The sequence below is a fragment of the Triturus cristatus genome, chromosome 4_1 (genome assembly GCF_964204655.1).
Source record: "Triturus cristatus chromosome 4_1, aTriCri1.1, whole genome shotgun sequence".
NCBI lineage: Eukaryota > Metazoa > Chordata > Amphibia > Caudata > Salamandridae > Triturus > Triturus cristatus.
In genome coordinates, this window is record NC_140585.1 from 313534184 (window position 1) to 314087430 (window position 553247).

At 46.5% G+C, this 553247-nt stretch overlaps 1 protein-coding gene, 1 long non-coding RNA gene and 1 pseudogene across 11 annotated transcripts in view; all 3 read right to left on the reverse strand.

Moving 5' to 3' along the window:
* Window positions 1-87110: 87110 nt before the first annotated feature.
* On the reverse strand, window positions 87111-87639 carry LOC146854858 (small ribosomal subunit protein eS24 pseudogene; annotated as a pseudogene).
* Window positions 87640-107938: 20299 nt separating this feature from the next.
* Window positions 107939-380429, reverse strand: LOC146854859 (uncharacterized). The gene is made up of 4 exons (XR_014980759.1): window positions 380335-380429; window positions 346099-346158; window positions 118253-118353; window positions 107939-109168 (listed from the first exon to the last, which is right to left on the reverse strand). It is a non-coding gene; the product is annotated as an uncharacterized LOC146854859 (long non-coding RNA).
* A 107604-nt stretch (window positions 380430-488033) lies between these two features.
* Window positions 488034-553247, reverse strand: part of ERC1 (ELKS/RAB6-interacting/CAST family member 1) — a 1928212-nt gene continuing 1862998 nt past the window's right edge. For 8 of the 10 annotated variants that reach the window (XM_085652245.1, XM_085652246.1, XM_085652244.1 and 5 more), the window contains one exon: window positions 488034-494320. In XM_085652245.1, coding sequence (XP_085508371.1) covers window positions 494183-494320 — 138 coding nt within the window. In that variant the 3' untranslated portion in view covers window positions 488034-494182. The remainder of the gene's footprint in view (window positions 494321-553247) is intronic. The other 2 variants (XM_085652250.1, XM_085652249.1) reach the window with 1 other exon arrangement.

Below are 553247 nucleotides of genomic sequence, written 5' to 3' on the forward strand. Positions count from 1 at the left end.
TGAGGTGGGGAACCTGTCAGCGGGGCCCAGAACCATTTCCAGGAAGGGCAGCAGTGCCTCTAGCGGTGGCTTGTCTGAAGTGGAGTTAACAGACCGGAGGGAGAAAAGACAGCTCACATGGGACTTAGCAAGGCTGGAGAAGGAGAAGGAGGAGCAGAGGATGGCCCATGAATTACGACTGAAAGAAATAGATCTTCAGATCTTGAGAATCGGGGCACAACCTGTTCCTAATGGTGGCAGCCAAACCCAAGAGATCACCAGGGAACCTAAACCATACCTGCCAAAGGACATAGTAGCTAGCTATGGAGTGGGCGACGATATCGCCAAGTGGCTAGCGGCCTATGAGGTCTCATTGAGGGCCCATGGGGTTCCAGAGAAGTACTGGGGAGGGGGATTGTACAAGTACATGCCTCCAGCGGGTAGGGATGCTTTATTGGCCCTCGAGGAGGATGAGCAGACCCACTACCCCACCATGAAACTGGCGCTCATCAGAAAGTTTGGACTAACACCTGAAAAGTACAGACAGAAGTTCAGGGGTAGTCACAAACTGGGCACGCAGAATTGGGTGGACTTCCTGGACTATGCGAAGAAGGCAATGGAAGGTTGGATTCAGGGCAGTGAAGTGAGGAACTACGAGGGGTTGTTTGACCTGGTACTGAAGGAACACCTGCTCGAGAAATGTTTCCCTGAACTGCGGCAACACCTGGTGGATAGCAAGCTGACCAGTCCCCGGAAGCTTGCTGAGGAGGCGGACATTTGGGCTAGTACCCGGGTGTCCACAAGGGGGACTGGAGGGGATACTCAAAAGGCCGGACAGGGCGCCCCCCAGAAGAAAGAGGGAGGGGAAAAGAAGAAGGAGTTCTCCAAAGGCCCCCAAAATAACTTCCAAGGGAAGGGAACAGGATTCACCCCTAAGGCTAACCCGCCCAGAAACCCTAATCCTGGCCAGAGTCAGCAGCCAAGGGTTGTCCATTGCTATGAGTGCGGTGGCGTTGGACACTATAAAGGAGATCCGAAGTGCTTGAAACGACCACCCCCTCCCACTGGAGGAAAGACCCCCGGAGTAGCTAGTGTAGTGCTCGGGGAGGAGATGCCCTTAACTAAGGGAAGGGAGTGGGCGGGTGTCACTTTAGTGTCCCTGGGAGAACGGGAGATGGTTCCTAAGATCCAGGTGCCCGCAAATACCGCAAAGTATGGGCAATGGGTCACCATCAACGGCCAAAGAGGGGAGGCTCTGAGAGACACAGGAGCCAGTATGACTATGGTGCGTAGCCAACTGGTGTCTCCAGAGCAGGTAATTCCCGATGTACTCCACCCAGCCGCGATGGCTGACGGCAGAACAGGCCACTATCCAGTGGCCGAGGTTCCCTTTGAATGGGGGGGGGGTTGCAGGTTCACTTCGAGTTGCCGTAAGCCCTGCCGTGCCAGTCGATTGTCTGCTGGGGAATGACATGGAGCACAACGCTTGGAAGGAGGTGGAATACCGGACTCACACTGAGATGCTGGGTACACCTGACTGGGCCTGTGTTAGCACAAGGTCCGCGACTACCCGAAGAGGGAGTTCATTTCGGCTGGAGCCTGGAACAAGGGCCCAGCCAGCTGCCAGTCAAGGGAAGAACCGAGGACAGGAGGAGCCTGCCTCGGCGTCCCCACCCCGTAGGACGGATAGGCCACCGGAGGTGGTGGACCAGGAGTCTGCGGTGGGGGACGTTACCAACCTGGAGGACCTACCCATCCCGGTCGAGTGGCACGTGGAGGGAGGCCCGTCCAGGGAGGAATTCTGCCAGGGCCAGAGGGAGTGCCCTACCCTTGAGGGGCTGAGGCGACAGGCCGAAGCCCAGGCAGCAGGGAACGTTGAAGGGAACTACAGTGTTTACTGGGAGGATGGCCTCCTCTACAGTGAACCCAAGGCACCCCTACACGGATCGTCACGAGCCTTGGTAGTTCCTCAACGTTATCGAGCCTTCCTTCTGGAGTTGGCTCACGAGATCCCCTTGGCAGGACACCTGGGGCAAGACAAGACCTTCGCCCGTCTTGTCCCACACTTTTATTGGCCTCAGATGAAAGTGTCGTCCGATACCTACTGCCGGACATGTGTGTCTTGCCAAGCCAGTGGGAAAACAGGGGTGAAGCTGAAAGCTCCCCTGGAACCACTTCCTGTCGTTAGCACCCCCTTTGAAAGGGTGGGCATCGACATTGTGGGTCCATTAGATCCGCCAACTACAGCTGGTCACCGGTTTATCCTGGTTCTGGTGGATCATGCCACACGGTACCCAGAGGCAATACCTCTGAGGACCATAACAGCACCTGTTGTGGCAAGGGCCCTGATGGGAATCTTTACCCGAGTGGGTTTTCCCAAGGAAGTTGTGTCCGACAGGGGGACCAACTTCATGTCAGCGTATATGCGGGCAATGTGGAAGGCGTGTGGAGTGACATACCGGTTCACAACTCCTTACCACCCCCAGACCAATGGTCTGGTGGAGAGGTTTAACAAAACCTTGAAGGGCATGATCAGAAGTCTGCCTGAAAGCCTGCGGAGGAAATGGGACGTCCTCCTACCCTGCTTACTTTTTTCCTACAGGGAAGTGCCACAGAAGGGAGTGGGCTTCAGCCCCTTCGAGCTTCTGTATGGGCACCCTGTACGTGGACCTCTCAACCTGGTGAGAGACGGATGGGAAAGAACTCCCAGAAAGCTTCCCCAGGATATGGTGAGCTACATGCTGGCCTTCCGGAGCCAAATGGCTAAGTTGTGGAAGCAAGCTTCTGACAACTTGGAAGCCAGCCAAGCAGTGATGAAGGCGTGGTATGACCACAATGCTCACCCGGTGGAGTTGGAGCCTGGCCAGAAGGTGTGGGTGATCGAACCGGGAGAGCTTAGTGCCCTCCAGGATCGCTGGTCAGGACCCTTTGAGGTGTTGGAGAAGAAGGGTAAGGCTACCTACTTGGTGGACCTGAAGACCCCTCGTCAGCCCCTGCGGGTGCTGCATGCCAACCGCCTCAAACCCCACCACGAGAGGCCCGAAGTCATCTTGATGATGGTGACTGACGGAGGAGAGGACGTGGAAAGCGAGCCTCTCCCTGATCTGTTTGCGTCTCAAGAGAAGGATGGGTCGGTGGAGGGAGTGATTCTCTCCCCATCTCTAACTCCTGAACAGCAGGAGGACTGTCGCCAGGTCCTGGGGCAGTACTCTTCGTTGTTCTCCCTTGTCCCGGGTAGGACTCACCTGTGCGTCCATGACGTGGACACAGGAGACAGCCCACCTGTGAAGTCCAAGATCTACCGGATGTCAGACAAGGTGAAGGCCAGCATTCATAGTGAAGTCACTAAGATGCTGGAGCTAGGAGTGATCGAACCTTCTAGCAGCCCCTGGTCCAGTCCGGTGGTGTTAGTACCAAAAGCTGCACCACCGGGTGCCCAACCAGAACTGAGGTTCTGTGTGGACTATCGGGGACTGAATTCAGTGACCAAAACTGATGCTCATCCGATCCCTAGGGCGGATGAATTGATTGACCGGCTGGGAGCTGCCCAATATCTAAGTACCTTTGACCTTACTTCAGGGTACTGGCAGATCTCTTTGACTGATGGAGCAAGGGAAAGGTCAGCCTTCTCCACGCCCAATGGCCACTACCAGTTCTGTGTGATGCCCTTTGGGCTCAAGAACGCACCTGCCACGTTTCAGCGCCTGGTAAACCAGATCCTCACCGGAATGGAGAGTTTCTCTGCTGCTTATCTGGATGACATAGCCGTCTTCAGTAACAGCTGGGAGGATCACTTGCGTCACCTGCAGGCTGTTCTCCAGGCCCTGAGACAAGCTGGATTGACGATCAAGGCCAGCAAGTGCCAGATCGGGCAGGGGTCGGTAGTGTACCTTGGACACTTGGTGGGTAGGGGAGCGGTGCAACCCCTCCAGGCGAAGATCGAGGCCATCATGGCCTGGGAACCCCCCAAGACACAGACTGAGGTCCGAGCATTTTTGGGCCTCACGGGATACTACCGCCGCTTCGTGAAGGGGTACGGTACCATCGTAGCCCCCCTCACGGAGCTCACGTCCAAGAAACAACCTCGACGGGTAGTCTGGACGGAGGCTTGTCAGCAAGCCTTTGAGAGATTAAAGAAAGCTATGTGCGAGGCCCCGGTCTTAAGGGCCCCAGACTTTTCCAAGGAGTTCATTGTCCAGACAGATGCATCAGAACATGGCATTGGGGCAGTGTTATCGCAACTCAACGAAGAGGGTCTGGATCAACCCGTGGTCTTCCCATCCCGGAGACTACTTCCCAGGGAACAGAAGTGGAGTGCAATAGAGCGTGAAGCCTTTGCAGTGGTATGGGCTCTGAAGAAGTTGCGGCCATACCTGTTTGGCTCGCACTTCCTAGTTCAGACCGACCACAGACCCCTTCGTTGGCTGATGCAAATGAAGGGGGAGAATCCCAAGTTGTTGAGGTGGTCTATCTCCCTACAGGGAATGGACTTTCAGGTGGAACATCGGCCTGGAGTGGACCACGCCAATGCAGACGGTCTCTCAAGGTATTTCCGCCTTAGTGATGAGAACTCCCAAGGGGTTGGGTAGCTCTCCCCACTTTCAGCTGGGGGGGACGCGTGTTAGACCTGTCAGCCCTTTGGGTGGTCCCTCCTCATCATTATTTATTTTGTCCCACTTTTGCCTCAAACCCTGTTTGAATTTTTCCTTTTTGGGAACCACCAGACTTTTTCGTGTTGCTGCAGATTCAGGGAGCCATTTTAGCTACCCCTGAAACTTCTGTCTGGAGGCCTGAAGCACAAAATGGTGGCCACCTGTGACATCACCAGCATCCACTGGAACCTGCTAGCACCTTCCAGAACATTCCAGAACCCTGTGACAGTTGGAGGCGGTTTAGAATGTTGGGAAGCTAAGAGAAAGAGTTGGCAGTTGGAGCTGGCAGTTGGCACCTGACTGGTGAGGAGTGAGCAGCAACAACTTGAAGGAGGAAGGAGTGAAGCAGCAGGGGTGGAAACTTGTGCCTGGAGTGGGGTCCATAAACCCACCCTTGATACTAGTCCCTACTGACGGAGCCCAGCCTAGAGCCCTGTGTGGGAAGAAGTCAGAAAAACCATCCTGAGGACCTGGACAGCAGGAACAGGCCTTAGAAACAAGAGAACAGCAAGATCCTGACCTGGAAGCTGGTTTCCCTGAAGTCCGACGTCGAGTAGCCTAAGACCTGGAGCCCGAGGTGGAGAAGCGGCGCTGACTGGAAAAGCAGACGTCGTACCCGGAGCCGCCAGAGGTCGAGAGAGGGCGCCGTCAGAGGTCGTGAGGAATACCAGAGGTCGAGGAGGAAGTCACCCGAGGTCGAGTGAGCGGCGTCATCGGAGGAGTGAAGTCCGCCCTCCGGAGTCGTCGGAGACCGAGGTGAAGGGTAACGGAGGTCGGGAGTGAGGATCGCACTCCGGAGTCGCCGGAACCTGTGAGAATCGTGCCGGAGGTCGGGAGTGGAGGTCGCACTCCGGAGTCGCCGGAACCCTGTGAGGAGCACCGGAGGTCGGGAGTGAGGATCGCACTCCGGAGCCGCCGGAAGTCGACATCGAGGCAAGGCCGGCCGACGTCATCGAAGCCGAGGTCGCCATCGGACCGGAGCCGCCCGAAGTCGACATCGAGTAAGACTGCCCGACGCCATCGAATCGGAGGCCGAGATCGAACCGAGGCCGCTGACGTCGAGACCGGAGCCGCCGCCGGCGTCGTCAAAGAACTGACATTGTGCCGAGGCCGCCGACATCGAGCTGGAACCGCCTCACGGCATCGACCCGACTCCAGCGGCGTCGGAGCATCAGAAAAAGGGCAGTAAGTGGAGTAGAGGGCGCCTAAGGCCCTGTGGAGACCTGAGAGACTGCTCTAAGGGGCTAGGGAGGTGCTGGAACCAACCTGACTGTGCCAGGGGTGAACTGGGACTAATCTAGAGAAGTTGTGTGGAGAGAGAGAGCCAGGTCTCTGGTATTTCCCCCCTTTATCTACCTCAGTTTAGGCCTCAGCCTTGACCAAGCCAGGGAGTAGACCCCCCCCAAGCCTTCCACATCCCCACAAGCTGTGCCTGGGCCAAATCAGCCCTTAGGAATTCAAAAGTGATCTGAATCCATGAGTGTCACTGTCAGCTTTTAAGTATTTATTAGGGGCACTGTATTTATTGTATTTAACCTATTTATTGTTCCACTGTATTTATTGGTCCACAGTATTTATTGATGCACAATATTTATTGGTTACAGTATTTATTGCCTCAGAATATTTAATTGCCTGTCTGTATTGCACTTTTATTTATGCCTTCAGTATTTATGATCACCCCTATTTATTGAATCATTAAGCCAGTATTTATTTGTCCTGCACTTTCTAAAAAGTTTGTATATTGTGATTGTTATTTATTTTCTCCAATCAGCAACTAAGAGAAAAAGCAGATAAAGAAAGTTATTTTCATAATTTTTACGGTGTAGAGTCGTTTTTGGAACGGATGCACGCATGGTTATTGTTTGGGTATGTTGTATGCTTAGCACGGAGCCTGATTCCTGACCACTCGAGCCAAGCTACCACAGTGTGTCCGGAAGACCACCACCACCCCTTCTAGTGTGGGAGTGGTTTTCCAACAACCACCAATTTCTAGTTGGTGGTAATTTGCGATTTTTGTTACAAATGCACTTTTTGTAATTTTACAAAGTGCCACGTGGCGCACATACATGCCCTTAGGGCATGTATGTGCGCCATATGCACACACATGCTCATTTCAGGGGTGCATCAGGGTGTTATCATGACAGCCTTGCACCTTTGAAATTATTCTCAAATTGCGATTCGCAAATTGCGAATCGCAATTTGAGAATTACTTCCCATTCATTCCTATGGGTCTCCTGGCCCATAGAAATGAATGGGAAGGTATTCCTTAATTGCGATTTCGCAATTTGCTATTCCTAATTAAGGAATATTAAGAAATCGCGAACGTTTTGCGTTTTTTATTTTTATTTTTTATTTTTTTTTTTTAATACATCCCGTTTTGCAATTCTCAAATAGCGATTCTTTAAAAATCGCTATTTGAGAATCGCAAATGGAGATGTTGATACATATGCCCCTAGGACTGATGCCCATCAATCCCAAGGGCAAATTAGCTCATTGATACTCTGGCCTCTGCCAAGTATCTCAGTACATTTGACCCGACTACTGGTTACTGGAAAATCAGACTCTCCGAAGATGCCAAACCAAAAAAAGCATTTCCAACCTCAGTTGGCGTTACCAATTTATTGTAATGTCTTTTGGTTTGAAGAATGCACCTGCCACATTTCAGAGGCTGGTAAACCAAGTCTTGACAGGTCTGGAAGACTATAATGCAGCATATCTAGATGATATTGCTGTCTTTAGCTCCACCTGGGAGAATCACACCTGGTCCACCTTAGAAATGTACTTGAAGCCCCGCAGAAGGTAGGCCTCACTATGAATGCCACAAACTGTCAAATAGGACAGGGTAAGGTTATGTACTTGGGCCACCTTGTGGGTGGAGGCCAAGTTCAGCCATTGGAGAGCAAAATCCAGATCATCATGGACTGGGTTTCTCTCACTACCCAGACTCAAGTCAGAGGTTTCTTGGGCCTGATTGGGTACTACAGGAGGTTTGTTAAGGGTTAAGAGTCCATAGTGACACCCCTTAATGACCTCGCCTCCAAAAGAATGCCTAAGAAAGTTCAGTGGACAGTTACCTGTCAGAAGGCATTTGATGACCTGAAGCAAGCCATGTGATCCGCTCCAATTATGCAAAGTCCTGATTAGTCCAAAACCTTCATTGTCCAAACAGATGCTTCTGAGATAGGGGTAGGTGCAGTGTTGTCACAACTTAATGCAGATGGCCAGGATCAACCAGTAGCTTTTATAAGCAGATGGTTTATCCCCATGAAGAAGCATTGGTCAGCTATTGAGAGGTTTGCTGTGGTCTGGGCCTTGAAGAAGTTGAGGCCATACCTGTTTGGCACTTACTTCATTGTTCCGACAGACTATGAGCCCCTCTTATGGCTTAAACAAATGAAAGGTGAAAACCCCAAACTTTTGAAGTGGTCCATTTTCTCTACAGGGTATGGACTTTTCTGTAGAACGCAGACTTGGGAGTAACCATGCCAACCCAGGTGGACTCTCAGATATTTCCACTTAGAAAATGAAGATTCAACAGGGCAAGGTTAGTCTCATCCCCTTTCGTTTGGGGGAAGGGAGTTCTGTAGGAACGTAGGATCTGAGTTCATGGTTATCCCCACTTTTTGCCTAGTGTGAGTGTGGTTTTGACCTAGCTTGGCTGGCATCCTGCTAATCAGGACCCCAGTCACTGTGCTTTCTACCCTACATTGACTACGGTAAGTACTTTGGTACCTCCACAATTGGTTACTGGTGTACCCTTCTGAGTACCTAGTGTATGGTACAAAGGTACCCAGGGCATAGGTACACCAACGGTCTTCCATGGGCTGCAGCAGGTACATGCCACCCATGGGAGTCCACTTAAAACTGTGACTACAGGCTTGGCATTGCATCCTGTGTGAGTTGATGTTTGCACCTCTCATGACAGATATACATTTCTTTATATTTGAGGTAACTAAACTTAAAATCTATAAGTCACTCCATGGCAGGCTATTCATTCCTGAGGGCAGGGTGATTGGTTATAAGCGTGAGGGTGCCCCTGCATGAGCACGACACCCCTACAAACCCCAGAGTCGATTCTCAGGCTTTGTAAGTGTGGTAAGCCATTTTAATACATATAGTGGATATCGGTCATTACGAGATGTCTTACTATATAGTAGCTGCACCAAACCCGGTCATGGTTGGTATCAAACCCCAACACCGATTCCAGTGTTGGAAGTATCATCCCATGTACTGGGGGGCTCCGTTTGGTTACTCCCCTGTACTCTCAGTGACTGCCTTTCAGAATCTGCCAGCAAACTTCTGCTGCTGCCAACCACACATGATTCTGCCCCCCTACTGCTGAGCTGAACTCGAGCAGGGGAAGGTAGAACACTAGGTTTCCTGTCACAGGGAAGTGTGACCACCTTCCAGACAGGACTTAGTGTATTGGTCTGGGGTGGAGGTGCTTACCAGCGCCACCAGACTGCTCTGAACGGCACATTTGGTGCCCTTGTTGCGTACTCCAGTTTGAGCCAGTTCAGGAAGCCGTTGGCGCCAGCTCTGGCGCGATACTGGACAAAAGACATGGGAGTATCCTCCCCTTTGTCCAACCTCTCCTCTAGGAGAGACCCCTGAGTTGTACCAATCCTTTCCTTAGGGTACTTAAGGGCTTACCTGTGGGTGGATCCTTGGATTTGTCATGGGACAAGACTCAAGCCTGAAACGATGTCACTCTTCGACCGTCTGCACACTTGAACTTCGACTGGAACTGAGACTGCGCTAAGGAAGACTCCTGCTGCTCCTGGTCTCACTGTTCTTCAAGTCTTCTTTATCATTTGTGTCTGTGCCTCTTCCAGGTTCTTCAACAGACTTGTGGGCATCAAGGACATCAAAGTATTCTCCCTTGGAGTGAAGGAATCACTCCCCTGCATGTGCAGGCACCGCAACAAAGCTGATTGGTCTGCTGCACCGGTCGTCCTACAGACTACCAAAGGCTCAGCAACACAGGTGGTGGTTTTGCAACTCCCTCAAGGCCTGACCTGTCCTCTTTTGAATTTGAGACCTGTATCCCTTGTTGGAACACCTGGGACTGAACTGGTGTGCACTGCGTTGCCAAGGCTTGTTGGCTCTGCACTCCAGAGATCTTCAGGCTACAAAAAGCTCCAACCTCCAGCAGCTATACCCTACAAGCTTAGCCTCTTCACCCCATCCTCTGCACTGTGGGCCTTCATCCTTGTGTTGGTCAAGGTACTCTTGTGACTCCTGTGCCTTTGGCCTGTGGATCCTCCTGAGGGTCTTCTACTACTTCTGTGGGCTCCCCTGCTTGCTCTGGCCTGCTCTGACTCTCCTGCTGTTGATGAGTGCCTTGGACCTTGCTGGTCCTAATACTGCTCCTTCTTCATTTTCCACGCCTGTTGCGGCTACCAAGGCTAGTTGGTGCTCCCCTGGACACTGACCACCTAGTCACCGACATCCGACATGGGACAGCTTGTGCTTGCCTCCTGGGCCTCCTCAGCATCGCCTTGTCCTCACAGTTGCAGCGACAAGGTCACCGTCCACTCCTCTGAACCTCCCGACATTGATGGGCATTGTGTCTTTGTGCCTCCTGGTCACGTCCGAATAGCATAGACACTGACCTCTCTGCTTGCAAATTCTTCACTTGCAGAATCCACCCCTACATTCCACCGGACTCCTTCCTGAACTTCTCCAGAGCCATCTTCTTCTAAGTCTTCCATTGTCGTCTACTGAGGTTTCCTACGTCTCTTCACTCCTATGCACCTGGCTTCCCTTGTGTAGGTAACCTGGTTCCCGGGGCTTCCACGGGTGGTGTGGCTCTCCAACCTTCCGTCCTCTAAGGGAATTCTTTAAGGTCCTTTGGGATGGGTCCTTCTTCAAAACTGCAACCGTAACATCTCTATTGACTTTCATTGGGCATGCGGCTGTGTTTCCACTCTGCACACAGCCTCAATTGGGTTCCTGGGCACTTACCTTGGGTGGTTCCTTGTGTCCCCGGCTCCTCTGGGTATTCTGGACCACGTCCCATTCTCTTTAGCAGATGGCATTCCACTTTCTTAGTATAAGGTTTGGTGTCCCCCTGGAAACCACTGTATTTTGTGCTACTTACCTGACTGCAATTGAAGTATTCTTGTATATTGTGTTGATATCTCCAGGTTGGAAATGTACCAATGTGTTGTAAGATTAAACTGGTAAAACACGCTGCTTAATACTCCTTCAAGATAAGCCTGAAAGCTGCTTTCCACAGCAGCCACTTTGAAAGCTTTCTATGGTTATGAAAGACCACTAAAATCATCATAAGGGTTGCCTGGATTAGTGCAAGGTGCACCACTTGAATAAGTGTGCACCATATACTAAGCCAGCCTCCTACACCTGCATATATCTATTTTTGTATAAAACACTTTGGACTTATGGGCCTCACAAAGTGTTGTTTTTTAAAATTATTTTTACAGGAAGTGTTACACTACACAATCCAACCATTCCCATTATTGATATTGGTACATTCATATTTATTTGTGGGGTTTTTTCTCCACTTAACACATGTTGCCCAGTCAGGCTAACATTACCTCAGACACTGGGACGGGGCTACCGATATTTTTGAGGAGGGAGCTAATGGCCCCACGGCAGACCATAGTGAAGAATTGAAAAGGAAAGTATCCCTCAGTCTAGAGGCCTCGGAACTTCCCCAGTGAAATTTAGGGGCACTATCTGTAACGCATGAAAATAAACTACAGAGGCAAAACGAGAGAAGTAAACTGAGAGAAGAAAGGAAAAAAACACTAACTGAGGCGTCTTTTATTATGTCTAATGTTCTGTAATTGTGTGTGGTAGCACTTTCGAGGGGCCTGGAAGTGGAGATCACGGCCGAGTCCAGAAGAAGGAGGAAATTCTCTGCAGCACCTGAGAACCAGGAAAACAAGAGATAAGATGCAATATTAAGCGAGACTGATGAAGATCGTGATTAATGTAAAACATTTTCTGAGATAGTTCTTAAACAGACATAAACGCAACAGACTGTATGTAGCCCTATCTATTACTGAACCAGTGAGAATCAACAGTTTACAAACCCAGAGATGCACTTCGTAATAAGTCAACAATAGTTCCTAGAGCAGGTACGGATAATGGAACACTGAAACAAACTCAAGTGTTGGTGGAAAAATATAGCAGGTATTAGTTAAAGAGAAAAAAAGCACACCATCAGACACACCCTATACCTCCCTTCTAGGTCAATACCAACAATCAACTCCACTACTTTGTACTTCAGAGTGTTACAGGATTACCTCCGGACTAACATCTAATCACAGCAACACGCGATCCCTGTACGCAAATGCATTATGATACATCACCGTAGAGAACAAACACGAGATCTCCACCAAAATTCTCCACTGCAATTGACAATACAGGAAAATAAACACCACAAATACATAAAATAGGTATTTTGTTATAGTTTATATCCTTGATCACACAACAATCCTATTTTACCTATTCAACCGTACTGGCAGCATTTTTTTGAGAATGCATCCACTCATTTCCTATAGCTAGCTACACTTTATAAGAAAATTGTGGAAGGTAGGGCCACTACCTTCCACAATTTTCTCATAAATCGTACCGCACTGTTGAGAACTAGCACATTCTCCTCAAGCTTCTTAGGTTTTAAGGTGGAAAAAGACTGATTTCTCTCTAGCGACACACCATTCCCTGTGCACCACCACATGTTCATTATCACCGCTCATCATTTCCTTTGCTTTGTGCTGGTTAAGACACTGACAGATGTATCACATGTAATTTCTCTTCACCTTACTGAAACACTTCTCACATTCAACCTTCACTCTATTGATACCAACACACTATCTGCAAGCGCCGCCATGCCTGGTTTACTCCTCTTCAAAGACACTAGTAACGTTGAAACCCTAGTTACATCCATAATGATTCCTTCCACTCTATCCTCTTCCAGACAACAGTATTGCAGTTGCACTCATATTTTTTTATGGAGCATCCCAAATTACCTTGATGTGCTAAATCCAAAGCCTTTCATCTTAACCCTTCGGTGGTACAAACTTCCTTGAATGACCTCACTACTGACTATGTTCAGTTTATCATCACTGTCAACTTCCACCTTCCTAGATGGATCTCCCAGACACTACGTATTTCAGCACCCTCCTTAAAATGAGATTTTCCCTGCTCAAATTTGTTCCATCCTCAATGTAGAATCACAAATAGCCATGGGCACTAGTTCAGTTTCACCCACGTTTCCATTCTGCCCATGTACAGGTGGTTTTAACAGGAAATCTGCAGCCACATTTCTGAAATCTGGATGGTATTGTACTACAAAATTGCATTCTGCCACTCATAAAATCTGTTCTAGAAGTCTCCAGCTTTGTTCTTTGTGTATGTGCATGAACCATCAGCTTTTGATGTGCCAAACTGCAATAGGATTATCCCAAAGATGAAATATGAACATTGTCGTAGCTCAACAACATGCTGGAGCATCCCACTAAACCACAAAGTAATTTACCTCTGCCCTCTAAAAGCTTGCTATGTGTTAGACTTGACAGCCTAGGTATGGTCTTCCCCCAAACTTGTTGCCTTCTCCCTCCTGTTTGCTGAAATTCGTCTTTGTTGGCAAAGGAATTCTGTTGACTTTACCATTCCTAACCAGTGCTAAAGTGCTTGTCCTCTCTCTTTTAAACAACCAATTGGCAGATTTAATTTACTTAGAAGTGCCTAGTAAAGTGGTATGACATTTACCCAAGGCCTGCAAATTAAGTGCTTCACGTGGGCCTAAAGCACTTTTTGTGCCACCCATTTAAGTAGCCCTTTAAAAGCATTTCTCAGGCCTGCCATTGCAGCCTGTGTGCATTTCTATATTGCCAATTTGACCCAGTAAAATAAACCTTTTGCCAGGCCTAACCTTCTCTTTTTAATACATATAAATCACACCTATTCTAGGCTATTAACAGCCCATAGCGCACAGTGCATTGTATTTAAAAAATAGGACATGGGGTTATAAGTTTTACATGTCCTAGTAGTGAAAAAATCCCAAATTCATTTTCGACTAATGTGAGGCCTACCTCTCCCATAGGATAACATTCTGTTACGTTATTATATTTAATAAGTGCTAACCTTTGATTAGGAACAGGTACAAATTTTGTGCTTGGACTCAAATAAATTGTAATTTAAAATCCCCTTTAATGATAAAGCTACATTTTAGATTACAATTTTGAAAATGCCACTTTTAGAAAGTTGCAAAAACCTATACGGGTTAAGCCCAACGGACCAGGACCAGGTAGGGCTATTCAAAATTCAGAACACAAAACAATGACCCTGGCTCCGTACTACCATACACTCCTACTACTCCTAGAGTAACGAACAGTCAACTCTTTTATCTATCCGAATGGAATTTTTATTAGACCATTCCTGTTTCTTATTAATTTAAAATTGATCAAAACAATTTTTTGGACTGAAAAAGAAACACAGACTTTTCAAATTCACACATGAACTTACACGTATCTAAAATTCACATTAACATACACTTAAAGACAAAAATGGACTTAGACACTGTGAAAAAATTATTGGCAACAGCTTGCAACATGACAAAAGCAGCAAATGAATTCATACATTAATCTGATGCAAAACACATTTTTAGGAAAATTTACATCATATACAAAATTTAGTAATAAACATGAAAATATCCAATGTTATGAACCACATGTGTTATTCCAACTCCAGCGTCAAAAGAGTGTCTGAATAGTATATCAATCCTTAATCCAATAATTTCCTTCAACTCTTGCCGCATTCAGAATTAACTAAATGCCTCCCAAAATGCCAACGCGTTTCAAGACCCAGGCGAATAGTACTGGGACCATCATCAGGGCTTCATATAAATGGACCGGATATTCTACAAAAAACAAAATAAATAAATAATGCAAAAACAGCGTCAACCCGAACTAACTAACTCTTTTTTTTTTTTTTTAAACTCTTTTTATTATAAGAACTTCGACAACACGGCATAAGTTCACAGAGATACAAAATAGGCAGTGGCATACACAAGGAGTCATCAGTACACAATATACTTTTATCGTTGGACTCACGGGGAGGGGGAAATATCCAGGTCACTCTGTCGGGGGGGGGGCACAAATCTCGCCTCGGTACATGTTCCAGGGGGTCCATACCTTAGACCACTTCCGGGGGCATCCCCTCGCAATGTAAACAGATTTTTCACGTTGCATGCACCAATCAAGGTCCTTTTTCCAGTCTGCGATTTTGGGTGCATGCGGGGCCCCCCAATGTTGTGCAATATTACGTTTAGCGATCATACAGGCAAACGTGACCCATTGTATGGCGTAGGCATTTAGGTTCGTGGGCTCCCAGATATTTAGGATACACCTGGGAGCCTCAGGTCGGATCCCAACCTCCAAGACTTCACTAAGAATCGAATGTATCCTATGCCAGTACTTCTGAATTATCCCACAGTGCCATATGATGTGCATAAAAATACCCGGTTGGGTGCACCCCCGTCTGTAGGACCATCAGCTTGTTTCTCCATGTGTACCAGTTGCGGCCCAGTGAGATATGTTCTGTGCAAAATTTTGAGTTGCACTAGGCGGAGTCTTGCTGATATTGCGACTGTTTTAGGGGACGAGATCGCTGTCTGCCACCCCTCATCATCTAATTCTAAGGAAAGTCCATTACATTCAGAGTTTTGAATTGGTGAAGATGCAGTAAAGTAAGTCCGCTTGTTAATAGTGTTTTAAAGTGCTTCATGCATTTCGCCTGTTTGGATACATTGTTAAATGAGGACAATATTGCTTTTTCATTTGTAGAATAAAGAGTCTTCAAGGAACTCAGTCCTACCCATTCTATGCAGTAAAGGTACATATCTTTTTGGTGCTTCCTTCTGGGGGTGTAAGTCGAGAGTAGCAGTAGATATATTCAATACTTTGGTTCTTTCATTTCAGAAATTCATAGTGGCAAAATGTTAAGGGAGCCTCGTAGGCAGTAACATAAACGAGTGCAGTGGCAGAAAAGCCAAAAACTCTTGGAGCAAACGAGCTGGAGCGGCCAATCCATCTCTAGAAAACAGGTACTCACTAAGTTAGTTACATGTACAAGAGAGAGAGTTAGTTCGGGTTGACGCTGTTTTTGCATCATTTATTTAGTTTTGTTTTTTGTAGAATATCCTGTCCATTTATATGAAGCCCTGATGATAGTCCCAGTACTATTCGACTGGGTCTTGAAACGCGTTGGCATTTTGGGAGGCATTTAGTTAATTCTGAATGCGGCGAGAGTTGAAGGAAATTATTGGATAAAGGATTGATATACTATTCAGACACTCTTTTGACACTGGAGTTAGAATAACACATGTGGTTCATAACATTGGATATTTTCATGTTTATTACTGAATTTTGTATATGATGTAAATTTTCCTAAAAATGTGTTTTGCATCAGATTAATGTATGAATTCATTTGCTGCTTTTGTCATGTTGCAAGCTGTTGCCAATAATAGTGTCTAAGTCCATTTTTGTCTTTAAGTGAATGTTAATGTGAATTGTATATACTTGTAAGTTCATGTGTAAATTTGATAAGTCTGTGTTTCTTTTTCAGTCCAAAAAATTGTTTTGATCAATTTTTTAATTAATAAGAAACAGGAATGGTCTAATAAATATTCCATTCGGACAGATAAAAGAGTTGACTGTTCGTTACTCCATGAGTAGTAGGAGTGTACGGTAGTACGGAGCCGGGTTCATTGTTTTGTGTTCTGACTTTTAGAAAGTTGCCATTTTCCTTCCCTAAACTTTCTGAGGCCTTCTAGGAGTTTCCAGCTTCCTGGGTCAGTTAATTGCTTCCCCATCAGGAATACATATTGGGCCCAATCAATGAACAATAAGGCCTGGGTGTAGCTGGTAGAGGGCAATCATGCCAGTATGGGAGGGGTGGAGCTGTTGCCCAACCCTCTTATATTTCAAAGGGCAGCCTCTAGCGCAGTCACAAATTAACTTGACACCAGCCTTTTGGCAACCTAGGCCTGATAAGGGCGAGGAAGGAAGGTACATTCCAGAACCAGATGTGAGGTGGAGTAAGAGCTTCCCCTACTTCATAGGGTAGTATTGGGTGTCCTGAGCCACTCATCAATACACTATTTGAGCTGTGGAAGAATTCAGAAAGACTGCCCTGAACTCCAAGGACTGCCCTGTTTCTTGAGGTCTGCCTTGTTTCTCAGAGGACTGCTCTGCTGCTACCAGAGGACTGCCTTGAAGCTTGCCTTGTGTTTCCTAGAGGACTGCCTGCTGCTTGAGGCCTACCTTTTTCTTCAGAGGACCGCCCTGCCTTGCTGAAGGAGAACTAGGCCCTCGCTTTATTCCTGCGTGACTCCTAGTGTCAGTTGGCTGATCTCCTTTTCTGAGCTTCAGTGACACAACAACCTCCAGAGGCCTTCCTGCAACTGGCCCTGCCAGGACCTGCCTGAGCCCTGCTGTAGCCTCTGCTGGAGTCAGGTCCTGAGCCCCAAGAGGTGCTTCCGATGGCCCTGAAGCCCTGGCTGGCATCAGTTGATGTTCTCCTGTGAAATCCTGAAGTTTTAAATTCTGAGAGCCACGCTTTGAGAAGGTAATTTTTTCAGCAGGACTAACCTGGTCCCTGTATCTAGCCCAAACTTGATAACGGTCGGCCTGAATTTTGTTTTGGTCTAGTGCGACCAGATACCCGCAGTTAGTGGTTTCTACTTTTTGGTACTATTTTTACTTCAACCCTGAAAATTGCATTTCTACAGTATTACTCATTGGATTTTTGTTTTGTTGAACTCATTTTATTTATTACATTTTAATCTATATTTCTAAATTGGTGTGGGACATCTCTTGCGTTGTGTTTTTACTTTATTACCGTTTGTGAGCTGCATAAATACTTAAGACAGTGCTTCTAATTTATTTCTGACTGCTTTTGTGCCAAGCTATCAGACGTTTAAGCACAGGCTAATTTAGTGACATTTGTGGGCCACCCTGATAAGGGTTGAGGTTGTTGCTTGAGTAGAGTCTTCACTCCCTCAATCAATAATTCAAATTTTACATCATGCAAATGACACTACTTTCTTTTTGCCACTGCTTGAGGAAGTGTGGATCTGTTGTAGTTGAAGGGAAGGGTCTTTGTACAAGAGTCTGGAGCCACTGAGGGAGAAGTTAAGTTAGTTATTTCACTGTAGGCTCTTAGGATACAGCAACAGCAGGGAGGTCCTGTCAGGGCTCCAGTCCCCCTTACTGCAACTATTTCTCCCCTAGCTTGCATCCACAAATGCACACCAATATTGCATTACATCATTCACCCTCAGTATCCGAGATACCAGCTTAAACACGCATGGAATGGGAAAACGCAGGATACTAAACTCCTCCTTTTCATACAGACTTCAAAACAGTCATTTTCCTTTTTATGCACACCCCTGCCCTTTATTTTGATCTTCTCTGCCATTTAATTTATGCATGCTTGAGGATTTCCCACTGGTTTGCTGAAGGGTCAACTTCGTACCCAACCACAGCCTCTTCTGCGTTTTAGAATCATAACATTGTACAATTACCTGACTGTGAACAATTTGCTTCCTCATTGTCCCATCACATGTTGCGAATGTATGTTTACCTTTGCTTGTTTGATGACGTCCACCCCTCGTGCATGGTGTCTACAATCCCTAACCTTTCTTCATAATGGGGCCAAGCATGTGAGCCTTCGTGTTGCCCTGTAGGAATCTGCCTGACATCACAGCATCAGTAGGGGATGGTCCTAGTGTGAAGCCTTGCCTTTCCTATTAAAAATCACATCCTCCCAGGAGGGTGGCTGCAGAAACTCATTGACAAGTATACCAGCCATGCACAATGGGCTGAGACCAGCAGATAGGTATCTAGGTTTTGTAGATGTTGTGGGAAAAGATGCTTCCCAAAAGACTATTCACGAGTGGCTCTGCTACCACTGCTCTTCCCAACTCTTGGAAGCCTCTGCACCCTGCCCAGGTCAATGTAGCCCTCTCCAGGTGAGCTCATCTGACAACAGCCAAGCCTATGGTGCAATGTATTGGACTGAAGTGTATTGTAATTGCATTTACATATCAATAGTATTACTTCATCTTGTTTTTACACATTGAAAATTCTTAGGAAAATTCTTTCATTCATCCCTATGTCTCTGAGGAAAATGGTCGTTACGGCTCTGATCCGATCAAAAATTGATTATTGTAACTCACTCTACCTTGGAGCAAAAAAAAGTGTGATTTATAACCTTCAGACATTGCAGAATGCGGCTGCCCGGCTATTATTAAAACTACCCAAATTTAGTCCTATTAGTCTAATTATTCGAGAACAACCACACTGGTTGCCCATATCGGCCAGGATCCAGTTTAAATCTATGTGTATTTTACACAAGATTCTGCACGGGATGGGACCCGTGCAGATTAGTCAATATATTAAGCGCTACACTCCACAGAGATGCCTCCGCTCAGCATCAACGTATCTGCTTGTGGTCCCAAGAGTAAAAACGTTGAAATGGGGTGGCAGAAGTTTTCGATATTTAGCCCCAAAGCTATGGAACGCTATGCCTCTGCATCTTAGAACTCAAAACAACCTGTTACAGTTCAGGAAGGAACTTAAAACTTGGTTATTTGCGTGCACATAATCGAGGGTTTGATTTTTCGGTTACACTCTACGGCAGCAAGCGCTAAGACGCCACGGCAAACACGCGCTTTACAAAAACCCATTTTTCATTTCATTTCATTTCATTTCACATATCTGTGATGAAGCTCCAATGCTCATTTGCTTACTGATGGCATGCTACGCGGTGGAGAGTACTTGGTTGGAAGAGTGCTGAGAGTCCCTCTATGGACTGTGAGGGAAGCATTTGGGTCTTGTGATTGAGTGACCAGACAAGTGTTGGCATCTTGTCCTACATTGCAGAGACCAAGGGTGTGATGGCGCAAAGACTAGTGAGAGCTCGGAAACTTGACATAGGAGCAACCAATGCATCATTGTCGAGACAGTATTTTTGCACAAAAGTAAAAGTACTTTCAAAACCCAACCCAATACAGTACATAAACATCAGAGGGCAACACTATGGTACACAACTATCAAGGAAAAGAGCAATGCATTAAACGGGCTGTCACCGCCCCAAAAAAGCTATTCGTCTAGCAATCGGCCAAGCAGCAGTCTATGTCTTATACAAACATGACTCAATGTACGTCTGAAGAATGATGCGAAGGAGGTCGAGCTGAGACAGTGCTTTGACTTGCTTCACGATCCAAAACATGAGCTGAGGTCGGGACTGCTTTACAGACTGTACATGGAACAGGAGCTTAAAAAAATCTAACTGGCACATGCATCAACGTAGGCTTTTGCGATTCCTTAATTGCGATTATTAAGGAATCGCAATTAAGGAATTGCAAAAGCCTATGCATGTAGGAATCGCTAAGGAAATAGCGATTCCTACACATTCCTTAATTGCGACTCGCAAATTGCGAGTCGCAATTAAGGAATGCCATCCCATTCATTCCTATGGGCCTCTAGGCCCATAGGAATGAATTGGAGATTGCATGAGCAATTTGCGAGTACCTACTATGCTCATGCAATTTCAAGGGTGCAAGAGTGTCAAAATGACACCCTATTGCACCCCTGAAATTGATCTGTGCACATATGTTGCACACACACATGCCCTAAGGGCATGTGTGTGCGCAACATGAAACTTTTTCAAAGTTTTTGCAAATTACCATGAAGTCCAACTTCATGGTAATTTGCTCCCCTTATTAGCGAAATCGCAATTTTTTTTACTTTAATGCATTGCATTTAAGGAATCTCAATTTGGGATTCATTAAATGCAATCGCAATTTAAGTAATCGCAATTTAGAGATTCCTTAAATTGCGATTTTTGCATTTGGGATGATGCATCCCAAATGCAAAAATACGGGTCGCAAAGGGGCAGGTTCTGAGAATCTGCCCGTTTGCGACCGGTTTTTCCTTTGATGCATGTGCCTGCAAATATACAGGGCCTAGTACTAACTCAAGTATTTTGTTTTAATAAACCACATTAGAAACTTTTGTTTTTATAACCGACTTTAACTTTTGTATACAGTCTTCAAAAACTTTTGTAAAAACTTTTCGAGAAAACTGGGTTTCATCTGGCTCTTTCTACATAAAAAGCTGAATCAGACACGAGGTACGTATTTGGTTGGAGCAGTCACTTTCCTACCACCCTACTCACAGTGCCTCAGTCCACTATGTGCCAAAACAGGGAGAACCAGACAAGACGCCAAATGAAAAAAATAATGTCTTAAGAAACAAATGATACATTTACTACATTGGCAGAGCAACATTTCTATTTTTTAAAATAACTGTATCACACCTTCCTACATTGCTTATGAGGAACAGCTACAAGTAAGCCAGTATTGAAAATCTGACTTATTTTTCACCATCAAACTTTGGCCCAAAGCAAGAGAAAAAAAAGCAGAGAAAGATGCGAAAACAGTATCAGAAGGAGAAAGCAGGATTTAAAAAGAAGAGTGAGATAAAGAGAAAGTGTAGGGTGGTGGAAGAAGGAGGTGTGCAGTGGAATCAAAACTAAGCAGCCTTGGTATTTGGCAACATAATTCGGCATCTCCCATGGAAAGCTGCTAAGAAAAACTTTGGGTCCTTTAAAATATTATTGCTATTTTTTTAATATTAAGCAGTGGTTAGTGAATAGAAATTGCTTTTATTTCAACCACAGGAAAACCTGCATTCATTGTACCCTAGCTAGTACAAGGTTGCACTCTCTGGCTAATTTACAGATGATCACAACAACAGCTAATTATTAATTCAATATACATTGAAACTGAAGCATCTTATAGCTTTGGGGGCCTGAAATAGTCCGACTTGTAGTCATGTGATGGTTAGTGGTTCTGTTGCTACTATCATTGGCAACTTGGCATGGGTAATGTGTGATGTCTGAGAAGTTTCAGCGCCCTGTCCATCATCTCCTTGTGTTTGCTTTGTTCGGCATGGGATGCCCAGACATGGGTCCCTTGCTCACTTTGCAACTGGATTCAAGCTAGCCTGGCTGATAAGGTGTTACCCCGAAACCGGTCCCAGGATGCTTGTTTCCGGTCCAGGAAAGACTTGGCTTCGCAGTTCGTGCTGGACTGTTCACATGAGGCACAGGGTCAAGACTGATTTGCATATAGCTGGGTCTGAACTGGGGTGGCGAAGTGAGCTAAAGAATGATGATGGTTTCAACCCAAATCTGTGACTGGCAGTGAGTGTCTGAAAAGTTTCAGTGCTCCATCCATCAGCGTCTTGTGTTTGCTTTGTTCGCCCTAAGTTGGCAGTGTATACCCAGATGTGGGTCCCTTACTAACTTTGCCACTGGAGTCAAGCTAGCCTGGCTGATGAGGGGTGTTACCCCGAAACCGTCCCAGGATGCTTGTTTACAGTCCAGGGAAGACCTGGCTTGGAGTTCGGGCTGGACTGTTCTCATGAGGCACAGGGTCAAGACTGATTTTCATATAGCTGGGTCTGAACTGGGGTGGCGAAGTGAGTGTCTGAAAAGTTTCAGCGCTCTGTCCATCATCTCCTTGTATTTGCTTGGGTCTGTGCTATATGTCAACAGTGTTTCGATCCAGTTATCCAATATGGGATCATCATCAGGATTCTAAATATAGAACGACCAAGAAGGAGCTGGAAAATGAGACCAAGGGCTGGATAGAGTAAATACAGAGTAAACACAAAGAAAGGCACAATTATATACATGTATTTCCATATTGTTAGCTGATTTCAGGAGTTAGCTGAGCTTACGTACATCATGGTAGTAATCAAAATACTTAAAACGATAGCGACGAGGAATGGAAGTTACAAAGAATGGCCCCTGGTGTGTTGAAAGACAGAGCCACTCTGCAGGGTGAAGACACATAGTTGCCTGGAAGGTTGGTCTTGGAGTTGAGTGAGGTAGGAGTCAGTGCCATCAAAAAGCAAGGGAAAGGAATGAATCCTAGTATGTATGGAGGAGATAGGAAACATAGGATGTCGATTCCATGTCACTGTTCGCTTTCTTGATTTAAACTCTGTGTTGCGTTTCGTTTAGAGACTGTTTTTTTGTAGAATAGATGTTCATAATTTCTTGGCCACCAAGCTGCACATCTAACTGAAGAAAACTTAAGAGCGAATCACCAACGTTGTGAGAAGATGCTTGCACAGTGGTTCAGAGCTCACCTTGGTGGTGGGATGGGAAATTAATATACAAAATAAGGATCATGAACTGACTTCACACCAGGAGCTTCATTTTACACTGTCACTGCCAAGAATGAGTCATACTATTGTGTCTGTGGTGCAGGACACGCCGTTGGAGGCAACAGCTGGTGCCAAGAGGCCCGATCAGAATAAAAGAGGCACAACTTTTACTCATTATTTATGCACATGCAGGCTAGATGTCTCAAACGTATGTTTAAGACAAAACGTTATGGGCGTAAATAAACTGATGTTTCTGAACTTCTATGAAAGACACTATTATTATTTTTAACACTTTTTTAATTGGATGTAGTATTTTCAATTTGTTTTTTAAAAAGTTGTATATTAAAGCAAGCAATAATTACAATTAAAATGTGAGTAAAAAATTGTACCAGCACACACCCTGTTAAAATACACATTGTACAGTCAATATAAGTTCCAAGAGTTGTACTTCTAAAAAGGTTTCTAAAAATCAAGGATGCTAAATCTCTGACTTGGTTGTGCAGGTAATGGAACTACATTTAGGGCCTCATTTATGAGAAGTGGCTCATCGCTGCGGGAAAGCAGTGATGCGCCACTTCTCAGTGCGCCCTCCTTGCGACACCAATGGTGCGCCATATTTAGTCAGTATTACTGATGTATCTGTCGGCGCAAACAGTGGCGCATAGCTAGAGTTGTGTTGGAAGCCTGATGCAACTTCAGCAATGTTCCTTTCACATGGGGCAAGCCCCATGTGACAGGGCCTGCGTCACCCTTACGCGTGCCGTGAGCCAGGCGTAAGGTTTTGACGCATTGGCGGCATAGAAGTGTCGTAGTGAAATCTCATAGATTTTACTGCAACTCTTCTACGGGGCTTTGTTACGACAGAACGCCCACCCTGCATACATTATACCTAACGCAGGTATAATGTAGCGCAGGGCTTTACAAGGTGACGCATCTGCATAGATGCGTCACCTTGTAAATATGTTGCAACGTGGCGCATGTTTTACGCCGCTGCAAGGTCACGAAAAGTGACGCAACAGCGGCGCGAAGCAGGCGCAAGGGCTCATAAATAAGCCACTCCGTGCCTTGGATGCTACAGTACACAAAGAATTACAATGCATCCTACGAAGATAAAAATGACAAGCCTGTCTTAGGGTCATGCAAACTAAAATTAACATGCTGTGTGCAAACTGAATACCTTCGCCACACAACAAAGCAGTTTCATAATCCTCTCAGAATATTCGAGTGACCCACATTCCCTTTCGGAGTGCTGCCTCTATTGCAACATTTTTGAAAGAACCATCTTATTTTAGAATTATTTCATTTTTCAATAGCTAACATTATTTTGAATTCAGAAATGAGGTATATTGGAGGAAGTAAACTGGGTTTTAAATAACAGTGAGATAGCTCTTCCCTATAATTAAAAGTTTTGCCTCAATTTTCAACTGCTGCTAGAGTATACCTTTGCCCATCCTGCCTAAGACTGCTTCTTCGATCACACAAAATGCATTTTCGGCATCTTGTAATTGATTCCTGAGGAGCACGGAACAGTCCATACTATCTCCTAATAAACACGAAATGAGCTTTAACAGGAATCCACACAGGATCCAAATCGATCTAAAGCTTGATCAAAGCTTTTTTCGGGCATAAAAATAAATAAATATTTTGCCTCACAGGCTTTTTTCAGGGATTTTCTTAACCTCCTCCCTGTTCTCACAGATATATGATTTCAACCAATTCAATTGTCAATGCGCTCTGAGGCTGCCTATGCCATCAAGATACCAAATGTATTTCTCAAGTGGGATTTTATTGGAATACTAATCAATCACCAGTCAATTTGTAGAGAGCAGCTTTTCACCTGTAAGGGTGTCCAGGCACTGACCGGGTCCAGGTGGTCAGCCGAAGAGCTAAACCTTCACAGCCGTATCAAATTAAAGGTGGTGGATTCTGACAACCAAAAGGACCGTAAGTAGTAAGTAGGTATAGCTTCCATCAAACTATCCTGGCCGCAAAAGTGACAGGTTTGGTCGCAAACGCTGGCCGCAAAAGTGACAGGTCTAGTCTTAAATTTGACAGGTCTGGCAGGAAACTCCTGGTCTTAAATGTGACAGGTCTAGTCTTAAATTTGACAGGTCTGGCAGGAAACTCCCTGGCCTAAAATTTGACAGGTCTGGTCGCAAACGCTGGTCTTAAATTTGACAGGTCTAGTCTTAAATTTGACAGGCCTAGTCTTAAACTTCTGGCCTTAAATTTGACAGGCCTGACAGCAAAAATGGACATGGCTGGGGGTTTGCAGACAGCTGCAGGGGGAACAGCTGCGGGGCAGTCCAGAGTCTCCCCAGCCCAGGGCCTGGTAGGAGGGCTATGGCATGTAGGTGTCAAAGTGGTAAAGGGTCCTCACAAGCCTTCCTCTGGCAGGTCTCCCAAAATATGCTAATACAAGCCCATTATAAAATATAAATCCCAGCCCCCAAGGAGCTTTGAGATGCGAAAAAGACAGGTGTCCTGTAGAGCCAAAGCTTCCCATGAAAACCTGAAACAGGGTGTCAGCTGCTAGGATGTAATTCACACAAACCCAAAGCCCCTGGTCCCAATTTTGACAGGCTAGTCCCAAATTGACAAGGCTGGCTGGAAATTTGACATCTCTGGCAGGAAAAAACTCTGGCCTTAAAAAAAAAGACAGGTGGTGGGTTTAGGATTGGAGCTAGACCCTGTTCCCGGGCTCCCTACTTCCCAGGAGGAGGTGTCACGCAGGTGTGAAGAGTTTTGGGGATGGCCACCCAAGCCCCCAAAGTAATAAATGCTGTACTGGTTATACTGTACAAGGATAGAAAAAAAGGTTCCCATCCAAAGACCTCCAGGACATTGTTCTAAACACTCCTCAAGTCATAAAGGGGTGGGGTGCTTCTAATTAGCCTGATTGGACAAGTATAAAAAGGCCCCCTCAAGGAACACTGTCAAACACCCATTCAAAAAACCCTTGAGGAGCGACTGGCGTGGATTGTTCTGCTGCACCTTGTGGATTTCTGCACCAACAACCCTTCAAAAACCTTTGGGAGTGACTGGCCTGGATTGCTTTGATAAACCTTGTGGATTTTTTGCCCCAGCACCTATTCAAAACCCTTGGGAGTGACTGGCCTGGATTGTCTTGGAGGTACAGAGCCAACCCTTGAAACTTAAGGCAAGAATGGATCTGAGCAACTTCTCCCAGATTGAAGCCGCCTGTCAACATGTAAATGCGGTAAATAAAGGATGACGTAAATTATGTATTATGGGTGTATATGCAGGTTTAAAAAAAAAAAAAGGTGTACTTTAAAAAAAAAAAAGAAAAATGCTAAATAGTACTATGTAGGTTGGCTTGTAAACTGTTAATCTTTAAGTCTATGTGTTGTGCTTAATGGTGACACTGAAGTTTTTTACAAGACGTGAAATGCGATGTAAATGTGTTTAAAGTGAATAAAGGTTTTGTTGAGGCGCTTAGTTTAAAGCTGTGTGTTTGTAGGTATTTAATGTTAATGGGGCTGGGTGTAGGGTAGAGTTTACAGGGTTTGTATTTAATGGGCACAATGTTGTAGGCCTTAGGAGGGTACCTGCAGAGGGGTAATGTATATTTTACAGAGCCTAGAAACATTTAAACAAGCTGTTATACATTTAATGGCAATAAAATGTTAGAGGCTACTGCTGCTTTAAGTGTGGTTGTGCACAAACATGTAATGTACAGTTCATACAGGTCAAAATAAAGCTTTTTTTTGTACTCACCAAGCCGCTGTTGTGCGGGGTAGAAGTAGGGGTCTGTGGCCGTGCAGGAGCCCCTGTAGGAGGGTTGAGTTGGAGGGGTCCATGGTTCCTGGGTGGCTCAGGTGTCCTTGCGGGCATCGTTTTAAAAAGCACCCCAAAGTGACCTAATGTTGTAGGAATTGCAGGCTCTGATCATGGGCAGGGCGCTGGGGGTCCTGGGGGGGATCCGTGCCCCAGCAAGCGGTGTTTACCGCTTTTTGTTTAAAACATTAACCCCAGAGCCCGCTTCTCCATGGCGCTGCTCGTGGGTTGTGGGAGGCTGCGATGGTCCTGGTGGGATCCGTTCCCCGAATGCAGGCTTTACCGCTCTTTCAAAAAATTAACCCCATAGCCCGCTTCTCCATGGCGCTGCTCAGGGGGTTGTGGGAGGCTGCCTGGCGCTGGTCCGTGTGGGGCTCCGGGCCCCGAATGCAGGCTTTACCGCTTTTTAAAAAAATTAACCCCAGAGCCCGCTTCTCCATGGCGCTGCTCGGGGGGTTGTGGGAGGCTGCCTGGCGCTGGTCCGTGTGGGGCTCCAGGCCCCGAATGCTGGCTTTGCCGCTTTTTCCAAAAATTAACCCCGAGCCCGCTTCAGCGTGGCGCTGCTCGGGAGGTTGCCTGGCACTGGTCCGTGTGGGGCTCCGGGCCCCGAATGCTGGCTTTGCTGCTTTTTTTTTCCAAAAATTAACCCCGAGCCCGCTTCAGCGTGGTGCTGCTCGGGGGTTGTGGGAGGCTGCGATGGCCCATGGGGGCGGAGTTGTCTCGCGGCCGTATGCCGCTCTTTTTTTATTTTTTTTATTTCATTGTTCAAAAAATGCCCCCAAGCCCGCTTCAGCGTGGCGCTGCTCAGGGGTCTTTTGCCTGGTTCCGGAGGGGGGTCGCGCTGCTCCTGGGAGGGCTCCTTAGGGCCTGCAGTGGGATGGATGCTGCCGGCTTCCCCTCCGGGGTTGTTGTGCAAGGTCCCACCCCTACAGTGACTGTATGGTGACATCACTGTAGGGGAGGAGCCTTACACAGCAGACGCGAAGGGGTGTGTGTGTGTGTGTGTGTGTGAGAGAGAGAGAGAGAGAGAGAGAGAGAGAGAGAGAGAGAGAGAGAGAGAGAGAGAGAGAGAGAGAGAGAGAGAGAGAGAGAGAGAGAGAGAGAGAGAGAGAGAGAGAGAGAGAGAGAGAGAGAGAGAGAGAGAGAGAGAGAGAGAGAGAGAGAGAGAGAGAGAGAGAGAGAGAGAGAGAGAAGAGAGAAGGCGCTTTTATATAGCGCAGACTTTACCCTAAGGTGTCAGAGCACTTCACAATAGGAGCAGTAATGATACATAATGAGCAAAAATACACGCAAGCATGTTACAAAATCAACCGGTGCGTTACACGAGACATTAGTGACAGTTGTGCAAGTATCAAGGGGCACGCAAAATACAAGAGGTAGCAAACGATACGTTACGTACGTGTGTGTGTATGCAAAAGTTACGTTACATGAGCCAATAGTGACAATGTACAAGTATCAAGAGCCAAACAAAAGGATAAAGTAACGTGTACATGTTACAAAAGCATACATAGTACACGTAGATGGGAAAAAAAAATGCAATAAATGGCACACTCAGAACACTAAAACAAACATTACAGGTGACAGTGGTGACCACTGTATGCCAAGGTTAGCCCCACTGCCAGCGTTATTAAAGTGCAGTCTTCGGCGCTACATAGGCAGCCATTTTGAATATGTGTTTTAGAGCACCACATGGAGCGCTTTTTATAGTTTTTATAATTGTGGATTGTGACATCCTCCTAATAGCTTATTTTTTTAAATGCCTACTTGAATTGTTTGAAATTGTAATACATTGTTTAAGAAAAGGCGTGTTTTAAAACAGTTGCTTTTTATTTAATACAGATGCAAGACCCTGCAAATGCCGCAGGTACATGTGTACCCCTGGCGATGGACACCAATGTAATAACTAGCAACCCAGTACAGTTGACAACACCGCAACCAGGTATATATATTAGGAGTTGTGTAGTTCTACGTAGTTTTGTAAACCAATAACGCATAAGTTCTCTTTTTTCTAATGCGGTTCTCGTGTATGTATGATTTTACAGCTTATGATACAGCAAGTTTTTGAAGAGCTAATGGGGGACATTGAGGCTCAAGGAGCTATGAACACTGTGCAAAACACTACAGTTTCTACAAGTAATTAAAAAGACCGCTGTTATTTAAACTGTCTAAGGCGCTAGGGAGCTGGCGGGGTAGGCCAGAGTTCCGACCCTGAGGGCGTATAGGAGGACTCCGTCGAAAGATGTCTAATGTTGGGTATTATGTTTCTTTACAGGTGCCCCCACGTTATGCCAGGACGGGGGCACGGGCCAAGAGGCGGCGCAGCGTTCAAAAGAAAGCCCTTTGAAGAGGAAAGCTTCAACTTCTAAAGTGGGACCCCTGTCAAAGAAAGGAGCTGCAAAAAGACCGCTACCAGGTGTGTTTGTTACAAAAGGGTGTGAAAGTACTACCGGTGCTACAGACTCTCAAGCAGAAGGGTACAACGGCTTGTAGCAATGCCTATATAAAAAGGTGGCTGTGTAGAACTCAGGATGGTGTTGACTGCATGTGTTGTTTTATGTTTCCTCTAATATATATATATATATTCTGTTTATATTTTAGAAGCGTCTCAGAAACATGCGGCTGGTGGGGTTCGGCGCAGCCCTTAAGGGACATAACAACAGTCGTCCAGAACAACAGAAGCGGCGCAAAAGGCGTGAGTAGGAGTGTACGCCAGGAGAAACTCTCTACGTACTACACCCCAAACAGGTTGAACATTCTGCACAGGGGCGGGGTCAACACCGGCGGAGTGCTTACAAACACAGATAACACCGGGGAGGGGCTGTGTAAAACAGCTACAAAGGGTCTGAGCCCTCTCAGGGTGTTAAAAGGGAAAGGTGTCTCAATCACAGACCGCATTAAGAAGGATCATGGGCACTCTGAGAACCGTCACAACCCTTTAAAACGTGTGAAGTCCATCAAGGTATTCACAGAACCCCAATCCGAGCCCTTAAACCTCAAGAAGACAGCGCCGGTGCTCCCAGAGGTCCAAGCCACGCTCTTAAGCCCTGAGAAGAAGAACCAGAGGACCCCTGAGCCCCAAGATAGCCCCTTAGACTTATCTGTAAAAAAGGATGCTAAGCCCCTGAATGAGGCCTATACACCCAAGAGACCCGTGGCAACGATAGATGTACCGGAGGGTGTAGAAGAGGTGGCGCCCCCGCAACCCGCTAAAACAACACGCCTCTCAAGAAAATATCTGAAGCTGAAACCGGGGGTCCCTAAGTTGCAGATAGCCGCGGTCCTCAGCAACCCTGAGGCTGCGGTGGAGCCGCCCTGCGTCCTGAAACCCCAGACATTGGCAAATCAAATAACTGTCCGTGTAGAGGTGCACGCCCCTGAACAGACGCCAAAGCCGTTTGTAAGTGTTCAGGCCCAGCCAAGGGTCTCAGCAGTGGATAATACGCATCCCCTAGAAGGTCCTTCTAGCACGGCTACCGACGCACTCACGCTGATGAGGGGGTTGGTAGACAGCATAGGTAGAACCCCAGAAGAGGCGGACCAAGGGTCTTTGAGCATAGAGGGTTTACAGAACACTGGTAACCAGGCACAACACCCTAACACAGACATTTCAGCGAGGCCCCAGGATTACAATGACAACTCCTCACAATCCTCATACCCTTTGTCCCCTGGTACCCCACCGGGAGCATACGACCCTACCAGCCCCACGGCCATCCCCTTGTACAGTCCTGTGTCCAGCCCCATGGCCATCCCCTTGTACAGTCCTGTGTCCAGCCCCACTGCCAACCCCGTGTACAGACCTGTGTCCAGCCCCGCTGCCATACCCGTGTACAGTCCTGTGTCCAGCCCCGATGCCAACCCCGTGTACAGCCCTGTTTCCAGCCCCTCTGCCATACCAGTGTACAGTCCTGTTTCCAGCCCCGCGCCCGCTATTGGCAGTATAGCTGGTGCTGCGGAGTTGCCGCCATTTATAAGACCGCGCAAGGTGTGCCCCCCTAAGCAGGGACAAGATGTGTCTGTAAACGCAGAAGATGTATTCAAGGCTCATGTAAAAGAGATGCAGATGGCTGTTCGAAAATTAAGGCGTCAGGGGAACCGCGCAATCATGAGAATTGATCTGGGGTTTACCAAGAGCTGTAACAGGAGGGAGGCCCAACATCTGATCGCTGCAAGGACTGGGCTGTGTAAAAATGGGATCATACAGATGTGTCAGACAACCGTGGCCGACATACATGGTATACAATGGTGACTAAGACAAGACCAACCCCTAAAGACCCCCACAGCGACTGGTGCTCATAAGCGGTCTCTAAAATATAGCCGTCAGGTCCAGAGGCTAGTGACAAAGTCTGTACGATTCTTAAAACTGCTCAAGCAGCGTCCATCTGCTGCCCCACAGCCCCTCAGACAAGACCCCCCTGTTTCCCCACATCCCCTCAGACAAGACTCCGATGTTTCCCTAAACCCCTTCAAACAAGGTACCGCAGCTTCAACAGCAACGCCTGAAACACTTAAACCAACACTTCACCACCGCCAATACATAGGGTCAGGGTCTAACATACCGAGGGTCGGCCATTTGAAGGGGGTAGGGGGTCTGACTTTAAAACTCCAAACACCACAGCATTCAGAAGGACCTAGGGGTGGAACTGTAGCGACGGCCTCCATGAACAAGGCGCCCAATGATCCCGGCCCACCTGTTCAGATAGGCGGGGGTTTTGTATCTAGAAAAGCCTGGGCCCGTAAAAAAAAAAAAATGGCTTAATAGTACAAAGCAACGACGGCTTTTAATACAGAAGCTGAAGAAGGCTAGAATATGCGCTACCCGTAGGTTTACAAGGACCCCTGAGACAGATCCCACCCCGACCCCCCAAAATGACACACCAGAGAACACCTCCACAAATCACACTCCTACTGATGAGGGACCCGAGCCCTTGTTTCTAGAGAGTGTTAGAAGTTACACTCGCGAAGTAGAGAGGTTTAGGGCCGTAGAACACTATGAGGAGTTTAGATTTGTTAACCTACACCAAATAACATCAAACACTCATGGTGTTCTAGCTATACATCAGGCTGTGCAGGCGCTCATAGAAAGGTTGTTACACGATGTGGGGCCTAATGACTTTTTCCAACTCCGCTTCCAGGGGCAGGGTTTTGACACTCCTTTGTTCACCAGGCGGAAGACCCGAGATGTTTTTGACGCTGTGCAATTTTTAGAAAACCTCTCAAGGCTTTTACAGAGTAAGGCTGAACTAGTCGCCTATGGCACTTTTAGAGTCATAGCCCTTATTGTACGAGGGCGTGAGGGGGGTGGTGTTTCCAGACCCTTAAAGAGCATACTATACAGTAAACTAATTGGTAAGAAACAGAGGTGGTTGCTCAACTTTAGCAACGCCTCGGCCAATACATGTCTGGCGGCCAGCATCGTGGGGCTGCTGATGGATCGCAAGACCCCTGACGCTGTCATCATGTCTAGAGCTGCTGAAGCCCATGAGGTTCTTGAAATACCTCCTGACCGAATGGTCGGCTTTGGCGATATAGGTCTTTTTGAGAACTATTTCGCCGTGACGGTGAAAGTTCTTTATCACAACGGTTCCTGGAAGTACTTTACAACTGGGGGACCTGTGAGAAACAAGACCGTATATGTCCTCCACGTTGAAAATCATTTTTACGGCATCTTGAACCTTAAAGGTTTTCTGGGAACCAGGTATGTGTGCACCCACTGCGACCATATATACACCAATAAAGCACGTCACCAGTGTGAAATGCATTGTAAGATGTGCCAGAGGGACGGTTGTATAGAAGACACCGCCCTGAAGGTGAGGTGTGGCACATGTAGGATGTTTTGTCGCTCGCAAAACTGCTTGAGCATACACGAGAAATCTTACAACTGCGTCCCTAAAAAGGACTGCACAGAGTGTGGGCGATATGTGGCAGTGGATCACAAGTGCAAAGGTATGATATGTCCCCGATGCCACGTGTCTTACAAGGCCGACACCAACCACCAATGTTATATGGTTAAAGGTCCCCCGCAGACCAAGACCGAAGACTATATAGTATTTGATATAGAGTGCACACAAGAGACGGGGGTACACCAGCCTAACTACATTTATGCACACCATCTAACCTCCGACGTCAGTTGGGAGTTTGAGGGACGAACGTGTGTTGGTGATTTCCTAAGCACTTTCATTCAAGCCAAATTCCAAGGATATACCATGCTCGCCCACAACTTGAAAGCCTATGACTCCTTCTTTATTCTACGCGACATGATTCGTGAACAGATACAGGTGGAACTCATAACCCAAGGTTCTAAACTGATGCTGATGACGGTATGCCCTTTAAAAATACGGTTCATAGACACCCTGAATTTCCTCCCCATGAAATTGAGCATGCTGCCAAAGAGCTTCGGGTTCCCAGGATGTAAAGGTTATTTTCCACACTTTTTTAACACCTGGGCTAACCAGAATTATGTGGGACCTATGCCTCCTCCGGACAGCTACGGGGTTGAATACATGATGCCTGATGAGAAAGCGCGCTTTCTACAGTGGTACTCTGAAAACCGTGAAATGGAGTTTCACTTTCAAACAGAGTTGAAAGCTTATTGTCAGGCTGATGTAATGATCCTCAGGCAAGCTTGTAACCTCTTCAGAGATGTTGTGGTGTCTATGACTAAAGAAGTTACGGTCTTGAAACCTAAGACAATGCCTAAGAAAGTCAAGGCCTTGACATCCAAAACCCCTAAAATACAACATGCGGTCGAATACATAGACCCATTTCAAAACGTCACTCTGGCATCCATGTGTATGTCCATCTACAAACACATGTTTTTAGTGCCGGAAACTATAGCTCTAGTACCGCCAGACCTCTATAACGGTAAACAGAAACGTTATTCAACCCCCTCTATCCAGTGGCTCATGCACATCTCTGAGAAGGAGGACATCCAGATTCAACATGCCTTACAGGGTGGTGAATACCGCTTGGGACCCTATTACCTTGACGGGTACTCTGTAATTAAGGGTGTGCCGACAGCCTTTGAATTCAACGGTTGTTTTTACCACGGCTGCCCCAAGTGTTACAAACCCCACGAGTATAACAAAATGCTGGGTACCAAATTTGAACACTTATACAGACGACTCTGACAAAGGCCCAGTATGTTGAAAATCAGGGCTTTGCTATGAGAGTTCTTTGGGAGCACGAGTGGTTAGATATGTTAAAAACTGACACAGCCCTTTGCTCGTTTCTTAAGACTCATGATTTACCCACACCTTTGGAGCCCCGAGATGCCTTATTTGGGGGGCGTACAAATGCCATACAAATGTACAAGGCCGTTGGTGAGGGTGAGAAAATACACTACTATGACTTCACCAGTCTGTACCCTTTTGTGAACAAAATGAAGTTGTACCCACAGGGTCACCCCACCATCATCTATAGAGATTTTAAGCCCCTATCCGAATACTTTGGGCTTATCAAATGTGAAATCTATCCGCCTAAGCAGCTTTACTTCCCTGTGTTACCATGTAGAGTCGGTGGTAAGCTGATGTTCCCCCTCTGTCGAACATGTGCGATGTTTAAAGAGGTTGCGGGGTGCAGACACACCGATGAAAAAAGGATGCTCACAGGGACCTGGTGTAGCAACGAGGTACAAGCTGCCTTAGAGAAAGGGTACAGGTTAGGTAGAGTACACGAAGTGTGGCATTTTAAGAGCACTACAACACAACTCTTTGCCCCCTACATTAATTTGTTTCTCAGAGACAAACAGGAGGCCTCAGGGTATCCTGAATGGTGTACTAGTCAGGGTGCAAAACAGAAATACATCGCCGACTACTACGCTCATGAGGGTATCCGTTTACGCCCCCACCTGATAGAGGTCAATCCTGCACGCCGACAGTTAGACAAACTCTGTCTCAACTCCTTATGGGGAAAATTTGCACAGCGCACAAACCTTTCAAATACTACCTTAATATCAGATCCTGATGAACTGTTCAAGTACCTGTTTGCCCCCTGCTACGAGGTGTCCAGCTGCGATTTTATCGATGACGATACCGCGGCTTTGTGTTGGAAATATGCCCAAGAGTACCCCACAACGTGTAACAACATAAACATTTTTTTAGCCTGCTTCACGACAGCCCACGCTCGTCTAGAGCTTTATGGGGTTATGGATAAGCTCCAGGATCGCTGCTTGTATCACGATACAGATTCAGTGATTTTTCTCAGCAAGCCTGGGGATGAAGACCCTCCTCTAGGAGATTATCTGGGTAATCTAACCAGTGAGCTAGATGAGGATGAGTATATAAAAGAATATACTTCCTCAGGGCCTAAAACATACAGTTACCGTACCAACAAGAACAAGGTTTGTATGAAGGTCAAAGGGATAACATTAAATGTCAGCAACACCCTAAAAATCAATTTTGATAGTCTGAAGAATCTGGTGCATGAATACGCTACAGCAGACGATTCTGAGAATGCTAAAACCATAGTCGTGAACCAGCCCTGCATAGTCAGATACAAACGAAGTGGGAAATCACAACCCAACCTCTACATAAAACATTGCGAGTTGTTTTTGATAAAAGGGTCCTGACCAGCGACTATAAAACACTGCCTTATGGTTATTAGACCCATTAGAGAGACAACCGCCACAACATGGACACCCGGTTACAGCATCCGTTCTCCTGCGTTCTAGCAGGCCCCTCAAACTGCAGTAAAAGCTACTTTATAAAAAAGCTCTTAGAAAATGCCGACTCTGCTTTATCACAAACCCTTAACAATATTGTATGGCTTTATTCATGCTGGCAGCCTCTTTATACAGACTTGGGCCGTCGGTCCCCCCATATCAAATTTATAGAGGGTATACCGGATAACCTCAACGATGATGAGCTACTGCCCCCAACCCATGTAAATATGATAATTGTTGATGACCTGATGCGTGAAGGGGGTGATCATCCCGAGTTAGAGAGAGCTTTTACTCAATATTCACATCATCGCAATCTAAGCATCTGCTACATTGTGCAGAACTTGTTTTACAAGGGCAAGAACAGTCGGTCTATAGCTCTCAACGCTTCATACCTTGTTTTATTTAAAAACCTCCGTGACAAACAACAAATATCCGTCATAGCCAAACAGATGTACCCCGGAAACACACACTTCTTCATGGAGGCCTTTAGCGACGCTACATCAAAACCCCACGGGTACCTGCTGGTAGACTTAAAAAATGAAACTCTAGAAGACTATAGACTAAGGGCTGATATTTTTCCCCCAGAGCTACCTGTAGTTTACACCCCAAAGCCCAAGACTAGGCCCTATAAAAAGCAACGCTGATGTCTTTTAGAGCCATTTACAGTTCATCCATTATAACTCTCAGTGGTGACCATGTCTGACCGCCTACGTCGCAATCTAGCGCTCCTGAAAATGCTTGCTACCGCCAGCCCCCAACACAGAAAGGCCATCCTGGGCGCCGCTTCTGACGATTTAGTGTCTGCCATTTCAGAAATAGCCCTAAACACCCTAAAAGGCAATGTTCCTATATCAAAGCGTCAGTTACAGGTGTTGAAGAAGAAGAGGGGTCTTATCAGGAAGCTCAGTAATAAAAGGGCCTCGCTCATCACAAAGAAGAAACTGGTGAAACAGTCTGGGGGTTTTATAGGTAACTTGTTGGGCATTGCTATACCTATAATTACAAGCCTCATCACGGGGCGGTGATGGAACATGCCACAAAAATGTATCTGGTGCCTAGACAGCAAATGGAGCATCTGGGGTCTTCCTCGGACAACGCCTGGGATATACGTAGAAATGAGACTCTACGCCTGGATACTGAAATTCAAGACATTTTGAACAGGACTGATCTAAATCCCTACGACAAGGCTAACCTTTACACAGCCACTCTCAAAAAATTCTTAAGTTCATACACCATGTGGAATACCGAGAAAAACAAGCTGACTCTATATACCCCAGACTCTGAACAACCACCAGCTCCAGTCAGCGCCCCGCAACCCTTGCAGCCGCCTCCCGATCTTGCAACATCCTCAGATACCTTTGTTGACGATCTCTTAAAAAATATAAGCCAGAGGCACAGAGGGGCTGCGCAGATGCTAATGAGTAAACTAGCCTCTTCTAAAGACCTGACCTCTTGGAATGAACGAGGAGAGTTTCTCTACAAGGGCCAGCCGGTTGCAGGGTCGCATATGTACGATCTAGTCAAAGGTCTCACGCACCCCAAAATCCTAACGTCTCAAAATGCACCGAGAGGGTGGGAGCAGTTTCTGAGGGCCGCTGCTGAACTCAATATACCCTCCACGCTTGTTGGTAGTAATGAACACCGAAGACTGTTAGACACTTTGAAGGACCCCCTACTACCATCGCCTACAGGTTCTGAAGCTCGAAGGCTATCCCCGACATGGTCGACCCCTGCAGCATCGGTGCCGCCCCGCAAAAAGACTATGTCCAAACCCCTCACATGGATTACGCCTTGAGGGTTCCGCAGACTTTTTGAATAATTGTGTGTATTATATGTATAAACGTTCCTGGTGTTTTCTACTTCATTGGTTTCTTCAATAAAGTTTGTGAAACTAATGACCCCACTACCAACCTGTTTGTAATAAACACATGTTATAACTTTTCAATCCGTCTCAGTCGTCTTTTAAAAGATTTAAGGTGTATGTATATTGAAATACGGAGTCTGAATACATGTTTTTTTAGAATATAATGTCTTTTTATTTCACATGTTCAACATTAAGCATACGACTGTTATAAACCCTTACAGTTTTGACAAGCTGCATATTCTGTTTTCACAGGTCTGACCGACGACCTTGTGTTTTCTTTTACATATTTCACAACTATACTGTCATTGTTAACAAGATCCCTCGAATATAGATTTAAGAAATTTCTAAACGAAAGACCCTCTGACAATTTACTGATAAAATAAATACAGTGTTCACCACATGTGATGGCCATGGAACCCTGCACCCTTAGCTTGTTATACTCCACCACCACTGCAGCTTTTTTCACAAACTTGAATATGGGCCGTGTATAGAGTCTGTGTTCAGGGAACTCTGCTGTACTGTCAAACACTGTAACCTTGTCCCTAGCTATAAACAAGGCGGCCCAATGTGTCCCCGCCTGGTCATGCGGGTCTGTGTTAAAGACTAGGGTGCACGGTCTTTCTGGCCCTATTTCGCTTGGTAACCCATCGCTAGGGAAAACACCCAAAAAGTATTTCCTAGCGTATTTATGTCTGTTTAAGAAGTCACGTATCTGTACAGTATCCATTTCGCAAATGTTTTTAAAGATAGTCAAACAAAATCTGTCTTGCGTGGTTGATCTGAATGATGCTGTCGAATACCGAGAATACGACCATGTTCACATTAGCCGCCAGCGGGTCGGCGAAACGTATTTCAGCTTTTAGATTCCCATTTTTGACCAGGTTGTAGTGATCGCCATCTTCCATGTCCGGTGTCAGGTCGAATGCGAACAGCGTGTATCCGCTCCCATAGCCTTCTCTTGACACGGCTACACCACAGTCCTTTTGATGCTTTCCTGTTATCGAAACCAGACCCTAATATTCCCTGATGTAATGACCGGCTGCAAAACTGGGTGTGTAGGGTTTTGCAGGAATCACATTGCCCTCGTGGACCAGCGCCGCGTAGTTGATTTTGTAGTGTTTAAAATTGAAGGGGTTTGAGGCATAGGTACCGCTAAAAGCTGTATTGTCCACAAAACCTATGATGATGAGTTTGGGTAGCTGGCCCAGAAATAAATTCTGCTGCTGTGTTAAGCGGGTTCCTGCAGGGATACTGAATACCTTCGGAGATACTCTTTCCACAGTGTACTTGGCGTTGGATATTTGTAAAGCTTCGGCGTGCGCCAACCTGACGCTCGGTGACACTCTCTTTACAAACAGGCTCGCGGCCAGGATGCTCAGCTTGTAGTGTTCCGCATCCCCGCTGATGAGGCAGAATGAGTCCTTGTTGCGAGTGAGCTTGAGCTTAAGATCTATTCCGTTGATGAGCAGTTTATCTTGGAAGAAGAGGTCTGAATGTATGCGACCTAGGAGGTCAAAGGTACGACTACTTGCCGCCTGCCTTGCTCTTTTTATAAAACCCTTATTGGCTCCATCCAGAGCTGTGATTTCAAACTGTCCGTATGTATCCCGGTGAAACAGACCCGCTGAAAGTTGTGTGTCAAGGGCATCGCTACTGTAATTTAGAATGCTCTCGATGTAGGCTCTGTAGGCGTACATGTTATCGTTCTGGGTGATGAGTCGATCACCCAAGGTGATGTCCACTTGGTTAAACAGGGTAGCTAGCGGGTAAGCGATCGTTGCCACTTTAGCGTCGTCTTCAATGTCGGTCCCATCGGCTTTGACGATTTTACACATAAGATGTAGCAACGTGTTGTTGAGATCCAAATACATATCCGTGGACCCTGACACAAAAAACTCTATGGGGGGCAGCGGCGTCAATGCTGCTAAAGGTGATACCTCCATGAAGAAGCTGTTTTCGATGCTTGTCTGCGTGGGTTTTAGACTAAACAAGTCTAACTCTGATTTGGCGCACTCTCCAGATCCACAATGTACGAAGGCCATGGCTGTGTTTACAAGGCTTTAAAAAATATTTACTTTAGAGCCGTTTCGCTTCTTGGCAGCTCTCTTCCTTCTTGGGGCTCTTCTTTTCTGAGTGCGTTTTGAAGAGCTCCTCCTTTTTTTATAGGGGACCGGAGGGCCCCTGCGTCTGGAAACCCCACGTTTCCTTTTGACACTCGCGCGTGGTTTATACATCAAACCCGCTCCTTCTTGAGGTTGCTTGTTCATGCGCTCTGCAACCGCCGATGTAACAGACCCCACCACCTCCTGGGCAATGTTCGTGGCAGCCGCCTTAACCTGGGGTTTTGCAATTTCATAGCCTCTTCTCAGGAAAGGCATAGCTCTTCTAAACAGACTTCTAAAGAATCCTCCTAATCCAGCCCCGTACATAACAGGTGACCCTTGAAAGTACGGCGGTCCTCCATAACCGGCTTGACTTCTGTAATAGTCTCTGTACATAGACGGATCTCCGTAGGTTTTTATAACCACCATTCCTGCTGCTTAATATCCCCTGTCGTGTCTAGGCCTTAAATGAAGTTTGACAATAACTTTCCCGTATTTAAAGGCCACCGGCTCAGACTGATCATCGTAGATCATAATTGAAATAGTGTCAAAATGGTTTTTAGAAACTGCGACGTAGTCAGGTATGTTAAATTGGATATTGACCATGGTATTATTATCACCCTGTACATGAACACATCTTAACAGTGGCGAGTAACTATCCCCGATCCTCTGAGCCTCTACAATATCACCATACACATAGAGCGTGTAGAACCCCCCGTTAATATCGGGGCACGTGTGATCTTGTTCCACCGGACTTTTCACATGTTGTACTGTCCCTAAAACCCTTTTTAATTTACCGGAGCAGTTAAACAGAGTATTGCGGTTTATGGATTTGAGAAACACCTTCCTTCTAACGTTATCTAGCACCAGATGAATATTCGGCAGCGGTTCTATGGCAGCTATGGATTTGTTGATGGCTTCGACAACGCTTGAAACGCTTGGGTAGTAGCCGAGAGGGAAGGATACGTTTATGACCTTGGGGTCCTGTTCACGCTTGAATTGGAACTTGGTTTCGGCCGCTGTAAAGGTATTCCATGTTCTAGGGTACTGGATTTCTGTTAGGGCAACCTCCCAGTCCCCTTTCAGGTCCACAGGCTTAGCCAATTGGACGGTGTAATTAGAAATCTGATTGTTGGGGAACATGCCCTTAGAGGCGTTGGATGGTAAGGTTATATAAAAGGGTTTTGTCTCCATTGTATCAGCTGTTTTGAGCTCACACACCCTTCAGGGAACTGGCCAACACCCAACTGTTAAATTTCTCAGGCCATCCCCGCCATTTGACATATGCCTGGCTCTTAGCCCCGCTACCTTTCCTTTTCAGAACCTTTTCAACCCTGTACACCCTGTTCGGATCATCTGGCACTTTTTGTAACTCTTCCTTGTAAAAAACCCCAGACACCGTTTCCCCATCGTAGTCCTTTAACCTGTAAATATACAGCCCTTCCTTAAGCTCCACACATTCCACTATAAATATTTCATCGCTAAAAGTCTGCTGGTAACCCTTCGTGAAGACTCCTTTCAATTTTGAAATCCTTACGTGATCACCTTTTTTAAAAACAGGCTTCTTCACCTTTGTATCGAAATTACGACCATACACACTTCTCCAAACAGTTAACGAATTACTAGGTGTCACATCTTCGGGGGCCCTTTTGATGGTCCTATGATAACTGGCATTATATACAGCTAAGAAAGCCTGCAGGACATCCACGTATCTGTAGGTGTTGTGGGCCGTAAAATACCTCCACATCTTAGACTTTAAGGTTCTGTTAAACCGTTCTACAACAGCTGCTTTTACCTCTGTGTGTGTTACAAAATGTTGAACATTGTGTTGCTTTAATAATTTCTGAAATGCCTTGTTTAAGAATTCTTTTCCGGCGTCTGTTTGTAGTTTTTGAGGAATACGACCCTTATTGAAGATGGCTTTAAAAGCGGCTGTGACGCTAGCCCCACTTTTATCACGCAGCGCCTCTGCGTAGGCGTACTTGGACAACACATCTATGACGGTTAATATATAACAAGATCCGTTGTTATGTTTTGCTATATCTTGTAGACTTATTATGTCCGCTTGCCATTGATAATCTATTTGCGCATTAACGATTGTTGGGCGTCTCTTAAAATGTCTTCTGGCCGGTTTATGGAGTGAATACGCCTCCTCGCCTGATAACCAAGTCTTCACAGCTTCTCTGCTTACCGACTCCTTTTCATCCACAGCCCTTCTATATAGAGCTTCGGAGCTCCCCAAGCTACCAACTCCCCGAGTATCGTAATAAAGTTTTCTTAACACACCCCCCTGCATGTTATCAGCCGTTACACAATGCAATGAATGACGCTTGTTTTGTGTAAGAACATTTTATTAAAAAATAAAGACTATTAGCAAAATCATAGACATTGGTTTCATATCTTTTCACATTCTGCATAGTACGACTTAACACAGCGTCACCCTTTTGGGTTTAACATTCTACTAGTTTGTTCTAAATACACGCTATCATGTAACGTTACATACGAACCTGCTTAAAACAGTCTTCGGGGGGCCAGAGACCCTGCTTGTCTATTTGTTTTATACACATTACACATACGCCTTGCTATGAGTCTTTCTATCATCCTTCTATTCAAAGCAGTGTCCATTCCCTGCATAACGGTTAGTTTTGAGCTCGGGTCTAAGGCGTATCGGATCTCATTGAGTGCCCCTATCAAGATCATCAACATATCGGGGTGGACATATTTCTTTTCATTGTACAAACCATACACAACCCTTAGCAGTTTATATACCTTGTAAGGGTCTAGCAAAGTACAAATATAACATATTGTTCTTGTTCTGTATGATTCACACAAGCATTTGTGCGCCGCCTGCTGAGGATCTTTGATTTGATGACCTTGACAAAGGCTGTAATAGTCCCGTTTGACACAATTTAGTACCACCGACGCGGCGAAAGCCTTAACGGCCTGTCGGGCGTCATCGGGCAATCCTGGCTCTTCCTTTTCACACGCTTCAGAGCCGCATACACACTTATCGCAGCCCTCACGGTTTTGACATATGGAACTTTCAGTTTGTTTTGAACACCACAGACAATTGAAAATTACATTGTTCGCTTTTGCAGGTCGCCACCCTGACACATGCCTCCACTCTGTAGCAGACCTTTTTGGGGTCTCTCTCTAGGTTCAAAAGACGAGAGAATGACAATACGTTAGTTGAAGAAAATAACATACATCATTTTTGTAACTATCTGCTCATAACATTTTCCTACTAACCTCAGCATTTTCACAGCCCTCTGCGGCGGCTCTGAAATCTTGCGAGTCGCTAATGTCCTGCGAGGCCCCATCATCTTCGACGCTTGTCCCAGGCTGTTGCAGACCTTCCTTCTCTGCAGTCGTATTCTCCTGAATGTCCATGTCTTCATAGACGGATGTGTTAGGGGGTTCTACAGCCTCTTTACCATAGTGCATTATGAAGTATGTGCATCCAGAGGGTTTTGCGCTCTAGGGGTCAAAAGAAGACAGAATGACAATACGTTAGTTGAAGAAATAAAATACATCATTTTTGTAACTACCTGTTCATAACATTTTCCTACTAACCTCTGCATTTTCACAGCCCTCTGCGGCGGCTCTGAAATCTTGCGAGTAGCCAATGTCCTGCGAGGCCCCATCATCTTCGACGCTTGTCCCAGGCTGTTGCAGACCGTCCTTCTCAGCAGCCGTATTCTTCTGAAGGTCCATGTCTTCACAGACGGGTGTGTTAGGAGGTGCTACAACTTCTTCAACGTCCTCCATGTCCACTGAGCTGAGGCCAGCAAGCACACTGTCACTACACGATCCCTCACTTTCGCTGCTGTCGCACTTAACCGGGACCATCCGACATCCGTAATCCTTGAGCCTTAGTTCTTCCATAGGCCTGCACAGGCCGGTGCCAAAACCAGTAACGTCGCAGCCCATATCCCGAGGTGTTTCTTGTTGAGCATTCTCGTCCATTACCAGAGGTGTTAAGCTGCGGTAATATCTATTGATAAGGGTCTGGGAGCCATCCACCCCGGTGCTTTTCACGAACGGGTTGTATCTCTTCATTTTGGCTGTGGGTCCCTTTTCGTATTCAAACGTCTGCTTGCTGTACACGGCTCTTGCCACATGCTTATATGTATTCTCAGAAGCCACAACCCCTAAAAGAGGCGTACACCTCTACAACACAACACGGTCACGTGGCCTCAGGACTGCCCCCCGCAGCTGTTCCCCTGCAGCTGTCTGCAAGCCCCCCAGCCATGTCCATTTTTGCGGCCAGGCCTGTCAAATTTAAGGCCAGAAGTTTAAGACTAGGCCTGTCAAATTTAAGACTAGACCTGTCAAATTTAAGACTAGACCTGTCACTTTTGCGGCCAGCGTTTGCGACCAGACCTGTCACTTTTGCGGCCATCGTTTGCGACTAGACCTGTCACTTTTGCGGCCAGCGTTCTAGACCTGTCACTTTTGCGGCCAGCGTTTGCGACCAGACCTGTCACTTTTGCGGCCAGGAAAGTTTGATGGAAGCTATACCTACTTACTACTACCGTAGTTCTTGTTCTGGTACATCAATGTGAATATTATGCAAAGTAATTAACCTCCTCTGGAGGGTAATGGGTTTAAGGCAATTAGCACAATATCGTCTGCAAACATCAAGAGCGACAATGCTAGGGTTCAACCATCAGCAGAGTTGGGGCTGTGATGCCTATTTAGTGCCTCCAGTAGATCTGACACACAAATTAGTAACCAGAGAGGGGCCAGTATACACACCCTTTTTGTAGGCCGTTTTTCGTGTGCATTCTTTTTTGAAAGGCAAAGGTCTGAACAAATTAGCATTTTAGTCTATGTAGCAGAACACATTGGACATTCTACACCACAAAGTGGGTGAAACCAGAAAGTCAAAATATTATTTATAATAATAAAAAAAACATGCTTTGAAAAATTTATAGTCAATAAAAGTAGATACACCTGTTGACACTTGGAAATTAGATTTTTGAGCAGTTAAATCTAACATAACATTATCAATGCCATTGTTGTTCTTTTTAAAGCTCATTTGATATATGAGAACTATGGGCCTCATTATGATGGTGGTCGGACTTTCGTCCAACCGCCTTTCGGAAATAGGACCACCCGTCTGGCTGTCAGTGGTCTCACCATAGGGATTAGAATGCTACAGCCTTCAAGGTGGTCGAAATATGTATATTTTGTATTGCGGTGTGTGCTGCTGATTGCAGGACACGCTGCAGTACAAAATAAACACCTTGCAGATATCCCTGCACTATGTGGCAGGCACCATACAGTGGTAGCTGGGCCGCCTGCTGAAGGGCGAAATAGTGTGGGATAGGGAACTGGATTGCCACAAACTCAACGATCGTGTATAAACCAGCTAGCAAACAGTTAAAGACAGTGATGGAGAAAATGGGATTGGCGAATGGCTGGAGGTGAGAGCATGGAAGGGAGAGAGACTATTCCATTTTCTAAGCCACACATAAGACTTATAACAGAATCAACTACCTGTTGATGGATAACAAAATGTTGGGAAGAATAGAAAAAGTTGAGATTGGGGACATAATGTTTTCAGATCACGCCCATGTTCTGCTGCACTGGAAGATGGACCCCATGACACAGTGACATAAACACTGTCGCTTTAAAGGCTACTTGTTACAAGATCCTGCTAATGTACAAGAAATACAGGATGGTATGCAGGACTTTGTGCTTATCCCCACAAATGATGATATGTGCCCATTGACTCAATCGGATGCATTAATAGAAGTTCTGAGAGACACTCTGATAGCTTTAGATCAGGGACAGTGGAATTATACGGCAGGCGGGCACGGGACAAGATGGCGGACTGACCTTGACGAAGGTTGCTGTGGCTCCTCACTCCCCGTGCTCTTCTTAGACAATGCTATAGTAGTACGCTGAAAACCATCTGTTATGCATCTGCTTTGATTGCGAAATCTCCCTTCGGTGTGATATGAGGCTGGTGGGAGTCAGAACTTCGTTTAAACTTCGATTGCTGATGGCGGTGTTACATCTACTGCCCCGCTACTCTCGTTGTTCTTGGTCTCCCTTTGGTGCACCTCCGGTACAGCGTCACCGTGTGAAGCAGACTATGGCACCAAAATCGGAAAAGGTGGTGAAAGGCGCGCAAAAGAACTCTATGAATATCTCTGGGGGGCACGTGGAATCCCTGACCCCAAAGCACCCGAATCCACCTCTATACCTGCGCACGGACCGAATCCGGGTCGGAGGCCCGGCTTAACGAAGAAGACGGATGGCGTTTTAAAGGATATGGACGCAGCAGGAGGGACTCAGCTCTGGACGGCTGCGGCGGTCACGGAGGGGTCTCTACGGCAGTCAACAGTGGTGGAGGCTTTCTCCATGTCTTCGTCAGCCACTCCTGCCGTTTTGAATTAAAAAATAATAAAAGAGAAACTGGCCGGCTTGGTGGGTGCAGGAGCTGCAGAGAGAGGAGAAATTGCTCACCCTGGCTTGGGAGCATGGCTGCTGGTACATCCTGGACTGGAGCAGGGCTCACAGGTGGATTCGGACCTGTCTCCGGTTCAGCAGACTGAAACACACTCAATAGACTCTGCAGGCCCAAAAAACACAAAAGATCCAGCAGATTCAACAGAGCTACCTGCACCCTTGCAACTGGAGCCCCCGTTAACGAAAAATAATGAGCTGATAGTTGCTACGGGGGCCACATCCGAGAACGGCAGCTTAACCGTCATTGTACAGTCAATGGGGGGGCCAAGATAAGAACTGGGTAGAGGCTGGGGCTGAGGCTGAAGGAATAAATAGTAATGGGGAAATTAACCCTATCATCTCCGAGGTTGGACATCATGCCCCATATACTGATAACACTCTTGACAGCGATTCTAGCCATATGCCACAGTTCCCAGCGATGACAACACACGGCTCTCCCGAGGCGGATCATTTTTTTTCACTTAATCATGACTCTGACTCACCGGTTTTCTGTGAGCCCAGTATATCAGATGATACGGATTCGGGAGAATCTTCTACCGTGCAAAAAGTACTTCACAGTAAGCTAACCTCCCAGAGGCGTAGAATAAGATCTAAGACTAGTCCAGCAAAAACCGACTCTACCACAGTGCGTAATCTGGAATGGGACTACTCTGCCACAAGTCTGGTCAGAGAGAAAGATGGATTTGGTATATCAAACCTTAAAACAAATGCAGAGTGAGGCCAGATTGGAAAGCAGGAAGTCACTTCAAGCAACAAAGAAGCTCCAGGCCTCCATTCGTAAAACAAGCTTTGTACCGAAATGGCCGAAATGGTTACCCAAGTGGAGGTCAGAACGGCTGCCTTGGAGGAGGTGGAAGAGTCCAAGAGTCCAAAGTGCAGCAGGAAAAGCAGGCTATGGATATGTGCTGGAAACTTGAGGATTGTGAGAATCGCCAACGGAGAAACAACGTTTGTTTACTTGGGATTGCTGAAAATGCAGAAGGGGGAAATATGATGTCCTTTGTCGTATCCTTGTTAAAAGGTTCATTCCCGGAACCCGCACACTGGAATTGGGGGCAATTTTGATCTTCATCGGGAACTTCCTGCTTCATCAGGTCATAATAGATATGGCAAAACCAGATGCCAAACGGTCTTGGGAAGGGCATACTTTTTTCGCACGGCCAGATTTTTGCCACACCACGGTGGAGCGAAGGTGGAGGCTCCGACAACTCATTTCTGCTTTTCAGGGGATGGGTTGCGAAACTTACTTACTTTATCCCGCCCGCCTCAAGGTCATAGTTAAGGGTCGGGTTCACATATTCCTTTCAGAAATTAAAGCTCAAGAATTTATCTCAGAGTTGAAAGGATCCTAAAGGGAGTGGGACGTCGTGTGTTGCTTTTTGATGCAGCCCGATGCTGCCAGTGGTTGCTGGGTAAACCTCAAATGTTAATGTCAGAGGTTTGGGCGGGGCAATGGCAGAGTAATTGATCCTTAATCAATATTCATGTGTTGTATATTGTTATATGTTTTATATGGGGGGGGTCCCTACAGGTGCTTTTTTCTGTTTTCTTTTTTTGTGATGATATATATTAGCGTGGGGGGTGGGGAGTACACAGCAGCTCGAGTTGCGCGATCGGCTGCCACACATAGGTCATGATTGACCTATTTGTCTGTGTGGGATGGTGGGGGGTGGAGTTGGAGGGGGGGTTAGTTCAGGGGAGGGCTTGGGGATTGGGTGGGAGATGGTTACAGCACAGCACAGCATTTCAGATGAGGATACTTGGTATTAAAGTATTCGGGAAATATATAGGAAAGTTCTATTTTGAAGAAAAGAGGTGTTCAGGGTGGCATCAAGAGAGAGGAAACACAAGAAAATTCACGTCTAAGGAAAGTTACCTAAAATTGGTCTATGAATTCTATTAATCTTAGAATTGCAACAATTAACATCTGTGGGCTTAACTACAAAGGACGGCTATTATTCTGAAATCTATGAGAGTTTATATTTTATGCGTTCAAGAGACCCATATAGAGGGCAGTAGAGGAGGGGTCCTAGAACAACTTGGGTTTCGTCTATTGGGGGCCACTAAACAAGGGACTAAGACAAGAGGGCTTGCTATTCTTACCCGAAGGAACGACATAATCGTAAACAAAAAGATCTCAGATAGGTGGGGCAGATGGGTAGTATTGCATTGTGTATTTGCTGGGGAGTCTTTCACTCTGTGCTCTCTGTATGGCTCCACTGCTGATGATCCAGAGGCCTTAGAGTATCTAGATGATGAGCTAGTTAATTGGCCCACCCCACTATTATTATGTGTTGATTTTAATATTAATGGGCTTGGTGGGTTGTGGGGTAGTACTGGAGATTTATATGTTGGTCGTAAAGAGAAGATTTTTAAGGCTCTAACAAAAATAGTAAGAAATCATGGACTTGTAGATCTATGGCATCATTTATATGGCCAGGACCCTGGTAGTACCTTTTTTTCTGCCCCACATCAGGCAGTTTATAGACTTGATTATTTCTTTGTGGCACAATCTCTAGCGTATTGGGCTAAAATAGAGAAATATCCAAGGATATTATCTGATCATAATCCCCTTGTCCTCACTTTGGTATTTACAAAGGGTGGGCGGGTCAAGCGGACTTGGACTTTTGAAAGAGGGCTGCTACTAGATTCTGATTATATCTCCCATATGAAAGGATGGATTAAGACCTATTGGGATATAAATAGATACAGTGCTAGCACCGGGACCGTTTGGGATGCTTTTAAAGCTGGGCTTAGAGGGGAGACACTTAGTTTTAGCCTGTCCCGACAGAAGAAGGAGGCGCATCTGGTGGAAGCGCTATATAAAAACTTAGCTAGAATTGAGACGGAGCTGGCAGTAGCCGTAAATTCAGGTTTAGCAACGGAAGATGTCTTGCTCAGGCTAGCCTGGGCTAAGGCAGGAATTGGAGATCGTGCTGCCGTAAAAGCCGCCAAGCTTTTCTTAGCTAAAAGGGAACACTGCCATGAATTTAACGAACGGGTGGGCCACATGCTGGCAGCTAGACTCAGGCAGAAATGTGCAGTGAGTGAGATAAACAAGATTAGAGATGAATGCGGAAAGATAGTAACAGACCCCTGTGGGATTCAGGAAGTGTTTCGACACTTTTATCAAATGATGCAGGACCCCAGGAACAGCAGAATTTAATCCATGACTATCTTAATTGTATACCATTGCAAGGCATTGAGTATGAGGACAGTATGAAACTTGAGGCTACCTTGACTCAAGATGAGATTTATTGTGCCCTGGAAAACCTTCCTTCTGGTAAGGTCGCTGGACCTGACCAGATCCCCTTGGAATTTTATAAAATCTTTTTGGAAGAAGTAGGACCATACCTGGTCGAAATAATACATCTCGCACAATCTGGGGGCTCGGTCCCCGACTCTTGGTCAGGTGCAGACATTATAATATTTCTAAAAAAGGGTAAACCACCTCAGGAACCCGGATCGTATTGGCCAATCACCCTCATAAATGCTGACGTAAAGATTCTGTCCAAAGCTCTCGCAACTAGATTAAATACTATTATTGGGAAAGTAATTTACCCGAATCAACATGGGTTTATCCCGGGGCGAGGGACCACCCAGCATATCCGCAGGGTAATAACATTATTCGACGCAGCGGAAGTTTCAAGAGACCCTATGGCTATGCTGCTCTTGGATGAAGAAAAAGCCTTCGATAGGGTCTCCTGGGACTACCTATGGGAGGCAATGTGATGGTTCGGTCTCGGGCAGGGGTTTAATAGAGCCATCAGTAGTTTGTATAAAGCTCCAACTGCCCGTCTCAGAATTAATGGGAAATACACTGCACCTTTTGGGATTAAACGAGGCACTAGGCAGGGATGCCCCTGTTCACCCCTCTTATTTGCGATATATATAGATCCCCTAATTCGGCAATTCGAGTCTTGCCGGGAAATTTTGCCTATTATTTATCATGGGGTCATTACAAAGGTCCTTGCATATGCGGACGACGTTACCTTTGTTACTCCTAACCCCTTAGCTGCAATAACTGCAGTCGAGAAGATCGCCTCGGCTTTCGGTGAGTTTTCTGGATATGCTTTGAATAAACAGAAGACTCAGATGGTAGTGAATGGGGTGGTTAGCCGTTCTGACCCGCGAATGATAGACTCAGGGGTATATATCGGGATCACTATAACCCCAGATCTGAATAATTTAGTGGATGTAAACATTGACCCTGTGATTCAGAAGGCTAAAATAGACTTTGACAGATTTCATAATCTGCACTTGTCATTAGTTGGCCGTTGTAACATTATCAAAATGGTATTTCTACCAAAAATATTGTATTTGTTTAGGGCAACACCCTTAGAATTTGAGAAAAAGTGGTTTACCGTTTTAGATAACATGGTTAACCGATTTATCCGGGCACACGGAAAAACAAGGAGGGCCTTACGATTTTTGACTCTACCTCTGGACAGAGGGGGCTGGGCAGTCCCAGATTTTAAATTTTACTACTGGGCCGCAGCCTTTCAATATATATGCGGGATGCTCGTGGCAAACATGAAGGCCCTGCTTCTGTAGTTAAGACTCCAGATGTATATAGGCTATTGGTGGGAGTAGACGCAGAAAATTGTTTTTTGAAATTTAGTGAGCCTAGCTACTTTAAGAGAACTAAATTCAAAACTATGCAGGCAGCTTTTAAAATCTGGGCTGCCTTTAAGAAGAAGACAGGCCTTGGCGGACACATTTTATACTCGGTTGTTTGGTAACCCCACGCTGCCAGAATTTTGTTTTGGATCAAATCATGGCTGATTGGGCTGAGCGTGGTCTCACGAAAGTCGGGGATTTATTAAGTTCAGATGGATTTTAAGGAAATTCAGGATAAATTTAGTATTGATACTAGGAACTTCTTCAAATATCTCCAACGTAGGAGTTTTTTTTAGCAAAAAGGTGGGGGGTTCTAACGGATTTGGTAATGTGAAAGCCATTGATGTAATAAGAAACGGGGAGGGTTGTACTATTAAGGGAATTTACAGCGAATTAATGACAACTAAATTGGATGACTTAGAAAAACATGGTAAAAAATGGGAAGCCAGGCTGGGCATCGATTTGGATAACTTTATTCAGTCTTTAGATTTAGGTCAGACAGTTTTATGCTCCGCGTGGCTTCAGGCCCAGCATTACAAAAAAATATTTTCTTTATATTCCACTGCGGCTAAGATCTCACAATGGAGGGGGGCAGGAGGGTACTAGGTGCCCACGGTGCAATTTTTCAAACGCCGATCTAGCCCATAGGTTTTCTACTTGCCCTCGCCTTGATAGGCTGAAATCCTCCATGACGGCATTCTTTGAGTCTGCCTTGGGTCTTAAAGTTAAGTTAACTCCAGTCTTGATACTTCTTGGGGTTGATAATAGCCAGGCGCAAAGTAACCTCGTCTTATCGCTTTCTCTTCCTTGCCATGGCAGTGTTACGAATCTGTGTTGCTTCAGTTTGGCTTGACCAAGCTGCCCCAACATTCCAGCTATGTTTTGCCCGGCTCCTCTCAGTATTCAATCTTGAGAGGGGAATATATGAAAGTAAGGGCAACAGAGCGAAATTACTCGCCAGACAGATATGGGCTCCTATTTACAACTGGAAGGAAGCGCTGACTCACAGTGGGCCATAGCTTTATGTGTTAGAAAGACAGCTATTTGTACATTTGTGATAATTTTGTCATTAATCTGCCCACTTGAATTTTCCTTCTTATTGGTTATTATATGGAAATTCAGATATTTTCTCTTTCTTTTTTGCCTTTTTGTGTTTCCACTCTCTTACTTAAGGAAACTCTGTTTCTATTTTTGAAATGCAATAATGTTTAGTAAAATGTAGTTTGATTTTTCCTCATTTGTAACTATAAGTAATTGAGACAAGCTGTGCTGTATTTTGAAAATGCAATAAAAAAATATATATATAAAAAAAAAAGGAATTATACGGCAGGAAAGGGCCACTTTTTGCAGGAGGTTTGACTAAATTATGCAGTAAGCAAAAGCAAATTGTGTGGCATAATGCAACACATTCTGTGATAGTATTACGTCATTATTTTGTCCTTTAAATACTTGTTAACACTGTCTTTGCATAGGCCGCACATCATTAGTACAAGTTTAATACCCAAATTTATCAATAAGCAACAGAATGTTGCTCATTCAACCTTTGTAATGGGCCTTTCACTGCCCTGCAACATATGTTGCTGCGTATTTAGTAAGGTTTGTGCTAGTTGAGATAGAAACAATTTTTTTGGTTAAAATCTGCAGATTATGCGGCAGGTGATTAAAAATTATTTGAAAAACGCGACAGCCACATAATCAGATAACTCCGGTGACCCTGTTTTTGATGCACATAACACCAAAGAAAGAGCTATAGAAATGGAAAAAATAATGGAACAATTAGGAGGGAAGAACTCCTTAATAAACAGCTAACAAGTGAAATAAAAAGAAACTGGAGTAATGATCAGAAAGATTAATGTGTTGAGAGGACAACAAATGATAATCTTTTCTAACGAAGGAAAAAAGCTTATGCTAAAAAACAAAAACAATTACACCACAAGTAATAAAACAGTGAGCTTGCTGGCTCTCCGACTAAATACCAAAGTCAATAAGGCATATAAAGCTGAAATTAGGGGTGCCAACGGAACGCAACTTAGCGACAAAAAGGGGAAAATGGAGGCCTTTAAAAGTTTCTACCAGAAACTATGGGCCATATTCTCAAGGAGATATCGCCACATTAGCGACACTTTCTGCTGCTAAAGCGGCAATATTTGTATCGCCTTATTCTCAAGCTGTCGCTAACAGCCGTTAGCGACAGATTTCTGGCGATAGCGGGCGCTTAAAACAGTGCCAACGATGTCAGTGACAACTATCGCTAATCATATGCAATGTAGGCGTTCCCGTGCTAAAATGCACGCTAACCCCACTACGCGATATTCTCGAGGATCGCCCGGACCGGCAATGCGATAAAAAAACACACGCTAAGGCCCGTTAGCTGCAGGAACTTAAGACCAGACAAAAGGAGGTCTTAAATATGGTGAAAAGTAGCAGTATATAAGGGAGACTAGCCCAAAGCCTCATCTGATGATCCACTGATGCCATAGAGGTACTAATCATGCAGCTTGGAGCACCAAGAAGGCCACAACAACCCCCGCCAATGCCACCTCCCCCAGGACTACCACCGAGGCTGCGCCGAATAAGACAGCGGGTCTATCGCTCACAGACCTAATGCCAGAGGATGTCATTGCCCACTACAGGCTCAAAAGGACATCCATCCTCTGCAACCTGACACAGATAGCTCACAGGCTGACGGCATCAACACAGCGGATAAGCAACATCCCTCTGCAAACAAAGCTGCTGTCTGTGCTGCACATGTTGGCCTCAGGTTCATTCCAACCAACAACTGCCAGAGTCGGAGGAGTCTCACAGCCAGCCCTATCAAAGTGCCTCACAATTGTTTTGGATGGCATAATCAGCCTGATACCCCAGCAGCTTCACTTCCCCAACACTGCGCCGGAACAGCTGGAGACCAAGCAAGAGTTCTACGCCATAGCTGGCTTCCCGCATGTGTTGGGGGCAATTGACTGCACACATGTCCTACTTGTGCCCCCTGCCCACATATACCGCAACAGAAAGCACACACATTCCATCAATGTGCAGGCAATAGTGGACCACCGGGGCCTGTTCACCAATGTCGTAGCCAAGTTCCCAGGCAGTGTGCATGATTCCTAAATCTCCCGCCAGTCCATCATTAACCAGCGCTTTCAGGATGGCACATATGGAAATGCACTGCTCGTTGGTAAGTACGAACTGAACACACCACACACCTCAACTCCACAATCATACTACACACAACTGTGAGAATTCATGCATTCCAAACTCACATTCAACATGACAATCAACATGCCCACCTACCAAACACAACAACACAAGTTACTGTGGTAACTGGGGCCAGCCATGTAGACAAACCATCCCCAAAGCCATAGCCCCTCTGCCAAACAATTGCAAATGTGGTGAGAGGTGGGAACCAAGTATGTGCGACGGAGGTACTCAACGGACGAAGAAAGAATGTACACAAGGCCCAGTGTTGCGGTGGTGTAATGGACAGTCTTGAGTGTGCATAGCACGGACATGTCCTTGTGGGCATATAGTGCGTTTCCGTGGTCCAGCCTGATGGCAATGACAGGGATGGTGACTGTCCTTCCTGATGGGGTGTGTGAACCATGTGAAGGTAGCATGGAGGATGCAGAGGCTGTCGAAGCAGCTGCAGGCCACTGCGTACACCTGTTTGTACATGGACAGGGAGGACTCGAGTACAATGCCTAGGTACCTAGAGTTGTGGTGGGGAGGGCTGCCGAAGGAGCTGGCCCACCAGGTGTTGCCACATGCTGATTGTGTGGTCACGAGGATGAGGACTAATGTCTCCACTTCGTAGAGCACACCCCAGCTGTTGAACAGCCATGTTGCAAATTGCTGCAATCCTCCCTGGAACCCCAGTCTGGAATGTGTGTGTGTGCGCCTTGTGGGGTGAGAGTATGAGCTAGGTGTCCTTGTAGGTGGTGATGTCGAATGGTTCCCTTCATGTAGCTCGAGTTCTACTCAAGGCGTCTGCAGATGCATAGCAGGCTGAATGTTGGAGTTGGATATTGGTGCAAATGTGTATGAGCAGTTGGAGATATATGTTTTGAATTTCCGGACAGTGCTGTAGGCGTTGCCTGCAGTGGTGTGGCTGTTGCTGTTGATGGTGGAGTGTGCAAGATCCTTGATGACTCTGCTGCAGTAACTCTATGTGGCGCTGGCTGTGGGTTTGGATGTAATGGGGTTTCAGGATGAGGGAATGTATGCTGTGCTGGTCACACCATGGGCGTTGAGTGTTGTTGATGAAGTGGACGCAGTTTCCACATGTGATGATGGGGTCAAAGGTGTGCCCTGCCTTGTGGATCAGTATTGAGAAGAGTTGGGTCAGTTCAATGTTAGCAAGCATCTGCCAGAGGGTAATGTATTCTGAGTTCTTGTGGTATGTGAGGTGGAGACTCCGCTCATGGATGAGTATGTAGTCCATGGAGTAGATGACATGGCATGAGATGAAGTTGATGTTCATTGCGAAGTGTCCGGCCCTCTGTGGGCCTTGCAGGTGAGGGTGCTGCAGACTGTTGCTTTGTGGCAGGTCTGGATTAGAAACTGCAGGTGTTGTGCGGTGGAGAAGGTCTAACATCAGCAGTTGAACAGAACGTGAGCCGTGACTTGTGTGGCCCATTGGCATCCAAACGTTCTCCTGGCATTGACTGTGAGGAGTGCAGATGAGTGGTGGCGCTAGCCGTTAGGAGAGCCAGGGACCCTGCTGGTGCACGTGTCTGGCTTGCGGACATGTGCAGACAGGCCTGACATTGGTATGCTGTTGGAGTGCTAGTGATGCAACTGCGCAGTGCACACAAGCAAATAGGCCCTGGTGGGGGGGGGGGCGGAGGAGCAGCTGTGTGGCAATGTAATTCACATAGATGCTGGTCATTTTGTCAGAAGCTACACATGGCTAACATCAATCCCAAAGTAGCACCAATCACACACCACAAAACTATTAACCCTGCTCACACAGCATGCATAACTACTAATGGACACATCTCTCCATTACATGTTACAGAGGATATGCACTCACCCCATGTATGATGACAACCCTCCGAGCCACCAACGCCCAGAAGCAGTATAATTTGTCCCTTGGACGCACCAGGGGCATAGTGGAACACACATTTGGCGTGCTAAAGTCACGTTTACGGTGCCTTGACATCACAGGTGGAAGACTGTAGTACAGTCCAGAAATTATGTGCAAGATGATCATAGCATGTTTTGTATTGCACAATGTCCCATGGATCCAAGTGCCAGATGCACCAGAGGGTGATGAGGAAGATGAGGCAGGTGGAGCACACCCCACAACTTCTGCAGCAGGATCAGCCCGAAGGACCAGAATCATCACCAATTTCTTCACCTGAGCACGTCACATCGTGAGTGTCCTCAGCAATCATATGTACGTTCAAAATGACCCCAAGCACAGTATATGCAAATAATAAATTCTAACCATATACCCGGTGTGCATGTTTCTCATCCGCATTATTACAGCACTCTGACAAGCGTAAGTGTAACATTAAGTGGTAACAATATCCCAATTTTAAAATTACGGGGGATATATCACCTCTGAACAGAGATGCTGTTTAGGGTGAGATATGTTCCAAACCAAACATGTTAGTGTGTCAAAAGTGTTACAAAATTCTAATGTTCAGCGTGTAACATGTGGCTAAAAATTACAAATAGGGTATCAATAGTGGTAAACCATGAATATCAGGGTGTCATTTGGGGTCAAATATGAAATTAAGGGTGTCATTTGGGGTCAAATATAAAATAAGGGCAGCATTTGGGGTCAATTATGAAATGAAGGGTGTCATTTGGGATCAAATATGAAATTAAGGGTGTCATTTGGGGTCAAATATGAAATTAAGGGTGTCATTTGGGGTCAATGCAAGCGTCGCATGATGTTCTGTGTGCCAAGAAAATACATTTCAGGTAATACTTTTAATCTGTGTAATAAGTTGCACTTAGCGTGGAAAACTGCCCGCATTTCCGAGTATGCGATGTATTTTTCATAGCAGATGGAAAATACATCGCTAGACACTTTGAACTATACGAAATGTTCCCCCAAAGCCTCTGTGTGCAGATTTTCATCGCTAATTAAAAAAACGGGCTGTATACACACAGGAAGTGATGTTTGCATGCTTCCTGTTTCTAGTGTTGTGCACTTACACTTTTTCTTTTGAGCACATTGCTGGAGATTGTGGAGCGTGCTGGAGGTGTTTGGTGGTGTGTGCTGCAGATTTGAGAGTTTGAGAGTGTTGCTGTGTCCTGTTGAGAGTGTCTCTGTGAAGTGTGGTGTCCTTGTTTTTACGTGTTTTATTGTCTCCTGTGCTCAAACTTGTCGGGTGTGTGTCTTGGGGTAGTTAACTTTATTTGTAGTTGTTGGGGATATTATCTAGGGTGTCTTCTTTTTTGGCGTTGTGGGTAAGGTGTGTGTAGGGAGATGGTGGGTGTGGGCAGGGAGGGCAGGATGTCCGAGGTGGCACTGGGGGGCTTCCTATGGCTCATAAAGTTCAACCTGCCCTTGATGGTGGAGAGGGGAGGCAGTATCCTCGCTGGATACCCAGTCAGTGTGCGGAAGCAGAGGTGGGAGCGTGTGCGGGCACAGATGCTGTGCGTATTTGGAGTTGACAGCACTGTGTGCCAGTGGAAGCACCGCTGGCAGGATACCCTGACACGGGAGGGAGACCTCTTGGACTACGTGGGACTCATCGGTGGCCTAGAGTGAGGTAACTTCAAACTCTGATATTTAATCATGAATACAGTAACAAATAACAAAATATGCCGTGTGGGACACACTGGTGTCCAAGTGCAAAAATGTTGCAGAGTGAGGCGGGAGATATAATGCGTTCACGCATAATGTTGGTACATCAGAGACACAAGGCTGCATCATATTGGCTTGCATAGGGTCTAAGTTTGTGTTACCCACTGCGCTGAAGCAACACTTAGCACTGCTGTGCCAAAGCTGGCCCACCTGTGCAAAAATACATGCAGGATAAAGATTGTTGTTGTACAGAAGGGTGACTGTACATGAACAATCCCAGGTATTGTTTCTGTGACCTGTGTGCTGGCCAAAAGGAAGTGAAAATATGCTGTCCTCATAAATTGTGGTACGTTAGCTATGTTGCCCTTGTACATAGTCTCTGTGTGACAATGTATGAGATAGGAACAAATGCTGAAAGGAAATAGGATATCTCCAGAGTGTCTTATACCACCAACCTCTGTGAAACTGCTGTGTGTGATCTGCAGCGATGCATTTGTACACAGCCATCATCCACGCAGCTTAAGAGACAATTTGCCATTCGGGTAATTTCTGAGCATAAAAGGACACTATAGATGTGGAACATGTGCCTGTTGTGATAAAACGATTGAGGGCTCTCTCTTCACATATAATAAAGTCAACTGGAAGCATGATGCTTTTACTAATTGCAAAACTCGAAATGTAGTTTACGGGATCTGGTGCCCCTGCCCAAAATTGTGCATAGGCAAAACAAATCAAGAGGTCAGGAATTGCATAAGTCAGCATAAATCACGGATTCGGAAGCATGTGTAGACAGCACCGTTAGTGAACCATTGCGACACTCAGAAATATTTGGATAAAGAGCTTAAGTGGACTGTCATTTCCAAGAAGGAACAGGATCCCCGTGGGGGTGATACAGATCGTAAATTGGTCCAACGTGAAGCACTGTTGATAGTAAAATTTAATACAGCAATAACAGGATTGAATGAACTTTCAGAGCTTTATAATTTATAAAGAGGATAAACATATTAGAAATCCAGCATTCATTTATTAATTGATATTTGAACATCTTGGACATCCGGATATTCAAACCAATTTGGAGAAATGGGACATTGAAGATGAGAATCCCCCTATTGTAAGTGTAGTGTTGGACCACAGGCCTAGAAATAATGGGGGCCACAACACACGTGTCTCCAACTGGTGGCTAGAACACTGCTTGCCACGCCCGGTGTCCCGGGCTCTTTATTTGCTTATACCACGTGTCCTCTCCCTGGACGTCAGGCACGTCCACAGGAGGCACGCTCGCAGGGGGAACATGCTTTCACTTTGGCCAGGGACCCCCACGACAGTGGAAGGGTCCACCTGGCAACACTACATTCCTCCTTTACCCACGAATAGAAAAACTTGAGAAACAACAATAAACATAGCGACCATGGCCACTCATTTCTTTAGAGTCTCTAAACACAGTCTCTGCCGGTTTCTAGACACAACATCAACACAGAACAGTCTTACTTGGTCTAGGCGCAGCTCACTTCGGCTTCGGGAGATGACAGCGGGCCACAAAGTCTCGGTACCTCTGGGATGGCTGCGGGCATGGGCGTAGGTGGTACCTGCTTTGGCTGCGCCCATCAGGAGGGGTGAGACGCATATCCTCCGAACAGTCTGCGCCTGCTCTGTGGGGGCGGTTCTGTGTCTCTTGCGACTCCTGACCTCCTTGGGCTGAGGCGGTCGGGGCGCTCACCTCTTCTTCGGCGCTGCGGGGAGTCCTTCCCGCTGCCGCTGGTTCTTGTTCCGTGGCCTCCCTGGGGCTCGTGTGTGCCATTGGCCCGTCATCTTCCTGCTCAGGACCCTCTTCCTCTCCACCGTCCGGGACCTTCTTGAAGAACGATACGTTTCTCGTGACTTCTTCACCATTCCTGGCCGCCGTGACCAGGGTTCCACAGACTTGCGTGACAGTCCAAGGGTCCAACTCGAAAGGCAGTCGGAACTTTCCCCCGGGGTGGCGGTCTTTCACTAGCACCCGGTCCCCCACTTGGAGGGGGCTGTCAGCCGCTCTCCTTCTCCGTGATGCTTCGCAATTAGTTTTTGTCCTTTGTTCCATGGACCGGTTGGGTGGGGTTGGTGCTGACGCCCACCGGGCATGGTGTGGAATAGTGTCGGTGACTGTTCGGCCAAAACAGAGGCGGCTCGGAGAAACCCCCGTGGTGCAGTGGGGCGTCACTCGGTACTCCCGTAGAAATTGATAGAGGGCTAGTTCTATGCTCTGGCCATCTGCCAGTGCGATTTGAATTGTCTTGTTTAAAGTCCTCATTAGTCTCTCGACTTCTCCATTGGCTTGCGGCCACCTTGGGGTTATGCGTCGGTGTTTGATGCTGTGTGACTGCAGGTACTCTGCCAGCTCGGTGCCATTGAACGGGGGCCCATTGTCCGTGCGCAGCTCCCCGATGAGGCCGTGGGTGGCAAGTATCTTTTCCAACTTGGGGACCACTTCCGCAGCGGCTGTTGAGGACAGGAGCTCCACCTCGGGGTATCGCGAGAAATCGTCCACTACTACCAGCATGTACTTCCCTCCGGGGAGGCTGCCGAAGTCTGCGCTGGCTCGCTCCCATGGAGCCGCTGGGCTTTCCTCAGTGATTACAGGTGCTGGAGGGTTGGGTAGGCTGGTCGCTAGGCACACGGGACACCGCTGGACGATTGTTTCCACCACCCTGTCGAGGCCGGGGAACCAGAGCTTGCTCCGGAGGCGGTTCTTCGATTTCACGATGCCTTGGTGCGCACCGTGCGCCAGAAGGGCTGCCTGTTGGGTGAGGCAGCTAGGTAGTACCAGACGGGGCCCTCTCAGGAGGCATCCTTCCGGGGATACGGACAGTTCGTTCCGGACTTTATGTAGGGCTTTAAGGGTTGCTTGGGCATCCGACGTGCGGAACGACGCTGGGCTTTGGAGGTCCTTCCAGTTGTCAGACATGACGGCTTGGATGGCAATCTGGAGACAGTCATCATCTTTGGTGGCTCGCGCCACTTCCTCTAGAGAGATCGGTAGTGGCCGTGACCTTTCGACGATCATCCTGACAAACTCCTCCGTGGCTGCGGCTTCAGCTGCCTCTGAGTCCGTGACAGGACGTGCGTGCCTCGACAGAAAGTCAGCAGGGTTCCGGGTGCCTGGTCGATACTCCACCGTGAACTGGAATTCCTGGAGTTGGAGCACCCATTTCTCGATGCGTGGCGGGGGGCGAGTGGAGGATCCCTGGAACAGTGGGACTAGAGGTTTGTGGTCCGTGATGACCACAAAAGGGTGCCCATACAGGTAGATGTGGAAATGCCGGCATCCCCATAGGATGGCGATGGCCTCGTGTTCAATTTGCGAGTACCGCTGCTCCGTTGGTGTGAGGGTCCTGCTCGCGTATGCAATGGGGGCCCACTCCCCGCATGCTTGTCGTTGGGTCAGCACGGCCCCTAGGCCTGTGTCGATCAGGGCCGCCACAGCTTGGTCCCGTACGTTGGCTGTGCACATGGGTTCTGTGGATGGAGCGGTCGCCAGGGTGTGTAGAACTCTCACGACATGGACAGAGGCCACGTCCGCTTCATCGTCATCCATGTCGCTGCTGGTGGATGTGCTCGGTAGCGGCTCTACCTGCCTAACCCTCCTGGGCGGGCCACTCTGTTTCCTCCGGGGTGCCGACAGACACACGCTCGCAAAGTGGTTGGCCTTTCCGCATGCGCTGCATACTTTGCCGTGTGCTGGGCACGCTCCTCTGTGGGGCGTCGCTCCTCCGCACCACGCGCACGCGCGGCCGGGGGGTGCTTGCGCCGGTCTTGGGTTCCTCCGCCGAGGCTGCTTTGAGTTGTTCTCGCCAGCGTCAGTCTTGAGGGCGCACACTGGCTCTGTCTTGATCGCGACTGTCGGCTTTGGCTCCATGTGGGCGGCACGTGCTTTAGACAACTCCTTTGACCGCCCGAGCGCAAGGATGTCCCGCATGGGCATGTTGTCCGTTTCTAACACCCTCTCGCGCAACTTTGATGACGCGCACCCTTGTATGAATTGGGCGCGGATCTCGTCGTCTACGTCGGGGAGTGTGCATGTGCTGGCTAGCTTCTTTAGTCTGGCGTGAAAAACATCCACCGACTCCTCCGGGAGTTGGCGGGCTTGGCGCAGTAAGAATCGCTCATAGTTGGCACTCGCAAATGGCTCAAAATATCCAGTGATAGCGTCGCGCAGCGTGGCATACGTCCTGGGCGGGCCAGCCTCCGTCACGTCCTTCGATATGTCGTGGATCGCCTCACCTCCTAAGTGTAACAGCATGGCGCGCTGTCGCTCTGCCGCGATTTCCGCCGCCACGAAGTAGTTCTCGAGTCGTTCCACCCACTTCCTCCACCATGCCGCCTGCGACGGGGGTGTGCCAGTGACTGCAAACGGCTCCAGGGGGGGCACGGTGGCCATGGTTGTCGTGGGCGGGCGCAGCAGCGGGGGTAGGCTCACCTTCACCCTTTCGGGGCCGGTTCACTCGTCTTCCATGCGTCGTGTACTGACCCTCTGGGGCCTTCCTGGCATCCAGGGGCGTCCTGGGAGGCAGGAGGGGCAAGTCCAGGCAGCAGAACTGCCAAAAACGGGCCTCACGCGAGATGCGTGAGAAACGGCAAGGCTGGATCACCCGGTGCACGCGAGATGCGTGGGAAACGGCAGGCGGGTCCGATGTTCTGCGCGTGCAGGCTCCGCGGGCTCAGAAGCTTCTCGGGCAGCCCGGAGGCAGGCGCTGGAGGCCGAGGGGGCGGCGGAGGACGGGCGCAGCACGGCTGGGCACAAGGTAGGTGGTGCGAGGGCAGCTGGGGGCCACGCTGGGGGCACCACTCCTCACGAGGTGAGGAAAGCAAAGTCGCTCCTTGGGCAAGAGCGCAGCGAGGCGGTGCACGCGATGGGGTGGCGAGACCACCTCGTCGCCAGTGTAGTGTTGGACCACAGGCCTAGAAATAATGGGGGCCACAACACACGTGTCTCCAACTGGTGGCTAGAACACTGCTTGCCACGCCCGGTGTCCCGGGCTCTTTATTTGCTTATACCACGTGTCCTCTCCCTGGACGTCAGGCACGTCCACAGGAGGCACGCTCGCAGGGGGAACATGCTTTCACTTTGGCCAGGGACCCCCACGACAGTGGAAGGGTCCACCTGGCAACACTACAGTAAGGAAAGGCGAAATAGAACCCCTTTGAGGAAGAGCACTGAGTTTTTAGATCAAGCTTCCGATTGAATAAGGATAACAAAACAGAGGTGGATCGGTGTTATCACAATAGTATGATTGGTTCGCGGTTCCGCAATAAATATAAAAAACACTGGTCATTTTAGAGAAAAACATTTAAGAATGGACTCATGTTCACATAACAGCTGCAATAATAAAAAGTTTTTGATTACCGGCCAGTGACACGAAAAGACTGGCAAAATAGTGATATGGCCGCCCGATTTAGATTGCGCAAAGCATTATGCCTACAAATCCCAGAATCCACTGATGAGGAGCCTATGAGCGGCAAGACAGCAACCTGGAAGTTAAAAAGATCATGGGATCAACCACTATCACATGATCGCCTAACAACGATGATAGCAGGGAGGACGCCGTCATGTCGGAGTGAACAACCAAATGAAAGGTAAACGTTAAAACAAAGCCAGTGCGAGGGGGCCCTATAGAGGTTGCAAGCGCGTATTCGAGGATAATGGGGCTCCAACGATGAGGCAAAACAAAATAAAGATACGGCGTAAAAAAGACAAATTTGGGTACTGGGAGAAGGCTGGGAAGCTAAATGCATGTACGGGCAGTGAACACGGCCATATGCATCAAGCGGCATAACATTACGGACAGAACTGACAAATGCCTTTTTTTCAAACGACGCAATTGCAGCACATATTTTGAATAAAACATCCTGCAAAGACACAAAAAATAAGGTATGTGGGCGCCGCATAAATAGAGGAACTGCAGCAGTTGCGCATTCAGTGTTATTGCGAAAGTGCTGTTTTGCTAACAAAGAGCCAATCAAGCGATAAGAAGGATCGGTACAAGCTGTAATTTTCATTCGTAGGGTGGTAAAAGGGAACACGACAAGTAAATCTCGTTTTGCCTTTCTAATGCAGAAGCAGTAATACGACCTGTAAGAGGCGGCGGCCCAATAAAAAGAAAAATTAGGAATCAGGAAGGTATGCGTATTTAAGAAAAGCGCATTTTCCAATTTTTAACAATATCCAATACTAAACAACACCTCTTTCCTCCGATTAAGATACTGCTGTGGTCTTCCACAGAAAACTGAGAGGCAATAAGAAGACACCACGGGCCATATCTAGGTAAATTACATTTACCGATTCTTAAATACCGAATTTTACCGATTCGGTATTTATGAATCGGTAAATGTAATGTAGGTAAATTATTACCGATTCGGTAAATGTCGGTGTTTAAGAATCGGTATTTACCGAATCGGTAATGGCAACTGGCTTCCCAATCATTCCTATGGGCCTAGAGGCCCATAGGAATGAATGGGAAGCCAGTTGCCATTACCGATTCGGTAAATACCGAATCGGTAATAGGGGAGGCATCCTCATGGGTGGCAGGGTGTCACATTGACACCCTGTTGCACCCCTGATTCGTGCATGTGTGCACATGTGGCGCATATACATGCCCTAAGGGCATGTATGTCTGCCACATTGCACATTTCAAATAGCACAATAATGCTTTTTTACAGGTATTCGTCATTTACCATCAACTTTTAGTTGGTGGTAAATAACGAATCCACACACCGACGAGACACTCCCCCTACATATCAGTTCAGGATTCGGTATTTACCGAATCGGTAATTTTACCGATTCGGTAAATTACCGAATCCTGAAATATGCCCCCTACATAGCAAAAGCCTAAATACCGGTCGGTAACGGGATATTTACCGAAAATCGTCCGTTACCGACCGGTATTTGGCTTCCTACATATGGCCCCACGTCTCTGGAAAAAAGTAAGTCAGTAGGGCAAACAGGCTAAGATTAAACATACAGAGATTCATATCGGTCATAGATTTGAACTATCCTTTTTCTCTTCTTTTCTTCCTATCTTTAGTGTCAGTGACTATGTCAGATTTGACTGTATGATGAAGTACCGCGCACAGAAGAGATCGGCTGATCTCAAAGAATAGGAAAAGGTTTTCGAGAAAGGTTATACATAGATATGAAGGAGGTGCAGTATGTTTTTAAAGTAGAGTAGTTTCTAATATTAGTTTTTGTGTTCACAGTATTTGGTGGTCCTGAGGAGAACTCCTTGAAGGAAAAGAGGGTTCAAAACACGTCGACCTTTGTTAACCCAAACAAGTGCATAGACATAAATTAAATGTACCCGTGGTTGCGTTTGTATTAGAACATAAAAAAATATATAAATTACAAAGATTCTATGTATGTTCGTAACAGCGAGTTAAAAGTAAAACATCAAAAGCACTGTTTGGTAAATTGCCCTAACTATGGGGTTATAGAGAATTAAAGCAAGGCCATAAAACCGTACAGGGCAAAATGAATGTTGTCTCATAAATGTTGTCTTTATGTCTACGTCTTTGAATGTTGTCATTTAATGTTACTTGTTTGTCAGATTTTGCAGAAATCAATGTGACTAAATGTTTGTACAAAATATTTGATGTGGTGTTTCACAGTAAGTTATATTGTAATTTTGTATTATGTTTGATAAATAAGAGCTAAAAGACAAAAAAAGTCTATTGAAAAAATAAATAAGAAGGTATGGAAATAAATATCCCTCTGTAGCATTAAATTATTAAATGCTCCGTGACAAAGTAACACAGAGAAATATCAGTATTGGCATTTTGGCGGTTAATTTAGCATTTGTACTCAGAGCATGTATTACATCATGTTGCGTGTAGAAATAGGACCTTGTGAATGTGTCACACAACTAGTATGTGCAGGTTTGCTAGCATTATTGTCTTGTTTGGCCAGACTCAGCCTTCACAGGGCTCGTGTGAATGGTAGGCAAAGTAGACCCAATCATGTAGCCAACATGTAATGCAACCCTACAGTTATGTAGCATTTTCAGCAATGGTGATGATTTCTATGACGAATATGACACGTGTGATTTAACGTATGATACCAACACAAATTTCTTTTGTTGTCTCACAGCTGGACACCCTATCATCACACGGGGGGACATTGACAGATTTTACGACCCACATGCCACTGGTGAGTTTGGACATCATATATTGCCACAGTGCGGTGTGATAAATGTCTGAGTCAAATGATCAACGTTGTAGTGTGCAGTATGGGTGTGTATCTCATGTACCAGGACTACAGTGTGATGATGAATCGTAGAAGTCAGGAGTCTGTACAAATCTGTAAGTGAAGGTGGAGCAATGCATTTGTCTCCCAGTTGTGACTTTGCACATCCCCAGTGATAGACATGGAAATTAGGGCTATGGGTTCCGTCACCACAACACATGCGTGTGGATTACAGAGCGCGGAGGAGACATGTAAGTGGTGTTGTCAATGATTATCAGCAGACATGAAATGCATGTACATCCTTGACTGCGATGACTATGCAAGTGTGCCCGATCATGCACAAGGAGGCAGTGGTTTTTAGGCCGTGCGTGCTCAGACACAGGTCTGCACTGTAATTTTGTAGGTATGCTGCATACCAGCTTCACAGAAGTGGCAGTGCATAGCTTTGAGTCAAGCATATCAATGGCGTGTTCCCCAAACACCTAGCAAAGATGGCCCTATGAATCTCATTGGCATGTTTGGCCACTGCAATGGTATTGTCAAGCTGTCTCCTTGGGGTCATTCCGTGACCCCACTCTGGATCAGGTGTACGAGCTCCTCTGTCCCAATTGTTGACATTACTCCGCATGCATTACCCCGCATGCTTTAGCTCTGCATTTATTGCAGTGCCATATTTTTTACAATGCAGGCATCTAGAATACTATCGGTGAGACAGCATTACCCATAACAACACCCTAACCATTATGACTCCAGGCTGCCGTTACAATGGTGAATGAATTGTAACAGTTTGCATTGTAAAGGCCTGCGTATTTGGCTTTACTACGGAGTGACATTAGCGGATCCAAGACATTCATGAGTGACAATTTAGACAAAAGGATGTTTCTCCCTTTCTAGCAGCAACGTGTCACCCATTGTGAAGTAGTGGTGGAGAGAGGGACAGCGCCTCATGTACAAGTCAGTGTTCAGCTAGACAACGTGTTTCTATGTGTGCTGCATGATGCAGCACAGAAGAAAGTGTGAGTAGGGCTGTCCCAGTATTGCTCCTGTACAGGTAGGGTAACCTTCATACACATTAACAAGTCCCCCTTAACACAGACACCCTTGCACTCTTGTGTAAGAGTGCCTGCGTTAGCACTGACTTGATGAACTGCACACATTTGCTGTGGGTCACACAGGGCTGCTCATGAGCATTGTACATATGATGCAGCACTGTGTCACAGGAGAGGATGAGGGTGGTGCTACACACCGAGGGCTAATGCCTCCCTCCTCCGATTTCTTGTACATGTCACCCTCAGTCAGAGAATGTAATGGCAACAGAATTTGACAGTCAGTCTAATTTGGTTGTCCCATGCCATGCACTGTCACATCATTCTCCCCAGCATGTAGTCAGTGATCCAGAATTCAACATTTAGATGTCCAGGTCACTCTCTGACTTCACATAGTTACGCTACAGTGTAGGCTCCCATGTTGGAGTGATCTTGTATTATAGATTTGAATGTAGACAACATGACACCAGCGGAGTCACACGCCTTCTAGGTGAGAAAGGAGCGGTACCTACATATTAAGATTGTCGCAAAAGGGTACTGCAACATTGCGCGGAGGTACCAGGAGGACTGGGTGGCTGGTATGTGGAAATCGGTGACCGAGGTGGCAACACGTGGCAGACCCAGTGGCACACAGGCCATCCCAGGCCCCTCTGGCATCAGTGGTGGTTCAGCATGAACAGCCAGTGTCCCATCCCCCTACAACAAACCCCACCCAAGGGACAATCCCACCTGCGCCTGCGGATCAGGTGATTCCATTCACTGTCCGGCACAGCAGGCTCATTATGGAAAATAACGTGCTGCTGGCCGAGATGAGGCGGGAAATGGCCAAGCAGATAATGCACCTAGAGGACATAAAAAAACACCTTGGACTACCATAATGTCTGGACATGTTGTGCCCCATACCCCTCTTCTCCCTTCCACCAATGTTTTAACTTGTTTTGTAGGTAGTGTTAGGTAAGTATTTTAAGTGTTAGGTAGTGTAGTTTTAGTGTAGGCATAGTTAGTGTTTGATTTTAAGGTAGTTTTAGTTTTTTATTAATGTATAGTATTTGGGGCTAAGTTTCCTTTTCCTTTGGCTGGGGGAATGATGTGTTTTTGGAAAAAAAAAAATAAAAAAAAATATATATAGCTTTGTGTAGGTTAAATGTGTAGTTAGTTCATGTATAGCTTAGATGTCTTTGTCCTGTCTTTTGATGTGCCTTAAGGGTGGGAGGGGGTTGTTGTCTTAGATATGTTTTGCGTGTTTAGGATTAGTTAGGGTAGATAGTTTAGGTACTTTTTCTCTCAATACTAGTTAGTTTATTTTAGATTAATACTAGTTATGATCATAGTTAGTGTAGGAGAGCTACATTTTTCAATTTTATAATAAATGGTTACTAATTTGGATTTCTGCTTGCACTTATGTCAGGGGTGATGTGGTGGAGTGTGTCTTTTTACCTTGTATGAATCTCATATCATCAATGGACTTTCCGTTGAGTGTGTAAGTGTGCTCATGACATGTTACTTAGCAGGATGGATTGTGTTAGGTAACCTTACATGTGAGCACAGTAAACTTGCATGGATAACAGGGTGGCAAGTAGGATTTACGGCCTAGTCTAGGGGCAGTCGTTTGGTAAGTTATACATCTTACGTGTGTTTCACAGAGTTGGCTAGCACATTGTTGCACATTTACAACACGAGGTAGGGACATGGCATTGAGAGGATATTGTAGTAGCTACTGTTATCCATCATGGAGATGGGTGTATGTGCCGGGTACCACAGACTGCGTCAGAGCCCTGCATCTCACATGCTCCTTGCACAGAGTCCATCTACATTGCACAGACCTTGGCACACGTGCTGTGTCGTGCAAGTGTGTCAGAATCTTTTGATTTATATGTTGCTGTGCATGGAGGCCGAACCTTCAGGCCATGCAGGTAGTAGTCTTTCTGTTGGTCCACTGGGAAATGCATATGGCAGAACAGTGGGCCTGATTCACAAATAAGTCATCTGAGAGTAAGTCATGAGTTTACGTTTTCCGGTATTCACAACAGGCATTTAGGAGTAGTACAGTTAGATGTACTGACTTCACTTCTCCTATATGCCTTTTGTGAATCAATAAAGTTGTAAAGTCATGAATTTGTCACCTTTAACGGTTTTGGCCATGCACACAGTTCTGCTGCCCCCTGAAGACTCAAGCCAGCACCAACAACCACAAGAAAAACTCCTGGTTCACCCCCGACCTCAAGAACTCCAAGAAAGAATGCCGTGCCCGCGAGAAGACGTGGCGCCTTAACCAGACCGAAGAGAACATGTCCGCTCTCAAGGACGCCACCCGCCAACACCGTCCAACACCTCCGCGCCGCACGAAAAACAGCCTACCGGAACAGACTTGACAACAACGCCCACAACAGCAAGGAACTATTTGGCATCGTCAAAGAGCTCTCCAACCCGGAAGCAGAAAACAACTCCATCCCTCCCTCACAGGACCTCTGCGACTCCCTCGCAACCTTCTTCCACCACAAGATCACCGACATATACAACAGCTTCCCGACCGCCGACACGAGCCCCCCTCCGGAACCCGCCACCAACACCACCACCATCCTCACCTGGAACCCTACCACCACCGAGGAGACCACCCGCATAATGAACTCGATCCACTCCGGATCCCCATCGGACCCCTGCCCGCACCACATCTACAACAAGGCCGACGACATCATCGCACCGCACCTCCAAGACGTCATCAACGCCTCCCTCACCGCCGCCACCTTCCCGGAGAGCTGGAAACACGCAGAGCTCAACGCCCTCTTAAAGAAACCTACAGCAGACCCCACCGAACTCAAAAACTTCCGGCCCATCTCTCTCCTGCCGTTCCCCGCCAAAGTGATTGAGAAAATCGTCAACGCTCAACTCACCAACGCCCTGGAAACCAACGACTCCCTCGACCCCACACAGTTCGGTTTCAGGGCCAACCACAGCACCGAAACCGCCCTGATCGCAGCAACGGACGACATCAGAGCCCTGACCGACAAGGGAGAGACCGTGGCCCTCATACTCCTGGACCTCTCTGCAGCCTTCGACACGGTCTGCCACCGCACCCTGATACGCCGCCTCAGCAACGCCGGCATCAGAAGCAAGGCCCTGGAATGGATCGTCTCCTTCCTCTCCGGAAGAACTCAGAGAGTCCGCCTTCCCCCCTTCAGATCCACAGCCACGGAGATCATCTGCGGCGTACCTCAAGGATCCTCCCTCAGCCCCACTCTCTTCAACGTCTACATGACCCCCCTGGCGAACATCGCACGCAAACACGGACTCGACCTTATATCATACGCCGACGACACCCAGCTCATCTTATCCCTCACTAACAACCCCACATCAGCTAGGACCAGACTACATGAAGGAATGAAGGAAGTGGCGAACTGGATGACAGACAGCAGTCTGAAACTGAACACAGACAAAACGGAGGTCCTCATCCTCGGCCCCACTCCCACCGCATGGGATGACTCCTGGTGGCCCCCCGCCCTAGGCAGCACTCCCCAACCCACCGACCACGCGCGCAACCTCGGCTTCATCCTGGACTCTTCCCTCACCATGACCAGACAGGTGAACTCGGTGACCTCGGCATGTTTCAACACCCTCCGCATGCTCCGCAAGATCTTCCGCTGGATCCCCACCGACACCAGGAAGACCGTCACCCACGCCCTCGTCACCAGCCGCTTGGACTACGGGAACACCCTGTACGCCGGCATCACCACCAAGCTGCAGAGGAAACTCCAACGGATCCAGAACGCTGCCGCAAGACTCATCCTGGACATCCCTCGCCACCACCACATCTCCGGACACCTGAAAAAACTCCAATGGCTACCCGTCAACAAGCGGATCACCTTCCGACTACTCACCCACGCACACAAAGCCCTTCACAACCTCGGACCCAAACTCATCAACAACCGCGTCTCCTTCTACACTCCCCCGCGCACTCTGCGCTCCACCGGACAGGCCCTGGCAGCCGTACCCCGCATCCGCAAAGCCACCGCCGGAGGAAGATCCTTCTCTTTTCTAGCAGCGAAGACCTGGAACTCTCTGCCCAGCCACCTTCGCGCCATACCTGACCACCTCTCCTTCAGAAGGCAGCTCAAGACCTGGCTCTTCGAGCACTGATCCCCCCCCCCCCTCCCAGCGCCTTGAGACCCTTGATGGGTGAGTAGCACGCTTTATAAATGTGATTGATTGATTGATTGATTGAAGAGGTGAAATGTTGCATTGCTCCCTCTTGTGCCAGTGTCATGGCATATTCTCAAATCTGTTACCTTTTGGCTCATAGTGATGCCACCCTTAAAATGGTTCAAACAGGAAATACCTCTCCCACCATAGATTAACCATCACTTTTTTGTGTGCCTTCAGAAGTCATATTTATTAACTTTGAGCTTTTTAAAGATTTCAATTTTTTCTATTCATCAAATTTTTCTCCTTATTACTGTTTTCAACATGCTCCTAGTTGACATTTCCAAAAACATATAAAACATATAAAACACATATGACATTATTTACAAAATACGAACATGACAAATCTATTTATTAAAAAGACCTTAGTGCATGACATAAATCAAACTCTTAAATTTGTATCATTCCACCATATATACAATTGACCAGGTGACAATAAACGAAAAGAAAAAACAAACAATGTTTGTCCTACGAGACACTTATGCGACAGTGGGAACCAAATCTAACTTAGTCCTAGCTTACAGGAAACTGTCCAGGTTCTAAAGGGAGACAGAGTACTAATCAAAACCTCGAGATCTGGACTTGTTCACTTAAGTCCAGATTTAGCACTGATCTGTGCAATCATTCACATATGTGGGTACTCCTGACTTCCAAAAATGTAATAGCCGACGCGTTTCAACCTTCAGCAGTGGACCAAAATTAGGTTTGAGTGAAGGTATTCATCAGGGCGATATTCATTAATTCAAGTAGGACATCACAGCTTTCCTAAATTAAACAAACATGACTCTACTTAGTTAGATTGTCAAAATCTAAAAGTGCAAAACATTTTCTTGAAGTTTGTTGAAAAAGAAATTTCACTACATACCAATTTCTGTGTTAGTCCGAGCCAAAATAGGGTCCCAAAGTTTGTGACCAAAAAATAATTATTTCAATCTTATGTTCTTAAGCGTTCGGTCGTTGTAGTCACTTTCCACTGTACCGCCAAAATGGAAAGGCAGAAACAAAAAAGAAAGCGAATCGTGTAACTATCAATTTTCAAATTGATGAGAGAATTATTAGGCTACAATTTTTTAATGGATAAAAGCAGGGGTTTAGATTAAGCCTCAAATGTAAACTCCCTTATTTCACCTCTTGTGGATTTTTTGAAAAAAGGGAAAGAAAACAGGCAAGAGATAAGATGTGTTTGGCCTCGATTGTTAATATAGACATACAGTTCCTTGAGATTTACACCCAGTGAAAATCACGCTTACTTTGTCGGACTTTTAATTATAGCATAATCATGCTGCATGCTCTCTAGTGAAAGATTGCTGTGTCCTTGCCAAAACGTTTGTACACCAAAACATTTCGTGCTTGCCCTGATGCGACCGTTCGTGTTGTTAGTCGTAGTCTTAAAAAGTGGCATGCTTTCCTCATGCGCATGTTATATACTCATATTACTGAAAATACCTTGAATTGGTGATTGCACTCTCACATCCAGGCTATCTTACAGGCTCGCAAAGTCTCCGCGCATTCTTCTGTTTGCTTCGATTTAGAGAAACGCTAACAACGGCAAGGCGTGTTCTTTATTGTTATTCCTATGCGTCATTACGAAATTCGTAATGCGTTGTCGACATTCAATGCCTAATGGCGCCTGACTTCCTGGATACGGGGATATCCTGTTCGAAGTCTCGGTGACGTATTTGTTGATGCTTGTGCTGGTCTTCAGTGTATTTATGGAGTATGTTACATCTTTTTCCTTTAGTTCTTTGATTCTTTGAATTCGTCAAAATTTCCGATTTAGTTTTTGGAGCTGTAAATTCTTCCTTAATGCGTCTGTTTTTAATTAGACGATTATAGTATAAAGATGGCTTATTTTTCAAGAATAGTCGCATTCTTCCATGAATTTGCCATGAATTTGCCCAACTAATCTCCACACTTTGTATGTACTGCCTTATTTCCCACTTAAGATGTTCATTTTGAGTGTCCATTTACTGAGTACAGTACATGATCTCATTTATTTAGTTTAGGCCATTTTCTATGGTTCCCAGATACATAATTGTTTTTGCTTCGAGGAGAGAAAGGAGATTCTCCGTGTTATTACCTATAACATGTTTCAGTACTGTCCATTTGATATCATTGGGACCATGCCCATTTGCAATACAGTGTTGAACCATAGGTGCGTTCATCACTTGGCATCTGATTCTGGAACGGTGTTGTGTTATCCGTTTCTATATTTGTTGTGAGGTTTTTCCTACGTATGAATTAGAGCACGGGCATACAACACAATAAATTACATTTTGGATATCACAATTAGTGAACTCTTCATGTTTCACGTTTTTGTTGTTGTAGGAGAATTGGATTCCTTCAATAGTCGTTGAACACGAAGTACAATTACCACATCTTCGATGGCCTTTAATCGGGGGTAGAGATAACATTGTTCTCAAATTGGATGGACCAGATTTTATTAGGGTATCAGCTCTGACTAACATGTCTTTGATGCCCTTGTTCTTCTTTAGGGCAAATACTGGAGGAGTTTTTAATGCATCTAATCCCTTCACCGTATTCCAATTCTTTTTCACAATTTTCTTTACCTCATTGGTGTATCCAGAGAATGTTGTAACACAGACTAGTGGCATCTCCTTTGTTTTTTCTTTTGGTGTCAATAAAGTTTCCCTAGGAGTATACCACGCTCTTTTCATTGATCGCTTTAACAGCTTCTTTGGATAGTTTCTTTCCATCAATTAGGTCAGGAGTATTTTTGCGTTGGTAAAATAGTCATCCTTCTACGTACAATAGCGCCGTATTCTTAAAAACTGGCTATAAGGCAAGTTTTCGCGCAAGTTCCTTTGATGGAAGTTTGAAAATGCAGAAACGTATTTCTATCCGTTTCCTTTGTATAGAGTGTGGTATATAAGGCTCCATCCTCATGTTTGTCCAAAAGGTCCAAGAAGTTGATCTCGGAGATACTGTGATTGAGCGTAAATTTAATGTCTGGGTTCCTACGATTTAGCCAATTGTGGAATTCACTAAGATCTTCAAGTGTTCCTCTCCAAAGCAGGAACACATCGTCGATATAATGACGCAAAATTTTTATGTGTCCATCAAAGGGATTGTTGTTGAATACCCATTTCTCCTCAAACAAAGCCATAAACATAACGGCCATTTCTGGGGCGAAAGGACACGCCATCGCAGTACCTTTAACTTGTAAAAATTGTTTCCCATTAAAGAAAAAGAAATTGTGTTTCAATCAAACTTCAGCTAGTTGGATAAGGAAAGAAGATGGAACATTATGTGGACGCATTCTCTTCTCTAGGAATATTACGAGGGCTTCCAGCCCTGCGTCTTGGGGAATATTGGTGTACAGACTGACTATGTCTAGTGTTACCAATATCTCAGCATCTGGATCAAAGGGTTGCGATTCAATGAATGTAATAGCTTGCATTGTATCCCTTACGTAGCTCGTTATGTCTCCAACCAATGGCTTCAAGAAAGCATCGATGTACTTGGCAGGTCTCTCCAGTACTGAGTTGACCCCAGGGATTATTGGTCTACCTGGAGGATTTTCTGAGTCCTTATGAATTTTTGGAAGGACATAAATCAGGGGTTTCCTCGGATTTCCATTCAACAAATATTGTGCTTCTTTCTTTGTAAGCCAACCTTGTTCTTCTCCAGTAGCTATAATTCTGTCCAACTTGTTTTGTATCAGTCTGGTCCAGTTCTCATTAGTCTTCCTGTAATGTTCTTCATTAGCAAGTTGGCGGATGACTTCCGCTTCATATTTCTCCCGTTTCATAATCACAATTGCCCCGCCTTTATCGGCGGGTTTAATTATGATTTCTTGATTTTTCACCAGGTTATCCAAGGCTTCCTTTTCCATTTTTGACAGATTCCACTTTATGTAGTTCGTCTTTTTCTTTTTACCCAAAAGGTCTAGGTCTTTCATTACATTCTTTTCGAATGTTAGAAGCTCCATTGGCATGTTTGATGTGGAAGGAAAAAAGGTTGATGGATTTCTCAACCCCGAGTAGTTCTATTCCAATGTTTCTATTTGATCTAAAAAATAAACTTTCAGACGTAGCTTCCGAAAAAATTGAATCATTTCTATTTTCGTTTGTCCCAAATCTGGTCTTAAGGAGGGAATAAATGACAGTCCTTTCTTCAGTACCTCTGTCTCATCTCTGGATAGATTGTAGTCGGATAGATTGTACAACAAACACGTCTCCTTCCTTACCATCTGTACACATTCCTCCTGGTTGTTATCTCCCTCTGATATTCGCATGGGATGGGATTGTACCATTGTCTGGCTCTTGTTCTGCCCCTGGGTCGCCCACTTCCTCTGTCTAAAAAAGGTGCAGGTTGGTAAAATGGCACTTGTTGGTTTCCCCGTGTGCTTGTCGATGGTTCAGAGTCGCTTGAGGTATCGGAGTATGATGGTGCTTCCGAGAATGTGATACATATTCTTCTATTTCTCCCTCCTAATGTTCTCAAAATACCTAATTGAGGCCTGCTGGTAATATTCCTTGTCAAGATATGGATAATTCTTTTTCTCACTGAAGCTTGCAATATCTTTTTGTAATTTAGATCTCTTGTAATCTTCTGTGGTCTTTTTAAAGGTGGCATTTTCTTTTTCTAATTTCGCTAGCAGTCCTTGTGTATTTTCAAGTGCTGCGTTATTAAGGAAAGTTCTTTTATTAAATCTAATTCTTTGAGACTTAATTGTTCTGCAGTTTTGATGGAATGAAACATCCAATCTCTGGAGCGCTTTGTGCCTATGTGGCTAAACCCTTCTAAGTATAGGGGCTGATCTGTAAAAATTACTGGAACGTTTTTCACCTGTAATCCTACCGGAATAGTCCCTGCCCTAAGATGTTCTAATAGTACTTCCCCATGTAGTGCAGTACAAATCTGTTTTCTTCAAGCGGGTGATCTTCTCTAACTCAGATTGTAAACCTGGAATACTAGTTGTGTTACCGGGGTTTAATATGGAGGGCCTTTTTATGAGTTCTACTATCTCCTCTTCCCTAAAACTTAATGTTTTGGGTTCTGACATTGGCTCACTTATATTAGGGGCATGTAGAGACTGCACTTGTAAAATGGAGCTGTCGTTTATAAAGTAAATTGAAAAAGGGAAAAAAAATTGTTTTTTAACTAAATTAGAGTGGATCTCAATCTCCACCTAACCCTGATATTTATATCACTGGATACTTTACTATACCAGACCTCCCTCGAAGGAGTGGTGCCTACTCTAAAAGTGGAAAGCAAAAATAGGGGAGTGATTCTAAATAAGGGGGCGAGAGGCTGGAATCACATACAAAATAGATCAAACAGGAAATACCTCTCCCACTATAGATTAACCATCACTTTTTTGTGTGCCTTCAGAAGTCATATTTATTAACTCTGAGCTTGAATTACTTTTTTTAAAGATTTCTATTTTTTCTATTCATCGAATTTTTCTCCTTATTACTGTTTTCAACATGCTCCTAGTTGACATTTCCAAAAACATATAAAACACACATGACATTATTTACAAAATACGAACATGACAAATCTTCTTATTAAAAAGACCTTAGTGCATGACATAAATCAAACTCTTAAATTTGTATCATTCCACCATATATACAATTGACCAGGTGACAATAAACGAAAAGAAAAAACAAACAATGTTTGTCCTACGAGACACTTATGCGACAGTGGGAACCAAATCTAACTTAGTCCTCGCTTACAGGAAACTGTCCAAGTTCTAAAGGGAGACAGAGTACTAATCAAAACCTCGAGATCTGGACTTGTTCACTCAAGTCCAGATTTAGCACTGATCTGTGCAATCGTTCACATATGTGGGTACTCTTGACTTCCAAAAACTTATTAACCGACGCGTTTCAACCTTCAGCAGTGGACCAAAATTAGGTTTGAGTGAAGGTATTCATCAGGGCGATATTCATTTATTCAAGTAGGACATCACAGCTTTCCTAAATTAAACAAACATGAGTCAACTGAGTTAGCTTGTCTAAATCTAAAAGTGCAAAACATTTTCTTGAAGTTTGTTGAAAAAGAAATTTCACTACATACCAATTTCTGTGTTAGTCTGAGCCAAAATGGGGTCCCAAAATTGGTGACCTAAAAATAATTATTTCGATCTTATGTTCTTAAGCGTTCGGTCGTTGTTGTCACTTTCCACTGTACCGCCAAAATGGAAAGGCAGAAACAAAAAAGAAAGCGAATCGTGTAACTATCAATATTGAAATGGTGGCACTGCTTCTGACTATATGGTCAGTGCATTGCACCACGCATCCCTTGTCACATTGGCCTACCCGCTCACAGTGGTCACAGCATGTGAGGATTCCAAAGTCAGTAAGCACTGTTCGTCCACAGGAAGGGGCTGACTGACGCCTTACACTTTGGGGTGAGTCCCTATTGCCAACTCTACTTCACTGAGGCAGACATCGTGGTTTAGTTAGTGGCTGGTAGACATGTGCCCTTACGTATCTTCATCAATGTGTATATGGTGTGCACCATCTTGGGATGTGAAATGCAATGTGCACCTTCACAACAGGCTCCGTCTAGCCTGTAGAGTGTGAGTAGATATGCCAGGAGATTTTCTTTCTGTAATTGTAAAGGGTGACACTAGTGGCTTGCAACAGACTTTGACTTTTTCAGACATTCCTATTTCCTTCATGGATGTGGGGCTAAGTTGGGATATTGTCAGATTGGTGTATTGGAACAATGGGGGCACAGCTGGTCCACACATACCCGGTCCTCTCACTGCCTAACAGGATCACAGTAAAACATTGACATTTGTATTATCGCCCTGGGTGTACCTTTTGGTGGATTCACTGCTCCTACAATTTGCGAGACTGCTATACTGGATTGGTCATGGACAACAGACATCTGTGTGATTGAAAAATAGTTATTCACATGTCTGTTGACATAGTTGGAGACTGGACCAGTACTTGGCCATGCAATCCCCACATTATATTGATGCCCAGTGGAGGGCCAGACAGAGTCCTTTAGGGTTGACGAGTCCAAAGGATGAGTAAGAGTTCAGTCAGCAGTCTGATTGCTGTGTCATTGGTTACCAAACGAAATATGGCAGTCCATGTCGAGATCCAAGGTGAGTGTCACAGAGTGTATTGGGGGACAGTGGAAGGTGATATTCTGTGGCATGATGCTCAGCCCAGAACCAAGTAGAAACTGGCCATTTGGCCTAGATGAATTCTACCACTTCCTTCTTTGCAATAAGGCAGATTCATCCTCATCTTCGTCCTCTGATGTGTCATGTGCCTCACATGTGGGTCGTGGTAGATTGGCTGCAGCACTGTGAGGCACTGACACATCAGGGGGCAGAGATGTGGATGTAGAAGCAGCAGCAGCATTCATCTGCGCCAGATCTTGCTGCAGCAATGCAGTGATGATGATCTGCAGGGCATGGAAGATTCCAGCTACATCTCGCTGGTGTGCAGCTGTGGCAGCCATTTGTTCCACCTGCATCCGCTCCATGTTCTCCATTATCCTCCACATGCGGGCCAACACATGGCTGCCATCGCTGGAGCCACTCTGACTGGACAGTTGTTCCTGTCTCTGAGTCATGACTCCAGCGATGTCAGCCAAGGATTGTTGGAGAACATTGAGCGGACTTTGGGTGTCTGTGATGTTTAGTACGTGGTCCTGGATGGAACTCAGACACCCACAAACAGAATCAAGTTTGGCTGCCAGGCTGTCAAACCCCACCCACACCTGATGAGCCATCTCCTGCTGGACCTCTAACACACAGCGTTGGAAATCCAGATTTGGGTCCAGGAGGTCCTGGGAGACAGCCGTGATGGTAGGTGCTTGCTGCTGTGTGGTTTGTGCAGGGGTGGGGTTTGCACGATGCAGCTGGGTTGCCCTGCTCCTGGTGGCGGGGTGCTGATGGAGTCTAGCAGCTGTTGGAGGGTGTTGGTGTGGACGGTGGAGAATTCCTCCTCCTCAGTGAAGAGTGGGACAGGCTGCTATTCAGGAGGTGATGTTTGTCCCTCTGCAATGTAAGGGGGAGATGCATTTTAACTGCGTGTTTCATGGATGACCATGCATTGGATGAGTTTACAAGCAGATTGCATGACAATGTACATTGTGACTGTTTGGGGGGGCTGCCTATTTTTTGCTGGATGTTGCCTTTTTCGACTACATCATGGATATGAGGTTGTACTTGTACATTGTCATCTCACAATTTACAGCTATGACTAATGTGATTGGGCAGTTTATACATACAGGCGGCACCAGTTGTGTCCTCTGTTCAGTTGTGAAGGTGATGCAGTTTGTTCCACATTGTAGTCAATGTGGTTGAACTCCGATTTTTAAGTGTGTGAGCTGCATTGTGTGATACTCGCCCATGCAGCTTTGGTTTTTATGCCCCTTCTCCCGTTCAAGCAGTGGGCCTCCACTTCTGTGCATTTACAATGCTGATAATTTGCAAGCTGGGCTAAATATGTGCCATGGTCAGAGATGGGACACTTGTGCATTGTTTTCAAGCAGAGGTCTTGGTTACGTCAGGGGTTGTATGTACATGAGAATGTGCAAGAGCGTGACCTGCACCTTTAAGGATGTGGGCCACACTCAGCCACGTCAGTGACATGGCCTGCACCATGTGGAGATGTTTGGGGTGCAGGCATGGTATTCATCATGCACTGTCACTTGCATTGTCAGTGTGGCTCACATATCCTCACCTTTTCTGTGTACTGCACATGTGCATCGGTTAGTTGCAAGATTAGTCATGTGTGAGGAGGGCCCCCTTTAGGTGCATTGGCTACTAAGGCCTACTTGCTGTTTCAATGTGTGCTGCACTATGCTGTATACATGTGCATCCAAGTAGCTTTGTCTATTGTGATTTGTATTGTGTGCATTGCTTACTTCCTTCCTGTTGGCTTAACCGTTGTGAGTATGGTGCTGCGTGAGTTTCTATTGTTGTTGCTGGCTGGACAGACAGTGTCAGCAACAATTGCCCTCTACGTTGACCCTACGTGTGATGTATAAGTGGCCCGGGATTAGATGAATGTGGAATTCCAATGCATATTTGTGGTGCTTAGTCCTTGTCACCACCAACCTGCCAACAGATGCAAATGGCAGGGTGATGTGTGTTTGTGTATGTAACACGCAGCTGGTCATATGGATGATACAGTCCTGGTTACGAATATTCATGGATATGCGTGTGGGTGATAACAACCATGACTGCATATTTGGTCACTGACACAATTGACTTAACAAACAGATAGGTTCACATGCACATAATGGTTTCATGGGCAACTGACACCAGGACTGATATGAAATGGTGTTTTCTGTATGGCAGATGTGTACACTTGGGAGTGGAGGTGTGCAATTCGACCTAAGGGGTGTGTGTGTACCATTTTGCTAGTTGTCATCATTTGTTGCTACTTTGCTATCCTTGCTTGTTGTCATGCTTTGGTTGCCTTACTTCTTTACAGAGACATTGTAGTTCTGTGAGTCTGGCACACAGACAAGTCATGCAGTACAGATTTGGTTGACACATTCCTGATATGCAATGTCCCCGCCCTGTGGTGTTGTAGGCATAGCCCCCCTGCTCATCGTATTAAATAATTTTTGAGTGAAGTCTGCTGTTTGTATGCATTGTGGGATATGCACGTTTGAGCCATTTGGCTGCATGATCAGTTTGTTGTGACATTGCGGGGCATATTCACAAGCCGCTATCACCACCACAACGTCATTTTCAATGACGTTGTGGTGGCGATAGGGGCCTCGCCTTATTCACAAGGCAGCGTTAAGCGCAGCCTTGTGAATAGGCCCACTTTCACGCTGTGTTTAGCATGAAAGTGGCGTGCAGTGGGTGTTGTGGTGGGGGTTCCACCGCAACACCCATTGATATTTACGCTGCCCCCCTATTCACAAGGACAGCGTAAATAGGAGCCACCGCAAAACGTAAGACCAGGAAAACCCTGGTCTTAAGTTGGTGATATGAAGAGAACTGCTTTATTTCTCCTCGTTATTGCATTTTCCATGTGTGCTGCGTTGTGAAGCACACATGGAAAAAGCAAAATGCCATGGTTTGTTTACGTACAGGAAGTCACAGCTTCAGTGCAGGTACTGTGTACCAGAGTACCTGCTTGTTTCTGAAAAGTGCCGGTACTCTCCAATTAAAAGTATTACATCTCTCTTGAGAAGTGCTAGTACTATCCCTCTCAAAATAAAAAAGCGTCGGTTCTCCATACCAGGCAGTACTGGCCCATTTAAAGCACTGTTACTGCCTCCTTTTATAAAGTACTGAGGGACTCTATGATTCCCTTTTGGTAGGCCAAGCTCAGTCACCCAGCCTACGACATGGTAGGTCTCTCGTGGTTTTTCAGCAAGCGGGAATGTAATCATAATGGAAATGGGCAGTATATTGAATATGGTGCATTTTTAGAGTCCTTACATCTTAAAACATCAAAGGTATTACCATCACAAGGGTCAGCATTTCAATAGGATCAACACGCATTTATACCTCCACTTCATTTATATTTGCCCAGTTATCAGGACTACAAAAGGAGGCAATTTATGGCTCTGTTGGAAAATATATCATGAGATAAATAGCCTCAGATGGCCTTGTATGGCTCGTCTTGGAGCAATGGTGGGTTGGTGGCTGGAATATAAAAAGCCCAATAGCTCTCGCTGAGAGGGCTGTTAACAACTATTACATACCATTCTGCGCATTGATTTCGAAAAAAATAAACCTTGTGATCGTAATATATGGTAAGAGAAATAATATGAGAATTATCTTGCTCACTCATGAGAAAATATAAATCTATACTGCTGTCTCATTAACAACATCTATTCAAATGAATACATATATGGAGTAGAAGCATAATATCAAAACGCAGAAAATGTGTTGTATGTAAGGCACATTGTTGTACAACAATGAAACTAAATGCATCAGCCATTGTAAATGTATAATGACATATGGCCTAAGCAAATGAGCAAATGCACAAACCGGGGGGCTTAAGTTAAAACACGTAAATAAGGCAAAAGATATGATGACACAATTTCTCCTCTGAGATGCCCAAGTTACATTGGAACTCAATTTAATTTTTTTTATACATAATTAGATTTTGATCACCATTGTTTTCTTTGTATATTCTGAGGATCCTAGATTGTTTTTGTTAGCTGATTTCACTTTTTATTTTATCTTGTGTTGCCAGATTTTTTTTGTATTTCTCTCATTTATGCCTCTCTTGCTTGGAGAAGCATGGCATGGTGCGGTGTTTCCCTCTCATTCCTCAGATGAATAAGTTCTCAATGATCCCTCCTTCCAATTGGCAACCAAATGGCAGATGTGCTGTTGATTGACAAAGGATCACTTAAGGTAAGCCTTCTGTGGCTGTCTGCTTCTAACAGCTGTTTTCTTTGCTCCATCAATGCCTAATCCTTTTCGCTACTCAGGCGAGTGTCTTCTAAATTTGAGCTCCTCACCTTTGGAAAGTAATTTAAGTATTGTGAACTTGTTGAAAAGGGAAATATTTTTACCTCCTGCACCTTAAGGAACGCCTATGTTCCAAATGAAAAGCCACAGTGTGGGAAGTTGTTTAATGCATTTGTATTTAATAACACTCAAACAGGCCTTATGCTGAGTCCCACAGAAGTACTGTGTACTAAAATTGTCCTGTGGATAATCTGTTCCTATGCCTTGTGTTTTCCCCAGGGCGCGAGTGCGTTTACCACCTTATACTGAGTTTTTCAGGTTGGAATGAGGATTATGATGCAGATTCGGTTGTTTTAAGCACGACCGACACACATTTTCACCAATACAAACCTGTTTTTTCATGCAAATTCTCTTAAATGCCCGCAGGAATGTGTGCAAGAAAAAATCTCCAAGGGTGTGGTAATTTATCACTATGTGGAATTTGTTTTCATGTGTAAACACCATGTGAACCTGAATAAGGGTTTACCAACTTGCTCAGAATGCTCACCTGGCCATGTATTTTGCTATGGATCTGTTACGTATTAAATCTTGGGCGACAGAGGTGTATGCGCTGGTGATAGGATCTCAAGCTCCTCCAACCTGCAAAAACATTAATGCCGAGATCAGCATCAGATCTTACACTGGTACCCAGTGGTCAGTTTCAAGGAATGGATAGTCTGATGGCTACTATTCAGCACTCAAAAATGATATACATTTACTTTATTCTTGTCTGTCAACCACTGACACTTTCCCTCGCTCAGTTTCTTTCAGTTACTTTGAAGAAGTCTTTTTCTAGTCATGTTTGTTTAATAAAATAGATGGGTCTCACCCACCATACCCCAGCTGAAAGTTCTTGGTAAATAAAGCTGCCTTGAATCGTGAGATGGTATATTCTGCTACAGATTCAGCAGGCCACACTACAGAGTAAATGTGTGAGTTTCTAGTCTTAAATGCTGTTGGCCGTCGTATCCCCATATCATTTTGTTTTCCTCCTGTCCCTCAAAACTTATTACTGGAGAACAAGTTGCAAAGGTATGGAGCATGATAATACATCACTTCTTTACATTTCAGGCCCTGTTATATAGGAACATTTAACACCTAGATTGTCTCATTCAGATATCCTTCATTCTACTATGGGAACCTTTGTTCAGACTGGCAGTGCGGCGTTACCGGTTCTAGTAAAATCTAGGATGAGTCAGATGCCGGTAGTGTTGGAGCCCTAAAATTAATAGTTTTCAGTACAGTTGACATCCACTTCTCCATTAGATTGGCATTAGACTGGGTAAACGTTACCTGTCGGTTCTATTTAAAACCAATTCTGTGGGGTGTTCCCTAGGACAGGACGCAGAGTCCTTGCTCTTTTACAAATCCCACAAAGTCCTCTATGTACTTGGGAGGTAGAGAAATTAGGTGTCCTGAAGGCCTTTGTATACAAGGAAGAGAAGAGGAATGTATGTACCTTCCTCTTAATTTAAGCTTCATCGTTCAGTTTGCCTCACTGAATCCTTTCTTCTTTATACACACATAAACTTAGCCTTGCCCTACTTTCATACACCCCTTTCCCAAGCTTCCTCCCCGCTTCTGACCTAATTTTAAACCTATCCTAATACCTAACGTGTACACTCTACCTTACATCTTTACATTCAGCTCCCTACTAAGTCTGATCTCGAACCATTCTTTAATATACACCCCCCCCCCTTAGATGGTTCTCCATTCTTTCTACAGTTCTAACCTAAGTTTGCACCCTTCCTCAAAAGACCTATTTACCTGAGCTTTCCACCCAATTCCCTTTTTCACATCCCTTAGTTGTGAGTATGGTTAAATCTGAAATCTGGTTGGACCGTTTCTGCTACCCTATTGGTAGTCTATAGTCCTCAGACAAGAGATGGACAGAGAGATTAGAAAGGATAACATAGAGGGAACGGAGAGCAAACCATGTGGATGGAGATGTCTTTTTGTATCTCACCCGACCGATGATTTGTGGGCAACTGGTTCTCAGCACTGAAAATGGGCAGAAAATCCGTACTCGAAAATTGTGATTTTATCTACTGTTTTTAATAAAAAGATTTTTAAAAAGATAGGCGGGAAGGGGATAAGAGATTATTGGGACTCAAAAGGAAAGAGGGTCAGGGCCTTACAAAGATAGAAAGCATGGTACACAAATCAAGTGATATTTGAGCAGGCTAGGAAGAATTCCTTGCCGTGGCTTCCTCCGGCACAAAAATACTCATGCAAGTCTCTGCCTTCTTGCCCACAGCTAAATACGTGGTGTAAGGAGGGGAAGCTGCGTTGCTACCCTAAGAACCAGTGCTCATAGACAAGCCCTCTTCGGGGTGAGGGAGGCATAGCCCTACAACTTGCCTAGTCTCTGTGTTAAGGCCTGAGTCTTCAGGTGGGCAAGGGAGAGAGAAGAGTAGTGTAAGATCAGCATTTACAATCTAGCACCAATGTAAGAATTAAAAAAGGGACCCCAAAAATCCAACACACATTGTAATCCAGCTAATATTCAGAGAGATGCTGAAACATAGATCTGTGTTGGTTTAAAAAAGAATCTCTAATACAACTTGGCAACTACATCCTGAAAACAGTTCCCTTATCCAGAAAGACTCATCACTGAAAAACAGATTGATGAAAATAATAACGGTGGTAGAAGGGTCTTAGTTAAGGGGAGTAAACCTTTCTGCAGTGCTGTGACCCCAATGAATACTAATACAAGAAATTGTTTCAAAACAAAAAGTCTTTGAAAAAGAGCCAAACAGGATTCCTTCCAAAACACGGAGCCACAGATCATATCTTCACGTTCAAGACCCTAATCAGTAACCGTATAAAAACACGCAAATAAAGAGAAAATATGTGCTAGCTTCATAGACTTTAAAAAAAATGGCCATTGACCCAGTCTGGCACCCGGGACTAAATAAAAATAATTGCTGGCTGGAGTGGGAGGAAAATGTGTGATGATAATAAAATCAACGCATGCCTCAATCATCTACATGGTGAAGGCAAACAGAGTTCAGCCTCAGCCCAGCTATGTTCAACATCTACATCAACGACTTGGCACCAAGGCTAGATGAATCACAAGCCACATGTTTGATGCCGAAAGAGTCAGATGTAAAATGCTTATTACACGCAGAAGACCTGACCATCCTAGAGAGGAACAAAAAAGGCCTACAGCACATCCTACACGCCCTGCACTGTTAGACATGGTCTTGGAGGAACACCAAAGACAGACAAAAAATCCGAATCAATTGCAAAATGAATAATAAAAAGGTGAACAATGTATAATAGAAAACGTCAAAAAGGAAATCGAAATTCTTCTCTGATGAGGACAATCTACACACAACGAGCAATGCATATTTTATGATCAGACAAAGGTGATCTGAAGATGTTTAAAACCACACGCATCTTCTAATACACAGAGAAACAACAAAAAACTCGGCTGACCCTTCCTCCCAATCCAATGAGTCTACCTCTCTGCTTCCATTGTTTAAAAAACTTGAACAATTAGCGTTTAATCATTTTACTTCCTTCACCACCATCCATAATCTGCAAGGTTCCCTTTTCAAACTGGATTCAGGGGTCGCACTCCACAGGCACAACTCTCAGTCACATGCCGAACTTCATAACCCCCCCCCCCCCCCCCCCCCCACAACAAAATCACCCATCTTCTGTTCTCCCCACATTCAGAGTTCCATGTATGCTTTCCAAGCACACCCCTAATCTTATCAGTAGTCCGTCTTCTCTGCCCTATTGGAGAGCCTGTACCTTCTGCTCTGGCACGTGCAAGATTCTGAGCAGGAGTGAGAGGTCATGCAGAAGTACGGCAACACAGCAAACCGAGTTGTTACTGGGGGCTTTCAAAATGGCGACCATCTTCATAAACAATATATGCAGTAGAAAAGAAGGCCAATGCATGACTGCCAGAAGCGAGGCAAAAGGTCACAAACACGTTTATTGCCTACACTGAAAGGGGCTCTAGATTAACCTGTACCATAGACTGTTTAATGTAAGATGGAACATAGGAAAGATGTCTGGAAAAAGTTCTATGTTGCTTTCCCTTTACTTCTCAGACAGTTTAACACCACTGTGATTCTCATACCATTCCCCTTCTTCCTCTTTTCTGCACCAGGCAGGTTTTTTGGACTTTGCTCACTTCCTCGTAAATTCTTTATTCTTTCTCTTTGCCTGGATTTCAGCTATTTCAGTCGAAGCCTTTCTGACTCGGTAGGTAATTCCCATTTAGGCACTAAGGGGTTAGGGTGGTGGAGTTTTACTGTAATGATCTCCCTTCCCATTTCTATAAGATCTTTTTTCTCCTTAGAGGCCTCCGACGTCTTTGTCTCTCTCTCAGTCTGCTTCCCAACACACCTGAAGTAGGTTCTGACAGAAGGTTAGTCAAACGGTGAATGAAGTTTGCATGGCTGATTATCTGCTCTCAAACAGCCCATGAGATCTTGACACTTGCCCCTGTTGGGTCAGCTCCTTTCTTGGAACAGAGAGAGGATAATTTATCTGAGAAATGGACAAGAACATGCAAGTGCAAACATGGGCTTCCACTTTCTGTGCACATTTTGGAAAATGTTTATGTTCTCTGATACTGTATGAAATGGCCCTTTTTGCAGGGTTATCCCCAAACGTTTTGTTTCTTCCTCCTATATTTCCTGACCTGTTTTTGTTGGCTTCAGGACTCTGGGCACTTTACCACTGCTAATCAGTGGTAAAGTGCATATGATCTCTGTGTACATTTTTATTATGATTGGCGATCCATGTTTGGCATATTTGATTTACTGGTAAGTCTCTAGTACAGTGTACTGTGTGCGCCCAAGGCCTGTATATCAAATGCTTCTAGTGGGCCTGCAGCACTGATTGTGCCACCCACATGAGTAGTTATGCAAAAGTATCTCAGACCTGCCACTGCAGTGTCTGCATGCACAGTTTGTAACTGCCATGTCGACCTGGCAAGTACACCCACTTGCCAGGCTGTGACCTTACCTTTTCTTACACGTAAGACACCCCTCAGGTAGGCACAAGGTACCCCCATCGGCAGGGTGAAGTGTAGGTGAAAGGTAGGACATGTACTAGTGTGTGTCACATGTCCTGATAGTGATTTTTCTTTTTCTCCAATTTTTATAAATTTTATTAGAGAACATCGAGCACTGTCTAAACGGACATGATGGCCAGGAGGTTCAATTCTTCCATTAACATTCTTCACCCCACTTTTTGCCAGCACCAACATTTGCCTTTGCTGTGCCCCAGACCTTCTTCGTTCTATTTTTACGTTCTTTGCGCTGTTTCCTGGATGTCTTTTTCTTTTCATACAGCCCATGCCGGGCAAGCCTGTGCTTGGGCTCATTCTTCTTTGCATAGTCGAGAGAGTCGTAAATCATACCAAAGCCTGTTGTCTTGCCACCACGAAAGTGAGCTCTGAAGCCAAACACAAAGATGACATCTGGGGTGGTTTTGTACATTTTGGCTAGCTTATTCCGGATTTCAGTCTTTGGGACTGTGGCCTTTCTAGGATGAAGAACATCAATGACCATCTGCTTCCTTTGCAGAAGCCTGTTGGTCATGAACTTCCTGGTTCGAACCGTCACAGTGTCGTTCATCTTGGCCGCTGCTCGTCTCGAGAAACCGGCAAAGGAGACATGTCCTGATAGTGATGTACTACCAATTTCGTTTTTCACTATTGAAAGGCTATCTGTCCCATAGGCTAACATGGGAGTTGCTTTGTAACATCTTACAAGTATAATGTTCCATTGGGACAAGATGGAGAAATAAAGTTTAATAACATATATTTCTAGAAAGATGGCTTTTAAATTGTGTGTTTGAAAATGTCACTTTTAGAAAGTGGGCATTTTATTATTTAACCATTTGGTGTGCCTCTCCTGTTTGTGTATTGACTGTTTGGTTTTGGAGTGATGGGCTGGGGACAGCTGTAGACAGCCACAAGGGGGATTGAGACACTGAACTATACCCAGGGAACTGCCAACACCTTGCACATGACCAAGACCAATGACTTCTGGAGGACGTTGAACCGAGTTTATTGTGTATAGATGTAGATGGCTTATCATTGAATGTGACTTGTACGTTCTTGCTCCTCTCTGTATTTCTATTGACTGCATTGTTGCCACTGAATAAAATCTGTTTACAAAAAAAAAAACAAGGGGAGTTGAGGCGTGTCCTGCCTTTCCTGGGTGACTCATAGCTTGGCTAAATAGACGTTGGCTGCATTTAGAGTGGTGGGAGGAGTTTCACTTGCACCTGAATAGGCTGCGTCGCTTTTACACAATGCTGTCTCCATCTCCTGTGGTCATGCTGCACCAGAGAGCACAGAACTGTTTTGGACTGGACTCGGAGACCCTTGACATAAAGAAAACAAAGAGAAAATGGGGTATTAGTATTGGGCCTAAAACCCCAGTCTCCTGGCCAGCCTCAGGGTACAGACCCTGGGCTAGTGGGTCAGAATCCGGATGCCGTCCCTGACCTGGCAAGAGGGAGAGTAGACAAGGGGCGCCAGGCACCTTGGGCTACCACCCCCCACCCAGTCTCTACCGCCACAGAGGATAGAGAACACTGAGAGACATGAGGCCTGGCTCTCGTCACTGACAGTTGTCTGTGGCCACTATGGCTTGCTGTCCTAGTGGACAGAGTTGACCCTGGGAGGGGGACTGGAGTCACACCGTGGGGTTGGACTGGGACACACCACTGTGTTGGCCTTGTGGGTACTGTCTGCCCGCTGGGACACATCTGGGAGCAAAGTAAGTTTAGGTGCTGCACAGATGGGGTCCACAGGTGAGGAGAAGGGTTTCCCATGGGTTAGCTTAGTGGGCCCTGAGAGTGTGGATAGAGGGATTCAACTGGGTTCAGGGAGGCATAGTACCGGAATATACCCCTGCTGCTGTGGACAAAGACTGGAAGTTTGCTGTGAATCTGCTTAAAGAAAAACCTCCAAGGGCTTGTGTGTGCTTGTCTCCTGTTCTGAAGTCTCAGGGACACAAAGACTTCACCTGCAACCCACTGACCAGCACATGGACTCCTCTGTTGACTTTGTATTCAAAAGGGCACTAATTCCAGTTCCTGGGGCCTGAGAATTGTGTGGTCGGTGCTGCATAGTAAGAAGAACAAGTCTGACACCGTCAGCGACGCCGCAACCTGCACTGAGGTCGGGAGCACTGCTCGTGAAGTGTGCAACTCACCGCACCACCCCGCCTTCACCAAAGCTCTGACGCCTGCCAACACCTGCAGTTACTAGCCTTTCTGGCGTCAGCGCTCGCACCGATGCTGTCACTGCCAGTGCCAGCTTCACGTTATCACAGAGCCGATAACCGACGAGGGTGTTTTCACAAACTCTTCAATGTTGCATCGTCTCACCTGAATCGATCTTTCACCACCAATGCCGCCTAACTTCCCCTGAGTTGGATTCGACGCCTCACCTCCTCACTGACTCAACGCCTCACCTCCCTCATGGCAACCATGGAACCGGCTTTGCTGCGGCACCAACACCTCACCTCCGTGAGGCCGTGCATCGCCAAGCGACTTAATTTCCAAAGTACTGTTGTTTGGGGGTCTGTGTGGGGGTCAGCGGCGTACTTTGGATTTATGCCTGTCACAACATCATAATAGCCCCAGGTGGAGCTATTTGTTTCTACGAGTGCTATTTTTGAAATAACTATTCTAAAAGTAATACCTTGATACATGCATGTCGGATTTTTGCCGTTTTGTTCTTGTTCGGTTTAGATAAGGATACTTTATTTTTCTAAACTGGTGTTGTGTCCATTTGTGGTGTTTTCACTGTGTGTTTGGAGTACAACTACTTTACACATTGCCTTTGAGATAAGGCAGTGTGCTCGTGCCAAGCTACCAAGGGGGTGAGCAGGGATTATCTAAAGTGTGTAACTCCCTTACCCGGACAAGAAGCAAGGGACCCTACTTGGAGAAAGATGCATACCTCTGCCAATCATAGTCTCCCGTTTCTAACATTGGTGGTCAGCGGTGAAGATTGAACTTGTATTTGTACTTGACCCACAGTAATTGGTGTACATCACTAGTCTAGTGCAGACCATTACGCAACCACATGCTGTTTTTCCGTGTTTGCCGTCTGAATTTTGTTGCTAATACCTGGAACTCTGGTTAGTTGTTGCACCTGTGTGGCCTTGTCAAAATGGAAATCACTTTTTGGCATCGGTACATTTACATGATTACATGATAATAGTAATAATAATCCACATTTGTAAAACGCGAACAATTACCCGTAAGGGTCTCTAGGCGCTGAGAGCCGTTGAGAAGATTAAGCAAGCTATTGCCCAGATTCACATGGTGCTGGGCTAATATGCCGCCGGCGATCGAACTGTGATCCCCAGATTCCGGAGGCAGTCACCCTGGCCGCGGCGCCACACCTCTTACTAAAAGCCATTTGCAAGTAGAGGGGCCTACTGTGGAGAGGAGATTCAAAAGAAAGAATCTTGAGGCAGCCCATTATAACTATGAGGTACCACGCTGGGAAGCACTGCTATCAGATGACTGAGGAGGAATCTGAGGGAGAGGATCCTCAGCCAGAATATCCAGAGGGCAGTGGCCCTGAAAAGGGAACCTTCTGGGAAAGATTGGCTCGTGAGGAAAGGACCGGAGGCTGAGGCATCTGGACCAGGAGTGCGAGGAGATAGAGCGAGCCTTAGTTGAAAAAGAAATGTGTGTAGCTCATGAAGTGAGCTTGGCTGGGCTGGAGGTGGAAGCCATGAGGGCAGAATCCAGCTCAGATGGTGGCAACAAAACTGTGATGTCCTGTGCTGGGGAGAAGTACACACACCTGCAGATGTGGCACCTGACTTGAAGGAGGCGGTTGACATACACCAGGGAGTTCAGCTTTATGAGGTTGGTCCAGTGGTGTGCAGTGTCCCTGAGGTCGGTTGGGAAGCTGTCACAGGGGATCATATTCCTAGTGGTGGGAGGGACACTCTACTGACTCTAGATGAGAGGTGCAGGGAGAGGGGTTCCCCCATTCTAGAAGCCCTGGTATGTGTGTATGGGGACCACCCAGAAGATTGTGGGTTGAATGACAGAAACAACTGACAGAAACAGTCAGACACTGTCTTACCAGTCTCAGGAGGGTGATGTGGGATACTTTTGCAAGACACTGGATGGTGAGGGGCTGTATGACTCAATTGTTGGAGAGCATATTTTAAGTCCCTGTTTTCCAGTGCTATGCCAGCACCCAGTGGAGTGTAAGTTATCTGATCCCAGGGAGCTTGCTCTATACAGACCTTTTGGTGGATTCCAGAGAGTCTGAAGAAGCTTTTGGGAGTGATCCTGAAGGAGATGGCTCAGGTTTTTCCCAACCAGGTGAGGTAGGCGAGGTTTGGATTGACCCAGATAGGTCCCAGTGTAGTGGGATGGGTGAGGGGTCCCATGTCCTGTCTCTGAGTAGATTGAACTTGTATTTGTACTTGACCCACAGTAATTGGTGTACATCACTAGTCTAGTGCAGACCATTACGCAACCACATGCTGTTTTTCCGTGTTTGCCGTCTGAATTTTGTTGCTAATACCTGGAACTCTGGTTAGTTGTTGCACCTGTGTGGCCTTGTCAAAATGGAAATCACTTTTTGGCATCGGTACATTTACATGATTACATGATAATGGTAATAATAATCCACATTTGTAAAACGCGAACAATTACCCGTAAGGGTCTCTAGGCGCTGAGAGCCGTTGAGAAGATTAAGCAAGCTATTGCCCAGATTCACATGGTGCTGGGCTAATATGCCGCCGGCGCCGGGGATCGAACTGTGATCCCCAGATTCCGGAGGCAGTCACCCTGGCCGCGGCGCCACACCTCTTACTAAAAGCCATTTGCAAGTAGAGGGGCCTACTGTGGAGAGGAGATTCAAAAGAAAGAATCTTGAGGCAGCCCATTATAACTATGAGGTACCACGCTGGGAAGCACTGCTATCAGATGACTGAGGAGGAATCTGAGGGAGAGGATCCCCAGCCAGAATATCCAGAGGGCAGTGGCCCTGAAAAGGGAACCTTCTGGGAAAGATTGGCTCGTGAGGAAAGGACCGGAGGCTGAGGCATCTGGACCAGGAGTGCGAGGAGATAGAGCGAGCCTTAGTTGAAAAAGAAATGTGTGTAGCTCATGAAGTGAGCTTGGCTGGGCTGGAGGTGGAAGCCATGAGGGCAGAATCCAGCTCAGATGGTGGCAACAAAACTGTGATGTCCTGTGCTGGGGAGAAGTACACACACCTGCAGATGTGGCACCTGACTTGAAGGAGGCGGTTGACATACACCAGGGAGTTCAGCTTTATGAGGTTGGTCCAGTGGTGTGCAGTGTCCCTGAGGTTGGTTGAGAAGCTGTCACAGGGGATCATATTCCTAGTGGTGGGAGGGACACTCTACTGACTCTAGATGAGAGGTGCAGGGAGAGGGGTTCCCCCATTCTAGAAGCCCTGGTATGTGTGTATGGGGACCACCCAGAAGATTGTGGGTTGAATGACAGAAACAACTGACAGAAACAGTCAGACACTGTCTTACCAGTCTCAGGAGGGTGATGTGGGATACTTTTGCAAGACACTGGATGGTGAGGGGCTGTATGACTCAATTGTTGGAGAGCATATTTTAAGTCCCTGTTTTCCAGTGCTATGCCAGCACCCAGTGGAGTGTAAGTTATCTGATCCCAGGGAGCTTGCTCTATACAGACCTTTTGGTGGATTCCAGAGAGTCTGAAGAAGCTTTTGGGAGTGATCCTGAAGGAGATGGCTCAGGTTTTTCCCAACCAGGTGAGGTAGGCGAGGTTTGGATTGACCCAGATAGGTCCCAGTGTAGTGGGATGGGTGAGGGGTCCCATGTCCTCTCTCTGAGTAGAGGGGGTGGGAGTGGGCTTAGTCCCTGGGTGTCCAAAACCCAGTTCCAGAGCTTGGTTGGTTCCATGAGTGAACACCAGGAGGGAGGCCTAGTCTGTACCGGGAGGCCATCCCCTGACAGGGATCCCAAGGTGTCAGGTAAGCTGAGGGGGCTGCTGTCACAAGTGTCCCACCAGTTACGGTGTCTGGCAGCACCACTCAAATTGGGATGTGCATGAGTCTAGAGAAAGGGGTGAGAGGGGGGAAGACAGTCCTCAATGGAAGCACCAATGGGTCAGGTATTGCCCGCTCTGGGATCAGAGCACCCCAGGGCTGACCCTGGTGAGACCACTTCTGGCCTGGGGGGCCTTCATGCACTGTCAGGTGGACAGGAGGCTGGAGACCTGCACCAAGCAGACTCTCGCACAACGCATGAAGAGTGTGTTTCCCTTGGGGGGTGTCTTCCCCCGGACGTCCTGGCTTGCCAGGCACAGGTCCAGCCTAAGGGTACAGACCCAGGGTTGGAGGGCCAGGTTCAGGCCCCCTCCCCTAACCTGGGGGAAGGGGCGACTGCTAGAAGTGCCCCTACAGGTTTGTCTTCTGGGGGTACCACTCCAGATGGGAGAGTGCAGAGCCCCAGGAGGATGGGCAGAGAGAGAAAAGCCTCAACACTGACCCCTGTCCTGCCTAAGTTGTCAGATGCAGGATAGCACCCCTGAACTGGTGGGAGAATTGTGCGGGACACCTCCCACAAGTGCCCTGACAATTCTGGAGTCTGGGGGTACCGCTCCAGGTGGGAGGGTGCAGAGACCCAGGGAGGACAGGGCGTGGGAGAGCCCACCCCATTCCCCTGGCCGGCCTCAGGGTACAGACCCTGGGCTGGTGGGTCAGTGTCAGGATGTCATCCCTGACCTGGCAGGAGGGAGAGTGGACAAGGGGTGCCAGGTAGAGAACACTGAGAGGCATGAGGCCTGGCTCTCATCACTGACTGTTGTCGGTGGCCACTGAGGCTTGCTGTTCTGGTGGACAGAGTTGCCCCTGGGAGGGGGACTGGAGTCACACCCAGGGGCTGGACTGGGCCACACCTCTATGTTGGCCTTGTGGGTACTGTCTGCCTGCTGGGACACATCTGTGAGCAAAGTAAGTTTAGGCGCTGCACAGATGGGGTCCAGAGGTGAAGAGAAGGATTCTCCATGGGTTAGCTTACTGAGCCCTAAGGGTATGGATAAAGGGATCCAACTGGCTCAGGGAGGCATAGAACCGGAATATACCCCTGCTGTTGTGGGCCAGATTCCATGTTCTGTCACCCCAAGCAGGGAAGCCGATTGAGGTATGGATTGGTCTACCCTGGATTTAGGCTGGAAGGAGGTTGTGTTGGAAATGGCCTTTTTTGCAGAGTTATTCTAAAACGTTTTGCTCCTTCCTCCTATTTTTCCTAACCTGTTTTAGTTGGCTTCAGGACTCTGGGCACTTTACTACTGCTAAGTAGTGCTAAAATGCATACGCGCTCTGTGTAAATTATTATTATGATTGGTGATCCATAATTGGCATATTTGATTTATTGGTAAGTCCCTAGTACAGTGTACTGTGTGTGTCCAGGTCCTGTAAATCAAATGCGAGTATGGCGCCTGCAGCACTGATTGTGCCACTCACATGAGTAGCCCTGTAAAAGTGTCTCAGACCTGCCACTGCAGTGTCTGCACGCTCAGTTTGTAACTGCCATGTGGACCTGACAAGTACACCCACTTGCCAGGCCCTAACCTTCCCTTTTCTTACATGTACGTCACCCCTCAAGTAGGCCCAATGTACCTCCATGGGTAGGGTGCAGTGTAGGTGAAAGGTAGGACATGTGCTGGTGTGTATCACATGTGCTGATAGTAAAGTATAATTTTGTTTTTCACTGCTGAAAGGTTATCTGTCCCATAGGCTAACTTGGGCGTTACTTTGTAACATCTTACAAGTATACATTTCCATTGGGATAATATAGAGGAATAAAGTTTAGGCTCTCTGAACTCAGAATGTAATAACACATCTTTTTAGAAAGATGATTTTTTAATTGTGTGTCTGACAATGCCATTTTTTGAAAGTGTAGTCAAGAAACAATGGTCGCAGCGGTGCACAATTTTGAAATATAGAACACAACATCACCATGTAATCAAATCTTACAATCGGTTATATTCAATGTATACTGATTTATTCAGTGAAACAGCATAAGTAGTCTGTACATTTTTATATACAATGCAGGTGCTCCAGAAGGAGGTGAGAAGAAAGTGCACAAAAAAGTAAGGTATGCACTTGTGAGGGTTGTAGGAAAGGAAAGGTCATGTGCAAGTAATTTACATCAGAGGACTGATAGAACCCTATTCAGCCGCATGAAGGCAAAATTTACATATGGACATAGTAACATTGTGACATAGATAATTACTTTCTCTTGTCTGTACTTGTCTGCTCAGGAGAGACCGTCGACGTTTCGACCCCCTAACTTGTGTAGGTAGATTATTCCTTACATTATGGTCTTCATCAGGACACGGGGGGGAGACACCATTCAAGACCGTCTTGTGAATTCAGTTGGTCAATTTCATAAATGATAGGGCCAGAAGGCTCCAACGTCAAAGAGGCGAGAAGCAAGAACAAGGCATTAATGAAACTATTAGTTATTGTGACAAACAAAGTTAGCATGTCCCATGCCTCAGCATTTTAAGAAATAGTGGAGCATCATGGGTTGTAAACCTGAGAAATCAGGAAGACCGTTACGAATCCTCGTAACCAGAATCATACGATCACAAGTGGTGGTTTGTACCATCCAGAAACTAACTTGGTGTTAACATGAAATCCAGGTACCACGTAATCTGTGTTTAATTAGTCAAAAATCTTGTAACATCATTACGGTGATAGACTCAATCAAACCTGGCCATTGCGCCTCTGCGCTTGGGTAGCACAGCCAGGTTTGATTGAGTCTATCATTGTGATGATGTTACAAGATTTTTGAAACATCAACGGTCTCTCCTGAGCGGACGAGTACAGACAACAGAAATGAATATCGTCCATAGACTTTGTTTCCAAGGTACTGTTGTTTGGGGGTTCATGCGACTCCGTGCCCAACGCCGCGCACCTCCCGGTCGGTGTAATACTTTGGATTTATGCTTGTCACTTCGTCGTAATAGCCCCAAGTGGAGCTATTTGTTTCTGCAAGTGCCATTTATGAAATAACTGTTCTAAAAGTGATATCTTGATACATGTATGTTGGATTTTTGTCATTTTAGTCTTGTTTGGTTTAGATAAAGATACTTTATTTTTCTAAACAGGTGTATTGTCCATTTGTGGTGTTTTTACTGTGTTACTGTGTGTTTGGAGTAAAAATACTTTACACATTGCCTTTGGGAAAAGCCTGTCTGCTTGTGCCAAGCTACTAAGGGGGTGAGCAGGGGTTATCTAAAGTGTGTAACTCCCTTACTCTGACTAGAAGCAAGGGTCCCTACTCTGCCAATTAGAGACCCCCCACTTCTAACAGATACACAAAGTGGACTTGTGCATTTTGACAAAAATAACTAGGCTGCAATACTGTGGAGTTAGCTTCATGCTTGTTGGTTCTACAAAACCATTTTTCAGAGGAGCCAGTAGCCACTAGCATTCATTTACAAAGCTGGAAATCATCAGACTGAGAGCCATAAATCTATTCACATAATGGCATCTCTACACAGATCATACTGGGCCACGGCTAACGTTATTAAATTAGAACATGTGCTGGAATTTTCAAGAGTTTAAAGAGAACCTCGAACATATGGAGACCAATTCACAAAGGTATTTTTGCTCACAAATGTATATTTACAGCAGAAATGTAAAAATGGATCCCAACAGGCATAAATGAATTTGCTACTGAGGATTTCACCAAGAGTGCATAAAAATCTGTCGTAGTAAATCCCATGCAAGTGGTGGGAAATGTGTGTTACAAGGTGCTGCTTGCCTTATAAATATGTGCACTTGCCAGCATTCACAAACTCAGATCTGACCCCAGGGTGGGATGGGAAAGGGAAAGGATCACCCATAGATTTGATGAGGACTTTCTCCTCAGAGCAAAATTGTATTTATGACGGAACAAAAATAAAGAAGAAAATGTGCATTTGCACAGCAGACTTCAATCCCCCTGTGCATAAATCTACTCTATGAAGACTCCAGCACTGGGGAATAGGGTCCCACAGGAAATGACACATGACATTTCCAGTAGTATGCTTGGAGGCTAGAGCCCGTTGCAGCTTTCCAGGTGTACTACTGGGAATGTTTGTGAATTGGAAAAGAAAAAAAAGAAAAAAGTTTAAGTACATTCAGGTGGAGATGTAAATCTCTGCATGTACTTTAAAAAAAATTGTGAATTGGTTCATAATGTTTAACTGTACATTTACCTACTCTTTATGGAATTTTTTTGCAAAACTGATACACAGGCTCGTTAACATTAAAATTGCTTTGGGTCATGTGACAATCTACCTTTGTATGCATGCAGCGAACTCCATTCTTATGTGACACAGGAGCACTCTCTCGCTGGTTTATTTTTGATTATAGGAGTCAAGACGTTCATTTCCAGTTGGATACATAGTGGCTTTGGTTGTGTATTAAATACAATGCTAAAAATGTAGCCTTGAAATGTAGCATTAGTGTATATTGTAAAGAGAACTATAAATCTGGGAGTTTTATTGATTTGTAAAGAACATAACATATCATTAGTTTTCTACAGCCCAACTCTCGTTGATAGGAGACTGAAACATTTTCTCACTGCTCCAGACTATGTTCTCAGTTATGGGATGAGACTACACTATTGTATCATATATTTTTTCTTCCTCTTATATGCAAATACACGGTGGCAATCCTGTATATGTTTGTGATATGTATGCCTGAACATACATACATGAATATGATATTCATGTTTCAAGATACTAGTGAGCCAACCTAATACGGAGACCAATGTGATGTGTTCTTTCTTTATGTTCAAGAAAAATAAAATATTGTGAAATTAAAAATAACTCCAAAAGCATATTGTCTAAGGTGTATGTTCTTTATTTTGTTTTGCAAATATACTTAAGCCTGTTCGTTTTGAAAAGCTATACTCATGAGTTTATGAAGTTAAGCCTTGGGGAAGGAATTATTATGAGTCAAGAATGACTCATGTGTGCTTATAATAATGCACAGCACTGCATTGCTTTATTCTGCATTTATTTCTAGATAAAGGGTGTGCAGGATCTGCAAATGCAATTTGTGACTTCCTGCTGTTATGTGTCATGCCATATTAATAATAGCAGAACAACATGTTATGAATTTGTTTACATAACTGATTGAGTCGCTGCTGCTTTAACCTTTTATTTGTTTCTGTTTTTTCAGATTCCAACATTTATGCATAGCTGAAGCCAGAGGCAGACCTGATTAGTGATCAAAATACTTTAATATCAAATATTATCAAAATTGAATTATATACTATTACAAGTATCATGGATCTACTACTTTGAAGAGAGCCTTGTCCTTTTCCTAACTCCAGCTTAGCGGTTAGTTATGTTTGACCTGCTAGTAAGCGTTTGCACTCACGAAATAGGTGTATTGTTTCAAACAGAAGAAAAAGTGTTCTTCAAATCCTAAACACATCTGAAAAAGAAAAGTGCAATTTTTTTACCCACCACCAGGAGTCATGCTTGGTTTTGAGAGTGTGATAATACCATGCTTTTATACATGTTTTTTCTATGAGCAGTATTTCTGACAGATACTTTGAGTGGGACTCTAAAATTGTTTACACTTTCTAGAGCCTTAAAATGTTTGCATTTGAATAGTTCCTTCGAATTCTTTTACCTTCCAGCTATGCAAACAAATGTATAAGTGAATATTGCTTTATGATGCATCTTCTTTCAACCATACTAGAGTAGCAGCATACCCACTGACCAACATCAACCATTTTTTTAAAACAATTTTTATTTAATATTTATTTTTTAAATAAATATTACATAGCTTTTCACATACAGATACAGTCGCCAAAGAGTAAGCACAAAAAACCTGCAGTATATCAATCTTGTAACCTCATACATTGTTACAACTAAAGGTCTTTTGTCTAACTTCTGAATCCAATTGCCCTATTCGAATAGAAGTAATAGAAGTATACTACTTCCTTCCCTACTTGGCACATCGCTTTGTGCATACAATTTAGCTAATGTCCCCTTATAGAGGTTTCAAGATAGTCATATCTTTTCAAACTTCATACCAATCCGTGGCCAGTTCAACCTGTATTTGGAGTATTATGTGTCTTGATAACCTGTTAATACATAAAATGGAACTGGGTATGGACTTTCCGTAGACAAGACTTGCCAAAGGTGCTTGGAAGTTTAGCCTTACTCTTACCACTCATCTTCACTTAACAGCAGTTGTAGTATAGTAGACAAAGAGATAAGTCAATTATGTTTAGAAATTATATCTCCCACTAGTTCAAATGTGACTGAAGAAATCAATGGAAAGTGTGATCAACAATAAAAAATTTCCTAGGTAACGTAACGGAAAGTTTCAATTCTATTAAGCACTCGGAGGCAAGGATTATGCTATTCTTTCTTCACTTTATTCAACAGCAGCTATTTAAAGATAACACTATAAAACTACCATTCCCATGAGGTCCTGGAAATGACACAACAGAAATTAACCATAGAGTCCGCACAGGTAGACTGTCCAATCCATCTCCACCAATCAGGGGGCTCCGACCAGTTGATAGTCCCATCTCCCTGTCCATTCCTCCTCTTTCGTAGCTCGAGATCAGCCACCATGGACACTTCATGAATTCTGTTTGTTGGAATCCACTCCTGAAAGCAAATAACATAGTTTACGTAACAGCCATGGCTAAGGATTAGCCCTGCAGGGGAGAAACGGCATTGAAACACATCCATGAGAGAACAGCATGCACAGTTAATGTGAACATGAGTGAACAAAGAACTTTACTTACACCACTACGAGGGTGGGAAGGTTCCAAGTGATGTTGTACCTTGGGTGGGATAATCCTCGCCTCTGAGTCCTTAATAGAATTGAAACTTTCTGTTACATTAGCTAGGAAAATTTTCATTCTATGTCAGGACCAGAGGTGAGGATTATGCTAGTTTAAAGCTTACTCACCACCAAGTGAGCCATCTGTATTACAAGGTTAAAGTAAAACCGCTTAAACGAAGGCCAGTCTGCAGCATTAAGTATGTCTTCCAGACAGGCTGTCAAGGCGATGGCTTTAGAGGACATTGCCTCTCTGGTAGAGTGAGCTCCAAATGCACATAGGTCTATGCCTGCTTTCTGCATCACCCACATCACCCATCAGGCAATAGTGGGGGAAGAAACGGCTCTATGAGATTTCCTCAGAGCAATGAGGAGTTGACGCTCGCCCGGGGGGCGAAACTCCTCTGACATCTCCTCATAGGCCTTGAGGCAAGCTACCATGCACAGCTTGGGAGAATCCGGGAAGGCTTGGAATGAAATGGTTTACGTCCCACATTTAGTTCACTTAAGGATCGTAAAGGTAACCCGTACGGGTGAAAAAATCCTACCGGAAACGTCCAGAGCCCTAACATCTGAAACCCGTCTACAGGAGATCAGGCAACGGAGCATGGCCAATTTTGCCAAAAGTTCCTTCCTAAAAAGGTACCTATTTGGTTGCCAAGACAGGAACAGATTCAAGACCTGGTTTACATCCCAGAGGGCCGAGTACTGGGGCTCCGGAGATAAGGAAAGGCGTATTCCTCAGAGAAGGTGACAGACAAAAGGGTGTTCTCCTACCGGGGATACATCCACCATAGCATGACCTGCTAAAATCGTGGACCAGAATGTGTTGATGGACCTGTACGCCAAACCCTCTTCAGCCAAGGATGGATGTCACATCTGCTGCCACGGGATTGAAACCCCGTCGCATATACCAACGGGACCATCTCCTTCAAGTGGAACGATAGCGTTTGACAGTAGTGTCCGCCCAGGCGTTGGACATTAATTTCTCAGCCACCCCCAAAAGGCCTGGGACCGACCATCGTCCCTTTAACACGCCAAGCCATGAGGGCTAGGGACCATTGCACGATGAGTGGGTGAGGATCCTTGTCTGGATTGAGGAGGAGAGCTGGAAAGCAGGGGAGAGGGATTAGAGAATCAAGATCCAGAAAAACTGGGAACCAAACTTGCAACCTCCAAATCGGGGTAATCATTACCACACTCGCCCCCTGGTGTCGAACCTAGACCGAGGCCCTGGTTATCATCTTAAAAATGATCAGGAAGGTCTGTCTCTTCATCCCATTGGATGCATTAAAAACGGTGGTCACAGCCCTGGCCTTATCACGACTGGACTACGGTAACGCCTTATATGTGGGGCTTCAGTCAAAGCTCTTACTCAAACATCAACAAATGCAGAATGCAGCGGCAAGACTGATTCTGGATATTCCTAAATATGAATCAGTCGCCCATCGACTGAGAGGCCTCCATTGGCTTCCAGTGGGAAAGAGAATCATAGAAGCAGAGAAGCATATAAGGCCCTACAGGGGAAAACGGCCACAGTATCTGAGAACACATCTCAGGAAATATACGCCAGTTAGAAATTTACGGTCAGCTGAGGCACAATTACTGTCAATCCCTAGGTATAAGCAGACTCGCGGGGGGGGGAGGAGCTTCCTTTTGGGAACAGCGAAGATCTAGAATTCACTACCTATGCCAATAAAAAACAGCAAGTCGCTGATGTTATTTAGAGGACTGTTGAAAACATGGTTATTTGCGAATTGAAAGGTCAGAACTACAACAAACCTGTAAAATTTCAGCACCTCGGTCATTCCTAGCACCAAGACGCCCTTGGGCATTCGTGCGCTTTATAAATCTGTAAATCAAATCAAATCATGGCAAACGGGGGAAAAGCATAGTCTAGTTCCTCCCGCCAGTCCTGCAGGAATGCATCCTTCTTCCCCGCCAGGGGGTCCGGTCTCCAACTGAAGAACCTGGGTAACTAGTGATCAAAGCGGAAAGCAAAAAGGTCCACCGAGAAGGGACCCCACCTGCGTTGGAGGTCCTCAAACACTCCCAAGTGCAGCTACCTCAAACTCACCTCGTGAAAATGGCAGGATTGGAAGTCTGACACCTGGTTGTCCTGTACAGGAAGGTATTCCGCCATGACCGAGACCTGGTGAACGAGACAGGATTGCCATAAATTGGCAGCTAGATCCGAGAGGGATTTCGACCTCGTGTCCCGAGATGATTTATATACCGGACCGCTTACACGTTGTCCATCATGAGGAGTACACAGGACTGGATCGAGTCCTTGGTCCAGCACTGGATCGCGATGGAGCCCGTGAGTAGTTCCAAGCAATTTATATGTAATCGTTGTTCTAGTGGAGACCACACACCTCCCGTGGTGAACTCGCCACATTTTGCGCCCCAGCCTGATCTGCTGGTGTCTGATTCTATAACAATGTCTGGCGCAGAACCGAAAATCGCTCTACCGTTCCAAGTCTTCATGTTGGGGAGCCACCTATTGAGTTCTTCCCTGGCCTCCGATGAGAGACCTCTGCGTAGATAGGCGGCCTTCATGCGCTGAAGGGCCTGGTAGTGCAACAACCCTGGCCAATTGTCTGGATTGAGAAGGAGAGGAGCCCGACATTGCGAGCCAACTGCCTGCTGGAGATACGCGGTTTTGTGAGTGCCTGCCTAATCTCATGCCGGATCTTTGTCATCTTTTTGGATGGAAGGCTAGGTGAAGACTCTACAGAGTTGATCAAGAAACCCAGAAAAATCACCTATTGGGCTGGAACCAGGGTGGATTTGGCTTCGTTGATGACAAAGCCCAAGTTCTGGAGGAGGTTGACCGTGTTTGGAGTTGCTGTGCTAGTGTCCGGGGGCACTGGGCCATCAGCAGGATGTCGTTCCATGCCTGACACCCTCAGGAATTCCACTAATGGGCGAAGGACCTTGGTGAGGCACCACGGTGCCGAGGATAGGCCGAACGGCAGTGTGGTGAATTCGTAGGCCCTGTCCCTCCAGAAGAACTGTAGGAACCTCCTGTGGGGGGGAAGATGGGGATCGAGAGGTAGGCATACTTGACGTCGAGGTCTGAGGATGTCCGGGAGAGGGTGAATCCCTTCCATCTTGAAATGGCGATAGATCAGCCACTCATTGAATTCGCGGAGTTTGATAACCGGCCACAGATCCCCATCTAGCTTGTCCACCAGAAAAAGGTTGCTGATATACCCTCTGGGGTGGGTCAGGGTTTGGGCAATCACCTCCTTTGCCAGGAGTGACTACTTCTCTTTTAAAAAAAAATGTATTTACATTTTATTTGTCATTTTACATAGAGCATCATACAATATACAGAAATAACAGCGCAAAAATTATGCCTTTATAGGAGGTAATATAACAGAAGAGAAACAAAAACATTATTGTTACAAATAAAACAACAATTAAACGTGGCCATAAAAAGTATACAGATAAGGTGGATTTCAGCTTTAGCAGCAAAGTAAGAAATATCATATATCACAATCATTGACAATGACAGTAATTATGCAGTCGCAGTTTCAGGATCATCTTGCAGAGCATTTGAACGTAAATAAGTTAACAGAGGTTGCCAGATATCATTTGGACAGGAGGTCACCGGCAGCTCCTCCGCGTATAACACTAAATTCTCTCTACAATATATCAGATCTTTGAGCCATAATGCAACTGTAGGACTCCGTTTGCAGCCCCACATCATCGCGACTCACCTCTTAGCAATAAGTAGTGCAACTCTAGTTAGTTTACCCGTAGCACCTTTTGGAAAGGGGAGCAGACTCAGTAGGCACACCTGAGGTGAGCAAGTCAATACAACCCCTTCAATTTGGGATAGCCTTGTAACCTCACCTGCCCGCAGGACCAAGCTAGGTGTAAGAAGTCCGCACCCGGTTCACCGTATCGAGGACAGGCATCTGAGTCCCTTAGCCCATATTTAAAAAGCCGGTGAGGGGTATGATAGGTCTGGTGAAGGTATTTAAAATGAATAATACGCAGGTTCCCGTTAGATGTGAGCGTGCCGGTTAAAGTGCAGCAATGTTCCCATTCCTCCCGGGTGAGCTGTGGATCTAGACTCTCATTCCACTTATTTAGGCTTCTATCGACGGGGAGGACCCTATCCGCTCTGGCAGCTTGGTATAGTTTATTAACAAGCTTGTGTCAAGTGGGACTAGTAAGTAAAATGTGTAGAGCTAATGACTTTGAAGGTTCCGCAGGAAACTACGGGAAATGAGCCTGCAAAGCTTTCCTTAGTCTATGAAGTGAGAATGTGAATTGCAAGGGACTGTACTTCTTGATCGACCAGCGCGGCGCCTGCCGACGAGAAGCAGATGGGCCACGGGTTGTGAGGGTTCTCCATAGAATTCTATCTGGAATACCTGCACTGTTTGTAGAACCCAGGCATTCCCCGTGATGGAAGTCCAAGCCTGGAAAAAATGCGCCTTGAAGGCCTCCTACCTTTAAAAGGGAAGAAGGGAGAACACTCACCGGAAGTGTTGGAGATGCGACCGCCTCTGGCTCCTCTGTGCTTGCCACGCCTTCCTCTGGTCGGGTAAAAGTTTCAAAATCTGGCCTGGTCTTGGTTGGAGCCTTGTCCTCTGTATTGGTAAGGGCAGCTGGACAAGCGGCCCATTCCTTTTTAATCAAGGACTGGGCCTTATCCAGCGACGTAAAGGTGTTGACGAACCTCCCCAACGCCTTAATAAAGGGCTCTCCGAAGGGGCCACCCTACGCAACAGGACCCGCTTCTGAGACCGCCAGGTCCCCAAGTTTGGGGTCTACTTTAATAAGCAAGGACCTGCGCCGCTCTGTGGATAAGGCACAGTTGGCGTTTCCCAGGAAAACCACTGCGCCTTGCGCCCAAGAGGATAGGGTCTCAGGGGAGATAAGGGATTCCGAAGATTTTGCCACCTCCACCAAATCTAGGATCTTCATGATGGGGCCTAGCGTATCCAACATCTTGTCTTGGCAAGCCCACTAGGACCTATCCCTTTTTGGTATCCTTGACAAATTTCTGTAGGAAGGTGGCTATGCGGGGTTCAATGTCGGGTGTTAAGGCCACCTTGCCTTCCAAGGATGGGCGTGGGCATTCTGCCCGAAGGCAGTTGCGGGCATCCTTCTCCGGGGGCTTTTGGATGCGGCTTGCCACGTATTGGTCGACCTTGTCTGAGGGGGCCCAATCGGAAGACCTCGGGTGAAGTATGTCATCCGGGTCTAGCATGTCAGCGCAAAGACCTTGGCCGTGCTGGGTAGGTGGTGGGCGGGAGGGGGTCCAGGGTCGGTACGGGCCAGCATTGTCATCGGTATCCCTGTGATCGCCGTCCACAGGGTCAGGGGAGGGCCCTGGTGGGGACGTATTGGCCAGAAATGCCTGCTTAAGGCGGGCGAAAGCATCAGCATCTACCCTCGTGTCGCGGGCGCGCTTGGCCGGTGGGGGCTGGTGGTCAGTGGGGGGCTCATTGAGCGGGGCTTTGACTGGCGGGCCTGGCATGGCTCTGGCAAGCTTCTCGCATGCCTGCGCAATTTGGTGAGAGAGGCAGTCCTCTAGGGGGGGCCATGGCTTCTGAGACCGCCCTATGGATGGATGCATCAACTGTATCATAAAACTCATCATCCCACTGGAGCGCAGTGAGGGGGTCCTTTCCCCTTGGTCCTCTACATAGGGATCCATTGCCTTCAGGAGAAACTGCGACCACAACACCAGGAAAGGTGTCAGAAATTCTTCAGTGATAGATGCTGTCTAGTATGAGGGGCTGGGTGTCAGCCTTCACTTTTGGCGGGCAGAGCTTGCAGTTTACTGGGGCTGGAAGCCCGGGACCCTGCAGCCCTGGTGCACACTTATTTGAGGGCAAAATCTGCATGTGAGCGGTCCCTGCAGGTCAGAACCTGCTGTACAGACTCCCACTTGAGGAGCGTAACAGGCCTATGAATACAGACCCCAAGGGCATAAGTAATTAAATTCTGCCTAACGGCAGACGTACCGGCCCGCAATTGCAGGAGTGTAAACTCTTACAGGCGGACGACGCTCCACGCGGCGCTGCAGCTCCGATTCCTGGAATGCGCAGTATGCACGGAATGTGGAGTGTGCGGACTACGGCCGAGAGGCGCCAACGGGTGCCCCCTAGCAGCTGGAGGATCACGTCGCTGAGCCAGCACCAGAAGATACTCAGGCGCAAGGGAGACGAGACACTCCTGCGGTCCGAATTGGGTCAACCTGAGCAGCGGGTGACTCGAAGATAAATATGCCTAATTAGGTTTAGAATGAAGTCAACGCGCATAAATTATGGCACAAGCGAGACACGCACAGGCGAAAGCTCGCTCAGCGTGCGCGTTCACAATGAAAATACCACACAATTAATGAAAACTGCAATATCAGTACATACAATCAATATACAGTGAAAACTGCAATACCAGTAGCAAACGATTACGGCAGTAACAAAGCAATTACGGCCTAGCGATAACACTACAAGCCCAATGTGAGGAAAAGTAAAAAACCACACTTATCTGGCTGCGAGCAGCAAGAAAGAGGAGGAATTGACAGTGAGATGGGACTATCAACTGGTCGGAGTCCCCTGATTGGTGGAGATGGATTGGACAGTCTACTTGTGCGGACTCTATGGTTAATTTCTGTTGTGTCATTCCCATGGTAGTTTTTTAGTGTTATCTTTAAATGGCTACTATTCAATAAAGTGAAGAAAGAATAGCATAATCCTCGCCTCTGGTCCTGACATAGAATTCTATTTTGAAGTTTTATAATCAGATGAGAAAGAAAAGTGGCACTGATCCAGGACCAATACCTAGCCACCGCTTTCATTTCTTTTAAGAAATGTATCATCATATTTCGTGATCAAATAAAGAAAATACTTAGGGACATATAGGGGCCCTTTCTGGAGTGGGCACGCACACGCCAACAGGATGAAGCGGGCCCTTCAGAGGCGCCAGTTGACCAGTAGACATGCCTTTGTATGCCTCGGGTGAATAATGAGCTGACCTAGGAGTAGTGCTGTTGTAAATGATTCACGTTAATATTGGAAAGCATGAACGGGCCCTGTTTTGGCAAACAGGCCAGGTGCAACGATGCTTAATCTACAAGGCTAATACATGCTGATGACTGGATGTACAATGTATAATATGTTTTGTTCTCTAGCACTGGAGATATGTGAAATTTGCTTTGAACAGATATTTTGACACAATTAGTATATAGCTGGATTATGCTAGGACTGGGAGTAACTGGCAACTCTGTTGGTTTTGTTTGTTCATATGTTCAAAATGCCAATAAAGAAAAAATAAAAATAAATAAATAAAGAAAATACTTAGGAATCAATTTATTGGCTGTATTTGACCTATATGTATGACATCAATTTGACTAAATATGTCTAGGCTCTTTTTTTCTTTTTATAAAGGAGAAAGAATGATTACTCTTTCAAGAGGATACAATGATGTCAAAATAATGAATGAATGAGCCAATGGAGTCAACTGTGTACAGTCTTAGTCCAATAATTAAAAAGAAACTAAGATCCTGTGGAGAGAGAAACTGTTCATCCCATAGTCTTGCCCATTTTTCAATAAAATAAGAACATTCAAGAGAGAGTATGTGGAAAGGGGGATCAAGAGCTACAGGCTATGATAAAATGTCAGATTTGCATGAATTCATTTATAAAAATCTTCCCATGAACGTCTAATTATGTATAATCTAATTGATTGATTTAAAATGTAATGGCAGTATTCCTTTCCAACATGCAGGTTGTTTCTAATACTTATTACAACTTTAAAAGCTGGTAATATTTTAATTTTGTTTAGCTTGTGTTACATTTGCAAAACATGGGTTGATGAAAACAGTAATCTAATAATTGTCTAAATAAATCTTTGTATGGCTTAAGTTATCTTTACAATTGACACGAATGTTCATATGATGTCATTTTCATTCCAGTGTACACCAATCTTTATATGAGAATGGTTAAATGAAGGGTTTACCTTTATGATGTACTCCAACATTCATAGTTCTCTTTACAATGTTGTTGCAGGGTGACTTGAAAAACTTTGAAAATGAAGAAAAGACAGACTTCTCTTGGGCAATGTAAAAGCAGCTCTTTATTGTCGCGACAGTGAGTTCGACCCTCCTCACACAGGCAAGCAGCCAGTCTCAATTTGCTGCTTCACAGACAGCTTCTTATACACAAAACTAGACAATATTTTTTTTACAAAACCGCAAATAATAATGGACTTGATAGTTACAGATTGAAAGTGGAAAAACACTAAAATGCCTGTCACCCCGTAACCATAAACACTGACCTAATCCTCTACACATTCTTTATTGCAGTTCTAAGAAAGCTTAACAAAGTAACCATTCTTTGTTCTTGAATGCATGTATATTTGTGGTAAATAGAGTTTCAGTGACTCGTGTGCTTTATCATTGGTCTACACTTGGCACTAGATGATATATGTTGCCCTGAGAATCTACTACTTGTGTTAGAGTCCTAACTGGCAACATTGCTCTCGCCTTTGAACCTATCCTTCTACAACATGCTAGGATCAACTTCACAACACAATAAAGCATTAGTAGGACCACATTAGTTGGCAACAAGGCTCCCAACAGTCCCAATATTCAGGATGGCAGTAATGACACCCACCCACTAAACCACATATCTGGGGCACCTCCTTTATCTACCATTTTTTTATGTAGATTATGTAGACTCTGTATGGCCTCCTATAAAGTTCCATTATCCGCATCATTTGCTGGGATAAAAGTGAAGCATGCAGTTCCAATTTTTTCACATATCTCTGATTGCATGGCTATCATAAGGTAACATTCAGAGCAGTGATGCATTACAATCATTCTCATAGCACATAGCTCTCCTTTTATGGCATTAAATCCATCTTTTGTAGTATTCATAGTCTTGAGAAGTTTCCATTGAGTTATCTGCAACCACCAAGCAGTTGCCTTGGACAGAACAAACTCTAGAATGCTTCCAAAAACCAACTGTGCATAATTGAACTACCGATACTCTGGCGGAACATCACTCCAGGTGCTTGTAACATAATACTCAGCACTTCTGTTGTTTCGATCATGTAGCAAAGTCGTTGAATGGCTCATGGGATTTTCATGTAAACCTGAAATATTTATTCCAGGAATTATCAAAACAGGAGCATGCAAGGTAATGATTGCACAGAGACCTCCCCAGTCTGGTGGTAACTGGGTATACAATAGTTCTCCACACTGCCTATAGTAGTCCATGAGGCTGGAGGTGCCCCACTGTAAGTCGACGTTATCTATTGTGGCTCTACAACCGTCATTGTGTCCTCCATTAATAGTGCAGTTTCCTCTGAAACATAAAGAAACAAAAAGTTAGTTTCATGACTGCCTGGGGACTTATTGTACTATCTATACAAGTGTAATGCATAATAATTTTGCTCCATAAAAGCGCACAATTCCCTGTTGCATCCTGACTAACATCAATACCATTAGATAATGACATTTCCCTACTAGAGAATTCGATATTAGATGCCATCGACCATGGGCAAAAAATGATCCAGTGACTCTATAACCTGGCCTATGAACACAATCTGGGGTAAAGGATTTGCTAAATAACTGTTACAATCAATGAGCAGGTGTGTCGCTCCTAAAAATGCTAAATCTCAGACCATTTAGATCCAGTCTTCAGTAGTAGGACGACCTGTCTTCTTCATATGAGATATCTCATCCTTGATGTCCTGTATCTGTAAGAATGTACATCAGTTCCACTAAAGAGTCACATTTTGTGGCGTTAACTAATAACGTGTTACCTTAACATGTGTTAATTGCATTTTGGCCTTAATCCTAGACAAGTAGAGATGTAGTAGACATAAAGCTGTGCTGGGGGGGGGGGGGTACGTCTTTCATTGAATGTGGCCTATCTGATCCTGAGGCATGAGGAATTCGGGAGCACACAAAACAGATTTGATGGAACTTACTGAACCTATGTCTGACCTATTTGATACCACATATATCTGACAGTCTAGTATGAGCATTATGGGACACGATGCCATGTATAGAGTGTTTCTTTTGTAAGTGTATAATGTTAGAAAGGATATGTTGCTATAGAAGAAAAACAATAAAAGAGATAATAATAAGAGACAAAAAAAACAAAAAAACACATAACTTTTGTGCTGTCTTTCCAAAAAATTGTCCAAAAGCAGAGGGGGGTATTTTTACGATGACAATTTTCTACCCCCCTCTATTTCCATTTACATGGTTTATGATGTTTGGTGAGATGCTGGGTTCAGGCTAACGTCGATAAGGTAAAACCAAACCTTTCTGCCATCCACCTTGAGGGCAGTAGGAGTTGTCATGGTCATTGTGTATGGTCCGTCTAATCAATTCTCCTTCCATTTTCGAACAAAGTTTTGTATGTAGACCTCAGTTTGGCAGCGATCTGAGATGCAGAGTACATTTATGCAAGTGTGACTACTGGATGGCACCAGGTGCCAGATAAGCACAATGTCAGAACAACCATCAATTAGGGTATTATCCATTGATGGAGCATAGACTCAGGTGAGAGCCTTAGGCCTCATATATGCACATAGAATGAATGCGTAGTTTTTATACAGGGATATGTATATAGCCTTGAAAAAGGTCCCAGATCCGGTTGGAGTCATTGCACGGTCCAAAATATGTAGGCACCCCAAAAAAATCAAGGTTAATTGGCAGTAAAATGTCAGTTATAGCCTTGTACTGTATCCTTGTACTATATCCTTTTAATCATACTCCCAGTACCTTACCAATATGTTCCTTCTGAACCCCTGCATTATTCAGTCTAATTTTATCTAAGAACTCCCCGCCAAAAACTTTTTGGGTTGAGTCCGCCCTACTGGTACCACCCTACCAGGGTGTGGATAGGCGCCGATGATGAAGCGTGTCATGATAACTGAGTGAGGCGTCTTCTCCAATATCTTTGGATACTGCGGGAAGATAATAGAGCAGTGGCCTGTCTTGGACCCTGCCCTTCCATCCAGTTGCTCGTATGTGAGTATACGTATGTAGAGCTCATTACCTATGTGCACTACTGGGAGGTCGACCTCGGCAGTGGCACGCTTCTCCTTCCCTTTGGTTACCTCTTTGCAGCTTTGACTAATTCACAACAGTAAACATGCATTTCTTCGAATTTCAGAGGTACTTTCTCCCTGTACATTACTCCCAGTGGCAGGGATTTGTAAATTTGTGGATCTCCCTGTCACTATCTGATGGGGTGTCAGGTGATGGTCAGAACTGGGCGTATTTCTAATGGCAAAGAGTGTCAATGGTATATAATGCAACCACTTCTAGTGCAGTGTAGGACATTACTGATCTTACTCTTCAAGAGGCTGTTCAGGGGCTCAACTATACCATTACTTTGGGGATGGTCTACAGAGGATAATTTATGTTTTATCCCTAGCACTGCCGTAAGATGTGTGAAGATTGAATTAATAAAGTATGTGCCGTTGTCAGATCTTATCCCTTCTGGAATTCCCCTGCGTGGAATCACTTCATTAATCAGAAATGTAGCAGCTGATTTAGCATCAGTATGGACGCATTGTCCTGCTTCAATCCATCGAGAAAAAGGGAAAGCCACAACTATGAGGTATCTGTAGTTGCTGCACCTATCAATCATATCCACAAAGGCCATATGGAGAGCTTTAAAAGGACGTTGTGGTCTTGGAATAGTAGAAGTTATTACTTTCAATGTAGGATTGGTAGAAAATTGTTGGAAGACAATGCAATTATGAAGGTACATGGTAAGTATGTCGTGCAAATTGTTGTATTTGCATAGACAAGTGATCTCTTGAAGGGATGCAACTGATCAATGGCTATCATAAGTAAAGCCTGTGGCATCACTGGTTTGCCTGTAGATAGCTGTCTATATATTAGGTAATCACCAGACTGTGTACATACTCTATCCTCCCATAACTGTTTCTCATACAGTGGAGCAGCTTCCTGCAATTCTTGCAGATGTAAACACACTGTCTCAACATAATGAGGTGTGTTATTGTCTGTGGTAGGGTTAGATTCATGTTCAGGCAGTGAGGCAGTCTAAGCCACCAGAACAGGGACATGTTGTGAACCTGATGGCTTAGGTGGGGATGTGTGCCTACCTGCATCATTAGCTGCCCAATCTGCTAGTACGTTACCCCAAGCTACAAAATCCTGTCCATTTGTGTGTGCTGCCCATTTCACAACTGCCACTGCCTGTGGTAACTCATGTGCCACTATTAGAGTCTCTAGGAGGTTCCAATGCATAACAGGACTTCCATCTGACTTAAGGAACCCTCTCCTACTCCATCTCATAATGCTGGAATGTACAGTGGATGTCAGTTAGGCTGAATCTGAATAAATTGCATTTACTTTTCCTGCGGCTTGCTTAAGGGCGGCTATCAACGCTATTAATTCTGCTGCTTGCAAAGAATTATGTTCTAATAATGTCAACTGTTCTGCTATGTTGAGTGTATCAGAGTAATCATGCTGTTTTATTCTGACTACTGCTGCACCTGTGTGTCTTACTCTTGTATCCTGGTCAATGGTAAAACAACCATCAGGAAAATAGACAAGGCTACATGGTATAGGATCCTCTGTTGCTGGACTAGATACATAAGTTGCATAGTTGGGCGCATCATCCTCATAGTCTAGTATTGGATAGGCAAAGAATGTTGCAGGATTCACTATATGGCACTTTCACAGCCTTCAAGGATGGTAGTGACAGTATCACCTCATATCCCGACACTCTCTGTGCAGTTAGAGTAGTCTTACCAACTTCTGAATGACAACAAATACTGCATACTCTACAGAGAGCGTCAAATGTAACCCATAACAATGGGGGTGCCCTTCTGCACGGCAAGGGCTCCAATGGCGAGGACTTGCTTGCAAGGATTATGTCCTCTCATTACTGAATCCAGAAGTCCACTAAAATATGCAATGGGTTTGTGCCCTAAAGGATATTTCTGTGTACGGAGACAGCTGTCATACCTTGACCATTGCAATGGCAAAATAAATAAAACTCCTTGGTATAATCAGGAGTTTCCAAAACTGGAGCATTTGTTATCCTTGTTTTTAATTTCTAAAGTCTCCCTCATCTGTGATGTCCACGTAATCTTGACTTTTTTGTCTTTTGCTTGTTTGATATAAGCTACCAAAGGCGCAATTTTCTCAAATAATTGCAAAGACCAAGAAACTTCTGCATTATTTTAACAGTTTCTGGCTCAGAAATGTAACAATTGATGCTGCTCTTTCAGGGCTTACTCGTCAATCAGAAGCTGACAATAATTGTCCTAAATAATTGATTTTGCCCTGGCAGTACTTGACTTTGTCTGTCTCTACTTTGTATCCTCTCTGTGCAGGAGTGACTAGAAGAGATATAGTATCTTTTCTGCACTGCTGCTCTGTAGGACTACCAATTAGTATATCATCGACGTATTGCAACAACGTGCTGTCACACTGGAAATCTGACCAATCATTTTTTACCACTCTATTAAAAATGCTAGGGGATTCACAATACCCTTGGGACAAACGAGAGTACAAATACTGAGTCAAGCGATAGGAGAACGCTGTCAAATAATGGCTATCTGGATGGGGAGGGATACTAAAAAAGGCATTCTTCAGATCAGTAATGCAGAAAGTCTTAGCATCCTGGGGAATATTTGTCAAAATGATGGAAGGATCAGGGACAATTCGAAATATTGGTACCACCACATCGTTCAAGGGGCGCAGGAACCATACGCAAAGTATTACCCTTAGACCTCTTGACCGGGTAAATCGGGGTTTTAAAAGGAGACACTGCAGGGTAAATTACTCTGTGCTCCAGCAACACCCATATAGTAGGGATGATGCCCTCATCTGCTTCTTTAGCAAGAGGATGCTGCTTCACTCTTGGTAAGATAGCACCTTCCTTTAATGTGATTCTGAATGGTGTAGCAGTACGAATAAGGCCTACATCATGGGGACCCTTAGTCCACAAGATGTCTGGTTCTTGGGACAGATCTGTTTCCCTAACAGAATCAAAAGCTCTACCTGGTGTGGGCATCCTTACTTCTAATACTGTCCTCAACGGTATGCCATCTTGAAAGACCGTAACTGTTTTCTTGGAATTGTCATTGCAAAACAGTTGGTCATTCAATATTTCCCTAACCATTTTTCCTGGCTCAATGAAGATAACACATGCGCATAAGACATGATTATTTTTGCTGGCTATCAGAGCGCCATAGGTTGGTGTTACCTCTAAAGCCTCTCTTTGCAATATTAATTCAGAATCAGGCATCCAAGAGTCTTGCCCTTGTCACCGAAAAAGGAATTCTTTACGTAACTAAACCTCCCTTCCTAATAACTCTGGTGTTTCTGCTATGATTGTATACACCCCTATGGTAAATGCCTACTTATCAGCAGGTCATGCTCTAATTTGATCTCAGTAGAGGAATCTACTGTTACTGCCATGATCCTGAAAGGTGAAACTCCAGTGGTAGAACAAATGATAGTACTATCAAACACAAAATTAATTTTCATATTTAGCTTGGCCATAAGATCTTTCCCTAATAAATTAGCTGGGGTAGCTAGAGAAACAGCAAACAGCCATCAATGTACATCCCTCCTACTTCCAGCTTCACTGGTTTAGTTAATAGAACCCTCATCACTTCCCCTGAGAATCCTTGTGTGTCTATTGGTATGTTAGAAATCGGAAGGTCTCCCTCTCAAATACAGGATCGGGTTGCTCCTGTATCTTTAAGGAATGAATACCTCTTATTTATAATAGCTATCATCACAGTGGGTTCCTCATCTGTCCCATGCATCACTGATAATACTAAACACATAGAAATACTCTGTGGGCACCCTCATTGTACATATCCTCCCACAGAATTCATCTAGAAAGGATTTCCTCCTCTCACAATTACACCTCCCCGTTCACTTTTGCTCCTTTCTTTGCCAACTTTTGCTGTACTAACGTTTCTGCTGCTTTCTCTGCCGCCTCCTGTTTATTTATTTCTCCTGCTTTTTCTTACAAAAATAGATTGTGTGTGCTGGTATCTCTGTCTAGGGCTTGGCTTCCAATGCCACTATTTTATCAAGACTATCCTATACATCAGAGGTGTAAACCATTTTTCACTACATTGTAAAATAACACAGCATTTCCTCCTGTTATTTCCCAACCGTGACCTACTTCCTGGGTCCATGTTTCTTTCATCTTACTAAGGAACTGAGCAGAATCCTAATTTGGTTGCATTGATTTTGCCACGAGGGATCTAATGTCTGGCGTATCCGAATACATTTTCCTCAGCTGGTCTCAAACTACTGTTATAAGCAAATTAAATGGAGACCCATCATAATTCTCAGTGAGGGTAACGTTTCTCACTTCAGCTTTCTAAAAAACTGTGTCTGTTTCATCTCCTATACCAGAAGTAAACAGATTCTTTATGTCCCCTACTGCCAAGGTGATACCTGCAACTTGCTTTTCAAAAGCTTTAATCCATTTCCTTGCTCCCTTTTTAAGCAGCTGCCACAATTTCCTGAGGTTTTCTTAGTCCATTTGTGGCCAAGGAACATAATGAGGTGCCCTAGGTCCTTTGCGTGTCAGGGGTATCAGACGTAAGGGAGTGGTAGAACGCTGGGTATTGTACGGTCTGCCATATTTCTGCAATACACGCAAACATTTCTGTTCGTATGGATAATCCCAGTCTGGATCTCCCTCACCATAAAGAATGTAATCCTCAGCATTTGCCATATCACATGGATCAAAGGACCCTTCTTGTGGCCATGGACTCATCTGTGGAGCCAACCTTTCAGTCCAATCTACCAAATTATCCACATATGGCACAAGACTGTCCCAACTATTCTCTCCTTCAGCATCTATCTCACTATGGGTGAGATCTGCGCTGCGCAAAACTGATTGAAGTCTCATCTGCTGCACTGGACAGATCATGTAGTGTCAATACTCCCATAATCTCACAAAATCCAAACCTGGGGTCTGGCTGGACATGTGTTCCATGAAACCGCAACTGCTCAAGCTCTGTTGCTCGGGGTTTCCTAACTAGAAAGCATGTCCTGCTCTCCTTCTCTAGTATCAATGCGTTTAGACAATCCCCTAGCACCCTTTGTGTGATCAAAATTGATAAGGAGTCTTTCTTGAATATCAACATCATAAGTAGAGAGCCTAGCCTTTGGGAGTTGAAATGTTCCACCGATACTATCCACATGCTTATGTATAGACTCAATTAATTTGTTATACTCAGGGGTGGGTCCTCTGTTATGATGGAGGAGCGTCATCCCACTGAAAAACAAAAAATAATAATAAAAACACTTTATTATCATTTTATTTTTCATTATTCCCAGCCGAGGTTAGGGGAGGGGCGGGGCCATCCTTTAGAGAGTCAAGCTGGAGGAGCAGTGTTTGGGCACTTGTACGTGCTCATGTCTGTTTGGCTAGCCGCCTCATGCAGGCCAAACAAGACATGCACACATGCGAACCCAGCTGTGTTGTGCAGATATATTGGAGAAAAGCCCCAGACTCCCTGGGACTGAGCGGGCGGACTTGACACATTGGTGATCTCATTCTGGTGTACCAGCATGAGAGCAGTGCTATGATTCCCTCCTGGGAGCCTGTGCAGCGTCAGAAGAGGAGCACCAAGGCAGCGGCCGCAGGAGCAGGTACTTTTTCACCACCATCTCCCATCACCCCCCCCCCACGTTGTCTCACCACCCCAAAATTGGAACAACTGCCACTGGTTATCCTCCCAAACTTTCCTAAATCTGTCCGGAAAAGTCATTGTGATATCTTTCTCTCTTGACCTCTTTTGCATCTCTCCTACTCTCACTTCCTGATAGCCATTCTTGAACACTTTCTGGTAAAACTATTACGTTTCTCTTCTCCCTCAGCCAAGGCGGTAAACTATCTTCAGTCCTTCTAAGATTCTCATCTCTTCTTTGGGATACTGGCCATTGTGCCATACCTACAGCCCTATCCATATAGACATTCCATCTAGCATCATCTCTTCACTGTGGAGTAGTCATTCACTCTCTGACTACCCTTCGTGTTATGTCTCTTCTTTGCAACAAATGCAATGTTACTGATGAAACGTCACTAGTCACTACTATCTCCTGGACTTTGCTCTTCGCTTCTATCCTCCTAGGGAGAGTCTGGATCTAAATGCAGTGTAAATTGTGCTTCTAGTTGTCGTAAAACTGGGAGTTACCTACCCTTACTTGTTGCCTAAGTGTACTCGCATGTTTTGGCATTTCTGGGGCAACATTAGGGATATCTTTTGGAGATTGTGAAGGGGTCTCAAATCCCACTGCAGCTTCCCGTAGCTGCACCAGTGGATACATGCTAGGTAGCTTGGGAGAGGTGCTCATAGGATCATATGATGGGGAACAAGCGGGGTACTAGGGGTGTCAACTTTTGAGGAGTCCTTAAACTTCAAACAAAAAACTCCCATAAAGCTAAAGTAGCTTCATGCTTTTGTAGTTTGGCACCTGCATATTTACGTCTAAGATGTAATAAAATGATCTAATATTTTATCATCAAATGGCCCTTCCTTTGACCAGGTATACATATGTTTCTGAGTGGCTTTAAACCATTCTAAACAATATTTTTGAAATTTTCTCTGATTAGTGGGAAAAGTCTTTTGTATATGCGCTAGGGGAGTTTCCATGACAACTCTAATTTCCAAAACATCTACAATTTAGCTTTTATCTATTTGGTCCTCCTTTAAAACGTACACAAGTCTTTATAAAAGGAAAAATTAATCAACTTTGTCTATATCAATTGTGTATTACACATTAAAATAACATTATGCAACATTACACAACAACATCATACTGTGGCCAAATTTCATTCATACACTTACACACGCATTCACCATCAACATTTTAAAAACACTTCAACTACTTCCTTATATTAGTCACCAGTTTTCTGCTCTACACGGGAAATGCTTCCCTCTACGCTTAGCGAGAATACCTTTTCACACATTCATCTCTCAGACCATGGAAGGACTTCTGGACATTAGGTCCAGGATAGTAATTCAAGTGTTCTGATCGTACCTGGACGTAAAGCTTAGCAACGTCAGCTTCTCTGTGTCAAACATTGGAACAAATATTGCCACCTTCCAATTTCAAATTACCCACATTGACCACTTCCAACTTTATATTGGGAATATTAAGTTAACCAATTATGTAGCACCTTTCTTACTATTGTGCGGCACATGTACAGGATATTGAATGCTAAACCCATATGTCTCTTATAACCTTATATCTACATCTGTGTTTACCATAGCCAAAGTAAACAAGTCACACAGAATATGCAAAAACATGGAACATAGTCTGCATTGTCCTCACCTTTAAAAGACGACAATCCCCCGATCCTACCCGACCCCCGTGTACAAGCAGAACCTCAGAATACTCGGTGTCTTCTTACCTCATCAAAAGTGTGCCATAATCTATGCAGCAGGGAGTAGGTGGTCTTTCAGTGTCAGCAGTCAGGAGGGGGCAAGAGGGACTCCAAGGTTGGCTCGCCAACTGTTGAAAATGATAAAAAGACAAACTCCTCTTTGGCAATGTAAAAACAGCTCTTTACTGTCGCGATAGGGAGATCGCCCCTCCTCACAAAGGCAGGCAGACGGTTTTCACTGACAGCTTCTTATATGCAAAACCATGCAATACTTTATTACAAAACAGCAAATAATAATTGACTTGATAGTTACAGATTGAAAGTGGAAAAACATAAAAATACCTTTGATCCCGTAACCCCAAACTCTGACCTAATCCTCTACACATTCTATATTGCAGTTCTAACAATGCTTAACAAACTAATCAATCTTCGTTCTTGAATGCATGTATATTTGTGGTAAATACAGTTTCAGGGACTCGTGTGCTATATCATTGTGCACCTAAGACCTCTGTGTGTTCTTGACTAGTTGAATCTCCTGCTCCTATTGTCTAATCAAGTTTCAATCTATCTGGAAACACAAAATACCTGCTGGTGAGCCCGTGTGCTAAAGCCATAAATTCCTTTAAGCTTGCTAAACACAAGTTGGCCTTTAACTGCAACCCCTTCAAGTTATTCATTCTATTATGTCCTCAAGTGAACTCTTCATCTCTCTCTTGTCAACCACTGCCAGTTTTTGGCCTGCACTGCTCTTTTACAACGTATAGCTGTGTAACTCTCTCTGCTGGTGACTGCTGTTATGCTATCTTTACATATTTTACATTTTACACAACAATGTACACTAACACTTATGTAATGTAGGGCACACCTGCATTTATATGACGTAGCTAGATTTACAGTGTGCACATAACCTTGTATAATGGTTATTTTGACCTCACACAACATTTGTTGGTATATTGAGGGTTTCCTTAATAGTATACACAGTGCTCGTATTATGCAGTTCTCAATATGGTACATACTGATTGATGTTCAAATGATGCTGTTACATTAATAGTTTGTAAAGTGCTTAAATTGTGGATGTATCTATGCAATGTACACCAATGTTCATATGATGTGGCTCTTTTTGCGTTACAACAAACAAATGATGGACGGAATGCTGACAATGCAGACATTCTCCCCCAGTCAAGAGATCTGGGTTAAATCCATCGTTCTTTTGCCCACTACGCCACCCCAGTTCAGACATGGCCATATGCAAATCAGTCTTGACCCTGTGCCTCATGGGAACAGTCCAGCCCGAACTGCCAAGCCTTGTCTTCCCTGGACCGGAATCAAGCATCCTAGGACCGGTTTCTGGCTATCAGCCGTCATCAGCCAGGATAGCTTGACTCCAGTGGCGTAGTGAGCACGGGTCCCACGTCTGGGAATACCCATCCCTCTTAGGGCGAAAAGCGTTACAACAAACAAATGATGGACGGAATGCTGACAATGCAGACATTCTCCCCCAGTCAAGAGATCTGGGTTAAATCCATCGTTCTTTTGCCCACTACGCCACCCCAGTTCAGACATGGCCATATGCAAATCAGTCTTGACCCTGTGCCTCATGGGAACAGTCCAGCCCGAACTGCCAAGCCATGTCAAACTGGAATGGCATGGTGAGCAAAAAAACGATGGATGTAGGCCCAGATCTCTGTACTGGGGTGAATGTATGACATTGTTCTGCATTCTGTCCATCAATTGTTGTTTTTGCATTTGTCACCCCGAGTGGGAAGGGTATGCTCAGACGTGAGTCCCTTGCTCTCCATGCCACTGGAATCAAGCTATCCTGGCTGACGAGGGCTGAAAGCCCGAAACCGGTCCTAGGATGCTTGTTTCCAGTCCAGGGAGGACCTGGCTTGGCAGTTCGGGCTGGACTGTTCCCATGGGGCACAGGGTCAAGACTGATTTGCATATAGCTAGGTTCAAACTGGAATGGCATGGTGAGCAAAAAAACGATGGATTTAGGCCCAGATCTCTGTACTGGGGTGAATGTATGACATTGTTCTGCATTCTGTCCATCAATTGTTGTTTTTGCATTTGTCACCCCGAGTGGGAAGGGTATGCTCAGACGTGAGTCCCTTGCTCTCCATGCCACTGGAATCAAGCTATCCTGGCTGACGAGGGCTGAAAGCCCGAAACCGGTCCTAGGATGCTTGTTTCCAGTCCAGGGAGGACCTGGCTTGGCAGTTCGGGCTGGACTGTTCCCATGGGGCACAGGGTCAAGACTGATTTGCATATAGCTAGGTTCAAACTGGAATGGCATGGTGAGCAAAAAAACGATGGATTTAGGCCCAGATCTCTGTACTGGGGTGAATGTATGACATTGTTCTGCATTCTGTCCATCAATTGTTGTTTTTGCATGTGGCTCTTTTTGCAGCATACATCAATGCTCTTGTGATGGCATTATTATTTCAGTGTACACAAATGCTTATATAATGAGGGTTATCTTTATTATATGCACTAATGTTTATATGAAGCAGTTCATTTTACAGTATACACCATATTCTTATGATGTAGGTGATCTTTAAAGTACACCCCATTGTTCATATGATACAACAATCTTCATTTATTTAAGAGTTTTGTAGAGTGTTTCATGAATCCTTTCCTTTTCTTCAAAGCTTTTCATACAATGGTAGTTATTGTAACACTCTATACCAACAGTCAAGTGATTGGGTTGTAATTTTTGCTGTGTATATAAATGTTCATATGATGCGATTAACTTATCATTGTTCACCAGTATTCATTTGATGGATATAATCTTTAAAGTGTGTGTGAATGCTCAGATGATTCAACTATCAGTGTGCAGATGAAATGATTTTCTTTGCTGTGTGTATCAATATTTAAGAGATCGGGTTATATTTACATGTACACCAATGTTCATAAGATGTGGTTAACTTTTCATTGGTGCACCAATGTGAATATTATGTGCATTATCTTTAGAGTGTATGCAAGCGCCCATACAACAGGTTAGCTTGACAGTGAACACGTTTACATAACAAGGTATATCCATGCCATATATACAAGTGCAATAAGTGGGCCCTTAGATGAAACACATTTGTGGTAATAACTAAAATACCACTACTAATAACAATACCACGCGTAAGCATTATATTAAACATGAATTTCAATGTGCATATTATGTGGACTATACGCTTACCAATGCTAATACAATGGTGGGGTATAAAAGGTGTGTACTAGTGCTCACAAGATGGTCCAATTTTACAACACAAAGCTGCACTCCAACAAAAGGACTTCCATATTAAGGGTAAACATATGTTTAGGTAATTGTCTGTACAATGCAGACCAATATTCACGTAACTAAGTTGCCACTGTACAATACGATTCATTTGATAAAGTTTATTAGTACATTGTAAACTAGTGTTCAATTGATGGGGTTATACTTTGAGTATACGTCAATATTGACATGATGGTTACTGTGTAAACCAACGTTTATAAGACTGCAATGTTCTAGTCATAGGTAAAGTAGATTATTTAAAGAGCCTTCTGGTAGGGCTAAAAAAAATACACGTTTACAGCCCTGGACAAAAACATAATCTTTGTCACCCATGTACTTTTCTGTCTCCCTTGCTGGCTTAACACTGTTCTGTATTATAGAGAGGCCAGATAATTTCAATGTATAGCCTCACTGTGGGGTTTAAAACCATTCATGGTCTATTGCCCCCGCACCCATTTGACTAAATCATACTAAAGAAATCCTCTCATGCAACCTGCGTTCCAATAATCTACACCTTTGCACAGTGTATACTTGTGCAAAATTTCAATTGTATTCTTTATTTTTGCTCAGTTCACATACATTTGACTTGTATTCTTTGTTTTTGCTCAGTTCACATACATTTCACTTGTATTCTTTATTTTTGCTCAGAACACATAGGTGAAATGCACTTTAACTGCATCTCAGGCATACTCTTTTCAAAGGAACAGATAACTTAATTTCACAGTTTATTGCATTACTTGAATCTTGACTTTATCCCATCACCAATTAAGACATTTCAACATGCCAATTATGGTATAAAGTAGGCTTTTGAGAATGCCAAATAGGTTGTTACTCGAGGGCTGGCATGTTTAACATGGAACGCTCTATCTCAGTTGATAGGAGGGATGTATGACGATACATCGCGAACCAAAACAACGCGTGCCTTTACAACGCGGCTTTAAGTTTGCGATGTACGTCACAACGCATGCAATTACAATGTATGGCATTAGTTCGCATGTCCTTAGAAATGCATAGTAAATGCCTTTACAACTGCCAACAGATGAGTATTAGCTAAAGCTTTGCTTCTACAGCAACCCTTCCACATGTAGGTGACATTATGTAATGAACCTTACTTGAGCACAAGATACAATTTCCCTGGGTGGGTTTTACTACGCTACAACCAAGATGGCCACATAATACAGAGCTCAGCGCCAGCGCGCAAAATCCTTCACACTGGCTTAGTTTTGGGGGGCATCTTCAGAGGCATGAATGAGGAGGTAAAGGGAGCATGAAGCATCAATAGCCCAACAAAAACATTTTGCATGTGCTGCCAAGGCTGGCTACTGACCCCAGCCTCTTAGTGTAGATGAGCCCTAGAGGCTGAGCCGCAACAGGGGCAGCTGGTGAACCTGAGTCTTACCTCCCTGCCTGCTGAATTGGATGGGCCCACACACGCACCCATGGGTCAGATGCTCCCCCCTTGCTGAGGCTGCTTGCTGCCTGGCCGGCCGATTCTCCTAAGACCTTGCACGACTTTCTGCCCCTGTGGCACATCGACCTTCACATCGTCTGACCTAGCTGCGCAGTTTGTGCTTGAAACCACTACTGCTGACATATGTGAGAAGCTGGCTGTACCCTCCCTACTTTGAACCTGCTGCTATTTATCAAATACCCCCAGGCTAGTGACACATCACCTCTTCTGTGGGCTTGCAGACTAGTTGCAGTAGCAGATCCACTGGTGTGCCAACTGGAGGCTAAGAATGAATATATACACTTGTGGTATGAACATATGGCTGAACTGGTGAGGTGATTTACTATACCACATACGATACAGATGGCAATGTTGCGAATAGCTAGTGGGGGAGCTGATGATTAAAGGTGTGTGGTATATAGAAAAGACCCCTTTGTGCATGTGCTGTCCAGGGCTGCTACTGCTGGCATAGGAAGGACACGCTTTGCATTCAACCGTGGGGGAGTGAGAGAGTGGAGTCCAGCCGGGCAGCCTCGTTACAGAACCGGCAACCATTCACCTACTGGCTGTTGTGTTGAACCGGGATAAGATCTCCGGCCCGCTTTCTTTTTTTAAATAGAGTCAGCTCTGGAGCGAAACACATCAACTTGACCCGTGAACATTGAGCAACACGCTGGGGCACCATCACAACCACCATCATGGGAAAGAGAAACCAGAGACAGAGCAAACTGGTCTTTGAGCAGTATAAGCCTCAGAGGCGCTCAATGGCTACACTAGCTCCTGAGACTGGGACAGAGGACAAAGTGGGCCCCAGTGGGGACACCACAGCAGTATTGCATGATCTCAAAGCCAAACTCAGATTCATTAGCAGCTAAACTGATGTGATGATGTCACGCCTTCACCATCTCATAGAGTGGACAGATCACCAGAATGTTAGGCTAGATGCAGCAGGACACAGGATATCAGACCTGGAGTATGACATCATGACAAACACAGATAAAAGTACTGAAAATTGACAAATAGATCACTGCCATAGCGGCTTACAATGAAGACCTAGAAGCCTGATTGTAACGCAAACACATCAAGATAGTGGGTGTTGCTGAGATAATAAACAAGGGCCTATCAGATATTTTTGAGGAAAACCTCTTTACTGATCTATTTGGCTGATCTAGATTCCCCAAGACCTTCCTGGTTTAAAGTGCCCACTGGGGGGACTCCATCTTGTACGATTAGTGATAGGACTGGCTATATATTCAGGCTTTGTCATCGCTATTGAGGAAGCCTGGTGTAAATTCACAGAGGTAAAATGTATTCTACGAGTGAAGGACATCAAACATGCAATGCTGCACCTGGCTAGACTGAAGGCTGAAGTTAACAGAAAAATTCATATGTTTAAGGATGCATCAACTGTGAACACATTTTGTAAAAAATGCATCGCTTCACAGAGGTCATGTCATCTCGGGCATCAGAGCACTGATCATCATCGGAGAGATCTTGGACTCCCGATACAAGATAAAATGATGAAAAATAACATCTCCGAGGCCCATGCTACCTGAAACATTCTGATGAACTGCACCAGACACGTACGAGATAGAAATAGGTAATATCTGAGTTTAAGACTCACCTCAATACCTTCGATTACCCGAAGAATTGTTTGCAACTTGTGACTGGGGAGGACCATGTACCCTCTATAAGACTGTGTGGTTGACACCAGGCTGACCATTAAAAGGCATAATTACATTCTTTTCAGAGAACAGACACTGGCAGTCACACCACACCCCTATGATGTGTATTGCCACTAGAATGCCTAGATGGTTGGGTATGTTGCTTTACTTGGGGCTCTGTCACAGACAGTTGGGGAGATCAAAGTTGTGAGTGCAGGTGGGTAGTTGAGAGATGTGAGAAATGATACAGGGTATTCACTGTTGCTTGCATCAAAACATGCAGCTAACATATTTGCTCACGTCCACAGCGATAGCATAGTCGGCCACATGAGCCACACTAACTGAACCCTGACCCTATCATCCTGGATATAAGAGGTCTGAATAACCCACGCAAAGCCAAAAAGTATTGACATAATTAGATATAAACAAAATAGATCTGGCTATGTTACAAGAAACCCACTTAGACCCATGACACACAGCTACATTTGCTAGACCCTGGGGTCAACATAGATGCTTCCTGAGCTACAGCGCCTTCTCCAGGGTAGTGTGGATGCTGATACACAGCTTGGATGATTTCAGACTGACCCATAAAATAGAGCAACCAAATGGTAGAAGATAGTGCTGATTAATACATATGCCTAAATGTAGATGAACCTGTATTTATTTACACCATCCTTACCATACTTTGCTGTATAGACATCAAGATGATAATATGGGGAGGAGGTCTTCATCTAGTGCTGAACACGGAACTGGACAGGTCCCAGAGTAAGAGCTTGAAAAATAAACAGTCTGCAGAAACGTGTTCTATAATGGGGACGACAGGTCCCACTGATGTGTGGAGGAATGTATGATGGAATTCTAGACACTTTTTTCACGCATGCCTTAGGAACTCCGGCATTTTAACAAATGCGTCTTAAGCACGCATTTGTACAGCACGCAAGTTGTTTTAACTACTTATCTTGGGAGGGTGCTGGATATTGGAATAGTTTAATTTACTATTCTAACTCCAGTCTGTGCAACAGTAGAGAAGGTGTTGGACTTTGATTCTAACACCACTCCACCAATGCGCCCCACTAATGCAAATCGTTGTAATGTTTTGCGTGCAGAACGACTATGTGCTAAAGACGCATTCGTTCTGCTTGTGGCACTGTGAAGAGACAGCTTGATTGCGGCTTCATCCTAAAGGATGTTTCCCGTGTGGAGACAAAGCCATGGGGAGAGGATGTGGCCTAACAGCTAGATCGGTCGACCTCGAAGCTGGGTAACAGGGTTTGAGTCTCGGCAGACACGCTCAACATCCTGTGATTTGGGACAAATCACCTAAACTTCCCGTGCCTAACAAAATGAATATGTCTGTCTGTAACACAACTGGTGCTCATGTAAAGCGCTCGGATACCTTCGAGTGGAGTTCAAGCTACATAAGACTATGGAAAAAGAAAATGGTAGTGGGAGGTAGTATTCATTCTACTCTTCCCCTCACAATATCTTGTCATACTTTAGACTACTGGCTAGTGACACAAGAGGTGGTGCCCTGAGTTTTGGAGATTAGTTACTTGCCCCCAACACTACCGGACGACTTGCCTGCACAAATAATTTTATCTAGGTTGAACAGCCCCAACTGGAGATTCCCCGCAAACATGGGCGTCGATTCACCAAAATACCAGGGTCGCGAAAGTGACATCATACAGCCTTTAACTTCAATGATGTCACAGGAAGTGATGTCATGGCAGCTGACCGTCAATCTTCCCAGGAAGATGAACTGAATCTAGATGACATCACAATACTTGTCATTGTTAAAATTCCATAAAAATTTGTATGATTTAACAACAAAGATACATTTCTATTTTTGATACCACCTATAAATTTAGATGCCCACATGGAATGGCAATGGAATATTACTAATTTCTCTTTGTCTCATGTGCTTGTTTGAAAAGGAGGATACAGGGCAACAAAACGCAGTACAGTGGTTGGAACCTAAACTATTTATACCACAAACTAAAATAATTTAATGGTTCCCCTAGTGTATACCTTAATGAGAAATATAATGATAAATCATATGGAGACGCACCAAAAATAGCATTTAGAACACTAGTAGTTATGTCTAACTATAATAATTCAAAAGGACCATTGGGCCTAGTCACAAAGGGCCTGATTTAGAGTTTGGTGGATGATGCTCTGTTGAAAACGTGACATATATCAATTGCAACTCATACAAGTGCCATTGCATAAAATGCCCTTATAGTTAGATGAATGAGATAGCCATTACATTTCTGACGGAGGGACCCATCTGCCAAACTGTAAATCAGGCCATTAGTTAAATTCAATTTTAAACTTAAGTTACTTATGTCTGCAAGGAATTCACAAAGGGATTTTTGGCAGAAGTAAGCCCTTTTACTAGTGCAGAGGTTCTCCCCCATAAGTGGAATGGAGGGCATTCCTTGGGGATCCAAGTTGTGATATGCGTTGAAGCTTATAAACGCCTACAAAGGAGTACCTTTATGGCCATTCACAAACGTCTATCATTCCAATATCCAGCCTGGAAAGAGTCATATTTTTCCTCCAATCAAATGCTGGTGTAAATCCATTTCCAGGTTGGGAAGAGGAATGGGTAACATTCAAATTTGATGGGATTGTAGGGAAAAGGGGTTTTTACCATGGGGAAAAATATTTTCCTACCGGCGAAAAGAGAAACAAAAAGATGTGCATCTGCACAGGGGAATCCAGGGTTCTCTGCCACGGAGGCCTCCATACTAGTTGCTTAGCAAAGGCCCTTGCAGTGCAGGAGGGCCTCCGAGCTTCAGGGGCCCCCTCAGCACATTACCCTGGCCTGAGAGCTCCTGAGTGAGTCTGAAGGGGGGGGCCCTCCATATACTTTGCAGGTGGGCCTCCTCACGTTTTGTTACACCACTGCTCCATACAGTGGGAATGGATTAAAAACTTGGAAGTCATGCGATTTTCCAAGGGATCCACATGGAACGCATGGAAGTCCGCACCACTCGCAGCTTTCCATGTGGATGCTAGTCATAATTCATGAATTTCAAAACATAGTAAAACTACACTTGGCAGTAGAATTAAAATCACTGTAGTTTTACTACTTTTGTTGTGAATTGACCCCCACAAATAGAAGATAAACTATGAAATTTCCTTAAATTATTCCATATTTTTAAAACATTTTGATATATGATCACGTAACACACTAGTAAGAAGCACATAGGGAAGATTGTGTTTAAACATAGGGTCTGCTGGGATAACCTCAAGTCAGACACATTTTATCTTCATTGTGGAGTCCCTCAGGGATCGGAGCTTTCACCCACACTGTTTACCATATATGTGACTCCATTGGCGAAACTGGTTAAGTACCATGGCTTCTCGCTTGTGTCATACGCTGATGACACACAAATTATAATTTCCATATCCTCCCCAGGAAATGTGCCCTCGCCCAAGTTTCACAACTGTCTTGCCCACATTATACAAGGGATGCACCTTAACTATCTAACATTGAACACTCAGAAGACAGAGGTTATGGAATTTGGCTCTGGTCCTCCCATTTGGAACTCAGACTGGTGGCTGGCAGGAGCTGGAGCACGTCCACAGCCTGTGACCAACATGAGAAACCTAGGCGTGGTGTTTGACACCCAGCTTAGCTTCATGGGACAGATAAACCAGGTAACCTCTACTTGTTACTTCACTCTAAGGATTTTGCGGAAGATCTTAACGTTTCTCCCGATGGAGCTAAGAAAAACGGTTGTGATATTACTCGTTCTGTCTCGGTTTGATTATTGCAATGCTCTCTATCTTGGGGCGGCTAAGAGACAATTGAGCAAACTGCAATCCCTACAGAACGCGGCTACCCGTACCCTACTGAACCTTCCTAAATATAGTCATATATCTGGGGCCATCAGGAAACTTCACTGGCTTCCAGTCAAGGAGCGGATTGAATTCAAGGCGCTATGTCTGGTTCATAAAACCTTACATGGTGGAGGACCCACGGAATATCTTAAATTATTCCAATTGTACACTCCAGGACGCTCCCTGAGGTCAGCAAAGCAAGAATGGGTTAAGATCCCAAGAGTCAATAACAGTGGTTCCCAAACTGTGCACCGCGGCCGTTAGAACTTGCCAGGGGCGCCACGCACGTCTTGGGAACGTGGAAAAGGTAATATGCTCGGAAGAAGATTTAATGTGCGAGGTGTGTAAATTAACTCTCTTCAGCCCCGAGAACCAGTGCACTATATGTGCAGAACCCTGATCCCTTCTCCCATTGGTTGAATTCACTCACACTCAGGCGGGACGACTGCTTTCTTAAGCGCTGTGGCGAGAACGGGCTCAGATTGGGACTTCAAAACTGTCCCGGTGCTGATTGGCGGAGGTTCATTAGCCTTAGCTCTTTGCGGCACTTAGGATTGGCTGCAGAGAACTGATCATGCCCGTAAGTGCCTCTGTGTAGGCTGTACGAGGGGCATGTGCAGGAGCAAAGTAGGCTGCAACGTGGGACGGAGCACAGAAGAAGCACCCCTGAAGTGTGAACCCCCCTCGAGCCAGCGACCTACCGACTAGGTGAGAGCACCCTAGACGTGTGAGGAAGACCCGAGAGGCACCCCAGAAGTGTAAGCGCTCCAAAGCTAGCAACTTGTCTGCTTGCGAGGACGTGAGAGAAAGACACCCCTCGGGTGTGAACATCCAAGAGGTGCCCTTCTACAGATGAATAACCCTGCGCCAACCACAACTCTATGTCTGAGGGCCTCAGAGCCTCCCGCGACTTGTGATTGCACCCGACCAGAGCTATGAGGGAGAAACGCTCTGACCCGTGTTCACCCCATTCACGGACATCTGGACAGGGTAAGAGGGTTTAGTTCCTTTTCTCATAAAATGCTTTTAATTCAAGATCTTTCCCTCCGGGTTCTTCTGTCGGTTAATATATATTATTTCTTGTATGTAACCCAATTCTTAATTTATTTCCCCAATTAAGTTATATACACATCTTTCTGGGATTAAGAAAAGTGATTTACTTTTTTTATCTTCTAACTTTTCAATTGCTTGTGTAAAGCACTTTTAATATTTTGGTCACGTTTGAAGGTATAGAAAATAACATAAAGAAATAAAAACTCCTACCCCAGGGCTCCTTTGACCCAAGCCTTGCCCCACACACCACCCTTACCTTACTGGTCTCTTTCCTTTGACAACACTCCATCATATCCCAGCTGTGCCCAGCACAGGCCTTCGTACTTAGCACGGTCTTCTGTCGCCACAAATTTCGACCTTACCTTTCCCCCTGCATCTCTTCTAATTTTAATTATTCTCTATGATATTCGAGTGTAGTCTTACATTTCAGTGCCTTGTGCCCTACAACACATTTTCAGTGCCACATTTTGGCACTGTCCTTCTCTAAACACAGAGACCTCCAACACCTCTCAACTTGAGGTTCAGGAGCTTGAAATTATTAGCATGGGGATTTTGGAATGGGAATGTTGCCCACATAGAAAACATGTGTGTAACCCCGGCATACTCTGTGTGCCCGGCTGCATGTGAAACTAATATTGTGATTTTGTTTAGCTCTGGCATTATACTAACCTAGGGTGTGCCTAATGTGTCTATGGGAATGCAGGGTGCAGAACCTATGTTGTGACTTTGAGGGGTGCACAATGATTGCCCTCATAGCAGGTGTAGAACAACTTTCCATGTTCTAGGTAAGCTACACAGAGAGGTGGTGGCAGCGTCCCTGGCTTTTGTAAATCGGTTGAGTGACCAGACATTTTTATCTGTGCCAGGGAGAGGGTATGTAGTCTACCAACACCTCATGCAAATTTCTGCTTTTATGTGAACCCTAGATTCTTGTTCTGATATCACATGCTTGCATACAGTGTGTACTGCATTTGGCTCTTTACTAGGTTAACTGAAATATCCAAGAGATCCTAAGGTACTGAGCCGAGGCTGGGCTTACATCCCCCCCACCCGAATAAAAAAGTAACATAATGGGAAGCCGCGGCCAACAGCCAATGGGTCAATGGAGCCGTGGGTCAAAAAAGTTTGGGAGCCACTGGTCAAGAAGACAAAATGGGGTGGTAGAAGCCTCTCCCATCTAGCTCCCAAACTATGGAACAAGTTGTCACCTAATATCAGATCCTTACTGGACCATACACATTTCCGTGCCTTTCTGAAAACTTGGCTCTTCCCCACCCAGTAACAACCTGCTTTTTCTTGGGCTTTCTCATTTCTCAAATCTCTGCTATCTTAGCACCAAGACACCTCCGAGCGCTTTCTAATTTTCTACTTACTTACTTAGCATATCATTTTTAATGTAGTCACAATAAAAAAACATAACAACAAGTTGTTTATAAAAGGGATTCTTTTACATGTATTTCTTTTTTATTTAATCATAAGAGTGTGAATTGCACGGTGTATCTGAATGGAGAGCTTCAGCCATTCCAGGGGCTGCAGGACTCCTTCGGGATCCCGAGGGGCGACTATCTCCTCCACGCGGCCTTGGTGGCGGCACTACAGAAGTACTGGAGCGTGGGGCTCTCGGAACCGCTGACGGCGGCCGGCTGTCAGTATGTGGTCATGGCGGCGGGCACACTCAAGGCCATTACTTGCCTCTATCAGAGAATGGCCACGGAACATCTAGCTCCTTTGACTGCGTTGAAGGATTAGTGGGAAACCGATATCGGGAAACCTATCCCGGAACTGACGTGGCCTACACTACAGAGACGGGCCTGGAAGAGCACGCGTAACGCCCGGTTTCAACTGGTGCAGTACTTCACCCTGCATAGGGCATACCTGACGCCAGCTAAATTGTTTCAGTATTTTGGGGGCCCCACACCGCAATGCCCTCGTTGTGGGGAGGAGGGGGCTGACTTTAAGCACATGTTTTGGTCCTGCGATGCTTTAAGCGGCTACTGGGAAGAGGTCATCGACTGCTTGGCCCAAGTGACAGGGCGGGAATTGCGGGTGGAGATGGGAGTTTGTTTGCTGCTATGGTTTCCACACACGCCGCGCACGAAAATCACGAGCAAGTTTTGCGACCTGGGGCTGGTGGTGGCCAAACGAGAAATTACCCTCCACTGGAAGTCGAGGACGGGTCCCAGCTTCACGAGGTGGAGAGCGACATTTACCAAGTGGGCGGGTAGCGAGGGCACGCTCCGGCTGCAGCTTGCGCTTAGGGGAAGCGATGACAAGGCTCTGGCCATGGCTCGGGCATGGGAAGCACTAGTGGTTGATCTCCAGGGGTGGGGAATAGCGGGGGAGGGGGGCCCTGCGGCACTGGAGCACCCGGCAGGAACCTAGGGGTGGGGGAGGCTAGCTGATTAGCTCATGGGGGCCGGGGGCTTTCCTTTTCCTTTCTGCTTGGGGCCTGTCTGTGGTGGAGGGGGGTGGCTCGTGGCTCCTAACACGGCTACGTCTGAGAGAGGTTTATCCTGGTAGTTGTCGTCTCGGCACACTGACATGTGGGTGGGGGGGGGATGTATTCGTTCAGGGGAGGGTTTGGGGACAGCGCATTGGTAGGTGGAAGTGGCCCAGATTGTACTTGGACGTGGTTTTATATGCGGATGGCGGCCACTGGCCAGATGAACATTGTGGGTGTCAACTGTGTCTGAGTAATGCAATAAAAATTGTTTTTGCAAAAAAAAAAAAAAAGAGTGTGAATTGCACTACCTTGCACCCCAGCGCCCAGCTACCCCCACCAGTGACAGTGCCGCGCTCTACAAATGCTGATTGATTGACCAGCAGTTGCTGCAGAAATTAAACAGTGCTCTTCAGAACACTGTTTACAGTTCTTGGCACTGCCTTTTCCACTTCTGAGGTTAGGGGTCGCAAAGGTAGTGCCAGGGGTCGCAAGAGACAAGCCAGGGGTCGCAACTGCGACCCCTGGTGGCCCCTAAATGATGTCCATGCCTGCGGAAGATAGTCTAGGCTCAGAGTTCTTTAACTGACTGCGCTCTGCAGTAAATGTGGGAAGCATTCAATCTCTCCATAATGGACATAATTATTACTAAGCAGTCATATATATTAGCAGCAATACAAACAGAGCTGGAGGTCATGGACCATGAGATTAAGAGGCTGGAGGATTGGGTACTGGTGATGGCTCCCACCACCTACCTCTTAGAGATGAGCATCCTATTAGAGAGGTAGCACAAACCAGCGGAAAGAGAGGTCACCTACCTGGGGAAACATGCACCGGCCAGGAAGTATGGAAAGGGTGAACACCCTGGCAGAATGCTAACCCGGCTCTTAAAAAGGGAAAGACACTGGAACCAAATATTACAACTTTAGAGAGATGGTGGTGAAACTCTAATATCCAGAGAAGAGATCATTGGAGAGTTCATTAGGTACTATGAATGCCTAGATACTTAATGTAAGGCTGCAACCACAGAAGATACCGACAGCTACTTAGATGACATAGCATTTGTATGGCTGGAGCACTATCATTGGCAATTCTTGAATGAGTTAATATCTGTGTAAGATATCAAAGCAGTTTTCATTAATCTAGCGGGTGGGAAGGGCTCAGATCCAAGACCTATCCTCAGAACTTATTATAGTGTACATAGGAATATTAGCTCCACACCTTCTTGCAGTGTAAACTGAGGCCCGAAGGCTGACGAACTACCACATATACGCTGAAGGAGGCTATAATCAGGGTGCTCCCTAACAAGTGTGCATCTTACTGCCCACTGTCACTGCTTAACCTGAACAACAAAATCCTAGTGAAACTGATTGCAAACCGCTTGTCCTTGTTTACAGAGAGAATGCGCTCCTCTATCCAATAATGTCTACAGCAGGTACACACATTTATTGCTGTTCCTCACCTTCTGAATCCTAGACTAGAGGCCGTGGCTGTCCTACTGGATGTAGGAAAGTGCTTGGACTCCTTGGTGTGGCCTTTTCTGATGTCTGCAGACATGCCTTAGGGGACCCATTTCTGAAAATAATTGCACTACTTCACACCAAACCAGTGGCTAGGATCCGTACAAATGGATTAACGTCGGATCTGTTCCCAGCACCTAGGTGCACAAGGCAGGGCTGCTCCATGTCCATCGCTACTTTTCATTGCAGATATGGATCCCCAGATGTGTCATTTATAGTAGGATCATCTATACAGAGGTTTATACTTTAGATCAGGAACCCAGCACCTCTTGATGTATGATAACGATATACAGCTGTTTGTCCGATATCCAGCAGATAACCTCTCCCCCATGATATGGGTAGTGATCCACTTTGGTAGTTTCCCAGGTATATCCAATATTTAGAATAATGCCAAGCATTTTCCCCTTATGGATTTCACAGTTAAAACTGCACTTCAATTCCAGTTAAATAGGTAGAAGAATTTGTTAAATACCTGGGTATAGGGGTATACCTTGACACTGAGACTATTGTAAAATTAAATTACGGCCCCTCTATCACTAGCGGGACGGCTGGCACTTACAAAGATGATGATTCTTCCCAAATTTTTATCTTTATTCATGAACATACCGCTCCCACTTAATAAGGCTTTCTTCAAAACTCTAAAATCACTGCGGACATGACTTGTCTGGGAAGGCAGACAGCCGCAAATAAACTGGGACATTAGGACACTTCCATTTGACAATCGTGGGTGTGATTGAGGTGCGCAACCATGAGCAAGATTACCTAGTGGTACAATGTCACTATGCTAGAAGTTGGAACCGTCAAGACCGGTGACTCTCCTTCTTTATACCTGGGAAAGAAGAGACAGTTGGCATCCCCTTTGCTGCTATCAATTCTGCTGAGACCCAGGGGAAGAAGTAGTCACAGTGGAGGTCATCTGTTGGGCATGGAAAAAGGTATCCCTGGGATCCAAAATACAGTTTCTACACACACCAGCAATACCTTTGGCCTTAAACACACTTCTTGCACTTACTTGCAACAGAAAGTAAAGTCATACAGACACTATGTAAAGCAGGGTTGACCGAGTTGTGCTATACCTATATCGAGGGGACATTTCTCACGTTGGAACAGTTCAAGGACAGATGTCATCCCACTCCCATCCTATCGGATATTTTCCTTTACTTTTGGTTGAGACATGCAATGGAGAGAAGGTCCATAAGTTCCAAGATCAGCCATCTGAATTTAGTCCACTAACTCAATTGATCAGATCATAAGACTCCACTAGGTGGGTGTCCAGGCTGCATTCTCTTACTTTCACTTTTAAACCAGAGAGTTATACTCATAGCAAGCAGTCCTGGAGGACCGAGATAGGAGTAGAACTGACTAGAGAAAGGTAGATTATCTCAGTCCTCCAGAACACATTGCTGCATGCAGACTAAGATGATATCTATGAACCCTAAACATAAGCTTCTCCACTTTAGGTTTCTGAACAGTGCATGCTTTCCCCCCCGAGAACCAGCAGAGAATAGCCACTTCCAAGTTGCATAGCTGCCTGCGATGTGGGGCATCTCATGCACGGGTTTCTTCTAACCTGGCCCTGACACCCACCCACCCCCATTCGTAGACTATATCAGACATAATTGGTAGTCGAATTGATCCAAAGCTTCTGATAGCCATATCAGGCAATGTGAATCTAATACCTTGAGGAACCACGCGTTTCATGGGGCTAGCACTACTGGTGGTGAAATGTAAGGCTGCTATGCACTGGCGGGGGACCACTTCACCCCAACTATGGACTGAATACACAATCTGGTTACATATAATGACAGATCAGAGACGTATGTGTCACACACATCCATTCCCAGGGACATATGGGACCCACTTAGAGAGCACATGGCGATAATGTTTACAAATTATCAACCAAATCAATAGAATGATCCAACTCACATGTTGACAGTTCTGCCAGAGTGAGACTGATAGTGCACCAATCTAGGGATAGCTATGCAGATATGGGCATTATACTCCATTCATACAGGTTTTAGGGTTGGAACTATAGGCAGACACTTTATATGGTTGGTTGGATGGGTGGATTTCACAGTTTTGATGATACAATTCCAATGTCTTTTGTATGCCTATTTTTCAACTATGAGATGAGTAGCTTTATGTTGTAGATATACATGGAATTTAATCACAGTGTAACCAAAAATGAGGCATGATTACCTATTTTGGTTAGGGTCGGATGTAAATGACTGAATATTTTACTAAAAACTTTTCTTTTTTTTAAATATTTAATCTTCTTTTGCTCAAAGTTCCAAAACACTCTGGACATGCAGTGAGCCAATTAATCTCAAATTAATCGACTTAAAATTCTTCATACGGTTGAAACTCAATTGAGACTAAGGAGTTCAAAATATGGCGTACAAGATAAAGGAGGTGGCAACTCTACAGATATCTACAAGGAAAGCCTCCCCTCAAATGGTACAAGCGGGTAGTAAGGGCAGTGAATTCCATTCTTTGGGAAGAAAGGGGAAACATGCACAGGATTCTGGACAAAAAAGGAGTCATGGATAATTGCATATTTATTTTATGAACATCCCAAAGAAATTACAGTGAAGGCTGGATAAAGATGGGGCGTGGCCAGGCCGCCGACCAAGATGGCCGGGCAGCACTGAAGCTCTGTCAGCCTTCCCCAGCTCAAATGCAATATCCCCATAAGCACTGCTGAATTCGGCTCCTACACAACCTGCGCTGACAGCGGATCCTATTGGGTGCCATTTGAGCCTGCCATCTCGAGGAATGGGGCTCCTGCTGCCGTGAAGGGATCGTGCAGCAGATAAGGGCGGGGCAACGGGAGGCCCAGAACGCTTCAGCCTGCTGCACAGCCTTTTGCTGCTACACTGATGGCCCGGACCGGTGTTGGAGCTTGAGTGGACGCCCCCACCAGCGGTGAGTGCTCTGGGCGCGGGACTCCTCAGCAACCCTCCCCCTGCGTCGTTCAGCCTTCTTAGCGCCTGCATCTTTCCCGAGGCCGCGCGGGGCCAGGGTCCACGTGCAAGCCTGGGAGGCGGCCGCCCGGCCGTTTGTAGGCACGGCAGCAGGGGAGTGGTGATAGTGGCCCCGTTGCTTCCTGCGCCCAGTAGCCCCCGCAGTACATCTGGTGATTTCTGCTCTCGCGGCACGAGGCCCACAATCAGGGGTCCTCCACACTTTGGCCGGATTTCATCCTTGGCCTTCCCAGACCAGCAGCACATTGACGCCCCGCAGCTCTCTGGGTGCCCGTGGCTGCCTCATCAAGACCGCGGCCTGAGACGGGCCCACCGCTCTGCCCCACAGCAGTCCCTGCACCCCCGTGGGTAATCTGAACTGAGGGGCGTTCAGGGAGAGCACGACCTTGGCGCACACACACTCCGATCAGTGCGCAGACCAAGCACTGGACTCTACTTGGGATCTCTGTGTTGGCCCTCTGCCCCCGTGGGCCCCTTCCATATCGTCTTTGTCCTTCAGGGAGTGCACCTCTTCTCTGCTGCCGCCCGTATTCCTTGCAGTGCTCTCTACTTGTCTCCTGCTGCTGGTGCTGGGGCCCTGGGACTGGGGCGCTGCCCCGCCTGGGTTTGGTTCGGACACCTAGCGCATCACGCCGGGCGCCCACCTGTCGCCACGGCCTCAGTGGGTGTTCCGTTCGCCTGTATAGCTGGCCTTGCTACCTTACTACACCTCGGCAGTGGCGGGCCATAGTGCTGGTGCCTGAGACCAACCTCCTGTCTGACCTGTGGGGGCCACCCACGTTTACAAGCTCCACGCCTCCTGCACACCTCCTGATATTGGTCTGCTCCCTCAAGGGTGTGGGGTCTCCCTGGAGCTGTGTCCCCTGCTCCAGCATAGGCGCCCCTTGTGTCGACTACCGCTTGCTCCTCACAGATCTTGATAGGGGCTCCGTCTGTACTACATGACTTGACAGTGCCCAGGGCACAGCCAATCGCCTGGGCTCCTCTTCTGGCTTACTGCTTCCCTGGCAACTCCAGTCTGCGCTCCTTGTCCTGTCCGCCACTGGTTCATCACATGCTTTTGTGGGGATCCCGTCCTTCTCCTGCACTGGGCTACATACCTGTGTGCTGCTGGGCGCCTGGCCGTCCGTGCCCACACGCTGGAATCCTGATCTGCCTGGTGGGTCCAGCTCCTGGCTGCCAGCGGCAAACGCTCCCCCTCTGTTGACCCCGCCTGGTTCGGTTGCGGCATGGGCGACAGAGATCCGAAGCACAAGACGCTCCCATTTGAAAAACTTGTAGAAAAGAACCCGGAGGACGGCGCCGGCATGGCTGAGGGTGAGCAGGCCGCAGACCTCGTCGAAAAATCCTCTGTCCCGTCCCCTTTGCTCTTGCAGCAAATGAGAGCGGGCTCAAGGACCTGGATGGTCGGTTTGATGCCCTGGACAACAATCTGGCAAGCCTAGGCGCTAAAATCCACGTGCACGATAGGCTCCTGGACGTGGCGGAGGCACGCATTTCGGACATAGAGGATAGTACCGCTCAGTCCCTAAAGAGGTTGGAGTGTGGTGGGCGCATCCTCAAAGATGTGGGGATCAAGAATGAGGACCTCGAAGCGCGCAGCAGGCGCAACAACATCCGTATCCTAGGTGATCCGGAGTCCACCGCTACTGTCATCTCGACCTCTTTGTTGAGACATATTTGGGAAAGACTCCTTTACTCCTGGATTTGTGGTGGAACGCGCTCACTGCACATTGGGTCCCCGCCCCAATCCGGGCTGCCCTCCATGACCAATTATCGCCCGCATCATGAACTTTCGGGACCGCGATACTGCATTGCGGCTTGCTAGAGAATGCGGAGACACATCTTGGCAGGGCTCAAAGCTTCCCTCTACCCAGACTTTAATATCATGGTGCAGGAGGCCCGGCGCAAATACAATGGGGTCAAGGACACCCTCAGGAACTTGGGACTGAAATATGGCATGTTATACCCCGCCAGACTGAAAATTGATGTCCATGGTAGATCTCGAATCTTAGATAACCCCACTGACGTCCAGGAATTCTGCCGTTCATACAAACAGATCAACACACAGACGAGCGCAGTGGGTGGCGGGCCTTCCCCTCCACACAGTGGCTCAGATGCAAGCATGGAACTTTTCTCTGGATCTGGGACCGGCTGATTTAAGCGCGCTGTCTTCCCCTCTTCTGGCAGGTCGAACTTGGGATAAAGACATTCACCATATGTGAAGTGTTGCAAATAGCTGGTTGTCTGGCGAGTCGTTGCCACCCCTGGGGTGTACACCTTGGGTTTGTTTTTGGTTACACGAATGTACCGTTTCAGGGTTTCCTCGTTCCACTGTAAAGTCAATTGGTACTTAACGTATTGTTGCTTGTTTTGGGTTTGCCTTGCTTCTCTAATAGTCAGGGTGGGTGAGGGGTGGGGGGGATAATTGCTATGGTATTTCCATTTGTTGTTTCTTTCTGTTTGGTATACTGTCATGGTTCTCATTCTATTGTTGGAGCTTGCACTTGGCACTTATGCGACTATTAGAGGATGGCTCAGCTGGGTAATGTAGCGGGTCCCCCCGGCCTGTCCTTAATGTCTTGGAACGTCAGGGGTCTAAACGATAAATCGTAAAAGGCGCCAAATTATCCATTATCTTATGCGCCACAACGTGGACATAACCTTCCTGCAAGAAACGCATTTGCCTAAATCAGACACTGTGCATTTCGCTTCCAGCTGGGGTGCGCACAGATACTGCTCCAATTTGTAACGGCCTGAACGTCTCAGGATCGTTTAACAGACACGACAATGAGGACGCAACCACTAGTGAAGGGTTAGTTGTTTTAATGAAGGCAAATATAATACAAAGAATAAACAAAAGTTATAGTCACTGGAATCCTCCAGGCTAAGTACGTTACCAGCCCACAGCACGGATGGTCCTAACCGTCCTCTGCATATACGCCGGTCCCGGCGTATGCCAACAGAGGGCAGAAATGAAATGGCCGACAATGCCAATCGGTAGGCTGTGAGGGGCACGAAGAGTGTTGGGGAGAATCGAGGAGTCAGGGAAACACCCAGCCGGGGTCTCTACCTGAAGGGAGCAGCCGCTCAACCTCTTCCTCAGACTGCACCGGGACGCGGAGTCACCTCCTGGTGATGCGTCACCGATACCCCAATCACAAGCAAGAAGACTGAACCGAGAGCAGCCGCTCGATCGATCCTGTGGACTTCCAAGTCTGTAACGCGGCAAACACCTCCTGGTGTGCGTTACAGCTGGCAGTCCCTGTGTCTCTGGTCGGGCTGGGAGTTACGACTCCAACCAGCAAAAGCGCCACTGCGCTTGGACTCAGCCGAGTCAAAAAGCGAAGCTCAATGGTTGACCGGTAGAGCTTCCGGGTCCTTCACAGGTGACGATGGGGCAAGACACGGCCCAGGGAGTAACGACTCGACCTACCTCCGTTCTTGCCTTACTGGAGCACCACTCCGGAACACTGCTCTTCACGAAGCAGGTACGTCGGTGTGAACACAATATCCGACAGCGTTGTACCTCCCGGTTCCTCCCTTTATAGGGAGTGTTTTCCTTGAGTTATGTAACAGCTCTCCTGTTTACATAAGGGCGTGTTTCCTTGAGTTATGTAACAGCTCTCCTGTTTACATAAGGGCGTGTTTCCCTTGAGTTATGTAACAGCTCTCCTGTTTACATAAGGGCGTGTTTTCCTTGAGTTATGTAACAGCTCTCCTGTTTACATAAGGGCGTGTTTCCCTTGAGTTATGTAACAGCTCTCCTGTTTACATAACCTCTCAACCGCTAAGCATCCTGGGAGATGTAGTCCGTTTTCGCCGGTTACCGTTTTCCTCCCCTCGTATGACAGGAATTCTTGACAGTACATCCTCCCTCTCAGCGGCTCCCCACGGGTCCAGCGCTGGCAGGAAAACGCCGATGGAACAAGGAGACCAAGCGCGGAGCATGAACCCCTTCAGCCGGTTCCCATGAATGCTCCTCCGGGCCATAGCCTTTCCACGCAACCAGGTACCACAGCTTCCCCCTGCGCCATTTGGACGCCCGTATGCCCGACACTTCATACTCCACCTCCGACTCCACGCATACCGGCCGAGGTGTCCCAGACGGCTTGGAGGGTGCTGGTTTGAGCAATGATACATGAAAGACAGGGTGTATCCGCAATGACTGGGGCAAGCACACCTTCACGTTCACGGGACCCATACACTTGGTAATTCGATAGGGGCCCATATACTTGGGATGGAACACACTGTTCTTTCGAAACCTCATGTTTCTTGTGGATATCCAGACGTAGTCTCCAGTGCGGTACAGTGGCCCGGGCCTTCTCTTCCTATCTGCCGCAGCCTTGTATCTTCTCTTGGCCTCTATTAGGACAGCCCTTGAGCGCATCAATGTGTCTTTTATGTGTGCCACCCTGTCCGCTGTGGCGGGAATCCTGTCCTCTCTGAACGGATGTAGAAATGGCAAGAACCTGGGATGTTGGCCATAGTTGCTATAGAACGGAGATGACTGTGTGGAGCTGTGAGTGGCGTTGTTATAGGCTATCTCTGCAACCCATAGCAAGTCGACCCATTCTTCCCTGCCCTGGTCCACAAAACATCGCAGATACTGTTTGAGCGTTTGGTTCAGGCGCTCGGTTTGGCCGTCCGTTTGAGGGTGGTAGCTGGTGGACAGGGCGGTCTTAACATGCAGCGCAGTGCACCAAGTCTTCCAGAATTGCGCAGTAAACTGCGACCCCCGGTCCGACACGATCACCCCAGGTAATCCATGCAGTCGTACCACATTCTTTAGGAGTAGTGACGCCAATTCCCCGGCCGTAGGGACTCTCTTGCAGGGGATGAAGTGCCCCATTTTCGTCAAGTAATCCACCACCACCAGTATTGCCGTCATCCCCTGGTCTACCGGTAGGCCCACCACGAAGTCCAGTGATATGCTATCCCATGGTCTATCCGGGGTTGGAAGTGGATGTAAGAGCCCTTGGGTTCGGCCATGGTCGGCCTTCATGGTAGCACACGTAGGACACTCCTGTCCCCACCTCCTGACATCCACTCTCATGGTTGGCCACCAGAAATGCCGTCCCATGCTAGCCACCGTTTTTTCAAAGCCCAAATGACCTGCACATGGAGAGTCATGGCACCAGATGAATGCTTGTTTCCTTAGCCTAGGCGTGGGTATCAATAGGCACCTGCCCTTCAGGGGTATCCCGTCCTTCAGCTGCCATTCTCTGTGACTGAGGAGCCACCTCCGCCATGCGAATGACCTGATCCCTCTCTTTATTCCCCTCAGGAAAGTATCCGGTTGGATAACCCCCAATACCATCCTCGGGGAAATGATGGAACGCTCGGTCGCAGGCAATGGTTCCTTAACTGCAGATTGACGGGACAGGGCGTCCGCCTTTCGGTTTTCCGTCCCCGGCCGATATGTGATGCGGAAGTTGAACCCCGCAAAGAAGATCATCCACCGCAGCTGCCTGGGAGAAAGGTGTCTAGTGGCCGTCATGAACTGTAGGTTCCGATGGTCCGTGTACACCGATACCACATGTCTTGCCCCCATCAACCAATGCCTCCATTCGGTGAAGGCGTCCTTGATTGCGAGAAGCTCCTTCTCCGCAATATGGTAGTTGCGTTCGGCGTCGTTGAGTTTGCGGGACATGTACGCAACGGGATGAAGCACCCCTGTGTCGTGGTTGCGTTGGGACAAGATAGCCCCCAGCGCCACATCCGATGCGTCCGCTTCCACCACGTAGGGGAGATCCGGATCGGGGTGAGCCAACACCGGCGCCTTACCAAAGGCGCTTTTCAGGGCCTCAAAGGCTTTGTTCGCTTCAGGGGACCAGACAAACTCCTTGGACTTCCTCAGTAGCTGTGTGATTGGGGCCACCACTCCTGAAAATCCATCTATGAACCGCCTGTAAAAGTTGGCGAAGCCAATGAAACTTTGGACGTCCTTCACGCTTTGGGGCACCGGCCATTCTTTCACCGCCTTGATCTTTCGTTCTGCCATCTCCTGTCCCTCTGGACTCAGCATCACTCCGAGGAATTCCACGGATGTGACGTGGAAGTCACACTAGCTGAGTTTACAAAACAGCATGTTTTCTCTCAGCTTTTGGAGCACAGCTTTGACGTGGTGTACGTGCTCCTCCACACTGGACGAATAGATGAGGATGTCGTCGATATATACGACCACGTAGATATCCAACTCCTCTCTGAATACCTCATTCAAAAAGTACTGAAAGGCTGCCGGGGCGTTGCACAGACCGAACGGCATGACGAGGTACTCAAAAAGGCCGAACCTGGTCTTAAAGGCGGTCTTCCACTCGTCTCCGTCCCTCATGCGCACCAGATGGTATGCCCCTTTCAAATCCAACTTGGTGTAGATACGAGCTTTCTTGACCTGTTCCAGAAGTACACTGATGAGAGGCAAGGGGTACCGATTTTTTATGGTTATCGCATTCAATGCCCTAAAGTCCACACAGGCTCTCAGCTCCCCATTAGCCTTCGGGATGAAGAAGAGTGGCGAGGCGGCCGGAGACTTGGACGGGCGGATGAATCCTAGCTTGAGGAGTTTATCCAGGTACCCCCGGAGATGCACGTTTTCAGGCTCCGTCAGGGCATACAGCCTGCCGCTGGGAACGCTGGCCCCTGGCACCAGGTCGATCTGGCAGTCAAACTGTCTATGTGGTGGTAGCACTTCCGCCTTCACCTCATCAAATACATCCTCAAAACTGTGATAAGCCTGGGGGAGAGCCACATCTTTTTCTGCCGCTGTAGCCACCGTCTGACTCCCGCTCTCATCTGCGTCAAGGGATTCCGTTCTTATTCCACAATGCAGGATGCAATACGGTGACGTCATTTCGATGCGATGTGTTGGCCAATCCACAAAGGGGTTGTGTTTCTGTAGCCACGGCAATCCCAATATGACGCCATATTGGGGCGCTCGGATGATGTTAAAATCGATTTGTTCCAAATGGTTCCACCCATATCTCATCGGAAGGACCCCCGTGTGCTGCCCGATGGGCCCCGTCACCAATCGCCTTCCGTCTACAGCATAGACGTCTTCGGGTACAGCTTTGGGAAGAAGCACTAGCCCTAGCCTGCATGCCTCGTTGTGGTCCATAAACATGCCAGTGGCCCCTGAATCCACCATGGCCACAACGGGTATCCACTGGTCATGCACTCCCACGTGCACCGTGATAAACAGGTGTCGTTGTCCCTTAGTGACCGAGTTGGAAAGTGAAGGGATGGATGAGTGACTCCGAGATGCCCCTTCTCTGGTCTTGGAGTCCTCTAGTTTTCCGCCGGTATGTCCACCACGGCTGTTACCGACCGGTTGGCCCGATAACGTGACGTCTTCGGTTTGGCAGGGCATTCACGTACGTAGTGGCCTTTTTTGCCACAATATAGGCACAATCCTTGTTTACGGCGTGACTCTTTCTCCGTGGCTGTGAGGCTCGCTCGTATTGCGCCGATGTCCATGGGTTCTCCCTTGGATGCGGTGGAAGTTTCAGGACTTCCCACCGTCACATAGGATGGAAGGGATTTTCCTTTTCTCCCATGATCCCCCTTTCTTTCACTTAGCCTATGTTCCAGCCATAATACCAGGTTGATAAGGCCCTCACATGTCTTGGGTTGAGGGTCAATATGAGCCACGGCGTCCTTGAGCTCATCGCACAGCCCTTGATGGAAGAGCGCCGTCTGTTTAGCAACAGGCCACTTGGTTTCCGCAACCAGCCTTCGGAACGCGTTGAGATACTGCACCAGGTCGTTGGATCCCTGTCTCAACTCAAGCATTTCACGGTCCGCCGTGTACGAGTCAGCCCTTCTGTCGAATACCTTCAGGAATTCCTCGCGAAAAGCACCCCAATCACATAAGAGGGGGTCGTCCCTGCTCACCAGAGGTACGGCCCATTGTGCCGCGTTTCCCGCCAAATAGGATATAAGGAAAGCCACACGAGCCTGACTCGTGGGGAACGCCTTTGGTTTGCACGATAAATGTAGCGCCACTTGTGTGAGGAATACCTGCACTGTGTTAGGATCCCCACTGTACCTCTCTGGTGTCGCCAAGGGGATGGCTACCGGCATTTCCACTACTACCGCAGGGGTCTGATTCGTGAGGGAGGTGCTGGGCGTGAGCGGGTCCAATTGGATAGCATCCAGTCTGGCTTTTACATCGGCTGTTTCTTGCCTAGAGGCAGCCACTTCAACTTGCATGGCCGCTAAAGCAGCCAGCACATCATCAAGTGTTGCCATGTCTGTTATCGACCGGGAGACAGTTAGTGTTATTAAGGTCGGATATTTTGTAACGGCCTGAACGTCTCAGGATCGTTTAACAGACACGACAATGAGGACGCAACCACTAGTGAAGGGTTAGTTGTTTTAATGAAGGCAAATATAATACAAAGAATAAACAAAAGTTATAGTCACTGGAATCCTCCAGGCTAAGTACGTTACCAGCCCACAGCACGGATGGTCCTAACCGTCCTCTGCATATACGCCGGTCCCGGCGTATGCCAACAGAGGGCAGAAATGAAATGGCCGACAATGCCAATCGGTAGGCTGTGAGGGGCACGAAGAGTGTTGGGGAGAATCGAGGAGTCAGGGAAACACCCAGCCGGGGTCTCTACCTGAAGGGAGCAGCCGCTCAACCTCTTCCTCAGACTGCACCGGGACGCGGAGTCACCTCCTGGTGATGCGTCACCGATACCCCAATCACAAGCAAGAAGACTGAACCGAGAGCAGCCGCTCGATCGATCCTGTGGACTTCCGAGTCTGTAACGCGGCAAACACCTCCTGGTGTGCGTTACAGCTGGCAGTCCCTGTGTCTCTGGTCGGGCTGGGAGTTACGACTCCAACCAGCAAAAGCGCCACTGCGCTTGGACTCAGCCGAGTCAAAAAGCGAAGCTCAATGGTTGACCGGTAGAGCTTCCGGGTCCTTCACAGGTGACGATGGGGCAAGACACGGCCCAGGGAGTAACGACTCGACCTACCTCCGTTCTTGCCTTACTGGAGCACCACTCCGGAACACTGCTCTTCACGAAGCAGGTACGTCGGTGTGAACACAATATCCGACAGCGTTGTACCTCCCGGTTCCTCCCTTTATAGGGAGTGTTTTCCTTGAGTTATGTAACAGCTCTCCTGTTTACATAAGGGCGTGTTTCCTTGAGTTATGTAACAGCTCTCCTGTTTACATAAGGGCGTGTTTCCCTTGAGTTATGTAACAGCTCTCCTGTTTACATAAGGGCGTGTTTCCCTTGAGTTATGTAACAGCTCTCCTGTTTACATAACCTCTCAACCGCTAAGCATCCTGGGAGATGTAGTCCGTTTTCGCCGGTTACCGTTTTCCTCCCCTCGTATGACAGGAATTCTCGACACAATTACAGTAACTATGCCAGGGGTGTGGCTATTCTTATCCACAAGAGAGTCCCCTTCCACCCTTGCTCTTTCGTAACAGACACTGAAAGCAGATATCTGATTGTCACGGGGTTCTTTATGGGCCACAGCTCAGCTCTGGTGTGGGTATACGCCCCGAACACTGACTCCCCTGAATTTTTACACTCCTTACATGCGCAGCTCTCTAAGATAGATCCCATTCTGTTCTTTTTGGGGGGGACTTCAACTTTCTCCTGAATCCCACATTAGACAGTACTGCTTCCTCCCCTAGCACTAAGCCAAGCGCACGCTGTCCTCTTCTCGAACTCTGAGAGCACTTCTCTCTCTTAGACGTTGGGCGCAGGCGTAGCCCAATACACACCGACTACAGCATTACCCAGGCCAACACAACACCTGGACTAGATTCGACTACTGGCTCGTTTCCCCTGGCATCTCCAGCTAGGTCCACTCCCTGTTGACTCTTCCGAGGACCTATTCAGACCACTCCCCGGTTCAGCTGCTCCTTCGGGTTCCTCGCCCGGAGGGATTCGAACGGCAGTGGCGTTTCCCCAAGTCGTGCTCTTAATGACGATCTCTTCCATGCTGAAGTACGCGAAGCTATTGAAGAATACTTCGCTATCAATACGGGCTGGGTTGATACCTGGGGGTTCTCTGGGAGGGCTTTAAGGCATTTATCAGAGGGGTTTGCAATGCCAAACATGCGGGTGTACTCAGAGATCTCCGTTCTACACTGTCACGCTTAGAGCACGATTTAACAGACCTGAACATCACTATAACGCACTCCCCTGACACAGACTCGGCGGGTCAGCGATTGCTCCTTCTTTCCGAATACAGGGACACTGCAGACCGCAAGATATTTTACCTTGGCAAATATCAGACCGCCAGGCGCTACGGTGAAGGCGAGCGCCCGGGCTATGTATTGGCCCAGATGCTTCGGCCCCCATACATTGGGGCCTACATTATGGAGCTTTGTTCTTCCACAGACCAGATGCTCTCCGGCACCCAGGAAATTCGTGACTAGTTTCTTCACTTCTTTACATCCCTATATACCTCCAGGGTGGGGAATGACCCCTCATCCCAGGAGTCGTATTTGTCGGAGATTGCATTGGTTTACTTGGAAAAAGACATGCAGGACTTCTTAGCAGAGCCAACTTCTGAAGCCGATGTCCTCAGTGCTATCGATACTCTACGAAGCACCTCTGCCCCTGGTCTAGACGGCTTTACGGGGGAATTCTATATGGCGTAGAAGGACCTTTTGGCGCCACAACTTATTGAAGTGTACGCGGAAGCCCTCGAGAAACAAATTCTTCCCCCACTCTCCGCAAAGCGGGTGTCATTCTTCTGCCTAAGCCAGGCAAAGACCCGTCATTATGTGGGTCCTATAGGCCCCTGTCCCTTCTGAATTTGGCTTATAAAATCTTAGCTAAGATAATTGCCAACCGCCTTGCCCAACTGATGGAATATACCATCTCCCCGGTTCAGTCCGGCTTTGTCCCCAGAAGATCGACTTCCCTGAATCTCAGGACGCTTTTCTCAGTCTTCCATAGGATCAACCCCGAGGTCCCAACCGCTGCAATCCTACTGGACACTGAGAAGGCTTTTGATTCGTTAGAATGGCCCTTCATCATCTCGGTTATGCGCCGAATGGGAATGCTGGTTGGATTCATTGCCACCACTGCATTATTATATAGCCGCCCTACGGCGAGACATCACCTGAACGGCACACTCTCCCGCCCCTTTTCCCTCTCACGCGGCACCCGGCAGGGTTGTCCTTTGCCCCCCCTATTGTTCATCTTAGCCATGGACCCATTAACCCGGCACTTTCAGGAAAGGCCTCTGCACAGAGGCCTACAGTTCAACACTGGCCCCCTCCTGGCCTCGCTTTCTGCAGACGACACCGTCCTATATGTCAGAGAGCCCCAGGTGAATTTGGAGCCCCTTATCAGAGAGATCATCCGCTTTGGTCAACACTCTGGCCTGGGAATCAACTGGAGTTAAGTCGGTTATTTTTCCCCTCACATCCAACACTATTCCTGGGACTGTGAATTCTCCCTCGAATGGTGTTGTCTCGGTAAAATATTTGGGCATTCACATCCTCATGGAGACCGCCCAGATCCTTCGCCTTAATTACGGGCGGGCAGTCAGCACCCTTGAGGCGCAAGTGGAAAGGTGGCTGCGGCTTCCATTGTCTATTGCCGGCAGGGTGGCAATCATTAAGATGATAGTGCTCCCTAAATTTCTTTACCTTTTCAACATTCCCATTCCGCTCCCAAACAGTTTCTTTCAAACGTTACGTTCCCACCTTATCAGATTAGTCTGGGGTGGCAAACCTGCCCGAGTGCGCTGGTGAGTGCTCACTCGCCCGTACTATAGGGGAGCGTTTGGCATTCCGGATTTCCACTTGTATTATTTAGTAGCCCAATGCAGCTATGCCTTTGCATGGTACCACCCTGATTCCCAGATTCACTTTCTCCGCCCCAAGGCTGATTTTGTCCTACCCGAACAGTTAGTTACTGTGTTATCTAAGGCCATACCCAGAGACCTTAACGATATTCAGACCGTCTCCACCACCAGCTGGTCATGGGATAAGCTGCGTCGTGTCCTCGGCTCTTGCTATCCCCAAAGCCCGTTGGTTGCCCATCACTGGTGAAAAGCTTGTGTAGCGCACATTGGCCAAATTTGACATCTCTAAAATTGGAGATCTATACCCGAATGGCCACATCTTCTCGGCATCAGAGGATGCCCGCTTTCACGACGTCTCATTTATGAACTGCTTTGTTCTAGGCCAGATTAGTTCGGCGCCACACGCCACTCTCCCTGGTTTCCCGATTGAACCGGACTCGTTCATACCACTCTCGCTCATCATTGAAAATGAGGGAGGGGTACACCTCATATCTAAATTATACAAGACATGCTCCACGATGATCCAGTTCAATGACGACAGGGTCCGCAAACTCTGGGAGGAAGACTTGGGCCATCCAATTACTGACGACCAGTGGGCTAGATGCTGCGAGGTAACGAAGAAAGTGTCACTTAACAGCAGGCATAAATTAATACATTTCAAATTTCTACACAGGTTATACATCACCCCAGCTAAGACCCATAGACTAGACCCTTTCAGACCCCACACTTGCTGTAAATGCGATGCCCCTCATGCTGATTTTGCCCACCTCACTTGGACCTACCCAAAACTACAGCCTTACTGGGACGGGGTGCACAGTACACTAGGCGACATGACCGAGCTGTCCCTTGTCCCCACACCTGAAGTGGCGCTTCTGGGATATGTGGTAAACTTTCCTAAGAAGATCCAGAGGTTCGCATCTCTTAGGCCGTTACTAGCCAAGATGCAAATAGCTCTTCACCGGGCCCGTCGGTCAACTCCCACTTTACAGGGCTGGCTGAACAGTCTGGCTTATTGTAACATCAACAGCAAAATATATTCTAGCACTCTGCCCTCTTCCCGCCCCAAGGACATCTGGGGTCCACATAGTTCCTGTGTGGAAAAGCTAAACGGGCCACCGACTCCCAGCTGGAGCAGGGCATCATACCAACAGGGGTCAGGTAATTTTAACTTTACTCTTTCTGACGATTGTTTTCCTATGCCTCATGACACTTTGAATAGTTCCTTGTTTCTCCTTACAGAATGAGTTACCTGACTCTGGGTTTGATGGTTGGGGTCTGGCATGTTGTCCTGCTGCCGGGGAGAGGGGAGTTGGCTATTGATGGCACGGGCCGGGCCCTCGGGATTGTATTCCTTTTTTATGATCTGCTAATATGTGTGTACAGCTTAGTCATTACCTATATTGGACACTGCTTTACCGTTTTACCATGCCATCTTTCACAATTGTGATTCAATGACAGATACCTTCCTATATTTTCGCTCTGCAATGTACTAAAATCATAAATAAAGTAAAAAAAAAAAGGATGGATAAAGATTATGAAAAAATGCTACAGAGAGGCTGGGCCATGAGTGGATATAAAGTCAATACACAAAAATATAACTTTGAAGTAATACTAGACATGGTGCTAAAAAAGGACAGTTAGTTGAGGAAAAGTGGCTTGAAAAAAGAAGTTTAATTAGACTTCTCAAATTTAGAGAAAGCAATTTCAGAGATAGCAATAAAACAAATATAAACAAGTTATGAAAAGCATTTAGTTGATGTGATATGTAAAATGGTAAATGATTTAGCAGCAGTAAATGTGCTATAAGTTTAGAATGCCCTGGAAAGTGAATGTGGTTAGAGAAATTGAGCAATAAGTCAAATGCCACACCACGATTCCTGGCATCAGTGGGCTGTCAGATGACGTGTGGTGGGAGTGGAGCGAACGTAATGGTGAGCAAAGGCTGGGTGGACTCCCTAGAGACAGAACCTCTGCTTTTAAAACTTAATCACAGAAATATTTGATTCCATACCTAATTTTAGAGAGGAAAACAAAAAAGTTATGGGGATGGGTGGAATGATGGAATTAATCTCAGCCATTAGTAATTAATTACTCAGGACTTCATCCAAGTCTATTGTTTTTTTACCACTATGCTACCTTTAACAGAAACCAGCAGTATGCGAGTGAGCTTAGTTCCTGCTCCAATGTGAACTTCAGTATGAGTTCAGTCCAAATTGCCAGACCAGGTTATCCCTGGAAGGGAACACAAGCAACTCCAGACCAGTTTCTGCTAATTAATGCTTATCAGTGAGATATAGCTTAAATCCTGTGGCCTAGTGAGCACTGGGCCCATGTCTGGGCATGCCAAGCACACTTAGAAAATCACATTAGGGAAAACAAAAAAGCGATGAGTGAAATTACTGAATTAATCTCAACCATATGCAAATCAGCCTTGATCCTGTCCCAATAGGGACATTCTAACTCGAGTTGCCAGGCCAGGACTCCACTGAACGAGAACAAAAGCAATCAAAGACTGGTTTTGGCCTTCATAGGTCTCAGCAGTGATGTATAGCTTGAATCCTATGGAATTTGTAAACTCAACTAATAAAAGGATTAAAAAGAAACTCTGACTCATATTCATAAAAGTGAGAGTGGACCATGTCACAAATAAGGAAGTAGACACAACAAAAGAAATAGTATAGATCCAAAACTGGAAGCCACTCAAAACCGAGTTGGAGCCCAGTCACGATTATGGATAGTGACTATTAGTAACAGCTGAAACTATTCCAAGATGCAGGACAGAACATAGAAAAGAAAGGTGGTCAGATGGCACAATCTGAGCTGGTATAAAGGTAGGGAGGAAGGCACGAGAACAATGGCAAAGTTTAGGGCCAAGGAAACATTAAAACACTGTGCATGGATGTGAAAGTATGTTCCGTGCAGCGGTATTATTAAAACTCATCGACGTTTATCCCAAACCTGAAACCACACTCCATACAACAGAACACCAACAAGCCCTCAGCTGAACATCAACCACCTGTGGGCTTAACTCCCACACATTTCAAAACATAGCATTCTACTGCTTCTGTCACTTTCCATGGCTCATGGAATCACAGTCAACGGGTCGCGAAATGCAACAGAAGAAAGACTACAATCTAAACACAACATAATCTTTCCCCCTATAAAGCAAAATAAACAATACTATGGAGAAAAGAATTGTTAAAAGGAATAAGAAAAATTAACAACACATGTTATGTATACAGTCTAAAACTAAATAACAACAGAAGTAAATTATACATAACACTCCTATATTACACCAATAAAGAAAATAATTGCAGGAAATGCACTCAACTGTTAATGAAAAAGTTCAAAAACAACCATAGTCCTTAAGGTATGTCTCAACACTCAGTTGCTCCTGCTCGCCCCATATTTTAATTTATCTGAATTGCTATCTTGTTAGTGATCTTTAACATTTGCTGTGAACTCTGTTATATAATCCTCCAGTATGAATTGAGGACATTGATCTACTGTGAATTAGATATACAACTAATTAAATCACTTGAATTTTGGCCATCAATAACCAATTCCTTCACGTTTGTTCGCATCCACATCTATTTTGTTTTATTTAACACACCGACTTGCACTTCCTCACAAGTGACCAATAGACCCATTTAGTGTAGTAATCTGCCAAGACCATGATGATTTTTTTAACTAAAGGGTAATCCTTGAATAGGATCCACAATTCCAATAGCTACTTTTTCCCATGCACACTGCGGAACTTCCACAGGCAACAATTCAGAACTGTACAGGACCACGCTTTTATCCCCTTTTGGCAAACATGGCATGAACCAATATTCAACTCTACCTCTGAATCCCTGTCAGGCCACCAATAATATTCACTTAGTCTTTTTGTTGCCGTCATGCCCAAATGTCCCTCATGAACCAATCCAATTAATCTTGTGCAGAACACAACTGAAGTAATCACTTTCTCTGCTCTCAAAAGTAAAATGCTCTCTACACTCAATTCATCCTCAATCTTGGCAAAATCCTGCAATCCACCTTTCAACAAACATTCCTAAGGCTATCCTCTAATAACCCATTTTTTAAGTTCACTCAATGTATTATGAGAATTTATACAATCATTCCAATCCTCAAAAGCCATTATTGTCATCCAGTACATCAATCAGACATATCACTTTTATCACTATTGCTACTTCATCTAATGGAAATGTAGATAAAAACATTTCTCTGGTATTGTCTTTACCAGACACGTGTATGATGGGAAAATCATTATTTAAACCCTCATTTTGAAGTCCTTTACTCCAATCCAGAGCCAAAGTACTTACCAAAGGAGCCCTCTGGAAGGCATTCCCAATCCAGAGAGGCACACGACAGGGGTGCCCCCACTCACCCCTACTATTCGCGCTGGCGATGGAACCCTTGGCCTGCCTTATTCGGAACGACCATCGGGTCCAGAGCTGGGCTTAGGGAAACCATCATGTTGACAAAATCGCCCTATACGCGGATGATGTCCTGCTTTTCCTGGTGGACCCGGCCTGCTCTGGTCCTAGATGCCTCGGGTTACTCCAAGCCTTCGAAAGCATTTCAGGCCTCAGACTCAACCCGGCTAAATCCACCCTTGTTCCCCTTCATCACTCTAGGGAGTGCTTCAATTGGCAATCCTCAATCCCCACCAGAAGACAATTGTTCAAATACCTAGGGATATGGGTGGCTCTGCACCCAGAGCTGGAGTGGGCACTAAACAGTACCCCATTGGTCAAGAAAGACAAGGACGACCTCAAGCGCTGGCAAACTCTACCACTCAACCCACTCGGCGTTGTTCAAAATGGTGATCCTCCCCCGCATCTTATATATCATTCAGAATACCACCATCCATTTTCTGAGCAGCTGGTTTAGGGAGATGGATGGGGGAACCACGAGGATTCTGTGGCGAGGGGGGAGACCGCGTGTCACCCTCGCCCGATGCAGGATCCCACCCTTTGACGGAGTCATGGGTATGACCGATCTCCACCTATACTACTTAGCCACCAGGCTCCATGTCATTCACGACTGGTTAACCGGAGACTGGTCTGACATGGCCTACGAAACGGAGCTCAAGCACCTGGACTTCTCCAAATACAAACATATTTATATGGGACCCATAGACCCAAAGCAATACCACCGATAACCAGAGCCGTCCTGGTGGCCTGGCGCATGGCCCTGTGGCACACGCGTGGGATAAATGACTGAGCCAACACACCCATCTCTGGCAAGGTTTATGGTTAAGGGAAGTGGCAACCCTCACGGGCTTCCGACAATGGGACCACATAGGAATATCTCTACTAGGGGACGTTTGGGTAGGGGTTCACATTAGGGTGTTCCCCGACTTACAGAAATGCTACACTCTCCACACCTCTCACTTTTATAAATATTTGTAACTCACCCTACAGGCGATATCCACCTTGGCGGGAGGACGTAGACTCGTTTCGCACATATATGGAGCGCTTGTCGAGGACTCTCCCACTATTCCCATGCCAGCACACAGAAAGTGGGACACTGTATTGGACGAGCCCCTAACACCGGTAGAACGGAGGAAGGTACACGAGGGGTCAAACCGATCAGTTCCTACACTAGGTTTAAGCTCATACAGTACAATATAGTGCACCAAACATACCTGACCCCACGAGTTGTAGAGAAGATCGTTATCTACATATGTACAATGCTAAGTTAGCACAACCGCGTTAGATGTTAGAAAGTCATCTTGCCGCTTTTGCTGCTTTTGCACACGACACTGTAGTCACATGTTATTAAATTGAGAAATGCTTACTCGACTTTGCTTCACATGAGAACTGTCTGTTGTTAACATCCCAAACAGTGAGCAGCGACCTTGGTCTGTACACAGTGTAAAGAAACAGTCTGGGTCGCTAGACGGTGCATGTTGTTGAGTTCAGGTTGATCGGCCCACTAGTTTAGCCATAACACGCACGCAGCTGCAAATACCTGAAAGTCGGGTGCTTTTAATATTGCAGTGTTACATGTTTTCATTACATTCGGAAGAAGAGCGTTCCTAGGAGCAGAGCATAGCTGATCCTGTGATGTGAACTCACTGAGCTGATCTTTACGGTATGGGGTTCCCCATTCAAGCCTAGAGACCTTCTATTAGTCTAATAAAACTATTAGTGTGTTAGAGAAAGGAAGGTGGCTTAGATCCACTGTCATTTTAGTATGATTACTCCTTTCATTTTCTATGGTATTGTAACTATGCTGATGGTTTTGATTTTAATCGTTTGTCTACTAATGTTAGCCAAACTGCTGCATCTTAGGACATGAGGTTTATAAAATAAACTCTTTAAACTTTTACCGTGTCTCTGTTTATTCTGTTGTGGACTGGTACGAGAATAATTACGAAAAGATATTTCTGATTCCCACCATTCCTGAGAAATATACTAAGTCGCTTGTTCTGGGTTGTCTATACATTGAGACCGCTGAGCTAAACCTCGGATAACGAATGGGACACTGATGCTGGCCGGATAAGGGGTTCTGGGTTCTGAGGTGAGTTTTTGGTACACCACAATTCACTGAGGGCCTGGGTTCCTGCGCATAGTTCTGCGCATAAGCAGAATCCCTGCAACATGGCGCACCTAACGTTTGGTCAATTGATTTGAGACGCCTTAGTAGTGCTTGTATTAGTCCACAACACCCTCACTCTGGTTTCTGGATAACTGGAGTGACGGTTTAACCTACCTGTGTTTCGACTAAATAGGTTCTTTCAAGCTTGATCATTAAAAAGGTTATTTAATCTGAACCCTTGTGCTACTGATATACTGTAGATTTACTGTTTGAGTCCTAATGGCGGTCGATATTCCGGCTCATAGCCGTGCACCCCTGAAACGTCATTTGGCACAGTATGGGGTGCCGGGCGATGGTATGGCTGTGATTTTTGTGGTAAGTGCCGATGCGTTGTTTCCGTTTGAGTTGATCTACTCTTGGGTTACTTTGCCGGCGGTGACTGAAGACGATGATACGTTCCACTCCTATACTGCCACGCAGCTACCAGCCAACTATACGCCATATAGGACTCAGGAAATTCCTATTTCTGCCTGGCAGCATAGCATTTGGTTTAATGGCTCCCTTCCCCATGCGGTTATACCGGCGAGAATGGGCCCTTTGTCGATTGCAGGGGCCACATGGCCGGTACTAGCCGGATATACGCCTTATCCCCGCTATCTACAGGTGACGGTGGCTGAGTTGCGTGTACTTCACACAGCCCTTATTACAGTACATAGGGCTTTAGTGCAGTACGTGTCACGCAACGTGCAGGTGGGGGCAACTGCTGTTGCGGGACAACCAACGTACCACCACGCGGTGGTTATTAGTCCTGTTATGGTTAATTCGGTTGTGGGCAAGCGCCCCCAGAATAGGGATGATTTCCCTTATTGGCTTGCTGAGAAATTTGACCAATTGGAAGCGGTTTATCCGCACAAGACTCTTGTGGAGAAACACAGGATCCTTACCATTACTTTGCCGAAAGACTTGGTCCCAGATATGGCCGATTGTGAGAACTGGGGCAAGGTCTGCTGCGACATACTCGAAGTGCTTTGGCACTCCGTCTCTGTTGGTACTGCCCTCCGTTATTAAACATGTTCAGGAGAATCACGGTGCGGAGGCTGCCGTAGAATTGGGAATGCGGCTTGTCGGAGTGTTCGATGTGGTTGCTACCATGATACTGGGCAACCTCAAAGGAAATGCTATGCAGTTCTAAGTGCTTAATAAATTAGACGCAGTGAACGAAGACGACAAGCCGAGGGAATTTGCGAAAATTATCGCGAATGCCTATAAACAAGTTGGTCGTAGCGCTTTAGGTGTTAAACCAACTGTGAAGAATCCTGATTTAATACAGCAAACAAAGGCAAACTCGTCTGGTAAGGACGAATGCCCTAATTTTCCAAAACAAAGTTGGCGGGCGAAAAAACAGGAGAAGCAGCAACAGAAACAGGGGTCTCGTCCTGCCTCTCCAGTACAGTCAGGTAGTGAACGCACTTATGATCTGCGCGATCGTGCTACTCTTAAGTCACCTGATCGATTTCAGGTTTCTGAACAACGTTCTCCTCGTTCTTCACAGGAAACATCGGCTTCACAGTCCGGTGGCGGAGGCGGTGGCAAAAGTCGGGGTGCCCCACAAGCACGTGAGCAATCCCGACAGACTGACGGCAAAAGCAAGCAGGAGGAATCTGCACATCAAAGCCCCCCCATTTCAGAAGAAGAAAGTTGCTGCACTAACAGCGAGGTATGCCTCAGATGGTACGGACGCAGCTTCAGAACTTGACATGGGCGCTAACGCTGCTAGACAGCGCGGCGGAAGTTACAGTAGTGCGACAAGCACTGCATCCATATCTGGTGGCGACAGCAACTGATATATTTGTGAATATTGAAACTGCTGACACTCGGGTGTCTCCCCCTGATAGACTGTATAATATAGTCATTCAAATTGAGGGTGACATACAACGTACAATTCAAGGTTTTTTTTGGGATAATCTGACCACTACCTATGATATTCTGTTGGCGGAGGCAGATTGGCCCCCGGCTTTCGTTTTAGATGCTCCTAGAGGGGAGGAGGTAATCCTCCCGTCCTTTGCGCACAGAGTGCCTAAGGTCCTAGCTAAAAAGTACGCTGTGGAATGGGCTCAGGTGCAAGCGCCTGTGTTATATCGAAATCAGGTTGGCTGGGATAAAATGTCTCCCGGCCATGAGATTCCGTTGCGGACTATGCCCTAACCTCAACCCCAATACCCCATGCGTCGCGAAGCTAGACCTCACGTCGCGTCGATCCTTGAACAATTGGAATATCAAGGAGTAATCGAAACATGTGTTTAACCTATGAATAATCCCTTGTTAACTGTGACGAAGCCTGACGGGTCATACCGCCTAGTTTTGGATTACCGGCACCTAAACTCTCATTGCCGGACCTGTGCAGTACAGAACACCCACAGCTCGGCTCTTGTCGATAGTCTCGTGAGAAAAAGGTTTAAAACCACACTTGACATTTCCAATGGCTTTTACAGCCATAACCTGTCCTCTCTTAGTAATGAGTGGACGGCGTTCACCTCGGGTGGCAAACAAAAACAATTCAAAAGATTACCTATGGGCTATAAGAATAGCCCGGGAGTCTTTGCCGCTCGCGTGGTCTCCCTCTTAGAGGGTAGAGACCCTGATGCGTACTTGTATGTGGATGACATTTATCTCACAGATGACGAGTTGGACCTGCATCTCCGTTGCGTTGATCGCATTATTGTTTTGTTTGCAGACTTTGGTTACAAATTCAACTTTGCGAAGTCGCACATTGCAGAATATACAGTGTTGTTCTTGGGGTACAAACTCAAAAATGAAGGTTGAGGATTGGCTCCGCACTTTCTAGAGAAGTGCGCATGCCTCCGTGCTCCTACTTCACTGAAGAAATTACAATCCCTGCTGGGTTTTTTGAATTTCGATCGAACTTACATCCCGGATTATGCCCAGAGTATCAAGCCGCTTTATGCCTTGGTACAACCTACTTTTTCCAAATCTTGTTGGCTGCCAGAGCATTCAGCTAATATTGCAGTTATTGCAAGCTGATCTTCTTGCTTCTAAATACTTACTGACATGTGATAACCACACTAACCTGGTCATAAGTATAGTGCCCGGCGCAGTTGGTTTCACATACTTAACGTTCAATGAGGGCGACACCGTCCCCATTGCTTACAAATCTCACTTGTACACTTCGGCTGAACTGCGTTTTTCCGCTGTCGATAAAGTTCTGACGGCAGTACAGATGGCGATTCTGAAAGAACGAGCGCTATCGCAAGGTAAACGCATGTTGGTGGTAACACCCTATCCTGCCCTTGAGGGGGTGACAAAAGCAAGTGTACCGAATTCTAAAGCTTTGCATCCAAGGTGGATACAATGGGCCACTTCCTTGACCTCGCCGGACGTCACTTTTATCTTTGACGCGGCACTTCAGACTCAGGAGTTTTTGCAGTATGAATTCGTTCATCCGGCTCCTCTGTCCTTGCGCCCGCTCGAGGATTACCATTGTGTCATATACACTGACGGTTCTGCGCAACCCGCAACTGGATCAAAGCACGCCTATTCAGCGGCTTGCGCAATTGTAGTCGGTACCTTCGTAAATGGTGACTTCCAGTCCGATGTCGTGTATACGCAGTCATTGGGTGATTGTATCGCGCAGTTGACAGAGCTTCGTGCTCTGGTGCTTGCACTGGAGTCTGCTGATCCACGAGTCACTACCCTTATAGTGAGTGACTCCTTTTATTGTGTTCAATCTTACAACGACAATCTACATTTTTGGTCTCAGAATGACTACCATGATTCGAAAGGTAGCACGATTAAGCATAAACTGCTTTGGGTTCGAGTGGCAGATCTTAAAGAACGTCTGCCTCTCGTGAATGTAATTCACACTCTTGGTCACCAACGAGTTGGTGTCCATGCTGTCGGCAACAGCCTAGCTGACGAGGCAGCAAAAACAGCAGTGGCGACATACTTAGTAGCAGCAGTTACAAGATCCAAAAGTAAAATCGATGATGACATCTTGGCAGCTATTGCTGCTACAGAGCAGGGAACTAAGCCACCGAGAGGTTTCCCTGCTCGTTTCCAATATCACTTAAGTCCTGATAAAGTCCCATTAGTGAGGATTAATGACGTTGGTGACAGGTTGATTCCCAACGCGGACTGCAGACCTTCTTTGATATTAGCGGCTCACGAGGGCATGGCGTCCGCGCATGCCGGCGTTGCAGCTATTGTATCTCTGCTACAACAACGTTACTGGTGGTGCGGTTTATATAAACAGGCCAGAGATTATGTTCTTAATTGTGACATTTGCCAGCAGATTAAACCTTCAACTGCGGCACGCCCAGCACAAACTCAGTTGTACATATCTAATAAACCATTGGGTTGTGTTTATTTAGATCATTGCGGTCCTTTTACCTCTGATACTGCGCACAAATACATCTTGGTTGCAGTTGATTCGTGCACACGTTTTCTGTGGGTATGGCCACAAAGGAGTGCTGATTCTCGCACTGTCATAAAAGATTTGCGTGTCTTTGTTGGGAGTTTTGCATGTGGTACCTTTCATTCTGATCAGGGCCCGGCGTTCGCCTCTAAGGCATACAAAGAGGTCATGAGAAATGTGGGGGTCCAGGTCAAATTTTCATCTCCATACCGGCCTAAGGGTAATAGTGTAGTGGAGTGAATGAACCGTGACTTAAAGCAATCTTTGACAGCCAGAGTTTTGGGTACTGGCCGGAACTGGCTATCCCACTTGTTGTACGTGCAACGTGCACTTAATAATCTCCCTAGAAGGTCTCTGGGTGGGCGGACCCCATACATGATGCTCTTTGGTGTACGTATGTTTGTTCCAGACCTTGATGGTCTAGACATGGCGGCGTCAGCCGCACCCTTTGACGTAGATGAACACTGTGCTGTATTGCAGAATTTTCAAGAAGCCAGAAACAGTCTAGCGAAGGAACACGTACCCTCCTCATCTGATGCTGAACTTCAGATTCCGGTAGTCGGCTGGCTACCTCGAGTTGGTGATCTGGTCCGTGAGAAGGTGGAGAACAAGAAGGAGTTCGGCCCCTCTTATCGTGCACCGGTTCCAGTGCTTGGAGTACAGGGTACTAGAACAGTCATTTTACCTCCATTTCCTGGTCGAAAGGATAACAGGTACATATCGATTGACAATGTCAAACTACAGCGAGTGGCCGATTCTTCTTAGTATGACTCCGGCGATTTCCTGCCCTTCGATGCTGAGAAATTCTGTTGTGGCCCGAGCTTCTAACACAGTGCCTGATGTTGCCATCGAGATGCATACCGTTACTGGTCCCTTGTTGCCACAAACGCCTAGTGGTGTGCTTGATGAAGTTGAGTATGCTTATCCTGCGGATGTTACCTTGCCTGTTTTACAATCCACCACAGTTGCCCACTCACAAGACTCTTTTGATTCTCGTTCAACAACTTCCATTGCCCCGGTCAAAGTTTCGATTTTTGTGGCCTGGTTCAAAAGACATTTTTTAATTCACCCTTGGACTTATGAGGTTCCGTGAATTCTGAACCCGTCCAATGAAGGTTGTCGTATCATGATGATTTTGGTATCAGCAAACCGCGAATGACAAGTGCGGGATGCATGAGTGTTTTCGTCATGCTACACTGATGGATTCACTGTGTATTTGACGATCTAGTCTGAACCCTTGGGTTTCATTTTGTGCATAACCTCCATTTTGTGGTTGCCCTCACATAGGCTAATGACTACAGGATGACTGTGGCCAAGCAAGCCTCTAGGGACGCATACACCTTAGCTTGAGTTCGTGTTGACTCCTGTTTGACCTGAGTCAACTGACCCTGTTGCCCGAGGCTAAACTTGTTGAGCCAGCTCCTTGTTAAGCAGCTGGTCAGATAGAGATCAAAGAGCAGGACATTGTTCTCTCTATGACACACGCACACACCCCTCTAAGCTTCTCCACTTTAGGTTTCTGCACAGTGCATGCTTTTCCCCCCGAGAACCAGCAGAGAATAGCCACTTCCAAGTTGCATAGCTGCCTGCGATGTGGGGCATCTCATGCACAGGTTTCTTCTAACCTGGCCCTGACACCCACCCACCCCCATTCGTAGACTATATCAGACATAATTGGTAGTCGAATTGATCCAAACCTTCTGATAGCCATATCAGGCAATGTGAATCTAATACCTTGAGGAACCACGCGTTTCATGGGGCTAGCACTACTGGTGGTGAAATGTAAGGCTGCTATGCACTGGCGAGGGACCACTTCACCCCAACTATGGACTGAATACACAATCTGGTTACATATAATGACAGATCAGAGACGTATGTGTCACACACATCCATTCCCAGGGACATATGGGACCCACTTAGAGAGCACATGGCGATAATGTTTACAAATTATCAACCAAATCAATAGAATGATCCAACTCACATGTTGACAGTTCTGCCAGAGTGAGACTGATAGTGCACCAATCTAGGGATAGCTATGCAGATATGGGCATTATACTCCATTCATACAGGTTTTAGGGTTGGAACTATAGGCAGACACTTTATATGGTTGGTTGGATGGGTGGATTTCACAGTTTTGATGATACAATTCCAATGTCTTTTGTATGCCTATTTTTCAACTATGAGATGAGTAGCTTTATGTTGTAGATATACATGGAATTTAATCACAGTGTAACCAAAAATGAGGCATGATTACCTATTTTGGTTAGGGTCGGATGTAAATGACTGAATATTTTACTAAAAACTTTTCTTTTTTTAAAATATTTAATCTTCTTTTGCTCAAAGTTCCAAAACACTCTGGACATGCAGTGAGCCAATTAATCTCAAATTAATCGACTTAAAATTCTTCATACGGTTGAAACTCAATTGAGACTAAGGAGTTCAAAATACGGCGTACAAGATAAAGGAGGTGGCAACTCTACAGATATCTACAAGGAAAGCCTCCCCTCAAATGGTACAAGCGGGTAGTAAGGTCAGTGAATTCCATTCTTTGGGAAGAAAGGGGAAACATGCACAGGATTCTGGACAAAAAAGGAGTCATGGATAATTGCATATTTATTTTATGAACATCCCAAAGAAATTACAGTGAAGGCTGGATAAAGATGGGGCGTGGCCAGGCCGCCGACCAAGATGGCCGGGCAGCACTGAAGCTCTGTCAGCCTTCCCCAGCTCAAATGCAATATCCCCATAAGCACTGCTGAATTCGGCTCCTACACAACCTGCGCTGACAGCGGATCCTATTGGGTGCCATTTGAGCCTGCCATCTCGAGGAATGGGGCTCCTGCTGCCGTGAAGGGATCGTGCAGCAGATAAGGGCGGGGCAACGGGAGGCCCAGAACGCTTCAGCCTGCTGCACAGCCTTTTGCTGCTACACTGATGGCCCGGACCGGTGTTGGAGCTTGAGTGGACGCCCCCACCAGCGGTGAGTGCTCTGGGCGCGGGACTCCTCAGCAACCCTCCCCCTGCGTCGTTCAGCCTTCTTAGCGCCTGCATCTTTCCCGAGGCCGCGCGGGGCCAGGGTCCACGTGCAAGCCTGGGAGGCGGCCGCCCGGCCGTTTGTAGGCACGGCAGCAGGGGAGTGGTGATAGTGGCCCGTTGCTTCCTACGCCCAGTAGCCCCCGCAGTACATCTGGTGATTTCTGCTCTCGCGGTGAGGAAATATGAATTTTGTGATCAGTTATGTCCCCTATCGTAGACCCCAACGGCTCCATGTGCATGCTATAAGTACATGTATGTTCCCTCCAGTTCCAGTTATGAAGACGCAAATACATGTGCGTCCACCGTCAACATGTCCTCTTTCAGATACGCCATGAATGAGTCAGATATTCCATTCCTAAGTATGAAAGGCCACCGACTTTATGTGGTTCACTTTCCACATTTTACAGACTCAGGCGAGTAGGCCCTGAATTCTGCCATCAAGCCTTTTCCTGCCTTCTGCCTCTGACAGCTCCAGTCCGAGCCTGCATCTGTATCCATGAACTTTGTCCTACTCCCTGCGCGGCTAACGGTGCCTGATCCAGCCTGTTGCCTGCCAAAAACTGTATTTCACCTTCAAGATTATCTGCTCCGCTCCTCATCCGATGCATTCCTGTCTAGTAGTTTAGGTAAACATTCTTCCAGCTACCGTGCAAAGGGCCAGGCCTCACTGTCCTCATGCAAGTAATTCATAGCCCCTGTTACCATGGAAGATTCCTGCCCCCTCGCATCTCATGTAGACACTTAGACGCTTGTACACGCACTAACAGTCAGTATAGAATAGATTTCATCCTAGAGACCTTTCCTTTTGGATAATACAGTTCTTTAAACAGAAGATATTAGATATGATTTGGGATTAGGTTGACATGACCCCCAGACTTCTGTCTCCACATGTAGAGCTAAATGTCAAGTCCCCTTCACCCTCTAGTTGCACGTCAATCACACGTCATGCGGCTGCGCGCGCATCTCTGCCAAGTATTTCTGCTGACATTGCAGGATTCTCTTATGGATCCACCCACTTGTGACATCATGTTTAATGACGTATTTAGTTACGCCTATGTTTACGCCTTTTTTCATTACGTATGTGTATTATATCTGTATTATCAGCTGTTACGCCTCTTGCATCTGTCTTAATGTAATGCTTTCCATATAAATACCATTACTTGTCAATAATGTATTGCCTTCCCTTCCTGAACCTTCGTGGTGATGGAATTTGAAGCCTGCAGTTCGAACTGTAATTCCTTTGTAGAGGAATAAAGCCTTTTAGAACCTCTAATACCACGGATTCTGCCTCTTATATTTACTGAGTTATTCTTACTAGACTTTACCGCATAAAAAATAGTACCGGTAATGAAATATTTACCACATAAATTGGCGCCCGAACAGGGACACTTTCTCATCTCACGCGCCGGAGGTGCGTTGCAGGCCCGGTCTCCTGCCACAGCTGAACGGACAAAAACGCGTACCTGCAGGATTTCCTGTATCTCCCTCCGGCCAAGCGGGGGTGACTGAGGCTGCGATCAACACCCAGACGAGGCGGTGAGAAGTGCGAAGTATCCCGACCAGAGCCTAGCTGAGAGAGCAAGATCCGAGGTATACAGAGGCCCACCAGGTTCCGAAGTTCCGAGTCCAGTCGAGTCCAGTCCAGTCCGGTCCAGTTTCAGTTCAGTTCCGAGGCCTTCCGTTCCGTGCTACCCGGTGAGTACCGTTGCCGGGGAGGCATTTAAACGTGCACATAGTCTGTGCCGGTCAAGACGGGTTTGGGTACACAAATCCGGTCTGCACTGTTTCAGCAGTGTATCTGTACTGTTTAGCAGTATATCTAGTATGTCTTGCATATAATTAAGTATTACTTAGTGTTAGTATTATGTCAGTAACTAGTTTTTCTATTAAATTATCATCGTTCATTAACTGTTAAATGTTAAATGTTTTAATAAGTTCTACATATTGTGGTGTGAATGATTGTTCATTATTGTGTTTATTGTATTAAGTGTGTTCAAGTAATAAGGTCTAAAAATGCCGCTCTTTTCGAAATTAAGACAGATCAAAACCAGAAAAGGTGTACTCGAAGAAGCTGTTCCCATCCCACCTAGGGACACTCCAGGGTACTTTATGTATCATAAGCATGGCCTAGATGCCGTGTTATTTCTTGATTTATGGGTGGACTACACCAAAGAGTTACCAGAGAGTCAGAGATGGCCCGCAGCGGGGACCTGGGATGCAGATTGCATCATGAGAGTAGAAGAAGGATTATGGAAAAAGAAAGCCAGACAGTCACAGAAAGATGCCATTGAATTATGGCGTAAAGAATCATATAGACGTACAGAAAAAGCGCTCAGACAGGAAGAGAAAGGTAGGGAGAATTCAAATAAAGCCCGAGAAAATCTATTAATTGAGGAAGGTACCCGAGTAAAATCAGAACAAGTAGATAGACAAAGAAATACCCTTATGAATGGTATGTATCCTCTTTTGGCCGAAGGGTTACCTCAGGCCACCCCGGAAATACCGAAAAACTTGGCACCTCCATTGCTCCCGATAAAAGCACATCCTAAAACAGCAAAAGACGTTTTCCTTTCCTCCTATTTAGATGACGTAGCTCCCGAGTATGCTAATGTCACACCACATACACCGCATGACGATGGTGTTCAACGTCAAGATCATCCGTCTGTATCCCCGCAACAACAAACTCCTACGCCCATTCCCACAGGTCCGTCCGTTTCTACTGTTTTTCCCGCATCTACAATTTCTATCTTACGCCCAACGAATCCTTTCTTGCCCAGCGCCTCAGATGGTGCTACAGGAGGTACGACAGACATGTTTGCCACCCCGCCGCGAAATAAACAGACCCTTAGAGATTTAGCACTCCAACGTACACCCCAACTAGCGACATCCGACATGTTTAAAGAACATCTTGTGGATTGTAGATACGATCCAGTGCCAGGTAAACAGGACAGATTGCTACTATCATCATTACGTATACGACGAGCTACATTGTATTTAATGACGATACCAGGAATGGTTGAACACCTAGACAATATATATAACTTTGTCCAAACAGGGCGAGGCCCAGAAAGTATTAACGAAGCTATGGAATACCAGAAAGTGGATGTACAAAGACAACTACTACGTTTTTTCATAAACTGCGTGATCAGGAACCAAGACAGGCCTGAGGCAGATCATGATACCATGCAAAAACTTGCCAAATGGGGTCAGAACATATCAGACGAGAAACATGATAGACAGGCGTGTATAATCGCCATGTATCGAAAGATCCGCAAGGAAGTAGAACGAATACATAAAGAAAGACGAGAAGCAGACAGAATTGAATCAGAGGGAGAGGAGGAGCAAGAACCAGAACAATTAGATACGATAGCTTACGTAGGTAGAGGAAGACCCCATAATAATACTAGAGGCTTTAATGATCCGATACGTCCGATACGTCCAGAATGTAACAGACATTTTCAAACCCCTATGTTAAATACAAGGTCCCCTGAACACTTATTCCAAGCCGCTGATAAATTACTCCGAGATCGAAGGGGGTACCATATGCTCGATTCCATGGATGAACAAGAATTAGCCAGGTCAGCAGTACAATGGGCCGACTGTCCCGACAAATACAGTGAAGATGCACTAGCACACACATTTCTGAATCTTACCCCATACGAACAGCGTTTAGCTAGTATATACATGATTCAACACCTCCTTATATTATATAAAAGTCAACACTCCGATCCTGGACCCTTACCTGACATATTGACCGAATTACTCACGAATAAATGGAGAGGTTCAGGTACTGATCTAATTAAAGAAATTCTAGAATTTCGAAACCAGTATATAGTTTTCGCATACCCAGAACACGTTCCAGTTCCCACTATGGGAAGAAAAGTGTATCACATAGATAGACAGAATCCGTTACGCAAAGTACACCCAATCAGAGGTGAAGATAATAACTTTACACGCGTGTTTGTATACACGCCTATAACTAAAATTGAATTATTAGAAATGAAGAAAGTAGTACCCAGCCATGACAAGGATCCAGCAGGTTTCCACCGTGAGATAAAAGACATGTTACTCATGGGAGAGTATACTTACCCCGACATTATGAAAATATTGAAAGTGTTAATGCCTGCCGGTGTTTACGAGAAACTCAAAGAAAAGGAATGGGAGGTGGGAGACCAAAAGATAGATTGGACAGCATTAGAAAACGAAGAAAAGGCCCGAGCTGCAGGATCAGGGCTTGGGGAAAAGACTACAGCACTACCAGGATTACTAGTGCAGGTACTGCCACGTTTATTAACTACGAAAAAGGAGGACTGGGGTGCAATCTCAGCCTGTAAACAAAAGCAAGATGAAGACACTAGTGATTTCTATTCCCGATTTGAAAAATGTTTTGGTATCAATAGTGGTATAAAAGCAAGTAGCGAGTCATATCCACATCTATTTGTGACAAAATTAGTTGAAAATTCCCTGCCGCAAGTTAAGAATAGAGTATTGAAATTTGAGAGTACCTGGCAAGGTAACACCCCATCACAGATGTTACAGATGTTACAATATCACCACAATAGAATTAGAGAAGAACAAGAACATGAACAAAGACGTATGAAAGATACGAAAATGAAAATGCTTGTTGCTCAGTCAGTTCCAGCTGATGGTCATAAAAAAGGTGATTCCGCAGGTCCGACGAAAGGGACATGCAACTATTGTAAACAACAAGGTCATTATATACACGATTGTCCAGTCTTGAAACATAATATTGCCACAGGTAGAACCCAGGAAAGACCACGTCCACCTAGACAGGATCAGAATCAACAACAAATCCCTCAGCATGCACAATCTAGGCCGGCTCCGCAACAGCCAGCTCCGCAACAGCCAGCTCCACAACAGACCGTAGCACCACCACAAGCGCAGCCTATTGCTGCCACACAAGCAACAACGCAACAGATGTACCAGTATGCACAAAATGACTATCCCGATTATCAGCGATACACATGAAATAGCCTAGAGAGGGAAGTTGGCTTACCCCTTATCGAGGTTCCTGTAGATCAAGAGGGACCTTATGTACATAGTGAACTATTAGGGGAAGACAGAAAGTTTTTACTTGATACAGGGGCAAGCAGAACAACTATACGACGCAGTGAAGTTCCAGGGGCACCCCTCTCAGGCTCACAGAATATTTCCCTTGGATTCTCAGGAAAGCCTATCATTAATGAAGTAACGCAACCCCTTCCACTTACGGTTGGTCCATTAACACGTACTACAGATTTATTGCTTACTAAATCATGTCCAGAAAACTTGTTAGGTATAAAAACATTGAAAGCTCTAGGAGCTATAATATGTTGTTCTCCGGAAGGAGTACGATTATTTTTACGTGACTTCAAAGGTCACTACGTGTCTAGAGACATGGATCACCGGCTGCAGAATTTACCTACACATTTATGGGCACAAGGCCCGACTGATGTTGGTTGCATGAATATTACACCATATCGAGTCACACTAAAAACAGGAGTAGTACTACCACGAATGCGACAATACAAGTTACCACCAGATGCTGTTGTGGCTTTGCTGCAAATCATTGACGAGCTCATTGCACAAGGAGTGGTTGTAGAAACCGACTCCAATGTATGTAATTCCCCTATAATTCCGATTCTTAAAAGAACGGATCCAAAAGCATCACCAGTATATCGATTGGTTATTGATCTGCGTGAATTAAATAAATGTATTGTACCACAATACCCTGTGGTCCCAGATATCTCTTCATTACTAACAGCTATTGACTCAGAAGCAACGTTCTTCACTGTAATTGATCTCAAGAATGCCTTCTTTAGCGTCCCAATAGATCCGGAAAGTCAATATTTATTCGGATTCAGTTTGAATGGACGAAGTTTTAAATTCACACGCGCACCTCAAGGATTTACAGAAAGCCCCAGCATCTATAGCCAAGCACTGAAACGAGAACTTGACAGTATCCACATGCCAATTAACACTGCCTTGCTTCAATATGTCGATGATCTGCTGATCACCGCCCGAAGCGAACCGGAATGTGAAAAAGCGTCACTGACGGTTTTAAGATTTCTGGCCGACAAGGGGCACAAGGTGTCCCCTTCTAAGCTGCAATTCTGTGTCCAGCAAGTTGTTTACCTTGGGCACTCGCTGTCCAAGGAGGGAAGACAGCTTACACCTGATCGCATCCAGTTAATCGCTAACATGCCACCACCCAAGACACAAAAGGAGGTGCGGGCTTTTATAGGTCTCACTTCATACTGTAGGCAGTGGATCCCTCAATATGCATTTCTAGCAAAACCACTCATCCAGTTGACAACACAGGAGGCAGCCACATCGACTGTCCTCCCTTGGACTCAAGAACATACACATGCCTTTGAAAGCTTAAAGAAAGCTTTATGTCAAGCACCTGTTTTAGCAACACCATGTTACAGTAAGCCTTTTACACTCTTTGTTACAGAACGCGAAGGTACTGCCTTGTCAGTACTCACTCAGGAACAAGCAGGATCACACAAACCATGTGCTTATTTCTCTAGTACATTAGATCCAGTAGCTCAGGCTCTTCCTGCGTGCCTGAAATCGGTGGCAGCAACAGCTTTAGCAATCAGACAAAGCGATGCCATAGTGTTAGGACATCAATTGACAGTACAAGTACCACACGCGGTAGAGGTTCTCTTGAACCGCACACAAACGCAACACTTGACTATAGCGAGACTCACCGGTTATGAATTAACATTGTTTCAGCCACATATAGAAATCAGACGTTGTAATACGTTAAATCCAGCCACACTTTTGCCTGTAAATGGAACAGATCCATTAGCACATGATTGTATTGAAGTCATTACTATCACGACGAAACCCAGACAAGACTTGACAGACATCCCTTTATCAGATCCAGACCTGACATTGTATGTAGATGGTTCATGTATGAGAACAAGTACAGGAGAGTTAGTGGCCGCTTACGCAGTCACAACAGACACTGAAGTCATTGAAACAAATTGTATCAACACTTTGTCAGCTCAAGCAGCAGAGCTCATCGCTCTGACACAAGCCTGTATTCAAGCCAAAAATAAGAAAGTCAACATATACACAGATTCACGTTATGCATTCGGAGTCGTCCATGACTTCGGCGTACTGTGGCGAGAGAGAGGTTATTTAACTTCTCACGGCGCCCATATCCAACACGGACCCCTCATACAAGCCCTATTAGATGCGATTCATCTACCTACTGCAATATCGATTATGAAATGCAAAGCTCATACAAAAGTTACCGATATCATTTCTCAGGGTAATGACCTAGCTGACAGAACAGCTAAACAGACTGCTCAGAACCAGACTCATACAACTGACACGACAAAGACAATAGTTTCGACACCAACACATTGCATGACAGTTAAGGATCCCGCCCTTGATATAATTGACATACAGACACATGCTACACCAGAAGAAATAAAGAAATGGACTGAATTAGGAGGGATCCAAACGGATCAAGGATGGATGACGAAGGAAAAATCTATATGGTTTCTTCCCGACTCCATGGTTCAAGTCATCATTAACACAATACATAGTCCAGCGCACCTAGGAGAAAAAGCTATGCTAGACAGCATTCAACACATTTGGTTCAACAAACACTTGCGAGCAGCAGCCAAACAGAAAGTACGTACCTGTATGATATGTTGTCAGTATAATCCAGGTAAAAGCCTCCCCGTAGAGCAGGGTGGATTTCAACCTCCCGATCATGCTTTTGAAGTCCTCCAGATGGATTATATCCAGATGGAACGATGTCGAGGATTCAAATATGTTCTCGTAGTTGTTTGTGCTCTTTCCCGTTGGACAGAAGCCTACCCGGTTTCAGATTACACTGCCCCGACTACTGCCAAACAGCTAGTTCGAGAATTCTTCCCACGATTCGGTTTACCACGTGTTGTATACTCAGATAACGGCCAGCCATTCTCATCCGAACTAATGAAACACGTTTCACTTCTGTTAGGTTACCAATGGAAATTCCACTGTGTTCGACATCCCGAGGCAGCAGGTCTTGTGGAACGTCATAATCAAACTCTGAAAATCAGATTGTCCAAAATATGTAGAGAAAAAGGTGTCGATTGGATAATAGCCTTACCAGTTGCGCTCTTTTACATGAGAATGGTAGCACATTCTCGAACAGGGCTATCCCCGTACGAGGTGATCTTCGGTAGACCACCAAATATGTGGGGGACGCCTATACCTCGTAAAATCACTGATGTTGACTGTAATATGCTGACAGATTACCTGGCTTCCTTGATGTCTGCACTACAATCTTGTCGTTCACAGGTAGCTGCAGCTTTTCCCGATAACACTGAGGTGAAGCCCCATGACGTGGTTCCAGGTGATCTGGTCCTTGTGAGGAACTTCGACCGGAAGACCCAATTGGAGCCCAGGTGGAAATCGCCCAAACTCGTCTTGCTGACAACAAGGACAGCCGTGAAGGTTGAAGGACGTAAAGGGTGGTTACACTCGAGTCATATCAAGAAATTTTATGGACTACCGTCCGATGTGAACACTCAGCCTTGCATTCCCTCACAGACAGACTCAAAGCTCCCCTTGGTTGAACAAACGAAAACGGAACTTTATAAACTGAAATTAAGGTCTAGCAAGTCAGACAATTTGATTGTTTAAGTCCTCTCCAAGGTAAATCGGTTGAATTTGTCTCTGACATGTATCCTCTAGACCGAAATAGAGAGAGAAATCGACAGATGCAGCTTAAAAAGCATGCGTATTGTAAATCACTTCGTAGTCACTGCACAGTAACATTATTAATTTTGTTTTTTCTAAGTCTTCTGATCATCATTTCTAGTATATTGCTGCATATGTATTACCCTATTTCTAAACGTGCTTACAATGTTACTGCTGAACATTCTTTTAGCGAATTACCTCCGCATGAGTTGTCTTATAGATTTGCGCTGCGCAACAACACTTTCATTAGTATGTTACATCATTCCCATCAAACCAGCAATGCTACCAATTGTTGGATATGTGGCCGACTCCCTCCCTATCAGAACTATAAGGGAGTTTTGCCCCTCTTTTCGTATCCGTTCACACACAATGGCTCCTGTGGAGCATGGTTTAGTTTGATTAATTCCCTAGATTCAAATCCCGTAGTTTATCAAGACAACTGGGTATGGGGAAACCTGAACCTAGTTTTGCTTAAAGTCTGCTACCCTAACAAGGAGGGACTTCCCAAAAGAACAGGAACTGATCTAGAAAATGAAGTATATGGATTAGGTAATTTTACACTTAACCTCCTGATTCTGAATGTTGAATCCGAAGCCACACCAATCTTATCCGTTATGTCAGTATTCCCAGTTAAAGGGGAATTATGTGTAAGAAAGAATGGTTCCATACACATGGGCCATAGTAAATGTACCACTGTAATAAGATTCAGTGATCAAGGCAAGTCTACATTTAGAGCTTCCCGTCATTCTTACTTCATATGTGGCCAGACCGCATATATACGTCTACCTCTAGACTGGGATGGTACCTGTTACATAGCATTCCTTCTGCCACCTGTTTTCCTAGCTCCTCCTGATTATCACAGAAATACCCATTTAGTACACAATAGACAGCAGAGAGATCTCCCGATTGTCGATTACACTGAAACGGCATGGGAGCAATACACAGATTTCAATAAAGGTTTCTTTCCCTATATAGGTACAGTCACTAATAGTAAGCTGATACGTAGATTAACTAGAACCCTTGAAGCAGTAGTGAATGAGACTACTTCCGCCTTAGGCAATTTAACAGAAGAGCAGTCTGCTATGCGGATTGTTGTGCTTCAAAATCGTCTTGTCCTTGATGTCATCCTGGCCGATAGGGGCGGAGCTTGTAGGGTCATCGGATCAAGTTGCTGTGTTTTCATACCAGAAAACTCGCCGTCAGTATATAAAGCCATAACTCGCCTTCATAAGATTATAAGCCAGATACACCAGAGTCCAGGCACCTGGACTTGGTCCGGTTGGTTCTGGAGCGTGTTGTCAGCCTGGGGATGGAGGATCCTATCCTTCCTAGGTATTGGCTTTCTCATACTATTCAGTTGCTGCTTATGTCTACAATGTGGGCCAGCGATTTGTGGTCTGTGTGCCACATCGTGTATCCCGTATCCAAGTTTTCGTTCAAGATCCCGGAAGAAGAAAGAAGAACAAATGATGCTATATGAACAGATCGATGGATTGATGAAGATCGATATCTCCTGAGGGTCCGTAGGGGACAAGGAGGGAATGAGGAAATATGAATTTTGTGATCAGTTATGTCCCCTATCGTAGACCCCAACGGCTCCATGTGCATGCTATAAGTACATGTATGTTCCCTCCAGTTCCAGTTATGAAGACGCAAATACATGTGCGTCCACCGTCAACATGTCCTCTTTCAGATACGCCATGAATGGGTCAGATATTCCATTCCTAAGTATGAAAGGCCACCGACTTTATGTGGTTCACTTTCCACATTTTACAGACTCAGGCGAGTAGGCCCTGAATTCTGCCATCAAGCCTTTTCCTGCCTTCTGCCTCTGACAGCTCCAGTCCGAGCCTGCATCTGTATCCATGAACTTTGTCCTACTCCCTGCGCGGCTAACGGTGCCTGATCCAGCCTGTTGCCTGCCAAAAACTGTATTTCACCTTCAAGATTATCTGCTCCGCTCCTCATCCGATGCATTCCTGTCTAGTAGTTTAGGTAAACATTCTTCCAGCTACCGTGCAAAGGGCCAGGCCTCACTGTCCTCATGCAAGTAATTCATAGCCCCTGTTACCATGGAAGATTCCTGCCCCCTCGCATCTCATGTAGACACTTAGACGCTTGTACACGCACTAACAGTCAGTATAGAATAGATTTCATCCTAGAGACCTTTCCTTTTGGATAATACAGTTCTTTAAACATAAGATATTAGATATGATTTGGGATTAGGTTGACATGACCCCCAGACTTCTGTCTCCACATGTAGAGCTAAATGTCAAGTCCCCTTCACCCTCTAGTTGCACGTCAATCACACGTCATGCGGCTGCGCGCGCATCTCTGCCAAGTATTTCTGCTGACATGGCAGGATTCTCTTATGGATCCACCCACTTGTGACATCATGTTTAATGACGTATTTAGTTACGCCTATGTTTACGCCTTTTTTCATTACGTATGTGTATTATATCTGTATTATCAGCTGTTACGCCTCTTGCATCTGTCTTAATGTAATGCTTTCCATATAAATACCATTACTTGTCAATAATGTATTGCCTTCCCTTCCTGAACCTTCGTGGTGATGGAATTTGAAGCCTGCAGTTCGAACTGTAATTCCTTTGTAGAGGAATAAAGCCTTTTAGAACCTCTAATACCACGGATTCTGCCTCTTATATTTACTGAGTTATTCTTACTAGACTTTACCGCATAAAAAATAGTACCGGTAATGAAATATTTACCACAGCGGCACGAGGCCCACAATCAGGGGTCCTCCACACTTTGGCCGGATTTCATCCTTGGCCTCCCCAGACCAGCAGCACATTGACGCCCCGCAGCTCTCTGGATGCCCGTGGCTGCCTCATCAAGACCGCGGCCTGAGACGGGCCCACCGCTCTGCCCCACAGCAGTCCCTGCACCCCCGTGGGTAATCTGAACTGAGGGGCGTTCAGGGAGAGCACGACCTTGGCGCACACACACTCCGATCAGTGCGCAGACCAAGCACTGGACTCTACTTGGGATCTCTGTGTTGGCCCTCTGCCCCCGTGGGCCCCTTCCATATCGTCTTTGTCCTTCAGGGAGTGCACCTCTTCTCTGCTGCCGCCCGTATTCCTTGCAGTGCTCTCTACTTGTCTCCTGCTGCTGGTGCTGGGGCCCTGGGACTGGGGCGCTGCCCCGCCTGAGTTTGGTTCGGACACCTAGCGCATCACGCCGGGCGCCCACCTGTCGCCACGGCCTCAGTGGGTGTTCCGTTCGCCTGTATAGCTGGCCTTGCTACCTTACTACACCTCGGCAGTGGCGGGCCATAGTGCTGGTGCCTGAGACCAACCTCCTGTCTGACCTGTGGGGGCCACCCACGTTTACAAGCTCCACGCCTCCTGCACACCTCCTGATATTGGTCTGCTCCCTCAAGGGTGTGGGGTCTCCCTGGAGCTGTGTCCCCTGCTCCAGCATAGGCGCCCCTTGTGTCGACTACCGCTTGCTCCTCACAGATCTTGATAGGGGCTCCGTCTGTACTACATGACTTGACAGTGCCCAGGGCACAGCCACTCGCCTGGGCTCCTCTTCTGGCTTACTGCTTCCCTGGCAACTCCAGTCTGCGCTCCTTGTCCTGTCCGCCACTGGTTCATCACATGCTTTTGTGGGGATCCCGTCCTTCTCCTGCACTGGGCTACATACCTGTGTGCTGCTGGGCGCCTGGCCGTCCGTGCCCACACGCTGGAATCCTGATCTGCCTGGTGGGTCCAGCTCCTGGCTGCCAGCGGCAAACGCTCCCCCTCTGTTGACCCCGCCTGGTTCGGTTGCGGCATGGGCGACAGAGATCCGAAGCAGAAGACGCTCCCATTTGAAAAACTTGTAGAAAGGAACCCGGAGGACGGCGCCGGCATGGCTGAGGGTGAGCAGGCCGCAGACCTCGTCGAAAAATCCTCTGTCCCGTCCCCTTTGCTCTTGCAGCAAATGAGAGCGGGCTTCAAGGACCTGGATGGTCGGTTTGATGCCCTGGACAACAATCTGGCAAGCCTAGGCGCTAAAATCCACGTGCACGATAGGCTCCTGGACGTGGCGGAGGCACGCATTTCGGACATAGAGGATAGTACCGCTCAGTCCCTAAAGAGGTTGGAGTGTGGTGGGCGCATCCTCAAAGATGTGGGGATCAAGAATGAGGACCTCGAAGCGCGCAGCAGGCGCAACAACATCCGTATCCTAGGTGATCCGGAGTCCACCGCTACTGTCATCTCGACCTCTTTGTTGAGACATATTTGGGAAAGACTCCTTTACTCCTGGATTTGTGGTGGAACGCGCTCACTGCACATTGGGTCCCCGCCCCAATCCGGGCTGCCCTCCATGACCAATTATCGCCCGCATCATGAACTTTCGGGACCGCGATACTGCATTGCGGCTTGCTAGAGAACGCGGAGACACATCTTGGCAGGGCTCAAAGCTTCCCTCTACCCAGACTTTACTATCATGGTGCAGGAGGCCCGGCGCAAATACAATGGGGTCAAGGCCACCCTCAGGAACTTGGGACTGAAATATGGCATGTTATACCCCGCCAGACTGAAAATTGATGTCCATGGTAGATCTCGAATCTTAGATAACCCCACTGACGTCCAGGAATTCTGCCGTTCATACAAACAGACCAACACACAGACGAGCGCAGTGGGTGGCGGGCCTTCCCCTCCACACAGTGGCTCAGATGCAAGCATGGAACTTTTCTCTGGATCTGGGACCGGCTGATTTAAGCGCGCTGTCTTCCCCTCTTCTGGCAGGTCGAACTTGGGATAAAGACATTCACCATATGTGAAGTGTTGCAAATAGCTGGTTGTCTGGCGAGTCGTTGCCACCCCTGGGGTGTACACCTTGGGTTTGTTTTTGGTTACACGAATGTACCGTTTCAGGGTTTCCTCGTTCCACTGTAAAGTCAATTGGTACTTAACGTATTGTTGCTTGTTTTGGGTTTGCCTTGCTTCTCTAATAGTCAGGGTGGGTGAGGGGTGGGGGGGATAATTGCTATGGTATTTCCATTTGTTGTTTCTTTCTGTTTGGTATACTGTCATGGTTCTCATTCTATTGTTGGAGCTTGCACTTGGCACTTATGCGACTATTAGAGGATGGCTCAGCTGGGTAATGTAGCGGGTCCCCCCGGCCTGTCCTTAATGTCTTGGAATGTCAGGGGTCTTAACGATAAATCGTAAAAGGCGCCCAATTATCCATTATCTTATGCGCCACAACGTGGACATAACCTTCCTGCAAGAAACGCATTTGCCTAAATCAGACACTGTGCATTTCGCTTCCAGCTGGGGTGCGCACAGATACTGCTCCAATTACAGTAACTATGCCAGGGGTGTGGCTATTCTTATCCACAAGAGAGTCCCCTTCCACCCTTGCTCTTTCGTAACAGACACTGAAAGCAGATATCTGATTGTCACGGGGTTCTTTATGGGCCACAGCTCAGCTCTGGTGTGGGTATATGCCCCGAACACTGACTCCCCTGAATTTTTACACTCCTTACATGCGCAGCTCTCTAAGATAGATCCCATTCTGTTCTTTTTGGGGGGGACTTCAACTTTCTCCTGAATCCCACATTAGACAGTACTGCTTCCTCCCCTAGCACTAAGCCAAGCGCACGCTGTCCTCTTCTCGAACTCTGAGAGCACTTCTCTCTCTTAGACGTTGGGCGCAGGCGTAGCCCAATACACACCGACTACAGCATTACCCAGGCCAACACAACACCTGGACTAGATTCGACTACTGGCTCGTTTCCCCTGGCATCTCCAGCTAGGTCCACTCCCTGTTGACTCTTCCGAGGACCTATTCAGACCACTCCCCGGTTCAGCTGCTCCTTCGGGTTCCTCGCCCGGAGGGATTCGAACGGCAGTGGCGTTTCCCCAAGTCGTGCTCTTAATGACGATCTCTTCCATGCTGAAGTACGCGAAGCTATTGAAGAATACTTCGCTATCAATACGGGCTGGGTTGATACCTGGGGGTTCTCTGGGAGGGCTTTAAGGCATTTATCAGAGGGGTTTGCAATGCCAAACATGCGGGTGTACTCAGAGATCTCCGTTCTACACTGTCACGCTTAGAGCACGATTTAACAGACCTGAACATCACTATAACGCACTCCCCTGACACAGACTCGGCGGGTCAGCGATTGCTCCTTCTTTCCGAATACAGGGACACTGCAGACCGCAAGATATTTTACCTTGGCAAATATCAGACCGCCAGGCGCTACGGTGAAGGCGAGCGCCCGGGCTATGTATTGGCCCAGATGCTTCGGCCCCCATACATTGGGGCCTACATTATGGAGCTTTGTTCTTCCACAGACCAGATGCTCTCCGGCACCCAGGAAATTCGTGACTAGTTTCTTCACTTCTTTACATCCCTATATACCTCCAGGGTGGGGAATGACCCCTCATCCCAGGAGTCGTATTTGTCGGAGATTGCATTGGTTTACTTGGAAAAAGACATGCAGGACTTCTTAGCAGAGCCAACTTCTGAAGCCGATGTCCTCAGTGCTATCGATACTCTACGAAGCACCTCTGCCCCTGGTCTAGACGGCTTTACGGGGGAATTCTATATGGCGTATAAGGACCTTTTGGCGCCACAACTTATTGAAGTGTACGCGGAAGCCCTCGAGAAACAAATTCTTCCCCCACTCTCCGCAAAGCGGTTGTCATTCTTCTGCCTAAGCCAGGCAAAGACCCGTCATTATGTGGGTCCTATAGGCCCCTGTCCCTTCTGAATTTGGCTTATAAAATCTTAGCTAAGATAATTGCCAACCGCCTTGCCCAACTGATGGAATATACCATCTCCCCGGTTCAGTCCGGCTTTGTCCCCAGAAGATCGACTTCCCTGAATCTCAGGACGCTTTTCTCAGTCTTCCATAGGATCAACCCCGAGGTCCCAACCGCTGCAATCCTACTGGACACTGAGAAGGCTTTTGATTCGTTAGAATGGCCCTTCATCATCTCGGTTATGCGCCGAATGGGAATGCTGGTTGGATTCATTGCCACCACTGCATTATTATATAGCCGCCCTACGGCGAGACTTCACCTGAACGGCACACTCTCCCGCCCCTTTTCCCTCTCACGCGGCACCCGGCAGGGTTGTCCTTTGCCCCCCCTATTGTTCATCTTAGCCATGGACCCATTAACCCGGCACTTTCAGGAAAGGCCTCTGCACAGAGGCCTACAGTTCAACACTGGCCCCCTCCTGGCCTCGCTTTCTGCAGACGACACCGTCCTATATGTCAGAGAGCCCCAGGTGAATTTGGAGCCCCTTATCAGAGAGATCATCCGCTTTGGTCAACACTCTGGCCTGGGAATCAACTGGAGTTAAGTCGGTTATTTTTCCCCTCACATCCAACACTATTCCTGGGACTGTGAATTCTCCCTCGAATGGTGTTGTCTTGGTAAAATATTTGGGCATTCACATCCTCATGGAGACCGCCCAGATCCTTCGCCTTAATTACGGGCGGGCAGTCAGCACCCTTGAGGCGCAAGTGGAAAGGTGGCTGCGGCTTCCATTGTCTATTGCCGGCAGGGTGGCAATCATTAAGATGATAGTGCTCCCTAAATTTCTTTACCTTTTCAACATTCCCATTCCGCTCCCAAACAGTTTCTTTCAAACGTTACGTTCCCACCTTATCAGATTAGTCTGGGGGGGCAAACCTGCCCGAGTGCGCTGGCGAGTGCTCACTCGCCCATACGAGAGGGGAGGGTTTGGCATTCCGGATTTCCACTTGTATTATTTAGTAGCCCAATGCAGCTATGCCTTTGCATGGTACCACCCTGATTCCCAGATTCACTTTCTCCGCCCCAAGGCTGATTTTGTCCTACCCAAACAGTTAGTTACTGTGTTATCTAAGGCCATACCCAGAGACCTTAACGATATTCAGACCGTCTCCACCACCAGCTGGTCATGGGATAAGCTGCGTCGTGTCCTCGGCTCTTGCTATCCCCAAAGCCCGTTGGTTGCCCATCACTGGTGAAAAGCTTGTGTAGCGCACATTGGCCAAATTTGACATCTCTAAAATTGGAGATCTATACCCGAATGGCCACATCTTCTCGGCATCAGAGGATGCCCGCTTTCACGACGTCTCATTTATGAACTGCTTTGTTCTAGGCCAGATTAGTTCGGCGCCACACGCCACTCTCCCTGGTTTCCCGATTGAACCGGACTCGTTCATACCACTCTCGCTCATCATTGAAAATGAGGGAGGGGTACACCTCATATCTAAATTATACAAGACATGCTCCACGATGATCCAGTTCAATGACGACAGGGTCCGCAAACTCTGGGAGGAAGACTTGGGCCATCCAATTACTGACGACCAGTGGGCTAGATGCTGCGAGGTAACGAAGAAAGTGTCACTTAACAGCAGGCATAAATTAATACATTTCAAATTTCTACACAGGTTATACATCACCCCAGCTAAGACCCATAGACTAGACCCTTTCAGACCCCACACTTGCTGTAAATGCGATGCCCCTCATGCTGATTTTGCCCACCTCACTTGGACCTACCCAAAACTACAGCCTTACTGGGACGGGGTGCACAGTACACTAGGCGACATGACCGAGCTGTCCCTTGTCCCCACACCTGAAGTGGCGCTTCTGGGATATGTGGTAAACTTTCCTAAGAAGATCCAGAGGTTCGCATCTCTTAGGCCGTTACTAGCCAAGATGCAAATAGCTCTTCACCGGGCCCGTCGGTCAACTCCCACTTTACAGGGCTGGCTGAACAGTCTGGCTTATTGTAACATCAACAGCAAAATATATTCTAGCACTCTGCCCTCTTCCCGCCCCAAGGACATCTGGGGTCCACATAGTTCCTGTGTGGAAAAGCTAAACGGGCCACCGACTCCCAGCTGGAGCAGGGCATCATACCAACAGGGGTCAGGTAATTTTAACTTTACTCTTTCTGACGATTGTTTTCCTATGCCTCATGACACTTTGAATAGTTCCTTGTTTCTCCTTACAGAATGAGTTACCTGACTCTGGGTTTGATGGTTGGGGTCTGGCATGTTGTCCTGCTGCCGGGGAGAGGGGAGTTGGCTATTGATGGCACGGGCCGGGCCCTCGGGATTGTATTCCTTTTTTATGATCTGCTAATATGTGTGTACAGCTTAGTCATTACCTATATTGGACACTGCTTTACCGTTTTATGCTCCATGCCATCTTTCACAATTGTGATTCAATGACAGATACCTTCCTATATTTTCGCTCTGCAATGTACTAAAATCATAAATAAAGTAAAAAAAAAAAGGATGGATAAAGATTATGAAAAAATGCTACAGAGAGGCTGGGCCATGAGTGGATATAAAGTCAATACACAAAAATATAACTTTGAAGTAATACTAGACATGGTGCTAAAAAAGGACAGTTAGTTGAGGAAAAGTGGCTTGAAAAAAGAAGTTTAATTAGACTTCTCAAATTTAGAGAAAGCAATTTCAGAGATAGCAATAAAACAAATATAAACAAGTTATGAAAAGCATTTAGTTGATGTGATATGTAAAATGGTAAATGATTTAGCAGCAGTAAATGTGCTATAAGTTTAGAATGCCCTGGAAAGTGAATGTGGTTAGAGAAATTGAGCAATAAGTCAAATGCCACACCACGATTCCTGGCATCAGTGGGCTGTCAGATGACGTGTGGTGGGAGTGGAGCGAACGTAATGGTGAGCAAAGGCTGGGTGGACTCCCTAGAGACAGAACCTCTGCTTTTAAAACTTAATCACAGAAATATTTGATTCCATACCTAATTTTAGAGAGGAAAACAAAAAAGTTATGGGGATGGGTGGAATGATGGAATTAATCTCAGCCATTAGTAATTAATTACTCAGGACTTCATCCAAGTCTATTGTTTTTTTACCACTATGCTACCTTTAACAGAAACCAGCAGTATGCGAGTGAGCTTAGTTCCTGCTCCAATGTGAACTTCAGTATGAGTTCAGTCCAAATTGCCAGACCAGGTTATCTCTGGAAGGGAACACAAGCAACTCCAGACCAGTTTCTGCTAATTAATGCTTATCAGTGAGATATAGCTTAAATCCTGTGGCCTAGTGAGCACTGGGCCCATGTCTGGGCATGCCAAGCACACTTAGAAAATCACATTAGGGAAAACAAAAAAGCGATGAGTGAAATTACTGAATTAATCTCAACCATATGCAAATCAGCCTTGATCCTGTCCCAATAGGGACATTCTAACTCGAGTTGCCAGGCCAGGACTCCACTGAACGAGAACAAAAGCAATCAAAGACTGGTTTTGGCCTTCATAGGTCTCAGCAGTGATGTATAGCTTGAATCCTATGGAATTTGTAAACTCAACTAATAAAAGGATTAAAAAGAAACTCTGACTCATATTCATAAAAGTGAGAGTGGACCATGTCACAAATAAGGAAGTAGACACAACAAAAGAAATAGTATAGATCCAAAACTGGAAGCCACTCAAAACCGAGTTGGAGCCCAGTCACGATTATGGATAGTGACTATTAGTAACAGCTGAAACTATTCCAAGATGCAGGACAGAACATAGAAAAGAAAGGTGGTCAGATGGCACAATCTGAGCTGGTATAAAGGTAGGGAGGAAGGCACGAGAACAATGGCAAAGTTTAGGGCCAAGGAAACATTAAAACACTGTGCATGGATGTGAAAGTATGTTCCGTGCAGCGGTATTATTAAAACTCATCGACGTTTATCCCAAACCTGAAACCACACTCCATACAACAGAACACCAACAAGCCCTCAGCTGAACATCAACCACCTGTGGGCTTAACTCCCACACATTTCAAAACATAGCATTCTACTGCTTCTGTCACTTTCCATGGCTCATGGAATCACAGTCAACGGGTCGCGAAATGCAACAGAAGAAAGACTACAATCTAAACACAACATAATCTTTCCCCCTATAAAGCAAAATAAACAATACTATGGAGAAAAGAATTGTTAAAAGGAATAAGAAAAATTAACAACACATGTTATGTATACAGTCTAAAACTAAATAACAACAGAAGTAAATTATACATAACACTCCTATATTACACCAATAAAGAAAATAATTGCAGGAAATGCACTCAACTGTTAATGAAAAAGTTCAAAAACAACCATAGTCCTTAAGGTATGTCTCAACACTCAGTTGCTCCTGCTCGCCCCATATTTTAATTTATCTGAATTGCTATCTTGTTAGTGATCTTTAACATTTGCTGTGAACTCTGTTATATAATCCTCCAGTACGAATTGAGGACATTGATCTACTGTGAATTAGATATACAACTAATTAAATCACTTGAATTTTGGCCATCAATAACCAATTCCTTCACGTTTGTTCGCATCCACATCTATTTTGTTTTATTTAACACACCGACTTGCACTTCCTCACAAGTGACCAATAGACCCATTTAGTGTAGTAATCTGCCAAGACCATGATGATTTTTTTAACTAAAGGGTAATCCTTGAATAGGATCCACAATTCCAATAGCTACTTTTTCCCATGCACACTGCGGAACTTCCACAGGCAACAATTCAGAACTGTACAGGACCACGCTTTTATCCCCTTTTGGCAAACATGGCATGAACCAATATTCAACTCTACCTCTGAATCCCTGTCAGGCCACCAATAATATTCACTTAGTCTTTTTGTTGCCGTCATGCCCAAATGTCCCTCATGAACCAATCCAATTAATCTTGTGCAGAACACAACTGAAGTAACCACTTTCTCTGCTCTCAAAAGTAAAATGCTCTCTACACTCAATTCATCCTCAATCTTGGCAAAATCCTGCAATCCACCTTTCAACAAACATTCCTAAGGCTATCCTCTAATAACCCATTTTTTAAGTTCACTCAATGTATTATGAGAATTTATACAATCATTCCAATCCTCAAAAGCCATTATTGTCATCCAGTACATCAATCAGACATATCACTTTTATCACTATTGCTACTTCATCTAATGGAAATGTAGATAAAAACATTTCTCTGGTATTGTCTTTACCAGACACGTGTATGATGGGAAAATCATTATTTAAACCCTCATTTTGAAGTCCTTTACTCCAATCCAGAGCCAAAGTACTTACCAAAGGAGCCCTCTGGAAGGCATTCCCAATCCAGAGAGGCACACGACAGGGGTGCCCCCACTCACCCCTACTATTCGCGCTGGCGATGGAACCCTTGGCCTGCCTTATTCGGAACGACCATCGGGTCCAGAGCTGGGCTTAGGGAAACCATCATGTTGACAAAATCGCCCTATACGCGGATGATGTCCTGCTTTTCCTGGTGGACCCGGCCTGCTCTGGTCCTAGATGCCTCGGGTTACTCCAAGCCTTCGAAAGCATTTCAGGCCTCAGACTCAACCCGGCTAAATCCACCCTTGTTCCCCTTCATCACTCTAGGGAGTGCTTCAATTGGCAATCCTCAATCCCCACCAGAAGACAATTGTTCAAATACCTAGGGATATGGGTGGCTCTGCTCCCAGAGCTGGAGTGGGCACTAAACAGTACCCCATTGGTCAAGAAAGACAAGGACGACCTCAAGCGCTGGCAAACTCTACCACTCAACCCACTCGGCGTTGTTCAAAATGGTGATCCTCCCCCGCTTCTTATATATCATTCAGAATACCACCATCCATTTTCTGAGCAGCTGGTTTAGGGAGATGGATGGGGGAACCACGAGGATTCTGTGGCGAGGGGGGAGACCGAGTGTCACCCTCGCCCGATGCAGGATCCCACCCTTTGACGGAGTCATGGGTATGACCGATCTCCACCTATACTACTTAGCCACCAGGCTCCATGTCATTCACGACTGGTTAACCGGAGACTGGTCTGACATGGCCTACGAAACGGAGCTCAAGCACCTGGACTTCTCCAAATACAAACATATTTATATGGGACCCATAGACCCAAAGCAATACCACCGATAACCAGAGCCGTCCTGGTGGCCTGGCGCATGGCCCTGTGGCACACGCGTGGGATAAATGACTGAGCCAACACACCCATCTCTGGCAAGGTGGCAAGGTTTATGGTTAAGGGAAGTGGCAACCCTCACGGGCTTCCGACAATGGGACCACATAGGAATATCTCTACTAGGGGACGTTTGGGTAGGGGTTCACATTAGGGTGTTCCCCGACTTACAGAAATGCTACACTCTCCACACCTCTCACTTTTATAAATATTTGTAACTCACCCTACAGGCGATATCCACCTTGGCGGGAGGACGTAGACTCGTTTCGCACATATATGGAGCGCTTGTCGAGGACTCTCCCACTATTCCCATGCCAGCACACAGAAAGTGGGACACTGTATTGGACGAGCCCCTAACACCGGTAGAACGGAGGAAGGTACACGAGGGGTCAAACCGATCAGTTCCTACACTAGGTTTAAGCTCATACAGTACAATATAGTGCACCAAACATACCTGACCCCACGAGTTGTAGAGAAGATCGTTATCTACATATGTACAATGCTAAGTTAGCACAACCGCGTTAGATGTTAGAAAGTCATCTTGCCGCTTTTGCTGCTTTTGCACACGACACTGTAGTCACATGTTATTAAATTGAGAAATGCTTACTCGACTTTGCTTCACATGAGAACTGTCTGTTGTTAACATCCCAAACAGTGAGCAGCGACCTTGGTCTGTACACAGTGTAAAGAAACAGTCTGGGTCGCTAGACGGTGCATGTTGTTGAGTTCAGGTTGATCGGCCCACTAGTTTAGCCATAACACGCACGCAGCTGCAAATACCTGAAAGTCGGGTGCTTTTAATATTGCAGTGTTACATGTTTTCATTACATTCGGAAGAAGAGTGTTCCTAGGAGCAGAGCATAGCTGATCCTGTGATGTGAACTCACTGAGCTGATCTTTACGGTATGGGGTTCCCCATTCAAGCCTAGAGACCTTCTATTAGTCTAATAATACTATTAGTGTGTTAGAGAAAGGAAGGTGGCTTAGATCCACTGTCATTTTAGTATGATTACTCCTTTCATTTTCTATGGTATTGTAACTATGCTGATGGTTTTGATTTTAATCGTTTGTCTACTAATGTTAGCCAAACTGCTGCATCTTAGGACATGAGGTTTATAAAATAAACTCTTTAAACTTTTACCGTGTCTCTGTTTATTCTGTTGTGGACTGAATTGAATTTGAATTTGAATTTAAAAACACTTCTATAGCGCACTTTTACCAAGCGGTTTCTTGGCGCTGTTGGATTGCGAGAAGCAAGCAGGAGCAAAGGGGAATTTAAGCATTGTAAGCACGGGAAAAGAGAAAAGTTTTAAGACCCTTCCGGAACTCAATGTAGGAAGATGACATACGGAGTTCCGGGGGGAGGGAGTTCCAAAATGCAGGAGCAAGTACTGCGAATTTCGTACCGCCAGTCTTTTTCTTGCTGAAGCGGGGGATGGTTAGCAAAGCCTGATGAGTAGACCTAAGCTCTCGTCCAGGTATGTAGGGGGTGATGGCAGAACAGATAAATTCCGGGGCAGTGCCTGTTATGGCCTGGAAAGTGGTGCAGCCAAGCTTGAACAGAGCACGCTCTTTCACCGGCAGCCAGTGCAAGGCCTGCAGTAGGGGAGTAGCTCTATGGTATTTGGGCAGGCCGTGGATCAGGCGGGCAGCCTGATTCTGCACTAGCTGCAAACGGCGAGTGGCGTAGGCTGGAGCGCCATTATAGATGATGTTCCCATAGTCGAGGCGCGAAAGCACCATGGCCATCACTATAATTTTTAGGGCAGGTAAAGAAAAAAAACGAGAAATCTTCCTAATGATTCGAAGGGAGAAAAAACAGGAGGAAACAACTAAATTGACCTGAGACTGGTACGAGAATAATTACGAAAAGATATTTCTGATTCCCACCATTCCTGAGAAATATACTAAGTCGCTTGTTCTGGGTTGTCTATACATTGAGACCGCTGAGCTAAACCTCGGCTAACGAATGGGACACTGATGCTGGCCGGATAAGGGGTTCTGAGGTGAGTTTTTGGTACACCACAATTCACTGAGGGCCTGGGTTCCTGCGCATAGTTCTGCGCATAAGCAGAATCCCTGCAACATGGCGCACCTAACGTTTGGTCAATTGATTTGAAACGCCTTAGTAGTGCTTGTATTAGTCCACAACACCCTCACTCTGGTTTCTGGATAACGGGAGTGACGGTTTAACCTACCTGTGTTTCGACTAAATAGGTTCTTTCAAGCTTGATCATTAAAAAGGTTATTTAATCTGAACCCTTGTGCTACTGATATACTGTAGATTTACTGTTTGAGTCCTAATGGCGGTCGATATTCCGGCTCATAGCCGTGCACCCCTGAAACGTCATTTGGCACAGTATGGGGTGCCGGGCGATGGTATGGCTGTGATTTTTGTGGTAAGTGCCGATGCGTTGTTTCCGTTTGAGTTGTTCTACTCTTGGGTTACTTTGCCGGCGGTGACTGAAGACGATGATACGTTCCACTCCTATACTGCCACGCAGCTACCAGCCAACTATACGCCATATAGGACTCAGGAAATTCCTATTTCTGCCTGGCAGCATAGCATTTGGTTTAATGGCTCCCTTCCCCATACGGTTATACCGGCGAGAATGGGCCCTTTGTCGATTGCAGGGGCCACATGGCCGGTACTAGCCGGATATACGCCTTATCCCCGCTATCTACAGGTGACGGTGGCTGAGTTGCGTGTACTTCACACAGCCCTTATTACAGTACATAGGGCTTTAGTGCAGTACGTGTCACGCAACGTGCAGGTGGGGGCAACTGCTGTTGCGGGACAACCAACGTACCACCACGCGGTGGTTATTAGTCCTGTTATGGTTAATTCGGTTGTGGGCAAGCGCCCCCAGAATAGGGATGATTTCCCTTATTGGCTTGCTGAGAAATTTGACCAATTGGAAGCGGTTTATCCGCACACGACTCTTGTGGAGAAACACAGGATCCTTACCATTACTTTGCCGAAAGACTTGGTCCCAGATATGGCCGATTGTGAGAACTGGGGCAAGGTCTGCTGCGACATACTCGAAGTGCTTTGGCACTCCGTCTCTGTTGGTACTGCCCTCCGTTATTAAACATGTTCAGGAGAATCACGGTGCGGAGGCTGCCGTAGAATTGGGAATGCGGCTTGTCGGAGTGTTCGATGTGGTTGCTACCATGATACTGGGCAACCTCAAAGGAATTGCTATGCAGTTCTAAGTGCTTAATAAATTAGACGCAGTGAACGAAGACGACAAGCCGAGGGAATTTGCGAAAATTATCGCGAATGCCTATAAACAAGTTGGTCGTAGCGCTTTAGGTGTTAAACCAACTGTGAAGAATCCTGATTTAATACAGCAAACAAAGGCAAACTCGTCTGGTAAGGACGAATGCCCTAATTTTCCAAAACAAAGTTGGCGGGCGAAAAAACAGGAGAAGCAGCAACAGAAACAGGGGTCTCGTCCTGCCTCTCCAGTACAGTCAGGTAGTGAACGCACTTATGATCTGCGCGATCGTGCTACTCTTAAGTCACCTGATCGATTTCAGGTTTCTGAACAACGTTCTCCTCGTTCTTCACAGGAAACATCGGCTTCACAGTCCGGTGGCGGAGGCGGTGGCAAAAGTCGGGGTGCCCCACAAGCACGTGAGCAATCCCGACAGACTGACGGCAAAAGCAAGCAGGAGGAATCTGCACATCAAAGCCCCCCCATTTCAGAAGAAGAAAGTTGCTGCACTAACAGCGAGGTATGCCTCAGATGGTACGGACGCAGCTTCAGAACTTGACATGGGCGCTAACGCTGCTAGACAGCGCGGCGGAAGTTACAGTAGTGCGACAAGCACTGCATCCATATCTGGTGGCGACAGCAACTGATATATTTGTGAATATTGAAACTGCTGACACTCGGGTGTCTCCCCCTGATAGACTGTATAATATAGTCATTCAAATTGAGGCTGACATACAACGTACAATTCAAGGTTTTTTTTGGGATAATCTGACCACTACCTATGATATTCTGTTGGCGGAGGCAGATTGGCCCCCGGCTTTCGTTTTAGATGCTCCTAGAAGGGAGGAGGTAATCCTCCCGTCCTTTGCGCACAGAGTGCCTAAGGTCCTAGCTAAAAAGTACGCCGTGGAATGGGCTCAGGTGCAAGCGCCTGTGTTATATCGAAATCAGGTTGGCTGGGATAAAATGTCTCCCGGCCATGAGATTCCGTTGCGGACTACGCCCTAACCTCAACCCCAATACCCCATGCGTCGCGAAGCTAGACCTCACGTCGCGTCGATCCTTGAACAATTGGAATATCAAGGAGTAATCGAAACATGTGTTTAACCTATGAATAATCCCTTGTTCACTGTGACGAAGCCTGACGGGTCGTACCGCCTAGTTTTGGATTACCGGCACCTAAACTCTCATTGCCGGACCTGTGCAGTACAGAACACCCACAGCTCGGCTCTTGTCGATAGTCTCGTGAGAAAAAGGTTTAAAACCACACTTGACATTTCCAATGGCTTTTACAGCCATAACCTGTCCTCTCTTAGTAGTGAGTGGACGGCGTTCACCTCGGGTGGCAAACAAAAACAATTCAAAAGATTACCAATGGGCTATAAGAATAGCCTGGGAGTCTTTGCCGCTCGCGTGGTCTCCCTCTTAGAGGGTAGAGACCCTGATGCGTACTCGTATGTGGATGACATTTATCTCACAGATGACGAGTTGGACCTGCATCTCCGTTGCGTTGATCGCATTATTGTTTTGTTTGCAGACTTTGGTTACAAATTCAACTTTGCGAAGTCGCACATTGCAGAATATACAGTGTTGTTCTTGGGGTACGAACTCAAAAATGAAGGTTGAGGATTGGCTCCGCACTTTCTAGAGAAGTGCGCATGCCTCCGTGCTCCTACTTCACTGAAGAAATTACACTCCCTGCTGGGTTTTTTGAATTTCGGTCGAACTTACATCCCGGATTATGCCCAGAGTATCAAGCCGCTTTATGCCTTGGTACAACCTACTTTTTCCAAATCTTGTTGGCTGCCAGAGCATTCAGCTAATATTGCAGTTATTGCAAGCTGATCTTCTTGCTTCTAAATACTTACTGACATGTGATAACCACACTAACCTGGTCATAAGAATAGTGCCCGGCGCAGTTGGTTTCACATACTTAACGTTCAATGAGGGCGACACCGTCCCCATTGCTTACAAATCTCACTTGTACACTTCGGCTGAACTGCGTTTTTCCGCTGTCGATAAAGTTCTGACGGCAGTACAGATGGCGATTCTGAAAGAACAAGCGCTATCGCAAGGTAAACGCATGTTGGTGGTAACACCCTATCCTGCCCTTGAGGCGGTGACAAAAGCAAGTGTACCGAATTCTAAAGCTTTGCATCCAAGGTGGATACAATGGGCCACTTCCTTGACCTCGCCGGACGTCACTTTTATCTTTGACGCGGCACTTCAGACTCAGGAGTTTTTGCAGTATGAATTTGTTCATCCGGCTCCTCTGTCCTTGCGCCCGCTCGAGGATTACCATTGTGTCATATACACTGACGGTTCTGCGCAACCCGCAACTGGATCAAAGCACGCCTATTCAGCGGCTTGCGCAATTGTAGTCGGTACCTTCGTAAATGGTGACTTCCAGTCCGATGTCGTGTATACGCAGTCATTGGGTGATTGTACCGCGCAGTTGACAGAGCTTCGTGCTCTGGTGCTTGCACTGGAGTCTGCTGATCCACGAGTCACTACCCTTATAGTGAGTGACTCCTTTTAGTGTGTTCAATCTTACAACGACAATCTACATTTTTGGTCTCAGAATGACTACCATGATTCGAAAGGTAGCACGATTAAGCATAAACTGCTTTGGGTTCGAGTGGCAGATCTTAAAGAACGTCTGCCTCTCGTGAATGTAATTCACACTCTTGGTCACCAACGAGTTGGTGTCCATGCTGTCGGCAACAGCCTAGCTGACGAGGCAGCAAAAACAGCAGTGGCGACATACTTAGTAGCAGCAGTTACAAGATCCAAAAGTAAAATCGATGATGACATCTTGGCAGCTATTGCTGCTACAGAGCAGGGAACTAAGCCACCGAGAGGTTTCCCTGCTCGTTTCCAATATCACTTAAGTCCTGATAAAGTCCCATTAGTGAGGATTAATGACGTTGGTGACAGGTTGATTCCCAACGCGGACTGCAGACCTTCTATGATATTAGCGGCTCACGAGGGCATGGCGTCCGCGCATGCCGGCGTTGCAGGTACTGTATCTCTGCTACAACAACGTTACTGGTGAAGCGGTTTATATAAACAGGCCAGAGATTATGTTCTTAATTGTGACATTTGCCAGCAGATTAAACCTTCAACTGCGGCACGCCCAGCACAAACTCAGTTGTACATATCTAATAAACCATTGGGTTGTGTTTATTTAGATCATTGCGGTCCTTTTACCTCTGATACTGCGTACAAATACATCTTGGTTGCAGTTGATTCGTGCACACGTTTTCTGTGGGTATGGCCACAAAGGAGTGCTCATTCTCGCACTGTCATAAAAGATTTGCGTGTCTTTGTTGGGAGTTTTGCATGTGGTACCTTTCATTCTGATCAGGGCCCGGCGTTCGCCTCCAAGGCATACAAAGAGGCCATGAGAAATGTGGGGGTCCAGGTCAAATTTTCATCTCCATACCGGCCTAAGGGTAATAGTGTAGTGGAGCGAATGAACCGTGACTTAAAGCAATCTTTGACAGCCAGAGTTTTGGGTACTGGCCGGAACTGGCTATCCCACTTGTTGTACGTGCAATGTGCACTTAATAATCTCCCTAGAAGGTCTCTGGGTGGGCGGACCCCATACATGATGCTCTTTGGTGTACAGATGTTTGTTCCAGACCTTGATGGTCTAGACATGGCGGCGTCAGCCGCACCCTTTGACGTAGATGAACACTGTGCTGTATTGCAGAATTTTCAAGAAGCCAGAAACAGTCTAGCGAAGGAACACGTACCCTCCTCATCTGATGCTGAACTTCAGATTCCGGTAGTCGGCTGGCTACCTCGAGTTGGTGATCTGGTCCGTGAGAAGGTGGAGAACAAGAAGGAGTTCGGCCCCTCTTATCGTGCACCGGTTCCAGTGCTTGGAGTACAGGGTACTAGAACAGTCATTTTACCTCCATTTCCTGGTTGAAAGGATAACAGGTACATATCGATTGACAATGTCAAACTACAGCGAGTGGCCGATTCTTCTTAGTATGACTCCGGCGATTTCCTGCCCTTCGATGCTGAGAAATTCTGTTGTGGCCCGAGCTTCTAACACAGTGCCTGATGTTGCCATCGAGATGCATACCGTTACTGGTCCCTTGTTGCCACAAACGCCTAGTGGTGTGCTTGATGAAGTTGAGTATGCTTATCCTGCGGATGTTACCTTGCCTGTTTTACAATCCACCACAGTTGCCCACTCACAAGACTCTTTTGATTCTCGTTCAACGACTTCCATTGCCCCGTTCAAAGTTTCGATTTTTGTGGCCTGGTTCAAAAGACATTTTTTAATTCCCCCTTGGACTTATGAGGTTCCGTGAATTCTGAACCCGTCCAATGAAGGTTGTCGTATCATGATGATTTTGGTATCAGCAAACCGCGAATGACAAGTGCGGGATGCATGAGTGTTTTCGTCATGCTACACTGATGGATTCACTGTGTATTTGACGATCTAGTCTGAACCCTTGGGTTTCATTTTGTGCATAACCTCCATTTTGTGGTTGCCCTCACATAGGCTAATGACTACAGGATGACTGTGGCCAAGCAAGCCTCTAGGGACGCATACACCTTAGCTTGAGTTCGTGTTGACTCCTGTTTGACCTGAGTCAACTGACCCTGTTGCCCGAGGCTAAACTTGTTGAGCCAGCTCCTTGTTAAGCAGCTGGTCAGATAGAGATCAAAGAGCAGGACATTGTTCTCTCTATGACACACGCACACACCTCTCTATCTTGCTTCTCATCTGTTTCTGCTCCTTCCTTTATGGCCTTATGGCCTAATTATTGACTTGGGTTGAGGTCTTTTATGATGGGCCCGTCCGGCCTGTTCGAGCAAGAATGCTGGATTTTGCCTTGTCATTTGCAATGGGCTGGATAACTGAAAGTGGGTTTGTCGTTATGTGATGCCTCTGTAAATGTCATCCTCTGATTGGTCAAATTTGTAAGTAATTGATGCAAGGCAGGAACGTGGTTTTTGGCATAAAAGACGATGCTCCGCTCTATGATTTCGAGCAGTCTCCTGAGAACACACACCGTGTTGTACTTCTAGGACCTCTGTTACTGGCTGCAGCTAATAAATTTGATCTTTGATGTCACCGAGAAGAATCCCGTGTCTCTGTACTCTAAGACAGGTGGACCCGAAGACTTTGGGCGTGTCCCCTGCGCCGCTGGGTTTCAATCCCGGTTCTTCAGTTGGCGTCCAACTCTGGGGCGACTTCAGCGGTACCGGTCCAAGCCTGAAGATCGTGAGGAGCTTCGTGTGAAAATTCTGGAGGGAGGCCTACCACTTCATCGACCCCTGTATGTCGTTGTGGTCCGAAAGTCTTTGCTGCGAAGTTCCGCGCTTTCCGACGGCTACGAAGGACTGCTGCCCTGACTGTCGCCCTGTCTTGGAGCCCTTTGATGATTTGTAAAGCGAGACGATAGACGGGTCTTCTGGCGACGTCATCGATATTTCAGTTAAGTATGAGCGGAGCATCTCCCAGTCCTTAGTTTGTTTTGGTATCCTTCGGGATCGCTTTGATTTGGTACCTGCAGGCCCCAAAGCCGAGGGACTCGTGTATTCACGAGGCTATCGTTTTGATATTCCCTTGAAGTTTGAAGCTAGACTAGTGAGCGAAGATGCCTGGTCTTAGCAGACTTGGAAAGATATTTTGTTGTGGTCGTAATAGGGATTCCCGATTGGAGGACTTGTGTCCGGTGCCTCCGATTGGAACTCCGACCTATGAGCCCTATTTAAAACACGGCGTGGGCCCCATCACGTATAATGATATATGGATTAGGTATACTAGGAAGGATGGTGTCCTAAAAGGGCCCCAATATGGTAGTTATGACACAGAGATTTTAGATAATTTAGAAGTTAGACTGTTCAAAAAGAAAGCCCGGCCGGCAATGTTTGACTCTTTCCGCCTTTGGCGAAAGGAAGCCAAACAGAAGGAAATTAAGTTAGCGAAACGAAATAAGCGTGAACAAGGTATGTCAATGGTGCAAGCTGCTATACAGTTTAGGGATAATGAGGAAGAACAAGAAAGCGAACAGATGTTTAGGCAACGTCAATTAGCGGTAGACAAATGTTATCCAGCTTTGCCGCCTCAACGGCAAGAAGAAAAGAAAGATCTTGCGAAAGATCCGTTAATGTCGCATCTATTAAGTTCGCCACCCCCTTATGCTCAGAGTGCTACCGCACCTCCGCCACTCGTAGTTGCGCAACCTCCGGTTGTTTTACCTCCAGTGGTTCCTCAACAGCCAGCTCTCCCTCTACTGGCTACTACTGCTTCGGCGCAGCCTTCTCAAGGGCCGGCCTCTTTGCTACCTCCTTCGTCTGCTACTCCTATACCTGTGTTGTCTGTTCCTTCTGTTACTGTTCCGATTTCGGTTCCTTCTCATTCTGCTTTGTCTCCTGTTCTTTTGTCACCTTCTCCTTCTGCTCGACGGAGAATGACTGATGCGGTTGCTAGTCTTTTTTCTCCTCTAATGGGTTCATTGGGTATGTCTCCTGTTGCAGAGCGTAAGCAATTGCGTAGTCAATTGCCTGGTCCTGATGAACGGACAGTACTGGATCACTTGGCGCGTAAGTGGGTTACCTATCCTTCGCACTATGATCTTGAGGGTGTTATGGATGTTTTCCATCAATGGGAAGCACCGAAACAGAGATACGTATTTGATGATATGTGTTCTTTCCTTCATGAACAGTGGAAAGATAGTGAGGTAGGGCAGACTCCGCCTGAGTTGTTCCGTGTGCAGTCCGAGTTTGCTAAAGGAACTATAGTGGGTCTTGATGTTGAAAGAGCAGTCGCGACATTGTTGTCGTTTAGGAGTGAGTCTCCTTCTAGGTCATTATTTGAGCCTGATTCTTCAGTTAGGAGAAAGGCGCGTCAGTATCCGATGCGTGAGGTTCCTCCCGTTTGGAGACCTGGTGATGCGCAAGCTAATCCACCTGTTCTGCCACATTTCCAGCGCGTTTGGGTACATGTTCCATGGAAGCGTGCCGAAGTCCTAGCTCTAAAGCAGACTCTGCCTGATCCACGTAAAAATCCTGCGGGGTTTTATAAGGAGCTATCTCAAACTGCGGGTTCATGTATTATGAATTTGGCTGATATAGATATGTTATTTGGGAATGTTGTTCCACAGCCTATATGGGGTAAGATTCGTCATACGGATCATGCGCAGGAATTAGGTGATACATGGAATAATCTTAGAACTGCAGATGAAAGACAAATAGGTGGTGCTAAACCCGAGAATGCGATTGCTGACCTCCCTGGTAGAATTATTGATTCTATGAAGACTTTGATGCCTGCTATGCGTGTCAATTGGGACAAGTTGTCTGTATGCAAGCAGAAGAAAGACGAAACTGTGTCCGACTTTTTCACTCGATTTGAAGAGACATTTGTAGACCACAGTGGTCAAGACATGAGTACAGAAGGTGGTCAAAGGTTGTTCGTTGACAAGTTTGTGCATAATTTGCTTCCCGAGTTGTGCAATAGGTTGAAGGATTCTGAAAGTGCTTGGGCTGTTTCTTCGTCAGCACAGATATTGGCTACTGCCCAGTACTATGAGAATAGAAATAAGGATGAGATAGAGAAAGCGGATAAAAAGACTAAAGAATTGAAGACTAAGGTTCTTTTGCAGCAAGCATACCCGCCTCGCAATACCCAGCGTGATTATCAGCAACCCCAACAATATCAGAGAAACTCGCAAAGGTTCGAGTCTTCTCAACAGCGTTTTCCTGTAGGCCCTAATCAGTGTGCGTATTGCAAAGAAGAGGGTCACTTCAAGAATAGTTGCCCGATTTTATTACAGCGCACGAATGGTGTTTCTGGTATGAGAGGTCGAGGTGATCAACAAGCTCCGCGAGGTCGAGGACGTGGTATGTCTCAGATTGCGCGTTCCTTGCCTCCGCAGAATTCGATGAATTGTTTTGATTAACAGAATGGCACGTCTGGTAGGACGGCTCAGTATTATGCGGACGATTATTACGTTGAAGGTGAGAATATGGAAAGTAATGATTGCTAGGACAGCCACAGACAAAGAGAGGGAGTTGTTTCAGTTCCAGTAGATCAGAGTGGACCTTATGTTGAAGTGATTGCATCAGGTGTGTCAGAGCCTTTTCTGTTGGATACTGGTGCTGCGAAGAGTTCTATCATGCACTCTAGACTCCCTGGCGCACCTTTGTCTGGCTTAACGAATGTTTCAGTAGGTTTCTCTGGCGCCCCGGTTAGTAATCCGATTTCTAGTCGGACCTTGTGAATTCAAAGCACCCCTCATTCTGACGACAGGTTGTTGTGAGAACTTGTTGGGATTGGACTTGTTGAAGAGATTGTATGCAACGCTTTATTGTTCTCCTTCAGAGAGTGATCTCTCCGATGTATTTGTCTAAAGACCAACTTCCAGCTGAATTGTCTTCTCTTCCTGATTCTCTTTGGGCTACTGGTCCTAACGATGTGGGTCTTTTGGAGATTCCGCCATATGTTGTGACATTGAAGGCGAATGCTAGATTGCCACGCATTCCACAGTATCGTATCTCAAGTGATGGTGAAAGAGCACTCTTGGCGATCATCTCTGATCTGATTGAGAAAGGTGTGATTGAGGAAACGAGAGGTAATGTGTGCAATAGTCCGGTTTTGCCTGTTCTGAAAAGAACTGATTCTTCTCAGCCTCCTGGATATAGGTTTGTGATCGATCTTCGCGAGGTGAATACGATCGTTGTTCCACAATTTCCTGTTGTGCCTGATATCACCGCTTTACTGACTCTGATTCCGGCTACAGCCACGTGGTTTTCGGTGATTGATTCGAAGAACGCTTTCTTCAGCATCCCGATTGCCGTGGAGAGTAGAGATATCTTTGGCTTCTCTTTAGGAGGCCGGAGTTTCCGGTTTAAACACGCTCCTCAAGGCTATTGTGAGAGTCCATCGATCTATAGTCAAGCTTTGAAGACGCAACTTGATTTGTTGGTTTTACCTGATGGTGCTGCTCTCATTCAGTATGTTGACGATCTTTTAGTTGCTGCTGACAATGAAGAGACTTGTAGAGAGGCTACTCTGTCGTTGTTACGTCACTTGTCTGATTTCCATCATAAGGTTTCTCTTTAGAAGTTGCAGTATTGCTGACTAGAAGTTACCTACTTAAGTCACCTCTTATCGAAGGAGGGAAGAAGATTGACCCCAGAAAGAATTCAAGCGATTGCGAAAATGAGTGTGCCTACAACACAGAGAGAAGTGCGTGCGTTTCTGGGTATTACATCGTACTTTAGACAGTGGATTCCTAATTTTTCGTTGATTGCAAAACCTTTGATAGCTCTTACTGTTAAGGATACTCCGAATCCTATTCCTTGGACTGACGAATGTCAGAAGAGTTTTTCAGAATTGCGTGATGCGCTGTGTTCGGCTCCTGTGTTGGGTACCCCCAATTACAGTAAACCTTTCACATTGTATGTCCACGAGAGAGAGGGATGTGCATTGTCAGTTTTGACTCAACAGTTTGGCGATAAGCAACGTCCATGTGCTTATTTTTCGTCGACTTTGGATCCGGTAGCTAGAGCGTTGCCGAGTTGTTTGAGAGCTACAGCGGCAGCGGCTGTTTCAATCCGACAGTCTGCTGGTTTGGTGATGGATAATACACTGACTGTGATGGTTCCACATGCAGTGGATACCTTGTTGAACCGTACCAAGACACAGCACTTAACTAGTGCTCGGTTGTCAGGTTACGAATTGACCTTGTTAGCAAGTCATGTGCATATAAAGAGATGCAACACGTTGAATCCAGCCACGTTGCTGCCGATCTCAACTGAGACAGATGATACCGAACAGCATGATTGTTTTCTTAGGACTGAGGAAGAAACGAAAGGGAGGATAGACCTTAGGGACACTCCTCTTGCAGAATGTGACGGTACTTTATGGGTTGATGGTCCGTGCTTCAAGCTTCCGAATGGTGATACGACTGCGGCATATGCTGTTACGACGTTGCATACGATTGTTGAAGCTGCTCGTATCCCACATAATTCAGCACAAGCGGCAGAGTTGATTGCATTGACAAGAGCATGTGTGTTGTCGAAAGGGAAAAGAGTAACTGTGTACACTGACAGCCAGTATGCGTTCAGTGTTGCTCATAGCTTTGGACGATTGTGGAGAGAACGTGGGTTTCTGACTTCGCATGGGACCAAGATCCAACATGGTCAATTAGTGAATGAACTTCTTGAATCTCTTACTTTGCCGTTGCAAGTTGCGATCGTGAAATGCAGTGCGCATAAGAAAGTCACGGATGATGTCAGTCGTGGTAATGCGTTTGCAGATGAAGTCGCGAAACAGACTGCGAGAGATGTGATGAGTCGAATGTACGTTGTGGGTCCGGCGAGATGGATTCCAGATAGAAGTATGTGTGAAGATACGATTGAGAGTGTGAAATCGATTCAAGCTGAAGCTACAGAGAAAGAGTTAAATGAATGGAGAGAAAGCAAGGGTAAATTGGACTCGAATGGTTGTTGGGTTGAGTTGTCAGAGCATCAGCGATGGTTGTTGCCCGATGCGTATGTACTTCCAGTGGTTACGATGGCACATGGAATGGCCCATATCAGTGTGAAAGGGATTTGTAAGTTGTTGGCCCCAGTATGGCAAAATGCTGGAATTCCTAAGTGTGCAGAGAATTTGGTCAAGAACTGTATGGTTTGTTTGATGTACAATCCTGGTAAGGGAACTCCAACTCCAGCTGGTCATTTTGCTCCTCCCACGTATCCGTTTGAGGCTTTGCAGCTAGATTTCATCCACATGGAGAGGTGCAACAACCTGAAGTATGTCTTAGTGGTTGTTTGCTCTTTTTCTAGATGGGTGGAAGCCTACCCTTTGAGGGACAATACTGCCTTGTCCACAGCTAAAGCCCTTATTAAGGAATTTTTCCCTAGGTATGGGTTGCCGAGAATGGTCTGGCAATGGGAGTGAATTTGTGGGTCGAGTGATGAAGAGAGTGTGTGATGGATTAGGAATCCGGCAGAAGTTCCACGCTGCCAATCATCCCCAGTCAGCCGGTCTAGTGGAGTGCTACAATGGCACGTTAAAATTAAAATTGGCCAAAATTCAAGCGAGCTCTGGTCTACAATGGCCTGATGCTTTGCCGTTAGCCCTTCTGTCCACAAGAATGACTGTGCATTCGTGAATGGGTCTGAGTCCTTATGAGGTTGTGTTTGGTCGCCCGGCAAATATTTGGGGGGTGCCGCGGCCGACAAAATTTAGTGAAATAGAACACCCTGTATTGCTTGACTACCTGTACGAATTGACGGCTAAATTGCGTGTTCTGCATCAACAGGTTCATGATACTTTGCCACAGGTTTCTGAAGATCCAGGGCATGCCATTTAACCTGGCGCGTGGGTGCTCGTGAAGAATTTTCAGCGAACCAAGAATGAGTAGCCCCGCTGGACGGGACCTTACCTGGTGTTGTTATCTATCCGTTCTGCGGTACGAGTGCACGGTAAAAATAACTGGATTCACGGCGTACATTGTAAGAGAGCCCGTTTGCCTCTGCCGTATGACCAGTGGGTCCAAAAAGGACTTCCTGATTCTGAGACTGAGACTGTGCCTCGTTTTCTGCCTTTCAGCGATGCCCGTTTGATTGGAACAAACACCGAGCCAGAAAGCGTCTATCTTCTTCAAGAAGCTGTGCCTCCATCGAACCGTTTGAACACTGTTGAACCTGAGCTACTTTTCCGAGAACAGACATTGCCTGGCAAAGAGCGTTATAATTTGCGACCAAGAGTCACGGGACAAATAACAAATTAAGTTCCTTCTTCGCTATTTTTAAGGTTAGCTCCCCTCAGAGAAACTATTTTGATTGTTGTTTTTCGAACCACCATCCGGGTTCAGCTGTAGGGTCGCGGTGCCAAGTCCTTGGAGTGCAAGCCGAAGACGTTAGGTCGACGGTTCTGGGCGTTCCCTGGACCAACAGGCGCATTCCTTAGCACGGAACACCCATCCGCCGCGAGCAGCACGATTAGAGGATGGAGTTTTTCGGGATGGAGAGACCTACTAAAAGAATGAGCTTCAAGAGCAAATAATAATGAGTAGAAAACGTTTTTTAATATTATGTCTGTTTATACTGTTTAGTTTAATGATGTTTTTAATTGGATATGTGACATTCTCTTTTCAAGTGACATTCATGCCCACTACACAACCCATGCCTCATCCTACTATTTCTTCGCATTCTTTTCACCCTCTGCCCGAACATGAGTCCATTAGGCGAATGGAATTCGCTAATAATTCCTTTGTTCAGCTTCTGCGCCAACACCAGCTAGTAGTGAACACAACTAATTGTTGGGTGTGTGGCCTTATGCCCCATACTACCGATAAAGGTATTCCTTACGTGGTCCTGCCATTTAGCTACAATGGTTCTGTGTGGGCATACAGAACAATGTTCATTTATGCCCGTGAAGTTAACCCCCTACGTTCTGTGAAGGATAATCCGAAGAATAGTGCTCTGGTCAAGGGCATAGTCGACATGATTAGAGGAATAGGTTCTTATGAGACTATCCCGAGAGATGAGACGCTAGCGTATATTGGATGGAACGTTACTGGATATGGAGTTAGTCTGGGTGGGAACCACCGAGCGAAGAGATCCTCTCCGATTTGGATAGTACCCCATCAGTGTCATTACTGTCTGCAAGGTAATGGCAAGAATACTAGAGCTCAGTTAGGGAAGAGTGTTTGCACTGAGACATATGTTTTTGCATCCCCGACTTCCCCATCATTTCTAGCAGCTAAGGGTACCTATTTCATTTGCCATGACAGAGCGTATACATGGTTGCCCCCTGATTTCTCGGGCACATGTTTGTCTCGTTCTTGTTACCTCCTACATTTACAGCTGCGGCAGATTACCACAAGATGAGAGTCGTTAGAGGTGTCTTCAGTAAGGAAGATACCGCAGGATAAGAATTGGGAGATTTCTTGGAGGGTTTTCTGCCGTTTTGGGGATCTATGGCTAACAGCAGGAACATACGGCAATTGACGAGAGTGGTTGAGTCCACCATATTCGAAACTGCCGGCGCCCTTAGTAACTTGACTGCTGAGCTCCAGTCGGATCGCCTTATGACTCTTCAGAACAGAGTTGCGTTAGATGTCATACTTGCAGATAGAGGAGGGGTCTGTAAATTGATCCAATCGAGCTGTTGTGTTTTCATTCCAGACAACGCTCCAACAGTTTTCCAAGCCATTTCCAAGCTACATAAGATCTCCGAGTCCGTACATGTGGACGAAGGAGATTGGTCGTTAATGGGATGGTTCTGGGGATTGTTATCCACCTGGGGATGGAAGATTCTGATGGTCATTGGGATGATATTAGCTATCCTTTTCCTGTTCTGTCTTTGTGTACAGTGTGCTCCTGCTATATGTGGCCTTTTTGCTACCTCGTGTTCGAGGAGACCTGTCCAGAGAGAGTTACTAAGTACCAGGATGATGCTACAGCAACATCTTAATGATCTGATGAATATAGACCTGGATTCAGATTGACGTGAGTTTAGGTTATTGCCTATGTAAGGGCAAAAGGAGGGTCTGAGGTTCCGTGAATTCTGAACCCGTCCAATGAAGGTTGTCGTATCATGATGATTTTGGTATCAGCGAACCGCGAATGACAAGTGCGGGATGCATTTTGTGCATAACCTCCATTTTGTGGTTGCCCTCACATAGGCTAATGACTACAGGATGACTGTGGCCAAGCAAGCCTCTAGGGACGCATACACCTTAGCTTGAGTTCGTGTTGACTCCTGTTTGACCTGAGTCAACTGACCCTGTTGCCCGAGGCTAAACTTGTTGAGCCAGCTCCTTGTTAAGCAGCTGGTCAGATAGAGATCAAAGAGCAGGACATTGTTCTCTCTATGACACACGCACACACCCCTCTATCTTGCTTCTCATCTGTTTCTGCTCCTTCCTTTATGGCCTTATGGCCTAATTATTGACTTGGGTTGAGGTCTTTTATGATGGGTCCGTCCGGCCTGTTCGAGCAACAATGCTAGATTTTGCCTTGTCATTTGCAATGGGCTGGATAACTGAAAGTGGGTTTGTCGTTATGTGATGCCTCTGTAAATGTCATCCTCTGATTGGTCAAATTTGTAAGTAATTGATGCTAGCCAGGAACGTGGTTTTTGGCATAAAAGACGATGCTCCGCTCTATGATTTCGAGCAGTCTCCTGAGAACATACACCGTGTTGTACTTCTAGGACCTCTGTTACTGGCTGCAGCTAATAAATGTGATCGTTGATGTCACCGAGAAGAATCCCGTGTCTCTGTACTCTAAGACAGGTGGACCCGAAGACTTTGGGCGTGTCCCCTGCGCCGCTGGGTTTCAATCCCGGTTCTTCACTTACATTTGGCTGGTGCTCATATGTGTTTTTTTGTTTATGTCCATTGGCTTTGTGGTAGTGTTTTTTAGACTTATCAATGGACACTACCTGAAAGAAAGGTCAATGATTCGACTAATTAATGGAACTTTGGCCCCCCACTCCTCTTCACACATTATGAAGAGGGACCAGACTTTTGTGAACATTACTGCCTGGCCTGTACGTGATGGGATCGCTTGGGATGCCGTAAAATTTCAAATTCATGGCCCCACTGAAGTAATTAATGTGCCAAATGTATTTTGTGTTTCAATGGGTGATGTCGTTAAGCAGATCATTCACTCAGATGACTGGGATGTTCAGGCCACAGAAGCACTGTTTTCTGATTTGAAATATTATGCTGAGGATTTGTATTTAGATACTGCTAATTATGATGAGCAATTTTGTTATCAACATTATGGCACGCATTTCCTACACAAAGCAAATACGTTTAGAAATCTTGTAAATTATACGCAATGGGAACACTGCCCCGCCCCTAGGATGGGCAGCTCTGCCACGTTAGTGGAAAAGTTCACCTATTTTTCTGATTTTACTGTGTCGAATCCGGCCTCCTTTTATTTTAAAGTTGCGCCTGAGTCTGCTTCTAAAGTTAGACTGACACACACCAAATTGTTGTATTCCAAGTCCTTTATGGACGAGTTGGCAATTGGCGGGTATGATCTGTGGAAAGCTACGGTCGATCTTAAATCGGTTTGGGGCTCCAAACGATGGCAAGTACAGGGAACAGAACCATTGCATCGTGCCTGTCTTATCCCGAATCACATGTTATTTTTAAAATCGTCCATTTTTCAGACAACCTGTTTTGGATTGGCTACTTCTAAAAAATTAAATTCTCCCTCCGTTCCGGGTCTGGGTGCTTATCCCAATTGGGGTAATCATACGGATCTATCACTTGCTATGTTGCAGACACAGGTTTCCAACACGTCCTTCAATATTTCTCAATTGAATCCGGAAGGGTGGTTGGTGTGGCAAACGAGTTCAGATTCCTGTCAACATCGGTTTCTGGATCTAAAGCAGGGGTATACACAGGTTCGTGTAGACCCCCGTTTTGAATCTTCTCACACTGTAACTACCTACTCAGTAGGGAAGTTATGCCAGTCTTGGCTGCAACATTCCACTTTAGCGTCTGTTAAACTTCATTTAGCACGATTAAATGACAAAATAGATTTGAATGATTTTGTTAAGGGTCCTGCTGTTGGCAGGCCCAAACGATGGGTGCATGCTGTTTATAACGAAGTTTGGAAGTTATCACCAATTGAGGCTGCATCCAGATTACATGCTATTGATCAAGCCACTATGGAAAAGGTGTTGGCTGTAATAGATAATAGTATTAACACCCTCTCTTCTAGAATTTATACCTTAGATAATATTGTATCGTCTGTGGTAGACATTGTGCAGGATGATTTGTCTGTATTGTATCATGGTCAAAATCAGTTGCGTTCTATTATGCAGTTTGCATGGACGTTGCAAACTTTAAAGGCAGGGAAAGTCCCTTGGGGTTACATGAATACTTCATCTTTGTTCCTTCCTTTTAATTTAACTGCAAAACAGCAATTCATGTCCATGAAAGATGCTACATATTCATTACTACACATTGAAAAGTTAGAACCTTTGCCTTTCTCTGTTGCTGAATTGAATTCTGCTGTGTGGCTTGTACATAGGTTGATCACGTTTCCGTTCCCCCTGTTTAAGTTTAGTTCGTGCATGAAACATTATGCTCTAGGCATATATGAACAACTCGGTACTGCCTTCCTGTATGAAGTTTGGTCACTCCCATTCACATATAGATGTGTGAGAGACGGCAAGGAGGTTTACTTGAAAGGTGAAGAGTGCACTTCCACTCCGGTTCACTCTGTTGTGTGTAGGCACATTCAATTGCATGGTGCATGTAATGTGCACGCCCCTAATTTAGCTTGCGTCCTGAAAGGTATTCCTGTGCCAGTTATAACTCCATCTTTTACGCTGCTTGCTAACGGTAGTTATTTGCTATTAAATAATGAATCTTGCTGTGGGATGTTAGTGGGAATTCCCTATATAGTGACTGTCTCACAGAGAGTAGTCTGCTGTAATAACGTCCTTTTCCCACCCCCGCATGGCCGGCTCGATATCTCCATCTGGCCTTCCATTCCAACCTTGAAAGCAGAGTTCAACAAGATGAGCAGAATAAGGGCTCTATTGTCTCAAAAAGAAGTCATGTTGACTTCATCCCGGGAAACATTTGTCCTTCACGTAGCAAACACCCGAACTGAGGTGCAAGCGCTTTTGAATACTGATCTCCCACTTCATTTTGGGACCCTGATTCAGACTATCTTCAATGCCTCGTCAACAAGTGGCATAGCTCATTTTTTTTAAATTGTGGGCTCCGGCCTCGTGACCTCTTTTCAAACTATTTTTGGTGTGATCCCGGCCTTTTTTCATTCTATTTTTTCCAGCGTCTTCAGAGGTCTCCCTTTACTTCTCGCCCTCATAGCTGGAATACTGTTGTTGATCTGCGCCCTGCGCTATGGATGCACAACTTGCGTCACACGACATCATGTCCCGGCTGCTCCATCTTCGTAACCGGATGCTTGAATACTATGGCACTTTACCACTGGCAACTCTAAGCATAGCTTATGGATTTTCCTTCCGGTTTCCCTACTTTACTTGTGTGCAGCCCGTCTTTCATTGCCTAGATTGTCCGTTCCAATGGGCTCTGGATTTGTGTCTGTCGAACTCGGTGTCTCCTGCCCCGGATTATGATAGACTGATGAGCCCCTTAGTGGCTCATGAGTTGGACTGTTCTGGCGTCGGGATTATGGCCTGTGGAGCAGCACATGGAGTCCTTGGGAATTGGGACATCGGAACGGCTGCGATTGACTTCTTAGCAAGACGTTATCTTGAAGAACACGCCAGTTGTCCTCATCTGGTGCTGGAGGCTCCGGTGGTTGAGGAGCATGTATGTTCCTTCCCCGTCCTGAACTGGATGGCAGATAATTTTTCGGAACGTTCCAATGATTTTCTCTTGGAAGCTGTTGCAACGTATTGTGCTTATATGTTGATGGATTGACTTTTGAACTTTCATTTCGTCCTACATCAATAAATGAGATTTTTTTTATCCTTAACTTGGGTTTTTTCCACTCCTTAAAAAAAAAAAAAAAATTCTTCTTTAATTTTTCTTCGAACTTTTTCACTTACCTTATATGGACTTACAGTTCATGCCCTTGGTTCCGTTCTATCAAACTTGAACTCTGCGTTCTTGCAAGTGCGCCCCTACTGGTTAGTGGTCCGATCAAGGGGGGGTGTAGTGAAGATCGTTATCTACATATGTACAATGCTAAGTTAGCACAACCGCGTTAGATGTTAGAAAGCTTTTGCTGCTTTTGCACACGACACTGTAGTCACATGTTATTAAATTGAGAAATGCTTACTCGACTTTGCTTCACATGAGAACTGTCTGTTGTTAACATCCCAAACAGTGAGCAGCGACCTTGGTCTGTACACAGTGTAAAGAAACAGTCTGGGTCGCTAGACGGTGCATGTTGTTGAGTTCAGGTTGATCGGCCCACTAGTTTAGCCATAACACGCACGCAGCTGCAAATACCTGAAAGTCGGGTGCTTTTAATATTGCAGTGTTACATGTTTTCATTACATTCGGAAGAAGAGCGTTCCTAGGAGCAGAGCATAGCTGATCCTGTGATGTGAACTCACTGAGCTGATCTTTACGGTATGGGGTTCCCCATTCAAGCCTAGAGACCTTCTATTAGTCTAATAATACTATTAGTGTGTTAGAGAAAGGAAGGTGGCTTAGATCCACTGTCATTTTAGTATGATTACTCCTTTCATTTTCTATGGTATTGTAACTATTCTGATGGTTTTGATTTTAATCGTTTGTCTGCAAATGTTAGCCAAACTGCTGCATCTTAGGACACGAGGTTTATAAAATAAACTCTTTAAACTTTTACCGTGTCGCTGTTTATTCTGTTGTGGACTGGTACGAGAATAATAATTACACATCAGTTGAGGCACATTATAGGTATTGGTCCTACAAGAATTTCATACATCAAAAAAGTCAAAGAGAATTTTAAAGTCCACAAACAAATCAAAGAATTTCATTAATTGTCATTTGTTTATTATTCTTTTCTTGAATTGAATTGAAGAGTCTACAGGATGCCACAGGATGGAAGATATTGCTTAATAGTAGAACAGTAATCCTGGGACTTCTCCCCATGCCAAAAATCTAAAAACTTAGCAGGAAATTCTTGCAATTGGGGTTGGTTCTGGCAAAGAGAAGAATAGCAATTAAGTGGTTGAGCCCAGATCCGTCCGTAGTTACAAGCTGGGTTAAGGATGTGCATGAATGGGAGGCGGCGGAACTTCTTCCTATGAAAAAAGTAAGAAGGGATGATAAGCTAGAGGAAGACGCAAGGGCCTGGAGTCTCATGATGACAGACTTACTCAAAAAGGACAACCCCCTGACGAGGGGGACAGAATTAACTCAATCGGGACAAAGTGAAAACGTAGTAGGGACAGAGGTGGGAGACCCTCCAGTACCTGAGGATACTATTAACCTCTGAAACATGTACAGGAAGTGTCTTCTAATGTTCCCAAACCAGTACGATATAACATGACCTGGTGGGGGGAGGGAATGGGATAAGTTACTTGTTACAGTTTTTTATATAATTGAACTTTGGTATATATGAAAGTAAGCTGCAACTGCCTTAGAGGTGATTTGAGACCCAAATATGTGATTCGTATAGTTTGTTACACCGCAAGAGCGGCGATGATTAAGCATGGTCTTGTAATACATATGGCTGAAAAGATATTATTATGCAAAATACCAATTAAAACGATTAAAAATATATATATATATATTTGCAACTCCGCCACGCCCTCAAGGCACACATCTCAACAGGCATGTCACTCCCCAAATTCCGCCCACTGGAAGCTCAAGTCATGAAGGGGAACTTGGGGAGGTGAGCGGTGTCTCGGATACACCTCACCCTGGTAAACAACGACCTGACAACTCTTGACCCACTCCATGCCCGCTGAGAGGGATGGCTGGGTTCCCTGGAGGAGGAGGATAGCCGTGACACCCTTATGGCTCCCAAAACCATTACGACCTCAGCCAAACTTGGCCTCATTCAGCTCTACTACCTGCATACAGCTTACCTCAACCCAGCATGCCTACATAAAGCAGGATTTCATCTCTCCCCAGATTGTACGCGCTGCAGCCAAGCACCGGCAGATTATCACATTGGTTTGGACATGCCCGAACCTTTCCCCCCATACTGATCAGTGATAGAGTCCAAACTCACACAGATCCTGGGCTGGCAGGTCCCTTACGACGCCTTACGTCTCATTCTTTGGGTGATGGACGGCCTGGAAGGCTCTAGATTGGACAAACTATTCCTTGGGACGGCAGTTGCTGTGGCACTTGTGGGACACCCCCGCGCCGCACGGCCACCAGCTGCTGCGTGTGCCCCCAGTGCCTGCCTCTGCCTCAGCGCCGACTTCGCTGCCGCCTTGAGCGCTCCCCTTTCGGTTTTAGCCCGTTTTTCCCTGAAATTTGTGCTTGTTCTCTTTCTGTGCCCAAGATCGTTTTCCCACTGTTTTTCCCCCGTTTTGACCTGAATTGTTGCCTGTTTTTTTCTGTGCCGTTTTCTCTTCGTGTTTTGACCTGAATTGTTGCCTGTTTTTTCTGTGCCGTTTTCTCTTCGTGTTTTGACCTGAATTGTTGCCTGTTTTTTCTGTGCCGTTTTCTCTTCGTGTTTTGACCTGAATTGTTGCCTGTTTTTTCTGTGCCGTTTTCTCTTCGTGTTTTGACCTGAATTGTTGCCTGTTTTTTCTGTGCCGTTTTCTCTTCGTGTTTTGACCTGAATTGTTGCCTGTTTTTTCTGTGCCGTTTTCTCTTCGTGTTTTGACCTGAATTGTTGCCTGTTTTTTCTGTGCCGTTTTCTCTTCGTGTTTTGACCTGAATTGTTGCCTGTTTTTTCTGTGCCGTTCTCTTCGTGTTTTGACCTGTATTATTGCCTGTTTTTTCTGTGCCATTTCCTCTTCGTGTTTTTGACCTCCATTGTGCCTGTCTCCTTCCTGCTTGCCCGCCTACCTCGCCGCCCTCCGCTCTCCCTCCCCGCTCCCGCTTCCCGCCACCGCCATTAGCCCCGCCCCTTTTTCTTCTGTACCCTCCCCGCTCCCGCCTCCCAGCTGCTCCGCCCACCCGCGCACTTGGCCTTAAATGGCGACCGTGCGACGCAGGTGAGTGTGACCCACTTGTGGGACACCCCCGCGCCGCACGGCCACCAGCTGCTGCGTGTGCCCCCAGTGCCTGCCTCTGCCTCAGCGCCGACTTCGCTGCCGCCTTGAGCGCTCCCCTTTCGGTTTTAGCCCGTTTTTGCCTGAAATTTGTGCTTGTTCTCTTTCTGTGCCCAAGATCGTTTTCCCACTGTTTTTCCCCCGTTTTGACCTGAATTGTTGCCTGTTTTTTCTGTGCCGTTTTCTCTTCGTGTTTTGACCTGAATTGTTGCCTGTTTTTTCTGTGCCGTTTTCTCTTCGTGTTTTGACCTGAATTGTTGCCTGTTTTTTCTGTGCCGTTTTCTCTTCGTGTTTTGACCTGAATTGTTGCCTGTTTTTTCTGTGCCGTTTTCTCTTCGTGTTTTGACCTGAATTGTTGCCTGTTTTTTCTGTGCCGTTCTCTCTTCGTGTTTTGACCTGTATTATTGCCTGTTTTTTCTGTGCCATTTCCTCTTCGTGTTTTGACCTGTATTATTGCCTGTTTTTTCTGTGCCATTTCCTCTTCGTGTTTTTGACCTCCATTGTGCCTGTCTCCTTCCTGCTTGCCCGCCTACCTCGCCGCCCTCCGCTCTCCCTCCCCGCTTCCCGCCACCGCCATTAGCCCCGCCCCTTTTTCTTCTGTACCCTCCCCGCTCCCGCCTCCCAGCTGCTCCGCCCACCCGCGCACTTCGCCTTAAATGGCGACCGTGCGAACGCGCAGCGGTCTCGCGCAGCGGGCGCGCCGATTGTGCGCCGAAGGTGCGCCAAAGGTAAGCCCGTCTACGCCCGTCCTCGCCTGGACCGCGCCCAGTGCCAGGACCCCTGGCCCCCGAAGAGCCCGACCGACCCGCCTGACGTACTCCGCCGCCACCCTCACCGCACTCAACACCGGCCGACTCCCAGAATGCCACCTAGCCGCTCCACGAGGTACCCACGGACCTTTCAGCTGCCACGCCTGCAAGTTCTCCTGCATCCGGACCAGCCCCACACCAGCACCCGCCAAGACGAACACCAGCAGCACCCACCTCAAGTGCATCCTGCTCAACACCCGCTCCGTCCACAGACACGCCATCGAACTCTGGAACCTTCTAGACGCCACAGCCCCGGATGTTGCCTTCCTCACGGAGACCTGGATGAACGCCTCTTCAGCTCCCGACATCGCCATCGCTATCCCAGAGGGCTACAAGATCGTCCGGAGGGACCGAAACGCCAACCAGATGGGAGAAGGCATCGCCATCGTCCACAGGAGCACCATCCGTCTCACGACCAGCACCGACAACACCCTGACCAGCGCAGAACACCTGCATTTCCAGATCCACACCAACCCGAACACCACCCTCAGAGGCACCCTGATCTACCGACCCCCTGGACCACGCACGCAATTCAGCGAGGACATCGCCGACTTCGTCAGCCCGCATGCCCTCCCCTCCGCCGACTACATCCTCCTGGGAGACCTCAACTTCCATCTGGAGAACAACAACGACCGCAACACCAGCACCCTGCTCGACAACCTCGCCAACCTGGGACTCAAGCAACTGGTGTCCACCCCCACCCACCTCGCCGGACACACACTCGACGCAGTCTTCTCTTCCAGCACAGACATCAACTTCAGCCACGCCACAGAGCTTCAATGGACGGACCACAGCTGCGTCCACTTCACCTTCAAGAGAACGACGTCCCACCACCACCAGAAACAGGACGCCCGCAGAAGCTGGAACAAGATCACAGCAGACCAGCTCGCCACCTCCCTGAGCCAGCACCCTCCTGCCAGCTCAGCGAACCCCAGCCAGGCCGCAGACAACCTCACGAAGTGGATCAACAACTGCGCGGACGAACTCGCCCCACTGAGGACCCCGCCCAGCAGACCCGGCAGCAAGAAGGCCCCATGGTTCACCGACGAACTCAAGAGCTCCAAGAAGTACTGCCGAGCCCTCGAGAAAGTCTGGAGAAGGGAACCGACACCGGACAACAGGACCTCCTTCAAACTTGCCACCCGGAAACACCACCAGCTGATCCGCGCCGCCAAGAAAACAGCTTTCAAGGACCGGTTGGACAACAACGCACACAACTGCAAGGAACTCTTCAACATCGTGAAAGAGCTTTCCAACCCTAGCGCAGGAAACAACGACATCACCCCATCGCAAGACCTCTGCAACTCCCTCGCTTCATACTTCCACAACAAGATCGCCGACATACACAACAGCTTCAACAACCAACCAACGCACACCATGACCGAACAACCACCCCCCACCACCACCCTCCACGCCTGGACACCGATCAGCACCGAAGACACCATCCGCACGATGAACTCCATCCACTCCGGATCACCGACCGACCCCTGCCCTCACCACGTCTTCAACAAGGCCGACGCTGTCATCGCACCCCACCTGCGAGACATCATCAACACATCCTTCGACACCGCCACCTTCCCCGAGAGCTGGAAGCACGCCGAACTCAGCGCTCTTCTCAAGAAACCCACAGCGGACCCCACCGAACTCAAGAATTACCGCCCCATCTCGCTCCTCCCGTTTCCAGCCAAAGTCATCGAGAAGACCGTCAACAAGCAGATGGCCGCCTTCCTCGAGACGAACGGATCCCTCGACCCCTCACAGTCCGGCTTCCGAGCCAACCACAGCACCGAGACCGCCCTCATCGCCGCCACCGATGACATCCGAGCCCTGATGGACAATGGAGAAACAGCGGCCCTCATCCTCCTAGACCTCTCCGCGGCATTCGACACGGTCTGCCACCGCACCCTAGTACGGCGCCTCAGCAACATCGGCATCCAGGACAAGGCGCTGGAATGGATCATCTCCTTCCTCGACGGAAGAACACAGAGAGTCCGCCTACCACCGTACAAGTCAGAGGCCTCCGAAGTCATCTGCGGCGTCCCCCAAGGATCATCTCTGAGCCCCACCCTCTTCAACGTCTACATGAGCCCCCTCGCGGCCATCGTACGCAAACACAACCTCAGCATAATCTCCTACGCCGACGACACCCAGCTGATCCTCTCCCTGACCAACGACCCCGCCGCCGCCAGAGCCAACCTGCACGAAGGGATGAAAGAGGTAGCCGAGTGGATGACGACCAGCCGCCTGAAACTGAACTCGGACAAGACGGAGGTCCTCATCCTGGGCTCCTCACCCTCCGCCTGGGACGACTCCTGGTGGCCTCCCGCCCTGGGCACCGCACCCAAACCGACAGACCATGCACGAAACCTGGGCGTCATCCTGGACTCCTCCCTCTCCATGACCAGGCAAGTCAACAACGTCTCCTCGGCGTGCTTCAACATCCTTCGCATGCTACGGAAGATCTTCTGGTGGATCCCCACCGAGACCAGGAAGACCGTCACCCAGGCCCTCGTCACCAGCCGACTGGACTACGGCAACGCCCTCTACGCCGGTACCACCGCCAAGCTCCAGAAGAGACTCCAGCGGATCCAGAACGCCTCAGCCAGACTCATCCTCGACATCCCACGAACCAGTCACATCTCCGGACATCTGAAAGACCTTCACTGGCTCCCCGTCAACAAAAGAATCACCTTCCGCCTCCTCACCCACGCACACAAAGCCCTACACGACCAAGGCCCGAGCTACCTCAACAGCCGAGTCAACTTCTACGCTCCCAAACGCCACCTCCGATCAGCCAACCACGCCCTCGCCACCGTCCCCCGCATCCGAAGAGCGACTACAGGAGGAAGGTCCTTCTCCTACCTGGCCGCCAAGACCTGGAACTCCCTCCCGACCGACCTTCGCCTGACCCAAGACCACCTCTCCTTCAGGAAGAAGCTGAAGACCTGGCTGTTCGAGCAGTAGCGCCCCCCCCCCCCCCTCCCCCCAGCGCCTTATGACCCTACGGGTATGTAGCGCGCTTAATAAGTGTCAATGATTGATTGATTGATTGATTGATTGGCCAAACGAGATATTGCTGCGGCCTGTGCGCAGGTCAGGCCCCAAGCATAGTAAAATGGAGCTGAGGGGTGGATTGGTTTGCCGCTCAAGAGCCACCCTTATTTGAGGCCCGTGTATGCCCAGCCAAATACAAGAGGGTCTGGGGCAAATGGCTAAATCAATTGGACTAAATGTACCACACTTGCACTTCTGTACACATGTGTAATGCTCTTCTGTCTTGGTGGCTTGCTCGACCAATAATCTGTCTCTATTCCAAACTGCCTTCTGCGGAAATGGCTTACATCATTTTGAAATGTCTTGTGCTGATATTTTGTTTATTCTTTAAAACAATAAAACTGATTATCAAAAATAAACCCTGATTTTGAGTCAGACTGACTATGGCAACGCACCCTATCTGGGCATGGCCATGTATTTGTTCACTCATTTTCAGAATATGAAGAATACTGCTTCTAACAATGTAACCTTCCCACAAGGAACCCATCTTGTCTCACATCAAGGACGCTGGCTGCCAGTGCACAAGCATGCCACTTTTATGCTTCTTTGTCATGGCCATAAAGCCATTCCATATTCAGACCCCTCTTATTTTTCCATTAAAATTTCTTTGTATAGACCAACTAGGTACTTAAGTTCAGCAAATCAGGCCATACTGCAAACTAGCAGTATTCACCTTGCCAGAATAGGAGGTCGCTCCTTTTCCCACATGGTAGCCCATCACTGGAACTCTCTCCTGCAGAATCTTTGGCTAACATCTAGCCTCCCTGCTTTTAAGAAGCTCCTGAAAACCTGATTATTGTGTGACCTATCGGGATCCTTCTCACTATGTATTATCATTGCAGTTGGCCTGGTTTGCGCCAGGATACCACTTTGCGGGTGAGTTTGACACATTATAATTCAATTAATATTACATAACATAACATCCCAAAATTGAATTCCTGCAACCTTGACAACAACCATATTAAATATGGTCAAGCTTTACCCATAACATTCCCCCCCAGTAGATGTTGAAGTGGTTTATGATCAGAACAGATTATGATTTATTTACCCATACATACAGTTTAACATGTTTAGTAGCCCAAAGCTTCCCTTTCAATTGTGCTATAACGTAATTCATCTTTACAAAAGCGTCTCAAAACAAAACACACATTATGTTCCATGCTTCCAACTTTTTACTCAGCACAGCACCTTTTCGAATTGCACACACATCCACCATGATGATACACATTTCTTTTTCTTGATAACGTTTTAAAGGAGGAACCCCCACAATTAACTTTTTTATCTTTTTGAATGCTCAAGTCTCCTCAATTTCCCAACCAAAATACACATATTTACATAACAATTTTTAAAGGTTCTGTGATTCTAGCAAAACCCCCAACAAATTGCAAATAATACTTGCATAAGCCCTAGTAAAATGTTACTTTATCAACATTTTTCAGAGATGGAGCCATAATGATGGCCTTGGCCAAACCTTCCATGGATTTTATTCCCTCAGGGGTCAACTAGTGTTCCAAATAGTCAACTCGATCAGTTACAAATTTCCACTAGCCTAATTTAACTGTCATTCCATGTTCACATTGAATTTCTAAAATGTTATCTACTAATAATCTATTGTCCTTGAAAAGCATGTACTTCATTAACCCCTTGTAAACAAATTGTACACCAATTTCTTAAAGACTGAAGCAAGCCAAGTGGCATTCTAAGAAAATAGTAAGCATCAAAAGGAGCTAAACAAAAATGGTCAATGATTTTGACTCCTCACATGATTCCATTGGAAGGTATGTCGATCTCAGGTCAATGGTTGCAAAGCAGCAAGCATTTCCTAACTGTGCAAATATATCTAAAAAGTTTGGTAAAGGATGACCATCAATTTTATGGCAAGACCGGAGGCTCCTATTATGCTTTCTTTTCTTGCATTTATTCCAATAGCAGCAAGATAAGTAGAAAAACTACACTCCCCAGAAGGCTGTAGGAGAAAACTACTGGCCAATGGGGAGAATGATAACACAAAATAAACCAATCAGGTCAGGCCAACCATATAAGGACCTATCTCACCGCAAGCAGTGCTCTTTTCTTGCTGCTCGCAGTCAGATAAGTCGATTATTTTATTCTCCTTTTTAAAATTCTGTGTTTCCAATTGTTTTGGGCAAATTAAATGTATGGCTGTCGCTTTGGTTAAGCATTGTCTCACGCGCGTTTCACACGCTAGGTCGCTGTGTTTACGGCTTCGCTGTCGACTTCGCATTTAATTTCCCCTCGGCTTCAAGTTCAGCGTGTCTGCTTGCGCGCGTGCTTGGTTTACTTTTACCGGTTTTCCCCTCACGCTCGCTGCCTCAGCTGACGCCTCGTTTTTCTGCCGTTGTCAGCGCTGCCTGCCTCTGCATCGTAGCTTCGCCCACACGGTCTCCTCAGCGCTCGTCTGCCTGCTTCTTTGACACACCTCCTCTCAAGCTCTTTTTTTTTCTTTTTTTTCACCGGCAAGCTCGTTTGTACACGCCCCCTTTGGTTCTTCTGTCTGGGTTAACCCCTTGTTTTCCAGTTTGTAACAATGGAGATTCCCAGCTCTCCTGAGCTTGACAATGAGGAAAGTTCTAATTTTAAATCGGATTTAAGCCACTTTATTAATTCCTCTGTGGAGGCTGCAATAGAACACTCCATGCAGAGAGTTTCAAAAACTATGGAAAAATCCTTAATCAGTTTAATGACCAAAGCTTTGACCCAGTCTGCGGGGGAAAGCAGAAAACGAAAACTGGTTCCTACCACTCTTTTGTCTAAAAAAGTGTCACATGGGGTTTGCGAGGTTTCCTCGCGCAAGACTGAGGATGCTATTCCTCCCAGGCCTCAGTCAAAGGAGGGGTCTACTTTGACATTTGGCAAAAGTAAAGCCAAGCTAAAAAATGTGGCGGTTCCTAAGAAGCTGGTCATTAATACTATCCATGATACGGATGATGGTTTGTGTGACACGGACGAAGACAATATTTTTGATCTTTTTGGAGTTGGCGATTCTTTGCCCAAAAAGCAGAAATTATCACCTTTTGAGTCCGAACCTATCCTGGACTCGGAGGGCATGCCTATGTTTGATCCTGCATTACTTAGACATCCGAATTCTACGGAATGGTTTCCCATTCCCCATGTGGGAGAGTATATCTCTTCCAAACTGCGACAACCTCTGGATAAATCAGTTAGAGCTAAATTGAAATCTGAATGCCCCAAACCTTCTTTGGCCTCTAACATTACGGTCACTCCCGCTATTGACCAACGGCTCCTCACCTTTTTCTCTAAGTTCGGAAAGGACCCTCGTAAGGGGGTGGACAGAGCATGGTCCTCTTGTCAGGACAAACTCTTGGATATGGTGGGCCCTCTTGCCCGCATTCTGGATCTGGCAGAGACGGCGCGTTCAGAGGAGTTAGTTTTAAATTCTGAAGATGTTTCACTTTGGGCCCAACGTACGTTTTGTTTATTGGGCAACGCCAATGCAGCCATTACTCATGAGAGGCGCAAAGGTCTCCTAATCAAGCTAGACCCTAAGTTAGCCAATTTGGCATCCCAGGATCCTGGAGTAAAGGCGGACGGTCTGCTCTTTGGTGACTCTTTAGTCAAAGACCTGTCTAAATTTGTTGCAACTTTCGCCTCTCTGGACAAGGCACAATTTTCCATCAAAAAGGTTTTTGCCCCTCGGGTTTTTGGCAGGGCCGGCAGAGGCAGGAGCCGCTCTTCCGGCCGTTTTTCCTCCTACCAAGGTTCCAGAGGCGCCTCCAACACCGGCTATCAAGAGTACAAGCCTCAGTTTTACCCCCAACGTGGCCGTGGCTTCCGGGGTCGTGGACAGAGGGGCCACAGAGGCAACAACAACAACTCCAGCTACCCCCAACAAGGTAAGCCTGTCTTCTGGCCCTCCCGTAGGAGGGCGTTTAGCTCTCTTTCTAAGCAAATGGCAAACTTTAACCACAGACCCTTGGGTTCTCAGTTCTGTCCAAGGCTATCTCATAGAGTTTTACGCTCCTCCTTTCCAGCATACTTTGCCTCCTCCTCTGGTTTTTTCCGCCGACGTTTCGCTCTTGATCTCTCAGGAAAATCTTTCCCTGTTGGCAAAGAAAGCTATCCAAAGGCTCCCCTTCGATCCCTCGGGCTTTCTGAGCACTTTGTTTCTGGTTCGCAAAAAGAACAAAAAGATGCGACCTGTTATCAACCTCAAAGTTTTCAATCAGTTTGTTGTTTACAGGCATTTCAAAATGGGGACCATTATCCATTTAAGAGACACTCTGCGAGCCAGCGACTGGATGGTCCGCTTGGATCTTCAAGATGCGTATCTAACAGTTCCTATCCACCCCTCGCATTCCAAGTTCCTCCAGTTTCAATGGCTGGACGTCACTTATCAGTTTTGTTCGCTCCCCTTCGGGCTTTCTTCGGCTCCTTGGTGTTTCACCAAAATCATGAAGCCTGTAGTGGCTTATCTTCGAGCCTTGGGAATTCGTCTGATCATCTCTCTGGACGATATTCTTCTTATGAATGCAAGAAAATCAGGTCTTTTGCGGGATCTTCAGGTGACCCAATCCCTTCTTCTCGATCTCGGTTTTCTCATCAATCCGGAGAAGTCCATGTTGATTCCCTCTCAAAGTGTAGAGTTTCTGGGGTTTCGCGTGGATTCTCCCTCCTCGTCTCTCTTCCTTCCTACCGAAAATATCGCAGCTATTCGTTCAGAAGTTTCTCAAGTTCTTTCCCTACCCCGAATTTCCCTTCGTTCCCTCGCAAGGATTGTGGGGCTTCTCTCCGCCTCCATTCAAGCCATCTTTCCAGGCCCTCTACATTATCGAGCCCTTCAGCGCTTGAAGATAAGACATCTACGTCAGGGGCTGGCTTATTCAGATCTTATCCTTCTAGACCGAGACTAGCGTTCCGAACTGCAATGGTGGATAGACCATTTAGATGCGTGGAACGGAAGGACTATCTTCGCCACGGCCCCAGATCTTGTATTAGAATCAGATGCCAGTCTGGCGGGTTGGGGCGCCCGTTGTGGACCAATCTCGACTGGAGGTACATGGTCTCTAGAGGAGTCGTCATTGCACATCAACTGTTTAGAGATGCTTGCAGGCTCCTTTGCAATCCGCAGTCTCGCAAAGAACAAGGTAAGTTGTTCCATTCTTCTCAGGATGGACAATGTTTCTGCGGTCCGTTACATCAACCGTCTCGGTGGCACAAGATCCAAACCCCTGGCGGAACTCGCCAAGAGTCTGTGGCATTACTGTCTCCTTCACAATCTCTCTCTCCAAGCCGAATATCTCCCAGGCGAACTCAATTCCATCGCGGACTGGCACTCTCGGTATCTCCGGGATTCCAGCGACTGGAGATTACTTCCCTCCGTGTATCATTCTCTCTCTCTCAAGTGGGGTCCTTTCTTCATCGAACTATATGCGTCTCGCCTCAATTCCCAGTTACCTCGTTTCTACAGTTGGCGCCCGGATCCGCTAGCACTAGCGACCGATGAGTTCCTTCAAGATTGGTCACTTCACCTCAATTACGCTTTTCCTCCCTTTCTTATGATCAACTGGGTCCTTTCCCAGATTCGACGCCAACAGACGTCTCTGGTCATGGTGGTGCCCTTTTGGCAATCTCAGATATGGTTTCCCTCTCTTTTGGAACTGGCAATGGACTTTCCGGTCCTTCTCCCTCATTCCACATATCTTCTCCTGGACCCTCGAGGTTCCCCTCACAACCTCATTCTGGATCGGTCCCTGACTCTATCGGCCTGGAAGCTGTCCGGCCTCTCTCTTCTGACCAACTCCTTTCTCAAGAAGCTTCAATCTTTATCAGCCGGGCCTGGGCTCCCGGAACTTCCAGAGCATACAAATCCGCTTGGTCTCTTTGGTCAAGCTGGTGTTTGGAACGGTCTATCGATCCCTTTTCAGCCTCTGTGACTTTTGTGGTTAATTTTCTGGCCTTGGAGGCCAGCGCTGGCAAGTCTTATCGCACAGTGAACCTGTACAGCTATTTCACTTAATCATCATCCCATCGACAATAAACCGGTCGGATCTCATCCGCTGGTTTGCCGTTTGTTAAGAGGAGTTCGCTTTTCTAAACCTCCGTTGGCTAAGTATTCTTCTTTATGGGACGTTAATTTGGTTTTTAAATTGTTTATGGATTGGCCTGATAATGCTGCTCTCTCCCTGAAAATGTTGTCTGCCAAGCTCACTATGTTGTTGTGTTTAGTCTCCATTAAATGTGTCTCTGATGTTAGGGCGTTAGACCTTTCTTCAAGGCAGTTTTCACCTACTGGAGTGCTGTTTCAAGTGCGGAGACGCACAAAAACAAATTTACAGTCAGTGTTTTATCCTTACTTTTCAGCTCAACCGAAATTATGTGTAGGTCGTTGTTTAAAAGCCTATGAACATAAATCTGCTGACTTTAGGACTTCTTCCCATACGCAATTGCTCATTTCCTTCCGCAAACCTCATCTCCCCGTTTCTTCTGCTACCCTGGCCCGTTGGGTCCGTTGGATCATGTCTCTTGCGGGCATTGATGCATCTGTGTTTGGTGCTCATTCTACCAGGGGTGCCATGGCTTCTAAAGCCTTTTGGTCAGGCTCGCGCCTAGAGGATATCCTTAAGTCAGCAGATTGGTCTAATGATAATGTTTTTAAGATCTTCTATTGTAAACCTGTGATTACTGCTTCTTCTCTGGTTGTTGATATGCTTTGAACTAGCATAATAGGAGCCTCCGGTCTTGCCATAAAATGTAGATTTTCCTAATAAGTTATGACGGAAAGTCTTCATTTTATTAAAGACATAGAGGCGAGTATTATCCCTCCACAACAGCTCTAATTTGTTCTGTTTTTTCCCCCCCTTTTAGGTACTCCAGCACTACCACCGCCTTCCTCGTGAGAATGGTCCTACCTCACCGGAGTTCTTGACGTCGACGTCCTTCTGTCTGCCAACGTGGTTTCCTCAGGATGTTTCGTCCATAGTGTTCCTGCTTCAAGAACTGTTTACCTGGATTTTGACTGTTTACATACTATTATTTTTGGTTCCTTTATTTTCGCCTTCTTCCTAACTCGCACAAGAAAAGAGGACTGCTTGCGGTCAAATAGGTCCTTATATGGTTGGCTTGACCTGATTGGTTTATTTTGTGTTATCATTCGCCCCATTGGCCAGTAGTTTTCTCCTACAGCCTTCTGGGGAGTGTAGTTTTTCTACTTATCTTGCTGCTATTGGAATAAATGCAAGAAAAGAAAGCATAATACTCGCCTCCGTGTCTTTAATAAAATTAAGACTTTCCGTCATAACTTATTAGGAAAATCTACATTAGTATGTTCTTATTTAGTGACCTGAGATAGGCACACAAACAAATTTCACCTGATTTCATCTTTGCTTTATAGAAAAAACAAATTTAGAATAATTAACTTGTTCTGACATAAATGTTCCTGCAAATGTGATCTAATCAAGGCCGGATAGGTCTTTTATTTTATTTTGCATTTGCGTAGTGGGCTGGAGCCTTTAGAGGCTGGATTTCAAAGCCCAGGGCCACTTCTGGAGCATCTGTCACTTTCCCCAGCTCCCAGACAGTAACAGCAGCAGGAACAGGGAAGCTTCTAAACAGAGAGAAAGAGAGGGAGGGACTGGGGAGACAGAGAGGAAGTGATCAGAGAGGGGGAGAAGAGAGAGAAGAGAAAGAGAGAGCGATAATGGATAGATGGAAGGAGCAATATTATACAGGGAGAGGACTTGTTTGGAGCATTTTTGCAAGGGTTGCTATTTGTTGATCTGTTACTCAAACTAACACTTGTTAACGTATGACATACTGGTACAGCCAAACCCTTGAGCAGCGTATTGTGTATAAAACCTTTTATACAACCCAACCAAATCTCAAATACCTCTTCAAGAGAATCATAAATCTCTTACAAAATGAGACACTTTATATCCACAAGAGATACGGGACAAGTCATGCCTGCTATTAACACCATCCCAAAAGATCCTTGCTCTCTGAAGCCTAATATTTTATACCCACTGTTAGCAACATACACCTTGGTAAAAATGTTTAAGATTTATATATAACGCCCTCCCAAAAATATTCCAACATATCAATTCTACTTCCTCTAAAAGCCAAGGGATTAACATCTGAATGAATTTAAAAAAGTAATTGGACATTCATTAGCAAATAATTGGTCAGAAACAATACAAATTGGTGAACCTGAATCCGCTGTAACATCTAATTTAGTTTTTCCAATTCTAATTTCACAAACAGGATCGCTTTTCCTATTGGCTCCTGTTGGAAACAGCCCACTCCCACTCCGCAGGGTGGTGGTGGACCTTCCCGACACAACGGGGTAGCTTGGCTCGAGTGGTCAGGAAACAGGCGCAGTGCTAAGCATACAATATACCCATACAATAACCATGCGTGCATCCGTTCCAAAAACGACTCTACACCGTAAAAATTATGAAAATATGCTTTCTTTATCTTTCTTCTCTTAGTTGCTGATTGGGAAAATAAATAACAATCACAGTATATACATTTTAAATAGAGCAGGTCAAATAAATACTGGCTGTTTGCTGAAATAAATAGGGGTGATCATAAATAACAGGGCATAAATACAAGTGCAATATATACAGTCAATTAAATACTTTGAGGTAATAAATACTGTACTAATAAATACTGTCCCAATAAATACTGTACACCAACAAGTCCTGTGGACCTATAAATTCAGTGCAGCAATAAATAGATAAGCACTTAATAAATACAGTTTCCTCAATAAATAATTAGAAGTATACAGTACACTTTGTGAATCAGATGGCACTTCAATTCTTAAGGGCTGATTTGGCCCAGGTACAGCTTGTAGGGTGTGGAAGGCTTGAGGGGGGCTACTCCCTGGCTGAGACAAGGCTGAGGCCTAAACTGAGGTAGATCAAAAGGGGGGAAATTCCAATGCCCTGGCTTCCCTCTCCACACAACCTCTCTAGGTTAGTCCCAGTTCACCCCAGGCACAGTCAGGTGGGTTTCAGCACCTCCCTAGCCCCTTAGAGTAGTCTCTCAGGTCTCCACAGGGCCTTAGGCGCCCTCTACTCCACTTACTGCCCTTTTCTGATGTTCCGACGCCGCTGGAGTCGTGTCGACGCCATGAGGCGGTTCCGGTTCGGTCTCGGCGGCCTCGGCACAGTGTCAGTTCTTTGTCGACGCCGGTAGGCGGTTCCGGTCCGATGTCGGTGGCCTCGGTTCGAACTCGACCTCCGATTCGACGGCGTCGGGCAGTCTCTTCACGATGTCGACTTCGGGCGGCTCCGGTCCGATGGCGCACTCGGCTCCGATGACGTCGGCCGGCCTGGCCTCGCTGTCGACTTCCGGCGACTCCGGGGTGCGATCCTCACCCCCGACCTCCGGTGTTCCTCCTTACAGGTTCCGGGCGACTCCGGAGTGCGATCCTCACTCCCGACCTCCGGTGCTCCTCGACCTCGGTCTCCGACGACTCCGGAGGGCGGACTTCACTCCTCCGATGACGCCGCTCGCTCGACCTCGGTTCACCTCCTTCTCGACCCTTGGTATTCCTCTCGACCTCCGCCGGCGCCCTCTTACGACCTCAGGCGGCTCCGGGTACGACGTCTGCTACCTCAGTCAGCGCCGCTTCTCCACCTCGGGCTCCAGGTCTTCGGCTACTCGACGCCAGGCTCCAGGGAAACCAGTTCTCAGGTCAGAATCCTGCTGTCTTCTTGTTTCTAAGGCCTGTTCCTGCTGTCCAGGTCCTTAGGATGGTTTTCTTCTGACTTCTTCCCACACAGGGCTATAGGCTGGGATCCATCAGTAGGGACAAGTATCAAGGGTGGGTTTATGGACCCCACTCCAGGCACAAGTTTCCACCCCTGCTGCTTCACTCCTTCCTCCTTCACTGTTGTGCTCCTCTCTCTTCACCAGTCAGGTGCCAACTGCCAGCTCCAACTGCCAACCGCCTCTCCTATCCTCCCAACATTCTAAACGGTTTCCAACTGTCACACAGTTCTGGAATCTCCTGGAAGGTTCTGGAAGGTGCTGGTAGGTTCCAGTGGATGCCGGTGATGTCATGGGAGGCCACCATTTTGTGCTTCAGGCCCTCAGACAGAAGTTTCAGGGGTAGCTAAAATGGCTCCCTGAATCTGTAGCAACACTAAAAAGAAGTCTGGTGGTTCCCAAAAAGGAAAAATTCAAACAGGGTTTGAGGCAAAAGTGGGACAAAATAAATAATGATGAGGAGGGACCACCCAAAGGGCTGACAGGTCTAACACGCGTCCCCCCCAGCTGAAAGTGGGGAGAGCTACCCAACCCCTTGGGAGTTCTCATCACTAAGGCGGAAATACCTTGAGAGACCGTCTGCGTTGGCGTGGTCCACTCCAGGCCGATGTTCCACCTGAAAGTCCATCCCCTGTAGGGAAATAGACCACCTCAACAACTTGGGATTCTCCCCCTTCATTTGCATCAGCCAACGAAGGGGTCGGTGGTCGGTCTGAACTAGGAAGTGCGAGCCAAACAGGTATGGCCGCAACTTCTTCAGAGCCCATACCACTGCAAAGGCTTCACGCTCTATTGCACTCCACTTCTGTTCCCTGGGAAGTAGTCTCCTGGATAGGAAGACCACGGGTTGATCCAGACCCTCTTCGTTGAGTTGCGATAACACTGCCCCAATGCCATGTTCTGATGCATCTGTCTGGACAATGAACTCCTTGGAAAAGTCTGGGGCCCTTAAGACCGGGGCCTCGCACATGGCTTTCTTCAATTTCTCAAAGGCTTGCTGACAAGCCTCCGTCCAGACTACCCGTCGAGGTTGTTTCTTGGACGTGAGCTCCGTGAGAGGGGCTACGATGGTACCGTACCCCTTCACGAAGCGGCGATAGTATCCCGTGAGGCCCAAAAATGCTCGGACCTCAGTCTGTGTCTTGGGGGGTTCCCAGGCCATGATGGCCTCGATCTTCGCCTGGAGGGGTTGCACCGTTCCCCTACCCACCAAGTGTCCAAGGTACACTACCGACCCCTGCCCGATCTGGCACTTGCTGGCCTTGATCGTCAATCCAGCTTGTCTCAGGGCCTGGAGAACGGCTTGCAGGTGACGCAAGTGATCCTCCCAGCTGTTACTGAAGACGGCCATGTCATCCAGATAAGCAGCAGAGAAACTCTCCATTCCGGTGAGGATCTGGTTTACCAGGCGCTGAAACGTGGCAGGTGCGTTCTTGAGCCCAAAGGGCATCACACAGAACTGGTAGTGGCCATTGGGCGTGGAGAAGGCTGACCTTTCCCTTGCTCCATCAGTCAGAGAGATCTGCCAGTACCCTGAAGTAAGGTCAAAGGTACTTAGATATTGGGCAGCTCCCAGCCGGTCAATCAATTCATCCGCCCTAGGGATCGGATGTGCATCAGTCTTTGTCACTGAATTCAGTCCCCGGTAGTCCACACAGAACCTCAGTTCTGGTTGGGCACCCGGTGGTGCAGCTTTTGGTACTAACACCACCGGACTAGACCAGGGGCTGCTAGAAGGTTCAACCACTCCTAGCTCCAGCATCTTAGTGACTTCACTATGAATGCTGGCCTTCACCTTGTCTGACATCCGGTAGATCTTGGACTTCACAGGTGGGCTGTCTCCTGTGTCCACGTCATGGACGCACAGGTGAGTCCTACCCGGGACAAGGGAGAACAACGAAGAGTACTGCCCCAGGACCTGGCGACAGTCCTCCTGCTGTTCAGGAGTTAGAGATGGGGAGAGAATCACTCCCTCCACCGACCCATCCTTTTCTTGAGACGCAAACAGATCAGGGAGAGGCTCGCTTTCCACGTCCTCTCCTCCGTCAGTCACCATCATCAAGATGACTTCGGGCCTCTCGTGGTGGGGTTTGAGGCGGTTGGCATGCAGCACCCGCAGGGGCTGACGAGGGGTCTTCAGGTCCACCAAGTAGGTAGCCTTACCCTTCTTCTCCAACACCTCAAAGGGTCCTGACCAGCGATCCTGGAGGGCACTAAGCTCTCCTGGTTCGATCACCCACACCTTCTGGCCAGGCTCCAACTCCACCGGGTGAGCGTTGTGGTCATACCACGCCTTCATCACTGCTTGGCTGGCTTCCAAGTTGTCAGAAGCTTGCTTCCACAACTTAGCCATTTGGCTCCGGAAGGCCAGCATGTAGCTCACCACATCCTGGGGGAGCTTTCTGGGAGTTCTTTCCCATCCGTCTCTCACCAGGTTAAGAGGTCCGCGTACAGGGTGCCCATACAGAAGCTCGAAGGGGCTGAAGCCCACTCCCTTCTGTGGCACTTCCCTGTAAGAAAAAAGTAAACAGGGTAGGAGGACGTCCCATTTCCTCCGCAGGCTTTCAGGCAGACTTCTGATCATGCCTTTTAAGGTTTTGTTAAACCTTTCCACCAGACCATTGGTCTGGGGGTGGTAAGGAGTTGTGAACCGGTAGGTCACTCCACACTCCTTCCACATTGCCCGCATATATGCTGACATGAAGTTGGTCCCCCTGTCGGACACAACTTCCTTGGGAAAACCCACTCGGGTAAAGATTCCCATCAGGGCCCTAGCCACAACAGGTGCTGTTATGGTCCTCAGAGGTATTGCCTCTGGGTACCGTGTGGCATGATCCACCAGAACCAGGATAAACCTGTGACCAGCTGTAGTTGGTGGATCTAATGGACCCACAATGTCGATGCCCACCCTTTCAAAGGGGGTGCTAACGACAGGAAGTGGTTCCAGGGGAGCTTTCAGCTTCACCCCTGTTTTCCCACTGGCTTGGCAAGACACACATGTCCGGCAGTAGGTATCGGACGACACTTTCATCTGAGGCCAATAAAAGTGTGGGACAAGACGGGCGAAGGTCTTGTCTTGCCCCAGGTGTCCTGCCAATGGTATCTCGTGAGCCAACTCTAAAAGGAAGGCTCGATAACGTTGAGGAACTACCAAGGCTCGTGACGATCCATGTAGGGGTGCCTTGGGTTCACTGTAGAGGAGGCCATCCTCCCAGTAAACACTGTAGTTCCCTTCAACGTTCCCTGCTGCCTGGGCTTCGGCCTGTCGCCTCAGCCCCTCAAGGGTAGGGCACTCCCTCTGGCCCTGGCAGAATTCCTCCCTGGACGGGCCTCCCTCCACGTGCCACTCGGCCGGGATGGGTAGGTCCTCCAGGTTGGTAACGTCCCCCTCCGCAGACTCCGGGTCCACCACCTCCGGTGGCCTATCCGTCCTACGGGGTGGAGACGCCGAGGCAGGCTCCTCCTGTCCTCGGTTCTTCCCTTGACTGGCAGCTGGCTGGGCCTTTGTTCCAGGCTCCAGCCGGAATGAACTCCCTCTTCGGGTAGTCTCGGACCTTGTGCTAACACAGGCCCAGTCAGGTGTACCCAGCATCTCGGTGTGAGTCCGGTATTCCACCTCCTTCCAAGCGTTGTGCTCCATGTCATTGCCCAGCAGACAATCGACTGGCACGGCAGGGCTTACGGCAACTCGAAGTGAACCTGCAACCCCCCCCCATTCAAAGGGAACCTCAGCCACAGGATAGTGGCCGGTTCTGCCGTCAGCCATCGCGGCTGGGTGGAGTACATCGGGAATGACTTGCTCTGGAGACACCAGTTGGCTACGTACCATAGTCATACTGGCTCCTGTGTCTCTCAGAGCCTCCCCTCTTTGGCCATTGATGGTGATCCACTGCCCATACTTTGCAGTATTTGCGGGCACCTGGATCTTAGGAACCATCTCCCGTTCTCCCAGGGACACTAAAGTGACACCCGCCCACTCCCTTCCCTTAGTTAAGGGCATCTCCTCCCCGAGCACTACACTAGCTACTCCGGGGGGCTTTCCTCCAGTGGGAGGGGGTGAGCGTTTCTGACACTTCGGATCTCCTTTATAGTGTCCAACGCCACCGCACTCGTAGCAATGGACAACCCTTGGCTGCTGACTCTGGCCAGGATTAGGGTTTCTGGGAGGGTTAGCCTTAGAGGTGAATCCTGTTCCCTTCCCTTGGAAGTTATTTTGGGGGCCTTTGGAGAACTCCTTTTTCTTTTCCCCTCCTTCTTTCTTCTGGGGGGCGCCCTGTCCGGTCTTTTGAGTATCCCCTCCAGTCCCCCTTGTGGACACCCGGGTACTAGCCCAAATGTCCGCCTCCTCAGCAAGCTTCCGGGGACTGGTCAGCTTGCTATCCACCAGGTGTTGCCGCAGTTCAGGGAAACATTTCTCGAGTAGGTGTTCCTTCAACACTAGGTCAAACAGCTCCTCGTAGTTCCTTACTTCACTGCCCTGAATCCAACCTTCCAGTGCCTTCTTTGCATAGTCCAGGAAGTCCACCCAATTCTGCGTGCCCAGCTTGTGACTACCCCTGAACTTCTGTCTGTACTTTTCCGGAGTAAGTCCAAACTTCCTGATGAGCGCCAGTTTCATGGTGGGGTAGTGGGTTTGCTCATCCTCTTCGAGGGCCAATAAAGCATCCCTACCAGCTGGAGGCATGTATTTATACAGTCCCCCTCCCCAATACTTCGCTGGAACCCCATGGGCCCTCAATGAGACCTCATAGGCTGCTAGCCACTTGGCGATGTCGTCACCTGTCCCATAGCTCGCTACAATGTCCTTTGGCAGGTAAGGTTTGGATTCCCTGGTGGACTCTTGGTTTTGGCTGCCACCATTGGGAACAGGTTGTGCCCCGATTCGCAAAATCTGAAGATCTATTTCTTTCAGGCGCAATTCATGGGCCATCCTCTGCTCCTCCTTTTCCTTCTCCAGCTTTGCTAAGTCCCATGTGAGCTGTCTTTTCTCCCTCCGGTCTGCTAACTCCACTTCAGACAAGCCCCCGCTAGAGGCACGGCTGCCCCCCCTAGAAAGTGTCCTGGGCCCTGCGGACAGGTTCCCCACCTCAGGTTGGTACATCTCAGCCCCCTCGGGGTCAGGCTCTCCATCCCTGTCTTCTTCCTCAGCCTTGCTTTCCCTGCGTGCCTCCCCCCAAGCCCTTAAGCTGGTTTGAAGTGCACCCTTCTTTGCTCCTGGGGGACAGTACACCCCCTCTCGCTGGCAAAACTCCCTGAGTTGGGCCACAGTGTACGTGTCTAGATTTTCAAGAACAAACTCCATCTTGCCCACTCAGGTTAGAGGACAGGTTTTGTGCAGTAACAATGCAGGGGGGTACCTTTAATAATACCTCCTCCCACCACCAGAGTAAATTTGGAAAAAACAAAAACCCACAATTAGGAAGGCCGCTTTTGAGAAAACTCCCGGTGTAGGCCTATGGACTACCCACAGTTATTGTTGAGTATATGTAGGCACAGCTCTATCCCACCACTGAACACCAATTTATGTTGGAAACAGCCCACTCCCACTCCGCAGGGTGGTGGTGGACCTTCCCGACACAACGGGGTAGCTTGGCTCGAGTGGTCAGGAAACAGGCGCAGTGCTAAGCATACAATATACCCATACAATAACCATGCGTGCATCCGTTCCAAAAACGACTCTACACCGTAAAAATTATGAAAATATGCTTTCTTTATCTTTCTTCTCTTAGTTGCTGATTGGGAAAATAAATAACAATCACAGTATATACATTTTAAATAGAGCAGGTCAAATAAATACTGGCTGTTTGCTGAAATAAATAGGGGTGATCATAAATAACAGGGCATAAATACAAGTGCAATATATACAGTCAATTAAATACTTTGAGGTAATAAATACTGTACTAATAAATACTGTCCCAATAAATACTGTACACCAACAAGTCCTGTGGACCTATAAATTCAGTGCAGCAATAAATAGATAAGCACTTAATAAATACAGTTTCCTCAATAAATAATTAGAAGTATACAGTACACTTTGTGAATCAGATGGCACTTCAATTCTTAAGGGCTGATTTGGCCCAGGTACAGCTTGTAGGGTGTGGAAGGCTTGAGGGGGGCTACTCCCTGGCTGAGACAAGGCTGAGGCCTAAACTGAGGTAGATCAAAAGGGGGGAAATTCCAATGCCCTGGCTTCCCTCTCCACACAACCTCTCTAGGTTAGTCCCAGTTCACCCCAGGCACAGTCAGGTGGGTTTCAGCACCTCCCTAGCCCCTTAGAGTAGTCTCTCAGGTCTCCACAGGGCCTTAGGCGCCCTCTACTCCACTTACTGCCCTTTTCTGATGTTCCGACGCCGCTGGAGTCGTGTCGACGCCATGAGGCGGTTCCGGTTCGGTCTCGGCGGCCTCGGCACAGTGTCAGTTCTTTGTCGACGCCGGTAGGCGGTTCCGGTCCGATGTCGGTGGCCTCGGTTCGAACTCGACCTCCGATTCGACGGCGTCGGGCAGTCTCTTCACGATGTCGACTTCGGGCGGCTCCGGTCCGATGGCGCACTCGGCTCCGATGACGTCGGCCGGCCTGGCCTCGCTGTCGACTTCCGGCGACTCCGGGGTGCGATCCTCACCCCCGACCTCCGGTGTTCCTCCTTACAGGTTCCGGGCGACTCCGGAGTGCGATCCTCACTCCCGACCTCCGGTGCTCCTCGACCTCGGTCTCCGACGACTCCGGAGGGCGGACTTCACTCCTCCGATGACGCCGCTCGCTCGACCTCGGTTCACCTCCTTCTCGACCCTTGGTATTCCTCTCGACCTCCGCCGGCGCCCTCTTACGACCTCAGGCGGCTCCGGGTACGACGTCTGCTACCTCAGTCAGCGCCGCTTCTCCACCTCGGGCTCCAGGTCTTCGGCTACTCGACGCCAGGCTCCAGGGAAACCAGTTCTCAGGTCAGAATCCTGCTGTCTTCTTGTTTCTAAGGCCTGTTCCTGCTGTCCAGGTCCTTAGGATGGTTTTCTTCTGACTTCTTCCCACACAGGGCTATAGGCTGGGATCCATCAGTAGGGACAAGTATCAAGGGTGGGTTTATGGACCCCACTCCAGGCACAAGTTTCCACCCCTGCTGCTTCACTCCTTCCTCCTTCACTGTTGTGCTCCTCTCTCTTCACCAGTCAGGTGCCAACTGCCAGCTCCAACTGCCAACCGCCTCTCCTATCCTCCCAACATTCTAAACGGTTTCCAACTGTCACACAGTTCTGGAATCTCCTGGAAGGTTCTGGAAGGTGCTGGTAGGTTCCAGTGGATGCCGGTGATGTCATGGGAGGCCACCATTTTGTGCTTCAGGCCCTCAGACAGAAGTTTCAGGGGTAGCTAAAATGGCTCCCTGAATCTGTAGCAACACTAAAAAGAAGTCTGGTGGTTCCCAAAAAGGAAAAATTCAAACAGGGTTTGAGGCAAAAGTGGGACAAAATAAATAATGATGAGGAGGGACCACCCAAAGGGCTGACAGGTCTAACAGCTCCCATTTAAACTGTGAAAAAAAATTACATTTTTCCATAGCCTGTACCAAAGAGTCAGTTTGAAGCCTGTTCACTTGCACAGTTTTCTTATACCTCCTAGGTAGAAATACTGTATGTCTTCACACTCCTTACTTTCTATACAAAAATTATTCAAGAATTATGCAAAAATTGCAACCAAGTTGGTACTTTGACACACACAGGTGCCGATTAGGATCCTGGAAAAAAATTGCCCTTACGACTCGTATCCAGTCTTTTTACCGTACGAATCGTACAAGTGCCGTACAAACTGCCAACTACGATTCGCATGGGAAAAAGTCCATACGAATTGCATTGGGAATAATTCCCCACACGTCCTCGGGTCGGAAAATGTGTCCGACACGTCCCCGAACGATTTACCGTACAAATGTGAAAAGTGAAGTCTGACCGCGCAAGTACGATCCATCCCGTGCGTCCGATGTTACAACCGGATGGAAAAACACCGTCCGCACCGAACTCCTATAGCAACCATGGAGACATGTGCCCGCATACGCGCCCAACACCCCCCCAGCCCCCGTATGTACGCGCCCAACCACCCCCCCAGCCCTCGTATGTGTCGAACCCCCACCCGTGTATGTACACCCATGTACGTACAAGTCGAACCCCCACCGTGTATGTACACCCGTGTACGTACGAGTCGAACCCCCACCCGTGTATGTACACCCGTGTACGTACGAGTCGAACCCCCACCCGTGTATGAACACCCGTGTACGTACGAGTCGAATCCCCACCCGTGTATGAACACCCGTGTACGTACGAGTCGAACCCCCACCCGTGTATGAACGCCCGTGTACGTACGAGTCGAACCCCCACCCGTGTATGTACACCCGTGTACGTACGAGTCGAACCCCCACCCGTGTATGAACACCCATGTACGTACGAGTCGAATCCCCACCCGTGTATGTACACCCGTGTACGTACGAGTCGAACCCCCACCCGTGTATGTACACCCCCGTACGTACGGCCCGTACCCCCACCTGCGTATGTATGGAGAGTACCCCCACCCCAACAGTGTATGTACGGACCGTACCCCCACCCGTGTATGTACGGAGCGAACACACACCCCACCAGTCTAAGTACGGAGCGCACCCCATGCCCCAACACCAGCACCCTCACCCAACATCGCGCATGTACGAGTCGTACCAAGCTAGAGACAAGGACAGCACTGTACAACAAAATGGCCGATGTACGCACCGTACAGACGCTAAAAACACACGTACACAACCAGGACAAAGCAGAACAACACAAGAAGACTCCATTCGAATCGCACAAAGCCACAAAACATGTCCAACAAGCACAAATACAACCTATTCACTGACCTGCAACTGCCAAACTCCCAAACAGAGGCCCAAAACACAACCACTCCTTATAACACACCCACCCATACTTCAAACACAGCCACACCCACCAATGGACCAATAAAAAGGCCCAACACACACAAACCATGATCCTTTGCAACAGACCCACTGCTGCCAGACCACACAGAGAAACAACTGCACCATACTACAACCTCCACTACACCTTACACCTGCACACCTTCACACAGCCACCTTCACAAACACCCCCTCATCACATTCACACACACACCTGCACAACCACACCCACAACCATCCACACCCACACCCCCCACAACCATCCACACCCACACCCCCCACAACCATCCACACCCACACCCCTCACCATGCCCACTAACAAGAATCCAAAGTTCAGTAGCCAAGAGTTGGAGGTCCTTGTCGACGAAATCCTCAGAGTCGAGCCACACCTCTTTGGAACATTGGTCAGACAGACCAGCATTTCCGAAAAAACAGCCATGTGGCAGACGATTGTCGATGCTGTGAATGCTGTTGCGTCCACCAGAAGGACCAGGCATGAATGCCAAGCCAGGTGGTACGATCTGCGGAGGACGGTCCGCCGCAAAATGACCGACGACCACAACCAGGCCAACATCACTGGAGGAGGGCCGGCCCGCAGACGCGTACAATACCATCCCTGGGAGGAGAAGGTGATGGCCATACTGCCGGTGGTGGCAGTGGAGGGAGTAGAAGGACTCCGAGAGCCTGGTGAGTACACAAACAACTCACCTCACATGGGGGGGAACGTCATCCACAACCAAACTCACAATCATGCACGCAACCACCCCAAAGCTATCGCATGACTCAACCACACTCCATAAACACGCACATGCCACTAGCGCCACCATGCCCCATGCACCCAGCTGGACAATGCCAAGTCACAGGCCACAGAAAACACCAACACAAGACACGGTAACCCGGATGGCGGGAGTGTGGGCCTCAAAAATCACATAGTGCAACTCAGAAGCAGACAACAATGCCCTCTGCCCATATGGCCTAGGTCACAGCCAGACAAACAGTGTGTCCCCACACAGGAAAGACTTGCCTGCAAATGGCGGACACCTTGCATGAAGACATGGGGGTGAAGGCACTTTTTGCACATGACAGCAGCCAATGAACAGCCAACACTGTGAAAGAGTGCCAGCACACACCACCACAGCAGCAGCGCAGACACAGACACTACACCCAATGGGTGCCTGGAGATCAGAAACAAACTCACATGAACAAGCCAAGGGCCATTCAAAGATCTGCAAAAAGTGTGTGGCTAGGAAGCTGGGCTGAGGTGACAGAGGGTGACACAGAGGGAGGGAGAGGGGGAGAGAGAGGGAGGGAGACACAGGGAGACGGACAGAGGGAGGAGGCTGACACAGGGAGGGAGGGAGAGGGGGACAGAGAGGGAGTGAGAAAGGGATACACAGGGAGACCAATTCAGCCTTGGGTGGTGTGGGAATGTCTGCTCGTCAGCAGGTGGACTGCGTGCATGTAGACAAGGGAGGCCAGTGCCTGAATCCCCCTCTCTTCTCCATGGCAAAACACTGGGCCATGTCTCAACCTGTGCACGAGCACAACGCCAGCTACCTGCATTATATAAGTGTGTGAAACAACTCCATGTGCCCACGTACAGTGCAACACGGAAGGCGCCAATGCATGGCTCGCCACACCTGCTCACTCCACTGCTGACTGCAGTCACAATTGACGCAGCAAGTAAGACTGTGTCACACATAGGTAAAGTCTCAAAAGCTGTGGCCAAGGGACATACCCATGCACAAGTGCACTGTGAGTGGAATGCAAGACATATCCAAATACCCAGAGGAAATGTGCCAACTTTGAAACGAATGAAACATGGATGTTGCATGGAACAAAAATAACATTGTCTCTCTCACACACAGGTCAACATCGTGGATCACCCCCCAACACTGGGGGGGAAGACTCACAGGACCCGGCTCTGCGGGATGACGATCCCACCGGCAGCGACGACTCTCACCACTCTGTGGACGACCCCGACCAACCTGGCACCTCTGGTGTCCAACCACCTGCAGCACCTGCGTCAGGTACAACTGGGCCAACCACCACCCCCACTCCTGCCACATCCCAGGAGACACCCAGGATCCCTGCCCCACCACCACAACGCAGCCAGGCTGACCAGGAGGAACACGGTGTACCGGGCACCCAGGAGGAGGCAGGCGACAACGCAAATGCCACCCCTCAGGGGTCCCGGAGACCCGATGTGCCCACAAGGGTAGGCCAGGTGCAAGTGGGCAGGGGTGGTGGGAGTGGAGGATGGCGGAGGCTGCGGAACCGGTATATTCCCATGTAAGAAACATCCTGGACACATACCGGCAGGACACCACGGGCATGAGCCAGGTTGTGTCCACCCTCAACGAGATGAAGGGGACCCTCGAGGAGATCAAGACCCAGCAGGCCCAGCAACATGCGGAGCAACATGCCTGTCAACTGCGACACCAAGGACGGATGGAGGACAGACAGGCTGAGCTTGTGACGGTGCTCACGGGAATTAACCGTTCACTCCGTCGAATAGCCGACAACATGGGCAACCCTCCCTGTGCCACCAGGCAAAGAACATCACCACCCACAGGGAGGGATCAGGAGGAGGAGGATACATCCGACGGAGCATCCCAAACATCGTCACGGCCTGCTTCTGAGGGTTCCCGCAGGAGGGCGGGTCGTCCACGGAAAAGACCGTGAGGGTCGGCGCAACAGCACCATCTCCCAGGACACCTGGCCTGGCACCTGGCCCACTGGACCAACAGCAGCACATCAGCAAATGACATTCTCTGCCACATGGACTTGCTGGTCACTGTCTGACCAATGTTGACAAAGACTGTGGCATGGACTCTGATGATTTCCAATGGCAAGGACACCAACCCCCAAGTGAACTTTGGATTCCACACACCCGGAAAGCCCCTCTTGTCATACCCCCCCCCCCCCAACACGTACCCTAACACAAATAAAAACTTACACGATCAAGAGATGATGCCTACATTTTGCATTATTACCTTACATGTGTCTTGTAAAGTCTAACCATGCCCGAGTTCTCATATGACTTCAACCATCCATACCCTGGGGCCTGAGTCTGACACAGGACACACATGGGTCACAATGTATTAGGCAAGACAGACATGGAGCACCATACACACCCGTGATGGGCCCAACCAGCTGAGGGGGTGGCTGCACAACCGTGCCGACACACATATTGAGTACAGCAACAGTCATGCGCAGAGGTCAGGGATCATGTGGAGTGTCCTGGGGGGCACCCAGGTATGTGTAGACAGGTGGCAGAACCATGTCCTGCAAGCTTGAGTCAGGTGGATGCTGAGAATGGTGGCCTGGCCAACGTTGGATGCATGGGGATGGCACATGTCACAATACCCACACAGTCATGGACATCATGCACAATACAGAGTCTAATCCCAGACAAACAGCTTGCATCTTGCTACTCTACACATAGACACATAGCCACTATCACTGAAAACCATGCCAGACATGCCGTATGCACCGTGGCAACACACCACCATTGACTGAGAAGAGGCACCTTGGAGGCATAGGGACACCTTTATTAGTCATGTATTCCGGAATGCAGAGGCAACTCGGAGTACACATACACAGGTCATGTGGAGTAACATGTGGGTCCAACACTGGCACCCCCCCTTCTGCACCACAAATGCTTGATAGCCATGGAACTGGCACACAAGGGTCGGGTAACAGCTAAACACCCCCTGCTGCTCACGGAGAGGCTGCCGTACACCATTGATCCTCTGATGTGGAAGTCCCACACCATGTCAAGCCAATGCAAACCGTATGTGTCCGAGGGCAGTGTTACACACATTGATGCCATCCTCACAATCCACTATCCCATTACAGATGACTGTCAACAAGTCTGACCATCTATTCAGGTGTATCCAGCTACATGTAATGTGTCCCATGGTGATGCGACATGTCTGCAGAGGAACCAAACATCGACAGGGGCTGTGTGCACACATCGTAAACAACTGCCACACCCAATACACCCCTGATGCATCCCTTACCCTAAGGAGACTTCCAAACTTGTCCGTGCGTGTAACGCTGAGTCAGCACACGATGACGTGTCCATGAGGAATAGCAGTGCCACAACAATGCAACCAGCAGACGGCATGCGCTAGTACCTGGGGATGAGGGACACACAAGAAGTCAGCCAAAAAAAGCACATCCACTTGCATGTGCATGTACTCGACACATGTAAGGATGACAACATGCTAGGTCACAATTATGACTGTGGAAATACACTCATCACTGGCACCATCACTCGAGTGACACATCCACACACACCTCTGACTCACGTGGCATACATGCAGATGGACACACACATCGCAACACATGCCACACGGGGACCAATGCGTGCACACTCAGACACTGGTAATCACCACTAAGCAAAGAAGTCGCGTATGAGCCGACTCTGGATGTCCTCTTGCAGAACCACATCCTCCACATCACTAGCCCCATTGCCAAGCCCTTCGTCCTCCACGGGTGGATGGTCCTGATCATCTTGATCCAGGATGAGTGGCACAGTTTTCTCAACTGCCATGTTGTGCAGCATGCAGCAGACCATGAAGATTTTGCAGACCTTCGCCGGGGCATATGGGAGGGCGCCGCCGGTCTTGTGTAGGCACCTGAATCGGCTCTTCAGGAGGCCAAATGTCCTCTCTATCACTCGCCTTGTCCGGCCTGGGCGGTGTTGTAGCGGAGCTGGGCCGGCGTGCTGGGGTTGCGGAGAGGTGTGATCAGCCATGGCATGTTGGGATAGCCAGCGTCCCCTACATGGAAACCACATGGACATAAGTAGGACAGGAGAAGCGGTCGGGCTGGAAGTCTACGCAAAATACAGGACAGACAGAGTGTACCCACCAACAACACATGCTCGTTCGTTGCGCAGCTGCGCCATCATTTCAGGCACCCTGCTACGCCTCATGATGTAGGCATCGTGTGCTGATCCTGGAAAACGAGCACAGACATGTGAAATCACCATGTTGGACAGACACACCACAAGGGCATTGATGGGAGTGGTAGTGCTTGCGATTCCTGTACGCTACCTCCTGTGCCTGTGGTGGTATTAAAGCCACATGTGTCCCATCTATGAACCCAATGACATGGGGCATCCCTCCCAGGGCATAGAATGCACGCTTGACACCAGTCAACTGTTCAGGAGTTGGGAAATGGATGAACTCATCCAGGTGAAGCAACATGGCCTCTAAAAAATCATGCAGCACACGGCTGAACATGCTCTGGGACATGCCACCAACATGAGCTATGGTATATTGAAAGGTACCCGTGGCAAGAAAATGTAGGGCTGCCATTACCTTCAGCTTGGGTGTCAGTGCCGTAGGATACCTGTGCAGCGGTTGCAGGTGTGGTGCCAGCCTTGCCGTCAACTCCTCAATCAACGGTTGGGGGAAGCGGTAGCAGCGTATACAGTCATTCTCAACGCATGTCAGCCAAGTCCGGAATTGGTCGGGGAAGAGGCGGCGCTCTGCAGTAATTTGGAAGTGACAAGGAAGAGTGAGTGCACTACAACAACAATTTATATGTACTGAGCACATGTTAATCTGTCAATACACATATGCTACATAGGGAGTTAGGTATGTGCTACATGCCCTGGACACGTATGGCTGCCAGGTGACACTCCTACCAAGACCCAGCTACACACGGAGATTGTGAACCTCCACATCCCATGGCATGGGACTAGCTGTGTCCCAGTGTAAGTGAACAGCCAGACGCAATACAGGAGTGACATACATCAACATATCAGCAGAAGTAGGATGTTGATTGCAGAGACAGGTAGCGGAACACTAGAGCCACAGATCACATGACATTACACTAGGACAGCCCACACACCTTGCCATGAAGGTGTACATGTCATGACTGACCACACATACATTGAGAGGATGCAGACAGGTCCTTGTTACGCTACTCCGTGTCCCATGCATACATACACACCTTACATCCGATACCACATGTGGCCTGGTGTGCGTAACAGTGTGCCATGGCCATCTACACACAGTTGTTGACTGTGCCATGCCAGTGACGCTCATCTCAAGTGTGCTGTACGACATGCACACATGTCAAAGGAGTGAAGGGCATGTCTGGCACATAGTGCACCGTCACACATAACATCTGTACACATTTCATCATACATCTATTGCCTTCACAACTCAGGAGTAATGTGCCACATCACAGCCTTTCACACCTGTGCCCCACACATGTAGTACTGCACAGACAATGCCTTGATGTCCATCCATGGACAAGTATGTCAGCTCTATTCCTTTCTGTGTGCTGCCTGTCACCACTGTTATGTGTGTAAGGCACCGTACATTCGCTCTGAGGGCGTGTGTACGTTCCCTATCACTATGGGAGTGCTGCCGTAGGCCTACCCATAGTGATAGTGAGCGTACAGGCGTGTGTACGGTCCGTATCACTATGGGTACGCATACGCGAGCACACCCATAGTGATAGTGAGCGTACAGGCGTGTGTACGGTCCGTATCACTATGGGTACACATACGCGAGCACACCCATAGTGATAGTGAGCGTACACGCGTGTGTACGGTCCGTATCACTATGGGTACGCATACGCGAGCACACCCATAGTGATAGTGAGCGTACAGGCGTGTGTACGGTCCGTATCACTATGGGTACGCATACGCGAGCACACCCATAGTGATAGTGAGCGTACAGGCGTGTGTACGGTCCGTATCACTATGGGTACGCATACGCAAGCACACCCATAGTGATAGTGAGCGTACAGGCGTGTGAACGGTCCGTATCACTATGGGTACGTATACGCGAGCACTCCCATAGTGATAGTGAGCGTACACGCGTGTGTACGGTCCGTATCACTATGGGTACGCATACGCGAGCACACCCATAGTGATAGTGAGCGTACAGGTGTGTGTACGGTCCGTATCACTATGGGTACGCATACGCGAGCACTCCCATAGTGATAGTGAGCATACAGGCGTGTGTACGGTCTGTATCACTATGGGTACGCATACGTGTACGTGTGAAAGCATGACCAAATTGCTGCTTTGCCAATATCTTCCCCGTCACTCCTCTCAACAGTACTGATATAAAGGACTTTTCTCTGGTAGATTGAGTTTGAATACCTTCTAGAGGATCCTTTAGTGTCATGACGTTGCAAATCTTGATGCACAGGATATTCCATTTTGAAATAATTTGTTTGTGGACTGCTTTGCTTTTCATCTTTCCAACATATGTAAGAAGGGATTCATCATCCAGTCTGAACCTGTGTGTTCTATCCAGTTAGAAAACGGATTGCTCTCTTCAGATGAAGATGATGTAGTCTTTTCTCCTGTTTAGTTGGATGTGGAGGAAGATAGAAGGTAGAAAGGGTAATGGATTGCCTTAAGTGGAAATGGGTAACCACTTTGGCAGGAAGGCAACCTTGGTTCTCTACACCAGCTTGTCAATGAAGAAGGAAATAAAAGGAGGCTTCACACTCAAGGCTTGTTATTTGCTGAGTCGCTTTGCTGAAGTAATAGCAGTAGAAAACAACCATAAACGTCAGTAAAAGCAAGGACAATTGTGAAAGGTTCAAACGGGGAACACATTAGGTAAGTAAAAACCAAATTGAGATGCCATTATGGCAAAATAAAGAGAGTAGGTGGGTACTTGTTTGAGAGATTCTGGAAGAATTTTAGAACAGTGGGAGATTTAAAGAGAGGTGGTTGATCTGGAAGGCATGAGAAAGCCAATAAGGATGATAAATAACCTTTGAGTGTGCCAATTGTGTAGCCCTGCTGGGCTAGTGAGAGGGCAAAATGGAGAACATTGGACAGATGAGCTTGAAGAAGTTCTTTGGATTTCTCTGTACATCATTAACCAAATCTTGCCCATCTGCCAGAATAGACAGCTTTGCTGTAGTGTCACCACCGAATCACTGACAATATATTTAAGGTCAGAATTCCGACCTACAAAAATATCGTAGAAAGAATATCGAAGTCAAGAATATCGACATCCTATCTACATTATGGTAAGTACAAAAATATCGGGAAAAAAATATTGATGTCAAAAATATCGTTGTTAAAAATATTGTTTTTTATTTAACTTAAAAAATAATGTAAAATAAAGTAAATAATACATATAATTAAAATAAACAGTTTTTTTTTTAATGTTTAACAATTATAATTAATATATAAAGTAAATTAAACATATACATATAATACATAATATATACTTACTAATAAGTTTAAATAATTATTTCAATAACAAAAAAATATATCATATAAATTATAAATACATCTATACACAAAACAATAAAATAAATAAAAATTAAATAAATATATATAAAAATTAAAATAATTAAAAATATTGTTAATCTTTTAAATATTAATTATATACTACATTAACTAAAATAATACAAAAATTATTAAACAGCAGAGGTAATAAAATTACTATTCCAACTTCGAACATTGCAACAGAAGGGAAAACGTAGCGTAGGGTAAAAATTACTATTCCCACCCCAGTGAGTGCAATAGTAGGGAAAGTTTTGGATAGCGTAGGGGTAAATATTACTATTACCACTACACTGAGTACAACAGTAGGAAAAGTGTTGGATAGCGTTGAGGTAAAAATGACTATTCCCACTCCAGTGAGTGCAACAGTAGGGAAAGTGTTGGATAGCGTAGAGGTTAAAATTAATATTCCAACTCCAGTGAATGTAACAGTGTTGAAAATGTAGAATAGCGTAGGGGTTAAATTAATATACTTATTAATTAAATCATATTTGTAAAATAAATAACATTAAAAATTAATTACCTAAAAATTAATAAAAAATACCAATTAAAATAAATTAATATTTACTTAAATAATATCAAATTACTTCCCACCCTATTCCCCCATAAACACACAACCCACTACCCATAAAAAACTACAAATAATTTGTCAATTAACCAATTAATCAAAATGTATTACCAATTAATAATAAATTAACAATAAAAAATTATTATATATTTATTATAATTAATATAATTCTAAATTAATCAATTAATACAAATTAATTACCAATTAATAATTAACAATAAATTAATTATCAATATGAATAAATAAAAAAGAAACATTAATTAATTATAATTAAATTACTTCCCACCCTATTCCCCTATAAACCCACAACCCACTACACATAAAAATTAACAAAATAACTTTAATTATCAATTAATCGATTCATAAAACTTAATTACCAATTAACAATTAATTTACAATAAATTAATTCACAATAACAAATAAACAAAATACATTAATTATAATTGTTATAATGCTAAATAATAAATTAATAAAAATTAACAAATAATAATTAATTATCAATAAATTAACAATCAATAACAATAAATAAAAACATATTAATTATAATTAAATTACTTCCCACCCTATTCCCCTATAAACCCACAACCCGCTCTGATACTAAAACGCAAAATTTACTTAAAAAAATTACTAATTTATAAACATTGAATACATATATTTAAAAATAATAAAAAGACATTACACATTTTTTTAAACATACATGTAAAATACATACTAAAATACATAACACTAATATAAATATCAATATTATTAACAATGATATTTTTGCTAACGATATTACTTACTTCGATATTACTAACTTCGATATAAAAAAAAACGTTATTACTTACCTTAAGGTCGATATTCTGGTCAACGATAATCTTGACATCGATATTCTGTCCCCACGATATTAAAAACTCGATATTAGTGTAGGTCGATATATAAAATCGATATTTTGACTGCTCACCGTCACCACCACTTAAGAAGGTAAGGAAAAAAACTCTGGTTGGTCCGTTCAATCTCCTGGCATGTAGGTGGAGGCTCTGGAGACCAGGGTGTAGAACCTGCCCCTGTAGTTCTACCTAGTAAGAGAGATGGAATGAAGGGCACAGGGAGAGGTGAAGAAGGTCTACGTACCACACCCTTTGTGGCATTACCAGAGCAATTAAGATTACTTTGGCCCAGTCAAGGTGAATCTTTCTCCAGATGAAGACACCACTCATGGTCAGCAAAATGATGTTGGCTGAGACTGTCCACTCTTACGTTGAGCACTCCAGCCAGGTGATTTGCCACTACACAAATCTGATGATCCTGAAGCCCAGGACTAGAGACATAGAGCTTCTTTGCAGAGAAGATGCAAGCCCACTCTCCCTTGCTTGTTTTTGTACCACAGTGTTGTTGTGTTGTCCGTCAAAATCTAGACTGATCAACCATAATGGGAAAGGAGGAAGGCCTTGAGAGCTATACATACAGACTGCGTTTCCAACAGATTTATGTGTAAAATCTGTTCTTCTGGTGACTAGAGGCCACTGATCTCCAGTTCCTCCAGATGAGCTCCCATGCTAGAATGGAAGCATCCATGATCATTGTTGCCACAGGATGAGGGTGAAAATGCTTTCCTTGAGAAAGTTTGCTGTTCACACTCCATTATTGTAGAATCACTGTAGAGTCCCTGTGATCTTGATATAGGTCTGTAAGTCCCCTCGGTGTTGGAACCACTGCTTACAGAGGCATCACTGGAGGGCGCTCAGATGCCAATGTGCTTGGGTGACCACCAGAGTGCAGGATGCTAGCAGACTTAAAACCGTTAGGACTGGAATGGTCACTCCATCCTGAAACATCTCAATCATAGCCTGAATATCTTGAGCCCTCTGAGAGGAAGTGAAGGTTCAACTCAGTGTAGTGTCCAGTGCTGTTCCTGTGAACAGGATGCCCTGAGAGGGCACTAGGCGAGATTTGACTTCATTAATTGACAAGCCCAGGTCGAACATCAATTGTGTTGTTGTCTGCAAGTGGTGAGACACCACATCTAAATAGCTGGGTTTCATGAGCCATTCATCCGGGAAAGGGAATACTGGGATTCCTGTTCTTCTGAGATGGGTCGCAAGCACCACAATCATCTTCATGAAGAACCGTTCAAATCCTACTGTGAAGTGAAGGATCTTCTTGTGAGACTGCAGGACAAGGATGTGGAATTGAGCATCCTGCAGGTGCAAAGACACCATCTAATCTTCAGGGACAGGATTGTGAACCTTTCCTTTTTGAGTAGCAATTTCAAAATCCTGAGTTCCTGGATCGGAAGGCGCCTCTCCTTTTTGGTGATCGAGAAGTATCGACAACCCCCTTACCCCTGCACTGGGTTCTAACTCCACTGCGCCCTTTAGAAATAAGGACTGCACCTCCTGTTGAAGCATGGGCAGGTGGTCTTCTAGGATTACCTCTGATTTGGCAGGGATAGGAGGTGGTGATTGTTGGAAGGATAGGACATACTATCTTTCCACAATGTGTAAGATCCTAAGGTCAGAAATAATGGTCCTCCATGTTTATGAAAACCCTGTTCTGCAACGGGCTAAGTGTGCTTGGGTAAGAAGAAACTAGGGCTACTTCCCTGCAGTGTCTGGGGAAGAGGAGGAGGAAGATAAGGTAGTAGGAGGCAGGGCATGCTGCCTTCCTTTGCTGCGCTCTCTATATTGCTTATAGAAAAGATTTGTCTGCTGTTTTTGCTGAGAGCCATGTTGCAGAAAGGCCTGAAGAGGTGGGATCCGTTAAATGGCAGGTCCATTAGTGTGGTCTGGACATTCTGCGAGAATCCTAAGTTGCTTAGCCATGCATGAGTTAGATGTCACCATAGCCCTTGCCACTGAATCAGCAGTTTGGACCTGATAGGATAACTTGTTTAGTCGCTGCATGACTATCCCCAATAAACTCAGTAAAATGAGACCAAGGATCTTCTGATAGGGTAGAAGGACTGCCTGGGCCGAATCAAGAGGGGCATATGTCTCCAACAGGCAGGTGCCATTTAATGATTTAAGCGCTGAGCTCCCTGCCAAGAAAATCTTCTAGGTGAACTGCTCAGTTTTGTTTGACCCACAATATGATGGAGTTTATGGGAAACATCCTGGAGGTGTCTTAGATGAACAAGAAGACTGCACGACTAAACACTCTGGAGATGGATGAGCTAAGAGGAAGATTGGGTCTCCAGGTGATGGTTTATATCTCCTAGCAATGGCCCTTGAAGCCGCTGTTGAAGAGGTCGGTTTCTCCTATATGGCCAAAATAAGTTCCATGAGGGTTTCAGTGAAAGGAAGGAGGAGTTCCGTTGCATGAGAGGAGGCATGCAAGACCTCTGTAAGGATATTAGATTCGACCTCAGAGGATGGGAACGGTAGATCAGGCATTTCTGCTGGCCATCTTATAACAGTATGGTACATAGTCACTTCTGGTAGAAGGTGACCTGTGGGTGATCGGAGCCTCCATTACGGGGAGGTGTCAAGTCTATTTGCATCCTTTAAGCCCTCAAAACCTGGAACCATTCCAGTTTTACCATCTCCATCACTACATTCATCTATATCTTCTTGTGTGTCAGTGCCCCCAAAGAAATATTTGCTCCCTTCTCCTAACCTTTGAGTCTCTCTTCGGGAGCAGTAGGTCATAATAGGAAGGTTCTCTGCTTGAAGTAGTTGTGGGGTCAGAGAAAGGGGTTATATTATAGCAGAAGTGGGCTGAGGTGGAGTCCTTTGGCACCGGCGGCATCATCTGCGGCGCTGAGGGAGTCGATTAAGATGCCACAGAGAAGTTAAGTTCCGGTGACAGAATATTAGGACTCAGAACAAGCAATGGAGGCAGCGTCAACTCTGTCTCCAGACCCAATGCCGGAATCATGTTCTGATTTGCCCAGGATACTTGTGGAAGAGGAAGATATGGTGTCAGCATTCCAACTAGCAAATATGACAATAGACCCATGAGACCAGCAGTCTACCAGAGGGTACCATGGTTCGATTGAACAAATGTAACATTGAGTTAAAAAATGAAAATGGATTTGTCCTAAGTGTTTGGAACTCTGGGTATGGACGACCAGTCTGGGGCCTTGGTATCAGCACCGCAGGCAGTATTGTGTCTGGAACCAGCGCTGGGTGTGCTGGAGCCAAAGGCGTTGGATTCTTTGAAGATTCATCTATTGGCTGATCTTTATCCGATGTCACTTGAGACGATGTTGGTGGCCTAGGCGCCTTACTTTGGGAGGTGTTGCGCCAAGATTTGTGTCCTCTCTTCTTGTGTTTCCGTTTGGAAGATTTGCAAGATGGTGGAAAAGGAGACTTGAACCAAGGGCATAACAAAAAATGAATGTGTGTCCTAATGTAACGTAACTGGTGCTATGTAAAGCGCTCTGATACCTGATTGGATTCGGGTCAAGTTCGCGCTATATAAAACTCTGCAAAAAAATAAAATTAAAAAAGGGCAGGATTTTTGATGACTGACTTCATCCCTTGCTCGATCTAGCTAAAAACATCCTAGCCTCACGCTCCTCAAGTGCTTTTGGATGCATTTTCAGGCAGGAATCGCAGGCCATGACATTTGATCCAAGGCACCACATACATATGTCATAAGGATTTGTGATAGACAATTGGTTGTCACCATTTCGGCAAGGTTTGAATCCGGAAAGTTTGGCTGTGATATCCTGACAGAAAACTGCACCTAACTGTAACAAGAAGTAAGAAAACGTAGCATAATACATTGGTCTCTTAGGAGAATTGAAGAGCTCCAGAATGCGTTAATGGTGTGAAAAATCAAAATGATATCAGCACTCCGACAAGGGTGCTTTGTGGCTATAGTGATGTCAGAAGGTGTTGCGTGCTGCGACAAGATGGAACCGGCACTCCTTACTAGTGTGGGAGAGCTTTTGAAAAGTTTCCGGGTCCAGTCTGACACCTGAGATGTTCAAAAGGTGATGAATCATGAGGTAGAAATATCCATTAGAAATAAGTACTTATTTAGCAGTAGGTTTAAACTTCCAACTTAAAGGCGCCAGCTGTACTCCAGTCAGCTTCAACTGCCATTTATTGGAACTCAGACAGAAACCGTCAAGCCTGGTGACTGACCAGGAGACAAGCTCGTGCTCTGTAACACAAGATTAATTTAACGTAAACACTAACCCATCCTCAACAATAAGACGTTGACTACATTTTAAAGTGTGTTATTCAAAATTTGAATCCTGACTAAAATGTACAATATGCTTACTGTGGTAATGGTCCCACTGTTTCTTACAGACGAGGTCCAAAGATGTATTCGTTTTGCTCGGACAACAACCGACAGCCTGACCTTGTGAGAGTTGTGCGTCACAAATCACTAAGAATTCTGCGCTATTGTTTGTGCATACAGGCAGGCCCAATTTGACGTTGAACGTCGCCGACTAGAGCGCGCGCGCCCTCCCACTCCCAATAGGCAACCTCGGGAATACAATTCTATGGTGATGTCACTTCAATAGTAAGCGTTGCGTTTGCATAGCACGCCTAGAAGTGACGACATGCGAGTAGGAAATCTCCCACTTTCCTCACGGTACTCGGCTATAGACTAAAGCTGTTGTCTTAGGGTCTTTGTGGACACCCCACCCATGACAGTTATCCGGGCCCAACATCCAATGAAATCGATGCCTTCTCGATCGTGCTGCCGTGACTACAAAATCTTCACCAAGTATGAGGTGTGATCGGTAAACTGGTATGATAAAAACCCTTCGAAGTTCATTTCATACTTGCGTTTGCACGCCAGATGTAACCAACTATGGCCTAACCTTCCCCCGTTTCAAAACCTAACGTTCTACTGCTCTTGTCACATCCCACGGCTCCTGAAATCACATCTTGTGGCTCGTGAGATCAGATACCATTGCTCGTGTAATGTGACAAAGGAAGAACACGATCTGCACACAACACTAGATGATTACGACTTGATATTGTTTGATTACGTGCCTCCCAAAGTGCCTTCACAGCAATCCTTCAGACTCAAATCAAAGTCAAGGGAAAGAGCAACAGTGAGGTGTTTAAACCCAGTGCATCCCACTGCAAAAACTAAGAGTATTAACATAATTAACAACCACTTCAGGTGTTTTTAAGACAGTTCGAAGACAGAAGCAATATTATGGGGCCGATTCCGATCGGAAGGGCTGAATCGGAAGGTGTCGGCCTTTCCGACCAAGCCATTCTGAAGGGCTCGGTCGGAAAGGTATCCGACTCGGATTTCCGGATTGTGGATGACAGGCTCTCCGCCGTCCGGAAATCCCTCAGTACTCCCCCAGCCCCCTCTTTGCGACCGAGGGAGTACGATGGCAGTTTTTCACTGCCTTTTCGTGCCGGTGTTTCCGGCAAGAAAAGGCAGTCGGAAACTATCTTTGAGGGACCCCAGTGGGGCCCCCATGGGTGTGAGGCTGCCAAATGGCAGCCTAGGGGCACCTAAGGTGCCCCTCTGTGGATCCCTGCACCCGGTGGCAAGCATCTTGGGGTGCCGGCCACAGGGTGCAGGGATGAACTGCACCCCTGCTTTTCGCACTGCAAGCATGCATTCCGCTCGGAATTCATGCTTACATTGTAAAGTATACGAATGCGACCGAACCCTGTTCGGTCGCATCGTACTTACAGGGCCGTAACCGACGACACCAGGTCGGTCGGTTACAGCTCCTGACCGATGTCAGACGGACCTGAGTCCTTCCGACATCGGAATCAGCCCCTATGTAGTAAAAGAGTCCTGTGGAATCGATGAAGCAACACCATATATCCAGTTCTATTAAAGAAAACATAGAAGTGCAGATACTCAGCATTTGGAGAACCTGTTTACTCCTGAAGTGGTAGTCCTCTCCCATTAAGGGGCTGATTCTGATGTCGGACGGACTCGGTTCCGTCCGACATCGGTCAGGAGCCGTAACCGACCGACCTGCTGTCGGCAGTTACGGCCCTGCAAGTACGATGCGACCGAACAGGGTTCGGTCGCATTCGTATACTTCACAATGCAAGCATGCATTCCGAGCGGAATGCATGCTTGCAGTGCGAAAAGCAGGGGTGCAGTTCATCCCTGCACCCTGTGACCGGCACCCCAAGGTGCCTGCCACCGGGTGCAGGGATCCACAGAGTGGCACCATAGGTGCCCCCAGGCCGCCATTTGGCAACCTCACACCCATGGGGGCCCCACTGGGGTCCCCCAAAGACAGTTTCCGACTGCCTTTTCGTGCCGGAAAGACCGGCACGAAAAGGCAGTGAAAAACTCACTCAGTCGCAAAGAGGCGGCCGGGGGAGTACAGAGGGATTACCGGACGGTCGTCCGCAATCCAGAAATCCGAGTCGGATTCCTTTCCGACCGAGCATATCAGAATGGCTCGGTCGGAAAGGAATTCGTCTGACACCTTCCGATTCGGTCAATGGTCGGAATCGGCCCGTAAATGTCTTCCAGCAGTGCTCCCTGCCAAATTAAGGAAGTGCAAGTAGGTACTCAGTGCCGGACAGTACCTGGCTATTTAATATACAAGATGTATCTTATAAACAGTTATTGAAGCTGTAGTTGTAGTCAGATGCTGCAAGGGAGCCAAGGCGGGATAAACAGACAATATGTTCCAACAGAGAACACTATCAACCAGGGAAAAAGATTGGAGTACACTTGTATCATACCTTTGCAAGACAGACATGGCAATAAACGTGAAAGATAAAACAGAGGTTTCCACACAAACACACCATGCAGGGAATATTGTAATAGCGGATCACAAGGTCCACCCAGACTCATGTGGCAAATACACTGAAAGAAAAATTAAGACAAAGGAGTGCGTTGGAGGACAGTGGTTTCCAAACTTTTTTGACCCACGGCTCTCTTGACCCATTGGCCGCGGTTCCCCATTATGTTACTTTTTTATTTGGGTGGGGGGATGTAAGCCCAGCCTCGGCTCAGTACCTTAGGATCTCTTGGAGTAGATATTTCAGTTACCCTAGTAAAGAGCCAAATGCAGTACACACTGTATGCAAGCATGTGATATCAGAACAAGAATCTAGGGTTCACATAAAAGCAGAAATTTGCATGAGGTGCTGGTAGACTACGTACTCTCTCCCTGGCACAGATAAAAATGTCTGGTCACTCAACCGATTTACAAAAGCCAGGGACGCTGCCACCACCTCTCTGTGTAACTTACCTAGAACATGGAAAGTTGGTCTACACCTGCTATGAGGGCAATCATTGTGCACCCCTCAAAGTCACAACATAGGTTCTGCACCCTGCATTCCCATAAACACATTAGGCACACCCTAGGTTAGTATAATGCCAGAGCTAAACAAAATCACGATATTAGTTTCACATGCAGCCGGGCACACAGAGTAGGCCAGGGTTACACACATGTTTTCTATGTGGGCAACATTCCCATTCCAACAATCCCCATGCTAATAATTTCAAGCTCCTGAACACCAAGTTGAGATGTGTTGGAGGTCTCTATGTTTAGAGAAGGACAGTGCCAAAATGTGGCACTGAAAATGTGTTGTAGGGCACAAGGCACTGAAATCTAAGACTACACTCGAATATCATGGAGAATTAAAATTAGAAGAGATGCAGGGGGAAAGGTAAGGTCGAAATTTGTGGCGACAGAAGACCGTGCTAAGTACGAAGGCCTGTGCTGGGCACAGCTGGGATATGATGGAATGTTGTCAAAGGAAAGAGACCAGTAAGGTAAGGGTGGTGTGTGGGGCAAGGCTTGGTACAGAGGAGCCCTGGGGTAGGAGTTTTTATTTCTTTATGTTGTTTTCTATACCTTCAAACGTGACCAAAATATTAAAAGTGCTTTACACAAGCAATTGAAAAGTTAGAAGATAAAAAAAGCAAATCACTTTTCTTAATCCCAGAAAGATGTGTATATAACTTAATTGGGGAAATAAATTAAGAATTGGGTTACATACAAGAAATAATATATATTAACCGACAGAAGAACACGGAGGGAAAGATCTTGAATTAAAAGCATTTTATGAGAAAAAAGGAATTAAACCCTCTTACCCTGTCCAGATGTCCGTTAAAGGGGTGAACACGGCTCAGAGCGTTTCTCCCTCATAGCACAGGTCGGATGCAATCACAAGTCGAGGGAGGCTCTGGGGCCCTCATACATAGAGTTGAGGTTGGCGCAGGGTTATTCATCTGTAGAAGGGCGCCTCTTGGATGTTAACACCTGAGGGCTGTCTTTCTCTCACGTCCTCGCAAGCAGACCAATTCCTAGCTTTGGAGCGCTTACACATCTGGGGTGCCTCTCGGGTCTTCCTTACACGTCTAGGGTTCTCTCACCTAGTCGGTAGGTCGCTGGCTCGGGGGGGGTTCACACTTCAGGGGGGCCTCTTCTCTGCTCTGTCCCGCGTTGCAGCCTTCTTTGCTCCTGCACATGCCCCTCGCACAGCCTACACAGAAGCACTTAGGGTCATGATCAGTTCTCGGCGACCAATCCTAAGTCCTGCAAAGAGCTAAGGCAAATGAACCTCCGACAATCAGCGCCGGGACAGTTTTGAAGTCCCAATCCGAGCCCGTTCTCGCCGCAGCGCTTAAGAAAGCTGTGGTCCCGCCTGAGTGTGAGTGAATTCAACCAATGGGAGAAGGGAGCAGGGTTCCGCACATATTTTGCACTGGTTCTCGGGCTGCAGAGAGTTAATTTACACACCTCGCACATTAAATCTTGTTCCTAGCATACTACCTTTTCCACATTCCCAAGACATGCGCGGCGCCCCTGGCAAGTTCTAACAGCGCACCGGGGTGCCGCTGCGCACAGTTTGGGAACCACTGGGCTAGGAAGTCCCATCGTTTGGTTCATTTTTCCCTTGTAATGGGCTACCCTCAAATTAAAGCCATGCACAACTGCATTTGTCTGGTTTTGCATGCTACAGGCTGTGCAGCCTTCTAAGCTTTGGAATCTTTTCACTTCAGTAGCTTTGGGACCCTTGCTTATGTCTGGCACAAGTCTGACGAGGCAGGACAGTACTGGGGCAGCACCTGATGGCAAGGCATCACCACCACAGACTTGTCCTCCAGCTACACCTCCAGCTACACCTCCAGCACACTTTGTGCTATAAACCAGGCATGAACAAGTCTAAAGAGATAGAACAAGTACAATAACCATAGATGCAACAGTGGTAGCAACAGCAGAACACAGGGGATAAAATGGTACAAAAGGAATCAACTGACTAATTAATTCCCGGGGAAGGCCACACACCTTTGCTTAATGTTCGAGGAATTACAAGATAAATTACTCCCAACTGTTGGTTGCAGTCTGGGATTGAAGTCTGAGTTAGGGTATATCAGCAGTTACAATTCACAAGAGATATCACAGAATAAAGAGGTAGGCTCTTACCCGTGGATAGAAAACTCGCTATTTTCCGAGCAGTATTTTCAGAAAAGACATTGAATGAGCCATCAACGATTTTAAGACATATTCCTGACGTTCCAGTAGGCTTTGTATAAAAGGGAATTCGGACTAACCTCTCTCAGGTGCACATAATAGAAGTATATATAGTTCCGCCATCTTGGACTGGAAAGCCGCAGTGATATATTGACCTGCTCGAACTGTTTGCACGTGGTGTTTGAGTCTGCTGTGCCAGGCCTCTGTACCTCCTGTTCCCTCTCTAGAGAATCCGGTCTCCAGCGTCAGGAGATACATATTAAGTTGGGGAGAGGATGTGGCGTAACAGCCAGAGTTGCTGACTTTGGAGCTGGAGAATCAGGTTCAAGTTTGGCGTTGGCCCAAAATCCTGTGATTCTGGGCAAATCACTTAATATCCCCGTGCCTACCAAAATGAATGTGTCCTTGTGTAACGTTATACACAACAAAGGACCTGTTCACACGGTGATATCACAACTCGTAATCCTAAGACAGTTGTCATATATTTAGACAGTTTGTTGTGCCAGTGGTTGCACCATCTGTACTACTGAAGGAACGGATCACCAAAAAAGAAGAAAGAGTTAGAGTCTATCTGTGAAAGAAGTGGCCTGTGTCTCCAAGTACCCTGAATGTAGTGAGAAGATGTGAAAAAGGAATGGTGGTGCCTCACGGTAGCAACACCAAGGAGGGTAAAGCAGGAAGGTACTCGCCTGCTACCTCAAGGTCTCATCATCAGCTACCACCACTCCAAAGCAAATAGGTGTAGAGAAAAGTAAGAAAAACCCCAAAAGACAAGGTGCTAGGGTGTGAAACAAAGATTATCTGTGCATCAGTTCATGCAACAGGTTCAACCCCACAATTAGGACCAGGGAATCAGAATATTGCTCCCCTTGTCCCAATCTAAAAACTGAGCTAGATCACACTTGCTAACAATCTTTATTCTGTGCTGTGTGTCTGCTCATTAAAAAGCCGACATGTTTCATTGCCACAGGAGCAACTCACGGCAATTTCTTCAGGGCGTGGGTCAGTCACTCCACCCTGCACCAACACTTTGGATGCGGTGCTGAGTTTATACCGGACACTGTTACGGTCACGATTCACGATAGGAAGTGACTGGGAGAGCCAATGAAGGAGTGATTGAATACACATACACAAGTGCTTGAGGGTAAAGGTATGCCCATGGTGGGCTACATTCCGAAATTTTTAAAATAGACAAGTGTTGGTGCAGGGTGGAGTGACTGACCCACGCCCTGAAGAAATTGCCGTGAGTTTCTCCTGTGGCAATGAAACATGTCGGCTTTTTAATGAGCAGACACACAGCACAGAATAAAGATTGTTAGCAAGTGTGATCTAGCTCAGTTTTTAGATTGGGACAAGGGGAGCAATATTCTGATTCCCTGGTCCTAATTGTGGGGTTGAACCTGTTGCATGAACTGATGCACAGATAATCTTTGTTTCACACCCTAGCACCTTGTCTTTTTGGGTTTTTCTTACTTTTCTGTACACCTATTTGCTTTGGAGTGGTGGTAGCTGATGATGAGACCTTGAAGTAGCAGGCGAGTACCTTCCTGCTTTACCCTCCTTGGTGTTGCTACCGTGAGGCACCACCATTTCTTTTTCACATCTTCTCACTACATTCAGGGTACTTGGAGACACAGGCCACTTCTTTCACAGACAGACTCTAACTCTTCTAACTCTTTCTTCTTTTTTGGTGAGCCGTTCCTTCAGTAGTACAGATGGTGCAACCACTGGCTCAACAGACTGTCTAAATATATGACAACTGTCTTAGGATTACGAGTTGTGATATCACCGTGTGACCAGGTCCTTTGTTGTGTATAATTCTCTGAGTGGGGGAAGACCTGTTCTCTGCCCCTATAGCTCCTTATTGTGTTTGGTCCTTGTGTAACGTAACTGGTGCTCATGTAAAGCGCTCTAATACCTCCAATATAGTTTGACCTATATAAAACTGCAAAAAAAAGTGATCAATTATGGAGTTTGGTATGTAGTTCAAAAACGTACTTCCGCTCCATTCAACCGCTCCTTCGTTACATAAAATATTAATGCGTTTAACACACAAACTGGTGCTCATGTAAAGCGCTCCAATACCTTCGGGTAAAGTTTGCGCTATATAAAACTGCTCAAAAACAAAAGGTCAATACAATACTGTGCCTTGAAGCATCTGTCTAAGAACTCACCGCTAAGTGGGCCACTGAGTGTTGGGCCAGAGTGTACAAATGAGTGTGTTCTGTTAAGTCTTAACTAATTAATGCCAACTAATGAGCGAAATGTGGGCCTGCAGTTGCCTTTTCTTATCTCTTGTTCTCCTGGATGGTGGTCATTAATCACTAATCTAAAGGTTGTAATACTTTGTCTCGAATGATAAATACTAATTTTATGTTCTGAGTTAGCAGGTGTGGTTCTGAGAGTGGATTAATGTGCTTAACTTGCAATGTTTGCTGCCTTAAAATTGGAGTTCCCCAGAATTTTTCACTGTTTTCCATATTTAATGCTGTGAAATTGTGAATCACCCTCAGAATATAACCATTTTGGTTCCCACCTCTTACCAGAGCAATATAATTTGGAGAAAATACTTGTGGAAAGTTCCAGCAAGTGGCATAAAAGCAAAGGTCAAATACCATGCAAAAGCTCTGGGTTCCAACTACAGGTCATTCAAGCCAGTTACTGCACATCGGATACTGAAAGAAAATGGTGTTCAAATACTCTCGATGGAAAACGTGGTATGGATTTTCAGATTCTTTTGTATTCGAAAGGAGAGGTAATCTTTCTACAAGAAACACACTTTTCTCATAAAAAGCACAGCAGAGTAAAAGAGCAAAGACAGTTTGTCATCTCGGGTAAAAGTAAAACTGAGCTAGAGGTTTATGAGGCAATATTAAGTAATACAACTATGCTCTGAAACATTATTGATGCCCTGAGCACTCAAAGAGCTTAGTCCCGTGGAAGTGAAGAGACAGGATCCATTCGGGGTAAACAGATTCACCTTCTACGCACATGCACAGAAAACATGCACACATTTCAGTTATATTCTACTGTCTCATACCTTGTTGCAATCCAGGGCGGAATCCAACTGGGCCATATATGTACATCAAGCAATGCACCAAGTATGTTAATGCAAGCCTGGTGCTCAACTTGAACCAGTGGTTGCAGGTGGGGCCCACATGGACTCATTTTTGGGGGCTGTCACTTAATTTCCCTCGTCAAATTTTGAACTCAAGCAAGAAAGAGAAAAACACAAAGGGAGAAATGGAGGAGGGAGAGAAAGACAGAAAAACAGTGACAAATTACTAAAGCAGGGATGAAAAAGAACCTTCAAGTGTGAACTAAAAAGGGAGGGAGTGTGTGGTTCTGGACGAAAGAGGCATAAGTTGAAATCCAGACAATACAACCATGTTATTTGGCAAAGACTGTATTCATCAGCCCTGGCTGTGGTGTAGGCCTCTGGGAGAAACTTTGGGCACCAGCACTTATTTGGCAAATTAGGCACTGGCAAGGCTTAATGAAAATTGAGAGAAACCAATGACATAGAAAATGAGTGAATACATTCTTGAAGAAGCTATGGTTGATGAAGAAATAAAAACAAATAATAAAAAGTACAAGGATGTACAATCCCAGAGAGTTAACCACATATAGGGCTTGCCTTAATATGTTTTAAGTAGTGAAAACAAATTCAACCTAGTATAATTTAACAGAATATCACAAAAGCGGAAAGAGAGCAGGGATGTTCATGATGCAAAGACTAAGAATTTATATATGCATGCAACTATTCATTTAATAGAGATTCACACAACTGTTTGAATGAAATCTGTCAAAGTGAGGTTGGTTCAAATATTACTTGATATCGTGCAGTATTATGGAACTCAGATCTCCAAGAAATCTTAAAATCCATGGAAAGAGCTTTTTTTTGGTTTGCTAATAACTTTGCCACTGTTTGACGAATCTTCACACAATGTTCCCCCCCCCCCCCCCCAAAAAGGTTCAAGTCTCTCCTCACACCCTACTACGAACACCGGCCATATAAGAGAGAGGTCTAGTTGAGCTTTGGCCTCTTGAATTGTTTGTAAGAGATATTACGGCAACAGAAAAGGAAAGGGAACAGTAGTGTAATTTCTACATGTATGTTAAAATCCTGATATTGCAATATTGGAGATGCATATAAAACAAATGCCAATAAAATCTGTTTAAAAAAAATAATATTAGAGAGAGGTCTCAGCGGATAGACCAGACCCTTCATATGCCCTACTACACACACCTGTTGTCCAGGAGAGAGGACTGAGAGGAGAAACTAGTCCCTCCTCACACCCTACTATGCGTACCCGTCATCTGATAGAGAGGTGTAAAAGAAGAGGCCAGTCCTTCTCCACACCCTACTACGCATGCCCGTCATGTGAGGGAGAGGTCTCAAAGGAGAGGCCAGTCGATCCGCACACCCTACTACGCACAGCTGTGATTTGAGAAAGAGGTTTCAAAGGAGAGGCCCAGTACAACCACGCACCCTACTACGTACACTTGTCATCTAATAGAAAGGTCTGGAAGGAGAGGCCAGTGGCTCCCCATTCACCCTAGTACGCACACTCTTCATCTAAGAGAGAGGTCTCAAAGGAGAGGCCAGTTCCTCCAAACATTCTACTATGCACACCCGTCATCTGAGAGAGAGGGCTCAAAGGAAAGGCCAGTCCATCCACATACCATACTACACACACCTGTCTTGTGAGAGAGGTCTCAAAGGAGAGGTCAGTCTCTACTCACTCATTACTATGCACACCCATTATCTGAGAGAGAGGTCTGAGCGGAGAGGCCACTCCCTACCCACACCTACTATGCACACCCGTCATCCAATAGAGGGGTTTCAGCGGAATGGCCAGTCCCTCCACACACCCTACTATGCATAACTGTCATCCAAGAGAGAGGTTTCAAAGGAAAGGTAGTCCCTCCTCACACCCTAGTATGCACACCCATCGCGCAAGTGAGGGTTGTCTTAGGAGAGGCTAGTCCTTTCCAAATACTCCTATTTCCGTACAATACTGTTGCGGTCTTGCAAGCGTAGAACACTAGCTTCAGGGAGTGAAGCTTGCTGCGTGACGCTCCTTCGGTCATATGAGACCTTCCAGAGACCCACATGAAATATTACGCAGCCTGCCTCAAGGTGTTTTACGATCCAGCAAGAGTCTCGCGAGATCGTATGGAGAGAAGTAGAACAAGCATTGGCATAGCCAATAGGTCTCGCCTTTGGGACCATATAAGTGTTTAGGCAGAGGTTAAATCTGGGGCAATTTTGGAGGATGTTAGCGGGGGAATCGGTGGAGTAGAAGGTCAATCGGGACATTATCGAGGAGAGGCGCCTTAAAAGATTGTTTCACTGGGCACTTCCACTGCTAAAGCGAGCCTCTACTCGATGACAATCATTTTAATAAAAAGCAAAAGAACACTCAACCGACTACAAAAATAACCACATACAAATAATCAGACAACCACCTCTGATTAATGCAAAATGTGAATGAAATGAGTGGGGTTGGTAAGGCGTACTGCACCTAAAAAATATAGGATTCACATAGGTGTACACGATAACTAGCCAGATACATGGATAAGCAACGCTGCTCTCCAGCAATTGAAATGGCATTTCCGTAGCATGTTCATTTATTTGCACTAGGAAAACAAGAGAACCGTGGACTTCCTCTTTAGGCCGTGGGTAGACTGAGGTATCAATCATGGAAAATGGAGGCACTGTTTGGGTCAGATTAATATAATAAACGTATGCAAAAAAACACGTTATAACCGGCTAAACGAGAAGAGTAAGATAATTTGTTTTTCCCAGAGGGTTATTACACCCATCCTCCACCTTCCTAAGTGTGGCCAATTATTTCGGAATAAGACATTTCCGCCCGACGACAACCATTTCTCATTTGGACTGCCATTTCCCAACACCCACCAGTTGCTACGGCCGGTGTCACAATATGCACTGTGTTGAGAAATTAAAATAAGCATACCGTGGACTAGATGTAGATTCGCGTCATCGAAGAAAATGACAGTCCTGTTTACAGCATTGCAGTAAAGAAATGGGGATCCGTGCATTTTGGCTTTGGGAGGAGCAGCACATGGCATTTCCTACTTCAATATGTGGTGTTGTATAACTGCTCTGAGGGCCGTGTACACTTCCGACCTCACTTTCGTGGGCGGATAGGAAAGTATGTTAAGTCCGTACTTTTAGCGTCAGTGACCTGTGGAGCTGACTGTATGCTACACTTTTTGTGTGGGATGAGGAATCAAAGCAGCATGTGCCCCTCAGCTCAAAGAGGATGCAGGCCACAATTCTTGATGGGCAGTTCCTTACCGACTTTCTGTGGGGGAGACCATATTATTGCTGGAGTGATTTTGGGGGACGTATATGCTAATTTCAAAAGCTGTTGTGCGGACATATGGAATGATTATGCCTTGACTCGACTTAGTGTTGAAACGATGGCGGCCGTTTAAACTAAAGAGAGGAACACAATATTTTGATAAATCTGAGAGCACATATGAAAGGTGCACTTGATTGATAGCAGGCCGATAGTGACTTTCTTCCAAATTAATCAGCAGTACAAAAGACTGTGCTCTTTGGAAACAGGCTTTCTCCTGCATGTTGCATTGTTCTGGGTATATTATATACCTCAGTAGTGGACATTTCTTCTAAAAAATCCCAGGGTGTAGAGAACCAGTGGTTTGATATCTGTCGGGTTCCCTGATGAAGGTGGCTCCTACTGTTTCTGTATGCCACCGAAACGCGTTGACAAAGTCCATTTAAAATCCTGCTATAAGCAGTAACCCTTAAGAGGGTCAGAGAGACTGAATCCAACTGAACGTGTTAAATTGTACAGATATATATAGTTGTGAATGGGATGTGTGTGTAATATAAGAGATGTGAATGTAGGAGTGATTGGTATGTTTGTGTTAGTTATCTACCTGGGAGTGAATATATTATAATGTGAAAAAACAATCTTGTATTGCAGACTGTTGAAGAAATTGTAAATATGTATTTTAGATAAGATTATATGTTGAAAACGATGATAAAATAAGAGCATTAATGAAAAATAGTAAAATAAAATAAAGTCAAACTAAAAAGTAAGGTGTACATGTTTTGAATTTTTTTTTTTGTAGAGCCCATGTTTGAATTCATATTTGAATCATAGGAAAGAATATATAGGTCACAAGAGAGCAATTCTATAGCAGTTCCTGCTCGTTACCTCAAATAGGAGGCAGGGGTCTAAAAGGGCTAAGTCTCCACTACCCACTTCGGTGTACGTTCTGAAGGGGGTGCGAGAGATTGACTTCCCGAATAAAACAACTGGCGACCTATTATACCTAAGAGGTGCAGTGTGCTCCCACTTTAGCCCAGGGTGGTCAGGCTAAGGACCTCAGCTCATTGAACAGGGTGCCAGTCTACGAGTCAGAGGACGTAGGGAGGGCTGTATGGTTTATCGAACTTTAGTGCAGAGGAAAAGTATGGTTACCTAACACAATATTTTCAGACTAGAGTGTTTAAAGAATCGTTAAAACAACAGGGAGCCATCTCATATTACCATCGCTTATCAGAGTGGAGGCTGTTCGCTACCAGTCGGGGTGTCAGCCAAACAGTTTCTTATTTAAAATAGGAAGGAGAACCCTTTGACATCAATGTAGGGGCATGGCGCGCTTCAGACAACTTACCTGAAGAGGATGTGGATGTATCTTGGAGTTATCTTGTCCGGGTCTGGTCTCATTACCTGACAGCCAAGCGCAGACGCCGCCGTTGACTAACTAGTGTCAGGGAGAAGGCGCGTGCACTTGAGAGGAAAAGAATAGTGCAAGAGGCTGTGCACGTGCATCCCTCCTCCCTCTCGGTCCAACTAGGTGCTGGCTGGATGGATGGTGAGTCAGACTGACGCGCGCGCCCCTGGAATGTTTTTTACGCTCTAAATAGCGTGTGTGCGTCATCAGGGTGAGTCCATGGTACAGTCAGGCAAAACATGCCCACATTGAATAATTTGGTGACCTCATGTCTGAACACGGTGAGCCTGGCCGTAATCAGGCTTTGGCTGAGGATCAAATAGAAGGTTGAGGATACATTCAATGAGTAATCCAGAGATAAAAGTGGCGGTGGGAACAAATTCGCTTTAAAAGGAAGGAGCGAGATATTCCTCCCAAAGTGTGGGATAACTGAATATTAGAGAAGGCCTTCAAGAAGCGTTTCATATTTTCAATAAAACTAAAATGTATGCTTTTTGCCTATATCTGGCTCTATTTTTTTGCGGTATTTGTAATGTGCAGAGGCATCATTCATTCTTGAAGACTAGACATTATATTTTGCACAAGGGTTGATCCAGCGACATGTCGCTATACCAACATGGCCGCCAGTCGGAAAAGAAAACAAATATCCTTTTTCCATGACAACTTCCCTAGCGTTCGGCAGATCCCTCACAGTTGTTTGCCAGCTGGAAATATTAAACAGTAAGAAAGGCGGGGAGTTGTGTGCGTTGTTTGGGTGGGGGCAAACATTCATCACGCAGAGAAAGTCGGGGCTACCTCAGAATGCATTTGCATTTCAGACAAGTGCAGACAGGAAAGTGAAAGTGAAAGTGAACGCGCTGGGTTAATTAGTAACCCGATCCTGCAATGCAGCTGGCACGCTGCTCGCTCTCGAGACCCATAGGAGTGAACGTTTTCAGAAAAGGCGGGACATACCCCCGCCTTTGGCCATTTGCGTGCTTTCATTTTTGAAAGCCACACGAAAAGGCCAATGGGATGTGTGGGAGAAGGCAGACCCACACGGAGAAGTCTCTTGGAACTCAGAAGTGATTCCAAGAGGCCCTCTCCTAGAGCAGCGCATGCGCGCTGCCCTAGGCTTGACCTAGCAATAGTTAAAAAAAAAAGTTACATGGTTGAAGTAATGCTGTGATGTGATTGGCTGCAGAGCCAATGATAGCTCAGATTGTCCTTGGTGCTTTGGAAGAGAAGGATGTCTCTTTGAATTGTGATGTGACTTAATTTGGAACTGAAAAAAGACTGGTGCTTTCAGCTGCATTTAAGAAAACGCTCCAAGTTCAGGTAATTATTAATATATTTTACGAACTTTGTTGAGAAGTGTCAGTAAGTGCACTACTGTTGGTAAACTTATTCTACACAAGGTTTCCTGAATGAAAAGAAAGCTGTTTGTAGAGGTGTAGATCTCTAAATATATCTTTTGAGAAGGAGTCATTAGAATGTGGAGAGATATCAGCAAGTATTGCATGTTGTGTTAAAAAATGATCGGTTCAATCTGTATGCAAGTAAAAGAGGCAGTGTTTCTCAAATTATAAAACAAAGAATCTGTAATCTGTTAATACAAGCCCTAGTATTTTTATGAACCTTACTGTACACATATATTACCCCTATGAAATGTTTGTGTAGAGCTATTGCCATTTCTTGAGTAAAACACAGTGTTAACTGTAAGGAAAGATGTATCAAGAGGAATGTGTGACTTTATAAACTTTTATGGAACCAGGGTAAATGGCATGTTGTAGTTTAATTGTGAAACAAATGCACTGGTTAAGGGTGTGGAATTTTTCATGAGAAAATAATAAGTTAGTGGTACACTAGGTATAAATATATGATTGTGGGTGAAAGATGCAGAAAATATAGTGATGAATCACGGTTATCAATTATTGACCAGTATGTGGTTTTAATCTCCTGGGTATTTTGTTGTTTTGTAGGCGGAAAATGGAAAACACAGATTGTGAAAAAGAAAACTACCATGGCAAGAAATATATGGAAGGGGAAAAAGAAAACTTGTTCACTTTGAAGAAACAGGAAACAATAGCTACGCGGAAAATCAGGAAAAAAAGATTTATCGGAGAAGTGATTATGTTCTTAATGCCTAGGGGTTCATTTGAAGTCTTGCACAACCTTGGCCTGTGCAGGTCCACTTGTCTCTAATGAAAACATTATCTGTTTCCATAAGCAGTAAAAAGAGCCTTCTTAACTGAAGCAGGATTATTGTCTTGTTCAGCAGTAAGTACCTGCACAGGCACAGTGTATCTGGGTTGAGAAAGATGCAGAAGCACATGAAATGCTCTGCAGTTCAGCAGCACAAGCTAACTCTACCCGAGCTATCCTATGTGAACTCCTTTAAAACACAGTACACATGAGAAACTTTACTGAGACTTTTTTGGCTAGCTAGCCTCAAAACAAACAAGCTTTGGCTTAGCCAATAGGTCTCGCATTTGGAACCGTATAAGTGTTTAGCCATGCTGCATATTACCCTGTGTAAGTGTTTAGCCATGCAGCAAAGGAGGCTGTTGAGGAGATAAGGGAAGGAAAGGGGTGAACTTAGATGTAATATAAAACTGTACTAGCGGCCAGAGCTGCTGATTTTAGAACATGGCGAAGCAAGTACGGCCCCCTGCATCGGCCGACCATTCTGTGGTTCAGAGCATCTCTCTTTATTTCCCTGTGACTAAAAAAGGGAAAAATGCGTAAGGTAGTGTCTTCCAGGTTGTAAAGCGCTTTAATGAAAGCGGGCAAAATTTGCGCTAAAATAACATATATGCATATATGAAGCATGTGTTCTCACCGTAAAGGAGTGTGGAAGATTTTACTGCTTCCGATCTAACCACAGCTAATAAAGCAGCCTTGCAGTCCTTACTGTTGAGCGCTCTAATTTGGGAGCATTGGGAGATTGGTCACCGAAAAAGCCGCCTTTCTGTGCAGACAAAATTCAATTTGGTCATGGAAACTATGTGTTAGAGGGCAGGCCCTGCTGGATAACTGCGAGGAGTACCAGGGCAGGAAGTGCTCATTAAAGGCAGGCACCCATCACAGCTCAGGAATATTGCTAGGAGCGCGCTCTTTCAACTGGGTGGTGCGTCACTGGCAATTGGTATCCCATTATCACCGGGACCAACGCTATGTATGCTGATAACTGTAGGGGCCATCAGTTCAGAATTTTTTCACTAATACTTCGAAGCACCGGAAGTAGCCAGTTTTGATTCTCCTACAATTGCAGTGAACTGGACTCGCCAGTTATGTAACTCCACATTGCAAGTTTATTCTACTAAAAATAAATAAATACATAACAAATGTGCACCCACATCATTGCTCCCATAATGAAAGTTCAGGTACACTGCCGGCTGACCGCATTCTGAGGTGGGCACAAAGTACAAAAATCAGGCACAGTCGTTTTGCAGCTGTTGCTGCTCATGAGGTCTCACAGCTATAGCTGCTGACTTTGAAGCAGGGAAACCAAGGTTCGAGCATCGGGTTGACCCCACATCCTGTGATTCTGGCCAAAGCACGTAATATCTCCGTGCCTACCAAAAATGTTTGGAATGTGTCCGTGCGTAACGCCAATGGCGCTCATGTGAAGCACTCCAATACCTTCGGGTCGCGTTTCCGCGATATAAATCTGCAAAAAAAAATATATAATAAATAAACCCACAGGAATGGTTATCAGTGTTTGCTACCGTCCCTGAGAGGTGACCCCCTGCATGACACTTGTCTAAGAGCTTGTTCACGAGCCGATCACTGTATATATATATATATATATTCACTGAAAAAACCATAGGTTTCACACACGTTATAGTTAGGAATTAGCATTTAAAAAACCTTGCAAATTCACTTAAAAAACCATAGGTTTCACACAAGTTATAGTTAGCTGTACATTTCACTCGTAAAAAACCAATGAAATTCCATGTTATAGTTAGATCAGGTAACTATAACTTGCGCGCCCACAATAAACTGCTTATGACGTCACATATTACATCACTCATGACATGGTCAGTGACATCACTCATGACATCACTGATGACATCTCAAATGACACATTGTGGATTGCGGTCGCGCAAGTTATAGTTACCTGATCTAACTATAACGTGGAATTTCATTGGTTTTTTACGAGTGAAATGTACAGCTAACTATAACTTGTGTGAAACCTATGGTTTTTGAAGTGAATTTGCAAGGTTTTTTAAATGCTAATTCCTAACTATAACGTGTGTGAAACCTATGGTTTTTTCAGTGAATTTGTACGGTTTTTTAAATGCTAAGTTATGTATTTATTTTTAATTTTTTTTTTCTGGTTTTTCACCGTGCACACACCCTGCGCGCACGTTGCGCTTCGCGCACCGTGCGCGTGCTGTGGGCACTCGGTGCGCTTCGCGCACCGAGCGCCCACGTTGCGCATTTCGTGCCGTGCACACCTCGCCATTTTTTAGAAAATATCAATTGTTTTTTTCTCCCTTGGGGGTCCTTACATTTATATATTAAATGTGATTCTTAATTCTTTAAATTTTTTTTTACCGTACGCGTACGGTAAGCTTACCGTACGCGCACTCCGCGATTTTTAAAAAAAATTATTACATTCATTTTTCGTACTTTTTGGTCCTTCGTGGACCCCCTGACAAACGCTAGGGGGTCTGCAACTCTCTTCGTTGCCCCCTTTTCACGTTATCCACCTTTGTTTTTCAGAGCGAGAGACAGAAAATGGCGGCGGACACATTCTGATTTCGACCGATTCGAATGTTTACAGTCATGTAACCACCAATCAGAATTGAGCTCGCGCACGGCACCGTACGCGTACGGTAAGCTTACCGTAAGCGCACGGAGCGCGCTTACAGATATATATATTGATTTAAATGCTATTTTCTCAGGACCTACTGAACAGATTTACACCAGACCTGCAAAAGGCACATTCCTGACCTGAGGACTACCTCTCTGCCCAATTTCAAGTAATTCTGTTCAGCCGTTCGGGCTGTAGCTCGGACTAAATGTCCTATGGGAAAATGCATGGGGAAAACGTGTTTTGGGACCCCCCTTTTTTCTCAGCCCCCGCTTGACGAATCCCCCCGAGACTTTCAGGGTAGGAGCGGAGCGTAGCGCCCCACCTATTTTGAAAAATTCGCGAGGATTCGTCAACCGGCGCCAAAGTTATTCCAAATAGAATGTTGCGGATTTCCTATGGAAACACGGTCCTAACTATAACTATCTACTGGCGACCGCCAGTAGATAATATATATATATATATATATATATATATATTATTTACCATGTAAAGCATGCAAAAATATCATGGGGAAAAACGGGTGTGTGGACAAACATTACCCGAAGAAATCAGCACAAGTGTTTGGCAATGCTACCCTGTGTGAAAGTCTCTTCGAAGCAGCGGGGGCCCAGAGCTAGAAACAGGGTGCCTGAGAGTGAGGGCGAGGGCGAGACAGGCAGGGGAGAGAGAGTAGAGAAATGTAAACTAGCGTGCGCGGCCATGCTAATTAGAAACAGGTGGCCCCTGTGCGCCGTTGCTCGCTCCCGCAAGGTGGATGCCGCCACACGCACAGGTGTTCGAAAAGAGCAGACCTATTCCAAAAGGTCATCTCCTAGAGCACCGCATGCGCGCTGCGCTAGACGCGACCTAAAAACTGCTAAATGTAAGATTCTTTGGCAGGCTGAGGTGCTATAAATACACCAGCCTGCTCATCATAATTTGATGAACACATAAATTAGTGAAGTTGATTGTTTTGTTTGTTTTATAGTTCAAATAGTTTATTAATATAGTTTTTGTAGTTTTGTAATGTTGTTATTTTGTTATAATAAAAAAAGTGTAACTTTAGTAGTGATTTCTTTGCTTAACAGTTATCAAAAGGTTTCAATATTATTGAAGTATTGCAATGTTAACTAAAACTGGCAGTTCCATTTTCAGAGACTGCAGAAGTATTCCTGCATGTATGTATATCTACAAAATACTATGCACAAGTTTTATGCAACAGAAATTTGATAATGGAGAAGCCAATTATTTGAATACCCCACTATGTTGACTGTCATGCAAGAGTGAGGTCTGAGTAGAGCGACCAGTCCTTGTCCACACTGTAGTATAGGGACCTCTTACAAAAGAGGTGTTGGCACACAAACCACTGTATCCTCATACTCTACTATGAATTTTCAACTGCTAGAGATGTGGTATTGGAAAATTGATTTCCTTTGCACATGTTACTAAAAATGCTTGCCAATCTGAAGAGAAGTTTGTGCGGAGAGGCATGTCCATATGCACACCCTACTACGTATGCCAGTCCTCATTGAGAGACATCTGAGGGAAAGGTAAGTATGTCCCCACATTCAAATATGCACACCAGTTGAGCAAGACACAGTTGTCAGCAGAGAGGATACTCTATTTCTATACCTTACTAAGGACATTTATCACCATGAAGAAAGGTGTGAACAGAGACAGCAATCTCTATCCACAGCCTACTACACATGTGTTATTCTATAGAGGGGGTCTTAGGTGACCCGACAGTCTATCTTCATACCCTAGTCTCTATGCTTGTCATCGAAGACAGACTTCATGTCTAAAAAGTGCCATACTAAAGACTCTTTCGCAGACTTAGGTGTCTTAGCTGGTGCCACAGCACTGGCTGCTCATCAGATTCTGAGGAAAACATTTTTCCATGCCAAAACAAAAAGGCACACAGAGCAAAGCAACAAGGTCTCCCACAGCAAACTCCAAGCTGAGCTGTGAAAGATTCAAGATGGCAGGGCTATCAATTGAGTCAGCACTAGGATACATCCCTTATATGCCAGTTGCCCAGTCATTCAAGAATCACCTACACTCCCAGCAGTCACAAATGTACAGCCACCAACACCACCACCTTTTTGGTGAAAAAGTGAGGTAGAGACAAAAGGCAAAACTCTGAAATGTTGATTTTTTTTCTCCAGGTGATTTTGACGATCTTCTGATACAACACCATTGGGTAAGACTCTCCCTTCTCCGTAGCCACGGTAGGAGGAGACAACATGCCAAGGTCTCCAAACCACTGGCTTATCCCAATCCCTCTCTCCAGTCCGGTTCATAGCCTAACTGGTCAGTTAAAGGGTCCCCAGACCCTTCCAATCCTCCTCACCCTCGCCCGGCTGCCAATCTGATCTAAATGAGCCAGGGTAAAAACAAGGGCACAAAAGTACCCGGTCCGGCTCCATGTCTACATTGGGATGGAGACCGGGGTCGACGCCGACTGGGGACACAACTGGCGTCGGCTGCAGACGTGGTGCCGGTGGATATGGTGCCGGGGAGGTGTAACTAGGTCGAAGGGCGCCGATCCGGATCCAGGCCTGGATCCAAGGGGACCTTGCGTTGCCGCGGTGTCAGAACACAGATTGGGTATTCACTAACCTTAGAAGCCGGATACAGCGGGAGCGAGAACAGATGCCAAGTAACCCTATCCCCTTAATGGAATCAGCTGCGAGCATGTAGCTTTCACTCAAACAGGAAACACCACAATGGCGGAAAGGGAATAAAGGGACAAAGGAAACAAAAAAGATGCAGCGGCTAAAACTCTGGCCCGGGAGTTGCAGGCTTCACTCCTGCTGACTTGCCCCTTGTTTCCTGTTTTGAGACACAAGCATAATAGGCATGTAAAAATCACCATAAGCAAACACTACTAGAACTGAAGAAGTATGTGAGTGCACTTACAGCTAATCAGGCCGCATTCATTCTTATGCAAAGAAAAAGGAAAAAAAAACCAAAAATAAAGCAATAAACATTCCAGTACTGAGTTCGAGGCGCTAGACACACTGTACCTTTGAGCCTCAAAAGCAAAATATAACTGTACCAGTACTTAGCTTGGAGCAATCAGTTCAACGGTATTCCCATTTCTCCTGAAGGGACGAAAGCCCTGGAGCATGTAGGGATCCTCCTGAGAGAACGCGCTTGTTCTGCATGTTCTGTACTTGACTCCACGATCGAGAAAACAACTGCCTGAATCTTCGAGCCTCCCAATCGGCTCTTTGAGGAAAAGAAAATACGGCCCACAGGCCGCGACGGTATTCGAATACGGGCTGCTACTTGCCCCAAGAAAGCTCACCTAAAAGCGCTCCTGCGCGGGGAGACAAAGGGAGCTGCAGGTTGCCAGGCACTCGTCTCCAGCACAAGCGCGGAGGCAAGGTGTCCCAGCGCGGACTCCGTAGGACAATGCTCAGGGCTTGCGACCGCGCTCCTGCACGGTAAACCCGAAAATAGCTCAGTTGAGCTAAGAGTCTATCTCGCGCGGCAGACAGAGCTTGCAGAGAGTTAGTAGAAGTGTTGAGGGAGCCAGCTCATAGGCAGCATGGACAGGGGCTATGCTGAGCTCAGCTGGCAGTGCTCGATGCACACGTAGCCTCGTCGGATGAAGGTACGGATCGTGATTGACAAGCACCCGAGTGTCAGAAGGTGGTGCTTAAGTAGTGTGCCGAGGTAGGACTTACTCCTCTCCCTTGGCATTATGGTAGCTGTAGTTCCTAATCACACACACTTCACTCACCCCGTTCCAGGTGCAGTCTGTGTGTACCCACTCTATCCGCCTAAACGTGACACGCGGCTGGAGCCGCCGGCGTCGCAGACCCAGGGCCCACAGCCGAGTCCGCGGGGCCCGAAGGCGCGCTGGTGGAGTCGGGCTGCCCAAAAATGGCATGCATTGCCTTGTAAAATTAGTGAAGCTGGGCAGGGGTCGCTCTGGGTCCCGACAAGAGAGGTAAACCCAGAGTCGACCCTTCGGGCTCCGCACGAGGAGCCGCAGGAGGGGCACCACCCACATCCCTTGCATCGGCCAATGGACGGGGAGAAGTCAAAGAGCGGCGATGCTTCTTTGACTTCTTTTTATGCTTCGACTTACCTGACTCCGAGTGTGAAGACTTGGAAGAAGAGTGATGATGATGACTCCGCGACCGGTCCCTCGACTTCCCACGCGACCGGAAACTCCAACAGCACGGAGCAGGCTGCCGGGCCACAAGATGCTTTCGGGACCATTCCTGCAAAGACTTCGGATTCATGGTCCGGCAGTCGGAGCACAGCTTGGGGTCGTTGTCGCGCTCCAAGCAAAACAGGCACACGCGGTGCGGATCCGTCACTGACATCAGTCAGCTCCAGGAACCGCAAGCCTTGAAGCCGGGCATCCTTGACGTGCACCAGGAGTCGACAAAAGTCAGCAAGAAGTCAGTCAAAAAGTGACTGGAGGTACTGCTCTCTCTGGATCTGCACTGAAAGAAAGAACTGATGTCAGCGCAGGAGGGCGGCGTCTATGTAGCTACCGCGACGTCATCCCAGCGACCACGACGCCAACGACGAACACGGAGCCGACTGACACCACCTTTCGACGCGCAGGGCTACTGGATACTCCGGATCCAGTCTGACGCCTGGGGGTAATTCTAAGGTAAGGAATCTACAACTAACTGTTTCTTTCAGATTTGCAGTATTTACATCCATCATCTGCTAGTGAGAAACCCTAGCTAAATCAAGCTAACAAAACAAAGGGAATCAAAACTTGTCTACAGTTCTAGTAAACAAATAATATTATGACCTCACAAATACATTTTCCTCCCACTAGTGCAGAGGTCTTCAATCTGTGGGGCGCAACCCCCAAGGGGGCCCTGGGGTCCTAGAAAGGGGGTTGCGCATTCCTCAGCTTCACTTGTGCCTGCAATCCAAAATGTTTGCTTTTGTTTTGGAAAAAGACAGCCATCCTGGGGCAGCTCATTTAGATCGTTATCAGCTGAAGTTTTAGCAATTGAGTCTCTAGTGGTGTGAAAAGCTTTCCTGCCAGGGTGCCTGGCTGCCTGAATGAAATGCAAACGTGCCTATCAGTTAATCTGCAAGGGAAAGGGTGCTTGGGAGCTGGTTCTGGCTTTAATTGATCATATCACTTCAATCTTTATGATGACAAAGATTCGGTTTTTTGAGTGGTAGTGCAAAGAGTTAACAACTGGACTATGAAGTGCTTGCTTTTAATTTTAACTGCATTTACACACCCCTTAATACCTCTAAAGAGGTGTTGAAGGGACAGTTAAATAAAAATAAATTTCATTACATACGCTTTAGTATTATTAAAATCTACATTTTGGAAGCACTATTTTATTGTAAAACTATTTGCACGGTATGCAGCACTCTATCTTACACTGTGTGTAATGCAAGTATAAAATAATGACTTACATATTCACAGTGCTTTCTGTCATAGGCTGTGACCTTGTAGCACCACAAATACCCCTCACTATTCTCCACTGCACCAATCCAGATTTAATTCTGTGGCTCTGGTTACACATAGACCTCCGCAGTGCATTAACTTATAGAGGTTTCATAATGTTCTACAGTGCATTTCCCACTGAGTAACAACTTTTTAAATTTATTTTTCATTGCGCAGTCCCTTATTTTATATGTTGATACCTGATGGTGAAAGACCTAAAAAACGTACAGAATATATTGGGGCTTATTTATGAGAGGCTTGCATCACCAGAGCATCACTTTTTTGGACGCTCCAACAGTGCAAGCGTCTCAACAATACCTATGAGGCAGTGCAAAGTCACCCTGCATGGCTTTGCATGGACTCAAAGATATGGAATAAGACATAGCAGCGCAAGTCACTGCGTTGCCTTACTCTGCGTCAAAGAGGTGTTCCATGTGCTTTGCATGGGGTTCCCACGCAACACCCATGGAATTTGATGCTGCCCCATATTTACAAAATCAAGTAAACGGACGCCTCCCCAGCAGTCTCGTAACGAGGAGAAATGTTTTAATTTCTCATTGTTCATTCCTCTTTCCATGTGTGCCTCATTCTGCAGCTCATGTAGAAAGAGGAAAACATCTTTCAGGATTGTTTTTGTGAAGGTGTCCCTTCCTGCACAAAAACAATCCTGCCTTTTTTGGTGCTGTGCAACAATTTGTGCGCCAACGCAAGGGAAAAGGACAGGAACCTTGTTCCCCAGCTCTAAAGTCGGCAGCTCTGGTTGTTAGGCTATACCCTCTCCGCCAGAGGAGTTCTCGCCAGAGATTCATGGAACAAATAAATATCTCCATCAGTGTCTTTGTTTAAAAGTGTGTAATAAGCGGTTAGTGCTTCTTTTGAAGCAAGCAGCCCAAAACTAAAACGGAATGCCAGACCAGGTTCATGTAATATGTTCATGGGAGCTCGGTACAAGAGGATAAGGCTTCCTCTAAATTTTTTGGGCTCTGTCTCTGACCAGGCTATATCTTAGAGATTTTATTTGGTTGCTGAGCTCTTTATTTGATTTACCAAGGCGTTCGCTTCTTCTGGATCTATAAAGTTAAACATTTTGTTATCCCACATTACTTTAAGCAAGGCGGGAAAGCGTAACTTGGCTGTAGCGCCTAGGCTTTTAAGTTCTTGCATCACTTTCCCCAATTCCCACTGCTTTTCCTGAGTATAGTGGGATATATCCGATCTGATACGAAAAGTCCAATGGGCTTTTTTATAGACCCCCGCTTTTAAACTTCCAGCCAGGATCTTTTCCTTTAAAGTATACGATTTAAAGCTGACCAGGATCTTTCTGGGATTCCATTGCTCCGACTGTCTGATATAGCGTTCATTTTGAGTTCAAGGGCCTCACAAACTGTATGTATTTTTAATTGATTATTTTCAGAGACTGCAAATTTGTCCCTTATCTCTGAATGCAGCGTTGCAAGTAATCCCTCCGTGGAGGAAATAGGTTCCTTATTGCATGTTGGATTTAAAGTACCCAAGGAATTTCATTCTTTGGATGGACCCCCCTTTCCTGCTAAGTCAATTTCTTCTAAAGATAGTGAAGGGGCGGGAGGTAATCCACTATTCGTAATAACATTTGACTCATGTGCAAGTACTTCATATCTGTTTTGTAAGGGTATTGAATCCATTTCCTCTCTTCTCCTACTATTGTTTTTATTTAGAGGTAGTAGTGAGATTGTACTCAAAGGGCTATTCTCAGACGTTGCTAGATCTAACGTCTGTTCAAATGTCTGATTTAGTTCGATTATAGACGGCTGGGTAGCTTGAACTTTAAAATATGACCTTAATGATGGGGTGACTCGAAGGCTTCCGGATTTATTTTTTATACATTTTTTACGTTCTTTTTTAAGTGAAGTGTTTATAGAATTAATTTTTGAGTTTGGCTTTACTGCAGTATTAGTAAAATGTTCTGTATCCAATTTCTGCTGTGTCTCTGTGACCTCTAACTGTGGCAGCTCTCTCTCCGAAGGGTTTAGTAATTCAGGGGAAAGTTTGTTTGCTCCCCAAATATCCCTACTTCTAAGAGTGTACCTATTAATTTTCTCTTTAGTATACAAAACCCCGTCTTGTTTCTCCTTACTTTCCACACCACGCTCACAGTTCAATTTTGGCCCCCAGTCTCTCCCCCTTCTCCTTACCGGAGTCATTGAAGTTGGCCATATATTTACTTCAGGCTGCTCTGTGCACTTCAGTATTCGTCCTTCCTTGCCTCTTGTGGTCCTTTTTCCCTGGAAAGATCCAGGGAAACAAGCAAAAAAACAGGCTGGCACTAGCCGTTTCCGCTCACCGACCCTTGCAGCACAACCTCTTCTCAGGGCAATGCCTGCAGCGGCCTCTGACCATCTCCTGGGAGCCGCCCCTCCTCCAAACGCCACCGCCGCCTCCACGATCCTGGCCGCCGGGCGCCGAGACGCCAAGCACCGGAAGTGTAGGAACCGTTGAAGTCGGCGAGGCTCACTCGATCCCCGGGGTGATCCCGACCGCAGGCACACGGAGTCGCCGAAGGAAGAAGGAAACCCACCGAATCTCCCCGCATCGGTTCACAGGCACACCCGAGGGTCAAAAAGGCACCGCACCTTCCGCGAACGCCGCCTCACATTTGCACATGCGAGCCGAAAAATGCCGGTAAGATTTTCAAAAAAGAAAAAAACCGAGAGGAAGTTATATCGTTTAAGTTTAGGAGCTCATTTAACCATCCATTTTTGTATTAATTTACACCCGCCTAAAGTCAGAAGACGCGCCCGCGACTGCTACTAACTAGCAGCCGCCATTTTCCCCCGAGGTTAAGGAATACCTCTAATAGCAGTAAGGGAGGTTTCCCCAAGGGGGGGGGGGGTGGGGTTTCACCTGAAATGTAATAAAGAAGTATTTTTATCACTACAATGGGTGAGGGAGCATGTGGGAGAAAATAAAAAAAATAAAAAGTTCTCGTTTAACAAGGTTACCTTAAAAAATCTTGGGCCTTTTTCCTTACACAATAGTCACAATTATTTTAATTACATATGGCTGATAATGAAAGAGTAAAAGATCTGGAAATCATGTCATGGAACGTGAATGGATTGAGGGTTCCCCCTAGAAGAAAAAGGATATTAGAATATCTAAGACTATCCAAATGTAAGATTTTCCTTATTCAAGAATCGCATTTACTCAAAGAAGAATGGCTAACGATTTTAAAACATCAGAAATGGATTGAACATTGTATTTGTACAACCCAGTCTTGCACTACAAAGGGAGTAGCTATTTTGATTTAAAAAAATGCACTTGCCATGTTGGGTGAGTGCATAGTGGACCCTTTGGGGAGGTGGGCAATTGCTAATTTGAAAATCAATGGAGCCTGGATGACGTTTGTAAGTTATTACGGACCGAATCTAGACGATCCAACCTCAATATATACTCTACTTCTTCATCTAACGGATGTTAATGGCTCCATAGTGTTAGGAGGTGATTTTAATTTGGTTTTGGACCCAAGTCAGGATTCCACCTCACGTAGAGTAGCTTGTAATACACAAAAAATGAGAGCAGCTGTAAGACAACTAATGTCAGATATAGGGTTAATAGATATCTGGAGAGAGATGGCTAGTAAGTCCAGAATAACTGGTGGGAAATTTACGTTTCATAATAAAAAATGTGGACACTGTTCAAGAATTGACTTCTTTTTAGTGAGTGTAGTGATGAGTAGAAACTCTATCCAAGTGAGTCATGTTCCTGAACATATGTCAGACCACTCGCCCCTGTTCCCGTTAATAAAATCTTTCGGACTCAGCTTGGTGAACTACGCTGACGATACGCAACTGGCCTTCTCTTTAGAAGGGGATGATGCACTATCCATGGACCGCTTCCATCAGTGCATGTACCAGACTACGAATTGGCTCAGAAGGAACTCTCTTCAGTTTAATTGCGGTAAAACTGAGGTGGTCTTCTGCTCACCATTTAGGATCCCCAAATACCTTCCTCCTGATTTCCGTCTCACGCCGGAGGAAGGACCCCTCATACCAGTCAGGAAGGTTCGCAATCTTGGGGTGATCATCGATGACGACCTCCAGATGGTGTCCCAGGCAAGCAAGACTGCCAATGTCTGCTTTGCCTTGCTGCGGCTACTTCGGAGTATTCTTCCTCTGCTCCCCAGGGAGTCGCGAGCTACAGTGGTACGCAGCACGGTATTAAGCAGACTTGACTACTGCAACTCCCTTTATCTAGGGGCTCCGCAGTATATCCTCCAAGGATTGATGAGGATTCAGTCAGCCGCAGCCAAGCTAGTGCTTGATAGGCGCCGTTGTTCTTCGTCGGTCAGAGCACTAAGGGACTTACATTGGCTCCCGGTGGGGAAAAGGGTCGTCTTTAAGTCCTTGTGCCTAACTTTCAGAGCAGTACATGGACTGGGCCCAGCCCCTCTACAGGATAAGTTTGCTCGCTACCTTCCAAGCAGGCAACTTCGCTCCTCTACAGCTGGTCTTCTGGTGATCCCGAGATTTAAGCGCACCAGGGTAGGCGGAAGATCCTTCAGCATAGTAGCATCCGGCTTGTGGAACAAGCTCCCTGTGAACCTGCGGCAGTGTAACTCCCTACTTGAATTTCGCAAGGGACTCAAAACCTGGTTATACCCTAAAGCTTAATCTAGGCAGGTTTTCTTCCTGACTCTCCCTCTGTCACCTTTTGATGCTGTCCTTAAGTCAAAAGCGCCAGGATGCCCGTAGGGCGATAGTTGCGCTATACAAGCTCCACATCAATCATCAATCAATCTGTTATCTTAAAAATAGCTATGTATAATGCAGAAACATCACGGAGGTGGACGATTAATAGAGCATTATTATTGGAAGGCAATATAATTGAAAAATTAAAAATAGAAATTCAAGAGTTTTTTAACATCAACATTAAATCTGCCACAATCGAAATAGTGTGGGAAACTTTTAAGGCCTTCTTGAGGGGTGCATTAATAGCTATTTCATGTTCACAGGCAAGGAAAACACATGAAGAGACAAAAAAGCTAGAAAATGAGATAGGTAGATTGCAGGAAAGTCTTGAAAGGGAACAAGGAAATCTAAATATCTTAGTAAGCTTAACTACTGCAAAACATAAACTCAATGATTACTTAGAAACCATGATTAAAAAAAATGGGATGCCAGTAAATTGGCGCACCATGAATAAGGAGAGGTGTTTCGCAAGCTTCTTGCTTGGAAAACAAAAATCGATCAAACAAGAAATTGGATAAGGGATCTTAGATGTGTAGATACCAGAAAGATAATTTCAGACGAAGTTGAAATCGAGGAAGCTTTTGTCCAATTTAAAAAACAATTATATACAGAAGAGAAAATAATCGATGAATATCTCATGGATGAGTTTCTATCAGATGTGGCCCTCCCCTCGCTTCAATTAAAAGAAAAAGAACAAATAAATTGCCCCATTACTATGGAAGAAATAAGTCAGGTTATTTTATCTTTAGAAAAGGGAAAAGCAGCAGGTCCCGACTCCATTCCGAATGAAATCTATAGTATATTTAAAGAAGAATTGACACCTATTCTTCTGCAATTATTTAACTCTTCTTTTGTAGAAGGCCACACCCCCCCTGTATCTTGGGAAGAAGCAACTATTTCAATTCTTTTAAAACCCCCAAAAAATCCTAGACATGTGAGTCATATAGGCCTATCTCTTTATTAAATTGCGATCACAAGAATTATACACAGATCATCACTAAACGTTTGGATAATGTGATGGGGCCGCTTATACACCTGGATCAAAAAGGGTTCATGAAAGGGAGACAGCTTAATGAATTAATTCAAGATCTTATTGGAGCTATAGATATGGCCCAGATAAACAAGTCTCCCTTGGCAGTGATGACATTTGATGCTGCCAAGGTCTTTGATCGGGTTAATTGGGTGTTCCTGTTTAAAGTTATACAAAGTTTTGATTTGGGGGAAACATGTTTGTCAGCAATAAAAGCTATTTATAATAATCCCTCAGCAAGAATTCTGGTTAACGGGAAATTAACTAGACCGATACAAATTAGAAGAGGGACCAGACAAGGCTGCCCCCTCTCCCCGTTGCTTTTTAATATCTATATTGAACCGTTGGCCTGCAGATTAAGAGCTAGTCAGAATATTATTCCCTTTGAGTGTAATGGATGGGTAAAAAAAATCGGGCTATATGCAGATGATCTTGTTATTTTCTCTGGTGATCTGGAAACATCATATACAGGAATCTGGTCAGAGATAGAAAATTTTTGAAAAATCTCAGGATACCTTCTTAATCAACAAAAGACAGAGCTAATGATATGGAATACAGATTTCGAAAGTATCTATACAAAAAAAGAAATTAGATACTTGGGGATTCAGATAGTCCAAAACATCGATAAAATAGCACAGGTTAATTTTGAGAAGGTAACAAAGGAAGTGAGATCTCAACTACAATCATGGGGAGCTCTGCCGCTCTCCTTTCTGGGTAAATCTAATTTAGTAAAAATGTCAATTCTTCCCAAATTCACCTTTCTGTTTAATACTAGCCCTCTAGAATTCCCAAAAGTTTGGTTTAAGAAAGTGCAGGGCCTTTTTTTGAGTTTTATATGGGGAAATAAGACCCCGAGAACTGCTCTAAAAGAACTCAAAAAAGAAAAGTTTATGGAGGAATTGGAACTCCTGATTTGTATTTGTATCTGTGTGCATTCCAATTGAAAAACTTCCGGCAATTAATGTTGGAAAACTCTAAGTTTTCTCCCCTTTATAAAGCTTTCATTTTCGATTTTTCCAATCAAGCCTGGCACTTTCTTCTAAAATTTGGTCACCCAAATTTTTATTAAAAGGTTAAACTGAAGATTTTGTTATCAGCAATAAAACTTTGGTCCCAGGTAAGACGACTCTTAAAAATCCCGTATTATAATGAGACCACACCAATATGGGATTCTCCTGGGACACCATTGCGCTTACAAGATGCTCTTGCTGCGCCTTTGAAGAGCTGCGGTATCACTGTATGGGGACAACTACTAATAGAGGCAGAATTGATTACCTGGCCTCATCTATTGGCAATTTGTGGAAATCAAGTTTCAAAGTTTAAATATTATCAATTGCTGAGCTGGACAAAATCTTCTGGAAATGAGCTTAAAGGGAACTCTAATTTAGCACTAAGGATAGTTTCTCGGCAAACAAAAACAAAAGAAGTGGCAGAGTGGTACTGGCTACTTGTCCAAAATGAGGAAGAAGAACAGGCCTCATTTATGGAGACATGGAAGAAGGATCTGCCGGATGAAGATCTTAAAATATATTGGGCAAGTATCGATGTCTTCATTATGGTGCTGTGTAAATGCTGCCTCTTTAAAAAAGAATCACCTCTTTACAGTTCACAAGGCCTATTGGACCCCCCAGAAATTATCAAAAATGGGGAAGATAGAGCAAATGAGGTCCATATGTTCTGGAGTTGTCCGGCAATACATGTATACTGCAAAAATATGGGTAAGACCATATCAAATATTACGGGGTGGATATAAATTTGACAACTATCTGGCACATGCATCAACAATGCCATTTGCGATTCCTTAATAGCGAAAAATAAGGATTCGCTAATAAGGAATAGCAAAAGGCTATGCATGTAGAAATTGCTTACAAAATAGCGATTTCTAAACATTCCTTAATTGCTACTCGCAAATTGCGAGTCGCAATTAAGGAATACCTCCCCATTGATTCCTATGGGCCTAGAGGCCCATAGGAATGAATGGGAAGACTTTCTCAATTTGCTAATCTCACTTAGAGAATCGCAAATTGCTCATGCTATTTCAAGGGTGCCAGGGCGTCAAAAAGACACCCTGTTGCACCCCTGAAATCTGCATATGAATACATCTTGCACACACACATGCCCCAAGGGCATGTGTGTGTGTAAAATGGAACTTTGAAAAATGCACTTTAGTGCATTTTTAAAAGTTTTTGCAAATTACCATGAAGTTCAACTTCATGGTAATTTGCTCCCCCTATTAGCGAAATCGCAAATTTTTAAACTTTCATGCATTGCATTTAAGGAGTCTCAATTTGGGATTCCTTAAATGCAATAGCAATTTAAGGAATCGCAATTTAGAGATTCCTTAAATTGCGATTTTTGCATTTGGGATGATGCATCCCAAATGCAAAAATCCCAGTCGCAAAGGGGCAGATTCTGAGAATCTGCCCGTTTGCGACTGGCTTTTGCTTTGATGCATGTGGGCCTTTGTCGGTAATCTTTGGGCTTCCACCTAGGGAGATTGATGGGGGGATATTAAATAAAAGTTATAAAGCTCTGTTTTTTACTTTGATATTACTAGCCCGAAGGGAGCTTTGTATTAAATGGATTTTGCCATGTCCACCCACAGAAGAAGAATGGATTTATTCCATTCAGAGGATATCCTCTTTAGATCAATCCGGTAAATCCACTGGAAAGTCAAAATATTGGGAAATTTGGGATAAGTGGGTGCAGTCTGGCTTGAGTCATATATAGTCATATGTAGTGTTTTATGAAATAAGTTCTGTCCCTCCACCATGTCTTTTTGATAAAGGGGGTTATGGTGTTATTTGTTATTATATATATATATATATATATATATATATTTTTGATTTTCGGGTCCAATGATTAAAAATATGCCTTGGATAGAGTCCCAGCATGGGATTGTCTGTTCCCTCTAAAAAGAGAGAAATAGTGATCTATCAAGACTTCAAGATTAAGGTTTGGGACCATCTCAGGTAGTAGAAGCGGTTCTGGAGATACATGGTATCCTCCTCTCCTTTGGGGGTGTGACCAGACCGGTAACAACTTGCCTTTGAAAGCCTGAAGGGGTCAGAGAAATCTTTTCTTGATTTCAGAGCATATTTTTGTTAAATGAGGACAAAAAAAAAAAAAAAAGAGGATAAGGCTTGAAGCACCTTCAGCAGGAAATAAAGTATTTGAAGCGCATGCGCAAGGCAGCTGATGCCTTCCTCCACACTTATTCAACTCCGTCGACCCATGACTTCTCCAGTTCTTGATGAACATAGTTTTTCTTTCACAGCCTCCGGTTTTAATCGTGTATAGGTTTTGCTCAAGGCTGTGTGCTGTCTGCTACTAATTGTTAGCCCTTCACATCCTTGGGGGCTTTGAGCGCGCGCATCGGCGCCCATTGATTCATTCTGTCCTCCCCATCTTTAGGCCTTTCCTCGGGCCTCTTTGAGGCAGAACTACTGTGTTTTTCGCTCACTGTCTTAGGCATGGATGTACGGATGAATTTCAGCTGATTGCAGCGGTCGAGGGGTCTGCTCTTTGATATACTGCCTGACTGACTTAAGTTTGAAGTGCCTGTCAGGCACAGGTTGCTCTTTTGAAACATTTTTTGATTTTTCTCTTAGAACAGGACGTTAACTGTCCACTCCCGTAAATGCATTTTCAGTAATCCAACTCACTAGTGCAGAGGTCTTTAAACTTTTTGACGCCGAGACCCCATAGTCAAACTTTTTTAGACGTAAGGACCCCCTTATTTCTAGAACTTGGTACTCCTCATCATCGACAACTATCGACAACCATAAAGGCCCCAAATTCCTACAGCAAATAATTTTTACGATGAGGAAATAATGTTTAGCAAACCAAAGGTCAGTGAGCGTGGGGATGTAGTCAAATGTGTAGCTAAAAACAAAGGGCCTAATTTATGAGGAATTGGCGTAGGGCAGCGCTGCAAGTCTTCTTGCTGTGCTGCCCTATGCCAATGTGAAAGGGTTGGAATGTACTGTATTTAATTTAATTTTTAACATAAAAATATGGAAACGATACATAGACGACTTCCTGGTGGTGTGGGAGGGTGATGAACAAACAGCACAGGATTTCCTACTCTGGCTCAACACACAAGACCAGTTTCTCAATTTTACATGCACTTTGAGCAATAAGGAACTAGTGTTCCTAGATTTAAACATCATTTCAGATGTGGTTAACAAATTAAAAACAACCACACACGAGAAAGCCACAGCCAAGAACTGCCTTCTAGTCTACGACAGCTTCCACGCGCACCCCTTAAGGGAGAACCTCCCATTCGGTCAGTTTCTCAGAATAAGGAGAAACTGTTCTGAGCTGAAAGATTACAAGGAACAGGCGGATCACCTATCGGAGAAACTAATCATGAGAAATTACCCTAAGAAAATAGTGTTGTGTGCTAAAAAGAGGGCCAGGAGCAACAATAGAGTCCCTCGTTGAACCATGAAACCCAAGAACCAAGGTAGAGAGGCCAATCTGTGTAACAACCTACAATATAGCAGCTAATGCAGTTTCCAAGATTATAAACATGCATTGGAGAATCTTAAACAGTGGAACAGTGACAATACCACGCCCAATGTTCTCACATAAGAGAGGTAGAAGCTTGCGGGACATCCTAGTACATACACGACCAAGGAAAGATCAAAAACCAAAATCAACCACACAAAGAACCTTGACCCCCATAACTAGGCACTACCCATGTGGAAATTGTAGTGTCTGTCAACTAACGAAACCTACAAAAACGATCAAACTCAATGAAAAAATCACCGGCAACTCAGAAAATTCACCAATTGTAACATGGAGTGAGTGGTCTACATGATAACATGCCCGTGTGACCTAAAATACATAGGGATGACCACAAGAAAGATCAAGACGAGAATCTGTGAACATAGGAGTAATGTGCAGTGTGATAGGGCAACGACAAAAATGTTGGCACATTATATTGAAATGAAACATATGATCACCGATTTTGAGTGGGTCATCCTGGAATCGCTAGAACACCACGATTCAGTAGAAGCCCGACTCCACGAAAAAGAACAACGTTGGGTCTTCAAACTAAACACTCACCTCGAAGGCCTGAACAGACAATATTCCGTGGAATAGTTTTGTCAGATGAACACATGAACAGTATTCAGATATCCTGGGGAACCATCAGAACAACTATCGAACTGAACAATGATCCCCTGTTCACATGTTGCCACACCCCTTAGGTAGTAGTAAGGGGGTGCGAAATAGAACTAAAGGTGGTCTCTACAAAAAAAATAATTTTAAGGCACTCGGGGCACTCATCAGCATTTAAAGGCTTGATACCACCTATCAAATGCCTGGTGCTCCAGCCCCACGAGAGACAAGAAGGATCTTGTGCTTCCACAACCTTCTTTTCTAATTAGGAAATTACTAAAATTGACAGAAAAGCTAACTAATTAAGAAAGCACTTTTTTATAACCTCTAATCGCAGATTTATTTTGAAATTTTCACTCTCTATTTTCATTGAATAGAGTTTTAAAAGTAGCATTTTGAAAAACTCACTTCCATTTCATGATAACATTGGCCCATACAAGGTGGCGATTTTGTGAAAGTTAGCATACTAGACCTCCAGAACGCACGCGTACATGCACGCCGGCCTATTAATACCACTTCAGCACCGGGTCCCAGTAACATGGGGTTCCCGTGCGGCAGATACCGATAGGTTTTCAGAGGGGACCGGCTGAGTTAAGGCGAGTTCTCCGTAAGCCCAGACTAAGATTGGTCAGAAAACGGGTGCTTTCTCTGGTACTTATGTTCTTAGACACTAGCGAGCAGCCTTTTTGTTTCCCATAACTCCAGTAACTTTGGCAATTGCTTCCCCCGCAATAGTGATTCCAGTGTCGAGTGTTTTTAACAATTAACCACATACTTTTCACACTAGAAGTGACACAGGACAATACAGATGAATGAGCAGAAAAGTCACTAATGAAAAATGAATTCTTCTTTTTCACTTAGATGGTGCACACCTATTCATTTGTGCTCAAAGGTACATCACTTAGCTATTAATTTGATTCGCAATAGGGATATTTCTCAGTCTGTTGCTTTTTCCTTACAGGTAATAACATTACAAAGGATAAGGTGATGTGACAATATTATACAGCTGTGCATGAATGTGCGATTGTTGCACGTTTTTCAATATTGAGTTGTGTTTAGCGAAACAACGCAAGGAGTGGAACTAGTTCTGCAGACAAAATTACTTTAATAAACTGGGTCGTGAAGAATAGCCGATAGGGATAGGCTAGAAACATTTCGACCCATAGGGTGTGTGAACATTAATTTCCCAAAACACCCTCTTTCTTTTCCCTGTTTTTTAACCTTGCCGACTAGGGGTAAGAAGAAAGCACTTTTTCCACTAGCCAGGTAATTTTAAGTACACTCCCCCTGTAAACGTTCCGCAGCGGAACGGGAAGGACCCTATGATGAAGCATGCCACCCTGGTGGGTGAGGGTTTTACAAAAAACCAAAGGTTTTTTCCGAAGGAAAAGTACCTCCCTTCGCTTTTTCTTGATGGAAAGTTAGATTGGGTCCTTAATTTCTACATATATTCGAATTGGAGGGCGGCCCCAGCCCAGTACCTCTTTCTCCCCCCCTTTTTTTGTTGATGTCTGGGCAAATCATGTCATCTCCCAGTGCTTACCAAAAATGAATGTGTCCTTGTGTAACCTAACTGGTGCTCATGTAAAGCGCTCCAATACCTTTCTTTAGAGTTTGCGCTATAAAAAACTGCAAAAAATATATATGTGATCGATTATGAAGCATGGAATGTAGTTCAAAAACGTCCCGCCGCTCCATTTAACCGCTCCTTCGTAACATGAAATATTAATGCGTTTAACACACAAACTGAATGCACCAATGTCATGACACAGGGAAGCAGAGGCACAGGAATGCAGTATAATAAAGTTTATTGTAGCATTAGGCGTGAATCACCCAGGTATTGTCAGCTCTGGTGACAGGCCCCAACTGACAAACCTTAGAATACCCATCGTCCCACATTACAAGATGCTCAACTGAATAATAGTACCCTCCAACACTCCTAGAAGCCAAGAACAACATTATGTGACCATTGCAACCAGGTCTTTACCAGGAGCACTCTAAAGCCAACAGCACAAGATTGCTCTGCGGACCATAGAGTGCCATGACAAACTAGGACTTTCTTTTAAGCAGGTCCATTCCAGCCTGATGAGCGTCTTTTTTTTGTACGCTTGCTTTTGTCCATAAGCTGATTGAGGAATGAGCAAGTGGCAGTGCTGCTCATAGTGGCCAAACACTTCACAGAGCATAGGTTTCACATCAATCATTGTTAAGGGCAGGATATTCATGAACTAAACAATAGTCTATGCTATACAATTCTGTATCGAGGCCCAGCCTAGGGTAAACTGTATACTCTGCTGATAAAACTATTAATTTTGAATCTTACATGCTACCATTTCTAGCTGAAGTATGCCACCAGTGGAATACAAAGTTTTTTACATGCTCTATAAAATCCTAATGTAGGGTTTTACATAGAATCTACATCCACTACTTGCATTGGGGAGTGTGCACACGGGATCATCACTTCCAAGGAGACACGTGTATATGTGGGGTGCAGAAGCGCAGAGACAGGAAGGTGCCTTGAAATATGGGACCATCAAAATAAAACAAAAAGAAATAACAGTCTCAGTGGCAGTATGAACCTGTGGAGAAGAGTGGTGGTTTTCGTTGGGACTCAAACCGATGAACCTAATGTTTTTCTTTATTCCTCTGTTGTTACAAAATTAATTTGATTTAATATTCTTATGATTCCTGGCTGGCGGAGGAAATATGCTGCTTTGGAAGCGTTTTTCCTATTGAGGTTGAGTCTTTGCCTGGCGCAGCTTGGAACTGCTTGAGTCTGGCCCTAGAATAGATCTGTTGAACCTTGCACGTTACTTGGAACTTTCTAGAACTACAGTGGAAATCGATATATCTACAGCAAGCTGAAGAAACACGTCTTCATGCACACATGCTGCATTTAAAGGGCATTTAGATGATCCCGTGCCAGTTACCTTGCCGTTGCCGACTGCTCTTTTTACTGCAAGATGGAATTTGATACCAGCTGGCTCCGCCGCTGCTCCTGGCTTCTGCTGCTGAGTAGCGGGGGAAGGGAGTGTCATGCGAGTCCAGGGGCAGCATGTCCGCTACTATGATAGTGAAAGCATGGAATGGCGCGCTGTAAAAAATGAAAACACCGAACAAAAGAAAAGCACGCTGCCATTATTCCAGCTAAGGCGTACCGTGCTGGTTAAATTAATAAGGGTTGCGGGAGATCGTGTTCTACCTGCAACAGCAGGCAGGAGAAAGCCATTTAAGAAAATAGTGCTCGGAGTCTGTAATTAAAGCATATTGAGTAACAACACATGGGAGGTTACAAGAAGAGAAAACGCGATAATAAGAATGGACTACTAAGCCTGTTGACCAATGAAAAGCTACCATTTACAAAGGACAGTGGCAAGAGCCAATTAAAAAGATGGGCGGAATGTGGGGGGAGCTTCATTCCCATATCCTGAATACAATACGACTTGAAGAGACAGCGCAAGCGCTGCCTAGGCGAGACCTAAAAATCACTCCTGTCATTTTGTAGACGCGCACATGCATGGTGCAGGCATCTACAAAATGACGGGTGGCTGTGTCAAAGGCGATTGTTTTTTCTTTTTTTTCTTTAGCCACGCTGCACAGCATCTGCAATGCTGTGTAGTGTGGATAAAAGAAAACGCAAAGTCAATAGATCAAAATAGCGCAACCTATTCACTTTGCCAATGCCTGTTATGGTAAGATGATGTTTAAATCCTTTTTTATTAACAGCCACACAGGCATGGCCCAGTAAAGGCTGTCATACAACAAAACCTTCTGAAAGGAAGAAAGCACCCATGCTAGTCTTACAAAACTGGTCAGCAAGATAGCCTGTACATGCAGCAAAGAGAAGGAACCACCACTCAACATAGGAAAAATACAACTTCAACCAGCAGTGCGAAAACGCTAGGAACCAGGAAAGGGGATAGCAGTGACAGGAAAAAAGAGGGGCCTAGAGGGGTTCTCAGTATTGAGGGGAAAAGGGAAGGTAGGCATATAGAAGAATCCACTAGGGAGGGTTACAGACTAATAAAGCAATATCTCTTTCAGCAGTCTAAAAATTAAGACCATCCGATCTCCTGGTATGGCCTCATGGACCTAAAAGAGGATATAAGTGTTGTTGTGAGGTGAAAGGGCTTATACAACAGCTCTTACCTTCACACTACGTCATTCCCTTTTTAAATGTCATTCAGGTAGCTTTGACCTGCCTCTGTAAGAGAGAAAATATAGAACTGTGCTTCAAATCTGCCGGGTACCACAATGAGGATGGACACCAAGTTCTAGGGCGTACTTTTCCCATCATCTAAAGTTCCTTCCTTCTGGCGTGAGTCGCACTTCTGAGATCTGGAAAAAAGGAAAATGTACCTTCACTGGCAGGTTATGTTTCAAAAACTCCCACCCTTTCCATTTGGGATCACACTAAGTGTGACAAGGGGCCTGCACAGTCCGATCCGGAATGAACATTCACCAGTTCCACAGTGCAGGCTTTTCCTAATGGGTTGTGGGTGGGAAAAGGGGCAGACTTACTACAAAAGGGAATGGATTAACAAGGAGAAGGAGAGGTTTAGGGAGAGTGAGGGACAGACGTCACTCATCCATTCAAAAGTAAGCCAATTGCATTACTCTGGGTTGCTGACATGTAACTTACACTTTTGTAATCAGTTTAAACTTTTTGAATAATGAAAGTAGTGAATTGACTTCAAAGTGTAAACTTACTCAAAAGTATAAGTAATCGTTGTGAACCAGGCACCAGGTCTCGATTTTCCCTTATTGTAAACTTTCAATAATGTTTGCCCCACTCTTGGGTATTTGCCTCTTATTAAATTAAGTTAGTTTCTTTCTTGGATTATTTATTTGGTAACAGCAATTTCAAGCATCACTTGATTTTCCATGATCAATATGCACAGGATGTGATCTCTAGATTTTCCATCATCCATCTGCAGAGGAAGTGTTATGTTTCATATAGGTACCCTAATATAGGCCCAAGTAACATCATACACCTTCACCTACATTACCTCCCCTATACTACACAGTGACGAGCCTTTAGGTTTGAACCTTTACCTAGTTCTAGTCCTGGGTGCAGAAGGAACAATAGCATCCTATACCTTCATCAATGGACTCAAGCAGTAAGAATGAATATTCATGTCTACCGGGGAAATATATGTACTCCCCCAAATGTCCCCTCGGAAGTTGAGTCTCTTTCTCCTAGATGCCCATTTCCCGCTAATTATGGTTTGTCCAAGATATTTGTATTTGTGTTGCCAAAACGTGCATCCCATTCTTGAATGCATACCTCAAATCATGTATCATGTATTGCCGCGCTGTTTTCATGTTCAATAAAAAAAATCTAAAAAAAAAATGAATGAATATTCATGAGGGTTCTGGGAAACCAGTCAGGAGCTACACCACCTACCCCACCATATCTACGTACAAGGTTCATCCCATACGTCATCCTCACATCCACATGACACAATGGACCTAGAAACTTTCTGCATAAATACAGCGCATTTTGCTAGAATTAGGCAGAGGGAACCGAGACTTCCAGGCCGACACACTGACCAGAGACGCTGAGGCTCCTGCATGCCGATGCTCCAGCTGACAGTGGTCTGAACATCCCTCGCGGGGTGTCCAACTCGAGACCAGGACGGGCTCCTACATTCTCACACTTCAGGCAATGGGGTTCGACTAAATCCTAGAGGGGTTCTTGGCTTCACACCTACTCACATGCTAGGTACATCTAGATAGGCATCGTAGGAGTACGCACACTTTTATCCTGCATTTTATATTCATGTATTTATTCATGCTTATTGCAAGATGGTAGAACTCTACTATCCTTTTATATTCACTGTACTGATAATCATATATCTGCTACTGTCTAATGGTTGTTGCAACTCATATCTTCTACACGAGAATAACAAAAGTTCAATAAATCCTTATTGAAATGCCCAGACTGTTTATTCTGTGTATCTCTGAGACAAACTAAGTGAGCACGAGTGACTGAGCGAACAGTAGTACATTGTTTCAACGATCCTGAGGGATCAGGGTTGTCATGTTCTGAGGTTGCCAGAAACTAGTCTCTCCCTGATAAGAGGAGATAATAGTGGCACTGTGAGCTAGCTAATGCAAACAGGCTAACATTTCTCGGTGGGGGTGCACGGAACCAGTCTCCCACTAATCCCACAGTTTATGTTATCCAAACGCGCAGGTCCTGCATGGGTCCTATAGGAACTACACGACAGGGCGCCGCCAAAGTTGGTTGGGTACTTCTTTAACAGTAGAATATGAGTAGTTCAGTTGCGCAATTTCTCAGAGACCTCTACTTACAAAAACACCAGAGACGTCTGGAGTGGGTGGGCACAAACTCCGCCACAGCTGAGTAGGCGTAAAATTCCATGTATTGGCTGTTGGTTGATCAAGCTTGAAGGACATTTTCTTCCTAAAAATTATGCAAAAACACCTTATCATAGTTATCTTGGAAAGTTAGTTTGTGTTCTGTACACAATGACTACCTCAATTTTAGACCCACTACAGCAAGCACTCCCCCTCACAGACGTGGAAGGAGATGCAAGCACAATTCAAAGTGCACCTAAATTCAGACATACAATCACCCTGAAACTATTAGACAATGCTTTATCAGCTAGGGGTGGCTTAGTAGCTTTTGTGATTGAGGCACACGATCAAATAAAACAGAGGTATTTTATTTGTGGGTTACATTTCCAGCAGCAGTTGCAAGAACACAGACATTTCAATACCATACAGAAGGAGATGCACCAGTGGAATACGGTCCATGCGAGGACATAGAGGTTCCACTCACGTACCAGGAACATACTGGTTTAAAGGCCACCTACCCCACATAAGACACAGAGTAAGCTTAGGCCCGCTCGGAGAAGACGGGGCAACATGGCCAATATTAGCGGCCTACACACCACATCCTGAAATTGATACAATGCCACAGCCAAACTTACTCTTACAACACAAGGATTTAATTAGACACAATTCGTCATGAGGACTTTCACAGTCCAACCAACAACAGTTGCAACAAATGGAACTCAACATCAGAGTACAGCAACTAAAATAACTCCACAAATGTTACACGCGCTAATAGGCAAAATGCCCACAAAACGTGAACAAATGCCATTCTGGGTAGCTCAGAAAATAACTCGCCTCGAGCCAGTATTCCCCAATACTACCTCATTTGAAAAACACAGAATGCTAACAATCTGCTTGCCCATGGGGGATAACACCACAAGTAGAAGATTGTACCACTTGCGGTACAGTCTTTGCTGCCCTACATACCCGGACACATGGTAATCCTTCATTAGCAGTGATACCGGATGTATTAAGACAAATACAGAGCGAGTACGGAGCAGAGCCTGCTCTGAACTTAGGGATGAAGTTATTAAATAACTATGACCAGGTATCAGTCATAATACTAGCTAACATTAAAAGAGAAGCAGTTTCAGTGGCAATCCGCCAACGCCTAAGGGAGTACAGTCTGTTGGATCAGCAACGCAAACTGCCAAAAATAATTGAATTAGGCAGAGACAGTTTGGGTGGGAGAGCATTACAACCACAACTGATGGGCAGTCCTGAAAAGGACAATTCTAAGTAGACACATTCTTCTTCTAAAAAGAAGCGGAATAATAAAAACTACAAAACTTTAAAGAAAAAAGATCTGAATCCCGAAGTAGATCTCCTCCACAGGAGCCCTCTGAAAAGAGGTACAATCTCAGGAATAGGGATATTAAGAAACATGACAGGTATCAGGATACTGATACACCTTCCTCTCGTTCCTTTCAGGGCTCGACGAAAAACTCAGAGAGAGAAGGACGGTCAGAACACAAAGAAGAGTGTACAAAGTCCACAGACCATCAGCACGCTCAAGACTATACTTCCAAAAAAGATGACAAGCCAAAATCAAAACCTCAATTTAAGAAAAAGAAAGTTGCAGGCCTGAAGATCAGACATGCCCAGAATTCTGAGGACGCAGCTTCTGAACGGGGAATGGGCTCTGATGATGATAGGCCGTGCGGCAGAAGTAACAATAGCTCGCCAGAACCTGATGGAATTTCTGGTGACAGCGGACTTGAATGATTACATCATGGTGGAAACACCAGACACAAGGGTGAGTGTCCCACATAAGTTACACAAGATAACACTCCCAATAAAGGGGGACAAGTCCAGGAAAGTTAAGGGTGTCTTTTGGGACAATCGGTCATCTGGTTATGACATCCTATTAGCAGAACATGATTGGCTGCCAGCATTCGTTATGGAGTGCCCTAGGGGGGAAGATATAATTTTTCCAGCATTTTCAGACCTCGTTCCCATTCAGCTTAAACATGCATATGCATGGGAAGTGGGCAGTAGCCCTAGCTCCAGCATTGTATAAAAATCATGCCGGGTGGGATGAGGATTCAACCCACCACGTGATCCCGATAAAAGTTTCACCAAATGCACAAAGGCAATACCCAATAAAACAAGAAGCTAAAAAACAGGTCAGGGAGATCTTAAATCAACTTGAATACCAAGGGGTGATTGAAACATGCACCTCACCAATGAACAATCCTTTGTTTCCTGTCATGAAACCTGACAACTTATTTTGTCTAGTTTCAGATTACAGACATTTAAACATATGCACAAAGACATTCGCTGTCCAAAACGCACACAGTGCCGCATTAATGATTAACATTGTGCAGAAAAATACAAAACAACTCTTGATATCTCAAATGGATTTTTCTGCAAAATTATAGCATCTGAAAGCATGTATTTGACCGCATTCTGAGCGTTGGGGTCCCAGGAACAATTATCTCTTCTCCCCCAGGGGTATAAGAACAACCCCGGGTTATTTTCAGCAAGGGTAACTGAGTTACTCCAAAATTTTGATGAAGAAGTATTTTCCTATGTGGATCAAATTTATCTGACCGGCGATGACTTAAAGAGGCACTTGACCAGAGTGAGCACCATAATTATGGGATTCGCTTCTGAGGGCTACAAATTTAACTTTAAAAAATCAAAAAATATCAAGGGGGCGTGTGGTTAAGCGGTCCAACATGGCGGACGTGCTTTAGACGAGCTCAGGAGGCCCGTCGTAAATCCTTTTATTATCCTGTGCCAGCAGCCTATATTCTCCCCCCAGCTTCCCATGCACCATGTCCTTATGCACCCGCCATAACATGTGAGTAACTAACGGCCAAATCGAAGCCGTAACGTCTGAATGGGGACGGCACTTGCCAGAGAGGGACTTGGAGTTCGGGCCCTCATTGCGCTGCATCCCGGCTCCTCTGACGCAGCGCGGCCAGACTGTACCCAGGAGCCGCTGATGAACATGTAGGGAATGCTTGAAGACGACCTGAGCAGAGATTGTGCCGTATCTGATCCGAGGATCATGGGGTGAGTGCACCAGAGCCGCAGTGATACACCACCGGCCCCGGGCGGCGAGAAGATCGATACAGAGGGCCCGTGCTCGGATGTTCCCCACCGCTGGTCCTGCAAGTCGCCTGCCTGTCTGGTGGATCTATTGACGGCGGCGGTAACTGCCTGCTTCTTCCCTAAATGCGAGTGGGCCTTAGGGGCGGAGATTTCAATATCACGCTGGGCTGTGGCCGCATGACCGAGCCGAGCCTCTGCCGGAGAACGTCACGGTAGGAGCGCTTGGTGACTGGCGGAACTGGACCCGGCTGCCTGGATGTGAGGTGTCATTCACTGTGCAGCACGGTGGATGTGCGGCGTCTTGGGATCACCTCGTGGCTGCTGAGGAGCTTTCCTAAGGTCGGTGTGTGCCTACTACATACTGAGGCTGCTAGCGCTATATGGGCCTGGGCCCCCCATAACCCTGGTGTACAGAGCAAGTGACCGGGTGGTTATCAACATCCCGCGTTGCACCCAGCACGTGATGGGATCCCTTCCAATAACGATCCTGCGAGGGAATGGCCTCCCCACATATCGAACGGGGTTTGGAGGAGCGCTGTTGCCGGAGATTAAATGACATGAAATGTGGTATTTATAGAGCGCTGACTGCCACTTCGAAAGGAGCATCCTGGCGCTAGTACGGAGGTAAGAGGAAGCTCTGAAGTTGTTAAATGAGAGAGAGAGGCAGAGTCCATCTGAAGATCCGAAGATCCAAGTCTTTAGTGCCTTCCTGTATTGTGTTTCAAATCAAATGAAATGAAAAGCGGTGACGGAGATCACTGCACCTCTATCAGAATTGATGTGGAGCACCCCCACGCACAAACTACACGATACTGGATAAGTGCATCTAGGCAGAGGCACCCATTAGGGTGGTGAAGAGGCACCTGCACGCGGAAGCTAGGTCCTGGTGTGGGTGTACTCCGTGCATGCCTTCCTGCCTGCCTGCCTTGTGGGCAAATGCTATCTGGATTGCTTGCTGTGGGAAGTCCTTTCACCCTCTCACCCTTCAAGTGTTACTATCACCACGACCACCGACTTGGGTGGGATCGCGCTGCTCACTGGCTTTTACAGAAGTGTGTTGGCACTGTGAGGGCCTACCTGCTACCACTAAACATGACTCGTGACAAGTTGCAGAGCACCAAACAAAGCACGTTAGACCGTTATGCTGGCCCTGGGGCACAAACGGCGGATCTGGCGTGTCAGGGCTCTACTGGTCCAGACAACGCTGCATTGATGGAGGCAATAATGCAGTCACGAGACGCGCTGGAGGCCAAGATCGGTCGGTGGGGTCAGATGTGATGCTGATCCGCCAGGACCCCCGTAAGGCGGTTGACAGGATAACGGAAGCCGAAACCCGGATATCAACCATGGAAGACACAGTTGCATCCCTGCACAAGAAGGTGTCCTCTCTGGAATCCATCACGAAAGGCCTCGCGATCAGAGCGGAGGACGCCGAAGGCAGGACCCGGAGGAACAATCTTCGCTACCTGGGCTTTCCAGAGGGCTGCTAAGATAACAATGTGGAACCATTCCTCACCGCGTGGTTAGCGGGCTGGATCCCTCAGACTTCTCTGTCTAAATGTTTCATCATTGAACACGTGCACCGCGCTTTGATGCAAAAAACCTCCACCTGGGGCCAGGCCTAAGCCCATTATAGCTTGGTTCTTAAATTTTCACGACCGTGATGCGATCCTCACACAGGCCAGATTGGTGGGCAAACTTCAGTATGACTCCCATCACATTCTAATCTCTCCAGACTACACAAGACTGGTGCAACTTCGTAGGCATTCATTCACGGCTGCTAAAGCCCGACTGCAAGGCCTCAAAATCCAATATGCACTGCTCTTCCCGGCCCGGCTGAGAGTCATCTCCAAATCACGAATGCTTTTGTTTTATACTCCCGAGGAGGTGTTCGCCTGGACGGACGAAAGGCAGAAGCTCAAGCTGCACAACCTGCCGCGCTTTGACTCGGAGTCGTCCTCTGGGGAGGCCACACTGCGGGTTACCAAACCTAAAGGGAAAATAAATCACAGATTGCGTTGGAGGCGGCTCTCAAAATCTCAAGGCGCATCCAGTTCCTGGGTGGATGGAGGTCCACAAGACTCGTCGCCGTCACACTATGGAGACTGAGGGTCACGGACGACATCTCTGTGTGGGCTAGACTGGCTGGCGAACCCCAACTCACATTTCCTTATTTCATACACTTCTCCAGATTGTACGGAACTGGTATTGGGGCATGAGAACTGATAATGTAATGTAAACTTATGGTGATGTCTATTCATGGGCCTACGTGAGCCCTTCCCCCCATCATTCTTTTCTCAGTATCTGAGAACATAGTATTTGCTTGGGGACAGTTCTATGGGGAACCTTTGGTGTGGGCCTGTGCCCTGCTCCCATTGGGGCAGCGGTACGACGCCCACCGCGACAGATGCTTTTATTGTTTTGAGGTATTGGGTGGGGCGGGTGGGGGTGGGAAAGGTCTGGGGTTGCCAAATGTTTTTTTTTTTAAACAGATTTTATTTGTCAAATAGCACATATGAAGCAGAGCTCTGTGACCCAGAAACTTCTGCATAATAAGTTTACATCATCATGACTTTGACTTTTACAACAACATAATAAAGGAAAAATGGAAAGCAATGCAGATGAAATAAATCAACAAAGAAACCATAACACAACAAACCCCCCGTCACACTAAAGTCTACCCCAGAGCAGCACATTATTAGAAAATGCACCTACATCAATAACTGCAGCACGCTATTACACATGACACTACGTCTTGTACCAGCTAAAAGGAAATTAAGCTGGGTTGAGGGGCCCTGCCGTAGAGACGGGTTCCAGCTGCAAGCCTCGAAAGTCTGCCCATCGCTTCCAAATTTTAAAATGTTTGTGTGGCCACCCCCTTGCTGTAAAAATGGGAATCTCCAAACCCATGCAAAAGTCCAGACCATTCTTCCATGCGGTCACTGAGGGTGCTGCCGGTGCCCACCATGACTTTGTGTTATCTCTTTTGGCCAGAGAAAACCCCAGTAGCATAAGATGACATTTGTATATGTTGCCCCCCACCCCTTCCATAATATGTAAGAGTACCTTCTTTGGTGAGCGGGGAAGAGCCCAGCCCAATACCTCTGAGAGGCAGGTCATAGCTCCCCTCCAAAATCGTGTCAGGGCAGAGCAGTGACAGACCGAAAGGATCAGGGAGCCCTCTTCCCTCTCACACCTGAGACATATAGGGGAGGCCACCAAGCCCGCCCTCCACAATCTAACTCTAGTGAAATATACCCCATGAAGGTACTTGAACTGGATAAGGCGCAAGTGTACTGCTATTGCAGCCCCCCCGCGGGGAGGCCAGTGCCTCCGTCAGTCCTCCCCGTCCAGCGGGCCAACATCGCCCTCCCAGGCCTCTCTGAGCTTCTGTAGTGTAAAGGAGCTATGGGTAACCAGGGATTGGTAGATTTTAGAAATCTTATTGTCTTGGAGATCTCCCATAAACACCTTAGCCTCAATCGGGCTAAACTCAGCAAGCAACCCCTACAGACTAGGGGAGATAGCATGCCGGAACTGAAGATATCTATAAAATCGGGTTTTCAGCATTTGAAAGTCCTTCTGTAGATCCTGAAAGGACTTCAGGACCGGCCCCCGCATTACATCCCCCAGGGTAGAGATACCAATGTTGTCTCAACCACGGAACCCAGATAGAGTAGCCAACCGTGGCCACCACCCATTGTTCCAAAGGGGAGTCTCCCTCGTCAGCCTATCCACCACCCCATCTTCCGAAGGGCCTGCCTCCAAATTTGAAAAATGACCCTCGTAACTGGCAGCAAAGAGTTGCGCAGCGGTGCAGAGTATAGTATAGTATGCAAAGTGGAATCTCCCATACACCTCCGTTCAAATGAATGGTGGTACGGCCCTATCCCCGTACCACCATTCATTTAAGACAAGCAGATGCGAGGCCATGTAGTACGACAGGATGTCGGAGGTCGCCAGCCCCCGCAGTATGTAGATTGGCAACACGTCCGTAACGCCTCTCTGGCCACACCACCGGCTTACAGAAACTGTACCAAGGCCGCACTGCCGGAACCATCTGGAATGAATCGGATAGGGGTGATTTTGCAAGTGATATAGTAAATGGGGGCGCGAGACCATCTTGAAGATGGCCGATCTACCATAGATGGGCAAGGGCATATGGGACCAGGTCTTAAGGGCCTCCCATACACGTTCCCATACTGGGGCCAAAGTTCTGTCCCAAGACACGCTAGGCGAGTCTGATAAGAATACTCCCAAATACTTCGTCCCCTCTGTAGCCAACCGAACCGATGAGGCCCAGGAGCCCAGACCCGAAGCATCCCCAATAACCCACAAAGTGGACTTTTGGGGGTTCATATACAATCTTGATGACTCCCCAAGGATGTGCATGATGCAAAGCAACCTTGTTCCCGTCTTATTCACATTAGTGAAAAAGAATAGCACGTCGTCGGCATACAGTGCAATATGATTAGACAGTCCGTGCGCCCACTCAAAACGCGTCACCTGTGCATCAGTTCACACCCAAGCAGCCAGGGGTTCCATAGCCAATGCAAACAGGTATGGTTCCTCGCCCAATGGAGAATATTGCGGAAGTGGAACCAGCTATGCGCACCGACACGGTGAGGTAAGTGTAAAGCAATGTCAGGTAGGACAATAATCGTGGTCCAATGTTCAGCCGGCGTAGGAGCGCGAATAAATATACCCAACTGAGGGAATCAAATGCCCTGTCCATGTCTGCCAGTAACAACGCTGCTTGTTCACCCAACACCTAATGGCCGCAATAGCAACATGCGCTTTGCGAATATTGTGCCATGTCACTCTCTGGGGCATAAAACCAGGCTGATCGGGATGTACTAAGGTAGTTATACGTGACCGAAGGCGATTGGCCAAAGCCTTGGCAAGGATTTTTGCCTCCACATTCAGTAGACAGATAGGGCGATATGAAGCGTGCTGGTCAGGGGGTTGGTCAGGCTTGTGGAACACTACCTCCTCCGCGTATCTCCAGTCGCGAGGAAGACAACCCTGCTCCCTGGCCTCCTCTACTGTTAAAATGTAAAACCTGACCTCTTCTCGTTGCTGTGTTGACCTATGCATCATCCATTTTTTCTCTGTCCTCTGTGCCAGTTCCTGCTCTGTCTTTGGCACTCCCCTACCACAATCATGTGTAAAGAAACTAGATTGGGGTATTGCAAAATATGTATACACGCAGAGGCAGCACAAAAGAACAGCTGGCGTCTGCTCGGAGTTTCCTGACAATGCTTAATCCATGAATAAAGTGTACATAGATAGCGTATCTTGTTATGCAGCCCCAAGACTCAAAGTTGCTTAAACACCAAGGCTGTTGGTGTTTATATTACCTCATTGCATGCGTCTTTCTCAAGCTCTATTTACACCATTGGGCGTCCCCTGTTTGTGATCTTTTCCTTTAATCATTGCTCATTGTGCTTCCTCCATGAGTATCTCTTGGTGCTTGTTGGACGAGGCCCCCGCTCATGAGTGTTAATAAATGATCTGATCTTTACTTCGCTCCAGTGTCGATTCTCCTTACTTGTTTGAACCCGTGGACAAAGGGTGACCCTGCACCAGTGTGTCTGGCAGAAGAAGAATTGGCGCCCGAACGTGGGGCTCCATCAAAGGCCTGCAGTTGGATCGGGGAAGAAGATCGTGTCGATAAAAATAACTTCTCCACCTGAGGAGACTAGTTCTCGTGGCCAAGGTGATTCTTTCGGCTTCCCTACTCTGATCTTCCTGGCAGCTGCTGACCTTGACTGGGGCTTCCGGACGGCTATTTGGAATTGATCATTTGATCACAGAGGATCGACAGGTGGGAGTTGAAGACTACGAATAGGTAGGATTGTATTGAACCGGTTTTTGTTTGTTTGGCATTTGTTTAATTAACATTTGCAAATGTTAATACCACAGGTAATGTGAGGGACTTCTCTCGTAATTTCTGTCTGAAGAGTTATTATTTATATATTATAACCATGCCTGTGTTTAGTAAACTATGGAAGTTTTGTTGTTGCTGCTGCGTTAAGTGGTGCATTTTGGAAGAAAGTCAGCCGGCGCCCCCAGAAGGTATGCTGAATTTTAAAACATATGCTAAACATGGTATTTATTTGTCCCATCATGTATAGTGCATTGTGGAACAAATATACAAAAGGACATCCCCAATTTCAGTGGCCATTAGAGGGGACGATGGACCCTCATGAACTTGAGTACTTAGAGAAAGAATTGTTTGATAGAAAAGTTAGACCAGCTATGTTTGACAATTTGTGTATGTGGTGGAAGGAAGTGAAGGAGCGGCAGCTCAAGGCAGTGAAAGTGAGAAGGAAACAGGAAAGGAAGACAGTTTATCAAAAGTTTAAGGAATTAAAGGATGAAGAAGTTCAGGAAAATATAGAATGTTTGGATCGAGAACATACATTAACAACATCTAAAGAATATATTGTTAGGACAGTGGCGACAGCCCAGACCCACCATGATGTTGACACAGAAAAGACCGATTATTGACTGAACGACCCCCAACCCCATACACACCTTTGGCACCCCCTCCCCTGGACAACCAAATCCTGTACTTCCTGTGCTGCAGCCCCCCACCTCCTCCTCCAATGATTGTACAACCCCTTACTTTTCCACATGTGCAGATTTGTCCATTATCCCCCCAATCCTAAGTTGGGGTAGCTGGTCCCGTACCTATCTCAGCTCCCCGAATTCTCAGCTCTGCCATAACTCAACAAAGCCAAGATTTAATGAAACAGATAGTATTGAGTTGGCTAAATTATCCAGAAATGGAGACAGGATAAATGATAGACCAGATACAAGATTTCTCTGAAGGCGAGCCCCTTTGTCTCATAAACAAACTTTCTTACCAGTTTGTGGGCCAATGGGAGATGATTACAGGAGAAAATGGTCCAGATGATGTTAGAGCCATTAACCGGCAGTGCCAGGTAGGGGCCTTCCCTGTAGGAAGGGTTAATACCGCCATAGCAACAATAATGCGGCACCATGATGAACTTTTTGACATATGAGGGAAGCCGCACCCTAGTTTATCCCCGGAGAGGGAAAGCCAACATTGATGATCCTAACAGCCCCGATGCTAGAGCCCATTTCATGTATAATTGGATATACTCCCTGGAAAAGGACGGATGTTCTCACTCTTAAAGCCTCTTTACCCTAAATTCGAAAGAACCCCAGAGGTTTTTATGATGAAGTACAGGCAGCCATTTACTCTTGCGTTATGACGCTAGCTGACATTGATATGTTTTTCTGCATGATCTTACCACCAGTTATGTGGCGACTCACCTGGAAACAGGATCATGTTGTTGAGTTAGGAGGAGATTGGACTGCAATAATAGCAGCGGAAACCGATAGGAAGCCTGGTAAAAAACCCAATCAGCTCATACTGGACCTCCCTGGCAACATACTAACTTATATAAAGACAATAATTCTGGCATGGAAAATAGATTGGACGCTCCTTACTGCTTGTAAGCACAGACAGGGTGAGTCCCTCATTTCTTTACTCTTTTTGAGGAAGTTTCCTCTAATGTATGTAATAGCCCTATTCTTCCTGTCCTTAAAAGAGGGGATGGAATACAGGATAAAAGTTTATCGATTTGTGATTGATTTGAGAGAAAGTAACAAGATAGTAGTCCCTCAATATCCTGTTGTTTCTGAGATAGTTAATATACCGGTGGGATTTTCTGGCATCCCCGTTCAAAGCCCTATTTCACAACAACTGAATGTTAGTACAAGGGTCGCCAACATTTTCTGTAACAAAAGTCACTAGTGATGAAAAAGTGACCACCCCATCCAAGAGTGTCAGTAGTGATCACATTGGTGCGTTAGCCAGGGTTTTCAGTAGTAATGAAAAAAAAGCTTCGACAATTTGAACTGAAATATTACATGGGTACTAGAGCTGCAATACTCCCTTGCACCAAGATATAATTTTGAGTAATAAATATCTCCAACTGAAATAATAGCTGTAAGTACATTTTCAAAATGTCAACTATTTTTCTGTAGATATCAGTTTATGAGCTGTGAAAATACAAAAGAAATGTTGTCTTGAACGCATGAGTTTTATTTTTAAAATACAGGTTGGACTGCACACAGGGGAGCTACTCACGGGTACCTGGTGATCTACTGGTAGCTCACGAGCCACTCATTGGAGACATAGCAATGCAGCAGAAGGTTGCAAACAGCCTACAGTGAAATTATTGCATCACTTATTCTCCTTGGAACAAAGTATCTCTTTTCCAATTACAGTATTGTCAACAGAAGGTTACCTATTTAGGTCTCCTCCTGTCGAAGGGGGTAAGACGCTACACTAACATAGGATATAATTGGTGCAGAACTTACAGAAACCACTGACTCAATCTAATATCTGTGCGTTACCAAACTTTTCACTAATTGCAAAACCCCTGCTTGCTTTAACATTAAAGCACGTATGCATGCGGCTTCCTTGGACTAATCAATGTAAAGCTGTCTTTTTCCAATTGAAACATGCTTTACGTAATGCTCCTGCTTTAGGTAAAAACGGATTATTACAGATTTGTGCTTGCAAAAGATGGTTGCAGCTTGGCACGGTCCCATGTAGGAAGGAACAGGTCATGCGCATATTTCTCCTCCACATTGGACCCCACTGCAATAAAGCAATCTGAAATGTATATTTAAGGTCACAATTTGACAGTTATTGTACCACATTTAGTGGATATATAAAAATTAAAAAAAATCAGCCCCAGCCCCAGTGCAATATTAACAGGGTATGAGTTGACACTTTTTGATCCAAGCATCACTCTGAAATGCTGTAACATTTTGAATCCAGCCACTGTACTGCTCCTTTCTGAATCCCAACAAGATGAGAAGCATGATTGCATATTTATTACTGAGAAGGAGACTAAGGGACGGGTAGACCTGACAGATACCCCTATATCTGACCCACTAGGGAAACTGTCCGTGGATGGTTCATGTTACAAACTACCAGCGGCCTATGCAGTTACTCCCTTGAAATCTGTGGTTGAGTTATGTAAAATACAACAAATGTCAGCGCAATCTGTGGAGCTGACAGCTTTGACTAGAGCCTGTGAATTAAGTAAAGATTTGACTGTAAATATCAATATATATGCCTTTGGAGTTGCCCACTCATTCGGACGACTCTAGAAAAAAAAGGGGCTTTTTGACTTTGCATGGTGATAAGATACAGTATGGGGAATGAATAGTAAAGTTACTGGATACCTTAATGTTACCAAAAAGAGTTGCTATTGCTAAATGTTTTGTCCACAAGAAAATTATAGATGAGGTAATTCAGGGAAATACTTTTGCCAATGAAACAGCTAAACAAACAGCCTATTTAATGTATATTTTAGGGACAGCTAGATGGATACCAGAAGTGCCTATGTTTAATCAGACTCTAGATTGTATTAGGGAAGTACAGGAAGAAGCTACGGAGGAATAGAAGGAACAGTGTAAAAGATATGGGTGTCAGGATGCGACAGGATGTTGGATAGATCTGTCAGGAAATCAAAGATGAATGCTTCGAAATTGTTATATGAATGCTATTGTTACCATGGCCCACAGTTCAGCCCACATCAGTGCTAAAGGAATAGTGGCCACATCAGATCATGTATGGTTCAATATTCTGATTCCCAGGGTGGCAGAGTTCTCTGTCAAGAGGTGCCTGATGTGCCATACTAATAACACAGGAAAAGGTACCCCGTTTCAACAGGATATTTTGCCCCCCCAGATCTGCCCTTCGAGGTCTTGCAACCAGTTGAGGTGGTTGTCACGAGGCCAGCAAATTTATAGGATGTACCAAGATCAAGGACAATCTGACATTGAATTTACCTTTCTTGTTGATTACTGTGTTGACTAAAGATTTGCATTTGATCCATTCACAGGTGAAGGCCAGTCTCTCTCCCAGTCTTAAAGGTCCAGGTCACAAGCTGAGGCCTAGAGACTGTGTCTTTACCCAACAGTTTCAGAGGAAGTCCAGCCTTGAGCCATGCTAGAAGGGTCCAGTGCAAGTTCTCATCACCACTCAGACTGCTGTTAAGTGCACAGGGCACAGACACTGGATCCAGGCCAGTGATGTGGAGAAAGCAAGCGCCACTCCCTTTGCCATGTGATCAGTGGATAACAAGAGGAATAACTGATTTTGAATATGATCAGATCTCTCAGCAAGTGCCTTTTGGGGATGGTGCTCTTTTGAGACATGGCGAGGTGGTGTCATTGGAACAATAACTTGCTGCCATCATGCCTGACCCAGATGAACAGATTCTGTTTGAACATCCTGACATTGTTCATCCCTGATACAAAATGTGGCCAAGGGCCGAAAAGAACTATAGACGTTGATTGAAGAAATTATCTCTGAAGAGGTAGCAACCCATGCCGGTGGTCAAGACCGCCAACATCCGGACCGGTACATAAGCTTGCCAGTGAGGCTTAGGAAGCAAAAGACACTTGGGACTTAATGCTCTCTGATAGTGTAGTGAGGGAATTTTGGGAGAATTGAGATTTCATTGCTCTGTGCCACTTGCTTTCTCCCCCCCGTGCGCCCCTTTTGCTTTCTGTACCACTTTTTCCCCTCTTGCGTCCCCATTTTGCTTTCTGTTTCCACTGCTCCCCACCGCTGTGCCCCCTGCGGCCCCGCCCCCTGCCCACTCGCTGTTTCTGCCTCCCGCCTCCCAGCTGCTCCTCCCTCCGACCTCCCTATATATGCCGGACGCTGCGCGACTGGGCAGCGGAGGCGCGCACCGCTGGCGTGCCAAAGGCGCGCCTAGGGCAAGCCCATCTGCGCCCGTCCACACCTGGACCGTGCCCAGCGCCAGAACCCCTGGACCCCGTGTACGCCAGGACACCAGACTCCGCTACGACGCCAGCACCCTCCACGCACTCAACGCCGGCCGAAACCACACCTGCTTCCAGGCTGCCCCGAAACGGACCCACTGACTTTTCTCCTGCCGGACCTGCAGCTTCACCTGCAACAGAGCCACCAAACATCCAAGGACAGGACCCACCACCTACGCTGCATACTTCTCAACACCCGCTCCACACGCAAACACGCCGTCGAGCTCTGGGATCTGCTCGACACCTCCGCCCCAGACATAGCCTTCCTGACTGAGACCTGGTGGAACGACTCCTCAGCGCCCGACATCGCCATAGCCATCCCGGACGGCTACAAGATCACCCGCAGGGATCGCGCCAACGGAATCGGAGGAAGAATAGCCATCGTCCACAAGTCCACCCTCAAGGTCGCCACCCACGCAGACGACACCCTCAACACCGCCGAACACCTGCACTTCCGGATCCACACCGACCCCAACACCACCCTCAGAGGAACACTCGTCTACAGACCCCCCCCGGACCCCGGGCTCAGTTCAGCGACTCCATCGCCGACCTCGCCAGCACCCACGCCCTCGCCTCCACAGACTACATCCTCCTCGGGGACCTGAACTTCCACCTCGAGAACAACAACGACACCAACTCCGTCACCCTGATAGACAACCTCGCCAACCTCGGCCTCAGACAACTCGTCACTGCACCCACACACGCCGCCAGCCACGCGCTGGACCCTGTTTTATCCACAAGCACCCACGTCGCCTTCGACCACACCACCGAACTCCACTGGACCGACCACCGCTGCATCCATTTGAACTTCAAGAAACCAACCATGCACCACCGCAACCAACAGCTGCCTCGCCACTGCTGGAGCAAAGTCACCGAAGACCGGCTGATCACCACCTTTGCCCAGAACCCACCCACCGACCCCACCAACCCAGACGCCACAGCCCACAACCTCAAACAGTGGATCGACGACTGCGCCAACACCCTCGCCCTGCTCAAGAAACCCTCCAACAACCACGCCAGCAGGAGAGCCACCTGGTTCACCAACAAGCTCCAGACCTCCAAACGCGCATGCTGGAAACTGGAAAAGAAATGGCTCCACGAACGCACCCTGGACAACCACGCAGCCCACAAGGACGCCACCCGCAGACATCACCACCTCATCAGATTAGCCAAGAGGTCCTCCTTCAAAGACCGCCTGGATAACAACGCACACGACAGCAAAGAACTCATCAGCATCGTAAAGGAACTCTCCATCCCCAGCGCCAACGACATCCCGCCCTCACAAGAACTGTGCAACTCACTAGCCACCTTCTTCCACCGCAAGATCGCTGACATCCACGACTGCCCCGACTACACCAGACTCCACCTCCCCTGCGAACACCACCAGCACCAACCACCTGACCTCCTCGTCCAACGTCAACGATGATGAGACACGCAAGGTCATGAACTCCATCCACTCAGGATCCCCATCAGACCCGTGCCCACACCACGTATTCAACAAAGCAGACGCAGTCATCACACACCAACTACGGAAGATCATCCACATCTCCTTCGAAACAGCGACATTCCCGGAAAAGCTGGAAGCATGCCGAAATCAACGCCCTCCTCAAGAAGCCCAAAGCGGACCCCAAGGACCTCAAGAACTTTCGGACCATCTCCCTGCTCCCGTTCCCGGTGAAGGTCATCGAGAAAATCGTCAACATACAATTGGCCCGCCACCTCGAAGACAACAACATCTTGGACCCGTCCCAGTCCGGATTCAGATGAAACCACAGCACCGAGACAGCCCTCATCGCCGCCACAGACAACATCAGGCGCAAACTAGACAACGGCAAAACAACAGCCCTCATCCTCTTGGACCTATCAGCCTCCTTCGACACGGTCTGCCATCGCACCCTAAAGACATGCCTCCAAGAAGCCGGAATCCAAGAGAAGGCCCTCGACTGGACCACGTCCTTCCTCTCCGATAGAACCCAGAGCGTCCGCCTCCCACCCTTCCAATCCGAAGCTACTGACATCATCTGAGGAGTCCCCCAGGGTTCATCCCTCAGCCTGACGCTGTTTAACGTCTACATGGCCCCCCTCGCACAAGTGGCCCGCCATCACGACTTCAACATCATCTCCTACGCCGACTGGATGAAGAGCAGCCGTCTGAAGCTGAACTCGGACAAGACGGAGATCCTCATCCTCGGACCCACCCCCTCAGCCTGGGACGACTCCTGGTGGCCGACCACACTGGGAACAGCACCGACACACACGGACCATGCACGCAACCTAGGATTCATCCACGACTCCTCCCTCTCCATGTCCATGTCCAAACAGGTCAACACCGTCTCCTCTACCTGCTACAACACCCTCCGCATGCTACGCAGGATCTACAAGTGGATACCGACCGAAACAAGAAGAACGGTGACACAGGTCCACGTAAGCAGCAGACTGGACTACGGCAACGCACTCTATGCAGGAATCCCAGCCAAACACCTACGACGACTACAGCGCATCCAAAACGCCTCAGCCCGACTGATCCTCAACGTCCCCCGCCGCAGCCACATCACCCCCCACCTGAGAGACCTACACTGGCTCCCCGTCAATAAGAGGATCACCTTCAAGCTCCTCACCCACGCACACAAAGCACTCCACAACGCCGGACCAGCCTACCTTAACAGCAGACTCAGCTTCTACACCCCCACCCGCCAGCTCCGTTTCGCTCCGCCAGCCTCGCCCTCGCCGCTGTCCCCCGCATCCAACAAACAACCTCCGGTGGCAGATCACTCTCCTACCTCGCCGCCAAGACCTGGAACACCCTCCCTGCCCACCTACGGCAGACCCAGGACCTAGTCGCCTTCAGAAGACTCCTCAAGACCTGGCTCTTCGAGCAGTAGCGGCACCCCCTCCCCTCACCGCCTTGAGACCCTCAATGGTAAGTAGCGTGCTTTACAAATACATTGATTGATTGATTGTTTCTGGCTGATCGTTACACTACTCTTTGTTACCTTGGCAATCAAACAACAAATACTACAGTAAGAGGAAGGAAGGTTAAGAAACATACAGGTTGAATATAAAAGATCAGTATAGGTAATAGTGTTAGGTGTTCTTCTGATATAGGTATTTGTATACAGATTAGGTTGAAATGGGTAGAGTTGTCAGTCTGCCATTAATGCCCTTTGGGAAGGTGTTTTTTGACCTATTAGGAGGACTAGAAGTACTTGCCCCGAATGCCCCCGCTAAAAGCTGACAGTTTTGGATTAAAAGGAGAAAAATAGGGATACTTGTATGTTTTCTCTTCTTAGTATTGGGATTTTTGGGCCTATTTTGGAGGCTTAAAACATATTACCCTGTTCATAGCCTAGTGCCCCCTACTCTTACCGCATCTGAACATTATCCCTTCACCTTGTCCTCTCTTAAGGATTCACACTGCCAAATATATAAGCACAATACATTTGTTCAATATTTACATAAAACACCCTTAATGTTAATTGAGCCACACAAAAGCTTCACCAAATAGCTGCAGAAATACACCAGGAAAAAGTAACATGGACTTGGTCAGAATGGTTTTGGGGTATGTTTTCTGCTTGGGGCTGGACAATATTGATGGTAATAGTGATAATAGGAGGCATCTTTCTTACTTGCTGTTGTTGCATTCAGTGTGCCCCTATGATATGTACAGTTTGCATGCCCACCTGTAACAATATCAAGCCTCTCCCAGTTAATGTCCATGCATTGCATAAACAAATGATGGTACAACAGGACATTGATGAACTTATGATGGTTGATATCCAGGACTAATATATGTACCTTGAAAATGGATTACCTGGCATAGGCTAAAAAGGAGGGACTGTTAAAATGTAAAACCTGACCTCTTCTCTTTGCTGTGTTGACCTATGCGTCATCCATTTTATCTCTGTCCTCTTTGCCAGCCCCTGCTCTGTCCTTGGCACTCCCCTTGCACAATCGTGTGTGAAGAAACTAGATTGGGGTATTGCAAAATATGTATACATGCAGAGGCAGCACAAAAGAACCACTGTCATCTGCTCGGAGTTTCCTGAAATGGTTAATCCATGAAAAAAGTGTATATAGATAGCGTATCTTGTTATGCGGCCCCAAGACTCAAACACCAAGGCTGTTGGTTAAGGAATTGACACCACATAAAGATATGTAAAATGGTTTTTTAGCAAGAGGACGTTTTTAAAGCAAAATTGTGGTTTTAAACATAAACACTCTGTATAGTTGTTGTTTTTATGTGTTTTGTAATATTGTGTATCTGTATCTATTTGTTGCAGCCTTGAAAAAGTCCGGATGGACGAAACACGTGTCGGCTGTTATGTGTTATAATGAAATTTGGACAATTCAAGAAAAGAAAAATAAACAAATGATTATTAACAAAATTCTTTGATCTGTTTGTGGACTTCAAACTCTCTTTTGACTTTGTGCTAGTTATAAAAAGAAAAAAATTTTTTTTGTAGGACTAATACCTATTAAGTGCCTCAACTGATGTGCTATTACCAAGGCTGTTGGTGTTTATATTACCTCATTGTGTGTGTCTTTCTCAAGCTCTATTTACACCATTGGGCGTCCCCTGTTTGTGATCTTTTCCTATAAAAGCCCATGTAATCATTGCTCAGTGTGCTTCCTCCATGAATATCTCTTGGTGCCTGTTGGACGAGGCTCCCGCTCATGGGTGTTAATAAATTATCTGATCTTTACTTCACTTCAGTGTTGATTCTCCTTACTTGTTTGAACCTGTGGACAAAGGGTGACCCTGCACCAGTGTGTCTGGCAGAAGGCACACTTCCACACTAACACTCTAAGAAAATGGGGCCCTAGCTGTGAAAAGTTATTTTTAAAATATTCACATGGAAAACCATTCAGACCTGGGGCCTTTCCAGAGTTCAGGTCCCCCCAGCGAGGCACCCAGCTCTTCTTCCGTGAGTGGGAGGTCCAGCTCCGCGCATGCCTCACTAGATAAAGCCTTAGGCAGCAGATTGTCAAGAAAGCGGCCTATCACGTCCCTATGTAGACACTCTCTCTGGGCATATAACTGCATAGTATGTGGCAAAACTTTCAGCAATGTCAGAGGGATATGTGAGGGACTCCGCATCTGGGCCGGCGATACCAGGGAGGGTCTGGGGCTATAGTACCCCCTGACACAGCCTATGGAGCAACTTACTGGACTTGTCTCCCAACTGATAAACCCTACTACTGTTCGCCAGCCAAGCCAGGTGGGCCTCATCTAACGAAAGGTCTGCATACAACTGTTGTGCTAGCAACAATTGTGGATGGTCCTGACCACCCCCGTCACCCCTACTGCGACTTTCCATTTTAATAATGTCGGCCTCAGATTTTAGAAGGGACTCATTGTGCGCTCTACGAGCTGCTGCGCAGAAGGAGATGTCGACACCTTAATTGCTTCTCACAGGGGTTCAGCCCCTCCACCGATCCCACGTTAAGTGTCAAGTAGCTATCGATAGCACTCTCTATATGTACCCTATTTTCTTCCTTCTGTAAGTTTAGACCGAAAGACGCCATCGGAAAGGCTGTTGCGCCAGTCCCACCTGCAAGATGAGGGCTACCGGCGAGTGATCTGATAGACCCCGCGGGAGGATATCAGCCTCCGCCACCCTGCCAGCCGCCACTCGGGGTACAAATATATAATCCAGGCGGGAATAGGAATCGTGAACTGCCGAGAGATATGTGTATCCCTGCTCATTCTCGTGTAGCCGGCACAAAGGATCGACCCAATCAAGCCCCATCACCAAGGAGTGTAGTTTTGTGGGCTGGCAAGTGTCTGAGCATCCCACGGGTCTCCAACGATCTCTGGCCACTTCCATCACATCATTCCAGTCCCCCCGACCACAGATAAGCCATCCGGCATCTCCGCCCACAACGTCATGAGTCACTCTACTAAGCCCCAGGAGAGTGGTGAGGGGGCATAGACACATCCCAGTGCCATACGCTCCTCACAAACAGTGCCATGAAGGAACAAATACCTCCCCTGGGTGTTAGCCCACGTTTTAACATGCCTGTAGGGAACCCTGCAGTGGATCAGGATTGCCAACCTCCGGGACCCCCTTATAAATCCCGAGTGGAACACCTGGGTGTATCCATAGAGTTGAAAGCACAATGCCTTCGACCCCATAAGGTGCGTCTCTTGCAACATAAGAATGTCAGCTTGAGCCCTTTTGGCCTGCTGAAGTATAGCCCCACGTTTGACTTTATCCAACGCCCCCCTGACGTTCCAGCTTACTATCCAAAGGGCACCAGAGGGAACCCGTTGTCTACCTGATGGGGCTGCCATGGGAGGCCCTAGTGATATTTACTGGTGCATAGAAAGGTGTCTTGTGTGCACATGGTGACATAGTACTATTATAGAACAGTGCAATCGGAGAACAAAAACAACAACCCAACAACCCTGTGAGGATCGGTGTGCTGGGGGGGGGTGGATCGCCTAGTATATCAAGACAGGGACCCACAGATGAGATAATGAATCGGGTTTTTATTAGCTCAATAAGCGTCCTTCAGTTAAGCTTCTGTATGCGGTCTGTTGCTCCAGGGGCCACTGTCCGGTTTGGGTTCCTCTGCAGGGATCGTCTCTCCTTCCGGTTCTGCCGTAGGGACTGTCTCCGCCTCCTCCGTCCGTGACCCAGGGAAGAGATACAGAGGGACACAAAGGTGAGTAGGGTTGTAGGGACCAATGGCGCTTTGAGGGGGAAAAGGGTTGTGAGGGATCACCGGGGACTACCACCAACTCGTGCGACTCGTGCAACTCAGGTGAGGTAAGGAGGTGAACGTAGGCAGAGAAGGCTGGAAGGGTTGAGCGTGGTTAACCCACAGAAAAGGAATCCTCAACACTCCCCGTACTCCCGTGACCTCCCTCGTCTCATTCACTTCGACCCTCCCCGTAACTGTGACAGACTCAAGATACGATCACGTACCTTTCCCAGCCACGCTCCTCCAGGAACGTGGCGGGGCGAGTAGCGTATCCGTTGGCCTCCTGGCTCCGTCGGCGCCGTCTCTCGGATTCCGCACTCTCTTTTAGTCGTCTCTCCTTCTCCACTGCTCACTCGATCCTGCTCCGTCTCCTTCTCTCGGCTCTTCACTCGTCCTCCGGCTTTCGCGCACTTCTCCTCTTCCGGGTTCGTTTTAGCAGGTCCCGAGCTCTCTGATTGGATGACGTGGTCTGTCGTGTAGACAGTCGGCTCCTCCCCACGGGGTTCTCTGGTGGAATTAAAGGGCCCGTACCAGTCCTGTGGCCAAGGCGTAAAGGAACAATCAGCCATCCGTTCAGGTTGGGTGTCAGAAGTCGTGCCCCCACTGGTGCCCCCGTGACAAACCCCCACCCCCCACCCTATACCTCAAAACCGTTAAGTATCTGTCACGGCAGGTGCGGCCTGCGGACCCCAATGGGAGTTCCCGGCCCACCCCTGCCAATGGATCCCCAACTTACAGCCCATTGTCCCTCTTCCTGTCAGACAAAGTCCAGCAGAGATACCGGCCGTCAGTTGTGCTTCTCCAGTCGAAGCAATAGTGTCTGAGTCACATGGGGCTGTGATCCCCTCATCAATTAGGAGGCCGATGCATGCTGCTGAGGGACCGTCCCGGCCCAGGAGGAATCACTGCACGACTGAGATCGACATCTGGACCTTTAAGCTTTATCTTGGACACCTTCCGAGCCACCTTGATAGACGAGGAGTCTGATTCCAGTCTGGGCAGCGTGTGGGGACGAACCTTCACTGTTTCGTCCATCCACTGAAAGACCACTTCCGGTGAGTCGAAAAAATAGGTGCAGGACTGATAGACCACCCGCAGTCTGACCGGATACAGCAAGGTATATGGAAGCTTGAGATCCTTAAGACGACCCTTGGCTGCCAGAAATTATTGTCTCCGTTGCTGGACCAGCCTCGTATAGTTGGGGAATATCAGGATGCAGGCATTATCAAATAACAAAGGTTCCTTGGCCCTGGCCTGTTTCAGAATAACGTCTTGATCATGGTAATTTAGCAACTTAGCTATAACCGGCCTTGGGCGGAAACTTTTGCATCAGGGCCCTATGGGCACGTCCACCACAAAACACCGAGATAAGGACTCCGAGGAGAGCCGGCTCTCCAGCCACTGAGTCAGGAACCGCTCCACGTTTCCCCCTTCGCAGCCCTCCGGGAAGCCAACAAAGCAGAGATTGTTACATCTGGCCCTCCCCTCAGCATCTTCCACTCGCGTCGCCAGGCCACGTTGGGTGGTTTCCAGAGAGGCAACCCTTTTCTGCAAGGTGGTGACCACATCTTCCACAACAAATACCCTCATCTCAGCCTCCGTAATGCGCCCCACCGCGTTGCGCAAATCTTGCCGAAGCAACATAACGTCAGAGCCGACCGCTCCAATTTTAGCGTTCAGGGCATCCCTGGATTGCGTGATGGCAGCCATGAGTGCAGCATTGGCCGGCATGCCACCATGCGCCCCTCCAGACTCAGCTGCGGAGGCCTCAGGGCCAGTAAACTTGTCTAGCATGCTCTGTTTGGCCGAGCCCCCTCCTGCTTTGTCTCTCGTCATGTTGGCCTCCGAGCCTTCTAGCTCCCAGGATAGCCCCATTCCAGTTCACTGTGCAGGTCAGACAGGACAATGTGGGCCCCCCAATTCAATAATGGGAGGAGGCCTGCCCACGTATGCAGATCGGTCTGCTCCAACTCCAGAGGCCAAAGAGTGTTCGGGCCGGATGGTGACCACCAGCCGACAAGCCGCACCAGGCACCAGCCCAGCCGCCTCCGCAGGCAAGCGCGTGCCCCTCCCCCTAATGGGTGCCTTACACCCTCAACTCCTGCATGGCCACTTCAACAGGCAGCCAGAGGCAGGCTGCCCACTCCTACAGTCCTCCAAACCTCCTGACCTCAGCCACAGCAGTACTCCGCTATCAATACCACCAGGTCCAAGTTCATATGGCTGCCAAAGTCAAAGGGGCTAGGTCCCAAAGGCTGGACCCTCCAGACACAGGGATGCGCGGGAAGGCCGTCCAGTATACGAGGCATGGGAGGAGAGCAGGGGGGCATAGAGCACAGCACACCCCCCAAGAAGCACCACCACACAGACTCAGGCCTCCCAGGCCCCCACACGAGTCCTCAGGAAAGCGTATTCGCGGTCCGCGCGGCCCGACTTGGCTGCCGGATGCAGGACCGCCCACCAATGGAGATGGGGGGCAAGGATTCCAGTGCCGTTCAGTCAGTGCCTATGGGCAACTATACGCTGCTGCGGCAGTACTATGCCCCGCCGGTGTGTATTGTGTGGACCCCCAGCATTGTTTCGCACCTTCAGGTGCTGCTGCTCACTGTACTCCCCACCGGGAATCTGGGGAGGGGGGCCCCCAGTCACTCTACGCCGCCCCCTCAGGGCCTGGGACCTGTCACCCCAAAGCACCGCAGCGGCCAAGGTCCGCAATGGCCCCCACTGAGCCCGCAGCCCGTGACCTTCCCCTGATGGCTCGCGCGACCCGATATGGCCACCGATGCGCGATACTAGTACCAGGGGGAAGGAACAAAGGGCGGCCTACCGGTTGCTGGAGCCCAGATATGGACCGATCACTGCGCCAGCCCGGGACTAGAAGTGCCCCCGCGGCGCCTCAGCAAGGCTGTACCCCCGCGAGCCTTTACCCGCGGCCCGATACGGCCGCCGACAACAGGCCACAACTCATGGGGGGAGGGGCAAGGAAGCGTCCCTTCACCGGGTGCAGGAGTCTGGACCTGGACGGCCACCACTGCACCTAGTCCTCCTCACCGCTAGATCCCGTGCAGGCTCTCCGCCGCAATCCCACACTAAGCTGGAAGCCCTGGGCATGGCACGCTCCGTCTCTCCAGCCGTCGCTGTTCTGCAGTCTGCAGTCCGGGCCGTTGCTGTCCCCACACCGCACGCAGCGATCCGGGTCTGGTTCGGGGCTTAAGGCTCGGCCCCCACTCACGCCACACCTAGGATACAGTCACATTTCCAGGAATGACCGGAGAGGCAGGATAATTGCAGGATGATTACTGAGGCTGGACGGAGCTCGCCTAGTACACATCCAGCATCATGGCTTGCTAGGCCACGTCCCCGTTGTTGAATTGTTTGATATTATCTATTACTGCCACTAGGCCTTCGGCCATGTGCGATCCTGGTATTGCTACTGTCACTCACTTCGCTACTTTCCTATATCCATGCCACGACCATCTATGCCGCAGGATTTAGCTGAGGCTAAGAGAAGAGAGCTCCGAGTCCTTAGCTGGAATTCAAATGACCTACTTGATAAGATCAAACGGGGAGCTGTGCTGCACCAAGCAAAGCGACACAGGGCGGGCGTCCTCCTCTTACAGGAGACCCACTTAGCGGGCACCAAGAAACCTTGTTTGGGAAGGTTTGGCTTTGCATACACTTACCATGCTGGTTTCACTAGAGGCTTCCGGGGAGGAGTTGCAACCTTCATACACTGCAGCGTACCTTTCATTCATAGTCGAACATGGTCAAACCCACAGGGTAGATTCATTGTGATATGTGGGACACTGTATGGAGAGCCCATTGTTCTGGGTAGCGTACGCGCCCCTCCTCTCTTGTGGTCCCTAGTTGAAAAACTGACGACGCTCTGGACGGACCTCCCATCAGGGCTGACTCTAGTTGGGGGGTACTGGAATGATGTTATGTCCCCATCGCACGATAGGTGGCGCGCCACGGCCCGTGTCGCAGGGACCCCGGACTCTAAATTATTGTCCCTGGTTCAGGGTTTGGGGTGGGTTGACTTGTGAAGGACCATACACCCCACCACGCTTGCTTACACTTATTTCTCTGGAGCCCACAAATACTTCTCTCGCCTAGCTTACATTTTCCTCTCGGGGCACACGTTCATAGATTGACCGCGGCCAAAATTCTCTCCAGGGGTTTATCTAACCATTCACCGGTGTCTATTCTCTTGTCCCTGGATCCCAGGCACTCCCAATTTCAGTGGCGTCTGTTGCCGCGGCTGCTGCGGAACGATAACTACAGGGCGCATATTCATAAATCTTTAGCGGACTATCTATTACTCAACACAGGCACAGTGGAGTCTTCGGTCATTCTGTGGGAAGCAATGAAGCCCACTCTCAGGGGAGCAGATATTGCCTTCTGTACCGCGAAACGCTGACAGCAATGAAATAAAGTATTACAAATTGAGGCCCAGTTACTTGATCTGGAGCGTGCGAGTAGGACGGGTCGCTCTCAGACAACTACTGACCGCACTGGCGTAACGAAACTTGAGGGGGCCTCCCTGCAAGGTGCGTGGAGGGGCCCCCTCCGAGCTCAATCAGGAGCTCTCCGGCCAGAGTGCTATGCTGAGGGGCCCCCTGGAGCTTGGGGGTCCACCGCTCTGTGGGGGCTGCGGGGGCCTGTGTTACGCCCCTGACTGAATGTACAACAGACCTTATGCCAGAGAACTCCTAAACGAAGCCCAGCTCTATTGGCTCGCCACCCGTAGCCGAATATACCAATGGGGTGACAAATCTAGTGCACTGTTGCATCTCATGTGTCAACAGACACTATGCCCCCAGATGCTCCCGAGCATACGCGGCACCGATGGGACTGCTCTTACAGACCTGTCCGCCATTGCTGACTGCTTTGCCTCGTATTTTACAGATTTGTATGCCCCCCATGAAGTACTGCTCGCGGCCCTAGTTCAGAAATTTATCAATGAGTTTCCTCCTCTGGCATTATCGGATACAGCGCGGGATACGGTGGACCCTCCCCTGTCGGTGGGTGAACTGCTGACCACGCTACTTGATATGCGGGTGGGAAAGGCACCAGGCCCGAATGGCTACCCTTGTGAGTTTTTCCAGAAATATCACTCGCAACTATTGAAACCCTACCTAGGGGCTCTGGAGGCTTCTTTGGAGAGTGGTGATCTCCCGCCCGATTGGCGGCATGTTGAGATTGTTGTGTTCTTGAAGCTGGGTCTTCCGCCGGAACAATACTCGTCATATCGCCCGATTTCACTACTGAATGTGGAAGCTAAGCTTCTGGCCAAAGTGATTGCAAACCGCCTAGTCCCATATATTACGGAGCTGGTTCACCTGGATCAGGCAGGATTTGTGCAGAGCAGTGCTACGCAGCACAATATCAGGTGTGCCCATAATGCTATAGGCATGGTCGATAAGCTTGATACTCCTGCCGCGCTCCTTATGGCGGACATGAACAAGGCTTTTGATTCCCTCAGCTGGACGTATGCCTTGCTCGATCGTCTGAATATCGGCCCCCGGTTACTGAATGTTATTCGCCTGCTGTACACAGACATAACCGCCTCAGTCCGGGTGGCCGACTCGGTTTCCAGAAGCTTCCCTATCAGGCGGGGGACGCGCCAGGGCTGCCCACTCTCTCCTTATCTTTTCGCTCTTGTTAGGGAGCCGCTCGCGGCTTGGATACACATAGACGCGCAGATACGCAGTTTCGAGTGGGCACCGGCCATCTCCGATCGCATAGCGCTTTATGCGGACAATGTCTTGTTTTTCCTCACAGACCTTGACCGGACTGGTCCCCGTCTTCTTCGTATTATGCAGATCTTTGGCAAAACTTCTGGCCTCTATTTGAATCAGGGGAAATCCTTTTTGTGGCTGCTGGGGGGCAGAGATCGGTTGGGCGACTGGTCCGGAGGTAGTAGTAGCCCCGGACGACTTCAAGTATCTGGGAATATTTCTCTCAACGTCTCAGACGTTGGCGTGGAGCAAGAACCTCGCCCCTTATGGACACAGGTGAGTGACCAGACGCGAGTGTGGTCCCACCTGCGTCTATCTCTCTTTGGTAGGTATGCTATTCTTTAAATGATTTCCCTACCTCGTCTCCTTTATCAATTGCAGAATCATCCCTATCCGATAAAATCAACATGGTTTCGTCAACTGAATGCTATTCTAGCCCGCCTTCTCTAGTGGCCCTCTAGGACCTGCTTCCAGTCTACCTACTCCGGTGGAGTGGCCACTCCGTATGTTCAGGCGTATTGCACAAGTTACTTCTTGTTTAACGATATATCTGTAAAAGACATTAGTTAGTGATAGATTCCTTACCTTAGAATATCCCCAGGCGTCAGACTGGATCCGGAAAGTTTTGCTTAGCAGTACCCCTGCGTGTCAGTAGGTGGCGTTGTGCGGCTCTGGGTCCGTCATTGGCGTCATAAGCGCTGAGATGACACCACAGAGAGTACTTAGGCGCCACCCATGCGCGCTGACGTCAGTTCTGTACACAACTTTCCGTGCCAGGAACGCAGAGCCATGCAAAATACTGACCATTGGTGCAGAAAACTAGGGCCCAAAGAGGGATGACCTTAACCCTAGAAACCAGTTCGCATAGCAGGGAGGTTGGGTTGGGCAGTAAGGAATCTATTACTAACTAATGTCTCTTACAGATATATCGTTACACAAGTAGTAACTTGTGCATCTGAAAGAGACACGTTAGTGATAGATTCCTTACCTTAGAATAGATACCCCAGCAATACCAACCCCGGTGGTGGGTCTGCAAACAAGATTACACCAGAAAGTCACGGAGCACAGAACGGCCAAAGAAGCCGTCCCTCCGGACTTGACTGTCAAGGCAGTAGTGCTTGGTAAACGTGTGCAGCGAGGCCCACGTAGCTGCCTGACAAATGTCCTGCAAGGGAACGCCGCGTCCCAAGGCAGTAGTGGCTGCCGTCGCCCCAGTGGAATGGGCACGCAGCCCCATAGGAGGCTCCTTCTTAGCCAACGAGTAACAGGCCTTGATGCACAGAACAACCCACGAGAGATGGTCCGCTTGTGCACGGCCCGACCTTTTTTGGCGCACAGGTAGCCAACAAAGAGTTGGTCATCCACCCGGAACCGCTGTGTGCGCTTCAGATAGAACGAGAGCGCACGTTTCGGGTCCAGACGGTGGAGCCTCTCCTCCTCTTTAGAAGGATGTGGAGGCGGAAAGAAGGTGGGCAAAGGGATGGTCTGCCCAATGTGGAAGGGCGTAACAACCTTCGGCAAGAAAGAAGGAAGGGTCCTTAAAACCACCTTGTCCAAATGAACAGAAAGGAAAGGAGATTTGGAAGAAAGGGCCTGGAGCTCACTCACTCTTGTGGCAGAGGTGATAGCAACCAAGAAAGCAGTCTTTAAGGTGAGAAGACGCAAAGGACAGTTGTGAAGCAGCTCAAAGGGAGCGCACATCAAGTAAGTCAACACAAGGTTCAAGTCCCACTGGGGCATTACGAACGGAACTGGAGGGAACATGTGTGTAATGCCTTTCAGGAAACGGTTAACAACCGGAGACTTAAAAAGAGAAGGCTGATCAGGAAGCCGGAGAAAGGCGGAGATGGCAGAAAGATAACCTTTGATAGTGCCTAGAGCAGAGCCCTGCCGGGCCAAGGAAAGCAGGAACAGAAGAACTTCCGAAATAGGGGCAGAAAGGGGATCCACAGCCTTTGCTGTGCACCATGCCACAAATTTGTTCCACCGACAAGCGTATACCATTTTAGTGGAGGGACGCCTGGCTGCCAAGATGATATCACAGACTTCGAGAGGAAGATCGAAAGCTGTCAACTGTCGCCGCTCAATCTCCACGCATGGAGGTGGAGGCTGGACAGGTTCGGGTGGAGGACCGTCCCCTGCTGCTGCGACAGAAGATCCTCCCAAAGAGGCAGTCGAATTGGGGGATCGATCGCCATGCTGAGTAGCTCGGGATACCAGTATCTTCGTGCCCAATCCGGAGCCACAAGGATGACTTGGGCCCGGTCGTGCCTGATCTTCTTCAGCACTCTGGGTAGAAGTGGTATAGGCAGAAAGGCCGCAACTCCACTCGCGACAACGCGCAGAACTGATGACACTGCACATTCTCTTCGGTGGCGAATAGATCTAACCAAGGCTCTCCCCACTGCTGAAAGAGACCTTGCACCACGTTTGAGTTCAGATGCCATTCGTGATCCATCAAGCACCGGCGGCTGAGTTCGTCCGCCCTGGCGTTCAGAGAACCTGCCAGGTGTTGAACCACCAAGGTGATGCCTTGATGTTCCAGCCATGTCCAGAGGCGCAGAGCCTCCTGTCATAGGGTCCAGGACCCCATCCCGCCCTTTTTGTTGCAGTACCACATGGCGGTGGTGTTGTCCATGAACACCTGCACCACACTTCCCCGGACAGATGGAAAGAATGCCTTCAGTGCAAGTCGGATCGCCCGAAGCTCCAAGGGGTTGATATGGAGCCGGAACTCCGCCGGAGACCAGAGACCTCTGATCTCCGCCTCTCCCAAGTGGCCTCCCCTTCCCAGGAGGAACGCATCCGTCACTACTGTGTGCTCCGGTTGGGGAAGGGAGAGGGATTTGCCATTGACCTAATCGCGATTTGTAAGCCACCACTGCAAGTGTCGTGCAGCGCCATCTGAGATCTGGACATGATCGGACAGGTTGCCCCGATGCTGCGCCCACTGGAACTTCAGGTCCCACTGCAGAGCCTGCATATGTCATCTGGCATAGTGCACTAGCAGGGTGCAGGAGGCCATCAGGCCCAAGAGCCGGAGGGTCACCCAAGGCCTCGACCAAGTGCCCAAGAGGACGTCGGTAAGGGCGTCATTGAAGGGAAGCAATGGCTCCGACGAAGTAGACGCACCTCGGTGAGGAGGTTGGTCTTGAGGGGCACTGTGGGGAGGTCAAGATTGAGGGCCTCAGCCGCCCGACGGAGGACCATCGTGTAGGAGGCACCATCCTCCATCGTAGGCAGGGGGAGGCGAACCCCTGGTCACAGGAGACATCGAGGTCGCCTGCCTCCTTCAAAGTCGTTCACCCAATCCTGCTCGGAGTCACATTGCCGGGCAAGAGGGTCCTTGGGGCCATGGTTCAACAATCCCGGCAGTCCCAGGAGTCGTGGGCAGTCTCCATGCAGTAAAGGCAAACATCGTGAGATCCGCCACCGACATATTCCGGTGACAGGCCCCACAGGACTTAAAGCCAGGCATCCCTACGTGCACCAGGAGAAAAGAGGAGAGACAAAAAGTCTCAAAAAGTGACTGAGGTACGTGCTCCGGATCTGCGCTTGCTGGCGCGGAAAAAGAAAGAACTGACATCAGCGTGCATGGGTGGCGCCTAAGTACTCTCCGTGGCGTCATCTCGGCGCTTACGACGCCAGTGACGGACGCGGAGCCGCACAACGCCACCTACTGATGCGCAGGGGTACTGCTAAGCGAAACATTCCGGATCCAGTCTGACACCTGGGGATATTCTAGGGTAAGGAATCTATCACTAACGTGTCTCTTTCAGATACATGGCCTCACACCTGCTCGTCCTCAATGATTGGTGGTATGGCGACCGCGGGGACCCGGCATATGCTATAGAAAGCTGGCTGCTGGGAGACAATGCCCTCCACATGGTTCTCTATTCAACGGCATTGCTTCGAGAGCTACCACCCACTACAGTCACAATTTTCAAGATTTGGAAGTCCGTGCTCTGTCTGATGGGTTGGTGGGGGAGATTCACCAGGGAAACTCCACTCTGGAACAACGGACAATTACCACAGCTGGCGCAACTGTCCAGCTTTCGGGGCTAAGGGGCCATTGGGATAGACACGTGGGGTTTGTACGCGGATTCACTCTCAAGTCCTTTCTTGATATACAAACGGAATATGATATGCCTCGCACGCAATTCTACTGCTATCTTCAATACCGACACGCCTTTACCCCATACATATCCCACCTAACAGAGATTCCTGAATTTAACCCCATCGAGGCTAAGGTTTTTATGGACAACTTGAGGGACCATAAGATAACTAAAATATACCGCACACTTATCAATAATACCCCTACCACACCACACAAAACTAGAGAGGCATGGCAGCAGGATTTGGGTCCCTTAGAGGAAGATGACTGGGCAGAGGCTCTGGAATCCCGGCACAGTGCAGTTATCGCGGCCCGCCTGCGGCTTATCCAGTTTAAGTACCTACATAGAGCCTATTATACCAGGCACAGGCTGTGACGTGCTGGGCTCACTGCATCCCCATATTGCTTACGATGTAGATCTATGGAGGGTACATTCCTGCACACTGTGTGGTCCTGCCCAAAACTATCGAGGTTCTGGAGGGGGGTGTTCGCATGCCTATCCGAGGTTTTGGGGTGGGACATTCCATCCTCACCGAGGCTGGCCATGCTGCATGTTACGGAGGACATAGGTGGGAATAGGTACAAGCACCACCTCCTATTTCTAGGTCTCACGCTGGCGAAAAAACATATTGCCCGGGTCTGGAAAGATGAATCCCCACCGTTGCTTGGGGTATGGAAGAGGGTCTAGACTTTTGTATTAGCCTGGAACTCCCGGTCTTCAAAGCGAGGGGATGCCCTCGAAAACACAAAAAAAATTTGAAAAGGTGGGCTGATTACAGGGGACTATATCTGAGAGCCTCCTCCCCCCATCCGACGCTGAAGAACGGTTGCTATAACGCTAGTAGACTGGCATTTGAGTAGTGCTTATACTCAATGTGACTATGGGTGGCAAAAACTTTCCCTATATTCAACTGTTTTAATTGTTAAACGGAGGCAATGTGGCGCAGTTGTTTCTTCTACCTTCTTTTTTGTTCTTAGATTTCTTTGCAATGTGTTCTTTGTATAATCAATACTATAACCTTGTTGAAAATGTTGACATTCGTATATGTCATCCTGTATACATACCTAGGGTGCCCTGCAAGGCCCTCTTTCTGTGTTGGCTGTCAACAATAAAATTATGTTGTGAAAAAAAGAAAAATCAACAATTGCCCACCTCAGTGTCCTATTTTTAGGATATGAGCTTTCAACTGAAGGGAAAAGCCTGGCAGCTACCTTTTTAGAAAAGTGTGGGCTGCTCCAACCTCCAAAAACACAAAAAAAACTGCAATCCATACTGGGATTCCTAAATTTCGGCAGAACATACATTTTGGATTACGCAGAGAGAGTATAACCTTTCTACGATTTACTAAAACCTGGCTTTTCAGTTAGACATTGGACACAGGAACATTCAAACATCCTACGTTCACTACAAGAAGACATGATTGCTTCCAAACACTTAAAGACACGTGTAAACGTACGCTAGTGATCCGTGAAATAGCGGGTCAGTGCGGGTACACTTACTTACAATGAAGGCGAAATGGTACCAATCGCATACAAATCACACCTATACACAAATGCAGAAATGCGTTTCACTTCAACAGAAAAACTCTTGACAGCAGTTCGGACCGCTGTAGCAAGAGAAAGAGCACTGGCTCAGGGGAAACGCATAATCGTCGTCACCCCGGTACCAGTCTTAGGGGCTGTTACAAAAGCTAGCATTCTGAATGCGAAATCCTTACATCTGACATGGATACAATGGGCTAATTCTCTTACTGCAACAGACATTGGATACAGATTTGATCCAAATCTAAAAACACAAGCATTCCTGAAATACGAACAAGAATATCCTCTACCAAATGAAATTTTGCCTCTAGATCAATATGAATACATAATTTACACTGACGGATCTGCTCAACCAGCCATAGGGAGTAAGCAACAATACAGTGCAGCATGTGCTATTGTTATAGGTCGCATGTGGGACACAAAGTTCCATCCGACTTGCACAAAACGCAGTCTCTAGGAGACTGCACGGTACAGTTGGCAGAGTTAAAAGCACTGATACTGGCACTTTTAAATACAGATCACAAATTCCCCACACTAATTGTGAGTGATTCCTTTTACTGTGTGCAGTCATATCATGAATACTTATATCATTGGGAACAAACCGGGTTTAAAGAAGCAAACTGTGGCACAATTAAGCATAAGATGCTATGGGAACAGGTAGTTGAATTGAAAAACGAACTACCACGGGCTCACGTGATACACACACTGACTCCTCAACATGATGACGTTCACGTTGAAGGGAATTCATTGGCTGATGAAGCCGCAAAGGGGGCTGTACACACGGCTTCCGTAGCTGCAATCACTCGTTCTAAAACGAGAATAGATGGCGAGATAATGGTGGCTGTCATTGCTTCACGCAAGGGCAGCTCAGCAGTACCAAAGAAATTTCCACTCAAGTACTCCTACAAGTTAGATGCACGCAACATACCATATGCTCAGATTCCTGGAGTGGGGAATAGAGTAATACCAAATGTGGATCGTAGGCAAGGTTTAATACTAGCAGCACACAAGGCTTTGAGTTCTACGTACACGGACGTTACAGCGACTAGTTCTTTATTGAAACAGCGCTATTAGTGGCCGGGACTAACTAAACAAACTAAAGAATACGTCTTGAAATGTGACATCTGCCAACAGATGAAAGGCTCCACCATAACACACCCGGAACAGACACCATTATTAAAATCAGACAAACCTCTCGCTTGTGTATATCTGGATCACTGCGGTCCCTTACAATCTGATGGGGCTTACAAGTATATCCTGGTTGCAGTAGATTCATGCTCAAGATTCCTATGAGTATGGCCTCAGCACTCGGCCGACGCTCTTACTGTTATCAAAGATTTGCAAGTCTTTATAGGGCCATATGCAGTTGGCACTTTACATTCTGACCGTGGCCCGGCATTTAGCTCTCGGGCTTACAAAGAGGCCATGGAAAGTATGGGTGTAGCATTGCGGTACTCCTCTCCGTACCATCCTGAGGGAAATTCAGTTGTGGAGAAGAAAAACCGGGACTTAAAGCAATCTTTAGCAGCTAGGGTATCAGGCAAGGGCTGTAGTTGGGTCAATCACTGATATGGGGTACAGAGAGCCCTCCACAACCAGCCAAGAACTTCTCTAGGGGGTGTCACTCCATATGAGATCCTATTTGAGACGAGAATGTGGGTAGCTCATCTTGATTGTGAAGGTGCAGTGGCGGATGGGAAACCATTTGATATCCATGATCGTTTGGCTGTTTTACAGGATCTAAATGAATCCAGAACAAGACAAAGTAATGTCCTTATAAAACAGACCGTCACATGGGGAAGTTAAGGCAGTTACGGCAAGACCTGTCTGGATTCCAAAAGTCGGGGATCTGGTCAGAGAGAAAATAGCAGACAAGAAATTATTTGGACTATCATACAGAACCTGTCCTTGCAGTTCAAGGAACAAGAACTGTACTTTTGCCGCCTCTTGCCAGAAAAAAGAAAGAAAAGATTTGTCCCAATTGACTTAATCAAATCACACTATGTGACCGATACTGAACAGTAGGCCTCGTGGACTCCAGAGTAGCAGACGCCCTCCTCTAGCTACAATCCAAGAAGTTCAAACAGAAAGACTCATTACATTTGATTTTTTATTTTAAATTTGTTCTATATTGGCATTTAATCTCAATTATAACACACCCCATTACTCATCACGTTTGAAGAGCCTCCTGTACCGAATGAAGGACTGTGCAACAATGCTATGGAACTCGTTCCCCTTGAACCTGAAGTTCATCATCATAATGAAACTCAAAACAACACTCAAGTTGCAATTAGACCTAATACAGACGTCTACATCAACATGCCTGGATGAGAGCAAAATACTATTTCAACAAATCCTGATGCAATTCCAACAATTGATCGAACTGCTTCTGGCTACTTCATGAACTTTGATACGTTTTCTTTGGATCCAAGTGAACCTGGAAAGACGCCAGCCCGAAAATCACTCAAGCAGCAAGTTAAAGACTTTCTGAATTTTCTAAAAAAAAGACTTACCTGGTATCGCCTTGGTTAGAACTCTCGGTAATTACTGGGATACTATTTTTTCTTTTCTGGCTAGGTTGAGTTATAACTTTTAGCATGCTTATTAATGGACGATACCTTCAACAAAGCTCTACAGCCCGGAAAGTTAATTTGAGTTTAATACCACATCAATTGTCTCATTGTGAACAGAGACTTGTCATCAGTGAACATCACAGCAGTTCCTATACCGGATGGTATAGTTTGGGACAAGGTTGATTTCGGAATACTCGGTCCTACTGAACTTTTAAAAATTTCTCATGTATTTAAAATTTCATTAAGTGATATCATTATCTACAGTACTGCTGCATTTCCGAACAATGAAATGTTAGAAGGTAATTCAGACTATGACACGTTGTACTGTTACCAACATTATGGTCATCATTTTCTGCACAAATTTATGTCACCTAGAAATGTTTTTGGGTACCACCAGTGGGAAAATTGCCCTACACCACCTAAAAGTAGTTCGCAAACATTTGCACAGAAATGTTCATATTTTTCAAGGTTTATAAGCTCTGACCCGACCTCATATTATTATAAGGTTACACCAACATCGGCACTGAAATTTATGTTGACAAACACCAAACAGATTTACTCTGCTTCCTTTATGGCCCAACTGTCTGAACAGAGTTTTGACCTATGGAAGGACACAATAGACTTAAAAACAGTCCGGGGTTCTAGAGACTGGCAAGGCCAGGGAACACAAGCACTATTTAGAGCATGCCGCATTCCACAGCAGATGATATTTCTAAACGAAACTGTACAACAGACATCCTGTCTTGGACTAGCTAAGGACAAGGACCTTAACACACCTCGGTTTCCAACACTATTATAGATGGGAGGGAGTCAAAATTCAACTTCACAGGAAGGGGCAACAATAGATGACAATTGACAGTACAATAGATCGGATCCTAATTGGAAAGAAAGGTTGGTTTGGCCCTTAGACACGAACAGATGTCAGAAAAGGTTCTGGGATACCATCGAAGGGTTTAGTATCCATAGGCCAGATCCACGTTATGTACAAAGAGAACACCCAGGGGTAGTGACATCCTACAGTACTGGGAAGTTGTGCCTTAATTGGCTAGAAACCTCAACACTCACAGAAATGAAACAACACTTAACCTTACTCTCACAAGACATGGATCTTAGGGATTTTTTACAAGGTCCCAGGAAACACCGTCCGAAACGCTTCATATATGCTGGCATTTACGGTGCCTACAATGAAATCTGGAAAATATCTCAACAAGAGGCCGCGGAGAGGATACGGCAAATAGACCATATTAACTTAGAAAAATCTCTAGCAGTGGTAGACAATGGGTTAACAACTTTGTCCTCCAGAATATATTCCTTAGGCAACATTGTATCTTCTGCGATAGACATACTGGAACAGGATTTAGCCATATTACAACACGGGCAATCTCACTTACGTTCTATTATGTTATTAATCTGGACGCTGCAATCTTTGCGTGCAGGATATGTGCCTTGGCGTTTTATAAACAGTACATCTCTGTTTTCTGAATATAATCTAACAGGTTGAAATGACACAAAGGGGAGCGAAATATACAATGCTGGGTATTGAAAAACTACCATTTACAGTAGCGGAATCTCCGTGTATGGAGTGGCTTATCCACAGTCACATAACTCTACCGGTCCCTTCTTTTCAGTTTCAATATTGCCTTGAACAGAGGCAGGTGAGCAAATATGAAAAGATGGGTAAGGAATAAATTAAGGAATCCTGGGAATTACCATATAGATTTCGATGCCAGAGTGGGGATCGAGAAGTGTTTCTAAGTGGTACAAACTGCAAGAAAGCATTGAGCGGGTCTCTCATGTGCCAGGACATTTCACTGCACGGAGCATGTAATGGTTCGATAGCTAAATTGTCTTGCTACATGAAAGGGACTCTAGCTGCCGTGATTACACCAGAACTGCTCTCGAATGGGAGTTACTTGATGCTGAACGATCAAGGTTGCTGTGCGATGCTTCCGGGCATTGCCTATCTGGTCACTGTGAACTCCAGGGTTACTTGCTGTATGCAAGTATTGTTTCCCCCAACAAGTACAGTCAGGGAGGTGCCGTTATGGCCTTCATTGAATGTTTCCTTTATACAATTTGATACTTTGAGCAGACTGGAAGCCATGCTTTTACAGCAAACAGTACCCTTAACCTCCACTCGAGAGAACTTTGATCTTCAAATCGCATTGACCTCGACTGAGATACTGGCACTTTCTACATACAAACTGCCCCATTCATTTCGCAGAAATGGTGAGTCGTATCTTTAATATGTCTGATACAAGTGGTATTGTACACCTATTTAAGACCATAGGGTCAGGATTTCTAAGCACCTTTCAGACAATCCTCAGAGTTATTACAAACTTTATACACTCTGTATTTAGAAGCATTTTTGGAGGTCTACCTCTGATCCTGCCATCAATAGTGGGAATCCTGATTGTCATTTATCTGCTACGCAATGGACGGTCCAATCACCAACGAGATGGCAAAAGCACTCCTGGAGCGCAAGTACCGTGAACGCATGGTACAGCATCTGGGCACACCTCGCCTACAGGAACTGAGCACCTCTTGGTTCCTTTTGTTTAGACCAGTCTGGATAGACTGCATCTTACCTGTTCTTCGATGCCTGTTTTGCAGTGAAGAATGCGTGTTGGACCTCTGTCTGACACTTGCAACCGACACGCTTGCGGACTTGAACACCAGGCTGGAACCCCTGAGGTCCCATGCTCGGCAATGTACCCTGCGTATTCCTATATTGATGGCTGCATTCCTCGAGAATCCGCAGATGCCTTTTACAACTGGAGTGAGCTTCAGCTCCACCACTAGCACACAAGTATCGACTACAGCACCGACTGCCTCTCCACCAGCTGTTGGCAGTACTGAATATCATCTGTGCTCCATTGATGTACTCTGCAAGGACCGTCCCCTGCAGCAGCGGGCAACGACGATGTTGCGTCTCCCAGCCAGGACACTTAATCTGCAATTGGCTCATCGTGTGCTGGGAAAGAATTCGTCATTTTCCTTTTTATTTCAAAAGTCGTCTAAATTTGGTACATTTCCTCAAATTGACACTTTCATTGAGAAAGCATGGCCTTCTATCGCTTGTAGTGGTTCGACTTATATAAACAAACTCGATTAGGACTTATGGCTTAGAGTGACTGTTTTCACTTTTGAACTTTCGAGAAAAAAAATTCTCTCTGCCCTTTTTTAGACTGTGTTTAAATAGGTTTTTAGCGACAATGTTTTTATGCGCTACTACCAAGTAAAACGAGTAGTTAACTAGCATTTTCATCATTATTGACTGTTCGGAAGTGGAGTGGGTGTTATGATTCATATAGGTACCCTAATGTAAACCTGTGTAATATCATACACCTTCACCTACATTACCTCCCCTATATTCACAGTAACGAGCCTTTAGCATTTACCTAGTTCTAGTGCTGGGTGCAGAAGGAAGGTTTCTCCTGAACAATAGCATCCTATAACTTCATCAATGGACTCTTACAGTATGAATGAATATTCATGAGGGTTCTTGGAAACCAGACAGGGGCTACACCACCTATCCCACCATATTTACGTACAAGATTCATCCCATACGTCATCCTCAAATCCAGCAATAGCTAACACATGAGACAAGGAACAAAGGAGCCCTAGATACTTTCTGCATAAATACAGCACATTTTGCTAGAATTAGGCAGAGGGAACTGAGGCTTCCAGGCCAACGCACTGACCAGAGATGCTGAGGCTCCTGCATGCAGACGCTCCAGTTGACAGTGGTCAGAACATCCCTCGCAAGGTGTCCAACTCGAGACCAGGACGGGCTCCTACATTCTCACACTTCAGGTAATGGGGTTCGACTTAATCCTAGAGGGGTTCTTGGCTTCACACCTACTCACATGCTAGGTACACTTAGGTACATCGGGATAGGCATTGTAGGAGTATGCACACTTTTATCCTGCATTTTATATTCATGTATTTATTCATGCTTATTGCAAGATGGTAGAGCTGTACTATCCTTTTATATACACTGTACTGATAATCATATCTCAGCTACTGTCTACTGGTTGTTGCAGCTCATATATTCTACACAAGAATAACAACCGTTCAATATACCCTTATTGAAATGCCCAGACTGTTTATTCTGTGTATCTCTGAGACAAACTAAGTAAGCACAAGTGACTAGTAGTACATTGCTTCCACGATCCTGAGGGATCAGGGTTGTCATGTTCTGAGGTTGCCAGAAACTATTCTCTCCCCAATAAGAGGAGATAATAGTGGCACTGTGAGCTAGCTAATGCAATCAGGCTAACATTTCTCATGGGGGTGCACGGAACCAGTCTGCCACCAATCCCACAGTTTATGTTATCCAAACGCGCAGGTCCTGCATGGGTACTATAGGAACTACACGACAGAAGTGACATCACCCTTCTCCCACCCAGGACCTACTTAATGGAGGACATGCAGTGGATGCGCACAGCAGTTGCGCTGCAGGCACGCCGATGGCACGCCAAAGGCAAGGCTGTCTGCGCACAACGCCAGGAATCCTGGTCTTCCCGCCCTCATGCCAGTACAACTCTCTGTACCTTCAACCCCAGTCTCCCCTCCACATACTGCTACATCTTACAACATCAAGGGAGCATTCTCTTGAGCTTCCTGCAAGTTTTGATGCACTTATCCACACTCACCACACCAGCGGCACCCAATTACATCTTAGTTGATATATGAATAATGGCTGGGAGATGAGCAATCTTTTGAAGATATATTGTTACAGATTCTGCATATGGTGGAAACAGAGACCACTGGACTTTGATTTGGACTACTGCTATTATATGTCGTGAAATGGTTTAAGATGGATGAATGAAAGGCTATACGCTTTTTAATTTTAGGAGAGTCATTTGAATCAGATGTGTTAAATCTGTATATGAATGTAAAATAAATTACTTTTGTAATTTCAGCTATAGTTCCATACCATTTGCACATTTAGTGTGAACAGTTGTAGAATGCCTAGATACTGGAAACCTAACATGCCATCCCTGTTTATCTAAAGCATGCGATTCTCAACACTCACCAACCCGAACACAGCAACAGCCTCCCCAAAGCCACCATGAGTTTCAGCAATTGAATCAACTCCTGCACCAACTCCCTAGCTTCCTCAAACACAGCAAGAACTATATACCAGGTCAGTTGGTACATGGAGGAACTCATGTTGATGAAACACCACTGAAAACAACTGGAAAACAAATGGAGAATGAGCCAGGACAACACACACAGAAGCACTTTCAAATCTGCCCTGAGACGCTACCGCCAATTTATCCGGACGCCACTGATGCCAGCACCAACAGAAGCAAAGAAATCTTTGTCAATGTGAAGGATTTTACCCACCCAGCCACCGCCCCTAACTTGATCACCCCATCACAGGACCTCTGCAGCAATCTCTCTCAATTCTTCAGCAACAAAATTACCACCATTCACAGCAACTTCAACCCGAAACCGGACTCAAAAGACCTCATCAAATGCCTCCCGATCGTATTCATATAGCCAATGCTAACTATATGGCCCATTGTCACTGCACAAAAAACCACTGCCAAAACCAAATGAAATGATGGACGGAGTGTTGAACATTGCAAGCACTCACCCCCAGTCAACTGATCTGGGTTTAATCCATCACCGTTCTTTAGCCCACTCTGCCACCCCAGTTCAGACATGGCCATATGCAAATCAGTCTGACCCTGTGCCTCATGGGAACAGTCCAGCCCGAACTGCCAAGCCATGTCTTCCCTGGACCGGAAACAAGCTTCCTAGGACCGGTTTCTGGCATTTCAGCCGTCTTCAGCCAGGCTTGCTTTAATCCAGTGGCAAAGTGAGCAAGGGACTCACGTCTGAGCATACCCTGGCAACTTATGGCGAAAAAAGCAAAAACCAAAGGAAATGATGGACGGAGTGTTGAACATTGCAAGCACTCACCCCCAGTCAAAAACCACTGCCACCATGAACTCTATCCACGCAGGGGTCCCTTCAGAACCCTGCTTTTACCATGCCTACCTCAGAGGACTGCAATCTATAAGTACCATGCTCACGTCAATTCTGAATGACTCCACCTCTTCTGTGACCTTCATAGATGCTTGAAAACACACAAGTGTCCTCCCATTGCTGAAAAAAACCTACGTGGACCCTTTGTTACAGCCTATCATTCTCGTGCCTCTTGTATATGTGTCCTTAGGTACTCAGCATTGTTCAGCCACATTCACACACCTCAGTCCCTGATCCCAATCCCAATCCTAACACCGGTGAGTTGCTTCATGTTGACCCCAAACAACATGAAGTGGAGTTAAAGGTAGCCATTTGCTTCAATTTCTAATGAAGGCTTTTATGCACTATTTTTGCTCCTCAGGATCGATAAGCTTTTCAACATGCTTGTACTTGTAAATTAATGCGCTCGTTGAAGATCTCAGGAGACTTCGATGTAGTCATGTGATTTGCAGCCATCTTGGCTGGAGCACGTATAAACACCACGCCCCAGGCACGATGCAGTATCTTGGCTTCACACTTCGATGAGAAAAGGTCCTGCTGCTGCTCAGGACACTTATCTGGAGATCCTGGTCTTTATGGCACCTGGACCATGAATCATGAGCAGACCTCGCCGATGGCGCCTCAATCTTGAGAACCGTGGGCACCTCTCTAGTGAGGACTCTTGCAAAAAGAGAAAACAACGGTTAACCCAACTAAGAAGACTGCAAGTCTATACAATTAGCAAAACATACACGCTAGTGCACTAACTTAAAGAATATTTACGAACAAGCTTTTTTCTCCTCTCATCTATTATGGGTCCACTGACCCAGAGCTAAATCAGTGGATCTGAAGCCTCTGATTAACTGGCTGCACAAGAGAAAAATCGGTTGTGTCTCCTATTATGGGACGTGAGTCTCAGTTGATGAGTCAGGAAACAAAATTATGAAAGGAGCCATTAGGGGCAGGGGAAACATCCTGTGAGCTCCAGGCTCAAGTATGGTGGCTCCAAGGGATCCACCAGTTCGCAGTCCGCAGCATGCCGATAAGGTGTGTGCAACCTGGCTCAGGTCAGTGAACACTGCAAGGTCTTTGGGACACATGCGAGTCCCTGTTGTCTTGGATCTACATACTCTGACTCAGTCTGTGAACCCACACAGAAACTTGTGGGGCATTGTTGGACCTCATTCAGTTTTTGCAGACCCATATAAAGGCTCTGTGGACCCAAAGGGTAGTACAGCAATAGCCCAGGAGTCTGTGTGAGCTCACAAACCCAAATTCCAGTCATCTTCTGTTTTTCTGCGTGAAGGCTTTGCGTAGTGAGGGTTGTCTGTCAGCGCTGGGCTGGATGCAGGGCCTGCCAGGTGTCAGGCCCTGTGGCTCACCCATACATTATTTCTGAAGGTCATGGGCAGTGGCAGTTGGTTGCCTGTGGTGTACTGGGCATAGCCTCTGTGGACAATCCTGCAGCACATGGTAGAAGGGAAATGTATAATGATTTAGCTTACCTGAACTGGCAAGTATGAGAGTGCTTTACATTTCAAGTGAACAAATTAGGATTACACTGAAATGTTCAGAAAAGTAAACAAACTTTGAGAAACATGGTCTCAATCACATTTCATGCTCAGAACACGAGTTCTGGAAGAACAAGTATGGGATTTAATCTAAGAATTGTCCAAAAAGGTGAGCCTTGAGCTGCGTTCGGAATATTGAATGTGGGGTCAGTTTTCTGAGGTTGGGAGGCAGCAAGTTTCAGGCTACAAATGTAGTCTCATAAAATGATCGCTTCTGTTTTGTAGCTGTTCTGCATTTTGGTGGTACTAAAAGAAGGGTTCTCCGATTTCTAAGGCTCATTGAACCACTGGAGATAATGTAGATCAGCTAGGTTTTTTTATTAATGGCTCTTTGCATGAAACTGCACATTTGTAACAGGAATCTGGCTGTGATAGGTAGCCAGTGAAAGTTTTGAAGTATAGAGGTAATGTAGCCACATCTCCCTGCTGAGTGAACCAGTCTTGCGTCTTCTACCTCAATAGTGGTTCCTCCCTTCAATGGTAGACATGGAGATGCATCTCCTAGCAGAGTTGGATTGAGTATCGTGTGGACAACCCCTTCTCTCGTTTGGCATTTTGGGTGATAATAACTCCGATTTATACTGTTTAAAGGCCTTTGTAATTTTTATTTAATGGCTTTCATCAGTGTTGTGACGTGATATGAGCAGTGCATACATCCCATTGCTGCCTCTGCTTTAGCAAGGACTTTTCCTGCTATATTGAAGTGCTGGAGTTCATTTTTCTTAGCCGAATTAATATAAAGTAATCAAATATTTCTTGAATGACTTTCCACCCATTGATTTTTTTACTGAGCAGTGTTTGCCCTGAGGAATGTGCGCGGTCCCTTGACCGCTTGACACCAAAACCTGCATCAGCACCTGCAAACATTTGTGCCTCAACCAAGAAGACTTGTCTGATAGTTTTGAAGGGCCAGATACACAAAGATTTCATATTCTGGAGTAAAAAATATTTTTTTTAAATTGCTATGAATATGATATTTGAATCTGTGTCAATAAGGAATTTGACATATTGATTTACTATTGGTATCAATATAGATTGAATGAGGGTAAAGCTACAATGAGGGACACTGCAGAGAACTTTGGTGGAGGGGGCAGGGCTAGGCCAAAATCACAGCCTTGCTGGCAATCCCTACTGTTCACAGCATGAATTTCAAGTTGAGGTCACAGATTAAAAACAAACAAGTTATTTACCTTTGATAACACTCTTTCTGGTGGGTGCTCTATCTAACCACAGATTCCTTACCTTCAGAATATCCCCAGGTACAAGACTGGATCTGGAAATTCTCAGCATTACTCCTGTCTGCCTCTTTCTGGTGCAAAGCGGCTCCGCGTTGACCTCGCTCCGCTCCATAAGTGACAGAGCAGAGCCACATATAAGCGACACCCTGCACACCAATGACAGTTTCTTGCCGGACTCTTTCCGCACCCTTGGATGTGCAGCACAAACTAATTGTTGGTACAGCTCTTTATTTTGGAACCTTTTAAGATGGTCAGAGAGACCACCCTACAGAATGGGGAATTGGGAGGCAGTGAGGAATCGGTGGTTAGATAGAGTATCCACAAAAAAAGAGTGCTACCAATGTTAAGTAACTTGTTCTTCTGATGGATACTTCCAACCCCAGATTCTTCACCTCTACATTAGATACCAAGCAGTACCTCCCAAGGTGGAGGGTCTGTAGAGGGGGCGCAGACCAAAACATTATGCTGGACTGAACAAGTGAAATGTCTTTCTCGTTGTACCTGGCTCTCAAGACACTAGTACCTTGCAAATATGTGCACTGACTCACACATAGAGGCCTGACAAATGTCATGAACAGGCATTCCGTGTGGGAGAGCAGTGGTAGCATCCTTGGCCCTGGTGGAATGAATGCTCAGTCCTTCCAGAGGCTACGTCTTGGCCAGTGCATAGCATATCTTAAAGCTGAGTTCTATTAACCTTGGCAAAGTCATTTTCTGCACTGCCTTACTTTCTTTGCCCAAGAGACCCACCTACTCTTAAAAGGGATGAGACGAGGCAAAGAACGCTGGAAGAGTGATGGATTGTCCAATGTGAAAACGAAAAGAAGACATGACTTTCAGCAAAAAGGATGTCAGGGTCCTCAACAACAGTTTGTTTAGAAAAAGGTGGTTTAGGGTGGATGCAACGAGAAAGTATGGAGTTCGCTCATGCAATGAGCTGAAGTGATCACAATTATCAAGACAGTTTTGAGCATCAGAAAACTGACCAATGTAGGAAGCTGGCTCTGTATATACTATACCAAAGTAAGGTATAGTGTGCACAGAGTCCTGCGGTTCCCCAGATGCTTACAGAGAGTTATGTAGATAATACTAAAGGCTCTGTGATAGTATGGTCGAGCAGTTAGGCTTATCAGAGGGCTGGGTTAAGCATTTGTTGTACACACTCGGGCAAGAAATGATTACACACACAAAGACTGAATTCAAAACCAATTTTTTTGTATAAAAAGTTATTACTTTGTTATTTTATTTTAGAACCAAGAGGAACTCAGTTGCAGGTAAGTAACAGTTTTAAGAGTAGTAATACTTTTCAGAACGCAGTAGAAATACTTTACAGTATGAGAAATACTTTGATATTTTCAATAAGCAATTGTAAAACTTTAGCAATTGTAGAAAGTAAACATTTGAATGCAATAGGACAAATGCAGTGCAATCCTATGAGAGGAAAACAGTGGTAGGCATTAACAGGTAAGTACGTCTTCTGGGGTTTAGACCAACACTAGGCAAGGTTCATTTTAAGGTAGGTCCTGCACCACCAGTGGCACTGGGGCGTCCAGGTGCAGAGGTCACTGGGCCCAGTATTAGTCAGTGGAGACTGGGGGCACCCACAAGAGGTGCGGTTTGCAGGTAAGTAACAGCGGTTTCGGTGCACAGACCCTGGGTGTTAAGGTGAGCACGGGGGAGGCCACAAGGCAGCACCAAGGCTACACCACCAGCAGCACAAGGGCAGCCGGGTGCAAGTCAGTGTCGGGTGCCCGATGCTCTTAGATGGGGAATCTCGGTCGCACAAAGAGGCTGCAGGCTTGGACCAGGAGGCACGATGAGGGTGACCACCATCTGGATAGGCAAGTTGGGATGCAGGTAAAGGTCTCGGCACTGTCGGTTGTGCTCCCCAAGGCTGGTGGGCTGAGGATGCAGGGGTAACTTTTGGTGTTGGAGTTTCTTTGTCGGAGCCAATCACTGTCAGGGGGACCCTTTGTGTAGAGGCTGCAGGCGACTTTGTGGGGTCCAGGAGAGGTCAGCCACCGATGGAGTCGAGGTCTGAATTGCTGGAGAGACGTCACTGGACATTTAAGCCACTCAGACTCAGGCCGTGGACGTTGGATGCGGAGTGGGCAGGGGTCGCAGATCCACCTGGATCCCGAGTCTATTAAGTTGGAGCTTCTCTGGACAGGGCCGCTGTCCTTGGGGGATCTGGTCTTTGTTGAAGATTGGCAGTCTTCCTGGAGTTCTTAGAAGTCGCTGACCACAGGACATGGGTTGTCTTCGCCGCAGGCTCTTTAGCTGTGGACAGGCCAGTAGGGCTGGGTCCACGTTAGTCGTCGTCTTCTAGCTTTGGTGCACGGCGTTTTCTTCATTCTTTTTCTTCGTAGGTTGCAGGAATCTGGGGATCAAGGTTCAGGGGTGCCCCATAATACTGAATTTATGGGCGTTACAGGTACTAGTAGGTAGTAGCCAATTGGCTACTTTGCCTTTAGGGTGATTACACCCTTTGTATGTCCTCTCTCTCTTTGGGGAGGGGGCATCCCCTAACCAGATTAACATCCTTCCATTCAAGATGGAGGATTTCCTATGGAGGGGTCACTTCAGCTCTGGACACCTTCAGGGTGGTTCTGGCTGAGAGGAGACACACTTCTCCTAACTACGGATTTTCCTGCCGCCTTGCCGCTAAAAATGGGGTTGGTCTGGGGAGCAGGCATCTCCACTAGCTGGAGAGGCCCTGGCTAGTATTAGTGTGGTATAGTGCACCCTGCCTTAGGGCTGTGGGGCCTTCTAGAGGGTGACTTACTTATGCCACAGACACACAATTGATGGACATAATGCGAACAAATCAAAACATTCACCCCCAGTCAAGAGATCTGGGTTAAATCCATTATTCTTTTGCTCACCATGCCACCTCAGTTTAGACGTGGACATATGCAAATCAGTCTTGACCCTGTGCCTCATGGGAACAGTCCAGCACGAACTGCCAAGCCAGGTCCTCCTTGGACCGGAAACAAGCATCCTAGGACCGGTTTCGGGGTTTCACCCCTCTTCAGCCAGGATAGCTTGATTCCAGTGGCACAGTGAGCCCAGGACCCACGTCTGGGCATACCTGGTGCACTTAGGGCGAGAAAGCAAAAGACACACAATTGATGGACGGAATGCAGAACAAATCAAAACATTCACCAATTGTGTGTCTTTTACTTATGCCACAGGCAGTGGTTTATGGGCATGGCACCCAGGGATGGGTGTCATGTCGACCTTTAGGTTTTGTCTGCACCAAAACACACAGTCTACAATGGCAGTGTGCATGTGTTTGGTGAGGGGTCTCTGAGGGTAGTACAATAAATGCTGCAGCCCCTAGAGACTCTCTGTGGTCACAAGGCCCTTGGTACCAGTGGTACTTTTAACAAGTGACTTACATGTGGGCCAGAGGTGTGCCGATTGTGAAAACAAAGGTACACTTTTGGGAAAGAACACAGGCACCAGGAACCTGATTGGCAGGGACCCAGTGCACACTCAGTCAAGGGGCATTAGACATTAGGCAACATGTGGGGGGGCAATGAAGAATGGGGCGAGACAGATTCTTCGTGCTTTAAGAAGGTTTATTCGAGTAGGAGAGGACAGGAGGAGCTCGTCCTAACAGGGGCCCAGAGATAACTGCCTGTCGTGGAATCACTGTGCACATCGGGTTCCATGACAGAGCAGTGTTCTAAGCATACATCACCACACATCTCCCTTTTTCTAAATTAAAGACAAATCAAACAGAAAACAGGCAATGAAGAAACTACAAAGAATGAGGAAACCTAAAAATGATACAATGAGGAAAATCATAACGAGCCATGAAATAAAGAAGAAGGAGAAGTGTAGCTCACTGGTTAGAGGAGGCATACCCTGAAGCAGAGATCAGGCCCGGGACCTGGGTTCGATTCCCGACGCGGCAGGGTCCAGAACCCAATTGTCCACGGACTCGATAATTCTCGCTTCGGTGCCCACTCTAAGTATGAGTTCACACTATGCAGCTCTGGGCAACAAGCCTGCTTAATCTCCACAACGGCCCCCCGCGGCGGGATGCCTGGCTTTCACCTTGGGAATACCCAGTACGGGTTATCTTACAGGGAAAAACCAGGACGGGTTCCCAATGCAAGCGCCAAGATGCCCGTAGGGTGATAGTTGCGCTCTATAAGTACCCCAATCAATCAATCAATCAACAATACGCTCTTCTCCCCTCTAAAGGAGAAGAAAGAACGTTAATCACAAATAAAGTCTTGGTACTTGCTGGGAGTGAACTTGGTGCGGACGCTTCTTCTCACAGTTCCATTATCCGCTTGTGTGGGTTGGTGATAAGAAGGGTTGAAATCATTTTGGCTGTTGGGGGTGGAACCAGCACTAGGATCATGTGCAAGACGAGAGATGTTCCACCAATTTTCATCTGAAAGTTTTGCAGCATTTTTCCTGAGATCCAAAAGTTGCACAGGCGCTTTGAACTTAGAGAAACCCTTCCCAACAAGACATGGATTTTTTACACGAACCCAGTCACCTAACTTCAATGTGCTGTATTTTGAGTTGTCACAAATTCTCTTTGCGCTTGAAGAATCTCAATTGGATTTGGCTGTATTCCAAGAATCATTAATATCCACATTTTTGTCAAGACTTGAGGTCATCCAAAAGGGCATAGATTAGTTGTAGCTTTCCTTCCTCGCATTAATTCGAAAGGAGTTTTTGTCGTGACGCTATGGGGTGTCGTTCTGTAACTCCAAATCAACTCTTTCAAAGCAGTTTCAACATTCATGTTACACTTTAAAGTAGACTGGATACATTCAACTAAAATTCTATTGAAACGTTCTACTTTACCATTACTTTGAGGGTTGTATAAAGGTGTTTTAATATGTTTGATATTACACTTCTCTAAAAAAGATTTCATTTCAATGGATACAAATTGAACGCCATTATCAGTTAGAATTTCACCTGGAATACCTTCTCTTGCAAATACATCTTGGAAAAAATTGATAACATTTCTTGTAGTGGGCTCCATTACTCCTCTAACTTCTACCCACCTAGATAAGTGGTCAATTAAAACAATGAAGTATCTCATGTAGTTGGGTAGGACATGATAGGGTCCTACAAAATCTACCCCAATATGTTGCCAAACCCTTTCTGGACAGATGGTGGGGAATTCAACAGACCCTTCAGTTTTTAAAACCTTATCACTGACTTTGCATTTAGCACAGTCACGTACATACAGATCTATTTCATGGTCCATTGTAGGCCACCAAAAGTTTTCTCTTACTCTTCTTTTGGTGGAAGTGGAACCCAAATGACCAGAGTGGGCAAGTTCAACAATAAGTCTATGGAAACAAGTTGGGGGAATGAGTTTATCACCACGCATTAGTTTATTACATTCTAAGGATAATTCGTCAGAGATTTTCCAAAAGGGTTGAAGTTTATCGGGTAAGCTTCTTTCTTTTGGCCAACCAGAAGTAACCATTTGTACGATATCCTTTAGTACAACATCGTTGTATAATTCTTTCACCCAATCATGCTCTTCTTTACAAATACTTGAATCGCCAATGTAGGCAATGAAGCATTCTTCAATCTCTGATTCCCAATCAAAGTCATCACAGTCTCCGATTGGGAGTCTAGAAAGTCAATCTGCTCTAGAATTTTTCCCACCTGGAATGTTTTCTACAGAGAAGGAAAATTCTAAAAGTCTTGTTGAAAGTCTAGCTATGCGGGCAGTGGTGTGTTTTAACTTCCTTCCTGATAACATTTCTACCAGGGGACGATAGTCAGTCCTTAAGGTAAAAGGTCGTCCCCACAAATAAGCTCTAAATTTCTCTACACTCCATACGCATGCTAAGAGATGTTTCTCCATAACAGAATATTTACGTTCAGGTGAACGTAAGGTCCTAGAGGCAAAGCCAACAGTTGTTTCATGATTAGTGTTAAGTTGGGTCAAAATGGCTCCTAAACTGTATTCTGAGGCATCTACAGTAACAAAGGACTTTCTACCTTCTACAAATGGTTGGAGTGCTGATGCTGAGGTAATATCTTTTTAAATTTTCTCAAAAGTGTGTTGACATACATCTGACCATATTAATTTTTTACCTTTTTTTTTTCTTTTTTCGAGTAGGAGAGGACAGGAGGAGCTCATCCTAACAGGGGCCCAGAGATAACTGCCTGTTGTGGAATCACCGTGCACATCGGGTTCCATGACAGAGCAGTGTTCTAGGCATACATCACCACAGGTAACCATGCAAAAGGCGCACTTTCCTACAGTTGGGACACGGCAACCTTGGCTAAGCAGGGACAAAGAACATGGGCAGTGTAAGTTGGTCACAAGGCCTGGCCTATCAGCAGGCCCTGTAGCTAACTCCCGCTGTGCATGGTGGAAGGCCGTGCACAGTCGGGATCGAACTGCTTTAAGAAAAGTTGAATGTAGCATTCCAAAATACCCAGTAAGTCACTGAAGAATTACAGTTAAAGTGAAGTTGTGGTTACACTTGGTCATAACAGACGGTTATAACAAAAAACCTCTGAAATTTTACTTTGAAAAACACAGCTAAATTACTGGTATGATCACAAATTAAAACTGAAATATGGAGCAAACACAAAAAGATGATGGACAGAGCGCTGAAACTTTTCAGACACTCACCCCCAGTTACAGATCTAGGTTGAATCCATCATCGTTCTTAAGCTCACTTTGCCTCCCCAGTTCAGCCCCAGCCATATGCAAATCAGTATTGACCCTGTTCCTCATGGGAACAGTCCAGCCCGAACTGCCAAACCAGGTCTTCCCTGGACCAGAAACAAGCATCCTGGGACAGGTTTTGGGGTAACACCACTCATCAGCCAGGCTAGCTCGAATCCAGTTGCAAAGTGAGCAAGGGACCAATTTCTGGGCAAATCCTGCCAACTTAGGGCGAATAAAGCAAACAAAAGAGATGATGGACGGAGCGCTGAACTTTTTCAGACACTCACCCCCAGTCACAGATCTGGGTTGAATCCATCATCGTTATTTAGCTCCCTTCGCCACCCCAGTTCAGACCCAGCCATATGCAAATAAGTCTTGACCCTGTTCCTCATGGGAACAGTCCATCCCAAACTGCCAAGGACCGGAAATAAGCATCCTGGGTCCAGTTTTGGGATACCACCCCTCATCAGCCTGGCTAGCTTGAATCAAGTGGTAAAGTGAGCACGGGACCCACGTCACACTGAAATAGACCAGTTATGGTAACTGCCACAAAATATGGCTGTAGTAATTAAAGAAAGTCCAGTAGTCCAGGTGTAAATTAGGTAAGTTGATTTATTAAGTTGTTAAGAACAAGTGCTATAGTAAAGAGCCCCACCAGGAGCAGCCTTCCTGCTGCTCAGCCCATATTCCAACTGACTCTCTCAGACGTCCAACATTCCATGCATCCACCATGGACCAACATTCCACACCACACTCACACTGGCTGAGCAGCAGGTATAAACATATCTCCCTTCTTTACAAAAGCTAGAATAACATTTGCGACTTCTCCATTCATATCTCCAAATCGCATAATAAGAGGAAAGAAACGTGGATGGAAATATCAGGTGGAAATGTCGCACATATGCTGCAGAACTAAGAAAGCAAACATATTGGCATTTCAAATATAGAGATGGTACACATCACTATACTAAATGTAATCAGAAACATGTGTGTAACTTATTAAATACCATGCATGCTAAGCACAATAAATAAATCAATAATGATATTAAATATAATCAGAAAACATCCAGGTAACTTGTTGAATGTAAAGATAGTAAAAGACCATGCATGCAAATCAGAATAAAGAAATCAATAAATAAGTCAAGCACACCTCATCTTCTCCTTTTCCATCAACAAAAACAAATCACACGCTCTACCTCACCATGCCTCACCAATAAATGCCACAAATATACCAGCTGGCCAGGATGACATGAAAGACAACACACAGACAACCAACCACCGAAGGTGCCGTAGAGACTGACTCGAAGCTCAAAAATACATCTCAAACGCCACAGTCCTCCCAACTGTAATACCTAAGAAATGAGTGACTTAATCCCGGAGCAGTCATCTCAAACACAACAGTCATCCTAACTGTAACACCTACGAAATGAGTGACTTAATATACGTACAATCAGCTTGATACAGCAACTCTTGATACAGCAACAAAACACCAAAATATGTTGGGAATTTACCTAAAATCATGCCACAACCACATCCTGGTGGTAACCATGACACCACACGCTCAGCAAGAAATGGGTGACCCAGCCTTGTCACATACCATACATAACTTCTGGAGCAAAAATAAATAGCAGTCATCCTTCACTAAAACATCTCTCCCAACCAAAAGCACGACTTAAAACATTTATCCCACAACCACACGACTATTGTAGAAATGGGTGTCTTACCCCAAACTGTCCGTCTTAAAAATAAAGTAACATGTGAATAAGCAAGAAAATGGATGACATACTACCACACAGTCGCCCCTCACACAGCCTAAGTAATATTAAAGAACACATGCAGCAAGCACACCAAAAACTGCACAATGCACATAGTTTGCACTCTGAAATGATTCTGAGCATGAAATATGACTTTAGCTTAACTGGTAAAAGGCGAAAACTTAAGCACATTGTTGAGATACCATCCCACAAATATAATATATAATTAGTACCACTAAAACCACACATGCCTCCCAAGACTGGATAATGCCTTAGGTTAGAATCCAGCAAGTTCCCATTAAGCGCAGAGCATATTTCTGCCTCCTAGTTTCAACATGTTTCAGCCACACTACAGATTGTTCTGGACTGCCGTTTAATATAGCCCTCCCATGCAGAACTTCTAACTAAACAAGACATTTCCTAACTGATGGCCACGGCAATAGCTCCACATCGACACAGGCCCCCCCAGCAGAGACAGTCGATGAATGCATAGTTCCCTCGAAATTCCATTTGATGTTGTTTGCAAAGAACTTCCATACCTTTCTTGTACTTTCTTTCCAAAGAAAAGGAAGACCGATGGTACCCGCTACAAGTGTGCTTTAGGGCTGAGGCACAGTCATTGCCAGAATTCACAGTCGAGGGGAAAAAAACTTCAAACTGCTACCTCCATGTATCATTGTTGAATGTTATACCTTCACACCGTTTGTCATTAGAGACAGTGGTCCCTTTCAAGCGAAATACATAATTATAGCCACAAAACTTCAATCAGCATTGGGTCTGTTGCTATCCAAATGGACAATATTAGAATGTATTTAACAAACAAAAATAAAACATAGGAACAGTACATAACATAAGGTGAGCAGGAAGTGGTGGGGTTACTGAAATCAAAAGATTTCCTTACCTCAGGCATGTAACTTAAGGGTGACTTTTTAGTGAGATAAGAAATAACAATAGTCACAATAAAATGAACATCTTGTACTCCGCATAAATTTCAAATAACGGTTAGAGTTAAGATGTGGTTGTCGACGATGTTTCGATCCCCAACAATGGTTATGGGATCATCATCAGGACTAGTGAATCAGAATGCCTGAGAAGTTGCCTGAATAAGGTCGGGGAGAAGGGTATGAGGATCAAAGGAGGGGGTGGGAAGGTAAGGGGAAAAGGAATTATCGAGTTAGGAGGCGGGTTGAATATATCAATGTACGCGCTTGCACCAATTGTGAGCAGTATCAAAATACGTGACATACCGCATGCTGGGGACCCAGGGTAGGTGTGAAGTAGCTCAGACTAAGCTCCACAGCAAGGGTTCATAAGCAGGATTAAGTAATGGTATAGGTGAGAGTAATGAGGCGTGCTAGAACTATAGGTGACGTCTATTATGCCAATTGCAGAAGGAGAGAGGTCTTACAGAAGATGCAAAGGTGAGGATAGTTGGAGAGGAACACGGTCCCATCCAAGGCTGAAGGAACCTGCGCGGACTGCAGGGGTCCGAGTAAAAAACACTAGGAGAAAATTATAGGGGTCATAAGGACGAGGCACCTAAGGTCACAGAGATTGGTTGGAAGGGAACTAACAGTCAATGAAGGGAATCGCTGTACAAAGATGGCGGCATGTAAAAATAATGCGTGACGGCTGGCTCCAGGCGTGTCCTTGCCGCAAAACATTGCGTTCCAGTGCACCAGCTGAGACAATGCCCAATTCCGATTCACAAGCCCCGACCTCTGAGCTCGCAGCAGCCATGCTTCAACCTGGGTCACAGTGAAAAACTGTAGCTCGAGCAGAACCGTTGCGGTGAGTTGATTAAAAAAAAGAATCCGAACTGCACCATTACACAGGCCTAACAAAAGTGCAGATATTACTGAAATTATCTTAAAAACTCTACCAAACAGACGCCACCAGACAGGGTGCCAATGTCCCGCCTGAGTGTACGAAAATACATATAACACTATATACTACAGCGATCAAGATCTGCCCTTTGAGGGCTTCCGGGAATGCCCTCAGTAAGGTATTCCCAAGTCCACTGATGGACAGAAGTAACACTGTGATTGTAAACTGCATTATAAAATCTAATTTTCCAATCCAATTCATTAGGAGGACCACAGGCTAGCAATACTAACAGGCACACGTGTTACCACAGAGACTAACACAAAATAGCACTGCAACATTGCCAAGCAAATGATAGAAATAGAAAGGGAATTCCAAATTACCATGAACTGTGAAGCTAAACTCTCGAGATGGATTTAGGAGAATAAACACTAATCTGAAGGGATATTTACAGTCCTAGTTAACACTAAGCTGGAATCGACTTACACAAAGAAAAGTTGGATGAAGTGAAATTTAATCTGATAACTAGAAAAGAAGCTGAGAAAATGCTTGAGCATGACCATAAATCATGGGGAGCCAGCAGGGATTGTTGGGAGTAAGCCACAAACGAAACCTGTGCTGTTTCTTGAATAGCAGAAATAACTGTTCGAAAGAACAGATAAGTATGGATTGCATTTTACTGTGTACAAAATCTGGTTTCCAGCACTGGGGCTTTTCCAAGTTAAAAAACAAAAAAATAGAGTTCAAGAACTGACCTCTGAACACCGGCCAACACAGTCTGCAAAATAAATGAAGACACTAGCTTTGAAGTCCACTAAAGAAAAATGAAGCAAATAGGTCCAGTGGCAACCGGTAAAGAAATACTGCAGATAAAAGAAGCAACCATTAAACTTATGCAGTAAAATTAGACCTGGTTTTCATTAACTAAATCTAAAGGATTAACTTCACACTTTAAATTACTTTCTGGCTGTAGCAGATTACCCATAATAAGCCGCAGTGTTTGACAAACGCTTTTCACTGAATGTTCAGTCCATCAGTATGGGTCAGTGCAATAAGGAATGACTAGGCTACTAACTATGCAACAGATTTTGGCTATTTAGGAAAAAAAACTTAAGTAAAAAAACGATTAGTGGGTACTTGAAGTGTAGATCTCCATACCGTTAAGTAAATATACACAAGGGGCAGAAAATAGTAACTGAGTTTTTTTTATAAGCAAACATTTCGTATTTTAGTAGATTAACCAAATTAAAACTCAGAAATATCCCAAAAATGAACCTCCTAAGAAAATACATATAGTAGGCAACTAACAAGATTCGATTTACTCATTCGTAGGAAGCATTTGGAATGCAGCCAACACTGGCAAGGTGCTTTTTTCAAAACGTGGAGTTAAGTTGCGAATCCCCTCTTGTATTCACTCGTGGTGCTGTAGACTAGTTCCTAGACACATCTACAAGCCAGTATCGAAAGATCCCAATTAGATGCCTTTGACTTTAATATAAAAACACATCACCATTTTTAGGACCTTCAAACTCAAAACATTGGTTCTTCCAAAACTGTCTAAAGTTAGGATAGTGCTATCTTTGGAGTAAGTGTTTGCCAAACTGTACGTTTATCGTGCACCTCTGCATAGACCAACACAATACCTGCAAAATGACGATCTATATCATTCCAGCCTCATTGGGAGGACTGGCTCTCCTGATTGGATGACACCAACTGATGTTTACCATGCGACCTTGCTATTTGCTTGTACACTCCTACTAGGAAAATGCTGATCGACATCTTATTAGCTTGGCTTTAGCTTTTATTATATCTTTGTTTTCTGTTTCACACTTCTATTTTAACTTTGACCTTCGTTCCACTAACCTCACTAGGTGAAGTTGGATCAGTTGGGCTCCAGTTTGAATATTTTTATTTCTCCCCTCCCCATGTTTTCAAGACTATAAAATGTGCAATTACTCAAGCCATGCTCCTTATGCGTAGTGGGCTATACCTAGGGAATGCCGCTGGCCGCGTCCCACGCATGGGGACATTAGCAGGTCAGCCTTCTAGTGGCCACCCGTCGGAGCCTCCCCCCCCCTTGTTCCACCTATCTCAGGTTGCCGCGCCTTGGGAGGGGAGGCCCCAATCATTGGCCCTGTCGGGGGAGGCGGGCCACTGGGCTGGGCGGGGCCAGGCATATTTAGGCCTCTCGCCTCTGCAAATCGCCCTCTGCTTCCTGTTTCCCGCCTGGCCGCGCGGGAAGCGTTGGCCGAAAAGGTAAATACAGCAGAGCTAGCAGTTTTTATCTATTTTATTGCGTGCTGTAGGAAGGTGAGATTGTCTCAACGAATCACTTGCCAAGAATGCTGTCACTAGCGAAGGGTGGCAGTAACCATTCAGAGACAGTGTCATGAAGCAGCCAGGGACTGCGAGCATATGTTGCCTGTGTACGGGGTGAGAGTACAAAGACAGAGGCTGTTGCCCCACTACTGTCTGATGTTCACAGCTTTTTAAGCGCCCATCCCATCATTAGATACCCGTGATGTCAGCTTGTGTGGATAAACGCAGGGAAGGGAGTAACTCACATGTTACCTTCATCCAGCTTTATTGTGCTGTAGCTGTTGGAAACACACTTATAAGCCACAAAGGACTCTAATCTGGTCCAATTGAAAAGCACGTTTTGCACAGGGCCCCACCCTTTCTTTTCTTTTTACCGGATTTAACACCAAGAAAAACCGGTTTACTCAGAAACCCTTGATTCCATCAAAGCCTATATACTCATTTGTGTTTTTGAGCAATTTTCTGTTGTGAAAATCTTTTTTTGATGGGTGGGACCTCTTTAGTGCTTTCTATTTGCACTAGTATGAACAGTACATTTGTGTGACTTTGTATGAATGTTTGTTCTTGGCCGTGAATGAATGTATGTGCGATTAGTTTTCTTTCTCTTAGCGGGAACCTGTTTTCTCCGTTCTCTGTTGCACTGAATTTTTCTAATGTGTAAAACATGTATATAGGAAACATCAAAATTAGTGAAATAAAATTTGTACTAAACACAAAGTGAAGTGGTTGTATATATATGTATGCATACTTTCTCTATGTTCGTTTCTTTCAGAGTGTCTCTAGCTTGTATTTAAATTTTTGATACATTGTACTTCTTTCATATAAATGTGTAGAGTTTATTTCTCTTTGTACTGAACTGGTCTCTTCCCCTGAGTCTCTACCTTTATATTTTAACTTTAGGAGGCCCCCTTTGTTTATTGGCCCCAATTGAAAAGCACAACAGGATTTCATGTCCATACCATAACCGCCAGTTTCAATGCCTGGTTGCCCATGCCATATTTTCCAGCCTGAGAAACAGAGTTAGGTGTTGCTCTTCTTCGCTCAGTCTTTCCTTGTAGCCCAGGGGCTTGAAACGTTCGCAAAGTTTGGTCCGCGAGCTGGAAGATATGTATCCTTCAGAAGCAAATTCTCATCTGTAGCAGGCAGCGTTAAATATTTTGCCCTCCCTAGAAATCATGCAAACCTCGAAGCAGCTGCATGGCGGGAACCATAAACACTATCAACACATCACCTTTTTAGACAAAGTGGAAAAGGAAACCTTCTTCGTGCCAGGAAAGATACTCTGTTTTCCGTAAATACATCCACCTTCCCCTGCAGAAAACATAGTCTTCCATTGTTTATAAAATTATGTTCAAGGAACGAAGGGTATAGATGGTTTGAAGAGACTATGGTTCAGTTCTGGCTCTACAATGCAGGTTTTAGATCGTCACACAATTACGTTAGGATGATCTGCAGTTGCATCGCAAAGAAGTTAGGAACAGCAGTCACGTATAAGCTGAACAGCAGTGGGGCCAAAAGACATCCTTGAGCCAATTCGCTTTTGGAGGAAACCCCCCTCTGTTAGTCGGCGCTGGTGTTCTGAGTAAAGTTCCAAATTACAGAACAGGATCCATAATTTAGCCCACTAAAAGCTAGCCCGCAGGGGCAGGGCACCTATAACAGCGAAGGGAGGAAGGGGGGGCTCTGGCAGCGACGGGAGCCTCCCCAGAGCTGTGGCGGAGTTACAGGGCCATCTGGAGGCAGAAGGGTACAGTAAGGGTACCTCTGCGACAGTCGGTACAGTAAGGATACCCCTGTCCGGCACAGTAAGGGTGCCCGAGCCAAGGTCCGGCAGCCGAAGGAGGTTCTGGGAAGACCGCGACGGCGCCCCGTTAGTCCTTCAGGCGGTTGGGGGGCCTGACCAACCGGGGGTGTGCCATAACACGCTCCGCCCCCGTAAAAAGGGGGCGGGAGTATTAGACAGATCACGTGATCCAAAGGAGGATCTGAAAAGTATTTGCCGCGCTGCCGGGCTTCGACCCACCGTGCAGGTGGCTCGTAAGGCGGGCGGAGCAGCGAGGGGCTGCTTGCCCTGGATCGCCCGTAAGATAACCCACTCTATCATCATACTTATGTTGTATGAAATAAACCTGCAGCAGTTCTTCACCCATAACAAATGTGTCAGTGTAATCCTTGGGTGACGTCTGTGCATGCGTGTGGAGTGGAGCGGATGACGGTGTGGTCACTATGCCGCTGGCCGCGTCCCACGCAGGGGGACATTAGCAGGTCAGCCTTCTAGTGGCCTCTCGTCTCTGCAAATCGCCCTCTGCTTCATGTTTCCCGCCTGGCCGCGTGAGATCCCACCCTTTCCGCTTACCCTGCGCGGCGTAGGCAGCGCGCTACTGGAATGTTATAATGTTTTTTCTTGAGTTGCAGGCGGAGTTACAGGGCGATCTGGAGGCAGAAGGGTACAGTAAGGGTACCTCTGCGACAGTCAGTACAGTAAGGGTACCCCTGTCCGGCACAGTAAGGGTGCCCGAGCCAAGGTCCGGGAGCCGAAGGAGGTTCTGGGAAGACTGCAATGGCGCCCCGTTAGTCCTTTGGGCGGTTGGGGGGCCTGACCAACCGGGGGTGTGCCATAACACGCTCCTCCCCCCGTAAAAAGGGGGCGGGAGTATTAGACAGATCACGTGATCCAAAGGAGGATCTGAAAAGTATGTGCCGCGCTGCCGGGCATCGACCCACCGTGCGTGCTGGCTCGTAAGGCAGGCGGAGCAGCGAGGGGCTGCTTGCCCTGGATCGCCAGTAAGATAACCCACTCTATCGTCATACTTATGTTGTATGAAATAAACCTGCAGCAGTTCTTCACCCATAACAAATGTGTCAGTGTAATCCTTGGGTGACGTCTGTGCATGCGTGTTGAGTGGAGCGGATGGCGGTGTGGTCACTATGCTAGCCGAAGGAGAGCCCAAAGGCAAGTCCATCTATATCCGATCACGCCTTGCGCCAGGGATTCTTATCTTTCTCGTCTGCATGCTACCCAATGTTTAACATACTCGGGTGACTAGCTATAGAGTTTAGAGTCTACAATTAGGCAAAAAGCTCTACATAATCTGATTAGTTTAACCATAGATTCTATTTTGAAATAGAATATCTTTGGGCTTCAGCCTCACACCCCCAGCCTTGAACCTGCAGATTATCTAACTAATTACCACCTTTACATAGATCGGTTTCTGGCTTACTCATCAATGCAAGATCCTCCCTAAGTACAAACTAGCTTTTTTTTAAACTTTATTGATACCTATAAGCCAAATTTACTCTTCAAAATGGAAACCTGGAGACAAGCAGCTGAAGGTCCTGATACAGCATCTGCTATGTCCGCTATCTTATTATACGATGCAAACACATTAATAAAGCAGGTGGCTCTTCCTAACATTATTGTAGAATACTAGAAGACAACCTCCCTTACTCTGAGGGAATGATGTTTACCAACTCTTTCCCTGGGGCTCTCATTTATCACCCCCATCCACAAGAACTTAATTTAGCAATGCAGTCTGCTCTCTTCTACCACTGTTTTTCCTAAAATTGTATACCACCTTTTCAGTGTTGGGTGATTTTAACTTTTATCTAGATGATCTCGCCAACTCTTATACTCTTAACCTCCCTGACTCTGCTTGGCTTTAAGCAACTGGTAAAATACACCACCCATTTAGAAGATCACATTCTTGACCCAGTGTTTGTTAATCATGAGGTTATCAAACATGAATAATCGATGCCATTGACTTGGTCAGATCATGCAGTGGTAGCATTTTATATCAATCTCTTTTTGGGGACTAAGAAATTAAAACCTGGCGCACAAAATTCGTCCATGGACTAAAGCTAACTAGACTAATTTTGAACAAGCACATAGTCAGAACATGCCATTAGTTATAATGGTATTAACATCCTAGGGAATAACTTTAATTGCTGTATGAATACAGGGTTAGACACCATTACCCCAGTGCAAGTGAGCAAACTGAAAAGCTAAACCCCTCAGCTCCGTGGGTGTTGAATAATCTCAAAGAGACAAAATAACATTGTAGAAAAGTGGGAGCATCAGTGGATGAAAAATGATGATGTAGAAGCTAAAGCCCAATGCTAGATTGCTATTAATGATTATGTACAATTAAAGTTGCTAGGGCCTTAATGATAACGAAGGATAAAATACTACTTGTGAACTATTTGCTTTAGCAAAACAACTTAGCAGTCATGAGGCTGGCAAAATGATCTCTTCCACGCAGTCTTTGACAACCTGGCAACATTAGTAAGAGAAAAAAGAATCAATATGGACTTTTTCACCTCCTCTGAAAGCTACAGCTTTTTATCTCTTTCTGAGTTTGCTTCTTTCCCTGATAGGATTTTCATCCCTGTCAGAGGATAAGATCATAGAGGTTATACATGCTACCAAATCTGGCTCCTCATTGGAGCCTTCCCCATACTACTACAACATCTTGCTGTTAGCCATTACTAAAATAAGCCCATTCTTTCTAACACGTAATCTTTCTGTGGCAACCAGCACGGTTCCATGCTCATTGAAAAAAGCCATGATTATGCCTCATTTTCACACCCACGGGTGACCCGGGTGAACTTGGTTCGATGCATCAGCGATGAATGGGAAAGACCGGTTATTGTAGCCCGTAAAACAGTATTCAATGTGTAATTGAGATAGAAGCATTGCTTCTGGGTTACTAACAAGCCCATGACGCGATCAGGGGCACCGCGGAAACAGCAACAAACCTTATTTTGTTATTCACAGTATCACACACACTGTACTCAGAAGAATGAACTCTTTTCAGTTAAAAGTATTGAGTACTACAGGAACAATCTGTTTCTCAGTACATCTAAAACAACTACACAGAATATCATAAAAACAGCACGGAGACAGCTTAATAATAATACGAATAAAATGAGAGCATGAAAGGCAGAGCAACTGCCAGTCTAGAGTTTCTTAGGAAAAAAAGACGCACTGCATACCTTGTTGACAGCAAAGGCTGTCTTTATGAGTGGAGGCATGAAGACAGTGTTCCCCCATAAAGGACAAATGCCCCCTGCGGTAGCAGTCAGTTGGTCTTTCTCCGGGACTTGGCTTTTGTTCAGCTTCAGTCTTCAGATGAGATATATCAGCTGCTAAGTGCGAAGTGTGCTGGCAGCAGGTGTGACTGTCTGTGGCAGAATTAAAGGCAATAATTTGGGCGAAGGACCACTCCTGACAAGTGGTCAAGTGACAGTCCTTATATTCGAAATCATATCAGAAATTGCAATTTCTTGGCTGTTCTTTAGCTGTGGTTGGGAGGCGCTAGTTTTGGTTGAGGTCAGGTGTGGCTGGCTATTTAATCCATACACAAGCCCTTGCTATTCGGAACCTTACCTGAAGGAGAACTCTGCCAGTTCTCCATCTTCTGTAAACCTGCGGTCTATCGTCGTATACCTAGGAAAACAAAACGAGACTCAGGAATCACCTTTGGAACCGTACAAGGCAGTAATGCACTAGCGCTCGTTAGTTAAAACTTACCTGGTTAATCTAGAAACTATGCATGTTCTGGCGTTGCAGTTCTTCAAAAAGAGAGAGGTCAGAACTCATTTACAAGTAGCAATTACTACATACAACAAACGTTCTCAAGTGTCTCTGATTCTGCAAAAGAAACATTGTTACAAGTTACATTTGCCTGATACAACTAAGTCGCTAAGGGCTAATGTTTGTATTATGGTGAAAACTACAAACTTTGTGATGTAAATCAATCATGTTGAATAATTACTTGTTTGTTACCGTATGTAGGAGAGTAGGGTCTGCTATCCTATGGTCACCCCAAATTTTTGCTTTTTGCTTCACTGGTTTTTGACATATTGAGGCTGTGGGCCTGCCAATCAGACCCCCAGCCTGCTGTTCTCTCTACTAAATTTACACTATGCACCCTAGGTGCATAACCAATTGGAAGTGGATCACCCTGTGAGCCCCTGTACCAGTGTACACTAGGTACCCAGGGCATTGGTGTATCTAAGGCCTACCAGGGGCTGAAGCATGTATTGTGCCACCCCTGGCCTAACAAATTTGACACAACTGGCTGATCACTCAGCTGGGGTAAGTTGGTGTAACCACCTCTTACTTAGGTGTAGTATACCTATACCTAACCTTAAATGGGACACATGTTAACCTATAAGTCACTCCTATGGCAGGCCTTTACAATCCTGAAGGCAGAGTGCTTGGTTCCATGTGAGATGGTGCTCTGGCATGAGCTGAGCCTGTCTGCAGTGGTCGGAACAACTTCCTTCTACTGTTTCCAGATATCGTCATACCATATACTCTTAAGTGCATTATGAACCTCGCGGTTAAATGCTATCTTTGGTTTGGCTTTATCAAAACATGTCGAGTAAGGTGTCATACGAATTGGAATACTAACCCCTCGCCAATTCTGGCGACGGGGTTAGCATTCCACCCTTCTAGAGGGACACGACATGTACAGTACCTGAAACCCGGGTAAAATCAGACATAGCCTCAGCTCCACAAAATGGATGCTGCCACCACAGACACAAGTCTGCCCTCCTGCTGCTGGGAGTCCTTCCAGCTTGGGAGGTGTGGACAAAGGGTTTCCTGCCAGGGGAGGTGCGTGCACCACCCCAGACAGGATTTTGTGTATTGGTCAGGTAGGGCTTGAAAGAAACCAGACATGCCTGTGGCTCACAAGGAGCCTCGGTGCATATGCCAGTTCAATCCGGTCCTGGGGCACACCAGTCCCGGGCCTGGGGCGAGCTGGACAAAGGATTGGGGGTGTAACCACCCCCCTTCCTGGTCCCACCCTTAGGGAGGGACCTAGCAGGTAGTCCGGCCCCTAGAATCCGCTTAAAGGTAGGAGCTGTGTCCTAAGACTTCAGACATCCTGGAATCAACTTGAAACTAAGAAGAAGACGGGAACTTCGACATTCTGCTGCACAGAAGACTGAAGGAAATCTCCCCTGTGGTCAGGGAGTGACCACCTTGCTAACGCAAGCACCATCCAGCGAATCAATGTCTGCTTTGCCGCCGCCTCCCGCCGGAGCCCGAGCCCAGAGACTGACAAGACCTGGACCTCCAGACCTCCCACCGCCCGATCCACAGTCCCTGAAAAGAGGAGACCCGTGGAGGCACCGAGACACGTGGAGCCAGCCATCTTGAAACGACCACGACAAGCTGCAAGCGCAACAACCGAGGCTCCCTCCAAGTTGTGCTTTGGGATCTGAGAAGCCCAACACCCGAGCAGCATCTGCACCAAAGGTGAGCCCTCCAGCATCTCCACGATCTGCGTGGGGCCCTTCTGCATTTTGCCACTCGACGCGCCTAACCGGTTGCTGGCCCGCTGGCTAGTGGCCATCTTGGCGATGAACCTCAAGAAATACACCGCTGGTCTGGTTGCTCCAGACTGGCCCTTGCTCCCCTTCAAAGGAGCAGTCCCTCTGACCTTGCTGGTCAGAACCATCAGCTTATTTCGTTTTCCACAACAATTGCTTTTGCCAAGGCTTGTTTGCTTCAACCAAGTCGCCAACACCGCCGACAGCGAGAGCCTGCGTGGGACAGCTCGTGAACCAACTCCTGGACGTCGTCGACCTTCAGGGACCACGTGGCTGCAGAGACAAGCTACACCTTTCTTCCTGTTTGCACCCGACATCGCCTGGTACCCACCTGGTGCCACGCTGGTCACTGGCTAGTGACTGTGAACACTGTCCCCTCTGCTTACAGGTCTTCTACAACTCCGATCCACTCTTGGATCCACCGCATCCCTTCCGGACCGACCGCCTGCAGCATCTTTGTCCACAGGCTCCATTGAACAGATAGAAGAAACCCGACGCACTTCGAGGCCTATGCACCCGCTTCCTGTGAGTGAGGTAAAGCTGGCACTCCGGTGCCCAAGTGTAGAGTAACATCTCTAGTGTCTGTGTTTCCAATCTTGAGTTCATAGTCCATCCGGAAGATCCTCTTTGCAGTAATTTTGTAACTTTTACGCACCCATTGAAAACCTATGGGAGCACGCGTGTGACTATTTGCTCTGCACACGCAACCCGTGGACCTCCTGGTCACTAACTGAAGTTAGCTCCTTGTAGGCCCAGCGATTCTAGAGGCCCTAGGCCTTTTCCCTTTTCTGTTCGTGGTACTTATACCACTATTTTAGTATATGGTTTGAGCGGCCACCAGGGCCTATCCATATAAAGTGCAACTTCTGTGTATTCTACTGTAATCTTGTTTGACGATTTGTGCTCCTGTGCTCATAAAGAGTCTAGGGGTTACTTTGAGAAATAAATACATATGTATTTTCAATATATATCTGTGTGGTGTCCTTTCATTGGTATAAAAGGGGGTTACATTTGGTAAAACAGCTGGCTTAACACGCTTCACGAGTTTAGCCTCAAAGACTGCTTAGCCTACGCTACCACTAGGGCAGCTAGTCCGAAAAGGTTGACTTACAACCACACCATAAGGGTTGCTTGGCATGGTACAAGGTGGTCACTTTAACTAGTGAACATCATATACCAGGCGAACTTCTCACATTGGTGAGCAGCGGTTGGATTTGAGCTTGCTGTGTTTTACCATTGTAATCTCTTGGTTACCAATTGAAAGATCACAAAGGTACCTATAGGTACATATAAAACAAGATTAGATATACTTAAGTTCTACTGAACTTAGTTGTTGTAGAGCAAAGGGAGTAGCACACCCTGACTACAACTACTAGATAGGTTTAGTAGGTAAACCCAAGTGTAGGTAGATTGCAACACATCCACCCACACTTAAGAGCAATGGCTGGGGCAGAGGGGTCCACTGTACCCATCTCTGTTGAGAGTGACCCCCAGAGGGCACCATCCATCTTTGCTACCCTTAATCAAAATGAGCTCAGGCAGTTGGCAAATATCAGGGGCCTTAAACAGCCCAAGAATCCTACTTCTGCTGAACTCAGGGAGCTTTTACAGGCTGATGAAGATCAGAAAGCTCTCAGGAAAGCCTCCCAGTTAGGCCCCTTAGGGACAGGAACAGGAGGCCCCCCTTCTGAAGATGCTACTGAAGTACCCCTTTCCAATAGCCATCCCTTAGATGAGAATCATACTACAGAGGAGGAAAGTGGTGAGGATACAGAAAGTAGTGAGGATGAAGGGAGAACTAGCCCAGTGCCAAGTGTTATACGTGGCCCAGCTAACTTAAGGCTACTGGGGACTGACAATGGGATCACCCCATTGGATCTCCCTAGTGGACTTAACCAGGGGTCTGGGAGGCAAAGGAATCACTCAGGTGAATCTAATGCTTCTCATACCTCTAGAGGCTCTCAAGGTCACTCCAGGAGAAGGATGACCACCCCTCAGAGGAGGGAACATGAGGCCAGAATGCAGGAAGCTCAGCTGAGGATCAGGAAGCAGGAGCTAGAAGTAGCCCTGATGGAAGAGAAACTGAACAAGGCTAGGCAACCTAGAGAGAGTGGGTCTATACCCACTGGTGGCAGCATTGTCCCTAGGGACAAAGATAGGGTCTTTGATAATAGGAACCTGTCCAAGGTTGTGCCCCCCTACAAAAGTGGGGATGACATCCACAAATGGATGACTGCTCTTGAGAGAGCCTGCAAAGTACAGCAGGTTCCTGAAGACCAGTGGGCAGCAATCCTCTGGCTCTCCTTTGAAGGAAGAGGCAGAGACAGACTCCTCACTGTTAGGGAGGAGGATGTCAGAAATTACAGAGTCCTGAAGAGTGTCCTAGTTGATGGGTTAGGCTTAACCACTGAACAGTACAGGTTAATGTTCAGAGACACCCAGAAGACACAGAATCAGGACTGGTCTGAATACATTGAATGTGCCACTAAGGCTTTGGAGGGTTGGTTGCTGGGAAGTAAGGTATCTGATTATACAGGATTGTACAATTTGATGATGAGAGAACAGATTTTAAATAACTGTCAAAACCAGCAACTGCATCAACACTTGGTTGACTCTGATCTGACCTCTCCCCAAGAATTGGGAAAGAAGGCAGACAAATGGGTCAGAACCAGGGTTAAGCAAAAGAACCAGAACCAGGGCCAAGGGGGTGATCAGAAGAAAACAGACCAGAAGGGTGGAGATCAGAAATCTAAAGACCAGAAGTCTTCAACAGGGCCCCAAACTACTGCTAAGGAGGGTGGGTCCCAACAACAATCCAAGGGAAAGAAGAAAGAAGGTCAAAAGAAACCCTGGTGCAATCATTGCACGAATACAACTCACTGGACTAGTGATTGTAAGAAGGGTGGAGCCCCCAACACTGTTGCCCCTAAGGCACCTGCTCCCAGTACTACTGTTAGCAGTGTTGGTCCCCAGACAAAGGGTGTAGTGGGAATCACTATGGGAACTGAAGGAGATTCTGACTTAGACAGAACCCTGACACAGGCAGTCTTGATCTGTGATGGGGACATTGATTTGTCCCTGACTGTGAGCCCCAGTAACCTGGGCAAGTACAGACAGACTCCTTTAATTAATGAAAAAGTGGCTCAAGCCTACAGGGACACATGTGCCAGTGTCACTATGGTGACACCAGGCTTTGTGGACCCTGGACAGTTCATACCAGGTGAGAATTACCTGGTGACCAATGCCAGCAATGCCACTACTTCACATAGTGTGGCAGTTGTTAACTTCTCATGGGGAGGGGTAACTGGCCTCAAAAGGGTTGTGGTTAGTGCAGACCTCCCAGTAGAATGTTTGTTGGGCAATGACCTAGAGAGTTCTCTATGGTCTGAAGTGGAGTACAGGACACATGCAGAGATGTTAGGTATATCACCACATGTCCTTGCTGTGACCAGGTCACAGGCCAAAAAGTGCCTTACTGAACCTCAGGTCTTGGATCCTGGAACAATGGACCAAGCACCTACCAAGAAGAAGAACAGGAGGGTCAAGGCTGTGCCTTCCCCCCTGCCTCAGAGTGATGATCAACCTTCCCAGGAAGCTGATCTAGAGGACCCTGAAGGAACTGTCCCTGAAGAGCTTGAACCTGATCAGGTTGAGTTTCTGGGGACAGGGGGACCTTCAAGGGCTGACTTGAGGCAGGCTCAGTTATCCTGTCCCTCTCTTGAACCCCTCAGACAGCTGGCTGCTGCTGAGGCTGCTGGGAATGCTCAAGGTACCCATAAAGTGTATTGGGATGAAGGGCTCCTTTATTCAGAGGCTAGAGACCCCAAGCCTGGTGCTACCAGGAGGTTGGTTATACCTCTGCAATTTAGGGGCTTCCTTCTTACCTTGGCCCATGATATTCCTTTAGCAGGACACCTAGGCCAGAACAAGACTTGGGACAGACTTGTCCCTCACTTTCACTGGCCTCACATGAATGAAGATACCAAGGAGTTTTGTCGCTCCTGTGTGACCTGCCAAGCCAGTGGCAAATCAGGTGGCACAACAAAGGCCCCCCTCATACCACTACCTGTGGTGGGGGTCCCCTTTGAAAGAGTGGGAATAGATATAGTGGGTCCCATGGATCCTCCCACTGCATCTGGGCACAGATTTATACTGGTGGTAGTGGATCATGCCACCAGGTATCCAGAGGCAATTCCCCTTAGGACCACTACAGCTCCTGTTGTGGCCAGGGCCCTGCTGGGAGTATTCTCCAGAGTGGGGTTTCCTAAGGAGGTAGTTTCTGACAGAGGTACCAACTTCATGTCAGGATACTTGACAGCTATGTGGAAGGAATGTGGTGTCAACTACAAGTTCACCACCCCTTATCACCCACAATGCAATGGGCTTTTTGAGAGATTCAACAAGACCCTAAAGGGTATGATCAAAGGATTACCTGAAAAGCTCAGGCGAAAATGGGACATCCTTCTACCCTGCCTTCTGTTTGCTTACAGAGAGGTCCCACAAAAGGGGGTTGGCTACAGCCCCTTTGAATTGTTGTTTGGGCACCCTGTAAGAGGCCCACTGTGTTTAGTGAAGGAAGGATGGGAGTTACCTCTCAAAAAGCCTAAACAGGACATAGTGGACTATGTACTTGGTCCCCGCTCCAGGATGGCTGAGTATATGGAGAAGGCATCCAAAAACCTTGAGGCAAGCCAGGCCTTACAGAAAGCTTGGCATGACCAAAAGGCTGTCTTGGTTGAGTTTCAGCCAGGACAGAAGGTATGGGTGTTGGAGCCAGGGGCCCCAGCAGCACTCCAAGACAAATGGTCTGGACCCCATACAATCCTGGAAAAGAAGGGAGAGGTTACCTACTTGGTGGACCTAGGAACTCCCAGGAGTCCCCACAGTGTACTCCATGTTAACAGGTTAAAAGCATATGTTGACAGGGCAGACATGGGCTTGCTCATGGCTACAGATGAGGGACAGGAGGAAGAGAGTGACCCTCTCCCAGACCTGTTGTCTCAGAACCCTGAAGATGGCTCAGTTGACGGAGTGACCCTTGGAGGCAACCTCACTGCCCATCAGCAGACTGAATGTAGACAAGTTCTACAATCATTTCAACATCTGTTTTCCCTAATACCTAGCCAAACTGACTGGTGTACCCATGTGGTGGACACTGGTGACAGTCTGCCTGTAAAGAACAAGCTTTACAGACAACCTGACCACGTCAGGGACTGTATAAAGGCTGAGGTACATAAAATGCTGGAATTAGGTGTCATTGAACCCTCAGAGAGCCCCTGGGCTAGCCCAGTGGTTCTGGTCCCCAAACCTCACACCAAAGATGGCAAGAGAGAGATGAGGTTCTGTGTGGATTACAGAGGACTCAATGCTGTCACCAGGACAGATGCACACCCTATTCCAAGGGCAGATGAGCTCATAGACAAACTAGCTTCTGCTAAGTTTTTGAGCACATTTGACTTAACAGCTGGCTATTGGCAAATCAGATTAGCTGAGGAGTCTAATGCCAAAACAGCATTCTCAACCCCAGGTGGGCACTACCAATTTGTGGTGATGCCCTTTGGTCTGAAGAATGCACCTGCCACCTTCCAAAGGCTGGTGAACCAAGTCCTTACTGGGTTGGACGACTTTTGTGCAGCATATCTTGATGACATTGCTGTCTTTAGCTCCACCTGGGAGGATCACCTGATCCACCTGAAGAAGGCTCTTGAGGCCCTGCAAAGGGCAGGCCTCACTATCAAGGCTACTAAGTGCCAGATAGGGCAGAGTAAGGTTGTATATTTGGGCCACCTTGTAGGTGGAGGCCAAGTTCAACCACTGGAGAGTAAGATACAATCCATCAAGGACTGGTCTCCTCCAACCACCCAGACTCAAGTTCGAGCTTTCTTGGGCTTGACTGGGTACTACAGGAAGTTTGTTAAGAACTATGGGTCCATTGTGACTCCTCCTAATGATCTGACATCCAAGAAGATGCCCAAAAAGGTTCAGTGGACAGTAAGCTGTCAAAAGGCATTTGATGACCTGAAGGAGGCCATGTGCTCTGCACCTATCCTGAAAAGTCCTGACTACTCCAAATAGTTTATTGTCCAAACAGATGCTTCTGAGTTGGGTGTGGGAGCTGTGCTGTCACAACTTAATGTAGATGGTCAAGACCAACCCATTGCTTTTATTAGCAGAAGGTTGACCCCCAGAGAGAAGAATTGGTCAGCTATTGAGAGGGAGGCCTTTGCTGTGGTGTGGGCCCTGAAGAAGCTGAGGCCATACTTGTTTGGCACTCACTTCAAGATTCAGACCGACCATAAGCCCCTCTTGTGGCTAAATCAGATGAAGGGTGAAAACCCCAAACTGCTTAGGTGGTCCATTTCCCTACAGGGGATGGACTTTACAGTGGAGCACCGGCCAGGTGCTGACCATGGGAATGCAGATGGTCTCTCCAGGTACTTCCACTTAGGACATGAAGACGAGACTGGTCAAGGCTAGTTTAATGTCCCTGCGTTTGGGGGGGGGGTTGTGTAGGAGAGTAGGGTCTGCTATCCTATGGTCACCACAAATGTTTGCTTTTTGCTTCACTGGTTTTTGACATATTGAGGCTGTGGGCCTGCCAATCAGACCCCCAGCCTGCTGTTCTCTCTACTAAATTTACACTATGCACCCTAGGTGCATAACCAATTGGAAGTGGATCACCCTGTGAGCCCCTGTACCAGTGTACACTAGGTACCCAGGGCATTGGTGTATCTAAGGCCTACCAGGGGCTGAAGCATGTATTGTGCCACCCCTGGCCTGGCCTAACAAATTTGACACAACTGGCTGATCACTCAGCTGGGGTAAGTTGGTGTAACCACCTCTTACTTAGGTGTAGTATACCTATACCTAACCTTAAATGGGACACATGTTAACCTATAAGTCACTCCTATGGCAGGCCTTAACAATCCTGAAGGCAGAGTGCTTGGTTCCATGTGAGATGGTGCTCTGGCATGAGCTGAGCCTGTCTGCAGTGGTCGGAACAACTTCCTTCTACTGTTTCCAGATATTGTCATACCATATACTCTTAAGTGCATTATGAACCTCGCGGTTAAATGCTATCTTTGGTTTGGCTTTATCAAAACATGTCGAGTAAGGTGTCATACGAATTGGAATACTAACCCCTCGCCAATTCTGGCGACGGGGTTAGCATTCCACCCTTCTAGAGGGACACGACATGTACAGTACCTGAAACCCGGGTAAAATCAGACATAGCCTCAGCTCCACAAAATGGATGCTGCCACCACAGACACAAGTCTGCCCTCCTGCTGCTGGGAGTCCTTCCAGCTTGGGAGGTGTGGACAAAGGGTTTCCTGCCAGGGGAGGTGCGTGCACCACCCCAGACAGGATTTTGTGTATTGGTCAGGTAGGGCTTGAAAGAAACCAGACATGCCTGTGGCTCACAAGGAGCCTCGGTGCATATGCCAGTTCAATCCGGTCCTGGGGCACACCAGTCCCGGGCCTGGGGCGAGCTGGACAAAGAATTGGGGGTGTAACCACCCCCCTTCCTGGTCCCGCCCTTATGGAGGGACCTAGCAGGTAGTCCGGCCCCTAGAATCCGCTTAAAGGTAGGAGCTGTGTCCTAAGACTTCAGACATCCTGGAATCAACTTGAAACTAAGAAGAAGACGGGAACTTCGACATTCTGCTGCACAGAAGACTGAAGGAAATCTCCCCTGTGGTCAGGGAGTGACCACCTTGCTAACGCAAGCACCATCCAGCGAATCAATGTCTGCTTTGCCGCCGCCTCCCGCCGGAGCCCGAGCCCAGAGACTGACAAGACCTGGACCTCCAGACCTCTCACCGCCCGATCCACAGTCCCTGAAAAGAGGAGACCTGTGGAGGCACCGAGACACGTGGAGCCAGCCATCTTGAAACGACCACGACAAGCTGCAAGCGCAACAACCGAGGCTCCCTCCAAGTTGTGCTTTGGGATCTGAGAAGCCCAACACCCGAGCAGCATCTGCACTAAAGGTGAGCCCTCCAGCATCTCCACCATCTGCGTGGGGCCCTTCTGCATTTTGCCACTCGACGCGCCTAACCGGTTGCTGGCCCGCTGGCTAGTGGCCATCTTGGCGACGAACCTCAAGAAATACACCGCTTGTCTGGTTGCTCCAGACTGGCCCTTGCTCCCCTCCAAAGGAGCAGTCCCTCTGACCTTGCTGGTCAGAACCATCAGCTTATTTCGTTTTCCACAACAATTGCTTTTGCCAAGGCATGTTTGCTTCAACCAAGTCGCCGACACCGCTGACAGCGAGAGCCTGCGTGGGACAGCTCGTGAACCGACTCCTGGACGTCGTCGACCTTCAGGGACCACGTGGCTGCAGAGACAAGCTACACCTTTCTTCCTGTTTGCACCCGACATCGCCTGGTACCCACCTGGTGCCACGCTGGTCACTGACTAGTGACTGTGAACACTGTCCCCTCTGCTTACAGGTCTTCTACAACTCCGATCCACTCTTGGATCCACCGCATCCCTTCCGGACCGACCGCCTGCAGCATCTTTGTCCACAGGCTCCATTGAACAGATAGAAGAAACCCGACGCACTTCGAGGCCTATGCACCCGCTTCCTGTGAGTGAGGTAAAGCTGGCACTCCGGTGCCCAAGTGTAGAGTAACATCTCTAGTGTCTGTGTTTCCAATCTTGAGTTCATAGTCCATCCGGAAGATCCTCTTTGCAGTAATTTTGTAACTTTTACGCACCCATTGAAAACCTATGGGAGCACGCGTGTGACTATTTGCTCTGCACACGCAACCCGTGGACCTCCTGGTCACTAACTGAAGTTAGCTCCTTGTAGGCCCAGCGATTCTAGAGGCCCTAGGCCTTTTCCCTTTTCTGTTCGTGGTACTTATACCACTATTTTAGTATATGGTTTGAGCGGCCACCAGGGCCTATCCATATAAAGTGCAACTTCTGTGTATTCTACTGTAATCTTGTTTGACGATTTGTGCTCGTGTGCTCATAAAGAGTCTAGGGGTTACTTTGAGAAATAAATACATATATATTTTCAATATATATCTGTGTGGTGTCCTTTCATTGGTATAAAAGGGGGTTACATTTGGTAAAACAGCTGGCTTAACACGCTTCACGAGTTTAGCCTCAAAGACTGCTTAGCCTACGCTACCACTAGGGCAGCTAGTCCGAAAAGGTTGACTTACAACCACACCATAAGGGTTGCTTGGCATGGTACAAGGTGGTCACTTTAACTAGTGAACATCATATACCAGGCCAACTTCTCACACCGTACAGTTGTGAATTATACATTTTACATTGTACGAGTGTCCCGAGGTAAAGAATGAGAAACACTTGTTTGTTAGAGACAACATATTCACTTCTGAGGGAAGAAGTGGTGGAAGCAGTTTCACTGATAAATCCTAAGAGCTCTAAGAATTGAGAGAGTGTAGGAATGTGCCCTGTCTAGTATCATCAGCAGTGAGAGTTAGGGAGCTTGTTTATCTACACAATAGGGAAGGGGGTATTCTAAGCTAATAGCAGACTTTAACATCAACCATCCAATCGACGCTTGGAACCAAGAAACTAGGAGCAGAACTGCGATGTGGCCATGTCTGCAAAGAGAATAATCTTTTTCTCTCTCTAGTCCCAAACCCCTTTCCCCTGTCGACATCTCAGGTCTGCAGGATTACCTCATTTTGGGGCCACAGGAGCTTGCCAGTGGAATTGGGATCTAGCACCTCGGAGAATCATGTTCGAACTGGGATATCAAAAATCCAGGTTAGGGCTTGTTGGAGTCCCTGAAAATATCTAGCATATTTTAAATGTCATCCAAAAGCCTACTCTTAACATCTACTTCTGTGCGCTATACTAAGAGAGCATGGAAGGGAGAGCAACTTGCAGTCTAGAGTTTCTTAGAGAGAAGAGACACACTGCATACCTTATTGACAGCGAAGGTTGTCTTTATCAGCGGAGGTGCGAAGACAGTGTTCCCATTGGAGCAGGCTGGTTTTAAACCTAACGGTTCAACCTTAGATAATACCACAACCCTTCAACTGATCTGTGAAAAATACATGGCATGACGTTATATGAGGGTTTATGCAGTGGCGGCTCCTCCGCTATGGCGGAGGAGAATTGCCCCACAGCTCTTAAACAGTGCCAAGTAGAAACCTAAAATGATAATAACTTATATTATTGTTATTTTATGCTTCCTGTCCTGCTGCTTTGCGGGCCTGTGGGCTAGGCTGCTCTGCTCTCGGAACAGGGGAGGAGTGGTTCGCCCACTCCTAAGTGCGCAATGACTGCTTGGTCAGCCCTCTCGGGCCAACCAAACCAGTCATAAGCAGTTTCCCCATTCTCCATGCAGGTTGCATTACAGCCTGCAATGGGAACATGCCCCACCACGGTGCTCAGACCAATCACAGTACTGCATTGCAGCGTTGTGATTAGCTATGGGGAGGGATCCCGGCTGCTTGCTTCCTGTTCCTGGAGTCGGAGGCAGGAGAGCAGGAGCAGAGAGCGGGACACAGTCTCAAGGTAAGTTTATTTATTTTTTTATTTATCCCCTGCGCGAAATCCATGCATAACCCGCCATCCTGCGAGCCATGCCGGCCACCACTGGGTTTATGTCATACATATCGATTTGTTCACAGCTTTTGACCAGGTGTAGATTGGCCTACTTTGTGGCTAAAGCTTAGAAATCTAAAAATCTCCGATCCTCTGCTTAATCTTATATTTGCACTTTATTCTTTTACTTGGTGCCATGTACTACTTGGGAGTGGCTGTGGGTTATCGCCTAAAATATTCACAAATAGCGGTCTTAAACAAGGTTGTCTCTTAGCCCCCTTATTTTCGCCCTATATAGCTATGATTTACCTATGGCACTGACTTAATTAGGAGGGGATGCCCCGAAGTTAGGTCACCATTTTATGCGGATGATATCTTGATTTTGGACCCAACTCCTAGGGTGCTACAGAGACGCTTGAATTGTCTGCAGAGGTTTGCTGATGACCATTATTTAAATATTAACATCAGTAAGAGTAAAGTGAGGATAATCAGAGCTAAGAGCGGTAGAAAGATGAGAAATTTTATGAGCGATAAGCAACTCAGGAGTTTGAATGTGTTAATACATATCCTTATTTGGGCAAAATATTCTCTGCCAATCTTTCTGTGACACAATATAGCTCGCTTTGATCAGGTAAACTGATGGCACATACCAACACACTCTTAACACTTTACAGGGCTGTTAGCCGCAGAACCTTTCCCCACTTACTGGCTATGTAAAATGTAAAAATCCCCTCAACTGTACTTTACGCCATTGAAATCTTGGATTTGAAATATTGGAACTTTCCGCACAAAATGAAGGTGAAAATATTTCGTAAAATTTGCTGTATAAATACCCTTGCTCCATTTGAAGCCTCACGCCTAGAAATAGGGCTCCCGAGCATTTATGTTAAGGGACTGGCCAACGTCCTTCAATGGAGCCACAAGCTTTTGCTTAGCACATAGAATTTCTTTAGAAGTTTACTCTGTTTAGAAGTATTTGGCCATTGCAGGACTGCTAGTACCCTTCTTAAGAATTTTAATAATGCACTTTAGTCTGAACAGAGCTGAGCTTACAGCAATGTCATGCTTTGCCCTTAAGAATTTTTTGAAACATAACATCAAGATTACTTCAAGGGAACAAGATATGATTTCATGTAGGAAAAAAAGGGACGATAGAGGTAATAGTTTCCACATGTTCTGGGGATCAACCTAAACAATATTTAAAGTGGAATTTGGAATATAGTATTCGTAATTTTTTTGTATTGTTTCAAATAAATATTTTCCCATTAAGTGTTATTACAGGAGCATGATTTGGGATGGCTTCAGAGTTCAGATTGTGTAATCTCTGCAGAGTCTCCATACAAAGCTTCAAGCATGTTTTTGGTGTGCTCCGCACTAGATAATAATCATTGACATCTGTTGAAAACATTGTTTTTGAAACTCGGAAAGCACTCAACGCAAGAAGGTGTGCAACTTTTACTTATTCAAGTAAATGAAATGATTTGTTTTACAATTTTTACCTAGATTTGTATTGATTTTGTAATTTGAATGCTATGCAAAGTGGATCTCATTGTATCTTATAAACAAATTTAAATTATATCTATGTCATCAATCGAATGACTTGATGCTTTCACAGATCTTAGAAAGATAAGGTCAGGCAACATTTGCTTCTAATGGCAGACATGACAATGATTCTTTATAAATCTGGAAAGATGGCGAATTCCATTGTTTCAGAGAGGAAGATAGCAACCTCCACTAGACAAGATAAAGTCTGGGCATAAAAAACATGGATCTGAACCTTATGAGCTTTATTTCATGCCCAATTTATATGTCTGAATATCTAGTCATAGGGGCATATCTAACCAATAGTGTTTTATCTAATGTATAGGGAAAGCCATGCTCTCTAATTACAGAGGTCTAAAATACCCAGAGCAATATATATACTTAATCAAATTATGTGTGTAAAATATAATAAAAAGCAAATCATGCAATATTAAACATATAAATGAAGCATAAATCAAAGGCAATCAATATATCAGATATGTAAATGGCAAAAATGATACCTATAATGAGTACAGCGAAGCATGAATACTTTCAAGCCTTGCGTTGTTTCAAATGATCAATATATATTAATAATGTAGTCTATCTAAAAGGGTTTTGTGCATGTTGTTGATTAAACATACCAGGGATTATATGGAATAGACCAGATTAAAAATATGTAGTATAAAAATAAAAGCAAATATTTATTAAAAGAGTCTTAAAAAGGACAGTTTTCTTCTGTTCTAAGAAAATTCAGGCTTTTGTGGTATATAAAGCAAATCGTTGTTTGTTGGCCGACTCGTGTATTTTGTGTATTCAATGGACTAGCAATTGGCTGCTCGTCTAAGGCACTCAATTGTAACTGCGCCTCCTCTCCCGGAGGCTCGAACGATAACAGCGAATCAAGCCTTTCAATAGCGAGTCGAAAAGTGCCACTAGTGATAATGCTCTGTCAGAGGTGTGGAATCCTGTAGGAGAGACAGATGCATTGATCATAATTATTTCTGTTGCTTATGTAGAGGTTGAATTATCATTTCCATATCCAAATAAGCCACCAGGTCTGTTCCAGATGTAATTTCAAGATGACTTCAGTCAGACAGATGTTTTTAAATTATTTTTTTTGTTTATTAAATTACAAATCAACACACGGCCAATTTACAGCAATGATCAACTTCCATAACTCTCAGCACATTATCAATCCCAGCACCCTCATAGTCTTCCTTACTCAGCCACTATTGTTTTACAATGTTAATACAGTATTATCCTCTCCGCGATAATCTTCCCAATGGGTTCTAGAGTTCTACAATAATACAGGGTGTTATATTCTTAAATGCCGGCAATTATCAACACATGTCGTATAATTTACAATAAGCCATCACAATCAAACACCCTCCCACTGCCGCCAGTGTGTCCGAACCCCTGTTCACCTTATTATAGTAACAGCATCCGTTCCTTCGTGTCATGATTCAGGACGATCGGGGGACATCACCTCTTGGTCCCGGTACTCCTCTTGACCCCCCAGTCCATTGTCACAGGGCTAGTCCTATATTCCTCTCTCAGTTCTTGGTTCCTCATGGGGAGCCCATCAGACCCTCCCCAACAGGATCCCCTTCCGAGCCAGTCTCTGGAATCTGCAGCGCTATTACTAGTGCCTCCCACGCCCTTGCTGCCTCCATCGCCTTCTCATTATTAGTGCGTATAGCCTGCTGCAATCTAACTGTGCCCTCACTCCTAGCCAACGTAAGTAGTTCTGATTTCCACTTCCCTATGCTAGGCCCTCATCGTGACTTCCATTGGGCCGTGATCTCTCTCTTAGCCAGTAGCAGTCCTAGATCTATAAACTTGCTCGTGATTTTCGTTTTGGGAGTATGAGGAAACCAATGCAAAATACAGGTGCCTATGTTAGCCTCTATTTGTCGCTCCGTGACCCCACATAGCAGACCAACCACCTCCTGCCAGTACGTTCCTAACTGTCCGCAACTCCACAACATATGGTGCAGCTCCGCCCCCTCTAGGTTACAGCGTGGACACTGGGCCGTTTCTATCTGGAAATACCGATTAATCTTAGCCGGCGTCAAATAGGCCCTATGCAGTATAAAGAAGTGTATTAATTGAAATCTAGCATTCCTAGAACTCTTCCAAGCCCTCCGGGTCAACTGCGCCCATGTAGCATCCGGTATTTCCTTCCCAAGGTCAACCTCCCACTTTCTCTGCAGGTCTTGCAAAGGTTGAAGGCCTTCAGTGACCAATCGCCTGTAAATACAAGTGACCGCCTTAAACGTTCCTGCCGCCATCACTACATATTGACATGCCATAGAGGTCTGTGGTTCTGATAGTCCTCCCTTCCAGTGGCATTGTATCGCGGAGACCAGGGCTGCATACAATAAGTAATCTCCTCGCGGCAGAACGTAACTGTCCTGTAGCGTTTGAAAAGGCAATAACACCCCATCTTCATACAAATCCCCCATTACCTGGACTCCCATCTTCTCCCAGTCTGCCAGTGCCGACCAATCCCCTCCATGCGGGAGGGCAGTACACATGCCCAAGGGTATCTCCGGAGCATACGGGTGACTAATTCTCGCTCTACGCTGGCTCCTGTTCCAACACTGTCTCAGCGTCCGCTCTTCCGCGGTTAGTGACCCGACACGCAGCCCCTGCTGTAGTACTGTAAACTATAGCACGTGGCGCTGTATCCACCGGCCCTCTGGACCGTCAGGGCCCCTGAACTCTCGAGCCACCGCCTGAGTAAGCCATTGCAGCTGAGCAGCCAAGTAATAAAATTCAAAGTCCGGTACCACTAACCCCCATCTGACCGTGGTCTCATCATGGTAGACAAAGCCACCCGCCGTCTCCCGTGTCCCCATATAAAGCCACCAACCATGGATCTAATCTGCTTGAAATTAGCCCCCGGTATCCACAACGGCAATGTCCTAAAATAATATAGCAAGCGGGGGAGCACCACCATCTTCAGGAGTGCCACCCTGCCAGCCACAGTCAGTGGAAGAGTGCTCCAAAAAGCCAAGTTACCTCGCAGTTCCCGTAAAGCCCTTCCCACATTCCCTTCCAGTAGACCAGCAGGTGCATGATATATGTTGGGGACTCCTTACCTTTCCAAACGCTGTTGGGGGTCATTGCAGGGGCCAGCTAGAAGCCCCGTGGGACCGTTGCTTCACCCAGTCCCGCGTCCCTGCGCCGGAGGACTTCAATTCCCGGCAGGCAGGGGACGCACTTGTTGCACGTCACCAGCAAGCGCCCGGAGGCGCTCAAAACACCGAGGCGCCTCCCGCAGCGTGGGACTCCTTACCTTTCCAAACGCTGTTAGGGGTCGTTGCAGGAGCCAGCTAGAAGCCCCGTGGAACCGTTGCTTCACCCAGACCCGCGTCCCTGCGCCGGAGGACTTCAATTCCCGGCAGGCAGGGGACGCACTAGTTGCACGTCACCAGCAAGCGCCAGGAGGCGCTCAAAACACCGAGGCGCCTCCCGCAGCGCGGGACTCCTTACCTTTCCAAACGCTGTTGGGGGTCGTTGCAGGGGCCAGCTAGAAGCACCGTGGGGCCGTTGCTTTACCCAGACCCGCGTCCCTGCGCCGGAGGACTTCAAATCCCGGCAGGCAGGGGACGCACTTGTTGCACGTCACCAGCAAGCGCCCGGAGGCGCTCAAAACACCGAGGCGCCTCCTGCAGCGCGGGACTCCTTATCTTTCCAAACGCTGTTGGGGGTCGTTGCAGGGGCCAGCTAGAAGCCCCGTGGGACCGTTGCTTCACCCAGACCCGCGTCCCTGCGCCGGAGGACTTCAATTCCCGGCAGGCAGGGGACGCACTTGTTGCACGTCACCAGCAAGCGCCCGGAGGCGCTCAAAACACCGAGGCGCCTCCTGCAGCGCGGGACTCCTTACCTTTCCAAACGCGGTTAGGGGTCGTTGCAGGGGCCAGCTAGAAGCCCCGTGGAACCGTTGCTTCACCCAGACCCGCGTCCCTGCGCCGGAGGACTTCAATTCCCGGCAGGCAGGGGGCGCACTAGTTGCACGTCACCAGCAAGCGCCCGGAGGCGCTCAAAACACCGAGGCGCCTCCCGCAGCGCGGGACTCCTTACCTTTCCAAACGCTGTTGGGGGTCGTTGCAGGGGCCAGCTAGAAGCACCGTGGGACCGTTGCTTCACCCAGACCCGCGTCCCTGCGCCGGAGGACTTCAAATCCCGGCAGGCAGGGGACGCACTTGTTGCACGTCACCAGCAAGTGCCCGGAGGCGCTCAAAACACCGAGGCGCCTCCCACAACGTGGGACTCCTTACCTTTCCAAACGCTGTTGGGGGTCGTTGCAGGGGCCAGCTAGAAGCCCCGTGGGACCGTTGCTTCACCCAGACCCGCGTCCCTGCTCCGGAGGACTTCAATTCCCGGCAGGCAAGGGACACACTTGTTGCACGTCACCAGCAAGTGCCCGGAGGCGCTCAAAACACCGAGGCGCCTCCCGCAGCGTGGGACTCCTTACCTTTCCAAACGCTGTTGGGGGTCGTTGCAGGGGCCAGCTAGAAGCCCCGTGGGACCGTTGCTTCACCCAGACCTGCGTCCCTGCGCCGGAGGATTTCAATTCCCGGCAGGCAGGGGACACACTTGTTGCACGTCACCAGCAAGCGCCCGGAGGCGCTCAAAACACCGAGGCGCCTCCCGAAGCGCGGGACGCGCCCGGCGTGCCCGGGCCAAGGGCGGGCCCGTCCTGCGCCCGTCAACGACCGGAAAGACAGGGCAGGGCACACTCTCTAACTCCTGCCACAAGACACCCTCACCTTTCCCTGGACACTAGAACCTGAGTAAAAGGTACTGTGGGGTTATAGCAGGGGGAATCATGCAAGGTTGTTTATTGTGTTGCATGATTAATTGACTGCATAACACTCAGAAGAATGGGCAAACGGAAATCTATGGAGGGGGGGGGCCCAGCAGCTGAATATAAAGAAAGCGAAAAAGATAAAAAAAAGCTATCGCCGCCAGTTCAAATTGTACCCTGAGCCGTATTGAAAATCTGGTCAGTGATTTTGAGGTTATTCTAGCAGACAATACACCACAACATGAGGCGATTCCCATCCCCAATACAGAAGATGCAGGCCAATGTAGAGGGAAGGCGATTCCAGATATTTTTAAAAATAAAAAAACACCGCAATCTCTACCCATTTGCTTAGTGCACACTCAACCAGAGATTAGTCCTGTGCCTGCTGCAACTGGGTCATCGGGCTTTATAGACGATGACCTATTAATTGCAACAGACATTAACACTGATAAGGGGTCTGCATTGTCAAGCCCAGGGGATATCACAATTTTATGTAGTAATAAATATGCCGTCCTGGAGGGGGAAACAGGCGACGCGGCAGATGTAATCGCGCAGGCGTCTAAGAGGGGCTCAGTTGAAAATGTAGCAGCTATATGTGCAGAAAGATCTGTGGGCTTCTCAATTTGTCCTGGTTCCACCAAGGCGATCCTGTTAAAGTTAGAGAAACTTGAACAGGACATGGTGGATATCAAGAGATTATTGGCGACACTATCCCAGAAAGGGAATGTAGCTCTGACAAACAAAATTTTGCGCCCTGGCAGTTCCACTCTAATACCAACGCCACTACCTCAATTACTGTCCCCCGTCCTTAGGTCTTTATCTGAGGGCGAGCGCCCAAAGATTACACCGATGAGCACCAAGTCCTGCCCCAAATCATATGCTGATATTATAAGATCGCAGGGCGCAGATTTGCGAAATAAGCCTGGTCCCCTAACTGCCCCATCATTTAGTAATGGGAGGATGGAAAGAGATAGAATCACTAAGGCGAGCACAACCTATACATCTGTGTCCAACACCAAAAGTATTGCTAATAATATAGTATACATGACCGGTGTCCCTAAAATGAACAATAAGCAGGGCCCTGAATCCAGGGAATCCATACATAATAAAACCATTCATTGGCTCAGATACGTTAGGGGCTGCAGATCCATCATCAGAGAGGATTTAATAAGCGTTAAGAGATTGTCTCTATTCAGCTCCAGCAGCGACTGTATTGAAATCCACCTTAATAACCATATTATGGCGGATAACTTGGTGAATTTGGAGTTCCGGTCCTCCCCGCCCAATCATTCTAATATCCAGATTAGGCGTCTGCCCTTATGGTTCACTGAAGGGGCAGACGATGACTCAGGCCTTAATAGTATAGACTGACTAATAGGTGGCAATGCCAGTCCTTATCAGGAGTTTGGGCCTGAGTGGAATTCTGTGGCGAATATCCCCACGGCATTGAATGCTTCCCCTATTGCTCCTAGCATGGACTTTCCAAACCAGACCACGAGTGAGGTAGGTGGGGTAGGGGAGGGTAATTCTGTTATAATCCACATTCTCTCCTGGAACATTGCAGGTCTCAAAAAGAAATTGCCCATCCCCGATTGGCATGAATTTATTAACAAACATGAGATCTGCATGTTCCAGGAGACTTGGAGCCTGGAACCCCTGTATATGTCGGCTATTCCACCTTCTATATACCGGCTGTAACCCAAGGTATGGCCCGCCCCTCAGGGGGACTACACATCTGGGTGAAGGTAGCACTGAATCTGAATATTAAAGTCCACAATGCCAATTCAGAAGATATTCTCCACTTATCTTTTAAAGGGCCATTGAATGGCACCAGAGTTGACCTTTTCAATGTGTATGCAAGAGGAGGTCCGTCTAATCGAAATTCTGTTACAATCTCCTGTTTGGAAATGGCCCTAGCAGGTATCCTCCCACACTCTAATATTATTCTGGGAGGTGACTTAAATTGCACATATGAACCTCTAAGTGAGGAAGATCTTTTAGGGACTCATGAGGAAGACATAAAACACTCCATCCCTGTTCTAAATCTGAGCCCCATTGAGAGATGGACGGTGAGGGCACTGCAGATCAATGCCCTAACTATGGAATTGAATCTACGGGCACTAAACGGGAGAACTACTTCGGACCCCAATGGGGCTATGACCTTCAACAGATTAAGTGGGCCTTCACGCATTGATTACATTATTTTAGATATAAATTCATGGGGGTATCTGGTTGACATGAAGGTTAAGCAGATGCCAGATAGTGATCACAACCCACTCTGTGCAGACATTAGATGGGAAGCAAGGGAAAATACTATAAATGTTCATTTAGCTTCAAAAGCAGTGATTCCTACCAATTGCAATCGAAGGCTTAAATGGCATAAAGTGTCATGTCAAGAGGATATTTTATCTGGTATAGTTCTCCAAGTGGCCTCTAAGGCAGCAGAATTTGCTCTGCTTAATTCCACGCTCGTCGAGATGAATGGTGCAGACCTTAGTAATTCCTATGAGGAACTTATAGAACATATAGGCTCTTATTTTAAAACAATCGGGGCTAAGGGTGGGACAAAACATGTAGTTAAAAGAGGTAAACTATGGTTCAGTACAGAATGTAGAGATCGGAGAAAGGCCATTTCTCCAGCCCTACAGAAAAAAGATCCTGTAGCCGTAAGGCTGGCTAGGCAAGAATAGAGAAAATCTACAGAAGCTGCCAAACGGGTTTGGGAGGAGAATCATTGGCAGGAATTAAAGAAGGCGGCCTTTTTAAAAGACTCTACTATTTTTTGGGCCTTAATAAACCAATTAACTAAAAGGGGTTCAGATCCTATCCCTAATAATATAACTGAGCAGCAATGGTTTATACATTTTTCAAATCTTTATTGCAATGAGGTAGTGTCCGAGCAATCCTCGACTGTCCGTCCAGACCCCGAGTCAGTACCTATGCAGCCTGAATCAGTTGTTTATTTCACACTTCTAGAGGTTCAGACAGCTATTAAAAGTATAGCTCGTGGGAAGGCTGCAGGCCCGGATGGGCTGCCAGGTGATTTCATTCTTCATGACCCCATAGTATGGGCCAACCTGATCCTCCATTTGATGAACTTATTGTTAAAGGGCCATACAGTTCCAGACTCCTGGAAGGGAGCGGAGGTGGTCGCAATTCACAAGAAGGGGACGAGAGAGGACCCTGCCAACTACAGACCAATAAGTTTAATTGACGTCATCCAAAGGGTGGTTGGCAGGGTTCTTATCTCCAGAATGGGGGCCTTGATAGAAGAGGGGGACATCTTAACACACTTACAAGCGGGTTTTAGACAGAAAATAGGTACTATGGACCAAGTATTTAGATTCACAGCTACTTACTGGAAGACCTTTTTAATTGGTAAAGGGTCCTTGTATTTGGCCTTTACTGACCTCAAAACCGCTTTCGATCTTGTCCCCCGGGCCAAATTGTGGCAGGTATTGCATGACATGGGCCTTCCGCGATACCTCCTGGAACTAATTAAAAGATTGCATGATGGTACGTATGCGAGAATCAGATGGGGGAATGAAGGTCAGCTGACAGAGAGAATATCTGTGCAGAGGGGGGTCCGCCAGGGATGTGTGATGGCTCCCACTTTGTTCTCCCTCTTTATAAATGGGGTGGCAGATCATTTGAAGGAGGACCCAGCGGATGCCCCCGCCCTGGCAGGGGAAAAAATACCTACCCTCCTCTTTGCAGACGACACTCTCCTTATGTCCAAAACCGCCTCTGGTCTCCAGAAACTTCTAGACAGGTTTAGTGCCTTTTGTAAAGATTGCGGCCTTACAATTAATACTATCAAAACCAAATTGATGGTTTTGTCTAGAAACAAAAAATTTAAGAAAATCCACATTGTATTAAATGGCACTTTCCTTGAGGAAGTTGATGCATTTGATTATCTAGGGGTCAGGATAAACTGTAAAATGAAGTGGGACTCTCACATTGCCAAGATGCTGTTAAACTTGACCTCTAGTAAACCCATCAGCCCTGTTCTAGCAGTCTATGAGGGCAAGGCATTGTCCGCTGCAACCTATGGCTCTGAACTGTGGGGATCTGAAAGAGTCACTGACTTAGTTATAGCGGAGCATAAATTTATGAGAGAGTTAGTGGGTCTTCCGGTCTCTACCCCTATTAAACCATTACTTCACGACCTGGGACGCCGCTCAATTAAAGACATTGTTGGCCTCCGGCCTTTACTTTTTTGGGCTCGCCTTAGAAGGACGCCGGAGCTTAGTAACTACGCAGCAGTCCTTGACGAACTTATCGATCTCAATGGCTTTAGGGTGATTCCTTGGCTGAAACATTTAAGGGACTTGGCGATCAATTTGGGGTTAAAAGAAGAATGGTTATCACAGCTGCCCCCGCCGAAAGACACTATCAAAAAATTGTACTGGGAGAGGATACAAGCAAGGGACTTGGGAAATCCCAAGTGGGGTGCACTAACCGACCAATTTTTGATCTATAAGCCAGTACCGAAGCTGGAACCATTCCTTGATTTTATTACTACACCAAGAGACAGATCCTTGTTTCTTAAAATGAGGTATGGCACGCTACCCCTGAATGTTTTTACCAGTAGTTGGAAAAATTTTAAGTACCATCATGTAGTTTGTCCGGGGTGCCCTAATCCAACTGAATCACTGGGCCACTTCCTGTTTGCCTGTAGGGCGTACAGGGGGGCCAGGAAAAGATGGTTAAGCCCAGTTTGCAGAGAATTGGGGACAAGGCAGTGTTCAGTGGTCCTTCGCATCCTGACAACGGACACTACATCTCTGATGGTAATCTGTGGGGTTGCAAAATTTTTGGGGAAAGCGTGGCAAAAACGAACCAAGCTTGTTCGATTGAGTACTGGGTAGATCTTTAAAATGTGTAATTGTGCCGTTTTATGAATTAGCACTTTATTAACCAGCATCCTTTGGCCTTGATCACATTTGCCCAGGCTTGTTGTCCTTTTTATTCTTAATCATGATTTTTAAGAAAACTCATTTTTAAATGTGCTTTTTTTCTTCTTTTTCTTCTTTAGTTTGTATTTGAATATTGTTTTTAGTAAATTTGATTCAATTTTATGATGTAATTGTATTTACTAAATTTAATTTATGATGCACTGTTTTTACTTTTATGATACCTTGTTATCGAATAAAGTATTACAACAACAATATGTTGGTCCCCAGATAGGGTAAACAGCTCGGCTCCCACCGAATGCCCGGTGCCGGGGCCAAGCCCGCTGTTGAAGGGATCACCGGAAAAAGACAAGTCTTCCCCCAGTTAACTCCCAGCCCCGAGATCCCCCCGAAAACCTTCAGCAGGCTTGTCGCCCCCTCCAGTGCCTCCCCAGTGTCAGCCAAGAAGACAAGGTGATCGTCAGCATACAGAGATATATACTGTTCATGCCCCCGCAAGGTCAGGCCCCTATAGTACCGCCCCCTCCTAGCATGCTCAGCCAACGGTTCGATGGCCAACGCAAACAGCAGTGGCGACAACGGACATCCCTGTCGTGTTCCTCGTTCTACTGAGCAGGGGGAGGATATCACCATCCCCGTCCGCACCCTAGCAGTAGCCATCCTATACAATAACCCCGTCCATCCCACGAACGCCTCCCCAAGGCCGAATGCGCACAACACTCGGTACAAGTAAGTCCACTCCAGGCTATCAAATGCCTTCTCTATGTCCACCCACAATACTGCAGCATTTGGAGCATCCCCATGATCTGCGTCCAGTATGCGAAGTAAGCGTCGCACATTACCGGCCGTATTCCGGGTCGGGCTAAAACCCACCTGGTCACAGTGGACTAGTCGTACCATGTGGGATAGGAGCCGAGTCGCCAGAATTCTACTTAAATTCTTATAGTCAGATGTCAGCATAGATAACGGGCGATACGACGATCTGTCTGATGGGTCCCTTCCTGGTTTCGGAAGTGGGATATCGATGGCCTCCCTCATGGAAGCTGGGAGCCTCATCTCTGCCCGCGCCTCTTTATAGACCGCCACCAATTGTGGAGCAAGTAAATCAATATAAGTGGAATAAAACTCAATGGGCAGACCGTCTGTGCCCGGTGTTTTGTTATGTGCCATGTGCTTAATGGCACTCCGTATTTCCCCCAAAGTAATGTCTTGCTCCAACGATTTCGCTTGTTCATCTTCCAACTGGGGCAAGGTTATATCAGCCAAGAGGTCTTCCAGGTCCTCGCCAGCGCCCCCCAACCGACTCCTATATAAGCCCTCGTAATATTCTAAGAACAGATCATTAATCCCTCTTCTGGGTATAGACTGGTGTTCCCAACGATGAATTCAATGCCAAAATAGGCGTGCCCCGAGGCGCCGGATTAGCTAACCAAGCCAGCAATGTGCTCGCTTTGTCCCGCTCCGCATGCGCCCTTGCCAGATAAGCCCTGTGATCGGAGCATCGTAATCTCTCTATCTGAGTTGCCACCTCTTCCCTGGCCCCCACCATTTCTTCCTGCTGCTCGGGGTGCTCAGGCCTCTCCCTCTCAACTCCACGCAACCTGTTTTCTGCTGCTTCCACCTCACTTAGCAGCGTCCTCCGCACTCCCGCCGATTTGGCGATACACAATCCTCTCGTCACCACCTTGAAGGCATCCCACTCCAATGCGATATTAGATGCCGTCCCCCCATTTTCTGTAAAATACTGTTCAATGCCCATTTCTATATCCTTACGGAAGGCCGCGTCCTCCAACATCTCTGGGCGTAATCGCCACATTGGTATCGCAGGCCTCTTCCGAACCCAGCTAATTTTTAGCAATAGCGGATTATGATCCGAGAGCGTTCTCGCCAAATACTCACTGTGAAGGACCTTTGCATGTACGTCCGGAGTGCACAATATTGCATCCAGGCGCACATGCAAGTCATGTAAGGCTGAGAAGGAAGAATAGTCACGATCGTCTAGGTGTTGCATTCTCCATGTGTCTACAAACCCCACTTCTCCTGCCACTCCCTCCTGGCCCTTGCAATCCTGTGTATCAGAGCCTCCGGCAATGGTGGGTGTGACCGATCCATAACAACATCGGCTATCAAATTAAAGTCCCCTGCCGATATCACAGACCCGGTCAGGTAAGGCACCAACTTTCCAGCCAGCCGTTCAAAAAAGGCCATCTGCTCAACATTAGGGGCGTATATGCTACACAATGTTACATCCAGGCCGGTCAGCCGCCCCCCCCCCCCACCACCGCAAACCTCCCTTCAGGGTCAACAAATTGGCGGGTCATCTGGAAGGGTACTCCCGCCCTAACCCATATGAGCGACCCCCTCGCAAATGCAGAATATGTTGTACAATAAACTTGCCATCTACGTTGCAACGCACTGTCCTTCGCTTTGTTATTGTGGGTTTCCTGCAGAAAGGCCACCTGCACCCCCCTCCGTATCAAATAGGTGTGTATCCTGTGGCGCTTTCTCATCGTATGCATCCCCCTCACGTTCCACGTCAGGCATTTAAAATCCAGTATTGTCCCCATGTTGATCCGTTACCCCTTGGCACCTCTGCACTTTACCTACAGACACACCGGCAGCTCCTACAACCCCAAACAAACCATCTAACAGTCCCCAACAGCCCTACCCCAGAACAGGTCCCATCAAAGCAGCACCCATCCAAACTCTCAACTAAACAGTTTCCCCGGTAGCTACCAGGGATCTCTACTCACAATAGAGGGGAGGTGGCCAAGAACCAGACGGCCCGATTCCAACTCAGTCAACCATCCCACACCTTACCCCGTCCCCGCTAATGCTACAGCACCACTGTAGCCCCCCGGATTAAGGGACCTCCTCCCCAAGTCCTCCCCCCCACCCACACCACATTACACCCTATAAACAGCAATAGCTAGAAAGGGGAAGAATGTTTGTAATCAAAAGCACCCTCCAGTCCCGGAGAGAGTCTTACTGTACTATGCATCAGTAATCTCATCAGCAGTCCCTGGAGTGACATGAGGTATAGGAACACTCGCCGAGTCCGATTCTTCAGACGCCGTCCCAGCCGATCCCTTCTCGGAGTCAGTCACTCCCCTCTGTTCCGGCTCTTGTTCGTGAGATATCTCTGTCACTGCTAGGCGTTCCGTCTCCGTCTGAGAGACCGTCGGCTTCTGGGATCTGAGCCTCCACCTTCCAGAGCGCCTTGGTCGGGGAGGGCGCGGGCCCCCCCCAGCAGCCTCCGATCCGCGGCCAGCCTCTCCCTGTCCTGCCCTGTAGGATTCCAACTAGTCCCATGCTTCCTCAGGGGTGCTAAAGAAAAAGGTCTTGTTGTCCATGGCCACCCTCAATCGCGCTGGAAACATCAGGGAATATTGTAACCCTTCTGTACGGAGTGCCTTCTTTACTTCCAGGAAGGAGGCCCGCTGTCGCTGCACCTCGAAAGTATAGTCCGGAAACAACGTCACAGTACCATTTTCCACCCTGAAGGGGCCCACGGTGCGCGCTCTATTCAGAAGCAGGTCTCTATCTCTGTAGTGTAAGAGGCGTGCCACCACAGGCCTGGGCGGCCTCCCAGGGTTCAATGGGCGTGCCAGCACCCTATGTGCCCTCTCCAGGCGAAGAAAGAGGACAGTCCCTCTGGTGCAACTTCGGTCTTCAACCAGGCCTCTAGATAGTCCACCATACTGTCTCCTTCGACTCCTTCGGGCAGGCCCACCACGCTTACATTATTCCTTCTGTTCCTCCCCTCAGCTTCCTCTGCTCTCTTCTCCAAAGTCTGCAGGCGTTGGTGCACGTCCCCCATCTGTGTCTCCAGAGCCTTGTGCGCCGGCTCCAGGTCTCCCAGCGTGGCTTCGGTTAATTTCACCCAGTCTGCCACTTTTGTGTGATCAGCATGGAGAATGCCCAGCCCCACGGACACCTGTGCTATATCCTTCTGAAGAGCATCTCTAGTGTCCGTGATGGCTTTAAGTATCACCTCCACTTGTTGCTGCATCATCCCCTCTGGATGCGACTCTAATGCCTCAGTTTTTTGGTGATCCATCGCCTCTTCCTCTTGTTCCGGGGGTACCCCCCCTGTTTAGCCCGTGGCTTGCCCATGATCGTCCTTCTTGCAGGCTTAAAAACTCCGGTGCCGTTCTATGTCTTTCCCCATCCTCCTCCTTCGCCGGAGAGTCTTCGCAATGGTCCACGCCTCGGAGTGCTCTGCACGTCCTCTGCCGTAGAGAGGTAGTCGCCACTCAGCCCTCAATATGCCCAGGTCACTCCCCTGGTTGCTCCTCGCAGCTTGCGGTGCCACACAGTGTGGTGCTCAACAGTCCACTTGGTCCCCTAGGCCATCACGCTCCTGAGTGTACATCACCAGGGTCTGGGTCCCAGACCAACAATCTCCAGCAGTCCCACCTCAAATCCTGGGCACACTGCCATTAACCACAGGCATGCCCGCCGTCGTTCTGGTGCACACCGTCGCCCAGGGCTCAGTCCCTGCCCGCCGTGCCGTGCCGTCCCCACAGATTTCAGCCTCCTTGTCGTAACAGCAGGGGCAGTCCATCAATGTGCTCACTCTTGTCGTCAGGTGCAGACCATAAGCACTAGGACACCCGGGTAACCTCCACTCACAGCTTTCCACTGCCCCAGGGCCGCTTAGGCCACCAATCTGGGGAGCACCCGCAGGGTTCCGCCGCCACCTCTCACCCCCCCAATCGCCAAGTCAGCAGCTCACCTAGCCATCACCCCAGGCTTCTCAATGAGGCACCATGTGAGTCCCTCCACATCTCGGGGTCCATCTCAGGTAGTTTTCTCCTACAGGGGGTGCACCCCCTACTTGCAGGCCTCCAGGGCAAGTGCCGACCTCTCACCTGCCTCCTGGCCCTCAATGGTGTCACAATGCGTGAGTCTTTCAATGGTGGCCGCACGCACACCATAGGCTGTCTGCACCCACCTCCACTCCCAGTCTATGCATGTTGCAGCACACCTCACAGGGCATCCATGTCCTGCTGCGCCCCACTGCAACGTGCCTCTCTTATTGCGGTCGCTCTAGCCTCCCCGCGCTGCACCAGGAGGACGGAGGCCAGAGGGGGGCGCGGGAATGGAGAGCTCCGTGCTCCGCGGCAGCCGCCGCCGCCCGGTACCTCCGCTACTGCTGGCCGCCAGGACCTCTCCTCGGGCTCCTCTACCCAGCGGTCAGCTTACAGCCAGCTGCTGCCACTCGAGATCGGCTCAGCGCTCCTCCATACCCGCCATCTTGAGTGACCAGGATCCCGGCACCATATCACCTCCGGTTCCCTCCGTGACAATCTCGTCCCCCTTAGGCACCACAGCAAGCACCAGGGCGGCTCCGCACACCGCCAGCACCTTTTTGCAGGGGCAGAGTCAGCCCCTAAGCAGGAGAAATGCCGGGGTTGGCGCAGAGCTCTTAGCTCACGCGACCACCCGCATCGGCCCTTAAGCCACGCCCCCTCAGTCAGACAGTTTATGCACCTGAACACAGGTTTCAGTTGTGTAGCATTCATTTTACAAAAGGTGAGCATCCAGTGCTCGCTGAGTTCAGATAGCCAAGCATGTCCCATGTAGCATGCTAGAGTCTCTCTGCAGCTGTGTTCAGCTGGATATGTGTAGTCCATGTTGTCGATTTCCTTGTCAGAACAGGAGAAAGATGAAAAAAACACAGCTGATTAGCAGTATGATGATTGGAAATCCTCCAAAAATGCTGGAGAACAGAGAATGAAAAGAATTACAGAATCAGTCCAAATACTGCTTGCTTTAAATCCAATCACCAGACCAGATCTAATGCTCTTAAAAAGATGCACAAAACTGGTTGTCACAAATTGTAAATCGTTTGTACGGTATCTCCAAAATGCGCTGAGTATTGCATGTGTAACAGCCTCTGAATTTCTGAAGCAGTTCTGGTTGTCTGCAGATTATAAACTTCAACCAGTCAAGTCATAGAGACTTAATTCTTTGTAAAAGAACAGGCAATAATTTGTTTAAATCATCAACACTCATAGATTTCATACGTATACTAGGTCAAGGTATGTTCCCAATGTTATTTTGAGGTGGAGGATACAAGGTCCTACCTTAGCACTGTATTGTTTCTGAAACTGTTATTAGGTATGGCTGGCCGGGTCCCAACCCACAGCAAGTAACATTTGTTAATAATAAAAGAGAACCGTTATTCAGAAGTTTCTGATGTATGGAACTGATGCAATGAGGGAAACCGATAAAACACAACTAAACCATTGCATAAACACATTACACATTCCGTGCAATTATATGTTGTCACACAGAAGGGAGTGTCCATGAGGCTTTCTGCAGTTTTCTGTACTAATGTGCACAGACTCATCATCATTTTCAGTTAAACTGATGTTAGGAAAAAGGAAATTTCTAGGAATGAAACTATTGTAAGTTGTGCATAGTTTCATACCAGCTGATAGATTTATATTTTTGACAGTCATGAAAATGAAAGGTTTTAATGGAGAATGAATAATACAGAGTGTTAGCCAAGTAATAGGTAGAGTGTCACTGACTGTAAATGGTGCGTCTTCAACTTATTATGTATACTTCATAGGGTATATGTAGATTCTTATTTAGCCATTGTTTTTTGCGCCAAATTTCATGGTTCAAACAGGGCTGTTTCATTCAGGTTGAGAAGTTGCCAAGGCACGAAACCTGATCTGAGTATTTGTAGTGCCCAATTACTCTTAATTGATTCTGCTTGTGTTGTAATAAATTAAAGTCTCCCTTCAAATTATTTTCCCTGTGCCAAAGGGTGATCTTTTAAGATAGCTGTTTGCCCAGCCATCAGGGTTTTTTTTGATGGAAGCAAAGCGTGCTTCAGCCTGGAAATACAAGTGAACCTTGTAGCCAGTAGGGACCTTCTATCCTTCATTGTAGATCACATAAGTGTAACCAAAAGTGACTGGGTATGACTCTGATAACTAGGTTGGTTTTGTTGTCCCTAGTTTGTAAATATTTAGTCTCAAGCATGTCTGCTTGTAGAGCATGCATGATATTAGTATGCATGTTCAGCCATGGTTTGACTGAAATGTGGGAGAAATCAGGTCATACAAGGGCTTCACTCTTTCAGCATAGTGAGGCAAATAAGTACGTCCACAGTTAAAAAAAAATCTCAGCAGGGATTGCAACTTTGTCAAGAGGTTGCAAGGTAGCGCACTTCTTTTTTAAATTTTCTTTAGACTGTTTTTATTTTATTTTTAACCATCAGCCAGAATCTCAACAGGTGAGTCATATATACATCAAATACTACATTGTTACAATTAATTATTACTTTCATGCATGCAGAGAGTACATTTTGGGATTCCTTCCTCCGGTGTTCCTACCCCTTCCCATCCGATAGATTAGATGTGGCCCACTTAAGTTGCTCCCCCTTAGGTAGTGAAGTTGTCCATCTATAACTCATGGTCCCTGCGTATTGGGGTGTATAGTATCAAATCCACTCCCTCCACCTCCAAACTATAGTATTTTAACCACGGCTGCCAGATTTTCTTGAATTTTTTGGGATACCCTCTAGCCTTGTAGGTTGTTTTCTCTGCCCCCATATATAGGTCCATATTGGCATGCCATTCTGCAAGAAGGTAGCGCACTTCTGAGTGAAGTTTGGAGCTAAACCTTTGCCCTCACTGGATAACTTGTATGCTAGGAAGGTCACCATCAGGTAGGCAATCTTCAAATTAAAAAATAAAATTTTAATTTTGTAACCATGTAATATTAACATGGCCACCACTCTGTGTACCTTAATCAGGTGCAGATTCAAATAATCATTAATATAGATATCATCAATGTATGACAATACCTCAGGATCTGGTTGTAGGATCTCCTTGGTTCACTCTGAAAATAGGCCAGGACTATTCTTACAGCCCATGGGCAAACGTTGGAATGAAAATTGTACTCTGTCGAAATTGAAAGCAGTTAGATACTTAGGTTATTTGTTTTGACTAAAGAACCCAATGGAAATATCAAGTTTCGAGCTCTATTTTTCCCACACCAGGTTGGTCATTAAACCTGTGCTATGGGTGTTTAGCACAGTGTAAGTTCACATGTGTAAAATCAAATCTCTATAGTCTAAAACTATTCTAAAGGAGCCATCTAGTTTGGAGACAGGAAAAAGGGACATGTTCCTTGGTGAGAGGCAAGGCGCTATGATGCCCTGATACTGCAACTGACCAAATATTGCTTTTAGAAAACATTTTGCTTACGGCTGAAAGGGTGTTGTGCTTGTGGTTCACTGCATAAGGGAGTGACATGTGGACTGGAGTGTTCGTCCCACCATGCATGGTTTCTGTATAAGACTGGCGCTTGTCTTACAGCCCATTTACTGGCATAAGTTTCACTGATATCTTCAGGTACTATGGGAGAAAAGGCTACCCTTATGAATCTCTGCCCCTGGGATGATGCCAGAATCATCAGCTAACTATGACCAAAAGACCTATTTGATTATACGTGGTATGTCCCCTTCAATTTGTATGTTTAAGTTGTAAACCTTATCAGGAGAATTTAAATGTTGATCTGGAGTCTCGAGCTGTATAAAGTCACCAGTTGGATTCGCATCCAGAAACCTCTGAAGCATCTGATGTACTATTGTCTAGGAGCGCTCTTGCCCAAGTCCTGTTTTGCTGGAAGACTTGCAGCTCTATCAGCATATATTTTAGGAAGTTCTACTACTTTCTTCTTTTATACTGGGGTTTTAGATTCCAATCCTTTCTCCGCCCTCTTTACGCTAACTTCAGTCTTGTGTTCTCCTTGTTTTTCTCTAACCTTCAGTGTCCTGAAAAGCACTTGAAGACTGGCTATCAGAATACTGATACCAGTCAGGTTTTTACAATTGTTTGTGTTCGCTTAAGTTACAAACATCCCTGCCGGATTCCCAAGAAGCGGGTGATCCAGTCTGTATTTTATCTTTATCTTTCTGGTTTTTACTCTCTCCCTTTGCAGATTTCTCTTTAACAGAACCCTCAGTGTCATTTTTAGGTTTTAAATATTGCTTAACGGGTCGAGTACCCTGGGTATCTTGACTTACAGTGGTATAAACGTCTGCGATTAATTTTGGTAGTTCCTGTTCACGGTCTTGAAGTGGAACTGCTTCCAGTCTTTGGCGTATAGCCAGCACTGAAGCCACTTGCTTAATATTGCTTAGGGTGATAGAGGAAACTGCAGAGAAGTTCCCCATTAACTTCATTATTAATTCCAGAACTGCTGCAGCCCTGTGCTCATTTTGTACCTGTTAAAGTACATCAGGGAGGACTGCCAATGAAGGCATCCTGGTGTAAATAAATTTCTAAGAAAATGTCTTAAGCATTTGACAATACAAACAAATTGTGGGCACAAAACTCAACAATGTTAAATGGATGAAATAATACAAACAATCGCAAACAACAAAACAAAAGATGTCAAATACTGTTTTTTAAAACAAAAGTAAGAAAATATTTATTATTTAATGAACAGTGCTTAAAATAACAATACATAATTTAAAAAGACTATTCCGCAGACATACTCGCACTCATACTTGCTGACATAATGTTCTGATAATACTTGATGTCCATAGGTGTTTTGTCTGAAGGATATAATGAATATCTAAATCTAGAGTAATACAAAATTGGACATAATATTCCTAATAATCAATATTGGTCATTCACGGGTAAATAATAACCCTGAGACATGATACTAAAGGGCTTTTATGTTGCAAAGCATGTTTCGGCAAAATGCCTTCATCAGGAAGCCCTCAGGAGAATGTCTGTAAACAAACAGACAGAAAAATATTGGGATATTATTATTAATAGAATGTGCCCACATAAAGATAAATGATACATACAAAGAATGCTAGTCTTGAATTGAAAACGGTTTGTGTAGCATTTTATGACTACACCAACAGATTAACAGAATGTGCATCGTGCAAGAGTGATAAAGGTGCTTTCATGTAGAGTGCTCTGTTATTAAAAGCTGACAGGTAAACGTGTGACTAAGTGAGGTATAAACTTGCCGCTGCTGCAGTGTTTTTTGCAGTGAACCACTTATAACATGAGGTAGCCAATAAATGTGGGTAGATGGAATGTGCCCGCATGCAGGGATCGTATTTGACCCCTGGTGCACCACCCTAAAGACTGGTGAGGTTGATGTCTAACCTGCTTAGATGAAAAATGTCACCTGTATCTGATTGCGCGTGCATGTACATGTAGCTCACTGACTGTTGGAACCGCTGGAAAAATTCACACTGCAATCTAACAAGATGAAGAGAGATGAAAAGTAACTATGAAACCAATAAAGTAAAGAATGGCCGTAAGTGAAGTATCCGTGGTTGAACTGACTTATAAAAAGAGAATAGACGATGGAGAGTCGGGCTCCCAGATGGATGTTGAGTTGTAATAATACAATCACTAAAATTAAAAAAAATCCCTCATGAGCTGCGGACTTTAAATTATTGTTCATGCCAAGCGGTACGTTACAGACAGAGGGGCCTTACCGAAATTGAAAGGCTGTGTGGACTTTCAATCAGTCGACGCCAGGGCAGCGCTCGGCATCGATGATAACAGCCTTAAACGGAACGATGACAAGGGGGTCTTGGGGGGCAGCCGAGCGTAGGGAGGTCTGCCCCCCGGGATGTTTGGGGAATGGGAGCGGCACGGTCCTCTGCTCCGCCCCTTTTTGGGCTTGTTGAGCTTGTTGGGCTGGTTGGGCTTGTTTGGCTGTTTTTGGGCTACTTTATAGCCCAAGGGATATTTAGTTCTCCATTTTGGGTTTCCATCCACCATTTTGTAGTATTCCCGGTGGCTGGTGTTAGGCTGTTTTCAGCATTTTTTCCCCACCCATCCCCCCTTTTTTGATTTGTTCCTTCGGTGGGCATTTAATTTTCCTTTTATCAGTCTGGTTTTTGTGGAGGGTTTTGCTTTGGAACAGGTGTGCAGGGGTTATATATGTGTTGGTGTTAGGGTTGTCGCTTGAAGCAGGTGCAGGGGCGCTTGGCTGTCAAGTTGGCATGTTTTAGCCAAGTTCATTCGTTATTGACAGAGGCAATCCAGGCTAAAAGGGGACGGGTAGACAAGTTCACGAGGTAGGATCTTTAAGGTGCGTTAGGAAGTTAGGTTAGTGACAGGTTAATAGTCGTAAAGGTTAAGGTTGAAAAGTCAAAGGTAAAAGGTTAAAGTTCAAAGGTTAAAGTTCAAAGGTCAAAGGCAAAGGTTAAAAGGTCACACCAAGGGTAAAGGGTAACGTTCAAAGGTCAAAGTTCGAATGTCAAAAGCTAAAAGGTCACAGTAGATGGTACTGAATTGCAGGTTTTAAATGTTGTGTGGGTGAACCTTAGGGGTGGGGGTAGCGTTACATAGGTAACAGCTTGTATAGTGAGGTTGTAGTTTTGTAAGGCATTAGGCCAAGGGCCTTTTTAATTGTGATGTGCACCTGTTTCAATAAAAGCGGCCTTTTTCACACTATTTCGGTGTCAGTGGTCTGTGCCGGGCCCCATATTCCCCAAAGATGAGGAAACCGCCACAGGCCGCGCAAGCAACGGATCTGGACTTACTGTTAACCACACTTGGGCTAGGCGCCTCCCAGGATGGAGCACGCCATCATGAATTCAATCTGCGGTGGACGTCATTGGCGTAAGGAGGGATGTAATGTAAATACGTTGCGCGCGCCCCGGGAAATTATTGTAATGGGCAATGAGTACGCAACCGTGTGAAAAATTAAGAGCCATGTTGAAAAAGGAAAATGGTATAGCAATATGTCTAAGAGAGAGAATACAACACATTGTCTATAGATATAATACAGTCAATGAAATATAGAACTATGGAAAAGATATAATTAAAATGAAAATAAAGAGAAATGAAAAAGTAACGGGGAATCATGGGGCAATATGCTCCGCCTGTGAGATAAGCCGCTTAGGTCTAAAATTCCGAGATGTTAAAATGGACCACGTCAAAGATTATTTATATAGGACAAGGAAGTACAAGATATATGCAGCTTCTGAAAAAACTAGTACAACATGCAATTCAAATATAGTTTGTAGTTGAAATGTATGGCTTGTTCGCAATGTGTATTTTATTATTGAGATTCTGAATGTGTGTATTGAGAGAAAAAAATCCCAAAAACCTCTCAGTGTTTCCCCGATTGCTTCTGGATCGAAACGCGGTCGCACTTGTATTTTCTCTAAGATGATCCATTTTATATCTTTGGGTGTGTGGTCTAGGTCCAGATAATTTTGGGACAAGGGAGCTGAGAGTTTCTTCGTCTGAATTGCTGATCTATGTTCAGTGAGTCTAGTTGAAAGGGTATGTGAGGTTTCTTCCATGTATCCAAACTTGCAAGGACAGATGAGTAAATATGTTATGTCTTTAGTTTTGCAATTAAAGAAAGTCTTGAGGTTGATTTTATAACCGTTGAAACATAAATTGTCTGTTTCTAGTGCTGATCGCATGCTTTGCATTTAAAGATACCCACTACGGGGTTTCTGCCATATATGGTCTTTTGGATAAATCTTGTGCTTAGTTGGAGTCTGGATCGGACTACATAGTCCCTTAGGTTCTTATTGCGTCGGTGAGCAAACATTGGTCTTGGTATTTTTTGTGGCTTCTCTTTATCTGCCGTAAGAATGTGCCAGTTGGAGCAAACAATTTGGCGTATCTTTCCATTAAGTACAGGGTGTCGAGTGACTAATACTAACTTGGGTGTCTCTTTGGGTCTTGTATTTGTTAGTAGATTTTGGCGGTCGTATAAGCGTGCCCTTTTGTACGAGTCTCTAACAAATTTCTTAGGATAGCCTCTTGAGATGAATTTCTGTTTCATATCATTAGCTCTTATATCATAATCGGACAGGTTGGTACAGTTTCGGCGTAGCTGTAAAAATTGTTCAAATGGTATACTCTTTTTCTGTGTGGAGGGATGAAACCTATCGAAATGTAGAAGAGTATTGCGTGCTGTGGGTTTTATGAATAAATCGACCTCAAGTTGGCCAGCTCTGTGTTTAATGATAATGCTGAGAAATTTTACCTGTTCAGTACTAGTACTTGATGTGAAATGCATGTTTTCATCACATAAATTGAGCCAAGCTACGAATTCCAATCCATATAAAAAAAGATATCATCAATATATCTGTACCATCTGGTGACTGATTATGAAAACGGAGCAACTTTATTGAAAATAAATGTAGTCTAAAATGTAGCCATGAAGATGTTGGCTATGGTAGGGGCACAAGATGCTCCCATGCTGACACCTTTTATTTGCTTATAAAGCTTGCCATTAAATTCGAGGGGGGAGGGGCTAGAGGGCGCGCTGCAAGATGGCTGCGCCGTAGTGCAGCTCTGCTGGCTGAAACAACGATCTGCTCATTAATCCTGCTCTCCCGGTGACTTCCGGAGCCTGAAAAAAGAGGGAAGAGCTGCGGAACCGAAGTAATTGGTTCAGAGGTGATTTACTGGTGGTGAGCTGCCCTGACTGCTTCGCATGGTGACCAAGCACGCCGGCGGCCTTCACAAACAATATGGCGGCCATGTAGATTGGTGGAGACACCTATCGGGCCCGAGTGACACAACCGCCTGAGCAACATTAAGACTGCTGCCCGGGGTATGGCGGCCTGCGTGAGCTATTTGCCCCAATTGTTGATTCCGGAGCCCGGCAGGGCCTGCAGTGAGTGTGCGGCTGGTGATCCGACTGAGGAGGCGGCACCGTGTGGGATTGCAGGCCATCCCCCCCTTGCCGTTCGCTATGTGATAACAGTGGGGACTCCCTGGCATACCCGGGCGCTCCCGAGTTAGGGATAAGCGGGCTGAGCTGAACTGTAGCCCCAGATGGGCGCCAGCATATACGCTGAAACCGCCAGGTGAGGCCTGCGGCACAGGGACTGGGGTGCACGGGGCGGGGGACCCTGGCTGGAGGTGCCTGTAAGCACGGCCTCCTTCCGTTGTCTTTGTGCGCATGGTGCAGTGATTAGACTGGCATATGAACACTGTGCTGCATGTTTATTTGAGCCATTGATGCCCCAACACTGAACTACTGGATGATAGAGGACCTGCCATCCAAGTTTAAAATGGTTTATCGCTGCGCGCCTGTGGCGCGACTGTGGTATCTGGGTGTCCCTGCTGCCAACCAGAAAAAGATATAGATGGAAATGTGAGCTTCATAACGATACAGGTTCTTATATGATGCCAGTGCTTTGAATATATAGACAAGGCTGATTGGTGGCGGCCTGGATATTGCATGGCTGTGGGACACAGGCTGCTGCACTTGATCCTCCTGCAGTGAATCTGAGTTAGAGAATGCGGTGGAAAGAAGCACCAGCCCCTGTGGGCGCTTAGATCAGAACTGTGGGCTGTTGCCTCCCCTTGAAGTACGGTGACTGTTGCTTGCGGGAGGAGTGCACAACACGCCTGAGTGACAACTGATCAATACACTGTACGGAACTGCAGAGTATTGCTGGGCTATAAGTGAAAGTAAACATGGGCAAATCGGATAAAAATCAACCTCGCCTGGAAAATCAAGGCAAAGAGCTACTTCGGACTCGGAGCTTGACGCCCCCTCTGAGAGCCTCCCGTCACTTGAGGCAACGCTCATTGCCATGCAGAGCCGTCTGCAGTCCATAGCTGGCAAAATTGACACTCTCAATATTCGGATGGACCACATGTCTACGAAATTAGATTAACATGCCGCCAGACTGGGGGAGGCAGAGAAACGTATCTCTGACATGGAAGACAGTCTGCAACAAGTGGCCTCCAAGACTCTTGACATGGAGAAGGAACTTGTCGTTATTGAGGCTAAAAACGAAGACTTGAAAGCCAGGTCTCGCCGTAATAATCTAAGGTTTACTGGCCTGCTGGAGTCCACCAATACTGGGAGATTGGAAACCTACGTGGAGGCAATGTTGCATGAGATATTTGGGACGGAGCATCTCTCTCACGTGCTGATAGTTGAGAGAGCTCATTGTTCATTGGCCGCTCGCCCTGCCCTGGGTGCCCGCCTTTTGAGTTATAGAGACCGCGATTTAATACTGCCTATGGCTCGTGAAAAAGGTACCATAAATCATCATAGCAATAATTTGGGTTTCTACCCGGAATTCACGGCTGCGGTCCAAGCGGCAAGAAAGAAATAACAATCTGTGAAGAAACTGCTGATGGCGGCGAACGTTCCATATGCCATGTTGTACCCGACCCGTCTATGCATCGGTGCAGAAGGCAAAACGAAAATATTCACAAATCCCAAACCAGGATTGGAGTATGCAAAAAACGAAAGGGGCGTGATACTTCTGACACATTAGACAAAGAGGACTGATCGCTGCTGAACTATGTGTGGTGATGTATTTGTTAGGTCCTTTGGCTTTGCATTGCGAAAATCCAGGCTTTGTGGAATATGGTTGCTCTCATGGAGGGGTGGGTGGGGGGGCCTGCTCAGCATTCTTCTCGCTTTACCTATCTGGCCATCTGTTAACTTACTTCACTGTAAGTATTGAATAATGCTACTGCTAATAGATATAACCTGTGTATCCCTCTTTGTTTAAAGATTTCGTAGAGGAGGGAGATTCCTCTTAAGTTTTTTCGGCCACCTCCCTTCTAAATGTGCTCCAGCGTTCCCCCGTGGGTTTCCCCCGCATTTAACTGCGATTATGTTTTGTATTGGGGGTTTGCTTTCCTCTTCTTGGGATGGCTTTGGCAAGTTGGGGGTGCCAAAGTGGGAGGGGGGAGGAAGAGGGAGGTGGGGTGGAATAGGAATGCTTTCTATGACCAATTGGAATCCATGGACACAACTGCTGCTTTACATTTCGCCCTATTGCACAGATGGTCTTCTGATATTGTTTAAAAAAAACACATGACAGCACAAGAGAAGGAAAATATTACATGCATGATGTGGAATGTACGAGGGTTGAACTCCCCAAAGAAAATCAGACAAGTAATGGCTTATTTAGAGAGACATGATGTTAAGGTTGCTCTCCTCCAGGAGACACATCTGACCAGACAGACCGAGGCCAGGGTGGGTTTGCGATGGACTGGGTATCGACTGGCGTCCTCGTACTCATCATACACAAGAGGGGTAAATTACTCTCATAAAGAGAGGTCTCCCGTTCACTGTTATCAAATCCTTCACGGATGATGGGGGCTGCTATGCTATAATTCATGGGAAACTAGCTGGTGCGCGTCTCACCATAGTGAATATGTACGGGCCCAACACTGACGAGCCTGGGTTTTGTAGGTATTTTCAATGTTTTTCGAGGATGGCCTGAAGCAAAAATTATAAGGGAGGTGACCTGGACACACATTTGGACCCAAGCAAAGATAAATCGAGTACACAGGGAGGACAATCACCCAAGGCTGCTCAGGTCATAAATAGCGAGATGGCTGAAGAAGGACTCGTGGACACTTGGCGGCTCCGCAACACAGACAGATTGGAAGGCACACACACATCTACAGCGCATGGCAACTAGTTGAGGCTGGACTATTGGCTGTTGAGTGACGAAGTGAATGCATGGGTTTCTACAATAGACGCGTTGCCCAGAACGCTACCTGACCACAAGGTGTCAGGCTCACCTTACATATCCTGTTGTGCGTCCCCTGCCAGTTTACTTGCCGTTTTAGATCAGAGGCACTACTTGACCCTTTATATTCTAACACAGTAAGAGAAGCCATAGTTCAATACTTCGATTTAAATAGGGGGTTGGTAGATAGTGCCGCTATTCTCTGGGAGGTCTTTAAAGTCACTATCAGGGGCACATGCATAAGTACATCAGACATACTCAAAGATATCCGTGGCCAACTCTCCAGAGTGGAGGCTGCACTAGCGATGCTAGAGCGAGATTACGAGGCCCTCCCATGTGCGCACATACTGCCTCAAACCAAAGACCTCATTCTGGAACATAATGAACTGGCGGCTGGGGAGGTGTGCTATCTCTCTAAGGGACATGTGACCCGTGCGTACGACGAAGAGGGCAGACCCGGTCATAACTTAGCTTCCAAGATTAAGTCCAGAATGGAACATCATGTCATAACAAAAATCACGGGTGATACAGGGCGGGACCATTACTCTAATTGTTGCACAGTTCTGTAGCTGCTACGCTGAGATGTACACTTCAAAAGGGGGTATTGAACCTAGAGAATTAGAGGATTATTTGGCAGACAACAGTCCGGTTTATCACCCAGTACAATAACAACAGCGGCAGGGTTTATAAGATCCTCAAAAAACATTGGGGGTTAATAAAAGATACCCCTAGCCTTAGCGAATGTCTGCCCACTAGACCAGCCATCACATATCGCAAGGGGCGATCCCTACGGGACATATTATGTTCCAGTTATGTGACAAATGTAACAACTACATGGCTACCTCCCAAACCGAAGGGTTTCTTTACTTGTGGTTCCTGCAATGTATGTCCGCTAGGTAGAAACAGAACAACTACTTTCACACACAACTCACTTAAAAGTCACACAATTGCACATTTTATCAACTGCAATACGACACACGTGATCTATGTATTGGGCTGTAGCTGTAATTCCATCTATGTAGGGAGCACTGTACGCTGCCTCAAGGTCCGAATACAAGAACATCGTAGGGCCATTATTAACGGTGATACCCGTTACCCTGTAAGTGAACATTATAAACAAATGCATCCAGATGACACGTCCTTCTGGTTCTACGGGATAGATCACGTGCCCATCAATGCCAGGGGCGGTGACCGTGAACTGCAGGTTAGGCAAAAGGAGGCCAGGTGGATTTGTCGTCTGCGGGCTACAACAATGGGTCTTAATACCGATAGAGAGCTACATTATTTTCTTGGATAGATGGGTATGATGGTGATAATTTGAGGTATTGTTCTGTATGGGGTATATGTAATGCATGTAATGCCCTTCATTACGAAATGTCATGCATCCAACATAATGAATGTCTTATCTAATGGGTCCGTATGCTGATCACTATTCATAATTTCTCCTCTCTATTCTCATATTCTTCTCAACATATAAGATCTTATCTAATAGTGTTTATCTGACATTTTAATAAATGCCATCGACCTTTAGCTTTTAATGAAATATATATATATGCTCGCGAGGTCGGAACATAAATCCGGTTTTAAATTGGGACAACATATTAATAACGTCCTTTTTATGTGGTAACTTAATTTTGACAAAAAATTTTCTCTAGATATATTCAGTTTTTGGAAATTTTTGAATTTTGACAATCCTAACGCTATGGATTAAGTTTGGGATTGCACCTATGCACAATTTCTTAGATTCTTGATGCCCTTTATAAACGTGGGCCTCGGGTTACTGCACTAATACCTTTATTTTCATGTGTTTATTATGGCAGTTTGACCCTTGAATATGGTTGCAATTCTAAGGAAATGGTTTGAGATTAAATCTTGCTTTTTCGTGTACATTATAGCAGTCTGATCCTTGGATATGGCTGCATTTCTAAAGAAATGACTTGTCGGTAAATGTTGTTTTTTTCGTGTTCCGCTTTCTGCTTATGTAACTGAATACAGTATCTTCATTTATATATATGGTGCTGTGGATTTGATTGTAAAATATGGTCCTTTATGTTCTTAGACCGTTAGATTATTCTATATAAATAACGCACTTGCAGTGAACTGTTATCATCCTTTTCGGTATATTGGATACTCCAATATGGCCGACGATTTGTGAAATTGTCTCGCAGCTACTGTCCTTTTTCTATTGCTCGTTGGCAACGCGGATGCGGTCATGTGATTGTCCGGCGCGCTGCTTAAAAGCCAGTATGCTTCCCTGTCTCCGTTTGCCGATATTCAACACGGAAAGCAGTGACGGTGACACTTGTCTAAATACAGGTAAGCGACGTCAGGCAGGCATGGGATACTGTCGCATAGTGTTAATATATACCGTCTACGACGGGCTCTATTCCGGAAGTAAAATGTTGTTACTCAGCAGAAGGACGCGTGTACGTTTGATCGCTATCGTCCGTTTTTGGCAAAAATGTGATTTCCCCTCCCTCTTTTATGTCGTGATGACCTGGACTTTAACTTAGGCTTCCCCCCCCCCCCCCCCCTTTCCCGTTTCATTTTATCGCTTTTTTTATAGTAGTTTGCGCATCGCATTGTGATAACGATTTTAGGTGCCTATTGGTATTATTTTTCAGTATGGTAGCTGAGGGCTTTTATATTTCGCCCGTTCATAGCGCTGTTTGGTCAATATACGTTGTTGATACTTTGGGGTAGATGTGAGGAATTTATAATCTTGAGGCCATTTACACCTATATCTGGACAACAAAATTTGGTTCGGATTAGATATAGATTGGGACATCCAACTATAGAGCACGCTAGCTATATGTGGCTCTAAAATAGACATTACTTTTTACCATAGAGGGCGCACGTTTCTTTATGATTGTTTTTATTATAATTAATCTGCTCACTATGCTGCCCCTTTCTTTCTTATCAACAGATAATTCTTGGGATAATTCCCGCATACTCAGAACTGCCCAATAACCGAAGTGTCCTTATATTGGATGTTTCTTTTACACCTACTAAGGTGAGACGCTTGGCTGACACTAGTTTTCTCATTATTAGAGAATGTGCAATAGTGATGTGTATTGTCCTATTGTGATGTTGTTTTAAGCTGTCTTATGTTACACTACTGGACAGCAGCTTCTTTATGCTTCATGTCCACAGGTCTCAATTGCGGGTTTTGGTTGTACGTAAGAACCCTTTGGAATATAAGGATCTACATCACATGGCTTGTGGGGTTCTTCCCGCAAATATCATTTGAAATTATATCGGTGAGCACCTCCCTTTTTCCCTTTCCCCCCCCCCCCCGCCCCCCCGCCCCCCCCCTTTTTTTCGGTTCTTGGCTACTTGTATTGACCGTTATTTTCACTTTCTATATAATCAAGATCCTTTTTCCTCCCTCCATCTTCTGTTTTTTCTATGTTGCTTTTCCCTCATTTTTCTTTTATCATGTCTTCTAATCTCTCAAAAAGGAAATATCTTTGCCCTTTCTTTAAGATATCATATGTGATGGCTGTAATGCCAGATTTTGATCGTCAAAAGGAATATGACTGTGGGTGTATCTATTGTTGTATTTTTTTATACATATTTATATTTGTATGGTAATCAAATTTTGTCTTATCTGTTTGTGTTTTTAGCTCATTTTATGTCGTTTGTATTGATTTTGGGTCATTTACATATGTATTTGTGGTTATTTTTGTCTAAATGTTTATTCTTTTGATTGTTTGTGACACATTCATCGTTATGTACATGTTTGGTTTCTCTCTTTGCACATATTATGTCTTCCCATGTAATATGTATTTTGTGTTATATTTTTTTGTGTTATTATTGCGTATTCATGGGTGGTTTTATGATTATTACAGCCCTGACGAAGTTCCCAAGGCACAAGGGAACGAAACGCGTTGGCTGTGTGCCGTTTCTGTGTCAATCATCTTCGAATAAAAAGAAAACGAAAAAAAAGACTTCTGAACTACAAGTGTTTGTTTACTACAACTACTGATGAAGTGCACCTTCCCTCCCTTTCTTTATGAACTTTCGTGTTTAAATAGCATCTTTCAACAGCAGATGCTGGAAGACGTTGCACTCACTCTAAATTTGCACAAATAATTGAACTTAAGTGCTTGACCTTGGTCTGCTGTTGGTTGCTTTGTTGTTACATTATATGATTCCTTCGGGATTATAGACTGTCTTGCACTTGTTCTGCTTAAAACACTTTTTATCAAAATGTCGAAATTTAATGACGGCAGAGAAGAAATGGCCCAGAATCTTTTTGGTACAAACACCCAGACTGAACCTACGGAACATGGTGCAACCGGTAAAGCTAGTTTGAAAACACTATTTATCAGGCTAGAGCGTTTAAAAAAACAGGAGCTTTCCCGCTGGTGGGATGGGGTAACATTGCAACAATACCTGGCAAATAAAAAAATACCCAGAGGTTTAAGAATTTTAATCTTTCCCACTTTTGAAGATTTAAGCGAGGATCTTTTGAATGAGTGGGAGGGTAACCTGGGAAGTGCATCACAAGTGATGATGCAAATCTTAATCCGCCATGCTAAGGAGAAGGGTGAAAAGCTGCAGGGAGAAATAGAGGTCCTTGAGAAGGAAATTAATGATGTAGAACAAAAAGATTTGATTGAAAAGAACTTTAACATACTAAAAAAGGTAATGGAAGAACATCAGAAATACTTGAAAGATAAAAAATTGACAAAAATCAAAAGGGATGATAGAGATTATCGTGACGGGCGTGTATATACGTTCGCGAAAAAATTTGACAATATCCAAGCAGGAGAAGAAAGAAAGAGAACTAGAGAGGAAAGGGAAGAGAGTGATGAGGCTCGTTCTAACAGTAGTGTCTCCTCATCAGTAGGTAGTTCAGTCTCTAATGTATCACATGAGACCCCTTTAGAGGAGGGAGCTTCTTCTTTCCAGAAGGAGCTCGCAAAACTCCGAATCAGCAGCCGAATACAACAGAAAAAAGACCAAACAAAACAAGGAGGGGTGGCAGGAGGTCCAAAGGCAGGTACAGGAATAGGTCGAGGTCTGAACAAGAAATCGAAACCATAACTACCAACGATAACCTATCTGCTAATATGTGTGTACCTAATGTTGTTGACAGCACTCGTGACCTGAAAGTTGTTAATTTGACTAATAAAATTCTTGACAAAGATGAAATGATGGTTCTGAGTAAAGGCTTGAGCTTTTGTCCCACCCAGGGGGGTGATTTTACTGATGTACATATCGATCTGTTTAAATTTATAAGAGCTTTGAAATTGAAGGATTTCTTTTCACAACAAACACCAAGAAGCTTAATCCCCCCGACTACTTCTAGAGATTATACACAAACAGTGGGAGATATTCGAAATGTACAATTGTTGCTCAGCCTGGATGAGGATGAGAATCATGATATGACCACTCTACTAAATCAATTTGATATTGAACAAGACTGTAATATGGATAGTGGGCTCAAATCCAGATCCAAATTTATACCCGCTTTCAATTACCATCCGAATATAGATGTGTTCTATAATAAAATGAGTAAAGACCTGTACAATCTGGAAGTGCCCAGTAGGTCAATGGCACGCGTCAGACACAATATTACCGCCAATGAACGGAAAGCCCTAGATAGACTTAAATCGGATAACACCATTGTTATAAAAGAGGCTGACAAGGGCGGTAATGTTGTGGTCATGAACCATTCTGATTACATGACTGAAATCACTAGACAGCTAAGCGACACACGCTGCTACCAGCGGGTTTCAACCAATCCCACCAAGAATTTAACCATTATGATCAATATGAAATTAAGCGAGTGGAAGGATATTGGCTTGTTGTCTGAAGATGAGTACAGATATTTGAGAGTGAACAAACCGAGATACCCTTGTATCTATATCTTACCTAAGATACATAAGGGTGGTCTTTTCCCTCCTGGCCGCCCCATTATCTCTGGGAATGACTCACCAACAGAAAAATTGTCGGAATTTGTTGATTCTAGACTTCAAAAATATGTCCTGGATCTTCCCTCATATATCAGGGACAGCAAGGACATTTTGATCAAATTTGACAACTTTCAGTGGTCGGATGAGCTCTACTTCGTCACAATGGACGTAGACAGCTTATATACGTGTATTCACCAAAAATTTGGAATTCCTGCTGTACGTTCTTTCTTGGATAGGGAACCTGCTGGCCTCTATGAATATAATGAGATGACGTTAGAGATGATTGACATCATTTTGAACAATAATTTTTTCTTGCATGACACCACATGGTACCAGCAGATACTCGGGACTGCCATGGGTTCTAAATTTGCTCCCTCTTACGCCTGCCTCTTTATGGGGTGGTTCGAGAGGGAGTATGCCTGGCACAGCCATGCCTCCCCCTGGACGGAATACATCGTGTTCTGGGGGAGGTATATTGACGACATCATTATCCTATGGTCAGGACCTGTGGAATCACTTGAGGAATACCACACATACTTAAATGCTAACCCTTTTAATGTAAAGCTCACCATGACACATAACAAAGACAAAATAAACTTTCTTGATATTGAATTTTACATCAAAGATGGCACCATACAAAGCTCTCTCTATAGAAAAGAAACAGCCTGTAATTCGATTCTTCACGCGGAGAGTGCACATGCACGCACAGTAATCAATAACATACCTTTCGGAGAGATGACACGTCTAAGGAGGAATTGTAGTGAGGACAACCTATACCTTGAGAAGATTCTTGAATCAAAGAAAAGATTCCTTAAACGAGGGTATGATAGGAGACTACTTGATAAAGTCATGGATAAAGCACAGAAACTCAAGAGGGTAGATACATTTCGAGACAAACCCAAAGCCACCCGTGATACAACAGTCCGGTTTATCACCCAGTACAATAACAACAGCGGCAGGGTTTATAAGATCCTCAAAAAACATTGGGGGTTAATAAAAGATACCCCTAGCCTTAGCGAATGTCTGCCCACTAGACCAGCCATCACATATCGCAAGGGGCGATCCCTACGGGACATATTATGTTCCAGTTATGTGACAAATGTAACAACTACATGGCTACCTCCCAAACCGAAGGGTTTCTTTACTTGTGGTTCCTGCAATGTATGTCCGCTAGGTAGAAACAGAACAACTACTTTCACACACAACTCACTTAAAAGTCACACAATTGCACATTTTATCAACTGCAATACGACACACGTGATCTATGTATTGGGCTGTAGCTGTAATTCCATCTATGTAGGGAGCACTGTACGCTGCCTCAAGGTCCGAATACAAGAACATCGTAGGGCCATTATTAACGGTGATACCCGTTACCCTGTAAGTGAACATTATAAACAAATGCATCCAGATGACACGTCCTTCTGGTTCTACGGGATAGATCACGTGCCCATCAATGCCAGGGGCGGTGACCGTGAACTGCAGGTTAGGCAAAAGGAGGCCAGGTGGATTTGTCGTCTGCGGGCTACAACAATGGGTCTTAATACCGATAGAGAGCTACATTATTTTCTTGGATAGATGGGTATGATGGTGATAATTTGAGGTATTGTTCTGTATGGGGTATATGTAATGCATGTAATGCCCTTCATTACGAAATGTCATGCATCCAACATAATGAATGTCTTATCTAATGGGTCCGTATGCTAATCACTATTCATAATTTCTCCTCTCTATTCTCATATTCTTCTCAACATATAAGATCTTATCTAATAGTGTTTATCTGACATTTTAATAAATGCCATCGACCTTTAGCTTTTAATGAAATATATATATATGCTCGCGAGGTCGGAACATAAATCCGGTTTTAAATTGGGACAACATATTAATAACGTCCTTTTTATGTGGTAACTTAATTTTGACAAAAAATTTTCTCTAGATATATTCAGTTTTTGGAAATTTTTGAATTTTGACAATCCTAACGCTATGGATTAAGTTTGGGATTGCACCTATGCACAATTTCTTAGATTCTTGATGCCCTTTATAAACGTGGGCCTCGGGTTACTGCACTAATACCTTTATTTTCATGTGTTTATTATGGCAGTTTGACCCTTGAATATGGTTGCAATTCTAAGGAAATGGTTTGAGATTAAATCTTGCTTTTTCGTGTACATTATAGCAGTCTGATCCTTGGATATGGCTGCATTTCTAAAGAAATGACTTGTCGGTAAATGTTGTTTTTTTCGTGTTCCGCTTTCTGCTTATGTAACTGAATACAGTATCTTCATTTATATATATGGTGCTGTGGATTTGATTGTAAAATATGGTCCTTTATGTTCTTAGACCGTTAGATTATTCTATATAAATAACGCACTTGCAGTGAACTGTTATCATCCTTTTCGGTATATTGGATACTCCAATATGGCCGACGATTTGTGAAATTGTCTCGCAGCTACTGTCCTTTTTCTATTGCTCGTTGGCAACGCGGATGCGGTCATGTGATTGTCCGGCGCGCTGCTTAAAAGCCAGTATGCTTCCCTGTCTCCGTTTGCCCATATTCAACACGGAAAGCAGTGACGGTGACACTTGTCTAAATACAGGTAAGCGACGTCAGGCAGGCATGGGATACTGTCGCATAGTGTTAATATATACCGTCTACGACGGGCTCTATTCCGGAAGTAAAATGTTGTTACTCAGCAGAAGGACGCGTGTACGTTTGATCGCTATCGTCCGTTTTTGGCAAAAATGTGATTTCCCCTCCCTCTTTTATGTCGTGATGACCTGGACTTTAACTTAGGCTTCCCCCCCCCCCCCCCTTTCCCGTTTCATTTTATCGCTTTTTTTATAGTAGTTTGCGCATCGCATTGTGATAACGATTTTAGGTGCCTATTGGTATTATTTTTCAGTATGGTAGCTGAGGGCTTTTATATTTCGCCCGTTCATAGCGCCGTTTGGTCAATATACGTTGTTGATACTTTGGGGTAGATGTGAGGAATTTATAATCTTGAGGCCATTTACACCTATATCTGGACAACAAAATTTGGTTCGGATTAGATATAGATTGGGACATCCAACTATAGAGCACGCTAGCTATATGTGGCTCTAAAATAGACATTACTTTTTACCATAGAGGGCGCACGTTTCTTTATGATTGTTTTTATTATAATTAATCTGCTCACTATGCTGCCCCTTTCTTTCTTATCAACAGATAATTCTTGGGATAATTCCCGCATACTCAGAACTGCCCAATAACCGAAGTGTCCTTATATTGGATGTTTCTTTTACACCTACTAAGGTGAGACGCTTGGCTGACACTAGTTTTCTCATTATTAGAGAATGTGCAATAGTGATGTGTATTGTCCTATTGTGATGTTGTTTTAAGCTGTCTTATGTTACACTACTGGACAGCAGCTTCTTTATGCTTCATGTCCACAGGTCTCAATTGCGGGTTTTGGTTGTACGTAAGAACCCTTTGGAATATAAGGATCTACATCACATGGCTTGAGGGGTTCTTCCCGCAAATATCATTTGAAATTATATCGGTGAGCACCTCCCTTTTTCCCTTCCCCCCCCCCCCGCCCCCCCCCCCGCCCCCCCCCTGCCCCCCCCCGCCCCCCCCCCCCCCGCCCCCCCCCTTTTTTTCGGTTCTTGGCTACTTGTATTGACCGTTATTTTCACTTTCTATATAATCAAGATCCTTTTTCCTCCCTCCATCTTCTGTTTTTTCTATGTTGCTTTTCCCTCATTTTTCTTTTATCATGTCTTCTAATCTCTCAAAAAGGAAATATCTTTGCCCTTTCTTTAAGATATCATATGTGATGGCTGTAATGCCAGATTTTGATCGTCAAAAGGAATATGACTGTGGGTGTATCTATTGTTGTATTTTTTTATACATATTTATATTTGTATGGTAATCAAATTTTGTCTTATCTGTTTGTGTTTTTAGCTCATTTTATGTCGTTTGTATTGATTTTGGGTCATTTACATATGTATTTGTGGTTATTTTTGTCTAAATGTTTATTCTTTTGATTGTTTGTGACACATTCATCGTTATGTACATGTTTGGTTTCTCTCTTTGCACATATTATGTCTTCCCATGTAATATGTATTTTGTGTTATATTTTTTTGTGTTATTATTGCGTATTCATGGGTGGTTTTATGATTATTACAGCCCTGACGAAGTTCCCAAGGCACAAGGGAACGAAACGCGTTGGCTGTGTGCCGTTTCTGTGTCAATCATCTTCGAATAAAAAGAAAACGAAAAAAAAGACTTCTGAACTACAAGTGTTTGTTTACTACAACTACTGATGAAGTGCACCTTCCCTCCCTTTCTTTATGAATTGCCATGGCTTGGCTGTCTGCTGGGCAGTAGGAGTACTTATGTCGGCCGATTGAAGCCGCTGATATTCGTAAGGCAATTTGCTCGCTACCTAATAAGAAAGCACCGGGGCCGGACGGCCTCACGTGCGAATTCTACAAGGAATTCGCGGATGAGTTAATACCATACATGCTAGATATGTGCGCGGAGGCCTATGGGAAAGGGCGGCTGCCGCCAACCATTAGAGGAGCATTGATAATTACTTTATTAAAAAAAGACAAGGAGCCTTCTTGCTGTGAGTCGTACCGCCCCTGTCACTCATTAATATAGATGCAAAAATTTTAACAAAACGTTTGGCCACTAGACTTCAACCGCTAATGCCGAAACTAGTTCTACCGGACCAATCTGGATTCATATCAGATAGGTCCACATCACACAATCTGCGCACAATTTTTTGCGATGTTCCATATACTCAACCCTGATCTCCAAGCTGCGGCAGTTATGTTGGATGTGGCCAAAGCATTTGACTCTATAGAGTGTGGCTACATGTTTAAAATACGGCTCATAGGGATCCCTGAAGTTTATAGCAGATGGGTGCTTTTGTTGTATACGGACCATACGGCACGTGTGCGGGTAGATGGACTCACGTCGGATCCAATTTGGATCGGCAGGGGTACTAGACAAGGGTGCCCTCTCTCACCACTTCTCTTCTCTTTAATGCTGGAACTGCTAGCGTGCATTATCAGACAATGGCATAGAGAGGCAGCCCTTCGATTCGCACACCGGCCCATAGGCATATCGTTATATGCCGACAACATGTTGCTTTTTGTTAGGGAGACTAGGGTATTGGCACCCAGTGAACTGTGCACGGCACTATCAAGTTTATGTACTTGTAAAAGTTTCTTGATTTGCTCACACTTGGTTTAACAGCAAGTGTAGTGATGTAGCACCATTTTCTAGAATTGGTTTGATTTGCAACAAAGGAGTGCTCCTCCAACTCCCAAAAAGTAAAAGATTTTTTTTAGGGAACCACAGACGTTTCTGGCACCAATTCTGCATGAATATATCAGATTTGGGCTTTTCTCAGGGATCAGCATTAATTGGAATAAATCGCTGATGGTGCCTCTGACTGTGAACACTGTCGCTCATGCTTTGGAGTTTTCCCTTGTGTGGTCGACTGACCCTGTTAAATTCTTGGGTGTTTGGGTTCACCATGATCCAGACATAGTCATAAAGGACAACTATGGTGCTTCATGCACCACGCTAGAACAACAGGTTGCCCGCTGGACAGGGATGCCATTATCACTAGCTGACTGCATAGCCCTCATTAAGATGATTATTCTACCCCGATTTCTGTACCTGTTTAGCAACATACCAATAAAATTAACTCAGCAATTTTTTAAAACCATACGCTCGTTGTTGGTGAGGCTGGTTTGGGGAGAGAAGCAGCCCCATGTGAGCTGGGATACACTTACTCTGGACTATAGTAAAGGTGGCTTTAGCATACCAGACATGCATCTGTATTACCTCTGCTCACAGACGCAATATGCATATTATTGGTTCAATCATCACAAATTCATACCGCACATTGCAGTTGAAGATGGGAACGCACACCCAATTCCATTAAGATGCTTGTTGTTGCATTCCCACAGAGGTACTCCCAAAAAAGAAATCAACACAATAGACACCACGATTGCAGCTTGGCAGGCTCTAGGTCAACTGGCTGTGAAACTCCCATTGTATGCCCCCTCGCTCCCACTAGTGCATCACGCAGCATTATTGGTTACGCAAGAAGCAGGTGCAATGCACACATTGAAATTGGCAGGTATAGCTACCATGCAGGACCTGTTTCCAAATGGCAGTTTCATCACGGAAGAGGAGCTGCAATATGTTCACAACAAGTCGCCTCTCTTTCTGTTAATATTTCACAGGCTTAAGAAGGCGGTAAAGGCACATTATCACGCCATTCCTAACGAGCCACCGACACTGCAAACACTTCAGACGCTTCCGATTAGCCCTACACGACACAAGCTGATTACTAAACTATACAAGGCGACAAGTGCCGAGAAAGTCGCTGCTGAGGACAGGAGCCTTGCTAGGTGAAATAATAGACTTCACCCTCAACTAACAGAGAAGGAATGGGATTACTGCTGCCAACTAACTAGCGCATTCACGTCTAATGGCAATCTGCCCTAATTCACTTCAAATATCTTCATCAAATATATCATACACCATTTAGATTGCACAAATATGGCCTTCGGGAGAGTGATGCCTGCAAAAGATGTGGGGTTCAGGGAGCAGACTTCTGGCACCTTGTCTGGGAATGCGGCCGGGTGTATGATTTTTGGGCGGAGGCGAAGTACAGGCTTCAGGTCATGACCACTGTAAGTCTACAATGTGTACCCCACAGGTGTGCCTACTGTGTTTTATGCCGCATCTGAAGGGTGTCACTGGTAAATTTATTAGAATTGCTTTGCTGATGGCGAAAAGGATGGTGGTGATGAAATGGGAGAGTTCGGCTGCCCCCTCCCAGACCACTGGGTAAAGGACCTGGTGTAATGTAGAGAGAACCTTGAACTATACACTGTGGAGCTACCTGCTCTATCTCAACCCAGGGACATTTGGGAACCACTAATGCAATATTTGAGAACTAAAGATCAAGAAGCGTCATCGCAAAGCGAAGATGGATAGTACTGTACATGTATAAACACTAATCAAACATGTGAAACAGCAAATATAAATGCATCTGAGGGCAAATGGGTAGTAGGAATGGATAGTCACAGGTTTTTTGTTTTACTTTGTTTCTGTTGTGCATACGCTGTTTGTCCTTGTCTGCAACGTGAACCCTAATAAAAAAATAATATTAAAGTTAAAAAAAAAAAAAAAGCTTGCCAATAAATTCAAATGTATTTTCCTCCAGAACAATTTTGAGGCGGTCGAGGATGAAGATGATGGAACAATCTATGTGAAAAGTGTGGATGAGCCATAAGACAGCATCTAAATCTCCTTCTTGGGGATGTTACTGCATAAGACCTCAATATCTAAGGTGACCATTGGATCAAGGTCAGGGTTGAACTGGAGTCCTTCGACAATGTTGATGATATATCTGGTGTTGTGACATGGGATTGAATATTTGATACATAAGGTCTTAAGATAGTATCAATATATTTTGATAATGGTTCCGTAATTGAACCCATCGTAGTCACTATAGGATGATATGGGGGTTTGTCGCTATTTTTGTGGATTTTTGGAACATCTATATTCTGGCCATCTTGGGGTGTCTGGTATTCAAAAAGGCATATTATTTTTCACAAATGTGTTCATTGTGGAGCTCTCTGGCAGTACGGCATTCTATTTTGGTCTTAATTATTGTTGTCGGATCAGAGGCCACCGGCACATAGTCTGTAGTGTCTTGTAGTAGATCCATCATTTTGGATATATAACTTTTGGTGTAAAGTACCACGACGCCACCACCTTTATCACAGTTCTTAAATGTGATAGTGGGGATCTGTTTGAGCTCTGAAAGGGCGGCAAATTCATGGCAATTAAGATTGTATGGAGTCTATGGAATATACAGAGTCGCTGTTATGAATGTTTTGTTTACCACCTGTTCAAAGATAGCTACTTCAGATCCTACCTGATCTAGGGTAGGCATAAAGGTGGACACAAGGGCTAGGCGTGATCTATTGGTAGTATCTGAAATGGCTGGTTGGTTAGAATTGAAAAATGCCCAAAGTCGAATTTTTCTGAAAAAATGCCATAAGACCTGTGAATAGTTCAAAGGTATTTAGACAATTGGGGCACAAAGAAAGGCCTTTGGAAAGAAAAGAATGTGAGAAGGAATCAAGGAATGAAGTAGAAAGATTACAAATAGGAATCGGATTCATTGCCTCCAATATTGGGCATTCCTCATGACTAGATATTGATTGTGATCTAGTTCCTGGTTGCCCCGATATCGGGGTCGATACTGTGGCCCCTGCTGTTGTTGTGCCGGACTAAAAAAGGCTGGCCATTAAAGTGTCCTCTCAGTGCAGTTCTATTCCCTCTCTGGTCAAACTGGTTCGAACTGCCCTCATTCTCAGAATCAGAGGTATCTGAAAATGTTGTGATCTTGCGATTGAATTGCCTGGAAGAATGTTGATCTGTTACTTGATAGTCTCCTTCGCTATAGTAGTTTTCTGCTAGGTAGGGATATGTATTCTCTTTTATAGCAAATCAGATTTTTTTTAATTTGTGGGTTTTCCTTTTTGTCACGTAATCAGTATATGAGGCCATTTCCCTGTCTTCTTCTTACAATTTCTTTTTTGCTTCTTCAAGCGCTAGTGTGCTTTTGATGTTAGTTTCTAGTTATGTTATTTCTGCCATGAGTGTTAGTACTAGTTCCTTTGCTGTCTCAACAATTAGCATCTTAAGTCTCTTGAGCAGCGATTGGCAATCATGGACCAACGTTCTAGAAACTTCTTTACTTGAACAAACAAGCCTGGGATACTTTTAATTCTTAGGTCTTGTTGGATAACCTCACCAGCAGATATTCTAGCATGAAATTACCATGTAATTCCATGCATTTTATTTTTTTCCTAAGGGCTGCTAACTTGGGGATGTCCTCTGTATCTGGAGTTTGAGATATGGTTTGAAGTCCAAAACGTATTGAGTTGCCTACTAGGGAAGCAAACTCTTCATCAGAAAATCCAAAGGTTTGTAGATGCGTGGTGAAACAACAGAGGGATGTATTGATCAAATGAGGGTAGGATATGAAGGAAAGGTAAAAGATACCACCACCTAAGTGTACACCAGCAGACGTGAGAAAGTTATGGATCGGTTACTGAGTAGTTTTTGATGGGAATGTACTCCAAACTGTGTAAAACAGGATAGCAGTATCTATAAATTAAGGAATACCCCTGCACAGACAGGTTCTGGGAACAAATAGCTTAAAAGGAAGGGGCCCTCTACAACAGGATAACATGCCAAGAGCAGGAAATAGAGCAAATACATTTCTAAGAAAATGTCTTAAGCAAGTGAAAATACAAACAAATTGTGGGCACAAAACTCAACAATGTTAAATGGATGAAATAATACAAAGAATCGCAAACAACAAAACAAATCATGTCAAATACTGTGTTTTTATAACAAAATTAAGAAAATATTTATTTAATGAAAGTGCTAAAAATGACAATACATAATTCAAAAAGAATAATCCGCAGACATACTCATACTTGCTGACATCATGTTTTGATAATACTTGATGTCCATAAGTGTTTTGTCTAACGTATATTATGAATATTTAAATCTAGAGCAATACAAAATTTGCCATAATATTCCCAATAATCAATATTGCTTATTCATGGGTAAATAATAAAAATGAGACATGATTCTGAAGGGCTTAGATGTTGCTGCGTATTTCGGCAAAATGCCTTCACCAGGAAGCCCTCAGGAGAATGTCTGTAAATAAACAGACAGAAAAATATTGGGATATTATTATTAATAGAATGTACCCACATAAAGATAAATGATACATACAAAGAATGCTAGTCTTGAATTGAAAACGGTTTGTGTAGCATCTTATGACTACACCAACAGATTAACAGAATGTGCCTCGTACAAGAGTGATAAAGGTGCTTTCATGCAGAGTGCTCTGTTATTCAAAGCTGACAGGTAAACGTGTGACTAAGTGAGGTATAAACGTGTCGCTGCTGCAGTGTTTTTTGCAGTGAACCACTTATAACATGAGGTAGCCAATAAATGTGGGTAGATGGAATGTGCCCGCGTGCAGGGATCGTATTTGACCCCTGGTGCACCACCCTAAAGCCTGGTGAGGTTGATGTCTAGCCTGCTTAGATGATAAATGTCACCTGTACCTGATTGCGCGTGCATGTAGATGTAGCTCACTGACTGTTGGAAGCCGCTGGGAAAATTCACTCTGCAATCTAACAAGATGAAGAGTAACTATGAAAGCAATAAAGTAAAGAATGGCCGTAAGTGAAGTATCCGTGGTTGAACTGACTTCCCGCGGGATAGAGGATAGACGATGGGAGAGTCGGGCTCCCAGATGGATGTTGTGTTGTAATAATACAATCACTAAAATGAAAGAGCTGCGGACTTTAAATTATTGTTCATGCCAAGCGGTAGTTACAGACAGAGGGGCCTTACCGAGATTGAAAGGCTGTGTGGACTTTCAATCAGCCGACGCCAGGGCAGTGCTCGGCATCGATGACGACAGCCTTAAACGGAACGATGACAAAGATGAGGAACGGCCAATGTGTGGGGCGGCAGGCCGAGCAAGCAACGGATCTGGACTTACTGTTAACCACACTTGGGCTAGACTCATGCAGGGATGGAGCGCGGCATCATGAATTCAACCTGCGCTGGCCGTCATTGGCGCGAGGAGGGTTGTAAATACGTTGCGCGCGCCCCGGGAAATGAATGTAATGGGCAATGAGTGAGCAACCGTGGTGTAAATGCATGCAAAGATGCTTCCCCAGGTGTTACACTCCTCTACAGGAGGCTCCATCCCAAGAAGGAGACACAATAAATATTCTGTGTATATCTTTTTTTAGTAGTGTATGGCTACACTGCTTCTAACTGATTGGTGTCATAGGCCATCCTGAAAGCCAATTCATCACGCTTCATCGGTGCTTTTCTCATTATATTGTTAATAGTCTGTGGACTATTAGTTTGTATTTGTGCAGGAGCGGCAAGTCCTGCTGTGACAGCAGGTCTGGAGCTCAAAGTACGTTGTACAAACTGTACAAGCCTCCTGTATAAAGTGATTGTGTAATTTAACATCCCTACCATCTCAGCTTGTATTATGTGTTCAGGATAAAGAACGGGCTTGTAGCCAAGCAAAACTGACCACGTAGTCCCTTCATTGCTCAGGGGCCCCAAACGGACATTTCTGTACGTATATAGCAATTGACCACCAAACTAATTGTTATGTTATGTTATCTGTTCTTCTATAGCGCACAGCTGCCCCAGCAAAGGGGCGTCCCGGCGCTCTGACAGGCAGAATGAAAAATACATAGAACAGAGAAGCAGACAGAGAAGGGGAGAGGCAGGGTAGGGGAATGATATCCTATGCAGTAAAATTACTGCCAGGGGGAAAAAGATACGTTTTAATAGCCCTCCTGAACATAAGCAGGTCATCAAGGGCACGAATATGAGCAGGTAATGAGTTCCAAAGCCTAGCCGCCAAAAAGCGGAAGGAACGCCCTCCCGCTCTGCAGCGTTTAAACCGTGGAACTACTGCTAGATTTTGGCCCAATGACCTCAGACAGCGAGAGGGAACATAAGGGGTAAGAAGATGCTCCAGGATCGGGGGGGGAGGACAGCTTAAGGATCTTGAAGGAGAGACATAAAGTCTTAAACTCAATCCTTTGAGCCATGGGCAGCCAGTGAAGTTTCTGGATAGTTTCCTTCGCAGAGCAGAACCTAGGTAGACCCACCAAGGCTCTGGCCGCCGCATTCTGTACTCGCTGCATCCGGATAACTTCCGCCTGATTGGCCCCCACCAAGAGCGAACTCGCGTAATCGAGCCGTGAGAGTATGGTAGCCTGAATTATCAACTGTCTAGTGGGGGCGTAAAAAAATTTCAGGGTTGGCCTAAGTCCCCGCAAGACCCCAAAGCAAGCAGCAGCCACTTTTTTTGTGTGTCCGCAGAAACTAAGGGCAGAATCTAACTAGACCCCCAGGTTTTTAACCTCGGGGACCGGAATAGGGGCTGGGCCCAACTCTGGGGGCCACCACTGAGCACCCCAGAGATTGCACTGTTTCCCAATGATGAGGACTTCTGTCTTTTTAGCATTAAGTTGTAAGCAGTTGGCCGTCATCCAGCCCGCCACTGCTGTTAAGCCCTCCCTGAACCTAGGGGCCTCAGAGTCGGAGTCCCCATTGAGTGCAACCGCCAACTGCGTGTCCTCAGCATAGGAAAACATAGTCAGGCCCAACTGCTTGGCGACCGCAGCCAGCGGTTGCACATACAGGTTAAACAGCGTAAGGCTGAGTGCCGACCCCTGAGGAACTCCCTGCTCGATGAAATAGGGTTTGGATTCAAAAGGAGGTGTGGCGACCCGAAATGAGCGACCTGCTAAAAAAGACCGAAACCAGTCAAGTGCCGGGCCAGAGATACCTGCCTCACCCAGACGCTGCAGAAGTATCACATGTGAGACCGTGTCAAACGCGGCACTGAGGTCAAGTAACAACAGTGCCGCAGTTTGACCGGAATCAAGCACGGTGCGCAGATGTTCCGTCATCGCAAGGAGAGCAGTCTCCTTGCTGTGACCTGCTCGAAAACCGTTCTGGGAGGGATCCAAGATATTAGCAGTCTGAAAATGTTGAGTCAGGATTCCATTGACATAAGCCTCCGCAACCTTGGCAGCCCAAGGGAGAAGAGAGATTGGGCGATAGTTCATTTCAGGTGTTCTAGGTAAATTAAAGGGATTTACAAATCTTTTTGAGCCATATAATTTGCCGGTGGATATACTACTTTATATTCTTGAAACTGCCCTGAGGTAGCATAAATAAGCTTGAACTCCACCCACGAGTAAAACATCTGAAAGGCATATGCTGGATTTGCAGCTAATACGAAGGTAACTGCCCACACCCCATCATTGGGGACACCTCGAGCTCTGAGATGCGGAGTGACTGCTTCCCTGCAATGGACCCCTATAACAATAGGTGCTGCCATACTGAATAGATTCAATTGAAAATTGGAATCAAAGAATTAGAAAACCCACAGAATGAGGAATAACCTTTTATGAGTAGAGCGTTGCATACCTACAGAAATAGGTGCTCCCTTATTCCCAGTAGGAGGAAACCATGATAATTACGGGCGTGTCTGTAATGACGTAATGATTCTTGTGTGTGTGAATAGTGAAAAAACTACTCAAGGCCTAACTGGAAGGTGTTGGGCACCAACTGTTGGTTAAGTTATGACTTTAGCGGAACTATACAAGGTGTGCTTTCCCACCCACGGGTGACACAGGTGACGTTGGTTTAGTGCACCAGCGATGACAACCCCATGAAGGGATGTAGAGACAGCAACAGACCATATTTTGTTATTCACAGTTTCACACACACTGTACTAAGAATGAACACAAGTTAAAAGTATCTATTTCTACAGGCATAATCCGTTTCTCAGTACATCTAAAACAACTACACAGAATATTATAAAAACAGCACTGTGGTCTTCCCCTGGGACTCAGCTTTTATCGGCTTCAGGCGAGAAGTAGCCTCTGTGAAGTGCGAAGTATGCTGGCAGCGGGTCAGACCGTCTGGCAGAATCTTGGGCGAAAATGTGGGCGGAGGACCTCTCCTGGCAAGTTGTCAAGTGGTAGTCCTTATATACTAAATGAAATTTCTGACATAAGTTTAGGAATGTCTGACATAAATTATGTGCATCAAGGTGTGCCCTCAAGACGTTTCTTTATGAACAAATAAGATAAAAGGACTCCAATTCTGACTACACTATTTTGGTTATATGTCTGTATGTTTTCTTATTTAACCGTGACATGGGACATTTGACCCAGACAAATGTTATATCTATGTCGTCAATCAAATGACTTTACACTTTCACAGTTAATAGAAAGATAAGGTCAGGTGACATCTGCATCTAATGGCAGATATGACAATGATTCTGCATAAATCGAGAAAGATGGCGACTTCAATTGTTTGAGAGTGGGGGGATGGTGACCTCCATTAGTCAAGATGGAGTCAGGGCCTACATAAGATGGAGCTGAACCTTAGGGGCTTTACGTCACTATTTTACTACTCCCCTCTCTTTCCATAATCATTCAAAAAGCTGTTAACTCTGAACTATCTGCATATCTGGATGTAAATTCCTAACTAGATAACTCAGTGTCATTATTTATGCTACTGCATTTGTACTACTAGCAATGTAAGATGACCAGAGAATCATCTTGGATCAAGGCGGTACTGCCTCCTTGGTCCTTTTGACCTTTTGGCAGCTGCTGACATCCAGACTGGCTGATTTCGGCAATTGTGGTCAGGCCCTGTGAGAAAAAGAGGATTTACATGAGGCCTTCGCTCCTCCTATTACTTCTCTTGACACCTGACTTCTTAGAAAAGAAAACAAAGGCATTTACAGGGAAGGACTACAGAAGAGAGAGGAGAAGAAACAATTTTTAAGAGACAAAAGACTTCTGTTTTTCCCTTCTTGGAGGTAATATGGACGAGGAAGACTCTAATGGCGAGCCCCATGACTTCTTGGAACACCAAAACCTGGAACACTAGGAGGAATTCTACAACACGAAGAGGCTTCCAGAAATCAGTCCACTACGAGAAGCCAGGGGAATCCAGGAGGAGGTGTGACCAAGAGAGGTAGACAGAACCAGAGAGACAGAGGGAGACCCCACCGTCAGCTGCAGTTTTTCGTGTCTGAAAGCTAGAATGCAGAGGCACCCGTGACAGGCTCCTGAACTGGAAGCATGGAGAAGCAGGATGCATTTTTTTTATTAGTGGCCTCTGCTGTCCATAACTTTCCACATTGTTTCCACCCTCTTGGGAACCAAAATATATTTCTGTAGAGAAGTACTAAAGACATAGGGGGATCGAGGCGATACAGTCCAGAATCAAGGAAAGAACAGATAAGAGAATCTGTCACGCACAAAGAGCTTACCACTTATCTGGGGCTTTTTTTGTTTTTTGCTTTTTTTTTTTGTCCTGAGGGGTGGAGTACCCCATCTCCAATACATACGACTTACAGAGAGAATTATAAAAAGAGAAACATTAGCCTGCAAAACAAAAGGAACTACGCTCAAACAAAGCACATAACAAAGAAGAGAGGACATGACTCTATACTGACACATCAAATAAATAATCAGTTACATGGCTGAGAAAAGTGGACTCGGAATTCCTGCACACCATGTTGAAGTGACGACATAATCTATGGAAATTAGATGCTCATATAATTCCTGTGAGTGAATTAATCGATATTAAGAACATTCTAAGAGGTTATAACCTAAAATCACAGGACATAGGACTATGTGTACCAACAGGTTGTGAGGATAAAACCCATTAAATGGAGAGGAGTAATAAATAGATCTATCTTGTGAAACATAATCTGTGGTATTGCGACAGCGCAGTGACACTTCATTGACATCAGTGCCATATAGAGACTCATGCATTTCGCTTAGGAGAGTGACCCAATGCAATATTGATGCTGTTTCACTCATAGTGACCTGCCGAGCAGGGGCCCTGAACTATGTTCCCCTCGTATAGTTCTTATACACCAACCACTAGCCCATAATTTGCAAACCTTCATGGTCCTGAAGAAGGTGGTCACAATCTGGTTAATACCATCAAAACGTGCGTCGACCTGTTTTATTGTGTCTTCCCAACCTACAACACAGTCACGGAGACTCCAAACATCTTTGTCCCTTGCATTGCCATTAGGTGTATGTGCTCCTGGGTGGGTTGATAGTGTGGATGGTATGTGCGAGATTGAATGTAGATGCAAGAGGTCAATATGAGTGTGTGGTAATATATTGGGGTTCGATACAGATAATTTCATCTGTGTGCCAATGAAATGTACCACACAATTGTATAAAAAAAAAAATAATGGACAAAATTGTACAATTTATGGCTTTTAAATGTTTTGATACAAACAATGAAAGAAATCATGATAAAAAATAATAAATAAATATAAAAGTTGATCAAGTAACAATTGTTTGTATGTATCATGTCTCAATTTAAAGGTATATAACCCATTAGAGCTTGTTTGCCCTGGAGGAAAGAAATATAGGTCAAGTGGGAGGTTTTGTTTATTTGTTTGGTGTTTGATGTCCCCCTTTTCTCCGAGACCTAAACTGTGCAATTAGAGGGAGTTCCCTTCTTTAGAAATCTATACTGACATCTCCACAAGGCACGTTGTACTACCACCTAAATAAATAAGCAAAGAAAAGAAGAAAACAGCATCCTCCTTTTCTTATCCAGTTTGTATTAAGACCCAAGGCCCTTAAATGTTTCCTTTCCTTCCACTCTGTATCAGTCATCGCCAATTTCACTCCGTTGAAGAGTACCTCAAGGTTCATACCCCAGTACTACCCTATTTAATATTTACATCTCTGCGTTGTCTATTCTGGTCAGAGAATTTGGATTTCATATAACCTTCTATGTAGATGACACACAAATTACTATGCATCTCAGAACGCCACACCACCATTAAACTCAACTTTCAATGGTGCATGATGGCCGTGATCAGCTGGATGAGCCACATTGTCTCATACTCAATAGAGGCAACACAGAGGTCTTGCTTTCTGGCAAACAATTCCTTTTGTGAACCCACAATGGTAGCATGAAAAAAAGGATTGCCTGCAGTTACTGTCAGTTCTGCAAAAAACCTTGGTGTTATATTCAACATTAAACTTTCCTTTTCATCCCAAATTAATAATGTGGCTGCCTCCTGCTTCAATATACTCAGAATGTGGTGTGAAATCTTCACTTTGATTCCAACATCCTCATGTAAAACAGTTGTGAAATCCCTTGTTTCTTCTCACCTCGATTATGGAAATTTACTGTTTTTAGGCATTTCTCAATGCACTCATACGCATTTACCACTAATGGAGAATGGAGCAGCCCATCTCACTCTTGACATTCTCAGGCAAGCTTCTATCAAATCTAACTTTAAAATGGAGGGACCCGGGGGAACCAACAGGTGCAGCCTAGTCTTCCCACAGAAAACTTCGTGCAATGAGGAGGCCAGACAGGAGATAGGTGGGGAGAGGGAGGGTGTTAGGGAAAGTATTTAAGGAGTCAGGAGAGGAGGGTCTAGCCTCCTCCTGACTCCTATGCAATACCAGCTAGCGGAGGGAAGATGAATTTGGAGGTATTAGCGAGCACAGGATGAGCGGGGGCAAGGCCCAACAGGACATAGTGAGGTACACCCTGCGTACTTTTGGTGCGGCGGGGTGAGTTGATCTATTCAGGCCTGTTGTCCCAATCAGACCTGGATAGGAATGAGCCACCCAGCACATGCCATATCAAATGGTGTGGCAGCCACGGTAGCAGCTTTTTTCTCCCTCACAGAGTGAGGACACGTTCAAAATAGGGGGTACGGGACGCAGAAGCAGTACGTAGCCTTCAGTGGGAAAAGTTAAGACACCAAGGAGGTGGCACAGCCTCCCTGCTAAATTGGATCACACATCAGGTACAGGGCTGGTACTGAACCCAGATTGCAGTGAGGGGGCGGGCCTAGCAGAGTCGCATGAAAGGCTCCACAGTTTCCAGGCCTGTGGAGGGTGATATGCCCCTAAATGTAACAGCCAGGGTTGGGGTGTCCAGCAGAGCCTGTGGCAGACCCGGCCAATAAAAGGAAGAATCGTGGGGAGTCCCAGCACAGGGAGGTGGATGAGGGTACACTGGGGGGCCGAGAACATGTGCAGACTCCTAGTGAGGGAGGTGACACAAAGCAGAGGCTGGTGGGGCTGGGGACAGAGTGGAGATCCAGGTGGCAAGGGTTGGACCTGGAAGTGCGGATAAGGGAAACAGCACCAGCTCATTCAGGATATGGAAGAAAGATGGGATCACTTATTTAGGGCCAGGGAGGCGACGCTAGAACAGGGCCACCTCATAAAAATAGGAAAGGGCATGCCAGGGGTAGTGGGGATGGGGTACAGGCCTGATGGCAGGGGGAAGAAGGGTGATGGTTATTGGTGCCAGAAGGAAGATAGATGGGGCCAGGGATTGTGGGAGCTAGTATGCTTTGAGGGGTTTATCAGGATGGTGCAGCCTGACACATGAAGGATCAGCAGGTGAGGGTGGCAGTCAGTTGGCGATGCCGATGGGGCACATGGCATCCCCTGGACTTGGGCCTGAGAAGATGGGGGGTCTGCGGTTGCCCTCCCTAGCCCGCATGCTTGGTCAAGCAGCACTCACCTGGATCAATACCCTAGGTTGGAGAGAGACATGCCTGGGAGGAAGAGTGGTAAAGTTGTGTGTCGATTCTGTGTGCGGAGGATGCAGGTGAGGATGTTCTGGAGTTGGATTATGATGAAGACAGAGATGAGTGGGAAGAAGGTGAACTGCGTGATGAAGAAGTGGTGCTGCCAGAGACACGGATGTCAGGGAGAGGTGAGGCAACAGAAAGTGCAGTTGGGGTCTTTCAGACGTCAAGTGCAGACAAGGGAGGCACCGCTGGAAATCTGGTCCTGACACGCGGCGAAATTCGCAAGGACAGATGGGACATTGGCGGATTATCTTCAGGTAATACAGATTGGTTGTCACGGTGGGACACGAAGGAAAGGGGAACTGAAGCAAAAGCATGTAAGTCTGTGGTGGGGATGGGGTCATTGATGGAGTGGGGTTGAAACCTAAAGAAGCACTGAGGATGCAGGTGATGCTCAAGGAGGCAGTGAGTGACTAGGTCAACGAAGGAAAGGGGGTTCAGACAGATGGTACAAAAGTGAAAGATGCCACGGGGGGATGAGAGCAAGAAGGGAAAGGCACATAAGAAGAGGCTTCCTTACATGGGCTTGGCAATGCCCCTGGGGTCCCACATATCTGACAAGACAAAGAACAGGATATAGACGCATGAGTACATGGATGTTTTAAAGTTATAACAGAGATATTCATGCTAAGGAAGGGTCTAAGGAAGAGGAGTGGGAGCTGACAATGCTGGCCAGGGTGCATATTAATATGAATCTGGCTTTTTTATTTATGCCAGCATTTATTGCAAGAAACATGTGGACAGGGCTATGGAAGTATGTGGATATTATTAGGAAGGTGCAAATGCATGTTGGGGCCGAGTGGCTTCGCTATGATAAGGAGTTCAGTGTTTGGGTGAGTCTCAACCCAGACAAGCCACAAGGGGATGTAGATTCCGAATTGTGGATGCAGAATCCGAATTGTGGATGCATTGGATGTCCGCAACACAATCCACTGCTTCTATGAATACAGCTGGTGGCCTTCCAATCACATCATAGCCTTTTCACCCACGGCCCACCCAACAGAGGGCTGGTTATGTGCTAAAACCAACTGGACCCAATGTTGGGATTTGTTGGAATTTCAATAAAGGTTTCTGCTCCAGACACCCATGCAAGTTCAAGCATGAGTGCTCGAAATGTTGGGGGAGACACCCCATTACTCAGTGCTACACCCAGGCCAGTCTTTCAGAACAGTGAAGGGCAGTCATGTGGAGGGAACATCAAGGTCCTGCTGGGCCAAAGGGCTCATATGCCAGTTAAGGTGGAGGATTTGTTCCAATGTCTCTTGTCTACCCACAATGGGAGGTGGCTTTGACCTATGAATGGGGATTTATAGAAGGTTTCAGGGTTGGTTACCAGTGCCCTAGGTGACATGACGTAGGTGGGCGGACAATTTACGGTCAGCAAAGGCAGCACCAGATGTGGTGGCAACAAATTTGCAGAAGGAAGTTGAGGAAGGGACAATTGTATTTCTTTTCCATGATTGGCCCTAGCCGACTTGATCACCTCCCCATGGGGGAATGGGGGCAAGAAGGTGGATGGGGTGTTCAGGTTGATACACGATTTGCTGTGGCTGGAGGGAGCCTCAGTGAATGATTTAATAGCCACAAAAGACACTAAAGTGGTGATGCGTCGCTTGATGATGACATTTGATTGGTGAGACTGTGTGAGCTAGCAAAATGTGCAATCAAATCTGTATTCCGACTGTTGCCGATACACCTGGAGGATTTTCCGTTGTTGGGCATGCAATTTGGAGGTGCGCCTTTTTTGCAGTGGGTGCTTGCATAGAGGAGTGGAGGAACCTGGGCATTCCGCTGGCTCCGGAAAAGTTGGAAGGCCCCAGAAAGGTGTTGACATTCCTGAGTATTGAGCTGTACACTGAATTGTTGGTGACAAGGTTGCCACAGGTCAAGATTAAGGAGATTCAACAATTTTTTAATAAGGTGATCGGGAAAAGAAGACTTGAGTTGAGGAGGGTGCAGAAGTTGTTGAGTTTCTTGAATTTTGCATGCAGAGTATTAAGGGGTGTGCAGACTTTTTGCAGGAGATTGGGCATAGCTATGTCACGGTCCGTTCTACCTCACCACAGAGTCCGGATTTCCCTTGGCAGTGAGAGTGGATCTTTGTATCTGGAATACTTTTTTGGAGGACTTTAATGGGGTGTCAATGATGTTTCTGGAAGGGGACACGGTTTGGCAGGTAGAGATTTTTTCAGATGCGGTGGGAGCATATGGCTTTGGTCTTTTCTGGTATGGAAGGTTGTGTGCGGAGAGGTGGCCGTCACACTGGTTTTAGCAGGGCCAAAGCATCGCCTTTCTGGATTTCTTTCCATTGTTAGTGGTGTTGACAGTGTGGGGAGAGGAGCTGGCGAACAGGACGATGATGTTCAATATGGACAACATGACAGTAGTAGACTTGGTGAAGGCAAGGGATCTGAGAGATCGGCAATTGCTGAGACAGGTTATGCTCAGCTGTTTCCGATTGAACATTGTTTTAAGGGTTAAACATGTGCCAGGTATGAACACTGATATAGCAGATCCATTATTTAGTTCGCAGTGACACCAAATCCACAGATTGGCACTGGGAGCAGTGGACAGCAAGAAGCCATTACCTGCAGGCATTTTAGCTTGGGGGAGCGAGTGATTGGGTTGGTGGAGAGGTCTTTAGTTGATTCAACTAGGAGGAGGTATGTCTGCCATGGAACAAATTTGAGAATTTTGAGGGATGCCCAAAAAGGCCGATGATACAGGACTGCAGTGACATGGAAGGGCAAGAGATGTTTTGTGATGTCTTTAATTGACAAAGGTTTATCACCCACGATTATCTTGGGCAAGTTGGCTGGCGTTTTTTTTAATGGGAAACTGTACTGGGGCTTTGACCCGGCGAGAGATTAGATTTTGAAAGGGTGGGGTGGAAAGCGGGGTGTCTACCTTCCGTTTGAATGGTTGCATGGTCTTCTTAATTTTTTGCCCAATTGTTATGATAAGTTTGAAGTGGTGATTTCCAGGTTGTGCATGATCTGGATGTTCTTTGGTGCATTAAGGGTGTCTGAATTGTTGGGGTCCGTACTGGACTCATGTGTGTTACGGCCAGAAACAAGGCGTTGGAATAATCCAGTTTAGACAGAAAGAGAGCCACCATCACTGTTTTTTGTAGTTCTAATGGAATGAAAGGAAACATTTTCCTCAATGTCTTCATGAGGAAAAAACACGAAGACACAAGACTGTTAACTTGGGCCCCCAGATTGAGTTTATTGTCAAAGAGGACGCCCAAGTTTCTGAACTTCTCTACTGGGGTCGGACATTCTCCCGCCTCTGATGGCCACCACGATTTGTTCCACAGGGGCAAGCCTGGCCCAAACTCCATCACTTCTGTTTTAACTGTATTTATCTTTAAATAATTCTGACCCATCAAGGACATGATCTCTGTAAGGCAGGAATGGAATCTGCCCGCTATGGTTCCGAGCTGATTGTTGGTAGATAAGACAAGGCAATCGTCAGCATACGAGACCAAAACGAAGCCATATTTCCTGACGAGGTCAGCTAAAGGTGTCACATACAAATTAAACAGGGTAGGAGATAGGGCTGACCCCTGAGGGACTCCGCAAGGAAGGAGAAAGCTATCAGATTTCATACCATCCCAAAACAGCCTCTGCTCCCTGTTTCCAAGAAAGGAGATCAGCAGAGACAGGGCTGTTCCTTCTATCCCAATCTCCCTCAGCCGCTGCGCCAGAACTGTGTGGCTGACGGTATCGAAAACGGCTGACAGGTCAAGGAGTACCAAGACCACCTTCCCACCACCGTCCACAGCTCTACGAATCTCTTCAGCTGCCTTAACTAGAGCTGATTCTGTCGAATGTCGTGGCCGAAAACCATGCTGGGAAGAGTCTAACAAGCCATTAGTGTCTAAGTAAGCTGTTAGGATTTTATTCCAGAACCTTAGCTGCGAAAGGAAGACCAGCAATGGGGTGATAGTTATTAGTGTTACCCGGATCCAGACTTGTTTTTTTTAAGAGGGGAGTAACAGCTGCCTGTATCCAGATAGCGGGATACTGTCCAGATTTTATGATTTGATTTAGAATAGGTGTAAGATATTCACAGATCGGATCTGCTGCTCGATGCATAAAGGAAGGTGGACAAGGATCCGTCGGGGCTCCTGATTTCAGAGAAAGCAGGATGTTATTAACCACCTCTTTACTCATCGGCTGAAAGCTAGTCAGCCTACTAGAAAGATGTGTGGGGAGCACCAACGTATCCAAAGGTTTTATGATATTTGAAAAATTGTTATAGATTCCTTTGACCTTCTCTTGGAAGTGTTTTGCAAAGGGCATTGCAGATCTGGCTTAAAAATACTGACTTGTTGGGGTTTTACCAACAAGTTAACTGTTTTAAACGGTTCTCTGGTGGAGTTACCCACATCCTTGATTTTAACTGTGAAAAAGTGTTTTTTGGCAGCCACTACTGCCTCCTTATATGCTTGAATGGAGTGATTATATAGGGTTTTCTTTAGATTATCATAGTCTGTCCTCCAGAGGCGTTCCGCCTTTCTGCAGGTGATCTTTAAGCTTTTAAGTTCGGGGTATACCAAGGGGATGATGTCTTCCCTCTCTTTATTTTGACTATCTTTACTGGTGCAGCCTTATCTGCTGCTGCCAGAAGCCAGTCGTTAAAATGCTGTACTGCAGTGTTATTATCACGGTCTAACACAATAGGACCTGAACCCAGGGCTGACTCAAAAACTCCCTCCTTAACTTTGTCCCAATATCTAATAGGGACTTTGGTTAGTCTTGCTTGTGCTGTGGCCTGCATCTCGGAAATTTTAAGTTTGAAATATATAGGCTTATGGTCAGTCCAGGGCAGGTCCAATAAGTTGGAGAAAGTAATGTCTAAATCATTAGTAAAGATCCCATCCAAAGTGTGACCCGCCATGTGGGTGGGACCAATTATTACCTGCTCAAGGTTAAAAGCCGAAAGGTTGTCTAGAAGTCTGGCGGTATCTAAATTATTGTTTAGTTCCAAATGGTAGTTAAAATCTCCCAGAACCGTAAGGGAATGGGGATCAGTATATGATTCCAGGAGAGTCAGTAACATTTGCGCGAAAGTTCCTCTGGGGCCTGGGGGGCGATGTATCAGGATGCCCTGAAAAATCTGCATGTTGTTAAGTTTTATTCGGAACTGCAGCGCCTCTGCTGGAAGAGTAGAAATTGATTCTGTGTGTAATTTGAAATTGGCCCGATAGATGATAGCTATCCCTCCACCTTTGGCATATGGCTGAGGCGATCCAAGAAGGATCAGGCGGGGAGAGGTAGGTGGATATGGCTGCAGAAAGGGAGCAGAGTAGAGGCGTGTCCAGTGAATGAGCGGCATAGGTTTCAGGTTTGGCCATGGCGCAAGCAAGAGGTGATCTTTTGTTACGAAAGGATGGGGGGGGGGGGGAGGGTTACAGCTTTTCTGCTAGTGGCGGTGCTGCACATGGCATTGCGTAAACTCAGGAGTAATCCAGAAAGCCTTGGGGCGCACTCCTTAAGGATTGTGTCAGCAGTGTGCCTGGGATGAAATTGGAACCAGATTCGGAGGATAGGCGAGTGGGGAGTTGTGAGCACTATGTGCGGAAATAAAGGATTTCTGTGTGAAGGGATGGTGGTTCCAATACTAATTCCTCCTTTTTCACTGTAGAATACAGGAGCGGTCCTGGGAGAAGTAAGCTGGTGACTTGGATAGTTGGACAATCTTTTGTGCATTGGGCAGCAAAGTATTCGGACCAGCAGATTTATAGACAGAGCCTGGAATTACCCAGCAGCAGGCATGCGGTGCTATGGTGGGGTAGGAGTGGGATGCACTGGGACAATTTACTGCTGTTTTTGCTGAAGGTGGTTCTGCAGCGGGTTTGCCCGGATATGCTCCTTGTGCACTTGGGGGAGAATGATTTGGTCCAGTTGTCAGGGTTAACCTTACTGCAAAACATGCAACAGGATTTGCAGTCGATCAGAGTCTTCCAAGGATATGCTTGGTGTGGACAGAGTTTATGCCTCAAAAACAGTGGAGGGGTGTGATTAAACATGCAGCCATTGAACAGGCCAGGAGGAAGATAAACAGAGTGAAGAGGGTGTTTTGCATGTCCAGAAACATTAAAGTGATAGCCCACAAGGGCATCAATGAGGGAGAGCAGTATCTCTTTAGGGATGATGGCGCGCACCTTTCACAGCCCGTGTCCAGCCTCTTCTTGACTCCTACACATCACAGGCTAGTGGGGGGGAGACTAGTTTGGACCATCCACCGACCCAACACAGAATGGAGGGGTGATTGTTTGAACAGCGAATGCCTAAAGGATACGTTGCAGGGGTGTCAGCAGTAGTTGGGGGGAGGAGAGAGGTGGAGAGTCAGATGTGGACTTATCCACTCCTCTGGGGGGGTTAAGGGAGCACAGGCGAAGGATGACAGTGTGCGGCATTCTTCATTTGAGGATGTTTTGGTCATGAGAGAGATTAGGGAATGGAAGGAGGTCAGTGAGTGAAAGGGGAGAAAGTGAAGTAAGGTATGGGGTGTTGAAGTGAAAGCCAGGTCATAAGTGAGAATTATTGGGTTTAGCAGGGGACGGCATATCAAAGATGTTTGACGTTCTGTTAATATTGTTATAATATTATAACAATATATTATATAATGTTATAATATTGTTATAGCGGCAGGAGGGACAACAGGTGGCGGGGGAGGAAGAGAGAGGCCAGCCGGGGCAAAGAGACAAGATCCCATACCACAGGATGCCACCCTCCCGATAGAAAGAGAAAAGTGAAAAAGAGACAGAATCCTAAGAAGAAGACAGAGAGACCAAAAAGAAAACAAAACCAACTCGGCCTACTGGGCCGTAGAGTCCTGTTCCAGAAAGGGGATAGGCTAGGCTCACTGGCACAAGCCATCCCGGAGGAGTCACTCTCCAAGGAGCAGGCAGGGAGGCGGGTCACCAGATGAAAGGACAGTTCCCAGGGAACGTTCTGAGGCCACTGCCAGAATGCTAAAGATGCTGGGGAGGGTCCATGGAAGAGCACGCAAGTTCGTTACATACATCGCTATGGTCCACTGAGGAGATCGATGAGGATTGCAATGGCTCGAGGCAGGAGGCTGCTTGCTAAGGCGTTCTGGGCGAGAATTGGAAGCGGAGCACCCCTGCTCCATCGAGCGGATGTACTGTAGGAGATCCTGTTGGGCCTGTGAGGAAGACTGATCATAAGGGCGAGGTAAGCGGCGGGGGAGTCGTATTTGTGTCCATTGCGATTTCGCTGGGTCCCGCTTCAGAGGAGGCAGTCTGGTGGGGCTAGGCTAGGCTAGGTCTGTGATGGGTTTAAAGTCCCGGCGGCGCCGTAGCGTGTTGGGGGCAAGGTCCCGGAAGAGCTGGATTGTGGCACCATTGCATTTAAATTCCGGTTTAGAGCGTGCTGCTTTAAGGTTGGCTTCCTTTTCGGTGAAAAAGTTAACCATCAGGATGTCAGGTATCAGGCCAGGGGGGCCCGAGACACGGTGAGCATGATCAAGTGCCGGGGGGGAAAGATCATCATCACCACGTATGTCTAGGAGCAGGTCAGCGACAAAGGTCAGAATGTCCGTTCCTTCTGCTCCAACGGGGACCCTGCGGAGGTGTAGGTTGTTACACCACCCCCAATTTTCTAAATCTTCCTGTTTAAGTTGAAGTTCCAGATGCTGCTCCTCTAGGGTGGCCAGGCGCTGCCACAGCTGTTCCTGATCCACCGTGCGGGCAGCCATCGTTTTCTCAAGGTCGTCCACCCTTTCGCCTATCACCGTGACCTCTTTCCGAAGTTCCCAGACACATGAGTGGACTTCAGAGCGAAGAGAACCAATTTCGGTCTTCAGTTCCTGCATGAATCTGGCCATGAAGGATCGGGTGACGGGCTCAGAGGATCCCCCCGCCGATGACGACAAGTCGCCAGGACCAGCGGAGGTAGCAGGATTGTCCTTCGGGGGGGGGGGCAGCTGTGTCCTTCACTGGTTTGGTGCGTGTCATGATTGCGTAGGGCCCCCCGCCACCGGACACAAGGCAGACCACCCAAGAGGTGAGCAGGCAGCGTCCAGAAGCCGTGCAGGAGGCTCGTGCGAGGCGAAGGCGAGCTGGGATGAGAGTGCACAGGCGGCAGACTACACAGGCTCCCTCACCAGGCGCCGCAGCTACCACAGGCCATCCCCGCTAGGTAGCGTTCCCCCTTGGGCGACGGCCACAGAGTCAAGGATGATGACTCACCACTGGACAGCGCTGAAGAGCCAGGCAGATGGGTCACTCTCGCATGAAGGTTCTGCCAATTGCAAAGCCCCTGGCGTGAAGAGGCTATGTTCGCCCAGTAAGAAGGTCGTGAGAAGGCAGTGTGTCTTAGGTGGCCAACAGCCGAGAAGGGCCGGGCCTAGTGGTGCAGCAGGCAAACGGGGATCCAAAGAGCCAAGCGTGGTATAGTGCACCCCCCCCAGGAGGGAGTGCAGGAGTAGGGTATCAGCTGTGCTCCCACCCCACACGGCCACCAGAGGATCAGGCCACGGGCGCCAGTTAATGGCCGTAATCTCCAGCAGGGTCCAAGGATCCAAGAGATCCCAACAGGTACCCCCGCAGGTCGTCGAGGCAGGGTGCACCCCACCACCAGGCCAATACGCTGGCAGGATGTCGCGTCGTGGAGAGTCAGGCCGATGGCGGCGTCCCCCAGCCCAGGAGAAGGCAAAGCACACCCAGTCAAGGCGGGATAAAATGAAAGAGGATCCCCGCGCAGCGGGTGGTTCACCAGGTCCGGAGCGCTCGTAGGTGTAGGCCTCGTCTCAGGCAGGCATCCGCCAGGCCTCTCCAGCAGAGGATGATTCCAGGCACAAGGAGGGGGCGCCACATTCGCCCAGGGCCTCCTTCAGCCTCGAGAGAGACAAGCACCCCAGGCGGGCCGCCACAGCAACAGGAGCCGCCAACCGCCGGGGCCCGCAGGGCGCGGGTGGGAAATCCAAAATGGCAGATGCCAGGGCTGGGACCGCAGGAGACCCCCCACTCAGCCGCCACACCCCAGGCGTCCCAGTCGTCTGCTCCGCGGACCGAGGCCCCAGGGACGAGAACCAGCGAACAGGGGCGAGGAACAGAAGCCTTAGCAGCCTCTGGCAGTGAGGAAATGCTTGGGCCTCGTGCAGACAAGATGGCGGCCGGAGGGTTCCAACTGCCGCGGCAGAGAGAGGTCAGGACCCGTCCCGCTGCGTGTCGGCCCAGCGAGGTGTCTTCGTGCCAGGAGTTGCACCGTCGGTTCCGCCGCCCAGGCAGGTAAGGCAGAACCCGCAATGTCACGCCAGCACCGCTTTGGAGGCTGAAGAAGGCAGCGGCCGGCCGGAGCTCCCCAGACGTGCGTCTTAGCCCATCCGCCGCGAGACCACGCCCCCCAATTTGGCAATTTTTAAGTAATGTATGAAAAGTGATTCCTTACGAAAAGTTCACTGAACAGTTTTTGTCTCCACAGCTATGCATATCCATGGCATGAATTACTAGGAGTTCCTTTATGTTTAGTTGATTTATCCATGTACAGGGTGGCAATATATTGTATGATGCCTTCCAAAATTACATTACCAATCTATAAAAAATAAATTCCACATTGCCATTTCGATGTTTACTACATCTGCCAGCGTCATCCATTCTGGCAATGAAGATGTTTGATCAAGTGCACACCAACTGCAGGTAAGTGTTTTTGCAGAGTGTTTCCTCGACTCACTGAGTCAAAACAGCGGAATCTACCGTCTGTTGGCTTTCAGAGAAAAACGTATTTCGATATATGCACTGTGGCAGTTGAAAAATTAGCTAAGGAAGGTTTCTCAATGAACCAGGCCTTCTGGGAGTCCTCTGCATAAACCACCCAAGCTGTATATGCGGATAAAAACTGAAATAAAAACACACCTGGGTTGCTGGAGGGAAATCATTCAAAGCCTTTGAAATAAACAAGTCCTTTCCTCTGCAATATTAACGAACAAGTTACTTACCTTCGGTAACGATATATTTGTAAGAAACATTAGTTAGTGATAGATTCCTTACCTTAGAATTACCCACAGGCGTCAGACTGGATCCGGAAAGTTTTCGACAGCAGTAGCCCTGCATGTCGGAAGGTGGCGTCGTGCAGCTCCACGTTCGTCGTTGGTATCGTGGTCGCCGATATGACATCGCGGCAGCTACTTAGATGTCGACCTCGTACGCGGATGTCATTTCTGTACATGATTTTCCGCGCCAGGAACGCAGAGCCATGCAAGATACTGACCACTGGTGCCTTGAAACTAGGGCCCTGAAGGGATGACCTTAACCCTAGAAATCAGTTTGCAGAAACGGGGAGGATGGGTGGGGCAGTAAGGAATCTATCACTAACTAATGTTTCTTACAAATATATCGTTACTTGTTCATCTGAAAGAAACCCGTAGGGATAGATTCCTTACCTTAGAATAGATACCCCAGCAATACCAACCCCGGTGGTGGGTCTGCGAACCAAGATCACACCAGGAAGTCCTGGAAAACAGAACGGCAAAAGGAGCCGTCTCTCCGGACTTGTCTGTCGAGGCAATAGTGCTTAGTAAAAGTGTGCAGCAAGGCCCACGTAGCTGCCTGCCATTTATCTTGTAAGGGAACACCACGTCCCAATGCAGTAGTGGCAGCCGTCGCCCTGGTGGAATGGGCGCGCAGCCCCACCGGAGGCTCCTTTTTAGCCACAGAATAACAGGCTTTAATACACAAGAAGACCCATAGGGAGATAGTCCGCTTGTGTATGGCCCAACCTTTCTTGGCCCCCTAGTAGCCAACAAAGAGCTGGTCATCCACCCGGAACTGTTGTGCGCGATTAAGGTAAAATGAGAATGCACGTTTTGGGTCCAGACGGTGGAGCCTCTCTTCCTCTCTGAAAGGAAACGGAGGCGGAAAGAAGGTGGGCAAAGTGATGGTCTGGCTGATATGAAAGGTAGTGACAACCTTTGGCAGAAAGGATGGACGTGTCCTGAGCATAACCTTGTCCGGATGGACAGATAGAAAAGGAGGCTTGCAAGAAAGAGCCTGGAGCTCACTCACTCTCCTAGCAGAGGTGATGGCAACCAGGAAAACAGTCTTCAGAGTCAACAGACGAAGAGGACAGTTGTGAAGAGGCTCAAAGGGAGCACACATTAAATAAGTGAGAACCAGATTCAAGTCCCACTGTGGTATTACAAAGGGAATAGGAGGGAAAAGATGAGTTATGCCTTTGAGGAATCTATTTACAACAGGGGATTTGAAAAGAGAGGGCTGATCAGGGAGCCTGAGAAAGGCCGAAATAGCAGAAAGATAGCCCTTGATAGTGCCCAGAGCAGAGCCCTGCTGGGCCAAAGAAAGAAGGAACAGTAGGACTTCAGAAAGCGAGGCAGAAAGGTGATCCACAGCCTTTGCTGTGCACCATGCCACAAATGTGTTCCCCCTGCAGGCATATACCAACTTAGTGGAGGGACGCCTGGTTGCTAGAATAATATCACAGACTTCAGGAGGCAAGTTGAAAGGAATCAACTGCTGCCGCTCAATCTCCACGTAAAGAGGTGGAGACTAGACAGGTTTGGGTGGAGGACCGTCCCCTGCTGCTGCGACAGAAGATCCTCCCGAAGAGGCAGTCGGATTGGGGGGATCGATCGTCATACTGAGTAGCTCGGGATACCATTCTCTTCAAGCCCCATCCGGAGCCACAAGAATGACTTGGGCCAGGTCGCGCCTGATCTTCTTCAGCACTCTGGGAGAAGTGGTATAGGCGTAAAGGCGTATAACAGACCGCAACTCCACTCGTGACGAAAAGCGTCGCCTAGCGAGTGCCGCCTTGGAAATTCCAACGCGCAGAATTGCCCACATTGCGTGTTCTCTTCGGTGGCGAATAGATCTAACCAAGGCTCTCCCCACAGTTGAAAAAGACCTTGCGCCACGTTCGAGTGAAGACTGAGTTCGTCCATCCTGGCGTTCAGTGAACCTGCCAGGTGTTGAACCACCAGGGATATGCCCTGATGTTCCAGCCATGTCCAGAGACGCAGAGCCACCTGACATAGGGTCTATGACACCACCCCGCCCTGTTTGTTGCAGTACCACATGGCGGTGGGGTCTGTGAACACCTGCACTACTCTCTCCTTGACAGAGGGAAGGAATGCCTTCAGTGCAAGTCGGATCGCCCGAAGCTCCAGAAGGTTGAAATGGAGCCTGGACACAGCCGGAGACCAGAGGCCTCTAATCCCCGCCTCTCCCATGTGGCCCTCCCATCCCAGGAGAGACGCATCTGTCACTACTGTTTACTCTGGTTGGGGAAGGGAGAGGGATCTGCCATGGACCCAATGCCGGTTCGTGAGCCACCACTGCAGCTGGTGGGCAGTGCCCTCCGAGAACTGGATGTAATCGGACAGGTTCCCCTGATGCTGCGCCCACCGGAACTTCAGGTCCCACTGCAGAGCCCGCATATGCCATCGGGCATGAGTGACCAGCAGGATGCAGGAGGCCACGAGGCCCAGCAGCCTCAGGGTCATCCTGACCGAAACCCAAGATAGAGGCTCAAAGATTGGAATCATAGCCTGAATATCCTGGACTTGCCGTTCGGGAGGATAGGCCCGAAAGTGCGCTGTATCCAGAACCACTCCGATGAAGAGGAGCTTCTGAGAGGTAGTCAGGTGCGACTTCAGGACATTGATGGAGAACCCCAGCAAATGCAGGAGGTCGGCTGAGGTCTGGAGGTGGGAGACGACTGTCTGGGGCGAGCCTGCCTTCAACAGCGAGTCGTAGAGATAGGGGAAGACTGGAACCCCTGATCTGCGCTAATGAGCTGCAACCACCGCCATCACTTTTGTGATCACCCGAGGGGCGCTGTTCAGGCCAAAGGGGAGAACAGTAAACTGAAAGTGCTCGTTCCCTACCGTGAACCACAGGTAACGCCTGTGGGCCGGCAGGACGGGAATGTGGAAATATGCGTCCTGCAGGTCCAATACTACCATCCAGTCTCCAGGGTCGAGGGCTGACAAGACCTGAGCCATAGTTAACATCTTAAACTTCTCCTTCCGGAGGAAGCGATTGACGACCCTGAGGTCCAAGACAGAAGGCAGGCCCTTGTCCTTCCTGGGCACCAGAAAGTAGTGGGAATAACAACCACGTCCTACTTCTGGCACCAAGAGGGCCCAAGAGGGCCTCGACTTCCTGTTGAAGAAGTGCCAAATGATCCCCCGACATGCGGTGGTACTGAGGTGGCATGGCTGGAGGGGTAGTCTCGAAGGCAAGAGAGTAGCACCTTCGGACTACTTGTAAAACCCATCTGTCCGAAGTGATGGTGCGCCAGTGGCGGAGGTGATGACGAATCCTGCCACCCACTGGCGTTTGATGTGCCTGATAAACTGGACTAGGAAGGTTTTGGGGCAGTAGTGGAGGTGGACTGACCCGCCCGCTGGCCCCCTGACCAGCCTCGGTGGGTCCCACATCCGCGGCCGTGCTGAGACTGTTGCTGCGCCAGCCTGTGGCTCTGAAGCGAACGTGTTAGGGTGCCCCTTCTGTGGCCAAGGATGGAACGAAAAGCAGAAGGGGAGGAGGGCGCGTGGTGGAAGGACTTGGCCGTAGCCCGAGAGTCCTTAAAACGCTCCAAAACGTTGCCAAAAAGGCGAATGCCATCAAAGGGTATGTCCATCAGGGTGTTCTGGACATCCAGTGGTCCTCAGCCAGGCGTGGCGACGGAGCGCCTCTGTCGTGGAAATTGCTCTGCCCAGCGAGTCGGCGGTGTCAAGGCCACATCCAATTGTGAACTTTGCTGCGCATCTCCCTTCAGCAACAGCTTGAGATAGCACTGTCCGCGCCTCCTTCGGACACTGAGGCAGCACTTGCGCCCCCGTATCCCACACAGAGTGGGAATAACGGCCCAAGAGGCATGCAGGGTTCACAGACCGCAGCCCTGAACTGGCAGAAGAAAAAATCTTCTTACCAAACTGTTGCAGTCTCTTGGATTCCCTGTCTGGGGGTGCGGTAGGGAATGCGCTCTGGGACGTGGAGGCTTGGACAACCAAGCTCTAAGGGGTGGGGCGTTGGGAGATGAAAAGGGGGTCGCCCGGGGCCGGGCGATACGTCTGGCTATGTTCCTATCCACAGGAGCCCCTGTGTTGGGTCTGGACCAGGTGCCCAAAAGAACGTCTGAAAGTGCATCATTAAAAGGCAGCAGTGGCTCCACAGAGGTAGCCGCCGGCTGAGGACTTCGGTCAGGAGGTTAGTCCTGATGGCCACTGTAGGGAGCTCGAAGTGGAGGGCCTCAGCTGCCCTACGCAACACCACTGCGTAACTTGCACCCTCCTCCATAGCCACGGTAGGAGGAGTTAGCATGCCAAGGTCAGGAGAGGTATCAAGACCACTGGCATCCCCCAGCTCCTCTGCCTGGTCCGGGTCATACTCACATTGAGCTGTGAGAGGGTCCTCAGACCCCTCCCAGTCCTCCCCTTCCTTTAAAGGGTGATGTAACAGCCGAAAATAAGGAGGCTGAACATAGAGGTATAAAGACCCCATCGGCATAGGAATCGGCTTCGAGCGACGCCGTTCCGGAGCCGTGTCCACATCGGGACGACATAGTCCGGAGGCACGGGTGACGTCGGAGGTGGTGCTGGTGGGGGCGACGTCGGTGGAGGTGTCACAAGGACAGCCGGCGTCGACTGGTAACCAGGCCTGGATCCTTGGGGGCCCTGCGGTGCCGGAGCTGACAGTGATGCCGGAGACAGTAAAGGGAGAGGACTGCCAGTCGGTCCCGCGGGGCCAAAGGCGCGCCGGTGGGGCCCGACGGCCCAAAGAGACAAGCCATGGCTGACAGAAATTGTTGCAGCTGGGCCGGAGTCGCCGACGGACCCGGGTAGGGTGGGCAGGCCGACGGCGACTACGTAGCCTCTGCCGGAGCTGCAGGGGAGGCACCATCCGCACCCTCAACCGCGTCACGCGAGAGGAAGCCAGTGAGCGATGGTGCTTCTTCGTCTTCTTGTGATGCTTTGCCTTACCTGACTCGAGTGGGAAGACTTCGATCCCGACGAACGATGGTGATGGCTCCTCGACCTCCCTCGGGACTGGGACCTTGAGCGGCGCGGATCCGACTGCCGGACTTCAAGCAACTTTCGAGACTGCTCCCGCAAAGTCTTCGGCGCCATGGCCCGGCAGTTGGGGCACGACTTGGGGTCATGGTTGTGCCGCAGGCAGTAGAGACACACGCAGTGCGGGTCTGTTACTGACATCATGCGGTGACAGTCCCGGTAAGACTTGAAGCCGGGCATCCCTACAACACCAGGAGTTGATCGACTCGAAAAAGAGACAAAAGGCCTCGAAAAACTCAGTCAAAAATTGACTGGGGGTACTGCTCTCTCCGGATCTGCGCTTGCTGGCACGGAAAGAGAAAGCACTGACGTCACCGCGCAAGGGCGGCATCTAAGTAGCTGCCGCGACATCTCGGCGACCACGACGCCAACGAAGGACGCGGAGCTGCATGACGCAACCTTCCGACGCGCAGGGGTACTGCTGACGTAAACTTTCCGTATCCAGTCTGATGCCTGGGGGTAATTCTAAGGTAAGGAATCTATCACTACGTGCATCTTTCAGATATATCTTTAAGGTCATTCGGTGCAGCACAGTGGTGAGACAGGTGAAGTATCATCTATCACATATACCAGCATCCTTACAATATTTAGGATCCTTCACCTGATAACAGTGAAATATTTTCACATAGTTCCTTTTCTCATACTGGTCGTTACACGTTTCCAGTGCATCTTCAAAACTTCAGCTACAAGGGTCAGTTGGTTAATGCGCTCTCGGCAGAGTTGTGGGTTAAGTTGAAAGCCACTGGTTCGAATCCCAGCAGAGCTGATTCAGCATTGGCTCCTTTTCCGAAAAGTGTAATGAATACACATAAATTTGGAACTAGTAACAATTGTTTTGTAAAGCTCAGGTAAACTGTTTGTGGTGGGGATGCTGTATGAAAAATGTTACTTCTGGGGCAGGGATGGAACACAAACTTGAAATAGGTATGGTTCTTCTTTATTTCTTTATTTATTGCAAATATGCCATCTTCAGGCTGAGCCCCGGAAACATATGTCCTGTATGGCCCCCATTATGTCTAATATATTGTACAATAATGGCACAACTCCAACTAACAATACAGGCACATAATTGGAACCACTCTATCTTCTTCATTTCCCTCAACTGTCCACCTCAGAGAGCGTCAGAGTATCCAGAGACTGATAGGGAAGGTCTCTGGGCTGATAGAGAAGGTTGGCTCATGATAAATAATCTAAATAAAGGCATACAGTATCCATCAGAACAAGCTTTATTGAGGGTATGCAAACTTTCAATAATGTGGATACTATATCCTTAGCTTTGAAGAAAAAGTTACTTACCTTCAATAATAATCTTTCTGGTGGATATTCCATCTACATACAGATGTCTTGCCCTTGATCAACCCAGGAGCAGACTGGATCTGGAAACATTTGCCACAGTTCTCTGGTGCTGGTAGGTAGCATTGGCTGCATCTCGATGCTAGAAGCAGAGTTGTAGTGATGTCACTGGAGCTATAAAGCAGCCACCTCAGTGTCTCAATGACAGTTTTCATCTATGTTTTTAATCAGCCTTTTTGCATGGGGACAAGAACAAAATCAGCGGGTTTGTAGGTGCAGTACAAGACAAACTTTGTATTTTTTTATAAAACCTTTTTATTGGATTTCATAATTCTACATATCATACATTAACCATGCTTGTCTGCTGCAGTATTACAATTGATGGTAACATTTTCTTGTCAAAGAGCAGCATGGCAATTAGTCAAGTAAGTAATTAGTTAATTAATGGAGGGTAGCCTCCTTATCATCTCCGCCAGAGATGCCGGGAGGAAGCGGCCGTTGGTAAGTGTACCGCAATTCTCCGACCCGTATGACAGTCTCTAGTCCATAGTCCCCTGCGAAGGGTGTCGTCAAATGATAATCCAAGTTTGAAACTGAACTTGGGGATTCGTAACTCGGGAAGTGAGGGGTGGGGGGGAGGGGCTTGGGGTCGCATGAGGCTGGGGTAAGTGTAGCGGAGCTCTGTGTTGTTCCCTTAACTGTAGGCACTTTTCCCTATGCTGACTGATGGCGTGACTCCCAGAGGGTGGTCCGGGGGGTGAGCCAGCATAATAGGGGGGGGGGGGGGGGGGGGAAGCATGGGCGGATTAGGATGGGCTTGGTCCTGGTTCCGCCTGGGGGCCTTACGGGGATTCTGTGCCAGCAGTGTGCATTTGCTTAAAGTCATGTAGGAGCATCGCCCATTCTAATGTTATAGGACTCCGTCGTGTGCCACGAGCTTCCTCCTGACGGATGAGATCTTATTCGGCCACGGCCCATTTCTTTACCACCCCCCACCATGCTGCTATTGGGGGACCCTCTGCTGCGCGCCAGTGCATCGCCACACTACGTTTTGCTAGTAGTACGGCCAGCAAATTACATTTTGTCTCTACCTTGTTCCATTTATTACTCTTAAAGATGCCCAGGGCGCATGCCTCCCATGTGTGGAAATCTGTTAGGCCTGTGACTGTTTGTAGTGTGGTGTGTACCGCCGTCCAGAGGGTTTGTATCATGGGACATGTCCAAAACATGTGGATAAATGAGGCGTCCGGAGTGTGACAGCAGGGGCATTCAAAGTGGGATGTCGGGTAAAAGCGTTTAAGCCGCATCGGCGTGAGATAAGCGCGGAGCAGCACGTTAAACTGGATATTTTTGGGGGGCGTGGCCAAGATGGCGACCTAGACAGACGTGTCTCCATGAGGCTCCTCGTCCAAGGCTCCTTCCTCCGGCCAAATTGTGCTTAAGTGTCCCCAGTAACGCACATTCACTGGCCCTTATTAGCGGGGGAGCTACAGCTGGGAGAGGATCAGGTGGCACTACGCGTCGGAACATCCGCCTTTCCACCCCGAGTCTGGAGCCGCATAATGGTGCCGGGCCGAAGGCTGTAAGAGACCCAGGCAGCCTGCGGCGATAGCGGGGCCTCCGAGGGTCGGATCAGCACCTACTCCGACTGGGAGCAAACCGCGAAAGGAGCCGCCGGGGCATCAGCGATCCCACCACCGCCCATTGTAAGGGGCTCAAGGAGCCGTCCGCTACCCCAGGCCGGCAATGTGAAAATTGACGCCGAGGCTGAGAGGCCTTGCCCCGCGCGGATGGGGGCCGCCCAACCGGGACACTGGCAGAAGCTGCATTAATCGACGTACGGCCTGCTTTGCGGAGGACAGAAGGTGAGGAGCGGGCGAAGGGAGCGACCTCTGCGAGCTCACCTTTCGGAGCGGCGCTGCCCCGATCAAGCGTCAAAACAGTGAAAGGGCGCCGAGAGCCGGAGGGTGGGCCTGAGGCTAGGCCCCAGCGAGAGAGATTAGCGGCGCTGGTGGGGGGCCCGCTGAACCCCTGCTCTGCAAGACTCTCCCGGACCCTCGTCAACACCGGGGGGCTTTACTGGCACCCGTGGCGCAACCCAAGTAAACAGAACTCAACCCCGGGCAGTGGCGCGAAATCGAGGCCGGGGCTGTGGGCCTACACCGGCAGGAGGAGGCGCTGCTGAGTCAGGGGCCTGGCAGTCGCCCACTGCTCCGGCCAGTTCACCAGCACCAGGGAGGGGGTTCCCCGTGGCCGCCAGCCCTCCCCAAGGGGGCCCAGCGCGAGCCGTAAATTGAAAGCACAGCCTGGAAGCGGCCCGCGAGGGAGGGCGCCGCCTTACGCCTGCATACCTCCATCACAGCGCAGGCAGAGAGGGGGACACAGCCCGCGACACCAACTAGGCACTTTGAGATGGGAGCCACCGCGGAGGTGCCTGGAGTGGAGGGACCCGACGCCCTACATATTGAGAGACAGGCACGACGAAAGGGGGGTGGACAGACCCTCCAGCTACGGACGGGGTGTCTTAAACCCTCAACATTGCCTGGTGCTGTGCAGGGAAGGGCGGAACTAGAGCAGCACCGGCCTCCAGAAACAGCGCCTCATCGCTCCTGGCGCAGCACATAAAGCAACGACCCAGAAGGCGGGCATTCCGCCCAGCCACCGACGCCACAAGTCACCACCGACCAGAGCTCGCCGGCCTTCTCGACGGGCCTCGAGGGACGTCCCCTAGACAACCCTGAGCTCTGCAGCCTGAGCCTGGGACCTCCGATACAGACAGGGACTAAATCACGGGACACAGACCATAAGCGGAGGTTCAACGAAGCCCCAGGAGGCCCTTGCGCCCGGACACCGGAGCCTCGGACACTGCTTTTTTGGAGCGGACAGTCAAACATGGCCTCCACACGCAAGAAAGGAGAGCGCACTCTTGCAGACATGCTCCAAAAGGGACCCAATAGAGGGGATAGGGGCTCTCCTTCCCCCTCCCAATCAAAACCACCACCAACAAATGCCGACGGAGAGGTACCGATCACCCAGGCGTTTCTAGAATCGCTTTTCAACACTCTCCAAGTGAATTTCCATACACTCAAACAGGAGGTGGCAGGAGAGGTGCGGGAGATACGGCGCGATGTGGACGGCTTGGGGGAGAGAGTGGCCGCAATTGAGGACAATGACCACACCAGAAGCGAGGAGTTGGAACACCTTCAACAAGAACTTATCTGTCTCAAAGAGCAGCAGGTGGACCTCCAGGCGCATGCTGAGGATCTCGAAAATAGGTCCCGACGAAACAAAATACGAGTCCGAGGGGTCCCATCGTCCGTCCGCAGAGGGGGTGGATGTAGCACAATACCTACAAGGTCTCTTCAGGGACATACTTGGCGAAGGCTCAGACTTTGAAATTCGGATCAACAGGGCGCACAGAGTGGGCCCAACGCGACGAGCTGCGGCCTCCCCCCCCTCCTGACATCCTCGCCTTTCTTCCCGATTTCCCCCTGAAAGAGAAGATCCTAAAGGAAGCTAGACTGAAACAGCCTATACAATACCAAGGTCACACAGTGGCACTCTTCCAAGACCTCTCCTCCATCATGCTCCAAAAGAGAAAGATGTTCAAACCTGTCACTTCCTTCCTAAGAGACAAAGGGGTGACATACTCTTGGGGCCTCCCGTTTCACCTGATCTTCAGGTGGAACGGAGCGCTGTGTCAATCAAGGTCCCTTCAATAAACTTGTGACCTTCTGGGCCTTGCTCCTACGGATCCTGCAGCTTCGCCATCCCCATCCCAACCAGCACGAAACGGCGGGTGGCAAAGAGTGCGCAGATGAAGAACTTCGGCAGTGGCAGGCCTGAAACCGGATCACACGACCTTGTCACAAGAAAGAGAAGCGGCCGTGAATGCAGTATCCAGGGATACCTCACTTTGGGCGGGGGCGGAGGGTGCGCTCCGGTTGCAATTAGCTCTTCGGAGGGATGACGAAAAAGCGCTGGCGACGGCCCGTGCGTGGGAGGCGCTGGTGGTGGAACTTCAGGGGCTGATGGCTAACAACGGGACAGAGGGGGACACATCTGGCGGGCAGGAGGAGGCGGGGAACAGGGAGTAGAAGGGGAGTAGTAGCGAGCACTGGAAGCAAGGGTGTGGCTAAAGCGCGAGGGAAGGCCATGGTTCTCTAGTGGAGGGTGGGCACCCATGTCTGATTTATGGCAGGGAGGGGGCACATCAGGAGCGAGGCGAAAGACAGGAGGCACACTGACATGGGGTGGGGAGGGAGGGGGGAAGGCTGGACGCTTATTCTCCCGGATATTGGCTGGTAACTCTGTATGTGCAATATATTCTTTGGCCGGGGAGGAAGCGGGGTTTGTACTGAGTTGTTGCTATGAAAACAATAAAAAATGTTTCAACAAAAAAAAATCCAGGGATACCTCACCCACTGCCTAACTTGACTCTTAGCGGGGGACACACTTGTAGTGCTTCATAGCTGGCTGTAGAGGGGGTGTGGGGGGCCGAACGGCGCCGAGGCTGCACGCTCACACAGGTAACTACACCATATGCCGGTGATACCAGTGGGCAGGCATTGGACTTTGACTGAATGGAGGGGGTACCAAGTTGGGGTTGGGGGGTCCGGTTTGTTGGCAAGGGGAGGGTAGGGAGGGTGGGCCTGGGGGTTGGGGTGGTCGTGGGGGGGGGGGGAGGGAACCGGTGTGCCGCACAAGGGGGGGATACGAGAGAAAGGGGGCAGCCTCCACAAGGACCATGCATCTTCCGAGACTAGAGTCATTATGTCAGACACCGCCCTGAAGATAATTACCCTGAATGTAAAAGGGCTTAATAATCCCATCAAAAGACGGGCTGTGTCATCGTATTTGGAGAACTCCGGTGCCTCGATCTGCTTGCTACAGGAAACACATCTCCTATCCAAAGACTGGCCCAGAATGCGCTCCAGAGCGTTCCCAGACCAATTCTATTGGTCCGGCACTGACAAGAAAGCGGGGGTAGCGATACTGTTTGCCAGACACTTTAGGGGCCAGGTGGGGGACAAGGCAGCCGAAATCAAAGGCAGGCTCCTAGCTTACGATGTATGGGTAGGAGGCATGGCCTTGGTAATAGGGTCCATATATGTCCCCAACTCCGGCCAAGAATCCTTGCTCCAGGGGGCCCTGTCTGACACCCTAAGCCACCAAACATGGTTCACCCTAGTGGGTGGTGACCTTAATCTGATTATGGACCAAGAGATAGATAGATTGGGTCACCGTTATGGTTCAACAGGGGCAATCTCATCAGAGGGAAAGAAGTAGCAGGTTAGCAGGGGCCTCTCAGATATTTGGCGGGAAGCTCATCCACACAGCACTCACTACACTTTTTACTCCCACGCGCACCACACTTATGCTCACCTAGATCACTTTATAGGGTCCTCAGAACTTGCCGCAACAGTAACAGAAGTGGACATTGTCCCAGCCGCACTCTCAGAATATGACGCAGTAACACTCACGATAGCCATCCCTCAAACTAAAACGCAAAGAGGCCGCTGGCAACAGCGAGAGGCCCTATTACAGCGGAAAGGAGTAACCCAACAACTGCACAAGAGCATCACTGACTACCTGGCACTTAATGACAAGCCGTACGTACCTTTGACAGCGGTATGGGGAGCGCTCAAGGCAGTAGTCCGAGGGGACCTCATAGCTGTATCAGCAGCAGAAGACCGTAAGGAAAAACGGGAGATGCTCTCGGCTAAGGTGTCCGAACTGGAGAGAGTGCATAGTCGCACTGGGGCCCCCAGGATATGGCGGCAGCTAAAGGCGAGAGGGCGCAACTCGCCGGGTTACACTCGGACCGAGCGGAATACGCAGCCCTATGGCTGCGCCATACCTACTAGTGGGAGGCGATAAAACGGGGCGACTGTTAGCGAGTAAGCTCAGAGCACGAGTCCAACGGTCCAAAATCACAACCCTCTGTGACACTCTGGGTCAGGCGCTACACGATGACATCAAAATAGCGGAGACCTTCCGGGACTTCTACGCCTCGCTATACAGCGCGGATCCCTTCCCAGACAAGGAGGGAGAAGCCTACCTCAGGGGGACGGCAGTAACCGCGCTCAATGTGGCGGGCGCTGCTTCCCTAGATGCACCTATTCAGGCGAAAGAAGTGATCCGCCTTAAGCTCATGAAATCGCCAGGGCCAGACGGCTTCTCCGACGGTTTTTATAAAACGTTTTGCTCTCTTTTGGCGCCAATACTAACTATACTCTTTAATTCCTTCCAAGGGCCAGGCTCAATACCTCCTGACATGCTCGCGGCCGACATCATAGCACTACCTAAGCCGGGCAAAGATGCTACCCAGTGCGCCGCCTACAGACCCATATCCTTGCTCAACCTTGACCTCAAACTTTTTACAGGGAGTTTAGCAGCGAGATTGGGCCCATGTTTACCTGGCATCATAGAGCCCGACCAATCGGCTTTATTCCTAACAGGCAGTGCAGTGATAACATCAAATGCCTCCACCTAATAGACAAAGCTCACTACAATAACGCGGACGCCACGCTATTGTCGGTCGATGCCGAAAAGGCGTTCGACAGGGTGGACTGGGGGTTTCTTGATAAGACTTTGGCGCATTTCGGAGTGGGGGACCGCTTTAGGGCTTGTGTTGCCAGCTGCTACGATACACCCCGGGCAACGATCCGCATCACCGGCATTGGCTCGCAACCATTTGACATCTGGCGCGGTACCAGACAGGGATGCCCCCTATCGCCCCTTCTCTTCACGCTATACATAGAACCTCTTGCACCTAGAATTAGAGACAATCCTGATATAGTGGGCATCACCTTCGGGGCAAGCCACACACCATTAGCTTTTATGCCGACGATATCCTGGCAGCACTTGACAACCCCAAGCAATCCGTGCCAGCCTTCCTGAAGGAAATGGAGGCCTTTGGGAGGGTATCCGGCTTCAAAATGAACACCGAAAAGTCAATGCTCCTTCCGCTAGGCCGCAACGCGCGCAAGCCCGTCGGGGTGCCATCGGCTCTTGGGGATTGTTATCTCAAACCTCGATCCCTTACCTGGGAATTACCCTGACGCCAAATACCGAACAGACAGTCAATCGGAACTACTCGGATCTCCTCTCCCAAGTACAGAGAGACCTGCGGAGATGGCAGCAACAGCCATTGTCAAGATGTCCACCCTGCCCAAAATCCTCTATATATTCCAGACCATACCAGTGACTCCTCCGCTGGGAATGTTACGGAAATTCCAGGATGCAATACACCATTTTATTTGGGCCGGGAAACGCGCACGGATGCGCAAAGAGCTTGCCCACCACGCCCCGCTTGAGGGAGGACTAGGGATCCCTAACTTGCAGCGGTATTTCCAGGCGACACAGCTGCGCTACTTATTGGAGTGGAGCCGCCCTGAATCAGAGAAGAGATGGCTCTTCCAAGACAGAGCGATGGCACAAACATCACTCTGGAAAATTCCCTTCCTGAGACGCTCCGACAGGCCGACTCACATTAATAAGTCTATCACACGCACGACACTGTGGGTATGGGACGCGATGGCGGTCAAAAGGGGACTCACCACCTTCCCTTCACCTCTCTCGCCGCTATTTGACAACCCAGCCTTCGCTCCAGGGTTGGAGGAACGGGCGTTCAGGCAGTGGCGAAACTCTGAATGCAGGTCTGCGGGACACCTGTTTGACCTGGAGGGCTTCATGCAACCCGCTGACCTAACGGAACTGTATGGTCTGCAAGCACCACGACAATACCAATACTTCCAGATTAGGCACTGGTTGACACTGCCGGAAACCCGTCCTTTGGTTGGCAGGTGCCTCACGACATATGAAAAGTGGCTCCTAACTAAAAAAATGACAGGCAAACGATCACAGACCTATACAAAATGATCAGCCCACCTCCTCTCACGCATCGCTTCGCGGGCCAGAAAAGATGGGAACTGAATTAGGGAGAGGGCTCTCGGACAAAGAATTGCAAGCTGTATACTACAGGGCCCACCACACAGCCAGGAACACTGCCAGTAGGGCAACAGCAGTCAAGATCACGACCTACTGGTACTTGACGCCAGCCCGACTCAACAAAGGTAACCCGGACCGCAGCCCCACTTGCTGGAGGGGATGTGATGAAATAGGGACGTTGACCCATCTATTATGGGATTGCAAGGAGGTGACGGACTATTGGACAACAGTCCTTAACGATATTGACACACAGTTTGATACAGAAATTCCCCGATTCCCAGCCTACACTCTCCTAGGGCTTCCTAATGCACTTACTTTCCCGCTAAAGTCAATCAGGGGAAGCAGATGGGGCTAGCTTTGGGGGCTGCTGTACAACACATCCTCTCATTTTGGGGAACTACACACACAGGTTGGCTACATAAACTTTGGTATATAGTGGGCATGAAGCGGATTCAAGCCACCCTCACCCAATCCACAACATCCTTCGCCACCATTTGGCAGCCCTTCCTCTCCCTCTTAGGAATTCAACGAAGTCACGTGTCCGAAATACCTCTGCCTCCGCCTTCTGAGGCTCACGGACACATCTTCCCCAAAGGACAACCCCAATATTCAGACGTAAGACGGTTCTCGGACTTGGTGCCTTCAAAGGGAGAGGATACGGCACACCGGTTGGGGAGGGTGGAGGGGAGGTTGGGGGGCAAAGGGGGGGTTCTGTTGTTGTAGTTTAATGGGCGTTGGGGTATGCAAATTAGCGTTACTCAACCTGGACACGCCCCCACGGACACACTCTATCCCTATGACTTATTGGCCTGAACACTTCCTTTTAAGGGGTTGAGCATGGGTCACTAGACTGGGGGTACGACGAGTGCATGGGATCACTGTAATGTTTGCTGCCTGATGGTTTTGAAACTCAATAAAACAAAGTTAAACAAAAACAAAACAAAACAACTGCATATTTTTTAATCTTTGGTTGCGGGACACTTTTTTTGTGATGTTCTAGGGCCATCAGCCACTCTCTATCATGGAGGTTGCGGCCGAAGTCCTCCTCCCAGCGGAGCCGTAATCGTGTCAGCGGTACGTGTGTGAGTTCCATAATGGATTTATAGATCCATGTGATATGGTGTGTGCCAGCCCCCATATGTAGTAGTGTGTGCAACACCGGGTGAGTCTCGGGTTCTTGGTCCCCATGGTCCCAGGTCCGTCTGCAGTACGCCACCAGCTGCCGGTGCAGCAGGAATTGGCCGGCGGGAAGCCCGCTTTCTTCGGCCAAACCTGCGAACGAGAGCAGTCGGCCGTCAGAGAACAGGGCTTCAGTTTCAGTGAGCTGGTGTTCAGTCCAAATCCTAAGCTCTCCCGCGCTGTAGAACTCGTGCCCCTTAGGGAGTCCTGCCAGCGGCAGTAATGGGGAATATATCGGTGTCCCTTTAGACATACGGTGAACACGCATGGTACAGTATCTGGCCACTTTGACCAATAATGGATGAGCCGGGTCGGGTTTGGTCCCCAGAAGGAGTATTCGGGTCAGCTCCGTCTTGGGCTTCTGTTTCCCCTAGGTTGTGGTGCGCTGTCCAGCGTGACAGCCACTGCAGCTGCGCCGCTAAAACAAATAGGCTTCAAATGACGGGGCGCCCATCCCTCCCTTATCGCGAGGCAGCTGCAGGGTCGATAAGGCCACTTTGCAGCGGCCCCTCCCCCATATCAGGGAGATTAGTAATGGAGTTTAGTTCTCGGAAGAAGGTCTGCGGCGGGATGACAAGGATATTAGCAAAGTAGTAAAGAAGTCGGGGCACCATGATCATTTTGGATAAGGCTACCCCTCTTGATGGGAGCCAAGGGTAGGGTCCGACAAAAACTAATTTGACTTTTAAGTCCTCGGAGGGTCCAATAGTGGTTGCCTTCCAGGAGGTCTTGGGGCTCATGGTAGAGTCTGGCACCCAAGTAGCGTGGGGCATTGCCCCTCCATGCCAGTGGGGCATCACCCAGTCGAATTTCCCTGTGTGGGGTACAAGACAAACTTTGTAACATATATATATATATATATATATATATATATATATATATATATATATATATATATATATATATATATATATATATATATATAGTGTAACTGCAGTGATAAACACTCAGTAGAACTGGTTCAAGAGGAGTTAGACCTAAGATTCCAAGCAAGAGGCTATGACCAAGCACTTTTGAAAAGTGCAAGGGCCAAAGTCGTGTCCATCCCTAGCGAGGCATTATTGTTCAAAGAGAGAAGCAGCAAAACCAACACTCGGGGAGCAGTAAGAATGATCACAGGTTACAAAATGTACCATCAGAGATTAAGGAACATCCTCAAATCTCATTGGAACCTTATACGTAGTGACCCGACCATAGGACCATCAATGCCAAAACATCCACTTCTCTCCTTTAGGCGAGCAAAATCCATGAGGGGAGAACTTTGTACAAGTAATCCGGAAATGGTTAACTCAGAATCATGGCTCACCTCCCCCCCTGAGTTCCACAAATGCCATAAATGCAAGGCCTGCACCATTGATCTGAACAAGAGTGAATTTCTAAGCCCACTGTACAATACCCCTTTTAAGATCAGCCACTCCTACAATTGACTTTGTGGTATATGTGCTACAATGTTCATGCCCTAAAATATACGTAGGCAGCACCAAACACATGGTACACGTAAGGATCTTACAACAATTACGTGCTAGTGCCAAGAATGACACAACATACCCGTAGCACGCCACATCCATGAAAGTCAGGGGACACCAGAAGTGATCTGGTGCACTATGTTATCGACTCTGTCCCAGAGCCATGTGAGGGGAGGAAACTGAGAGCAAAAGTTGTGCCGATTTGAATCTCGCTACATCTTATTGTTGAACAGTAAGATACCTAATGGTCTGAATTCAGATGAAGAATTGTATATACATTTGTAATAGCATTACCTAATGTCTTCCTGGTAACTTTTCCCGATTCTTCTCATCTTAGTTCTAGTGTTTTTTAGCCACATGCAGCAGAGACTTCATCTGCAGCGTATGTTGGTTTAATTCACGTACACTTGGGTTTGCTTTGAGCACATTTTTCACTCAGTGTCACAGTTTAAGTTTGAATTATTTTTCAGAGAACTAGAGGTTGGGTGCACATGTCCCATTCTTTTTCGCACACACATGCTATGCCTAAGAATACGTGAATCAGACACTTGTCCAAAACTCAGCTCCTCGCAGCTTTCTTGCCGCATTAATGAATTGAAATGTGGAAAGTATGCCCAATTGGGCTGGATTTTCTGTAATATCATTTTGTGTAATATAACGCAATTTGCAATTTTGCTAGCGTTTATGAATTAAGCTGCGCTACTAGGTTGGTACAGGCAATGACAATGTTGCTAATCACACACGGAAATAAAAATAGATCTTAGCCTATTAGACATGCCCCATGATATGTTCTCTTGGAATCTGAGAAAGGCAGAGCGTGTAACAAATTGTATCTTCATGATTTGCTAAGTGACTAATTGTAACACTCTGCCCTCTATGCCATTTTGTTTTATTTCATTTTATTGAGATTTTGTTTATTATATTCATAACACAGTGAGCAGCTGAATGAATTGTGCATTGTTTGTATATATTAAGAAGTTAGTTTTTTTCTGCACACAGTGGTAGTAAGATACACTTAATCAGTCAGTTATACAATCTATTTTTCAAAAACAAATCATCCATTTAGACACTTATATACCCATTTATTCTTCCATCGACCTTGAGATATGCATATATAAAACATATGTAATTTTCAGAAAACCACACATTCACTGGATGATGTCATGAGTGATGTCATGAGTGATGTCATGAGTGAGGTCACTGACCGATGTCATGAGTGATGTAATATGTGACGTCATCAGCAGTGCATTGCAGGTGCGCGAGTTATAGTTAGCTAAACTAACTATAACGGTGGAATTTCAATGGTTTTGTACGAGTGAAAAGTCCAGCTAACTATAACGCCCCTGAAACCTATGGTTTTTTCAGTGAATTTCTAAGGTTTTTGTAAATGCTAATTCCCAACTATAACGTGCCTGAAACCTATGGTTTTTACAATGAATTTCGAAGGTTTTTTACATGCTAATTTCTAACTATGCCTACAGAGATAAGACATGTGAAGAAAGAAGAAAAAACGCACAGAAAAAAAAAAGAAATGCAGAAAGAAGCAACAGAAGTCCTCAAAGACGAAGAAGAGTGCAGGAAGAAGGATAACGTGCAGAAAGAACAAACAGAAGAGCAGAAAGAAGCCTTGTTGCAAAATCATCCTGTACCCTCAACTTTTTCAGACGGATACTGGTGGTAACTGAGTCTGACTAACCAGTCCTAGAGCCAGTGCTATGTTAAAAGACACTCAGAATACAGTGAAAACACCTACATACAATAGGGAACACTATGCGTTGGGGTCCCCCTGTGATTAGCATGACCTCCTCTGTAAGCCCCTAGTATATAATAGGGCAGGGGATTAAAACTACCTCTTAAACGCGCCACAGGGCGTGTTTCAACACGTCACCTCAGGCCCCGTCCCCTCCCTTCCCCACTGTGTAAACACGCCCTGTGACCGTTTTTTTAAGTTGGGAGATTAAGTCCCCTTGAATGCTGAGGGTCCCTAGGGGCAAAATAGCCCACTAGGTACGTCCAGTAAGCGCCATTGCAGAGAGGTGTAAAAAGGGGCACGGCCTGCACCACCTCTCTGCAACGCAGAGCAGTGGCGCTTACTGGAAGCACTTGGTGGGCTAGTTGGCCAACCAGGGTCCCTCAGGATTGAAAGGGAATTATTTCCCCAACTTAAAACGCACCACAGTGCGTGTTTGCACACGTCACCTCAGGCCCCGTCCCCTCCCTTCTCCACTGTGTAAACGCGCCCTGTGGCCGTTCTAAGTTGAGAGATTAAGTCCCCTTGAATCCTAAGGGTCCCTAGGGTCAAACTAGTCCACTAGGTACCTCCAGTAAGCGCCACAGAGCTGCATTGCATAGAGGTGTAAATAGGGGCGTGGCCTCAGAACACCTGTCTGCAACGCAGCTCCCTGGCGCATACTGGAGATACCTGTTGGGCTAGTTGGCCCTCAGGGACCCTCAGTATTGAAGGGGGAATTAATTCTCCAACTTACAACTGGCCAGGGGGTGCGTTTGCAGAGTGCTGCAAGGAGGGGGCGTGGCCTCCGGCGCGATGCCGGTCTTATTTATTTTGTTTTTTTAAGAAGGAGGGCTGTGTGGCCCCTCTTCTTTTTCTAATTTATGGGCCCTGGGGACCCCAACCCCCAGGGCCTGCACCCTAATTTTTTGTTGTTGAAAAAAATAAATTTGGCCCTCCCAAGGCCTTAATCGGCCCCGGGGACCCCAACCTTCGGGTCATGGCCTTTTTTTTTTATTCTTTAGGAGGGGGGCTGCGTTGCCCCCCTTCTCAGGCCACTTATGGCCCCGGGGACCCCATCCCCCGGGGCCGGCCTTTGTTTATTATTTTTTAAATATATTTATAGAAACACCTAGGACATGCTGGACAAACCGTATGTACCTATCACCATGACGATTTGTGTGATATTCATTAAAAGGCGAATATGCATACAATGAATCCACGTGGAATATATTTACATCGCTAGTGAGGCTCTGACGTGTCTGACTCCCTACCGCGCCTAATCCCGGCGCCCCCACCGGTGGGTACTCTCCAAATAGACACCCTTGTCGTTTATTTACACAAACATGGGTAGCTATTGACGGGCACATTTAATACACACGCACGCCAAGCCATTCAAGGGGGATTCGACAAAAATTTGACCAAACTATGCAAGAAACCCCCCTCACGGTTAATAAAACACACATCCACCGCCGGATGTGTAATACTTTTTATTTTACTCTCTGGAAAGGAGATGAACCTCACTTGAGAGTCACAGCGTGCTCCTGGCTGAGCCCAATGCTGTGTTACACCCACCAGTGCCCACCGAGTGCCACACACCTCTGTTTTGTATTCCACCAGCTAGTGCGTATGCTATGACACTCTCTAGCCCATGTGCACTGTAACACCACCCCGTGAATATGTCATGCCACACTTGCCTTCGCACGGGTTATATTGCCCCATCTAACGTGCCTTCCTCGATGCCTATGCTATAACGCACAGCGCTATGCCATACATATTACAATCTGGGATCCATATCTTTGTCACAGTGCATATGCAACGTTACACTCCCCAGCACATATTTTATATCACAACTTTAGAGATTAGTTAGGTTACACAACACTGCCCTGTGCATATTACACTCCAAGGCACATATCGCATAGCACGTGCTAGTGCCTGTGCTATCTCGCGCTCTCCAATGAATCTGTCATTGCGCACAATGTATTGCATATTATATTTCACGCCCTGGTTCATCTTATATCACACTTTTTGGTGCATAGTTTATACCATATACTATATCTAGTTTTCATTTTCAATCGTGCTCTCAGGACTATGTTCTATATAACACTGCGTCCACCTACCCTTTTCACAGGCATTACATTTTGCGATGGGGGTGGAGGGTCAGGGGGTGTTTCTGCCAAGTGAGCCCGGAGTCACAGTCACAAACGTCCTCTTCTTCCTGAATAAAAGTGAGATTATGCTGCATACTTGTTCATATTTTAAGTAGTTCGCACAGACACACATTTTAAAAACAATAAAGTTCCTAATACCCACCTTCTCTGAACAGTCAGCTTGCTGCCCCATCCACCTCCTCCCTATCCTCTGTTGTCCGAATCCATGGACTAGCCTCCTTCCTCCTGCCATGCATGGTCTGATGTGCTGCCACTGCCCTCCATTTAGCATGATGTACCAGTCCACTCCTCCTGCCCTCCATTGCCCAATTCTATGGCCCATCATTGACCTCCTGCTTAGCCTCTGTGCTTAGCTTGCTGCCCCTATTCTCCTTCCCCCTGCCCTCCGATGTCTTTGTGCATGCCCCTGCTCCATCCTTTTTGCCCACCATGTTCCATGGACCTGCCACTCCTATCTACTCTGAGTGTTCTGTTGAGCTGCCACTCCCCTCTCACCTGCCTAGCATTGTCAGATGACTGTAACCTGTCCCTGCCACCTCCACCCTGCCTGTCCACATGCCATGCCCCTATCCCCTTCCTCCTGTCCTCCATGGTCCATTTTACTGCCACACCCTTCTGCCCTGCCTGGTCTGTTGTGCTGCAACTGCTTCTCCTGCCTGCCCCGCGCGGTCTGTTGTGAGGCTCCTTCCCCTGAACTCTCTTGTCTGTGTCCAGGTCCTGACCCTCCCTTCTATCCTCCATGGTCCTTTGTGCATGCCCCTGCACCCTCCTTCTTGCCCATCATAGCTATTGTGCTGCCACCAACCCTCCCGCTTGCCATGCATGGTCTTCTGTGCTGCCATGGCCCCTCCCACCTTCCCTGTATGGTCAGCTAGCTGCCCCGGACTCCCTCCCACCTTACCTCCATGGTACTGTTGCTCTCCATGGTGTGTCTTGTTTCTAGTGCCCATCCTGCCTGACCTCTATGGTCATCTTGCTGCTCCTGCCCTGCCCCCTTGCCCCCAGCCCTCTGTTTCCATGTGCAGACCCCTATTCCCTCCCTCCTGGCTTGTCTGTTCCATTGTAATGCCCCTGATCCGTCCCTCCTGCCCTTTATGGTCTGTTGTGCTGCAGCTTTCTCTCCTGTCTGTCCATTATGGTCAGCTAGCTACCATTGCCTCTTTCCCCTCTGTTCTCTGTTGTCCATGTGCATGGTACTGTCCCCTCCATATTGCTTTCTATGGATTGTTGTGCTGCACTCCCGTCCCGCACGCCCTGTGTGGTGTATTGTGCTGCTGCAAACCCTGATGCCTGCCCTGTAGGGTCAGTTTGGTGCCCCTCTCCATGTCCCCCCTGTCCTCTGTTATCCGAGTCCATGTCCCTACCCCAATTCCTCCTGCCTACCATGATCCAATGTACCATACTTGCGAACATTTTGAACTTGGTAAGAGGGAGATTTTGAAAAAAAATACTGGGGTATTGATTTTCCCCATTTGAGTTACATTGAAAAAGAGGAGATTGTAGACAGATCAAATAAAGCCCATTTGAGCTTAAAAACATTGGACGTTTCCTGGCTGAAATGGGTCTGTTGGCATGTATGGTTGTACTACCACTGCCTCTTCCTTCTGCCCACAATGGTCTATTATATTGCCACAGCCTCTCTTGCCAGTCCTGTATTGTTGGTTTGTTGCCCCTGCCCCCCTTTCCACTACCCTCCATAGTCTGTTGTGCTGCCACTGCCCTTCCTGCCTGCCCAGTGTGGTCAAATTATTGCCTCTGCACTCTCCTACCTACCTTCAATTTTCAGAGTTCGTGCCCCTGGCCTCTGCCTCTCAACAGTATCCCAATGAACAACTAGATTGCTAACATTCTATATTTATTACAAAAGTGTGGAACGCCTGACGTCATCTTGATGTAATCAAAACTGTAATACCTAGAGCATTTCCTTTAGAGATTACATATATGAGAGGGTCTTATTTGCATCAAAATTATAGTTAGTGCTCTAAAAAACTAAAACGAGGACATATTTTCTGAGTTTTCAAATAGCGACAAAGAACTTTTAAATTATTTGTAATCTTTGTTTTTTTATCCAGTTGACCACTTGATTAAATGTTGCACCTAGGGGAGAGGATGTGGTGTTACTTCCAGAGCTGCAGACTTTGCAACTGGGGAACCAGGTTGGAGTTTCTGCTTCAGCTCAACATTCTGTGATTCTGGTCAAATCACTTAATCTCCCCATGTCTACAACCAAAATGAATTTTATCTTGTGTGATGTAACCAATGCTCATATAAAGCACTCCAATACCGGACAAGTCTGCACTATATAAAACTGCAAATACACACAAAATAAGTGTTTTGCACACTTCTGTCATTGGGCTACATATGGGCTACATCTGGATGAGATTTGGGCTGCATTTGGGCTCTTTTGTCTCTGGTGGCCATCTTGGGAGATTTATTTGTTATGAAGTTTCCTAATTTCCTTACTGCAGTATCCTCAGCAGGAAATGCTTTCAGTTTTTTACTTTGATTCCATCAAGAAGGTATTCAGATATGTCACACATTTGCCATAAATTCTGAATGTTAGCACTCTAGTTGCTCATTAGATCACTGTAGTAAAGCTACTGCTCACCATGGAAGTCTGCTGCTGGTATTAAAAGTACATGTTTCAGTCTGCATATCAGAATTTTTTAATGAAATAGAAGAGGATTTGAGAAGTCACTCAAAATGTGCCCTAATTTTTTTTTCTTCATCACTAATCATAATTTCTATGGCAAAATGAACCCCCTCATTGTGTTCCTTTTTAAATTAAGTGTTTTAAGTGTTACCAGTTTATTCCAATCAAGATGGCTTCAGGTGTGCCATACTTTTGTCATAAGTAAGACAGTAAGCGCTCTAGTTGTTCTTAAGAACACTCTGGGACATTCTGTCATTGGGCTATACTTGGGCTACATCTGGGTGATATTTGGGCTACATTTGGGCTCTTTTGTCTCTGGTGGCCATCTTGGGAGATTTGTTATGAAGTTTCCTAATTTCCTCATTTACTGCAGTCTCCACAGTAGGAAATACTTTGGTTTTTACTTTGGTTCCATCAAGAAGGTATTCAGATGTGTCACACATGTGTCATAAATTCAGAATGTTAGCACTCTAGTTGCTTATTAGATCACTGTAGTAAAGCTACTGCTCACCAGGGAAGTCTGCTGCTGGTATTGAAAGTGCATGTTTCAGTCTGCATGTCAGAATATTTTTATGAAATAGAAGAGGATTTGAGAAGTCACTCAAAATGTGCCCTAATTTTTCTTTCTGCAGCACTAATCATACTTTCTATGGCAAAATGAACCCCCTCATTTTGTTCCTTTTTAAATTAAATATTTTAAGAGTTACCACTTTATTCCAATCAAGATGGCTTCAGGTGTGCAATACATTTGTCATAAGTAGGACTGTTAGCGCTCTAGTTGTTCTTTAGAACACTCTGGGAAGCTGCAGTAGAACACAAAGTAATCAACTGACAGTCTCTGCCCTTGTTGGATGTACATGTTTTACTGAGAATGTCAGACTTCATTCTCACATGACTGAGAAAGATAATGTCAATTTACAGAAAATATGCTCTCAGTTTAGCTTATAGATCACCTTCCAAACCTCTGTGGGAAAAGCATGAGAAAATAGTTTTCTCTCAAACATGATTCATGATATCACAGCAGAAGACTTTTTCACATGGTAAAATCACCTTAGAACACACCACAATTCCTAAAATGAGTATGGTGCCATCAACAAATGATTTATAATGTAACTAAAGTCTTAAAACCTTCTATTAACTGCAATGCTTTTTAATGAGGTGCTATCATGTATATTGGTCCCAAGATGGCTGCCAACACTTCTTGGATGAAGTACTGACTGCCAATCAGATCTCACGATGAGATGTGTGGTTAGGCTCCGCCCAAATATATATATCTTTTTAACTCTAATTTTCTCAGGAACTACTGAATGGATTTACACCAGTTCAGCAAAAGGCACACGTCTGAACTGAGGACTACCTCTTTGCCAAATTTGGTGTAATTCCGTTCAGCAGTTCGGGCTGTAGCTGCATCAACAGGTCCTATGGGAAAATGCATGGGGAAAACGTGTTTTGGGCCCCCCCTTTTTTCTCAGCCCCCGCTTGACGAATCACCGTGAAATTTTCAGGATAGGAGCGGACCGGAGCTGGCCAAAAGTTTGGAAAATCTCGCGAAGATTCGTCAATCGGCGCCAACGTTATTCCAAATAGAATGTTGCGGATATCCTATGGAAAATAGGTCCTAACTATAACTACCTACTGGCAACTGCCAGTAGGTATTATATATATATATATATATATATATACACATATATATATATATATATAGAGAGAGAGAGAGCGCGAGCGAGATATTCACTGAAAAAACCTAAGGTTACAAGGATGTTACAGTTAGGCAGAAATTTCACTCTTACAAAACCAGAGAAATTCAGCAGTTATAGTTAGCTGAGCTAACTATAACTCGCGCCATGCAATGCACTACTTATGACCTCACATATTACATCACTCAAGACATGGTCAGTGATATCACTGATGACATCTCAGATGACATCACTGAGGACATCTCAAATGACATCACTGATGACCTCATCCATTGATTGTGCGTGTTTTTAAAAAGGTTTATGTGTGTTAAATATTTATACCAAGGTGTATTGGTGAATAGGTGGGTATATGAGTGCCTGATTGGATGATTAAGTGGGTGCGTGACTAACTGTATAAGTGAGTCATTAGGTGTCTCAGTGAATGTATGTGAGTGACTGGTTGTGTGAATGTCTGTATCTGTCTGTGGGTTGGGGTCTAAGTGGTTGTATGGGTGTGTGAGTGGGTATGTGAGTTCCTGTAATGGTGAGTGATTGGTTGGCTGAATACCTCTAAGTGTGAGTGGGGGAGGGGGTCTGTGACTGTTGTATGGATGAGTGAGTCAGTGGCTCTATGGATTAGTGAGTGTGTGTGTGTGAAGGGCTGTAAGATTGAGTGAGTGTGTGTATGGCTGTGCTGGTGAGTGAATGCATGTGTCAGTGGTATATGGGTGAGTATCTGGGCATGTGAAAGGCAGTATAGGTGAGTGATGGGGTATGTGAGTGACTGTATGGGTGAGTGTGTGCTTGGGTCAGTGACTGTATAGGTGAGTGAGTATGTGTTAGTATTGTCATGTAGTTCCTAGGAATCCCCCAGGACCTGTGCATTTTGAATGACCTAAACTGAGGGCTTAGTGTCCAAACCGACTCCGGACACCTCCCACAGGATATGTCAGCAATTAAACTAGCTAGCTCTACAGTGCCACTACCACCCCTGTATCTTACAATGGGGTAGGTAGTTTCTGGCAACCACTAAACAGGACAACCCTGATTCTTCAGGGATCGTGGAAAATAGTACAGTACTTTTCGCTCAGCCACTTGTGCTTGCTTTTTATCAGAAAATACACAAGATGACGATTGGGACGTTTCCAATAAGTATTTATTGGTCCAGCGACAGTCTTGTGTAAAACATATGTGCTGCGACAATCAGGTGACAGAAGAAGGTGAAGAATTTAAAGTGCTAATATAGTGAACAGCAGATACATTTCTACCATAGTGCTAAAAAGATGAACATATACAGTTCAGATAAAATAGTAGCTTCTGCATATCCCTATAATGCACGCACTACGTAATTTGCTTAAATTTACTTAGCCTAAATGTGTAGGTGTAGCATGTATATGTATGTGGCTAGCCAAGAATCCCCTAGGGATTCTCCAACCCCCTCACCTACTTCGAGGATGACACCCTGCAAGGGATGCCAGACCGCTGCTTGTCGAAGATTCAGCATGCTGGACCCTGTGTCAGCTTGGAAGGAATTCTCCTCTAATTTGTAGGTGGGTATGAGGGTATTATAAACTAGAGTGGACACTCCAGGGTTTCTTCTAGAATCGATATGTTTTTAAAACAATCATAAATGTTTTTCCAAACAAATGCGATCATACACAGCGGGCTGTTGGCCAATGATGAAAAAAGTGGTGACCCTTATACAGAATAAGTATGTAGTGCCTGGGGACATGTTTATGTACATCAGGTACTGTTATGATAATATACTAAGAGCCTGTTTAAGAAGAGACAAGACTACTCGGTAAAAGGTCACCCCTCAGAACCGTATATACATGACAGCACTAGCCTAACAAACATAACAGTATCTGTATGAGTGTGTGTGTGTAACTGTATGGGTGAGTAAGTGGCTGTGTGATTGACTGTATGGGTGAGTGAGCAGGTGTTTGAGTAACTCTATTGCTGACTGTTTCAGTATGTGAGTGGCTGTGAGGGTGTATGAGTGGATATGTCAGTGGCTGTATTAGTGAGTGAGTGGGCGTGTATGTCTGCATGGGTGAGTGAGTGGATATGTGTTGATCTATGAATCAGTGCCTAGCTGTTTAAGTACTAGTATGGGTGTGTGAATGGATTTGAGAATGGTAGTGTTGGAGTGGGTGTATTAAAGGTTATATGGAGGTGTGAGTGGGTGCGTCAGATTCTGTGGATGTCATCAGTGATGTCACTGACCATGTCATGAGTGAATGTGAAGTAATATGTGAGGTCATAAGCAGTGCATTGCGGGGGGTGAGCTAACTATAACTGATGAATTTCTCTGGTTTTGTACGAGTGAAATGCAGCCTTACTATAACATCCCTCCCTATAACCTTTGTTTTTTTCAGTGAATTTCAAAGGTATTTTACATGCTAATTCCTAAGTATAACAACCCTGTAACCTTTGTTTTTTCCAGTGAATTTCAGCCACTACCACATTCAAACATATAACTGCAAAATGGATAACATACTATACATATTACTATCTAAATGACTCTATAATAACATGTATAACTCCCTTAATCTCACTATAATACAGTGTATAACTCTTTCAGTGGAATCTGACTGCATGTATCACTGTAGCAGTAAGCCTCTCGTTCACTGTATAAGTATTTCCGTGGATCTGTGAGATGGTGCATCAGTCTATCAATGGTTCTGAAATGAAGAGCGTGATAGACCAGTGCATCTATGACTGGATGCATAAGTGTCTCAACACTCAGACACTCATGCATGTACCCATTCACTCACCCTCTCAGAGACTTATGCTCTCAGTTCCAGGCCCATCGAGACACTCATACGCCTACTCACAGATCCACTCACACTCATACTACCACTCAGTGAACCAGAGACTTATGCACCCAGTCACTGATGCACTCAGAGACTCACGCACCCACTCACAGTCCCAGAGACTCATGCACCCACTCACAGAACCACGTAGACACTCGCGCTCCCAGTCATTGACCCACTGAGAGACTCATGTATTCACTCAGACCCACTCTAACAGTCATGCATTGTCGCGGTGACGCGAACACCGGCCAGGAACTACATTGCCCAGAACACCCTGGGGCTGGCGAGAAGAACTTGCGTCAGCAGGGGTCGCATATCTCGCAGCAATAAAAGACCGCCTCCCCTAAGAGGAGGCGCTTGACAATCTCGCCCCCAGTTCCGGTATTGTTTCCGTGATCGTCATCGCTACGAGCGCAGTGTGCGCGCTAACCCTTGGACTTCGCGGATACCACGAACCCGAAGAAACAACCCCTCGCACCGACAACTGCAGGAGCCGTGTGGGAGAACTACGGCGTCCCGCTATATTCACCAGATAGAAAGGACCCGGAGTAAGTATTCACTAAAGCCTCTAATTTCTGAGACCGCTCCCGCGGTGACGGAACCGCGGAGAAGCGATCAGGCCTGGCAGCGCTTGTATGGGTCCGAAAGTACAGAGCAAGACTACCGTGATAGCGCAACAGTGTGTGCCTGCAAAAGGAGAAGGGAATTCTCTCCTCATGCCCTGGGTGCCCTGCTGTGACGTAACAGTGGAGAGCAACACATTCTTTTCATTTGCAAACGGACGTTGGGAGGGAAGGTAGACAAGACGCAGGATTGTAGGGGGTCAGCGAGCCCTCCCTTGTCTCCCTTCAGACAGTCACTCCGTATCTACTTTCACCGCGCAGGACAAAGAGTCAGAACCTACCCTTTCCACAGAAGACTCTGTAAGTTTTAAGCTGACCCACAACCGACTATCCATTACTCCCAGAGGACGATCACCGGATACCAGTTGTAGGACCACCCTCCTTGAAAACCGTGAGTTCTAGATAGTGGGGCAGGGGGTGGGGATATTCATGGTAACGGTAGTGGCTTACGTGTCCTCTGTTTTCTTGTCCATAGTCTCCGACGCAAGACCCCACATAGAACTTCTACCTGACCCACCTACTGGACAGTAGGTTGACCTGCAACTCCTCCGGTGGTCATCTTTGGTTCCCTCCCCCTTCTCCCAACCGCTTTCTCTCCCTACTCTGGTGGTCTTTCTGGGGGGAGCGTTAGCGAAGGGGAGAAGAGGGGGGATTCTCATCGCAAGCATCGTTCCTGCTGGCTGGCTCAGGTTAGTGGGTAGTGTATCCTGCTGACATGCTGACGCTTCCGCGACAGATTGTCAAGCCCAAGATAGCACCCCAGCCCGAACGATGGACACCAATGTAGTAATGGCCACCGTAATGGGGTGCCGTTCGTGTTTGGAGTCACTGTGTGCTATTTTACCGGAATTGTTTTTAAGGACCTGGTGAGTGCTGCCATAAGGAGGGAGCTGCAAAGATCGGCAAAGCTGACGGGTTGCTGATGCAGAACAACTGATACGGGACTGCGAGGACCAGCAGCCCCGTAATTCTTCACAGCTGTGCCCTCTTCCCGTACTCCCGCCCTCCCGCCCTGACGCCATAAAACTACTCACGGCCCCCGCTTCGCGGGCGCCGTTCGTGTTTGGAGTCACTGTGTGCTATTTTACCGGAATTGTTTTTAAGGACCTGGTGAGTGCTGCCATAAGGAGGGAGCTGCAAAGATCGGCAAAGCTGACGGGTTGCTGATGCAGAACTGATACGGGACTGCGAGGACCAGCAGCCCGGTAATTCTTCACAGCTGTGCCCTCTTCCCGTACTCCCGCCCTCCCGCCCTGACGCCATAAAACTACTCACGGCCCCCGCTTCGCGGGAGCCGTTCGTGTTTGGAGTCACTGTGTGCTATTTTACCGGAATTGTTTTTAAGGACCTGGTGAGTGCTGCCATAAGGAGGGAGCTGCAAAGATCGGCAAAGCTGACGGGTTGCTGATGCAGAACAACTGATACGGGACTGCGAGGACCAGCAGCCCCGTAATTCTTCACAGCTGTGCCCTCTTCCCGTACTCCCGCCCTCCCGCCCTGACGCCATAAAACTACTCACGGCCCACGCATCACGGGACGCGCGCGCCGGGCGAAGCCCGGGCCAAGGGCGGGCCCGTCTGAGCCCGTCCGAGATCGACTGAGAACGGAACGGGACCTTCCTCTAACAAGCATTGCCTAAGGAAAATCGGAAAGGGTAAGCACAGGGCTCGAGTCGGGGTACCACGCGGGTGGACGGCGTCCCCCCACTTATTATACCAGGTTTTTCCGGGTGGACGCCGTCCCCTCTGCCCAAAAGCTGGACAGCATTGTGTGAGCAGAGAGCCCGGGTGGGAGGGAAGTTTCCCGTAAATTACCAAAGATATGCTAATATTTGTAATTGGAGACTTTAAGAGGCACCGGTGGTGTGTGCAGGCTGGAGTGATTGGGAGGCGGAGCGAGCAGGCGTTGGCGGTTAACGCTTGGAACTGGGGCACCCCCTCGGGGGAGTGGGGGGGGAGGGGGGGTTGCAAAGGACATCGAGGAACAGACCAGGGGTAGCAGTGCTGTGAAATGCCCCGTCATCTAAAGGCATATGAATACTCATGAGATTCCTGTTGTGACGTCACTTCCGGTGACAGCGTCCCCCCACTTCTTTTCATGAGATTCCTGTTGTGACGTCACTTCCGGTGACAGCGTCCCCCCCACTTCTTTTCATGAGATTCCTGTTGTGACGTCACTTCCGGTGACAGCGTCCCCCCACTTCTTTTTTTAGGACTTGTGCCCTGGGTAAGCACTAGCACCCTGTGTGTAACGCTGTGGGATTTTGTGTCAAGTGGCTGTTAGTATTATCGAAAGACTGAAAAGTCTGCTAAAAGGGATGGTTTTACTACACAGTCGACTGGGGGAGCATTAATGGGAACATTGGACAACTTTTTGGTTCGGGTGCAATCAGTTCTTGCAAAGGATATCGAATTAACAGAAAAAAGATTATCCTTAGATATCCTGTGCGACAAGAGGTCCTCCCTAGGAAGTATGGCTAACTTAAGTTCACCACCTTGTCGACAGCCCGTTAGGTCGGATTCTATGACCTGTATATCTCCTTTGGAGGAAGAGCAAAATGATGATCTCTTGTTGTGTCCCACCCCCCCGGTCGAAATAGTGGAGGATAACGCCGATGTCGCGAACTATGTAAATTTGGGTCCAACCCCTAAATCTTTATCAAGTATTAAGACCCGCTCAACTAGTAATAAAACAGCGGTATCTGATCACCAACAACCAGCCCCTATGCTGAAAAAAACTCGAAAGGGAAATCAAAAAACTGCTGCGGGGAAGAAGCCTAATACTGATCATGTTCCTCCCCCCGCCACAAGGAGGGATTTACCCCCATGCCCGAAACCCCTACCAAATAAAACGCGGACAATTGCATCACCATCTAAGGGGTCCATGTGCGGGGTGGACTTAGACTCAACGTCATTTTGGAAAAGACTAGAAAGAACTATAAAGAATCTGTGTGACCCGATTTATGAAAGGCTTGGTTCGATTGAAAGCAGACTTACATGCATGGAGCTTTCACTCGTATCGGCACAACCTCGAGGTGGCAGGGTCGGCTTGGGATTGACAAACGAACATCCTAGTGCAGTAGGTCATAGCACTGGGGCCAATCTCACTGACAATAATATAATTGCAAATAATAATCCCACTAACCTTCATGGATCCCAACCTATTCCAGCAGCTGGTAAACAATCCAGAGTTGATCATCCTCTTCCACCTGTGGTATCAAATAGTCCCGGGACAGGTAGAGGTAAAAGGGACAAGCCACCCCAACCTGCCCAACCTCTTGTGCAAGCTTCATCGGGCTTAATTGATTTACATCTCCCACCGGAAGCCGCCCCCTATGTGGTGATTTTAACGGGGGTCCCACCTTTGACCGATGGAGCAAGAGAATCATATGGGGACTTAAAGAATAAATGTACTTTTTGGCTTAATGATAAGCGACCATTGCCGACCCACATGCGAGCTGAAATTTTGTATGCCAGGCGAGTGAACTGGGTGGGCAGGAGTCCTAAGTCATTAAAGGGGGATTGTTATTAATTTTAGGGACAGACGGTGTGTGCAACATATTTGTTCCTGGCCCCAAACTGACCCCTCACCCCTAATACGCACAATGCCATTGTCATTTTTCTATGCACCCATGACCTTGCCCTTAGGTGGGATTATGAGTGGGGGCTCTCTGTGGAGGGGTAACGCATATGCGGACATAAGATCTATCAATAGGTTCGATGTGCTCTCTGGGCTAGCGGACTGCGATTGACTTCATATGGGAAGAGTATATTTTAAACATAAATTGTCACACGCGGCCCAGACGTCATTGGACAGTCACGGAAAATTAAATGTAGTCACAGAGGAAGCAGAGGGCACATGTCATTGGGATCTCCCTAGATTAGCCGAAGGAACTAATGATAGTAGGTTTCATGACCAAACTATCGTAGGGGGAGCCGGTAAGGGAGACTCACAAGGCGAATTCCCAAATGAAAATCTAAGCATTGCAGGTACCCCTAGCTTTTCACAAGGCGTAGTCCCTTTACCTTTACTCACAATAAAAAATGGGTGTGCCCAAGGTGGAACCAACCCCGTCGGTCATGTGCTGTTTCTATCCTGGAATGTTGCGGGTATTGGTTCTAAACTTTTTTCTCCTATGTGGGCAGACTTCATTAACAAGCATGACATCTGTCTTTTCCAGGAGACTTGGTCAACAGAACCTGTATTTATGCTGGGCTATCTGAATTTTTACATCCCTGCAGTTAAAAAATCTAAGGGACGGCCATCAGGAGGCTTAGTAATTTGGATTAAACAAAGTCTATGGTGTAAGACTCAATCCATCCCAACACAGAATAATGACATACTGGGAGTCAGATTGACCTTTATGCCAAACCTCAAAATTGGCGTATACAACGTATACGTAAGGGGCTTACCTGGTGGGAAAATTTCGGAGGTGATGCCTGCACTAAGTAGTCTCGTCGAATCCAATCCCATCGATGTGCTCCCACTTATTGCGGGTGACTTTAATACAAATTTTGAGCCTCTAGGGTCTCAAGATATGCTCTTAGTAGAGGAAGAAGATCAGAAGTGGGGTGTTCCTCTGCTTGAGACAAAGGCAGTGAGTAAATGGACTGAGGCGGCCCTCTACCTGAATGGGTTTTGCCTGAGCAACCAATTGAGGGCGGCTAATGGCAGAACCATATCAGACAGGACATGCAATAAAACGTATGATAATGGCATCAGGGCAAGTACCATAGATTATCTCTTGGTCCACTTGAGGATGTGGCACACCCTTGCGGATATGGTGGTCGAGGCACGGATAGAAAGCGATCATAATCCGCTAGTTGCAACTTTCAAATTAGGATTGGCCGACGCAGAGGCACAAGGTTTGGAAAAAATGGATGGCCCAGCTGCTGTTTTATCAAACGACGAACGCCACCTCAAATGGCGTAATGTAGCTGAGCACCCTGATCTTTTAGGTAGTATCGAGTCCTATCTGGAAGAGGCGTTGTTAGCAATAATGGCAATAGATAACAACTGCCAACCATTAGTCGAACAAGAGATTATATATGAAAAACTAGTAGCCAACTTGAAACCATGTTTTTGTAGACCTTCCAAACCAAATCAAGCACCTAAACGCAAACAGGAGGATTGGTATAACGCCTCCTGTAAATACGCACGCAGCAAACTGAGTCTCGCTCTTAAAACTAAGAATATGAGCGAGATTAAAATAGCTCGAAATGCACACAAAAAGACCCTATGGAAAGCAAAAAAAGACTGGGATGAGGGCGAGTGGCAAGACTTAAAAGCAGCATGTGCTGACAAAAATCAGAAAAAATTCTGGGACATTTTTAAATGGAAGAGGGGCGAAATCACTGATAGTCCTCATAATCATGTCCCCCAGAGTGCTTGGGTAGACTTTTTTAAGTCACAGTACTCTAAAGGTATTGAGGATTCCAGAATACCCCAACGGGAGTGGCCGTTCTATAATAGTCCTGTGTTTACCTCGGAGGATGTTGACCTAGCGCTTGACATGGTTACCCAGGGACGTGCACCAGGCATGGATTGTATCCCGGCCGATGTATTTTTGTACAATAGAAAAAGATGGTGTCTATACATCACCCATATGGCTAATGCCATAGCCCAGGGAATGAGCATCCCCCACTCTTGGAAGGGTGCCGAAATTGTCCCGATATATAAAAAAGGGGACAAATCGCTGGCTTGTAACTATAGGCCCATAAGCCTAATAGACGCTATGCAAAAAATCCTGTGCAGACTGGTTTTGGGCAAAATTCAGACCTGGATAGAAGATAATAGCATACTAAGTCCCTTGCAGGCTGGGTTTCGTCCAAAAACAAGTACAATAGATCAGGTCTTCAGGTTTGTCGTCCTATACTGGCGGACAGTTGTCCTAGGGAAAGGGGTTTTATATGCCGTGTTTGTTGATCTGCGGGCGGCGTTTGACTTGGTCCCACGAGGCAAGCTGTGGAAAGTACTGGAGGAGTTGGGGATGGCGCCGGAGTTGTTGGCTTTGGTGGTCCGCTTACATGAGAACAACTTTGCACGGGTCCGATGGGGACGGCCGGGACAGGTAACTGAGTCATTCCCCGTGGAGCGTGGAGTTCGGCAGGGCTGTGTTATGGCACCGACCTTGTTCTCGCTCTTCGTGAACGGCGTGGCCGAATTCCTCTCCCGGGTCCCCACGGACGCACCGGCTATGAATGGCATCCGTATCCCAGTTCTCATGTTCGCGGATGACACATTGTTGATTTCCAAAACTCCGAGTGGCCTACAGCTTACCCTCCGTCGCTTTGAAGAGTTCTGCTTGCTTCGTGGTTTGGAAATAAATGTTTCCAAAACCAAGTTTATGGTTCTTAACGGCCCTAACCCGTGTAGATCTAACAAACCGTTTGGTGGCAAAATTGTAATGGGTGGTTTGCCCCTGGAACAAGTTGATGCGTTCACATATTTGGGAGTGACGATACAGAAAAATATGTGTTGGAAAAGCCAACTAGACATGTCAATTCTGAAGTTCCGGCAGCAGACGGGCTTTCTTATGAAAAGATTCAAAGCCTCGCACTCACAACCAATAAGCCCACTCTTAGAAATGTATTCAATGAAGATTCGTAGCTCGTCATTATATGGCTCAGAACTATGGGGCTATGGTAACAATCCCAAACGCTTGAATATAATGGAGAGTGAGTTCATACGGAAAATTGTTTGAGTGCCACAAAGTACTCCCCTGTTACCCCTATTTTGGGACCTTGGCCTGAAAACCCTACAGGATACTGCTAATTTGCGACCATTGCTATATTGGCGTAGGGTATGGTCAACTGAGGAGCTCAGGCAATATGCTTTGGGATTAAAAGAAATAATGGAGAAAGACCACTTTCATAAAATAGAATGGCTGAAGTCCATCAAAACATTACTTTACAGACTGGGGTGGAGCAACCTATGGGATGATCCCCTAAACGCGGTTTTCCCGTCAAAAGATATTGTTAAAACTAAGTATTGGGAACTCGTAGCTACGGAGTCTGCTTCCAGGGGGAGAGCATCCCAGTTAACATCTAGATACCTGGAGATTAAGGCCAATCCTGGTCAGGAACAATTTTGGGGCATGATCGAAGAACCAATTGATCGTAAACTGTATTTCCAGTTTAGGATAGGAACCCTACCTATTTGCACATTTACGTGCAAGTGGGCTAATGGGTCCCAGGACAAATGTCCCAAATGCAGAGACACGCTCGAGTCTCTTAGTCATTTTATCTTTTTCTGCCCCCTCTATGAGCATCCCCGTAAAAAGTGGGTATTACCCGTCTGTCGTCTCATAGGCATTCGAAGGTATGAGGAGGCGCTAAGAATCTTGCGCTCAGATCCAAACCCGACAATTGCAATAGCAATGGCTAAATATATCAAGTGGGCCTGGATTATACGATATAGACACTCTAATATGAATGTGACTAACGATAAGGCACCCTAAAGTAGTCATGTTTTAACCATTTTATGATAATTTTACTTGTCCATTCTCACATGCAAAAATTTTTTTTGTCTTAATCTTTTTGTGGCTCTGACTAATTTTTGCTGAGGATGAACTAATATAGTCATATTGCTGCTTAAAAATGAACTATTTTATTTTAACTGTATGTGTAGGAATTATCAACAATTTGTAATCATGGAATATTTCGCAACCTAGGGAGTTTCAAGTGGGAAATCATGTGTTGAGTTTATTTTGTCATATTTTCTTTATAAATTATGTTAATGATCCTGCTTGATGTACGATACTTTCATGACTCAATTGTCGAATAAAGTTTTTCAAATTGAAAAAAGTAATGGCCACGCTTCTTGAAAGTCTCAACGCGTTACAGGTAGAGGTGCAAGCCTCCCGCGCAGAAAACCGAGACCTGAAAAATGAATTAGGTACCCTACGTAGGGAAGTAGCGGGATTATCCCGTCAAGGCAAACCCGAATCCAGAAGAGCGGGGGGTTACATAAGAGACTGGACTCTCCCTCCTCCTAGTATGGTGCATCGACCGGACCCCCCAAAAGGGGTCTTTTCCCCCCAAAGCCCTACTCCGGTCACAGACTCTGTTCCTACGGTACATGTGTTGCAAAACACTGGGATACCGCTGGCGCCCCCTGAGAGGTTCTACGGAGAGCCAAAAAAGTTTGAGACCTTCCTCAACCAATGCAGGTTACATTTTCTATGTAAGCCATTGGTATTCCAAGATGAGGCTGCAAAAACCGCGTTCACGATGTCCTACATGGGAGGGAACGCGGCCAGTTGGACTATCCCTTTAATGGAAAGGAACGATCCCGTGCTACATAACTTCTCCGACTTCTGCGTTGAAATGAGGAAGTTGTTTGATAGAAAATCACACATGCTTACCTTGGATAAAGAATTAATGACCCTGAAGCAAGGATCTCAGGATCTCCTTACATATATCACCTCCTTCAATCGCTTGGTGGTGGAGACTGATTGGCCTCAAGAGAAGCGCACCTCCCTTTTCTATCAAGGGTTGAGAGGAGAGTTGAAGGACGTTCTTGCCCAGGTGGTAAAACTCCCTCCCACTTGCGAAGAATTCATAACGCTCACAGTGCAGTTGGAGCATCGTCTTCTTGAACGAAAGGGAGATAGAAGCAAAGGGGACCATCGCATGGCTTATGTAAGACCTCGCCAAACCCTAGAGGAATCTCCGAAATCCGCAGATCCCACGGAACCGATGCAGATCGGAGGAGTCAAGGGGCCGTTAACAAACGACGAACGGGAAAGAAGAAGAACGATGAGACTGTGCCTCTACTGTGGTAAGAGCGGGCACTTTATACGGGAATGCCGAGCCCGGACCCGACTCCCAGAGAAAACCAGCAACCCGAGACTGCATGTCTCCACTGTGCACCAGGACGAGAACTCGGAAGACTAGCACACCCGAGTCAGGAGGAGATCCCTGAACCGGGTGAGAAACAAACAGTGATCTCCCACGCCGTTGCAAACACCATCCAACTAGCCGTGGCACACCTCAATGTAGGGATTACGCTTTGGATAAACCCAGACATCCCCGTGGACATATCCGCGATGTTGGATTCAGGGGCAACCGGAAATTACATGGACTTAAACTATGCCCATACCATAGGGGTCCCCCAAGAGATGAAGAAACATCCAGAAGAAGTCAAGGCCGTGGACGGCACTACCCTGTCCTCTGGGCCGGTCATAAGTCACACATCTCCTCTGCTCATGAAAATGGGGAGTGAACACTACGAGTACATACGGTTTGACCTCATCGATGCCCCGCACTTTAGGCTTATATTGGGTATGCCTTGGTTAACCTTGCACGATCCCGTCATACATTGGGCGGCACGTACCGTTTCTTTGACTTCCACGTACTGTTTAGAACATTGCAACCACCAACCCCTATCACCGATAGGGGAAGAAAAGACACACGCAAGCCTACTGGCCTCCGGGTGTGAAGAAATAAAGTTCTGCTGTTCTCTTACCTTACCTGAAGTCTATCACCCGTACCTGCAAGTGTTAGACAAACAGAAAGCCACACGCCTCCCTCCGCATCGCACTTATGATTGTCGCATTGACCTGGTTCCTGGAGCCGCAATTCCATGTAGTAGGGTGTACGCCCTCACAGAGCCGGAAACAAAGTACCTACAAAAATACCTTGCGGACAACCTGGCCTCCGGATTCATCAGGCACTCTTCTTCACCTGCTTCCTCCCCTCTTTTTTTTATACCTAAGAAGGATTGCGATGAGCTCCGGCCATGCATAGACTTCCGCGCCATAAACCGAGTCACCATAAAAAACCGCTACCCCCTGCCCTTAATACCCGTGCTCTTGGACCAACTCAAGGGAGCAAGATGGTTCACAAAACTCGATTTAAGAGGAGCTTACCACCTGGTCCGTGTCAAAAAGGGGGATGAGTGGAAAACCGCCTTCCGAACCAAGTTCGGTTTATATGAGTACATGGTGATGCCGTTTGGGCTATGTAACGCCCCGGCAGCTTTCCAATATTTTATGGACGAGGTGCTTTGAGGGTTCCTGGAGACGTTTTGCGTGGTATATATCGATGATATCTTGGTATATTCCACCACGCTAGAGGACCATGTGCAGCACGTGACAGCGGTATTGGACAGGTTGCAACAGCATTCCTTATATGCCAAATTGGAGAAATGTTTGTTTCACGCAGAGGAGGTGGCCTTTCTGGGGTACATAATTAACTCCCGTGGGTTTCAGATGGAGCAGGGCAAGGTTCAAGCAATCACGGAATGGAAGGCACCCCACAACGTCAAGACAGTACAAAGATGCCTTGGATTCGCAAATTATTACCGTCGATTCATTAAGGACTTTGAGACTAATCACCCCTCTTTCCACCTTGCTGAGAAAGAACACACCTTTTCGATGGGGAACCGAAGCAGAACAAGCATTCCAGGCCCTGAAAGACAGGTTCACACAAGCTCCCATCTTACGGCACCCGGATACACAACTCCCGTTTATTGTTGAGACGGATGCCTCACAATATGCCGTTGGAGGGGTTCTCTCTCAACGCCATCCCGCAACAGGACAACTCCATCCAGTGGCGTATTATTCCAAAAAGCTATCCCCCTGTGAGGTCAATTATTCCGTCACTGATAAGGAGTTGTTGGCGATAAAAAGGGCTTGTGAGGAATGGAGACATTACCTTTTGGGCGCCCGACACACTGTCGAAATCTTCACCGACCATCGCAATCTCCTCTTCCTGAAAACGACGAAGGCTCTGACGCCCCGACAGTTGCGATGGACACTTTTTTTTGCTGAGTTTGATTTCGTGATTAAATACCGCCCTGGACCTCAGCATGGGAAGGCAGACGCGCTGTCTAGAGTGGAGGAAACTGATGAGAACGTGGAAACGGATGAGAAAGAACCTCCTTTTATCCTCCCTGATAAGAAGGATCCCGTCAAAATCATAGCTCAAACAATCTCGCAAGATTTCCTAGAAGACCTGAGAGTAGCGGTGGCAGATATTGATGCTCCTGAATGGATAGCAGAATGCCCAGAAAAAAGAACAGAGAAAGACAGTCTCCTGTATCATTCCCAAGCTTTGTACATTCCAGATCCTCTTTTGCGAAACCAAGTGCTTGCGTGGGCGCACGATGCTCCTTTGGGGGGTCATTTGGGTATTTACAAGACCATCTCCTGTTTAGAGAGATCCTACTGGTGGGATACGCTGAGAAAAGACACTCACGAGTATGTGAGCACCTGTTCCGTGTGTGCACAAAGTAAGGCGAGTCACACAAGACCTACGGGGTTCCTACGACCTATTCCTATTCCCCCTCGACCTTGGCACACCATTTCGATGGATTTCATCGTTGAAATGCCTCCCTGTGAGGGATATACAGTAATACTAGTATTGGTGGATCATCTAACAAAGGTGGGGCATTTCGTTCCCTTGAAAAAACTCCCCACTTCTGCGGAACTAGCTCTTGTTTTTCTACAGCACATTGTCAGGGCACATGGAATTCCAAGTGTGTTAAATACGGACAGGGGATCCCAGTTCACATCCAAGTTTTGGAAAGCTCTCTTGTACATCTCTCGCCATTGACGCACGAACATCTACGAGCTTCCATCCTCAAACCGATGGAAAAACAGAACGCTTAAACCAAACCCTTGAGCAATACTTGCGATGTTTTACCTTACAGAATCCCATACACTGGTTTCCCTTATTATGGATGGCGGAATTCGCGTATAATAACGCTGAGCATTCCACGTTGGGCTGTTCCCCTTTCTTTTGCCTATACGGACACCATCCCAACATGCTCCCTTTTGAATGGCCCGTGCAATCCAAACTTCCCAGTATCCAGGAACATCATGCGCACCTCCGAGCAGTATTGATCGAAGCAAAAAACAGTTTAACTTCCGCTCAGGCAGCGCACAAAAAATGGGCCGACAGGAGAAGGGAGGAGGAACCAATGTATCAAGTGGGTGACAAGGTATGGCTCTCTACACGCAATCTCCAGTTAAAAGGGGTTGATAAACTGAAGCCCCGGTACATAGGACCTTACAGCATAGAGAGAGTGGTAAACCCTGTGGCCATGAGACTGTCCCTTCCCATCTCTTGGCATATACACCCCGTGTTCCACGTGTCGTTATTAAGACCCTGCCCTATCAGTATGAGACTCCCAGAGAAACCGCCACCCATAGAGGTAGATGGTCAGGAAGAATATGAGGTGCAGGAACTACTGGACTCTCGCTTAGTAAGAGGAAGGGTCCAATATTTAGTGGATTGGAAAGGGTTTGGAGTGGAGGACAGGACCTGGGAACCGGCGCACAATCTCCATTGCCCCGACCTGGTGGACTCCTTCCATAGGGCACATCCGGGGAAGCCGGGGCGACCGCCGGGACGGCGGTCCTTGAGAGGGGGTTCTGTCGCGGTGACGCGAACACCGGCCAGGAACTACATTGCCCAGAACACCCTGGGGCTGGCGAGAAGAACTCGCGTCAGCAAGGGTCGCATATCTCGCAGCAATAAAAGACCGCCTCCCCTAAGAGGAGGCGCTTGACAATCTCGCCCCCAGTTCCGGTATTGTTTCCGTGATCGTCATCGCTACGAGCGCCGTGTGCGCGCTAACCCTTGGACTTCGCGGATACCTCGAACCCGGAGAAACAACCCCTCGCGCCGACAACTGCAGGAGCCGTGTGGGAGAACTACGGCGTCCCGCTATATTCACCGGATAGAAAGGACCCGGAGTAAGTATTCACTAAAGCCTCTAATTTCTGAGACCGCTCCCGCGGTGACGGAACCGCGGAGAAGCGATCAGGCCTGGCAGCGCTTGTATGGTTCCGAAAGTACAGAGCAAGACTACCGTGATAGCGCAACAGTGTGTGCCTGCAAAAGGAGAAGGGAATTCTCTCCTCATGCCCTGGGTGCCCTGCTGTGACGTAACAGTGGAGAGCAACACATTCTTTTCATTTGCAAACGGACGTTGGGAGAGAAGGTAGACAAGACGCAGGATTGTAGGGGGTCAGCGAGCCCTCCCTTGTGTCCCTTCAGACAGTCACTCCGTATCTACTTTCACCGCGCAGGACAAAGAGTCAGAACCTACCCTTTCCACAGAAGACTCTGTAAGTTTTAAGCTGACCCACAACAGACTATCCATTACTCCCAGAGGACGATCACCGGATACCAGTTGTAGGACCACCCTCCTTGAAAACCGTGAGTTCTAGATAGTGGGGCAGGGGGTGGGGATATTCATGGTAACGGTAGTGGCTTACGTGTCCTCTGTTTTCTTGTCCATAGTCTCCGACGCAAGACCCCACATAGAACTTCTACCTGACCCACCTACTGGACAGTAGGTTGACCTGCAACTCCTCCGGTGGTCATCTTTGGTTCCCTCCCCCTTCTCCCAACCGCTTTCTCTCCCTACTCTGGTGGTCTTTCTGGGGGGAGCGTTAGCGAAGGGGAGAAGAGGGGGGATTCTCATCGCAAGCATCGTTCCTGCTGGCTGGCTCACGTTAGTGGGTAGTGTATCCTGCTGACACGCTGACGCTTCCGCGACATGCATGTCCCCACTCCGACACCCACTTAGACACTCCTGTATCCACTCACAGATCCAGTCAGATAGTTATATACTTATTTTCAAATGCACTCATGCACCTACTCACAGATCGACTGAGAGACTCATGCAACCAACCATCCGCCCGCCCCCTGCACACGGTTTGTGAAAAGGAGTCTGCCTGCCTTTCCTCACTGGGACGCTTTGTTGAAGAGGAAGCCCTGCTGCTGCTCTTTGCCCTCTGACCACTGGTGACCTGCCTTTGATTTTAACTGTTCGCCGGACCCGGTTCGCGGGTCCCGCTTCACCAGTATTACCTTTGGGAGAACTGCTCTGTGTCCGTGAGGCTTGTGGTGCTCTGGGGTACTGGGCAGGGCTGCAAGCGTTTCAGCAGGGACTCCGTGTCCCAGGAGTCCCTGCCTGGCCGATTGAAAACACCTGGTCCGCTCTCCTTGTCAGCCCCGCCCCCTGCACGTCACACTAATTATATCTTTGATATCCCTCCCCGCTGCGCGGGAGCGCGCGGGGGAGCGCCCGGGCAAAGGGCGGGCCGTTTGAGGCCGTTCGAGGACGGTGGAGGCCGGGACCGGGCCACCCCCCCTTCATTTGTCCTGTCTTGCTGGACCCCCCTGGGGTTCGTACACCTGCTCCCTATATATTCATCGGCAAGCCATTTATCCCACTGTTACAATGGTGTTAACAAGAGGCAGGAAAAAAAAGGCCGCTGGAGGGGTGGGTAACCTTTTAGGTCCAATGGACGATTTTATCATTAAGGCAAACTCTTTTATCGACCAGAGTATCAACCTTATGGAGGGCAGGGTGTCTTTAGACCTTGCACGCGCCAAGAGATCTTCTTTGGGTGCTCTAGCAAGTGTAAGATCCCCTGAGCTAGTTATTGCTCCTGATCCCAGGTCATTTAATGAAGGTAGGCGTAGCTTACCAAACATGGTGGATCTATCCGCAACTTTGCTATCAGACTTACAGACCAGCACAGATCTGGAAAAATCCCCTGACCTTCTCCCGCAATCTCCACAGCTATCCTCGCAAGTTATGCCAGAAGAAACAAGAAGAGATAGAGGGAGGAGGGAGGGCGCCGTGAGGAAAAAGAAGTTGGACATAAATCAGCCTTCTCTAGTTCCCAATACACTAGTTTTTAATAAATCAGTTTCTAGGCCTAGTTCAACTGAGTACTTACACCCGAGAAAGGTACAAGTAGTTCACTCCGCGATAGCACATCTCCCAGCACACGATAGTTCAGACCCCATTTTTGTGGCCTCATTGACTGATGTCCCTAGCGGTGGAGAACCACTCCGGTCTGATAATTTACAGAGGTCATCAAATAGTATAGCGGATCTATTGAAAACTCTACTCACTCCAATAGAACGTAGGTTAACAAATATAGAAAATAAATTGATCAATCTTTTAAATCTGTATAAGACTAAGCAGGTATCAGACACAAATTCCACGAGTAAAAAACCAGATTCAGAACCCAGCCAAATCAGCACTTCTACAAAACTGTAAATCTACTCCTACTGCCCCATTACAAAAATTAATTCCATCCACTAACTCAAAAACTAACAGTTCAGCAAAACCCGCCCCTAAAAATATCGCCACCTTAACAGTGGCAAGTACTTTGCCTCAAAAAATAATGGTACAAAATGCTCAAGCCTCAAAAAACTTGTCCCGGCCACTACCAGCTTCAAAAACAGCACCCCCAGTTTCTGACACAGGCGGTATGAAGGTAGGTCAACAGGCTAGACTTCCTGTTGACTTGCCCCCGGAAGCCTACCCCCTTGTGGTGGTAATGACGGGTGTCCCTGAACTCTTGGATTATAATTCAGAACCCACAGGGTCCCTTAAGAACAAAGTGCAATTCTGGCTCAATACTAATTGCCCTGTTCCACCGATAAGGTCCTACAGGATCCTTATGGTACGTAGAACTACCTGGGTGGGCCATGGCAGGAAATCACTGCCAGGCGACTGCATCGTGGTAACCTTTGATGATCCTAGAGCAGCCGACCATATCTGCGCATGGGAAAATTCATGTGAAAGTGGAGGAATAAGCATTAAACGGCTTTCCTTTTTTTATCCTCCAAGGTCCTCAAACATCCAAGAGCCATCTTGGCAATCGATGGGTCCCCACTACTCCGACTATGACAGCCACAGGCAGACAATGGGTCCCTGTCATCCCCAACACGACAATCCCTGGCAAATAGTGGAGCATCGACATCTGGGTAGAGACTGGGACAGCTGGGGTGGGACACATACGTTGAGGGCGGTTAATCACGAGCGCACTCGCCGGGCTCCCTGGTCCGGTATTTCCACACATAACCGATTCAGTGGCTTAGAAATGGTCGATTGACCACTAACATTGATTGACCCCTTTAACTCAAAGTCTACTATGGGTAATGTTAACACACCTGATTTAAATAACTCAGTTATATTTGGCGAAACAGAGGGGTTTGGGGTAATAAGGACACAGGCGTTTGATGGTGCAAGCACAACTAACAGGGAATGTAGGCTTTCTTCCTCCACCGTGACCCCTCAGCTATTAACGACACAACATTTACCCAGCGACATCAGCTTTAGTATAAGATCTAGTGTAGCAATCACGGAAGTTAGGCCGAGTTTTCCATCCTACAGCCTGATTACGTGGAATGTGGCAGGTTTGAGTAAAAAGGTCCACCAGCAAGCATGGCTGGATGTTATTAATAAACACACTATAGCCTGTTTGCAGGAAACCTGGACGACCGAGGAAATCCATATTATAGGATTCCAAACCTTTCATTCGCCCGCACTTATTAGTAAGCAGGGTAGGAATAAAGGAGGCCTTTGTACTTATGTGGCTACAACGGCGGAACTTAGGGCCATCAAGTGTCTTAACGCAGTTTTATCAGGTCTTGGTCTTTAAAGGGCCCCGCTCTATCAATGTAATTCTAATTAATTTTTATAATAACGTACCATCTATCCACACAGAGCATGTTCTTTACAACCTTCTCAATAGCATAACATCTCTAATAGATAATCTTGCAGGTGAGAAGGTGCTAATCTGGGTAGGGGACTTTAATTGTACTGTCTGTCCCCTTTCTGCAACTGGCTTGTGCGGTCTAGCAGATTATGGGGAAGACTGCCCTACCCATTTTACCCACTCAAAATTAAGCAACTCCTTAAATAATATGATGTTCTATTTGAATTTGTCCTTTGTAAATGAACTGTGCAGCCCGATTAATCCGTTTCAACCAACTTTTAACGGACGAGGGTGTAACTCCACCATAGATTTCACCTTAATGTCCCCGGCCCATCCTGGTTGCACAATCCTCTGGGAGACTGGAAAGGCTCTCTTCGGAGATCATTACCCCATATCATTCTCAGTAAAAACAATGGGAGAATGTAGTCAACTCAAGAAGAACCCTAATTATGCTCCCAAGGTTAATCTGGGTGCTATAAATGGGTATGTTATCAAATGGGATAAAGTTGAGCCAGCTGGCTTCTTAAAGAGCTTGGTTTCGACGTCTCTCGAGGATATTCACGTATGTCTAACAGCTGCCATGGAGCCTGATAAAGTCGTGGCTGCCTTTTCTAATATCCAACGGTCAGTAAAAGATCTTTTATTTAGAGAACATAGGCAAACAGCTAAGCGCCCACAGGGTTGGTTTGACAATAAATGCACCAAAGCTTTGACTTCTCTCAAAAAGGCCCTACATACCAAACCAAAAAACCAAGACCTGATCCGTCAAGCCAGAGGAGTTTACAAACTGACCATTAAAACGAGAAAAGCCACCCTTAAGCGGGAGGCGTGGGCGACCTTACGTGAGACCTCGCAACAACGCGATAGTGCACTATTTTGGAAAGTGGTTAATGCCCCATACCTGCAAAGCAGAGCGGAAGACATCTTAGAAGTGGCTATCCCAGGGGATACCTGGGTGAACCATTTTAAGCAGTTATATAATAATCCGACTGTAGGGCACTCTCCTCCTTCGCTAACTGTCAGTTTGACGTACCTCGGCGGATCAGGCGAGCAAAATGCTTTTCCGCTGAATATCACTTTCAGTCTCCAAGAGGTCATTAAAGCTATTAAGGACAGCCCATCCGGTAAGGCTCCGGGTCCCGATGGTGTCCCAATCGACGTCTATAAGGCAGAGTTGGATCTATGGGCACCCTTACTTACCAATGTTTTAAACAAGTCTAATCAACAGGGATTTGTGGCATCTTGGCCTGACGCTACTGTCGTGCCAATATTTAAGAAGGGTGACAGAAACGACCCAAATTGTTATAGGCCAATCTCTCTTCTGGATGCACTGATGAAGGTGGCCGGTAGGATCATCCTAAATCAGATCCAGAGCTGGGAGGCCGAAAACCAGGCCATCTCTAACTTACAATATGGCTTTAGGACGGGCAAGGGAACGGTTGAGCAGTGCTTGAACTTGGCCTTAATTATTGCAAAGTACACTCAAGCGAAGCGCGAAAACTTATATATTTCCTTCATTGACCTAAGCTCAGCGTTCGATTGTGTGAATCATGAACTCCTTTGGAACAAACTTTCTTTCTTGGGCCTTGATGCCCAAATCATCAGGTTTATTCGCGAACTTTACAGGGACGCAGGGGCAAGGGTCAGATTCGGACGTCTGGGGGAATGCTCAGACAAATTCACTATCTCGCGGGGGGTCAGACAGGGGTGCATATTGGCTCCCCTGTTGTTCACCATCTATATTAACTCTATTGGAGAACACCTAAGCAATTTTCAATATGACTAACCCGCTATAAAGGGTACCTCAGTGCCCCTATTACTCTATGCTGACGACGCGGCAATAATGTCGCGTACTAGGTTAGGTCTACAGCGGGCGGTGGTCCAATTTTCCTCCTATATGAGGGATAGGGAATTAAAGGTGAATACTTCTAAAACTTATAACATGGTCTGCGGCAGGGGCCTTAGAAGTGCACCTTGTCCTATTTACTTGGACGCCCAAAAAATTGAAACCACTGAGAAATTCTGTTATCTAGGTGTGACTTTTGATAGGAGGGGGAGCTGGAAGCCGGCAATAGCAACAAGGAAATTAGCCTTTTTACGTTCTGCGGGAGCCCTGAACAATTTTTCTGCAAAAATCGGGGGGAAGCCTGCTGGGGAACTAATACAAATCTATAAGGCCAAAGTGGTTTCCTCAGCCACCTATGGGGCAGGGCTCTGGGGGATAGAAAATGCGCAGACGTTACAAAGCTGTGAGAATCAGTTTATCTGTCACTTACTAGGAGTCTCTAAATTTTCATCTACTTACATGACCCATATAGAAGTAGGCCTTCCCTACATTAGTGACATTGTTAACATCTCCCCTCTTTTATTGTGGCACAAGGTCTGGGTGACAGAAGAGACAACCTTAAATAGGGAAGTAATCACCGACTGTCTCACAATGAATGGAATGGCCAATATTAGGTGGCTCTCCTACGTGAAAAATCTTTGTGTAAGGATAGGACATCCAGAATTCTTTGATAACCCGCTCAGTTTGGATGGGCCATCGAGAGCCGCCTTGAAAAGTTGGCTCTTGATCACCTGGTAACGGAAAGATGGGACAGGGAGAAAATGAAACCTACTGTACTTCGGTTTCAGGAAATTACTCAGTGCGAGGGTCTCCAATATTATCTAAGCTTAGAATTAAGCCCATATGCACGCACACTGCTGACCCGCCTAAGATTAGGCATGTTTTTTCACTTAGTCACCTTCCCCCTTTGTAATGACTGGTCCACTGAAATCCCTTTGTGCCCATGTGATGATATTTCCAGACAATCGGACATACATTGCGTCTTTTTTTGTGTATTTTACAAAGTCCCGCGTAGAGCTCTTCTGTTACCTGTTCTTAGGGCCTGGGGGATTCGTACCTGTAAATTAGCATACATGAAATTATTGCTATTAGAAGATGATTCCCTTATTCATGCAGTTTCAACTTTTTTAAAACTAGTAATTAAATTTAGAAAATCTATGTAATCCTCATGTCCCTAATTTGATCCGAATTATTATGCTCTGAATCTTTTTAATGATATTTTACCTTGATTCTATGATCGAATAAGCTTATGTTGTTGACTTTGTTTTATTAAAAAAAAATGTTTGTATTATGTGCTTTTATGATTTTATCTTAAAATCGAATAAAGCTTGAACTGAAATGAAATGACTGGATGTATAAGTATGTGAATGGGTGCATAAGTGTCTGGGTGAGTATGAGAGTGCATACATGAGTCTGTGACAGTGACCGGCGAGTGTGTACAAATATATATATTTTCTATATTACCACAATATTTGCGAAGACATCGCAAAAGTCCCTGCAATGGTACTCAGGGAGGCCATGCTGGCGGTTTACTGTGGAATCGTCGCCAAATATCCGCGGCCACTGCAAAATATCTGCTGCCAGAGATATCACTATATTGTTTGGCCTTAATTTCACAAAAGCTACTTAACACGTTTCAACAAATATTGTATAATATATATTATATATATAAATAAATAAATAAAAATTAAGGTAGAAAAATAAAGAAATATGGAAAATGGCTTTATTTTACATGGAGAGAAGAAGGATTGGTGAGAAATCTGCAGGGAAAGCAAGAGTCAACAAGAAAGATCTTTACCAAAGGTAAGTAGCTTTTCCTTCCGATGGACACTTCTACCTGCAGATTCCTCACCTTTGAATGGATTACTAGAGAGGAGGCGGGTTGGAGAGAAAGGCTTAAAAAGGAAATGCTGTAATACTGATAGAGCAAACTGATCATTCCTCCTCAGAGTTCAAACATTAGTGGTGCTGCTTTGCATAAGTACACCATTGGCAATCCTCTTGCTAGGGCTGCTGTGTTAGACTTTACTATGGTAGAGTGGGCACAGTGTCCCTCAGGCAGCTCCTTCTTTGCTACAGCATAGCAAATATTTAATAAAGCATAACATTTTTTAACAAAGAGCTGATCTTATCTGATCTCTTGACTGCGGTCAAAGTAGAACCTGGCCGCATGTCTGGAGTCTAGCCTGTGCAGTTGCTCCTCCTCTATTGGGGAGTAATCATGCAAAAGGATTTCTTCAGCAGGTATTTGTTGAGTTTTCTGAGGTCTAGAATGGGACGCCACTCCCCCAACTTTTTCGTTTTTATCAAGAAAAAGCTGGAGTAGAAGCCTTTTCCTCTCGGAGAGCGTGGAACACATTCTATTGCTCCTTTTTGAAGCATTAGTAAAGCCTCCTTCTTTAGCAATTGAAGATGGGGTGGTATTGTTTTCGGAGGTGGATGGTGAGGTGGCGTTGAGGTAAACTCTAGGGTATAGTCATACTTTATTATATCCAGGACCCATTTGTCTGATGTTATTTTCTGCCATTAATGTAGGCAATGAGAAAGGGGAATTTTCTTCAATGAAAAAGACGAAAGAAGAGCGGCAGGTGGCGAGGCGTCGTCACTGCTTCTGCCAGAATCCCTGGGTTGAACTTGTTGCTTCCGTCTAGGTTGTCTGGAATAGGCAGCTTGTGGTGGCGCACAATATTTCTGTTGTTGTTGGTCGTAAAATGGTGTAAGTTTGAGGCTGGTATCTGGTAACCTCATCAGAAAGAATAGGTTCCTCTGGCACGTGCTGCACGAAAGGGGGTCTTTCTATATCGAAGCATTCCCAGAGCCTTAGCTGTGTCCATGTCTGTTTTGATGGTTTGCAAAGCGTCATCAATATGTTTGCTAAAGAGTGTTATTTCACCATCAAATGGCATATCCAAAATTTTGCTTTGCACCTCAGGGCGGAACATAGTTGCTTTTAGCCCACCCTGGCATCTGAGGACAGCAGCTCCAGCAGGCTGACGAAAGGCAAAGGAAGGCATGTCCATTAAGCATCAATGATTTCAGATGCAGATCTTCCTCCCCTCTAGCAGGATCTTTCTTGCTTCCATCCTTTTATCCTCTGGAAGGAGATCTAAGAAATGGGCAATGTCCAACCACATCTGTCGATCGTACCTGGCTAATATCGCAAGAGCGTTGGCAGCATGAACAGTCGCACCTGATGTGGTTGTGAATCTTTTGCCGATGCTATCTAAGCACCTTCCTTCTCTGTCAGGCGGAGCAGTAATGGGTGCTAGAGTGTTCCTCGATCTCCATTGAGCGGCCTGTGAGATAACGGAGCCTGGCTTAGGATGTCCTACTAGACAAGCTGGAGCATCATGCGGAGCTTTATACTTCTAGTCGATCCTGGGTAAGACAGAGATAACTGTGGCAGGTGTCCTCATTACTTTTACACCTTCTTCCCAGATGCGATGTACAATGGGTATAGATCTAACAGATTTCCTGGATAGATCTTTGAAATCGTAGAGAAAGCAATCTGTTGCTTGACCGTTAAAGACAGTTGAAAACATGACGCTGCTCTTTCTATTAAAGCATGAAAGCTGCCGATATCCTCTGGTGGAGACTCTACAGTTTGCGAAGCAGGAGATGCAGCTGTTGATATAACTTAGTCCTCCCATTCATCTCCTGTTTGCCCATCTTTTTTGAGGTGGATTGCCCTCAATTTCTCCTTCATCAGAAGTGTCCGGATGATGTTGCGGCAAAACAGGATCTCTCGCAGGGGAGAGCACAGACAAAGGTACAGAGGTACGTGGTGGAGAAGCGGCAGGTGGTGGTGGCTGTGAAGGTGGAGGCAAAACATCAAAGAGGGGAAGTGAAGAGGGGTGAAAGTAGAATCGTTCTCCTCTAGAAACCTTAATTCAACAAAAAGATTCTACCACTTTACAATATATCCTTCCTTGTTTGGAAAGTTATAATGATGGTAGTGGGAAAATTGTGTTAAACCCGAAAATTTGTCATGGGAAACACTATGTGTTTTTAAAATACCCCTCACACACTAAGAATCCCTCAGTGTCGTGCTTCATCATGGGAGTTGTCCCGTCCCTCTACAGGACGGGGCGTGCTGCAACCTACGAAGATGCTGGAGCAATTAATTAAGTGAAAAAGCTATGTGTAGTGCAGAGGTAGTGGTGGTAGGGTCAGGAAAGATAGTGGTGCAGATTCAAAGTTACCTGGCTAGTGGACAAAATAAATTGTATTCGCTTCCCTAGCTGGAAACATTAAAAAATGGGGAGATGTAGTGGGTATACTGTTATGTGTGGCCTCCTACTTGGTCAACATGTTTCAAAAGCCATCCCCGTGGCTTTCTCTTCAGGACCATGCGTGATCCCTACTTCACTCACATATGGATTATATGTTATTAGTGTGCATAAATGATATTCAGCTACAGTTCATGCTAAAGTTAAGCATGCAAAAAAATACCCATTCGGTATCTTTTAAAACCCTATTTATAGGAACTTATGGCCTCATGAGCTGTCACGGAAGGGGAGGGCACCTGTAGTCAAACAATTGTCAAGGCTGCACACTCTCCGGTAAATACCTTCTTGTGGCTCCGTGGAAGTGGAGGAACAGCCGCTGAAGGAAAGCGTATGCGAAAGTCATGTAATAAATCCTGAAGGTCTTGTACCAGAGTAATGGGAAGGTGGACCATAGGCTCATTAACTGGTTCCATGTACTGAATCTTTGCATGAGGAGGGTGATATTCTTGTTGGTAGTAACCCTCATATTCGTCATCTCCCTCTTGATATTTTACATGCAATTGAGAAGGATTATCAGCAGGTTCAAACATCCCATCGTCATCAGACTCCTCTAAAAAAGTTGTAGGTAGTAATGGTGAAACTATTGCTGGATTTTGCAAAAAATGCCTGGTCGACGAGAACTCCGTCGACGGGTACATAGGCGTAAGCTGTAAGGTGGATGGAAGCTTACGAACAGGCGTGGGATAAAGAGTCGTCAGCTTCGTCGACGGTGACAGAGTCTGCGTCGCCGACAAGGACATGACAGGACAAGATGAAGTCTTCGTCAGCACAGTAGACGATATGGTCATCGACACAGTTGTCGGAGAGGACGCCGACGAAAAGGTTGTAGTCGTTGTCGTCAGAGTCGCCGTCAACTGTTAGGAATCTGGCTGATACTGGTGCTGTCGGTATGGTTTGTTTCATATGTAACCAACCCAACGGTCCATTAATGAATCGTGTTCTTCTGCCCTTCTAAATATTAGCTTGAATCATGTTCTCCTGCTCTCCTAAGTACTGTTTAAATCACGTGTTTCCTAGATACATTAATACTTGCTTTTACCAATGCTTTATTTATTTCCTTGTGCCCCCTGCATGCTTTGTAAACACCTTGGGGAATGTCATAACCACGTGTTCCACATGTGTTCTAGTAGCTGTCATGTTACGTTTCTGCACGTTACCTCACCACGCGTAACAGAGGCTATAGACACCCTCCATTATGCGGCACTTGGCTTTCTGTCCCCACCATTGGAAGCGTTCGTGAGGATTCTTTGCTGCAGAGGTTGGGATCTCCTCGGCGCGTCTCTGAGAGCAGCTAAGCCGGTCTTCATTACATGCTCCTGAAACAGCTGATTGTTTACATGCGTCAGCTACGAGGAAAAGGAAGCAGCGTGTCTATTTCATTCTCCGCTGAAAGCCGGCTTCAGCAAGACATCGTCCGGACAGTTCAGAGCTAAGTCAACAATTCAATTACTGTGTGACTTGTTTATTTCAACTCCCTTTCCCTTGATTGGAGTTGCTTGTAAATTCGAGTCCAGTATATATTTTGACTTTGAGAAACTTTGACATTTTATGCTTCTGCATTTAAATGAAAAAAGCTGCTTATTTCTTTTGGGACAATTTGTACAGAAGTCTAAGCTGATTTTAGACTTCTAACCTCACTTTTCAAATGTTTAAAATAATTCAGAGTCATAGGTCATCGCCAAATTAATGCCATAATTAAGGTGAGTGTGCTACTGAGTAATAGGCAACTGTTAAAGAAATAAACTGCACACAAGGGTTTAAAAAATATTGTTTGTCTTGATAATTGTGTTATTCAGATTCTTTGAGAGAAAACTGCAGTTACCAGAGCCTATGAGAGAAAACTGCAATACCCACATGATTGCACTCGTCTGTGCTAAATACTTTGCGGTAATTCCAAGGTCACTTAGTACTTAGTTAAGGTACATAAGTTGTTTACTTAGAAATAGACTGAGTGTTAATCAAGCCTCTTGACATTTAGGTGCTGCTCCTGCTCACAAAAACTTGGATCCTGGCTGGCCCAGGTGGCAGACGGTGGCAGTCTCATTTTCTCTTGTTTTCTCTCTCTTCCAATTCCCCTTCCCTTTGGGGCAACTGCCAGAGCTTCTGTAAAGCAGTAGCGCTGAGAGTTGTTCCAGGTGGGTTGAGGAGCAAGCATCGCCCCCACAGACGCTCCTGGAATTCAGGTGAGCGGCTGGTCTCACAACTTGACATCGACGATGAGGTCGCCGGCGGTGTCGAAGCCATTGTTGTCACTGAAAGTGCTGTCGGTGGGACCGTCGTGGACAATGTAGATTTTTTTGCTGACTAGCTGGAGAAGCTTGTCTAGAAGGTGATTTTTGCGTCGACGGTGATCCAGAAATGAACGCCGTCGGCGACACAAGCTTTTTAGAGACAAATTTTCATAGAGTGAACAGAAGAGTGTTTTTCCTTCTGGTGGCTTTTTTCCTCAGTAGGAAATGTAAGCTTTCCTTTTTGTGAGGCGCCTGCATCTTCCTGACGAGACCTTTTTGAAGTCTTTTTCTTGGAAACCTGGAAATCTCAGGAGATTCAAGAGGTCTATCTCTCCTTTTGGATGTTTCTTTGGAGGTCTGTGAGGTAGAGCTCTCCTTATCCTCAGAGACGACGTCAGATTTAGATTTAAGTCTTTGAAGCCAAATCAATAATCTACCCTCTTGGTCCTTGAAGATTTTTGTAGAAAAGGTTCTACAGATTTTACAGTCTTTTACCTTATGTTGAGGGTAAATGCAGTAGATGCAGCTCTTATGTGGATCCTCAGCATGCAGCCTCTTCTTACCGCATGAGCCACACTACCTGAAGAGACCTTTCTTTGAAGATTTTGACATTCTGGTTTGAAATGCGGCTAAACAAGAGAAAACTGAGCAGAGCTCAGGGAGACTCCCTTTCACACGATGTGGGGTAGAAAATCTGAGGAACCTAGCCTCTCTCTGGATTGTTCTAGAGGGTGCTGTCGCCTGATTGGCTGCAACTTAAGTTTGGTTCTTTTTTACAAAAGAAAATGGATAGGCTATTGCAGTGACACTTCATTGCATTGTAGCCTATTGTAGTATTATTTACTGCTTTTATATGTATACCGTGGGACTCCCACTACGACGACGGGGATGATTTATTTTTTTTGTCAAATCTGTTTTATTAAGTTTTTAGATCATATTACATAAGCATATCATACGGCATCACATTTCATAGACATCAAGTCGGAAATTTATACATACTGGTGAATCATGCCAACTGTCGGGGGGAGGGGGGGGGGGACAGCCTGGTGTCTGCTGGCGCGCCCACCACCGCCCTCCTGAGGCCCAGTCCCTTCATCCTTAGGAGTTCAGATGTCATCTCGTCGGAAGGGGGCCAGCCCCACCACCCACCAGCCATGGAGCCGTACAGGAAAACTAGACTCGCCAATGCAACTGAGGCGTCGATATAATCAAAAAAGTAACATGCAATACAAAATAAAGAACCCATAACCAAGGCAGCGTGTATATTGACGTGTTTGGTGTGCTCCCACCCCCAGTCCGCCCCCGACCCCCCACCCCCCAACCCCAGGGGCACCCCTCCAAGCCCCAATAGGCGCAGGTATCCCCAATCGCTCCCTACCGCCTCACCAGTGGACCTGTGACAATGGGGGCCGCACTGGTTCGCCAGCGAGGCTGCCTACACTACGCCGCCGCTTGCGCCATTGCCGTCCTGCCTGGCCTCATCCCTGCTGCCTGTGGTGCCCTCCCCCATCAAGCGCCGGAACTCGGCAAGCAACTGTTCCCAGCGGTCCGCCATGGGCTCCCTCCGCAGCCCCAGTGTGTCCTCCCTGCGGATGGCCGTCCCCTCCGCTCTGGCCCATGCCTGAAATGATGAACTCCAGGCCCTCGCGTGCGGCGGGTCAGGCGCCTTCCATCTCCTGGTGATGAGGCGCTTCGCCACCACGAGCCCCAGGTCCAGAAATCTGGACACTACCTTGTCTTTGGGCGATCTGGTGAATTGGTGTAAGATATGTTCGGGCCAGTCAAAGGGAACGCTGCGCCCCACACTCCCTTGCAGCTGCCCACTAACCGCCCTCCAATAGGCGTGCAGCACAGGGCAGCCCCACAGCATGTGTAGCAGCCCCGCCCCCAGCTCGCGGCACCGAGGGCAAAGCGCATCCACGCGGTGAAAGTACCTGTTAATCAACTCTGGTGTGAGGTAGGCCCGGTGGACTATGAACAGCTGAATTTGGCGAAACCGCAGATTGCGGGGGATACGTACTGGGCTCCTAAGCACCCTCTCCCACTCCCTGTCCGTCAGCGGCCGTCCCAGGTCCAGCTCCCACTTGCCACGAAGTGGGCCCAGATCAACCGCCGTGTGCTCTCGCAACGAGGCGGCAAACCAGCGGACCAAGTGCCCGCCCCGTCCCATGACATGCAGATATTGCATGGTCAGATGTTGGGCAGGCTCTGCGGCCATATTCCCCCATTTGGCGGTCAGGCTCGCCAGTAGTGAGCGGTGCAAGAGGAATCCACCGGGTGGGAGCCCGTCCTCCGACACCAAGGTCTCGTACGGGATCAGCGCACCATCCCTGTATAGGTCCCCCAGCGTGTGCACGTCTGCCGCCCACCAGTCCGTCAGCACGGGGGCCGCGAGCACCCCCCCACCTCCAGGAGAACCCTCTAAGGGTATCGCCGGCGCGTATGGCACCACCGCACGCGTGAGGTACAAGGCCCTCTTAAAGCACCTGTGCGCCACTGCCAGGAGGAGCGGCATCGGCCCCGCCACCGCTGCCAAGGGGTGGAAAAGCCCGGTCACGCGCTCTAATGAGTAGGGGGCAGCCCCCGTGGCTGTGTCATCCCTGCCCCTGTCGGCTAACCAGCGGGCAATCCATTGCAGCTGCGCCGCCAGGTAGTAACGCTCAAAGCAGGGCGCCGCCAGCCCACCCCTGTCCGTCGGGAGGAAGAGCTTTGCTAGCGCCAACCTGTGCCTGGCGTTACCCCAGACAAAGTCCCGCAGCATCCGGTTGAGCCTGCCAAAGAAGGCGGGCGGAACGTACAGTGGCAGGTTGACAAAGTAGTATAGTAGACGGGGGAGCATGACCATTTTGGCGAGCGCCACCCTGCCCGTGGTGGTTAGCGGAAGCGTATTCCAGAAGGCCACCTGCGACCCAAGCGCCGCGACCGCCCTCCCCAAGTTGCCATCAAACAAGTCAACTGGGCATCGGTAAACGTGTATCCCCAGGTAACGGAAGGTACCGCCCCTCCACTGTACCGGCGTGCCATTCAGGCTGTAACCCGGGTCCGCAGTCTCCTCGCTAAAAGCATATAGACAAGATTTACCCGCGTTCACGCGAAGCCCCGAAATAGTGGCAAATGGCCGCAGTAGCGGGGCCAGGCGCTCCGGCATACTACTTTACATCTCTGACGTACACCAGCAGATCGTCCGCATAAAGCGACACCTGGTGAACCGCGTCTCCCAGTGGTATCCCATCCCCCAGGGTCGTCCGCAGAGCCTCCGCTAGGGGCTCCATCGCCAGGGCGAACAGCAGCGGGGACAAGGGACATCCCTGTCTGGTGCCCCGGCCCACCGGCACCGCCTCCGAGACATGAGGGCCCAACCGAACACGGACCGTGGGGTTCCTGTAAAGTAGGTCAACCATCCGGAGGAAGTCCCCGTCCAGTCCGTACTGCAACAGCACCGTGGACAGATATCCCCACTCCAGGCAGTCAAACGCCTTCTCCAAGTCGAGGAGGAGGCACCCCGCTCTGGGCCATCTGTGCACTGCCTCACCGGCCACCCGAAAGTATCGTCTGAGATTGAGCGACGTGGACCTCGCTGGGACAAACCCATTCTGGTCAGGGTGCACTAGGTGCGGGACCACCGGCGCTAACCGCTCCGCCAGGGCCTTCGCCAGTATCTTGTAGTCGACGTTAAGCATCGCCAGGGGGCGGTAGGAGCCCAGGGCCGTGGGATCGCGGTCCGGCTTAGAAAGGGAGACTAAGAACGCCTCTCGCATGGAGGGTGGGAGCGACCCCTCTTCCAGCGATTTGCTGTAAAGTTCGCGCAGCAGCGGCACCAGGGTCTCGCGGTATGCCTTATAGTACTCCGCGGGCAATCCGTCCGGCCCCGGAGTTTTGCCCGTCGCTAACGATTGGATCGCCTCCCCGATTTCCTCTAGGGAAAGGGGGCCACTGAGTGCCACGTTATGCTCCCTGGTAGCCACGGGTAGGCGGATGGAGGCGAGAAACTCCCCGAGAAGGTGCCGGGGGCCCGTCCCTTGAGCCGCGTACAAGCGTTTGTAATGGCCTACGAAGGCCCGGTGTATTTCCCGCTGTGTGTGTACCAACACTCCATCCTCCCCACGGATTGCTCCGATCGGGGTCCTGCGATCCTCCTGCCGGATGATCCAGGCCAGCAGGCGGCCCGCCCTATCCACCCTGGCGTGTGTTCTGGCGGTGTGCGCCGCATAATTATGACAGCGGAGCCGCTCCAGGAGCTCCGCGTGCTGCCCGCGGAGATCCTCCAGGCTGCGCGAGTGCCTGCCCCCTCCTTCTCCTTCCCTCTCGTATTGCAGGAGGTCGTTTTCGAGGCGCACTAGGGAGTCCGATAGGGCCTTTCGTATGTTCCACTGGGCCCCCAGGCAGTGCCCACGGATGGCCACCTTATGGGCGTCCCACTCCACCAAGGCACTGCTCGCCGTCCCCTCGTTGGCATCAAAGTAGGCCAGGACGGCCGTACCAAGGGAGGAGCGGAACTCCGGGTCCTCCAGGGCGCTCGGCTGAAGTCGCCAGGTGGGCACCGGCGGGCGGTCCGCCACCCAGCAGATCCGGAGCCATAGGGGGTTGTGGTCGGAATGCGTCCGTCCCAGATATTCTGACTGTTCGATAAGCGGGAGCAACGACTGGGTCCCCACCACCCTGTCCAGTCGCACATGGAGATCATGGACCGCCGAGTAGTAGGAGTACAGTCTGTCCGTCGTGTGAAGTGTGCGCCACAAGTCCTGCAGCGACCAGTGCGTGAGCCAATCCCCCAACGCCCGGGCGTTAGATTCCACCGCCGTGGCGCGGAGGGGCGGGAAGGATCGGTCCAACTGGACGTCTAGTACCATGTTAAAATCCCCTCCCAGCAGCCAGGGGAGCCCAGCGTAAGGGTGTAGGAGCTGCGTCAATCGCGTCAAGAAAGAGGCCTGATCCACGTTGGGCGCATACAGCGAGCCTAGCAACAGCTCTTGGCCGTTCAGCTTCCCCCGCACCAAGGTGTACCTCCCCTCCCGGTCCACTACCACCTCCGTGCAGACAAAAGGAACTCCTGCGCGCACCCAGATGAGCGTGCCCCGCGCGTGCGCCGAATAAACAGTGCCGTACGTGTGTCCCCTCCAGCGCCGGGAAAGCCTGCCCAATTCCGTCGAGGACATGTGTGTCTCCTGTAGGAGAGCAATCCCGACTGAGTGTCGCTGCAGATAGGAGAAGATGGCGTAGCGCTTGGACGGTGCGTGCATGCCCCGTATGTTCCAGGTCACAATATTAGTGTGTGTCATTACAAGTCGAGATGAGCAAGCCGGACTGGGGCCAGGGCGCCCCCACCAGGGAGAGGGGGGACCGCAGCCAGGGGGGAGCATGTTAACGCGCTGCCAGATAAACAATAGGACCAACATGAACAATATAACAATCAGGGCGTATTCCCAACGGGGCATCCGTCCAAACCTCTATAACGCCAAGTAAAATTAGGCTATTGTTGTGTGATAACAAATGGGGTTCGTGCAATCGTAGCAACCTCTGGGACCCATACCCCTCCCCCATCCTAACTGGAAGAATAAGGAGCAGAATCAGGTCCGGAGCTGAACCGTCGTGCAGGTCCAATGTGAGCCCCCCGCGGGAGGCTGCCACAGCTGCAATAGTAGGGGACGCACATATATCACCCAGCCCACCCCCGTAGGGCCAGGCTCTTCCAGTTCTAGGCCCTCTGCCCCCCAAGTGGGTCCAGGGTCCCGGATCCGACCAGTACAGCCCCAAGGCCACCTCGTGACCCCAGGGCAGCGCCCGCAACTGTTATCAAGCCTTCGGCATCCCGCCAACTGGTCACGCAATTAGGTCCGCCGTCTGCGGGGTCACCACTGGCAGGAGCAAGTCCTCCGAGACCACTGTGGACGGGGACGACGCCCCACTCGCTCCCGCCCCTGTGGGCGTGCAGGCATCCAGGCGGTCACCGGCAGGCGGCGTCCCAAGCGTCGCCACTGCCTCCAGCGCTCCCTGCCGCTCCATCCGCATCCTCTCCGGGCTAGGTGCCACTGGTCCCAGCTGCGCCTCTCGCCGCGCCCCTCGGCGCCCTCGTCTCCTGGATCGCCTCCCCGGGCGGCCGTCGACCTCCGAGCCAGCAGGCCTCGCCCCTGTCCATTGTCCCGACTCCTCCGGCCAGTCCCACACGTCTTCCGGGGAGTCGAAGAAGCGTGTCCCTTCTTTTGCCACTACTCGCAGGCGGCCCGGGAACAGCAGGGAGTAAGGGAGAGCCAACTCTCGCAGCTGGCGCTTCACCGCCATATAATTACTGCGTCGCCGCTGGACGGCTGCGGTATAGTCAGGAAAGAGCATAACTCGGCTACTGCCCACGGTCGGGTCACCAGTTCTTCGAGTTTCGCCAAGGATCGCGTCCCTGTCCCGGTAGTTGAAGAGCTTGAAGAGGAACGGTCGGGGTCGGGCCCCCGGTCGGGGTCTCTGCGCCGGCACTCTGTGCGCCCTGTCCACCACGAAGTGTTGGGACAGCACCCCCTGGGGCAGGAGGCCCCTCAGCCAGGTCTCAACGTATTGCTCTGGGTGCCTGCCCTCCACTCCCTCCGGGAGACCCACCACGCGGATGTTGTTGCGCCTCGAGCGTCCTTCCGCCTCATCAACCCTGTCCTCGAGCGCGTGAACCCGGTCCAGTACATCCTGCCATGGCTACGCGCGGTAGGCTGTAGTTCTTTGAGCGCCTGGCCGTGCGACTCCACTCTCTCGGCCAGCTTGCGGTGGTCAGCATGGAGGAGGGTGAAGTCAGACGTGACCTTGTCCATCCTCGTTTCCAGGGACGCCCGCGTCTGGTCCAGGGTGGCGCCGAGCCTCTCCACTGCCACCAGCATGGTGTCCATCTTGGTCGAGAGGGCCGCCGCCTGCGACTCCGCGTCTCCCCCCGGCCGACTCTGCGCGGGGTCCGTAGTCCCGGCCCGTAGCTGACCCTGCTGCGTCTTGTCTCGTAGCCGGCCCATCGCGTATTGTTGAGCGGTCGGCATTCACAGGTCGTTGCCAAGCACGCGACCCGCCGCAGGCCCTCCAAGCCGCGCCGGCACCCGGCCCCTAGTCCGTCCCCAAACGGCGACCGGCCCCGGCCGGACGGGCCCAACCGGCAGCGGCCCTCCGGTCCCCCTTAGGGCTCCACACCTCCTCACCAGCGCTCCAAGGAGCCGGCGGCCAGTCAAGGTCCCTGCTGGCCCCTCTCGGTGCACCAGCCAGCCCCCCAGCCGGGGTCACTCTCCCGGCGGCTCAGCGTCCAGTGCCCCGGGCGTGAGCGTCTCACCTCGTCAGAGTAGCGCTCCAGGCTGCCCCCTCTATGGCCAGCGCGCCGTCCGCCACTCCGGTCACTCTCCGTGCGGCGCCTCTCGTGGGAGGGCGTCAGCCCCAGTCCTCAGTGTGCGCTCCGCTGCCTCTGGGTCCTCCCGCGCGGCAACTGTCCTCTCCCAGCCGCCCCAGCGTAGACTCCGCTGTACAGGCCCCTTCAGCTCGGGACCCTCCGCTGCACGCCGCTTGCTCCCACGCAGTCCGGCCTCTGGACTCACCGTGGCTCCCCTGTTTACTGGCCCCGCCGGGCGGTCACCTCCCCGCAGTCCTTCACCGCTGTCTGTGATGCGTGGTGATCTCGCGGCCCGCAGGGTCCAGGCACCTCGCTCCGCCCCACGTGTCCGCAGCTCCTCAGCACTCGCCAGGGCCCCCACCAGCCCACGGTCACTGGAGGCAGCAGCTCCCAGCCTCCAAGGGTCCACAGCCGCCAGGGGATCAGCTTCGCTGCCAGCGCCGTCTCACAGCGTCCCCGCCGGGCCTCGCAGCAGGCCCCGCCTCACAGGCCGCCGCGCGCCCCCTCGCCACTCGAGATCCGCTGGGCCACAGCGCCCCTCAGTTGCCGCTATCGGGGCCGCCTCAGCTGCTCCGCACTGCCCCGCGTCGGGTCCGCTTCCAGCGACCACGATCCGCTCCCTCCTCAGGATAATTTACAGGATGTCCGGGAGGTAACGGTCGGAGCCTCAGTCGCTCGCATCCGCCATGTTGCCCGGCTGGCCACGCCCCGACGACGGGGATGATTTATGCATGTGAATCTATGAAAGATCCAATACTGGAGAAAGGCTGGTCCAATCAGAGCTTGTCTGTATCTCCCACAATAGTCCTGATCACTGCTAGTGTAGTGGTAGAGCATGATCAGGGTTCTTTCAGTGTCTCTCGGAGTGCTACATTAAGGGGAACATGGGCTGGAGGCAAGGCTTGAAGTAGATCAGTCAAAATGACAGGAAAGTGTTCTGCTGAGGGTAGGGGAAGTTCCAGGGTATCTGCCACTTCCATTAAGACTAAATGAAAAATGTTACTTATGGTGTAGCTGAACCTAATGTTTGATCAATAGCTATTTCAGGAGAAGTGTTAAGAACACTATCTTCTTGAAGAGCTATTTCTATGGAACCTTCATCCACTGGGGAGCAGGCCTTCTCTTTATCAGAGTCTGAGTCAAACAGCTCATGAATATGGTCCAAATAACCATTGTAGATGCCCTCTCTATATTGTTCTTCCCTGAGGACTCTTTGCATTTCCCTTCTTGATGTTACTTTTTTGACTGGGGGTAGAGGTGGCAGCAGTATAATTTAGGGAGTGGATTGCACTGGTACTCACAGTACAATCTGACTCAATCCTGGCGTCTGTCTGAAATAGGTGCCAGGATGGGAGACCGCACCAGAATCGAATTGTGGAGGACAAGTAGTCAACGAAACATTCCACATTGGAATGGAACTGAATGGAGTCGCAAATAAACCTGTGTGGCTAAGTACTGCATCAGAGGAGACTGCTGATTTTGGAATATCTCAAGCATCTCATGGAGAAACGATGCTTTATTTGTTCCCAATACCGTAAAATCAGGGTAAGGCAGAGGCAGTGGGGAATTAGACAAGGAGAAGGTGACCTCTTCACTATTGGTGGCTTTAACCAAGCCTGTGGCTTGGGAAATGCCCTAGGAAAAGCATCACGTTTGGATCTGTATCTCCTCGGAGAAGAATGCTTCCTTTTCTTGTGGTTATGTCATTTTTCCTTTGAAGATTTCAAGTAGAGGAACAGGGAAGGGGACCTTGTTCTGGCCCTAGAATGAGATCTGGTACAGCGACGGCTCTTAAGGTCATTGTTTGCTTTGGCCATGATAAGCCTGGCCACATGTTTGTGTACTGCTGGGAACGTCCTCAGGCAAAGATCACGCCTTGGCGAATCATGTTCGGAGCTGAGCTACCAAAGACAGTTGTCACATGGATCAGTAATAGACATCTGTCCATCACATTTGCAACAGATCTTGAACCCTCACTTCCTAGGGGGTGGCTTTGTCACCCGCACTGTACTAAATTTCTTTCCGCACCTGAGGGTAAGAAAGAAGCTCAGGACCCTTGTCGAAATTCATGGAAAAACAGATCTGATGACAAGGCACTGAGTAGGCTACTTTATGGCTGCAGTGAGGTAATCACAACTTTGCTTCCAGTCTGCCACTGTGATAGTCAAAGCTATGGAATCTCCAAGTAGAAGTATCCATCAGATAGATTAGCGAACAATACCTAACAAATTTGAATGGATTAGCCTTGGGTATGCTAAGTGAGGCAATGCAAGGTGAAATGTGGATTTGTCAGGTGGTTTCTGAACTAAGGACAATCACACTCAGCTACTTTAAATGTACTCCCTGCGCTTGTAAAGCAGGCAACTTTCAACACATGACTGATATTCTGAGCTTGAAATTTCCAGGCCATTGAACAAATTGTTGCCCTGTGCCCACCACACTATAAGCATTCTTCTTTATCAGAAGATAGGAACAGCACTGATGATACAGTGACACCGAGTCTAACTGATCATAGTGGCGACCTCATACGTTGCCTCACCTGTGATCTAACAGAATGCAGGATGTCATGACACTTAATAACCTGAGAAAATTAAGTACTTTAAAAGTATGTCCAGTGGGAGTAAATTAATACTCTACTTTATGTTTGTTGACTCTGATCCTGTAGTGAATGTTCTACAATTGTTTCATCCATGGCAGTGCTCCTGCTGTGCTTAATGTATTATCAGTAGATTGGCTGAGATGATGACATCTGGAGTCCCTGGTGGGGGCTGTCAATTGTGTCGTACTTGTAACTGGTCAACTTGAGGAATAAAACAAATGTGTTTGCACCTATACACTTGGACTTTCTTCATAGTTAAAGATATAACTCTGGCAATGATAATACTTTCAACAGTGAAGAGTATCACTGCTGAATAAACAATGCCATTGAAGTCTTATGAGCAAACATCGCATACTAGAAGGCATCAAAGGAGCCATTCATCTAGGTAAGAGAAAACCTACAGTGCTTATAAAATACAAGACTAAACTGCTTTTTCACTATAGGACCCACCTGACTGACTCCAGTCTCACCCACTCCAAAGAAAATCCTATCAACACCCCTGAAAAAATTATGGCATTGCGTTCATGGGGGGCAAATAGAAATTAAAAAAATATGAATTCCTTGTGGTAATGCAAGCTGTTCATCACAGCATCTTTGGACTATCATACTCACCCTGATTCTTGAAACTGAAACAAACTGGTTAGTTCTCTACAGTTTAAGTACTTTAACTTGAAGACATATGGTCATAACCATAAGGAATTCATATTATTAGGTTTATGTTACCCCTCATGAAGCAACACCATTATTTGCTGCAAAACATGTGTTTGCTCTCTGTGTGTGCTCTTGTGCCAAATATTAGGAATCCATTTGGAATTGAATAAAAATATAAAGGTGAAGAAATTCATATGATCATTGAAATGTTAGATTTTATTACTACTAGGAAACCACAAAAACTGAAGAGCCTGCCATAGAGGTGACTTATAGGTTTCAAGTGCAGTGGCCTCAGATATAAGGAAACTTATATCTGTTGTAAGTGGTGCTAGCACCATCTTACACAGGCTGCAATGGCAGGCCTGTAGTCACAGTTTGAGTGGTCTCTCATAGGTTACATAATACATGCTGAAGCCCATAGGGGACCCATGGTGTACCTATGCCCTGGTTACCTTAGTACAATATAATAGGGATGTACCTGGGTACACCAGTAGCTAACTGGGAAGGTACCAAAGTACTTACCATAGTCAAATTTAGGGACTGTGGTCCTGATTAGCCGGATACCAGTCAGACTAGTCAGAAAACAGAACACCACCAGCAAAAAGTGGGGTTAATCATGGAAGCAGATCCTACTTTTCTACACTATCATGTACCATCAGAGCAAAGGGACTAAATAGGTCCGCCACTTTATGTGTTATGTCCCAAAGGAGTGAGTTTGCAACAGCCCAAAAGACAAACTGCATTTAGAGAACGTAATGCCAAACTGGCAAACAAAAAAACTTTCTTGGCAATATCATTGATTCTTTAAGACTCTGTCTAGTGTAGCGGTAAGAAAAATGTGGGTTTCCTGTAATGATGAATGCCTGTACTACAAGGCTTTCTTGTGTTTGGTGTTAAGTTAAAACCTTTGGATCATTTGGCACTAGCCTGTCATGCTTTGCAATGATACAACTCACTGCCAGAGCTGAAAATGGTTTCGATCAAGCAGCCAGAACAGACTCAGTCAGGGTTACATAAATCCCCGAAGAAAATGGCTCTCATCTATATGCAGACTATTGGGGACGAGAAGCTGCATTGTAGCACTGAGAATCCTAATGACAGACTCTAGCCTCCCAATTGTATGTTCTGTAGCAGTGTTTCCAGGACGGATGTGGGCCACAAGACAGTGAATGAACATTAAGTGAACCTTACAAAATTATATCAGTACTTAAATATTTTATGATTTTGTTGAATTGGACTTATTTTATGCGCATCAACGTATAATGTGCTATTGAACTTTGCCTTCAGCTTTTATATTTTGAACAGATTAATTTGTTGTATCTGCCACAGAGCGCCAAGTTGCCCACATTTTTATTTTCAACTAAGTAAGTTTGTATCTTACATATTGTATATCAATTTTATTGGATTGTATTCTATTCTTGGTTATGTTGTGTTATAACTGCTTTTGTGGCATTTATGGTCGAAATAAAGCTAACTGAAATGAAAAGACTCAGGGCTTTGTTGAAAGGCAAAAAAAGGTCAGAAGTTGATGGTTCAGAGGTTGTAAAATTTCTGTAATGAGGTTAGCTTTAACCTCGTCTGTGGGAAGCAGTAATTTGAGAACTTCACGGTTATGTGAAGCACTCCTACAAAGGAGGGACTTTCCTCCATAGGAGGCCCTGGAGATATTCAGGGCAGGCTTCTGAGAGATAGCCAAGTCAGTGGTCTTTTGCAAATTGAGATAAAGGCCAGCATAAGTATGGTGAAAAGCAATGCATCTGTCTCCTCACCATCATCATTTGAGACATGTTGGAAGTTTTGAGGGGCGCCTGAAAGAGTTCCAAAATGGCCATCCGTTGTGAATACTGTTGTGGAGACGGAGGGACTGGAGGGGAGCCATTAATACCACCTTCACTACCAGCATGCACTTAGGTAATCGTACATCTTGACACTGGGTGTTTCCAGTTGAAGATAGGTTCTAAATCCCCTTCTGGAGTTGAATCCAGAGCCAGTGCTGATAGAGGGCCAGGAAATATGGCCTGAGGCATAGGGGTGGAGTTACAGGCTGGTGTAGTTGGTGGGATGCGCTGACTTTGTCCATGGTCAGTCGTCACAGGGGAAGGCCCACCCGCAAGTCAATGGGGCCAGAAGCAGCACAAGAGGAAGCCGGAAGGAAATTAAGAATCTGCAGCATGACTTCCTTAAAGGCTGTAACCTGCTGTGTAGTAGATGACGGCTTGGAGAACTCCAAGTCCATTGGCTCCAAGTTAGGAATATGGTACAAGTCAGACACAGAAGATGGAGTCAAGTGGACCAACTTCCAGAAGTGGCACCTTACCCTAAAGTTTGGACGCTGAGGAGCTCTGGCTGCTATTCCTCCACTTATCTTTTGACTGAGATCACTTACGAGGGTAACTGCGACCAAGACCGACCCGGCTTCTTTGGTTCTGTAACATAGTGTCTAATCTCTCTTGTCCTGATGGCCTTCAGTTGCATCAAGGAACACTTGTTGCCCTGCATGAATTCATGTTTGGTCCCGAGCACCATAAGCAGATGCCTGGTATGTCCAACACACGCAGTATGGCTTGAAACCGAATTTCTATGCTGGTGGTATCCCTGCACACTACCAAACTTACAAATTTAAGGATTCAGTGAAAACCAGAATCAATAACAGCAGAGCTCTGGATCATTGCCTTTGGGCGTCAACGTAATAGGGTGGTGTCCCTCTGTGGCTCTCGGTCTACATGTCCATATGTGGGGCAAAGTCACAGTGAAGACCAGTGGCGCTACCTCTCGGCACATAGAAGTAATTACAAGAATGGCTTGGGGAGATTCACATGGTGAGGAATCTGCAGTTAGAAATAGCCATCAGAATTATGGGATATAACTGGCGTCACTAAAACACCATGACAACTTATAAAAAGTATCCTGGGGCATCCACATTTGGCTGTAATATTTCAGAGACCGAACCTACAGAGAAAATAGTACTCACAGAGGCAACAAGCTGCGATTACAACACTGAGAATTCAAGAACGAGCAACTCTTCGCTCCAGCGCCAATCTGCTGATCCCACATTTGTATAGGGTTCCTGACAGAACGGTCAGCCCTTTCTTTTATTCACTGCAGGGATATGCCCTGTATTAAAGACATTCCCGTAGCCATGACATTTCCTTAAACTTCAGTGCAACGTCTACAGTCGAAAAATAAATAAAACAAATGTATTCCACTGCTATATGAAGTTCTTAGTCATGAACTGAGTGGATGGGTATCAAAGGTTTTCAATGCAAGGGAGTTTGTGATAAGGGGCAGAAAAATAAGATAAAAAGTACTTCTTAAAACACCAACCAACAGTCAACATCAAAAAACATCTATTGAGGAAAAACTCGTCTGGGTAGAATCCAACCTTAATGCCCAATAAATGTTTCACGTCATAAGTATTAATGCTAAGCAAAAGAGACAACACACACATCAGTGTTTTAAATAATTTTATAATCTCTTGATGATTTTTAGTTTGTGAATAAAAAAAACGAACAAAGTGTTTCTATTATCAAGGCAAAAAGGTTGAATATAACACAATTTCCTTTATCCTTTCAGTAACACGATTCCAGCAATAAAATACATACAAGTGAAGGCAGCATGTTAGCTCTGATTGGAGACACAAACCTTTCCTTCTGCTCCTGGGGTTTTCGAGAGGAACTCAAACTATGCGCCCGACTGTAACTGAAGACGACCTCCTCCCCGAGTAAAGTGCAATCATCTCTAAGCTACCACGAGCCGAGCCTAGACTGTCATGAAACGGATACCTTTCTGTGCAGGTTCTTGCTGCGATGGGGAACCCAGCGCTTATAGGCTGTCAAGGTGCCGACGTCATCGCCACGAGCTCCACCATCAGCCTTTAGAGTATTTGTGGGATTCTCTTTGAAACTGGTTGTGCACTAGTTGGGTCTCGACGATTATTGGGAAACAAAAAGCAGTCTTGTCAGGTCGGGAGAGTCCAGTACCTTGTACAATGATATATAACCTGGAATGAAAACTTAGGGAGTCATGTCATCACTGAATAACCAAGGCAGGTCTGAGGCCAAGTTAAGGGGTATATAGGAGGGAAACAGCACTTCAAGGTGGGCACGAGGCCAGAAATATTACTACACAATCAAATGTTTATTTCCTATGTCGAAGTGCGTCCGCTAGAAGGCCTCTGTCCAGAAAGGACTTTGCTTGACGCACTGAAGCCGCATTTATTTCACTAGAGAAGCCAAAGGCAATAATAACAGAGCAAGGGAGAAGGTTAGGTTCCTCATGGCACGCAACACAAATGTTACAAGGACGGCCAACTGAGGGAGTTCTGGGACATTCCTGGAAAAATTCCATTTAAAAGAACTCCTGCCATTACAACAGGCTGCTGTCGATTCTTCGAAAGCACTGCTATTGGAACATTCTGCTGGTAAGAACACTTAACTGTAGTCAACCATGTTCTTACGACATGAATCGACTGTAATATTCAGAAATCATGGGGCAAGGTAAAACTTAGACAGGAGGCAACACTAGATTAACATAAGAGGACTCTGAGTCATCCTCATCAGGGTACATCATAAAGTAGTGCTTTGTAAACTTTAATCTATTCTATAGTCTCTAAATAATATTTATATACTTTTTAAGATTAGTAACCTTTTCCAAAAGGCAGGTATGAACTAGTATCCTGGACCAATTTCAAGCAAGGGTTTACATTTACAAAGACTGTTTGCTATGGGAACTAGCTGGAGGAAAAGCTCTTGTCAACAGAGCCTCTGTGTAGAGGAACCTGGGGAGGAGCCGGAAGATAGGACCTTTGCTGCTTCATAGCTTGAATTCCTTTTTGTATGTTATTTTTTCTGCAGCCTTTCAATTCTATCTCTGTAGTTTTTATTTATTTATGTAATAACAGACACAAACACATATCCTTGGTAACTGCCCCAGTCTTAAGACCACACAGACAATATTGACAAGCATGAAACAGAATGGAAAAGGAAGTAAAGAAAACAGAACCCCCCTGAAAAAGCCAGGAGAATACCAATGACTGGTTTACAGTACTCGTCAAACACACCAGAAAAGAGTCTGTTGTTGTGTTAAGTTTTTTTGACACTAAAAAGTTTTTTTCCATTTAAAAATAGTCAGCAGCAATCAGCCATTTTGCTCAAAAAGATTCTCTGTAGTGTATTTTTGCAGCCATTCCTCTTTTGAGTTACACTTTATGTTCCTTTAAATCAAAGGATATTTTGCAGGTTCTATTTTTTAACCACACTAGGAAGTCCATAGTGGCAACTGTTATTATTAGAACACTTTGCTATTTTTGGACTGCCATTCTTTTGTACCTAAATGTTAAAAAACAAAACTTAGCCTACCACCAATTCTTTACTTTCTGTATTCCTGGGAGCTTGGCAGATGTAGGGTCCATAAGGACCAAGGTGCAGTGCATGCACACACAGCACTTATGCAGAGCGGATACATTCTTTGACACTTTGCCTTGATTGGTATAGTCTCGGGTGGTAAATTCATGTTTTGGCAAGGAACTAATATCTAACACTACAAAACAGCAAAGCGCTATGTGCCGAAGAAGTAGAGTAGAAACCACCTGTGGCAGTCACAGTTCTCCACAAGCTCTGACATAGCTCAAATCAGCTGGGCCTGAGTGCCTGTCTGCCACACTGTCTCAAACACTACATGTGCTGCCTGTCAAAGTTGTACATCTGTCTTCTACTTTGTGTGACAAGGCAAACGCCATGCAGCCACACTCGGGATGTACCTGCTGCTCTTTGATGGACAAACGAAGCACTCTTGGCGCTAGACATGACCCACTCACTGCTTGTGACATGATCACCTCATCACCCAAGAACAGTCAGACAGATTCCAGCAATGCAATTGATTAAAAAAAATAAGTGAATGACAGTAACTGAATGTCTGCCACGCTGTATCCAGCAATAGTGCTGGGTACAATAAAAGTTTGAGGACGGCAGGGGAAGTTAAAAGGTTGAATTAGGCATTGCAGAACCGAATAATTTTGTTAACTGGCCTGTGCCATATCATCAAATCTGCATTATAAGCTATATTTTATGATGTTAGTGGTAAAAGGCAGCACAGTAATCTCATTTTACAATAGTAGTTCATTATATGCAGTGCTTGATTCCAAAAAGGACTTCAGGACAATTTCCAACCAAAGCAAAGACATGTGCATTTACCGATGCCACTAGTCACAATGACTGCACTGGAAGGAGGACTTTATGCTGCATTAGAGACAAGCACTTTTTGAGAGAGGTGGAAAATCTAGTTTGAAGTGGTGAGCCTGTTCAGTTCTACCCCAGGCTTTGCCACATAGACTCAAGATGCCCTCACATGTATTACTGACGCAGGCAAACATTTCACAACGAAAAGTCACACCTGACACGCTTACAGTTGCTGCAGTCCAAGACCGATGTCTGGACCTGGCCATGGTTAATATTCGAACAGACGCGCCCTTTGTGTTTGGTGACCACTGACCCTTCGCTGAGCTCTATAAACCTACCGTGCAAAGCCCAGGAAGCAGGAATGAGGCTCCTGTGTCCTGCCAGGGTTTGGATTACCGAAACATGCTCATTCTAGCCAAGTACTGACAATGGGAGATCAATATCCCAAAAGACACTAAAAGCGATCTTATTCCCTAATCATTTAACCAGATGGCTCGCGTTAGGGGTGCGCACTTGTAGGCAGCAGCCTGTCTTACTTTGAATGCAGGTTCCCTCTGAGAGATTCTTCTGATCTATCGAAAACCTTCCCATTAGTGATAGGAGCTTAAATATGGATCATGTCTGGGGATTCAAGTTCCATTGCTCCATAGCTTCACGAGGGTGTCCATGGGTGGGGTAAATATTACTCCGGGTCTCTACTCTGTGTGAGGAGGGACGTCTCACGGCAGGAGAGGGCCATGAAGTAACCACTTTAGGCTGTCAGCAGGGTCCTGAAATGAAAATGGGCGGCGGTTTCTGGATGCCATTAAGGCGGGCTCTCAGAGACAGGGCTATTCAGCTGCTCCCTGCGGAAAGGGTCATTCCTTCACTGCCAGGGTAGCAAACAAGGTGACAGAGGGGCTGACTGCCAGCAGTGGCGTTTCATGAGGCCCCAAGTGGCCCCCTGGCCCAGTCCTTGCAGCAGCTATTCCAATCCATCTGAGGACAGGAGTCCGGAGCAGCAGTCATCACTGGCGCTGTGAATTCCTGGCATTCTCCGCGGAGGGAGATTGGCTTACAGCTGGTGAGGAAAGCTGGCCGCAGACAATCATGAGATGCTGAAAGAGAAGTGGTGGGAGAGGGTCACTGCACGACCGACGGGTTAACGAGCAGCCTCAACAGTGGGAGGAATTAGAAAGAATGAACACAAGGGCGGGTTGGGCAAGCCAGGCCCCTATGAAAGCGTGCAGACAAGGGCTGAGGCTGCCTTCGCTTCGTGAGTCATGGTACTGAGATTGGTACAGTCACCCCATTACGCGTCTTCCTGGAAAGACCAAGGACTCTTGCTCCCCCAGGAATACCGCATCAGGACAGCCATGCACGGCTGCCAAGCCGCAGCACCCTTTACTTCAACAAGAGACAAGTTAATGTCCAAGGGAAATGCCTTCACTAATGGCCCCTTCCAGCTGGGAGACATTTCAATGAGATCTTGATTTTTTAAAAACTGAATGGCACCTGGCAACAAAGACAACCCCAAGTTACCAGGACATGTTTCTGTGGGAGTTTCACTCTACCTCCCAGGTGTCATCCTTCAACCTTCTGTCTTGGCGTTTGGTTCTATCCAATAGGGCTTCACCTGCAGGCGCGATCCGATTCAAACAGTATGACTCTAGGCTCAGATTCCTCCAAGTGCCCTCTCTGCAGCTCTTGGAAAGACTCCTACTCTTCACACCTCCAGGTTCCAAAGTGCACCCTTCACTGTCCGTGCTTTCTTCTGTCGCTCTGATGCAAAAAGCTTCTGGTGAATTGCCTTTAACCCCATTAGACTGCACACTGACTGGAAAGGCAGCCACTAATCACCATACACCTCCCCAGAAAAACGGAATAACTCCTCGCATCATTATCTCTTCTACCAATGCTTGACAAAGTCATCTTTGCGCTTGGAGCAGATTCCCATCAACAGGCAGCGCTAGATTCACAGCTGGAATAGAGCACGCAGCTCTGAAACGAATGTCATTAGAGCAGCAGATCACTGAAGGCGAGTGGCATGAGTTAAAAGAGTAAAGAACTACATAAATATGGGAGAACCGAGGTACAGTAACGGTTTAAGGCTCACAGGATTTGTGTTTCCTCTTGCAATTACAGCATTAGGCGAAGCAATGTTTAATCTGTACCAGGACGGTGTCTTTCTACTTTTCTTGGCTTTTACTTTAAACTGTAGAAGAAAATGCAAGCCACAAAGCAGAATCGAGGGTAGCCCGTTCCCTTATTTGATCAGAAAGAAGAAGGAACTCATTGCAGGGATACCAGTAGATCAAAAACGCTAAAAATCTGGGCCATTATGTCAGCATGGTCATGCAAAACCAATAAAAGTCTCTCTTTACCTCTACATTCTACGAGACGGCCACTGGCCGAGCAACCCCTGCGCTATGGTAGGAGCTCCGGAATAATGCTTGAGATCTGAGCAGAACTGAGAACAACGGTATTCAGCCCAACATGCAACAGGTCACATTCAAATGATTCGGTTTGTATGTGCAGTGATGGAATCATTCCAGTCTCATAGCCAATTCCAGGTGCTGTCTCTTGGTACTCCGTGACGTACACAAACTGGGTAATGTTGCTGTACATGTATTGTATCAGAATTCAGTGGTTCTCAAGCAGAAAGTTAGATCTCTGTAGCAAGCATGTTGGGTTTTCATAATATGGACAATAATAGTGCTTACCTACTCTCAATGCTCATTCTATTCAGATAAATGACATCTTAGTATATTTAACGATGGGGAACCTTTAGCAAATAATACCCCATCCTTTTTCATGACCTACAGCAGACTTGTGTGTCTGAGGCTGTACTGCGTCAGTGAACAGTCAAGGCAACAGTGACAAAGAGTAGTGTCTAGGCCGCTTCCAGAGAAGTGTGTGTGAACAAGTTCAGTGCCACTTTTTACATCTGTGCCATGGTCTCTTAAATGAAACCGAGCCAGCTCGCTTTAAAAGGAATGCACTACTGATCACAGAGCACCAGCTTCCTTGGTGCCAGAGCCTGTTCCAAGCAAAGGGGATATAAAGCATTTATCATCAAAAGTTTAACATCATGCTTTTGAGAATACATGGACTCTAAAAAATAATCAACGTATCTGATGAACTATAGGTTTCTGGCAATTTGCATCACAACCTGGGAATAGGTCAATGTAACTCATAATGTACTTTAACACTAGAAAGGCAGTTTTGAAGTTGAAGTTTTAAGGACACAGCCACAAGCTGGAAGCACTTAAGGGATGGTAATTGGAGCTGGAGCTGTGCTTTGATAAAAGGTAGACCAAACGTTTCAGTGTGTTTTGGTTCTGTGTTCTTGATTTAACACCCTTTCACGTATATCGCACTCTCCAAAGGCTTCATGGACAACGCTAGCAGGTACGATGCTCTTTCTCAGTAGTACTGTAAGGTCAAGAAGACTCCTCCAAGGCGTTGACCACTTGCTCCAGAATGTCAGGACAATGATCCGATATTTGCTGCAAGATGGTGTTAGCAAACTCCTGCAGATCAGCACTCTCCCGCTCACACCTCTCTAGTTCATCATTCAGCTACAAGGCAAGAAGAGAGGGAATGGTTAGCGATGGAAAACATGAAATAGAAGAATGTGGAAAAAGAAAATGACAAACTAACACTCATTGTGAAAGATAAGAATAGGGGGAGAGTAAACTTATAAAAAAATTACGAGTAGTTATTAGTCCTGGAAAACCCCTGTCACCGGGATACCATGTTTCCAGAGCTGGGTTTCCCTGGTTCAGCTGTGGTGAACCATAACACATCTAGAACTTGTATATTGAGTTAATGAAAGCCCAGGACTGACAACATATTATCCTGATGACAGATCACAATCCCAGTGTGGGAATATATTGGCATCTTCATAATGTATCATTTGCTTGTCGATTGCCTTGTGACATTCTTTAAAAAAAAAAAAAAACTTTTTATTGCAATGTGCTCAGCAAACATTATGTCAGGTACACAGTTCAATAGGGATTTACGAATCATACCATTAGTTTCTTTTTGATCATTGCAGCAGGAAACACAGCATCTACATCATGAGCTAACATTCAACATTGAAGTCCCACTCCTCCCCCTTACAGACCTCAGTAAGCTCGCCAGAACCCCCAAATTGTCTCCCATTTCCTTGGGCACCCTCTACTTAAATATATTGTGTGTTCCGCCTGTTGACACCAGTCCAAGTATGATTTCCATCCAGACACTCAGGTGGGTGAGGTGGGGGGGGGAGCATGGGGGGCTATTTCCCAGGTTTTTGCAATGTTGAGTTTGGCAATTACCAGGGCTAATGTCAACCAGAGTCATGTGTCTAGGCAAGGCCTCATCCCCTGATATCAACAACAGCAGCCATTTGGGTTCGACTTGGACCTCAGCTCCCACCACCGTGGCCAGGATTTGACCTATTTCAAGCCAGTATGTTTGTGTCACCGGGCAGTCCCATAACAGATGGAAGAAAGACCCCCCCTGCCCGCATCCTCTCTGGCACAGACCATTCTCAGCTCGCCCCAGCCAGTGCAGCACTGTCCTAGGATAATATACCTGGTGTAGGATCTTTAGTTGGAGAAGTCGGAATCTGTGCGTATCGCTACCTCCCTCAGGCCCTGTATGGCCCCAGTCCATTCCTCATCGTCTAGTTGGCCTAAGACCTTGTGACATTCATAAGTGTGTAATGCAAGTTTCAAAGCTTTGAAACTAAGCATCACAAATGCAAATTGGTCAAAATCTTGGATATAATCGGACTGTGAAGCCTCATCTCAGGTGAAGAGTAAGCCGCATTAAACCCTGCAAACTGTAATCCAGAACCACAGCTCCTTTAGTCATTAGTCAGGGAATTAACCCCTAACCAACAGTTTAACAAACCTACTTTTCCCATTTGGTGGATAGACCACAAAAGCGAGTTAATTATAATGTCATTATTTTATTTAACAAAGCGTTCTTTCTGGCACTGTAGTCTAATATATGACAACACATTTTAAAGTACACCAGACATAAATATAATATCTGGTAGCCATTCTGCCCCACAATTACTCTGCCATTACAGCGGCCAGAAAGTAGTGTGCCATGTTCTCTGGTACACATTATTGAAAAACAAACGGTCTACAAACAGCAAAGCCATAATGAGAAAACACGCTGCTATTCCAAATTTCTAAGTGCCAGCGTCTTATCAAACCTGAAAGCAATCCTTCATCTGCAGTCAATACCAGATGATTTCTACACATCTACAAGCGATCACTTTTGCAAAAGTAACAGTGCAAAGTTCTTCTGGCCATCAACCTGTAACGAGCATGTCTGTAGATTTCGCGGTGCACAAGTGGACAACTCAAGGAACAAGACAGCTTAGACAAAAAGGGTCTCGGAGTAAGAAAAGGGAGTTCAACATTTATAAATGAGAGAGTTGGTATAAAATGAGTTTGATGAATGGCACAGGCAAACTAAAAATAGAGGAACTATTTACACGCCTGGCGGAAAGCACAAGCCTATTAGTAAAATAAACAGAACAAAAATGATAGCAAAGGAAAAAGTAACCATAGTAAAGCCTTTAGAATTCAAATACATATGTATGTTAAATAAGGGAGAGCAGAGCTAAACGAGATTCTTTAATAGGTAGGTTCCCCAATCTTAAATTATGCGAGGTCGAGATGCAAAGACAGAACACTTAAGCTGAGAAGACCAATTTTCACAACAATAAGGACGAGAAATACACAGCACACTGTATAATAGGCGTATTACGATTAATAACCAAAATTAACATTATGAGATTAATGGACCACAAAAAGAAAACGTTACTTGTGACTGATTAAAAACATAATACTACAAATTAATGATTACTTTCAGATGACTTTGCTTGTGGAAAGAAAAACCTCAGTGGATAGAAATAGTGCAATGTGTAGGATAACAAACATGGCGCCACAAGAAAGAAACGCTTTCCATCACATTTAACAGGCTTGGAGGTTGTAATGCTGGAGGCCGTGGGAAGGAGAAAAGGCATTTTAAATTTCTCGTGATCATGACTGCCTAGGAATCATGTTCAGCAGGCAGAAGGCACAACCCTTCCTGGTCAATGTTAGCCCACCACCACATGTTTCCAAGTGACAAAGCATGGGCTGGTCAATAAATGTGCTGTCCTCTGGTCAGACAACGCCACCCAAGAAAATTACTCTTGGCAGGCTGGCACTGGGCACTTGAACGGCAACCACTTAAATCTATATTTACAATATTCATGTTAACAGTTATTGTAGAAAACTGGGTTACTAGTTGACTGGTGTGTGAGCCATGGTCAAGCAGCAACCACAATCCTTGGCAGGGTAAGACACAAGCAAACCTAAAATTAACCTATGCTCAACTCCCTGGTAGCTTTGCACAGAGCAGTCAGGCTTAACTTAGCGGCAACGTGTAAAGTATCTGTGCAACACGTCAAACAGTAAAACAGTGAAAACACCAACACAAAAAGATCCAACATCAAATTAGAAAAATAGAGCCAAATGTAATAAATAACTAACTTTCGATCTATCTCTCTTCTTCCCTACCTTGCTAAGATCCTCGAAGCCCATGTCACCTCCTGCCTCTCCACTTATGTCGAGGAGAATGGCCTCTTGGCATCCCATCAGGCGGGCTTCCGCCCGGGCCACTCCACGGAGGCGGTGGTCCTCGCGGTCTTGGATGAACTCAAGGGGAAAGCCGACTCTAACCTCCCTCAAGCCCTGGTCCTTCTCGATTTGTCCGCTGCGTTTGACACGGTCGACCATTCCATCCTTCTCGACCGTGTCAACTCAGCTGGCATTCGGGGCGCTGCCTTTTCCTGGCTCGCGTCCTTTCTTCGGGAGAGGTCCCAGGCGGTTCATCTCTCTGGCTTTTCTGCCCCTTCCCGCCCGGTCACCTGTGGTGTCCCCCAAGGTTCTTCCCTTTCCCCTCTTCTTTTCAATCTTTATATCCATCCCCTTATCACCTCCCTTCTTGAGCTGGGGGTCTCTGTGTACAATTACGCAGATGACCTCCAGCTCGTCTTTGACCTGACTTCTTCCCCTGATTCTCTCCCTAAGTTCAGTTCCGCTTTAGTTTTTATTTCTGAGTGGATGAGTGCTAACCACTTGAAGCTTAACCCGGACAAGACGGAACTTGTCCTCACTGGTGGCCCCTCCAACCCTTGGTCTCCTGCACATTGGCCCCTTTCTTTTGGTCCCCCTCGTTTGCCCGTCCCCTCTGTACGCACCCTTGGCATTAAAGTCAGCCATGACTTATCTATGCACAGTCAGATTAGTTCCGTTGTGTCTTCCTGCTTCTTGTCCCTCCGTCTTATCCGGAAGATTTCGCGGTTTTTTTCCACCGACGCACTTAAAACCATAGTCATGGCCCTTGTCACCTCTCGCCTTGACTATGGGAATGGCCTGTATGTGGGCATACCCGCCTTCGAATCCCGCCAACTTCAGGCCAAGCGGCCCGCCTCATCCTTTCTCTGCCTAAATCCTCTCATATTACACCTGCACTCAAGTCCCTCCACTGGCTTCCTGTTCGTTTTAGATCTTTTTTTAAACTGGCTTGTTTAGCCTTCCGGGCTCATTCCCGCTCTGCTCCCCTCTTCATCACCTCTCTTATCTCTTCTCACGCCCCCAGCCGCACTCTTCGCTCTTCTTCCCTGTCTCTTTTGCACATCCCCCGCTTCCGTAAATCCAGAACGGGGGGTACCCGGTTTTCAGTCCTGGCCCCTCAGCTCTGGAACAGTCTTCCACTTTCCATTCGCTCTATTCCTATTTACACTCACTTCTGTAAGGCCCTCAAAACCTTTCTTTTCTCTCAGGCTTTCCCTTCCTAGTCTCCCGGGGTGTTCTCTGTGAGCTCTGATCAGGCCCTCAGCGCCAGGAAGCCGCTTGGCCGCAGTGCGCTTTATTAAATATTTTTTTCATTTCATTTCATTTCAATAAAGGAAGAACAAAACAACCAAAATACAATCAGTAAATCGGGGATATGAATTTCTAAAGAACAAAGGGTAAAATAGCACCTAAAAGCACAAAGCAACAACTGCGGCTATCTCGTTGCGCTGGGCAGGTTCGATGTCTAAAGTTCAGACTTACTGCGATTGAGCGCAGGTCAGATACAGTCCCAGATTAGTCCTGCTGAAGTTTTACCGTCTCAAGTTTTGTGCCAAGAGTCCCATTCGTGAGGGAGAGGGCCGCAAGGAGCAAGTAGAGCATCGTGGGAGGCTGTCAGCGTGGTGCGAAGAGCAGGCTGAGTGTCACGGGCAGGCTGGAGCTTTGCGTTCGTGGTCCCATGTGAGCGGTCAATGATGCAGTGTGAAAAGACCGGCTAGTGGCGCTCTGCAATGATTTTCGGTGTGAGCGGTGCGGTCTCGGTGCGAATGGGCTCATTCGCGAAGAGCTCAAAAGCTTGATTTAAGCTTGCTAAACCAATGCAAACATTTTTCCCATGGACTTCTAATATAATCCAAACCTTCGCTGGGTGGATGCTTAATTACAAATCTAAGAACAACAGATATAACTTTGATGTAAAAAAATAACTAATTATGCTCCAACCACAATATTTAGAATCTCATCAATATTTAATAACATACACATTAAATAATACTGAAATTTGTTAATATAGTTAATCATCCATTGGACCAGATACATCATTAAAAACATTTTACATCAAAGGCATATCAGTTGTTCTTAGGTTGATATTAAGTATCCACATAGCGAAAGTTTGGATTTTAACAAGTCCAGGGGAAAAACTTTTGTACTGATTTGGCTGAACCCAATCCCCTGTGTCCTTATAAAAGGGCTACTGATGATGTAAGATCGCTGAGCCACACCCAGGGTCCAGGACCTGAGGGCACCACTTGGGGGTCAGGAACTCACTCCAGCTGGGTCCAGAAGCTGGTTGGGGAGCCTTTTATGTCTCTGAGGCTCAGATCAGGAGGCCAGCAGACTAGCCCTTTGAGTCACTCTGGGCTTCTGGGTTCAAGATGATGTTGCAGGTCCATATCGTCAATTGTGTTAAATAATATATTCATTAGTTATTTGTTTAATTATTAATAATCAATTGGTAAATATTTAATTGTTTTTTTTTTAGGAACAGGTTGTGGGTTTATAGGTGAACAGGGTGGGAAGTAATTTAATTTTAATTAATTAATCATTTTTATTAATTAATAATTAAGTCTTTATGATTTTATATTAACTGTGATAAATAATTTATTATTAATTAGTAATTTTATCCCCTCCGCTATGCAACACTTTTCCTACTGTTGCACTCGCAGGAGTGGGAATATGAATTGTTACTCTTCCGCTATCCAACACTTTCCCTAATGTTGCACTCACTGGAGTGGGAATAGTAATTTTTACCCCTCCGCTATCCAACATTTTCCCTACTGTTGCACTCTCTGGTGTGGGAATAGTAACTTATTCCCCTCTGCTATCCAACACTTTCCCTATTGTTGCACTCCCTGGAGTGGGAATAGTAAATTATTCCCCTCCGCTATCCAACACTTTCCCTACTGTTGCACACCCTGGAGTAGGAATAGTAAATTATTCCCCTCTGCTATCCAACACTTTCCCTACTGTTGCACTCCCTGGAGTGGGAATAGTAAATTTATCCCCTCCGCTATCCAATATTTTCCCTACTGTTGCTGTTAATGTAGTGTAAAATGTAATTGTAAAAGAATAAAAATATTTCAATGTTTTAATTTATTATATATATTTTTTATTTTACTGGTATATGTGTATATATATATATAAACTCTGAGACCACGCAACCAAACAACGGGTCAGGAAATAGAAAGAACCAACGGAGGAAACAGAGGCGGAAAAGGAAGCTACAGAGGAAGAGGCAAGAAGAATTACAACAATCGAAAATAAATGAGGTAAATGGCGAAACTGTGGACAATACTGTAATTAATCTATCAGAGATAACTCTATCAATTGCTGAACAACAACTGTTATCCTTAGGCTTGTCTTTCTGTCCAACTAATTGCTTTAAATACACACAAACAAGAGTGGATGTTTTTAAATTTATTCGCAAGTTAAAATTGAAAAAACATTTCCATCTCAAAAGCGCAGTAAATATTGCAGCACAAATTAAAGCACCGCAAGGATTACATATGAACCTGCAAGCTTCAGATGTAGATACATTGTTGGCAGTACAATCGCTAACACATGATAACAACCCCACGGGGAATTCTACACAAGAAGATCTTAATGAAGCAGGTATCATATGCAATATTCCAGCGATTAGTCCATTCAAGCCTCCGTCCACATTTATCCCCATGATGCCTAGAGACGCAATTGATGTTTTTAGTGACTGTATAATCGAAGATCTTAAGAAATTAAATTGCAATGTTCTAAAACAGAAAAGACGCAACAACTGCTCTGAACTACAATATTTTAAACTTATCCATAAGCTACAAAAACATACGGAAGTAATTATAAACAAAGCGGACAAGGGCGGTAATATTGTCTTATGGCCTAGACCCCTATATATGGAGGAAGCAGGGCGTCATTTGAATGATGCCAGCTGTTATAAGAAAGCCAGCTTTCAAGAATTACGTCAAATAAAAGACAACATATTTGCAGAACTTTTGCAGTGGAAACGAGTGGGCTTATTAACTAAAAATGAATATAATTTTTTGAAAAATGACCACCCAATGACTCCCTATTTATACTTCATCCCGAAAGTACATAAGAATTTAACACCAGTTCCAGGCAGACCCATTATATCTGCGCAAAAAAGTTTACTGGAAGCTATGTCCAAATATATAGACTATTTTTTACATGAATTTGTGGAAAGTTTGCCGTCATATATAAGGGACACTGGACATTTTCTAGCTAAATTAAAAAATGTAAAATGGGATAATGATTGTCATTTAATAGTGATGGACATTTGTTCGTTATACACGAGTATCAACCATAGTGATGGTATGAATGCAGTTCGCTATTATTTGGACAAAAGGAGTATAAATATGTATGAGCATAACAAAATGATTATAAAAATGATTGCCACTTGTTTAACCAATAATTATTTTCTTTTTAATAAGGAAGTATTTCAACAGCTGCGCGGCGTGGCCATGGGAGCATGCTTCTCCCCTAGTTACGCATGTTTACATGTGGGCTGGTGGGAGGAGCATGTTCTGATGGCCACCCATAAAAGTATGTTTGAACAGCATGTGCTCCATTGGTGGAGATTTATTGATGATGTTTTTCTAATTTGGAAAGGAACCAGAGAGTCAGCAAACATCTTCATAGATGAAATAAACAAAAACACATTGAATCTTAGGTTTACTTCAGATATAAGCAATATTGCAGTACAATTTTTGGATGTTGAAATCTTTATTAAAGAAGACACATTACACACTAGAATGCACAGAAAGGTAACAGCCGGGAACTCTGTATTACACGCTAAAAGCTCTCATCCTCGGCATCTGATTCGTAGTATCCCCTATGGGGAATTTTTAAGAACTAAACGGATTTGCAGCCATGAGGAAGATTTGAAAACTTGTCAAAATGAGACGTTTGAGAGATTCCTAAGGAGAGGGTATAAGGCCTCTGACCTACACATAGCTCGAGACAAGGCAAATAATACAGCTCTGGTTGCTTATCAACACATTGCTCCTAAGGCCCAAGAACAGATAAGGCCCAGCATGAATGATACGGACTCCACTATCCCGGAATCAATAAGTAACATCAGGTTAATAACTAACTATTGCAGGCAAGAAAGACAGATTCGTAGAATCTTATATAAAAACTGGCCAATAGTTAAGACGGATATCACTATGTCTCAAATTTTGCCGGAACTTCCCTTATTGACATTTAGAAGGGCACCCTCAATGAGGGATGCTTTGGTCAAGAATAGTCCAGAGGTAGTAACTTCCAATACTTGGTTAATGGCCAGAAATGGGTTTTTCAAGTGTAATTCTTGTCGCGCTTGTAAGTTCGGAAAAAATGTCTCAGAATATGTCACAGCATTCAGTCCTGAGCCAGTTACGATAAATGGATATCTATCTTGCAGAACTGAGTATGCAATCTATGTTTTAGAATGCACTTGCCATCTATTATATGTGGGCAGTACGAAGTTGCAAGTTTTCAACAGAATTCTTCAACATCTTAGAGCTGTGGTGAATTCCGATCCTACATACCCTGTAGCGAGACATTTGAAATTGGTACATAACAACAACCTCAATGACCTTAGATATTATGTCATTAGTGCAATAACGAAAAACATCAGAGGCGGAAATAGGGAGAAAAGATTGAGACAAGTGGAGTCTGAATTCATTATGTTATTAGATACTAAGATGCCAAATGGGCTTAATAATAATGAAGATCTGCATAATTTTTTATAATGAATTGTTGAATTCAAGGATGTTGAGGAGTTGATGAGTTCCTGGTTGCTTTTTAACTGACGTTTTATGTTTAATTTTACCAATTTTGTCTAGGTTCTAGACTTTGTTTGGTTTTATTGGATTTTAGTGTTGGTTTTAAGCTTCCAGATTTTATTAATTTTAGACATCTATTTAAAGCTGTGCAGACTAGGTGTGGTTTGTGTCTGTTAACCTTTGATCATTTAATGATGTTCAGTAAACTATGCACTTTATTTAACTTTTCAAGAGTCCAAATATCTTTAGATATGTGTCCAAAATCTAATTTGTAAAAATATTTTTTTGACTTCCTCAGTTTTATCAGATGCCATCGATAAGAAGGTTTTGGAGAAACTGTTGCGTGCTACTGTATGAACATTCCAATTTTGAATATTGAAACATGAAAAGAATTTGGAAACGTCAATTACAAGCTGCTATGTATTATACATTGATCATATTTATATATTTATAAGTTTACTTTGCTATGCACTTTAATATCAATTATCACACTATTTTGCACTTGTTTTTACAAATCATCGCTACGTATGCCAAATATAATCTTTAAAGAAAAAGATGATTTAAAGATGTACTGTATATATAGATCTAAAACATGGGCAAATGAGTTAAATTGTTAGATGCCAACTAAAAATGCGCTTTTCCTACTGCATTTGTGAATCGTAAAACGAATGATCACTATGTTCTTATTCAAAATGTATTTGATTGACAAAATTAGACAATACAATATTATATTTTGCGCATCGTGAGCACTATGCTCGGACTGGATGTTAAAAAATGTTAAAAAACTACATGTCTGATGATGGTCTAGTTTAAAACATTTCTGCATTTAACAAAGGTTGGCAAACATATTGAGTTATAGCTCAAAGTGAAGTCCCATGTTTATGTTTAGTAGAAAACTGTGTTGGCAATTGTCGAAGTAATGATGTAATTGGTCGGCTTATATAAGGTTATACATTGGTCCTGCGCGTCATGTGATCAAGACTGCCGTGGGCAGTCGAAACGCGTCAGGCTGAGCACTTGCTTGAGAATGCACTATGCACTTTAATTTGCACCATCAATAAAAAGAAAACTATCTCCACGAAGTGGTCCGTACCTGCTTTCTTTGGATCCTATCGGATTGTTCCAGGACTTGTGGTTGTTATATATATATATATATATATATATATGTATGTATGTATTTATAATTTTTAATATGTTTCTAATATTTTATAATTTATTATAATTATTTAAAAATAATAAGTAAATGTATATACTATATTTTATATATGTATGTTTTTTACATTATATATATATATATATTATTTCAAATTGTAAACATTTTATAATAATTCTAACTATCTTTTTTTAAATATGTATTATTTTCTGTATTTTATATTATTCTTTAAACATTTTTTTTAAAAACGATATTTTTTACAACAATATTTTTTACAACAATATTTTTGTACTTACCATGATGTAGATAGGATGTCGATATTCTTGACATTGATATTTAGGTTTTGATATTTTGGGACCACGAAATTGTGGTCGTCGATATTCTGTCAGTGATTCGCCTGTAAGTTAGAGCAAATCTGGGATAGGAATGGGATACCTTCTCAGTAAATAAACTACTACACCTTATGACCAGTTATGCTACTGCTACATCCATGAGCTCTATTCAGAAATGTAGTTGAGCTACTCGGGCGAGGGCTTTGAAAGTAAGATAGGAAGGGGTGGATTATACAATGGAGTGGCCTTTTAGCCAAGGATCAGAGAATGGTGTGACCGTCAACCAGTCCCTATTAAGAAACAGTAAGACTCAAACTTCAGAAGCTGATATACAAGGTCATACTTCACTATCTGATGGAGTCTGCTGACTGTTGTGGTGCAAGGCTTCTGATCCTAGGCCCTTTCCTAGCACTAATAGGCTTTCAGAGAAATTTAATTATAGATTAATCCAGTCAGGAGTGAAGGTTTGCCATGCCTAACTTATGGTCTTTGGTGTAATCGGTTGAAGTCGTGACTCGTGACCGTTTCCCCTACACACAGGTGAAACATTCCTGGGCAGTTCCATGTGTAAACATAGACTACACCAACGACAGCATTTGCAAACAATATAGTCTGCCAAATTCCGACTAAACATAAATATCTTGCTACAATAAATGCCATCTGTGTTTAAACCTAATTCGTTTCGGTGTTTGGGGAGTTACACCCCCATAGTAAATGCATTTTCTGGTAAATAGTTGGGTACAGGTGCTTTCAGTTGGGTTTGGTGAGGTGTGAGTTAGATTTCACTAGGATTTTTTAGGTCGAGCCTGGGCAGCGCATGTGCTGCTGCTCTGCATGCCATGCTGTATTGGAATATGTACTTGAAGTCCCGCCCATATCTGTCATTAGCTTGTGGCATTGTCCTTTGTAAATGCTGGCCTCCTATTTGTTATTAGGGTTGTTAGTCCCTCCTTAGTACAGCCTTGTCTTCATTTGTAACCTCCCATGAGGACTAGCCCTTTAACTTGGTTGTTACTCGTCTTCTTTAGTCTGTAAGCACTATTTTCTTTAATGAGTTTCTCTTACTGCAAGAGGGTCTCTCATGCGCAGTTGTGACCACCGGCTTGTTTATTTAACTCGTAGGAAACGGGGAGGTCTTCAGTGGCCATGGGAGACCAAAGGGGGTAACTCTGCGATGCCTTCAAGCATTTGGAATGCAATAGGTCTCGCATTTGTGAGAGTTTAAGCTATTGGTATTGTAAATGACAATGCCTTTTATTTATGTTTTAAAAACCAGAACATAAATAAAAGGCATTTTCATTTACAATGCCAATAGCTCAAACTCGCGTAAATGCGAGGCCTATTGCATTGCAGATGCTTGCTTTACATACAAACAGACAAAAACGCATGAACACACTCTCCATCTCTCAGGTTTGAAAGTCTCCAACAATGTTGGTTATTTTATTAAATATTGTGATTTCTGTCACTTAGCACTCCTACCAGTGCGCATTCTTCTGCTTTTTCACTTCTTCTAAAACCCCTGTTAAGTGCCCTGCGTGTGGTATAATGCATTTTAACAATATAACTAAAATGACAGTGGCAGGTTTCCCAACCACTACTTGGCAAATTTAACAACTCTGCATCTTCCGATTCGTTTCATATTGAAAACATATTTAATATGCAGTGATGCCTTACGTTTTATGTTTTATTTTATTGAAATTTGACATTTATATAGTTCTCACTACCCATATTTTGAGCGCTGAAGCCCTCTCCTAACTGGGTAGCATGCTACACCATGTATGGTGTGTTCTTTATTTAACCCCATGTGCAAAGTGTTTCCATGTCATGTGTGAGGACTTCAGAGGGGCGGTTATTATGTTATTGGACGCTTATATATCAGTAATATAAACCCTCATTGATGAAACATGCCTCTTGAAAGAAGTTCAGATTACGTGAAGAGAAATCCCAGTAGCCAATGGACTCTCTCAGCTAGCACATAGCCCAGGTAAATTTACTGTTAGTACAGAGTGCTACTATTATTGCACTCAGCAGTGGTTTGCATTCGGAAGTAAGCTAGTATTTCAAAGCTGGAAGACAAGCTCTAGATGTGGCTCAAACACAGTTTGTATCAAACCAAAAATCTGTTTTCTCTTTATTCCACCACCAGCTATCTTGTTACGGAACTAAGGTTTGTAATATGTAGGACACGTATTGTTTTACTGTAAATTATTTGTTTTTTTTGTTTTTTTTTTAAATATGATCAACTTATACATAACTCTTGGACCTGGCCCTCTCTGCAGGGTCACCCTGAAACGTTTTTCCTTCACCTTACACTTTTTGCTGAATTGGACTCTGCACACTTAACCAGTGCTAAAGTGCTTGTGTTCTCTGCTTAAAACAATATTAGAATTAGTATATACCCTTATGGCATATATAAGTTATTTGTAAGTCCCTAATAAAGTGGCACTACATATGCCCAAGGCCTGTAAATTAAATGATTCTAATGAGCCTCCAGCTCTGAAGGTGCCACCCACTTAAGTATCCATGTTAACATGTCTGAGGCCTGCCATTGCAGCCTATGTGTGCAGTTTTAAACTGCCATTTCAATCTGGCAAAATGTACCTTTTGCCAGGCCCAAACCTTTTTTTTAATACATATAAGTCAACTCCTGGGTAGGCCCTGGACATCCCAGAGAACAGTAGGCAGTGTATTTGAAGATTTGGATATGTGCTTTTAAGTTTTACTTGTCCTGGTAGTGACAAACTCCTAAAGTAATTTTTCACTACTGCAAGGCCATACCTCTCACATAGGATAACATTCAAATTACCTTATTACATTTTATAAGTGTAAATTCCATAATGGAAATAGGTGACCCATTTATGTTTGATGTCTCTGGATGCATAATTTAAAAATCCTAACTTATGGTGAAGTCGGATTTTAAATTATAATTTTGAAAAGGCCTCTTTTAGAAGTTGGCATTTTCTTACCTTAGTCATTTGGTACCTGCAACCTGTCTCTGGGTCACATGACTGGGTATGGGTGACAGTTGGGCCACAAACAATGGGGCGCTTAGGTGTGACTGGATGGGCCATCACTGGCAGGATGGGAGTGAGGAGCTGGGCCTAGCGCCACTTACACTTGAATAGGCTATGTCCTGTCCCCACACAAAGGGCTGCATAACCCCCCTGGATTTAGTCTGGAGTAAGGGCCAGGAAAGTAGGGCATCTGCACAATTCAAAGGCCTGCCTCTAGAATCTTCTCTCCACTTCAAAGGCACAACTGTGTATAAATACTGGACCTCAGACACCAACTCTTCAGTACACTTCTGGGTCTGTGGATACTCTGCCAGGAAGAAGGACTGTTGTGCTAATACAAGTTCTGCCCCTCTGCTGGACTGCTGCGCTAAAGGAATTGCTTCCCTGCTGTGCTCACCTGCTGCTCTCTTGCCTTGGGAAGGAGAACCATTATAAATACTTAATTATTAATTAATAAATATTGTTAATTATAATTAAATTACTTACCACCCTATTCCCCTATAAACCCACAACTTGCTACGGAATAAAAATGCAAAATTTCATAACAAATAATTAATTACTTCTAAAAATTATTATTAAATTTATTATAATTAAATTACTTCCCCACCCTATTACCCTATAAACCCACAACCCGCTACGGAACTAAAACGTAAAATTTACTTAAATAAAAAAAATTAATAACTGAACTTCTAAAAATGTAATACTTCTATTTTTTTTAAAAATACAATACTTGAACAAAAATATAGAACACATACATTTAAAATACATACTAAAATACATAACACTAATATAAACATCCATATTATTGACGATATTTTTACAAACGATATTACTAACTTTGATATTAACAAAAACAATATTTCTTAAATTAAAGTCGATATTATATTATATATTATGATATTGTTAAGGTGATGAATATGGTCCACTATATTCTTGCAGTCTATATTCTGTCACTTCGATATTTCCACCTCGATATTATGGACTTCGATTTTTCCAAATCGATATTATTTCTGTGCACCCTTACAGACATGCTCTCTGGAACTACTAATATGGTATTCCAAACTTTTCATCTACTTGCCCCTAACTCCACTACTCATTATACTATCCAAGTCACCCACCTAACTTGCTTTAACATACAGATGTACTCATCCGGCCATTAGGGTCTCCTAGTCTTCCAACGGACGTGCTCCAAATCACAGTTATACTATGAGGGATCATTATTGTGATATCCAAGCCTTTTCTCTGGCATTCCTTAACTCCATCTATTCGTAGGCCACAAAGACATTCTAACTGGGGCCACTACTTTGGTACTCCAGTTTCACGATCATGGACTACTGCTAGGGTATGCCAGTCGGTGCCTTGACTTTATTCAATTCAGCTTCCGGGTGGACCACATTTATATATTAACAGGAACCAGTAGTATCACAATTCACCTGCGCTACTCTAACTCTACATCTGGGTAGACTCACAAACTGCTACTAACAACTACATATCCTTACATAGTACACCTCCTTAACAGATCAACTCACTTTCTCCTCTCATTATACCCGGTCTTGAACGCACTACCCTACGTCCTATTCTATTTTGTTTATTTTATATTTTATTGAGTTTTGAAAAGTAAATTAAAACAAACCAAACATTCCACAAAAGTGGTCCCTGCCTAACACTCCCCACCCCTATTAGGCATCATGTGACAACCCAGTAAGCACAAACCCGCCAAAGGTTTACAATGATTTCTCACTGCACAGATCAGTAGCTGGCCACCCTGCTGTCCAAGGGTAAAAATACTCTCTGTAGACCTCCCGATGTGTCCCAGCAACTTAGCCCCCACGGTCTCTCAGCCCATGTCTTTGCTCCGGGCCCTCCACGTTCCTCAGATCTTTTCAAGACAGCCCCGGGCCTTATAAATGTGTTCCTCCGCTCTCATAGACCAATCCATGTTCCTTTCCCATTGCTCTACTCCCGGTGCCTCTGCACTGTTTTATTTTTGGATCACATCCAGCCTATCCACCATTAAGAACACTTCACAGAAAAGGTGCATATATTTGTCTAATGATTGCTTACCCCAAATGCTTAACATGATGAGTTTCGGTGTGAGGTCTAGTGTGGTGTTAACGCTGGATTCCCTATTAGCCACGCTTGCCCATAAGGACCTCAGTCTAGGAGACTCCCATATTGTGTGAATTAATGAACCTCATAGAAGGAGCCCCTCGAACACCTTCCAGAAGGGCTTATATTCATGGAAAAGAGATGTGTCTTTGTAAAGTATGCCCTATGCAGGATTTTGAGTTGACTCAGCCTAAAGTTTGCTCCGATTGCCACCTTCCCAGAGTAACAACACACCTACCCCACTCATCCTCAAGCCTACCTAGATCTCCCTCCCACTGGTCTCTGAGGTACTAAGGTGTTGGGGTGCTGTTCGCCAACAGGGTGTCGTATACTGATGATATGGCGTACCTGTGTAGAAGGGTGCAAAGTACCCAGAACTCTGGGAGTTCCTCAACCTGGCCCAGACATCCCCTGATGAGGTGCCAAACCTGGACGAACCGCAAGCATTGACTACCCGCCAATTCATATTCCACCAAGAGTGTCTCAAAGGGGATCGAGCCTCTCGTATCTCAGACATCTCCTAACTTTGAGATGCCTAGAAGATCCCATCTGCTCCCTCTGCTCCTTGTAGAGGAGGCAAATCGTCAGCTTCCCATAGGGGGAGATTCTAGTGTGAGGACACATTGCAATTCAATATGTGCCGTGGCCTTTCTCCAAGACTTGACTGCCAAGGCCGTGGGAAAGGTGAGCTGCATTAGACTCCCTTTACCATATAATTGCCTAACTTAACTCACTGGTGCCATAGCTCTCTGATCCGCTACTAATGAGGGGTCTCTCTGCTCCACAAATGACCAATCATTAACAACCACTAACTGTGTAGCTCAGTAATAGAGACCGGTCTGGGAGGCCAATACCCCTGTTGAAGACCTTTCTAGTCAGGACCGACAGTGCTATTCTGGGGATCCAACCGTCCCAAAGTAGCAATCTTGTTGTGGCTGCCACTTGCTTGAAGAATCTAATAATCTGTACTGGACCTCAAACAGAGTTCTGGAGGGCATATAGACATTTTGGGAGGTATATCATTTTATAGAGCGTAGCGCACACTAACACTGACAGTGGCAGTCTATGCCAGCGGACCACGTCCCTCCCATACTCCCCCAGGAGCAGCCCCATGATGTTGCCCAAGAAAGGCCGGGGGTCTTGTGCAATAAATATGCCACCTGCACCCTATTCTTAAGCACACATCTTTAACGCCTTTCACTAATGCTAAAATATTTTACACTGTTTAACGTTGCCACGGTACTCAAAAAAGAGCTTTATAATCCTTTCCCACACCCTCAACTTGATATGCCCCTCTCTATACCCATCTGCTTAACTCACACCCCCTGAGACCATTATACCCTCAACAACCACCGGCCAGCATCTTGTTCACTCAGTGTTTATCCTCCTTGCTTCACACTACTACCACAGATGAATGTGTTCACATCGTTCACCTGTTACTGCCACCAATATGGATGAGAACACTATTTTCAGCACACAGTCTCAACCAACCTTACATAAATGCATCCAGACACCTGTCCATTTTATACTCTGCTCTCCCTCATCTCAAAATTCTCGATCCACCTCATGACCCTGCAATCATACCTAACCTCATTGCAACACATCATTTAACACTACCCAACTTCAACTCCTCGCATTCCATCCGGCTGGCAGCCTCACTGCTCCATTCCCTCAGACATCAGTTCTCCCCTTCTTATCACTATTAATGCCTCTAACCCATGTTCTTTTTTGGGAAAGAAAACTTCTCAACCTCTCACATCAAAACCCATCTGTGTAAATAAACCCATAATGAGTTATTTAGTATCACCAATTAATCACCCCATCCCATTGTAATTCACCCAGCACCTCCAATATCACCACCTTCTTATCCTGTCACTCGCCTTAGAGCAAACACTTGAATACACTTAATGGCAACTTCTTACTCCAGTGTTCATAACTGTTCGCTAACTTCTTAACTACCAATGACCACCTCATCCAGACAAACCTAGATGCTAAATCTGACAAACACCCAAACATACTGCAGTACCAAACACACAGCTACCATCTGTAGCTACTTTCAAAGAACTCAAACCACCTTCTAATCCCCCCCAACTCCTCTAAAACACACTATCCACAAACAGGAGTCAGAAAAAGAAAAAAGGCACCTTGCATCCCTTAACACTATTTTCCTCCTCAACCTTGTTTCAGCAGTACAAATCACACATGAATTCAACCACTACACAACACATCAACCACCTCAGAAGTACATGTACTCACTCCCCGACCAGACTGCCCACACTACCCTCTCCAAGGCAGTCCAATACATTTCTACACAGCTTTTTTTGAGCAGGAGCGTTACTCCAAAGACACTAGGAAATACACTTCAACCATCTCCTCTAAACCTTGATTGATTTTGTATGTCACCAGCGCCAACACAACCTCCCCCATTCCATTGTTTGTGTGCGTCATCAATGCCAATACACATCACATCTTCCTACCTACCCCACTGTCTTACTCCACACCTGCATCAGAATCGAAAACTATCTCAACCACCTCATTCACTTGCCCCTCTACTGCAAATAGTCCATCATCTGCATCTAAACTGCCTATTAGTCATTGCACGAACAATGACAAAGAAAAGAAAATGGATGAGCTACTTCTCTTAGGTAATGATATTTTTGGTGCTTATTCTATCCGCCTGCTGAGCCTTCACAGAATGAACACTGCTCTCGGAAAAGATGAAATAGCTCTCCTGCACCAGCGCGTTGCATCACGGGCCCCGCTTTCACACTGTTACTACCCAAAATGAGATGTCAAAGCTGTAATTGGCTTTACCTTAGTACTGTGATGTAAGTTTTCTGCACACACACACTTCAAGATGGATCTGGAGTGGCCCTCCATTTACCCTTTGTTTCAAACAATTTTAATTCCGTGATTTTTGGACAATGTCACAGAAGAGGAGAACAAGCAATCAAAGTTTCTCTTCGGACCCCCATGGTGCCTGCCCCTGGATTTTGGATCCTGTACACACCTCCAGGCCCGCCTCCGATTGTGGGTTCTTGTCTTTGACATATATCGGGGGTCGGGAGCATTTTTCTTTCATGCCTTGCAGCTGTGCTAACAACAGTTTCAGTACTTTGTCACAACCTGTTCCCAGGATAGACAGAGAGATATCTCTATTCCCAAGGATTTCCTTCAGCTCCAAGTTTAAGACCTACAAGGCAGGGTGACTCTTGTGGTTGGAGGCCTGGTCCCTGACCCTGAAGTCCTTTTCCTGCACTGGCGGACATAATGTCCATGGCCAGTACTGTTCCATTTCAGTGTCTGGTGCTGCTGAACCACTACTTTTCCAGCCAATAGCACTCACCCAGCTCAATTGGCGACTTTCACCCAGACCTTGCAGATTAAATCACCCCCATCCTCTGGCGGCTTTCTGGTGGGCTTACAGTCCCTGAAGTACTTGCTGGACCTCCAATCATGTTTCTGCCAGCATCTCCTGAACGGCATACATATATCCACCAAATATGCTAAGTTGTGCATTATTTGTGACCGGACTATCTAGTTTGACAGACTTGCAATGCCTCAACCAAAAAGCATCATAACGTATCTGGAAGCTCAAAACCTCTTCTATCCAGAAACAGGCACACAAGGACATATTTCTGAAAACTATTTTCAGCCATTCAGAAACAAGGCAATGGAATGACCAACGTGGGAGAATTAGAAGCTTTCCTGACTGCAATCCCAAATTTGGAACAAATAACCACCGTAAAAACAAGCATTTGCAATGCAATAGGTCTCGCAGTTACACGAGTTAAAGCTATTGGCATTGTAAATGACAATGCCAATAGGCATTGTTATTTGCAATGTCAATAGCTCAAACTCGCGTATATGCGAGACCTAATGCATTGCAAATGCTTGTTTCCCAGGGAAGGATCTATGTTTATTTAGGCCTTTGTCTGCCCAGGGATTAAGCGCCGGCCCACTAGCATTGTGAACTTGGTGGCAATAAAAGCCCACCATAACACACTGTAAAATCATTCTTACCATGGCATTACTTGCACAGTATCCTTTACAAAGTAGAATGCCGGGACTCCCCTTTCACTAATCTAAAGCATTTTATCTCGTTCCTCGTGCGTAATGCTGCTTTTCCCCTTTCTAATTTGAAAAAAATACAAAAACGTACTTATGTTTTTTGTGACCCTTCGTGTGTTCAGTTTTTTTTTGTCCAGATGACTTGTTAACAGTGACGCAGATAGGTGATCCGAAAACAAAAGAAACATTTTAATTAGAGCTTCAAATTGGGGACGTTAGGCCATAAAAATATTTTTCTACGTTTTGCATCATTTTTTCCCCGTACCGTGAATTCAACCTACTTGTAAAGTTCCTAACACATTACAACCACTAGGTGGCGTAACAGCCAAGCAGACCTGTGCTTTTTGGGTGGCGCTGATATTCCGGAAGATTTAGCCGTGAGCATATGTATTGTATTAATTATTTTCCAGTACGAAAGAGCTTTGTAATCCCACTATAAAACACTCTTAGAGGCAGCCGCAGATAAGGCGAGGCCCTTTTGAAGGAGGCTCATCTTTAAGAAAAACTGTTGATGACCTGATCACGTCTCACTTTTTAAAAGTAAAAATATAAGGCATATTTTTTGGGCTGGAGAGAGTTTTTAATTCTTCGCTGCAGCCGTTAGCGTGTTATGTGCAGAGCAGATTGTGGCTGCAGCAGTGATGTGCAATGTTTTGCTTCTTGTAATTTGGAAGCTGGGGGATCTGGTTCCAGTCCCGGCAGGGATGCTCAACACCCTGTGATTTTGGGCAGGTGACTGCATCTCTTTGTGCCTAACAAAATGAATGCGTCAGTCTGTAACGCAACTGGTGCTCATGTAAAACGCTCTGATACCTTCGGGTCGAGTTCGCGATAAATAAATAAAAAATCAGCGTAGTATTGAATTTTGGCATGTGTAGTCATGCTTTTCTAATGGCAAGCACTAGAAAGTAAATCATAAAACATGTGAGGGGCTAGTGAAGAAATACGTATGGAATCGTAAAGGAAATTATTTGGATTGAATTTACAATGAGAACAAGCAGGAAGTGGGATAAGGGAGGGGGTGGCAAATGTTTTACTTGTGAAAGTAATCATTTCGCGGCCGCTTTGATGTTCGCAGTGGCCGCGCGGCTCACTGAGAACATCAAAGCGCCCGCGAAATGTACACGCAGGCTGCCAAATGGTGCACGCGCCCGGCGCACATGCACTGTAGTTGGGGGCCTGAAAAGCACTCGTTTGCACTTCCAAATCCCCGTTTTCTATAGCTCTCGCTAGAGCAGCGCTAAAGTGCTGGCTCAGGCGAGACCTAAAAACATTTACTACGGGAAGAACAAAATAATTCCGTTCAAACCTTCTGGCACAGCCAAAAGAAAAAACGAAGACACCATGAATGAATGATGAAATAAACAGAAATACAACCATCCACTCTTGCCCCACAACACTAATAGGACAACCCAAGTAGTGCACTACACACTAACTACTGTGGAACTGTCCGAAAATCCTTTTGGATTAATTTGCTGCCGTTTTGCTCTTTATATTGTGCCCATATTATACATTATCTTTTCTGCTGTCTAGCATCTGCCCTTTCAGCCATAAACCTGTAGTTGGCACTGCTGAGGATTCATACATGACCTTCTCAGTCTGGTAGCGTACAAGTGTTGTATCTTTCTCAATGCTCCTGGTCATTCGGCGCATGAGAAAGATGTGGACCCGATAATTTGTCTTTTGGTTTCGGTCATCATTTATAGCAATGTCTAAAGAAAGTCTATAAAAGTTATGCACATTGGGGAGGAGTTAGCATAAGATGCTCACTGATATGGAGAGGGAGATGCTTTTGATTTGCTTAGCAACATTCAATCTTGCTTGCTTTGCTGAATAAATCTGTGCAGACTTCAATAGGCATTCAAGCAATTTTCACCATCTCTCCAACAATACACTCAATAGGATTTACAAATCCACCATCAAAAAGCTCATTACTGGTACAAGATTTACATTGCAAATTGTATCACTAAATAACTAAAGAAAATACTATCAGAAGTCCGCTAGCAGGTGACCAACTCTGTCTCACCTCCTCACTTCAGTCAAGATACATAATTTTTTTTTTATATATATATCTTTTTATTAGATTTCTTATAATTTTAACAGAAAACTGTACAATGAGGCTAACAAACTTGGTCATAATCCAGCTCAAACATAAGCAGCATTGAGGCAACAAGCAAGTAAATAAGTATATTATCTCCTGACCCTTCACCATATATTCGTTGATGCACAAATTCTTGGACAATGCCTAAGTCCCAACTCCCCTGACCCTACTTACATCATTTAAAAATAAATATATATATATTTTTTTTTAAATATATAACATAACACAGATCTGCATTTGTTACTGTTCAATCACAATGTAATTTCTTTACAGTCACTTTGTTAAACAATCTTGCTTCGATAAAGCTGTATACTCACAATATTACATGTCTCCATCCGAGTCGCTATCGTCTTCTGGGGGGGAACAAATGTCTCCTCTGTGCGTATTCCACTTTCCCCACACCCTAGCCCATTTGCAAGGGCATTTCCTATTTACGAAAGTGGCCTTCTCCGCCACCATGGCCATATCCATGTCTCTATACCACTGTATTCTTGTTGGCACTATTTCCGCTCCCCACTTCTGCGCTATGTTCCTTTTAGCTATTATCATGCCAGTTGTGTCCCATAGGCGTTCTGCATGGGTAAGATCTGTCGGGCCCCAGACATTAAGAAGGCAGCACTGAGGCTCGAGTGAAACCCGTTTCCTGGTTACTTCTACAATTGTGCCTACCACTTCCTCCCAGTAAGGCACAAGTTTCGGGCATTCCCATAAGGTGTGATGATAGGTGCCTACATCCCCGCAGCGGCACAGACAGCTAGGTTCAGGAGCCCTCCCCATCTTGTGTAGTACCGTCCGTGTGTAATGGGTCCTATGCAGCATTTTGAACTGCACCAGACGCATTCTAGAGGATATTGCCACCTCTTTAGGTGAGGCAAACGCCTCGCACCAGTCGGGATCGTCCATATCTCCTACTTCGGACTGCCAGAGTTCCCTGAGTCGGAGTGGGTCCGGTCGATTGTTAATCATTTTTTTATATGTCAATGAAGTTTCTTTTTTGTGGAGGTGGTCAGTGAGTAATCGGTCCTCTAGGGGGGGAGGCTTCTGGAAGCTTCGCAGCTGTGGGGAGGGCTGTTTCAATTGCATGTTTGATTTGGATATATCGGAATCTTTCGCCTGGAGATCATAGAGTACTTTTTTTGCAGGTGAGTGAAGCGGACCACTTTTCCATTATGCCAGAGATCCCCCAGCCGGGAGATGCCAATCAGATCCCAGTTGTGGAATCCTTAACTAATGCCCAGTGTTCCAAGTTTGCGTGCCTCCCACAATGGTGTGTGTTTCGTAAGTTTGTCAGTCCAGCCCAAGTGACTGTTTACTGTGAGCCAGATGCAGACGGTGTGCGATGCTGGGCCGACAAGGTCACGGGCTTTCTGGGTGTTATACAGCGCTCTATTGAAACCGCCTTTTCCTAGAGTCATTCTGTCGAGGTGGTAAACTGGGTCCGTGTCCGGCACGTGAAGCCATTGATTAATGACTGTAAGTTGCGAGGCCCAGTAGTAGGCCTTGATATCAGGGAGGGCTATCCCGCCATCATACCAACTCCTCACCAATTTCGTTGCTGCCACTCTCGTCGGCTTGCTGTCCCAGAGGAGAGCCACTACTTCTGCGTTTACTGCTCTAAAATATGAATCCAGGACTGGATAGGGGGTATTGTGCAGGGCATATAGAAATCTGGGTAAGGCCATCATTTTAAAGAGAGCTGCCCTACCTAGAAGGGAGAGTGGTAATGTCTTCCAATGCAATGAATATTGCGTTTCAGTTGTTGCAGAGGGGCTTGTAAATTAAGTGTTAAGAATGTGTCACGGTCTGAGGTTATATATATATATTCCAAGATATTTGAAACTGGCCGTGACTATTTGAACCGTGCAACCTTTTGGGAGACGTGGGGGCGGTCCGCGTAACCGGTATAGCACAGACTTATCCCAGTTGATAGCATATCCGGAGACGGAGCCGTACACAGCGCATATGTTAAGTATCGCATGCAGCGATCTCGTAGGTGAGGCAATATAAAATAACACATCGTTCGCATATAAGGAAATACGGTCTTCCCATTCCTCCCTCCATTTGAACCCTCGAACCATGGGGTCCCATCGTATCCACGCCGCCAGCAGGTCGAGAACTAACGCAAACAATAAGGGTGACAATGGGCAGCCCTGCCAACTACCTTTGCCCAGGATGAATTCTCTCGAAATGTGACCATTAGCAACTACGTGTGCCACCGGATCGGTATAGAGTAAGCGTACCCAGGAGCAGAACTTCGGTCTGTACCCCAGGTGTTGAAGGACCGCGAATAGGAAGGCCCACTCCACCGAGTTAAAGGCCAACTGTGCGTCCAAAAAGAGGACTGCAGCGTCTTCCTGAAAAGTGTGTTTACGACCTAATACGCCCTGAAGGCATCTAAAATTCAGGGCCGTGTTCCTACCAGGCATAAAGCCAGATTGATCCGGGTGTACCAATGTGTGGAGATGGGGAGTGAGTCTGAGCGGTAGCGTTTTGGCTAAGATTTTCCCTTCGGCATTAATTAAGGAGATTGGATGATAGGACGTGCGTTCCTCCGCTGATTTTCCAGGCTTATGGATGGCCACAATAGTTGCAAGCCGTTGGTCTCTATGGAGTGTCCCTATGTCGCGACCAGCTTCGAACATTTGTAACAAATATGGGGCTATCTTCTCCGCCGTGTGTTTAAATAATTCTATTGGGATTCCATTGGGACCCGTGGCCTTGCCCGATTGTATTTTAGAAATGGCCATTTTGAGTTCATCTACTGTGTTGTCTGATTCTAGACTTTCGGCATCTTGCGGCGTGAGCCGCGGCATACGGATATCATGAAGGAATGCAAGCGCTTCTCGTACAGTGGTGTTGTTCGTGGAGGTGTAAACTTGCTCGTAGTGTCGTGCCAGTGTATCGACTATGTGTAGTGGGTCCGACGTGAGTGCACCGCCTTCGGTTCTAATCTGCGCTATCCATCTACGCGCCCGTTCTTTCTTGTCAAGCCAGGTCAGAAGTTTACCTGCTTTGTCTCCAGACTCATAGATCCGATGCTGGACCGCTTGTAAACGAGAGTGAGCGGCAGCCCAGAGGTGCTCTTTGTAGTCTTGTGTTTTAACGCGTAAGGCATGTGTTGTCTCGTCAGTGGGGGCGGCTGCTTGTTGGGATTCCAAGTGTTGTACTTCCTGCTCCAAGGTCTCTATTTCTTTCCGTTGTTCCCGTTTGTGCCCCTCTATAAGGGAGATAGCTTGGCCTCTTATTACTGGTTTGTAAGCTTCCCATAGCGTTAGAGAAGAGGAAACTGACGCTTTGTTTTCTAGGAAGTATTGTGTGGTTGTCATAGTTAAGGATTTCTTGATCTTAGGATTCAGGAGGAACCCTGGATAGATGGGGTATATGCGTCTCTGAGTAGTGCAGTGTGCACAGAGTTCTGTCTTTACCGGGAAGTGATCAGAGATCCCTCTGGGTAAGTGTGTGGTCGCCCCCATCCTCCCTAGATCGTCCATGGACGCAAGTATGTAATCTATGCTGGAGAGGCTATTATGCGCTCCCGTGTGAAATGTATACTGTCTCTCCATCGAGTTTTGAAGCCTCCACATGTCTAATAAGCCATGGGCCGCCAGAAAATCAGCCAGTGGGGAAATGGTACGATGTTGCCGTCGGCGAGGTGTGCGGTCCAGTACGTCATTCACAGTCATATTAAAGTCCCCTCCTATTAGTAAGTCTCCGTCTGGTAGGGTGAGGAGGAATTTGCCCAGATCTTGAAAAGCGGGGGAGTGCAAAGCCGGGGGGATATAAACAGATACTATGTTAAACATTCAACCCTCCCATTGAATCGATAAGGCCGCGAATCGGCATTGGTCATCCTTAAAGGTACGGTGAACAATGAGGGGTAATCGTTTTCGCACTAAAATCCCTACTCCCCCGGGAGCCAGTGGTAAATTCCGAATGGACCATTAATTGGAACCCCCACCGGTCAAGGGCCTTACACGTGGAGCCTATCATATGTGTCTCCTGGAGCAATACAACCGCCGGGGAGCTACGTTTTAGATATTGGAGCACTAACCCTCGTTTTATCTGGTCTCCGAAACCATTGACATTCCAGGAGATCAGCGACAGTCTTGGCGTTTTGGTGTGTTGTGGCATTGGATCAGTTGAAGACATTGAGGGCATAAATCCACGTGACATGTCGGACAGCAAAGGACATGGTGAACCCATTACTACAGTGACTGTACATTGATTTCTGCAGATCAATAACTAATAAAACATCAACAATTAAAACTTTCTCACATCGCTTATCAACATTTTTCCCAACCAGAACATGCAGTCTACCACTCGACTCGGTCTGAATATCTTCATACACAAAATATTACATTTTACGTCTATATTGGGGGTAGGTGCGGGATTAATCCCTGTAAAATCTGTGAAAATCCCTAGCCACCCCCTCTCCCCCCCACCTCTACTTACATCATTTTTAACATCACGAGAACAACTGATCCACTGGAATGGCCTGTAATCGGGAATCTTCCACCTCCCATGTGGAGTTCCACAGGGTTCGACCTTGTCCCCTACACTATTTAATTTATATGTCAGACCTCTGGCACAAGTAATTAAAGAACAATGCATTATGTTGGTGTCGTACGCCGACGACACTCAACTAGTGGTATCAGTGACACAAAGTGTGGGGCTAACAGCGGACAGGTTTCGTAACTGTCTCACAGATGTGATGGCATGGATGAATGCAAACTTTTTAAAGATCAATACCGAAAAAACCGTGGTCCTAGAGTATGGTCAACTATTATCCGTATGGAGTCAGACCTGGTGGCCTCCTGAATCTGGCAGTTGGAGGAGGGGCTGTGGACATTCAAACCCTGTTTTCCGTATATCAGCCCCAACGTTGTCTTAGGTCTGCCAACTCAGGATTGCTATGTGTTCCTAGAGCAAAAAGAGCTAGATGGGGTTTCTCTTACCAAGCATCTGTCTTATTGAACTCCCTTCAAGTGACTATCAGGCTAGAATCCAACAGGGCCTTATTCAGGAAACTGATAAAAACCTGGCTCTTCACAAGGTCTTAAGATCCATCAGCTGCCGGCATCATACTCACCCAGCACCAAGACGCCTCGGCAAAAGTGCACTTTATAAGTGCTTCAGTCAGTCAGTCAGTCAGTCAGTTATAACAAAGGCAGATCACCGCATTTACCTTTTGTCACCATCTTGCCATCTAGTCACTCACGCTTCTCCAGGGACTCCATATTTTTTCAAATTTGCGAGGGCAACCACGCTCCATACAGACCAGTTTTTCAGCCCTCGTGCACCAATCCCTATTACATTCCCATATTTTCGAATGTTGGGACAGATATACCTCCCAGTGCCGACTTTTATCACTCCTTGCCACTGTCAGAGACACATCATAGAAAAGGATTATATAGTCTATATTTATCCAGGGTTTACCTTCCCCAAATGTCCCCCGGAGGGGAAAGATTCATGCTTATGCCACCCCATTGCCTGCATTGCCCTTTTCCATATCTTGGATACCTTGGCTGTTGGTTTTGAGAGCGTAGCAAACTAACCCTTGCCACATAGCTGGCAAAAATATCCTTTCAGGTACATCACTCATCTATCTATCATGAGTGAAAGTCCTTGCGGTGTTGCGAAGGCCCATTCAAATACAAAAAATAATTGGGTCGCCCAATAATCGAACTGCAAGTTTGGAAAGGAAATTTCCCATCACCCCTCTCCTCCCATCAAAAGGTTTAGTTAATAATACTTAGGTAACTTACGGGCAAGACCACTTTGATGGCAAAGCCTAAAACATTGAAACTATCATCAACAAAACACCCAGCTGTTTATATAAACCCAAGTCAACAGAGAGCACCACAAAGGAAAATCATCAAACCCGAAAGTGGGTGGCGCTTCTGGTCTTTCCCGGATTACTCTTTGCTGCCTGGACACAGCCAGGACTTTAGTAAGATTACCGCAGCATCTAGTTGTCACATAGTGGAATCCAGTCTCCCGCTGCTTTCACAAGCAAGAACCCAGAAACAGAACTGGAACGAAAAGCAATCAAGAAGCCTAAGTATGAATATTCAGTGAAAAAGTTAATATGGACACCTCCATACCCTTATTAACTTAAAAGACATTGGGCTCGATTTAGATCTTGGTGGATGGGTTACTACATCACAACGGTGACGGATATCCCGTGCGCCAAAATATAAATCCTATAGGGTATAATGGGATTTAAATTTAGCCAGAAGGGATATCCGTCACCGTCTTGACGGAGCAACCCGTCAGCCAAGAACAAAATAATTCCCATAGTTTCGGAGGAGACCCTAGAGGAAGACGGGGTCGATCCCCGTCAATAAAAAACAAAGAGTCTCTGCTCACTGCCATTAAACTGTACACTGTCTCTGCATTATCTGTAATGGTGTACTAAGCGACTGTTCAATAAAAAGAATGGTTTAAAAAAAAAAAACAACAATAAAAAACACAGTGGCCTTTCAGAGGTTGCCTGGAGTCCAAGATTCCCTGCTAATAGGAACAACATACGGAAAAACCTATCGACTTTTAGAATTCTCAAATTTTTGCTTTTATGAATGACGAACTAGTATAACTTTCTTCTTGACCCAAATAACTTTTATTGCGTCGCCGAGCGAGTGCCGACTTGGGAATTCCAACGCGCATAACTGCTGACATTGAACGATCTCTTAGGTGGCGAATAGATCTAACCAAGGCTCTCCCCACTGTTGAAAGAGACCTTGCGCCACCTCTGAGTGAAGACGCCATTCGTGATCCTTCATGCACCTGCGGCTGAGTTAGTCCGCCCTGACGCTCAAAGAACATGCCAAGTGTTGAACCACCAAGGAAATGCCTTGACGTTCCAGCCATGTCCAGAGACGCAGAGCCTCCTGACATAGGGTCCACGAACCCCACTCCGCCTTGCTTGTTTCAGTACCACATGGCGATGGTGTTGTCTGTGAACACCTGCACTACTCTCCCTCTGACAGAGGGAAGGAATGCCTTCAGTGCAAGTAGGATCGCCCGGAGCTCCAGAAGGTTGATATGGAGCCTGGACTCCGCCGGAGACCAGAGGCCTCTGATCTCCCCCTCTCCCATGTGGCCGCCCCATCCCAGGAGGGACAAATCCGTCACCACAGTGTGCTCCGGTTGGGGAAGGGAGAGTGAATTGCTGCTGACCCAATGCTCGTTCGTGAGCCACCACTGCAACTGTTGTGCAGTGCCCTCCGAGATCTGGACGTACTCTGACAGGTCCCCTTGATGCTGCGCCCACTGGAACTTCAGGTCCCACTGCAGAGCCCGCATATGCCACCTGGCATGATTGATCAGCAGGATGCAGGAGGCCATGAGGCCCAGCAGCCTCATGGTCATCCTGACTGAAACCCAGGACAAGGGCCGAAAGATTGGAATCATAGCCCGAATGTCCCAGACTCGCTGTTCGGGAGGATAAACCCGAAACTGTGCCGTGTCCAGAACCGCTCCGATAAAGAGGAGCTTCTGAGAGGGAATCAGGTGGGACTTCGGCACGTTGATGGAGAACCCCAGCAAATGCAGGAGGTCGGCCGTAGTCTGCAGGTGGGAAACGACTGCCTGGGGAGAGCCCGCCTTCAACAACCAGTCGTCGAGATAGGGAAAGACTGAAACCCCTGATCTGCGCAGATGAGCTGTCACCACCGCCATCACTTTCGTGAACACCCGAGGGGTGCTGGTAAGGCCAAAAGGGAGCACGGTGAACTGAAGGTGCTCGTGGCCTACCGTGAACCGCAGGTAACGCCGGTGGGCCGACAGGACGGGGATATGAAAATAAGCGTCCTGCAAGTCCAACGCTACCATCCACAATTGTGGGTCTAGGGCAGACAAGACCTGCGCAAGTGTGAGCATCTTAAACTTCTCCTTCTGGAGGAAGCAATTGATGTTCCGAAGGTCTAAGATAGGACGCAGGCCCTTGTCCTTCTTTGGAACCAAGAAGTAGTGGGAGTAACAACCATGACCCACTTCTGGAGTCGGAATGCGCTCGATGGCCCCCTTGGCCAAGAGGGCCACAACTTCCTGCTGGAGAAGTGCCAAGTGATCCCCCGACATGTGGCAATACTGAGGTGGCATGGCTGGAGGGGTAGTTTCGAAGGGGAGGGAGTAACCCCTTCAGACAATTTGTAAAACCCATCTCTCCGAAGTGATTGAGCGCCAGTGGGGGAGGTGATGGCGAATCCTGCCACCCACTGGTGTTTGGTGGGCCTGAAACACCGGACTAGGATGGTTTTGAGGCAGTGGTGGCAGGAGAGGTGGTGGACTGACCCGCCCGCCGGCCCCGTGACCAACCTCGGCGGGTGCCATGTCCGCAGCTGTGCTGAGACTGTTGCTGCGCAGGCCTTTTGGCTTGGAAACGAATGTGTTTGGGCACCCCTTCCTTGGCCACGAAAGGAGCGAACAGCAGAAGCCGAAGGAGTGTGCATGACCTAATGGCACAAGTACTTGGCCGTAGCCCGCGAGGCCTTAAAACGCTCCAAAGCACCGTCTGCCTTGTCGCCAAAAAGGCGAGTGCCAGCAAAAGGCATTTCCATCAGAGTATTCTGGACATCCCCAGAAAAGCCAGTTGTTCTCAGCCAGGCGTGACGGCGTAGCACCACTGTCGTAGAAATCGCTTTGCCCAGCGAGTCGGCGGTTTTAAGGCCACAACGAATCGTGAACTTGGCTGCATCCCTCCCCTCAGCAATAACCTGGGAGAGCACCGTCCAGGCCTCCTCCGGACACTGAGGCAGCACCTGCGCCACCGTAATCCACACAGAGTGGGAATAACGGCCCAAGAGGCATGCGGTGTTCACAGACCGCAACCCTGAACTGGCGGAAGAGAAAATCTTCTTCCTAAACTACTCCAGTTTCTTGGATTCCCTGTCCGCAGGTGCGAAAGAGAAGGTGCTCAGGGACGCAGAGGCTTGGACAACCAAGCTCCCATGGGTAGGGTGTTGGGAGAGGAAAATGGGGTCGCCCGGGGCTGGGCGATGAAGTCAGGCTACGTTCCTATCCACAGGAGCCCCTATGTTGGGCCTGGACCAGGAGCCCAAAAGTACGTCTGAAAGTGCGTCATTGAAGGGCAGCAGCAGCTCCGCAGAGGAAGCCGCCGGGTGAGGCACATCTGTCAGGAGGTTAGTCCTGACGGCAACTGTAGGGAGCTCGAGGTGGAGAGCCTCGGCTGCCATACTCAACACCACTGAATAAGTACCACCCTCCTCCGTAGCCACGGTAGAAGGAGACAGTGTGCCAGGTTCTGGAGAAAAATCCAGTCCACCTGCGTCCTCCAAATCCTCTGCCCAGTCCGGGTCTAACTCGCATTGGGCTGCGAGAGGGTCTTCAGACCCCTACCAGTCCTCCGTAACCTGCTGAGCAGGCGGAAAAGGAGGAGGAGGAAGGAGAAAGATATAGAAATTCCCCATAGGCGTCTCAATCGGCGTCTATCGACACCGGTCCGGCACGTCTCCATGTCTGGGTGGAAGCCGGGGACGACGTCGGCATGGGGGCGGGCCGGCAGCGGTGTCGAAGACATCGGTAGAGGTCGGATGAGGTCAACCGACATCGGCTGGGATCCATGGGGGTCTCGCAGCGCCGTCGACGGAGGGCGAGGACCCCCCCAGTCGGACCCGGCGGGCCAAAGAGGCAGACCATGGCAGACAGAAATTCCTGCTGCTGGCCTGGAGTCACCGACGGACCCGGGAAGGGCAGGTAGGCCGTCGGCAACTGCGTAGGCTCCGCCAGAGCCGCAGAGTGTGGCACCACCTGCACCCTCAGCCGTGTCACACGACAGGCTAGGGGAAGGCGAAGAGCAACGTCGCTTCATCGACTTTTTGTGCTTCGTCTTACCTGACCCCGAGTGCGAAGACTTTGTCGAACGATGGTGGCGACTCCAAGACCGACCTCAGCTTCCTACGGGACCAGGACTTTGAATGGCGCGGAGCCAACTCCCGGGCCTCTAGCAACTTTCGGAGCCATGGCCCGACGTGGGGTGGTGGTCGTGCCCCAGGCAGAAGAGACACTCGCGGTGCGGGTCCGTCACCATGCGGGACAAGTCTTGCAAGCCTTGAAACCGGGCATCCCTATACACCAGGAGTCAAAGACTCAAAAGAACAGAGACAAAAAGTCCCCCAAAACTCAGTCAAAAAGTGACAGTGGGTACCGCTCTCTCCGGATCTGCGCTTGCTGGCGCGGAAAAAGAAAGAACTGACGTCAGCGCATGAGGGCGTTGTCAAAATAGCTGCCGCGACATCATCCCGGCGATCACGATGCCTACGACGGATACGGAGCAGCACAACGCCACCTTCTGACGTGCAGGGGTACTGCTGACGAAAACTTTCCGGATCCAGTCTGACGCCTGGAGGTAAGGAATCCATCACTAACGTGTCTCTTTCAGATATGCCAGTATGCCTAGTACCTTATTTTAATTTTCAGAGGGGCTGACTACTGCAATTTGCTGCAAGACTGTGCAGTGCATTAAGCTTTTTCCAGGCTAAAATAAAACCGTTTTAATTAACAGAACATGCGGGTGTGCACCATCTTGGATCTGTAAATAAAAACAAAAATCACTCCCCCTGTGATGATGTACAGTATCAGAAATAGCACTTTGCTCTCACAGTGCACCATCAGCAAAAAGCTACAGTACTGATCTCTGACAGTACTCCGGGTTTTGCCATCCCTCCATTTTGTTTTACCTATTTTAATGTAGCTTGTGCGGTCCCTCAGGGCCCTTCTCGGAGTCTCACTTATTCAACATCCACATTAACCTTCTTGTGTTCCGAAAGAGCGCGATGGTGCTCTCTCATTTGTAGGAGTGCATTATAATCATGAGTAGTTCTCAGCGACATTTTTTTTTTTTCGTATTAAGTTGGGACAGTAAAATATGTTCCTTAATATTATGAAATGTGATGTGCTATGTATATTTTTCATATAAACGTGAAGAAATTAACGTTGCAGTATATGCGTTTTTTGCTGAAAACATTAACTTGTAGAATTGTGTTAGATGCTTACACCTATTCACGTATATTTGAGGTGCCCTTGTAACATGTTGATTTAGAAATTCTCAGTAAAAGAGCTCATTTATATGTAAATCTATGAGGCCTATGTGCTATTGTCTTATGCTTGCCGATTTCTGTAGGTCTGAAATATCTTCGCCCTGATTGCTCTTGCATATTATAGATGATAGTTGAATTTCATGTGCATGTTGGATTTGTTCTTTTCTCACGTTTCTGTTGCAGGTGGAGAAACTCGTCTTTGTTTGTTAGAACAACGCTTTTGTTTTAGGACTTTGTCTCAAGGAGGAGTGGATACATTCGTACAAGGAGGGCTCATAACATGAGACAGTGTTTTTTCTCACTGGAGAAGGCCTGGGAATTAAGGCCATCGAGCCAGGACTATCAAAACTGAGTGGAAAATTACCTATAGGGGTGCCTAGTGGAATGAGGTGATCAGAAGACTAGCAGTGGGCGTACTCTGAGATTTTGGTGTTGGTAGGGCACAGTGCCCCGGGGATTGAGTGGGGGGAAGCGAGGAGATCGATGCTCAGTAAAGGAGCATCTTAGAACGAGCTCTGTAGCCTTTGGCTACTTGACCCATTCTACGTGAGTGTACTTCTTAGGAAGTCTTCATGCGCTGACACCTTTATCTGACTTGTCTGGTAAATGCTAAGTAGGGATGTCACTTTAATAGTAGAGTAGAGACAGACTAATGCTTTTCACTTACGAACCCCCAATGAAGTCTGATCTAAAGGTGGGAGCACTTATTGCCTGTGTTTTTGGGTTGGAATTCGTTATGATCTACATGCTTCAATGTTTTTACTTTGCTTGTAGGTTTGGCTTTGTATTAGTTCCGATGTATTTCTACAATCTTATCTTGAGGTGCTTGTATGTCCAGTTATTCTTGGCTTTGTAATTAATCCACTAGCCTATAACCTGGAGTCTGTGATTCTTCGAAGTCATGTTTCTGAACCTGATGTGAAAAGTTATTTCTCCCCTCTACACTTCTAAGCAGGCACCAACGGTCCGTCGACCGAGAGTTCCAGAGTAAACTGGAGTCAGGAACTCGGCCCCATCAGTTTCCTCTTTGGATTCAGTCTCTTGTCCTATGCAGACAATATTCAAGTTAACATCAGCAATGACAACATCTCTCATAATCAGAAGAATTTTCTGTCTGCAAGCTTGTCTGCAGTTGCAATGGATGCAAGAAAATAGTCTCAAACCTAAAGAGAGACAAGAGAAGTTCTCATTCTGGGAGTGTAATCTTCCCTCTGGTCATCTTCTTGGTGACTTCCTGAATCTTGTTCCACTCCCACCCGTTACCTCAGCTAAGAATATAGCCGTTACCTCTGTTTTCAGGTCATTCATAAAGTTGGGTATATTTACATTACAAGTACATTTTGGTCCTACTTACAGCGAAATTGTAGTGTTCTTTATCAACAAATCTTCTGCTGCATCCTTCTTTTCACCGCACTTTCATGGGTGCCTGTAGCTAAACATTGGACCTCTCTTCATCTTGAATTTCTCCATCTGAACTTCACCTTATCCTTCGGAAAACAACTTAAGACCTGGCTGTTTCAAGTCATCTGTTTTTTTCTCATTCACAGTCCTATCCTCTGTCAGCGCAAGGATGCGTCTTTTGGGTAACAGAGCACGCTCTACAAAACTATTATTATTCTCTCATTCATTCATCCAGCAAGCATGACAGACGAGTCTATAAGAAATACAAAATTTAAATCTTCTCATAAAGAGAAATAAAAGAGTAACACCAGTCACAGCTGAAGAGTTGGACCGGCCAAACTTGCAGTAACAGAATCAGGTAAATTACAACAAATAAAAACACCTTATTACTACTTTAAGCTGATTAGGATTTGAATGCAATAAGCATCTTCGTTAATCACCGAGTAATTGTGAATTACTTACATATGTACCACCCTTGCTTGATCACTGCATGTCTAGATTAGACAATGTCCTACACTACTCTGAGCATGAACTACAAATGTAATAACTGCTTGAATGATTGCTCGCCATAAGTGTTCAGTAATCTCAGCTTGCCAATGAATATGAAGTCTAAATTACAGCTTGTAAAAAACATATAAATCCAATTAAAGGACAGCCTGCAACATTCACATACCACAAATTGCACAACTAATGGTGAGATATTGTTGTTTTGCAAAGAACATGACAGCTATGTGACAAAAAGCATGATGATTACGGTTTTCCTTATCCATGATGAAGCATCAGAGATACCTCAACTGCATGACAAATTTTACCAGCTATATATGTATCAAATAGCACAACACTGCAAGATAGTACTACCACAAACTGTATGAAAACAGCATAACAACTATATTTTTTATTACATAACTTTATGCAAGACAAATTCACTAATTTTGTGGGATCCCATGAACTACTGTGCGTGTCACTCATCTGCAAAGAGCGCCAGAGCCTTGTTGGGGTAGAAAGTGATATTTAAATCCTTGTACCATAGCAGGTAAATCTACAATTGAGGCACTCCACAATGGGTATTCTCTCCTAATGTATAAAAGGAAGAATATCTCCAGGCATTTGCACGATTCTAGACACAATTTTAAATAAATATGTAAGTAATTTAAAGAAGAAAAGAAGCCAACAAGAGGCAACTTATTTTTTTTATCTTTCTTAAATGAAATAATGCAAATTATACTTTGAATAACAAATATGATGAAAACATTATTGAGGGAATATGATTCTAAAAGAAAAAACAAGCTTTAATAGATAAAACTAAGTAGCTTCACTGAAACTGAAAATTAATGCTAAATTGATCTAGCCACTTTAAGAACTCTGGAAACAGCCCTAAACCATCATGAACTGATGGAAAACTGGTTTTCTGTCTGCAAGTGGGTTTGATTTAGAAACACTAGTTTTCAGCACCTAGACATAAAGGCAGTTTGCTCAACAGAGATGCTCATCAGCAGTCTTATCATTTTAGTTTTTACATTCGGCAATAAAAACATTTTAGACGATGGACTCTCTGTCAATGTAGGGACCAATGGGTATAGGCCATTTCAGGTTTCTCTCGCTAGGGATGCGTTCAACACACAAAGATGTCCGTGATGGCTAGACGCATGACTTCTTTAGTCCATGCATTCATGAACACTACCTGCTTAGTAGGGGCTGCTTGGAAATGTATTCTCAAAAGACAGGTGTCTAATTCACCAGACAGGCTTGTGATACTATCACAAGATCCAACAAAATATCACCAAGCGGTCTGTGGTTTTCCCGTAAAGATCTGCAGTCAGCAACAGCAACTAAACTTACAGAATGCTCGCGTTAACTCCAATGCATGTGTTAGGTTTTCTCATACAGTTATTTTTGCCTGTATAGATGTCTGAAACGTATCATTTGTATCAGCTCATCTGCAATTTTTTTTGCTCCTTTTTAGGTCCAGCCTGGGCAGTGCATGCCCTGCTCTGCGAGGGATGCTGTATTCGAGTATGGACTCGAAGCTGCGCCCACTCTCCACTCATATTTTTCATTGGCTTGTGTCATTGTCCTTTGTAAATGCTGGGTTCTGATTCATTAATAAGCTTGTTAGTCCCTCCTTAGTACCACCTTGTCTTCATTTGTAACCTCCCATGAGGACTGGTCCGTTTACTTCTGTTGTTACAAAGTATGTCTTATTTAGACAAGTTTCATTGATGAGTTTCTCCTACTTCAGGCACAACATGCTTTCCTGCAACACTCAGCATGCCATACGCGCTTTCGCTTTCCAGGCAGCCCGCGACAATGGCAGTCGCTTCTTGGAAATGCAATAGGTCTCGTATTTGCAAGAGTTTGAGCTATTGGCATTGTAAATGGCAATGCCTTTTATTTATGTGTTAATTATCAAAACAGAAATTGTAGTGAAGACAGGGTTCTGCTTGCACACATTGCTATGTTAGCATAAGCGTATTAGAAGTTTAACCCCTTCGATGCTCATGACGGAGCGGTTCCGTCATGAGCATCGTTTGGGCTGTGCTTATGACGGAACCGCTCCGTCATGAGCACAGCCCCTGGGGGAAGCGCTGGTGCTCCCCCCCTGGGGCATCGATCGTGCCCCCACCGAGGGAGATGGCAGCGGAAGATTTTTTTGCCCCCCCTGGGGGCAGATCGGTCTTTTGTGTAGCCGTTTCTGGTCCCAGGGGGAGCAGAAAAGCCCACTAGACACCAGGGAATTAGTGTAAATAAAAATAGAAGTGACCCCTTGCTTCCAGGGTGCAATTTTTTATAATATGTATTTGGCCCACCCGCCCCGGGACAGAGTAGCCTTTTTTTTTCCTGCTGTTTTCTGCCCCACCTGGCACACAACCCGATTGACCATTTGGGTAGTGACATAGCATGTTATAATGTTTATTGTTATATGTTTTGTGAATTGCAATTGTAATGTTTATTTTTTACTTTTTTGTTCTAGGTGAAGGCGTTTGCTCTTTTCAGTTTGCCGTTTTGTTACTGGTGGTTCTGCTGTTTGTGTAGTTTGGTAAGAGACCTTTTTTTGTACAATGTAAATGTGTTTGATTTCTCTGCATGAATTGTTTTTGCAAATGGTGTAATAATAGCAGTATGTTTGTTTTTTGAGTGTCAAAAACTTTTTGCATTGGTGCTCGATGTGTATTTTGTTGTCTTGTGAGTCATTTGTTTTTTTTTCTTCTTTCTAGTTGGATATCGTTGGTTTTTGCTGTGTCACTGCAGAGTTGGTTTCTGGTGAGTGCAGCTGTCTCTTGTAATTGAATTGTATAGTTGTTGAGTACATTGATCTTTGTGATAAAGGTACACATTTCTTTACTTACTTGGTTTGCACATTGTTGGTTGTTGTTGACTTGTTTGTGCAGTCTTCTATCTTAGTAAGTATAATGGCTAGCCGCAGGATTAAAGCTCAGCAGTTGTTGGTTTGCTGTTTGAGTCTTCCTCTGACCATGGTTCAGAGACTGACTCTGCATCTGAGGGAGAGGAGGCAGGGGACGATTCTGGCAGTGAGTTTTCTCTCCGTACGGAGTCATCGGATGATGAAGATACTCTTAGTGCGGATGAAGTGCCTGTGTTAGAGGAGGAGACTGATGTGCCGATAGTGCGGCAAGAGGCATCTGGGCTGCAGCCTGGGGCTGCAAGGCTTCCCGTTGGTGTAGTGCGGCAAGAGGCTTCTGGGCTGCAGCTGCAAGGCTTCCCGTTGGTGTAGTGCGGCAAGAGGCATCTGGGCTGCAGGCTGGGGCTGCAAGGCTTCCCTTTGAAAGTGATGACCTCTGGGTTGCCCCTGGCATGGTGCTGCCGGCATTGCCAGAGTTTACTGGTGTTCCAGGGTCTAGAGTGAATACTGAAAACTTTTTGCCGGTAAATTTTTTTCAGTTGTTTATGGACGATGTGTTTTTGGCAGAGATTGTTGAGCAAACTAATTTGTATGCCGAACAGTTTTTGAGGGACAACAGTGCCAGTCTTAAGCCACACTCTAGAGCTACCCGGTGGACTCCCACAAATCTTGAAGAGATGAAGAAGTTCTTGGGTTTAACTTTGTTGATGGGCTTGCTAAGGAAGCCATCAATGTCTTCATATTGGTCTAGCAGTCCCTTGATGGCAACGTCTATTTTTCTGGCAGTCATGAGTCGTGACAGGTATTTGCTTCTGCTTCGGATGATGCATTTTGTTGATAATGGTTTAGCGTTGCCACGAGATCACCCTGAGTGTGACCGTCTTTTTAAGATTAGGCCTGTCCTTGATCACTTTGTTGATCGATCTTCTGAGATTTATGCCCCTGGGAAATAAATTGCAGTGGATGAGTCTTTGGTGTTGTTCAATGTTTAATGCTTTTGTTGTGTTCCAGGATTCTTGCCCTGAGTCAAAGATGACTTTTGCTAAGTTTCAGGAGTCTGTAATAGGCAGCCTTGTTGTAGTGGAACAGGCAAGTGTTCCTAGAGTTGGAGTGGTGGAGGATGTTGCTAGATTGAAAGATCGCCACTGTCCTTCTCATCCTGCACTGTGTGTCCCTGCTTGTTTTAGAGCGTACCACACGCGAAAGAATTTTTGGGAGCATTCATGAGTGATAAGTGAACTGCCTGGTCTGTATTCTTTGGATAATTTGATTCTGTTTCAAGGTTGGTGTTAGTGCAATGTATTTAGTTGCTGATTTTCTGTTAGAAGATTTGTATCTATTTGCGATTTGTTTGTGCTTTTTTTTTTTTCTAAAAAAATCCTAAATGTGATGGCGGTGTGTGTAGGCTGGCACTTGGTTGGTGGTGTGCGTGGAATGGTGCTTGGCTGGCGGTGTGCATGGACTGGCGGTGTGCATGGACTGGCGGTGTGCGTGGACTGGTGCGTGGCTGGTGGTGTGCGTGGACTGGAGCTTGGCTGGCGGTGTGCGTGGAATGGTGCTTGGCTGGCGGTGTGCGTGGACTGGTACTTGGCTGGCGGTGTGCGTGGACTGGTGGTGTGTGCGGACTGGTGCTTGGCTGGTGGTGTCCGTGGACTGGAGCTTGGCTGGCGGTGTGCGTGGATTGGCGATTGGCTGGCGGTGTGCCTGGACTGGCGATTGGCTGGCGGTGTGCCTGGACTGGCGCTTGGCTAGCGGTGTGCCTGGACTGGTGTTTGGCTAGCGGTGTGCGTGGACTGGCGCTCTGTTAGTGGTGTGTGTGGGCTGGTGCTCGGCTGGCTGTGTGTGAGTAGTGACTTTCTGCTGGTCACTACACACACTGCTAGCTGAGTGCCACTCCACGCAATCCATCAGCCTGTGTAGTTGCTGTTTCTGGATTGTGGGCGTGTGAAAGTGATGGGCCCTTGAATGGCGCTGTGTGCTCGTGTGAGTTTTGTTATGTGATGGGCCCGCGGCTGGCGGTGTGAATGGTTTTGTATGTCTCACACGTATGAAAGGTGTATGAATGGCCTGTAAAGAGGTTGGTGCCTTGTCGTGGCTTTACAGCTCACAAGCTGTGAGTCAATGGTTCAGTTTCTCGCCCTTTCAATTATTACCAGTGCATTTCATTTTTGTGAAATCACTTGCTAATACAATTGTATCTACTGAACCATCACTCACCCTCGTGCCAAATCCAACCAGTATGTGTGTGTGCTTGCGAATTAGATGGCTGTGCAGTAATATTTGTCTTTCTGAAGCAGAGTGTACCTTGTCCCTTTTTGGTGAATTTTGTAATGTGTTGCTTTTGTGCCTGGTGGTGCGAATGGTCTTGTTTGTATCACGTATGAAAGGTGTGTGAATGGCCTGTGAAGTGGTTGGTGCCTTGGCGTGGCTTTACAGCTCACGAGCTGCGAGTCATTGGTTTGGTTTTTTGTGAATTTAATTATTGACAGTGCATTTCATTTTTGTGAAATCTCTTGTTAATAAAATTTAATACACTGAACCATGACTCGCCCTCGTGCCAAATCCAACCAGTATGTGTGTGTGTTTGAGGAATAGATGGTTGTGCAGGAATCTTTGTCTTTAGTTTCTCTGACAAGGTCACTTTCCATGTAAGAATAACCCACCAACTGTAGATATTGTCGAAAACCCATGTGAGTTCATGGTGATGTCTCTCTTGTGAATTCAAAAAGTTTTTTTATCCCCAATGTCCTGCAAACCTCAAAATGTCTGCCACATTTTCTTTGCAATATTATTCCAAAATTCTCACGCTGTCGGACCAATAGTTAATCTGGTGTTGCAAGGGGGGTCACTTTGGTTTTTGGCCCGGTGCTCAGCGGCCATCTAGGGAAACCTACCAAACCCACACATTTCTAAAAACTAGACACCGCGGGTACTTGGGCCTCCCACACAAGTGAGGCACCATTTTTACTGGGAGACCTGGGGGAATGTTGGGTGGTGGTAAATTTGTGTGAGCCCGGTGATGCCACAACTTTCCCACCCCAAAATGTGTTAAAAAAGTGATTTTTTCAGCAAAAATTGAGGTTTGCAGGGGATTCTGGGTAAGGAAACGTTGGGGGATTCACGCAAGCCATACCTCCCTGGAAGCCGCCGGGTGTCTAGTTTTCAGAAATGCGTGGGTTTAGTAGGTTTCCCTAGATGGCCGCCGAGCACCGGGCCAAAAACCCAAGTGACCCCCCTTGCAAAACCAGGTGGTTTTGCGATAGGCCATTTGGATGTCGCCTCACTACGTTTTGGGCCCTTGCCTGCCGCGGGTACTTGGGCCTTCCACACAAGTGAGGCACCATTTTTACCGGGAGACCTGGGGGAACGCTGGGTGGTGGTAAATTTGTGTGAGCCCGGTGATGCCACAACTTTCCCACCCCAAAATGTGTGAAAAAAGTGATTTTTTCAGCAAAAAATGAGGTTTGCAGGGGATTCTGGGTAAGGAAACGTTGGGGGATCCACGCAAGCCATACCTCCCTGGAAGCCGCCGGGTGTCTAGTTTTCAGAAATGTATGGGTTTGGTAGGTTTCCCTAGATGGCCGCCGAGCACCGGGCCAAAAACCCAAGTGACCCCCCTTGCAAAACCAGGTGGTTTTGCGATAGGCCATTTAGATGTCGCCTCACTACGTTTTGGGCCCTTGCTTGCCGCGGGTACTTAGGCCTCCCACACAAGTGAGGTCCCATTTTTACCGGGAGACCTGGGGGAACGCTGGGTGGTGGTAAATTTGTGTGAGCCTGGTGATGCCACAACTTTCCCACCCCAAAATGTGTGAAAAAAGTGATTTTCTCAGCAAAAATTGAGGTTTGCAGGGGATTCTGGGTAAGGAAACGTTGGGGGATCCACGCAAGCCATACCTCCCTGGAGGCCGCCGGGTGTCTAGTTTTCAGAAATGCGTGGGTTTGGTAGGTTTCCCTAGATGGCCGCCGAGCACCGGGCCAAAAACCCAAGTGACCCCCCTTGCAAAACCAGGTGGTTTTGCGATAGGCCATTTGGATGTCGCCTCACTACGTTTTTGGCCCTTGCCTGCCGCGGGTACTTGGGCCTCCCGCACAAGTGAGGCACCATTTTTACCGGGAGACCTGGGGGAACGCTGGGTGGTGGTAAATTTGTGTGAGCCCGGTGATGCCACAACTTTCCCACCCCAAAATGTGTGAAAAAAGTGATTTTTTCAGCAAAAATTTAGGTTTGCAGGGGATTCTGGGTAAGGAAACGTTGGGGGATCCACGCAAGCCATACCTCCCTGGAAGCCGCCGGGTGTCTAGTTTTCAGAAATGTGTGGGTTTGGTAGGTTTCCCTAGATGGCCGCAGAGCACCGGGCCAAAAACCCAAGTGACCCCCCTTGCAAAACCAGGTGGTTTTGCGATAGGCCATTTGGATGTTGCCTCACTACGTTTTGGGCCCTTGCCTGCCGCGGGTATTTGGGCCTCCCACACAAGTGAGGCACCATTTTTACCGGGAGACCTGGGGGTACGCTGGGTGGTGGTAAATTTGTGTGAGCCCGGTGATGCCACAACTTTCCCACCCCAAAATGTGTGAAAAAAGTGATTTTTTCAGCAGAAATTGAGGTTTGCAGGGGATTCTGGGTAAGGAAACGTTGGGGGATCCACGCAAGCCATACCTTCCTGGAAGCCGCCGGGTGTCTAGTTTTCAGAAATGCATGGGTTTAGTAGGTTTCCCTAGATGGCCGCCGAGCACCGGGCCAAAAACCCAAGTGACCCCCCTTGCAAAACCAGGTGGTTTTGCGATAGGCCATTTGGATGTCGCCTCACTACGTTTTGGGCCCTTGCCTGCCGCGGGTACTTGGGCCTTCCACACAAGTGAGGCACCATTTTTACCGGGAGACCTGGGGGAACGCTGGGTGGTGGTAAATTTGTGTGAGCCCGGTGATGCCACAACTTTCCCACCCCAAAATGTGTGAAAAAAGTGATTTTTTCAGCAAAAAATGAGGTTTGCAGGGGATTCTGGGTAAGGAAACGTTGGGGGATCCACGCAAGCCATACCTCCCTGGAAGCCGCCGGGTGTCTAGTTTTCAGAAATGTATGGGTTTGGTAGGTTTCCCTAGATGGCCGCCGAGCACCGGGCCAAAAACCCAAGTGACCCCCCTTGCAAAACCAGGTGGTTTTGCGATAGGCCATTTAGATGTCGCCTCACTACGTTTTGGGCCCTTGCTTGCCGCGGGTACTTAGGCCTCCCACACAAGTGAGGTCCCATTTTTACCGGGAGACCTGGGGGAACGCTGGGTGGTGGTAAATTTGTGTGAGCCTGGTGATGCCACAACTTTCCCACCCCAAAATGTGTGAAAAAAGTGATTTTCTCAGCAAAAATTGAGGTTTGCAGGGGATTCTGGGTAAGGAAACGTTGGGGGATCCACGCAAGCCATACCTCCCTGGAAGCCGCCGGGTGTCTAGTTTTCAGAAATGCGTGGGTTTGGTAGGTTTCCCTAGGTGCCGGCTGAGCTAGGGTTCAAAAACTACAGCTCGTCACTTTGCCAAAAAAGGGTCATTTTTCACTGCAAAATTGAGGTGTGACCATGTTGCGTTTTGCGCCGTTTCCTGTCGCGGGCCCTAGGCCGACCCGCACAAGTGAGGTACCATTTTTCTCGTAGGACTTTGGGGAACGCGGGGGTGGGTGGAAATTTGTGGATCCACGCAGATTCCAGAACTTTCCATCACTGAAATGTGGGGAAAATGTGTTTTTTTTGTCAATTCTTTACGTTAGCAAGGGATTCTGGGTAACAGACCATGGTGGGAGGCACTCAAGTCACCCCATCCTGGATTCCCCTGGGTGTCTAGTTTTCAAAAATGTATAGGTTTGCTAGGTTTCCCTAGGTGCCGGCAGGGCTAGGGTTCAAAAACTACAGCTAGACTCTTCGCAAAAAAAGTGTAAATTTTCAGTGTGAAAATGTGGTGTGTTCACCTTAGGTTTTGAGCCACTTCCTGTCGTGGGCACTATGCCTACCCACACAAGTGAGGTACCATTTTTATCGGGAGACTTAGGGTAGTTCAGATGTGTAAAGCAACTGTTATTACCTATTGATTTTTGATGCATTTCTCCCTTCCAAATGAAAGACATTGTGTAAAAAAAAAGTCATTTTGAAAAATGACCAATAATTGTCATGCAAGTATGAGTATTCCCCATTTCGAAAATGTGCAAATATGCACTGTTTCTAAACTCTGTAATTTGTTCCCATTTCAGAAATACATAGGTGTCTTTCATACCGATTTTTCCATGTTTACATTTTCCCACAATAATTGCTACATACCCGGAACAAAAAAAAAAACCATTACAAAATGCTGCTCAGTTTTTTACTCTGGGTTCGTTGGGCTCTTGGTGAACCTACAAGTCCTATATATCCCCACAACCAGGAAGGTCCACCGGATGTAACGGTACATTGCTTTCAAAGAGATGTCATAATTAGAAGAAGTTACAGGTGAAAACGTTGACTCAAAATGCTGCTTTTTTCAACAAATGTTTATTTTTTCCTATATTTAACTGTTAGTTTCTATAAAGAAACCTTGATGGATCTACACAAATGACCCCTTGCTGAATTCAGAATTTTGTCTACTTTTCAAAAATATATCCATTATTGCTTTTCTACCCATTTCTACCATTATCTGGAAGGAGGTTGAAAGCACAAAAAATAGCAAAAATAGGGTATGTCCCAGAAAAATGTCAAAACTGTGTAAAAAATGTTGGATTTCTGACAAAAATCTGTAATTCCCTAAAAGCTGGAGAAATTGTGATTTCAGCCTCACAAACCCTTTTTTGATATCATTTGCAGAGAAAAACCCAGACGCTTTCATTTGCAGCCACTTTTCCCCATTTTTCACAAAAAAAACAAAATTTTGCTTTATTTTGACTAATTTCTGGGAACCCTCTAGGAGAATCCACAAACCCAGGGTACCTTTAGAATCCCCATGATGTTGGAAGAAAAGGACGCAAATTTGGCGTGGATTCCTAATGTGGTCAAAAAGTTACAGGGGCCTAAGCGCGCACTACCCCAAATAGCCCAAAAAAGGCTTAGCACAGGAGGGGAAAAGGCCTAGCAGCGAAGGGGTTAAACGCCATTTTGACACTTTGCCGCTTTTGCACACCCCTACGTGTAACTGTTATTGCAAGTCAAACTGCTTGCTTTTCTTCACATGAGAACGATCTGTTTTTCACATCCCTAGACTTACATCGCAACCTTAGTCTGTACACTGTGTGCAGAAGTCTTCAAGGTCAAATAACAATGTATGCGGTTGATTCAGGTTGATCGGCCCATGCTCTAGACACAACATGCACACAGCTGCAAATATCTGAAACTCGGGTGCCTTTAATATTGGATTGCATGCATGATTCTGGCACTTGGAGAAAACTTTTCCATCTACAGAGAGCGTTGCTGATCCTGTGATGTGATTCACCTCAGCTGATCTTGGAGGTATGGGGTTCCCCGTTCAAACCTAGAGACCTTCTATTATTATAATACTAGCTCCTAGCCAGGGGAGGGTGGTACACAAGGCGCTATAAGACCTGTTTCCACTATTTCTCCATTTGTGTTTTATGGAATTGTAACAATGCTGATTGTTTTATTTTTAATCATTTGCCTGCTTATGTTAGCCAAAATACTGCATCTTAGAGCACGTAGTTAAAAATAAACATTTGAACCTTTTCCGTGTCTCTGATTTCTCACGTTGTGGACTTGTATGAGAATAAAAACAATAGAAGTGTTCTTGATTCCCACCATTCCTGAGAGTACCCTAAGTCGCTTGTTCTGGGTTGTCTAATCATTGGTAGCTTCGCTGTAGTACGGAGAACGAATGAGACACTGATGCTAGTCGGATAGGGGTTCTGGGTACTGAGGTGACTTTGTTGGTACACCACAATTCACAGAGGTCCTGGTTTCCTGTGCAGAGTTCTGTGCATGAGCAGAATCCCCACAACATGGCGTTTAGTCTTGTATTCGAGACGCTTTAGTAGTAGTGCTTTGTCCACAACACCCTCACTCCTGTTTCCGGATGACAGAAGTGACGGATTAACCTACCTATACGGATAAATTATAGGTTCATTCAAGCTTGACACTTAAAAAGGTTTGCATTTTGAATTACTACCCTTTTTGTGCTACATTTTCATATAGATTGTTTTTCCTCTCTGTGTCCTTATGGGTGATATTAATATAGCACCACATAGTCACGCAGCGCTCCGGTGTCATCTGATGCAGTTTGGGGTGCCCGACGATGGTATGTCAGTAATCTTTGTGGTGAGTGCCGATGCAGCGTTCCCCTTTGAGCTTTTCTACTCTTGGGTTACGATTCCTGCAGTAAATGCGGATGATGAAACATTCCATTCTTACACTCCCACCACGATACCTGCGAATTACACACCATATAGAACACAGGAGATTCCGATTTCGGCATGACAGTATCGTATTTGGTTTAATGGTGCCCTCCCCCACGCCGTAACTCCGGTTCGGATAGGCCCCTTGTCAATCCCTGGGGCCACTTGGCCAGTCTTGGGAGTGTTCCCACCACATCCACGTTATTTGCAAGCCCCAGTGGACGATGTACGTCAGTTATATACCGACTTGATAGCGGTACATAGGGCTTTGGTGCAATACGTCTCACGCAACCTCCAGGTGGGGGCACCTGGGGTTGCGACGCAACCAGTTGTGGACCCGCCGGGATTTCTATTAGTCCCATCATTGTTAATTCGGTAATGGGCAAGACCCCCCCCAAAATAAGGATGATATGCCTTATTGGCTTGCTGAGAAATTTGACTAGCTGGAAGCAGTATTTCCTAATACGACTCCTGTGGAAAAACACAGGATTCTCAGGATTAGTTTGCAGAAAGACTTAGTACCTGAGGTGACTGATTGTGAGAACTGGGGTAAAGTATTTGCAGCAGTCTATGTAAAGTGCTTCGGCACACCGTCTATGACTTTACTGCCCTCCGTGATTAAGCGTGTTCAGGATGAGCACGGTCCGGAGGCGGCGGTCGAGTTGGGAATGAGGCTTGTCAGAGTGATTGACGTAGTTGCTGATCTCATCCTTGCTAACGTAAAGGGAGATGCAATTAACTTTCAAGTGTTGAATGAGTTACGCCTCGTCGCCGAAAAACCCCTGCAGTTACCAAAGATTATTGCGAAGGCTTATAAAACCATTGGCAGCAATAGTTTGGGTGTTAAGCCCTTTGCTAAAATAGAAGCTCAACCGCAAACTCAGACGGTTAAGTCTCCTAAAGACGACTGTCCAGTTTTTCCTAAACAAAATTGGAAAAATAAAAAGCAGGGGAAGCAGCAACAGAAACAAGGGTCACGTCCTGCATCACCAATACCAGTGTCTACTGAACGCACATATGAGTTGCGCGATCGTGCGAGAATTAGTTCTCCTGATAGATTTCAGGCTCCTGATCAACGTTCTCCTCATTCGTCACAGGAAACATCGGTCTCACAAGCCGGTGGAGGAGAACGTGGCAGAGGTCGGGGTGCCCCGCAAGGACGTGAGCAGCCCTGCCCGGCTGATGGTAAAGGCAAGCAGGACGACTTTCCATGTCAACTCCCTCTGTTTCAGAAAAAGAAAGTTGCTGCATTAACCGCAAGGTATGCCACAGATAGTGAGAACACAGCTTCGGAATCTGACATGGGTACTAACGCGGCTAGACAGCGCAGCAGAGGTTACAATAGTGCGGCAAGCCGACAGCAACTGACATGTTCATCACAGTAGAAACTGCTGACACTAGAGTGGCTCCCCCTGACAGACTATATGAAATAGTCCTTTTAATTGAAGGTGACATACAACGTACAATAAGAGGGATTGAAGGTGACATACAATGTACAATAAGAGGGATTTTTGGGGAAAATCTGACCTCTACTTATGACATTTTGTTAGCGGAGTCGAACTGGCTCCCACCTTTCGTTTTGGCCGCTCCGAGAGGGGAGGAGGTAATCCTCCCCTCTTTTGCACACACTGTGAGAGTGGGCTCAGGTGCTTGCACCGGCGTTGTACCGTACTCGGGTCGGTTGGGATGAGCTTTCGCCCAGCCATGAGATTCCATTGCGGTCAATGCCACAGCCACAACCCCAATATCCCATGCGCCAGGAAGCGAAAGCTCCCGTTGCAGAAATCCTTGAACAATTGGAATATCAAGGTGTAATTGAAACGTGTGTCACCCATGAATAATCCTCTTTTTACTGTAACCAAACCTGATGGATCGTACTGCCTAGTTTTGGATTATCGGCATTTGAACTCTCATTTTCGGACGTGCTCGGTACAGAATACCCACAGTTCTGCCCTGGTTGATAGTCTTGTGAGAAAAAGGTTTACGACCACACTTGACATTTCAAATGGCTTTTATAGTCATAATCTGTCCTCTATTAGTAGTCAATGGACAGCCTTTACTTCTGGCGGCAAACAAAAACAGTTTAAAAGATTGGCCATGGGCTATAAAAACAGCCCAGGCGTCTTTGCCGCACGTGTTGTCTCTCTGTTAAAGAGCATAGACCCTGATGCGTACTAGTATGTTGATGATATTTATCTTACAGACGACGAATTATGGCCGCATCTGTGTCGCGTTGCCCGCATCATTGTCATGTTTGCGGACTTCGGTTACAAATTTAACTTTGCAAATTCACACATTGCAGAGTTCACAGTGTTGGGTTTGGGCTATGAGCTCAACAACGAAGGACGAGGTTTGGCTCCTCACTTCCTGGAGAAATGCGCATGTTTGCGCGCTCCAACAACTCTGAAAAAACTACAATCTTTGCTGGGTTTTACTTACTGACACGTGACAACCACACGAATCTGGTGATAAGAATTGTGCCAGGCGCAGTGGGTTTCACGTATTTGACGTTTAATGAGGGAGACACAGTCCCTATAGCTTACAAGTCACACTTGTACACTTCGGCTGAAATGCGCTTTTCTTCTGTTGAGAAAGTATGGACTGCTGTGCAGATGGCTATTCTAAAAGAACGAGCGCTGTCGCAGGGGAAACGCATGTTGGTTGTAACACCGTATCCTGCCCTTGAGGCAGTAACGAAAGCCGGTGTACCGAATTCTAAAGCTTTACATCCACGTTGGATACAATGGGCCACTTCATTGACGTCTCCAGATGTCACCTTCATCTTTGATTCCTCATTGCAAACTCAGGAGTACTTGCAGTATGAATTTGTTCATCCTGCTCCTCAGTCCATGCGCCCGCTTGAGGATTACCATTGTATCATCTACACTGACGGTAGGCGCAACCGGCGACAGGATCTAAGCATGCTTATTCAGCAGCCTGTGCAATAGTGGTAGGTACCATGGTGAATGGCGAATTCAAGTCCGATGTCGTGCACACGCAGACTTTAGGGGACTGTACCACCCTGTTGGCAGAGCTATGTGCTCTGGTGCTTGCACTAGAGTATGCTAATCCCCGTGTGACTACTCTTATTGTAAGTGACTCCTACTACTGTGTACTGTCTTTCAATGAAAATGTATTCTTTTGCACTCAGAATCAATATCGTGATTCTAAAGGTAGCACAATCAAACGTAAAATGGTTGGGTTTGAGTTGCAGAACTTAGAGCGTCTGCCTCTTGTGAATATAATTCATACTCTTGGTCACCAGCGCGTAGGAGTACACGCTGTTGGTAACAGTTTAGCTGACGAAGCAGCGAAAACAGCAGTGGTGACATATCTGGTAGCAGCAGTTACAAGATCCAAAAGTAAGATTGATGATGACATCTTGGCAGCTATTGCTGCGACCGAGAAGGGAGATAATTACCCTTGGGGTTTCCCTTCTAAATACTCTTTTATCATTTAAGTCCTGATAAAGTTCCCTATGTGAGAATTAACGACGTTGGTGACAGATTGATTCCCAAAGCGGACTGCAGGCTTTCCTTGATAACAGTCGCTCAGGAGGGCATGGCTTCGGCTCATGCAGGCGTTTCAGCGACTGTCACTATCTTGCAGCAACGTTACTGGTGGCGCGGATTGTATAAACAGACTCGTGATTATGTCCTAACTTGTGACATTTGCCAGCAGATTAAGCTTTCAACTGCTGCGCGTCCACCTCAAACACAGTTGTACATATCTAATAAACCTTTTGGGTGTGTTTATTTAGATCACTGCAGTCTTTTCTCCTCTGATACTGCGTATAAGTTCATCTTAGTTGCAGTGGATTCGTGCACTCTCTTTCTAAGGGTTTGGCCACAATGCAGTGCTGATGCTCTAACTGTCATCAGGGATTTGCGTGTCTTTGTGGGAATTTTTGAATGTGACACTCTCCACTCGGACCAAGGCGTACAAATAAGCCATGAGGTCTTTGGGGGTCCAAGTCAAATTTTCGTCTCCATATCGGCCTGAGGGCAATTCTGTTGTGGAGCGAATGAACCGTGACTTAAAGCAATCCTTGACAGCTAGGGTTTTAGGTACTGGCAGAAACTGGTTGGCCCATTTGTATAGTGTACAATGTGCATTTAATAATCTCCCTAGAAGGTCTCTGGGTGGGCGGACCCCATACGAAATGCTCTTTGGCATAAAAATGTTTGTCCCGGACCTTGATGGTCTAGACATGGCGGCAGCGGCCGCACCCTTTGACGTAGATGATCATTCTGCTGTGTTACAGAACCTACAAGAGACTCGAGACAGTCTTGCAAAGGAACATTTGCCCTCCACAACAGATGCTGCACTTCAGATTCCGGTAGTTGGCTGGCTACCTCGAGTCGGTGACCTGGTCCGTGAGAAGGTGGAGAACAAGGAGGAGTTTGGCCCGTCTTATCGAGCATCTGTTCCAGTGCTTGGCGTGCAGGGAACATGAACAGTCATTTTACCTCAACTTCCTGGTCGCAAGGATAACAGGGACATCTCCATTGACAATATCAAACTACGACGAGTGGCCGATTCTTCTTAGTATGACTCCATCGGTCTCTTGTCCAGCAATGCTGAGAAATTTTGTTTTGGCCTCGGCAAATAAGAACAGGCCTGACATTGCCATCGAGATGCATACAGTTACTAATCCATTATTGAATCCACTGACTGGTGATCCCCATGAAGATACTGAGTATACCTGTGTCGTTGCCTGGTGTGCAGGCAATTGCAGTTGACCAGTCACTTTTTTTATTTGACACTAATTCTACAACATCGAGTGCCCCATCGAAATTTATATTTTTGCTGTTTGGTTTAAAAGACATTTTTTAATTCCCCCTTGGACTTATATTTGCTTGGTGCTCATCTCTATTTTTTTGTTCATTGCTGATTGGATTTGTGGTTGTCTTTTTTCGTCTAGTAAATGGACATTATCTTACCGAAAGATCTGCAATTAGATTAATTGATGGAACTTTGGCACCCCACTCATCATCACACATAATGAAGAGGGACCAGACTTTTGTCAATATCACTGCCTGGCCTGTGTTGGATGGGATTGTATGGGATGCTGAAAAATTTCAAAATCATGGCCCAACAGAGGTGATTAATGTCCCCGAATGTAATTCGTGTTTCTATGGGGGATGTTGTGAAACAAAACATACGCTCTGATGATTGGGATGTCCAAGAAGTTGAGGCTCTTTTTTCTGATTTGAAATACTATGCAGCTTTTGATGCTAAAGATTTGTACTTAGACTCAGTGAATTATGCAGCATTATTTTGTTACCAGCACTATAGCAATCATTTCCTGCATAAAGCCAATACATTTAAAAATGTGGTTCATTATACACAATGGGAACACTGCCCAGCTCCCGTTGAAGGTAATTCGAAAACTCTATTGAAAAAATGTACATACGATCCAATCCTGAAGCCTTTTATTTCAAAATGACTGCTGGGTCCACTTCCAAAGTTAGACTCACAAACACTAAATTACTGTATTCAAAGTCCTTTATGGATCAATTAGCTATAGGGGGCTATGAGCTGTGGAAAGATACAATTGATCTGAAATCTGTTTGGGGTTCTAAAAGCTGGCAGGTGCAAGGCATAGAAGCTTTACATCATGCATGCCTCATCCCTAACCTCATATTGTTTTTGAATTCTACTATTTCACAAGCTACTTGCTTTGGATTGGCTACTTCAAAAAAAAATGAATGCCTCTGCCATTCCTGATCTGAGTGCTTATCATACATGGGACAATCACACAGATATGTCCCTTGATGAATTGAAGTCCCTAATTACTAATACCTCCTTTAATATTACCAGTTTGGATCCCCAAGGATGGTTATTATGGCAAAAAAGTTTGGATTCATGCCAACATCGTTTTCTGGGTCTTGTCCCAGGCTATACACAGGTTAGGGTGGACCCCCGTTTTGAAATCTCCCATTCTGTAACTACCTATTCAGTAGGCGAATTTTGTCAAACCTGGCTTAAACATTCCACCTTAGCGTCAGTTAAACGTAATTTATCCCAATTGACTGACGATGCTGATTTGAATGACTTTGTTAAAGGCCCTGTAGGAGGCAGGTCCAAAAGATGGGTATATGCAATTTACAACGAAGTTTGGAAATTATCTCAAATTAAAGCTGCTTCTAGATTGAGGGCTATTGATCAAGCTAAGTGCTTGCTGTCATTGATAAATGCATTAATACTCTTTCTACCAGAATTTACACATTAGATAATATTGTTTCATCTATTGTGGATATTGTACCCGATGACGTGTCTGTTTTATACCATGGTCAAATCAATTGCGTTCTATAATACAGTTAGCATGGACTAGATTAATACCTCATCTCTGTTTTTACTGTTTAATCTCACTGAAAAACAACAGTTCATGTCCAAGAAGGATGCCACATATTCGCTTTTTCACATTGAAAAGTTGGAACCATTACCATTTTCTGTGGCCAAATCTAACTCGGCTGTATGGCTCATTCATGGGTTAATAACACTACCTTTTCCCTTGTTTAAGTTCAGTTCATGTATGAAACACTATGCCTTTGGCAGATATGAACTATTAAGTAGCGCTTTTCTCCAGGAAATTTGGTCACTCCCATTCACATAAAGGTGCCTGAGAGAGGGAAAAGTTTATTTGAAGGGAGAGGAGTGCACTTCTACACCTGATCACTCACTAGTGTGCAAGAATATACAATTGCATGGCGCGTGTAACAACCAAGCCCCAAATTTAGCTTGCATTTTAAAGGGAAATCCAGTGCCAGCAATAACACCCACTTTCACATTACTAGCTAACGGTAGTTATTCGCTTTTAAATAATGAAGCGTGCTGCGGGATGCTAGCAGGGATTCCGTACATTGTAACTGTGTCCCAACATGTAGTTTTCTGTAAAAATGTGCTTTTCCCAGCCCCGCATGGGAGACTCGACATAGCCATCTGGCCTTCCATTCCGACCTTGAAAGCAGAGTTCAACAAGATGAGCAGAATAAGGGCTCTATTGTCCCAAAAAGAAGTCGCCCTAACTTCTTCTCGTGAAACGTTTTTCCTTCACGTAGCAAACACCCGCACCGAGGTGCATGCGCTTCTGAATACTGATCTCCCACTTCATTTCAGCGCTCTGATTCACACTATATTCAATGCCTCGTCAACCGCTGGCTTGGCACATTTTTTCAAAGTTGTAGGCTCAGGCCTTGTGACCTCGTTCCAAACAATATTTGGTGTGATACCGGCATTTTTTCATTATATTTTTTCCAGCATCTTCGGCGGGTTACCATTAATTCTCGCCTTGGCTGCCGGTGTCCTGCTGTTGATTTGTTTGCTCCGAAATGGCTGCACAATTTGTGTCACAAGACAGCCTACCCAGTTTCTGTTCCAGTTTCGCAACCGGATGCTTCAATACTATGGCCACTTTGAGTGTAGCCTATGGATTATCCTTCCGGTTCTCATACTTTACTTGCGTGCAACCTGTTTTCCATTGCCTTGTATGTTCATTTGAATGGGCTCTGGATTTGTGTCTCTTCAATACGGCGTCTCCTGCCCCGGATTATGATTGACTGATGAGTCCCTTTGTGGCTCATGAGTTGAACTGTTCTGGTATTGGGATTATGGCCTGCGCGGCTGCGCATTAAGTTCTAGGGAATTGGGCTATTTGTGCAGAGGCACATGACTTCCCGGCACGAAGTTACCTCGAAGAACACGCAAGTTGTCCTCTGATGGTGCTAGAGGCTCTGGCTATCGAAGAACATGTATGTTCATTTACTTTATTAAATTGGATGGCTGAATCCTTTACTGAAGATAACAATGACTTCCTCTAGGAGGCTGTTGCAACATACTGTGCCTATACGCTGATGGATTAAATTTGCACTTGTCCATCTTTAAAAAAGATTTTTACCTATTTGTTTTTTCCTCTCAATGCCGGGCAGTATACCGCCCCTTCGTGTTTTTTTTTAAATTATATTTTTACCTCAGAATTTCAAACTTATCACTTCCAAATTATCCTGTTTGTCAAAATATGAACTTGGTTCTGTCTCACTCGAACTTGAACTCTGCGTTCCTAAATTGCTTCCCTTTTTTTCATGGTACGATCAGGGGAGTCTGTAGTGAAGACAGGGTTCTGCTTGCACACATTGCTATGTTAGCATAAGCGTATTAGAAGTTTCAACACCATTTTGACACTTTGCCGCTTTTGCAAACGACACTACGTATAACTGTTATTGTAAGTCAAACTGCTTGCTTTTCTTCACATGAGAACGGTCCGTTTTTTACATCCCTAGACTTACATTGCGACCTTAGTCTGTACACTGTGTGCAGAAGTCTTCAAGGTCAAATAACAATGTATGCTGTTGATTCAGGTTGATCGGCCCACGCTCTAGACACAACACGCACACGGCTGCAAATATCTGAAACTCGGGTGCCTTTAATATTGCGTTGCATGCATGATTCTGGCACTTGGAGAAATCTTTTCCATCTACAGAGAGTGTTGCTGATCCTGTGATGTGATTCACCTCAACTGATCTTGGAGGTATGGGGTTCCCCGTTCAAACCTAGAGACCTTCTATTATTATAAAACTAGCTCCTAGCCAGGGGAGGGTGGTACACAAGGCGCTATAAGACCTGTTTTCACTATCATTATAACATGATTTCTCCCTTTGTGTTTTATGGAATTGTAACAATGCGGATTGTTTTATTTCTAATCATTTGCCTGCTTATGTTAGCCAAAATACTGCATCTTAGAGCACGTAGTTAAAAATAAACATTTGAAACTTTTCCGTGTCTCTGATTTCTCACGTTGTGGACTTGTATGAAAATAAAAACAAAATAAGTGTTCTTGATTCCCACCATTCCTGAGAGCACCCTAAGGCGCTTGTTCTGGGTTGTCTAATCATTGGTAGCTTCGCTGTAGTACGGCGAATGAATGAGACACTGATACTAGTCGGATAGGGGTTCTGGGTACTGAGGTGAGTTTTTTGGTACACCACAATTCACGGAGGTCCTGGTTTCCTGTGCATAGTTCTGTACATGAGCAGAATCCCCGCAACAAAATAATAGGTATTGTCATTTACAATGCCATTAGCATAAACTTTCGCAAATGATAGAATTATTGCATTGCAAATGCTTTTTCTATCTGCTGCCAGTGATATTTGCGTTTTCTGGTTTGAGCTGGTAGAAACACTTCTAAATAAAAATGTAAGATGCAACAACGCACGCTGGGAAGGTTGGTGAAACGTGTTGTCATTTGTAGTGGGGTTTACATTACAGACCCTGCTCCAATTATGTCATAATATTGAAAATACAAGAGGATTATTCTTCTCTCCCCAAAGGGGTTTGACGAAGGTAGTCTTTTTGAGATAATAACAGAGTGGGGTGGCTAGAATTTAATGCACCGGATTTAAGCCAACTTAAAAAACTCATTAAAATTCCAAAAGGGTGAAATATTGTTCCCTCAGGGGTTTGAAGGAAACAAGAGAACTAACTCTAGGTCTGAGGAGAGCACTCGATGCACAAAAGGAAACGAATAGCAATCTAGCAATTCAAAGCTTTAGAAGTTAAGAAAAATAATGCACTTCATATTATATCAAAAAAGTTACTGGCCCTATAAAGTTGGTAAAAAGAGAAAAGAATAAAGGAAACAGCATACAATTGGGTGAGCCCTCTTTTGCGGCATTTTAATAAAAACGGGGGCGCAATACATCCCAACTGACAGTAGCTCACCTGGGATTGTTAATAATAAAATGAAATGAGACAAAAGACCTCACTACAAAGTGCTCGCAAACAAACATTGGCGGAGAATGTGGTGTGGCTGGGTTTGGGTTATTTCCACCCAGATTATCCTCTTGGCCAAAGCGTGCATCAACCCTCCTTGTCTGAGACATGGGTGACTGGGCTTCCCAATGTCTGGTGACAAATTCCACCAAGGAACATGCTGGATGCGCACATACTGGTTCAGATGAAACTGACACATGAAGAGATAGAAAAGACGGTTTTATCATTAAAGAAATCTTTTCTTTAGTAACTATAGAAGATGTCACGTTAGCCGATAATGTCTTTAACTTACTCTCCCAAAACGGCTAACATGATTTCTAGATGAAACACGGAGGTTTCAATTAAAAAATACTTGAGAACAGCTAGGTAAGAATTTAAATGGCAATTGCAAACAAAGTGCTAACAAACCCCCTTAAAAATTAGTTGATAATAGGAAATGAAGCAAAGTGTATGGGTGCCATTCTAAAGTCGAACACAAGGTGGTTTCAATCCAAAGTGTGCACCTGTAGACAACATTGTCTCGAGTTACTAACACTGACCAGGTGAAGATCAAGGACTAGTAGTCTTGGCTGAAATACTGCCCTATGGCCAACAGACACTTTAGAGAAACCAATCAATCAACCACGGTTTAGTAGAGCACGACTATTTACCCATAAGGGTCTCAATGCGCTGGGCAGGGGGAGCGGGGAGGTGCACGTTCCAATCCATCAAGGAGGAGGTCTATCGAAGAGCCAGGTTTTGAGGATTCTCATGAAGATGGGGAGTGATGTCGTCTGTCTGAGGTGGAGCGGCACAGCATTCCGGGCTTTGGCTGCAAGGAAGAAGGAGGGGCCTCCCAATCTTGACTTCCTGGTGCGGGGGACCACGGCGTAGGATAGCTGTGCAGATCCTAGGGTTCATTGGGGTGCGTGGCATTTGAGTTGGCTGTTCAGGTATGCTGGTCCGGTGTTGTGGAGGGCTTTGTGTGCGTGGGTGAGAATCTTGAAGGTGATTCTAGCTTCGATGGGGAGCCACTGGAGTGTGCGCAGGTGCTGGGAGATGTGGCAGTGTTTTGGCAGGTTGATGACCACACTTGCGGCGGCGTTCTGGATGTTTTGTAGCTTGCGGGTGAGGTTTTAGTTTATTCCGACATAGAGTGCGTTGCCGTAGTCAGGTCTGCTGGTGATGAGGGCGTGAGTGACGGTCTTTCTGTGCTCGGGGGGATCCATTTGAAGGTCTTGCGTAGGAGGCGGAGGGTGTGGAATCAGGAGGATGCGACAGTGTTGATCTGGCAGTCCATTTTGAGTTCGGAGTCCATGATGATTCAGAGGTTGCATGCGTGGTCCGTGGGGGTAGGCGGGCTTCCGAGGGCGGGGGGCCACCAGGTGTCGTTCCAGGTGTGGGCCCATGATGAGTAATTCCCGTTTTGTCAATGTTGGGTTGTAGGCAGCTGCTCTTCATCCATTTGGCGACTGCTTCCATGCCTTCTTGAAAGTTGTGTTTGGCTGCGTTGGGTTCATTGGATAGGGAGAGGATGAGTTGAGTGTCGGCTGCATATGAAACGATGTTGAGTCCGTGGGTTCTGACGATGGGAGCGAGTGGAACCATGTAGAAGTTGAATAGCGTGGGGCTAAGGGAGGCTACCTGGGAGACGCCGCAGGTGGTTGGTGTAGGGTCCGAGAGGAAGGGAGGGAGTCTGAACCGCTGCGTTCTGCTGGAGAGGAAAGAATGGATCCAGTCGAGGACCTTGTCTCTGATCCCTGCGTTGCGAAGTCTGCGTGTTAGGGTGCGGTGAGAGACTTTGTCGAAGGCTGCTGAGAGGTCGAGGAGGATGAGGGCTACTGTTTCTCCCATGTCCAGGAGGGAGTAGATGTAGTCTGTTGTGGTGAAGAGGGCGGTCTCTGTGCTGTGGTTTTTTTCTGAAGCCAGATTGAGAAGAGTTGAGGATGTTGTGCTCTCCGATGAAGGTGGCGAGTTGGCTGTTGATGGCTTTCTCGATGACTTTTGCTGGGAACGGGAGCAGGGAGATGGGTCTGTAGTTTTTGAGGTTGGTGGGGTCTGCTGAGGGCTTCTTCAGGAGGGGATTGATCTCGGCATGCTTCCAGTTGTCGGGGATGTAGGCGTTCGCTAGGGAGCGGTTGATGGTGTGGCGAAGCATGGTTGCGATGGTGTCGGCGGCTCTGTTGAAGATGTGGTGGGTGCAGGGGTCCGTGGAGGCCCCGGAGTGGATTGACTTCATCGTCTTCAGTGTGTATTCGGTGGTGAGAGCTGTCAATCGTTGGTTTCAGGGTGTCAGGCTGGTTGGTGAGGGTTCAGTGTGTTGGCTGTCTTCGTCGAAGTTGTCATAAATGTTCTTGATTTTGTGGTGGAAGATAGAGCTGAGTTTGTCGTAGAGGTCTTGTGATGCAGGGATGTCCGTAGACTCGCTGGTGGGTTGGGCAAACTTCTTGATGATGCTGAAGAGCTCTTCGCTGTTGTGCGCGTGTGTGGAGATTCTGTCATTGATCCCTGTTTTTCCCGTCTTTCTGATGAGTTGGTGGTGGGCGTTGGTGGCGGCTCAGAAGTTGTTGTGGGCTTCTGTGGATTTGGAGTTCCTCCAGGCCTTTTCAAGGCAGCGGCATGTGCGTCTGGACTCTCGAAGTACGGCGGTAAACCATCTGGCTTTCTTGGCGTGTGTGTTGTTGTTCTTCTTGAGGGGGGCTATGGTGTTGGCGCTGTCGGAGATCCATCTGTGCAGAGTGCGGGTTGCGGTGTTGGGGTCGTCGTCTTCCGAAATGGTTTGGGGTGGAGTTGCAGAGCGAGGCGGTGATTTGGTCGACGGTGATTCTGGTCCAGTTTCTTCATGGGAGCAGGTGCCTGTGGATGTTCTGAAGGTGACGTGGATGCATCGATGGCCTGTCCACGGGAGTTCGGTGGTGTGGCTGAAAGTGATGGAGTTTCCAGTTGTGAAGTGAGGGTCGAGGATGTGTCCTGCTGAATGTGTGGGTTCGGTCACGATCTAGCAGAGTCCAATGTTGTGGAGGTTATCCAGGAGGGATGTGGTGTTGGGATCTAGCTGGTTTTCGAGGTGGAAGTTGAGGTCTCCCAGCAAGGTGTAGTTGGTGGACGCGATGGCCTGCGGCGAGATGATGTCCATGATGGAGTTGGTGAATGGTCCGCAGGGTCCTGGGGGTCGGTAGATGAGGGTTCCTCGGAGATTGGTGGAAGGGCTGGCCTGTATCTTGAAGTGTAGGTGTTCCATCAGGTCTGTGGGTTCGTCGGGGAGTGTACTCAGCCGGAGGGTGATTTTGTGGACGATGACAATTCCTCCTCCAGGGCGGGTGGGGTGGTCCTTCCGAGAGATTTTGCAGCCTTGGAGACTGGCGATGTCAGGTCCCCAGGTGGAGTTGGTCCAGGT